This window comes from Camelus bactrianus, chromosome 6 (assembly GCF_048773025.1).
Source record: "Camelus bactrianus isolate YW-2024 breed Bactrian camel chromosome 6, ASM4877302v1, whole genome shotgun sequence".
Classification (NCBI taxonomy): Eukaryota; Metazoa; Chordata; class Mammalia; order Artiodactyla; family Camelidae; genus Camelus; species Camelus bactrianus.
Window position 1 is genome coordinate 83,208,969 of NC_133544.1, and position 558,432 is coordinate 83,767,400.

The 558,432-nt window shown below is 38.7% G+C and overlaps 9 protein-coding genes, 1 long non-coding RNA gene and 1 other non-coding gene across 24 annotated transcripts; 4 read left to right on the forward strand and 7 right to left on the reverse strand.

Annotated features, from left to right (window-relative positions):
• Positions 1-127,753: 127,753 nt before the first annotated feature.
• LOC141577973 (uncharacterized) lies at positions 127,754-144,654 on the forward strand. Its single transcript, XR_012507677.1, has 3 exons — positions 127,754-128,017; positions 143,960-144,086; positions 144,522-144,654. It is a non-coding gene; the product is annotated as an uncharacterized LOC141577973 (long non-coding RNA).
• A 419-nt stretch (positions 144,655-145,073) lies between these two features.
• Positions 145,074-158,275, reverse strand: RSL24D1 (ribosomal L24 domain containing 1). The gene is made up of 6 exons (XM_010969485.3): positions 158,121-158,275; positions 154,182-154,295; positions 152,388-152,460; positions 151,206-151,269; positions 149,503-149,588; positions 145,074-148,273 (listed from the first exon to the last, which is right to left on the reverse strand). The coding sequence occupies exons 1-6, from the start codon at positions 158,199-158,201 to the stop codon at positions 148,200-148,202; spliced, it is 492 nt and encodes a 163-aa protein (XP_010967787.2). The 5' UTR covers positions 158,202-158,275; the 3' UTR covers positions 145,074-148,199.
• Positions 158,276-161,259: 2,984 nt separating this feature from the next.
• Positions 161,260-225,280, reverse strand: RAB27A (RAB27A, member RAS oncogene family). Of its 3 annotated transcripts, none has more exons than XM_045506315.2 (6): positions 225,150-225,280; positions 180,029-180,203; positions 176,361-176,446; positions 174,532-174,635; positions 169,551-169,674; positions 161,260-163,614 (listed from the first exon to the last, which is right to left on the reverse strand). In XM_045506315.2, the coding sequence occupies exons 2-6, from the start codon at positions 180,179-180,181 to the stop codon at positions 163,416-163,418; spliced, it is 666 nt and encodes a 221-aa protein (XP_045362271.1). In that variant the 5' UTR covers positions 180,182-180,203; positions 225,150-225,280; the 3' UTR covers positions 161,260-163,415. The 3 variants fall into 3 exon arrangements, with proteins under 3 accessions (XP_045362271.1, XP_010967786.1, XP_045362272.1); XM_010969484.3 differs by lacking the exon at positions 225,150-225,280 and adding an exon at positions 221,606-225,041; XM_045506316.2 differs by lacking the exon at positions 225,150-225,280 and adding an exon at positions 182,539-182,659.
• Positions 176,647-176,706, forward strand: LOC123612653 (U7 small nuclear RNA). Its single transcript, XR_006719945.1, has one exon. It is a non-coding gene; the product is annotated as a U7 small nuclear RNA (small nuclear RNA).
• A 739-nt stretch (positions 225,281-226,019) lies between the features above and the next one.
• Positions 226,020-230,616, reverse strand: PIGBOS1 (PIGB opposite strand 1). 3 transcript variants are annotated; one of them, XM_074366164.1, is made up of 3 exons: positions 230,481-230,616; positions 229,007-229,263; positions 227,387-227,520 (listed from the first exon to the last, which is right to left on the reverse strand). In XM_074366164.1, exon 2 carries the CDS (start codon positions 229,188-229,190, stop codon positions 229,026-229,028), a length of 165 nt encoding a protein of 54 aa, XP_074222265.1. In that variant the 5' UTR covers positions 229,191-229,263; positions 230,481-230,616; the 3' UTR covers positions 227,387-227,520; positions 229,007-229,025. The 3 variants fall into 3 exon arrangements, with proteins under 3 accessions (XP_074222263.1, XP_074222265.1, XP_074222264.1); XM_074366162.1 differs by lacking the exons at positions 227,387-227,520; positions 230,481-230,616 and adding an exon at positions 226,020-226,154 and having other exon boundaries at positions 229,007-229,217; XM_074366163.1 differs by lacking the exon at positions 230,481-230,616 and having other exon boundaries at positions 229,007-230,458.
• Positions 230,617-230,736: 120 nt separating this feature from the next.
• On the forward strand, positions 230,737-253,854 carry PIGB (phosphatidylinositol glycan anchor biosynthesis class B). 3 transcript variants are annotated; one of them, XM_045506306.2, is made up of 12 exons: positions 230,755-231,032; positions 232,219-232,354; positions 232,747-232,864; positions 236,378-236,482; positions 237,958-238,088; positions 240,668-240,808; positions 242,102-242,153; positions 243,257-243,468; positions 244,079-244,143; positions 250,843-251,056; positions 252,969-253,170; positions 253,479-253,854. In XM_045506306.2, the coding sequence occupies exons 1-12, from the start codon at positions 230,897-230,899 to the stop codon at positions 253,608-253,610; spliced, it is 1,644 nt and encodes a 547-aa protein (XP_045362262.2). In that variant the 5' UTR covers positions 230,755-230,896; the 3' UTR covers positions 253,611-253,854. The 3 variants fall into 3 exon arrangements, with proteins under 3 accessions (XP_074222261.1, XP_045362262.2, XP_010967777.2); XM_010969475.3 differs by having other exon boundaries at positions 230,756-231,032; positions 252,969-253,149; XM_074366160.1 differs by lacking the exons at positions 232,219-232,354; positions 232,747-232,864; positions 236,378-236,482; positions 237,958-238,088 and having other exon boundaries at positions 230,737-231,032.
• Positions 253,841-293,361, reverse strand: CCPG1 (cell cycle progression 1). 5 transcript variants are annotated; one of them, XM_074366157.1, is made up of 12 exons: positions 293,228-293,361; positions 276,167-276,235; positions 271,969-272,089; positions 270,653-270,729; positions 269,613-269,817; positions 267,481-267,576; positions 265,414-265,665; positions 264,169-264,195; positions 261,102-261,223; positions 256,975-258,383; positions 254,521-254,615; positions 253,841-253,966 (listed from the first exon to the last, which is right to left on the reverse strand). In XM_074366157.1, exons 2-12 carry the CDS (start codon positions 276,224-276,226, stop codon positions 253,950-253,952), a joined length of 2,481 nt encoding a protein of 826 aa, XP_074222258.1. In that variant the 5' UTR covers positions 276,227-276,235; positions 293,228-293,361; the 3' UTR covers positions 253,841-253,949. The 5 variants fall into 5 exon arrangements, with proteins under 5 accessions (XP_074222258.1, XP_074222256.1, XP_074222259.1 ...); XM_074366155.1 differs by having other exon boundaries at positions 253,841-254,615; XM_074366158.1 differs by lacking the exon at positions 267,481-267,576 and having other exon boundaries at positions 253,841-254,615.
• Positions 293,362-293,694: 333 nt separating this feature from the next.
• Positions 293,695-305,780, forward strand: PIERCE2 (piercer of microtubule wall 2). Of its 2 annotated transcripts, none has more exons than XM_010969478.3 (2): positions 293,695-293,832; positions 300,529-305,780. In XM_010969478.3, the coding sequence occupies exons 1-2, from the start codon at positions 293,815-293,817 to the stop codon at positions 300,874-300,876; spliced, it is 366 nt and encodes a 121-aa protein (XP_010967780.1). In that variant the 5' UTR covers positions 293,695-293,814; the 3' UTR covers positions 300,877-305,780. The 2 variants fall into 2 exon arrangements, with proteins under 2 accessions (XP_010967780.1, XP_010967779.2); XM_010969477.3 differs by having other exon boundaries at positions 293,815-294,000.
• A 387-nt stretch (positions 305,781-306,167) lies between these two features.
• DNAAF4 (dynein axonemal assembly factor 4) lies at positions 306,168-345,928 on the reverse strand. Of its 2 annotated transcripts, XM_010969479.3 has the most exons (9): positions 343,818-345,912; positions 343,293-343,440; positions 338,957-339,090; positions 325,015-325,246; positions 323,007-323,152; positions 321,462-321,571; positions 310,510-310,663; positions 309,420-309,525; positions 306,168-307,406 (listed from the first exon to the last, which is right to left on the reverse strand). In XM_010969479.3, exons 1-9 carry the CDS (start codon positions 343,938-343,940, stop codon positions 307,297-307,299), a joined length of 1,263 nt encoding a protein of 420 aa, XP_010967781.1. In that variant the 5' UTR covers positions 343,941-345,912; the 3' UTR covers positions 306,168-307,296. The 2 variants fall into 2 exon arrangements, with proteins under 2 accessions (XP_010967781.1, XP_010967782.1); XM_010969480.3 differs by lacking the exon at positions 309,420-309,525 and having other exon boundaries at positions 343,818-345,928.
• A 3,762-nt stretch (positions 345,929-349,690) lies between these two features.
• PYGO1 (pygopus family PHD finger 1) lies at positions 349,691-373,469 on the reverse strand. The gene is made up of 3 exons (XM_074366161.1): positions 373,199-373,469; positions 358,381-358,466; positions 349,691-357,329 (listed from the first exon to the last, which is right to left on the reverse strand). The coding sequence occupies exons 1-3, from the start codon at positions 373,245-373,247 to the stop codon at positions 356,205-356,207; spliced, it is 1,260 nt and encodes a 419-aa protein (XP_074222262.1). The 5' UTR covers positions 373,248-373,469; the 3' UTR covers positions 349,691-356,204.
• A 10,658-nt stretch (positions 373,470-384,127) lies between these two features.
• PRTG (protogenin) lies at positions 384,128-507,824 on the reverse strand. Of its 2 annotated transcripts, XM_074366166.1 has the most exons (21): positions 506,070-507,824; positions 503,558-503,860; positions 451,856-452,000; positions 450,735-450,868; positions 449,100-449,237; positions 448,553-448,711; positions 447,773-447,932; positions 446,727-446,974; positions 444,456-444,620; positions 440,756-441,061; positions 439,830-440,018; positions 409,757-409,852; positions 408,901-409,087; positions 407,930-408,057; positions 406,490-406,660; positions 400,273-400,455; positions 398,786-398,906; positions 397,204-397,369; positions 395,295-395,399; positions 394,427-394,845; positions 384,128-387,727 (listed from the first exon to the last, which is right to left on the reverse strand). In XM_074366166.1, the coding sequence occupies exons 1-20, from the start codon at positions 506,161-506,163 to the stop codon at positions 394,441-394,443; spliced, it is 3,603 nt and encodes a 1,200-aa protein (XP_074222267.1). In that variant the 5' UTR covers positions 506,164-507,824; the 3' UTR covers positions 384,128-387,727; positions 394,427-394,440. The 2 variants fall into 2 exon arrangements, with proteins under 2 accessions (XP_074222267.1, XP_074222266.1); XM_074366165.1 differs by having other exon boundaries at positions 384,131-394,845.
• Between the last annotated feature and the right edge of the window lie 50,608 nt (positions 507,825-558,432).

The following is a 558,432-nucleotide window of genomic DNA, read 5'->3' on the forward strand; positions in this document are numbered from 1 at the left end:
AGTTTTTTAAAATATGTCCATGTTGGCAGCCTTAAGTGAGTAGGCCCTGAGGCCCAGGCCAAAGTTCACAATAGCTTGCACCTGAAAAGAGGTAAATGTACGCATGCGCTAGTAGCGTGAGTCAGCATTATAAACACTACGCATGCGCCACTAGCATTAATAAAAGGACAAGTGTGCACACCTGAGCGCCACCGCCAGACCGAGTGCACCACCCGCTTGTACTGCTATAAAGTGCTGTTTTGCTCCAAGTCGGCTCCTAGCACCTTCTTCCAGTTGGTCAGCTCACCTCCTCAAATCCCTCTTCACCTCCCATGGCTGACAGTCCACAAGTTCTCTGATACTCCTTTTGAGGCGGGAAGCCCCATAAAAAGACCGGCAGGAATCCCAGGCAGGGCCACCACTCTCCTGCCAGCACCGTCTGGTTCCCTGGCCCAGACGCTCTCACTTTTTGCCTCTGAAACGGCTAACTTACACCTAAAATTCTATTGGTTCCCTGAGCTCACTTCTGATTGGTTATTTCCTTCACTTCTGATTGGTTATTACTCTCATTTCTGATTGGTCCACTTCCCTAACTTCTGATTGGTCCATTTGTAGTACTTTATTTGCATGGAGCTCACTCCTGATTGGTTATTTCTCTCACTCCTGATTGGTCTATTTCTACAAAGCTTGTTCCTGGTTGGTCAACTTCTGTTGTACTTTATTTGCATATGATGTTGCAAAGTGTAAACTGGCAGCCTATAAAGGCCTGTATAAACCTACAGACAGGGTCCAGAGCTTGAAGTGTTAACTCCTCTGGGCCCGCTGGCATAATAAATCTGAGTTCTCCAACTCTCCGAGTGATGCTTGGTCTCTCGCCTGGATCCAGGTTGCTGCCACAACTGAGCTGTAACACGGAGCTGTAACACATTTTTTTGCAACACTTTCCCTTCCTTTGACTGTGGGCTGGACTTAGTGGCTCACTTCTAACAAATAGGATCCAGTAGAAGTGATGGTATGACTTAAATAGTAGGTCATAAAACACATCACAGATTCCATCTTGGCCAGTCTCTCTGTTGAATCATTCTCTCCAAAGGAAACAAACAGCCATGTCATGAGGACACTCTGGAGACACATGGTAAAGAACCGAGGTCTCTGGCCAATAGCGAATTAGTCCTCTTGGAAGCAGATCCCCCAGCTCCCGTCAAGTCACAGATGACTGTAGCCCTTGGCTATTATCCTGACCGCAAACTCAAAAGACATCCTAAGCTAGAACTCCCCAGATAGGCGGCTTCCCAACTCCTGAGCCACAGGTGTAAATATCTGTTGTTTTAAGCCACTAAGTTTCGAGGGTAATCCGTTATGCCATAATAGATAACTCCTAAAATAAATTAACAAAACTGGAAAGAGGAGAAAAAGAGATACCATCTTGAGAAATCCACAGTGTCCACAGTGTCTGGTTGCTTCAGTTAATGAAAGTTCAATATAAAGACATACATGCTGAGAAACTCGGGAAATCCAAACTAGGTTTTAAGGAACAACAGGAACTTAAAGGTCCCTCTATATTCAAGCAGCTTCTAGGATTCTCAGCATCAGGGACTCAGGGATCTTAAGTTGCAGGCTGCTCCAAGGTTAACTCAAGAAATATTTGTTCCATTTTCCTCTTCCTAGAGACCAGCCATCTCACATCCCATTCTATATCTTTTGTTGTTCTTAATCTCATAATCTCCATTCCCTCCTTCCAGTTTGTGCCTCCCCTGAAGGTTTCTGAGACTCACTGCTCTGCAAAGTGTAATCTGTGGACCAGCATTCATCAGTTTCACCAGGGAGCATGTTAAAATGCAAAACTTGGGGCCCCACCTCAGACCTACTGAATCAGAATAAGCATTTAAGTTTGAGAGAAGCTGCTCTACATCACGATTAGGTGGAACTTCCCACCACTTACTGCAGTGATTCTCAAATTTTGATGCATCTTCTAATTAAAATCTGCCAGCCCCCCTCACTGAGACATTCTGATTTTGTTGTGTATGAGTAAGACTGACCAATGGAAGTTTTAGAAGCTTCCAGGGGACTCTAATGTCCAATAAAGCTTGGTAACTATTAGCACGCAACCTTCTTTTCTTAGTATTTCCCAATTAAATTTCACAAAAGAGAGCATTTGATTAACTGTCTTATCTTTTAATACAAAGGCATAGGCATTTAACCATTCAGTTGTGGAGGAAAGACTGAGTATTGCAGGATTACATGACCCAAAACATAACCACTGCTGCTTAGCAAGGCTGCAGGGGAATGTAGTTTTCAGTAGTGCAGTGTTTCTTAATCTTGGCTACACATTAGAATAATCTAGGGAGTTTTAAAAGCTCACGTCCTAAACTCCACAGAACAACTCACTCAGAATCTCTGGGTTGGATCCAGGCAACAATGGTGTTAATCCTCCCAGATGATACCAATTTGCAGCCAATATTGAAAAACACTTAATAGGCATAGCAATGGACATGTCTATATAAACAGTATTCCAAACTAAATACAAATCTAAATTCTGTTGGCTTTAAAATCATGGTTATTTATTTTTGACCCAATCTAAAATTAGTTGAGTGAACAAAAGCATCATGTAAGGAAAAGAACATAGGTTTTTGAATCAGAGAGACCTGGGGTTTAACCCAGTAATGGAGTGGATTTGGGCAAGTTTTTAATCTTGATAAACTTATTTTCTCATCCATAAAATAGGGGTAAAACTGACTAACTCAAAGGATTATAAGAAGAACAAATGTTATAATGTATGTGAAATACTTTAGACATTATAGGTAGTAAAATGTTATTTACTTTCTCTTCCATGTATGGGGGAATATTTTCTTTAAAAAAGTGTAGTTCTGTGGATTATTGGGTGTAAACCTCACACCAACCCCCTGGGGCTGTTGTTTTTCCAGTTTCACAGATAAGAAAACTGAAACTTAAAAAAAAAAAAAAAAGGTTAAATAATGAGTAATAAGCTGAGATTCAAACACAGTTACCTAACCCCAAAGCCCAGATTCTTAACCATTCCATTGTACCACCTCTCTAAAACAGCTATCACCTTCCTGGTTCATGAAAAACAAACGTTGGTATGCATACGGGGCGGGGGGCAGGAGGAGTGGGAAATGAGGCTCAAGGAAGGGAGAGAGGAATGTCTGTGGTGATGTGCCCTGGCACACAGGCTACCAGCATCCTGGTGATTGTTCTGCTCGTTTTCTTCCCTCAGGGCAAGCTGTCAATTGCAGACCTTCCAATCCCATCCTAGAAGGTCACAATGCAATTCTTCAAAGGTGGTACTGTCAGTATACTTTTGAAAAATCACCAGAATGTGCTTATTTTTTTCATACACAATTCCTGCCTACACAAGCATAACATAGTCTCTACTTTCATCAGCTAAGGAATGGAAGAGACACAAACCTATAAATAACTATTTCCAATTAACCTGCTTCCTGTGCTCTTCCTGTCTTTCAATTTGATTCAAGTTCTCTTTCCTTCAGAAGCCAATTACAATTGTCACTTGGTTTTCTTCAGATATATTTCTTTTCTTGTTTATACTGCTTCTTCTATCTTGTAGTTAATTCCTGCAATCGCCCTTGGCGAATTCATTAGCCAGAATGGTTTTCAATTTGACTAAATTTAACTTATAAATCTTTGCATCTTTTCAACACACATCCCTGAAAAACCCTTTAGTTTAAGACAGATGCAGAAAAGATGTCTCTCAACACCTGGAACCAACACATTGTTGTAGATCAACTAGACTTCAACTTTAAAAAGTGAGTTTGGACAGCCATGGATGTCTGTATTTAACATTGATTCAATTAGCATTTTTTCAATTAGCATTAGTAATTTAAAAAAAAGACTCAAATATAGATTTAAGATTCAGAATTGGAGCAAGCCCAAGTCCTAAGTTTAATTTAAGTTAAAGTTTGTCCTTGGCATACTTCACTTACTCTCTTTAGTTTCCAGGATCTCTCATTATTCAGATGTTTCCATATTTCTCTTTCCCTATCAAAGTGTAACCATCCCATATTAAAGTCCCTTGGTTTGCTGCTAAATAACAATTGTCTTCTCTCTTTTCTACATTATTCTCTCAATTGGATCATTCTCACTGGCATATATATTCAAATATTTCACATCTTTTAAAAAAATCTTCCTTGAGACCACATCACCTTAAAGCTACTATCCCATTTTTGGCACCCTCCACAACAAAATCAGTTTAGAGTTGCCCATACTCATTCTCGACTTCCTCACTATCTAGTCTCCTCTGTACTATGTTCAGTTTTTCAATAAATTTAAAACTTTTCTAAAAAAAAATTCATTTTAAAGTTTTTGTTTGTTTGTTTGTTTTTTAAGAAAAAAGAAAGACAAACCTGGGGAAGTCATAAACTTTCTGAGAAGGCAGTGGATTGCTCCAGGGCTTGAAATAGGAGTGTGAGTCAATTTTATTCAAATCCCAGACGACTTCTGAATTACACACAAATTCACTAAGACAGCACAACTTTAATGCTCCAGGTGTAAATAAAAATCTACTTTCCTCTCTCCTTACCCACAAAGGAATAGTAAAACTGGCCTAAAGTTTCCCAGACTGTGTTTACCTGAAGACGCCAGCTTCTCTTTGGATTTCTCAAACTCAGAAATGGCACGATTGTCAATAGGTCTCGCAAGTGTTATACCTTGCTCTACTTTGAATATATACATATATACACAAAGTGTACACACACACACACACACACACACACACACACACACATATAACTTAAAAGCCAAGCAAAACAAAAAAACTTGAGTGTACATCAGAATCACCCAGAAGGCTCGTGAAAACATTAATGACTGGATGCCACTTTAAGAGTTTCTTGATTCCTTAAGCTTTGTATTTCTAACAAGTTCCCAGGTAATACTGATGTTGCTGTTCTAAGGATTATATCTGGAGAACTACTGACCAAAGCCAAGCATGGTAACTCCATTCTTACCACTGTTTTTCCTTTTTTTTTGGAATAGACATGAGACCAAACAAATGAGAGCTGACTTGCTTCAGGGAAAGCATTCCGCATCCTGAAAAGAAGGTACAGACCCTTTTCTTCTCATGCATGTATTGTACTTAAATATTGAAAACCAGCTTGAGATCAAGAGGGACACTGACAAACAATGGCATGTCAAAAGATGGGGAAATTTGCATCTTTAATGTCACTGAGCTTCAACTAACTGGAGCCCACCCTACCTCCAAATATCCCATGTAAAAGAAATTATTTCCTAATCGTCTATACCTATTTGAATCATGATGATTGGTTTCTCATAGTTAGGTCATCTTGAAACACTACCTCTCAAATCCTGTCCCTTTCCACTCTGTTCATCATTTACTAGTTTCAACCATAGTGGCCTTCAGTTTCTCGAACCTGCAAAGCTCATTCTACATCAGGATCTGCCATTGCTCGTCCCTCTGCCTGGACACTCTGCCCCTGGACCTCTCCATGGCTGGCTCTTTCTTGTCGTTGGAGTCTTAAATCTGATGTCACTTTTTCAAAGCTGTCTTTCCAAATCATGCAATTTGAAGTGGTGTTCTTCACTTGCCTCCAAAACTCTTTCCCTATTACCCCATTTTATTTTCTTCAGAGCATTTATACCATTCTAAGTTATATTCTAGCATTTGAACCTTTACATTTTTGTTCAACCTCCACCCCTCCTTCTTTCTACAATGTAAGGTCCTTGAGAATTGTGACCATCTCTATCTTGTCTATCTCCCTATATCCAGTGCCTGGAAGGGTGCCTAGGAATGGAGTGAGTAATTAACAAATATTTGTTTATGAACAAGAATATGAAAATGAATATATGTATATTATGCATGACTGGAACATTATGCTGTACACCAGAAACTGACACATCATAACTGACGATACTTCAATTAAAAAAAAAAACAAGTATTTGTTAAATGAGTTAATTTAAAAGGCTGACTTATGCTCTTTTTAAAATAAATTTGGACTTTTTCCAAATGCGAGAATTTTGGAAAGACAGTTGAGAGAGGATATTTAAAGGTAAATCTAAAGATTCCATTCAGAAAGAATCAAGCACAGCTGTCACCAAAACTCCTGGTGTATAAAGACAGTTGACAACATACCCATACACCAGACTACAGCAATGCCAGCAAAAGAAAAGGCAGCAATATTCAAATCAAAAGTCACTAAGGACAAAGAACATACTCTGTCTCTGACCCACCGAGCTTCCTGTAATTAACAAGGTGAGGGGTTATGTCATACGTCTGTGTTTTTCAGCAGTGCTGTACATTTCAATGTAAGTTAGGGAGTGGAATCACTAGCACTCATCTAACCTGGCCCAACACTTCAAGGCAGTTTCCTACAAGAGGGGATCATAGATAGTCTTAGAGAGGAGCATGGCCCAAGGGAGTTGAAAAGCTTCCTTCTCACTTGTTCTTCAGAGAGAAGTTCCACCCAAAGGACACCATCACGAGCATCTGGGGCACAGTGGCAGGATAATTTGTTTCTTCCTCCAACCCCTGCAAGTTTCCTGTTCTCCAGACTGACTGTCTATCCTGAACTCACTTACAGTAAGCACCCTCCCTGCCTCCTTCTGGGACATCATCATACGGGTCAGACGAACTGATTCTCCACATATTCTGTTTTCATCCTACTTTTGCAATTGGAAAAGGCTCTCAAGGCCAAGCCGTCCTGATGGATGAGCAGAACAGGCAGCTACTGATGAGGTAAGATTTATAGTTGAGAGATGAAGCCTTTGACTCTCAAAATACTACCCCTGCCACCCATGACTGAACTTCACCTAAAAGGGAACAGAATCTTTTAAAAGTGAGTAATTTTTTTATATATAGTGTTCATGTGCTATAACTTTAAGTGTCTTGATGAATTTAAGCTGTTTTAATAATTGTGTTTTTTTATTGAAGTACAATTACAATGTGTCCATTTCTAATGTATAGCACAATGTCCCAGTCATGCATATACATATATTCATTTTCATAGTTAGTAATTATTTTAATAAAGCAGCAAGTGTAAGTTCCTGGAGGAACATATCCACCTCTGGAAGATACATTACCAGGTCATCCCTATTCAAGTGATCACACCCACAACAAGTTTAAGTCAAACAGGGTTTACTACGTAAGGCCTTAAACTGAGTGAATGTTCAGAGGAAGAATTTTGTTTGCTTTTGCTTTTTCTAAAAATTACTTTTTAAGTCCAAGGGATATATTCCTATCCTCCTTCTCTAGAGATAAAAAAAAAAAAAAAAAGAACACATTCTTTCTTTCCCATTTACCATTCAAATAAGCCGGAATATGCACCTGAGAGCTGAGAAGCTAGAGTTGAAAAGCATAGGGCTATCACATGTTATTCTACTTGGAAGTATGACTGTGAAGGATGAGAACTCTACTCACTATTGCTGTATATATTACTCATTCATGGATTCATGGACAAAATAACCAGTTACGAAAGGCTTCCTAAACTAGTTTTGCTTTACAAATCATTCGGCCCTGAAATGACTTCCATTTTTATTTGTTCCTGATTCCTATAAACATATCTACATTAGTCCTCTTTGGTCTTTGTCTCTGATTTGTCAATTGATTCTGGGCTGCTTGCCCTGCTTTAGCTACTAAATTAATTTATTCTTTTTCTTTATCTGCCTAATTATTCTATTAAGGCTTAACAAGAGAAAGAAATTATTTTCAAATATTAGTCTTATGTGTATTTATTGGGACCAAAAGGCTGTGCTTTCACTCACTTATTTATAGTGATCAGCCACCTATGTATCAAACTTTATGCTAGGCACCATAGAGAAAAATTTAAATGAAGAGAGTTTCTACCCATTATGTTAGTTACAACATGGTAAGAAATGTATAAAAACAAGCATTATATGAGGTAGAAAGTGGTAAATATGCCCCCAAAGATTTTACTAAGATTTGGTGAGAGGTCACAGCGAGAATATAGCAGAAGAAAGAGAGACCAGATGCAAGAGAAACAGCTCATTAGGAGAAACGATGCAGTAAATTTCATTATCAAGAAAATATATACCTACAAGATAAATTTATATATTGGAGAAATAGAAGGAACATGCCAAGCACTGCATTTTAGGAAAAATGAGGCCAGGGGTGAGGGAAGTGAAAAACTGCAATTATACAACAGACCACATACCAGGTTCAGAAAATATGTGACTTCTTAAACCTTCATGCAGATTATAAACCTTATAGGCATAAGTTATTCAAGTGATGGAGGAGATCAACAATCAAGACATCTCATTTGCTCAAATCCTATCGGAGAAATTCTGGACTTTGCTTTCAAATGTGTTTCTCTTTGAAAGTGTAGAGAGTAATCTGTGGAAACTGCTTCTCTAACAGGGAATAAAGAGTTAGTTAAATGAAATTCTCAAAACCTCAAGGAAATACATGACAAACCTACAGCCAGCATAGTACTCAACAGTGAAAAACTCAAAAGCTTCCCACTAAAATCTGGGACAAGACAAGGATGCCCACTATCACCACTCCTATTCAACATAGTCTTAGAAGTCCTAGCCACAGCAATCAGGCAAGAGAGAGAAATAAAACGGATCCAAATTGGAAAAGAAGAGATAAAACTGTCACTATATGCCGACGACATGTTACTATACATAGAAAACCTAAAAGGTCCACATAAAAACTATTAGAGCTGATTGAAGAATTCAGCAAGGTAGCAGGTTACAAGATTAATGTTCAAAAATCAGTTGCATTTCTTTACACTAATGATGAATCAACAGAGAAGGAAAGTAAAGAAACAATCCCCTTTAAAATAGCACCCAAAGTAATAAAATACCTAGGAATAAATCTAACCAAGGAAGTGAAAGAATTATACACAGAAAACTATAAACCATTGATGAAGGAAATTAAAGAAGAATTTAAAAAATGGAAAGATATCCCATGCTCTTGGATTGGAAGAATCAATATTGTTAAAATGGTCACACTGCCCAAGGCAATCTACAGATTTAATGCAATCCCTATCCAATTACCCAGGACATATTTCACAGAACTAGAACAAATCATAATAAAATTTATATGGAACCAAAAAAGATCTAGAATTGCCAAAGCATTACTGAAGAAAAAGAAAGAGGCTGGAAGAATAATTCTCCAAGATTTCAGACAATACTACAGAGCTACAGTAATCAGAACAGCATGGTATTGGTACAAAAACAGACATATAGACCAATAGAACAGAACAGAGAGCCCAGAAATGAACCCACAAACTTTTGGTCAACTAATCTTCAACAAAGGAGGCAAGAATATACAATGGAATAAAGACAGTCTCTTCAGCAAATGGTGTTGGGAAAACTGGACAGCAGCATGTAAAGCAATGAAGCTAGAACACTCCCTTACACCATACACAAAAGTCAACTCAAAATGGATCAAAGACTTAAACATAAGACAAGATACAATAAACCTCCTAGAAGAAAATATAGGCAAAACATTATCTGACATACATCTCAAAAATGTTCTCCTAGAGCAGTCTACCCAAGCAATAGAAATAAAAGCAAGAATAAACAAATGGGACCTAATTAAACTTACTAGCTTCTGCACAGCAAAGGAAACCAGAAGTAAAAAAAAAGACAACCTACAGAATGGGAAAAAATTTTTGCAAATGAAACCGACAAAGGCTTTATCTCCAGAATATATAAGCAGCTCATACGACTTAATAAGAAAAAAACAAACAACCCAATCCAAAAATGGGCAGAAGACCTAAACAAGCAATTCTCCAAGGAAGACATACAAATGATCAATAGGCACATGAAAAAGTGCTCAATATCACTAATTATCAGAGAAATGCAAATCAAAACTACAAGGAGGTATCATCTCACACCAGTCAGATTGGCCATCATTCAAAAGTCCACAAATGACAAATGCTGGGGGGGCTTTGGAGAAAAGGGAACCCTCCTACACTGCTGTTGGGAAGGCAGTTTGGTGCAGCCACTGTGGAAAACAGTATGGAGATTCCTCAAAAGAATAGGAATAGACTTACTGTATGACCCAGGAATCCCATTCCTGGGCATATATCCAAAAGGAACCCTACTTCAAAATGACACCTGCACCCCAATGCTCATAGCAGCACTATTTACAATAGTGAAGACGTGGAAACAGCCTAAATGTCCATCAACAGATGACTGGATAAAGAAGAAGTGGTATATTTATACAATGGAATACTATTCAGCCATAAAAACCGACAACATAACGCCATTTGCAGCAACATGGATGTTCCTGGAGAATGTCATTCTAAGTGAAGTAAGCCAGAAAGAGAAAGAAAAATACCATATGAGATCACTCTTATGTGGAGTCAAAAAAAAAAAAAAACATAAAGACAAAACAGAAACAGACTCATAGACATAGAATACAAACTTGTGGTTGCCAAGGGGGCGGGGGGTGGGAAGGGACAGAATGGGATTTCAAAATGTAGAATAGATAAACAAGATTATAGTGTATAGCACAGGGAAATACATATAAGATCCTGTGGTAGCTCACAGCGAAAAAAAGTGTACAATGAATATATGCATGTTCATATATAACTGAAAAATTGTGCTCTACACTGGAATTTGACATAACATTGTAAAATGACTATTACTCAATCAAAAAACAAAAGGGAAAAAAACCTAAGGAAAAGTAATCATATAATCTTGGATTTTGCAATAGCTGGAAAAAGAGAAAGTTGGCCAAATCAAGAATATATGCTATCTGAGAAGCCAGATCCCAAGCCATTCAAAAGAAAGGCAAAATTGAGTCCACACTTTGGTCTCCATAAAAGAAAGTTACTCACAAAGTTGGAAGGTTTTAAAAATAATTTTGATTATATAAGCATCAAGTCCTAATTAAAAGGATAAGAAATGTACTCAAATAAGTGTTATATGGACAGGACTTTTTCAAAACAGAAATAGGTGGGAGAGAAGGCTTTGCAATGAGAGAATGGATGCCCAGGAGGTTCTCTGGTGAACTCACATTCTCACAAATTAATTTCACATCAACTTGTAAATATGTACAAAAGTTGGAAATAAGATGCATAATCATGTTATGACTATAAAAGAAGTCTTAGAATTAGAAAAAAAAAAGATAGTGTGAGGTTGGCTAAAACTTGTAGTAAGCTGAGGCTTGAAGGACAATGGGGACAAAGGAGAGAAGAATAACATAGAAAGGATGGAAGGAAGTTACAAAGTGAAATATCTTTAAGAGCAAAGGGAAGAAATCAGCTAAATAACATTAGCTGCAGCTTACAGGCAAGAGGACAAAAATGGGAAGAGCTGCGGGTTGAGCTTCAGTGAAACTGGTTTCTCACCTGGAAAAGTATCACCTTAACTTCCACGAGTTTCCACGTCCTTCTTGATCCTACATAGTTCTTTATGCCAGGGAATCTACTTGGATCTGTACATAGACCACATCCTTGGTCCACCTCCTTCTTCCCAAGACGCCCATTTTTCTGAGTAGATTTTTTTCTTTGACTATTTGAGTTCCTACAGTTCTGTTCAACCTTCTTAGAGTCCTCCTACTGTAGAGTGTTTAGGTGAATGAGGACAGGTACAAATTAAAAATAAGACAATTCTGACTGATGAAAATAGGGGAAGAGATTTCCCTCTCCCTTCTCTTTGAGTATTTACTTTAGCAAATTTGCAATTGTAAGTGCTTTCTTATCTCTTTGAAATGTATATAAATCCTTTTGAAGACCAGATGGGCCTTCTGTTAGCTAGCCTTTTGTCTATTTAATGACCAATAATGTCTTCCTCAAGGACAAGGCAGCCATCTGTTCGAACTGCAGACATCAGAAGAGATAGAACCCCTTTCCCCTGGTTTCTATTGGAAGGTATGAGCCTAATTTCAGTGGGCACCTTGCTCCAAGTTGCAAAACACCTTATCCTAAAAATAAGAGAAGTTTGTTTTTCCCCTGAATAAAGCAATTTAGCTATTACAGATGGTCACCCCAATTACCAGATAAAGTTAGAATGAACAGTGTGTGACAAATGGTGTTGTCGAGTCCTCTCACTTGAAGACCAGTTACTGTTTATCTTGAAAACATGTATCAGCTTTGCTATATTAGAACATGTGATTTCTTTCTATCTTTGCAATCTCTTAAAGCTGATTGCCAGTAATATGCAGCCCATTCTGGTTTAATGTTTATTCAACAATAGAAGTGTTTCCTTTCTCTTACTACCTTTGTGAAGGGAATTTCTGGGTTGAGAGCATTTGTTTTTAATTATATTTCTCCAAAAGATACCAAACATTCTTTTCCTGATGGCTTATTGAAAATTAACATACAAACATACTTCAAAAGACACATTTATGCCTGTAGGGAAAGAGAGAAACTTAAAATATATACAGTTCAGGAATGTTACTTTATCCATCTCAGCAGCTGACATCTTCAATGTTGTATGTCTTATGGTTGGATAAAAATTTTTAAAATTCTTTTGCATAATTCCAAGTAAGTAAATGTCAGGAGTGACCTTGCATTTCTGTCCTTAAAAACAAAAAACAAAAAACAAAACCCTAATACACTGCTGGTGGGAATAGAGCTCGGTCCAGCCATTATGGATAACATTATGGCGATTCCTCAAAAAACTCAAAATAGACTTACCATATGATCCAGCATTCCTACTCCTGGGCATATATCCAGAGGGAACTCTAATTCCAAAAGATACATGCACCTCAATGTTCACGGCAGCACTATTTACAACAGCCAAGACATGGAAGCAACAGATGACTGGATAAAGAAGATGTGGTATATTTATACAACAGAATAATACTCAGCCATAAAAAAGAATAAAATAATGCTATTTGCAGCAACATGGATAGACCTGGAGATCATCATTCTAAGTGAAATAAGCCAGAAAGAGGAAGAAAAAAATACCATGATATCACTCATACGTGTAACCTAAAAAAAAGAAAAGAAAAGGAAAAAGAGGATACTAATGAATTCATCTACAAAACAGAAACAGACTCACAGACAGTAAACAACCTCCTTATGGTTACTGGGGGAAAGGGGAGGGAAGGGATTTGGGAGTTTGAGATTTGCAAATATTAACCACTATATATAAAAATAAATTTTTAAAGAATGCCTTCTGTATACCATAGTGAATTATATTCAGTATCTTGTAATAACCTTTAATGAAAAAGAATATGAAAATGAATACATGTATAAATATGCATGACTGGGACATTTTGCTGTACACTAGAAATTGATACATTGTAATTGACTATACTTCAATTAAAAATAAAGACTGTGATCTATTTAATAATGTTGAAATGACATCCAGAAATTTTTCAAAGGGAATATTTGCAGGCTACATAACAGAAGAGTCATTGTGTTCTACTGAAATCACTATCTTTCTATAACAAAACATTTCATTAGATCATTGAAACCATAGAAATCATTTGGCAGCATGTTCTCTCCCACCAGCTGCTATATGTCAGTATCAATTGGCCTTTGATAGATATTTGCTAATAGAAGTGATGTGTTTCCCCATGGGGTAGGGACTAACAGTCACTGTTGAGAGACAGGTATCATTCTCCTGCATAGAAAACAGGAAACCAAAGATGGCCATGTAGTGATGAATACAGAGAAAATCTTAATGAGGGATATATAGAGGGCTAACTTCCCTGAGGTCAGTAACCACTATGTTCTAGGAACATGGAGTTAAACACAATTGTCAGAGATACCAGTGCAATACGAAGATGAAGAATATGGATGACACATGGGCTTCATTCTAGATGCCAACTTGAATTGGGAGTGATTGACTGCAATGCTGCGCTGAGGAAATTTCTGAGTTGTGTTCATCATGACTGTAGAAGCAGGGAGTAGCAGTCCACAGGTTACATATTTACTTTTCCTAGTATAAAAGCTTCTTTTGTACTTTGTGCCTTGATTAGACCTTGTACTTACTGCCTGGTTTACAACGGAGAGCCAGGAAATGACTGCAGTTAGTTAGATGACAAATTCCAACACAGGCTGCAGCATGAGAAATAACTGATAAGTTCTGACCATAAGAACTCAACTCACCCAAAGCCATATGTGGGATGGCTGTGGGGAGACCTCTGTTCAATAATTCTCCCAATTTAAGAGCTAAAGGGCTTGGCTTACACAGGAAAATGTGTGTGTGTATATATACACACACACACACACACACACACACACACACATATATAATTCAGCTAGCTTCCAGAAAAGCAGAGGAGAACACTCATTAAGGACTGTGATAAGCAGTAATCCTGTGAAGCATTTTTGAAGGAGTCACACCTCTCCTTGCTTGTTGATTTTTAATTTTTTCTTCAAATCCTAACCTCCTATATTTATTGAATTTTAGACCTGGAAGGTATCTTGGAAGTTACGAATTTCAATGCCATCATTTTCCAGGAACAGAATGAAGGTGAAGCCCAGAAAGGTAAACTGTTTAAGGTCACGCAGCCACTACAGTGGCAGAACCAGGTCTAAAAGCCCTAAGATCAGGAAAAGTGCAGGGCTCTTTCATTTCACTATTCTGTGAGACTGTCCCTTACTTTTCTGTGAGACTGATCTTCCCGCCTTCATTCAGTCAGCCTGAAGTTCTTCTCTCAGGCAAACCCTCCCCTCATGGAAGGGCTCCACAGGGTCCTGCTCCTAGACGTGAAGGCATGTCTTCAGTGGACACATTTGAGCACAGGGGGACCTACACGGCTGACGCCCAGAGCCTTCTGTGCCTCATAAGAATTAGGTACCTGTCACCCCCAGCTGTTCTTTGTAGGTGCCCAGAGTCCCGTCAGAAAGTCGGATCAGGCTTCCATTCTGGGAGAATTCCCACCTCATACCTCTCATGCAGGGTCAAATCAATAAACAGTAGCCCCCCTACCCTACCTTTCATGGGACCTCTCTGTTCCTTGAGACTTTTAGTTCACCAGCTTCTCAAATGTAGTCCCCATGGGTCCTCATCTCCTATTCCTGACTTCTCCCAAGCACGTTAAAAAAGTATAGCACCTTATTACCTGTTAATATTCCTAGTTTCTTCTTCACTGTTAATGAGGCTGACTAAATGAAACACTCACGACACAGTGCTAAAATTTTTAAAGTCATGACTTATGAAATGGAGTTCAATGGTCAACACTGGAAACCTGAAATAGCCTTACCTCTTTTTGGGGGACTGCTTTTGGGCAGACATTTCCAACAAATTTTAGCTGCTTAGCTAAGATTCATGGGATTTTGTGTGCTAGTGCTCATTTCCAAACATTAGGATGAGAGAACAACTTCAGATCAGGCCAATTCTCTCCTCAGTCATGCTCTGGGATCAGTACCAAGGAGACCACTCCATAATCCTTCTGATGCTTTACATTTGTAAAATATTTATTCTCCTCCAAGTTTATCCAAAACACAATGTTACGGACATTTTATCACATTTTTCATATATAGAACAATCCAGAGCACAAGCATGACAAGGCTGGTTGGTTAATATTTCATTATTACTCCTCAGTGTATATTGGCAACCAAGAAGCCATAGCTTTCAATGCATACGAAGAGACCAATAACCACATAAATAATATCAGCGATGGTAACTCTCCTGGAATGTGAACATTTTAAAAATCTTACAACACATCATTACAGATAACAAAGTTTTCTCTACCTCTATTAGGACCTTCTCAGGGTGAGTGAGGTTCTTTTGGGGCCCTAACAGAGCCAAAATCAACAGCAGGATATAATCTACAATAAAAGAAACCAAGACCCTGGAGGCCCTCTACCAGGCTTCAGCATGACCGTATCGGAACATCTTATCTTCCTAGGTTCACCCCTGCAAGGGAGCATCAGAGAGGAGAAGCAGCTGTAGGGACAGCAGCAAAGAACAAGCAAACGACTCTTCTAGAGCTGCCAACAGTCAGGGGACTGACAAACCCCCTTTGATCTTCTCATCTTTCAAAGTTGCTTTGAAATGAAGAGACTCAGAAATATCCTAGCAAGCAAGGCAACATGGTCTTTCTTTTGCTTTTATAGGTCATTAATAGGAGCCCGTACATGTTACTCCAAAATTATGGGTTATACTGAGAGAAATAAATGGCCATTTCCTATGTGTGGAGTTTGTTAAGAGAGGCCCAGGACCACTATCTATATACCTGCATTGTCATGAGAAGCAAAAAAGAAAGACGACCTAAAGGGCACACCATGAGAAAGCAGCCACATAACAGAAATAGCACCAAGTCTGTGGATGATCAGAGCCATTTACAAGCTGTCAACTTAAAGTCACAATAGCTGGAGGAAGAGCAAAGGGAGCAGAAGACAGATCCTACCCTGAAGAGAGAGCAGGCAAGAAACTGACCAAAAGAAAAGAGCACATCAAGAAAAAGTTCAAAAGATGAGTTTTGCAAGATCAACACCACCATGGACACAAGGACATTACAGAGGGACGCTGTCAACCCCTTGCAAAACCCACAGGCAAATGACAAATGAGTAGATATCAAAACAGCTAAACTGAAGCTGGCTTGGCTTTCCCTGACCTGAGCCCCCTGGTAACTGTGTGAGGAGGTTATGTTGGTAACTACATTCACTTTTATATAACATGTCCAAAGTAAGGTATCTTAGTTAAGCTATTTAACAGTTTTACTAAATTTATTAGTCACATATCTCCCCAAAAAAGAGGTCTGACTGGTCTTCTGTGGCTAGTGGAAACCCTCAGCTGTAGTCTCAGCAGTCCACACCAGTATAGCTAGAGCCACTACGGGGAACCACAGAGCATAGCACCAGCAGCACTTGAATGCAAATTGGTGGAGTCCCAGGTGGCTGCCAATTTTACCTCAGTCCTTCCCTCCCTCTAAAATAGGGGTCAGCAAGGAATCCCTCTCCTGAGCTTATATCCAGAAGGAACCCTACTTCAGGATGACACCTGCACCCCAATGTTCACAGCAGCACTATTTACAATAGCCAAAACATGGAAACAGCCTAAATGTCATCAACAGGTGACTGGATAAAGAAGTGGTATATTTATACAATGGAATACTACTCAGCCATAAAAACCGACAACATAACGCCATTTGCAGCAACATGGATGCTCCTGGAGAATGTCATTCTAAGCAAAGTAAGCCAGAAAGAGAAAGAAAAATACCATATGAGATCGCTTATATGTGGAATCTAAAAAACAAACAAACAAACAAACAAAAACAAAGCATAAATACAGGACAGAAATAGACTCACAGAGAATACAGACTTGTGGTTGCCAGGGGGGCGGAGGGTGGGAAGGGATAGACTGGGATTTCAAAATTGTAGAATAGATAAACAAGATTATACTGTATAGCACAGGGAAACATACACAAAATGTTATGGTAGCTCACAGAGAAAAAAATGTGACAATGAGTGTGTATATGTCCATGTATGACTGAAAAATTGTGCTGAACACTGGAATTTGACACAACATTGTAAAATGATTATAAATCAATAAAAAATGTTAAAAAAATAAAAAAATAAAATAGTGGTCAGCAAACTATAGTAGCTTGTAGGTCAAATCCAGTTAGCTGCCTGATTTTGTAAATAAGGCTTTATTGGAACACAACCACATCCATTTGACTACATATTGCCTGTGGCTGTTCTGTCACGATAATGGCAGAATTGAGCAGTTGCAACCATCAGCACACTTTCTCCATCATTTGCATCTTTTCTCCTACTTGTCTTTCCTTCTTCGCTTTTAGGACTATTATTCAGCCATAGTCTCAACTCCGGAAAGTGTCTGGATTCCCATCTAATCAGGCCATCTAGAACCCAGCTGCCACTAGTGGTTCATTCTAGTTCTGTTTTGGAATTTGGAGAATTTTCACTGTTATGGTTTCCAATTCATTGAATTTCTTAAGTTAAAAATATTGCTTTTGGTAACAAGCCAAAAAAAAGTTAAATATCTCCCTCTTCCCTCCATTCTACCTCTTGAAGTAATCAGTATTAATATTTCAATTCCTCTATATTTTTCTCTAGGGGCATCTTTAAAAAAAATCTCTATTATTACAATAAGGTTGAGAGGATAAAATACTTAACATTTACTATGGAGAGCACATTTATTCACTAAAGAAATATTTTTGAATACTTGTATGTTTTAAGCGCTGTTCTAAGTGCTGAAAAATCAAGATTCTCTAGGACAGATATTTGAATATCAAATAATATCAGCTGTTTCTTTTCACAGAGTGGTTAAAGAACTCCATCATGCTTAGAAAAGTGGTGACAGTTTGATTGCACACACTAGCCAGTCAATCCAAGAATGAATAATATTAGGCAAAAGGAGGACTAATAACTAGTTGGAGGCATTCTCCAGATCTAGAAAGATAATCGACTCAAAATCTAGGGTATAAAAATAACGAACCAGTAGATCTCTTCTCATACAGCTGACCCCTGAACAACACAATTTTGAACTGCATGAGCCTACTATATACATTTTTTTAGTAAATATGTTGGAAACGTTTTAGGATATTTGCAACAATTTGAAAAACATTTTGAAAAAACTCACATATAGCCTAGAAATATCGAAAAAAATAAGAAAAAGTTAGGTATGTCATGATTGCATAAAATGTATATATGGAGATACTAGTCTATTTTATCATTTACTATAATAAAATGTACACGAATTTATTACATAATAAGTTAAAATTTATCAAAACTTAACAAACACTTAACAGATCACACATGGTACCATTTGCAGTCAAGAGAAATGTGAGCAAACATAAATATGCAGTATTAAATCATAATTAACTGTAAAATTAACTGCAGTACATACTGAACCACTGTAATAATTTCATAGCCAACTCCTGTGGCTATTGCAGTGAGCTCAAGTGTTGCAAGTATCCACTTAAGGTGACATGTGACACTAATCATCTCCGTGTGAATAGTTCATCTCCCCAGTAAATTGCATATTGCAGTAAAAAGTAATCTCACACTCTTACATATTTTTCATTGTGTTTAACACATTACTGCAAACCTTGAATAACACCATGGGATCCATGTGAAGTGCCACTAGTGATGCTGGAAGTGGTCCCAAGAAGCAGAGAAAAGTTTGACGTTACAAAAAAAAGTTGAATTGCTTGATATGTACCACAGATTCAGGTCTGCAGCTGCACTTGCCTACTATTTCAAGATAAATAAATCCAGTGTAAGGACCATTGTTTAAAAAAAAAATAAAAGGAAAGGAAATTCATGAAGCCATGACTGCAGCTACACCAGCAGGCACAAAAACTTTGCACGTTTTGCAAAATACCTTTTTACCTTGCATTGAAAATGCAGCTTTTATGTAGATGCAGAATCACTATAAGAAAGCCATACCTACAGACTCTAATATGATTTGAGAAAAAGTGAGGCCATTATATGACAACTTAAAGCAAAAGGAAGGTGAAGGATCTAAAGCTGGAGAATGTAATGCCAGCAAAGAATGGTTTGATATTTTTAGAAAGAGGTTTGGTTTTTTTTTTTTTTAATGTCAAGATAACAGGAGAAGCAGCTTCTGCAAGCCAAAAGGCAGCAGTTTCCAGATGCCATTAAGAAAATCATTGAGAAATCAACCATATGAAAAAGAAAGAAAAAGGAAGGAAGGAAGGAAGGAAGGAAGGAAGGAAGGAAGGAAGGAAGGAAGGAAGGAAGGAAGGAGTGGTGGGGGAGGTGGGGGAGGAAAGTCATTAATGATATTTAGCAACAAGTCTGGTTCTCTTCCATCGAGGAGTTAGGTAATACTGCAGGACTTTCACTGGAGATAGGAAATTGGAAAGAGGGAGACCAATTATGGTCCACACAGGGATTAAATAAAAAATATGCCTTAACTAATGCATATATAGGGGGTGCTATAGTACAGCAGTGTGTCTGCTAGAGATTTTAAGATGAGAATTCAGTGTTGATAGGATAAGACACTGAGTGAGAGCAAATGTCCAGTTTCTGGCCTGCATAATTGGGTGGAATTGGATGGTGCCATTCACTGACAGAATACAATCATAATTGGGCAGAAGGATTATGGTGAGTTGAATTTGAGGCAAAAAATGTTTGAGGTACCATGTAAAGATGTACAGAAGTTGGATATACAGGTCTGGAGTGCTGGAGAGAAATCTAAGTAATCTATAGGTTACTTAGAGAATACATAATTGAAGTCACGAATCTGAATTAGCTCTTTCAGAGACGCAAGAACAGCATTATCCAGTATAAATTTCTGTAATGACAGAAACATTCTGTATCTACCAAGTTCAGTACTGTAGTCATTAAATATATGTGGCTAATGAGCTCTTGAAATATGACTGGTGTGACTAAGGAACTGAATTTTAAATTTTGTCTAATTTTGATTTATTGCCACATATAGCCAGTGGCTCCCATTACGGACAACACAGCTCCTAAGAGAAAGCACAATGAGCCAAGACTGGGATCTCAAGAAACACTGAAAAGCATATTCTACATGTGTACCCATATATGTGCCCAGCTACGCACTCTGTGTAAGTCTGTGTGTTAAAATGGAATAGTTTCAACTTTTGCTTCCAGCCAAGATGGAGTAACAGAGACCAGATTCACCTCTCACTTGAAACAACTTTTAAAAAGGCCAAATACATAAAACAATATTTTTCAACACATTAGACCCCAGGCAGTGAAAGAATATTGATTGTTGAAAAATGAAACGAATGAGATGAGCTTTTTGACTGCCCAATTTACTGCTTAGAGAAAGTATCCAGGCTATGATACAAAAAGAAGGAACAAAGGCAGACCCTGGATAAGTCTTTTAGTTAACCAGAGTTCAGAGGCTGGAAAGCCATGATACCTAAAATTCACGAAGTAAAATACCAGAGAGTATGGAGCTGCTCAGAGAGCAGAGACAAAGACACAATCAGAGACGACAGCAAGAACACTCTGAAGGTCTGCAAAATGTCCCCTTTGAGTTTTAAGTAATCAGCATATGCATGTGAAGAAACCATTTGAGACCAGGATTAAAAACCTGGAATGTTTAGGGGGAACCATCCTTTGGGCTCACATGGAGCCAGAAATAATTCCTATTCCCACCAGCCAGAGCAAAAAACCTCCTAATTCCCAGAGCACTGCACAGAGTACTCAGAAAAGTTTGGCCTTAGTAGTGGGGGAAAAAAAGCCCTAGACCAACATTTCTTAATCAGAAATGATTTTGCCTCCCAGGGGACATTAAGAAATGTCTAAAGACATTTTTATTTCTCACACTAGGGAGATTATACTAGCATACAGTGAGTAGACACCAGTCATTCTGCCAAAGATTTTATAATATACAAAACAGTCCTCTACAACAAAGAATTACTCAATCCAAAATGCCAATAGTGACAAGGTTGAGAAACCCTGCCCTAGACTAAATGCTACTTGGGTCCTCTCTAACGAAGCTTAAAAGAAAGACCTGAAAGGATCACATTGTTTCAAAACAACTTAACCACATTCCATCGTAAAATTCAAGAATATTTATAGGAATACAAAAATACCCAGCACCTAACAATTTAAAATTCACAGTGTCTGGCATCCAAAGATTATCACAGAAATACAAAAAAAAAAAAAAAAAAAAGAGAGAATACTATGAACAACTATATGACAACAACTTGGACAACAGAAGAAATGGATAAGTTTCTAGAAACATTCATTCCATCAAAACTGAATCAAGAAGAAGTAGATAATTTGAACAAACTCATCACAAGAAGTGAAATAGAATCAGTAAGTTTGAAAAAACAAAAACAAAAAAACTCCCTGCAAACAAAAGTTCAGGACCAGATGGCTTCACTGAGGGAATTCTACCAAACATACAAAGAACTTACACCAATCCTTCCCAAACTCTTTCAAAAGACTGAAGATGAGGGAACACTCCCAAACTCATTCTATGAAGCCACCATCACACTGATACCAAAACCAGACAAAGACACTACCAAAAAAGAAAATTACAGGCCAGTACCTTTGATGAACATAGGTGCAAAAATTCTCAACAAAACAGAATCCAACAACACATAAAAAAGATTATACACTACAATCAAGTTGCATTCATCCCAAGGACACAAGGATGGTTCAACATATACAAATCAATCAATGTGATATACCATATCAACAAAAGAAAGGACAAAAATCATATGATCATCTCAATAGATGCATAAAAAGCATTTGATAAAATTCAGCATCCATTCATGATAAAATAAGTCTTACAAAAATGGGTATAGAGGGAATATATCTCAACATAATAAAAGCTACATATGACAAACCCACAGCCAACATAATGGTGAAAAGTTGAAAGCCTTCCCACTAAAATCAGTAACAAGACAAGGATGTCCACTCTCACTACTTCTATTCAACATAATATTGCATTTCCTAACCATAACAATCAGACAAGAAAAAGAAATAAAAGGGATCCAAATTGGAAGAGAAGAGGTAAAATTGTCACTATATGTGGATGACATGATACTATATATAGAAAACCCTAAAAACTCAACATGAAAACTACTAGAACTGATAAACAAATTCGGCAAGGTAGCAGCATACAAGATTAACATACAGAAATCCATTGCATTTCTTTACACTAACAATGAAATATCAGAAATGGACAGTAAAAAAAAATCCATTTAAATAGCATCAAAAAATTAAATACTTAGGAATAAACCTGACCAAGGAAGTGAAAGACTTATATGGGGAGAAATATAAAACACTGATTAAGGAAATTAAAGATGATTTAAAGAAATGGGAAGATACCCCATGCTCTTAGGTTGGAAGAATTAATATTGTTAAAATTGTCATACTATCCAAAGCAATCTACAGATTTAATGCAATCCCTATCAAATTGCCTGTGAAATTTTTCACAGAACTAGGATAAGTAACTCTAAAATTTATATGGAATTATAAAAGACCCAGAATTGCCAAGCATGAGGGAAAAGAACAAAGCTGGAGGAATAACCCTCCCAGGCTTCAGACAATATTACAGAGCTACAGTAATCAAAATAGTGTGGTATTGGCACAAAAATAGAAATATGGAACAATAGAGCAGAATAGAGGAACCCAGAAATAAACCCATACATATACAGTCAATTAATCTTTGATAAAAGAGGCAAGAATATACAATGGAGAAAAGACAGTCTCTTTGACAAGCAGTGCTGGGAAAGCTGGACAGCTCCATATAAATCAGTGAAATTAGAATACTCCCTCACATCATAAACAAAAATAAACTCAAAATGGCTTAAAGATGTAAACGTAAGACAGAACACTATAAACCTCCTAGAAGAGAACATAGGCAAAACATTCTCTGATATAAATTGTAGCAATATTCTCCTAGGGCAGTCTCCCAAGGCATGTTATGGTAGAGCCAGAGTTTGGAGTGACATCTACAAGCCAGGAAATCCAAGGATTGCTGGCAATACTAGAAACTAAGAAAAAATAGTGGAACAGAACCTTCCCTAGATCCTCCAGAGAGCATGGGTCTGCTAATACCTTGATTTTGGACTTGTTACCTCCATAACTGTGAGACAATAAGTTTTTCTTGTTTTAAGCCACTTGGTTTATAATAATTTGTTAGAGCAGCCCAACAAAGCCAATACACCATCTATGCAAGACCTGTACAGAACTAGCTAAAACTGTTCTTGTCACACTCAGCCCAACACTCTCCCACTGCCTCGAGGGTATTAAAATGTTGAAACTGAAACACGCAGGATTTTTCCAATGTGCTCTGAATCTCATTCCCACCTCGCCTCACTCGATGTCTGATGAATGAATTGATGCCCAATGAGACTGCCTTCATGCCCCAGGTGACATGAAATCTCTCACCTGCCACCTGCACACACAGCCCAAAAGCCACAGAGCTAGACTACTAGTGCAACTGGATCAAAATGATAGAGTTCAAATTTCAAGGAAGGAATCTACTTATTCAAGGCTCCTAAGAATATTGCCCTCAAGTACAGGAGGACTGGGCTGATGAAACTCCTAGGAGGAATGACCATCACTCAACAGCAACTAAATTGTTTGTCAGGCAGACCTGCCATCACCAGATGCAGTGGTCAGAGAATCACAGGAGAGTCAATTGGCCTCTGACTGCCCCCTTGAGCACATCGTAATTCACACCAGGCTGTGGTGGGTTGTTTTACAGCACAAAGACTCTTTAATTCCCAAAGGGAATTCAGTGGCGGACTCTGAGCACTGCTGCGACAAAGACCTTGAGAACAGGGCAGAAGTAGGAGGACACACAGAATGTGGAGGGAGAGAGGTGATGGAAAGAGGCAGAGGGAGGACGTCTACAGGGCCCTGACGGCAACTTGGCTGCTTAATTAGCTGCCCCTGCTGAAGGGCCAACTCTTTCACACACAGATCTCAGTGAGGCATCACATCTCTCAGTTCCTCTATACGTAGGGGTGTATATGAGTTTGGGGGGGGTGTCTTGTGTGGTATGTGTTGTGTGGTTTGTGTATGTTTATGTCAGTGGTGTTGTGTGTCGTGTATATGGTGGGGGGATGGTAAGTGCATGGTGTGTGAGGGGGAGGAGTGTTGAGGGGAAAGGGGTTTGTGACCGAATGCCCGGCTTCAGGATTCCCTAGGTTCGGGTGGAACAAAACAAGCCTGAGTATTTAGCTGCAACGTAAGCAGTGACTTGGACCTGATCCACACTCTGGACCATTTTTAGCAATGATACGCCATGACTTTGCACTCTTCCCTGATATAACTGACGGCAGCAGGATCCCACTGGAACAGTGGCTGCAGCTAAGGACTCTGCTTTCCAGATTACATCATCGCATAGTCCTTTTGAACAATTATGAAGCATTCCTAGACCTCTAAGACATTTCAGTTACTACATGATACTTTCCAAAATTTGAGGGGCAAAAGAAAAAAAGGGATTCAATATTTCAACACTAACTCTATATGAGAACTTTTAACCAGTCCCTCCAGTCACCTTAAAATCTGGAAACTAAGTAAACAAATGCCAACCTGGTGCAAAATCATGTGTTTTCCTCTCCTAAAGAAAGGAAAATGATGCCACAGTTAGCATAAATGTATTACCCTCTATGCCCACTGTAAAACAATAGGGCAGGTAGTCATTAAACAAAATAAAATAATTAGTATTAGTATCATTTTACAAAGAGGTGCCATATCACAGATATTATAAGAATTTATATCAAGATTACTAAGCAATAAAGTTGCCCCAGCAACTCTAGCTATTTCCTCTTCAGAAATATAGTAGAGGAAAAATTACAGACAAGTTCAGGAACTCTTACAATGCCAAATCTGATGAAAATGGAACTCTGCACTTCAAATGCATGAATAATTAGAAAATGTCTGTGAGAATCCAGGAAATAGAAATAAAAGCAAAAGTAAACAAATGGGACCTAATTAAACTTACAAGCTTTTGCACAGCAAAGGAAACCATAAGTAAAACAAAATGACAACCTACAGAATGGGAAAAAATATTTGCAAAAGATGAGACTGACAACAGCTTAATTTCTAGAATATACAAGCAGCTCATACAACTCAATAACAAAAAAACAAATAACCCAATCCAAAAATGGGTAGAAGACCTAAACAAGCAATTCTCCAGTGAAGACATACAAATGGCCAACTGGCACATGAAAAAAATGCTCAATATTGCTACTTATTAGAGAAATGCAAATCAAAACCACAATGAGGTATGACCTCACATCCCTTAAGATGCCTACTACTGGGGGAAAACAAAGAACAGAAAATAACAAATGTTGGTGAGGATGTGGAGAAATTGGAACCTTTGTGCCCTGTTGGTGGGAATGTTACAGTTGCTATGGAAAACAGTACAGAGGTTCATCAAGAAGAAAGTAAAACCAGAATTATCATTTGATCCAGCAATCTCACTTCTGAGTATTTACTCAAAAGAACTGAAAGCAGGATCTCAAAAAGATACTTGCACACCCATATTCATAGTCTTGTTATTTACAATAGTCAAGAGATGGGAGCAACCCAAGTGTTCATAGACAAATAAATGGATAAACAAAATGTGGTGTATACGTACAATGGAATTTTCTTCAGCTTTAAAAAGAGGGAAATGCTGTCATATGCTATAATATGGCTGAACCTTGAAGACATTATGTTAAGTGAAATCAATGAGTCACAAAAAGATGAATACTGAATATTATGATATGATATGTATAATATAATATGAGGTATCTAAGGCAGTCATACTCATAGAAACAGGCTTCCAGGGCTGAGAGGTAGGAAAAATGGGGAGTTGTTGTTTAATGGGTTTATAGTTTTAGTTTCACAAAATGAAAAAGATGAAGGTCTGTTGCACAACAGTGTGATATACTTAATACTGTTGAACTGTACACTTAAAAATGGTAAAAGAAGGTAAATTTCATGTTATATGTTTTCAATCATTATTTTTTCAAATAAGAGGCAGATTCAATATTTCAGGAGTAGTAAGCTCTCCTTATTTCTTCCCACTTCCTACCACCAAACAAATAAAGTTGACGCATAAATTGAGAGGCTTGGCCTCAAGAGGCAAGTTCCTAACCTGACCCCACAGGACTAGGACATGAGTATTGGGAAAGCACTGTAGTCCCTGATGGGGCTGGAAAATCTTCAGGGCTTCTCATGGTTTGATCAAGAAGGGCAGTGAGTGCCTCAGATGGGTGAGAGAGAATACTGTTGTTGAACAGAGACCAGTTGGAGCAGCAGAGGTCAGGCCAGGAGAGAGATGCATATCTGTGCCAGCAACAGCAAGTCTGTAGACTGCCCAAGAGGGAAATCTTTCCTCACCAATGTCCACAGACTGAAAGGAATATTGGATAATTGCTACCAGGGGACTATGAGATCCCATAATTTGTCTATTAGAAGACACGTAACTTTTACTGATTTCCTTTGCTTCTATAACACTTCCTTCTGAAGCACTGTGGTTTGCAAGTGGTAGAGTAACAGCTAGCTTTGGGCAACAGCCAGTGAAGGGGAAAGAACATTGTCTCTGGAGTCTGCATCCAGTTGTACCACCTGCCAGCCAAGTAATCCAAGCAAGCGACTCCAACTTTCTCATAGTCGGTATACAGATCAGAAAAATAGGAATAGTAATGCCAACTCAGAGGGCTACTACAAAAATAACAAGAGACAATACAGATGAAATCCCTAGCACAGTAGTTGTATACCTTGAAAAATGATGATCTGGATAAATTAAGCCCAGAAACTTTAAGGAATTCTATGACACGTGATCACATACCAGTAACACCTTTCCAGCACCTGTGGGAAAGCATGCTAGATAGATCAGTACCATTCTTCTCTCTCCCATTCAGTTTATGGACACTCTCTGTCCTTCCCACCACATTAGTCAGAGACTGATTCTCCTAAAAGTAAGGACAGAGGTAGTAAGAAGGGCACAGTCACCAGGATCAGCACCATCACATCCATATTTTCATAAAAGACATTTGCATAATATGCAGCTTAAGTCTTATTACACCACTGCTCAGAAACATTCCATGATTTCTGATATGCATGCTCAACTATTTAGGGGGAACAGTAAGATGGATTAATGCACAGAAGAATAGATGTGTTTAGAGATGTAATTATATAAGCCAGTTCCTGGTTATAAAAATATTTCAATTTTTCTCCATTGAAAATTTTCATAATAAAATGTTGAGAGGAAAAAAAATTATCCATGGCTCCCTAAACACAGCGATTTATGTACAGAAGATGCTCAATACACATTGATCAGATAAAACCACAAGCGGGTCATATTTTGACAGGTGACATTGTCCAGTGATGAAAACAACACAAATCCCAACAGGATTTAAACAATGAGTTAGAACACAAGACCTGAGGAAAATGAGAACCTCTGATTCTTTTTCCAAATCTTGTCAATGTCCACTGCGAGTGGCTTTGCCTCTTATCTGGTACATGTCCTGTGGAGCGCCACTATCTAGACAAGCAAGAATCCACATGGATATGTGTTTATGCCGATTATAATCTCATGTTCACTCCCTTATCACTAGCTGACTAACCACAATACAGGGATACACTCGGTATAAATTGTAGTCTCAACTCTGTTTTCAGTTTTCTATAAGACAGGCATCAAGTTATTCATCACTACTGTACTTTGGGTCCCACAACTGCCACACAGGAGTCATGTCAATAATATTAAACAGCGATGGAACCAAAGTCAACAGCCCTGCCTCAAAGACACTGCCCCCAAGGCCTCTTGCTGGATGTGGCCTTGGGCCCCCTGTAAGATATTACCCATATATTCACCCAGTAAGAGATGTGGGGACGATCATCATAACTCCTAACCATCGTATAGTAGTTCAGAGTTACACAGGATTTTTCACATATATTTTCTTTAATACATGTAACATTGCTCTTAGGTAATGCTGTCTCCCTTTTACAGATGAATAAACTGAGGGTTAACAACATTATAAAATTTCCTCAAGGTCCATATTGAAGTCAAGGACCAAGCCCAGGTCCTCTGGCTCTGAATCTCACTCTGTTCCCACTGCACTGTCAACTATTTCACTCCTTAAACCACCAGGCCCTCCCATTAGATGTGGCTGTCACTTTAAATCGAAGTGACCTCTCCAGGTCACAAATTTAGGAGCTTTTATGACCTCTGTACCCTTCCCCAGCTGCCATTTTTACTCCCACAGCAAATGAAGGATGACCACCACTGAATCAGGACACTCTGGAAACTTTTCTTTCCCTCACTGAGGATACCCTGTCATTCATGTCCAATAAGGCACAGAAGAGTTTTAAGAGCCAGTTTTAAGGCAAATATATTCAACTGTACTCCAAGACCTCCTTCTAGGCAGAAAGTGCATCTAGGCATCTCCAGCATGCAGGTAGGCACTTGGCGACAGCAAAGATGACTCTTAAACACACATCCTCATAAAATATTGAAGGACAGAACTTTCCAAAGTCTCCTGAACCTGAGAGTGCAAAGGGATGCCCACAGAGCTTCAATTAAGTAAACATCTAACACTTCTGAAGACATAACCAATATGTTAAACAGGAAAAATACACCACAGGAATTGCCAAATAGACAGAAACTATAGGGAACGAGAGATGAGGAGAGTGGAAGTGAGAAGTATGTTGCAAGGGTTTTGCTTGTTTCATCCCATTCAATCCTCACAGCCACCTTGCCAAGTAGGTATTATTATTCCATTTCAAAGTTGAAGAAACCGAGGCAGAATAACTAGGGTGTATGTTCACAGTCAACTAGTAGATAACAACCAGACAACCCAGGTCTGTCTGAATCCAGCGATCATTTTACCACTGAGGACAAGGAGAGGTTAGGGTTAGAGAGATGTCAGGAGTCTTACAGGTTCCTTCTTTTGGAAAAATTTCGTAATTCATTGTTCACCAGTCAAACCATGGGTGCCTCTAAAGACCGCCCTGTGTCAATTTCACAGTCCTTTTCCAGCTTCTGAAACACCACGATGCTCACTGACAGGACTTCTCAGTCTCCCCCCTGCAGAGGTCACCTGAGCCCATGCCAGCATTAGTAATGGAATCCAGCGGCAGATCTTCAGCATCATTTCCCAGTCACATGCCTGGTTTCCTGGCAAGGATTTAGGTCATCCTAGCTGTCTTTGTCAAAGTGTGTCAAGCAGAAACCAGAAAGCCACTTAAGTCAGACCACACAGATTGTTCTGAAACCAGTATCACGATGTTCACTTTACCTAGAAGTGGAAAAGAGGTTTGTGCTACCAAAATTCATACTAGTCAGATTGGCTCCAGTAAGAGAGAAGGTAGCCAAGCTGACCAGAATTGCTGGACTCTGGACCATCCAAGAGACTCATAGTATGCTAGGGCTGTTGGACAAAATAGTAGAGGTCTCTCTCTGGTGGTTTTCACAGAGAGGACACCCAGCTGATTTCATCCATTTACACTTTAGGTTTCCTGGTGGATTTCCTTTGAAATCTGCTTCAGGAAAAGAAAAATTCTTGAAAAGGGTCTATTTACTCTAAGTCTTTCATCTTACCCATGGGAAACTGGGGCTCCCACACATGAAGGGGCTTGCTCAAGGTCACCCTAATAGGCAAGATGGGTAGGGTTACACCACTGTAATAAGAACTTCAAAAATCCAAGTGGCTTAACACTGCAAAGGTATATTTCTCCCACTCCCCACCCAAGACATCTCTTCATCATTCCTCAGGGGCCCAGGCTAACAGAGGCTCCATCTTAGCATATGCTTGCATGATGACCACAGCAAGGAAAAGGTGTTGACACCAGGCAGTAACAAGTCGATGCGTCTACCTACAAGTGACATATGACTCTTCCACTCACATTTCAGTGCCAAAGGAAGTCACATGGCCACACCTGACTCCAAGAGGCTAGAGAAGTTCAATTCTGGTGCCGAGCCATAGGGAAGAGAGCAGCAATGCTCGTGACTAGCCCAGTGACAACCAGAGTCACGTAGCTAGTTAAGTACAGAACCAAAACCAGAACTCTAGTCTTCCAACAGCCTGTTCATATGTTGCTCTATTTCTCTGTCCTTCAAGACCTAGATAAGTTCTACCTACTTTGCAAAGCTCTCCCTGACCTCCCTGCCTCCACTTCACTTGTTCCCTTCTCCCCACTCCTTTGGTTCTTTAAACTCCATTTGGATGCACTGATAACTTTCCTCAAATGAAACCCAACATCTACCTTTCTTTTAATCTAAGGGGGTAAACATACATGTGCACTGAACACACTTACACAGGCATACTACACACAGACACACATACATACAGTTTTAGAGAAACTTCTTCCTTGATGCTGGATCCTACAGTCACAAAAATGGGTGCTGGAAAGAGAAAGAGCCTTCTCTCCTGGACTAAGTAGACTAGAAGACATGGAGAATTTAAGCTAAAAAGGGACAGTCACAGGCTTAAGAAGGGACAGTACAAACTAAGTCATGAAATGCATTTTGGCTCTATGAAACAATGTTTGCTAGGTTGGATATTATTTAGTCTGCTTTGTTCTACAATCAGCATTCATTCCCATTCCTCTTCTATGCTCGCCCCATATCGCAGGGGTGAGGGGACACCTAGAACTACAGTTTGCAGACTCCCTTGACTGCAGACAGATTGATGTGGCGTACGTTCTGCCAGTGAGATGCATTAATATGAGACGTGGGAGGAGGAAGAGGCAGAAGCCATTTTCCTTTCCCTCCAGCGGTAGCACCAGATATGTGGCCTCTGCACAAATGAGTTTTTCAACAGCCTGTGCGTTCCCCTGCCATTCACTTATCTCAGGATGTGAAGAAGCTGTGAAGTCAGCAGCAGTTCCCTGCAGGTTTCTGTCTCTCAGGTAACAGCACTCTGACTCTGGACCATGGGAGCATGGCAAAATTGAAAACTAATGTCTGATCCCCTGACTTTCACTCCTTCAGGTTTCATATGGATTTGTAAGCACCCAAATGCCTGAATAAAATGATATAAAATTCCTGTTTTCCTGACTGAACCCCAAATGAAACAATTTCTCTTTTTTAATCATTTACTTCTGATTATGAAAGTAATACATGAAGTATAAGAAATAAATTTAAAGCAAGTTTAACCCACCACCCAGATATTACCCTGTCCATATATTGATATATTTTATCCTACTTTCTTTTCTATACAACACTGTTCCAGACCTAATTCAAGGAGATTTCCATATGTATATAAATGATTCCAACACCCCTAGCCTTTCAGTTTCTAGAACCCCTCTCCTCAAATGACCTTGTCCTCCATCTTGCATCAGCCACTCACTCCCACGGCCATGTCCATAATGACCCTGATATTGCCAATAACTGCAACACCTCCCCCCTCCATGAACTCATTTTCATGCATCTCATTCCCTGACCACCACCTTCCTTTCCAGTTCACACCCTCTTGTACCCAGACCCCACCAATACTAAGACCCCAGAGAAGACCTCCAATTCATGGGTCCTACCAACTTCTCATTCTCCCCCATCTATTCATATCTACTCTTCCTTCTTTACCCAGCTTATTCTATGGAAGATAATTATAATAGATTCACTCCTCTGTATCCCTTCATCTCCTTTGCCCCTCTCTTATGTCATTACATTTGCTATAGCAAAACCACAATACTAATTAAATCCAGCTTGCCATCAACACCATGCCTGCCCCAGTGCAGCTGGATGTGACTAAAGAAACACATAAAACTTGTGATAACTGGTCTCAGTTTAAATCTACAAGCACGAACCTCAAATAGGCTCTTAATGCTGTCCAACAATCATACTTTTTTTCTTAGTCTATATACTGTTTTATCAGTCTGGATGATTATTTCATGTCTCCTCCTCTCTTCTATCTCTAAACACTATACCCCCGATCATCATTCTCAACCAAAGACCTCGACTCCTACTTTGTCAAGAAAATCCTCAGTACTTTATCTATCCATCTACAGGGTCTGTGCTCTTACGCTGTGCCTTTCTGCCTGTTCCAAACTTCAACTATTTATGATCCTATCTGAAAAGCCAGTGTCCCCCCCTTATCCTCTAGATCCTATTTCCTCAAGCCCAGTCACAGACATCATTCCAGCAATTCTCACCATTCACTCCCATGTTCATATCCTCACTCCAGTAAATCTTCCCCAGCAGAAATGTGTTTCATTTACCCATCCTTTAAAATCAAACCCTTTTAAACCCACTTCCCCTGACAACTTATATCCAATTATTTGCTCTTCTTTGTAGCAACACTTCCAAAAAGAGCTGTCTTTCCTTGCTTTGAAAAATTCCTCTTTCCATTTTTAGTTAAACCTACTGAAATAAGATGTTTGCCCACTACCTCAGTGAAGCTTTTCCGGTTGAGATTAAAGCTGACCTCCACGGTGCTAATTCCAGTGTCATCCTGGTCTTTATCTTTTTCACATTTCCAGAACACCACACTCTCCTAGATTTCCTCCTGCCTCACAGGTCCCTCCTCCTCAGTTTCCTTGTAGGTTCTTCCTCTTATCTTAACCCCCTTAGTTTTGCAGTGCCCCAGAACTCTGCCTTTGCTATTCATGCTCTTTGGGGATTTTATCTAGTCTGATGGCTTTTTTTTTTTATTGAAGTACCATCAGTTATAGTGTGTCAATTTCCTAGTCATGCATATACATATATATATTCATTTTCATATTCTTTTTCATTAAAGGTTTTTACAAGATATTGAACAGTTCCCTGTGCTATACTAAAGAAACTTTTTAAAATCTATTTTTATATATAGCAGCTAACATTTCTAAATATCAAACTCCCAAATTTATCCCTTCCCACTCCCTTTCCTGGAAACCATAAGATTGTTTACTATGTCTGAGAGCCTGTTTCTGTTTTGTAGATGAGTTCATGGTGTCCTTTTTTGTCCTTTTTTTTTTTTTAGATTCCACATATGAGTGATATCATACAGTATTTTTCTTTCTCTTTCTGGCTTATTTCACTTAGTTTGACAATCTCCAGGCCCATCTATGTTGATGCAAATGGCATTATTTTATTCTTTTTATGGCTGAGTAGTATTCCATTCTTCATCACTGAGTAGTTTTCCATTGGGATCACCTCTTGAATAAACAAGTTTCACTTATATCCTTATCACAGAGTATGCTTTTTTTTTTAAGGAACACAAGCCAGGAGAAGGCATTTGGATCAATGTTTGTCAAAATTGTGTGTTACATAATCCCTTAAGTTTCCCCAAGGGTGCTTATGAGTGCTCATAAAGTAGAATTCAGTAGGAATTCCAAAGCATCTCAAAAACTACCCAATGAAGTTTTATTTGTATCTGTTTTATATACACTGTGGCTCCCTCATAAGATTTCTACATATAAGATATAATAAAGCTTCCCCTGAAAAATATAAAACTTTGGATACTATGAAACCAGATGATCTCCAGCCATCTCTAAGGTCCTTCTTAGTGCTAATATTTGGTCCTTCTATCAACACACTTGTGAGTATTCATACCTGAGGAAGTTTTCCACATTCAGCTTTTGCTATAGGTTGTCACAAGCTTCTCATGGAGGTAGCAGAAACTGTTAAATTTGGAAGATATCCCAGCAAATTAAAAATGTATCCACCTGGGCTCATTGCAGTACCTCATACCTGGCTGGGTGTCACTGCCTGGAGATGATCCTCTTCCTCCTGGAAAGCAGAGTGTCACTCACACCCACAAGACTTGTTTCTCTCCTGCCACCTCTTGCCTAAACATCACAGGCAGTGATAACCTAGCTGAGGGATGAATGGATTGAAAAGGAATTTTGCTCTCCTACTTTTTTTCCCAGTTAGAATCAGGCCAAGTATTTGACATTTTATTAGGGAGCTGAGCCACTGATGACTTTCACTGGGGAGTTGGCATTTTTAACAGGCTCCTATTGTGCAAGCAAGGCTTGTTTGTTCATCATAAATTATATCATGTTTAGCTTGGCTGCAGGGTGTACCAATATGGACAAAAATATGCTAATAACTGCATTCCCTATTCCCCAATATTCACAGCTTTTCTGCTGTTATTTGCTTGACTCCACATGCACTAATCTAATTAAACCCTTGATTATATAAGTCATTATGAGAATTCCCAGATTCCATGATAGTCCCTTATTGTCCACATTCTAATCCTTAAGGCTCTCCACATCTCCTGTTTCTCCCCTTCCTTTTCACTCCTGCCAAACTCTTGAAACCAGTCTGCTGTGCTCTCTAGAATTCAGTCGGCCATCCTCAAAATGCCTTCTCTCTACTTTCTAACTCTACCTTTATTATTTCGTTCTAACTAAATCCTGTCTTCCATGATGATGCTCCTTCCATGAAGCTCTCACAGTGGAGCCTGTTTTTTCTTCCACAGCCATCAAACCACTGGACTTTAGGGGTGCAGGAGATATCATTCTTGCTCTTCATTGCCATTTTAATTCTCCCTCCCTTTTCCCTAAAAATGTCCAGCTTTGAATCTCAAGTCATCAGATTATATCACCTCTGATCCTTCATGCTTCTTACTGTTATCCAGCAACCCCCAAGATGATCTCACCTGTTTCTCACTGATTTTAGTTCTTGGTTCACTGTCATTCTACTCTTGTTTTAATTTTTGGCAATTTCAACACACTTATAAATGATCTTCCAAATACCCTTGCCTCTGTGTCTCTCAACTTCCTCTTCTCCATTATCTTGTCCTTCATCCTATCACTGACTCCCAAGGTCATATGCTGGTCCTTGTCATTACTTTACTGAAATACTCAGACTCCAACTAACATATCATTCCACCAGATGGCATCAACCTGCATGCTCTGCCTTCCACATAGATAACATATTCCTATTGAAAGCTTTCCCCTCCAGTTTCACACTAAACTCTACTCCATTCACCAATCAAAAGACTTCTCCTCATTAATTTTTTTCATTTCTACTGAATCTTTCCACACAGTACACAAACATATCCTTATTTTCCCATCTTCAAAAAAAGTAAAAGGTCCTCCTGGCTTAGAAAGAGGTTTTTTAAATTATTTTTTGTTCATTTATTTCCCATTTTTAAAAAATTGTTGTTTATTTATCCAGAAAACAAAAGTTCAGGACTGGATGACTTCACAGGGGAATTCTACTAAACATAAAGAAGAGCTAATACCTATCCTTTCAAACTATTCCAAAAAAAATGAAAAGCAAGTAACACTACTAAGTTCATTCTAGGCGGTCACCATTACCTTGATACCAAAACCAGACAAAGACACTACAAAAAAAGAAAATTACAGGCCAATATCTTTGATGAATGTAGATGCAAAAATCCTCAACAAAATATTAACAAACCAAATCCAACAATATTTACAAGGATCATACACCATGACCAAGTGGGACTCATTCCTGGGATGCAATATTCACAATTAAATCAATTAATGTGATACACTACATTAACCAAACGAAGATAAAAATTACAGGATCATCTCACTGGACACATAAAATGCATTTAACAAAATTCAACATCCATGCATCATAAAAACTCTCATCAAAGTTGGTAGGGAGGGAGCATAGCTTAACATAATAAAGGCTATACATGACAAACCCACAGCTAACATCATATTCAATGGTGAAAAGCTGAAAGCTCTTCCTCTAAAATCAGGAACAAGCCAAGAATGCCCACTGTCTCCACTTTTATTTAACACAATATTGGAAGTCCTAGCCACAGCAAGCAGATCAGAAAAAGAAAAAAGTCATCCACATTGAAAGGGAAGAAAACTGTCACTATTTGCAGATGACATAAAACTACACATAGAAAACTCTAAAGTCTCCATCAAAAAACTATTAGAACTAATAAATGGTTTCAGTAAAGTTGCAGGATACAAGGTTAATATACAGAAATTTTCTATAGACTAATAATGAACTATCAAAAAGAGAAAGCAAGAAAACAAATTCTGTTTAAAATTTGCAACAAAAAATAAAATACTGCAGGAATAAACTTAACCAAGGAGGTGAACAACCTATACTCTGATAACATAAAGCACTGATGAAGGAAACTGAAGATTACACAAAGAAATGGAAAGATATCCTGTGTTCACAGATTAGAAGAATATTGTTAAAATGTCCATACGAGCCAAAGCAGTGTACAGATTTAATGCAATCCCTATCAAAATACCCATGAAATTCTTTACACATCTAGAACAAATAATCCTAAAATTTATATGGAACTACAAAAGATGCCAAATAGCCAAAGCAATCTTGAGAAAAAAGCACAAAACTGAAAGCATCACACTCCCTGACTTCAGACCACAATACAAATCTACAGTAATCAAAACAGTATGATGGTACTGGCACAAAAACAGACACCTAGATCAGTAGAACAGAACAGAGAGTCCAGAAATAAACCCACACACCTACGGTTAATTCATCTACAACAAAGTGGGGAAGAACACACAATGGAGAAAAGAGAGTCTACAATAAATGGCGCTGGTAAAACTAGACAGCTCCGCGTAAAAGAATGAAATTAGGACATCCTCTAACACCATACACAAAAATAACTTCAAAATGGATTAAAGACCTAAATGTAAGACTGGATACTATAAAACTCCTCGAAGAAAACATAGGCAGAACACTCATTGACATAAATTGCAGCAATATTTTTTTGGATCTTGTCTCCTAAGGCAGAGGGGAAAAAAAGTGAAAATAAACAAATGGGACTTAATAAAACTTAAAAGCTTTTGCACAGCAAAGGAAATCATCGACACAATGAAAAGACAACCTACTGAATGGGAGAAAATATTTGCAAATAATATGATCAATAGGGAGTTAAAATCCAAACTGTATAAATAGCTCATAAAACTCAATGCCAAAAAAGCAAACAACCCAATTAAAAAATGAACTGAAGAACTGAAGAGACAATTTTCCAAAGAAGACATATGGATGGCCAATGTAAAGATGCTCAACATGGTTAATCATCAGAGAAATACAAATCAAAACCACAATGAGGTTTCACCTCACACCTGTCAGAATGGCTATCATCAAGAAGAACACAAATAACAAATGTCGGTGAGGATATGTAGAAAAGGAAACCCTAGTACACTGTTGGCAGGATTGTAAACTGGTGCAGCCATTGTGGAAAACACTATGGATGTTCCTCCAAAAAATTAAAAATAGAACTACCATATGACCCAGCAATTCCACTCCTAGGTATATATCCAAAGAAAATGAAAACACTAATTTGAAAAGATATATCCACCCCAATGTTCACAGAAGCATTATTTACAATAGGCAAGATATGGAAGCAACCTAAAGGTTCAACTATAAATGGATAAAGGAGATATGATGTGTGTGTGTGTATACATTTTATATATATATATACACACACACACACACACACACATATATATATATATATAAATACTAAACCATTATATATATATATGTATCTCCAGAGGTCTGCCATACAACCTTGTGCCTATATATATAATGGGATACTAAACCATAAAAAAGAATGAAATTTTGCCATTTGCAACAATATGATTGGACCTGGGGGGCATTCTGCTTAGTGAACTAAGCCAGATCAAAAAGACAATTACTGCATGTTATCATTTGTATGTGGAACCTAAAAAAATGAAACAAATGAATGAATATAACAAAATAGAAACAGACTTTCAGATATAAAGAACTAGGGGAGGGGCAAATTAGGGGCAGGGGATTAAGAGTTATAAACTACTTTACATAAAATTTAAAAGCTACAAGTATATACTTTATAGCACAGGGAATATAGCCAATATTTTATAAGAACTTTAAGTAGAGTATAATTTTTTTAATATTGGATCACTATGTTGTTCACCTGAAACTAATATAATGTTGTAAATCAACTATACTTCAATAATAAAAATTTTTTTTAAAGAAGCCAAATAGATTTGGGAAAACAAATAAAAATAATAAATAGAACAACTATATGACCCAGTAATCCTACTTCCAGAAATTTATCCAACAAAGGATTTCAATCAGGATCTCAACGAGATAGTACCACTCCCATGTTCATTGCAGCACTATTCACAACTGTCCAGATGTGTAAACAACCTAAATACCCACCAATAAATTAATGGATAAGGAAAACATGTTTTATACATATAACAAAATGTTATTCAGCCTTTAAAAAGATATGCCCTGCAATATGCAATGGGATAGATGAACCTGGAAGACATTATGGAAAATGAAATAAGCCAATCACAGGACAAAAACTGTATGATTCCAGTTATATGAACTACCTAAAACAGTCAAAGTCATAGAAGCAGAGAGCAGAATGGTGGTTGCCAGGGGGTGAAGGGAGGGGAAAATGGGGAGCTGCTAATTGATGGGCATAAAGCTTTAGTAACGCAAGAGAAGCAAATTCTAGAGGTCTGCCATACAACCTTGTGCCTATAGTTAACATTGTACACTTAAAATTTTGTTAAGTGGGTAGATCTCAGTGATAAATGTTTGTACTACAATAAAGTAAAAATTAATTTTTTTTTCAAAATAGATTGGGCTCATTCTTTGGTCAGAGTCTCTACCCCATCCTTACTCTCATGGCCATCAAAGTTGTATGATTTTTGAATACCATGATTATGGCGAAGACATTCAAATGGGTATCAGTCACCCAAATATTTCTATTAAACCCCAGTCTTATATATCCAACTGCTTACTTGACATCACATGTACATCTGCCTTAGTTTTCTATTGCTGTAGACCAAATAATTAAAAAGTCATTGAAATCCACAGCCATTTATTATCTCACAGTTTCTGTAGGTCAGAACTTTGTGTGGGCTGGATTGGGTTCTCTGGTTGGGATCTAGTAAGACCAAAGTCAAAGCGTCGGCTAGAATAAGCTCTAATATAGAGGTTCTGGGGAAGAATTAGCCTCCAGCGCATTCAGGTTGTTGACAGAACTCAGTTCCTTACAGCTGTTGGACAGCTGTCCCTGTTTCCTTGCTGGCTGTTTGGCAGGGATTGTTCTCAGCTTCTAGAGGGCACCCACATTCCTCACCACATTGGCCCCTCCATCTTCAGGCCAACATTGGCACGTAGAAATCTTCTCATGCTTCAACTCTTTCTGGCTCCCCCTTCAGCTTTTTCCTTCTGCCACTAGCCAGAGAAAATTCTGATTTTAAAGTACTCATGTGATTGCACTGGGAAGATAGTCCAAGATGATCTCCCTATTTTAAGGCTAACTGATTAGTAAACTTAAATTGCATTTGCAAAATCCCTTTCCCACGTAATCTGACATATTCACAGGCAAGATATCATATTCCTACTTCCAAGAATTAAAGCCGGAAATCTGGGGGAGGGGACATTTTTAGAATTCTGCCTTCTGCGGTATATAATTGACATCTCAAACTCAGTAAAAATGAACCCCTGCTATTCTGCCACGAAGTCTGCTTCTTCCTCAACTTTTCCCATCTCAGTTGCTCCGGTTAAAAACCATAAAGTCATTCTTGGCTCCTCACTTTCTATCACATGCCACATGATACATATATTTACACATGTTAGCTAAATTAAAGTCCATTTATTCATTCAAGAAATATTTGCTAAGTGTTTTGTCCATGCCAAGCACTATTCTAGGCACTGGTAACAGTTCCATGAGACAGGAAACCAAGTATTGTCATTCCTAGTTCACAAATGAGTTTCTAAGGCTCAGAAAAGGCACATGATTTGCTCAATACCACACCAACTCATTTGATGGCAAAGCCAGGACTAAACAAAGGCTCTTGACTCATAGTTAAATGTCTTTATTACCCAGTCTTTATATAAACAACCCTTTTTTTTTTCACTAAAATTACTCAAAATAAGTTGCTTTCTTTGAAAATAAAAGCTTACGGAGTTGATTCACTCTCTCCTACAGTTCTCTGACCTCTATATTGTATTTTTGTCAAAGAAATTTGGAAAAGGAAAAAAAATAAATGGCTCAGCTCCAGCTAGCTGAGATCGTGCTTAGAAATGGAGAAAGAAGTTTGAGCTCCCAATGAAAATTAAGAGAGCGGAAACCAGGGGAACTTGAGAAATGCGAGTACCTTTGGTACCTTCAGAAAACAAGCCTCACTCGCTCTCCCAGCACAAAGATGATGGCAGTGGCTGCCCGACCAGCCTCCCACTTTTCCTGTCAAAACATCCTTGTTGTTTTATTTCACAAACACTTGTGATATGCCAGATGCTGCTCTAACTGGTTTACATTTATTACCTTAACAAGTCACCAAATGGCTCAAGCATGATTTCAAACATACCACCCTTCTCAGAAACCTGCAACGCTTTCAATTGCCTCTCAGATTGGAAACTCCTTATCAAATGTACCTGACATAACAGTGTACCTGAAACTTTTTTGCAAAGTATGAAATTCAATGTAAGGAGAAGTTTCAACGTGTCCACCAGCTGAGTTGATATTTCACTCCACACCAGCTTTTCCTCTCTACTCTCAGCAAGTGAACACTTATGCCCTTTTTATTTTTTTAATCAGCTCTCCCTCCTCCCATCTCAATGCTTTCCCATATGCTAATATTTCCTCAAACTCTTTGGACTCAGTAAATATCAAAGATCCTTCTTCTAAGAGGCTCATAACATGCTTGAGAATCTGGGGAGTCTCTGAGGTCATCCACTCCAACTCTATTAAAGGTTAGGAAACTAGGATCTAAGAAATTTAAATAACTTCCCACTAATTAATGGCAGAACTGAAATTGTACACTGATTTCTAATCCTGGGCCATTTTAGCAAAGAGAAAAATGAGCACATCGTGATGAACAAGAAATCTAAGCACAGGTGCATCTATATGGCACTAATTTTTAATCTGGTTAAAATGGATTCATTTTTGAGTAAAAATCGTTTTTTCTTTAAGACAATTTGTCCTTTTCACTTTAAGAATTGCTACACTATACTGTATAATACTATTGATTTACGCTCTGTATTTCATATTGATCCAAAAGGACACTGCCAAGGTCTGCTTTAATCTATAATTAAAAGAGAGAGTCTGCAAAGCCATTCCCTGAGAAGTTAATTCACAGCACCTTAAACGCTGCTCTTTCACAATCAAATACCTTACCAACAGTTTAAGGATGTACTTGGTTCACCATTTCTGCTAAAAGAGAAAAGTCATGTTTAAAATAAATGTCTAGTCATTTGAAATAACATCTCACATTTATATGCCCTCGGGTTTTGTCTAAGATGGTGCTGGTTGACAGGAAAAAGGCAAGTTCATTGTAAATCTTTCCCCTGATTCTCTCTTGTTAGGTAAGTGCTTCCTGGATTTTTTTAAATAACAGCCAGGTTAAATTTAGTAATCATGTTCCTCCCAGACACAAAGAGCAGCAGTAATTACAAGTTTAGAAAAGACTAAGCAGAAACATACAATCTGACACTCGAGGAAACACCATCAAAAGAGCAACACTTCTCATGGAGGAAGCGACTCTTGGCCTGAATCTCAAAGGATGAATTATAGGGACTTTTGCAGACCAGGAAGGACATTCTAGACAGATACACGAGCAACAGCGCATAAAAGGAAAACCACAGAATGTGGCTGGAGAGCACAAAAGATCCATTTGGCTGGAGGGTCAGGCTGCACCCTGGACAGTGGGAAACAGGTCGAAAGGGAGGATAAGGTTTATTGTGCCTTTTGAGAAAAATCAGAATGTGACTCCCCACTCAGCCAAAGATGAATGGATATTCCTGTTCTAATCTAAGAAAGGCAGGGAACATCTGCTTCCTACTCTTCATATCTTTCTTTAGCGCAGCTCAGGTTGATAAATGGCAGGACAGCATACAGTTTAAGAGCACAGACTTGGGAGCCAAAGAGATTGGGTTCAAATCCGGTCCTCACCACCTACTAGCTATATGAGCCTGGGGAAGTCTCACGTCTTTCCTGGCATCACTAGTCTATAAAATGGGCACGACACAGTGTTATTTTGAGAACTCAAGGAAATTATACATATTAAAGCACATAGTACCTTGCTTGGCACATAGCACTCATCAAACATTAGATACTAATATTGTTTTTGTTGCTATTAATGTTGCATTTTCAGCTGGTTTCCCTCATTCACAAGTTTCAGGCATACCTATATATGCTTGGGCAATACTCAAAATTTTTAAGAACTAGTGTGGCTTGGGTATTGGCTGGTCAGATCAGACACTGATTATGATAAGATTATGTATACTGGCTAATATCAGCCCTGGCATCATGGAAATTTGTTAAAGTGACCATCGACCCTAAACGAGACGGTTTCACAGGCAAATTAAATTGAGAATTTAGATTGATGGTAAATAATATTAAGTGCTATTGTATTAAACAAATGCAAACTATACAGTGAGTGTAGGGGTGTGAAAACTAACACGGTTATTTTAAAGCTCATGTATCAGCATTCTCCAAATGAAAAGCAAATACATAGGCACCAAGGAAGCAACAAATATAACTTATTTAGTTATAAAGAAACTTCTGAAAGAGTTTCCTGACAAAGACTATTTAAAACAACAACAAAATATACTCTGGCTTCAGGCAGGATAGAAAGAGGAATGTTTTTAGGCAGATTAAAAAATACATTACAGCAAAATTTTTTTTAAATAAATAAATAGACTTCTCTGGGGAAAAATTTTAACAGTAGAGTTCTCCATACAACTTTATTATTTCGCATTTTTATAAGAGATCTGGAAAGGCAATGCACAATGGTACAGCCAAATTTGCAGAAGATACTAGGTTCTTCCAGGTAGTGAAATGCCAAGCCAATAGGAATAAATCATGTAAGTGGGATGAAAATTGGCAAGTGAAATTCAATGTGGACTGGTATTAAAGTATTTGTTTAAATAAAGTGAACTCATATACACCTATCAGATGATGAACTCCAAGTTGAGGTTAGACAGGAAACAAATCCAAGCATCATTAAAGGCTAAAAATATTACTAAGAGAATGACTCATTATACTTGTCTTGGCAAAGAGGCCAAGAAAATACTGAAAAATGGAGCAAAGAACTTGAAAACAATAGATAAAATATTATACTACCTTAAAATAAAATTCTGAATCAAGAATACTGTGTGTCAATGGAGGAAAGACAGTGTCTTCAATAAATAGTACTGCAAAAGCTGCATACTCACATGCAAAAAGAAAAAAGAAGCTAGACTTATATTACATCACACACAAAAATTGACTAAAAATGGATGAAAGACTTAAATGTAAGACCTAAAAATGTCAAAATTCCAGAAGAAAACAAGGGAAAAGCTTTTTGACACTGGCCCTGAAAATGTTTTTTTTAACATGACACCAAAATCACATGAAACAAAATAACAAACAAAAGCAAAAAACAGAAAAAACAAGTACTACTACATCAACTAAAAACCCTGTACAGCAAAGGAAATGATCAACAAGATGAAAAGCCACTTACGGAATGGGAGAAAGTATTTGCACATCATATATCTAATAAGGAGTTAATATCCAAAATGTATAAGGAACTCATATAAGTCAATAACAAATAATAATAATAGTAATAATAAACAAGAATAGCCCAATTAAAAATGACAAAGGATCTGAATAGATGTTTTTCCAAAGAAGGCAAACAAATGGTCAAAAGGTGTATGAAAAGGTGCTCAACATCACTAACCATCAGGCAAATGCAAATCAAAACCACACTGAGATTTTACTTCACACCTAGAAGAATGGCTATTATCAAAAAGTTAAACGATAACAAATGTTGGCAAGGACGTGGAGAAAAGGAAATCCTTATATCCTGTTGGGGGAAATGTAAATTGTTGCAGCCACTATGGAAAACAATATGGAGGGTCCTCAAGAAATTAAAAATAGAACTAACATACATATGATCCAGCAATTCCACATCTGGGTATTTGCCCAAAGGCAATAAAATCACTCTACTAAAGAGATAGCTGCACTCCCATGTTCACTGCAGCATTATTTATAGTAGGCAAAATATGGAAACAACCTAAATGTCTGCTGAAAGATGAATGGTTAAAGAAAAGGTATGTATATGTATGTGTATATACAATGAAGTATATTCAGTCTTTTTTAAAAAAGGAAATCCTGCCAGTTGCAACAACATGAATGAACCTGGAGAACATTATGCTAAGTGAAATAGCCAGAGAGAGAAAGACTAGTACTGTAGGGTCTCACTTTCATGTGTCACCTAAAAAAGTCCAGCTCATAGAACCAGAGGGTGGAATGGTAGTTCAGCCAGGGACTGGGGAGTGGTGGAAATGGGACAATGTTGGTTAAAGGGTACAAAATAGCAATTATGAGATTAATAAATCTGGGGATCTAATGTAAAACATGGTAACTACAGTACTGTATACTTGACATTTGCTAAGAGAGGAAATCTGAAATGTTCTCAGAACAAAAAAAAAAGCAACCACATGAGGTGATGAATATGTTGATTTATCTAATTGTGGCAATCCTTTTGTAATGTAAATGTGTATTAAAATCATGTTGTACACCCTACACATAGGTATATAGTTTTTATTTGTCAATCATACCTCCATAAAGATGGGCTGGGGGAGAATACTGTGTGCTTTTCTGCACCTTACAAAAGACATAATGGATTTCAAAAAAGTCCAAAGTAGGAAACTTTTAATAATATTGATTCTTCCAATCCAGGAGCATGGGATATCTTTCCATTTTTTTAAGCCTTCTTTAATTTCCTTAATCAGTGTTTTATAGTTCTCTGGAAACTAAAAGAACAAAGGTATTTGGTTAAAATGTTTGTATCCTTTTTAGGGGAGGGACAGGCAAGGGGGACTGTAAGTATGATTACTTGAGTTTATCATATTCTTTAATTCATGGTATTCTATCATAAATATTCTTATCAAAACCCTCTGTTTATTTTTCCCCTTCATCTTCTGTCCCTACTCCGACCCCCCTTAGTACCTGTAAGTGTATGCCTGGATTTCTCAACTGAAGCATTTTGGACATTTTGAATCAGACAATTCTTTGCTTGGGAGTTGTCCAGTAAATTGCAGCATACTTGGCAGCATTCCTATCTTCTATCTGCTAGATACCAGAAGCAATCTATCACAGGTTGAACTGTGTCCCCACTCCCCCCAAAAAGGTATATTCAAGTCTTAACCCCATGTACCCATGAATGTGAACATATTTGGAAATAAGATCTTTGTAGATGTAATTAAGATGTAAGTTGAGGTCATACTTGAGTGGGGTGGGCCCTTAATTCAACATGACTGGTGTCCTTATAAAAAGAAGAGGAGACACAGGAACAGATCACACACCAAGAGGAAGATGCCAGGTGAAGATACAGACACATGGAGGGAAAACAGCCATGTGACAATGGAGACCAAGATTGGAGTTATGCCACTGCGAACCAAGGAACTCTAAGGAATCCTAGCAACCTCAGAACCTAGGAGAGAGAGGACAGCCTCTGGCCTCCAGCACTTCCAGTCTTCAGAACTGGAAGAGAACAGATTTTGTTTTAAGCCATCCAGTGTGTGGTAGTTTGTTATAACCACCCTAGGAAACTGATACATGCCCCATCAGATGTGACAATCAAAAATGTCTACAGACACTGCCTAATGTCCCTTATGGTCCAAAATCAACCCCTATTGAGAACCACTGGTGTATACTCTAATGGATTTGATGTCCTCTGTACATATATGTGTGTTTTATATAATGCTGTCTTGGGAGTATGTGGATAAATTTAAATAAATAATCATGTGCTTAGAGATCTTACTCTATTCTTTACTATTTTCATTCAATACTATATTATATTTAAGTTCTGAACATATTAGCCTATGAATATATAATTTATTACTTTTGGTTGCTGCATTTGATTGCTGTGTTCCAAAGTGTGCACCTACCACATTTTACTTAACTAGTCCCCCAGTAATGAAGACCTCAGGTGCCCTCAACTCCCACCACCACAAATACTACTGCAATTAGTATTCCTGTACTCATCTTCTAAGGGCCCTATAAGTGAATTTCTTTTCCATTTTCAGCAATGAGTGCCCATTTGACTGGCATAGAACGATATCTCTAAATCTCAGTTTGTACGTATCTTCATATACTTGCTAGCATTTGGGCTTCCCATTCTATGAATTTCCAATTCATAATCTTTATCCACTTTTATATCAAATATTCTGCCTTTTTCCTGTTGATTTCCAAGAGTTCCCAAATACTCTTGCTATTCAATTCTCATCAGTTTTAAACACTGAAAATATTTCCTATTCCCTCCTCCAACTGTTGAGTCTGTCAATCTTTCAACTTAAAGTTTAGGATTGAAGGTACCAGATAAGAGGTCCTTTCCATCCCAAAGATGTTTGCCAACATTTAATTCCATTACATATAAAGTTTTATACTTAGGCTTTTAATTCATTTATAGTTCACCTTTGCATGTTGTAATTGTGAGCAATCCAACATCTTTTTCCTCCATATAAGGAGTAAATTTTCTAAGCACCATTGACCAAACAATCCATAATCTCACATTGGTTTGTGATGCTGTTTTTATCACATATTAAGGTTCCAGACATAACTCTCTGTGCTCTCAACTCTGTAGTCACTGGTTTAGTTGTCTATTTACGTGCCACACCTGTTTTTATTGCTACTAATTTGGTTTATATCTTCATATGCATTAGGATGTTTCTCCTCTTTGAACTTTTTTTTCAAAGTTGATTTAGCAATTCAAAACAGACTTACTATTTTGAAAATAATGCCATTGGCAGCAACATGGATGGACCTGGGGATTATCATTCCAAGTGAAGTAAGCCAGAAAGAGAAGGAAAAATACCATATGACATCACTCATATGTGGAATCTTATAAGAAGACAAACCAACTTATTTACAAAACAGAAACAGACTCACAGACATAGAAAACAAACTTATGGTTATCGGTGTGGAGGGGTTGGAAAGGGGTAAATTGGGAGTTCGAGATTTGCAGATACTAAATACTATATATAAAATAGATTTAAAAAAACAAGTTTATATACTGTATAGCACAGGGAACTATATTCAATATCTTATAGTAATCTATGGTGGAAAAGAATATGAAAACGAATACATGTATATTTACATATGACTGAAGCATTGTGCCGTACACCAGAAATTGACACAACATTGTAAACTGACTATACTTCAATAACATTTTTTAAAAAACAGACTTACCAGTCTGGCATGTAAACTGTTTTTCCAGCTTCACTGTGATATAACTGACATACAACATTGTGTAAGTAATAAGGTGTACAATGTGATGATTTGATACATATATATATATTGCAAAATATTTACCACAATAAGGTTAGTTCACACATTCTCTCACACGTAATTATTATTTGAGTTTTCTAAAGTTCTGCTGAAATTTTAAGTTAGAACTGAATTTAATTTATATGTTAATTTGTGGGAAAATGACAAATTTACAATGTTGAAACAGTCAACCATGACTATGGTGTTATCCCAATTAGATCATTTTGTTGCCCTCCACTAGAGTTGAAACATAGGATTTAAAAGGCATCAGCTAAGATACCAAAAAAAATGGATTTAAGAATATATTTCTGTAGAGTACTTTTTATGTATCTGGTAAACTAAAAAACTCATTATCTCCAAGAAACAGTAACGTCTGAAACTATAAATAAGTTAGGATAATCATCCCCTATTCAGTTAAGAGAAACTGAGAGTGTGGCAGAGTACATGTTCTTTGAGGCTAACACCACGGAGGAAAGTCCTGCCATATGACAGTATGCCCTTTGTTCCACTGTCAGGCAGAATTATGGGCTTCACATTCAGAATTCTGTGGTCTGATTCAAAGAGGCAAATATTATGCAAATAGGAGACTGTCCTAAGATCCTGGTTTTTCAGACTGTATTCACCTGAAGCAAGCAGGCATGCTTAACTCTGAAAATAGAGCTGCAAGAGAATCTGCTTCTTAGAAAGAATGACTAAATGTCACCCACTGAGTAGGGAAAGGAAAAAATGTGAATAAAAAAAAAATAGAAGCCCCTGTCTGCTGAAAATATGTGCATTCTGTGGCTAATGTAGGGAAAGAAGAACTAACTATCTGAAATGTCAAGAATCCCATAACTCATCTGCATTCACTGTATGCCTGGTTAGTGGTAAGAGATACATTTTCCCCTCCCTTATTCTTCCAACCCACTCCTAGTCTTAGTGTTGTAAATCATGCATACAACTTCCTGGTAAGTTTTCCTGACAATCATTGACAACACCAGAGGACATTTCCACTGTGTCTTGAACCCACCATGTAATATCATGGATTTGCTTAAGCTCTTCCTTCTTTCTAGAAAACCCTCCCCTTTCACTCTGCCTCCTATCAACCAGGTGAACTCCTATTCACTCATCAAGGTCCAGCTCAAATATTATCTCCTCTCTGTAGCTTTCCCTCAACTTTTCATTCTCATATAGAGAATTAACTGATCCTTCATTTGTCCTACCACAGTCCTTAATACACTTCCCTATTACGGTATCTTTCCCATCTATCTCACTGAATTTTAGCTTACTGTTTAAATTAGTTAACATGTATATAAAGTTCTTAAAATGGTGCTGGGCACATGGTAACCATCACATAAGCACTTAGCTAGCATTGTAGTTAGATTGCACACAGTTATCATTACTGTTTGTATATACATCTCCCCTATCGGCACTTGACATTTCTCAAGGGCAAGGACATCTCATTCATCTTCATTTCCCCAGTGCCTGGCACAAGATGTAGCATACAACAGAAACTCAAAAAAATATTTACTGAATAAAGTTCCCTCAGGACAGTGGGAACTGCCATATCCAAAGCCGGAGCGTGATGCTGACTCTGACCTTTCCAAGCTTATTCATCTTGAACTAAACCTTTGGCTGTTCTGCTCCTCAACTGACGTGGTCAGTTAGGTGATGCAGTCATTGCTAGTGAGATCATCCGTAAAAATTGAGGTACATACAATCTACTGTGTACAGGGAAAGCATGCCAAACACCCTCTCAGAACTCATACTCAGTAGGAAAAAAAGTAATTTATTTTATATTGTTCCCTGCCAGCATGTCTGAACAATCTTTACCAGTGAATTGCGATAAAGTTTGGTGACTTTATTGCCAGCAGGAAAATAGTTGGATATTCTTGATTACTTCCTCCTTTCCCCAAAATCAATTGTGCTTGAGGCAATGATAGGAAAACGAATCATACGTACCAAACCAATATCCGCAATGACTTTTTCTAATTTGGGAAGAATTAAATCTCTCTTCCCAATACCTGCCGTGTTTATGACCTAAGATGTCAATATATCATGCTTTCAACTGAGTCAGCTTTCTCCTTAAATAAATGTATTGCCCTTCTTTCTCAATTCAGTCCTGTGGAACTAGTTTTGATAAGTTATTCTGGAAGAAAAATTATATATTTTAGACATTTCTCATCAAAATCATATTTGGATGAGTTATAAACCTGAGCCAGCTTCCCAACCAAAAATGTAGTCTTAAAAGCTACACAAAGGGCAAAGAGTGAATATCTTGACACTTGTCAGTGAAGTTACACGTATTTGTGCATCTTAAAAATAATCTAGATTACTCACAAAGCGTGTGTGTGGTCAAAGAAGGGGAGCTGTAAAGTGGTACAAGTCAGCAAAGCCACCTCTACTGCATTAACTTTAGAAGCAGGCACTTGCTCGTGCTGCAGGCTCCCGATTGCCTACTCAGGGAGCATGTCTAGCCACTGGCATCCCTTGGTTCCAGTCTACATATTTCCCAGCAAGCCACCTACACACATACAGGCAGGTATATATGTGCAGGTTTACATACGTGTGTGTGTGTGTGTGTGTGTGTGTGTGTGTACAGAGTGTTTCTGAATAACTGAAACCCTTTTCCTAGATTTGAGTCCTATGATTACAGGGTGAAATCCTAAAATTGATGCAAGGCTTTATAAGACTCTGGCCAAGGGCTGAGGAACAGGAGAAAATGAGAGAGAAGGCATAAGCAGAACAGCCTAGGGGCTCAGGGGGCCGGGTTGGGGAGGTGACCATTCACTGACTCCTGCAAAGAACTTGGCAACATTCTGGTGCCCTGAGCACTGATATTTGGAGGGATATAAAGAGACAACACCATTGGAGTGGACAATGTCATGTCCACAATGGACACATGCAGCATAAAGAGTGGCAAGGATTCCTCAAGGAGCTTTGCATGTGTGGTCAGTTAAGGTGGCTGGAACAAATCCTGTTGGTCACAACAACCCCATTTACAATAACATCAAAAATAATAAAATACTTAGCAATAACCTAACAAAGGAGGTTAAAAACTTGTACACAGAATACAACAAAACATTGCTATAAGAAATTAAAGACAAAAATAAATAGAAAGATATCCTGTGCTCATGAACTGGAAGACTTAATATTGTTAAGATGTCCATACTACCCAAAGCAATCTGTAGATTCAATGTAATTCCTGTCAAAATTCCAACCACATTTACAGCAGAAATTTAAACAGTGAATTCATGTGAAATCTCAAGGGACTCCAAATAGCCAAAACAATTTTGAAAAAGAACAAAGTTGGAGTCTCACACTTCCTGATTTCAAATATATTACAAAACTAGAGTAATCAAAACAGTGTGATAGTGGCATAAAGACAGAAAAAATGGACCAATGGAATAGAACAGAGAGCCCCAAAATAAACCCTTGTGTACATGGTCAAATGATCTTTGACAAGGAAGCCAAAACCTTTCAATAGGGAAAGGGTGGGCTTTTCAACAAATGCTGTTGGGATAACTGGATATCCACATATGAAAAAGATGAAACTGGAACCATATTTTACACCACACATCACAATTAACTCAAACAGTTAAACAAACTAAAATGCAAGACCTGAAACCGTAAAACTTATAGAAGAAAACTTGGAAACAGTTTCATGACATTGGATGTTGCAACAATTTCTTGTATATGACATCTGAAGCACAGGCATCAAAAGCAAAAATAGACAAATGGGACCATACCAAACTGAAATAGCTTGTGCACCAAAGAACAGAATCAACAGAGTGAAAAAGAAACCTAGGAGATGGGAGAAAATATTTGCAAATCATATATCTGATAAGAGGTTAATATCCAGAACACATAAAAAAAACTCAAGTAACTCAACAACAATAAAAATCAAATAATCCTATGTAAATATAGGCAATGAACTTTAATAGATATTCCACCAAAAATGGTATACAAATAACCACCATCATATGAAAATATGTTCTTCAACATCGCAAATTATTAAGAAATGCAAATCATACTCCAGTGGGATATTTCCTCACCCCTGTCAGAATGGCTATTGTAAAAAAAAAAAAAACCTGGGGCTGGTTAAAGATGTGGAGAAATTGGATGCCTCATGGACTGTCAATGGAATTATAAAATGGTGCAACCAGTATGGAAAACAGTATATAACTTCACCAAAAAATTAAAAATAGAACTACTATATCATCTAGGAATCCCAAAGATGTACATCTAAAAGAATTGAAAGCAGGGTCCCAAATAGATATTTGTACATTCACATTTAAAGCAACACTATTCATAACAGTCAAGAGGTAGAAGCAACTCAAGTGTCCACTGACGGAAGAAAAGGTAAACAAAATGTGGCATGTGCATAAGTGGAATATTATTCAGCCTTATACAATGAAGAAAATCCTGTCACCTGTTACAACATGGATAAACCTTGAAGACACTATGCTAAGAAAAATAAGCCACTTACAAAAAGACAACTACTGTATGATTCCACTTACATGAGGTATCTAAAGTAGTCAAATTCATAGAAACAAAAAGCAGAATGATGGTTACCAGAACCTGGGGGAGGGAAAAAGGGAAGTTGTTTTTAATGGATATAGAGTTTCACATTTGCAAAATGAAAAAGTTTTGGAGATCTGTTTACAACAATGTGAATATACTTAACACTACTAAATCTTACACTTTAAAATGGTTATAATGCCAAAATTTGTGTTATGTGTTATTTACCACAATTTTAAACAACTAAAAATATATATATACTGGTAGTCACTGCATTTGATGAACTAGTTCATACGCACATGTGATACACAGCTTGGGGGTCCATAGAACTATCTATGGGAACACTTTAAGGGACTGAGTTAATGCCAGAAAATGTTTCAAAAAATCACTTTGATTTGTCAATTAATATAAATGTATATTTATGTTAATTATAAATAATTATAATTATGCTATATGTTATATATATTATGCATATATAGTACAAACATAAAGGTGAGCCCATACTGTCATTACCTGATAAGACCAGGAGACGTTAAGGTTACACAAAAATTTCCAGCATCCCAAGGTAGTTTTTACCCATAAGGATGACAAAGGACGTTTTTTTCCATACTTTGTGTATCTTCAGAGATTTGGCCAGCTCTAAACATCACAAATGTGTCCCCAAATATTTATGTTACCTTGTGCATTATAGCTTCATAGCACATCCTGTGATCATTTAATACACATGTCATAACTTCTCAACATTAAGGGGACAACTCATGGTTTGAGAATAGACACTCAAATTATTCCTGATTGTTATTAATAATGTGATGGACTCGGAGGAGACAATGATCCATGAACTAGAATCTGAAGTGGTGTCCTGGGGATTCTTTGGCACTAAAAGCAGATTTACCCTATCTTAATCCATCACAGCTGAGGAATAATATGTCACGGGATTGTTAGCAAGACCTAAATAATTCAAAAAGATGTCTCTTGAGGTATAATGGAAAAATTAAGTTGAACTTTATTTTAAAGCAAGCCATAAAAATCTGCTTTTGGATCTGTCAATGTGTATGACATCCATTTAAAACTTACCAATCAATCCAGTACTTTTTATAGTTAGCAAGCTGATAAAAACCCCCACTCCCACCTAAATTTTTAAAAAAATCCTAATTATTTACTACTAGGATGAAACATGTGTTGGAATGAGAGAATTAGAATCAGGGAGACAAGAGAAGAGGTTGCTTAAATCACATGGGATGGTAAGGGTGGATTAATCCACTGGCCAGAGGTCAGTTCACTGAATTCATATCAGAAGCATATCTTTTTAAAAACTAGTAACATTCTGCCTTTCCAGTTCTCTGGCTATTCCACTCTAGTGAGTTTTATTTGGTTGAAACCTTCTGATTTCACTTAGCTGATTTCACAAGATAAACTCCACCCTTCGTTGTGAACTCCTTAGTTCACTGAAACTCAGAAAAGAGGGATGGAAATTGATAAGAACCTATGGCCCCTTTATGAAAAATACTGAATATTCAAGCTCAAAATACCTGTTCCTAAGATACCAATAGGAACACTAGTAGTTCTAATGTTGGACAAAAGTAGTTGGAAACAAACTGGAAAGGAATGCAGCAGAGAAAGAAAAGATAGAGTTTGTTTTACTTTGTTTTATAAAAATTCTATTTGTTTGTCATGAGTAAGAGTTATGAAGACAGATATCTACTAGCAACTAGAGATACATAAATAGAGGTTGAGAAAGAGGTTAGAGCCAGAAGTCTTGATTTGGAAGTCCTTGGCATAGGGGTTGGTTAAAGCCCTCAGAATGGATATGATTTCCTTTTCAAAAGAGAGTGCATAGGAAAAATAAAATCAGAGGGCATAAACTGTGCCTTGGGGAATGCAGAGACACAGGTAGAGGAAGGGGACAGCACAGTGGTATTGGAGCTGATGAAGTAGACAATGTTTCTCATGAAGGGAGAAGGCTCTGCATCCACATGCCTAGTCTTTTAGGGCAAAAGAATCGTCACATATTAGCACCAGTGCCTGAGGAGGACCCCGGAGTGGGGTCGCAAGATCTCCATGGTCAGAGACTAATGAAATGTGAGGGGAAAAGTCTGTATCCAAGACAGGAACCAAGCTGGGTCAACAACAACAACAGAAAAAGTTTGATGAAGGAGAAGAACAAACCTAAATCTGAATCAAGTCACAGGGGAAGGTCAAATGAGAAGTAAAGCTGACCCTTTGAACAAAATCACAGACGCTGGACAGACTGGGGTCCTGACTTGACCAGAAACAAACAGCATTTGGAAGGATTCGGTGATGCTCTACACTTCAAGGCTGACTAGCCCTTTATGTGAACAGAGTTCTGAGGGCTTCACATGACCTGATACATAGAGGTTAAGAGCACCAGTTACAGCATCATATAGACTTCAGGTCACTTCCTGGATCTGTCACTTACACCCCTGTGACCTTGGAATAATAATCTCTTCTGAAACTCAGTTTGTCTATAGAAAATGATGTATAAAATGGAGATGATAAGAGTGTATATATCACAGAACTGTAGTAACAACTTAATGAGATGATGTGTGGAAGGCACTTAGCACAGCTCCTAAGATATCCACAAATGCTTTAGTAAAGTTATAAAATAGCCTAAGCCTTACCAATTGCATCTCCCCACACTGAGGATCCAAATTCTCTCAAGTCACTTTAGGAGAAGCGACGGTAAATAAAGCTCTGTAATGTGCTGAGGCATAACTTTCCTTTCCCAATACTCATGAAGTGGTGCACATAGCCACTGAATCCTAGGTTGAGGAAGACAACCTATTTTGCTTGATTGCCCTCCACTCTATATCAAACAAAGAGGAACTACCTATCTTTTGTTCTGGTAGCTAGTGCTCCACAGTGAAAAATGTAATGATAAACAGGGCACCTAATAAGTTACACATTTCCCTAACAATGTTACTACTACCTCTGGAAAGCTTGGGAGACAACATAAAAATCAGACTATGTCATGGCCAGTCATGAATTCCAAGAAGTAAGAAGGTACTTCTGGGACCCTGGACTTTTATTTGGACAATAAATCGTTTGCTTATATACCAGCTCTGTGAAAGGATGCAAGGAAGAATAACTTAACCTCAGTCTGCAGAAGGAGAAACTGAGGCTTAATGAGATTGCATGATCTGCCCAAAGACACACGGTATAGGTGGGTATTTATAATGCTTTCTGGGGACCCAGCATATTTTGAACACCTTGCTCTGTTTGGAAAATCTTCTGAGTCGTACCTTATATCAAAGTGGAACCCAAAGAAATCACTACCCCAGCCTCCCTAGAAGATAACACGTGGACGTGCGCTCTAGACTCCATGCGAGACTAAGATTCCAAAGTGCGACACTTAATAAAGGAGGAATTCATGTTTCATGTCTGTGGATGACAGAAAAGGTGTCCATATTTGGGGGCTGGGAACAATTGGAAGGCCAAGTTTCTGGTGTGTCAGTGTCACTGGGGAAAGTGCCAATGGTGTTGGTTTTATACATGGTTCCTGAGAACTCAACCTCAGCCCTGTTTCTCCAGTCAAGCCAATGATTCTATGAGCTTCCCAACAATTTTTTAACAAACTCTTTTTCTGCTTAATCAGCCATAGCAACGTCTAGTGCGTGCTTCTAAGAACCTTGGTGGGTTGGGTCAGTAGTTGAACCTACAAGTTACATTACTTTCAACATAGGATATTTCTTCTAAAAGAGCTTATCTGTGTATGGTCTCAATGATCATTCCTAGCTCATCAATGTATGCCATTCCCCAACAATTCTGAATAAAATAAGAATTTATTGTAATTCACTTTGGAAAGTCTATCCTATGGCTGTGAGTGAACTGTGCCAAAGTAGCCAGCCAGTTTTGTCCAAAAATCAGTCAAATCACAAGGAAAAAAAATCAGTTAAAATAGGTTCATTTGTTCCACAGTGTGTGACCAATATATTCTCCTGATTAATTGATTTTTTTCTCTTTTTCACCCAGCTGTGGCACTAAGAAAAGACACAGCCTTAAAAATTATTTCCTCACTATAAACATAATACCTCCATATGTTAGAATGTATAGAGTTATGGACAATAAATTTTACCCTGAGAAAGGGAAGTTGAACAGACCCCTTCCTTCTGTCAACACTGTATTGGATCGCTGGGCAAAATAAACAGCATCTCAGGGACATCATTTGAAAACACTGAGAAACTTAACTCTTGCCATTCCATTATGAGCTCCCTAAATTCCCCAACAATTTTCAATAAAGAGAAAAAAGAGAGAAAGAAAACTCTGCCTGATAATTTTTATGACCATTTGGAAATTTTGTGACATTACACCATCTTCACATCAAGGGAAGCCCAGGACAGTTTATCTGGAAGCTCCATCACTAGATAGTGTGAAGGGCCCATTTCCTCAGTTTAGCACCATCTAGGTGTCATCTTCCATCATTTCCCTGAGCCATACATGATAATGTTTGTTTTGCTTCTGAGACCAGGGCCTCCTGAGAAACTTACAAACACCCAACTTGTCCTGGAGCCCCACACACACCCCACTTTCTGCATACACCAAGACCACTCTAGAATCACCTTCTCCCCTACCAAAGTGGATCTGAAGCCTTCCCAGAAAAATTCAATGTCTTTTGAACATTTTTTATTCTTCTTTAAATATTATCTAAAATTCAAAGTACCAACATGGGACAAAGTACTGCTTGGTCTTCAAATCACACAGTTTCCACTCACATACACAGAGCCCTATTGAGAATTACTAAGTAACCAAAGAAGATTAGTACACTCGGGTCCCAGACACAATACTGCTCTAACCAGATGGATGGATGACTCACAGAAAGTCTCTACTTCTCTGGACTTTGTTTGCTCATTTGTGGGAAAATGATATTAAACTAAGGTCTAAAATTTTAGCTTTGTTTTTAAAGTACATATATTTACTATAAAACTATTCAGTTATTTATATTTACCTTTATCCCAATTTAAGATAAATGGTTATATTCATATCAGAAAAATTATAGATATTAATTCGGCATATTCACAGGTCTAGCAGTTTAGGGTGATCTAGATTTCTAGGAGTTTATCCCACAATCACATACAGTGAAGAAGCAAGAACTAAAGACCACCATTTCTGGATCCCAAAGCAGAACCGAAGGTCCCCAGACTTTCTGATCTTTGACAATGCCTTGGCCATAAACAGGCATAACCAGATTGCTGCCCTGATTTTTCCAAAGGTGAAACAGACTATTTACAACTATTCCAAGTAAAACTTCAGAGTCGGTACCATCAGCCTCTCTTGTGAATACATCTGGGACTGTAGACAGCAAAGGAAATAATAACATTCATTCCTCACATTGATCCAGCTGCTGGAGCAGGAAGAATCAATACACATTACTGCAATGATTTGCTGAATTTTCCATTTGAAGAAATCAGCTTCTATTTAGACTGAGGAACAAAATATCTACGACTCTACAAAAGAAGTGTGAAGGCTGGGGAGAATATTTAAGTCACAAAGAAAGTCAACGTTGGGGAAATTTGATGGAAGAAAGAACAGTCTTAAAACTAGGGCAACCAAGTTATTTGGGGGTTCAAGGGCCTATTCTTTCTGCCACGGCAGACCCCAAGTGGGACGCGATGACTTCTAGGTAGGGCAACATCACAGCATAATACGGGCTCTCAAATAGGAGCTCCTTGTTCTCCCAAACGGTCACCAAGTGAGAATATAAGCCTCACACTTATTTCCACTGTTAATTCCAGAACTTTTTTCTTCCGTCCTTACGCAGAAGTCTCTCAAATCATCCATTTCTTCTCCTAATGAACATCACTCTCCCAGTTTCCCACCACCCTCTTGATCATGGCCTCACTTAACACTGTGAATTTTGACATCTGTTTAGAGTTTTCCTCTCCACTCCTAATACTACTCCCATTCTGGTAGATCCCAAAATTGCTATGGAAAACCCATGCAGGTGTAGGTCACACCATTCCTTGATTTCCTCAGCACCAGTGACCTGCATCTCATCTCCACAATAAAACCCAATCCCATGGCCAACACCGGACCTTCATGATCAGCATGCAGAATTGTTCTACCTCAAATGAGACTCCATTACCCCATTTTTTGACCAAAAACTCTACTCAACTATAGATCACTTACCATCTTATTCTCCACCACACCTATTTTTCAACTTTACCACTATCTCTAGAATCTTAAGCCTTCTAATTCTTCCCAACTAATCACCAACTGCTAGATTCACAGCCTGCCCCACATATCCTGGATCCCTGTGGGCATGGTCATGCCAGAGAACCACACAAAGGCATGCTTGCTGCCCCAGCTTGCTGCCTCACCTCACCCTGGATTAATTCAATCATCCTCTTTTATTCTCAGGTATTTAGGAGCTTGATTCTTGATTGCAAAAAAAGCATTAAATAAGCCATTGAATTTTAAGGCACTGGATCTTAGAAATAATCTAGTTCAAGTCCCCCTCAATTTGCAAATAAGGGAACAGAAACTCAAAGAGGTGAAAAAACTCACAAAGGTTACAGAGCTCATTAAGCAGCAAGGCTGGAACGAGATCCCAGGGTTCCTGGCCTCCTGACTCCAAGCTTAATGCTCTTTCTTTTATGCCACATCATCTCCCTGGGCAGTCACTCACTAACAATTGTCAAACACGGGCTTCAATAAAGGATATTTTATTCTGAGTTTGAGAATTTTACACCATGTAATTCTTTAAGACACTATAATACATTCTCTGGGTTTTGTTTCATTTTGTTTTGTTTTTTTCAATCACTCCCTTGTCCATCTGGGGAAAATAATCTTTAAATACCAACAATACAGTGATTATAAGTAATCTATAATAATCAATAACCTACAAATGAGCACTGAATTCTAAGACGAATTCCCTATGTCAGTTCTGTTAGACATCAGCATTACCAGAGGTGATTTTTTTAACCAGTAGAGATTTAGGATTCTTGTACCCTCGTCCAGAATAAACAATGGGATACATTATATGTGCAAGTCCTGATCTTAAAAACAAATCTCTAGAAGCACAGGATTTCCATTATTTAATTTGTATATTATATATAGTAGTCCCTTGGTATCCACAGGAGATTGGTTCCAGGATCCCCTGCAGATACGAAAATCCAGATGCTTAATTGACTTATATAAAAAGGCATAACACTTGCATATAACCTACACACATCTTCCAGTACACTTTAAGTCACCTCTTGATTGCTTATAATACCTAATACAATGTAAATATTATGTAAATAGTTTTAAACACAATGTAAATGTATGTAAATCACTGCCAGCATAAGGCAAATTCAAGTATTGTTTTGAGGAACTTTCTGAACATTTTTTTTCAAATATTTTTGATCCTTGGAAGGTTGAATCCACAGATGTGAAACTTGCGGATATGAAGGGCCAACTGTATATATAAAATTATTATTTGGAAATTTTTAAGAAACAATGAGATAAAAATGCTGAGTTAGTCCCCTCTCCAGAGCTAAACATCAGAAGTTCTGGTAGTGAAGCCAAGTTACAAGGATTTTTTTTTTTTTTAATTTTCCCAGGGAATTCTGATGTCAGTCGTGGTCTGATGCCCAATCCTTATCTCATGTAGCAGCTTAAGGCATGCGATACGTAAGATATTTCGAGATCCTGTTTCTAAAATAAACAACACAATCCAGAAATTTCTTGGCAGCTGCTGCTCTTGAGCTAAAAGATTCCCAAACTGGGTGTGAATAGAAATCAGCCCAGGTCCAAAGCTCATACCCACCGTTACTCAGGTAGATAAGTCAGCCATACAGAAAGCTTCTCATAGGCCTTGTGACATCATTAAATGTAATGTTAGTGGCCTCATAGTACGTCCTCCTATGATTTTCTTTCTTATTGCATTTTTGGTTAACTTTACCTGTATGATCTCAGGGTGTGTCAAGACTATCCTGAGATATTATTTCTTCATATGTAAAAATGAAAAACTTGAATTACTCTTAGTCTGAATATCTGTGGTCACTCCCCAGCTGCTCTTTCCTCATATACCCTCTCAAGACCCCTTCCTAGCCCAAATTTCATTAATACAGACCAGTTAAAACTAAATTTTACATGTATAAGACCAAACTGAAATACAAATATTAGAATTAGCATTTAGCAGTTATAATAGGCCAAACACTGTGCTAAGTATTTTTAAATATTATATTGCATTTAATCCTTTCATGTCCCTACAGAGGCAAAGACCATTACTGACCACATTTAGAGACGAGGAATTAGATTTAAAGAGGTTAAATAATTTCTCCAAAATGGCACGACAAATGGCAGAACCAAGATTCAAACCCTATCTGGCCCATCCCAGAGCCCACTCTTCAATTTTATTCCTCTTCATGTTTAGAAGCTCAAATAATTAACATTCTACTGAGGGCTACGTCATATCCATATTATTGAGAATTTGAGTAACTGAGCTTTGAATCAATACATTGTGACTCTATTTTGTTTTTTACAGAACTTTAACCCTTTGAGCCTTACAGAGACAATTGTTTTCCATTACAGAAACACATATACACCACATAGCCAGTGAACACCTACTCCAATTCCTTTTTTACATGTAGATCATGACACTGGGGCTCAGAGTCTTGCCTAAGGTCACAAATCTAGTTAGAGGCAGAGCTGGGATCCCTCTCCACTGTCATGCTGCCTCTCACAGTTAGACATTACCAATTTCTTTACAGCCACAAATGATTTTTTAATACACTCATCAATTTTTCAGAGACACTGGTAAGATCCCATTACAGTATTTCCATGCAACAAAGCTGTTTCTATGTAGCAGAGAATAGTTCAAAATCATGCTACTTTGTCCCTCAAAATCACATACAACCTTAAGATTACAGGAAATTCTGAAGGTGAATTTTTTTCTGGTGTCTCCCCACATGCCAATTGTTCTCCACGTGGGAAAAGCCTAGTTGTGTATTACTGTGTGTGTTGTTTCTTTTGAAATTATCTAATCAGACCAAACTACATGCAGCTTTTGGTTCCTTTACATGAAAATCACTTGCTTTTTCCTAACCCTTCCTCTTCCCGAAATACCCGGATCACTTTTATCACAAGGCTGTAGAGCACCGAGTCTTGCTCCCACGTTTAAGGAGGTGTCTAATGCACAGAATCAATCGTCTTGGCTGTATTTGGAAATGTCTCATGCATATTTCCTATTCAAAAGAGAAGACTTCTACAATTCATTTATTGAGCATACATTCAGTGAGCACCTCCTGAATGCTTTGTATAAAATTATATAAAATTTGTATAAAATTAGGTGCCAGGAGCAAAGAGATGAGTAAAGCAGAGGTCCGACCTTCAAAGAACGTATAGTCTGCCAGAGAAAACCAGTGTACACAGACAATGCAATAGAATTTAATAAGGGCTGTGGCAAAGATAAATCCAAGATGTGTGGGATCTCACATAAGGGGCATTTAACTGTGCTTCCAAATGGATATGAGATGTGAGGTGGGTCCTGAAGGATGAGTAAGAATTCTCTCAAAGGATTAGACAAAGAAGGAAATTCCAGGAAAAAGGAATTGCACGTGCGAGGACATGAAGCAGAGGAGAATATGAAAATATCTAGGAAACTGGGATCAGTGGAACACGGAGCTAAAAGATGGGCAGTGTCTTTGTCATAAAGGGCCTTTCATCCTATGGCCGTGAGAAGCCTGCTGACCCTTCTACTCACTGATAACGTATACCCTCCCAATCATCTTCTCCATCTCAAAGTCCTGTTATCTTCTTGAACAATTTCTATAACCAACCCAACAGCCTTCATTTTACAGAATAACTCAACTCCAGTGACACCTATGTCCTTGCCTCATCTCTGCCTCAGAAGCAGTCTTCACTCTTCCTTACTAGTATCTCAAAAAACAAAAAAAAAAAAAAAAGGAAAGAAAGAAAAAAAAAGTTATCTCTCCCTTTGTACAACATCATTCTTTCAAACTGTGCTTCTGATGCCATCCTCTCCCTGCATCTTTGAGTCACTGTCTGTAAATTATCCTCTCTCCCTCTTCTTTTTCCTGATCAGTGTGTTAGTTTCAACACTCTGCTATGAATCCTCTCCATTTATTCATTCAGTATGTCATGTTTATTACCAAAACCCACACTACACATTAGGATCTCAAAAGGTGAATAAGAAAGAGATGCAGTCCTCAAGGAGCTCAGCCCAAAAAAGGAAAGAGACATAAAAACAGACATAACTAAATGTAATTAATTTAGTCTACACAACACAGTATGTGACATAGTTCAATAGAATCACCCTAAACGTCTGCAATACATTATTCAAGAAGTGTCAAGAGGAGCTGTTTTTATCCTTTTTTAACCCAAGAAGGAAGCAACTCTGCCCACTGAATAATATTTATAATGATCCATCTACAGACATTGAGATGACCATTTGTAGCACTCCAAATGTGCTTGTTCTTCTTTCTTCCCCAACTCAGTTAATGATACTGGCTCTTCAAAGCATGAATCTGGGGTCACCCTTGATACCTACATCATCACCTGTGTCTAATCCATCAATAACTCTTAAGTGGTTTCACCTTCAAAATATATCTCAAATCCATCTGCTTCTAGCCACCTCGATCATCAGCCATCATGATATCTTGTCTGGACCACTGCAGTTGTTTCCAAACTGGTCTTTGCATTTCCACTGATGCTGCCCTTTCAACCATTCTCAGCTCATCAATCAAAACAATATTTTTTAATTGCAAATATGTCAGAATTCCACTTTACAACTCTCATTGGCTCTTATTTCTTTCATAAACTTAAGTCTTGATACAGCCAAATCCCCTGACAGATCTTTCCTTTCCCTGCTTATCAAACGTGAGGTATACACTGTCTCCCTTGCTCACCATGGTCTGACCTGCTTGCCCTTCCTTAAAAGCACTGAACCAGTTCACACCTCAGAGACCTTACACAGGCAGATCCAACTGCTTAGAATGTTCTTCTACTCAATCTTCACCCAGCTAATTCCTACTTATCCTTCAGAATTCAATTTCAATGTCACTTGGTAGGAAGTCTTCAACAATTCACAATCTGAGTCACGTCTCCCCAACATCTCCCACAGCATCCTAGCCTTTTCCTTCAAATTTCAGAGCACAAGATGTCATCAGACATGTGTCTGTGAGAATATTCATTTAATATCTCTCTCCTCCAATAGACAATATGCTCCATGTGGGCAAAGCCTACATCTGTTTTCTTTACAACTATATATGCAACATTATTTAATATAATGCCTGATACAGAACGGGTGTTCAATAAATATTTGTGAATGAATGAATAAATGAAAAAGAAAGCCAGAAAGGAAGGACAAAAAGAGAACAACTGCACTGATAATCCTATTAGAGAGAGAAAGGTATCACACGGTCATTCCAGGGCCATTTGCAGTTCTCTGAGGGTTCTCCTCATCTTTAATTTTTTTAACAGCTTTACTGAGATTTAATTCACATCCCATACAATTCACCCAATTAAAATGCACAATTCAACAGTCTTTTGCATATTCACAGAGCTGTATGAATAACCCTAACTTTCACCATAATCAATTTTAGAACGCACATATCATCCCAAAAAAGAAAGCCCATACCCATTAACAGTCTCCCACAAAGCACCTCCCCCTTGGGCAACCACTAATCTACATTCTGTCTCTATAGATTTGCCTATTCTGGATATTTTGCATAAATGGAATCATAAAATATGTGGTCTCCCATGACTGGCTTCTTTCATTTAACATTAATATTTTCTATGTTTATTCATTCATGCTACATGTTGTAGCATGTATCAGTATCTCATTTCTTTGTACCTGCCAACTAATATTCCATTGTATGGATATACCACAGTTTATCCATTCATCAGTTGCTGTACATAAGAGTTGTTCTCACCTTGGGGCTATAATGAATAATTCTGCTATGAATATTCATATGCAAATTTTTATTTCTCTTGAGTATATACCTAGGAGTAAAACTGCTGGATCATATAGTAACTCTAAGTTTAGCCTTTTCAGGAACCGCCAAACTGTTTTCCAAAGCAAGTGTTCCAACTTACAATCCTACCAGCAATGCATAAGGATTTTGATTTCTCCACAACCTCACTAACACTTCTCAAAAACCGGGTTTGTTTTTTTTTTTAATTCTATCGTTTTAGTGGGCGTGAAGTAATACATCTTGTGGGGTTTTTTTGCACTTCACTGATGCTAATGATGGTGAGCATCTTTTCATGTGCTTATTGGTCATGTGTTCATTAGCCTCATCTTCATTTTCAAAAAGCCCATCCCTTGGTAAATAGACTATATTAAAGTGCACCTATACCCCTCGTGGAAGATAAAATATATATATATACACACATAAATTTATATATGTAACTTTATAATACTTGTGTTGTATTCCTATTGACTAGATGACAAAATGTTACATTTTGCAAAACTTTAATTAAATATGTATTGATTTCAATTTTGTTATTTTATTTTCCTGTTTTTAAATCAATAGAACATCTTTTCAGCTCTCCAACATTCCTGTGGGTCACACTTATGGTTCTTAATGGTCATTCTTATTCAGTGGTAAAACAGATTATTGGCATTTTGCATTAGCTAATAAGGAAACAAAAGTGGTACCTTATTGCCTGAAGAGGTTCTGAGAGCGTAGAGGAACAATCCAGACCAAAGCAGAATTATTGCCTTAACTTTATTCTTTATGGTTTTTCTCCAGTTCTGTAGGTAGAAGAAACTAAAAATTAATATGATAATTCACTATATAAGCCATTTCAATTCATTAAATATCTGAATTTATGTTGTTTTTATTTTATAATATTCATTTATTAATTTTCAGAAATTATTTTGTCTTCCTAACACCCCTACTTAAAAACTCCCTTCAAAAAAATTAGAATTTACTCAGTGCCTTTGAGCACTGTGCTACACATCTGATATTTATTATCTCATTAACATCAGAGATGCCTGTACTTGATGGATCCAAGCAATTCTGACTACATCTCTGCTTTTCAGAGTTAACAAAGGCAAATACATAATCAGATAAGTCAATTAAGACTTATTTCAGAAATCTGGTTCATCCATACTTGTTTGAGTACCTAACATGTTTCTCTATGATACATAGGTAGGTGATAGATAGAAGGATGTATAGAGGGATGGATGGATGGATGGATGGATGGACGGACAGATTGATGAATGGACAGATGGATGGTCGGATAGATAGAGATTTGGGAGCATAAATTATGCCCAGAGTATCAGGAAGGCTCCCTTCCCATTATATAGGTCCCTAAGCCCAGGAGACTAATCTTATAACTGTGTATAATGCTCCCCCAGCTCAAGAGAGCTATTGGTACCAGGAAGACTGACAAAGTATCTCGCCAGTTAACTAAAGGCAAAAGCAATCGGAGTCATAGGTGTCTTGATTTAATCAATCACGAAGATTTAGTGAATCCACAGGTATCTCAAAAAGACTCAGATGAACTGAGTTTCAGGGACCAAGCTGGTGACATAGGAGGCTCCTGAATTTCCCTCCTGTCATGAACATATTGAATATACAGCTACTAATGAAGCAATACCCCTAAGAGAAATTCAGAAACTAGCTAAGTGATTCCTACACCTCAGACGACTAAGAAAATACTCACAATGAAACAGCTAGGAAAGGCTGAGACATTCTCTCTCCATAAACTTCATCCCTAGCGCAGTGCCATGTAGTCAGGAAAGAACCTCCAACTCCCAGCTTCTCCATCTGGAGTGAAAGGTTTGGGCCACAAAACTAGTACCCCAACTTTTAAGGCTCCCACTTGAGGGATGGCCTCCAAATCACCCAGCTCTGAAAACCAAGGGGGTTTGCATTCCTGAATCCCACTGGAATGCAGCAAAGAAGCAGTTTTTAACAGGTGTCCAAGCACTCACCTTGCCTATCCCCCAAGAGCTCAGCATGCAAAAAGCAGGCAAAGAAGCCCATCTCCCAGTCTTTCCCTGGAAGGAGTTTGCCTAGTTTACAAACTGATGCCTGAGGGTCCAGCTTCTAATTAGCACAAATCCAGGTGCTAGCTGCGATACACCTCAGTTGGCTGGGGTACCTGGTGGGCACTTCTCCTGCCTTCCCTGCACTTGCTCCGACAGCAAAACCAAATTGCCAGCATGTCCCTGGAAGGAGCTTGTTCATACATCTAGCATCCCATCTTTTACAGCTGTCATTCAAGGTACAGGCCCTCCAGTCACATAACTCTGATATCCAATGCGGCTTGCATTCATGAGTCCCACAGAATATAGCAAACAAAGAAGCAATACTTGAAAACACAGAGGCTCACCCTCCACAGCTAGTCATATAGGCTCAGTACAGAGGAAGCAGGCAAAAAAATGCCCATCTCTCAGTTTCTCCCTGGGAAGGGTTTGACTGAATACTTTCCTGGTTGTTGCCTGAGGCTCCAGCTTCTAATCAGCTTGCATCATATGATCCTTCCCTTGGGACAATAAAAGGTCGTGGCAGAATCTCAGCTACTGGGAACCACTAAGAACAAAGACAATCACTCTCGGCAACCAGGAACTTGGGCCAGGCCAGTTGAAAGGTCATCTCCTACATAAGACAAGTCTGTCAAGTCTGGAAGAGGTGGCTGTTTTATCTAATGTTCATAAACCAACAGAGTCAAAGAGACACTGGTGAGCGCTACCTGGCTCACTGGAAGCTCCAGAAAACGACCTAGAAGTACTAATTAGAGCTCAAGATGATTAAAGTTGAGGAATTTGTCTCTATTCCAGGGCAACAAATACTCTTCTGACAATAGCACTCCATCACTGAGCATTTCTACCTACTATTTAAACTACTTTTCACTTTTGATTGAAAAAAGAAACACATACATAGGGAAATAAGTGAAACAGAATCCAATGTATACAATGAAAATTAAATCTCCTTCCTACTGCAAATCCACCCAACTCCACTCCCTGTAGAACCAATACTAGTAATTTCTTGGGTACTTGTTTTAATACCTATTTTATTTACAGACATCAAACACACTACTCTGCATCTTGCTTTGTAATGTTAGCACAAATGTACTGACATCTAACTCTTTAACAGCAGCATAATATTCCATAGTATGAATCAACCATAATTTACTTAACTGATCTCCAACTGACAGATGTATTTTGGTGTTGCTATTGGAAACACAGCTGGAGAAACATCTTTGTTCATAACTTCTTTGACCACTTAGGATAAATTTCTGGATGTGGAGTTACTAGTTACAGGGTAAGTGTGCATCTTCAATTTTGTTAGCATCCAATTGCTCTCCAAAATGGCTGCACCCGTATTTCTCTCATCCACAATGTCTGAGGTTGAGAGTTTCTTCACTCTTCAACACTGGATAGTACCAAGTGCCTAAATGTTGGCAAGCAGGTAGCTATCTCCTTGTTTTGATTAGCCTGTCTTTAACTGTAAGTAACGCTGAATATTTTTTATATTTGTATAATCCATTCATATTTCTTTCTCTGTGAACTGCCTATTCTTTTTCTTTGCCTGTATTTTTACTGAGTTATTAATTTTTTCCCTTATTAAATCATCTAGCACTGCTTTTGTTTAAAATGACTATTGTAGAAAATAATATCTTTTCTTTCTCAAGAAATATAGGAACCACTTGAGACTTTAAGCTATTCCCTGTAGATTTATAAAGCCTAAATTATTTTTTAAGTCACATATTCTGTTTTTACCATTGCAAGGAAGGCCATGAAAGAAATCTCATACTTTTATATTTGTTGAAATATCAATTCAAATTTGGTAAGTTTGACTAGAGTATGGAAAAACTTTCATTAATAATTAAGTAGACTCCCTTGAATTCTTACTATCTCTTTATTTCCCTGGTCTTTATTCTTTTAGCAAGAAGAATCTCCTCCTTCTTTGACTCTTCTGTAACTGTTCTGCTTTTTTGTCTGATATTTTAGTCAAATAAATCCTTGACCATCAAAGACTTCTTGGCTTAAGTTCGATAATCCATAGATATTTAGGGACAATGCCAGGCCTTCTTCAAAATGCATTTTCACTTATGTCTGTTGCTCTGAGTAAGAACTTACAAGCATCAAGAGATACTCTTCCATTTCCTGATAATAAAATCATGGATCCAGTCCCATTTTACCCTCATTGTATACTCTACAGATGCTTCAGAAGAATCCATGACATTTTATTGCACTAGTTTACGTATGTACCTGAAAACCAAGTTGTGTCTAATTCATATCTGTACTTACTGTCCAGTACCGACCCCAGCACATGGAAAGGCCTTAGTAAATGCATGGAATGAACAAAGAAACGAAGTTGTATTAACTATTCACTTATTACAAGTCAGCACAAGACCAGAGGCAACGCTTCCCTGTTCATACTTCATTGGAGGAACATTCCCCAATAGACCCCTTCTCCTAGAAGCAGGAAGATAATCAGGTCTTTCTGAAGATAATCAGGAAAAGCTCTTGGAGCCTAATCAACCATTGTAAGAGCTCCCTCGGTGATTATTACAAGCTAAATTACAGAAAATCCAAGCTTGAAATATTTTATAAAGCAATTTAAAATATTTAATAGGATACTGAACTCTTGAAAGGAAACTGCTCTCTTTCCCTGGTTATATGATGGACGTATTGTTTTTCTTCAGCCCAAAAGAGGTAACTGATTATATGAAGAATAAATACGTAACTAAAAAAGAAAGCTGTTAGTAACCAGGATCTCTAAGAAGCCAGGCTGCTTTGAGCACATCTGTGCTGGGGTTTCTATCTCCTTCCAACCTGAGATGGTGATTTTTTTCCTTTCTTAGAATAGGGAAGCCAGCAGGGCATCAGTATGCAGCCCAAATCAGGAAGGAAGCCTCCAGGGATGCAGAAGCAGGCTTCATTCCCAGCTTGAATTGTTCTTTTAATGGAATTCTACAATACCGAAAAAGTTTTTGCTGAATTCTGTCCTGAAGCTCGTCACAACAAACTGATTAGACTGACAGCTTGGCTTGAGTTCCTAGGAGAAATATAATTGAATAGGGACTAAGAGACTTGAAGGGAACAAGCCCACTCCTGAGACTGTATGACTGAGAAGAAGTAGCCTGGAGTCATGGAGTTCAAAGCTGGAGAGGAACATATCAATAATAAAGGACCTGACTTAGGGGAGGAAACTGAAGCCCAGACTGGTGCTGGCTTTTCCGGGGTAGAAGTGTGAATGGGAGCTAAAAAAAATGGAGGTGGTAAGTGTTGGTTTGGTGGTGAAAGGAAAGAAGGCAATAGGAGCCCTTTAAATGCTTCATGACATGGCAAGGATTGTTGTCATAAGGGTCTCACCAATGGAGAAGCTGGGAATGATTTTGGATTATTTTGAGAGTCACAGCTCATGATGAAAGAGTGATGATATAATGAGCTGCAGAAAGTCAACTATTTTAAATAGCCAGAAAGGTACCATTTGGGTTGCATACTCTTTAAATATACAAATTCATTCTGCCTCAGTCTTTTGGGATCTAAGATCATTAGTTCCTATAGAATCTGTAGAAGGCAGAATAGTGGAGCCCTAAAGATGTTTACAACATAATCCCCAAAACCTATGAATACCTTACATGGCAAAAGGAACTTTGCAGATGTACGAAACGAGATGGAGAGAGTATCCTGGAGTATCCAGATGTGCCCAATGTAATCACAAAGGTCTTTATAAGAGGGAGGCAGGAGGGTCTGAGTAAAAGAGACGTGAATGATAGAAGCAGAGATCAGAATGAGGTGAATAAGGAGTCAAGAGCCAAAGAATGCAGACAGCCTACAGAAGCTTGATAAGGCAAAGAAATGGATTCTTCCCTAGAACCTTTAGAAGGAACACACCCTGTTGACACCTTGGATTTTAAAACTTCTGACCTCCAAAACTCTAAGATAAATTTGTGCTGTTTTAAGCTGCCAAATTTGTAGCGATTTGTACAGCAGCAATAGGAACCTAACAGAGTCTTGAGTGCATTATGAAAAGAAGATTAATTTGCATATTTAATGGACTTCAGCCCTAGACCAATGGGAATAAGGGCACCATTACTATAGAGCTGTGTTCTGACCGTCACCATTCCCCAATCCAACCAGGCTCTTTCACAACTCTGTGCCATGTGCTCATTCTGTTCCCTCACCCTACTATTCCTTTTTGTCCATTTTCCACCTGTCATATTCTCACTTATCCTTTAAAAGCAATTAAATGTTACCTTGTCCATAATGGCTTCCTGGATGACTCCAGGAAGACTAAGGTTTCCTCCTTTGTTCCCATGGAAACTTTGTACCACTGCTTTGCCCCTTATTATAGTCTGACTGTCATTGAGTCTATCTCTATGCCACTCCTTCCTTACCCTCTACCCTTCTGTTAGTCTTCACAGGGGTAAATATTAATCCAATCCTTAATTGGTAGACTATCATACAGTTTTTTGGCAAAAGATCTTCCCCTTATTTTTTATAAATTGCCTGCCCCAGTCATTAGTACCACACTGTTCTGCTTACTGTAGCTTTGTAATAAGTTTTGAAATCAGGGGGCATGATCTCTCCAACTTTGTCCTTTTTTGTTGTGGTTTGGCTACTCAGAGTCCCTGGAGAGTCTAGAAGTAAAATTGATTTTTGTATGTTGACCTTTTATCTTGTGACCTCGATGAACTCACTTATTAGTTCTATGAGGTTTTCGTTAGGTTTTGGTTGTGTGCGTGCATGTGTGTGTGTGTGTTTGTAGACTTCTGAGAATTTTCTTTGTACAAAATCATGCCACCTGCAAATAGGCACAGTTAATTTTCTTTTCTTCTTCTGATACATATGCCTTTTATTTCCTTGCCTTGCTTTATTGCACTGATTAGATCTTCCAGCACTATATTCAGTAAGAGTGGCACAAGAGTTGACATCCTTGTCTTGTTCTCAATCTTAGGGAAAAAGCTGAAGTCTTTAAGTATTACATATAATACTAGCTGAAGCTGTTCTGTAGATGTTTTTTATCAAGTTATGACTCCCTCTACTCAGGATGTTGAGGGTAGCAGAGTACATATGCGTGGGTGGGGAGGGATATGTGTGAACTGTGTATTTTCTGCTCAATTCTGCTGTGAACCTGAAACCGCTCTAAAAAAAATAAGTCTATTAATAAAAAAAACTATACAAATATATTATTTCTTACCTATTATAGATTGGCAAAAATCCAAAAGTCTGACAATATACTATGTGGCTAAAACTAAATAAACAAGCACTTTCATACAGGGTTGGTGGGAATTCAAAATCAGACAACCCACATGGAAGGGAATATGGGAATATTTAGTGCATACATTTGTCCTTTACCACAATACTCAGGCAAAAATATGAAGAGACATATATATGTATAAGGCGATTTATTGTAGCCATTTGTGCAACAGCAAAAGACTGGAAATAACTACCCCCACCACCAAAAAAAGATTCCTTCTTCTCTTATTTTCTGAACTTTTAAAAATCATGAATGGAAGTTGGAATTTTGTTAAATGTTTTTGTTTTAGGGTTTTTTTTTTTTTGCATTGATTGATATGGTCATGTGGTTTTGTTCTTTCGTTTGCTAATATAGTGAATTATATTGATTGATTTTCAAATACTGAACAAGTTTTTGCATCCCTTGAAAAGCTTCATGGTGTATAATTCTTTCTATATATAGCTGAATTCTATTTGCTACTACTTTAATAATTTTTGCATCTATGTTCATCCATTCATTTTGAGATCTTCCTAATTCATAGTATTTAGTGATTTCTTATTGAAACCCGGACATTTTCAGATTATGTCATGAGAGTGGATGTTATTTAAGCCTTCTGTTTTAATTGGTTCCTTCTGACACCTCTCCAGCAGAAGGGGAGGGCATTGCCTTGTCAGTGTTGGGTGGAGGTAGAAGTCGGGGTTCCCCCGTTGGCCTATTTGATACCTAAAATAGGAAGAGTTCCTGTCACTGCTGTGCAGGAGAAGTTCCAGCTCTCCATGTGATCTGCACTCATACTGCGCTAAGGGTGGCCTCATTACTGCTGGGTAATGATGGAAGTCCTGACTCTCTGATTGCTCCGCAACAGGGAAGGAAGAAATGCCTTCTTCCTATCAAGTAGCTGTGAAAATTCAGCTCCCCACATGGTCTGTCACTCATACTACAGGGTGGACCTCATTACCAGTTGGCAGGAAAGATAGTCTCAGCTCCCTAGTTGGACTTTTGTGATACCACTGTGGCAGGGGTTGCTGGGGTACCTTGCTACAGTCTTGTTCCTTTGGCTACAGAGAGCCGACTTTTGGTTTTTCAGTTTGGGGTTTTTTTTAGCGGGGGGAGTAGTTGTCTGCATTCAATGCCATTTCTGGGTTTCTGGCTTCTTCAGCTCCAAGTCTAGGATATGTGAAGCCCAAAGAAAATCCAGGAATTCACCACTGTGTCTTCTTTGGCTCCTGAGATCCCTTGTTTGTCTGTTATCTTCTCTCCACTTTTTGGAGTCTTCACAAATTTCTTTTATATATAATGTCAGTGTTTTGTCCTTATGGGGGGAAACAGAAAAAAATTAATCCATCCCATCTTCCCAGAAGTGGCAGTGTTCTCCTTCAGTTTTTGATGGTGGTGAATTTTCCACTGTACACTCAGCTCCTAGCCTAGTGACTGGCATTACATTTGTGAAAGTACATGATGCTTTCTTTTAGGTTGTGCTGGGCAATAGGGAATGAGTAAGAGCAGAGTAACTAGGTGAAAGTAATAAAAAAAAAAGTTCCAGGAAGAGCATTCTGACTCTAAGGACTGAATGGCTGTGGCATCTGTAAATCCTGGATAATCTATCTATCCATTGACATAAGTGGGATATTGAATTCCCTTATTATTATTGTATTATTTCCCCTTTATTTCTGTTACTATTTGCTTTATATATTTATGCAATCTTATTTTGGATATATAAATGTTTACAAATGTTATAGCCTCCTGTTGGATTCACTCCTCTATCATTATGTAATAAGATCATTCTTTGTCTTTTGTTACAACCTTTGTTTTAAGGCTATTTTGTCTGATATAAGTACTACTACCCTGGTTTTCTTTTCTTTACCATATGCATGGGACATCTTTTTCCATTCCTTCACTTTCAGTGTATGTATGTCAATATTACGGAACAATATTAGGTCTCACCACAATTTTTTCTGTCTCTGTGGGATCATTTTTTTCTGAGATCCGATGTATTGAGAGTAGTTTTATTCATTTTGTCCTGCTTTTCAGTTGTCTAGGCAATAGGGTAAATCCAGTCCTTGTTACTCCAGGATGGAAGTAGAAGTTCTTCTGTGCCATTTTATTTTTAAAAGTTTTATAAACATTGCCTGGTAAAAGCTTATTTTATTTAGGAACTTTCTCTACACAGATTGCTGATAAGTATTTAATACTTTTGTTTATGCCTAAGACTCCACTCCCATTTGGTGTCTTACAGTTTTCCTGACAGCCTCGTGAGATGGGTTTGAGTGATTCTTTGATGGAAGGGGAAACCGACGCACAGAGAGGCTAAGTGACTTGTTCCGAATTTTACAATTAAGAATTGAGACTAGAACTTAAAAATCCAGAATCAGATTCTTGTAGTTTTTGTACTACATCAGGCTGCTATACTGATATTTTCAGAAGAGTCATGGTATAGGTCATTTGGGGAATTTTAAATTTTTTATTCTTCTTTAGAATATAAAACTAGGTGTGAGATTGAATCCTTAAGTGGAGTCAATTTGCCCCCATTCTATACAAAGAAGAAATCATTATACTCAGTCATTCATTTATTTATTCAATAAATATATGAAGTACTTACTATATGCAAAGTTTTGAGAAGCCGACAGGCCCGACATAAGCTTGGAAGGAGTTTATGTCTGTTTATATATCCATGTTTTTCTCTCCCTATTGCCACCTCATTACACTCTAGAAATAGTTCAAATTTGGATCTTAGCTAAGGCTTCTTTGAAGCAATTTTATGCTTTCTTATTTTTTTTAACGTACAGAAATGAACTTCTGTCTGTCAGAACTTTTGTCTGTAAGTTATGACAACTTAAAAATTCTCTTTTGAGAGTCTATGGAAAATATTTGAGGATGATTTAGGTTCTGCTTTTCCTTGAAGGGAGGTAAAACAGAAGGACCAGCAGGTCCTTTTCACACTTTAGATTCTATTTGTGTCCACCTTGTGGATTTTCATGGCAACAGTTCAGTTTTGTCTCTCTAGTTTAGGTTATATTTAATAGTATCTTGGCTTTGAGTCAGGCAGGTTCAAGAGGCTTGCTGTGGGGTGAGTTAACCTGCCACAGACTCCTATGCCACTTCAGAGGTTGTAAGAAAGGACTGTCTCACTTTGGCGTTGAATATGTTCGGTGCATGTGCACACACATACACACATGAGTAAATTCTAACTCCAACTGGAGCCCTGGGGCAGGTAAACAGCCATAAGAAAATCTCCTAGGCTTACAGGATGCAGAGAGCTACCCTTCTCCAATGTATTAGCAGAAGTGGCAGATGGCGGCTTGGCAGCTTTCTCGCCTAATAATCACCAGATGGCATGTAGCTATGCCCTGTGGTACAGGAAGGAGGAAACTGGGTTGATTGTGTATTTTCTACCCGTAAGCTCTTCCTACTTAATTGAAACTGGTTCATGCTATTCATCATATGTCTATGTTGGAAGAACTTAAAGAATGTGACCAGAACTTTACTGTGGCTGCAGAAACCATTTATTTTAATTTCCTGAAGTTTTAGCACATCATACCAGCTAATAACTTTCTAGTCTGCTAAGCAGCTCATAGATTTCTGTTCACTTGTATTCTGAGTCATGATATCTGTTTGTACCATGCTGTGACCCATTCTAAAACCTCTTACCCAGATGTTTTCAGGAATAATGAAAGGTCTGAGAACTGAAGTTTAATCTTTTGAGTAGCAGGATTTTTTTGTAAAATTTCAAAATAAATGTTTCTAAATATATATATACACATACACTTGTTTTTATGGAATGGTATTCTGAACATAAATTAACTTTTTCTGTTAGAGATATCTGTTATGGTACAGGTACAGTCGATGTGGAACTGATGTGGAAACAAATGGAACTAAAAGCAAAATGAATCTTAATCCTAGAGACAATCCTAGAATAAAAATTCACTACAATTTTTAAAAGAAGCTGTAATTGATATCCTTTTAATTAACAGATTATAATGACTCCATGGGAATGAAGAACCTAGTATTATAACCAAAACCAAATTATAACAACATTAATCTGACATATTTCAGTGGGTTCCAAAATTATTGGGGTCCTGAGTGATAATTAGAAATTAAGATGCATCTTTTCTTGTCTGTCTTTGGCTGTAAGGTTTATCCTTCTTGGATTAAATATACAGCATCTTTATAGAAATGATATATGGTGTATTGAGAAGCTGCTATGTCACCGGCAACAGTTTCTACACTGCTTTTATGTAAAGACTGACCTCTTATTTTGTGTTTCCATTCCCTGTTTAGTGCTTTTGCCTCACAGGCTGGCCATAGCCTTTTCTCTGCAGAACAAAATGATTTGTCTTACAGCTGCATCCACTATGATTCTTACTGGCCCATAGATTTTAATGCATATAGGTTTTTTTATATGTATTTTAATGTCATGTAGGTTACAATAGGCAAACAATGCCATTTAAGAAATAATGTGAAGTTCAACAAATGGTATTGGCAGAAGTGTGTATCCACATACAAAAGAATAGTTGGACCCTTACCTTATACCATATACAAAGATTAACTCAAAATGGGTGAAAAACCTAAACATAAGTGCTCAAATTGTAAAACTCTTACAAGAAATCATAGGGCAAAAACTTCACGACATTGAATTTGGTAATGATTTCTTGGATATGGCACTAAAAACACAGGCAACCAATGTAAAAATAAACTGTACTACATCAAAATTTAAAATTTTTATGTTTCAAGGACACAAACAGTAGAGTAAAAAAGCAACCTATAAAATGATAGGAAATATTGGCAAATCATATACCTGACAAGGGATTACTATTCAGAATATACAGAGAACTCCTACAATTCAACACCAAAAAATTGTACAGGTATTTCTCCAAAGATGATACACAAATAACCAACAAGCACCTGAAAAGATGTTCAACATCACTAATCAGGGAAATGAAGATCAAAACCACAAGGATGGCTACTATAGAAAGAAGGAAGGAAGGAAAGAAAGAGAGAGAGAAAAAGTAGTAAGTGTTGGTGAGGATGTGGCCAAATTGGAACCCTGTACACTGCTGGTGAGAATGTAAAAGGGTTGAGCTGCTATGGAAAACAGTATGACAGATCCTAAAAAAAAAAAAAAAAAAAAATTTGAAACTAGAATTACCATATGATCCATCAATTCCACCTCTGAGTCTTGAAGAGATATTTGTACACCCATGTTCAAAGCAGCATTATGTATAAAAGCCATGTGCATCAAAAGATGAACAGATAAACAAAACGTGATATATACATACAATGGAATATTATTTAGCCTTAAGAAAGGAAATTCTCACACACGGTATGACATGGATGAACCTTGAGGACATTGTACTAAGTGAAATAAGCTAGTCACAAAGAGAAAATACTGTAAAAGATGAGGTATCTTGAGTAGTCAAATTCCTAAAGGCAGAAAGTAGAGTGGCGGTTTCCAGGCGGTAGAGGGGAAAGGGAAGATGGATGTTACTATTTAATGGGTATAGACATTGTGTTTTACAAGATGAAAGGAGTTCTGGAGATGGGTTTCCCAACTATGTGAGTGTACTTATCACTGCTGAATTGCACACTTATAAATGGTCAAAGTGGTAACTTTTATGTTATGTGTATTTTACCACATTTTAAAATGCTAATGTTTCAATCATTTGGTGCTGTAAACATTTATGTATAGGTGTTTTTTGTGGACATAAGTTGAAAATTTCTTTGGAATTAAATGTCCAAGAGTACAAAGGCTGGGTCATATGGTAGTTGCATGTTTAGTTTTTAAATAAACTGCCAAATTGTTTTCCAGAGTAACTGGACCATTTTACATTCACACAGCAATGAATGATTTAGTTTCTCTGCATCTTCCCCGGCATTTTGGTATTATCACTTTTTTCTATTTTGGCCATCTGATAGGTATACAGTGATATCTCATAACGGTTATAATTTGCATTTCCCTAATGGCTAATGATGTTAAGCATCTTCTCACCTGCTTATGTACCATCTGTATATCCTCTCTGATGAAATGTCTCTTTCTGCCTTTCACCCATTTTCCAATTGGATTTGTTTTTTACTACTTACCTTACAAACTGTAAAATCTGGAAGGATCACAGAAACAAGAGTGTCTTCCTATGAAAAAGAAAAAAAATACATAAGCACAAATAAAAATTTAAGTAAACAGTATGTGGTTTAACAAATAAAAAAATAAAAATAACACCCTGCAGCAGTTTCTCAACAGTGACATATAACTAATACCTGTGGTGATAAACACATCTCTACCCCACTGAGTCACTTTGAAATGGATCCAGCAGGCTGGCTGTCATCCATGGTGTGACAGTTTTTAGTCCCCAAGCTCTGCAGGAATTGCTTCACTGTTAACCCCAGAGTCAATCTCCAGTGATCCTGGAATCTACCATGTGTTTCAGTCAGGCATGAGGCTCAGGTAAGCCAGCCAACTTCACGTAAAGAGAAGGTTTGTTTCTCCAGACTCCCTCCTCCCTTCCCCAAGTTCACCTGCAGAACAATAGTAACCACAGTCACAATAATAACTACCAGCATTAGCATTGTTTTTTAGTTTACAAAGGGTTTCAAAATCAACTTCACCCTCTGTCGTCTTATCTGAGTAAAATTAAAATGTAATTGCAGTAAAATAAAATTAATTGATATTCTGTGATTCTTAGGAATGCTGCACATCCAGAAATTATTGTTAAATCTACATTTATTCTGATGAATCAACAAAATTCTTTGAAACAACTTCAAACCCATCCCCGTCAAAGGTAGGCAAGCAGTGTTTAAAGAAACACAGAGTTTAGTTTCTCCAAAGAAGTACTAGAGAAACAAAATCACTTTTTCAGTTGATCTCCCCAACTAGGCTAAGAGCTAAAATCAGACTGAAGACTAAAAACATCTTCTTTCTCTGTGAGCAGTAGCCCTTATTTTTTTTTTTACCAAACCTTTATAAATTCTTTTTGAGTTACATCTTGAATGGACATCTCACATTTCAGCTGAAGAAATAAATTCAACTTGTCTTCACATATTGCTATACTGAGTCCAGAAACTATTGAACCAGATGTGCAAAATGAATTTCCATCACTGGGATTTTTTGTTTCCCCAAAAGTTTTTCCACTAAACAGCTAGTGTCTATGTCCTTCCTAGATTCAGACTGTATACTAGACTCTCTCTTCTTGCTTAAACAACAAGCTTCTTCACTTCAATCCCTCTTCCTTGGCTTTCTGAAGTTTTTCTTTCTCTGTGGTTTATTTGCTTTTCATAATCTGCATCTTAACTATCTTTGTAATATTTAAGAGGATCTTTTTGACTCCTTTACTTAATGCCAAACAACAAAGCAACAAGTAATAAAGATTGTCTTTTCAAACAATTAAAAGCATGGAGATTCTTCCAGGTTATCATGCCTAATAATTTTATAAAGAAACCTGGAACATTTCTTTAGTACCTTCATTCATCTATTGGGTTTAAAGAACTGGGGATACAATGATGAATCAGACAAGATCTCTGCCCTCAAGAAGCCCGTATTTGAGGGATAAATGTATAAACTAGCAATTGCAGGACAATGTGTTCATTGCCATAAAAGCCGTGGGCAAAGTACCTTGAAATTCTGAGTAGGAAACTAAATAATTTAGAACATGATAAGGATGTGAATTTAGAAAATAAGGAAGGTAAATATAAAGTAAGCAACAAGCTCTAGAGATTGATACACGCAGAAAACTTCTATTCAACTCCCACCAGCTGCAAGACTTTATCCCAGGCACATAGGCAGAGAAGGTCCATTCACCCACATATCTGGTGCTCTACGCGGGAGACAGATGATTGCCAACTACAATTTTTAAAACATCAGACAGCAATAAGTACTATAATAAAAATGAAACAAGGCAAGGAGTGAACTGGGGACTCTTTTAGGCTGGGTGGTCAGGAGGAGTCTACTTCATGTCAAAGGATGGGATCTGAGTGCCTAGATCTGGTCCTTTGGCAAGTTCATCATTTTGACACTGCTTCCTAGAGGCTGTCTCACAAAGACATTTTGGCAAAAGACTTGATTCACCTGTTTAAAACTCTTTGCTATGAAAAACCAGATAATAGTGCAAAGTCATGTAGAGGCAAGAGCTGAGTCACAGGGGTAAAAACAACAGAAAAACCATAATGGAGAATATGCCTAGTAATTCTCAGGAGAAAACAGGGAACAGTTTTGGAAGAATGAACACATTTCTCAGCCAGTAAAGAGGCAGTCACGGATGCAAGTTCCTTGTGCATGCTTCCAGAGGTGTCCTATGCATATATCAGGATGCCTGTGAATACCTTCTTTGGGGGAGAAGAGGGAGATGGAGGAGAGTAGATCTTAATTTGATACAGAAATCGTTCTGTGCTCATTGTTTCAGATTTAAAGTATCTTAGACAAAATTCTATACCCGTACATTAAAATTTCTTTCTTAAAGGCTACATGTTGTTCCATTGTTTATTTAATCATTAATGATATACTATAAATGGTGGACATTGAGGTCATATGAGGAATTGGCTACTTGTTCCCCAAACTCAAGTAGTTCTCCTATGCACACAGCTGTGCCTCATTTCCCCAGCTTCCCTCACACTCAAGTGTGACCATGTATCTGTGTTCTAGCCAATATAACAGGAATAGCAGTGATACGTCCCACTTCCAGGCCTGACCCATGAACACTTGGTCCGCCATGCTCTTGCCCCTTCAGATACTTGTTTCAGATGAGCAAGATTAGGAGGCTAATGCTGAAGGTGGTGGAACTACAAACTAGAAAGATCCAGAGTTTCTGAATCAACATTTGAAGGTTGCAAACCATCAATCAATCAGGGACATCCATTTTGGACTTCACATAAGTGAGAAATAAATTTCAAATGTGTTTGGACTAGTTGGGGATTTGTTAGTTACAGTAAGTGGTGTTACTTTTTCTGTATAAGGTGGTTCCCATTCCTACTGCAAATGACAGGGTAGAATTTTACCTGAGCCCTGTGCTCCTAGAATCCAGGATGATTTAAGAAATCTCCCCACTCTTTTGTGGTCTAGAAAAGGGTTTACTGCAAAGAAACACGCCTGAAGTAAGACTCAGGGATGCTCCGTTGTTTAATCTATAACAAGGTCAAACACAGACCCTTTAAATTTCCATCCTTTGCCTCACAAATGATTAGCTGAGCTGATTTGTCCTCACTGATCAATCTAAACAAAACGCTTGTTAACCAAACTGTGGTTAAGTTTCTCTCCTCCCCCTAGGCCCACTCTTGGCCAGAGCCAGCATAAACCCTTCCTGAACTGCCCCTCCCAACCACAAGCTGACCTCAGCGTAAAACAGTCTGATCCACCGTCTGATCACACTACCCTGGCTTCACTTGCTTCACCCTTAATTCCACTTCCCCACACCCAGTTCTCTCTAGCCTCGCCTACTCCTCCCTATGAAGGAAAACACAGCATGCCTGACCCTGGAGAAACTTGCAGATCTTACAGATACAGTATTCGCCTATTGCAATAGACCTCCCCCCTTCTTGCAGTAAGTTTCTCTGCCTAGGTCTGAATTTGTTTGGGGGCTTTTAAATAGAGTTTATAGGACCAGTTTTAGGTCTTTAGGTATGTGTGTATATACAGGTATACACGTGTCTGTAACTGTATCTATATCTGGATCTGAGAATTGCTGGATCACAGAGAATGCATTCTTTTTAGAAATTTGATAGATATTAACAATTTGCTTTCAAAAGGGTTGTATTATTCTCTATAATGCATTTCACTACGTCCTTGTCAGCCCTGTATATTTTCAACAGGTTTGATCTTTGCCAGTATGACAGCTAGATGAAAAGTAGTCTGATAGATTTGGGCTACTTCATTTCTCACAAGTTAGAAGAAGCAATTGGAGGAGTGTTACTATTGATTTGATTCTGATTGTAGTAGAGAATAACCTTTGTTTTGTTGGAGGCTTACAGGGACACCATGACCTAGCCCTCAGGGCTGCCTGCAAGAACAAAGAATGCCTGCAGCAAGATTACAACAATCAACCACACCCTGTCCCTTATTTTTCCTCCCCCTCCCTTATTTTTTGTATAAAAGGAGCCTGCATTCTGACAGAGCAGGATGGTTCTCCAAGACATTAGCCTGTCATCCTTTTAGTCTGCTGGCTTTCCGAATAAAGTCGCTATTCCTCGCCCCAGCACCTCCTCTCCTGATTTATTGGCCTGTTGTGTGGCAAGCAGAACGAGTTGGGACTAGGCAACATGATCAACAGGGAAAAACTGGTTAAAATTGACATAAACACTGTGAGAAAATAACCCTCTGATCTTGGGATTTATGATAATAAAGAAATGAAACATTAGGTACAGTAAAGGACATGCCCCAAGTTTAGGAAACATGTTGAAAGCATTCAGAGAAAAATCATGGATGTCCTACAACAAACTCTAAAATGAAGGGGTGGTGAATGGCTTCCATTTCATACTGTAAAGCCAATCGTTGGTATTGGCTGCCTTGGAGCCCAGTAATGAGACAGACTATGAGGGAGTATGCAGCTCAGTGATTCAAAAAAAAGACCAACTAGCGATGTCTGCAGTGACTACCATGTGTAAGCCTGGTAGTCCATATACCACGTCTCGTCCATCCTGGACTAAAAACAGCCACTGCCATTTTTAAATACAAAGCAATACTCGAGAAAGTAAAAATCTTACTATTTGGTTGTGAAGTAGAAACAAATAATTCAGTGCATCTGCACTTGCATTCAGGTTTTGGGCTTGTCTTTCTTCTTGTAACATCTATAACAGTGGTTTTCAACAGGGAGCAATTTCACCCCCCCAGGAGACATTTGACAATGTTCTGGAGACAAATTTGGTTGTCACAGGTGTTGCTACTGACACCTATTGAATAAAGGCCATAGATACTGATGAACATCCTGTAATGCATAGGACAGAGGCTACAACAAAGAATTATTCACCAAATGTCAACTGCATCAGTGTGGAGAAACCCTCATCTATAAAAGGAGGAAGAGGTACTTAATCAGGGAGTAAGTTAGAGCCACACACCTGGATAAACAGTGTCAGCAAAACTGGCAAGAATCAGATAAGGCTTGTGAACAGTGCTTTTTTAACAAAAGTTTGTTGGGTTTTGTTTTGCTTGGGGTTTCTTTTCCTTAGTGCTGATGAGAAACTAAGTAAGAATGGAGCAGAATTGCTAATTAGGGACGATGATTCAAAACGGAGAGAGCCGTACAAGTGAATTCTTGTCTTGCAAACCATGTCACCAGGGAGAATGATTTCCAAACCAGAAAGAACAAAACAAATACTGAGTGGGAAGAAGTGAAGTCCAACATTAAAGAGAAGTAACATTCTGCCCAACTATTTAAATGAATCCAACTGCTCAAATCTAGATCAGTTACCTTCAGGGCATTTAAAGTGCTTATATCATCAATGATTTGAGAAGTCATTAAGAATGAAAAAGTTTCCTGAAACTGAAACAGAGGAAATGTTGTAATAGTTTTCCACAACAGGGACAAGAGGACAGAAAGGTTTTAATTTCCAGGAATTACAGACCATCAAATTTGATGTCATTGTTCAGCAAATATTCATTTAGAAATTAAATTCTGCATTAAAGGGATAAATTGGGAGTTTGAGATTTGCAGATACTAACATACATAAAATAGATAAACACCAGTTTATACTGTATAGCACAGGGAACCATATTCAATATCTTGTAGTAACGTACAGTAAAAAAGAATATGAAAATGAATATATGCATGCTCCTATTAAAAAAAAAAACAATGAGCAGACCTTAAAAAAAAAGACTGCATTAGACACCATGAACTGCTCATTTGTTCATTCTTGCATTGATTCATTTACTTAGCAAATGTTTTTTTTTAATGCCTACAAAACACAACGCAGTATTCTAGGTGCCATATTACGGCAAATCACCATTATTTCTTCTGTTATACAGCCCACAGTTGATCAGCTGCCTTAAATCCTTTTGGAATATGCTCAGGAACAAATAAACAAACCAGTCAATACTGGCAGATAAACAGAACCATTGTCATCTAACTTCAACCTGATTTCAGCAAGGCATTTGACAATCTCTCAATCTCTTAAGAAGGAGAAACATGGGTAAATGAGTTAAGGGAGATTCACGGCTGGTTGATGCTACGGAGCAGTGCCAAACTAGAACAATGGTTTCCAGGATAGCTGCTCATCAAAATCACAAACCTAGGAAGTGCATTAAAGATGCAAGACTCATGATTTTTACCCCACATACATGAAAACAGAATGTCCAAACTGGGGCTCAGGAATTACTCATTTTTAAGTTTCCCAGATATCACTGATACTGCTTGTACAAAGATCTGCATTCAGGAAACAGTGATCTGAAGAGAGGGTTAAGTGGTACGCCCCAGGACTCAGTTAGTTTATTGGAAGCAGGATGATGACTCAGAAATCAAAACTTTTATATCTGCCAATGGCACCAAGTTGACAGTTAGTCTATATACTGGAAAGCAAAATCTGGGTTCAAAAGGATGGATCATGGAAAAATAGGGAATAACAAACAAGGTGGAATTTAAACAGCTGAATTTAGGATTCTACATCTTGGATCTAAAAAAAGTAAGTTGAAAAATAAAGGGAACATGTGACTTGAAGTAAGTAATGAGGGGAAAACTACCCCCACAGAGTTCAGGGAACCACTAGCTCCATTTAAGCCAACAGTGGGACGTGAATGAATGCTAAAAGCCAGTGGAGTATCTGGTTGCATTTATAGCCATCCTTGCTTCTTGCCAAAGAGAGATAATAGTCACATTGTTGATTTCTGCTCAGGCTTCACGGGGAGTGTATATCCAGGGAAAGCAAGGTTTCCCAGCTTCAGCACCACTTACGTTTTGGGAGGAATACTTCCGTGTTGTAGGGGGCTGACTCGAGCAGTCACTAGACGTCCCCAATATCTGCTCCCAGTCATGACAACCAGAAATGCCTGCAGACTTGCCAACTGTCCCCTGGGGGGCAGAACTGCCCCCAGTTGAGAACCACTGAGTTAGAGGTGCTCAGCATACAGCTGCCCTCACTTTGAAGGGGTACTTTGGTGTAGTGGCTTAGAGCATGGAGTAAAGAACTTAAATTCACTCCTGACTTCCCTCAGTTAGCTGCATGACCTCAGGCAAGTTGCTTAACCCCTCTGTTTGTTGATCTCCTCACCCATAAAATAGGGATAAAAAAAATACCAGAAGAACTTAGCTCATTTGGGTTGTTATAAGGAGTTAATGAATTAGCATGTGTGCTGGCACATGGTTGATGTTATACAGACATTAGCTACTATTATTAATGGACTTACTCAGTCCCCCAGCTCCCCTGTGGGAGCCTCAGAACACATCCGCCAGTCCTCCCTTTCCGTTTCCCATCCCTCATCCTCTCCAGACCAGCACACTGCAGTCCCTCCTAAGAATCCCGCCTGCCAGCCCGAAGAGCAAAGGAAGGAGAGAGGAGCAGACAGGGAAGGAAAAAAGGGAGAAGGCCGGAAGGAAAAAAGGGAGAAGGCCGGAAGGAAAATTAACAATGAACGCCAGTCCTCTGCCTCCCTCAGGCCTTGGAAGGAGAGGTTTCGGATTAGGAAAAGGAACATGTTTCAAAACAAAAATAAAACCATCACATTGAGCATTAGAACACCTTCATGTAAATTAATAGGTGCAGCACAACCTGGAAAGAGATGTCAAAATCAGAAGGAAGCAGCCAGAAGCACTGGCTGCGGTCTTGAGCCGACTTTGGCTGTGAACCAGTTTTTGCCATGGGATGGTTCCCCTGCTGCCTGAGCTCGGCATGGGGTCTAGCACACAACAGGCATTCAAAACACACTTGATGGATGGATGGATGAATGAATGAATGGTCTGTGAGAATGATCTCACAGCTACTCCCTTGAAAGAATGGGGTCGGAGATGACATGTTCATAGATCTGGCCATCAATATCAATTAAGGGGGCAGTTTAGGACTTCTTTCCCTTTGATCCCCAATCAAATCTCTACATAATTTTTGCAAGAGTTTCAAGAGGTAAAAAAATAGAGGACCTGTTCATGAAGCCAGTTTAGTTCTACAATTACTCATCAGCCTCTGGGGAGTGATGTAGGCTTTTCTGGATAATTCTTACAAATCACGGATATAACCCCAGACAACCTTTTCCTCTGAATTTTTACCTGCCTTCTCTTTCCCTCACATTGTTGCCAATCTAAGTGAGAAGAAAACTGTGAGGTGGTGAAGTCATCTGTGTTCCTTGGCAGTGAGTGGGAGGGGTAGTGGTTGGGTGGGGAAAGTGGGGGACAGGAAGGCATCATGCCACCTTCGATCTCTCCGTGCTGAGTTTCCGGGCGGAAATGTCATAAGTCGCTAAGTAGTGGGAGAGAGGGGAGTGGTTAGACCGGAAAGTCTCTAGGAGCGTCCAATGCTAACATTCAGTCAAGCTGAGCCTGGAGCATAACAACATCGTAATAAGACTGAGTATTTCCTTGGACTTGTAACTGGGTCTAGATGCTAGACATGCACATGTGTGCCCCCGCCTTGCATCCTCCTTCAAGGAAGGACTTGCTGCCGAGCTTGGGGACTGTGACCATCAGGGCAGCTTCCAGCTGTCAGCTCCTGCAGGGTCCGCTTCAGCTGCAGAGAGCCACCTGGCCCGAGGTCATGCCATTCTGGGGACAGCCTGCTTCCAGTGACTGGGCAAGGAGGAATACAAAGGCACAGTCATTTCAGTCTGAAGCAAAACACCCCAACAAACAAGGCTGGATCCATAGCTGCCTGCCCCAGGTTGGTGAAGTCTTTGTTGGGCCTGCGTCACAGATCGATTTCTCCCTCTGCCCAAACCTGCCTCCTCCCTTCCCTTCACATCTGTCACCTCAAACTCTGCTGCAAGCATCTGCTTCTGGGGAACCCAACCTACGACATTTTAGACTGTGATCCCAAAGGATGAGTTCCTAAGTTGTTTGGAATAAGTAAATGGTCTCCCAAAAGGGCTTTTTGAAGGAAAAAAAAAATGCTCACTGGGAGAGGTAAGTGCTTTTATGTCAGTATAGGGGGAAACAACTACTTCAATACTTTATGCCTTTTCATTTTTTAATGAAAGGAAGTGATCACGAGCCTCTGTGAGGACAAAGGACAGAATCTGTGGCAGAGAAGCAAAGGTTGTGATTCGGAGACTTCTCAACTTGCCCAGAGTTTGGTGTCTTTTTGATGCCGGGAAGCAATGGTACGTGGTGGGAATAAAGAATGAGAAGAAGTCAATGCAAATCAGTCAATGCATGCAAATCGAAGATGGATCTGCTTGTATTTTGTCAAGGAACAAGGTGAAGCTGCCACTGCTGATGAGGTGGCAGCTTGAGAAAATGGAGAGGCTGTTTCCAAGGCAATATAGCAGAGCCCGGAGTGATCTTTACTGCCCGTTTTCTTCAGGAAAATCAGCAATTAGAACAGGACAACCAAACAGAAATTTCTGAATCTGTTTCCCAAAACCCACCAAGTTGTCCTAAATCCCCCCAAAATGTTCTCCTCTGAGAGAACCCTTTATGAATATCATTACCTTAATGACTGTAAATTCTGATCTGTTGCAGTAGAAATAAGGCAGGAATTAAAAAGAACTTTGTATTGCACATCGGGATAAGCACCATCTGAAATATACATTTACGTGGTTACTCGGTCATTTGGTTTAAATACACGTTAGAAAATTTTATTAAATATGGAGCTATCATTTATAGTTGATTGATATCAATGTTTATGGCTGTTTTTCTAAAATGTTGGTGAGGAAAGAAATTTCATTCTAAACCAGAGTTATAGTTTGTAGCAAGCAATGTCAGACCCTCTCCTGCACCTCAGAGAACCAGCAGTGTCTCAGAATTTACTTTCCCTGGGAGCAGCCTTCGACAAATTACTGAAAAACAGAGTATAAAAGTCCAGCTCCCTGGCCTGGGAGTGCGAGTAAAGGCTGATGACCCGCCCACCCCCAGGGTTAACCTCCAGAGTCCCCCGCAGAATCAGGCAGAAACTGCCCCTGCAGCATTCCACCTGAAACTGGGCCCTTAATCATCTCCCACCCCTCCCCTGTCCTTCTTCCCCAACTCCATATATTTGAGAAAACATGGATAATACAAGAAACAACATTAAGAAAAATGCTGTAATATTAAATCTTAATTACAAACACTGATACGAACTCATGACTTTTTAAAACTATATTTCTATCTCTATCCACTGAAAAGGGTCACAAAGGAATCATAGTACAGTAGGAATGAAAATATGTAGCCCCTAGACCTTGGCTTCTAATTCTCCACTAGTACATACACTGGGGTTCTTTGGGAAAATCAGTTGATTTTAGGTCTTGGGCAGGAAATATACTGGGTAAGCCAAGAGCATCTTGCTATGTTAAAAAGCAAGGATGTACTCAAAGACTAAGAGTCATGTCAAAAAGACCCAGAGCCAGTTTGAAGGGGCTTCCACCAGCCTTTGAAACAAATGCCAGCATCAAAAAGAATGACTATAATGAAGACAACGCATTGAATAAACAAGCATCCATGAGCCCATAATGAAACTCAAGAAAGACAAAAAAAGAAGAGGAAAAAAAGTAAGTTCTTACTTTCTCATAAATGTAAAAATAATCATGGAAATTAGAAAATCACCACATTGCTACCCCTACTGTAACAATTGATTTAGGCAAGGATCCTCAACGGATTGAGAGAAAAAATGTTCTGGGTAAAAAGTCTAAATGAGTGAAAAAATGTCCCATGGTAAAAAGTCTCTCCCCATAGAATACTTATAAATTGCAAATCAAAAAAATAGACTTTTACAACAGAGCATAAGTAATTACCTTAACCAAACAGCCAACCTTGAGTTTCTAACAACAGGACAAACTAACCTTGAATGTGTCATCACATGATGCAATAAAAAATATACAATATATGTGAAATATTCTTTCTAAAACCATATAACCTGAATCTAATCAAGCCTCCAGATCTAAATTACAATTTACAGACAGTATAGGAAAGAGCAGTACAAGTCAATAACAGCTTAAAGAAGCAATTAGAAAAGACTAATATTTGGGACATTTCACGTGATAACTGGCCTGAACTCTTTAAAGTCAATGCCACCAAAAGCAAACAAACGAACAAACAATAATGGGAAGGAACATGTTTTAGATTAAGAGATCCTAAATATCCCTAACAACCAAATGCAATGTGTGAATCCTGATTACATCTCGATTCAAAATATAAAGCTAAATGACATTCTTTGGACAACTGAAGAAATTGGACTGCATATTAAACATTGGACAGGATATCAACTATTATAGAACAGAATGTTACAGAATGGGGACTGGATATAAACATTACAGAATTATTTTTAATTTCGATAACAGTATGATGCATGTGTAGGAGAATGTTCTTGTTTTTACAGTGGTGCCTGCTGATGTATACAGGAGCAATTTATGCTATCTGCATCTCACTTTCAAATGGTTCCACCAAAAATGAGACAGAGAAAGGGATAAAATGTGGTAAAATGTTAACAATTGTTGAGTAAGGGTGTAGGGTATAGAGATATTAACTGTACTCTTTTTTCAACTTTTCTGGTGATTAAAATTTTTCAAAATAATGGAAACGAAAAAATAGGCTACATGACAGTAATAAGTCCTTGTTAAACAGTAATATCAGAAAGCTCCATTTAGCCATTTTTCTCTCCCCTTTAGTTATTATAGGTCTGTGCTATACCACTGATAATTAAAAGAATTCACATTTAGAAGGATGCATGAGTTAGAGTTACCTGTGAAGATTTAAAAAGACCAATTTTCTCAAGTGGGCCCCAAAGTCATATTATTCAAGAAATGTATGGCTTCCTTTAAACTTGAGCCATTTTCAGCTATTCCTTTATACATTGAATTGACTTAGGCATGTGTTAAAAGTTTGAGGCATCATTTGCCTCTCAGTATCAGATGAGGTATGGATTGCATCTCTGAGCAATCTGCAGTTTCTATAAATACTTGATAAGATCTATTTTCTCTATTTAAAATGGAAAATCATTTGGACTCTGCTAGAAGAGAAAATATTCTATTCAACTGAGAAACAAGCATCTTCCCTGTTTATTCAGTTTTCTATATTCTACTGCTCTTAACATGAAATATAAATTAAATTTGTATAATGCAAAGGATCTTGAGTATTCCAACTTCATATCTTACCCATAAAGACACAGATACAGAGCTTAAATGATTTGTACAGGGTCATATGGCTCACGAGTTGTAAATTAGAACTGGACCTGAGGTTTCTGACTGCTAGTTAAAATATAAATATTCCTACACAGTACTGGTCTCCCACTTACTCACTGTGTGATCTTGGGCAAGTTGCTTAACGTCTTAGGGGTGGGATCAAGATGGTGGAGCAGAAAGATCCCGAGCTCACCTCCTCCCTTGAACACTCCAAAACTACAACTACATGTAGAACAACTCTCTCTGAGAACAACCTGAAGAAAAAAAAAAGTTCTTCTATAACCAAGGATATAAAGAAAAAAACACATTGAGGTGGGTTGGAAAGGCAGAGACCCAACTGAGTCAGGACCTACACCCCTAGCACAGTAACCCATAAGCAGGAGGGCATATCACAAACGCAGACGTCCTCCCTAAGGAGCAAGGGGTAAAGGCCACACATCAGGCCCTCCAGCCCTGGAGCCTAGCATCACAAAGATGAGCCTCCATGACACCTGGCTTTGAAAACCAGCAGGGCTATGTCCCATAGAGCAGGAGAGCTGCAGGAGATTGAGTCTCCAATTATAAAGGGCTCATGCAAAAACTCACTCACTCTGAGTCCCAGCACAGAGGTTGCAGTTTGAAAACCTACTGACACTGTAGCCAGCCTGCCTTGGCTGCTGCAACATGCCCCTGGCATGTACCCATTCCAGCTTCAGCCACTCCTCCATGATGACACAGCTCAGCCCAGCATGATCTGAGACACCACCCCCTAGGCCACACTCACTCCAGATTCATCCATCCCACCAAGTTGGACCTGGCCTGGCCCAGCACACCTCAGGATACTCCTAGCCTGCACCCACTCCAGCTCCAGCCATCCTGCCAAGGTGGCCCTAGCCGCATGCCTCAGGACACCCCTGGCTCATGACCACTCCAGTCCCTGCCCACCTGCCAAAGCCACCCAGCAATCACAGTGTACATGGGGGACATGCCTACACATGGCCATATCCTCAAGAATGGGAAAGATAACTGTTTTGCCTAATTCATAGAAACAAGCACAGAAAGTCAAACGGAGGAGAGAGGATTATGTTCTAAATGAAAGAACAAGATAAAAACTCACCCAAAAAAACCCTCATAAAATGGAGATAAGTATTTACTTGATAAAGAATTCAAAGAAATGGTCGTGTTTACCAAATTTGGGAGAAGATAGGAACACAGTGAGACTTCAACAAAGAGAGGGAAAATATAATAAAGAACTAATCAGGGCTGGATGAAGAATACCGTAAGTTAAATTGAAAGTACACTAGAAGGAATCAACAGCATATTAGATAACACAGAGAACACAAAAGCTACCTGGAAGACAGAATAGTGGAAATCACCTCATCAGAATAGCAAAAAGAAAAAAGAACTAAAGAAAATGAAGATAGTTTAAGAGATCTCTGGGACAAAGTCAAGCAGAATAACACTCTCATTATAGGGGTTCCAGAAGGAGAGAGAGAAAAAAAAGGGCCAAAAACTTATTTGAATAAATAACAAGTGGAAATTTCCCTAACCTGCATAAGGAAACAGATATCCAGGTATAAACACACAGGAAGTCCCAAACAAGATGAACCCAAAGAGATCCACACAAAGATGTATCATAATTAAACTGGCAAATGTTAAAGATAAAGATAGAATTTTAAAGCAGCAAGAGAAAAACAATTATTCATATATAAGGGAACTCCCATAAGGCTATTGCCTCCTTTTCAGCAGAAATTTTGCAGGCCAGAGAGAGAGTATGATATATTTTAAGTGCTGAAAGGAACAAAAAAGAAAAAAAAAACCAAAAAACTTCAAACCAAGATTGCTCTACCTGGCAAGGCTATCATGCAGAATTGAAGGAGATATTGTTTCCCAGATAGCAAAAACTACAAGCATTCATCCCCACTAAATTAGCCTTGTAAGAAATGTTAAAGGATCTTACATAAGCAGAAGAGGAAAGCCCATAACAAGAAATAAGAAAATACATGAAAGAAAAAATCTCACTGGTAAAGGTAAACATATAATAAAGGCAGTGGATTAGCCACTTAAAACGCCTGCATGAAGATTAAAAGGCAAAAGTCATAAAATCAACTACAAAACTACAGTAAGTAGTTAGGGTATACACAAAGGAAAAATATAAAATACGACATTAAAGACAAAGTGTAGCAGGGGGTGCAGAGTGAAAATGTGTTTCTAGAATGTATTAAAATATAAGCTATAAAAAAGTTAATAAATAAAATATAAGCAAATATCAGGTTAATATAAAGTAATAGATGATAGACAGATATAAATCTCATGGTAACCACAAAGCAAAAACTTATAACAGATATACAAGAAATAATAAAAAGAAACCCAAACATCACACATTTTTAAAAATTATTAAATCACAAGAGACTAAAAGGAAAAAGGAAGAGAGAACTAGAAAACAATTAATAAAATGGCAGTAAGTATCAGTCTATCAATAATCATATCAAATGTAAATGGACTAAATGCTCCAATTAAAACACACACCAAAAATACAAAAAAAAAGAACGGGCAGAGGACCTGAATGAACATGTTTTCCAAAGAAGACATACAGATAGCCAAGAGGCACATGGAAAGGTGTTCAACATCACTAATCATCAGAGAAACGCAAATCAAAACCACAATGAGGTATCACTTCACACCTGTCAAATGGCTATTATCCAAAAGTCAACAAATGACAAATGTTGGCAAGGGTGTGGAGTAAAGGGAACCCTTGTGCACTGCTGGTGAGAATGTAAATTGGTACAGCCATTATGGAAAACAGTTTGGAGTTTCCTCAGAAAATTAAAAATAGAACTACCACATGATCCAACAATTCTACTTCTGGACATTTTTCCAAAAGAAAAGACAAAAACAAAAACACTAATGAAAAGATATCTACCCTTATGTACATTAACATTATTCACAATAGCCAAGATATGGAAGCAACTTAAGTGCCCATCAATAGATGAATGGATAAAGATGTGGTGCATATACAATGGAATAATACTCAACCATAAAAAAGAATTTGCCATTTGAAACAATACGGATGGACCTAGAGGATATTCTAAACAAAGTAAGTCAGACAGAGAAAAGCAAGTACCATGAGTTCACTCATATGTGGAATCTAAAAAACAAAAGTGAACAAACATAACAAAACAGAAACAGGGGGGCTGGTATAGCTCAGCGGCAGAGCACATGCTTGGCATGCACAAGGTCCTGGGTTCAATCCCCAGTACTTCCATTAAAAAACAAATAAACCTAATCACCCTCAAAAAAAAAAAAAAAAAAAAAAAAAAAAAAACCAGAAACAGAGTCGTAGATACAGAGAACAAACAGGTAGTTGCCACAGGGGAGAGGAGTGGGAGGATGAGTGAAATAGGTGAAGGAAATTGAGGTACAAACTTCCAGGTACAAAATTAATGAGTCACAGGGATGAAATGTACAGCATGGGGAATAGTCAGTAACAACATAATATCTTCGTGTGGCGAGAGATGGTAACTAGACTTACCATGGTGATCATTTTGTAGTGATATAAATATCAAATCACTATTTTGTGTACCAGGAAACAACATAGTGTCATAGGTCAATTATATTTCAAAAAACAAACTCAGAGAAAAAGAGATCAGATTTGTGGTTACCAGAGGTGGGAGGTGGGGAGGGGAGAATTGGATGAAGGTGGTCAAAAGGTACAAACTCCCAGTTATAAGATTAATAAATACTAAGGATGTAAGTAAGGTACAGCATGATTAATATAATTAACACTGCTATATATTATACTGAATGTTGTTAAGAGAGTAAATCCTAAGAGTTCTCATCACAAGGAAAAAAATTTTTTTCTTTTATTTTGTATCTATATGAGATGATGAATGCTCACAAAACTTACTGTGGTAATTATTTCATGATGTATGTTAAGTCAAATGATTACACTGTACACCATAAACTTATACAATGCTGTATGTCAACTATAATCTCAATAAAACTGAAAGAAAAAATTATGTTAAGTACCAAAAACCATTAAATTGTACAATTTAAATGGTTCAATTGTATGATACATGAATTATATACCAACAAAGCCATTTAGAAAAGAAAAAAGAAAAACTATGTACCTTGACTGTCTCCTATTCTACTCTTCCCCTCTGGCTTCTTCCTCTAACTGTTAGAGGGGAAATACACCATTTTCACATATATCAGGAAAGAAAGTGATGAGCAGGAGACCAACATGTGTCCATAAATGAATCATACTTAGCCCTTCTCTATGATGCTTTTCTCCAAAATTCCCTCCTACCGTAACAACAAAAAAAAAAATTGTAACATTGTTGTCTTGTTATTTTCCCAGAAATTTGGGTTCTGAAATGCTATTTAAATTTGCACAATTCTAAGAGAGAAGTTATAGGTTTGTATGCCAGTACATTTCCAACACAAAAAAAAAATAGGTCTAGTGGCTGAGCTCTAAGGTAAAGGGGGAACAGAGAGAGGTTTTGGATATTGTATTTATTCAGACTCAGGAATATACAGTTGACAGGAGGATGAGAAAAAAGAGTTTCAGAAGTGACAAAAAATAAATGGGATGTTTAGGACCCTTAAATTGCTGACTTCTTATAGATTTAACCATTCCAGAGAGAGAACAATCCTGGCATAGGCAGTCCAGTACATCTCGGTTCCTACTCACGCTGTGGCACAGCAGGCCAGGTCGGGTGAAAGCATATTAGTTCCCTCACAAGTGCTCTTCGTAATCAAATGAGAGCTTGGAAACAATGGAAGGTGTGATACTGGGAATTCAGGCAGTGTTGTTTTTCAAAATCATACAAGGAGAGCCCTCTTGTCTGCCTTAACTGGGACCGATCAGTAAACGAATAAAATAAAACTCAGTAAAAAGAGGGAATTATGTAAGATGATGCACTCATTAAAATTTTTCTTTTAATGTATATAAATCCATCTTCATTCATCAATCTTTTGATGTAGGACCAAAGTCTTTGCTTTTAATGTGACAGGAACTACAATGATCTGATAGCAAAATTTATTAGCGGCTTGCCTTTAGCAAGTCTTTCTGAAACATTCAATTGAGCTTTCAGAGAAACAATTCTCTTTTCATACTTACAATTCTTTGGTTTATATAATATTTAACTAAATTACATAATTACAATATCAAGTACATCTGGTACAAAGAGCTTTGGGAACAAACACAACTGACTCGTGGGAAGCACATAGCTCAACTGACACAGCAAGAGCAGAGCATGCAGAGTCGTTGTTGAATCATTAATAAATGTTGAAATGGATCAAAAGCGTGTACTGCGTTTATCCAGATAACCATGAATGAGCTCTTGTTTAGTCAATTAATAGAGTGAATTGGGATTTCTGAAGCTAAACCATCCTTACTTGATCTGACATTTGTAATCTACCTGGTGGACTTAGTTATCTATGTTATTTAGGATTTTCACCTGCTGTTCTTAAGTGGCCCCAACATTATCTTTCCTTGTGCCATCTTTATCTGGCTTGAGGCCACACTAGCCTAAAATCAGACGAGTTGGGAAGTTTTCCTTTTTCTTTATTTGTAAAACTTACATTTAAACATTGATTTCCTTTCCTTGAAAGTTTGGTAGAACTCTCCCATCTTTGTCTAGGGCTTTTGGGGAGTGAGGTTAGGGGTGAGGGTCTTTGATTACTTCAAATTCAAATGTTCTCTTTCTCCTTACACCCATTTTATAATTTCATATTTTTCCAAAAAAAAAAAACTTGCTCATCTAATTTTTCAAAACACTTATTGTGTAAGAGTCTTTTAAAAATCACTTTGGTGAAAGAAGAGTCTAGGTTGTGACAATCCGGGGAACTTCAGAAGTCCTCTGATGTTATGGTCTGTACCCGTCTTGGCACTAACCTTCAAGACCCGCCTGCCTTCATTCTGGCCCATGGCTCTCAAAATGGGGCAGGGTGCTGAGGAGCACAGCCGGCTTGAAGACCAGGCTTGAAGACCAGGAAGTCTGCCTGCACCTCCTATAAACTCCCACTGCCCCAGACAGACTCACCTCCCTGCTGTCAAGCAGCTATCAGGATGGCTGCTGTTTTCCTGCTTCATGGAAGCAATGGGGCCAACCCTGAGCTACTCAGGTTAATCCCAGGGCAAGGAACCTTACTTAGACATTCACACCTAAAATCCTCTCCCACCCTACCTACTACGTGTAAGGCCCATTCATTCTATATTCAGACATTGTGATAGAGCATGTTTTCGTGGCTGGCTCTGTTCAAGGTACCAGGAAACCCAGCAGTGAACAACCCATAAAGGAGTCTGCTCTTTCAGAGTTACAGTCCACCACAGCCCTGCCCTCCAGTGCAAACCACGTGTGTAATTTTAATTTTTCTAGTAGCCACATTTTTTTAAAAAATTAAAAGATGAATTTAATTTTAATAATGTAATGGTCTGAATTAGCACCCCCCACCCCCAATTCATATGTTGAAACCCTAACCTCCAGGGTTTCAGAATGTGATTTTATTGGGAGATAAGTTAAAATGAGGTCACTGGGGTGGGCCATTTCACACGGTGACGGGTGTCATAAGGGATTAGGACACAGACACACACACGGGGAAGACCAAATGAAGACACAGGGAAAAGAGACCATCTAAAAGCTAAGGCCTAAGATGGAACCAACTCTGCTGACACTTTGATCCTGGACTTCTAGCCTCTAGATCTGTGAGAAAACAAATTTCTGTTGTTTAAATTATCCAATCTGTAGTAGTTTGTTTCAGCAGTCCTAGAAAATTAACACAAATAATATACATTTAGTTGAGTCTATCCAGAATTATTATCATCTCAACATGGAAGCAATATAGAAATCAATCAGTAACATATTTTACTTTCCTCTTTTTGTACTAAGTCCTGAAAATCTTGGGTGAGGGTAGGTATTTTACACTTGCAACCCATCTCAGTTCAGACTAGCCACTCTGTAAGGACTCCACAGCTACCAGGACATATTGGACAGTAGCCAATACGGTGTCCAGCCCTCTTCCAAACACACTGCCATTTCCCACACCCTGAAACCCAGACAAGACCTTTGCCTCAGTGTTCCTTAGAGTTTGTTTGTTTGTTTGTCTGTATTAGTCGGCCGACCCACTGACTTTCCTCTGCCTTCTACAGCATTTTAGTGTTGGTTGTGGAGAGGGAGCCAGCAACTCAGACTGAATGAAATCTTTCTGCCAGAAATCAGAAGTCCCCAAACAGGACTGGGGGGTGGTTTGAACACACACTTTTCCTGGCTAATCAGTATTCAAATCAAAGAGCATTGTAATGACTCAGTCATCTCCCTACTTGGCCTTACACAAGTTTGCCCGCTGTAGGTAGCTGGGGTTTTCCACAGCTTCAAAAGCAAAGAAAACGAGTAGGAGATTCAGTTTTCAGATGGGCCCTCGGGGCTATGAGAAGAAATAGTGTAGATCCCCTCCCCTTCCAGAGTCCCCATAGCAAAGACCCACTTCTGTGAAAGACCCTCCTGAGACACAAACAGTCAAGGTACTTCTTGACCACAGACAGCTTTATTCCCACCCACTGAAAGGACGAGCCACTTAGTGCTACACTTCAAACAGCCCCTTCCCCTTCACGCTGAACACTGGGGTTTCAGCTTTCATCTTCACTTCTAAAGTTCTGATTCACTCACTGCCTCATAAAAATGTATAATAGTTTTTTAAGTATATGTAACCCAGACATCAACTGGTGTTCACCTATTTCCTAGTATCTCGATAAAGACAGACTAAATTCTCCATGTTATCAACTGTAGAAAAATGCAGTGGCATCCTTGGGATTTCTGCTCATTTCTGCAGTGGGGACAAGGGGTGGAGGGTCCCTCTGATGATTGCCTCTCCCTCTGCTGAGTGAATGTTCAGTTCAGTGCTTCTCTCACCATTCACTCCCATCTGGCTCAAACTTGCTCTGCCTTGTGTTGTTCTTGTCCTTAGTTTTGATCCAATGCACCCTCCAATCAAGGCGTTTTGAGTGAAAAGAAAATATTACTGAAGATTTTAGAAAGAAAAATCTACATTGCAGCAACAGAAATAATTTAAAATTCAATAATAGATATTTGTATTGCTATTTCCTTGACTCAGGCACCTGCCACCTTCCATGTTGTTGCTTCTCTCTCTCCTCCTTCCCCCTTCTGTCTCTCCCTCTACCTTCAGGACCCTCTAAATCCCAGTTCATTTTTAGGCACACCGCGTCAGCCATCACGAGTTTGCCTTGGCTCCTGCAAATGCCCATGCCCTGTGCTATGGTCTCACCTTTGCTTCAAGTAGCTTATCGAGGTATTTTTGCTCTTCTAAATATATCCGTAAGTATCTCTCAAAAGGTCTCAACCGGATCATTTTCAAGATTTGGATATATCAGTTCTGGGAAATTAAATAATAGCCTTTTTCCTCTTTCCTTCATCCTTCCCACCCCCTCATAAAATTCTCATCCATGACCTCTCCATTTGGGGTCCTCTGTTCCTCTCTTGCCAGCATCCCATGTTAAAAATAAAAATATTATATAATCTCCTGTGTTTCATGTCTATAATTCTTGTTTGCACTCTCTGGCTAATAACCAAATGGGAGCTGATGCTGTGTTAAGGTGTTTCCCTTTTCATCCCATTAGAAGAGCTAGGGCCTTGCTAAGTTGACCAAACCAAGTAAAAACAGAGATGTCCTAATCTTGAGCACAAGGCACAGGTATCTAAAAACAAAAGCACTCTCTTTGCCTTCTTGACTTTGGGGGCCAACATTGGGCATGAGCAGAAGGTTAGTCTTTTTATAAACAAGAAATATGATTTAGAGGGGTCTAAAACCAGGGAAATTGGACAGATGATGTAACTTGTTTTCACCTCTAGTGGAATCTCAGCATCTTAACCAGAGGGCACCTTGATTAGGTGCAAAGTCCATTATCACAACCGAGGAGACTGATCACTCTTCAGGAAAATGTCTTAGGGGGAAGGCTTTGCTATGAGGTGTCAGAGAACGTGAGTTACCTTCTAGGAAGAAGGCCTTGCTCTTTATAGCACTTCCTCCCAAGCAGGTGGTTATCCCCGCTTCCTCTGAACAAACCCAGCATCTCTTCGCTTATCCCTCACAGCACTTACTCTTTCTACCTTCTGTTTCAGGTGTTTACCTTTTCCACCTTTTTGCCTTGTTAGAAATAAATTCCCTGAGGGCCTTGGGACATGTTCTTCCCTCAAATAAATGCATCTCTGATCAAATGTCATTTATCAGAGAGACTTCCCCAAACCACCCTATGTAAAAGTCATACACTTTCTATCCACCATCACCTCTGTCTCCATTGCTGCTTCACTTTTTTTTTTAATTTTTTCATTTTTTCTTAAGGAAGGGAGGTTTATTTATTTGCTTATTTTTTTAAATGGAGGTACTGGAAATTGAACCCAGGACCTCGTGCATGCTAGGCATGCAATCCACCACTGAGCTATACCCTCCCTCCCCCTTTTTCACTTTTATGTATAGCTCTTACCACTATTTGACACCTTTTTTTTCTGTCTGTCTCCCAAATACACACCCAAGAATACAACTTACTGAGGAAAGAGACTTTACTGTGTACGTAGCTTCATCTCTAGCTTGCAAAATAGACCCTGGCACACAGAAGGCACTCAAAAATATCCATTACATGGATGAACAAATCAAGCATAATATTTATTCCTCTACCTATATATCTATCTGTCCTCCACTGTGCTCAGTACAAGGCCTGGCATTTCTTGAGAACCTAGTAATTATTTGTTGGAAGAAAAAAAGAAAAAGGTGGAAGGGAATCAAAGAAGCAAGCAAGCAAGATGGGTGGGAGGAAGGGCAAGGGAAGCAGAGACGAAGGAGGGATAAGGAAGGACTAAATGCCTTAATGAATGACCCAATGAACAGGTTCTACATGAGCCACCTGTCACCTTAGGAAATAATGGGAAAGATTGCAAGTGTCATTAAAACCGACTAGTGTCCATGAAGTCCATTTTCATGTGCATTTGACTTGCTTCCAGTTTGGGGCCATTTTGGATAGTGTTACTATTAACATTCTTGTATATGACTTTAGGTGAACATATTATATATTTGTTCTGGGTGTACTCCTACACATGAATGTTCAACTTTTGAAAGTACTACCAAAAAGCTTCACAAAGTGCTTTAACAATTTACCGCTCCACCAGTAGTATTTCAGTTGCTTTTTATACTAAAATGCCACTTTTGTATCATTTATCTTTTTCATTTCAGACATTTCCAAAATGTGCAGTAATAGCTCATTGTTTAAATTTGCATTTCGCGTGACTAGTGATGTTGGGCATTTTTTTTTTTTAAATTAGCTCTTCGTATAGTCTCTTTTTACATATAGTGTTATGTAAGTCTTTCGCCCATTTTTCCATCAGGTCATCCATTTTTTTTCATATTTATTTATAGGGGTTCTTTATTTATCATAGACGTAGGTAATTAAAAGGGAGTGATATTGGCACAAATATAGGAAATCGAGCAGTTGGCCATTATGGACTCCAGAAACAGACCCCACATATACTGTGTCTTTATGAAAGATGAATTAAAGAGGGGAAGTGATGATCTTTTCAATAAACAGTACTGATTTAAAAAAAAAACAAACAGTACCCCTGAAGAAGGCCCAGAGAGTGGCCCGTTTCCTTCACGGAGCCATCCAAGGCAGAGTCACAATGCAAGGAAAACGACTGTAGAACTCCATCCTACAGTCTGGCCCAGTGAAACGTTACATGAATTTAGGCATTAGCACTGCTTGGCCAAGAGCCACAGGGCTAATTGTTACTTGTTATTTGAGTCTCTGAAGATTGCACCATTAAAACTTGCATTTGAATATAATGAATAAATGTCTGTGAGCCCCCTAATTAGAGGATGGTCTAGCAAATTAAAGAAATTACTTTTTTTTTAAAGAGGAAATTAAGACTTGGAATCAGTCCAAAAGGTTATTCCACCACCTCCACATAGGGCCAGTTGGTATTTTCTCTCTGCCTCTTTAAATGTCTGTTGGCCATAAAACCACTCCTCTTCAGCCTTACCTGGCTCTTAACAGCCAAACCACACTGACCAGCCTTCATGTTCTAGCTGCTCAACCATGAGGCGCAGATGAAGATGGGTTTATTTCCAAGTGAACAACAGATGAGCCCTGAGGGTGTCCATGAGCTGGTAAGGCACAGTGACTAAGAGTCTGGGATCCGAAGTCAGAGTCCTAGGTCTGTCTTTTAATTGTTGTGTGACTTTAGGCAAGCTTTTTTACCTCTCAAGCCCGCTTTTCACCTGTGTAATATGCGATAATAATAATACCTAGTTCGTAATGTCTTAACAAATATGGTACATGCAAAAAATACAGTATATTATAAATATAAACATAGATGTATTTAATATAGTTCCTAGCAAACAGTATACATAATGAATGTTGGTTCTTTTCCAACTTATTTGTATTTGTCTTTTTTTTTCCTTTGACAGGATAAATTCCTTCAAGGAAGAAATCTTGTTTCTCTTTCCTTGATAATAATTCATTTTAACTAATAAAAATTTCACCCAAAAAATCTGGTACTCACTTTCAGTGATTCCATCCATCCCCAATTAACAATCTCCTAATAATTTTCCTAAAGACGGCATCCAGTTGTGAAGCCATTAGAAAGACCTTACGGGTTTGCAGGTGGTTAATATGCACCTGCATTGTTATATTCAGGTAATATTCTGAGCCCTATGGCTTATTTTTCCATTTTTCCCTTTCTCTCAACCTTGCTGTTACCTTTGTCTTCATTCCCCTACTCCAAAAATTTCATTGGATATTTGCCACCAAATTCTTCCCACTAGTTTATTGTATAGTCATATGAAATTCAAATCGCATTATCTCATAAAACACAAATGCCTAACTGGTGAAGGATGATTTAATTTCCCAAGATTGGGGCTCTGGCCTCTATACCCCTCCTCCTTCCGCAAGAGTTAATATGCATCTCCCCTTATCAGCAGGAATGGAAGCAATCACGGCAGACACCATGCTCTAGAACATGGAAGCCAGAAATTGAGACAACAGTGCTGACATCTTGACCATGGTCTGCAGTCCTACTGAATGACCTTCCCAAGTCAAAGGTTCTTTCTCACCCTGTTGAAGCTATAAGGAACCATTCTCTTAGCTCCACCAACTTCAGCCCATTAATTTGTCCTGCCTCCATGCCCCAGACCCATCATTAGAGGGATCACACGGCTGTAGCAAAAAAGGATCTCCACCCACCACGGTGCCCATTCGCACTGTGACAATTCAGGGACATCCTATAGAAGAATCAAGAAACTTGAAAATATGAGGAGAAAGGCTAATGGAAGCCTGCACATCTCCAGAAAAAAAAGACTCTTACCTCATAGTTTGACAAACACAATGCGCTGAGAAAATGATAAACTTGAGGATTCAGAAAAATAAGGGCACAGTTACTTTCTAAAGAACAAAGTCACATTTGGAGATCACTGGGATAATTCCAGCTTCCATTTATTTCCTGTGGAGGGAAAATCTGGGTTCTTCAAATAGAAATGCTCCCTACATCTTCAGGATTTAAAAACTTGGATTTACTTAAACTTTTAAGTTCACCATCTGCCAAAAGTGTAAGTCTGTTTTCTTACATAATGAAAACCTGGGTTACAGCTGGTATTAATAATACATCTGTATTACCAATAATTGCTTCAAGCTTCATTTTGGCACGATTAAGGATAAATATAATCCTTTGAAAAGTCCATAGTTTATTCTGTTTAAAGCTACTGTTAGAGTGAACGCATTTTCATTTTCCTGCCTTCCATTCAATTAATCTGAAATCAAATATGCATCTCTTTGGATTATAACTTTTATCTTTATTTCACATACCAAAGTAATAAGTATGAATGTCTAGCCGTTAGGAATTTATTCATGCATTTTGGTTACCAAATCCTATAAAAGTCCTTTAAATACGCACAACAGTATCATGTTTATGCAAAGGTCATCTGTACAATGGCTTCAGCCACCTGGGTTGATGCTAAGAACCCGCAAGTAATTGAAGGTCAAGGTCTGGCACAAAAGGTAGAGGTCACTGTGGATTCCCAGTGGTCCTCTACTGCCTCCTTACTGCCAAATAGTCACAGCTGCAACGAACCAAAGTCAGACACACTCTGCCAGAGGGCAGGGGTCACCACTGCCAGTACCCCAAAAGACATTCGACTTTCAGATACCTTCTCACTACTAGTTTCACTTATTTCACAATCATTCTGCTACATATGACTTCCTGGCAAAGGGTGAGAACTCCTCAACGAGACTTCTTTCCCATCATTGCCAGAAGAACTCTTGGTGCTACTCATTTCTTATTATACTTTCAAGTCATCCCTCCCAAGCCTTCAGAAGGAAGAGGTCAAAGAATGAAATTATTAGCAGTATTGCCTACATGCGCCTACAAAAATGCCAATTCATGACCCCAATCCCCTCCCCTGCCCCCAGTGCCCAGCTTTCTTCACAGAAAGGCTGTAGTCAACTCCATCTGGATTGAAGGTCTCACTTCCAAAACCAAAGCATCTGTCATATCCTCCAAATCTTCCAAGCTTCCACCAAGAGGGAAATCCTTTCTTTCTGGTTCCTGAAATCAGCATCCCTCTGCTTCAGTCCTACAACCACTCCCCCTCAGTGTCACAGCCTCCCAAAAAAAAAAAAAATATGCAGATTACTTGAGGCCACTGAGCCTGACAGCCTCAGCTTTTGACGCAGTCAACTCTCCTCCTAGGTCTCTAAACACAGCGCTTGGCTAAATGGCTCTAGCACACTGGGTTACCCTGCTTATCACTGAACCACATACATCCTGGGACAAAGGTCTTGTTGTGGGCTCACTGTGTGCAGGGCAACACCCCTCCCTTGCCATCTATAAGATTCTAACATCTTCAGCAGCCCTGCCTGAGACAGGTGTAGGGACCCTGCTGATAAGGCAGCAGGGGCTGCCTCAGGCTCCCCTGTTTCACGACCAAAGACGCAGGTCACAACAGGCTTTCTATGACCAACCTTCTACCATGTAAGCCAGACTACACATCACACTCTGACACAGCTGGCACCAGTGGTTATTAATGAAAAAGTGTATCCAAAATAGGATTCTACCAAAGATGAGAATTCAGATTTTAAGAGCTTACAGCAGATCATATGTAATCCGCAGCACGAGGTCCCCTTTGTGTATCAGTCTGACCAGCAATGATTTGATTGCCTATAGAATACAGCTCTCTGTGAAATGTAATTAAGGATGCCTTTGAAAATTCATTATACAAAAATCTGTATCAAGGCCTTTAGTGCTGGAGAGTTGAAGCACGTTAGATTTTCAGAGCAAAATGCAGAAGTGCTTTAGGGATGAAGGAAATTTACAAAGATTCCAAAGCTTAACACGGCTTTATGCCCTTTACCCATTTCTTACCATCTCGGGAGAAGGGAACAAATCCTCTTTCCCTGACTCTGTTCATTCACATGTTCCATAAATTACCTTTCTTAAATTTATTTCACAGGTACACTCCAAGATATATTCTTAAAAATGAACAAATCTTACTCTACATCTCTTATTTTCAATTCTCCCTTCTCCTTTCTTCCTGCTGGTTCCTCTGGGGGTCAGATTTAGCTTTCCTCAACCTTCTCTTTTATGGATGTCCTCGACCTCTGTTTCAGCTGGCTCTCCCAACCAACACAACTGCCACTAGCTTCACACGAATAAATAACCGTCCTGTTTTAAGTTGTATGATTCTTCTCAAGATAAATAGTCACGATAAATGATTATCCCTAAAAACCTTGAGTCCAAGAATCCACTGAAGTAATTTGAGTGAGGACTTATAAAATTTTATTATTTTTTTTCCAAACAGGTGAGGTTGGTTTAATTTTTTTTGAAGTGCAGATGGAATTCACAGGGAAGAGTCTGAGCATTCCCTGCTTAAGAGAGTTTTTATGTCGCTATGACAAAATTGAAAGTCCTAAGATAATTACCAGTTTTTGCTTTCCTTGGATAATATATCTGTAAGTTATTTTTATGAGATGCTTTAGACCTGTGGCAGTGAACATCGCCTACTTGCCAGTGGTAACAATAATATGTTATCTGAAGAGAGGAATCTGCAACAACTTCAGAAAACTGCAAATACTAGAGGCCTGAAAATCTAGTGGGGATAGGTGCGTGGAATGAAAAGAGAGCTCCCAGGGCTGGGGTAAGGAGGTGTGGGCACTGTCCGGAGCAGGTGCCCTGGGGTAAGGAGCTGAGTGGAACCCAAGGAAACGGAGGGCCACTGAAGATGCTTTCCAAACTCAGTCAACCTCTACTGCTCTGGCTTCCTCCCCCTGGCACCTTCCTCCTAGCTTTTTCCAGCTGATGTCACCAGAGAAAGGAGAGGAGAAAAGGCAAGGGACAGGAGTCATTCATGGTATCTGAGAACACAAAGGAAGGAACGGTAGAACATAAGCTTACTAACCAGTTCCCCCAAAGAAGATTATAGAAACAAACCACCCACTCCAACTTCTGAAGGAAGATAGGAAGGAAGGAACTGGGGGGAAGAGGGGGAGATCAGAATTCCGGAGGGAGAAAACAAGATGTTCCTTAGAAACCAGACATTGCATAATCACATTTCTTTCAGCTCAACTGTCTTCTACAAAGTTATTACTTCTAAACCTGATCTTTGGGTAATTTAACTGTACCATCACCCCCAGGCAAAGTGAAATCTATCAGGAAAAGAAAGTGTGAGCACATCAGGTCATGTAAGGGCTTTGCAACAGATAAAAAGCCAATGTTGAAAACTTTCATTGCATAGAATTCAGACCTAAAGATGTAGCTGGTGAATTTTTCCACTTTCATATTTTAAAATTCCATTGTGCTTCTAACAGAGTTAGTGAGATAAATAATGCTGTGTTCATTTATTTGTTTTTGTTTTTTTTTCCTCCCATCTAAAAGCTGGAAAACAGACTTCTCCAGCCCCTCCAAAGTCATGGCAAATAATCCAGTGCCCTCTATTGGCCTTCCCACCACACTGCTTCTCTAAGGCCTCTGCAGCTAGCTGGGTTGTTTTTAAACATTCTGCAGCCACAGCTTTGCAGATAAATTAGTGGCTTAAGAAAAGTGCGGTTTGTACTGAACACAAATCACTTCACAAGCAATAGAAGAAATAGGTATAAGTGGACTCTAAAAATCAAGCAGTAAAATTATTTATGCCAAGGGCAACAATTATGTCACTTTCCTCTTTTAAAAAAAATTTTGATTTTTCTTAAAAACAGCTTTGTTATATGGCTGAATTACCATTCATCGTGGTGTGACATGATTTGTTTCAGAAGCAGACAATAAACTGAATTAAATTTAATCAAAGTGACCCAGCAAGCCGGGGATAGGTGAGAGACCATATTTGCCCATAAGGCCTGGGAGGAGCTGATTTTCTCCAGACTTACATCATCTTAGACCAAGCTGGGCATGGGCTCAGGGTGTCAGACGCTGTAAGGAGTAGAATCTTGTTGAGGAGGACAAGTGGGGAACTTTGGGACAGCAACCCTTTCATACTCCTAGAGAATTTCCTTTTTTTTTTTTAAACAACTAAAATTTATTATTTTATAACTTTGGAGGTCAGAAGTCTAAAATCTTTTTCACTGGGCTAAAATCAAGGCGTCAGCATGGCTATGATCCTCTCTCTGGGGAAGACTCTGTCATCTTATCGTTTCCAGCCTTTAGAGGCTACCTGCATAATTTCCTTTTTTTTCCACTTGGTTTTCTTTTTTTAATTTTTTTTTAATTGAAGTGTAGCTGATTTACAAGCCTAGTTTCAGGTGTACAGCAAAGAGATTCAGTTATACATAAGATACACATATATTCTTTTCAGAGTCTTTTCCATTATATGTTCTTACAAGAAACTGAATACAGTTCCCTGTGCTATACGGTAGGTCCTTGTTGTTTTATCTGTTTTGTATATAGTACTGAGTGTCTGTTAATCCCAAACTCCTAATTTACCCCTCGACAGGAACCTTTAGTCCTACAGCCCTTCATTCAATTGTTTTTTTAAAAGATATTCTAGGCTGACTTTTGTTGGTGAGTTTTTTTTTTCCATTAGAAGACTATGTCCTCCATACAAAAGTTCATTTTACCCTCCTACATGAAAAGTAAGAACTCCCAAATTTTCTGCAAAAAAAAAAAAAAAAAAAAAAAAAACCACTAGCAAATAAGCCAAGAGTAATTTCTATCTGGGACCTCTGAGGTCTCCATGTGAAACAGAGAAGGGACATCATGACAGCCCCTGGCCCTGTTCTAACTGATCTGTTCCTGGGGCTAGAGACCTCATAAGTGACATCACCTTGCCACACAAGATAGATAACAGGAAACAGCTACTCTTGCCACTAAAATAGTGAATTATGGTCCTGTCTCAGCAGCGTTAAATCATTTGTGTGCCAGGCCTTGGACAGGGGTTGGAAAAACAGAAATAAATAAAACACGGTCTCTACCCACAGGAATTTCAGGCAAGTAGGACAAAAGACAAGCAAACACAATTAGAACATAACACAGTGAACTCAATGATAAAAATATACAGAGTGGGAGCAAAAAAGAGAAGGCTCTAGCAAGAAAGATCCATGATTCCTAAGTCATAATTTGTATCGTACCCCCAAATTCATCACTTTTATTCAGTGAGGATCTGGGAACTGCCTAGATTCTTTGAATGCAGTTCTGATACATGGTGGCAAAAAAAGCTGGTGATAAATATATTAATTGAACTATGATTTACTCATATCAAAGAAGAATTAACCATAAATAGCAAGCTACTCAAAAACACAGAAGAGGGAGTTTTTCAAGGAGAGGATGGGAGACTATGTCAGATAAAGACAAGGTGGGGAAAATTCACACTGAAAGGATTGTCAGATTTAGCAGGAAAAAGTCACTGTTGAATTCAAGACAAGCCACTTCAACGGAATGATGAATACAGGAAGCCAGGCTCAAAGAAGATGTGTTTAAAAAGGAAACTGACACAGGAGCCATTACCTTACGTGAATGCCATGGGAGATGCACAGGGGAGCACCTTCCTCCAGGACAAGAGCCCTTCCTACCACACAGATGAGAGCGTGGGCTCTCCAATCACAGAGACCTGGGTTCAAATTCCAGCTGTGCCATTAAAGGTAACTTGCCACTCCAAGCCTCTGCAAAAATGGGATGATGACAGCACCTATCTTGTAGGAAAAGTACCTAGCACTGAGTGAACACTCATTGTGGAAACAGAGTAGGAGTCAGAGAAACCACCATATTTCTCAAGATCCCAGGATTCATACTTTAATAGTTCTGAAATCAGGATACATCATAGTTTAACTGTCAGCATTTCCCTTCTTAGCAGTACAGAAAATAATGACTCACCCAACAATCAATGGCATTTTGGATTTAATGAGAGAGCTAGTCCCTAATCCTGGAGCAGCTGAGAACCTGACCTAGCTTTATGCAAACTGGCTTCTGAAGAAATGTTATAGGGAATATTTTGCTTAAATTCACAGGGATTTTTTTTTTTAAGTGTTCTGGGTCCTTGCTACTTATGGCCCACAAACCAGCAGCAGCAGCAGCACCTGGGATTTTGTTAGAAATGCAGAATCTCAGGTCCCACCCCAGACCTATCAAATCAGAACCCTCATTTTAACAAGGCCCTGAGGTAATTTGTATGTCAAAGTTCTAAAAGCAGTTCTAGCTTTTGGTTTAATTTTTTTAAGTTGGAGCTACTAGTGTCATTGGACATCTGGGTTCATTTCCTTAACTACTCAGCAAATTTTTATCCTTTCTTTAAAATACAATGGCAAATTGGGATTAAGTTGGTACTTCAAAATCCTTCAATATTTATGGTGTATCTGGGGATTAATATAGCTGTACATGGAAATAAAAATTTCTGGAAATCACAAATAATACTAATACCAAAGTTGAAGAGGTGGAGAATAAAGTTTTAATTTAAAAAGTAAACTATTTCTCCAGCAGCATTGCTGAATTCGGTTGTTAATGAGGTTCCAAATTGATACATGTGTACCCTTGGCCAAGTGAGACACCAACCAGATTGAATACTTTTAATACACAAGGGTTGAACACTCTGGGGGTCCAATTAACCTGGTCTGACCAACCTAGGAAAACAATAGCTGCCAAACATTTGATTGAACTTCACATAAGTAGAATTACTGGCTTGTTATGAAATTCTGTGCTTGGTGATATCTACTAGAGAAAATATAAATCATTAATCTGGACTCCTGTGATGCCCTGATTGAGGATAATACTAGGACAATCACGACCAGAGGCAGCACAACTTTGATTATCCTATTATTCTCTATGATGGGTTCAATAAAAGGGAATGTAAAATTAGGAAGCATAGCCCTGAAATGGGGGTAGTTAATCCTCCACACAGAGTCTGGATTGGCTGCGAGAAAGCAAATAGCTGGAGTGATGAATGTGCACAGGTTAAAAATCCAGATAAACCCCTGGACACTGTTACTTTATGGTGCAAATAAATTAGGTTTTCTATAATTAATGTAGGCAGAAGAAATTGGATCTGGCATTTTAAAAAATCTTCTCAGTTTTATTACACTAAGTAAGCATATCTGTCTCCTTCCATAGTCCCCAGGAATCTGGTGTCCAAGGCCAGCTTCGTCAGCTGGGCAGGATCTCGCTAAACCCACACAGGCGCTCTCTCACCCAAGGCCCATCTCTCTGGTCCATGGAAGACACACTCACTCTCCTTTGCCCCAACAAACACAGGGGAACAGGTTAACCCCCAGGCGGTAACCTCTTTGCTGCCCCCATCAGCAAAGCAGTCTGTCTCTTCTCTGATTCCCTGGGCAGGTGCCACATCCCTGTCTCCTATGCCTGGCAGCTGCCATGGACATACAGCAAGCTCTCCAAGGAGTGCTGTGAAAGCCACGTCCCAGCTTGAGTTCTCCCAGAAGCAGGCACTGGGACAAGGACTCAAGGGCAAGTCGTTTATTTAGGAGATTATCTCAGAAAACACTGGCGAGAAGTGGGAAACCCAGGTGTGGTGGGCCCTGTGACACACTGCCCAGAGCCCTCAGGTAGGGAGGCTGTGTTACAGCAGTCTCAGGCATCAGCCCTCTTGGAGATTGTGCTGGCTGAAGACAGCAGCCTCTCCCAAGGTCAGTCCTCTCCTAGGCACAGCCCACAACCAGTGACTAATCCTTGCGGGGTTATAAACGTCCGACCTACTCACCCCAACTTGGGACAGCTGTGAAGGTCCATTCCATCTCGGGGTTCTCTAAGGTGTCAGCCAAGGCTTCTCTTTGGACTGTGCTGTGATCCAACTTCTTCCTCTGCTGTTCAGCTTTCATCTCCTCCTTCCCACAGGTGTCGGTCTGAAAAGAACTCCCTAATAAACATCCTGCATGCTCATCAACCCAACCTGCAACACCAGGGAAGGGAAGGGAGCCAACATAGGGTATGCTGTCAAGCAGTTTACCCCTATGGGTAACTGGCGCTCAATCCTAATGGAAAACTCTGAGAAAGAGTGTAGAACATGTGCCTTAGAATTATCCCACCCACAGGGTTAAAGGGGCTGAGGTATTCATTGAAAGAGGACCTAATTCCTTCCACAGCTGGCCAGCCCCGTGCAGAGCTGGCTGCAGCCGCCAAAGAAAGCCTTCAGGCGGAGACTCGGGGTTGGTGCTTGTGGGTTAGGCTACAGCGCACTGAAATGAGATACTGGTGGGTAATGGGAGGGCTCTCTCAGGATGTGCTTCTAGCCACCTGCTCCAAATTAGGCCTCAATTGAATCATCTTCCCAGATTAAAGATGTTATGGACCCAGAAGGAAAGGAGATCCAGACATGGAAGAGCACTAGAAATACCCGCCACCATCCAGGAAGGGATCTGGGATTGGAACCCAAAGAGTGGACATATAGCAAACATTTACTGAGTGAACAGTATCTGCCAGACATTCTGCTGGGCCCTTCTCACTCATGAACTCACAGAATTCACAACAATTCTATGAGGGATTTCTATTTAACACATGAGGAACTGAAGTTTAGAGGAGGGAAGCTTCCCAAAGATAGAAGCATAACCCCAAATCTAATGTAGAACTCCATATTCTTAACCAGACTACCCTATTTCACCTCTCTAGGAGCAAGAAATTGATTTCTCCAGAAGGAACACGTTTAGTGAGTCTTGAAAGCAAAAAGGACACTATCGACCGAGCTAAACATCACTCACTTTTGGGAAAAGTGAAGAACTGTGTGCCCTTTTCCCTCTGCAAACAGCTAGCATGGAGCAGACAGGAGAAAATGTAACATCATAGTAAGAATTTAATGGTGAAAATGCTTCATGTTTTAAACTGTTGGAGTTTATTTACCCCTAGCATTAGGCATTCCAGTTGCTGAACTGAGATTATGTTTACAACTTAAAGTGACCGACAGTGTTATTCCAGAAGAGTCACAGGTTGGCCAGAGTTTTCATCTAATGGCAGGTGCAGATTACTCCCGCTCAATAAAATTTCAGAAGATGGGAGGTGACAATAAAGTTGTGTCTCAACCCCATGCATCATGCTAGTTCAACTGACCAGTTACATCCCGACTAACCTACAGATTTCACATTGAGAGCCTTCCCAACTTCTAATAACTACAGAATTAACTGCTACTAAAATAACTATGTAGGGGACCTGGGTTTCATTTCCAAATCTTACTTTATTTTTGACTTTAAAAAGAGATTTGAGCTGCCACTTGTCCAAATTGATGGTGCTCTCAACTACTTACTTCAAGATGGAGAGAATGATGCAAGAAGGGACAGAAAACCAAATCAACTTATAGATTGAAAACAGCAAACCAAGTCAAAGGACGATTCTCTCTCCCTTGGCCATAGTCTCTAGAATTTAGGATGCATGTGAGGCACTACAAAGTCTCCAAGAATAATCTCTCCCTTTCTTTCTCCTCAGGCACCAGACTGAGAAAATTCACAGATGTTCTCTTATGGTAAATGGCCCACTGTTAGGGCACTTTCCCAGGACTGAGGTTTCAGAGTCAAAAAAAAAAAAAAAAAAATGAGGGAAAAATTTTTCCACCTGGGACCACAAAACCAGAGGGAAAATAGGCACTTCAGGGTAGAAGGGCCAAGATGGCGGAAGCTCGTAGCTCACCCTCTACCACAATACATCAAGACTGACATCCACGGCCCACCCAGCCAATCAGAGCACCTGCTGAACTTCGACAGACCATTGCCTTCTTCAAAAGACAAAATATGCCACAAATCCGGCAGGAGAAAAGGAAAAAGAAAAAAAAGAAACATGAAAATAGTGCAAGACCAGTCCCACGGAGAGGGAGTGGCAAAGGAGAATAGCGTTTGTACGCTGGGTCTCTCCCTCTCCAGTGGAGAGGTCAGCGGGGCTGAGGGGGAACCTCTGTGGCTCGGATCTGTACGAAATAGCCCTGCACCAACAGAACTAAGATAAACAAGCACAAACGGTCCCGGCGAACCCCAGCCCTAGACACTAACCGGCAGGGGTGGGACGGGACAGGCTGCCTAAGCAGGGCGGAGGACTCAGGCCTGCTGTACAGAGGAAACTGCAGTGTGCTGTGTGCCATGGCTGGGAGGATGTGCAGATCAGAACGGCCTGGGTCCCCCATTAAGTACAAAAAAAAAAAAAAAAAAAAAAGCAAAGCAACACTGCTGGTGCGCCCTGGGTGGTGGGGCGGCCCACCAAAGCCTTTGTCTTCAAAGACCCTCGGCACCATTACTGAAGAGCTCTCAGAAGAAGAGCGGCGGGGCTCAGGCACTGCCACCCTATCCTCAGGTGCCCAGCTCCCAGGCGGAAGAGGGGTCGAAACCCGAACCCCTACCTAGAGGCTCCCCAACCTCATAAGCAGGCTGAGGCTTATTCACAGCTCCAGGCAAAGGGAAACGTGCCTCTGGTGCCTCTGTAAACTCGCGCCTCTAAGACCAACATACAAGGAGCGGAGTTCAGGCACACAGTGAGGGCAAGGGCTGGTGACGCCATTTTCTCTAAGCCTGCCTACCGAGTACAGACCCTACTGCGGCTTGGGGAGCAGCACTGAACTGGGGAGCGACGCGCCCACCTACCGTGCACAAGCAGGGTGCCAGGACGCAGCGCTGTGAGGGGGAGCGACCTGCCTGCCTCCCATGCTTGCGGCCGCCTGGGTGGCGTCAGGAGGGGGTGTGACCTGCGGCCTACGTGCGCGAGCGCAGCGCCTAGACGCTGCGTCGGGAGGGGGCGTGACCCGCCCACCTACCAGCACTGGAGGCGGCACAGACCAGGGGCGCGACTGGAGACCCTCTGGAACCAGCGAGCAGAGTTAGTGCAGCAGGGCGAGGGCAGGAGTGGTGACAACCACGGAACAAAATGAGGCCCCAAGGCAGGCTCTGGGCTCCACAACACTGGCCACACCCCCAACCAAAGGGATAACAGGCAAAAGGCATGGAAGGAGGACTGGCAGCCACCCATACTTAAGAAGGACCTCTCAACAAAATTAAGAGCACACAGTCTTCACTGGAACACATCCACTTTTTTTTTTAAACATTTTTTTATTGAGTAATAGTCATTTTACAATGTTATGTCAAATTCCAGTGTACAGCACAATTTTTTCAGTTATACATGAACATACATATATTCATTGTCACATTTTTTTCACTATGAGCTACCACAAGATCTCGTATATAGTTCCCTGTGCTATAGAGGATAATCTTGTTTATCTACTCTACATTTCAAAATCCCAGTCTATCCCTTCCCACCCCACGCCCCCTTGGCAACCACAAGTTTGTATTCTACATCTATGAGTCTGTTCCTGTTTTGTTTTTATGTTTTGTGTTATTTTTTAGATTCCACATATGAGTGATTTCATATGGTATTTTTCTATCTCCTTCTGGCTTACTTCACTTAGGATGACATTCTCCAGGAACATCCATGTTGCTGCAAATGGCGTTATGTTGTCGGGTTTTGTGGCTGAATAGTATTCCATTGTATAAATATATCACATCTTCTTTATCCAGTCATCTGTTGATGAACATTTAGGCTGTTTCCATGTCTTGACTATTGTGAATAGTGCTGCTATGAACATCGGGGTGCAGGTGTCATTTTGAAGTAGGGATCCTTCTGGATATATGACCCAGGAGCAAGATTCCTGGGTCATATGGTAAGTCTATTCCTAGTCTTATGAGGAATCTTCATACTGTATTCCACAGTGGCTTTCTGTGCTTCCCTCTCCCACTCTTAATGATTTAGATGTCTTCTTTTACAATTTTGTGTGTATTCTTTTTGTAATTCATTGTAGTTACCACCTTTCCAGTTATGAGTTTCTCATTTTTGTAGCATCTTGCTTCTTTTCTATTTAGAGTAGACCTGTCAATATTTCTTTTAGCATCAGTTTAGTGTTCCTAAGTTTTCACTTCTTTCTCTCTCTTTCTATTCTAAAGGATAGCCTTGCTGGATAAAGTATCCTAGGCTGAATCTTTTTTCATGCAGGACTTTGAATATATCTTGCCACTCCCTTCTGGCCTGCAGTGTTTGTATAGAGATATCAGCTGAGAGCCTTATGGGGGTTCCCTTGTAACTCTTTGTTTTTCTCTTGCTGCCTTTAGGATCATTTCTTTATCCTTAACCCTGGCCATCCTGATTATAATATGTCTTGGTGTGGGTCTGTTTTGGTTATTCTTGTTTGACATCCTCTGTGCTTCCCGTACTTAGATATCTGATTCCTTCTTTATGTTTGGAAAGTTTTCAGTCATGATTTCTTCAAATACCTTTTCAATCCCCTTTGTTCTTTCTTCCCCTTCTGGAACCCCTATTATGCGTAGATTGGCATGCTTTATATTATCCCATAGGTCCCTTATATTGTTTTCATTGTTTTTTATTTGTTTTTCTCTCAGCTGTTCTGATTGGGTGCTTTCTGTTGTCCTGTCTTCTAAGTCACTTATTCGTTCCTCTGCATCATCTAGTCCAGTTTGCATAGCCTTTAGGTCGGCTCTCATCTCAGCAAATGAGTTTACTAATCCTACTTGGTTCTTCTTTATAGCTTCTATTTCGTTTTTGACATTTTATATCTCTAAACACTATTTCTTTTATTTCCTTCAGTACTTTGATCACTCCTTTTTTGAAATCTTGATCTAGTAGGCCATCAATGTCTATGTCCTTGATTGTGCTTTCAGGGGATTTCTCTTGATCTTTTAATTGGAAGTGGTTCCTCTGCTTCTTCATATTGCTTATATCTCCCTGGCACTGTGACCAGTGGGCGGGCAGGTCACTCCCCCTCCTGATGCTGCAGTCAGATGCTGTGCTCGGGCAAGGCAGCTGGCTGGATCGCGCCCCCTCCCACCACCATGGTCATGTGCTGCATTCCTTCCAGAAAGGCGAGTGGCCGCCCGCCCTCTCCCGGCGCCAGTCGCTCCACTGCTCTGTGCAGTTGCCCGCTCCGCCTCAGGTTGGCACTCCGTAGGCAGCCTCGGGGAAGACCGTAGAACAGTCCCGCCCCTGCTCTGTGCCAAATCTCAGCTCCTTGTTTGTCTTGGGGGCGCAAGTTCTCTGAGGTGCCAGGGCAGAAAGATCCTATCTGCCTCTGGCTATAAACAAGTCTCATTCCTGCTAGCAGGTTGCGGAGACCCTGGGTGCGGATTCAGGTCTCAGCCCCACCCCCGCCTGGGCGCTGTGCACAGGAGGAGATGGCAGCTGTGGCTGTGCCATGCCTCTCTTCTGTCAAGAAGCACCAGTAATGGCGGCGTGGGTCTGAGGAGACAAAGGCTACGGCACCCCTCCCCCCAGGGCACACCAGCCTTGTTACTTTGCCTTTTTCGCAATTTATGGGGGACCAAGGTTGTTCTGCTCCATAGCCCCTCCCAGCCATGGCACACAGCACCCTGCAGTCCCCTGGGGCTACCTCAGTGCAGCCGCCCCAGTCCTCCACCCGGCTCGGGCAGCCTGTCCCGGCCCCAGCTGCTGGCTTGCATCTTGGACTGGGTGTCACGGGGACCCTTTGTGCCCATTTAACTTAGTTCTGTTGGTCAAGGGGTGCTCGGGGCATATTTGAGCTTCGGAGGCCCCCCCCTCTGTCCCATCGGCCTCTTCATGGGAGAGGGGAGACCCATGTCTCCGAACGAGCACTAGTCCTCCTTTGCCTCTCCCTCCCTGTGGGACTGGTCCTGCACTGTTTTGTTTTTTCTTCTTTCTTTTTTCCTTTTCTCCTACTAGATTTTTGGTGTCTTTCTCTTTCAGAGAGGGCGATGTTCAGTCAGAGTTCAGCAGGTGCTCTGGTTGGCTGAGTGGGTCCATAGATGTGAGTTTTGGTGTATTTGTGGGAAAGGGTGAGCTACAAGCGTCCTTCTACTCCATCATCTTGTTTCTTTCTCCACATCCACTTTTTTCTTTTTTAATTTTTAATTGTTTTTTAATTTTTTTATTTTTTAATCCTTTTAAATTTTTCTTTGAAATTTTTAAATTAATTTTTAAATTTGTCTCAATTTGATTTTTCTTTCTTTTTGTTTTGTTCTTGTTATTGATTATGCTCTGTTCTCAAAACTTTTTTCTTCTTTAAAAATTTTTTTCTAGTTTTATTTCCACATCTGCTTTAGATAAATAAATAAACAAACCCCTTAAGGGCCACAGTAGATAGCTGATACTTCATAATCAACAGTGTGAGAGAGATATAAGCAAGATGAAGAAGCAGAGGAACAATTCCCAATTAAAAGAACAAGAGAAATGCCCTGAAAGAACGATCAATGAAATAGACCTTGATAGTCTATAGATCATGATTTCAAAAAAAAAGTGATCAAAGTACTGAAGGAACTAAAAGAGACTGTGAGCAGAGACGGAGACTACATCAAAAGGGAAACTGAAACTGGAATTTGACACAACCTTGTAAAATGATTATAAATCAATAAAAAATGTTTTTAAAAAAGGGAAACAAACTATAAAGCGGAGCCAATCAAAATTGGAAAACTCATTTGCTGAGATGAGAGCTGATCTAAAGGCTGTACAAAGCAGACTAGATAATGCAGAGGAATGAATAAATGACTTAGAAGACAAGAAAACAGAAGTCACCCAATCAGAACAGCTGAGAGATAAACAAATAAAAAACAATGAAAACAATATAAGGGACCTATGGGATAATATAAAGCATGCCAACCTACACATAATAGGGGTCACAGAAGGAGAAGAAAGAGCAAAGGGGATTGAAAAGGTATTTGAAGAAATCATGACTGAAAACTTTCCAAACATAAAGAAGGAATCAGATATCTAAGTACGGGAAGCACAGAGGATGTCAAACAAGAATAACCAAAACAGACCCACACCAAGACATATTATAATCAGGATGGCCAGGGTTAAGGATAAAGAAATGATCCTAAAGGCAGCAAGAGAAAAACAAAGAGTTACAAGGGAACCCCCATAAGGCTCTCAGCTGATATCTCTATACAAACACTGCAAACCAGAAGGGAGTGGCAAGATATATTCTAAGTCCTGATGAGAAAAAGATGCAACCTAGGATACTTTATCCAGCAAGGCTATCCTTTAGAATAGAAGGAGAGATAAAGAACTTCACAGACAAGTAAAAACTAAAAGAATTTAGCAATACTAAACCCATGCCAAAAGAAATATTGAAAGGTCTACTCTAAATAGAAAAGAAGCAGGATGATACAGAAAGGAGAAAACCATCATTGGAAAGGTGATAACTACAATGAATTACAACAGAATAAACATGAAATTGTAAAAGAAGACATCTAAATCATTAAGGGTGGAAGAAGGGAGGAACAAAATATAGAGAGTTTTTTCTTTCTTTTTTTTTTTTTCTTTTTTTGTTCTCAATAGGATGGGTTTGAGCTTATATTACTATCAGTTTAAAACAAACAGATATAGTAATGGGTTAATATACATACAAAATAGGGTAACTACAAGCCAAAAGCTTACTACAGAGTCATAAAAACTAAAAAGAAACCACAATAATACAAAGGAAAATTATCAAACCACAAAAAGAAAAAGGAACAAAGAGGAAATACCAAATCAACTGCAAAAATAATTTCAAAATGATAATAAATACACATCTATCAATAATTACTGGAAATGTCAATGGACTAAATTCTCCAATTAAAAGACACAGAGTGGTAGACTGGACAATAAAACAAGAACCAACAATATGCTGCATACAAGAGACCCACTTTAGGGAGAAGGACACACATAGATTGAGAGTGAGGATGGAAAAAGATACTCCACACAAATGGAAATGACAAGAAAGCAAGAGAAGCAATACTCATTTCAGACAAAATAGACTAAAACAAAGGCCATAAAGAAAGATAAAGAAGGACATTATATAACGATTAAAGGAGCAATACAAGATGAGGATATTACACTCATTAGCATATATGCACCCAACATAGGAGCACCTAAATATATAAAGCAAATACTAACAGAGATAAAGGGAGAAACTGATGGGAACACAATCATAGTGGCAGACTTTAACATCCCATTAACATCACTGGACAGATCTTCCAGACAGAAAATTAATAAGGCAACAGAGAAACTAAATGATACAATAGAATAATTAGACTTCGTTGATTTTTCAGAACATTACATCCCACAAAAAGAGGATATACATTCTTTTCAAGTGCACATGGAACATTTTCTAGGATAGATCATGTACTGGGGCACAAAAGGATAGATCATGTACTGGGGCACAAAAGGAACCTCAACAACTTTAAGAAGATAGAAATTATTTCAAGCATCTTTTCTGACCACAATGCCATGAAACTAGAAATCAACTAAAGAAAAACAAAGAAGGAAAAAAACAACAGCATGGAGATTAAACAACATGCTACTAAAAAAACCAATGAGTCAATGATGAAATCAAAGAAGAAATTAAAAACTACTTTGAGACAAGCAACAATGAAAACACAACCACACAAGAAAAAAGAACCCTCCTACAATGTTGGTGGGAATGCAGTTTGGTGCAGCCATTGTAGAAAACAGTATGGAGATTCCTCAAAAGACTAAAAATAGTCTTACCATATGACCCAGCAATCCCACTCCTGGGCATATATCCAGAGGGAACCTTAATTCAAAAAGACCTGCACCCCAATGTTCATAGAAGCATTATTTACAATAGCCAAGACATGGAAGCAAACTAAATGTCCATTGACAGATAACTGGATAAAGCTGTGGTATATTTATACAATGGAATGCTACTCAGCCATAAAAAAATGATAAAATAATGCCATTTGGAGCAACATGGAAGGCCCTGGAGAATGTCATTCTAAGTGAAGTAAGCCAGAAAGAGAAAGAAAAATACCATATGATATTACCCATATGTTGAATATTAAAAAAAAAAAAAAAGACAAATGAACTTATATATAAAACAGAAATGCACAGACATAGAATACAGACTTGTGGTTGCCGGGGGGAGGGTGGTGGGAAGGGATAAACTGGGAGTTCAAGATTTGCAGATACTGATTGGTATATATAAAATAGACAAACAAGTTTATACTGTATAGCACAGGGAACTATATTCAATATCTTGTAGTAACTTATGGTGAAAAAGAATATGAAAATGAATATGTGTATGTTCATGTATGACTGAATCTTTGTGCTGTACACCAGAAATTGACACAACATTGTAAACTGACTATACCTCAATAAAAAAAAAATAGGCCTGTCAGATGACAGTGAGTTGGTAAGAACAGAAAGAAGACACATGAAGAGTCGAAAACACAGAAGTAAAAGTTTTAAGTGGAAGGAGAGAGAAAAAGGTAGAAATAAAGGCAGAGTTTGTTTATTTTTTACAGAAATAGACTGTAATTCTAGACTATACCATGAGGCTCTGAGAAGATTCTGAATGTTTCTCATGTCCTTTTGGAACGCTAATTAACTAAGAGATCACAGTTCACAGCTTATCAGCTGCTCTTTATCCATTTAAAATAATCCATGAGGAAATGTTAGTTCGAGGCCGTTAACACTGTCCAAACAAGTAACATCTCAGAGGCTGATCACCTTGAGAAGGGTGGAATCCTCCCAGCTCTACTACAGAAAAATAGCTAATCTTACAACCCCAGTCATTACTTGACAAATCACAGGGTTGTTCTTTGTTTTGAGGGTGGGTAGAACGTCACCATTTATCTACATCTGAATCTGGGACATCTGGCTACCCTAACCTTGTAGTGGAGACGGAGCATAAATCACAGGCCAGGGAGCTACGGACAGTGAAAGGCACAAAGTTATGAAAATTTATGGCTTTACCAACAAAACCAAGTATGATTTCTATTTACGTACACTGTTTTATTTTTAGATCATCTTCCAGCCACCTCGCCATCACGGTTTGAATTTAGGAAGAGGCAAGTTTGACATGTCTGATTACTTATAACTAAAACTCATGTTTAAAGTAGCACTCAAAAGAAGTTACAAAACCCTCAATTGCTCCTAATAGAAAACATCATTTACCAAAGAATTGCTTTATTACTAAAACTTTAGGAAGTTGGTCCTTGGTCCAGATAATTTGTGTTTCTAAATCCTGTGAATATTGGCCTATGCATAAAAAGATCTGAAGGGAAAACTAGAGGGAATAGTAATAGTAAAATTATTTTCCAGGTTAAATTGGCAAAACAGAAAAAGAAATGTTATGACTATTGAATGAGAAAGCAAAGTGGATATATAGTGTGATTACTCTTTTTAATAAGCTATGAAAACTAGAGAGAGAGAGTGATAATGGTGGCCTGGAAGACCCCTAACATGTATACTTCTGTATGCTTGGTTCTTTGTTGTTGTTTTCATATATATAAGTATTTATTTTTTTTACTTTTTAAACCAATGAAAAAAAATTTTTTAATCTCCTAAGCCTTACCAGCATGTGATCTTTTAACACTTTTCTCCCAGTGGTGAAAACAGGACACATACTCAGTTTATGAGGCAAATTAGACCATATATTTAAAGCCCTAACACCACACTTAGTACAGCAGATGCTATAGGATCAAAGTCGACTAGTTTCATTTTCAAAAACCAAGAATCTAAAATTAAAATTTATGTTAAAATAATATTTTGGATTGTCATTTATTTCATGTATGTATGAAAAGCATTACAAATTAAATGAAAATTAGGATCTTCAGGGAAAAAAGAGTTTTAGTAAAAGCAATCTTACATTATATAATGAGCCCCATTAATAATAATTGAACATTAACAACACTCTACTCCTTCAACATTTATTGAATTTTTGCCAACAGATCATTACACAAAATAAAATTTTGGAAAGTCTGCTTTCCCATATCATAATCCAACTCAAATACAATAAAAACCAATAGTATGAAAAACAAAGCTCCAACCATTATAACTCACATAATAGCAGACGACACAAAGAAAATGATGCTATGGACCCAGAAGGAAAGGAGTATTGGACCCAGATTGAAACATGAGACACGAACTCCAGCATCCTCTTGTCCTCATACTTGGGTATCAGTATCTGAACTCAGTTCATGGTGCTTCCCTCCACTGACAATGGAAGAGCTTTCTTTCTTCCTGTAACTTCCTTCATCTAAGACTGCAACCTAAGTTTGTTACCCTTTACTTTCCATTTTCCTTCTCCTCCTTAACAACCTCAAGAGCTTTTTAAAACTCTCCTTCAGCCATGTAACCCTCTCACACTACCTTCCTCTAGCCCTCCTCGACCACTGCCAACTTTCTCAAAAGAATTAAATTATCTCTGCTTCCTTACGTCTAAGATAGACTCTGGAAATCTCGCCTCCCACTGTTCACTCCCTCTTAGTGATCATATTCATAGTCACAGTTTCATCTCCTACCTCCATGGTGGTGACCTCTAAACAGTCCGATTAAGCCTTATCCTCTCCCTTGAGCTTAGACCTGTGTAAACTGTCTGCTAGGAAATCTCAACCCTGATACCCGGATAACCAAATCCAAAATGTGTATAAAACTGAATTCATGATCTAGCACCAGTGTCCTCTTTTTGTGTTCTCTCCTTAAGACAGAACAACACAAACATTCCTCCTCCAGCAGCAGCCAGGAACCTGGGACCCATCATCCTCAGCTCTCTCCTTCCCTTTCCTGCTACATCTAGGACCAAATCCTGTCAATTCTATGAATAGCTGTCATATCAATCCCCTCATCTCTGTCCCAACTGCTGTTGCCTTAATCCAGTCCCCATTTGCTGCTTACTAGACTCCTGCAGTGGAGAGAGCATAGCGTACGGCCATGTACTAACCACAGTGCAGGATGGCTCGGGCTCTTGATACACACTGTGGGGTGCAGACCCTGACTCCTTCATGCACTACTTGTGAAATGGTAGGCAAATTACTTATCCTCTGTGCACCTCAGTTTCCTCATCTGTAAAAAAGAGAATTCCATAATTATCCCTGTAAGGATGTTGTTTGGTCTAAATGTACATTCATAAAGGTAAAACACTAAGAAGAGTGCCTGGAACTTCCTGTTAAAAAATATACACATATTAATGTTGTTATTATTCTTGTTTTCACTGGGTTCCAACTAGTGTATTGTAGCAACAGTAGTTCATGGCAGCAACTGGTAATTGGAGATGAGACACTCAGTGTGTTCCACACCAAATCAGGAGAGGCCAAAAAGCGGGACCTCGGTGACTTCAACACAGAGAGCATTCAGAGCACCTCCTAACCCTTCAGAATCACCGTAAGACTTTTAGGAACTACATGGAATTGCCATTTTGGTAAGTTAAAAACAGCTGAATGACTGCAATTCCACATAGTTCAATCTTATACTTTAATAGACAGAAATGAAATATATTTACATAGGAAAAATACTATCTTTAAACCTATTTTGTTAAGGACCTTTAAAAAGTAGCCCCTCTTCCATTATGCTAAGTGAAGTAAGTCATACAGAGAAAGCCAAATACTGTATGGTATCACTTATATGTGGAATCTAAAAAATACAACAAACCAGTGACTATAACAAAAAGGAAGCAGACTCCCAGACATAGAGAACAAACCAGTGGCCATCAGTGAGGAGGGAGGGGCAATACAGGGGTGGTGGGGTGGGAGGCACAACCTACTGGGTATAAGATAGGCTCAAGGAGGTATTTTGTACATCACAGGGAATAAAGCCAATATTTTGTAATAACTGTAAATGGAAAATAACCTTTAAAATTATATTTAAAATTTTTAAGTATACCCTCTTCTTTAAAGAATTTTAAGAACTTTTTCAAAGCCATATTCCTGGAGCTATATGTCTTATCTCATCTTCCTCAAGATCAAGACACTCATCATCAGTATCATTAGGCAAACTCAGGTCTGAACTTCTGCTTCTCCAGTCTTCACTGAGCAGGTTCCTTGGGTCTCTGCCAAGATACCTGTGAACTACCAGCTGCTTAATTGTAAAACCTGGATCACAAGAGTTTTTAGCTTCTAAGCTTGACTTGAACTTTAAAGTCATTAATGGAGATGCCTCTTCCTACAGATGTTCTAAAAGCTGGTGGCAGCATCTAAAAGCCGCACAGCCATGTCAGCAAGTTCTCTGGTCCATTTTGATGGTGTATGGCAATGACACTGGCAACAGTGGCTGTAGAAACATCTCTATCTCACAAAAAAAAAAAAAAAGAAGGGTGATCAGAAGCACGTCTAGCCGAGTATGGAGGATGCAAGGTGTTCAAACCACCAGATGTTCTGATTTTGCAAAGGCAGCTTGGTTCTCATCACATGTCCTGGGGGCTCTCATCCCAAGTCCAGGTGGTTCAGACTCAGTTCATTGCTTCTTAACTGTCAGGGAGGAGGAACATTTTAAAAGCACTTCCCTGATGGCATCACTCATACTCTTCTAATCCAGGTCCCAGGGCACTTGTGGAAGATTTTATAGAAGAGACGACATTTTAAGAAACTGGAAGAGTAAGTCGACATGAGTACAAGGGGTAGGGATATTCTGACACACTAAGAGGTAAAGCAAGGCTCTCAGTTTGAGAGATGTTAAATAAAGAGTTGGAGTATGGGGGACTCCCTCCTCCATCTCAAGGCACTGTTGAGTTGGGCTGAAAAGACAATCAGGATAGAAGGGATAACATTTAGTACTAGTGGCCTAATTCTAATGGCCAGGCTAACAATAAGGAGCCTGGGTGACAGCCACCAATGAGCTCAAAATAAGAGACCAAATGCTGCCCAGAAAAGGGAAAGACGAAACAAACCCACAGAGACAAAGCAACCTAGAAAGGGCTTTGGCAGAGAACAAATAGGTCCAAAGGGAATTTTTTTTAAGTTGTTGTGATGAGGTATGTGACACAAATCTCCTCCTCCACCTTTCCTACAAAGTTATTTTTTTTACCTGAATTGCTGATTATTTTATACAATCAGAAAGATTTCTTTTTTTTTTTTTCCTATTAACCCTAAAGAGATTCTGAGTTTGGCTTCTAGGTTGGTCCAGAGATTCATCACAGAAATGCTGAAACCAGACTATGGTGAACATCTGGGTGGAGTTCATGCCCTTCAGCATTGGCAAAGGCCTCACTAAATCCTGAAACAGTGCCCTCACCTCAGAAGAGACTTGATGGCCCAGGATTTAACTTCACTCTCAGAGACTTTTTACAAAGCAAACACTTGCTCCTCCATTACATTTCCACAACTGCTGCAAACACAAACCCAGTTAAGAAGCATTTTCTGAATTGTAATAAATAATGTATGTTTTCTTTTCACTTATAAGTAACATAAAAGGTAAAGGCAATCCAGGGTGACGCACTGAATGAAGTAATAGTTTTGCAGTGACACCATAGCAGAGCTGCACAAAAGCTGCATGCCAGATGGCTACCTCGCTCAAGGGAAGACATAAACACCCTCCAACCTCTAGGACAGCAGAGCTCTGGGAAGAGGCAATAAGATCTCAATGCAAGGAGGCTTGAGCTCCATGTGAAGCCACTGGCTTCCACAGAATTTATCACACTGCTCATCACACCACCATCCCAGAAGTGGTACCTGACAGCTGCCTTCTTATCTTAAAAAGCAAACTTAAATTTGCTGTAGTTATGTCTTAAAGTTGTCATCTCTATTTTTCTTGACTGAATGTCTGATCATCAGTTAAAATTGACAAGTGGGTAAGTAGAGATCTATGCTTATTTTCTGTTCTAAAAAAGAATCTGTGTCACCCGAGGTTCTTAATTTTTATAGAACCAAATTCTGGCAGAATCAAAGGGATTCTTGAAGAACACTTTCTTGCATACCATGTAGATTTTTTTTTAATTGAAATATAGTAGGTTTACAATGTGTCAATTTCTGATGTACAGCATAATGTTTCAATCATACATATACATACATATATTCCTTTTCATATCTTTTTCATTAAACTACAAGATATTGAATATATTTCCCTGTGCTATACAGTAGAAACTTGTTTATTTATTTTATATACAGTAGTTAGTATCTGCAAATCTCATACTCCTAATCTATCCCTTCCCACCCCTTTTCCTTCCTGGTAACCACAAGTTTGTTTTCTGTCTGAGTTGTTTCTGTTTTGTAAATAAGTTCATCTGTGTCTTTTTTTAGATTCCACATGTAAGTGATATCATATCAAATTCTACTTTCTCTTTCTGGCTTACTTAGAATGTCAATCTCCAGGTCCATCCATGTTGCTGCAAATGGCATTATTTTATTCTTTTTTATGGATGAGAAGTATTTCATTAATTTTATGTCAACTTGACTGGGCCACAAGATGCCCAAACATTTGGTCAAACATTATTCTTCCTATGACTTTGATGGTGTTTCTGGATAAGATTACCATTTGAATTGATAGGCTAAGCAAAGCAAACTACCCTCCCTAATGTGGAAGGAGCTTCATCCAATCAGATGAAGACCTGAATAGAACAAAAAGGCTGAGCAAGAGGGAACTTCTCCCTCATGAATTAATGAGCTGGGGACATTGGTCTTTTCCAGCCTTCAGACTCAGACTGCAACACCAGCTCTCCTGGGGTCTCGAGCCTTTAGGACTACACGCCAGCTTTGGGACTGGAACTACACAGCAGCTTTTCTGTGTCTCCAGCTTGCTAACTGAAGATCTAGGGGCTTCTCAGCCTCTGTAATTGCATGAGCCAATTCCTTATAATAAATCTCTTTATAGATATACATCTAGATAAATGTATAAATATCTATATCTATCCTATGGGTTCTGTATCTCTGGAGGACTTTGACTAATACACATAATCACCACCTCACTTTTTGTAGAATTTTGCTGCTGCAGGTAATTTTCAGATTTAGATCTCTCCAAAAGATCAAAAGGTTTAGTTTCAGGACAAATTCCAGGGAGTCACTTGTGATTTCTTCTACTTTTCTTAATCGTAAATGTTGATTAAGAAGGCAAATTGCAAAAGCAAAGCTATTTCTCCTCCTTTCCTGCTGCATTTGACTCAGAACTACCGTGAGACCAAAATATTCTGAGAATGCATATAAATCACACATCACAAGGCCAAAATAAAATAGCATTAACCAACCTGAGAGAAATATTCAAGTGAATTGAGGGCAATCAGACTGAGAATGGTGGTAAAACTACATGGCACTTGCCACTGACTTCTCTACCGTGCAGCAGAGAACACCCCTCCCGACCACACTAAACACACTTGGACTCTTTGCAAAGGGCTTCCAAAATGAGTTTAGACTACTTACAAATTTAGATAAAAAGTGGTAGAAGAAATGATATCTAGTGACAAACCTGCAATTGTGACAAGGTTACTACTCATACCTCACAACTACAGTCCATCCCAGCTCTGTGAACAATAGTCTGAGCTGGTCTGCACCACTGGCAAAATAATTTGATTAAAAAAATAACTGAAATAACTCATTAAAAAAAAACAGTAAACACATTTTAAAGCAGCTCTGTTTAATTCAACTTACATGATGCTTTGTCTACTTCATTAAACATATTTGAAAAAAAAAAGGGCATTAGGTGTTCCACTGGCTTATCTGATCATTGCAAATCACCACAACTAGCACTACTACGTCTAAAAGGATTACACGGCTGCATCATTACACAGTAATCTTGCCGGCTGCCTCTAGGGCAATTAGCTCTACCAGTTTCTGCTGCACTAGTCAACTTGAATCTGCTTTTAAACCAATCAAAGACATAATGAAAACCAGCCAGCACAACAGAACCCTACAATCCCTGGCAGAACTGATCTGGAAGACAGCCCTTCCCTTGCCAACAGTAAAAGCTGGTCCTAACTTAAACCTGCAATTGCCAAGCACCATTTCTATCCTTTCTAAGGCACTAAGTGGGACCCTTGGCTTCTTTGTAGGACCCTGTGTGACCCTGGCTAATGACCATGCATGTCAGTCCTCCTAAATAGCTATTCCGGGGAAAAGGGGATGTAGAGGGTGGGCATTCATCATTCGTTCCTTCAAATCTTGGTGCGCCCTCACTCCCTCACTCTGTAACAGACACTAAGCCAGATCCTGGGATGCAACAGTAAATCAGATACAAGGTTGTCCTCAAGGTGCACCCAGTCCGAGTCTCAAACCAAATAATTATAACCCCATGTTATAAGAGCTACGAGTGAGACAAATACATGGAGCATTGGGAACTTGGAAAATGTTCAAATATTTGGCTGAGGAGAAGGAAGAAGACATCTTCGCAGAGAAGAAATATTGAGCCAAGTTCAAATTTTTAAGATCTCTTTATTCCTGTTCCTCTCTCCTCCCATATCAGTTGCCTTCAGTAACCAGCCAGGTGAGAACACCTCAGAATCAACGGGTGCCCAGCCCTGGAGGCCATAATGTGTTCTTACTTCACTTCTATATCAGGTTAAGGGATAGGTTTTTTTGGTTTGTTTTTTAACACCTCTATTGTGGTATGATTCCTGCACAGTGAACTGCACATATTTCAGATGGACACTTTGATGAATTCTGATAAACGTATACACCAATGAAACCACCACTTCATTCAAGATAGCTAACATTTCCATCACTCCCCAAGAAGTGCAAATTTCACATTCCCAATTTATCCCTTCCCACCCTCTTTATCCCCTGATAACCATAAGTTTGTTCTCTATGTCTGTAAGTCTGTTTCTGTTTTGTGGGTAAGTTCATTTGTCCCTTTTTTTTTTTTAGATTCCACATATAAGTGATAGTTTTTCACTGTTTTTGTCCCTAGGGGCTAAAACACCAGCACTCAGGTTCCTGACAACATTATCACACTCAGCTTCCCAAACCTGCTCTGCTGAACAAATGGCAGTAGAAATTCTATTTGACTCCCAGTCAATGTTTCCCCATATTAACCGACTCCATCCATTTCCTCTATAAAACATTCAGATGACAATGCGTACTGAACAGTCACAGTACGCGGGCTAGTCAGCTACTCCCCAGTACTCCCACACACTTCTGCTTCCTCTAATTACTCAGCTGTATGTTTACCAATAGTCAGTGGTGTCTGTCCACATACCTGTTTATGCCAGTTGTAATCTGAATGAGGATCGTGACAGGCAGAAGGATGCCCCTCAAAGATGTCTACATTGTAGTCCTCAGAATTGTGAATACGCTACCGTATATGGCAACAGGAACTTTGCAGATGTGATCACAGTTGAGGACTTTGAGATGGGAAGAGGAGACTGAATTACCCAGGCGGAACCAATCTAATCACGTGAATCCTTACAAGGAGAGAGCCTTTCCTGCCTGAGTCAGTCCGAGAGAAACATTCTCGCTGGAAAACAGTCAAGGAGTTGCCAGCTTTGAAGATGGAGAAAAAGGTTCATGAGCAAAGGAATGAGGACTGTCTCTAGAAGCTGGAAAAGGTAAGAAAAGACTCTCCTTAGAGCCCCTAGAAAGGAATGCAGGCCCGCTGACACCTGGATATTAGTCCAGTGAGACCCCTGTCGGACTTCTGACCTACACAACCGTAAGAAAATACGTCTGTATTGATTTAAGCTGCTAAATTTGTGGTGACTTGTTACAGCAAAAGTAAAACAAAAACACGGGCATGAAATGCACCCTCCCTCTCTCCTCCAGCCTTAGCCTCGCTGAAGCTACTGTGGGTTTTGGTGTATGAAGGGAACTCTGCACAGGTGGCCTTCCAAGCTGCCCCCAGGGCAATGATGAGGACACCTGAATCCTGCATGGTTAGAACTCACAGGATCAGCAACATGGGGAGGCCAGTCTCCAGACTGGTTTTTGTAACAGATTTGCTAGGTCAAAACCTGCATGCGTTTCTAAGGAGGGGAATCACAGGGTTGAGTACTAAGTTGGGAAGAATGGAAAGCTTAAAAATAAGAGTCATACTTGAGACTCCCCACACTGACAGACTGAATGTATGAAGAACTGGGGGCCGGTGGGGGTGGGAGGTGGTGTGTGAGGTCGTAAGAACACCATCTCTAGAAAAAGGGTTAAATTCAGTTCCTTGAACAAAGCACTTAACTTCATTGGTAAAATGGGGATAAAAACACCGAATTCTGAGTTGTAAAGATTATCGATAATTCATGTAAATCTCCAGGCCCATGTTCAACACCTCAGTCACCATCCCTGTGACACCTGGATTAAGTGCTGTTTTTTGGCTTTCTTGGCCTCACATGAAAAGCTAACACCTGACATGTTGAGGGCTTCAAATTTTTCACTTATATACGTTGCCTCCTTTGATCTTAACAGCATCCTCAGAAGTAGGCAGAGTAAGCTTTATTGTTTTATAGAGGCAGCAACTGAGGTGTGGAAAGATGCAATGATTTTCAGACTGCTATTAAGCAGCAAAGAAGGCAAGCAGTCCGGTGCTGTTTGCACTCTCTCCCCTCCCGATGTCTCCGGATCCTGTCTCTGGTTTCCATACGCAACGTGGTTCCATTTGTGTGCCTCCCAGCAGGCCTTTCAGTGCTGTTTTATTAGAGGCAGTGTTGCGGTGTTCCTCTTCCCACACTCCTCATCCTGACGGCCTCACACCTCCCTGTGCCGTATCTAACAGGCTGTCTCTCCCTCAGCCATCCACAGCCCAGATTCTCCCACCTCCTCTGTGCAGCAAAAGTACTATGTCCAGGCTGGCAGGCAGGGTCCAGACTGAGAGCTGTGTGCTTGCTGTAGGTTGGCAGCAGTGGTCAGAGCTGATTAAGTTTTCAAGCTTGTAGGATGAGCCCCACAAAGAAGTGTGCCGATCACCTCAATCACTCCACACATCTGTAGAATGGTCTGAGGATTTCTTTATTGTTGCCTCAGTTTCCCCAAAGGGGATCACTTTTCAGGATGCACATTTTCAGTTGAAATATGGTCCAAAGGCACACAGCAAATGACTTCAGCAGTGTGTCATACATTATGTATAAATACATGTATCTTCTTAGAGGTCTCTAGGTGCTCCTTATGGACAAATCTGGAATGTTCATCGTCTTAGTCTGGGGAGCTCACAAGAGCCCTGGCACTAGGTAAGGGGTTAGAATATGAACCAGAAAGCCCACCTGCTCGGTCCCTTGGTCCCCCTGCTCTCACAGCCCATGTTGGGGGAAGGAGGAAGAACGGAGACTAACATCTAGTGAGCCCTGACTGTGGCTGGCAGGATGCTGTGGGTGTTTGTCACATGACCCAGGGACGTAGACGGGCACTGTTACTCCCACAGATGAGGAGCTGGAGATTACATTACCCAAGGTCACAGGGCATGAATGCCCAAAAGCCTGCTCCTGTGGCCTAAAGGGGTATGCGCTCATCACCCTGGGCTGTGGGAAGTTGCGCTGAGGAGGCAGTCAGTGGAGAGACAGCTGTCTGCCCCACTGAAAATCGAAACCACTCGATCGAACATGTATTGCAGAGCAACTCCAATCTGGCGAATTTTTGTCTAGAAGTCTCAAACCTAATTAGGGAATGAAATCCCTGCTTGGTTTTTCAGATCTCACTCACAGGACCTGAAAAACAAACACATAGGCTCACTTCTTTCAGTGTTTACCTGGACCTTGGCTTTGCCATCAAGTTGACTCTCTTGTATTTAATCTTAAGCAGCGTCTCCCATCAGCTACTTGCTGATGCCCACTGCTGAGCCCATGCAGGAAGTGTTTCTCAACCTTCTCCTTAGAAAAAAAGATTTTCATTGCAATTAGCCTTTTCTTTGAACAGAACAGGTACCCTCTTCTTTAAGATGTCTCTACAGGCTTCCCGAGTTTCTCCTTATCCGTGACCTCTATCCTGAGCGACATACACATCCCAATCCACCTCCTACTCCACTACCAAATTATTTCCAGTCTCCCAGCTTCTGACTCTGTTTCTTGGTTATAGTGTCATTTCATCCCTTGGTCCTTAGACTAATTCTGCAGCTCCAAGACCTGGCTTCACGCCCGGACCGTGATTTGGCACGCAACTCTCAGTTAAGATGCTTTCTGCCACTGAGTGAATATTCCGCATAATTCAGTTGACCCAGAGGTATACTTGAGGTTCCTGTGAACAATGTCCCCGCCAGATCAACCCACAAGCAGAATCCAGATCTCTGAGAATCAGCCTAGTAAGAGAAGTTTTCCAAGTTACTCCATAAAGTCATGAACCGGGAGAGAAAGTCTGAAGCCTAGTTCAGATCAAATGACTCAGCTAGTGAGGGTCCAGTTCCCGCCTGTGCTGTTGGCAGAATACCCAATGAGAACCAGCTCTTGGTATTGAGGAAATGGAGAGAGTCATGAATACTGTTTTATCTTAAACACTTCCCCAAGGCCCATGGCAGTGCTTACTGCAACAAGTGCCCCTTCTTAGATGAAAAACATTGATTGCCCTAATGGCAAATAGGCCCTAAATGGAGAAAGGAATTCTCAATTCAAAGGTAGCCTTACAAATGGAAAACAAAGTAAGAGCCCTCTAAAAATAAGGAATACCTGTCCTACTCATAAGTATCATTCATAGGAAATAGTGCCTAGTGAGTATCTTTTGATGCAGGAAATATTAATAAAGGAAACATAAAACATTAATTCTAATATCACTGTCTTTGCCCATTCTCCTATATGCCTATGTTCTGAGTAAACGTATTTTTTTCTGACTAAAAAAAATCATTGCAATATTAGATACATAAAATTAATTGGAATTTGATTTGTTCACTTTCCACTTACTGGTACTTTGAGAAATTATGGTCATTTAAAACTCCCCAAGCATAATTTTGGGGCAATAAACTATCCACCAAAAGCACAACTGATTCAAGCCATAATTAGCCCTGCACAAGGCTGCAGCCAAATGGGCTCTCTTTTTACAAAACAAAGATTGTCAAGGGGAAATAGTTACCTTCATTACAGCTGAAACTGTCTGCTCTTCCTGTTGGAAAGAAGCAGAGTCACTCTCCTCCTACTCTTAGCCTCTAGCTGCTCCTCTAAACACTGTAACATGCTGGAACTGCCCATCAAGGAAAATCCAGCACATTTTCTGAAAGTCTGGGTCATGGACAAACTGGTCCAGGCCAAAGCAGAAGGTGTCATTTGCTGGTTGTACCAAAAAAGATGTAGAGAAGACAAAACAAACAGTATTGAGCACTCTGCCTTTAGCTGGATATGTGATCTTGAGGAAGTCTGTTGGACTCTTGTGAACCTCAGTTTAGTTATGTGTCACAGAGGTGTAAGGTGTGGGTAGGGGCATATTGGAGCATATTGTGACCCCAGGTCCAGTGTGCAAGGTGCCAAGTGTTGAGGTGGGGGTGGTAATACTGCATCCAAGGGACTGTGATAAATCTACTGAGGCTCCTCAGGTCCACAACATCAACAACTACAGTTTGGTGAGCCCTGTGGGTGTTCACAGTGGCTGCAAGGGCTACTGGGGTCCTTAGCAGTGTCTCCAAGTCCAGCAGCTAGAGACCAGGGCAGGCAGCAGTGGTGGCCAGAGCTGGTGGTATGCACACACTCAGCCGCAGGGTCCAGCTGCAGGTGCCTGTGTAGTGAGTGGGGCCCAGAGCAGGCAGAAAGTCTGGGGCCAACTACAGGCATGCTGGCAGCTGCAGGTGCCCTGGCAATAGTTATGCACTCCCTTGGCTGTTGCATCTCACAACTGGTGCACAGCCACGGTGGCCAGTTACAGGGATCAGGACAGGGCTGTACAGGTGCACAGCTGGAAGGGCTAGCTGCATAGAGTACAGTGCAAGCAAGCGACAGAAGACAGCCCAAGTGTGCGTGTGTGTGTGCAGGCAGGGGCGGGATTGGCCGTTGGTGTGCTCTCCCCTGGCTGCACCGCGCCCCTCGGGCATGTGCAGTGTGGCAGCAGCCAGCGCACAACTGAAGGGACTCACTCTGAGTGTCCACACAGCTGCAAGAATCTAGGCTGATGTCCTGCACTTGGGTACCACACAAGCCTGGCGACCAGTAGAGCCTGGGCTCCGGCAGGAGCTGGGGAGGAGTTTGAATTGTAGGATTCAGGCAGCTGGCATCAGCAAGTGTGAATACCTTTGCAGCACACACTGGTGAAATCTGCAGTGGGTCCACGGCAGCTATGCTGGCCATTGGTTTCTTAGTGGGGAAAGCTGCCAGGTTGATCTGGAAACCACTGGAAACCACGATCTCCTGCTGTGTGGCTGCTCCTGGCAGCCTCTGCTTTTCCTGGATCCTAGCCATCTCTGTGTGCCTCAGCTTTGCTGATTGGAGTGGTGTGAAACTGAAGGAGGACCTTCACACAGTGCCTGGAAGGCTGAGGAATCTGGTTGTGCACCCTCTTCCGAGGGAGGAGAATGCTTCCTACCTGGGAAGTCGCTCTTGGTGCTGAGCAGTGCTGGCTTGGGGATGGGATGATGCACACACAGGATGAAGCTGTCTTCCTTCCTTTCTTGTGCAGTTATTCTCAGATTTTTTGGTTCCACTGTGCTGCTAAAGTTTAAGAGGATTCCAGAGCTCTCAGACCTGTTCCTTTTCATGGCAAGCTGTCTTAACTGCTGATCTTTGTTGGGGGACAGAGGCTGGAGTCTGCTACATCACCCTCTGGTGACAGCACTCCTGAATTGTACATTTGAATACTGTACCTCAGCTTCACAGTTTCAATTCAGTTTTCCATTCTGCTCGGTGCCTGGACTGAGGGGTGATTTTTAAGAACTAGATCAAGGAGCTTCCTTGTCCCAAGTGGAATCTTTCTGATCTTGAAAAAAAAGTCCAAAGTGCCTTTGGCTGAAGTCAGTCATTAGCCCTGAAATCCCCAACTTCATTTGTCTGTTTTACTCTCAAAACCAAGGTGACAGTAGTGTTCTCCGGGAAGTTAGCCAGCCCTTCCGCTATCCTTGCTCTGTCTCCAGTATGTATGCAGTTGGGGGTTTGAGATGAGAGCCTGAGTAACTCCATAATAATTTTCTGAGGCTGCAAGTTCCAATAGCATTTGGGGAAGGTTATCCATTTTTTTTCCCCTGTGGGCAAAAGCTCCAACATACCAGAGTCTTGGGCAAATAAAAGCTGTCAAAAATGAGTCCTGCAGCAGCACGTGGGTAAACGTATACCACTTTCTCTAGATCACCGCTTCCCAAAAGAGCAGCTTGTCTTTTTAAAGAACTGTTTTCCAAGGCAACTTCCTCCACACTGAGAGCCACAGTCGTCAAAAGTTGACCCAAGGAAACCCATAACCCTTATTCCCAAGTTACTGTTTCAAGCAGTCCAGACAATCCAGGCCATGCCAGCCTTTCTATCCCTTCCAGAGTGGGGGAGGGTCTTGGGGAGGTCAACGAGGATAGCTCATTCAGGTCTTGTGTGGTCCGTGTGGGAAGTCAGATCACAATATTTCACAAAGTAGTAGAAGAAGCCATGGAAAGTTCTGTTTCATCACAAAACCAATGCTGAAATCCCAGTGCACTGAAAACTTTCCCTGCAGTAACCTCAGTCCACAATTCAGAAGGCTAGAGGGAAAACGCTAAGAAGTAATGTTCTCGGTCAAAGAATAATCTGTCCTTTAGTAGAGCTGAAGGTCTGAGCAGCATTTCCTAACAGAGCCCCTGGGGAATGACTTGAAGCAGAATAGGCTGCAGTCATTCCCTCAATCACCATTCAGTGAGTACTTACTGATCAGTTTAATGATATATTTTACTTAAACCAATATATCTAAGATACTACCATTGCAATACCAGAAATGTGTTAATGAGATTTTACATTGTTTTTCATCAAAATTGGGTATATATTTTACACCTGGACTACATCCTACTTTGCACGAGCCACACTTCATCTGTTCAGCAACCACATGTGCCTAGGGCTTATGGCATTCTACATCTTGGGCTTAGACATTGAATCCACTCTTCATGTCTGATGAAATTAGTAAAGTGGTTCCCATCTGGAAATAAAATGGCATTACCAAGTTTTAATGCTTAACTAATGGGTTCTACCAAATCTAAGTGGATTATAATAGAAGGATATCACTTGACAGCCAATTTGATATGGTTAGGGAGAGCACAGGCTTTACAGTCAGACGTTCTCATGCTAAAATCTCAGCAAAATGGTAGATAAAAGGATCTTCACTAACTGATTGTTTGCAATAGTGAAAAATTAAACACTGGTTTAAATTTCCCTCACTACGATAATGGATAACAAATTGTGCTGTAATCCCCTGATGGAACATTGTACATAATTTAAATGAATAAACTGGATTACATGTGTGCATAACAGAGATATAACTAAAAAAAAAGTTTAATGAAAAAATGTATTTTATAATAGGATACCTTCAGTATGACACCATTTTTTAAGAATTTAATCACATGTAAAATACTGTACTATATCAGTGGTGGATATGCACTAATGACGTGCAATTATAAAGACATGCCAGGAAAGGGAGACATCCACTTTGGAATAGTGGTTCTCTGGAGGAGGGAGGAGGGAAATGGGGTGACAGTGTGCAAAGTGAGACCTCAACAGTATTTGCAACGATTTATTGAGGAGGAAGAAAAAAATCTTTAAGACAAAAACATAGGCAGTTAACAAATGACTACAGCTCAGAAAATCCCTTGCCTGAAGAACACTTTGTTCAGCCTCTTAATAGTTTTGAGGAAGTAAAAGCAGCAAATGCAATTCTTAGTCTAGGGAGCTTCCAGACAAGCTTGAATCTAAAATCTGTTTCCCCAGGTAGCCCATCTTCCCACAAGACAAATGCACAGGACAACACCACCGGCTTAGAGAAGGGAGGTTAGAGACGCACAGAAGGGCAGCTATAAATACTGAACTTAGCACCCAGACAAGTCCAGGAAGAAATGGCTTTCTGAACAATCTAATGATTCAAGTTAATGGAGAATGACAAGACGTGCCTCCACAGTTTGCTCAATCTGTAGGATTTCTACTCCAGGCTGTACACAGGGGAAGAAAATTTAAAGTAATTAATGAAAAGTTAATTATCATGCAGGCATTGGGAATTTAATATAGAGCTTACAGAGGATTTATTCCTGGACATACTTTTTTTTATCAGCATCTCCTAACCCACCTGTGCATCAGCAGTAAGGTTTCCATTTGTTCTCCCATAATTATGCAGAACTATGTACTTTGTTCTGCGTGTTCCCAGTTCGATTTGAACACTGATTAAGTGGGAAATAAATGAATTTGGTGCAAGTGTTGATAGAATCATCATAAACTGGCCCTTACACATGGAAACAAACCATTCGCTAATGGAATAACTGGTCTTTATTTGGGGGAAAACACATAATGTGATCAGATGGCATGCACACACAGTCACGGGCCCCCACGGATGGGTATGTTACAAGAATGATGGTAAATTAATTTGAACAAGCTATTCTAGCACAGGGCATGCAGGCTCTAGTTAGAAAAATAAATCCAGTGAAAGAGAAAAAATATGATCTGCCCTGCCCACTTTACAGAGTTTGTCCTACGAAGGTGATGGGACTTTGAATCAAGGAATGGAGACAGTTAATTCTCTCATGAATAAAACGTGCACATTTAAAGTAATAAACTCCCAGGTGGTAACCTGAGAAAGTTTCTGCGGAGACCACAGCAGACTTCCACAAGCCAGCATAATGCCACTGTTCCTGGCTCCCTGCAGGTAAAATCTGGAGGCTCGTTTAGGGTGCTCTGTGGGCTTAAAAAGAGGTAACTACAATATTTCAACCAAAACAGAAAATTAACTCCACCCTAGCTTGTTTGGAGATGAGCCTGGATTGTACCTGCCAGAGTTCTCAGCAGCTGAAGCATTTACTGTGCACTGTCTTTCTGGGATGTGTTGAGAGATGAAACAGATCTCTGACTATTAGAATATAACTCGTGGTTGTCTAAGAACATGATCTCCAAAGCACAGAACAGATGACTTCCTTGGATGGATATAGCTCATTACTAGGCAGGTAACTAGCCCATACTATAGGAGTGAACCAGGTCCATCAGAATAACAGAGGCATCGCAAATACAGGCAATCAGGTGCGCACAGGCCAAGAAAGCAGTAGGAAAAGACAGAAATGCCTGAACTCTTTAAGAAAAAACATTCTCCGGCTGAGATAATGAGTCCAAAATTTAGCATCACATTTTTAACAGTTTCTCTTTGCATCTAATTACAAAGTCAATACTTCCTCATTTAAAATAAAATCCAAATAAACACACAAAGAAAAAGAACGTTAAAAAAAAAATCTATGACCCTATTTATCCAAAAGGTTTATGTCCTTTCAATGCTGTATGTAATTATTTAAGAGCAGGGTTTCACATCTTCAGCAATATTGACTTGTTGGACCAAATAATTCTTCGGTGTGGGGGACTGTCCTCTGCATTGTAGGGTTTTCCACAGGATCCCTGACCTCTATTCACCACATGTACCACCTCAATGTAGGAGCCAAAAATGTCTGCCAACATTGACAGATGTCCCCGAAAGGCCAAACAGCATCCAGTCGAGAACCGCTGTTCACATGGAATCATATTATACCACTTCAAAACCCCAACTTTCCTTTCAGCTGAAGTATAGTCGATTTAACATCTTACATTGGTTTCAGGTATACAACATAGTGATTCAATATATTTATAGTTCATACTCCATTTGAAGTTATTACAAATAATGGCTATATTTCCCTATGCTGTACAATATATCCTTGTTGCTTATTAATTTTAGTAACATAGTAGTTTGTATTTCTTACACCCTTACCCCTATCTTGTAGCGCCCCCCTTCCCTCTCCCCACTGGTGACCACTAGTGTGTTCTTCATATCTGTGAGTCTGTTTCTGAAACCCCCAACTTTCACTTAACAATATAAGTACCTTTCTATGTAGTTAGAAACATTTCCGCAGCATCTTTTTAATGTCTTCAGAATAGTCTACTACATACTGTGCCATAATTTATTTAACCAGTCCTTGTTTTCAATGTTGTGCTAAAATACAAAGATCTTTGTGCATATATATTCTGGCACAAAATTATTTCTTACACTAAATTTCTTAAGATATCTGGATCAAGGTGGGGATTTTTGATTTTTAATGTCTTCTTCTTTTAAAGCTTTGACACACTCTTGCATTATTTTCTGTTTGAGATTGGTGTCAGTCTTTACCTGGGACATTCTCTCTCACACTACTCCGTAAGTTCAGGGATTTATTTCTCTATACTACAGTATCTGCACATTGTTTAGAGCTGTGCCTGGTGCTCAGCTCAATATTCAGCGAATAGATGGATGAATAAGTGAAAGAATGGCAGTTAAAATTTCAAACACCTTGCAAAATGCTAATCTGAAACTTACTTTATCCAAAAAGAGCACATTTAAGGTTGGTTTAGAAGTAATAAATAGGTTTTCAACGTGTTTTCACTTCAGAGAGAAGAGTATTAAGAGCAGATTGAAAGTCCTAGACCTGAACACTTCAGTTTCAAGTTCGCAGTTGGAGTGAAGAGATTTTGGTGGAGGTGGGAAAGTGATGAATTATTTATTGAGCCCCCCAGCTCTGCTGCTTCTTCAGAAGATAATACCTGTTTCACTGCTTTATGACCGTACAGCTTCCTTACTGGGAAGACAAGAATAAAGACAGAAAGTAGTTGTCTTTGAATATTTTTGTAAACTCAAGACTAAGAAATTTAGAAGATGCTGCTTTAACTAGTCATTTGTGTTTTGTGATGGAAACATTCCAAAATGAGTTTGAACAGTTGATCTGCTTAACACACTGTACTTGTTCATATCTAATTAGTGGACCTTGAACCCCAAAGTGATGATCAGGGAAATCCAAATACAATTATAACAAGGATATGAAAAACTGCTTCAAGTAATACTCCATCTTTCAGCTCTGTCCTCCTGCACATGGTACAGTACACCTCTCTTAGACACAACACCCAACCTGTTCCACTTATAACGTCCTCTTAACCTCTCTTTAAAGGTGGGTAAGTGTCAGTTTTTGTGGTAAACTACGCCATGGCAGGAGCACAAATGAAAGGTGAAGAATACGGTGAGAGCCTCATTTAGGAGTCAAGGAGTCTTAGTCAGGCCCCTCATAATTGAGGGAATTAAAGAAGATAAAATACGTAGATCCTAGCAAATGGCCCATACCATCCTCACTGCTTAATTCCAAGGTTACATTGGTCCAGACGGAATATTAATCAAACTCCAAAAAAAAAAAAATTATCTTAGAACCCCAATTTGTTTTAAAATTCAAGAAATATCCAGTTAACTATCATAGCGGAGTCATTAGGTACTTGGAAATTTTACATAACTGCTGCAGAAGTTATCCACGCATTGTGCTAAAAATATTTCCATTATTTTGTTTTTTTGTTTTTGTTTTGGAGGAGAGGTAATTAGTCCATTATTTTGGGAGAGTCACTTGATAACATAAAGAAATATATTAAGAGTGCTTGGTAAAATTCCTCACGAAAAGGCACTATTTGAAAACAACATTGTATTAGCTGCCTAAACTAAGAAATTCTAGATATTATAGATGTTAGTCCTCAACCTTGGAAACACATTAGAATAACCTGGTAGTATTTTCCAGCTTTCTTTAGTTAAAACTGACAAAATTGTAAGATATTTAAAATGTTCAACCTAATAATTTTGTGTGTGTGTGTGTATACACACACACATTGTGAAGGGATTCCCCCATCAAATTAACACATTTACCTTTTGTGTGTGTGACACACAAGTTTTACTCTTAGCAAGTTTCAATTAGACAATAATGTGACCATTACCATAGTTGCTATGTTTTACATTAGACCCTCCTGCCCCATTCCCCTGCCCCCAGCAGGCACTTTCCTATCATTTGAGTTTCACCTCATTTTTTAATTCCACATATAAATGATACCTTGCAGTGCTTATCTATTTGGCTTATTTCATTTAACATGATGCCTTGCAGGTCCATGCATGTTATCACAAGAGGACAGGCTTTCTTTTTCTATGACTGAATAACAATGTGTATGAGTATTCACATTTTCTTGATCCATTCACGGTCAACTGACGCTTAGGTTGCTTCCACATCTTGGCTATTGAAAATAATTCACAATGAACATGGGACATGGGAGTACAGACACCTCTTTGCCACCATACTTCTGCTTCTTTTTGACACTAAGAAGTAGGATGGCTGGGTCATATGGTAAGTTCTAAATTTTTAATTCCCACTAACAGGGCACAAAGTTGCATTTTCTCCACATCCTCACTATAATGTTAACTCTTGGTTTTTGGGTTTTTTTGGGGCTGTTTTTATTGAAGTATAGTTGATTAACAATGTTATATTAGTTTCAAGTATATAACACAGTGATTTGATATATTACAGGTTATATTCCATTTAAAGTTATTGTAAAATATTGGTTATACTCCTTGTGCTGTACATTATTTTATCTTATTTTATATGTATTAGCTTGTACCTCTTCATCCCCTTGCCCTATTTTGGCCCTCTCCCCACAATCTCCCCTCTGATAACTAGTTTGTTCTCTGTATCTTGAGTCTGTTTTGTTAACATTTATTTTTTAGATTCCACATATAAGTGAAAATATACGGTATTCATCTTTCTCTGTCTGACATATTTCACTAGGATACTATCCTCCAGGGCCTTCCATGTTTTTGCAAATGGCAAATTTTCATTATTTTTGTGGCTGAATAATATTCCATTGTGTGTGTATACACACATACATACATACACATACACCCCCCCACACATCATCTTTATCCATTCATCTGTTGATAGACATTTAGGTTGCTTCTATATCTTGACTATTGTAAACAGTGCTGCTTTGAACATTAGGGTGCACATATCTTTTTGAATTGTGTTCTTCAGATATATACCCAGGAGTGGAATTGTGAAATCATACGGTAGTCCTATTTTTAATATTCAGAGGAACCTCCATACTGTTTTCCATAGTAGCTGTACCAATTTACATTCCCACCAACAGTGAACAAGGGTTCCCTTTTCTCTACATCCTTGCCAACATTTATTTCTCGTCTTTTTGACATTAGTCATTCTGACAGGTGTGAGGTGATAGCTCATTGTGGTTCTGATTTGCATTTCCCTGATGTTTGGTGATGCTGAGCATATTTTCATATGCCTACTGGCCATCTGTACATCTTCTTTGGAAAGATATCTATTCAAGCCTTCACGCCATTTCTTAATCAGGTTTTTTTGATAGTTAATTGTGTGAGTTTTTGATACATTTTGGATATAGGCCCCTTGTCAGTTATATCATTTGCAAACATCTTCTCCCATTTGGTAGGTTATCTTTTCATTTGTTCATGGTCTCCTTTGCAAACGCTTTTAAGTCTAATTAGGTCAAACTTGTTTATTTTTGCTACTGTTTTCCTTGCCTGAGGAAACACACCATTTTTTTTTTTTTTTTTGCCAAGAATTATGTCAAACAGTTCACTGCCTATTTTTTCTCCTAGGAGTTTTATGATTTCTGGTCTTTTATTTAGGTTTTTACAATTTCAAGTTTATTTTTGTACATGGTATGAGAGAATATTCTAACTTCATTTTTTTTCCACATGTAGTAGTCCAATGTTCTCAGCACTGCTTATTTAAGAGAGACTGTATTTTCCCCGTTGCATATTTTTACCCCTTTTGTTGTAGACTGGTTGACCATAGGTGTGTGGGTTTACTTCTGGGCTCTCTATATTGTTCCATTGATCCATACATCTGTTTTGTGCCAGTGCTTTACTCTTTTGATCACCATAGCTTTGAAGTATAGTCTGAAATCAGGGAGTGTGATACTTCCAGCTTTGTACTTTTTTCTCCAGGTTGCTTTGGCTATTTGTGGTATTTTGTAGTTCCATGTGACTTTTGGGATTGTTTTAGTTCTGCAAAGAATGTCACAGGTATTTTGATAGGGACTGCATTAAATCTGTAGATTTGGGTGACATGAACACTTTAACAACATTAATTCTTCCAGTCCATGAATATGGAATATCTTTCCATTTCTTTCTATCATCTTCAATTTCCCTCATCAATGTTTTTATAAAAAGTTTTCAGAGTAGAGGTCTTTCTCTCCCATTGTTGACCCTCTCATTTTCCATCTGCATTGCTCCCTAACCTCAGCAGCTTTTTGACCATTATTTTGAAGTCTATCAGGTACGTCACTTTTCTCCATTTTATTAAGATCCTTTTCTAGAGATTATCTTGTTCTTTTGCTGGAAACATATTCCTGTTTCTTCATTTTCCTTGACTCTGTCGATTTCTGAGCATTAGATAAAACAGCCACCTCTCCCAGTCTTGACAGAATGGTCTTGTGTAGGAGATAAGCCTCATCTATCAGCCTGGCTCTGGCTCCTGGTTCTCTCAAACCTCTGGGATTATCCAAGGTGTCTCCTTTGTTCTCAGTGGCTCGCAGTAGTTGAGGGCATGCCAACACCAATCAGTGTCCTAAAATGGAGAATCTCAGCCAGCATCTAGATACAGACTGACTGTAAGGCAGACCGTTAGGCAGCAGCTGGGGAAGTATGTTGCTAAGCGGAGAAGCTGGGAGATAAGCATTTTTGCCTGCATGCTCTGCTCTGGGCCCACATATGTAGCTGCAGAGATTAGGGGGTGCTTCTGTGCCCATTAAGAACTGCTTCTATTTGCTACTGTCCTGTGGGACTCATGAAGGCAAGCCCTGTTAGCAATCAGAGCCAGGCCCATCCCTTAGAAGCAGCAGCAAAGCTGGGCATAGATATGTGTACAAGCTCCTTCCTTGGTGACGCTGGCAAGTTTGAGTGGCTATAAGGAGACAGCAGGGGAGGTGTCCACCAGCTTCCCAGCTCCAGGGATCACAGCTAGCACCTAGATATGTGGTATAAGGTATAAGCCTGACCCTGAAGCAGCAGGTTTCAAAGTACGCAGATACGCTCTTTCAGAAAAAGTGCAAAATTGCTGATTTTTGCCTGCTTCTTTGACTCTAGGCCCACAGGGCAGCTAGCCACAGCAAGTGCTCTCACACCCTTTAACAACTGCTCCTTTGTTTGCTAGTCGTGTGGGTGCAAGCCTCTCTGGCCTTCAGAGCTAGGTGTTTCGGAGCGCCCACCCGGAGGGAGGGAGTTCAAGTGCCTCTTTGTCATCATCTTCTCCGACTCTCGCACCTGGTAACTTTTTAAAAATACCAATGCCTGGGCCTCCATCTCAGATTCTCATTTCACTGGTCTGGGGCAGGGACCTGGCACTGATAACTGTAAACTGCCCCAGAGATTTTCATGTGCCATCAGGCTGGAGGGCCCTGTCTGGGTGCTACTGTAGCTCATCCTCAACAGTTCTGACCAAAGCCTCCTGGATCCCTAATCTCCAGTGGGGACTTCCCATCAAGAGAAAGGAATGCTGTTGCTCAGTAGGGCCCAGAGTATTTCTGAGGGTCCACTAAGTAACAGTGGGAATGAAATACTGCCACGTGTGCTCATGCATTGTGAGAACATGATTTTAGATCCCTTTCCACATCACTTATTAGAAAGACAAATCAAATAACACACTGGACATCTTCAAAACTCACCTCTCACCTAAGATGAAGCCTGAAGCTTGTCAGCATCAGAGCTTCCAGCCCCTGGGACAAAGACATAACTCTTACTGGCAGTAACCCTGACAGCGTTAGAGAATTTAAGAACTGGCCTGAGAGCAATAGCTATTAGATTTAAACAGTCCTATAAAACGTGAACTGTAACTAGAGGAATATACCTCAAAATGATACAAATTTCTCAAATATAACAAATTATTGTGTTGCTAAATGAGGCAAACAATGCCTTACACACAGCAGACACAAAACAAAAATTTTAAATACTGAAATTGCTCATCAATTTTGGATAACAAGATTAGCATGCATTTCAGGGGTAAATGAACCCTTTCTCCAACAATTATACTATAATTATAGGTATTGCAGTACTTTTTAAAGGAAAGTAAATTTCAAAAAAACATTCACTTCATTAAATGCTGTCTGAATTGTACTTAACCTAAAGGAGATGATCACCTGTCAGTCCTGGAAGAACTGGTAAGAAAAAGTGCCCAGTCCAGAGTCACAAGTCAAAGTGCTCTATGAAATCTATCCTTTTCTCCAGGACATTTTTACCACTAGATTTTTCTCCTTGAATGAATGAACATACGTATCCTGAGCACCAATATGCTAGATGCCGTTTAGGGTATCAGCTAGTGACTGAGCCAGAGTCTGAATCTAAGCTCTGCTGCTTGTTCGTGACATATGGAGCAGGCTATACAGTTTCACAGTCTCACGTTCCTCATCTGCAAAATGAGGACACCAACTTATAAGGTTATTATAACATATGCAACATACCTGGCTCTAACAATTAACATAGCACTGGATTCTCACAACTCTGGGACAAGGTGGTAGTGCCTGTTTGAAAACATGTGATCAAAGGAACTGAGAGGTTAAGACCTGGATATTGGTTCCTTTGAGGTATTTTCCTTTACATTAACTCGCGTGCATTGTATATTCTTCTAGAAATGGGGAAACTGTCTCTAGGAGTCAAAAAGCTACCGGCTCTGGTGTTTGGCAGCATGAAGAATGTCAAGAGTACTGAAGAGGAACTCAGTGGGCAACACAATGCAGGCGCCTGCAGTTTAACACGGTACGAGTATGTTGTATCATCATTTGCTTCTGAATCCTTTTCATCAGGTGGACTGCCTGTAATGCGTGCTCACTGCCTACACTGCATTCCCTGATATCACAAGAGTTAATGTGTAACAGTATCATTAAATGTTCACTGGAAAACTGTGTGGGGCAACTCACTGACTAGAATGGCAGACTTTTACTTGGTGTTCCTCTTAAGAGTTCATGGCTTGGTGTCAAACCAAACATATATGCACTTTACTGGAATGTTCTAAACAAATGAAATATACTAACCATGTATTTAAAAGCTGACAGTCTGAAAACAAAGAGTTCCTCAAAATGCTAAGGAACCAGATTCCTGTATTTTTTGGTTAGTTAACATTCCTTAAAAAAAAGCAGTACTCATTATTTTAACAGATTCTCCCCAATTAGTTGTCCTTACTTCTATTTTTAGATTCTGTGGCTCCTGAAGTAAACTACTACTTTCATCAGCAAAGCAAGTTCCAGGCAAAACTTCTTTAAGAAACCTGCCCAAATAGCTCATGCAGAGCCTTCCTGGGATGCCTTGACATGTGAATGCTACAGCCAGACCCATAAATGCAGGTGTATCACCACTAGACAATTCGACCTAAGCAGCAAAATCAGTTTTGCAACCCAAGGTAAGCGCTGCTCTTCACAGCAAGTCTTCCCAATAGTGTAGATTTAATTAATGTCAGAGTCACAGGCTGCTTCCTTTCCTAACGTCTCTCTCTGCTGCTAATTTATTCTTTGTATCTTTCACTTTGCTGGTTATTTTAAAAATAAACTGCAGTACACTTAGCAAATGGCTACACACACACTTTCCATTTAGTCACATTTATCGAGCACCTTCCATGCACCAGGTACCTAATATATGCCTGGGATAAGAAACAGTCCCTCACTCTTAAGAGACCGTGATAGAAAAGGACTGCCTGGATTTGCTGCAGAGGATGGGGATGTCTAACAGTCAAGATTCTTTGCTACAAACTTTGGTAAAAGGAATTTATTGGCAGGATCACAGGGAGGCCACAGAATCAATGGGAGCCTATAGAATCAGTTCACATAGCTGGTATATCCCAGGGGTGGTCATGTGGTAGAAACATCACCTCCAACCCCTACATGATAGCTTCAATTAACATAGGAAACCGAGGGAGAGTATTCAAGCAGGATAGCTTAACTTAGAGGCTCATCCCATGGCACCAGAAGCTAGAGATTGTTACATTCACAACATAAAAGTCATTTCTCCTTTAAAAAGAAATTCATCAACAGACACAAAAATGATTCAAATCGACATGCGGCTGATTGGTACACTCAGTATAAAGACATGCGGGGTACAACTTGTGGGTTACCTTTTTAATTCTGCTATGTATCAGTAAATACAGACTTTAGGAAAATTCTTCCTATAGCCTTTGAAATTGATTTTTTATATATTTTTCCCCTTATTTCTTCAACACTCTTAAATCAGCAGGCTGCCATGTTAATTTTTACAAGGTGTAGTCTTCGTTCAATGTTAGAATTTAATCACTCAGTATAAAGTCTGATGCCTTTTTCCAAATCTCCATTTAAAATGTAAGCTAAAGGACAAAAGGAAAAAATAACTTCCCATATGTCATATAAATTAGCCCTTAAAATTGTGGGCAATGACTCATTTTTTAAAATAATGCTGATGAACCAGAAATGTATTTCTTCCTCCCAATCTTCACAAGAGAATAGGGATAAGATGCTCTTAATAACTGAACTTTCCAGCTGATACAAAGGCTAAAATTAACAATTTAAATTATATATATATTCCTTCGTAGACTAAGTATAGCGCACTGAATTTAGCACAGCTAGCGCCAAACCCTAAGACCCTCCACCTTTCTCCCAAGTCAAAGCCCTTTGCTGTTAGTACGTTTTGTGTGGGCACAAAGCCAATCCTAATAGCTAACATTTTAACACTAGCTTACCTCTTAAAAAGGCTGAGATTTGTCCTATTACCGTCTCCACTCTTTTTTTCAGATGAAGAAACCAAAGCATAGTCAAGTGAGCACTGTAGCAATCACCTGGTCTTGTGAAGACTGCATCTGAGAGACTCTACATACATCCCCTCTACATATCTGCAGGGCAAGGTTGGAGACAGACAGGTAAGAACACAGATTCCTGCCTCCTCCATCTTCTGTTCCATGCGATAAAGGGGCAAGTTATCTACACCTAGTATTTTTCCATTTATAAAATTGGAATAATGCTTCTACTTCGTAAGATAATAGGCTAGTCCTTCTCAAACTCCCATCTACAGGACGAACATCTTCCTAGGGTTTTTATTTTTAAGGAATGAGATTTTTTTTTTTAATGTAAGAATTTTTTGCTGCACTCTAACAAGGTTTAAGACATATGTGTTAAAAAAAATTCTGAGAGAATACATTCTGTACAGAGTGTCTGGACAATTTTATGCTTTTATGTTATGCTAAATGGCCAGCAGAGGTCTGAACCAGACAAGGCGAAACAACAGTAGCCTAAAAGCACTGTGCCACACTACCTCTCAGGCAACACTTTCAAGGGGCAACTCATCCTCAGTGATCTGACCAGCTTAGAAAGCTGTGGGTGGATAAAAGCATGGCATTTGCATCCAAATACTTTATAGTAAGCGCTGGTATCTCAAAGTACTATGAAATCCTGACAGCTAAGAGAACTGTCTGAGATGCAATGTCAGCTCTTTGTTCCAGATCAGTTTCCCAAAATTAATGATTTCAAAGCAACAGCCAAGCTGCTCCCTAACTAGCACAGGAGGAACTATTGTTTCCTAATAGTATGTAATTTTTAAAATATTTATATTAAAACATGAATATCGTATAAAATGAAAACTTTAAGTAATTTTACAAATGTCTTTGCACACATATTTCCCCTAATTGTTACATCAATAATGTCATTTACAAATGAATCATCTTTTAAAAATAAGACAAAGTTGGAATTCAAGTCTTCTAAAATTCAGGTCTTGGTCTAATGATCAATCTATTTTTTTAATCTAATACTGAAATAAAAATATTGCCATTACTATGTAATTATAATTTTATAATGTATAATTTTTCTAAATTTTCTTCCTAAAAACATTAAAACTGAGTTACTTAATATTCTTAACATACTTAATCATAAATTACGTAAAAATATAGAAACATGAACCATAAAGTACACAGTTTTAACTATATCTCCTACTTCAGTAGTACGTGTGGGCAAAGTAATTTTCTTTCAAGTAATCAATAAGTCATACCTTTTATTTAGTACTTTTAAATAATAAATAAGTAGGCACTTACTTTAGAAACTACTGTATGTGCCAATAATGTACAATATGCTACCCATATGTTTAATTTTTCCAGAAACAATTAGGAGGTTTTTTTTTTTTTTTAAGAAAACAAGAAATTTTAATAGGTACTGGATTCCTCTGATTCTAACTCATTGCTAGGCTCAAAAAAATAGGCTTTTTCTACCAAGAATCTGAAATTAGAATTGAGTATTCTCCAAAGCAGAAATTATAGAGTACAGTGCTATTTCAGGAACAGACTATTCAGCTCTCACCCCCAATATCCACAAATGCCTATCATAATAGTTAAACCAGGTCAAAATAGTCCATAATTAGGCTTCAATATAATATACTAGGCCATTATGTTCTAAGATGCTAATAAACCAAAACCAGAAATGTTGAAATCAAAAGATACTACTTGAGGCTACTTATCATATAGATTGTTACTTCCTTGTTGTACTCCTTCTAGAACATTAATAAAGGGAATACTTTACTGCAAAAAAATTTTTATTTTATATATCACTAGCCATGAATTTGTCATTAGTTATTATGTAAATGCTGCCTAGTGCCAGTAAACAAATGGCATGACCATTTTATGTCCACAATTCACCTCTGTATTTACAAACAGAATGTTCATGATTTATAAAAGGGTATCTATCAGTGGTTTAACGTTGAGATGCAATCTAGCATCCATTATATCTGGTGTTCTGCAGATAGCAACGTAGGAGAGAAGTATTTTAATCTCCTTTCCTTTGAGTGACCTTATGTAAAAAAAGAAATCAATAATTTAGAAGTTCTAGCTCTCCAAAGGAGATTATAGAAATGGTTACAGACAGGGTATTAAGAAACCTCTTCCATGTCCACATCCTCTTGTAATTTCTGTACCATTTTGTCTTCCAGCTGCTTTCCTTTGCCTTAAAAAAAATTTAAAAATAAACTTCATCAATTCAGTGCGACCTTACAGAACTCATATCAACACTTAAAAAAGGAATATTTAATGTTATTTTAAAACATCCAAGATTCTAAGTAGTTTAGGAATAGCAACTAAGCGTACATGAATCTTATGATATATCACAATTTACATATATTTGCTCATTTCACCCTCGTGACAACATACATTTTAAAGATGAGAAAACTGAGGCACAGAGATAGATGACTGACCTAGGTCACTCAGACCTAGTAAGTCCAGTAAGACAAAGAGCTGAGATGTAAAGCCCTGGCCATCTGGAACCAAGGTCTCTGCTCTTAACACTGTACTATGCACCTCAAAAAGGGTTACCTAAAAACTTAGATACCTAAAAACTTGGATAACAATGGTTCATTCTTACGTTTTTATCGCCTATATGGGAGCCAAATGTGCCAGGATTTTGTCTATTTTAATAAAATCTGGTACAAAAACAACCTACCTAGGACTTTTGCAAAAATCTATTCAATATGTGGTTACAGAATTTGACTTTGCTAAGGTTTAGGCAAAGCTAAATCTCACCAAAATTCCTCTCCCTTTAAGTAACCTGTATAAATAAGTAAACTGTAAGTAAGTAGACTGTACTCAGTGCCAGCTGCGTAAGACTGGTTTTCTAGTACCTCACAAAAGGAATTGTGCATACGAGCAACTGCCCAAATGAGTGTCTAGCTGTAAGGTATATAAGTACAAAGAGGGGTTTTAATATAAAACTTTAGTTTTGAAACTGAAGTATCAAAATCACCTAAAAAACTACAAAAGAACAGAGGCTCAGGCTCAAAGGGCCTGGACTTCAGTGTTTACATATAAAGTTTCCCACGTAACTGCCATACAACCGAAGTATGCGAACTACTAATGTAAAACACTGTCCATTAATCAAAACAGTTATGAGGAGAAGTCATCTATTACTACTCAATTCCTTCTGATTAACTTGGAGAGAGATCTTATGGAACCTAGGATTTTATGAAGGTAAAAGGAAACACTATATGCAGTAAATTGACCAGAACTGCAAAACACACTGAATAAATTTTTATAAATAACTCATAAATGAGAGAGAACATTTCCTGAAAAAAAGATTCACCCTTAAAAAGTTGTTTGGTATCCAATTACACAGACCACAAAAATCTAGACTTTTCGTTTCTCTACTTAAGGCAGAGAACATCTGTGTAGTGCAATACTCACCCGCAAGAGGGGCACGGATAAGATGGATGTTTTGCTTGACTTCTTTGATGTCCTGAACTTTCTGTAGCTCTTTATTTTTCTTCAACCTAGGATAAAACACATCAAGGCCAAAATTTCAGTTACTAAAACCTCTTTAAAAGACATCAATCCGTAATTTGTAAAAATTGAGACTGCAGCTAAGAATTAACAAGACTCAGATTATACACATACAGTAAAACAAATCTCTGTTAAAGTACCTATATCTTCTCCTCAAATGGAGAACACAGTCTAATTTCTTAAATCATTCAGTAATTACAAGAGCACAAAACACGTAAGACATTAAAAAAAAAAAACAAAAAAGCTGACAGACTAGTTCTCAAGCATTTGGGCCCCTTTTGGTAATCCTTTAACACTTTTTTTTTTAAGCCAGAAAGCTGTTGGCATGTGCTTCTTTTCTATGACAGACTTTTGTGGTGATTAGATCAAAATTGATTCTCCTTCTAAAGAAATAGCTAATTCCAAGCTGGGGCAAGGAAAGTGCAAGATGACACTAGAACATCTTGTTAGCCATAAAGTAAGAAAGCATTCAAAGAATGATGAGGAACCATCAAAATGACACAGAGTCCGCCTGGAGGAATTCCCACTGACCAACCAGGGGTACTCAGAACATCAAAATAAATAATGACAAAGAAATTACAACCCAATGAATACAATAAGAATCAATGAATACACACAGATATAATGTCAATAAAAGAAGAAATTTTACAGCTGAGAGAAAAGGAAAATGCTCCCTCACATAAAAAAGCCAATTAATAAATGGAGAAGAAATGATAAAATTTAAAAAAAATTTGGCAACCATCACAACAGTAACAGATTCAAGAAGAACTCTAATGGATGCTAAACCAGTAGGTACCAGTTTGAGGAGTAACAGGCTCCTTGCAGAGTCTCAATGTGTCTCCCACAAGATGTGAACTGATTAAAAAGGGGGGAGGGGGGGGAGTAACTTTCCAGTGGAGAAAACTAGCAGACACCACCTTAACCAAGTGATTGAAGTTAACATCACCAGTAAGGGACAACATGCACCTCCTGGTACAATGCATAAGAAGCACACATGCCTGTGATACTCTGGCCAAAGGTGCCTGACCTGAACCTCATCATGGGGAAAACAGCAAACAAATTCAAAGTAAGGAACATTCTATAAAATAACTGACTTGTACTCTTCAAAAAGTCAACGTCATTCACAACAAAGGTGAGAAACTCTGGATTACAGGAACCTGAGGAGATATGACCACTAAATCAAATGCATGACCCAGGATTTTCTGCTGCTATGAAGGACATTATTGGAACAAATGGTGAAATCTAATAAGGTCTATAGATTAAATAATAGAATTTTATCAGTTTTAACCTTCTGATTTGGTAACTATACTGTGGTTACGTAAAAGCACGTTCTTATATTGTACACCTAAAACTAACAATGTTATGTGTATTCATCAATTTAAAATCCCACACACAAAAAACCCACATTCTTATTTTTAGGATACATACACTAAAGTACACTTAGGAGGAAAAGGCATCATGTCTTCAACTTACTACACAAAGAGTTAAGGATAAAGTACATGTGGCTAAATGCTAACGGAATATACAAGAGTTCTTTATACCATCTTATCAGTTTTTTAAGGTCTGAAGTTACATGAAAATAAAGATTTTTTTTTAAATGTTCATACCTGTTCATTATAAATTTAGCTTGGCGTTTCTGTTTGATCTCTTCAACTCTCTTCATTGCATCAACTACAAAAAAATTCATAAAAGTTAAATTTATGTATATTCAGGCAGGATGATTGTCATCAACAAAAGCATTAACAATAACTTCATTCTTTATTCTAATTTAGAAATGTGGAATAGGAATTTAAGCAATTCCAAATCGGCAGCCTAATTTTTTCCATGCAGTTCAGGAAGAGAAACAAGGCTTTAGAGGGTGTCAAATGCAACTACACACGCCCACGACATGCCATTTCCTCCCCTGAAGTCTCGTGACTAACTGGCAAAAAGGTGGTGAAAAGGAAGCCCTACCTATGATCCAATACAGACAGATAAAGCTGGTAGAATTCTAAGCCTCAGACACTTCTAGTTAACAAACCTCCACACCCAAGACTAGAAATGGCTAAAGGCTGCATAAGCAGACATGTGGGAAGGAGAAAGGCAGGGCGAAGGGCTTCAAACAAAGAGACATACTGGAGTCTACAAGCTAGCTTAAGGAACCAAGTTTTATTACATATGGGAATTTTTTTAAATTAAAGCCTCTCCCTACTTAAATAAATAAATAAAACAAATATTTAAGCAGGTAAGAACTAAATATTGCTTTTAATTTCAGTTCATTGTTCAGCTTCATTGTTGCTTAAGTCAAGCACCTAAAAGTTCTCTTAGAAAATCTGTAATTATCACCTTACGTGCTGCATTTTTTAACTTAACAAAATCACTAAATTTTACAAGGTATGGATAATACAGTATTTCTATCCCTAAACCAAATTATCTAAACTTGTAAGGTGTGTTACATTTTCTCTACATCTTAACTACGCCACACTCACCCAGAAAAGTACTCTACATCTCTATTTACTTTTCAGATATTTGAATGTTTTTATATTTCTGTGTAGGCACTTCAAATACCAAATTTAATCATTATGTTATTTTTATAATGGATACATTCGCCAATTCTGAAAAGAATTTGAAGTAGCTTATAGTAAAAAACACAAATACAATAGAACCATTACAATGAGGATAAAAGAATAAAAGCTAACCTATGAAAAAGAGAAGAATTTTAACATTTAAACAACCAACTGATATTAAAGTTATGATAATATCCCAAACCAGTGTCTCTTGAAAATTCCTGGTATTCCCTTGTGACTTACTAGTTTTATTCCATAGCTCTCGCTGGTATTTGACGGGTTCATTTCTACGTTTTTCAAATTCAAATGAATTATCCTGTAAGAGCGGGAAAAACATGGTTTTAAGAGAGGTAGAAAGGAAGCATTTAAGACTTTTTCTCCATTTCACAAAAGTTCCGAGTGTTTCAAGGCATGGACACATATTAAGATTTCCCCCAGGGTGACCCCAGCCAATAGAAGTTTTCATACTTTTTCTCCTTTAAACACCATGACATGCAAAATAGCCCCACTGAAAACATCTCTCTAGACATGATTCTTAAAGGAAGGGGAGAGGAGAGGACTGCCCCAATCCCTCAGAGGGGCATGTAACAGTCACGAGGATTATAAACAAACTAAAAAGCTTCCCTAAGTTTCCATTCCTAGATGAGACTCACAGCCAGAAAACTATGTATGAGACTGAACCATATGAAACTGCTGTTCTCCACAGACCAAAGAAAGTCAAACAAGGAGAATTGCACATGGTTCAACCAAAAAACCCAGCATGTTTATGTATTTCATTACCCATAAACCTTTGGGTTACAGCATAAAGGTATGAAACTACACATCTTCAAACAAATGTGGTGCTACTCTGCAGGACATGAGCTCCACCCTGAAATTCTTTAGGTCCCCTCCAAATGTAGTTGATATTTTGACAATCTTAATATCTTAAAACATGCAAAATAATTTTGGAAAAACTACAGATATTTCTTGGTTTTCAAATCTATCAGACTCAGACATATGGAACAGCATGCACCCTGCCCTTAGTTACTACATTTATATACACATGCTTCTGCTGAGATCAGAGTAACCTCAGCTACAACAAGGTACCTGGTCACCAGCAAATGACTACGACCTGGCATCCTTTCTTCACTCGTACAGCTGCCACCTGTATATGAGATGCTACATATCTACTCGTCCGAAATGAAAAGTATTTTTCTGACAAAAGTTTTATGATTTGGCCTTACATCTTGTCAAAAAAATATTCTTTATGTTTACTGAAAAACCTCTGGTGTTAAAGAAGCTGGGAAAGGGCTTCATGGCGACTGCACAGAAACTGCCTTTAAGGAGTAGAGATGGGAAAGAGTCATGAGCTTGGGGGAAGAGGAACTCATGGAGGAAGGAGATAGTTTTAAGATCTCCCTCCCTCAAAAGCAGCCTGTGTAGCAGTTTCCACCTCCTCCCTCCACACAGGTCAAGTGTGGACAAGCTTCACCAGGTCCTCATACCAACCCAGTAACAGCTACGTGGTGATGGGGGCCCACCTCATGAAAGCCCCTCACCCCTGACTTCCCACTGTTCCTCCTTACACCAGCATTATTAACTAAGTTCTCCGCTCTCAGACCCAAAGTCCTCCTAAGGAAATCGAGAAACTGATAGTAAGTGAGTCTGTTACAAACCTCATCTGAGCCCTCACTGTTATTCAAAAATCTTTTAATCTCTTAACCTCCTTTCAAAATCCCTAAGTAGCAATTTCAACTTCACCTCAACCCATTTAAATGACTCTCCCCCTTGTTGCAAGAGCCAAAACTACTTTTTTATGAATAAGGAAAATCACTTCTACAAACTAGATTGAGAATTTTTTCCCTTTTCAGAATTCTACAGATTTATGGCTTGGGGATCACATGAGAATGAGATTATTACTACAGCCAAATATAAATAAATCACTCACCAATCACTCTCTACGAAGCCTGGTTATAGTTAACTAAATCACATGTCCTCTCCCCCAAAATTAAAATTTTGAAAACTGTAAACAAGACTTTGATAACTAACTGCACTCACCACTGTGAGCTCTTTACCAGCTGCTTTCCGGAATGCTTTAGTCCATCTGACCTTGCGAGGATTGCGTTTCTTTTTGAAGTTTTTGTGACACTTAGACTTACAGAATCTGAACACCTACAAGAAAAGTAAGGTAAAATAGTGAAAAATAACTATTAAAAATGTTCATATCATAGGATGTTAGCCTTCCAGACAAAATACACTATAAAGTCTGAGAAATAACAGTGGTTCTCACTCACAACTGCTTCTACTTACTCACGGGACCATTCAGAAACGTGTGAGGCACATCACATAAAGCACAAATTGAACTATTTTTTGACTATCAAACATCATCACAACCAAAGGCTGAGAGTCCCAAAAATATGGTTAAAAACTACCATTTTAATAGAATAACAGTACAATCTTACTATGATCTTGGATGAAGGAAGTGATTTTAAGGAAAGTCATTTATTTAAATCCCTCCCCAATTTAGAATAGGTCTCGAAATTCACTTTCTATATACCTCGCTGAGGGGGTAAAAGTTTCAAACAACCATTCCAAAATCTCCTTTGGTTCTTTTCATCACTGCACAAAACAATTTCAAAAAAAAAAAAAAAAAAGGAAAGGTCAAAATAATGTATAAACATTTCAAGCTAAGTAAGCTTGTATTTTATATATATAACACAAAGCGAAACACTCCATTTTATGTATCTGTTCTATAGGGACCTTCACCAAACACACAGGACACTATTTTCTTAGAAATGGTCAATGACAGATCAGTGTGATCTAGGCCCATACCTCCTGGAGAGCCCTCTCCTGGGAGAGTTGAGTAAAAGCATGTCTACATTCTTGAATTAACTTCAAAGCAACTAGAAAATATGAGAACTACTGTAGTCTCCTGGAGTAACTCACTATAAAATCATTACTGGTAAAAATTTGAGTATTTTCAGCCCAAAGTACTATTACCTTTGCCTCCTATGTTTAATAGCTACTAGATAACTCCTAAACAAATCCCCATTTCTGAGATATATCTAATGAGAAGTTTGAATTTGTCCTGGGTCTCCTCAGTTCCAAAGAGAGCCAACGGGATGCTACTGGGAAGTCTGCTTGAACTCCATGTCTAATAGACGTCATCTGAAAAGCACAATGAAGTATCTGAAGAGACTGGAGTCACTGAGATGGGAAAATGATTCAATCAACAAGTAAGGAGCAGCTACTACGTGCTTGATGCTGTATTTGGTGCTACAAATACAATAACTAAAACATGATACCCTACCTTGAGTAGCTTAGTCTAGCAACGTGATTAAGTCTCATTTTGCAAACAAGAGAGATCAAGATCAGATAAGGACATAAACAACAGGATAAAAGCTATATACAATAATGAGGTATAAAGCAAGATGGAAACACACAATAAGGAAGTAGTTAAACCTATGGTGGGGTAGGTGGTGGATACAGATTGTATGTGAGACAAAGCCTCATAGGCTCTATTTTTCCTTTTAATGTAGTCCTCTGGCATCATCCTCAGTCTTCCACATGCAAACAAATGATCCATCTGAGGTTAAAGTTCTTCAGCGCTGTCTTATGCCGCTAATTCAACAAACATTTATTAAGCACATATTCAGACTTTGTATATTTTTTCTGTTTGCAAACTATAGAACTATGGAGCATTAACACACAAATTCTACTTTTAAGAGTTAGGAGGCTATAAAAGTAACAAGTGCCAAATCTGGAACTAGGGCAGGACGGCAGAAAGAAAGCTAAGACACCACTATCCTTTGCAAAGACGGAATGGATAGAGCTTATAACTAGACACAAGAGGTGAAAAAGTCAAGAATGACCCTCATGTTTCTAGCAAAACTGTCTAGATGGATGACAGTCTTAATTCAGAGGAAAAAGATCTGAGGCAATAAGGAACTCTCAGTAGGCTCACTGTTAAGTATAAACAGGATTTCCTCATCAAGTGGAAAAATTGAACTGGGAACTAGGGAGATAAAGATTTGGGAATCATCAACAAAGAAAAAATGAGGTACTTGTTCTTCATTAGTGCTTCACGGCCTCTACTTCTTATTTCCCCAATCGGCTCTGTTCTGGATCCACTGGTCTTCCCTAGAGCAAGTTAGCTCCCAGCTAATTCAACACTGTCCTTGCTGGCAATATAGACTTCCTCATCAACCTGAACTTCCTCTGTGTCTGCCAGATCAACATCCAACTCTAGACAGCTCCCACTGTCCTTCCTAATTCTGATACTCAGCTCTGACAAACACTGATAGACAAAAAAAATCATAAAATCACGACGACCAGATCATCTACAAAGCCATCATGCCCACCATGGATGAGATTCCAATGTGGCAATCGTTTGATTTATTTCTTTAAATTCTTGGTCATGTTCCTAAGAGCAGGAATTCAAAATCTTCTACATGCTCTTTCAAGTTCCCAAACATAGGTTTGGTCCCTTACCCTCAGCAAGAACCCTTACTCCTATTTTGAGTTAGGTCAGTATCTTCCATCTTGAATACACATATAAGGAGATGAAGTAGGAACTGTAATTCTTTAGCACGTCAAAAATCAGTTCATTAGAGATTCTAAGAGCCTCTTCCTCTCCCGTCTCAAAGATTCCAACTCAACAGGTCTGGTGGAAACAAGCAATTAGTACTTTCTACAAGTGTCCGTGCTTCAGAAGCAAATATAAGAGAGGTCAAATCCTGAGAAATCCAAGGTGTTAAACAGAAGAATGAGATATGTTCTGGTATAAAAAGGCAAATCCATGTATCAATGTCAAGTCTTTCATAACGAAGCCTTATACAGTGGGTCCCCAACTTAAGATAGTTCGAATTTACGATGGCGCAAAAGTGATACACGTTCAGCAGAAACCGTAATTGAAATTTTGATCTTTCGCTGGCTAGCAAAGCTTGGTACCACTCTCATGTGATGCTGGGCAGCAGCAGCAGACCAAAGCCCCGTCAGTCAGCCACAAGATCATCATCAGTACACTTAAAATCATTCTGTTTTTCAATTTCAGTACAGTATTTAATAAGTTACATGAGCTAGTCAACACTTTATTATAAAATACGCTTTGTTTTAGATTATTTTGCCCAACTGTTGGTTAATGTAAGTGTTCTGAACATGTTTAAGGAAGGTTAGGCTAAACCATGATATTCAGTAGGTCAGGTTTTTGCATTTCGATTTACCATGGGTTTATCAAATTAACCCCATGTAAGTCAAAGAAGTTGTATTTCTATGTTTATCCTAAGTCTGTATCTGTATGTTTATAACTTAAGTTTATAGAGGTATCTTTTTAATACAGATTTATATTTGTATTTACAGCTCTACCCCAAGCTATCTACATTCCTGTCACATCCTTAAATAGAGGTGTAACTGCTCCACTCTGTTTGAGCCTTTGCTCAAACTGTTCGTTTCCCTTCCACCTAGAATGCCTCTTTCTCAAGTTCTTAAGGAAAATGTCGTCTCCTTTCTGTGCCTTTTCACGTACGACCCTTCCCTATTCGCCTCCAAGAACTCCTTAATACGGAACTCTACTATTAGGTCATATGCAACATTTCTACCGATCTCACTGACCCCAAGACTTAGTCACCTGTATACACACGGACCTCAGCAATGATGCTTGACTGCATTCAATAAGTTTACCGAATTGAAGAACTTGGCCCTTGTACAAAGTGGCCACACAGACCCCCAGCCTCCCCGCTGGCGCTGGCTGGGATCGCTCCTAAACCTCATTGCTGCCAGCCTCGCCCCAGGGCTGCCTAGTGACCAGCTCCGGTCGGGACGCCAGCAAGGAGAAACTCTGCAAGCGGGAAGACGAGGAAGGAACCCCAAGTAAAACCACCCTCGAGCGCAGAAATCCCGGGCCAAACGCCCCAAGCGCAGAGGAACCCCGCACCAAGCGGGCGCGGCCTCAGGCCCGAGGAAGCGCAAGGCTGCCCGCGCTGCTCTCGGCCGCCTCACCTTGCAGTCGTTGCGGACGAACATCATGCCGTGGCCTGGATAGATGGGCCCCGAACAGAAATAACACTTCTCAATCCGCATGTTGAACGCGCGTGACTCCCCGCCGACCGAACGCCGAGCTTCGGGGGAAGTGACGTAGCCCCGTCACAGGAAGTGGTTCTCGTCCCAGTGCTCCACCCGTCCTCGGCTCTCGCGAGCCTCTGGCAGGCGATCCGAACGTGATAGCGCCTTCTCGCGGCCGCGCAGGCCAAAGCACCGTCGTTTGGCGCAGGCGCAGTGCAGAGTCGGCCCGGTCGCCCTCTCTGAACTCGGTTTATAGCGCCTAGTGTTCCTCTCCAGCATGTCATAAAACATCAGCATTTACTCATGTCTTATGTATCTTGTTTCTGGTTTGTGGATTTCCCCAGCGGCTCTCCACACTCGGGCTGTCTCTAGGAGCTCCTTTCCCCGCCGTCGGCCCCAGCCCCGCCCCTGATTCCGGTCCAGGCTGTCTCGCCTGGAGTCCGCGGCGGGAGCCGGGTCCGCCCTGCAACCTGAGCGGTTGTCTCGCGCTCCGAGGACTTACCCGGCAGTATTTTAGAGACTTGTATAGTGTTCACCTTTACCCCCCGCCTCCGCCTTCTAATTAATATACGTATGTGGTAAAAGCTGACATTCTCAAAGGAAACTAAGATTCCTTCCCCCCAACCCCAGGCCTCCTGTCCTCTCCAGTGGTAGTCACTCCTTTTTATTACCGACCAGAGGTTTTCTGTGCACAAACATGTTTACCTGTGTATGTGCGCGTCTCCAGTCCCTCTTCTTTATAGAACTAATGAGCATCCTGTTCACGCTTTTCTGCATCTTGCTGTCATCTGCCGCCCCTCCATGGAATGTGAGCTCCATGAGAGCAGGGGTATTTGTCGTTTTATTTACAGTTCTATTCCCAGTACCTGGAACAGTTCCTGGCTCATAATTAAGCATTCAATACGCATTTTATTATCAACGAATACTTAACATTCTTTCCCAGTTACATATGCTGTTGCAGGAAGGTATTTTAATTGGTCTGGACATACCTTTCTTTTCTTTTGACATAATAAACATCCTGATTTTTTTTTTTCAAGAGAGTTTATATGTATAGAACTGCTGGGTCCATATACACTTAAAATTTGGTAGATAGTACTAAACGCCTTCCAAAAGGTATTACCAATTAACATTCAATAACAACGAATAAGATGCCTATTTCACCATATCTTTGTCAAAGGTGATCTTTGCCAACCTGAAGTTAAATTTCTTTCATTATTATTTTAACTTGCATTTATTTAATTAGGAAGGGATTGGGAATCTTGACAAATGTTTGAAATCTATTCTTTCCTCTGAATTGCCTGTTTTTGTCTTTTACACAGTTTTCTACAGGGTTGTTGATTTTTAACAGCAGTATTTGTAATTTATGTTCAAAAGTTGTCTTTTTTAACTTTAGAATTAGTTTCTATACCTATAATCTGCAAATACATGTTTTCCTTTTATCTGATACTTATATTTATTTTTCTTTGCTAATCATTTGACATGCAATTCCTGAACAATGTTAATAACGAATACACAGACCAGAAATTGTAGTAATAAACATTTGCCCAACACCTCCTTGTCAACCAAGAGACTGAAAACTATTTTACTTGTTTGATCTTCTCCCTCTTAACCCCCCAGCAATCACAGAAGCGCCTCATCAGTCTTCCCCAGCTCTTAACACAGTTCCTTCCCCACTCTGTGTTATCCTGCTACTTGACCAAGAAATGTCCTGCCCGTCTCACCAACATGATAACCCAGCTTCACCCTCTTACCTTCAGTGTCAGAGGCCACATCCCTTACCTGTGTTCTTAGTCCCATACCTTAAGGCTTCATCTGAGACTCTTCCCTCAGCCTCTGAGCTCACTCAGTGCTTTGCTTTAGGCTCAACAGGTGAGTAGCCAGTTTCCTTCTTACTGGCTTTCCTTTACTTTCTCAAGAGATCAGCAGTTCATTTTAAAAAAATGTTCATTATATTTTATCCAGCATTATCTAAGTGCTTTACATTGGGAGAGGTTTCCAGTTACATAGTCACCGGTACTGCCAAAAGTAGAAAAACAATATAGAGATTTCCAAGTTCTAAAAGGCAAACAAAATATGCCTTACTGAACATTGCTTCAGTAGACTGTTAGCTATGCTGACATCAACTTCAAAAGATCAGAATGTACCTCTCAGATTTTCTAATTTCTCTTTTTACAAGGGATATAATACAGACTTACTACATGGGAGCCTTTTTTGAAGTTATTTTCAAATTCCATTCCTGTCTTTGAACATTAGTAGTGAATCCTATTTTGAAAGCTCTTTCTGATGCATCTTAAGTCCTTTATTCAGTCCACCAATAACTATTTCAGTATCTATCGTGTACCAGGACTTTTCTGGGTAGTGGCAACACAATTTTGAAGAAAACTTCCTTAGTCCCTGTCCTCATGGAGCTTATATCTTAGTGGATGGAGACAAACATACAAACAGAAATGCGTGGTGATAAGTGACATGTACAAAAATCAAAGCAGGGTAACAAAGCAGTAGGGGACAGTCTGGTTGGGGCCATGAGGGAGAAGTGACTGCTACTTTACCTAAGGTAATCAGTAAAGTGCTTCTGGACAAAGTGATACCTGAACTGTCTTAAAGGATGAGAGAGGGAGCCACGCAGATATACAAAAGACTAGCATTCCAGACAGTGGGAACAGCAAGTATTCCTGAAGCAGGAACACACCTGACTGCTCCAGGGAGGCCAGTATCCCTGCCGAGGAGTGAATGAGGTAGACAGTACGGAAATAAGGTTAGAAAGTCCATCTCCCCACATATCCCCTCATCATCCAATCAAGCAGTACACCCTTCCCAAGGTCTCTTGTATTCATCTGTTAGTCCCAGTCTTAGTTCATGCCCTTACCATCCTTGTTTTGAGAACAGCACTGTAGGCGCTCCATCAATGTTTGACGATAACATATTTGAATTACTTGTCCAGGATATGCTGTCTTGGCTGGTCCTTCATCAAGCACGTAATGGAATTTGTGTCCCTGAATTCGGTTTCCTTTAGTATTATGACCTCTGGTTTGAAACTTTATCGTGATAGGAAATGAAGTTATGTTCATATGCAAACTTGACAGATTAAACCACTTTTTTTTTATTGTACGTGTAATTGGCACAAAGTTCACTGAAGATACACTTCACTTTTACACAAGCTTGTAAATAGAAAAATACATTGACTCACAAAAAGGTGGGACTTCAATATCAACTAAAACCAATGATTTCCAAAGAGAATACAAGTAATTTATTTCAATAATTAAAGACGGCTCTTGTGTGTGTACTGTATCATGTATACAGTTAATTGTGTATTATGTTTAAGGCCAGTGGAATCTGTAACTAACTGCTCATTTGGTTCCCGATAGGCTGAAACATACAGATATTGTCTTCTTTTTAACAATACAAATAAACCATATAAAATGTTCCCTGATATGTAGCTATAAAATTACAATTTACTTCACTTAAGCCTTATGGTAACTTTAGGAGGCACTGCTGGTGATTATGGCCCTGCGCCTGAAATGTCTGGATCATTTCCTCACTGGGATACACAATTCAAATGCACGGGACTCAAAGACTTCTTAGTATTCACAAAAGCCCTCATTTCAAAGATAGAAATGTGTAAGATCTTAGTAAGCCCAGCTAAGTTTTTTTTAGGTAATCCTGGGAAGGCAGTGGCAAAAAAACAAAAAACAAAAAAAAGCAGGACAGGTGCTCAATAAACAGCCATTGGAAAATTATCAAATAAAAGTCAATACTTTCCATCACAGTTGTATTTTTCTAATTATCATTATGCCAAACATTTGCCACCACAAAATACATTCATTTCTATTCCTTATTTAAATCGTAATGAGTGGTATTTCTCCCTATATAGCCATTAAGCTCCTTGGAAATTGTAATCTACTTTACTTAAACTACTTTAATAAATAAGAATTTTCCCCCTTTGATTTTATAAACAACTGCCATGAAGCATATTTTGAAACCACCTTTAATTTGGTAAAAAGACACTTTGGCAATGCAGAAGAGAACACGACCTTGGCAAGATCCAGCAAATGCAGTAAATGCCCATGACCTCAATGGAAAATATGGGCTACAGAACACTTCATTTGTCTTACACTGAGCTAGAGTATGAGTCACTGCTTAAACACAAACATCCATCTTCCACCAGAGAGTAAACAGATATTTTATGGAATTAGAAACTAATTCCTTCAATTCTACCGATGTGAAAATAAAACAAGTGGCAAATGTCAACACTCTGGAGCCTGATGGTGAAGACAGAGGATTAGTGGTTCACAAGCTAATTGAACCTGCTGTCGGAGGATGCCGGCCCAACGTTATAAATGTGAAGAAAAAGGAGCTAAATGTTTGCTTATCACAAATAACTTCAGCATAAGCACCAGCTGTGCTCAGATGTAGCCAGCACACAGGCCAGGTATAAATGCACAACTCACGGTGAACTAAAGCCACAGACGTCTAGTTCCCTGACCCGACAATCAACCCTTGAGAGCAATGGAATCTAGCAGGGAGCCAGAAGTCTCGCTTCGGTTGTTCACACAACATGAAGCCACCTTGTCCCTCACCCCCAACCACCTTCCCACCAACAATAGTCACAGCGAGTATGTAATTGGTTAATCCAGTTTACCCAGGGTCCGTCGATATGGCCAATAATTGGTCCTATATTCATTTTACAGAGAATGCGTGCATAAATTAATGCTCAAGGACCACTGAACCATGGTTTGTGGATATTCTTATTCAACATTCAAATGGTCTAGATGGCATTTTTGAAAGTCACCTGGGGTACAAGCAGGGTTTTTTAATTTGGATTCAAGTCTGCTAGTTTTATAACTGCATCTAAGATCTTGAATGTGAGACTGGGCCTGTCTATGTTAAGGCAGGTGACAGGATCTTCAGTTAAAATGAACAGAATCACTGCACTGTTCCGGGACTATGAAATCCTGAATCCTTGAATGATCTACTGCTGTGTGTGAAGGTTTTATAAGGCACTTTTGGGTATGAGAAATAGTTCTCCTAACTCCCAGGCTGAATCTTAAAGAAATATATACAAAGCTGCAGCAAATGAATTTTTGAACTGGTTGCTTCTCTGATAGGTCTGATTGGGATGGTGAGAAGCCATCTGCACAAAATGCTCGTTCATCTCTCTCTGTGCCCTGTATCCCCCATAGAGAAGGTCACAGACATGGGCCGCCTGCATTACTGTGGAGCTCACTTGACTCTTCAACAGCCACACGACCCCTTCTCCTTTTCTTCACTCAGCGGGTCTGCAGAGGTGTGACCGTTGGAGCGCACCACACCTTCGGGAATCCAGGACTTGTCCACACACCTTTCCATCCGCTTCATGATCAGGTCCAGGAGCGTCTCGATCGCTTGGCTTATGTTTGTCCCCGTGGCAGCGCTAGTTTCAAAGTAGGGGATTCTGGAAGAAAGCAACAACTCGGGTGACAATGTGTGCAGGGAAAGGACAGTGACCTGGGCCCTTACCATTCAACTTGGAAAATCAGAAGAATACACATACACAAGACCACAAAAACATTTCCCCACCCAGGGCAGAATGAAAAGGAAAAAGATAACAAAACAGCTGACACTGCATTCCTAACAGAGATCTAAAACTTCTGGAAATTTTTATTCCCATTTCACAGACAACTAAACTGCTGCTCGGAGAGATGAAGTAACTTGCCAGATTTCATAATGCTAGAAGTAGCGGAGTTAGGATGGGAATCCACAGCTATTGGATGCCAGGGTCACCAACTGAACCATAGGCTCTACTGGTTCCAAACTTATGTCATATGAGGATTTCCAAAACAGAGAAATCTCTTTCACTTGCTGCACATGAAAACAAAAACGCTGATGTGAGAGAGATATCAGAGGTCCCTGGCTGTTCTTGTCAAAGGCTTTGCCTCTTGTCAGCTCCAGGCTGTATGCCTGGACCACCCACTGGAAGACACTCCAAATGCCACAGCATTTCAGAGTTCCTCAAGTGTATCAACGTTAAGTATGTTTGTTTTGTTATCTCAGTACCTGTGGTACAGGTGTCATTTTTTAGTAACTCACAAAGCATCATTTCAAAACAATAAGGCTACTTTTCACAACATCTTGAGACATCAGTCCTCTTGTGGTGGTCACCCTTCATACACTAGAGGTGGTCTTCGTGAGGGGATTAATCAATCACCTGCCAAATTTTTCCTTCTGCTTAATAAAGTCATGGAAATGCTGAGAAAATTGCATTTTCTTCAAAATATCGATTTCATCTCCACCACTTAGTAAGGAATCTGACCAAAAATGCTCTTAGAGGTAAAAACTACAACAGGAAGTTGTTTTAGCACCTCAGAGAGTCCTGCAGCTGAATTCAGTAACATATTCCCTACATTTATAGAGACTTGAAAACCCATCTCTGTTACTCTGATACGTGTAAAGGGCTTAGCACAAGCCTAGCATCCAGCAAGTGATACATAAATGTTCAAATGCTCTTTTTAGTCTCTAAAAATAATACTTTGCTTTTCCTAAAACTTTCTAGGCAAAAATTTAGTAATCTTAGCTTAAATCCAAGAGGATCAATTGTCCCCCTTTTACCCTCAGAGGCAGTGATATTGCTCCTTCTCTCCACGTGGTGGCGCTAGTGCAGCAGTACTAGGGAGCCGTATGGCCAAACCTTTGGGAAAAAAATCCTGGGCAGCTAATTTTGATATCAATCTGTAAACGACAACTTTATGGCCTTTTGGAACACATGCAGAACATCAGTTTTGGTGTGCCTTTAAAAAATAAATCACAAACTTTAAAATTAAAAAATGAGCAAAGGGACAGCTTGAAATCAATGAAGGAGGCATTTATTAACATTTGCAGTTTTTCACTGAGGTATCTATATCTGGTTCATGCCATAGGTCAGGATCCACATTCAGATGGTATCTTTTGTTTTACTTATTTTCAGAAAACTGGAAGGTCCTAGATCCCAAGTAGAGGTTGCCAAGAGTAAAAGCAGTTCAGGTGATTCTGTCAAATGATTGTAGATATTTGGTTCACATGTGGATACAGAAATTATGGAGAAATTTTTCACCAAAGTGAAAACGGAGACTCACTGCTTTTCATAGACTTCTGGATGCTAAGTGAACAATCATTTACAGGAAATGGTTGGTGTATAAACTGTTCCAACCTGGGAGATTGTGCCCAGTGAAATTCAGAGCCTCTACTGAGTTGTGTGGAGCTTTGGACATTAGTCTTGCATGCTCAGTTGTACCTCATGTGTGTGGTTTTAAAAACATGCCCAATGACACACCATTAATTTGATTCTTGTATAAAGGAAGGATGTCATCAAGTCTGCAGAGAATCAAACTATCAGAGATCAAGCTATCCATACCACATTTCATCTAGTTTAGGAATATAAGACACTGAGGAATCTACTGAGCTAAACTACGTGAAATCCCAGAAATGGCCTGTACTCACTCATTTCACTGATGTTGCACTTGTTCTAGAGAAACTTGATTGGTTTACCAGATGCATTACTTTATTGTGTTAGGAAGGGACCTAAGAGCTTCATGTTACAATCTAACTAAATTTTATTTAGAAAGAAAAAAAAAAGGAAAGAGAGGTGAATGGACTCTCAGTCTACTTAAGATAAATTTTCTGATATTCACTATCATGCATCCAATTCACCCTATTTCTGGCTGCTGCATGAAGTCCTCATTCTTAGATTTACTTGCCCCAGCAGACACATATGTTTCATATTTGCACTGTACCATGTTTTTATTAGGTTTGCCAAGTTTTTCTGAGACATGGTCTTTCTTTCCCAAATGCACATATATTTCAGAAAACCACTTATGAACCAATGATCCATTTTTATGAATTGACAAGAGAAGGAAGCACAATAGCAACCAAAAAAATGGAAGTTTATCAAACATGCAAATGATACGAAGATATAAATTGTACTGTTTTCTGGCTATTTGCACATAGATGAACTGACCGATCTAGTCCTGTAGTGAATGTGCAACCAATGAAAAAGTCACAATTATTAAAAATGAAGAAAGATCTCTGGGAAAATAGTTACTACACATATATGTCAAACTGGTGAAATGCATGTGAACCGAACTTTTCCATCACACCTTCCCCTCAAACTGCCAAACAGCCTAAAGAACTATATTTTCTGCTTCCTAAGTCCTAAGAGAAGTCTGTTTCCATCCTTTCCCATTCTTTTCCACTTGTTTCAATTAACTCATCTGCTAATTTCTTCTCCTCACTTTCACTCAATTCCAAAACTTTACACTGAGCCCTTCTTATGAAATACTCCCCCGATCGTACGAGCTGGGCACAGAGGAAAGACAATCCCTGTTATTCCCAGACTTCCCATACAGACAGAAGGCAGGGTCGGCTCTTTGATACCAGGGAGGATGTGGAATCGTGAGAACCAGCACAGAGGAAACAGCCAAGGGCTGGAGAAGCCCAGAGGGGGGTTGGAATTCAGTCCAGACTGCCCCGCAATGCTATGCTGCAGAATAGACTTGTCTGATGTTACTAACACACTTCCCAAAAGCATGGTGTGGGTCCAAGCCTCCATTGCTCCATCACTCACTTCCTCCTCACCCCCTTGCAACACAGCCAGCCCCAGTTTCAACCCTTCAGAAACCTCCCTGGTATTTGCTCCCTGCCTCCCTCCCTCCCTCCTTCCACCTGCCACACAAGTGCCTCTCAAGGCAGAAGCAGGGCTTATCAGGTGACCAGAATCACCTCCACTTCAGAGTCACCTCCCTCAGAGGTTCTCAGTCCCTGCTCACAAGAATCACATGGAGAGCTTTTAAAAGACACCAGTGCCCAGCCCCCACCGGTGGTGGCTGTGTCATCTGTCAGTCCGCAAGATTGAACAACATTTCCCAGAATTCCCGTTCCAGCTAGGGTGGACCACAGAGAGATGCAGGGGAGATGTGGAGGGCGGAAGTGAAGCAGCAGCTGCTTATCTGCTGGCTCATCTCATTGACACAAACCAGCAACCAGACCTGCTGTCTTTCCACCTTCCCCCAGATCCTCTGGCAGCCTCCCTAACTCCTGGGCCAGGTGTGTGCGTTTAGCTCTGTGACAAAGGGCCCTGGCTCCTGGGGGATGGACACCCACACCACCCAGGTCAGAAGCCACGAGAACTGACACCATCAGTCCATCATTATGGGTCCCAGCTGGTTCTTGCTCTCCTCCACTTTAAATTCATCTTCCCCTCTGACTGCCTGCCCTGTGGACTTCAAGCTTCAGCATCAAACACAAAACAACACTTTACAGAGACTGCCTAATGAGCTCCCAGAAATGCATACAATCAAATCCCTGTAACAAATCCAGTTATACTGTTAGAGCAGACAGACAGCTAGATACGAGCAGAGAAAGGGGGACACACAGGCCAAATGGCAGGAATTGGGCAAAAAAGGAGAGGGGCCAAATGCAGGAAACCCTACATCATGTAAACAACGGGGGCCCCTCAGCAGACAAAAGCAGGAACCTCTGGGCTGATAAGTGATCCCACATTTTGGAGTGACAAGTGGCCTACAGGCTGACAAAGAAAGGTGGGAAAAGGCAGGAACCTCCAGTGTCTGAATATAACCTTTTGCTCATTATGCCCTCATTACAATAAAATTAGCCTTGCAGATTAGAAGGACCCATCATGCACCAACACCATGATACTTCAGATCCAGACTAAATAAGGACAAAAGCTCCTCCTCCCCTCAGAAAGGTGGAGACGGGATAAAAATCAGGGACTATGACCCCAAACCCTTCCCTCCCCAGGGAATAGTCTGTCCATTCATTTTTACACTCTGTGTAACCAACTTGCCAAAGAAACTCTAGGCAGCTGCTCACCTGAGCCCGCCCACTCACCCCTGAGTGCACTGTCTCATCCCTTAATAAATCCTCACTTTGCTCTCTTAACCTCCGAGTCTCATCTCTGAATTCTTCCTGTGATGAGACAAGAACCTGGTCACCAGCAACAGTATGTGGGTATATTTCTTCAATGATCTTACCTGTTAAGCCGCTCCAGATCAGTGACATCAGAGACTCACAGGGGAGGCCCAGACGGGAGTATTTGTCAAAAGCTCCCCTGCTTCTAACAGGGTTAAACACCACCTGCCCCAGGATGAAACCCTCCCATCCTACTGCAGATCTGTGCCAGCATTAAGCCAGGGTAGCTGATGGAGTGCATACTTTCCCCCTCCTCCTGCCCCACCCACCAGCTGGAATTGAGAAAGATTTAAAATACTGTTCTGCCCTACCCTACATATTTTCTCTGATTTACTCCTTTTCTTCCCTCCCACAATGACAGCTCCTCCCCACCTAACGGATCACAGCAACCTCCCTGTCTCCAGGCTTTCCTCTCTCCATTTCACCCCACCTACCGCAGCCAGACAGAGACCTGGGAAAATGTTCTTAACATTCCTCCGAGTTCCAAGGCTTCCCGCCACTTCCTGTCCCGGGGAGGTCAGGTCTACTCTGACCAGGTATTTAAAGCTCCCAGACCCTGGCTCCTTCCCACCTGGCCAGCCTACCCTTCCACTCCCTCCCCAGTGTGAACGCTATCCTCTAGTGCCGCCTGCCCTCCATCAGCCCAAGGAAGAACAAAGCGGTGGTCACGTAACGATAAGGGAGAGGGTCTCTTCCAACCTCCCTGGATCTGCTAACAATGAAGGGCACCAGCCCGTAGCATCCCCGACAGCCAGCTCACCACAGCACCTCTAGCTCCCCTTCCTTCCACCCCACTAGCTGCCTCCCAGTTACATCAGGGGTAATCGATTCACATACATTTGCATTCTCATTATATTACAGGTGGAAAGAAAGCAAAGCACAAGTTGCTTTGCAGAGGCGCCTTTGACACTTTAGTGGCAGCTGAACCCTTCTTTCCTGTCCAGTTAACGCTGCTGCTGCGATCCTATCCCCAGAGCTCAAGGACGAAAAGTATTCAGCTGCTTCTCAACCACAAAAACACAGCTTGAACCAAAGGGGATCTTCACACTCCGCTCCCAGCATAGATATTTCAAAGCCAATAAGACCTTGGATGCCAGACCCGGCTCTGGAGTTTCCTCCCTGAATCTAGAGGATTTCCTTATCCAGGGCATCTCCTACTTGCATCTTGGGCATTTGCCTTCAAAGCTGTCTTTCTTCAAAAACCAAGAGACTGAGAAAACGGCACTGAACTGAGTGAAGGCCCTCACCCAATGCTTTCTCTATCGTTCCCATATCATATAATATTAATACACAAAGTAGGTACGTGACACCTGCCAAGGCCTGCAGCTGAGTGTTTTAATTTTTCAATTTCACCTTTTTTGTTACCTATTCACATGCTGGTGTTTGTACTGGAAACACGTTCTGCAGACCCGCCGCAAAAATGCTCACCCGTATTTCTCTGCAAGTGCTCTGGCTTCTTCCTCTTTGACCACTCTCTGGTCTTCCAGATCATTCTTATTTCCACATAGCACTATATCTGGGTTTTCACAATACGCATGCATTTGCAGCTGGCCTATTAATGTCAGAAGATAAGAAAATGTATTATAGGTAAGTAATTAGATCTATATGATCAGTGGACAATATATGCAAAAGTGCACTGAAACTGTAAATGGACATACAGATAAGGAACCGATATAATACTTTCAAACCACCAATAACCTAATCTATAAAACTAAATGGATGGGGCAGAGATGTAACACTACTCCTGTCCTTACACACATATCCCAGCTTATTTGTATCCAAGGGGAATGGGAGAATTCGCTATCCCTCCAAAAGTGCATACACACACACACACACACCCACAACGAAGCTGTCTTCTTTATGAAGGCCATTTGAAAAAAACACTTGGAGGATTTCCTAGAGCTTACAGCTAATCTTACAGTTCTGTTTTTCATATAGTTGCTCTCTACTACAATGACATTTTTAAACGAAGTGTCTTTCTATAAACTAGCCTATTTCTTTTTTTTTCTTTTTTTTGTAAAACACCTTTATTGTGGTATGATTCCTGTACAGCAAACTACACAATATTTCAGGTGTACACTCTGACGAATTCTGATAGATGTAAACCATCTCCACAATCAAGACAGCTAACATTTCCATCACTCCCCAAAGGTGCGAATTCCGAATTCCCAGTTTGTCCCTTCCCACCCCTTTTACCCCCTGGTAACCATAAGTATCTTCTCTACATCCGTGAGTCTGTTTCTGATTTGTAGTAAGTTTGTTTGTGTTCTTTTTTTTAGATTTCACATATAAGCGACATCTTATGGTATTTTTCTTTTTCTTTCTGTAAACTAGCCTATTTCTATCTGAAATGTTTTTCACATTTTCCTATCACCCTACGGCAGAATCAGCATACCTAACACAAGCAAAGTATACGATTAAATGAAGAGAGAAAACCCAGAATAAACAACAATTCTGTCACCAAAACCAAGAAGCAAGAGACTACAATGCTTACTCCATAGCTTTGTTTTTTTATCTGAAAACCTGTAAATAGGCACAATTTTTTAAAAAAATAATTAAATCAAAAGAACTTCAGTGAAGCTAAAGAGTTTCATCTCCCAAAGAAGGAAAATAAAGTCTTATTTCTTACTCATCACTCCCCAGAATGAAAGTAAAGCAACCCAAACTTTCACAATAAGACACACTCCAAAATTTATGGCCTAATTTTTGTTTGTTTGTTGGGGGAGGGGAATGTAATTAAGTTTATTTGTTTGTTTGTTTGTTTGTCTGTCTAATGGAGGTGCTGGAGATTGAACCCAGGACCTTGCGCATGCTAAGCATGCACTCTACCCCTGAGGTATACCCCACCCAATTTATTTATCATGGTTAACTAGAAAAGTCTTGACATTTTAGTTCCTCATTACAAAGTCATGTTCATTATATCTTATCACGAGCAAGTCAAGTTGGCAAGCATTCACTGAGCAATAACATAGGCCTGAAAACTTGCTGTAGAATTTCAGGGCACTGACCTTTGCCCTCAAGGGAACAGTCAGGGGGTGGGGGTGGGGAGGCCTATATAGAGAAGACCAAACTGCCTGTCATTTTCAACAACAGCCACATCCTTTCTTTCCTCCAGGCTGCTGCACAAGCTGCTCCCACACCCCTGAAAACCCAAACACAACCTTCCTCAGGGACTCCCCAAGCTTCCTTTAAGACCTCCCTCTCAGTTACCTCTACTGTGAAACCTTTCTGGTCTCCAGAGAGGCTCTGTGCTCTGTCAACATTATGTATGTCCAGTGTCATGGTTATGAGCACCAGCTCAGGACCCAGGGTTTAGTCTAAGACTGAATCCGGGCTTTGCCACTTACTACCTGTGTGGCCTTGAGGAAGTTACTTGGCCACTCTGTGCCTCAGTTTCCCCATCTGGAAATGCTGATAATCATGGTACTTCCCAGAGATGAGGTCAGAATTACATGAGTTAATTCACTGATTCTTCAGATCAGATCCATGGGCCAGCCTCCTAATCAACACCTGGGAACTTGTTAGAAATGCAGGTTCTCAGGTACCACCCCAGATCTACTGAATCAGAAATGCTGGGTTTGGGGCCTGGAATCTGTATTTTAACAAGCCCCTGGGTGATCGAGATGCATGCTCACACTTGAGAACCATTAAGTTAATGTAACAAAGCATTTAGAAGTGCTTTGTAAAGCCCGGGTAATATCACCTATTATTACCAGTAATAATAGTTAATAGTGCTTATTTTGAGTCATCTGGGAAGTACGATAATTGATTTTTCCACTTTTTCCTAATTTTTCTATAAAGACTGTGAATTACTTATATAAAAAGTAAATTAATAAATTCTTTTCAAAAATCTAAGGAAAAAAGCACATACATAAATAACTACAACTCGAGATGGTTATGTGATAAGGACCTGAGAAATAGCACAAAATGTGATAGGAGTTAAGAGGATAAAAAAAATTTAATCCAACAAAGATCACAGAAAATTCCATGGGGGTCATGTTTTGCCAGATATTAAAGAGTAAGCAGAACTCTAATTTTTTAAGAAAATGGGAGTGGGTGTGTGTGGGGGGGCTTTTTAGACAGAGGGAATAGGATAGGAATAAAAATAGAAAGGCAAAAATATGTAAAAAGATAGCTGTTGGGCTCATCTACCATGTATGTGAGGCTACAGAAGGAAAGCTTGGAAATTCAGGCTCCTTTAGAGTTTCCATACAAAATGTGCAGCCACTGAGGAAGGACCGCAGGTGTGACTTGCTTATCAAGTTCCAGGAAGACAGGTGAGTGATACGACACCACTTGCTTCCTTTCAGGTTTCAAATTCAGGCCCAGAGGACACAGCTCTCTGTTCAGTCTCCTAAATTAAGCAGGGATCACCTTTGGACTCTGAGCCCCTTCCTAAGAAGGGACGGAGAGATCTGGAGTCAAGGCAGAAAGGACTGTGATGCAGCTCTTGAGTAGCACAGAGAGGGTGCGGACCTGCTCTCCGCTCCCCAGGCCTTCAGCACCCAGGAGTCAGCTACCTGCTTAATGCAACACTGCCTCTGTTCTGCTATGTGCCACTGGGATGTACATTATTTGACTCAAAAACAGACGAAAAGAATGATCCCTGTAATACTCAAAACACTAACAGGCAGAGGAAAAATAAAGTGTATAGATAATTAACAAATTTTTAGTCCTAATTAAGATTTGATATTACCACCTTTGACATTGAACATCATACTTGTTTTTTAGGTTTGTTTGTTTATTTATCTATTTAACGGAGATATTGGGGATTGAACCCAGGACCTCATGCATGCTAAGCACATGCTCTACCACTGAGCTATACCCTCCCCTGAACATCATACCTTTAAAAAAAACAAGACAAAACAAAACAAAACAGTATGGAGGGAGGAGAATACTTTCCACTGAAGACATAAAATCTTCTATATGTATAAGTTTTCTTCACCTAACTGGACAATAAGGATTCTTTCACACTATAAGGAAAACACAATAAAATACATACATACCCATAATTTCACATGATTTTGTTCTTCATCTAACTAGCTATAAAGCCCTGATGGACAAGATTTATCTAATGACTCAGAGTTTCGGTTCCTGCCACTGAAAAATAGGCGGGTTGATGATCTTTCAATGCTAATATTCTATGAACACATCTCCAGCAACAATCTCTATGAAGTGCTGGACTTAACAAAGCCCCAGAATTTGTTCCGATGATACAAAGGAAAGGATGATAAGCAAGGAAGGAGGAGAAGACACTAGAAATAGCCACCGTGGGGGAACGAGTGAGGTGTGTGACTCAGCCAGGCACTTAAAGCGAAGCCCAGTAAGCGTAACTAAATCGGGGAACCTATATTGAAAGTATTAAATAGCTCATCAACTCTGAGTGATCCACTTAGTTGAGAAAGAGCATAAAGGGCCAGTGAACTGAGAGCCAAAATCTCCATGTCCTTGGACAAGTCTATTACTCTGTAAGGGCCGGCGTCTTCCTCCTAAAATAAGGACATATCACCCACCTGCATCTCCTCACCAGGCGGTCGTGGGGATCAGACACCAAGTATGTGAAAATGCCTTGGAAACCACAATGCACTACATATATTACTAAAAAGCTCACCTTTTTAAAAATAAGGTTTTCTACTTTCAAACCCACAGCTCATTACCCTTTCATAATACCAAAACACCGAGATATTTTTAAGTAGTAGGTGTTTTGAAATAGTGTTTTCATTTTAAAGATTTGGATGTTAAGAATTGAACATCACAGCCCTCCCCCATAGATTCTCCAAGGTTACACTAATACAACCAAGAGAGGGAAATGTTTCGTTTGGTCAAGAAGCAGGATTTTAAATGGCTCCTAACCAATCATTAAGAGATCAGGATGTCTCCAAAGAGCCAAAATGGAGGTTCATATATAACGTGCTGGGGCCACTTTGGGCAATGCAGTTCTAGGGGTTTCTGTGACAAGATCCTCCAGGCAAATGCTCTGGCCCTAAAAATAGACAGTGGGCCTCGAAACACAGAAGAGACATGGAGCCAAGGGTAAGATCCATTAAGCTTTCAAAAGGATCAATGTAATATCTGCTTTAAACCCTGGGATGGTACAGTACTTGCTAGCGCTTGTCCAGGCTTCTATTTCCCCATCTATAAAATGGGGACAAGAGGCCCGTCTGTGGAAAAGACTGATTAAGAGATTACACAGGAAGCACTCCTTGCATCTCGAGTGCAAGGTGTACAACAAATGAAAGTTAGCATTACTGGGGAAAGCAGAGTATTTCAGTTATCTTTGCCCCAAAACCAAAGGCGTTGTTCCTTCAAACGGTATTAGGAGGCCCTCCAAAACAACTTACAGCAGAAATAGAATATCAGAGGGAGTTTATTGCCGGGAGTGGAAGAAGCAGGGAAAAATAAAACTTACTTATCCAGTTTCTGACGTTGAGGAAACTTTGCTCATTTGTCAGGTCAAAAAGCAGAAGAAACCCCATAGCATCTCTGAAGAATGCAGTTGTCAAGCTACGAAACCTAGGAACATGAGAACAGATCGGTCACCTGAACCACGGCCCCACTCTTGAAATATAAAGCTGCCAGCAGTGCCCTCAGCCTCTTAAAATAGCTCATCAGTAACAAATCAGATGTTTAACAACATGCCACTGTTTGTCGTAAAGTCACATTATAGCACGTTATGCAGGTGTAATTCAGTTACACCACATTTACTGAATCACAATGTTATATCAATAGATGCTTTCAACAGTGTAAAATTATGTATATAATCAATTATATTGGGCCTCTTACGAAATATAGTAAATAGGCATCTAGAGCAAGAAAGAATATTTGAAAATACATCTAGACTTCATAAAATGCCAACAACCATCAAAAGATATACTTTGAAATCATTCTTTTAAGATAAAAATGATCTGTGGAATTTTTTTTAAAAATTTCTAACAAATTACATGATAATATTCCAAATGTGTAAAAGACAGTTAGTTATCACTTACATAAGTTTCTGTGTTAATAGACCACGTGATTTGAAAACTTAGCCTGCCAGGGATGACAAGAACTAGCTTATGACCCCTTTATCTCAGGCAAGAGTTTATTGTACAATTCAGAGTTATTTAGACCAAAAGCGGTGGTGCTTGCTGTGTGTGTGTTCCTTGTCCTGTGAAAGCTTGGCTTGACGTGACATCACTATGTGTTCTGTGACCTTTTAAATTCAGTCTCTATCATTTACCTATGACTTACGATTTCTCCTCTCTGATAACCACTGCTTTGGCTTTAAGGTGGAGGGTGTCTTGACTCAGTCTCTACCCTTTCTTGGGACTCTCTCTCTACCAAGGTTTTACCCTGCCGTCTCCCCTCTCTCCTTCTAGGAGTCGCTTTTCTCTTCTTTCGCCTTTATGCAAAGTCTGCAACTGACAGGCACAGGCTCCAAGGAAGAAAATACTGGTAAGAATTTGTCATCTAACCTGCTGTTGTAAGTTTTCTCAAATACTTCTAATCCATGTTTTTACAAAAAGAGTACTTATCTTTCAGAGATACATACCAAAATAGTTATGAGTGAAATAATCTGATATTTGGAATTTGCTTCAAACTATTTGGGGGGTGGGAGCCAGGGGGATTGTGAGAAGAGGCGAGGTGACTGCTGACATTGGGAAATGAGGACATGAGTTCTCTGTGCAGTCCTCTCTACTTCCGTCTATCTTGGAGTTTTCCATAATAGAAAGTTGAAAAAAAACAAATCAAATCCTTCAAGGAAACAAAGATAACAATGCTGTAGCTAAACTAAAGGTAACTTTAGATGAAGATTTCATGTGACTTTTTTTGGGGGGGGGTATCATATGACACTTTATCAAGCAACCTCTGACCATATAAATTCCAACCAGATTTTCTACTATGTTTCAAACATTAGGTAAGAATAACACATGCAACTCTACGGCTTTCTCTCTAGCTAAGAGCAAAAGTAAATGGAGAAAAATATACAGGTCTGAAAAAGAAAAAGGAAGAAAAGGAAAAAAGTCCATAGGTGAAAGGGTCCATTTTGAAAAGGATTCATTTTCCCTTTGACCTTGTATGAAAGAAAGCAACCGTTGTCGTCTCAGACTGATAAACTTCCTGCTAATTTGGCAGGATGTCTTATCCAGGTGCAAGTCAACTCATCAGCTGGCCTTTTCCTGCTCAGATCACTGTGTGAAGAGCTTGGCTGTTTTTCCCCCTCCCTCCAGTAACGAGCACAGATGGAAGATCTCATACCTCTCCTGCCCTGCTGTGTCCCACAGCTGCAGGTGGATTCTCTGGCCTCGGCCCACAGCTCCATCTGGCCCATTGGCTCTGTACACCTAAAACGGCAAAAAGAAAGAGAGAAAGAGAACATGTGAGACCAGTGAGCTCGTCTCACTTTCCTGTTCAGTACAGCTCCACAAAGCACCTAAACTTCTGAAGAAAATCCCAACTGGAATACGACCTTGTATGTATTTTATTTCAAATAATTGTCTTTGGGTAACATGATAATTTCATTAAAAGATGTATGCATAACAGCAAAAAAAATCTCTGTTAGAATTTGTCTAGCAGGTTTTCTGATCTGCACCAGAAAGCCCTACAGAAAAAAAAAGATATATGCACGTTATATATATTTTATAAATATATACAATAATTATAAATATATTACAATATTAAAATTTGTATTAAATATATTGATATATTTGATTTGTATTAAAAAATAATTAACTCACCTTTCCTCAAAGTTCCCTCAGGTCACTAGCTTCAGGAAATGCTACCTTTCTATGACTTCTCTCCATCCCATCTTTAAAAAGTACTCCTAGAACAGTTTTACAGGAAGGACCTCTGAAAGTCTCTCCTTCCAACAAAGCAATAAAAGCACTGGCAAAAATTGTCAAAATCAACTTTTTCCAAACTCTTAAAATTAACGAAGGCTTGTAACATTCCAAGGAGCACTCAAGAAAAACAGCTATCAGTAAAAAGAGTAAGCTTTGTGCCGTTTTAACTTGTCCTATTCCCATCCCCTCCACCTCCAGCTCCACAGAAGCCTTGAAAAGCAACAGATGCACAACTATGGTAGCAATGAAAACCATTAGTGTAGCAACGACTGTAGGCAGTAGAGGTAGAAGAGGTTCGACGCTCTCCAAACATCTCATCCCCAGAGATCTGATCTGTCTGAAATCTGCCTGCACCATTCCCAAATCTTGTCTTTATTTGATCTGACTCGGAGGTTGCTCTATGAGAATAACCCTGTTCTTTGGCCATTCATTGAAAACCATCAGTGGCAATTATTTAACATCACAGCTACTAAAAGCAGCAATATCAGTTAAAACTGATGAAAGTTTAATCAAAAAAAACTTTAAAAAGAAAAAATAGGAAATGAGATGTCCACAGGGAGATTTGAACAGTTTCAAAATATTCCTTGGAATCTACTAGGTCAGGTTCAAGTGCAGGGCTGTACAGGAAAGACTTTAGAGAATTAGCCCAAGAGTGTCCCTAAACAAATAAACAGCAACAACAAAGATAAACAGCAAAAACAAGAAACCCTTGGGAGAGGGGAGAAACCTGATTTCCAGAGTTATCACCATATATAATTTTAAATGTCCAATCTTCAACAAAATTTATAAAGCACACAAAGAAACAGGAAACTATGGCCCATACACAGGGGAAAAAAGCAACCAAAAGAAATTATTCCTAAGGAAGCCCAGATGTTGAACTTACCAGACAAAGACTTTAAACTGGTTGTTATACACATCTTTAAAGAACTGAAGGAGATTACGTCAAAGAACTAATGGAAAGTATGAGAATAATGCCTCACTGAATAGAGAATGTCAATAGAGAGACAGATATTATAAAAACTAGCAAATGGAAGTTCTGGAGTTGAAAATTACAATAACTGAAGTGTAATTCACTAGAGGGACTAAAGAGCAGACTTGAACTGGCAGAATAAATAATCACTGAAATTGAAGCTAGGTCAGTTGAGATCATCTAGCCTTAAGGCATAAAAAAAAAAGAATGAAAAAATATTTTTCTGCCTGTTATAATATTGAGTAGACATAGCACCATCAAATTGTCAAAATCAAAAGACAAAAAGATAATCTTAAAAGCAGAAAGCGAAAAGTGATTTCATCACATAGAAGGGATCACAACAAGACTAAGAGCTGGTTTCTCAACAAAAAAATGGAGGTCAAAGGCACCAGGATGACAAAATCAAAGTGCTGAAAGGAAAAGGACTACCAACCAAGAATCTTATATTTAGCAAAGCTATCCTTTAAAATTAAAAGATAAGTTAAGACATCCTCAGATAAACGTAAACAGAAAATTTATTGTTAGCAAAACTGCCCTACAAGAAATAATAAAGACAGTGCTTCAGGCTGAGATGAAAGGACACTAGGCAGTAATTCAAATCCACACAAAAAAATAAAGAGCACCAGTAAAAGTAACTACATGGGTCAATATAAAATACAATATAAATGGTTTTTTGTTAACTCTTTTATTCAATCTGATTAAAATACAATTGCATAAAATAATTATTATACATCTGTGTTGATGGGCACACAGCACATAAAGATGCAATTTGTATGACAATAACAGTGCAAAGGAGGGGGTATGAAATGAAGCCACATAAGAGTGGAGTAGAACATTGAAATTTAGTTGGTAATAATTAAACAAAGTTCTTAATTTTTAACAAACAAGAGTGCTAAAAATTAAGATGACAATTGTAATCCCCAGGGGAACAATTAAGAAAATAACTCAAAAATATATAGTAAAGAATGAAAGAGGGATTTAAATGGTATACGAAAAATACCTATATAACACAAAATAATGCAGCCATGAAGAGAGGAACAAAAAAGAGGTAAGTCACACAGAAAACAAGGAGCCAAATGACATATATAAATCCTACTTTATTAGTAATTATATTGACTGTAAATGGATTAAAGACTTCAAATGAAACACAGAGATATAGCCCATATATTATAATAACTATAAATGGAATATAACCTTTAAAAATTGTGAATCACTATATTGTACACCTGAAACTTATATAGTATTGTACATCAACTATACCTCACTAAAAACTAGTAAAAATAAAAGTGAAAAAGAAAAAAAAAGACTCTTTGGTAGTGGAAGAAGAGGCCTAGGGTGGATCGGACGGAGTCAATTCTTCGGTCCCTGGGACCCGGTATCTTTCCCAGGTAGAATATGATCCACCAAAGGGTCTCTGTCATTAATTTCCTGACTCCTTGTCGGCTTGCTTCATGGTAACAGTTGATCTTTCAGCAAGAAAGGTAGTTCCCAGACACCGTGACCTCCTACCTTCCCCTCTACCACCAGAATAACTTACCTTGCAGTCCTCTGAAAAGAGGCTCCTCCCTGATTCCGCAGAACCTTCCTGTTCCCTGTTCCCTTGGTTACCTCCCAGATCAACATGCACTACAGGCACCTGGCCCACTCCTACTCCAGCCTCACACTCCCGGCGAGCGGCAGCCATGAGTTCTGCCACTTAACATTCCATGTGGGATTGCCGAGGCCTTCATCATGAGAAAAGCCATTAAAAATGATACCAAAGATGGAAAAAAACAGCCCACAAAACTGGGACGTGAAGGGCAGGGTGGACTATAAGCTTCATAAAAAAGGCAGACAAATAACTCGGAGGAATCCAGCAGGAAGACACAAACCAAAAGGGTATTTTAAATTTTAAAAGAACCTTCACTTTTCTTTTATCTGCTGGGTTTTCTATGAAGTGTCCTTCCGCATAGCCTCTAATCACACCGCCCAGACTGAACGTAATACACTTTCATACGGGCCCTTTAATTTTTGATTCCAACCTTTGTCCTCCTAATTCCTACAAAGCAAACAAAGCAGACAGGCAGCAGTTGACTCAGAGATTACACTTTTATGTAGAAGGATACAGAACTTACCACTCTCTTTTCCCTGAAGTCAATGCCGACTGTCGTGATAAATTTGGAGTTAAATTTACCATCTGTGTACTGGTAAAGTACACTGGTCTTCCCTACTCCAGAGTCTCCCAAAGCTAAAAACTTGATGAGGTAATCATAGTCTCCATCAGACATAATGAAGAGCTCAGTGGTTCACCTGAAAAATATGAACAAATGCAAATTTACCAATAACCCATTAGAAAATATTAGAATCCTCCATGAATAAAGTGACCTCCTTTAATACTCAGTTCAACAAGTACTTCTGCGTAACACCTACATGCCTAAGGGTTCTGTGAAGACAGGATTAGACGTCATTCACTGCCCCAAGGACTTAATCATTTGCTAGATCAGATGCTACTGAAATGGTAAATAACTAACAGTTTAGTTTAAATTTAACGTGTATATTATAGTATTGTGAAGACATAAATTCCAAGTGAGAATGAAAATCAAGAGGAATGGTCACTAATTCTTTTTTTTTAATTGAAGTACAGTCAGTTACAATGTGTCAGTTTCTGGTGTACAGCACAATGTCCCAATCATGCACATATATATACATATATACATTTTCATATTCTTTTTCATTAAAGGCTATTAGTATAAGATATTGAACATAATACCCTGTGCTATGCAGAAGAAACTTTCTCTTTTTTTAAATCTATTTTTTATATATAGTGGCTAGCATTTGTAAATCTCAAACTCCCAAATTTATCCCTTTCCATTCCTTTCCTGGTAACCATAAGATTGTTTACTATGTCTACGAGTCTGATTCAGTTTTGTAGATGAGTTCATAGTGTCCTTTTTTTCCCTTCTTTTATTTTTTAGATTCCACGTGAGTGATAGCACGTGGTATTTTTCTTTCTCTTTCTGGCTTACTTCTCTTAGAATGATGATCTCTAGGTCCATCCATGTTGCTGCAAATGGCATTATTTTACTATTTTTATGGCTGAGTAGTATTCCATTGTATAAATATACCACAACTTTTATCCAATCATCTGTCAATGGACATTTAGGTTGTCTCCATGCCTTGGCTATTATATATAGTGCTGCTATGAACATTGGGGTACATGTATCTTTTTGAATTAGAGTTCCCTCTAGATATTTGCCCAGGAGTGGGATTGTTGGATTATATGGTAAGTCTATTTTTAGTTTTTTGAGGAATCTCCATACTGTTTTCCATAGTGGTTGCACCAAACTACATTCCCACCAGCAGTGTAGGAGGGTTCCCCTTTCTCCACACCCTCTCCAGCATTTATCATTCATCGACTTTTGAATGATGGCCATTCTGACTGGTGTGAGGTGATATCTCATTGTAGTTTTGGGTCACTAATTCTTATATGCAGATCATGTAGAATAAAAATTAACAGCAGAATAGATAAACAAGATTATACTGTATAGCACAGGGAAATATATACAAGATCTTGTGGTTCTCACAGCAAAAAAAAGAGTGACAATGAATATATGTATGTTCATGTATAACTGAAAAATTGTGCTCTACACTGGAATTTGACTCAACATTGTAAAATGACTATAACTCAATAAAAAAAAAGTTTTAAAAATTAACAAAAAAGAGAGAAAAGAGGAAGGAGAAAGTCCCAGGAATAATAATAATTCTTAAAATGCAAGTGGTTCCACTTTCCCCTTCTTTTTCAAAGTCTCCTACTTCTACATCCTTGGCTTTCCTCTTTTAACTTGGACTTCTAGGCAATTTCATTTATCCCACACGTTTTCATATGTCATTATGATCCCTTCAAAGATAGTGCTAAATTCACAAGTAAAACTGAGTTTTCAGCTTCCTTATATATTATTATTGCTACACACTACATGTTAAATCAGATTTTTCTGGAATATCACTTTTCACTTGGGAAGTGAGTTCCACAATGAAGGGCTCATGTATCTATATTTGCCTTGGTATTCCACAGGAAATGCTACCAATTCAACTCTTCAATATTGACCAAAGCAGAAGTTCACCATAGAGAAGAAATATTCTTTTTACAACAAGACCAAATCATGGTTACTTTTTAATCCACGGCAATCAGCACTTTTCATGATTTTTTTTTTTTTTTTTTTTTTTTTTTTTTTTGTCCTCTAAACAGATTCAAACTATTCAAAGTATCAGTCAGACTGGGAATGTAGTCTGTTTCCAGGGGAAGGCTTATTTCTTTTTATCCTCCCATTTCTGATACCAATAAACCCTCCCAAAATCAGAAGAATAATCAGCTGTTCCATTACCATTGCCAACTCTATGTACCCATTCAAACATACATACTCATCCATCCACAGACACGTCATCCCCCCTCACTAGATGCTGCTAATTTTCTTCTCATTGTCCTCTTCTCACCCAGCCAGCTCCTATCCAGAGACTTTACCACATTTCTTAGTGCTTCCCATAGGATTATTTCTATAGATCCATAAAATTAATAAAAGTTCAAGCAAGGAGGTTTATTGATTTTCAAGGTTGCCTCCCCCACCCCATCCTCAATTTGGTGACTCACTTTACATTCAAAAATCCTGAATTCTGATCCCCAAGAGCCGCTGCACTGTCCTTCCTCGGAGAGCCTTAGTGCAAGTCTGTGCCCTCACACTCTGATACGGCTGGTCGGTCGATAAGGGCAGAGCCTCTACAAACATTCAGAATTCTGTTTGCACACTATAAAGAGCAACGCTTGACTCATGATGGCTTTCCTATGCTAGCTTCTGTATCTGCAGGTGTAGGTTGCCAGTATTAATGGTATGTAACAGAATTCCTCTCCAGAGGATGACCACCTAGGTACAAATAAATATTCTAGTATATCGTATCACAGCATTTCACTTGGCTCCAAGTTATTCATAATTAAGAGCTAATACTTGAGAATTGAAAAGCAGGTCCAGATAACATTTCATCATCTGGTGTGCTGGGGGAGAGGGTTCCCCTCCAAATAAATGAGCAAGCAGAAAGCAACTCCAAATTCTGCAAGGAGAATGATGCAAGAAGACACTGTTGGCTACCTGATTTCCTCTTTTATTTTGAAAAACAGTTCTTCCTATAGCTATGTTTTTCATCATTTCAGGCACAGGGGAAATGTCACCAACGGCATCACTCTTCTAGAATTCTCTAAACCTACTTGGATGGAATTCAAATAGAGACGAACCTTTTCTGCTGCACCCAAAGAATCACACATGTATCTACAAATGATCTTCGTGGGTTTTGTTTTCTGTTCATGGTAACAGCAATATGGAACAGTTTGTTCCCAAACCAAGCTGTCATAAAGGAAACATTTGGTTAAAAAACCAAATGCCACAACTGAAGTTATAGATACCACTGTCAATATTAATCATAGTTTGCACTCTTTAGACTGTACCTTTAGACAGTTATCTGCCTTGTTGATCTGAAAACAAATGCTCAGACCCTCCTTTCATCTCTGATTTCAGTTTTCTAAAGAACGAAATAGAGCCCATAGAGTTTAACTCATTTGCACGGTCAAGAACATAGGTCTCCTAACTTCAAGTCCAATGTCTGTTCTACCCCAAGCTTCATGCCCATTACTCAAGTTTTTACAAATGCATGTTGGACTTAAAGGTGACCAGGTATGACATCATACAAGGTAGCCTAACAGAGAACATACGACCTCTGAGGACAAGCAGAGTCAGACTGAATTCCATGTCACCCTCATAGCAGCTACTCAGATGTCTCTGAGCCTTGGATTTTCAGGTTTCTATCCCATGAAAAAGAATATAATATACACAACTTCACACCATGTGCTAAGAATTGAATGAGACACTCTTTGCTGCGTGCCCAGCACAAGGCTTGGCATATACGGAGTATTCTGTAAATGTTAGCTCACTCTCTTCTTCCTATTCTGGACATATCAGACTGGCTCTGAAGACCTAGAACAATTTCTGAAATGGCCTCTGGGCAGCTCAAAACATGTGTTTCTGGCACAAAAGATTGCTTACTGGCTCAGAGTAGTTTACTGAGTCAACAAAGATCACTTTCAAACTAATTCTTATCTTTTTTTGGCTGATTCAAATCATTTTCAATTAATTTTAAATGGATACATCCATTTCAAAAGAGTTATGACCAACTTAAAAACAGATTTAAATTGTATAAAATACTCTAATCATTCTAACATGTTCATACTTGTTCAAAAGAATCTCAGTGGTTCATACTGGTTCAGAGTGAGTTAAGTCAAAAGATGTTCCACCTACAAAACCATTTCTGATTGATCTAAAGCCACTTTGGCTAAAACCACATGTATCTAACCAAAATCATTTGGTTTTAAGAGCTCACATTGCTTCAGACTGATTTTAGCTAGTTCAAGTAAGTTCTGACCTGGACAAGCAGGTTCTGACCGGCTCACACCAGGTTTGATTGGTTCAGGGTATATTTTATTGAATCAAGCACGTGCTGACCACTTAAATCTTTCTCCAACCAGGTCATATTTGCTCTAATTTTATCAAACTGCTTGTGATTAGATCAAGGTAAAAACTGGTTCCAAACAGTCCAAGTTGACCAATCAGATGTTCAAACAGTTGAAGACTAAAAAATATAAAATGATCATCAGAAACACCAAAAGCAATGGTTGGGTGCCTTAAACTTATGCAAATCAATAAACTTAAAATTTTACTTACAATTATCTCAATTGTAGACAGCCTGTACTCAAAATTTTTATCTCTATTACAGTATCATTTCTTTATACACTTCAACAGTTTGTCCATGTTGGAATGCAATAAACAGGCTGAGAGAAAGGATACTGGCCAAAGAGAATACAATAAACAATAGGAAAAGGAATGATGAGTGAAACAGGCTTCCTTGGTTGAGAACCCACCTCCTGTCTTATCTTGGGGACCTCACAGCAAAACAGCAATCCATGACCCAACAATAAAATAGAGATTTCAGTTGGGGAAAACCTTTAGCAAATTAGAAGGTTGTGTAGAGTTTCCCCTAAATTGGTCACAATGACCAGGCTGGTCTGGGTTAACAGAGACCAGAATTCTGAAGAGTAAGGAAGCTGCTAGGAAAGCAAAGGATTCAGGAAGCAGGCACATCTTCAAATCATTAACAGAGATTTTTCAGGGTTTGGGCAGAGTACTGATGGTGACAGTTCCTTATCTAAGCTTGCAGTCAGTAAGTCAAAGCCTAGAGTTAATGGAATCATTCCATCTCTCAGCAGGAAATCATTCCAATCCACAGCAAACTGCAATCCCAAACCCATCCTGCAGTCCCATATGTGGCTGTCTCACCACTGCTGACCACCACAAGGTGAAGACAACTTAATGATGTTTCAGCTGCTGGCAGGTCTTCATATAGAACCATCTTCATATTAAAAATGATTTTTCTTTCTTATTTTTGTTACTCAAGTCTTGAGTGGTATTTCTGGGGCCTGTTCTTCAGATTAGAAAAAAAATACTCCACTCTCCAATTACAGAAATAACAAATTATTTTTATGTTGGCACTTTAGAGAAGGAAGGGAATCAGTAAAAATACACAGTGCAGAATCTGGGGCACCAAATCACATTTTGTGCACACAATTTCCAGCAAGTACTCTAGCCTATTGATGGATGGGAAGCCAGTCCATCAAGGCTTCCCAACTGCATTGCCCTTGCTAAAAACAGCTCAGATGCCCACATCAAGCACTTTACATACATTAGTGCAACAATCCTTGTCACAGCCCTAAAGGCAGGTGGTAACACACATCACACCCACTTCCTCGCTTGCAAGCATCTTGGTGACATTCTCTCATAGATGCCATAATGAGAGGATGAGTATGTGGGTCTTGGGCTGTCTGTTCACATGTTAAGGGCTCAATTCCAACATATTGAGGGAGAGCAAAAAGTGGAGGTGAAGAACATGGACTCTAGAACCAAACCAAATCACCTGGATGTGAATCTAGTCATGCCACTTTAAAAATTTTAATGTCTTTTGCCTCAGGTTCCCCATCACAACACTGGGAATGACATCTGATTTTATGAATACTATCATGCATGTGCTTTCTTGTTTTAGCTTCTTTATAATTAGGGTGCCTCTTACACTTCATAGTCTTACAACCCCAGGACATCTTGCAATTGTTACTTTAAAAGGTGGCTCTGAAGATACAGTTGTGTGAAAACCTTTCATTAGCATCTTCTGGCAAGATCAAGAATGCACCATCCACATATTTTAGAATTGATGAAACACAAAAGCAAACCTATCTTAAAGGGCTGTTGTGAGGACTAAGTCAGTGTACACAGATCAAGTTTAGAGCAGTGTCCGGCACATGGTAAGTCCTGTATATGTATTGGCTGCTATTAGCATCACCATCTAGCAGTCTAGTTCCAAAGGGCCAATGTGCAGGTGACAGTCCTTTCTTTCCTAGAACTGTAAGAAAGAACTGAATCCCTAAACTAAAAATAAGATTTCAAAAACAAGGGTCTATGGAGAGCACTTGAACCTAAGTTCACTTCTTTAAACGCTGAAAGGAAGCAGCGTCTAAATCCTTCAAGGAAATGTTTTCCAAAAAAGTCAAGAATGCCAACAATTTGGGACAGGCAGAAGATTGTCTTATTCAGCTCACTTCTACCTCTCCTCCTTACACAAATATTTTTTCAAAGTGCTCTCCACCCTTACTCTCATCAGGTTAACAATAGAAAGCAAGGAACACCCACTTCCTCAACATGTACTATGTGGTGATAATTGCCTGGGTGAGAGAAAATCAATGATCTTCTTTCCTACTTAAAAAATAAAATATATTTTCATTGTTTTCCAGGGAATAAAGAAGAAAGTGGTTTTAGTTATGAGCAAAAGGCAAAGATATCTCTCTTTCCCTTTCTCTCTCAAGTAAACACACACACACACATACACACACACAAACCCCATAGCCCAAATTCTCCACAAATCTTCCTATTAAAGTCAGTCATACATTCTAACCTTAGGCTCTCCTATCCTTAAGCAGAACCATTCTAAAACTACTTTAGATAAGCCAGTCAGTTCTTGAAAGCCAAAATTTCCCTCCATCACCCATATTTAGGACAGAGAATAAAAATAGTGGGAGGGACAATCATACCCAAACAATTACCATGTGCCACAAATGGTAATAGACATGCATGATTTTATTTTATCATCCTTAAGGGGAACTTAATGTCTATATAAGACTTATATAAAGAGTGATGTTTTCTTAATGTGATAGCATGCAGGTTTGGGTTCAAATTCTGACTCTTCTTGATGTGACCTGATCCACGTTCTTCAAACTAAGTCTCCATTTTTTTCAACTGTAAAGTAGAGATGACATTACTAGCCTCACTGGGTTACTTTAAGGGTTAAGTAGCATAATCCACAGAATGTTTTAGCACATTGCTTGGTTTGTGTTAAGTTTAATAACTGAAACTTTTCTTTAGCAATACTATTACTGAAGTACAGCCTCATTAAGTTCTTATTAGGCAAGGCATGCAATTTTATAACCTATTCCTCATGAAACCAGTAGTGGAAGCTTTGGAAAAACTACAGAAAGAAATTCAACTTAGGTGCAATCACTGATGAGGTCTCTATCACAAAAGCCGCCTTGGCATCCCAGCCTAACAGTGAGCTTTAACAGCAAGACTTTTGGCAATTTCAGAGCTAGTGTTCATCATCAGAGCATTTATAATGTACCAAGATCTCAGTAGAGTCAAGCTGTATTTACTTAAAGAGCCCCGGCTACCACTGTCTTAGATCACTGCAATTGCCATACCCTGAAGTGGAACAAATTTACTCTCACTGCAAAAGCAAGATGTGGACAGCCCAGTAGTGGGGCTCCCCATCTCCACAAGAGGAGACAGCCTCTGCCCTCTGTGCATGTGAGCTTCCTCTTCTCAATTTCTGCTCCAGGTGTGAATAAATAGGTTTCTGCCCCCCACTGAATAAGCTGAGAGTGGAATAGATGAGATTGTAAACATAGAGCTTATCTTGTTTCTGCAAAGATCTTAGGCAGCAAGCAGTAGAAATGTAATGGCTTTGAAAAATAGAAGGAAATTGGAATCTGCTTCTTCCTTGTCTCCTGAGTGAAAGATGAGTTTGATTTTATCCAAACTCAGAATATTAGATTTTAACAGCATTAGATATTCACCTATAACCTATGATTCATAAATGCATTCCTATCAATACAGTGTTTCATAGTAATATCATAGATCCATACTTAATAGGGAGAAGAGAGGTACCTGGCTAAAAACTGACAGAACCTAAATCAACATATCATTTGGCTTTAAATTTATAAACATGCCTGTTATGTAGGAATATTCCATTTTCCCCACTGAAACAAAGTGAGAACACTAACTTCTAGCAGCAAGTTACTGACAGAAAAAATAAAATGATCTAAAAAAAAATGTTGAACCAGATATACATTTCCAAATGCTGCCAGGACATCCAAATATATCATTTGCAAAGCATCCTTCAGACATCTGCACTTCTTTATAAGCACTGAAGAGAAAGACCAGGAGATGACCTACTATTTCTGAAATGTTACCATCACTTCAGTAGGTGCCTAATGTAAGCCAGTAAACAAATAACACACGCAACTACACATTAAGAAATAAGGGGGCACTGAAATGATTCTTGAAAGTAGAAAATGTTCTGGAAGACCACTGTCAATGACTTAAATGAGATACTGGCACTTTTTTTCTTTTTTTTTTTTTAAGTTACAGAGATCATTGATTCATTTACTCAAAAGACATCATTTGTTGCCCATGCCTTTTTTTAGCATAAGAATATGAATGTTTATAGAAATTTATGGGGGGTGGGTATAGCTCAGTGGTAGAGCACATGCTTAGCATGCTTGAGGTTTTGTTTGGGTTCAATTCCCAGTACCTCCATTTAAAAAAATAAATAAATTTATGGAAAGTAAACTCTGGGTATTATATTACTTACAGTTTGTAACAAGTACATCTTATTTTATAGACCTAGGATTAAAGGCATGCTACAGAATACATCATGCGTAAAATGCCGGCAATACAGTGGCAACAGGAGTGGCTGTTTGGTTTGCTGAGTAATATCTCAAACAAGACGAAAGTAGTTCCATAATGGCCACAACCATATGTCGTTGCAATGGAATGTCCAACTCATGGCTAAACGTGCTTCTTAATGACACCATGAAGCAGAGAAGTCTCCAAGAAGTCAGCAGAAGTGCAAAATCCCTAAAATTTACTCCCGTGCAGCGGTTGTTTTTTGTAAGCACACAGAAGACAGCAAAACACAGGTGTTAGAGTCAGGGTCTCCTAAATTCAGACAGGACACTACTATCAACCTGTGTCAAGTGAGTAGCAAAATGCATGACAGAAGGGGACAGAGCATAGCTCAGTGGTAGAATGCCATGCTTAGCATGCACAAGGTCATGGGTTTGATTCCCAGGACCTCTGTTAAAATAAAAAAATAATAATAATAATTAAATAAGCCCAATTACCTACCCCCCAAAGATGCATGATTGAGATCAATATGTCATGGCTGTTCTTATGACTACAACAGACTGAGGCTGGAACTCAGATCTTATAGCTTTAAGGCACATGCTTTTCCCACTATACTTTAAGAGGGACACTGAATTAATAACGCTCTCAACAAACAGAGTAAAAATATTTTCCAAAAATGGGAAAGGAGGAGTGATTTAAGCTACCTGGAAGAGACCACTAATTAATAGGGGGGATTGTGCTATTAAGGAGTTCTGAAAAAATGGAAATAAAGAGCTGTTGGCTATGTCAGAGTGCCATCAAACTCCTGTGCCCAAGACTCAAACATGGAAATATTAGGAGGGACAGTATTGCTACTGCAGCCAGGACTGCAAGGATTACAAAATCAAGTAGCACTCGAAGAACTTGAAATTGAAAAGTGCATTTCCCAGGTTGCAAAACACAGAACAGCTTCCATTTATGACCTAGAAGTGGAGCCACAGATTCTGGCAAGCCTAGTCCTTCCAGAACATGGAAGGGTTGAAAGGCCTTTGCCCACCTCACCCTGGCTGTCCTCTTGCATCTCACCTGCCTCAAAGTATTACATAAGCTGCAACACAGGAAAGACGTTAATATCTCAGGGGAAATGATCAAATCAAGAAGAGAACAACTTCACTTTGTGAAGGAGGAACGATGCTTCTTTCCTTCCTAAAAAAAAAAATTTGGAAAGAAAAAAAATTATGAGTTAAAAGAATCAAGACCTGTTGAGGCTGACTGTCCAAATAATAAAAACAATTCGATGAAGATCCCTGTGTTGGCAGTAACTGGGGAAGAAAGAGAAGGGCTCCTTTATCACTGTCTTTTTTTTAATGGAGGTGCTGAGGGTTGAAGCCAGAACCTTGAGCATGCTAAGCACACACTCTGCCACTAAGCTATACCTGCCCCCTACATCATTGCCTTTTATAAAAAACTAGGATGAGTGCTCTATATCTATTCACCCCCAGAAACTGTGTCCAGAACAGAGCACCACCCTACCTACCTTTCCAGACCCAACTATTTGCATACCAGGAGAATATTTTCACTGTTGTTGTGTAAGGGTTATTTTTACGGCGTACAGTAAAAAAAGAAAAAGAAAATGTCATTTCCCTGACTTCTTAAACAAAGGGCACAGGTCGTACCTCAACTTTTCTGTGATGAGCTCTGCTGTAACTGCATACATGCAGGAACTACGAATGGTGAGGGCTCCCATCCCACGTGCCCCACTGGAAGAAGAAGACAAAGTACCAGTTTGGCACACGGACCCTTACAGAGGCTCATATTCACCAGACACAGCTTCCCTTCTCTATCGTCCTGCCTGCCCCGTGGCCTCACCCTCGCTGACCACAGCAGAGCACAGAGTTCTCCACCCCCAGGAATATGCTCCTCAGGAACAGGCTGGCTTACAAAAGCACACGGGATTCCATGTCTTCACAGCTGGTTTTCTTTTCCATAGTCTCACATCCACCCCACAAAACCCCCATGTTGGGTTCTAACAGCCCTACTTCTAACCATTAACCTGAGTCACAGCCTCTTTACTCTCTTTTTCCTTTCCTGGCTTTCTTGTCCCTCATCTCCAGCAACTCTCCCCAAACTCCAGTTTGTGGGTGAAAAAACCGACCTTACGCTACCACCACTAGTCAGTGAACACGTGCTTTCCTTTTCCAATGCACAGTGAGCTGCTATGTCAATTTCAAGGTATTGGTCCCTCCTCCATAAGCTCATGTGCTGCTCTGTCTTCAGGGCTTTTCCAATACAGAAAGGAGTTTCGCCCCAGCTCAGTGTGGGGATGGAACGATCTTAGAAACCCAAGTACTTCTCACCTGGGCCAGTTTTCGTTTTACCTTACATATTGATGAAAAGGCAGCCTACTGATAAAAGCTGCTCATGAGTTTAAGACACTAGTATCTGTAAATATTCCACCATATATCAACTTAGTTCTTTTAAAAACAATCAAATAGCCTCAGAAAATCAAACTAGTTCCCGACGTTTAGCAGCACTAAACAACAGAAGGAGGACTCTTAGCCCCTCTGGTGCCAATAAGCCCTCAACAGCCAGCTATCGATCCTTCTGGTCCTGGTCAGGTCTACCCTCTCCGTTAATATACTTACAACACACGTTTAACTGCTCCCTAAACATCATATTCTTTGATGACTGAATCAAAAAGAAAGAAAAGAAACTCACCTAATGGCCAAAGTCTAATCAGATACACTTCTTGTTGATTCCCAAGAAGTCTTTCCTTGTCCCACCTATTCCGTATGCCTTCTTAGCTGGGACTGTTTGCACTTCTATCAACAGCTGTTTAAAGAATAGGGTGTGCCTTGGGTTTACTTATGAAAAAGATACTAAGGTGTCTGCAGCCATCCAGCCTAGCTCTACATTAGCCTGTCAGACCACAGTTGGCTTTTTTGGTGACTGTCACTGACGTTGATGTTTTCTAATGTTACTACGTTGGAGTCAGTAAAAGTGGGCTGCCCATCATCAAACTGGGGGCGGTGGGGAGGTTGTTAAAGATGAGTGAGGTTTTATTAAAGTCCCGTCAGTGTGTGAAAAGGATCTGTATTCCCTGTTTGTTGGACGTAGAATTCCATCAATACTCATTCAAGCTAGTTAGTTGTATTTTTTGATCTGGTATGTTCTTCATTTGTTTTGCTCATTTATGTTTTCCTACTTCATCTGTTAGATTCTGAGAAAGGGATGTTAAAAAACTGGATCACATATATTTTTAGAAAATAAGCACAAGGCAGCGTCTTAAAGGAGATGACGATAACACATCACCAAGGAACAAGGCACCACGGTCCTTGCTAGAGAAGCGCCAAGTCTGTGGAGCCCCAGGTACTTTAAGAGTCTATCAACTTTATTCAAATGTTCTTTTCCTCTTTACTGTCATTTTTTCAACTGGAAGAAAAATTTTCAGTCAAATGGTTATATACTAGATTTAGAGACCTCCAAACTGTTCACTTAGGCTGCTTGGCTAAGTTATTTGCTTCTGTCTTTAGTGCATACATATTATTTGAAATTCTTATACATGTGTCATTAATCGAGAAGGCTGTAATTTGCACTAGCCTTTCCTCATTTCCTTTCTCTCTCTCTCTCTCTCTTTTTTTTTTTTTTTTTTAGTTTGGAATGGATCCATGCATCTGCTCTAGTGAAAATAGTTAAGGAAGCATATGCAAGCCACACTCCATAAATGACAGCAAGGCTCAGGCACATCTCTTCAGCACATGTTGCCCTTCCTCCTGTTAGGACAGTCAGCTGAGCAGTAACGAATGAGCACAGCATGTTGCATCGTAACATTTTACTACAGATCACTGGCGAGATGACTTTGTGTTTAGGGAGCTTCTTGTGTGACTGAGAGCTATTCTAAGTTTGGGTCACTTCTCCCATAGCAGACCAATGTCTTCACAGTCCGTTGGATATTCTTGCATAAGGTCTCAGAAAACCCACGTAATATCATTGCAGCAAATCTTTCAGTCCCTCAGAAAACTGTTCTGGTCCAGCTGGTGCCAAACTTTCTTTAGCAAGTTTCTTCAAATGAAATCTTACATGGCACTCTAACATATAAAACAGATGAAGGTAGAACCATTGTGACAAAAGAAATGAAGTAAGACTCCACCTCCAAGGCCTGTGGGCCCAACAAGGACCTAATAACAGGTCCATTGTACACACATGGAAAACAAACGCAGAAAGCTCGACCTAAAATGGCTCTGAATAATCTCATCTACCTTCAACTTCGTACACAATGCTTCCTGTCCACCTAAACACATCCAACTGACAACTTATCTATAAGACCTGCTGGGCTTTTTTATTCAGCATCTCCTAAAGAGGCCATCTCTCAAATCTCCCCCACTGAACCACAACCTTAGGACTCTTCTTATCTGGGAGTGAAAATCTGGAATGTACTGGGTGACCCTGGTGAGAACTTCAAGAAGGGCTACCTGGAGCTTCAGAGAGTAAGTCTCTAGGACAAGTCTGCAAGACAGCAATCACTGGGTTACTCAAAGGGAAATAAGAGCTATGCGTTCAAGGCTGAACAGTCCTGGGAAAATATAGACCAAATTGGCCAGAAGTGAACTAAGGGGCAGCATCCCCCTTGGGACAGAAAACCCATGTCCTTGAAAACGGGAACCATTGGGAGGATGTCTGTAACCAGCTACACTGGTGATCCTTTCCCAAAGGGCATCAGGAAATACACTCAGATTGGTCATGATGGCCTCCACAACCTATGCTTGGGGGAAACCCTCAAAAGTCAAGATATGCTTTGAAGAACACAGTGAAATGTTGATATAGCAAATTTAAAATAAGTGAGAATATATTATTTTGTGCTAGCGCAGAAGCCACCTTATACTAAATTATAGTATTATTATTAATTATTATTATTAAATTCTAAATATTTAATAGTTTTCATTCTGATCTTACCTTTTACCCATAGGTTATTTAGAATCAAAGTGCTTAATGTTCAAACATTTGGGGAATTTTTCTCGTTTTATTCTTATTATTGACTTAGCTAAGTTGTCGTGACTAGAGAACACTTTCTGCAAGATTTCAGTTCATTGAAACTTGTTGAAACTTATCTCATGACCAAACATATGGTCAGTTTTTCCAAATGTCTCACGTATTCTGCAGATGTTGGGTGCAGTGCTTTATGTATATTAATTAGGTCAGCTTTGCTGATACTGTTTTTTCATATGCGCTAAGCTCTTTCTATTTTTTTTTAATCTTCTTGTTCTAGCAATGCTGAGATAGGGTGTATTAAAATTTCCAACTATCCAAAAATAAATAAACAAATTATAGCACAGAATTACATAAAGAGGCATGGTTTTTAAAAATATATATATACTGATGGGAGAAAGACTTAAAAGTTTCCTCTCTAACTTGACTTTTTCCTGTCAACTCAGAAGAAATTTCAAGTGATGTATTTTCTCCACCCCTTGTTCCAGCTAATGGCTATGTCACAAGGAATGTTCTTCAGGATAGCACTGCTACTTAGAACCATTAGAAAGTTCCAGGGAAGGAGGAAAGGGTGTAGGGAAGGCAGGAACAGAGCAATCCCTAGTGTTCCTCACCAGAGCAGGCAGCCTCCCATGAAGGTGGCACAGAATCAACTTCAGGCCAGAAGGGGTAAATACAAATGGAGGTCCCAGACAGATGGTCAAAGTCACATCAAAGTCAAACACCAACAAAACTAAGGAGCAAATCAAAAAGAGGAGACGTGGCTTCTGGATTTGAGGAATTCAGGAGGACTACAATGGAGACCACTTAGGTCAAGGGAGCCAGTAGGACCACTACCTAGAAAAGACCCAGGTAGTTGTCACTTTATCAACAGCCAGAGATTCTTACCTTCCAAGTCAGGGCAATTTATTCCATCTACTTCCTCTCTCTCCTCTGCTGAGCCCATTCAATTCCAAAGGCTTTCTAATTGATCTGACCAGATTCCTTCACTAATCATCCTCCACCTGCCCTGGGCAGATGGAAAGTCAAGCATCCAGGTTAGAACTCGGTTCCCAAAGCCATACCTGTCTTTGTCATCAGCCTAGCCTGGGATAAGGACACCTAGGAGAACCAAGCTTATTTTTTTTAATGCATCACTGAGAAAGACATTTGAAGGCAGGAGGCTAAGAATATAGGGACTAAAGTCAGTAAGCAGGACAGAAAGCTCCTACAGGACCTTGCTAAAAAGCAGTGAATAAAGAAACCTCAACAAAGACTTACTAACACAAAACAGAGGAAACTATGCATCAGCAAGAGTGCAAGCCAAGAGGGAAAAGAAAATTATAGACAAGAGGAGCACAAAGCCCATGGAAGGAACACCATGAAGATGTAAATATTCATGTGTTTCTAAGAAATTGATATAAGTCACAACTTTAGAAATTTTGTTTGAGGGTTTGGAGGAAACTGAAGAAACATGTGATATTATACTTCATTTTAATGAGAATAAAATGAGATCTGTAGATGAAAGAGGTGACTGTAAAGTAGTAGAAAAGATTTTATAAGCCATATGTGAAAATCTTCCTCATAATTCCATAATCATGTTTTAGTAAGCCCAGTTTTTAAAGTACAAAGTTAACCTCCACGTACCAACAAATTTGACCGCAAAAGTTTGTTAAGCTCAATGTTTTGACCTCAGGAATTCTCTTTTCATTAAAAAAAAAAAAAAAAAAAAGATGTTATCCATGTTTAACTGATACGTAGATTTTTAATGTAGAATTTTCCTATATGTATTTGCACATCACATAAAAATACAACTGCTATTTAGCTATCAAATATTAAAAAATAAACCAAAACTTCTAACAGTATACCCCAATGATATTAATCAGTTTTCCCAGAAATGAGATATCACCTTAAAAACTCATATGAATGTCTAAGAAAAGCTTTTCCATATTTACATTTTATAGAACACTTTAGATAGAACATGATAAGGAAAATGAATTGTTCTGCATAGAAATTACAATGTTTAATTTGAAATAAGTTCCCTTAATTACTGGTACCTCTAAGCAGTAGAGATACATAAAGCTTTAGTTCTTACAAGGTAGTTTTAAACTAAACATTTCTGACACAGGAAGGGGCAGATTTAAGTTATACTGCTTCTAAGCTAAAAGCTCTTGATCTTACATTCTCTGTAGGAGACAGAAGCTCACAAAGAACACGTGCAGGCTTCTGTTAGGAACCTGGACATTTTTCACATGCATTCTAGTGTAAGAAGTTTTACATTTTGTTCAGAAGCAAAATGTTTATGAACTCAGGAGATGCAGTGTGATTTTCCAAACCAAAATCTGTTTTTTTATGACCCTTTGGAAAAAGGCAGAGTTGGAAATATGGCTTAGTTGCAAAAACCTCTGGAATTTTTGAAGCCTTTTCACTCATTTATAGGGCAAATGCACAAAAATACATGAAATGAGGCAGTACCAGAAAAGCCATGGAGCTGGCCAACACAACACACCTCCATGCACAGAGGACACATGCAATTATTTGAGTTCCTTTCACTTCTGACCATCATGGCTCAGGACTGAGACCCCACTGATCACCAAAGGAGAGAAAGGGGAAGGGAAGTTGTTTCAATGGAAACATCCTCACCTACTTGGGTTCCTTTTCTCACAGCCCCAGTAATTGACAGAACAATCATGAATTAAGCCAAAGGCATCTCTGCCCACTGCACTCTCACCCTGGAGACCAGCCCTCATAAGCCACATCAGGCTCTGGATAGTCTTTCAACCACCGTCTTCTCAGTGTGTATGAGTGCTTCACCTTGGTGAACTTGTACGGGTATTATGCTACTTCTGAGTACTCCTCTCCCATCCCTCATCTCCTGGGTAAATTGGCAGGTTTCCTGGACTGCCTTCTTGTGTGTTGCCTCCCCACCACCCCGCACCACTGGACGGACAACAGGCCAGCTGTCAGTCAACTGCTAATTGTGTCTACCATCTGGCTTTCTCTAGCAGCCTCTTCCTTCCTCTGTTTCCTTTTGTTCCCTGCTGATTTCATTCAGGAATAACTCAAAGTGTCTGGGAGCTCCACTGATAACTGCTCTTTTTTGGTTAAGTTGTATTTGTGTTCTACTCAACAGTATTTGATAAGCAATTTCTCCATGCCCAGTACTGTGTGGCAATTATAAACGGCACAAAAGAAATATGTGATCCAGCCACTCCCCTCAGGAAGCTGGTATTCGGGAAGAGGACACAAAATGAACTCATTTTCAACAAAGGACAAATGAGACAAGATAATCCGGAAGCAGAATGTCACCCAGCACAGGATATCAAAAGTGAAATGGGCTTGAAGTCAGAACACAAGAACTCTGCTACTTACTTCCTTGCTGTGTGATCTATGGCAAGTCATGCCACCGCTCCCTGCCTGTTGCTGCATTATGGAAGCATTTATCGAGCAATATCGTTAAGAGGATTAAAGACCCAGAGAGGTCAGAAACAGGACACAATCTGAACCAGCGCATGAGCCGAACACCTTCAAAGCCAGCAAGAATTTAGCTAAATGGTGAGGAGTCAGAAAGATAGCAGGTTTGGTGAGCATCCATTCAAGTATTGAGAAGCCTTGTTATTACTTCAAAGGCTACAAACGTGAATAAGATAATTCTTCCCCTCAAAATTTGCAGTCACAGAACATGACAAATACACAAATAACTATAAAATTGGCTATAAAGTCAAAGGAATGCTTAGGAGGTAATGCAGCAAGTTGAAGATGGCTGGGCAACCAGCCCATCAGTGTGCTGGGTACTAGTTTCAGCCCTGCTTCATCTGTGTGTGATCCAGCATGGGTCCCCACCCTCTCTGGCCTCGTTTTCCTAGACTTGAGACAAGAAAGAGGTCTGAACTCAATGGTCTTCACCCTCCACAAACACTTTATGCTCCATGATTCTAGGTTCAAAGTCCAGAGTTTAGTGATGAGAAATCTAAATGGGGTCATGGTGGCAGCCGTCCTCCGTGTCACCTCACTTCTTAGAGATGAGAGCCTAGACATGGGAATCAGATGGAAAGGATCCAAGAGACATGAGTTTTAAAAATAATAGTAGTGCCTCACTGACTAGAAGGGGAAGCAGCACAGAGAAAGTACTTCAAAGAATGAAGCTGGGTAACCAACACAGCAAAATGGTGATTCTGGAAACAGGACATTAGAAATGGGGGAATGGAGAAAGTTGGAGAGGGCATAAGGCTTTTGTGGGTGGGTACCAGATTTTTGGAGGGGATAGATGATGAGATTGGGCTGGGATGGGTTGAGTGGTAGGGGTCACAAAGCCACATCACAGAGAAATACTTAAAAACCACTCCCATTCCCTAGGGTCCCACGTTTATCTCTGTCCTTGGGACAGAGGCAGCGGCGCCAACATTGAAAGGTCCTGAAAGAAGGCTATGAATGTACAAACCGCAGAAGAGGGGACACCCAAAACCAAGGATCACTGGTGTTCTAACTCAAACTCAGTTACACGGGACATAACGGGCAGTCCCTGCTGTCCTGACGAAACTTCATTTGCAGACATCATTCCTCTGTTGTAAGATACTTTATCTGGCAGCAAGTAAAGGGAAATGTCAGTGAAGACAGCTGGGTATCTCTTTGCCTCCACACCATTCTCTTCTTTGGGGAGCCTTTACTAGGGCATCGATTCATTCAAAACTTAGACCTCACATTCAAAACATCACCATACACCACCCATGTGACTACATGTTAATAAAAATACATACTGGCCAGGAGTATATCATTTTCCTTCAGCCTTGTCCTCAGCCTCTCTTACTTGGCTCAAAATAATGATTACTTTTACTACTGATGTTAAGAAATGACAAGCCAAAACCCTTCTCTAATCACTTAATGCTTGTGGGTTTTCAGAAGAGAATCAGTTTAACTAAACCATGTCCCCTGTGTTTTTGTTCTCACTCAAAATAAAACAATACTTTTTATAAATATGCATGTGCCCCATCTCCTAATACATGCCAGCAAGAGCTTCTCCAGGAAATTGCTTCCTAACCCTTTTCATGCTATTTGTATGACAAACTTGGTCAAATGTTCATGATGGAAGACAACAGATTTGGGAACTCCAGCAACGCCAGGGCCTGCCCAGCCACCCTGAGAGAAGGAGGGTTCAGTATCTCAACACATCTGAATCAACTAAGGGCACACCAAAGGAGACTCTGATCCAGGGTAGAGGCCAAAGAGCAAAATTCCTGGGGCATATGTGCACACATGTTCAATTATAGAAGATAATGCTAAATTGTTGCTCAACATAGTTGTTTCACCGTCCCACCTTCACCAACATTTGGTGTTGTCAGACTTCTCAAAATGGTCTAAGTTAGTGTTTCTCTGATTTCTAATGTGGTTGAGCCATTCGATTTCTTTTTCTTTTTTTTTTTTTAATTTAATTTGTTGGCCATTCAATTTCTTCTTACAGAAAAGCACAGTCATGACTTTTCCCTATTTTTCTATTGGGTTGTTTTTTTCTTATGGACATGCAGGATTTCTTCATATATCCTGGATACTAGTCCTTTGTCAGTTACAGATGTTGCAAATATCTTCTTCCTGTTTGTGGTTTGTCTTCTCACCTTTTTAATGCTCGGTCTTCAAGCAGTCAACTCTATCCGTCTTTTCTTTCATAGCTAGTTCTCTTTATATCACATTGAAGAAATCCTGCTTTAAAGTGATAAAGATATTCTTCTACTTTATTTTCCAAAAGATTTTGCCTTTCACATTAAGTCTTCAATCCACTGGGAATTTTTTAAGGCGTATGTAGGAATCCAATTTCATTATTTTTCTCTGAAGGACACCTAATCATCATAGTGCAATTTATTGAGAAAAATTATCCTTTCCCTAGTGAGTCACCATGTTTTGGCAGAACTGTTTCAGGGCTCTCTCTTCTGTTCCTTGATCATTTGCATTATCCCTGGGCCAATGTCATAAGGCCTGAATTACTATGACTTTGCAGTACAGCTTATATTTATCATTTATATCTGGGAGGACAGTTGCTTCTACCTTACTGTCAACATTCTTGACCTTTCACACCTCCACCTAAGCTCCTCAAAAACCATATAGAAATTCTGAATGCGAGTACATGAAATCTACAGATCAAATTGAGAAGATTGACCTATTCATGCTACTGACTGATCTCTCCAACTTATTTGTATCTTCCTTAATGCCTTTAAAAATGTTGTCAAAGTAAATTCTCCTTATAAAGACCTTGTACACTTTGGGGGAGGGTATAGCTCAGTGGTAGAGTGCGTGCTTAGCCTCACAAGGTCCTGGGTTCAATCCCCAGTACTTTCTTTAAAAACAAATAAATAAACCTAATTAACCCCTCTCCTCAAAAACAAAACAATCACAACAAAAAAAGACCTTGTACATTTTTAGACTTATTGATACTTTATATTTGGTCACTATTGTAAGTGATATCTTTTAAATATATATATTACATATACCTTCCATTATTACTTAGCTCCACTAATTCTAATGATTTGTCATACATAGTTGAAAACTGATTACATCTTTTTTTTTCCTTTCTAATCTTTTGTTTAGATTCTTTGCCTTACTGTGTTTGTTAGGACCTGCAAGAGTATTGAGTAAATAATCTTGTCTCCATTCTATCGTTTCACTGTTAAGAATAACATTTGCTGTAGGTTTCCAGTAGATACTCTTATCAGGTTAAGGAAGTTCTCCATCTATTCCCAGTTTTCTAAGAATGAGTATTATGAATGCATATCAATTTTATCTAATTTTCTTTCTAAATCTATTGGGGAAATTATGTGATTTTTCTCTTTTAATCTGTTAATTTATAAGCTTTTACAATTAGTTACCTTTGATCTTTATGTTTTCTTTCTTCTAGTTTTTTCTCCAACCTTCCCAACTTCTGCTCTTTACTTATACACTCTACCTGAAATTTCTCCTTAAAAACCATTATGTTTCCTCTGTGTCCATCCTTGCAGGAGAGGAGGGTACAGTTCTCAGAGTCATTAATAAATATTCGAATGATTTTAAAAAATGAAATACCTAATAAGTGCCTTACTCCCTAGATAAACATCAGAAAATCATTAGCTATCTCCTGAATTTTCTTTCAATACTATGTTTGACTTTAAGTACTGGGGCTCAAGCTCCCCCATTTTAACACCTAGCAATTAGGGTAAAAGATTTCAAAAATGGTAAGCATCTTAAGAGAGATTAAAAAGTGACGCTTTTATATATTCTGTAATTCAACACTATCCATCAGACGGGCCACCCATGCTTCAAAATCTTGGTTCAGAACCTAAACCAGACCAGCAACAATGATCATCTAATTTGTTCAATCTGAGGATAGAGGGAAGAATGTAGGTACTTCCTTTTATTTAAAGCAAGGTGAACAAATCCAATTTGTGCCATGCTACAGCAAGAGGGGGTTATACCTCTAGAAAGTCTGGGTAGGTCTGTCTTAATGAGGGGTCATTATATATCTGTTTTGTTCATTCATTTAACAGTTAAGTGCCCACCATAGGCAAACACTGTGCAAGGTAACAGAAATGCAAGTAAGATAGAAGCAGCACCTGCCCTCACAAAACTTACCATCAAATGGAGAACAGTGACCAGTGAAGCAAGACGCCAAGTGTGGTTAGTACATATGGCCAGAGTAATGGAAAGAGCTCATGAGATTAACACCTCAGCTAGATAGGGGTGAGGTGGGTTCTAAGAGGAAGTTTATGAAGAGTCTAGTGTCTTAGGTTGTAGAATTTCTGTAAGTAATCTGTAGTTCTAAACAGTACATTAAAGCTGGGGTTCCCTAGGGAAAGAACTCTATAGTCCAATGGCATAGAACAGGAAAGCTAAAAAGACCCTCATCTGTACACTCCCCACCCAACCCCACCACCCACACACTCACACACAACTATGTGACTCACCCAGAAGGCTACAGTTAAAAAAAAAAAGTCAGTGTCTCCTCCAGATAACTGGAGAAATGATTGTGGAAGTGTGTATGAAATAGGTTCCTCCCCTCGTGCACTGTTGGGGGCACTGTTATTTGGTGCAGTCACTGTGGAAAACAGTATGGAGTTTCCTCAAAAAAACTAAAAGTAGAGCTACCATATGACCCAGCAATTCCACTTCAGAGTATGTATCCAAAAAAAAAAAAAAAACAACACTAATTCAAAAAGGTACACACACCCCAATTTTCCTAGCAGCGTTATTTACAATGGCCAATATATGGAAGCAACCTAAGTGTCCATCAACAGATGAATGGATAAAGACGATGTGATATATGTGTCACACACACACAAGCGAATACGACTCAGCTATAAAAAAGAATGAAATTTTGCCATTTTCAGCAGCATGGATGGACTTGGAGGGCATTATGCTAAGTGAAATAAGTCAGACAGAGAAAGACAAATACTGTATATTATCACTTGTATGTGGAATCTAAAAAATAAACTAGTGACTATAACAAAAAAGGAGCAGATTCACAGATATGGAAAACAAACTAGTGGTTATCAGTCAGGAGAGGGGGGCAACAGCACAAATTACTGGGTGTAAGATATGCTCAAGGATGTACTGTACAACATGGGGAATATAGTCAAAATCGTGTAATAATGGTAAATGGAAAGCTACCTCTAAAAACTGTATAAAAATGTAAAAATACAATTAAAAATAAAAATTAATAAAATTAAAAATGTAAAACAATTTTTTAAAAGGTTCCTCATCTTTCTCGTCTTGCCATAGACCCTACCTAATCTGCCATCTGCCTCTACTAGTCAAAAATGTGATCATATCACTTTTTAAAAGATATTATCTTGTTTTTAAAATTAAAGAAGTTGAATCTACATTTCTAAACTAATTATTTAAGATGAAGTTTTGAAAACCTTTGCCAAGTTTTTTTTTAATTGGCCTATACAATCATCTTAAAGTTGGTATTTAGCTTCATGAAATATATTTATTTGACCAAGGATGTTAGATAAGGCATGATCTGGATATGAAAAGGGGCAGTTAAAAAAAAATAGAAATCAGCAAACAGCTCTCAAACTTCTAGAGCCTTTAATCCTAAGAAAAGCAGATTAAACATTACAAGAATATATAAAACTGTAGTTCATACCTGACTCCTAAGAGCCCCAAGGCCACTGCCAGCAGTAAGTTTCTAAGGTCATTAAAGAAACAGTCTATGGGACATTATGCTGTACACCAGAAACTGACACATTATAACCAACTATATCTCAATAAAAACAGAAAAGAAACAGCCTATCTTATTTCTTTCTAATGACTTTAAGTTCTTAAACACTTTTCAGGACTATAAAAACTAGACTAGATGGAAATCTATTATTTTAACAGCACCTTTCAGTTGCTTTAGAGGAAAAACTTGGCTCAAGAGACAAATATAAAATTGCAAAAATTATACAGCATAGGATGATGTAGGGAATGTCTATGACAGATATGGAAGTACATCCCAAGAAATACAGATACACCAGATATCTTCCATTACAACCAAAACTGAATGCAAAGTGATACATAAATACCAATCCAAAAGGTGTTAATAATTTTAAATAAAATTTGATAAGTGGACTGTCCTACACCAATGATCCAAAGATATTCTACCAGCAGAGCCTGGTAGGAATGACTGAAATCAGGCGGTGGCTGCTGAACCCATCAGTTAAAACATCATGCATCTAACAAATTAGCACTGAGAACCAGCTGTGCCCACATCACCGCGTTAAGCACCGACAACTAGGCTGTGGGAGAGCAGCAGTCTAATAGCAGCACTCTACGTGGCTATGAACAGTGAAAATGCAGGGGGAGGAAAACTGTTACAGGAATGTGCACACAATACTGGGCACTGGGGAGGCCTGGGGTAGAGCGGGTGGGGCCACTACGCCACCGCACAGGGGGCACCTGAGCCAAGGACTTACAACAGTACACAGAGGGACAAATGACAAACGTGAATGAACAAAAATTACAGTTCATTGACAATGTGGTAAAGGACTTGACCTCCTATGTCAAATAAGTATTATCCTTTGAGGATAACGGACGCCATCAACAAGAGGGTCACCGACGCCAACCCAAAAGGTGTAACTGAGTTTTGATGGAATGAGGTGAAGGCTGTCTGTTGCCCAAAGTAAAAAACACAGACCAGGCTTAGAGTCATGAGAAGGCAGCAGGTGCTGCGGTGAGCAACTGGGAGGGTGGAAGTCAGGGAAGAGCATTTGCACCTGCAAACGTCTAAGAGGGAAAAGGTTATGATGCATTTAGGGAATCTCAGCAGATGGAAGCGGCTCAAGGGCTGCATGGGGGTGAGAGAGGAGGCGTCCAGACAGGCTGAAAAGATGGGAGAGACTTTGGGACCCAAGACTGAAAGGACTCTTACATGGCACTAGAAAGTCTCTGCGTTATCCTCTGGGCAATGGAAGGCACTGCAGGCTTTTATGAAGGAGAAGAACAGAAGGTCGGCACCTTAGAAAGATCTTTCTGGCAGCCACGGGAAGGCTGGGAATACAGAGACCAGGAATAGATGAGGAGAGGCAGTGAGTGACCTGTGTTGGTGACAGCAGGAATGAAGAGGAAGGGATTAATTCAAGATATATTTAGGAGGCAGAAAATCGGTATAATTTCTTAATAAACTGGTAGAGGAGTTAAAGAGAATCAAAACTTTTAGTTTGGTAACTGAATTAAAGGCATTATCATTAACCAAGAGAGGAAAAGCTGGTTTGAGATGATTATAACTAACACTGAATACTTTTCTAAGCCCTTGAAAATATTAACCCATTTAGGGCCTCATAACAACCCTATGAACTAATTTACAGATGAGAAAACTGATGCACAGGCAGGTTAAGTAAGTTCTCCAGGGTCACACAGCCAATAAAAGGCAAAGTCAAGATTTAAATCCAGACACGCTCTCAACTACCATGCAACACTATAAGGGACACGAGCAGTTAAATGCCCCTCATGTTTCAGAGACATCCAGAGAGCTGTGTGTATTCGGCATTTGGGAAACAGAACTCGGGCTCAAATAAGAGTTAACAATATGGATTTTAGAGTCATCAACACAAGTTGATTTCCTGAGGCCGTGGGAGAGACAGGACAGCCATTTAGAGTGAAGAGAGACCCGAAATGTAAGGTTCAGCACGAGATTTCCAAGAAGGACACCAGGAAGGAGATTTTTCAAGCGAGTCCACAGACTGGGGCAGGCACCACAGCACAGAGGTGTGAGCTCAAAGCAGCCTGGATGTTCCCCTTGTGACAACAAAGGATCCATTCAATATTTGCCAAGTGATAAATCCAGCACTTAGAGCTAAAGGATCCCTTTACAGATTACACGGGGGAGAAGAGAAGCACAAGAGAGCATGAAATGGAAAAAGAAGAAAACAAATTGACGCTCTCAGCTCTTGGATGCTTTGCATCTGTGTTTGAGTCAAGTGGCTTCTGCCTCCAGAGAAGAAGGAGCAATGCAAGCTCATCCCTCAAGCAGCATCTTCATCTCATTTCGTCACCTCCCTCCCTACCCTCCAACCCCCACTGAACCCAGCCTCTGCTTGGCTAAGAGGGCAGGGCCCCAGCCACGCTGCAGCCACCCCAGGAGCACTGAAGAAAGCAGGAAGGTGTCCTCTTGCAAAGACAGCACTCAAGAATTATGGCTTCGGCAAAAATCAGCTTTTGTTTTTCATGGGCCTGGTCCATGACTCATCAGCTTTCACAGCTGCTGCCACCCGGCTCCAGTGATAAATCAACCAAGTTCAGAGGCGGGAATAAGAGCAAAACATGGGCCAAAATCTCGGGAAGCTTGAATCCTCAAAGGGGAAGAGAGAAACAGGGAGGTGGTGAGCCTGTGCTGTGAGCTCTCAAGGGCTGAGGGTCTGGAGAGCGCAGAAGCTGCAGCAGCGGCAGAGAAGGACGCACCCTGGGCTCCCAGCCCTGCTAACGTGCGCAGGTCCTGGTTGCCATGGTGCCATCCTGCGGCCGGCAGCGTTGCATCAACATTCTCTGCCGCAGTTCCTGTCTTGTGGGTGGCAGCAGTAGCAAGAAAGAAGAAAAAATGTTGTTTGTATTCTAACGGCTTCTGGGTCACTGAACCCAGTCTGGAAAGATCTAAGGGAAAGTGGTAAGAGACGGAGAAAGCAGCCAAGGTGGGAGGAGACGCCTTTGGGATGCATTCAGTACAAGCTGGGCATTCTATGGATGAGGTGCCCTCAAGAATCAACACTCCTCTCCCAAGCTTTTTTTTTCTTTCTGGTAGTTAGAACCCAAGAATCTCAACAGAGAATGTCAGCTTTTTATCCAGGCTCTTTCCCAGCAATTTCTGACAATGGGACTCGGGGTTCACTCCTAGGTGAAAGCATGAACTTGCGGCAAAGAAAAGAAAATGATGTATTGGTTAGTGCACTGGAAGTCAGGCACTGCACTGGCTCTGACACTATAATCGGCCAAATGACCTTAGCACTTTGAAGCTTCAATTTCTTCCTCTGTGAAATGAGGAGGTCGGACTAGATGAATGCTAAGGGTCCTTCTACTCTCCGAGCCTATTCTGAGGGTGCTCAGGAGCAAAGGAGCCCTTCCAGGTGCCTCTCAAAGAATACGACGCTGCCTGTGTGCCAGGATGCTGACTGCATCTCCAGGGACACTCAGCTACGCAAGTGGCCACAGCTCAGTGGAAGAGATGAGTGAACACATACACTCATGATGTCACGTCCATACGTTTGAGTCGACCGACGTTAGGGGGCAGAGACCACGTCTTGTGCCTCTTCACGTACTCCACATCCAACACAGTCTCAGCACTTTGCTTAACAAGTATTCATCACCTGCACATGGAGGCAACTCTTTAAAATGTATTGTAATGAGATCTTTCAAAAGTATCTGTTACGAGCTGAACTGTGTTCTCCCAAAATTCAGATGTTGAAAGTCCTAACTCCCAGGACTTCGGAATGTGACCTGATTTGGAGACAGGGTCTTCAGAGAGGTAATCAAAGTAAAAAGAGGTCATGAGGGTGGGTGGGCCCTAATCCCATGACTTGTGTCCTTATAAGGACAAGAAATATGAACATAGCCACCCATAGAAGAAACATGAGAGAAAAGACACAGGGAGACGACAGCTCTCTCCAAGCCACGGAGAGAGGCCTAGAACAGAGCCTCCTCCTTCAACTCTCAGAAGGAGCCAACCCTACCAACACCACGATCTGAGACTTCTGGCCTCGAGAACTGTCAGACGAGAATTCTGTTACTTAAGCTGCAGTCTGTGATACTGTGCTATGGCGGTCCTAGTAAACTAGCACGTATCTCAAAGTAGAGGGAACTGTACAATAAAACACCCCATCACACTCACCACCTCGATCTTGCATTCCTGCATCCCGTCACTGAGCATCTCTGAACTATTTGGACCTTTCCTTACAGGATCACCATGCCATTTCCAAACACACCAAAATTAATTGAAGGCAAATGTAATTGTCAGAACACACCTTATACTAAAACACATACTTATACAGGCCTCCATTAATATTAACAGTATTAAAAACAAAATCCCAATAAGCTTGAATTTTTGTGGATAAAATGCTCAGAGGACAAGCAAGGCTCTTTGAGCAGTTCAATTCCTTAACAAGCTCTCTTATTCAATATATTATCTGAGAATAAGAGCCTTTGTTACTTTGATAAAGTACAGAAAAGAAAGGAAGGAAGAATGCAGTCAGTACTCAGACCCACTCTCTGGTCATTGAAAATGCACTTTTCAAACTAAACCCAAGAAACTTACATTGAAAATGCACTTTTCAAACTAGACCCACAAAAGATAGTAGACATCTTGAGGAAGTCTTTGGTTTAAAAAAAAAAAAACAAAACTTAATACTTGCAATATTTTATGTTAAACTGCAAATATTTTAAGTACCTAAAAATTGGCAAAGCCAAACTCAAAACCTCTACGCCCCTACCCACCCCCCAAAACCAAAACCATACCTTGACAAAATATAAATCGTTGCTTGATTTTCCTAAGGCTTTAGAGGCTGGAATTCCCAACACTTCAACAGTTAGACAACTTGCAGTCACATGTCCTCTTCTAAAAAGGCACTTTTCGTCTAATACAAACAGAAATGTTAAAGTTAAAATCGCCTACTTGTAAAAGGTTTTCAAAAGAGTCTTTCGAAAAGCAGTTCACTCTATCAACTTTCAAAATCAGGCATCTTTGTAAAAACCCACAATCCAGCTAATTAGTCTCAGCTGGTTGTCATATGGCCTGCAAACCAGTCAAGTGATTTTGCCCCTTTCAAGCTTTTCCTAAAACCCAATTCTCCTGGCCTCTCAGAAAGAAGGCAGCTATGTTAACCTCTTCCAGTGTTAGAAATAGGACTTCAACTGTTTTTTCCCCTAATCAAAAGAGTAGAACATTTGATTTCCCAAGAAAACATCTTTCAAAGCACTGCATTCTCAGGGCCCTTAAAGGTTATACTAATATTGTTTCTTTGCAAATACAGTGCCTGATCCAAACAAACACTACAGGAGATCAATAGAAGTGGCAGAAGCCATGCGGCTAGTTGACTTCCCAGACCTCTTGCTCTGGCCTCCGGACCCATAAGTAAAACTGTCACCTTGAGGGGGTCCACCCACATGTCTTGCTGATCTTAAATTCAGCATGTCCTTCCCTCAACTTACCTCCTGCGCTCTTCTCTCCAGACCCTGCTTCAGACCCACTTCTCTTCCTAGGTCTTGGGTAACACAATCTCCACACACACCGGCCAGACATATGACGGTCCTCAGTGACTCCTCCCCCCCACCCCTCCCACTTCCATGAGCTGCCAAGTTCCAGGAATCTTTTCTCCTCTCACCTTTATTCCAAGTTTTTCTTTCTCATCAAAATGGCTGTGATCAACCACATATTTGGTTTTCTGGCCCAGCCACTGACCCATCTGCCACACGGCACCCAAAGTGATTTTTCCAAAGGCAAGTAGGTGTCCATCACTGTCCTCTGCAGAACCTGTCAATGGCTCCCACGACCTCGCCAGTAAACTCCCCAGTCCTTAGACCTTTGCCTTCTCTATCACTGACTGTTCCCTGCCTTCTGACTCCAGCCACCAGAACTATTTGTAATTCTCTCAATCAGTTTTTTTCCCTAAAATGGTTTTCAAAATGTGACAGCAATGCCATCAGCATCACCTGGGAAACTTAGAGATGCACACTTGTGGGTCCACCCCAGATGTACGGAATCAGAAATTCTAAGGACAGGGGACAGCGGTCTGTGTTTTAAGCAGCCCGCCAGGTGATTCGGATACATTCCCCTGAGCGCCCCTGCTCTAACCCACCAAATCTGTTCTCCAAGAGACTTAATCCTTCGGCTCCTCCTGCTGCGGGTAATGCTGCGTTAGATGCCCTTTCTCTGCGCTTACTCTTTCCAAGAACAGGTCAACCCAGTATGATAATTATCCAGTTTATTTCTTGCTGGTTGGTGAATATCTTGAAGGCAGGAACTGTGTCTTATTTGACACATTCATTCTACAATCCCTAGTTGAACACGTGCCTGTCACTGGGTTAGATGCTGGCTGTGAGACCAATTGCTCCTCCCTTGTCCTCCAGGGGAAGCCACCCTCACACCTGGACCACTCAGAGTGTGACTGCAGACTCCTCCTACACCATCTGCAAAATCCCATCACCAACTGGAAGAACTGTGAGCAACGGGAGATGCCTGAACATAACCAGCCTGACATCCCTTGTGCTAAATGGCATGGAATTTTTGGTTCACGTGGTTTACGAAGGGGAAAGGGTGCATATTCATGAAAACATATGTATTCCTTTTTATTCTCTCATAGCCACCTCCGGAATTTGGAGAATAATTAATTTAGTAAGGGAATTTACCAAGTTTTAAATCCCTTATTAAAATTCATCCCAGTTAGCTTATTCTAAATTACAGTAATTGAGTAAAGTTTCATATTAGCACTTCTCAACCTTCAGCAAGCCTGAGAGTCTCCCGGGAATTTTGTTAAACTGCTGATGCTGTTTCAGTAGGTCTGGGTGGGGCTCGCGATTCTGCGTTTCTAATGAGCACCCAGGTGATACCCAGGTAACAAAGATGCTCCTCGTCCTAGAACTACACTTGGAGTAGCAAGCAAAACTTAGACAACCCCATTCTTCATAGAGCTCTCAGTCTTCCTTCCCCGTAGAGCAACACCACGTTTTTTTAAGCTCCTTGTATTGAAAGCTTTCAAAAATGTCTTTCAGGCTTCAGCATAAAGATGGCATACTAAATACATTTAATGCTACCGCCTCCCCAAATCTCACTAATAAAACAATGAGGAGAATTTTATTTCTTAGAGACATCAGCTTACCAAATCAAAGTGAGTAGAAACAACAGCAACACAGTGTGGGAAGCTAGAAAGTGGATAAACAAGAGGTCATTGATTAGCAGACCCGGGAAAGCTGACTCCTTATCAGCCAGTAGGAAAGGCGAGAAGCAGCTCATCACAGAATCTCCAGAAAGGCTCAGGTGGTTGGAGCCCCAAACACCTCTGGAGGAGGGGGGAGGGTAAAGTGGGGCTAAAAATGGTGGAAGTCTGTTTCCACCCCAATCCTCACACTTGCCAGCCTTGGGACCTCCTCTAGCTCTGGCGGAAGTTGAAGGTTTATTCTCTGGAGAAAGTAAAATTCTGAGGGTCAAATTCTCAGAGGGTCTCTGAGTCACCCCAACCTCAGTGGCGGCAGGGGAGGCACTGAGAAACTACAGAGTAAATGTTAAGACACCTCCACCCCCACCCCCCACCTTCAGGCTGGACTTGCAGAAAGCAGGCTTACTTCACAGGCAGGTGGTTCAAATGGCCTTCTCCGGATAGTCTGCCCAACCCAGGAGGGAAGCCTAAACATTGAAAGGAGACAAGATATGCTGCTGGAACTAAGACTATGATGTCACTGCTGGGAGAAGGAGGAGACGGAAATGGTGCACATGAGTGGTAGGGGTAGGTGGCAAAACTAGCAAAAATTCTCTTCTTCTAGCCCAAAGCATCCATAGATAATGTCTAAAACTGAAAACGCAACCATGGAAACAGAAGTACGTCATTTAGAGACGAGGGTTATAACGACGAGGAAGGGTCAATTGACTGCAAGAATTGTAAGCAGTTGACTGTGGGGAGCAGGAAATGGGCTGGGGGCGGGGACTCTCACGACTCTCCTAACAGTCCTGGTAGAACTCTGCCCACATAGAACCCTGATAAAATTGTAAAAGTGAATTACTACATAATGAAATGTAATGCCCAGGCTTTAAGGTTTTTTTCTTGGCTGCTCCAGGCCATCACAATAAACACCACTGACATGTGCTACATCCTCAGGGTCTGGGACCCACACTGAGATGGGATGCTGAGGATCTGGGCTCTGGAGACAGGCTGCCTGGCTCTGCATCCCAGCTTTCCCACTCACTGGCTGTGTGACCTTCTGCAAGTTGCTTCCCTCTCTGTGCCTCAGTTTCCTCATCTGTGGAGCAGGGATAATAGTAAGGTTGTTTGGTAAAAATTGAATTATGTGAACCCTGTAAAGTGCTTAAAACAGTGTTTGGTGCATAGCAAATGTTCAATAATAGCTCTGCCTATCAAGGAATGTTTGCCCTGTAATAAATACCCTTTGATGCTGTATTGACTTTGTGTTTTATTAGTTTCTATTTCATTCTCCTGGCCCTCACCTTCACTGTCAGTTAGCCATCTGTCCCTTGCTAGAGGAATCAGTGTGCCTTCCTAGAGTCACCCCTTCCCCTGCCAACCTGCAGCTTCTAATTGACAAGACACTTGGAAACCAAATAAGCAAGATCAGAATTACATGTGAAATGGAGAAAAATGGACATCAGACATGTTCTGGAAATCTCTCTGTGGGACAAGTCAGGGAGCTTCCATACACGAACCTTCTCTCTGACTACTCAGAGCCCGTTGGGCTTACTTCCTAACTCTCAACTGGAGGGCAGTGAGCTGGGTGGCACTTGAGTTAACCAGCCGTCCCAGCTTACCTGTGACTGAGTTTTAGCACTGACAGTCCTACATACCTGGAAATCCCAGTCTCAGCACTGTTCAAATTACTTAATCCTTTTGAGCCTGTTTTATCATCTGTAAAATGAAGGATAATATTTACTTTGAAAGTCTATTGAGGATTAAATGAGAGAAATGCTCATATAATTCCTGACACACAGGAAGCTCTCAATAAATGGGAGCTCTAGCTACTGTACTCAGTTACCTACTGTTATTACCGACTCTAATATCAGGGGCAAAACAAATTATTCTTAGCAACTTAATCTGTACCTTGGTTGTTTTCTTATTGGCAAAAATAATTTGCCTTCTATATGGTGCACCCCAGGAATGTTTGCTTTTGTGACTCTCCCTCCACCTCTGTCCTACACAATTTGTTTCAGGGACTAAGACTTATTAAATACATTTAATATTTCAATACTGCTGAGTTCTCCACCGGGCAGAGGCCTGAGAGATTTCCGCCATCTTTGGATACATGCGTCTTTCTTACTATGGGAGCCCTAGGGTTCTTATGTCAGTAGCTGCTTCTAAACTTCCAGACAGAAACCAGCATTCCAACTCCCAAAGAAGGGCATCAGGCATCACACCTGAGATTCTTTTTTAATTTACATCTTACTTTTTTCCTTCACAATGGCATCAAATCATAGTCTCCTAACAGATTAACAATTCATTCACTAAATATGTCTGTTCAATTCTATGCCTGAAAAGTAAGGGAACTTATCAACCAACAGATGAAATGCCATTTCAGACCTCAAAGGCAGCTCAGTACTTGAAAGATATTAATTATAGCCCAGAGGAAATTGCTCACACCAGTGCAGCCCACCAACACAAGGATGAAGTTGCTGTAAGAAAAGTTGCACAATTTGCGGGAGATAACTGAAAAGATCATAAGTTACAAAACAAAAACATGGCCTGGGAACCCTCTAAGAGGCAGCTGAAAGTATCAACGGCCAGGCGTCTAAGAGGCTTCTCTGTATGGGTTCCCAAGCTCCCTCGTCCCATGTTCATATTTCTTCTGCCAACGTCCCCACCCAGTGCCCAAGGCCTGTGAGCACAAAACCGTGGAGAACCGCAGAAACTCAGAGAAGCCTTGAGAGGCATCTGATCTAACCACTGAGGCAAAAGTGATTGGACCCAGGAGAGAACTCCTCCAAACATGGCCCAATGCCCACTGACTGCAGAATCACATGGAGTAGTTGATGGAAATCCTGGGTTCCACCCAGATCCCTGAATAAGGATCTCTGGGAGGAAGTCTGGGGAATCTGCATTCATAACAAACGTCCCAGAGGATTCCTGGTTATACAAAATAAGGTTTGAGAGCAGCTCCTCTACGGAGACAACACACAGCAAAATGCACAACCAAAGCTAGGCGAATGACCTGTAAGAAAGGCCACTTTTAACCTCCACCAGCCTCAGATTCCACATCTGTAAAATAAGGATAATAATGCCTACCTAGCAAGGTGGTGGTGAGAATTAAATGAGATAACAAGTAATGGCTTCAAACACAGGGCCTCACACCCAGCAGGTGTTCAATAAATATTAATCTATTCTCCACCCCCTTTCTTATGTGGCATTCTAATGAAGATTTGTAACAGAAGTTCCTATTTTGAACAAATGTCTCCAAGAAAAGCAGATAGCTGGCTTAAGTTAGAGCCTCCATGTTAATGAGTCACCAACTAAAATGCCGAGGCCAGCAGCTTTAACTGATGGTTTGGTGGGAAAAAGGACCTGCGGATGGTGGTTCTCAAGCTTCAGTGGGCATCAGAGTCACCTGGATGGCTTGAAAAAACAGACTGCTGGCCAGAGGAGGAAATGAGGGATGAGAGATAAATTGGGAGTTCGAGATTTGTAGATACTAACTGCTATATATAAAACAGATAAACAACAAGATCCTGCTGAACAGCACAGGGAACTGTATTCAATAACTTGTAATAGCCTATAATCAAAAAGAATATATATATATGTATAATTGAATCACTATGTTGTACACTGGAAATTAACACAACATTATAAACTGACTATACTTTGATTAAAAAATAAATAAGAATTTAAAAAAAGAATAAAAGACAGACTGCTAGGCCATCTCCAGAGTTCCAGACTCAGCAGTTCTGGGTGGAGCAGGAATCTGCATTCCTAACAAGTTCCGGGGTGCTGCTGGTGGTGCTGGTCCCAGAACCGCACTCTGATCAGCACTCTACAGCCCAGTACTAAAACAGAGTTGAGCTGACAGTTTATAATAGAAAAGGAAAACTCCGCTCTAAGCATTTCCTGTTTGACACCGGACTGGTTACTTACATGTCAATAAAGAAAAAAGTAATAAACCCACAATTTCCGAGGCTGCACCGCCTCTGTCCCTAAGAATCTTTCTTACTACGTTTTTAATGAACAGAGCAGAGAGAAGGCTGGGAAATTTGAGTGCCACCTCCCAGCCTCCCATATGGGTGACCCGGAGTGAGGCACAGTGTATTCAGTATATTCAGCTGGGAACAAAGGTGGGCTCGGTCACTGGTTCCCCAGCCTGGCTGAGCACCATCAATCACTACAGCAGCATTTAGATAAAACATGGATTCTCCAGGCCTAACACCAAACCTAACAAACTAGAATCTCCCAAGGAGAGACTGAAAACCGTGTGGCTTTGTGTGCATAGGTTTTAAATTAAAGCTCCCTGTGTGATTTTCAGGGACAGCCAGTTTTGAGGAACCATTCTCATGGTGATCCTTCAGGCCTCTTCCAGCACTAAAGCTTTGGATCTTTTTAATTTCTAAGTCCCTGTGCCTGATCTGTGCTTAACAAGTAGCCTCGTCCTTTTATACTTACTTCCCATGGAGTTTTTAACCAGAGCAAATGAGTACATTCATCTTCAAAGAAAAGAATATAGTCTACTTAATAGTTCCATTTCTCTTGTATTGAAATGGCATTCTGGTTTTAGTTTAAAAAATAAAATAAAGTTTAATAGAGTCCAATGTGTGTGAAAATAGGAATTACATAGAACTCAATCTCTCAGGCAGTCTTCTCTAACACCAACATCTGAGTTACTCTGTCATTCACTCACTATTAAGTTAGCATCCACCACATGCCAGGCATTATTCTAGGTGCTAAGCACATAGAAGTTCATAAAACAAAGTCCCCATTCTTATAGAGAGAACATTTTAGCAGGAAAAGACAGACAATAAGTAAGTGAACGTAAAAATAAAATAATTTCAAATAGTAACAAGGGCTGTGAAGACAATAAAGTAGTAATAGGACAGAGACTGACGGGAGGCTGCTTTCCACAGAGTGATCAGAAGGATTCTTTGAGAGGTGATATTTGAAGTTGAATCTGAATGATGTCAAGGGACCAGCTAGGTGAGGATCTAAAGAAAAGAGTTACGGGCAAGTGCAAAGGCTCTGAGGAAGGAAAGAGCTTGGCATTTTTAAGGAACAGAAGGAAGCAGATGAGGCTAAAAGACGGAGGCACAGGGACGAGCAGAGGTCAAGAAGGCCAAGTGGGCTCAGATCACGGAGAATCTTACAGACCATGGTTAGAACAAGTGGATCGTATACCAACTGCAGTGCGAAGTGACTGAGGAATTTCAAACTGAAGAAGGATATGATCTGATCTACATTTTTCAAAGATCGCTGGCTTTGTGTGAGGAATGGGCTTCGGGGGACCAAGAATGGGACCAGAAAAACAGCAGAACAGGCAAGAAATCATGGTGGCCTTTAACTGGCAGTGGGCACATAGAGCAGATACTTCTGGACCACTTTAACATAGGTGAAAATCATAATATACTTGTTCGACTTCCTGTAATATTTCAGAAGTAAAAGACACTGCTGGTTACAATTAATAAACATGACTGGGAGAGGATACAGCTCAGGGGTAGAGTGCATGCTCAGCATGCATGAGGGCCTGGGTTCAATCCCCAGTACCTCCATTAAATAAATAAATAAACCTAATTACCTCCCTCCACAAATAAATAAATAAACAAAAAAAGAATCCCACCACAAAAAGCATGTAATTAAATAAAAAGTTAAAAAAAATAAACAGGAGCATGGGGCATAGAAAGAACACAGCCAGGAACCAGCAGCCTTGTCTCCTAGAATCCTCTCTGCTATCAGTTCACCTCTCGACCTTGGGCACAGCTCGGAACCTCTAAGGTGGTGGAGGGGAGGTGCCTACCAGCCTTTAAATTACACGATGCTGTGAGTGTCACCCATGAGGTTTCCTTATCTGGGCAGCAAAACAGGCTGCTGACTCAGGGTTGTGGTTTTGTTGTTGACTTTCAGCTTCCAGAGAGGCTCTTGTCAAGCAGGAAACGAGGTGTTAATGAAGACACTGTCCAGTCTTGGTATTTCCTTGGGAAACTCTGGGGTCTGGGGCACCTCTGGCGCCGGGACCCAGGGGCCGGCTGGGGGGTCTGTGAAGCTGACGGGCTGAGGGCACAGTCTCCGAGGAACTGAGGGACCCCGCCTTCAGGCACAGGGCTCTCAGATCTTTCTGGCAGCCTTCCACCTGTGCTGAATCACGCGGCAGCCAGGCACAGCAACCCAGCTCTCACATCCTACTGGCAGGCTGTCCCCTCCCGGCCCACTCCTCTCAAATCACCAACCTGGCACCTGGGTGAGGCCCTCTCTCCACGCGATCCCGGAGGGGAGGGACTCTTGGTCTCGTCTCCCTGTCAGAGCCCTTTTATAAGACTTATATCCATACAGACGCCTGGGCTCTACTCCACATTTAATGACTTAGAACTGGGGTGAGGGAGGGGTTGGAAAGACAACAGTGGTGCAGTTAGGCTTAGTTAACTTACATGATGGAGAGAATGTGGAACTCGGACACTGCAGGCCAGAGAGGTTCAACGATTTGTCTAACGCTGGGTTTCTCGGCCTTGGCACCACTGACATTTTGGGCAGGATAATCCTTTGTCACCAGGGGGCTGTCTGGTGCCTTGTGGGATGTTTAGCAGGGTCCCCAGTCTCTACCCACTAAACGCCTGTAGTAACTCCCCAGTGGTGACAACTAGACAAGTTTCCAGACATTGCCCAATGTCCCCCAGGGGACAAGGGGTGGACGTCAGCCCAGCTGAGGCCCGCATGTGTAATATCCCTTAGTTAATTATTGGCAATGTTAGAAACCAGAAATGGATCCACTAACTCCTGGCAGTGTTGGTTCCTCCACAATGAAGCAGGACCTGTGGAACACAGGATGAGTCACTCCCTGAGGAAATACCACAACCCACTTCACAGCTCTCTGTGCCCAAGCAGCGGGGGCGATGGAGAGCTGACCTTGCCCCTGACAGAGGAAGCCCATGACCTTGTCCCTGACAAGGGAAGCCCAGCCTGGAACAGCCAGCAGCTTTGCTTGGCCACATTTGGTCTCTGCTGTCTGACTGAAAGACAAAACCTTATCTTTTCAAGGGCTGCTTGACCATTTTACTCATTCCTGGGGTTGCTCCCCTGTGGTGGTGAGACTCATTATGAAAATGAATCACAAACTGCAGAAAACAAGGAAATCCTGACTGCCACCACGGGTTATATTTTAAAATTCTCAGGTGTCTCAAAGGAACATTTAAGTCAAGACCTATTTCAATATGTCTCACTCCTCCCGATATTCGGGCTAGTACAGCAAGAATCAAAATACCTTACCATCAGCTTCAGTTAGCCGATTGAGACGCTGTCTTTGTTTCAAAGGATACAAACACACAGGAGATAAGTAACCAGACATACCCAGATAAGACTGGACCAGCTGCCCACGTGGTATGATCAGGCCAGGACAGATGCATAGCAGTTAATTAGTACGAACAGATTTTTCAGTCTCTTGGCAACTGATTTTATTATTATGCTTTGACCTGGGCAGCTGGTAAGGCTTTATATGAATTCATCAACAAAACTATGAGAAAACAGGATTAGTGCCTCTGAAATACGGTATTCTAGTGGCAGTCAGAGGAAGCATGTTTGTTTTCAAGGCTGCTTTCTTAAATAGGTACGAATAATTTTAAAATAATAAGAAGACAACCCAATGTTTTGAAAGGACACATCCCTAAAGTTTAAGTCACATATACGTATCTACTACGTTGGTCCACACAAAGCAGGCAGGCTGTCAACGAGGCAACACCGGCAGGGCTGTGGAATTAATCTCAGCGAGTCCACCTTAACCAAAGCATCTGACAATAAAAACTCAAAAGGGACAAAAATATCAACAAGACCGTAAAAGCAATAAAAACACATCGAAAGACAGGCTTTCTGGCATCGTCACAGGGAATACAACCAAGTGGTGGCTTTCAACAGTCCTGCGGTTCTCAGAGAAAAGTCAGGGTGTCCATGAGGATGGCTTTGCCTGCCACATGTTAGATGTAGGGACTGGAAGGAGTAATCGTGGGAGGGTGGCAGTAGAAGTGATTAAAGGTCAGCACAAAAACATAAGCAACTTACACACGATCCCTTAATGGAAAACATTATGCAGCAGACCAACCACAAGACCTAGAGTTCAGGTTCTGGCTCGTGCCACTGACTGTGTGATCTGAGAAAATGTCTTAACATCTCTGGATTCGAATTTCCTTAACTACAAAACAACAGCTTCAACTACAGAAGCTGAATCTTCTCCCACCTCCTTCCAGTTCTAATACTCCTTGAGTTTACAGGTCCTTTTCTTCCCTAAAATGGACACACGTGCGGTCACCAAAATGAGCCACAGCTCAGTCATTCTTTGGACATTATCACGATCAATGCATTTCCTGGGCATAAACATGGGTTTACCAGGCCAGGGTCACCAGATTAAATATAAGCCACTGGCTAATTTTGCCTTCATAAAAACCAACAAATAATTTTTTTAGTGCAAATATGTCCCAAGAATCGCACAGAACATACTTATAGTAAAAAAAATTATTTGTTGTTTATCCAAAATGCAATTTTTAAAAAATTTGCTAAATATAGCCCCCAACCTCTGACCCCACATTCAAAGTCCAATTTCAATAATCAAAAGTCTGATTTCAGATATGTGAGTGGTTCCAAGAGTGGCCGAGGCACTAAATGGGAGGCCTCATGGGTAACATATATAGAGGCCAAATAAAAACAAAAACAAAAAGACTGAAAGGAAGAATAACTTTGAACTTCCCTTTTGAGTAAGTGAGGCCTCAAATTTTATTTAATGTTAAATAAAATACGAGTGTTAGTAGATCTTAATCACACAAGAAGAGTGTGGTGTCCTGCATGACTAGACACGAGGCCTACAAGCTGAATGCTCTTGGCTTCACACCCCTCACCTTGTGGATGTCAAGTTAACTACCAATCCTATAGCTCATCCTCCAACTCAGCGCTCATGTCTGTTCCCGAGGTAATCAGCTTAAGGGAAACCAGACCGTAAACTGGAACTTCCTGACTGAGAGGCAGAGGAATAAATACGGTCCAAGCACAACCGGCACACGGCATAAAAAGTAAATGCAGGGTAAAATTACCCTCTTCAGAAGGCAATATTGTTCTAACAATGACACAGGGGTGCAGGGGCTCATATTTTTTAAAAATTTCAGCTTCACTGAGATACAATTAATTATATACCTTACACATAAAATTGTAAGATATTTAAAGTGTACATCATGGTGATCTGATACATGTATACACTGCAAAAGGGATTCCCCCCATCACCCATCTAGTTAATTAGGGGCTAACCAGGAGTGAGTGACATGATTGACTTTGGCTGCTGTGTTGAGAACAGGCTGTAGAAGGTGAGGGTAGAACCAAAGTGGCCCCATAGGAGGCTTTTGAGTAACTCAGGTGATAGAAATAATAGGAACTTGGTGGAAACAGTGGAAATGGTGGGAAACAGTTATTATTCTAGATATAGTCTCAAAGTAGAACCAGGGAGATTGCTGAGGGACTACTGTGGGGTATGACAGAAAAAAGAGAATCGGGGTGACCCCAGGGTGTTTAATGTGAGCAGCTGGAAGAGTGAAGTTGCTATTAACTGAGATGGGGGAGACTAAGGGAAAAGTAGGTTTGGAAAAGGAAAACCAAGAGTCTGTTTCCTTGAGATTGTTGCCCACTTCAAGACTCTTACATCTTTTCTAAAACCAAGGCAACAGAAATTGAGAAGCTGATCCTAAATTTCTTAGGGAAATTCAAGGGACCCAGAATAGCTAGAACAATGCTGAAAAAAAAAAAAAAAAAAGTGGGAGGACTCACACTTCCCAATTTCAAACCTTACCACATACAGAATAAAGGGAATGTGATACTAGCATAAAGATAGACATACAGATCAATTGAGTGGAACTCAGAGTCTAGAAACAAACCCTTACATTGACAGTTTATATTCAACAGAGGCATTAACACTATTCAAAGGGGGAAAATAATCTTCTCAACAAATGGTGCTGGAAGAACTGAATATTCATATGCAAAAGGATTAAGTTAGACCCCTAACTCACACCATATACAAACATTAACTGGAAGTGAGTCAAAGATTGAAATGTAAAAGCTAAAGCTATAAAACTCTTAAAACATAGGCAATAATCTTCATGACTTTGGATTTAGCAAAGCTTTCTTAGATTTGACACCAAAAGCACAGCAACAGAAGAAAAAATAAACTATACCTCATCAAAATTAAAAATCAAGGCAGGCCATGGAAATGAAGGGAGGGAGGGAGGGAGGGAGGAAGAAAGAATAAAGGAAAGGAAGAAAGGAGGAATGAAAACATAAAACATAGAAGAGAATGCTCATCAGTCAAGCTTTTTCAGGATTACATTAACCTTTCTTCATTTCTAACTATCTGCAGAAATTCTGTTTTCCAAATTGCGTTTTCCTCCTAAAGCAAGTCTCTAAGAAGGCTAAAATAAATAAATACAGAAATAAACACAGAAATAAATAAAAGGAACAGGAACAGTGGAGCACCAACCAATTAAATCAGCAATAATCACAGAAAATGTATATGCCATAACACAACTCCCCCTTCCAACATCTGACTCAACCAAAAAGTGAGAATCCATCTTGTAGGAAAAAACAGCTGTTAGCCCATAGAGGTAAGAAAGAGGACCCCATGGCAGAAGATTCTGAAGCCATGTGGCCTCAGTAGCCAGCAGGAGCCAAAATGCTGGGGAGGCAAAATCAAGGACTCAAAAGATTTTCTTCATCTCAGGCCTGGCTTTGCTTATTCGGTGATCTACTGGGACAGAGACAAAGCTTTGTCAAGTTAGCGAAACCTGTCATCACATCGGCCCTACCACCAGTCAAGACCGGAGGGCCTGGCTGCTAGGTAGAGTTTTCCATCTGACTGCCAGGGAAAGGGAGAATCCTCTCTCACTCAGGCAGCCTGCCATCCAGACCCTTATCAACAAAGGTGTAAAGACGTTAAATCATTCAACTGACATCAGTGGGAGAGAGTAAGAAACTAGGCGGGCAGTGCAGAAGGTCTGGGACCTTCTCTCCTGCCAGAGAAGTTTCCTTCCTCCCACCGCGCGATGGGGACCCTCGCACCTGGAGGCTGCCAGGAGGTGACCTCAGCCCCGTCCCAACCTCGGACGCCACCTAATCAACACTTCGCCTAAGCTGACCCCCAGCATCCGCGATTGTCACCGCAGGGTCTTTGCTGAGGTCCTAGGCGAAGCAACGCAGCTTTTCTCGGAGGCTCACTCAGAGTGGGAGAGGAGCCTCAGCCTCTATCCGCAGCGCCAGGACCAGCCCCTCTGCCCGCCGCTACCTCGCTCTACCCTCCGGAGAGACTGGCACTTGCCAGGCGCCGGTGGCCTGAGCGCGCCTCCCGAGCCGCCCGCAGCCGCCGCCTCACCTGGTTCCGCCCGCGGTCCCACGCCGCTCTGTCCCCGCGCGCGCCGCGTCCACCCGCTGCCGGCCTTTTTTGGGTCCTTGGGGGGTATTTTCCGTCTGGTCTCACATCACTTCCCGTAAAGGAGAGCGAGGTGGGGGCGGGACCTCCTCTCCACCCTCCACCTCCCGCTTCCTCCTGTCACCTCGGGGAGCACACCCGCCCTCCTCGGGCGCCGTCCCCACTCCCGCCGCACCTGGCGAGTGGTCCACTAGGGACCCTCGCAAAGGCCCCGCTTGCCTCATTTGGCCCAAGCCTGTCTCCGCTGCCCTTTCCTAGAAGGCGCAAAACAGTAGGGCGTTGTTTTCGTTTAGAGACTGAAGGGTGGCATTTACAAACTGCTCAGGGATCCATGCACTGCAAGGTATGGTTTGATGTCTCTTGCCAAATCTCCTCCCCAAAAGCCATTTTCTAAAGGTGTTTTCCCGGGCATAAGGTCGGTGTCTCCACCTTGTAGCCAGAGATGCTGAGCAGCTTTAAATTTGATCCCACCTGGGATTCCTGAGGCTCTGGGGAAGGAGGTGGGTGGTTAGGGTTGGGAGGGTTCTGCTCGCGGTGCCCGCTTTGGTCCAGGGACCGCACCCGTGCAGGGCGTCCGGCTCTGCCACTGGCCGTCCGGACCCGCCAGCTCCTCACTCAGGAGGCTTGGGCCTAGCCTTCTCCGAATGAAGGAAAGCTCTGGGATTCTTGAAAATGATGGGGGTGGGGGGGGATGGCGGGCAGAGGCAGGGGTAGTAAAATTTCGGCAGGAAAAAATGAATACATTTCTGGAAGGAAATGACAAAGGGAGGAAGGGAAGGTCTCTGCTCGTAGGGTCTAGTTCAGATTATAAAGCCGCTCTAAATTAAATTTCCAAGAATTAGCGCAATTAGTTAAAAAAAAAAAAAAAGGCAAGCGGTAGTACCTTTAAGACTAGCCCCTGTAAGGAGAAATCTTCTAGCCTTTGCTGCCCTCCAGAGGCTTCTCTCAGCGCCAACGGTTTTGGGTGGGCCTGCTTGCTTGAACCTGTGGCCCTGAAGCAGAGGCAGCCAAATTCCTCCTCCAGTGGCCTAGGGGTCTGAACAGTGGCTTTTGGGCCTGCCCCCGTGGCTCTCAGGCAAAGCACTTCTTTCAACCAAATAATTCCACTTCTTAAGCAAAACAAAGTGACTGGAAGCCCTAGTCCAGCTTCTCTTACCATCTGTTCCTTCCCACTAATTCTACCTCGACTTGCATCACAAATTCCAGCTCTCAGGCCGACCTGCCCCATTCCATCATCCTTTCAGTCTGTAACTAATCAGAGTTTGCATTACAGTACAATTAGCTTCTCAGATTATTTACAAAATCACATATAGGATGAACTATATGAAATTGCCAAATTTTACTAGACATTCAATCTGGTAGTTCCAGGCAACTATAGCACAGTGATCTCAGAGTTAGGGATAACAGATTTCACCGTCGGGTAATGGTTTCCAGGGATGTTCCCCAGGTAAGAGAAGGGCCATCAAACTGTTGTTGATGGAGATTAAGACAGGAAAAGTAGTCCCACGTTTATGTGTAGAGGAAGTCTTGGGAGTCACCGATCAGCTAAGATTTGAGGGGGCCAACAATGCAGCAACTGCTAATGGCTCTCCCTTCAGTCTTCCCACTCCTGCAGCCAGGCAGGGCTGTCACCAGTTTTCCAGGGAGGAGATCAGAAAACAGACAGCAGTGCTGTGGTCTATTCATCACCCACTCATTCATTTCATTCAGTGAGTCAAGCACTGTGATAAGTACTGGAGATGCAACAGTGAACAAGGTAAACTGGTTCCTACGTTCAGGGATCCTGCCCTCAGAGACACCAAGTTAACTCCAATGCAGTGAGATGAGATCCTTGATATGGGAAGTTAGAGTGTAACTGGAAGACAGAGAAGTGACACCAAGTCAAGACTTCTAGAGAAAGAGATTTATAAATTAAGGATAGATAAGGGGAAGAAGGTGAGAGAGAAGAGAATTCTAGGAAAAGAGAGCAAAGGAATGGCCTGGAGGTAAAAGAGAGAATGAGATATTGGAGCAACTGAAAGAAGTTTAGAAAAGCTGAAAAACTGAGTGTAAGGAAACAATCAAAGAAACTGGAGAAATAAGCAGAGGCTGGATTATGATGAACCCTGGAATGATTATAATAATAATAGCTAACATTTATTGACCATGTACTATGATGACTCAGTTAATATGCTAGAACTTTACATTTATCACCTCATCTACTTTTCACAATTGCCCTATTGAAATAAGCACTATTCTGTCCCCATAATACAAATGAGGAAACTGAGTCTTAAGGTGACTAAGCAACCTGACCAAGATCATATAGCTAATAGGAGGCACAGCCAGGACTAGAACTTAGAACTCATTTTCTTAATGGCTATAAGGCTAAGGATGGGTTGGGGAGGCCACTTAGCATGTTGAAATCCAAGTGAGGGATAATAGTTAAGGCAGCGACCATGACCGTGAGGATGAAGATGAACGGACAGATGTGAGATATTTGGGGGAGTGTATCAGAAAGACTTGGTTGCAGTGGGTGAGGGAGAGGAAGGAATCCACGGAGATACCCGGGTTTCTGGTTTGAGCAACTAGGAACCTCTGAGCAAAAAGAAGAAAGCAACAGGGAGGGAGAGTGAAGTAGGCCATAATGAACAAGTTTAGGACATTTGATCGTAACTCACTGAATAAATAATAGGAATCTGTGAATCATACTGACATATCCTTTCTGCAGTATTCCTACCAAAAATGTACAACCTCAACCTATCTAATCATGAGGAAGCCTTAAATAAACCCAGATTAAGGGATATTTTACAAAACAACAGACCAATATTCTTAAAATATGTCAAGGTCATGAAAGACAATGACTGAAGAACCAGAATAAATGAAACCAAAGAAACATCCCAACTAAACTCAAATGTGATCCTGAATTAGTTTCCAGACCAGAAAAAAAATTGGTCTTGCTCTAAAGGACTTTAATGGGACTTGGTAGAATTTGGATGAAATCTGAGATTAGATAATAATATCCTATCAGTCTTCACTTCCTGATCTTGATTATTATATAGTAATTATAAATGAAAATATCCTTGTTTTTGAAATTGCACACTGAAATATTTATGGGTAAAAGGAAATCATGTGGACAACTTATTCTATTCCCAAAGGATTCAGAGAAACAACAGTGTGTGTATACACATACATATATATGAAAAGAGAAAGATTAAAGCAATTGTGGTTAAATGTTAACATTTATAGGATCTGTATAACAAGGATGTGGAAATTCTTTGTACTTTTTTACACTTGATCTTTAAGTCTGAAACTATTTCAAAATAATAGTTAAAAAAACTTTAAAAATTCTCTTCAGAAAATCCCATAGGATCAAATCTAGTGGGCCCCTCAAGAATCTATCATTGCCTTGGCTTTCCCCTTTAACTCCCTTACTCTCCCTACCCTGCCCTCCTGCCCTTGGGACTAACATGGATCTGTGATGTGGCCTCAGAACCACTGACTGTGTTACCTGGGAAGGAAGGCTCTGATGATACTCCTTTCACTGATGCACTGGTGAGGAGGCCACGGACATCTCTGAAAAGCTCAGCGGCGCTGTCCTGTATGAGCTGAGACTGACAGAAGACGCTGCTGCAACAGGGCTCTGGAGTAACAATGAGAAGTAAAAGAACCCCCAAACAGCAAGGAACAGATGGCAGCCCATGTAACTACTATCATGGGCAGCCAGGCTGGAGTGCAGCCAGGGTGTCTTGACCCACAGGGATGTGTGGTGACGCCTAACAGGTCATGGTGTTCTCAAGGAAAAGACAGACTGGGTGTTTTTGTTTTGGGGAGAGAAGGGGAGTTTCTTGACTCAAATATGTATTTTTAAAAGGAAATCAAGACCTAGTGAGTAGAAGGCTGTCTGTCTCCACAGGAGGAATCATGGCCTTTCACCAGTTTCCTGCTTTAAGTCATCACATAGACTCAGATCCAATGATTGAAGAAGCTCTATTTCCCTGAGGAAGGATTCCTCAGTGCCACAAGAATATACCATAAACTTTCCTCTGCTCCTACCAAAGACTCAAGGCCTTTAACTAGGATAAATGTGCACTGGGGAAAGAGGAATTCAGACTTTGATGACTGCTGGATGCATGATCTTAGCTAAGACTGGTATAAGGAGGCTGTCAATGCTACCACAGTCCCTCAGTTTAGAGTGGGGTTCGTGGGGTAAGATAAATGTAGGTGTAGCTAAGCTTTGTTTTACAGGACCCACTCTGTGTTCTTCCCCAAGCCCAGGCCCGCAGGTAGGATACACATATAGTCAGTGGCTAGCAGAGACCTCACATTGACCTCACAGGAAGAGTCCTGCCTGAGCCGGCTCAGACTGCTATAGAAAAACACCATTAAATGAGTGGTTTAAGTGACAGGTATTTCTCACAGTTCTGAAGGCTGAGGTGCCCACAATCAAGCTGCTGGCAGATTCACCGTGTGAGGAGAAAGCCTTCTTCCTGATTTGCAGACAGCCACCTTCTTGCTGTATCCTCACATGGGCGAGAAAGAGAGAGAGAGAGAGAGAGAGAGAGCATCTTTCTTGTACCTTTTCTTAAAAGGGCACTAATCCCACTGACAAGAGCTCCACCCTCATGACCTAATTATCTCCCAAATGTCCTACCTCCAAATACCCTCACACTGGGGAGTAGGGTTTCAGCATAGGAACGAGGGGAAGCATTCAGTCCATACCAAATCCTTATGGTAGAAAGTACCAACTGAAACCTCACTGGCTAAAACAGTAAATTAGAAGCGATTCATGCAAAGAATTGTGGACATTAATGCCACCTTCAAAGATTTGAAGGATACAGGAGTGAGGTATCTCTATATTGCCATTCAAGTCACCTTTCTGGGCTGTGAAAAAACTAAACAGAGAAAGTTCTAGAGGCAGATGGTGACGGAGGTTACACAACGTGACTACACTTAATGCCATTGAAATGTAAACTTAAAAATGGTTAAATAGTAAATTTTCTGTTACATATATTCTACACTGCTCCCCAACCGCTCCCCCTCACCCGCCACCAACACTCACATACTAGATGGATAATGGCAGAAAGCAACAGACTACCTCAACTGCAGTTGCTGTTCTAGATGCAGTACCTTTTTTTTTTCTGACAGTTTTATTGAGATATAATCTCACACAATCAAGTTCACCCTTTTAAAGTGTACAATCCAGTGTTTTTAAATATATTCACAAAGCTGTCACTGATCACCACTATCTAGTTTCAAAACATTTTCATCACCCAAAAAACTGCCCCTATATGCACTAGCAGTCTCTCCCTATCCCTTCTTCCCCTTAGTCCCTGGAAACCACTAATCTGCTTTGTCTCTCTGCATTTACCTATTCTGGGCACATCATGATTAGAATCACACAGTACATGGCCTCTTATATGCAGCTTCTTTCATGTTGTCAGCTTATTCGTGTTGTAGCATGCATCAGTATCTCATCCTTGTTATGGCTGAGTAATACTCCTTGTGTGGATATACTACCACCAGTTTATCCATTCACTGGCTGATACATTTGGGTTATTTCCACTTTTTGGCTATTACAATAATGTTGCTATGAACATTCATGTACAAAATTTTGTGTGGACATGTTTTCACTACTCTGGAATATATGCCTTAAAGCAGAATTGCTGGGTCATATGGTAACACTATGTTTATCTTTTTGAGGAACTTCCAAACTTTCACAGCAGCTGCACTATTGTACCTTCTCACCAGCAGTGTACGAGGGTTTCAACTTCACATCCTTGTCAACACTTATTATTTCCCCTCTTTTTGATTGGAGTCATCCTAGTGTATGTGAAGTAGTATCTCCTGAGGCTTTAATTTGAACAGCTGTAATACCTTTACTGGAAAAAAAAAATCAACTTATCCTCTGGCACTTGCTAAGTGACTACCAAACTGACAATTGCATCCTTCTCAAAAAGAAGATCAAGAGCAGTTCAAGTAGGATTATCATTCCTTGAATAACAAGATAATGTAGTCTTACCCATGGTCATGTGACCTGACCATGCATCCTGTAGGAAGAGTCTGTTCCTGCCCTCACCTTTGGGCAGGGACCATATGATATGCTCTAAATCAACAGCATGAGACATTTGCCACAAGTGAGCAGAAGCTTACAATTCCATGTTTCCTCTCAGCCTCAATCTCTCTCAATCCTAACCTGTGTCATATCCCAGAGGGGCTGCTCTTTGAGCCTGGGTCCCACAATGAGAAGACACACAGTACAGAACCCTAGTTTTCTGGTAGCCAGGCAAAGCCAAGCCTGTCCAGAGCAGATACTTCGTACGTGAATTAGATTTATATACATACATATTTTTAATGTGCATAGAAGAAAAATGGGCTCAAAATTTCATATTAAACTGTTAAAGGTGCTGATTAAATCAATGTGTGCCAAACAATGGTAATTTTCACTTTGTTCTTTTCTGAATTGTTTGGGTTTTTTAATAAGCATGTACTACTTTGTAATTTTTCCTTCAATTTTTTTTTTCTTTAAAGTTACCTATGTTGGTCTCCACTCAACACAGATAGATTAAGTTATAATGAAATTATTTTCAAAAAAATAACAAAATGAGTTGATTTAAAGGATTTTACACATATGTATTATATTTATACCTCTCATTGAAAATATAAATTAAAGTAGTATGTTTTCAGCAATTTTCCAGAAAACCTTTTACCTACGTGAACAGCTTCATAGTAAGTCAACTCCTCCCTGACCACCGTTATTAGTGGGTTAAGCCAATTAAGCTGTGTCGCTTTCACCACTCTATGTGACACCATCTACCTTCTCTGAAACGTCAGTTTGATATGAGCCACCCGAATTTTCAATTTACTCCCCCATTCTGCCTGGGAAGAGAAGGGCTAGAACTGAAAGACTGCTGAACTACATTAAACCAGGCTAACTGAAGGCTGAATGAGGGCTGTTCTGCCTGAGGTAGTTAACTTGGTTCACTTCATCTATACACACTATTGTGTATATAGTGTGGTATATAATATATATTGTGTGTATATAGTGTGGTATATATATAAATGCCACTCCCAGCTATTTTATAAATACAGTCTATACTGCCAATGTATAGGCTGCATTCCCAGAAAAATAAGCCTCCACTAGAAAATAAAATATCCCTTAAGACACTCCTTTTTGCTTAAAAGGAAATTACTAATCTGTCCTGGTGAGAAGACATAAAATGGCAAAAGCACAGTAAACACTGACAGTGCTAGTTTTAAAAAGCATTTAAAATCATTATGTATTATTTATTAATATTTAAAACTATTTGACAAGTTTTTACTAGCTTATAGTCAAAGCATAATTTCAATGGAACTTTAAGCAATTACAGATCAACTCCATGTAGTATTAATTTTTCTTCTCTTCTGAGTCTTGTGCCAATTTCAACTTTTCTTTTAATTCCTTCTGATCTCTGGAATACTGTTCAAACATGGGTTGATAAATATATAATCCTCCAGCAATTCCAAGGATGCTAGCAAAAAGCAGTTGTGGAAAAGTCAATCTCCCAAACATTTTTTCAACAAACACCGCACCGTGCAAGGGTGGTTTTGAAAAAACACTCCACGCTCAGGAAATCTCTTCAGATCTGTATAGGTACAAAATGGGAAGCAAAGCAATAACTCAGCACAATATCCTTTTTAAAGACTTCATGTCACTACTTTGCTCCTGCATGAACAGTACTTTTGTTGTAATATGTAAGTATTGCTTATTAACATAACTAAAACAGGAATATAAATTCACAGGGAATATGAGAAATGATGGTTAAAGAATGGTTTAAGACAAATCTAAATGATAGTGTTTTCAGTCGTGTTAAATGCATAGTTTTTTAAGTGGCAAAACTGTGAGAGAGGGAAGAAACATACTCTTTATGCCTTTAAAGGCATACCAAAGCTATAAACAGAAACAGCCCCTCAAAAAATTGAAAGTTGCCAATCCAATCTGGAAGTAGAACAAAGAGAATTGTTACTTTTCATTAATAGCCCTTCTTTACTATTTCATGTTTTATGGCAATATGTAGGATTAAAAACAACAATTTCTAAAAACAAGCTGAAAGATTTTTTAGTTCCCTTTGACGTTATAGGTACATATTGACCTCACCCCTAAGTCATGTGCCACCCATTTTGGACAAAAATATAACGGAGACTTGGCTGGTTTTACTTTTAAGAACTGAGTAGGTAAGACTCTAGCAGCACTTCTCGGAAAACTATACTTCTTGCTATAGTCTATAGTCTCTAAGAAGTCCTATAGTTTCAGGAGACACTAGGTAGATGTTTATGAATGAAGAAAGCAGAGCGAAGAAACTACATGGGTTTTTTTTAAAATTTTTATTATAACAGTATCTCAAAGCCTCCTAAACCAGCCTCCGAGGTCACAAAAAATCAATAGTGGCAGAACTGGTACTAAAAACTTGCTTGCCCTTAATATATTGTCAAAATTGTAATTTAAACTAATCTGGGAAAGAAAAAGCCTGTTTTCTCCTGGACTTTACATTAACAAGTGACAACTTGACCAAGAACGCTTTGCTTCAACAACTGCTAAGTGTAAAAAAAAGAGACATCAGTAAGTCAGCTCCTTGGAAAACAGATAATTAAGCCATGTAAATGGGACGGTTCCCCTTTGCCACTAGCTCGTTAAGTGACCCTGCCCGGTCTTTTAACCTTTGGGGGGGCCTCATTTTCCACATCTGTACCACAGGCTAAATTATCCCTACCCTGCCTACGTCGTTCGACTCAGTTATGTGAGATCACCCAAACGGTACGCTGTTACACCAACACTTACGTTTATAATTATCGTTACTATTACCATTACCACTCAGACACCTCCGACCGTTCTGTCCCGATCAGCGCCGCCTCCAGCCTCCCCCCCGCAGAGGTGAGCCCCGGCTCCTTCCAGCAGTTTCCAGACCCCTGGGAGCATAGACCATGAACCCAAAGGAGGGCAACAATCCTATGAGAAGGAAATGTGGAAGGGAAAGCGCGGGAGAGCCCGCGGCAAAGCGTAGAGGTGTGGCCCGAACCAGCAGCACCGGCCACGGACACCACCTTCAGCGGCGGGAGTGATGAAGTTGCCCTTTCCCGGCTACCCCCGCGCCTGCGAGCGACGGCTGCTCGCAGAGGCCATACTTAGTGGGCGGAAGAGCAACGCGCGCTTCCTCAGCTACTTTCTGCCAGGGACCGTGGCTGCTGGCGGTCCGCAGCGGCCCTCGAAGCAGATGCAGGATGGAGCGAGAAGGCGGCGGCGGCGGCAGCCTCTTTTTCCGCGGTCTCCAGAACCGTTCCCAGAAGAAGATGAAGCTGCGAAAGAGAAAATCGACCTTGTACCTCGGTCCCCAGAAGAGCACTGGGCGCCGCAGAGGTGAGGGAGGGGGTGTGGACGCCGAGTGGAGTGGCGGTGGCGGGAAGTCGCCAACTCCGAGCGAGGGCTCCGTCTGCTGGTTAGGGTTGCCAAAGAATCGCCTTGCCCTCGAGACGGGATTCTCGATCCTGCCTCTTGCACGGCACTGTAGTCTGCATTATTTTATGCCGTCCTCCCGGCAGCCGTGTGGGTGGAGTAGGCATGGTGTGTCCATCCCTATTTCGGGGAGGGGGGCACCCAGGCCTAGTGTTACTCAAGGTAACAGTGGATCAGAGTTAGGTTGTAAACTCAAGTCCTCAGGAGGCCAGACAGGCAACACTAAATGTAAATAAGTCAAAAACACCCTATATTTCAGTACCAGTCACTTCTACGCAGTTGAGCTTTGTGTTGCCAGATCTTAAAAAGGTTTGCTATGTTGCAATACAAATGTTAATATAAAATACGATTTTTGAACGTTGGCAACTAAATTCCTATTTTTAAGAAATGCTCTATTCAGCCTACAAGCTGTCCGTTTGTGATTAAGAGCAGGGCTTTGGAGGCAGCATACAGACCAGGTTTTGAATCCTGTTTAAAGTCATTTGTAACCTTTTTGACCTGGGACAAAGCAGTTTAACTTCTTTTAAGAAGTTAAAATAAGCCTCAGTTTCCTTATGTGTAAAATAGGGTTAATACCCCATAGTATTATTTTGAGGATTAAATAAGATAATGCATGTAAAAGAATGAACTTGGTGCCTAGCATATAGTAAGCTATTTAAAAATGTACAGAAGACCATTTTATATGGCAGTACGTGCACATATACAAAGTGTTGCTTCCTAAGTTAGTCATTTGTTAGCTTATTTCTTTCATTAGATACACATATAGGATAACCTAGTTAGCCTAAGGCCTTATTGGGAGTTAACTCAATCTCTTTTAAAATATTTATCTTAATATTCTCTTTATGTAATAACTCGCAAGAAAGACTGGTTAACTGAAGAGTGGTAATCACCCAGTGGTGAGGCTCTGCCATTGTCTAACTTTCCACCCAGGTCTGCTTTGAGAGTAGCATGGAGAGGCCAGAGTTCACCAGTGAGCCTGAACAGAGCCTGAGCAAGCCACCAACCAGAGCAGCAGATTTTAGTTCTCTAAGTGGAACTTACCTGACTTCTGTGCCACATGTACCTGTTTTTTTGCTTTTTGTTTTTTCAGATCTTCTTGGTGAAAACACTTCTCTGGTCTTGTTTACCATAGCATTAAGAATATGTAACTGCTTTTTAGTCCAGACAAGTTTTGTTCCAGATGAATACTGGCAGTCTCTTGAAGTTGCACATCACATGGTTTTCAAATATCCTTTGTAGTTTCTTTTCTAAACTAGAAATGTGTATTCATCTTAGGAATTGTATCAGCTTCTATGACGTATTTTCAATTTCCTGTATTTTCTCCAAATAATTTTAACTTATCAAAGTATGTCATGATTTCATGCTAATATTTCTTCTATATCTTTCTTGAACATTAATGTGCTTAACTCAACATTTAGTATCTATTCCCACAGTGCTCAGTAATATTGAGGAAGTAAAAACCACATTCCTGCTTTGAAGAAGTTGGCCAAATGCATTTTTATTTCAAATACCTCTTATGCTATATTTTAGTTTCTTTGCCAAAAAATAAGTTTTATATATGGAAATGAAAATAGGTTTTGTTTCCATGCTGTTTAACATTTGTCCTTAATATTACTACTTATGGTTATTTGACCTGGGAATGGACAGAAAGATTGAGGGGTTACATATACCCCTTAATCTTTGCAAGCATTTACAAGATTCTGCATCTTTTGGGGAAAGATAGTGTTCAGTTACTGGTAAGTTTAAGTAAAAGTAATTGAAATAGTTGTTAAAAGTAGATTTATTCCATCCTTTTTTTAAGGTTAATGTGTTAACTAAATGATACATAACACTGAGCATGAAAGTGTTCTGCTGTGAACAGTCCTATTAAGATATACAGATTTTTAGAATATCTACATTATATATTATTTGTACTTTCCAAGAATACTTCTGTCATAAAAGAATCACTTAAGAGCAGTGTTGTATCTTGTTTTTTTTAACTTGTGAGCAGACCATATTATATGAGCTTATGAAGACTAAATATATATATAAACCCACTCAGGATTTAGTGTGGAAATTAAAACTTAGAAAAATTAATTTGACAAAAATTTAATGATATATACAGTAATTAGACATTGATAGTGAGCAGAGTTGTAATCCCTGGATCATGAATTTCTGGGGTCAGTTGCCGAGAGAGGGTGTAAAAGAAGTAATGTGCAAAAGTTTCTCTAACCTCACTCTCAGGATTCTTTAAGCTATCATCAAGTTGCACTCAGAAGTTTGGGCTTTCCACATTCTCTGTTAGGGAAGTGGCCCAGATGTCCAAAGGCAGTCCAAATCCTGAGGGGTTTTTTGAAGCCTGTAAAGACACTCAGATTCAGACTTTTTTTTTTTTTTTTAAGTATTTTAAGGCTGGATTATACCCTCCACTTTGCAATGAAGTTTGATTCCCCATTATTGAGAAACAAGGGTCAGATCGGTGAAACAGGATGATTTGGGAATATCACAGGGAAGGAAAATTTAAAGTAGTAGCAGAGTTTCTCCCATTGACACACTGTAGAAGCTAGGAGCTGTGAATTCTCTTTTCTTCTCTCAGGACTACCGACTAGCTTCTAGATCATGCAGGATATTTGTAAAAACTGGAAGCACAGGCAAATCTATATAATACCCCAGAAAGTAGGTTATTTTACGAATGGAGCCTTCAAGATAGAAAAACGTCCTATTCCTCCAAGATCTATTCCCTGACCTCAACCTGTAGCTGACCCACCTGGCCATTTTGTGATCTAAAGGAAACCTCCTCTTGTCCCCAACCTACCCCACCCCTCTACCCACCCAAAGTCCTCTATCCTACCTAGAACGTGAGCAGGTAGAGAAACATTAGGATGCTATCAGTCAGTCATACTCTCACACTGATTATTTTAAATAGAAATTATATAGTTTTAAACCTAGAAGGGGTCAGAAAAGTGAAGCCAGTAGCCAAAGTCAAAGCATGTTAAAAGCTAAAACCAGATCTAGGTCTACTTATTCACAGCCTAGTGCTCTTTCCCAATAGCTTCTCTCTAACCTGCCTAAGGTGTGTGCATAGTATTAGAGATGCACAGCTTAGAGCTCCGCTGTCCAGCATGGTAGCCACTGGCCCCATGTGGCTACAGAAGACCTGAAATGCTGGTACCAACTGAGAAGTGCTATTAGTGTAACATATATAACAGATGTCAAAGAGCAATACAAAATAAAGAATGTAAAATATTTTAGTTTTTATATTGATTAAATGTTGAAGTGATCATATTTTAGATATAATGAGTTAAACAAAAGCACTAAGATTAATTATACCTGTGGGGGTTTTTTGTTTACTTTTTAATTACTATAAATTTAAAATTAAATATGTAGCTCACATTGTATTTCTACTGGACAGTGCTGGCTTAGGACATGTGAGAAGAAAGAGGGATAAGAAGGGAGACCTGTGGGGGTACCACAGTGGGGGCTTTGAACAGTCAGAAGACGGCACAAGGGCATTTGGCTCCTGGAGCTTAAGGGAGGAATCGGGATCTTAAAGAACAGGCGTATAGAATGGTAAGCTGCCAACACAGGCCTCATCTTCAAGGTTTACCCCGGCATGTTCCTTCTTCTCTTTACCCCACCACACTAGTCATTATTTTCCAGGAGCCACATGCAGCTGTTTAATTCTTGTCAGGTCCTTACTATAACTAGAAAATTATGGTATCTTAAAAGTCTGGAGAGACTGCTAATAACGGAATTTAGAACTCCACTTTTTTTGCATTGGGCTAAAAATCTACGTTCTTTTAAAATTCAAGATTTCTACATAACAACTCTTCAAAAAGTTTCATTTATCCAGGATAAACATCTCCAGTTCTAAACCTCATGATCAGATAATATCCTCTAAACATCTTGTAATTTATATGTCCATCTTAAAATATGGGTCTCAAAACTGAACACAATATTGAGAGCTAGGATAACTAGCCCAGGATATAGGGACCTTTAACTTCATAAATACTATACTTCTGTCCATGCACAAGGATTCTTTTAGTCTTTTAGTGGCTACCTCACACTCTTAGCTCTTATTAAGTTTATAGCTAAGTTAACTTTTCACATGAAGTACTTTCATGCCTGGGAGGTGAGGAGGAAGCTTATAGATTCTTATGCAGGGTAAACAGAACGTGTGTACCTCAGTGCCTTTTATTGTATTTTATAGGGCACAGTTTAAGTGGAATTATGAAGTACAATGTGCATTTAGCTCTAAGATTTAAACGTTTATTTACAGATTATTCATAAAGAAAAAGGACATAAAGCTAAAGTGTCAGAAGCCACTGACAACTGAAAGTAAAGCAGCTCTAATTATAATGTAAAATTAGCGAAGTTTGATTCAACAAAAATAGATTCACATATAAATTTTTAGAAATACATCTTTTGAACAAACTTTTAAAAATTAAATTGTGTTCTGCCAGCAAGTGCTACTTTGTTAATGATAACTTTGACACATTTTACAACTCAAAGATGCTAATGTCTAGCATTAGAATTACTAACTGTAATTAAGTTATAATACGTTTACTCTTTAATTCCTTTTAATTTGACTTTTAAATTTACTCTTTAATGTCATCTGAATACCATGTTTCTATCATTGTAGGTAACTTATGCTTAAAAAAGTAACTCACATTACTTTAGTATCTATATTGCAGGATAAGGAAGCAACGTACTTTAGTAGGTAAGAGCTTTGGAGTCAGGCAGACTTGGGTTTGAATCCTGGCCTCCACACTAACTAGCTTGGGGAAATTGCTTAATCTCTCTATGCCTCAGTTTCCTGATTTATAACACAGTACCTGTCTCATACGATTGTTAGAAGGACTGAATGAGCTGATATACATAAGTACTTAACTATGATATGTAGCACACAGTACTGTAAATGTTTCATAAAAAATTACCACTGTTATGCTAATGAAAGTAACTTAATATGCTTCTAAAATAGAACCTTCATACAATGAAATGGTTTGCTGACTATTTAAAATCAGTAGTGCTGTAATATATATATTAGAGAGAGAATGATAAAACTACCTTTTGATATTTCCATGAAAATTAATGTAATTTTGGGGGTAGAAAAAGTTATTTTCTGCAGAAGAAGAGAATAATACATCACTTTTTTTAAAATTAAGAATGACTTTCACTTGAAAGTTGGATCACCTTTTTCTTATGATTTTCAGTGTGAACCAACAGTTATTTTTAATGTATTCTTTTTTTTTTTTTTTAAACTAATGAAGATTTGGATTCCTAGACTCGCCCAAGCACTTCTGTCTGCTGTGGCAGACTTGAGGCTTTACTCATTAATGAAGCAACTAGAAAATCAGCAAGTGGCAAGATGGGTGGTAAGTCCTAAACACTTCAGAAACTGTATGTCAGTCACTTCATCCCAAAGAGCATGAAGCAAATGGAACATCAGTCAACACGACTGATTCCCAAGACAGTTTCAGAAGATAAGTCAGACAACTTTATAGAGGCACTTCTATAATTACTAACAGTATAATGCAAGTGGCACATGCCATCCCTCTCCTCTGAGCTCTAGGCAGCAGAAGCCACTGATGGCCTCCAGCCCTACGAGAGGCTGAACCCTAGGACACAGCCTTGGGAAGCACCTGGACTCAAAATTACCAGAGTCCTTGCCTCGCTTTCCATAAAATCCAGCAGGAATAGTTCTAAAGCACTGCCTACCTCACAAATCACCTCAGCTGTTTACAACCCTTGCTCACTCTTCCTCCAGCTGCCTGAGACTCAACCCTGAGAAGTAACTTTTCAGTGACACGCTCTTTGACTTTTGGCTAGAATGCTATAAATTGAATTAAGTAAGCTTATATGAGCCAGCTTAGAACTCACTCCCTTTTTTATATTTCTATTGGCAAATATGTTCCAAATTCCAAGTACCAACACATTTCTGAAATAGAATTTTTTGTTAATTTATTAATAAATATTAACGATTTATTAATTATTAACAGGGCATATTTCTGCAGGTAGTGTGTTGATTTGCATTAAAAAGATTAGATACGACTCAGCCTTAAAAAAGAATGAACTAATGCCATTTGCAACAACATGGATGGATCTACAGATTATCATACTAAGTGAAGTAAGTCAGTCAGAGAAAGACAAATATCATATAATATCACTTAAATGTGGAATCTAAAAAGTGATAGACATCAACTTACTTACAAAACAGAAATAGACTCACAGGCATTGAAAACAAACCTATGGTTACCAAAGGGGAAAGGGGGCCGGGAGGGATAAATTACTAGTTTGGGTGTAGCAGATACAAACTTCGATGTATAAACTAAACAACAAGGTCCTACTGTATAGCACAGGGAACTATATTCAATATCTTGTAATAACCTATAATGGAGAAGAATCTGAAAAAGTGTGCATGTGTGTATGTGTATATATATATATATGTCACTATAGTCACTATCATCACTGAAATCACTTGTCAGTAAATATAAGACAGTTGAAGGAGTACTGAATTTGAGACACTAGTTAAGAATTTTAATCTTCTCTAAATTCTACCATCAAAGAATCTGTTTTAAGTCTTCTTAGTGTGAAGTGAAATTTAAATCAAGTGCAATACCATAAAAATGCACCTGAAAGTATACGCTTCTTAACTTTAACAAATACAGATCTGATATAGACATGTATTTGATGTAACTTCTTAAAAGCAATGTTTGGGCATGCCTACTTTTAACATCATTTACCTTTTGATGTGATTTTTGCAACATTTAGATTTGTTGTTTTCCTTAGAAGATAATACAGAGAGTTTCCATTTCCCACTCTATACGTTTTTGCTTATAATTGTTCTTAGTTTTTTTGCCAGTTGTGCTCTTGGTTCACATGGTATTGCTGTACCAGAACTCTTACAAACACCATGGAAACTGTTCTCACTGTAATTGCTCTTTTCTACTATCCTTTGGAAGGTTCAAAGTCCATGAACAGGTGAGATGTATTACTACTAATAATTATATACAAAACTCTAAAGCATGCTTTTGAAAAATCTTAAATTAGCAATATATTATAATGTCCAATGGACCCCCTAATGTTCATGAAGGTTATTAGAAGCACAAATTCTCTGTTGATATATTTATTACAGAAGGAAACAGATATACTCAAATTGGATAATTAAGGAGCGTTTAATAAAAGGACTGATTACGAAGGTGTAAACAGTGTTTAGAAAAGCTAATAAGAGTATACTGTAGTACCCAAAGACTAGCCACGGCAGGAAGTTTCTATTACCCTCTGGCCCCAGGGAGCAAGGAGAAGGAAACTTACTGGAATCCATTGAGCTGTAACTCTGAGAGAGGGCCCCAACAGGAGGTGGCCATAGCAAGGAGAGAGCAGGGTAAAGAAAATACCCTGACTCTTCTGCCCTTCAATTAACCAAAGCTAATGGGAAGCTAGAAAGCAAGACAGCCCACTTATATATTCCATACAGGTCAGCCTCCCTGCACAATGGGCAGGTGAAGAGTGGAAAGAGCTGGACGGGCAAATAGAAAATATATGGACCTGGTTTGGGTTTATATAAATTGGGGGAGCAAATACCAAGCAAAGGGAACAACATGAGCAAAGGCACAGAGCTGCACTATGGCTTCACCGTTTCCAGGCAGGTTGTCCGGAGGCGCTAATGTGTGGTAGGATGTGTGGGAGAAGAGAAAAATGAGTGACGAGGCTGGAATGGAATGCTGCCCTTCTCCAGAATCTGGACTTATTCTATAGGTAGTACAGTACCACTGGAGGCTTTTGAGAAGCATGACATAATTAAATCTGATTTAGAAATAATTCTCTTAAAGTAGCAGTATTTAGGATACACTCAAAGGGAGAAAGCTAGAAAATTTGGGAATACAGTTCAGAAGCTAGCATCCATTCTTCCTTATATATGAAAGTTGCTGGGAGGATCCAATCAAATAAAATCATTTCTGCATTATACTCTTGACCACAAGAATAGACATTCACTTAAGCTACCTATATGACAGGACATCTAAGCATTGATTTCTATAAAATGAGAATAATAAAACAGCTCTCAAGAATTAAATAAGAATCTATGGACAGTATAGCACAGGGCCTATTACAAAGTAAGTGTTCAGTAAGTATTGATGATATAATGATGTTAAGTAAAGGAATGTTTCTTGGCAATTAAAAAAAAAAAAGACAATGACTATAAAAAGACTCCAAACAAGCGACACAACCACAAAGATTCTAGACAAGTGACAGGACTTGATGTAGAAGGATGGCCGTGGGAATGGGAAGGAAACAAGGTGGATGTGTGGGATGAGAAGTTGCTTATTTAAGGTGACAACAAAATTTTAAGACTGAGAAACTGAGTGATTCTATTAACTTAAATACTAGACACTAAACAGGTTTGAGAGAAAGCTGCGGGGCTTACTTCATACACTCTGATTTTGAATGCCAGTAAGAGACTTATGTAGAAACACACAGAAGGGAGTACGAAATCCAAGTCTGAATATTTGGAGTGAGGTTAGGACTAGAAACGTTTGGGCACTGTCTAGGTAGTTTCACTGTGGCAGAGTCTGCAATTATGCTGTCTGCAAGTCAAGTCAAGCCACACATATGTTTTATTTCACTGCACAGTGTTTTTTGTTTTTTGTGCTTTTTAAGTAAACTACTTGGCAAAGTGTTAAAACTGGAAGATCTTAACATAAAATCTGCATTTCTGGTTTCTCTTGAAAAAACAGAAGGCCTTGCAACATTTTGGGCCAGGATTCCTTCAGGACAGTATCAGCCCCCATGCAGCCTGTATCCCACATTTTTATTACTTATCTGGTCTCTGTAAGCATTTGAACTTGAAATCCCTGCTCTTACATTTTTTGTACTTATTAGTTAATAGGTAGGTAATGGTATCGTAAAGTTGTTTTATTTTATCTGTAGTCTTCATAATTAAATTATCAAGTACTCTTCTTCAGCCATTTATTGAGGGAACTCCTCTAACAGTTAAAATCCACATTTCTATCCATGATCATGTAGGTTTGTATAGTAAGTTTTTTAAATTAGTTGTATATATACATCTTTTAGTTGGACAAAATCACCAGCTTACCTTCAGAATAAAATCACATGTGCCCAGAAGGCCATCATTGCCTAAATGTTTCTTTTAAAGGAGGTTGTTTTTTTTTCCTTAGAGAATGGTTTCCTGTGACAGTTTTTTATCTCTTTAGGAGAGACGTATTCATTTTTCCACCAGAAAAGCAAATGGTAGAGTTGTATAGTTAAAAATTAGTACACTTTTCAGTAAACAAGACAAATATTAAGCACAGAAATAACTTCTTACTTGAAAATACTAGAATTAGAATATTAAACCTGGAAAAGACCTTAGATATTACCTCTCTTTATGGATAAGAAAAATTAAGAGCCAGAAAGTTAAAGTAACTTCAAGCTCACGTAGCTATTTATACCAAAAGGAAAGTGCTCTCATTTTTTTTAAAAAAATGTTATCCACAGTGTAAATAGATACCTTCTAAACTGATATCCTAGATGACTTGACAACACATTTTTCTTGCTTCTAGTGTCAAGTACTCATCCTTGGTGGCACTTGCCTTCATAATCCGTCCCACAGCTGTCATTCCATGGGTACCTTTGCTGCTCAGACATTTCTGGCAAGAACAGAGAAAGCTTGATCTTTTTCTACATCAGTTTTTACCTATAGGGTAAGTATGGCTACAATCCATCTATTAATTTTAATAATCTATAAATTACAGATTATGAACAAGATTTTACATCTTTTAGTCAATTATATCCTCCAATGGCAATGAGAATTGTCAGACCAAGGAAACAGTATTTCTGATTTTATATTTTTGTGATTCTGATTAACTGTAAGTATTTTAATTTGCTGAAATAAGGATCTTTACAATTTTTCTAAATTAGAACTTTCCTGTGCTTTATTTCCTAAATATTTTTCAAATACATTTTAGAGATACTTAATTCCTTTACATTTGTATAGGGCTTTATAATGTATGTGTATTCACGTACTACCTCATGATTTTCACAATTCTTGGATCTAGCAATGTAGGTATTTTTACTTTGTGATAGAGGAAACGGGGTTGTGAAATTAAAAATGAGTTAGCCAGTGTCATTGGGTTGACTGCTGTGATGGAAATGGGATTGAAACCCAGGTCCTCTCACTGTATTTTGAGCTCCTACGATCAGACTTATCCCACGTATCTAGTGCAGTATCCAAAATAGTTATTTATTGAAGGGACGAATGCATTTTGACTCTTAGAACAGTAATCTTTTCAAATATACTAGTGTTCACTCTTTACAGGTATTTTTGGGCAGCTTAGCTGTTAAAAAGGACAAAATCATCTGTGGCTAAGTTGCCACTGTTGTCATTTCTCAGATTTATTAACGTTGTTTTGAATGTAATACATTCATTCAGCAAATATTTATTTAATCCTAGAATATGCTAGGTGCTTTTCCAGATGATGGAGATATAGCACTTTAACAAAACAAAGTCCCTGCCGTCATAAAGTTTATATTCTAGTGGAGGGAGGCAGCTAAAAACATGATTGACATATATTTCTCAAGTGACAGTGAATGCTATAGGGAAAAATCGTGAGCGCCTTCATATGAAACTATAGCCCTAGCCAACATCTTGACAAGTTATGAGACCTTGAGCCAGAGACACCCAGATAAGCTGCGCCTGGATTTTTGGCACACAGAAAGTGTGAGATAATAAATGTTCATAGTTTTAGGATGCCAAGTTTTGGGGTAATTTGTTATGCAGCAACAAATAATACAGTGTTTATTACTTTTAAAAGTTTGCTTAAATACAGTTTCTCTCAATGAAAGATCTTTCAGACTTATAAATCTGTATGCAGTTGGTGAAACTTTTAAAGCATTTTTAAAGTGGCTTTTGATGCAAAGCACTTGCAAAGCCATATGCCACTATTGGATTTGCAGTAAGTTCAGAATGTTCATCACTTTTCTGTTTTGTTTTTCAGATTTGTCACTTTCAGTTTGTCTCTGATAATCGATCGTATATTTTTTGGTCAAGTAAGTAAAAAAATATGACGCTTTTTTGTTGTTTTAAGCTAAGTTAATCTAATCATTTATTAAGCTAAAAACTCGACCTGACTTTTTAATCTATGAATATTGGGGAACATAGGTAAATCATTGTTTTTAATGATATGGGATATATTGGAAAAAAACTACTTTGGGTCTTTGGTTCCATTTGCTGTGCTCTCTATATAACAGAATTGTGTATTCCTAACTGAAGTTCAAGACTCCATTTTAAGGCATTTTTGTCAGGTTTGTAACAATAAAGGTTAATTTTTTAAATGATTTTAATTGACCTCAATTATTCGAATTCAAATTAACCAGAACACTATTCTTCAAGCATCTGGTTTGGCATTTTTAATCTCATGACTGTTGGTAACGGCCTTTGGTTGTTTTTAAGTTCCCTATTTTTAAGTCACTTACGGCCTCTGGAATCAGATGCCACCATCTGAAGCCTAGTGCCCTAATTGCACAAGTGAGCACTTAATGTTAACTGCTGTTACCTGCTTTGTGCTATAATTCAAATTGCAATGTTTCACAGCTTTTCACCTTATAAGTAATGTCTGATACCATAATGTACTACAGTAAAATTTTTAACGTGGGTACCAAAAACATACACTCATAAAAATTATTTTTAAGGATTCTCTTTATGTCTAATTGTATGTAAAACTTACACTGTCAAAAGAGGCATTAACATTTATTCATACTTTTAAAAAATTTGGGGGGGGTAATTAGCTTTTATTTATTTAAGGTTTTTTTTGTTTTTTTTTTTTAATGGCAGTACTGGGGATTGAACCCAGTGCCTCACCATGCTAGGCACACTCTCTACCACTGAGCTATATCCTTCCCTTATTCATACTATCTGGAATCTCAAAAACCTAGTGTTTTACAAAATAACAAATAACACATTAATACTTAGAACATAAAAAATTAAAGCATGATTTCACATGGTAATTAATCAAAATTATTAATGTAAACTATGATCTGGTTTTTAGGCTTCATTCCTGATTTAATGTCAAGATCCTGCCAAATTCTCTAATGCCAAAGATTCATACTTGGCACTAACACATTTCTATTTCTCTTTCCTTCAACGATGCCAGTGGACTCTGGTTCAATATAACTTTTTGAAATTTAACGTGCTGCAGGATTTGGGAACATTTTATGGTTCTCATCCCTGGCACTGGTACTTCAGCCAAGGATTTCCAGCTGTCCTGGGTACTCACTTACCCTTCTTTATTCATGGCTGCTTTCTAGCCTCAAAGAGGTACAGGATATTTTTGGTGACTGTGCTGTGGACACTGCTAGTTTATAGGTAAGATTTAATCTTTTTGAACAGTTAATTTTTTAATGTTACCAAGAAATTTAACTAAATTCTTCAAAAGGCAAACTTTTTATCTTTTGGAGATGCATTAGTTTTTATGGTTTGTTAATGGGGATTGTTTAGCAAACAGAAAATGTAGAAATTATGCTGGTGCTCAGACTGAAAGCTTCTGATACACATAGTTTAATAAGGATTACATTCAGTTTTTAAGAGGTTGCACAAATAGTATTTGCTTTTAAAAAAACAGTAACTGCCAAAATTTTAGGTGTTGAAGGACCAGAGAAATATTTTTAAATGAAAATGTATGTACTGTTATTCTAAATTTGAGTAATAGAACTTACTTGGATAGGTAACAGAAAGAAATCCCTTTTTTAGCATGTAATTATACTTTAGAATTTAGCATTGACATTAAATGTTAGGATTACTTTTAACACATCATCACCACCTTATAACAAAAAAATGAGACTTGATTCTTGAAGCATGAAATTCAGTCTCAGTAGTTAGAAAAACATCATATTAATATTCATTTTAAATACATTAACTTCTCAAACTGTCACTTATTATGAGAAAATAACATTTTCTTTTAATATCTTTATTATAGCATGCTGAGCCACAAAGAATTCAGGTTTATCTATCCAGTTTTACCATTTTGTATGGTGTTCTGTGGTAAGTGTTTTTGCTTAATATAGAAAAAAATTAATTATAGAGTTAAAAGAAAATCAATGTTTAATAAACTCTAAAATATTATTTATTTTCTACTAGGGTAAATGAGAATGCTTCCTAATTAAAAATGATTATATTACTGCAGTATTGCCTTTTTGTACAGCCTAAATATCCTTTTTCCTGCCTAAATGTCCATTTAAAAAAATAAGGGTCTAATATCCATGGCACCTTTTAGTGGTGGTGTTTTTGGCAGTTAGAAATCTTTTGCTAAAAAGTCATACAATGTCTATGTTAGATATAGCTATTTGAAGTTTATGGTTAAACTACAAAATTCTTCATACCCCAAATGAAAAATATGTTAAATCTAGTTTTTAATGCTTGACACACATCTGTCCCTTCAAGACTCACTCTAATACATATGCAGGTTTTAAAGTGATTCACACTTCTGATTTTATTTTGGTCTTTTCTTCATTTTTCCACTAGTTTTTGCAATAATTTTTTCACATGTGACTTCTAAAAAGTCTTACATTACTCACCTCTGGAAAATATGAATTTTTTTATCAGTTGGTTTGGAAAATTTATGAATTGAAACTTTATTAACTTCAAGTTTAACTCATAATAAATGACTGTTGGCTTCCTTTAAATATTAATCACTAAAAATATTACTGGGCTAGGGAGGGAAGAAATGAGTAATCAACTGGGCCTGGAGGTTTGGAAAGTTAAAGGTATTAACCTTTTTATTAAAAAAAAAAAAAAGAAAAAAATCCATCCACTCATTAAGTTAAGCAGTCTTCTTTGACCAAGTATAAGCAACATCTCCTACAGATCTCAGATGTATGTACTCTCTTCAGTTTAGACACAACTATACATATTTATATATTTGAAACATCTCAGCACTGAAAGTTAGTCTCATACAGTATCTTTAGTCTTACTTCATATACAAATGCAGGCACAAGTGAAAATATAAGCATCTAACAGCTATTTGGAAAGTCTTAATAATATTTGGCAGAGCAAATCTGTTCACAAATCACTATCCAGATTTAATTTTTTTTTTTATTCTTTACAATCACTTTAGTTTGAGTTAGAGTGACAATTAAGTTTGCTTTCTGCCCAGGTGAACACTGCCAGACTACTGCAGGACAAATATTTGTGTATGTTTTGTTGGTTACTTTAGGAACTTGGTTTCACTCCGTTTAATAATCTGGGTTTTTCCAGCATCCCAATTCTCTGCCCTGTCATCACACAGTGTTTTAAAGACTGAGTTGTCTGAATCCTCATTCCCATTCCAAAAGATTGAATCTTTAAGTGGCAGGATCCAGGTAACCCCTTGTGCCCAGCCCCAAAGACTGAGAAAAAATGGGGAGGGTTGAAGAGATCCCTTTCTAATAATGGACAAGAAATCAGCCTTTCTTCCAATCCTGTGTCCACTCAGAAGGATCCCTAAGGGACTGAGACCTAGGAAGACCCGACGTCTTCTCACAAGATGTGAGCTTTTCCTCCAGAAACATAGACCCAAGGTTCCTGAGTGAGCCAAGATTCTGATTCCTTACACACTTGTATGTCAGAACTCTAATGCCATCAGGTTCCAACAACAGGACCAATTAAGTAGTGAGCTCACTCAAACAAGTCTTTGGATGTTCAGGAATGATTTCAGACAACAGTTCTCTTTGGAGTCCTAGATGTTTTAAATGGCCTAGTTTGAGTCTTTTCTAACTACCTGAAATCCTGAGTTATACTGCACCTCAAATCTGTTTTATTCTATTCTTCTGTTCTTTATACTGATTTTATATAAACATGGCAATTCTATTGGCAACTGCTGTATAATAAGTCACAGCAAAACCTAGGGGCTTAAAACTCCATTTATTATTACTTACAAATCTACATTTCAGCTGGGCAGTTCTCCACTGAGCTCAGTGATGCAAATGTGATCTGCTGCAGATGAGGTAGGCAGCTATCCCGAACTAGACTGGACTGTCACCATGTGGGATTCAGCTGGCTATAGGCCAAGGACCTCAGCTCTGCTACGTGCTCTCATTCTCCAGCAGGCTAGCTGGGGCTGAACAAGCTAGGGGTAGGCAGGTTTCCAAGAGAGGAAGCAGAAGCATACAAAGCCTTTTGAGGTCCAAGCATGAACTGGCACACTGTCACTTCTACCACATTCTTTTGGTCAAACTAAGTCACACAGCCAGGCCAGATTAAGAAATGGGAAATAAGCTTCAGGCTCATGTGGGGACTGCACACAGGAAGAGGAATGACTGCAGCCATTTTTTCAGTCTACAGTAACTTCTCTTGCCTAATGTGAATTTCCCAGGCCTATCCAAAATAAGGACTTAATTCTAGAAAACATACCTTCTGTGATTGCCTCTGATCCTTAGTTAACTGTATAACCTTGTGCCTCAGTTTCCTTATCTGTAAAAGAAATCAGTCATTGGTCTACTAACACTAAAATTCTTAGACTGAACCTGTCATTTGTGCTGTTTCTAGCACCTGCTGCCAGTTTCGGGTTGGGTGTTAATCTGTTTTTACAGTGGCCAGTGCAGACTTGCTTGTCTCTGATTAGGCCACTTTGTTTTTCCATTTGCTAATCTTACTAGCAAAACTGCTCATGCTCATTCAAAAGTCAGATAAGGAGTTTTAAAGAACACTACTTCCCTTGCCTCCCTCCCTGCCCTCCCCAGAGGCAGTCACTTACACGCCTTTAGGTGGTTATTTTGTTGTTTATCTCCTTCTCTAACTAAAATGCTAATAAAGTTCTTAAAGATTACTGTTTTTGATATTATCTACTGATTTCTTACTATGGAAGATGAGAATAGATTTCCTTAGCAAAGTAGCAACAGAAAATTGTTTCTGATACCTCCCTCAGTCTGTGCTCAGTTATCTTATTACTGTTCTTAATAGTTAAAAGTCTCTCTTTTCCCCAGACCCATCCTCCTGTACATTCTTCCATTCTAGAATTAAACCACACTTTTTCATGTGAACACTGAAATTGAGTTGAACTAACAGCTTTCCCAAGGAGTATTTAAAAATGAAAAGGTTAGCTCAGAAAATAGCTCTAACTGCTAAAACTTAACAGATTTTTTTTTCTTAACATTGAGTTTTCTAATAATTCTTGCCAAAACCAGGATACACCGGGGGTCAGTAATGAAGAACCCCCCCACCCCCGCCCCGATTTTCCCATACTCTCTATTGCTATGAACCTTACTTACCTTGGTGAGAAGGAACTCGTCAGTCACTGCTGAAGAATACAGATTGCCACACTAAATATCCAAGACTTTAAAACTGATTATGTATGTCAAGATAAATAATATATGATGATTAGGAGATATGGCTGAGTAAACAATGAGCCAATTCATAAAGGGCCTTCTAATATACTAATTTTTTTTAGATTTTTATCCTGGGGAGTAGTCAATTAGGACATAATGGATTTAAAAAAACACTTTTAAAACAGCAGTCTGATGAGAGTGATCTGATTAGGACCTAGTGTATTTTTTGCTATAAAAATAATGGTAAAAAAACCCATCACTGTCATCCTCTAATCATCCAGCCCAAGCCCTCAGAGGTGGTAATTATCTCTTTTTTATAAATTCTCCCAGAAATTTTCTATATACCCACTTTTAAGTATCTTTTTGTAGACTCAGATTAACAGGAGCAAATTAAATATTCTGGGATGTTACTTGCATTGAGTTAGCAAGGGCTACTATGTGAAATGAAGGAGCCTGTATTGTGACAAGGAGTCACCAGGGTTCATACTGAGTCCATGTTCTCAAGAAAATTACATGAGAGAATGAAAGATTTCTGTAAGTCATTTATATGACAGATAGAAAACTTGTGTTCCCAGAATCTTAAGTAATTTGGGAGGCAGGGTGTCTGGTATTTCAAGTTCCATAATGCTTAATTACATTACTTAACGTGGTGGTGACTATCACTTTCTGAAGCTAGCTCACTTTAGTGGGGGGATCCCCTCAGTGAGAACTGCATCTCCACATTATTTGTATGGAGAATTAAGTGGACTTACTGGATGGCAGCTACTAGGATCTTACTCACTGCCTCTTTTAAATATTAAAGAAACCATTCTGTTTCCTCATAAGAAAACTATGGATTCTAGGTGTCTGTTGTGGCTCAGTTCAGCATTGACCCTATAATGTATCTTTCCACCTCTCTTTAACAACTACAGTTTCTGAAATCCCTTTGGGAAACTTCACTGTCAGATGGTTTGAAAAACCTCAGTCTTCAAATTTAAGAGTATTCAAGTCTTCTTTCTCTTCCCAGTTTTCTTTATATTATTTCTCCAAATAATATGGAGATTTAATTTAATTCTCACTAGAAGGATAAGGCCTAAAATGAGCAACCAGCTTCAGAAAGTGAAAATCACCATGAAGTAAGGTAAGCATTACCTAACTTGAAAGACCCCTTCTGTATCAGTCTTCCATACACTTGGATCCCTATTGCTATAGTTCTGATAAAACATTCAATGAACATTTAGTGAAGAAATAAATTGTAAGTCATCTGCTTCATAGATGCCCACACTTAAGTCAATATTCCTGAGAACAAGTTGTCTTCCAGGGGTGTTACCCTTCAATGTAGCTTTTTGTAACTTGAGCCCACTGGTTTTAGCTTTTGCCAGTCAACCAAAGGAAGCATTTCACTTTTACATTGTACTTGCTGGTCTGTTATAGCTGTGTCTGGAATTACAGGGATGTTGGAACTTTTGGAATCCTAGTCCAGTTCTAATAAACCCAAGTTCCCCATTTTACTATTTCAAACATCTTACAAAGTTAGATTTAACTTTTAAATGTAGGCTTGGTTTTCCTGATCTGGCTACTTTTTTTTTTTTTTTTTTTTTTTTTTCCTTTTTTAGTGGGGAAGGTAATTAGGTTTTTATTTACTTATTTTTAATGGAGGTACTGGGGACGGAACCCAGGACCTTGTGCATGGTAGGCACGCAGTCTACCACTGAGCTATACCTTCCCTCCTGGCTACATTTTTTTTTTTTTTAATCACAGCACTTCTCAGAATATTCTTTGGTTAAGAGCTTTTTCAAGTAGTACTAGGTAAAATGAATATGTGATAGTCCAACTACTGAATGAATGAACTGTAGGTAATGTTATCTAAAATAGTCATAAAAGATATTTTGGGTAAAAACTAAATTAAAATGAAATAAATAAAATACTCATAAAGGAACAAAATTGAGCATCTAAGATTCTTTCCCAGATTTGATTTTAACTATCAAGTGGGAGGTATCAGATGTCTTAGAATAGATGAAGTTATTATTCAGTCCATTTATAATATTCAGAGCAATTAACAGTGATAAAAGAGAACTATAAAGGCACCACAGCTAATTAAGAATATTAAAGTATACAAGAAAAGGTATCTTCAGTTTTTCCAAAACTTAATGTTAATACTGTGTTTTTCAGTTTTGGGGTTTTTTTGTAGCAAGGGTTTTTGTAAGAAGGATAAACAGAGAGAATGAGTATCTTCAGTTAGTGACAAATACTAGATGTGATTCAAATGAATCACAGGTCTTGATTTATTCCTATTTTTCTTTTGAAACTTTATTAGTTATGTAGTTAAATGGGAACAGTTCAAAATTAATTTCATTCATGTTTAATTGCTTTTAGTGGTTAAGCCCAGCTAGGATAGCTGATAGCAGTTAGATAATGGTCATGAAAAACAGTGCCTTGGCCCCAGTGAGAATTGGTGCTAAAACTTTAGGCAGGCCAGACTGGATCCTGGATACCCAGATTCCAAAAGAACTATTATCTAGTTTCATGGAGACAGTGCATGTATAATGTGAACAAAATGTCAAAGAAGTTTACTGACAAGCTTATCTTTTCCAGTGGAAAGGCCTATTATTACACAGTATTTTTAAAAGACCCTAATGTGCTCATTATCAGCTGCTGTTGGAGAGCAGGACCATGGGATGGGGACAGGGACTTTTACTTTTTATTTACCTTTATGTTTGTTCTACTTGTTTTACTTTTGTTTGCCACATACAAGAATTTGCTTTTACAAATTAAAAAAGAAAAATTATTCAGCATCTCCAAATTGCCCAACACTACAGTGAAAGGGGGAAAAAAAAAGACATAAATCCTCTTCTTCCAGAAAGAATCTATGCCACCACTCATATACTGACCACGGAAAACCTCCCAGGAGCCCAGTGGTGTATACTTCTAAGAGGATATTCTGTTATGCTTCCTTCAGAATTACCAAGACTTATATGTACGCAATCCATTGCTAGTACTTGGGAGATTAAAGAGATAGGTAAATGGAAATAAAAGTCTATTTAGCAACTACTATGTACCAGGACAGGCACTGGACATACATTTTTTCTAATACTTGGGTACTCTTATCCAATTTACAGATGGGGAAACTAATGCTCAGCAAAGTAAATCAACTTATGCCAGAGCTAGAATTCAAATCTGGGTCTGCTGGACTCCCTAGCCATAAACTTTCCACTATACCCCAATTCCTTTTTCTAGAAAAAAGGTCAAGACTTGGAATGACAATGGACAATGATAGTAAATGGTCAGAGAAATTACAGAGATGACCTACTGCTTATTTCTTGTTTGTCCATTACAGAATGACAGCTTGTGCCACACTTCCATGAAAGATTACAGATATATCTGCAGTTAACATTTGCTTAACTATAAGCAAACAAAAGATTGCCAGTGTGAATGATTCAACGTGTCTATCTTTATACAGGGTACTCACTAAACCACCTGAAAACATGGAAAAAACCAGCTCTAAGTTTCCTGTTTTTATCCAACATGCTCCTCGCCCTCTATACTGGTTTAGTTCATCAACGAGGTACTCTTGATGTCATGACTAACATTCAAGAACTCTGTTACAACAATCCAAATGTATCTTCAGCTTCAGTATTTATAATGATGCCGTGCCACTCTACTCCTTATTACAGGTAATAAAATTTGTTCACTACATGCTATTATTAACAAAATGAAACTACTTTAAAATTCCATTCGGATTCCTGGATTGAAATTAACTGATCAGATGATATATAATCTATATAAGAAATTTGAAACTCCTATTCATACTGATTCACAATGAATTTTAAAAGCCGTTTGATCTGTGTCAGTGAAAATCATACATCACTTATTAATTTACTTAAATATTCTTTTTTCAAAATACAACTTAATCTGATTTAAATGTAGTCTAAAATATTATAGTTATTTGATGGCATTCTTAGTAAAGAAATTCAGTTATCATTGATCTTACTATAAATCTTTGTGATATATCTTATATTCCTGTACCTTTAAATTAATCTCAAAATACTGGATTCAAGTCCAGATTTACTGCTAGACTGCTGTCCTAGTCTTAAACCAGTCTTTTTAATCTCTTTGGATATCAGCTGTCTTGCCTGTAAAAATTAGGGAATTCAATTAGATGATATCCCAATGCTTGGATTAAGCATTTCTGGGAAGTAACACTAAAACTGCCTTAATTATGTAGAACACTTCAAAAGACATCATTGAACCTATGCTTGTATTTCAGGAAGCTGTATTACTTTACCAATTGCCCAATAATAGTAAAAGGTCACAGCAAACAGCTTTCCTTTAAAAAAAATTCTATACCTATTTAACTTGATCTGGCTTTAAACAATCTGAAGTCTGTTTTCCATATGCACATTCAGTCAACTTAGTATCAAAGCTGATATCATTTTAAGGTAATTTAACACTTTTAGAATACTCTACTTAACTGAATCAGTAATGTCAATTATTAGTACATAACTTGGAAAACTGGGATTGCCTGGCAGAAGCCACAGGTTAGGGGGTGTGTAAGACCCCAAGAATCCCTTTAAATTGAGGATCCCATGCTATATAAAAAATGACTAGAGCTAAAGAGAGACATCCACCTCCCTCCATGCTCACAGTAGTGGTAACACTCACACAACAGGAATTCAAGAGGTACCAAGAGTCTCTCCATAGAGCACCAAAAGAAAAGTCTGATCCCTACTTTGGAATGGCTGGCAGCTTTTTCTCGGTTGTTTCTGCTTTCGCCTTGAAGGAAGACCTTCATCTAAAATTGTGAAAGTCATGAAGTATTAGGTCTTGTGTAAATTTACTTTGTATGCATTTCATAGATAAAAATAAACTTTGATCACATATTTCTTCAATTTTCCTTAGGCAAAGTTATACCCATGGCTTTTTGCATGGCCCAGGTAACTGGCTTTAGATGTTATGATTCATCAATCCATGTTTTTTACACTTTAGTCTTTCTGTGCCACAATAAAACCATTGCTTATTTGGATGTTAGTAATCAGTGAACTTAGGTCACTCTCTATTATTAAATCTTACTTATATAAGTATATCAGAACAACAAAAAAAAATAGGAAAAACTTTTAATTTAAGGATGTGATCCATCCCCTTTCAGAACAGAAAGGGAAAAAGAATGAAGAATCCTTTCTGGTTCATGACCAGTTTTCTACCTTGCTGAATAGTACTCTCTTACTAACAAATAACCTACTGGGTCCCAAAGGACCATCCCATCCCTGGAAGAGCATACCAGTATTAGAGAATACTGAGTCCCACACGCTGCTGACGCACTTCCCTCCTGCAGTGGACTTTCACTCTTTAGTCTAGACTTGTAGCTTACGACTGCACAGGTACCTGGTGTGAGAACCATATTCACCATTTTTGAGAAAACTAATTGCATTAAAGACGTGCTTTCTCACCTTAACTGGAACTCAATTTAGATTCAGATTTCACATTTTGTTATGTGATCATGATATATATTAAGAGTAATTTGAAAACTTTCACGAAATTGTTTTTAATTTCTTGTAACTATAATGGTAACTACCTTTCTTTTCATAGCCATGTCCACTACCCACTTCCAATGAGGTTTCTCCAATGTCCCCCAGACCTGAGTGGAAAAAGTGATTATCTTACTGAAGCAGATATATTTTATCTAAATCCCTTAAAGTGGTTGTATAGAGAGTTTCACAATGATTCAACACTGCCTACTCACTTGATCATCTTCAGCGTTTTGGAAGAGGTAAAGGAACATGAAAAAAAGGTAAAACTCGGTATTTTTATTTCACCTCAGGTTTAGCAAACACTCAGGTAAACAGACATCATCACTTTGTTATGGTCCCTTTCAACCTGTATTTTATGACTGGTTTTTTCCCTAGTCAAAAGCAGCCAAGTTCTGTAACTATCAAGGAATATGTGTTGCTTACTATGACTTAATTCTTTTATTAAGAAATTGTACTGTTTTATTAAGAAAAAAGTCATAGATGAACAAACAGAACAGAATTCTGAAATTCTTGAAACAGTACTCAGTGAAATGTAGCCTTTATTTCTTAAACATTTATTTACTTCTAGGAAATAAGTCCTTTTCTAATTTCAAGTAACTATGAGAGAACTGCGGTTTGCTTCCACACTCACTTGCCGGAGGATCGAACTGGAAGTCACATATACGTCTATGAACGGAAGTTAAAAGGGAAACTCAACTAAAGATGAAATTCTGAACTGTTTAGATCTTTCTCAGACAAACAGGCAATGCTAAAGCAGGAATATTCAGATGCTGCTTAAATATGCTAGTAAATACTGGGTAAGATTCATGGAACCAGCAAAAAACCACTGTGAACTGCTTTACCAAATACCACTACTAAGGAAATGTATGAAAAAAATCACAAAATATAAAATCATGTTATTAATACAATGCCAGATTTTAAATAAAGACCTTTAGTTTTCCTCATGGTGTAGTTTTATTGTTTCTTCCACAATATTCAGATGTGCAAGAAATTTCACAAGAGAACAAGTCAGCAAGCTCATAAGAAGGCAGCAAATTCTTCACAAGTCAACGGGCTCTTGAACCCACAAAAAGACAAGAAGCAAGTGTAAGATTATAAAATGTTAAAGATGAAATTCCATCACAATGTACTTTTTTCAAGCTCTACTGCAAATTTAACACAAATATCAGTGTTAATTACACTTTGTCATGTATAATTTGAGCTTGCTTTAAGCTCATATACTGAAAGGAAGTCTCATTTCATGCACAAAATCTGTTGCATGCCTGGCTTCCTTAATAAAACTACAGTTGAACATTTTTCAGTGCCAAAAAAAATTCAGCAAAGCTAAACTACAGGAAAATGCAAGTTAGTAAGCTTTTGCTTGATGCTTCTGAGTAATAATACAAAGTCATCAAACTGATATTTAGCCATGATAAAAAGACATTGTTATCTTGATAATTTCATCTTAGTTTCAACACCAAATACTGTAGAAAGCATCCATGTTTGTTACAGTTTTCTAATTTAACTTAATTGTGATGGTCAATATTTAGGATCAAAAGGTAACTGCCCCAATTCTATTTCAAGGCTTGCCATGTGTCTTCCATTAGTGCGACCATATTTATGCCATTTACCTTCCCTTTTATAAGGTGGCTGAGGGTGCTTCTGCTCTTGTTTTCGATGCCTGGAGCTTTCAATATTTACCATACGTTGCTTTTTATCTGGTCGACTGAAAGCAGTAAACACATTTTTCATCTATGTTAGAGTTAAATTTATTTAAACAAGAAACAATTTTAATGTTTTTCTCCATTAATCTATTATTTGAACACTGAAAAAGGATGTTAATCTGAAGTATAATCCTAGTATAACCATACCAAAAAGATTCAGTGAGTATTATACTTTTTATCCTATAGAAAGAAGAAATAACTGCTGGCAAAGAGGAGAAACGCTCAACAGATAAAGAATAGAAATGTGACAATAAAATAATGAGATGTGTTTCCATTATTTTGTCCTCCTTTCCTATAAAAATTAATCCCCCTCAGTGGCTTCATCCCTCATCAGGAATATGTACATCTGTTACAAACAAAACAAAGTCTCTTTTGTTCTTTCTTACAGCTAAGGCTTATGAACAGTATCTACACTTACTCTTCTCCTCAATCTCTATAATCAGGCTTTTGTCACTACTTCATTAAAACAGTACAAAATGCCATCCATGGCCATCCAATTCCCCAGGCAAGAAGTCCAGTCTTTACCATTTTTTTTTAAAGCATTTAATTCTGAAATACTCCTTTTACTTGGGATGATCTTTGGTTTTCATGATGCCACTCTGGTTGTCATTCTTAGCCTTCTTTCTCCACAACCCCTTAGATGCTGGTGTTCCCTGGAGTCACATAAATACCTCCAGCCTAGACTATCTACACATACACACAGTCTGGGCTAGAGAGAGTCATATAACCAATAGCCAACTAATTCTCTCTACTTGTATGTCAACAGGTACCTCCAAAAACAATTCTCATTTCCAATTCCCCTTACCCCAAACCTCCCAGTATTTCCTTACCATAGTGATATCACTGTCCAACTAATGACCCAACTCAGAAATGTGAAAGTCACTGTTACTTCCTACCTCTCTTTCACCAGAAATACTGCCAATTTTACTTACTATACATTGTTCAAATTGGTCTCCTTTCCACTCCTGCTACTGTCTTAGTTCAGCTCCCCATCAGCTCATGTCTAATTGTTTCAAAGACCACCTTCTAGCATCTAGCTTCACGCTTTCCAACAAATACTTCAGGCTGCCGCCAGTGACCTTTATCTCCTTAAGGTACCAGGTCTTCACATCTCCAAATCTGTGCAAATCAAGTCCCCTCTGAGTGGAATGTCCTACCTCATCTGCTCGGTAAAATCTCTTTTCTTCTTTAAAGCTAGTTTAAAAAAGATGTTCAGTTCAAAGGCCATCTCACTTATGAAGCCTTCCCAAACATCTCCAGAATGAGTCCACCATACACATATGCCTTCACATCTTCATTGCATTTCTTATATTTGCCTAATTCTCCAAAAGCTTGTGAGCTCCCTGACAGCAAGAATTTTTCATTTGTTTCCTCAGAGCAGCCTCACAGTGCTTTGCATGTTATAGGCCATATATATATTTTAATGACTAAAGACACCAGAATCAGTCTCATTATTTTATAGACACATTACATTTATTTGAAAAGATATATATAAAACTATCTCAAAGGTAAAAAATAATGCTATCATTTGAAGGTTAGCAAGTTCATGTTACAGAATATAAAGCTGATAAGCAATGGATACAAAGTTATTTTTAGAAGTTATATATGAAGCACACACATTAGAACCTGTGGCTTGCTAAGTCTGTTCTTTGATCATGCCTCTACCTTCACCAACAATAATTTTATAATAACTGCATTAAATATCATAATTTAGTTGGTAAGTAGAACAAATAAGTGGGACATCTGAATTGCTGTATATGAGCTCTTCTGATTTCAGAGGGAAATTTGTATTTTTCACTCCTACCTTCCCAAAGTGAGTAAATAAATAAAAGATTAAAGGAAAATAATTTCACTTAAGGTAATTATCTTTTCATATAAACTATAATGAAAAGAAATGAAATAGGCTAAAATAGGATTTATATATCCTTAACTAATTTTTAAGGTAGAAATTAAACCATTTGCTCAAGTCAAATTGACTGTATGAAAATTGGAGTATGTAATAGATTTTAATTTAAAATGTTATCTTTCAATTTAATTTATCCTAAATTACCTTACAATAAAGTACTTTTACAAATACAGCTGACCCTTGAACAATATGGGTTTGAACTGCGTGGGTCTACTTATACATGGATATTTTTCAATAGTAAATATTTCAGTACAACAGGGTCTGTGGCTGGCTGAATTCAGAGATGCCAAACTGCAGATGCTGAGGGCCGACTATAGGTTATATGCAGATTAACCCTCATGTTGTTTAAGGGTCAACTGTAGTAACATTCTAAGAAACTTATCAAATGAGAAAAATGCTATCCAATCTATAAATGTTAAAAACTATTATAGTAACATGGTGCTATGTAAACCGACCTGGGTCCATATGGAGGGGAAAAGGTGTGACCAAAGAAGTGTCTATATATATATCCATCCAACTTCTCAAACACTCCAACATTATCTACTTGATATTCCTTCATGTCTTTAAGATAATCTTTAACATCATTAACAAAGTCAGTGAAGAGCTTCTGATCATGTATAAAGACACCATTTAGGAAAAACTTATTGATGAAGTGATCAAGTTCTTTCCAATGATGAAAACCATCCAGTCTTTCTAATAAATACCTTTCAATTAACGGTCTAAATTCATCTATCCTTACAGGAGTCAACACTTTAACATTAAAAAGGTTAATGGATTCTTGCTGCGCACATTCAAACACACCAGAACAAGCCTTTCTGAAAGAATTATGATTTTCACCACAGTCATGTTCAGTACTGCATTTCTGTGAATTTTTTTTTTTCCCAAATTCTTCAGAGTGAGGCTTTTCTTTCCTTCCCTCTCTTTGCATAGTAGGGCCTCCACTATTCTGGCTGTGTGTACGTGCCTTATACTGTGGATGTAAATACTCACTAAAAATGGTTTTTGGTTTTTTAGCTGCTGCTTCTTTTGTAGTACCAAATCTTTTATTGCCTTTTTCATCAAAGATATTCTTGGTGGTATCTTTGAAATGCCTGAAAGTGGATTTAACTGAATCTGAGAATTTTTTCAGATTTTCTTTCACAGCTTCTTTAGCCTGTTTAATTTTTTCTTTATGATGCCTCACAAACTCCTTGGTAGAATTCTTCATGGCATCAAACGTTTCCTTAACGGAACCCAAAAATGTTTCCTTTGACTTATTTTTAGCTCTGTGGTTTCCTCTGTTCCCTTTCTTTTTTCCATCAGTTTCTTGTTTTCCATTTTGATCTTTTGCTTCAACATACAGTCTTTCCCACAAGTCAGAACGCTGCTGTTCAAAGTTTAGCTTGTGCTCCAGCTCAGTGAGTCTTTCCCGTAACATTTCTATTTCCTTTTTTTCATTCGCTATACTGGGAGAGTCTGGGTTGTCATATGCCTGACTAGAGCTTAGCTGCTGGAGTTCCACCTTTAAAGCCATGGTTACCAGTCGTTCTCTTTCCAGTTCCCTCCTTAACGTCTTTGCTTCTGCCAAGAGAGTCTCCCTTTGATTAAGGAAGCTGTGTGTTTTCAGCTTTTCTTCTTTCAAATGCTGCTTAAGTTTCTGATTCTCTGTAACTAATTCAGCACTTGTCCCCTTATCTTCCAATATCCTAATCTGTTCTCTTAGTTTCCTTAACTCTTCCTGTAATGAAGATAAAGCTTTTTCTTCCTTCTCCAGAGATATTCTTAGATACTGATTTTCTGAATCAAGGTTCTTTTTCTGAGTCTCAAAGGACATCTTCTCTGTTTCAGTAAGCGTCCAACACCTTGCAAGGTTTTCCTTCAATGACTAAATTTTTTTTGAAAGATAAGAAAGAAAAATGTCAAGTGAATTTAAATCTTTAGGATATAACAAATATCCCATAAATTTTTAGTGCCTACTAATGCAGAGACTATCCTTTTTGTAGCATTTTCAATATATAAAAATTAGAAAATACAAGGTTCATATACAAGAAAATGTACAGCAAGGAGCTACATCAAAATAAAAGCACAGCATGCTGGAAGAACTTAAAAGACAGTCTTCTGTCTTTTGACTACAGACAGCCAACCTCTCCACAGAAGGCTCCTAGAGAGAATTTAGGAAAGACTAAAGGTTCTCTGATTCTTCAGTGAGGGAGATTATCTTTTATAAAAAGTAAAATTACAGCTAGAGATGGCTTCAGGCTTCAGAAAATTCTGTTTATATTCATTGCACTCTTTGAAGTGAAAAAAAATGCCAATAATCTTAGTCCTATTTGAAAGATTTTGGCTCCATGCAAATTAATATCTCTAAATTCAGGTAAGTCATACATGTTCTCCCATACTTTAGAGGGGATCAGATTGAATCTCAGTAACATTTACAACTAGTTTCTTCAATTCAAATAATTCTCTGAAGAGTCTGTGACCAGATTAGCAATGTAACTCAAGTCAGCACCTTGCTGAGAGATTATGACCAATGAGGTTTACAGAATTTTGCTGCAGTTCAAGGTAGCCTCAAAGGATCTGATTTTTCTTTCAACATATATATCAGTAACAAACTTTAACCAAAACAGCAAAAAATTAAACAATATACTTAAACAGATTAATTGTTATAGCAGTATCCAGGCAGTCAGTTAAAATATCTGATGTACAAATCAGCAAAATGGTACTTCAATTTTGCTTAATTTACTACAGATATAAAATTATGGCTATCCCCTTTGAATCAGACCAGGGAAGTATCTGATTTACAAAGACCAAAAAAAAAAAAAAAAAAAAGAAGTCCTTTAAGAGAGTAACATTATTTTCCACTTGAAAAATAACTATCTGAAATGGATGTTTCACTGTCTGGCTCATTAATCTTCAAAGAACAAATTAAAACTTAAAATGTCATTATTTTTATTTCATCTGCTCTCCCTGTGTGAGAGAAAACAAGTTTCATTTACCCAACAGAAGTGGGCTAAGGAAAATATTATGCTTACTGAAATAAGTCAGACGGAGAACGACAAATACTGTGTTATCACTTATACGTGGAATCTAAAAAATAATACAAACAAATGTACACAACAAAACAGAAAAAGATTCACGACTTAGAATACAAACTAGGTTAGCAGTGGCAACAGGGGAGGGGAGAAGCACATTACGGGTATGGGACTAATAGATTATATACAGATGAGCAATAAGAATCTATTATACAGCACAGGTAATTATAGCCATCATCCTGTAATAACTTGATGGAGTATAATCTGTAAAAATACTGAATCACTATGCTGTACACCTGACACTCATATAATATTGTAAATCAATTATACTTCAATAAAACTTTTTTAAAAAGTGAATTACGGAGTAGAACAGACTGATATATTATCTTTAAATGCACAAGCACAGGGAGACACAGGATGACTGGAGGATCATCAACATTCCACATTCCACATCTAGTAAACTCCAAAATCTTGAATTAAGTGACTGAGCAGATCCTGGACAGGTCTTCCATGGCAATCTTCAAAATCCAAACCACATTTAACAGCTGGAGACAAGAGATCTGCAAGAACTGACTGAGTAAAGGTCTATACAAGGCGAGTCTCCTAAGAGCCAATAACATTCTACGGAACCAGAAACCATGGTGGTAAAGAAAATGTGTATTCTTTTTATAACATCCTCTGATCAAGGTAGGGAAAACTAACTATTTACAATTACCTTCAGTAGTCCCTCCCTGAAAGATACAATTCAGATGTTAGGTAGGATTCTGTCTTTCAAAGAAATTCAATCATAACCCTACAAGGAATATACATATAATTTAAGCGTGATGGAAATTTGGGGAAATGGCAGGAAAAAGGAACAGTTTACTCTTCTACCCTGAGTTTATCTATGTAATCCCTGCATCCTTCCTAGGCAGAACTAGACAGACAGGAGACCAGCTATTTCGCTAGTCCTCATAAACCCAGAAAGATGTTAGGTCACTGGATAGAACAGACAGCACAGTCCTGTTGGAACTAGGTGTATTTCAGGTATGAACGTGTAATCTGCTTTCTCTTCCTTCACAACAAACAAGAAACCAGAGAAAACGAACTGGCTGATTATTTCCCATCAGTCAAGGCTGGCTGCCAGAGAGGCTACAAACTCTCCTCTTTCTCTCTCACTGAATGAAAATACTGTGTTCAGCTCTATAAATATAAATAATAATAATGTTTATATATGTATATAATCTATTAAAAATACATTAATTACAATATAATGATCAGGAATAACATCTTTGCGGTCAGATAAACAGAATTAAATCCAGCTCTGACAGTTGCTAGCTTTGGGAAAGTTACTTAACTTTCTTGAAACTCTTTCTCATCTATAAAATGAATTTAATACTTGCTTAATTCGCAGGGATGTGGCTATAAATAAGAGAAATACTGTCTGCGAGGTACTTACAACAGTAACTAGGACACAGTAAGTGTCAACAATTACCAATATTATTACTGGTTTACTAATTTGCACTGTACTTGTATCTGAACAGCACAATTACTGGCTAACGTAATTTATAAAATTTATTTGTGGTACATACCTTATGATCTGTGAAAGACTCTTGTTCCTGCTGACACTGGGAAAGAAAATCCTTCATGTCATTCAATTCCTCTTCATGTATCTTTCTGACTAACTGCTGACGCTTCTGAATCTGAATTGTGCCTAAAAATGAAAAATTTTATTAGGGATATATGACTGCCATGATTACCAACATTTTTAAACAGATAATAAGCCATTTAATTTGCATATAACTACTCAGTCCAGATAGGATCATTTTTTTCAAAGCATCAGCATTTCACAGTTCTATAAAAATTCTGATTATATAAACAAAGAATGAGTAAGTAAAATCTTATGATGTCATTCATCAAATGGTGGTGGGTGGATGTTAATCTATAAATCAGGCCAAGTGGGTTAATACATTTTAAATTTTTATTTAGCATACACCATGAATATTTAAGCAGTTCACTATCCTTTTGATTATAACAAGCCAGACCACATTACCCTACCAAACAGAACAATTTACATAATGTTTTTGTCTTACTATACTGAAGGTACTAGAGTTTGTTTTTAAGGCTCTGAGGTACATTAACTGTTTCACTTCCTACTTCAAAAGAGAGAGAAACCATGGAGTCTATTCACAGGTGACAGTCACTAAGGAAAAGTGAAAATGTCCATTTTTTCTCACTATATGATATAGCACAAGCCCAAAAAGAATAGCAAGGAAAATAATTGCCTAACTGTGATTACCCACCATGCTCAAAGCCAGATCTTTTAAGAACTCTGCCTTAGTTAGGTCTGTACTGGAGTATCACCATCCCTATCCCAGTGATAAAGGAATCATAAATTAACCAGGATGCTCTGTATTTTTACCCTAAAAATCAAAATGTTAATTTGCCAGGACATGCTGTTCACATGCTGCTACATGCTTCATGCATCAGGAAAAAACAGTGCTAAATCAAAAAGAAGGCAAAATGCATTTGGCAACCTTAATATTACATCTAATGAGTGGCATACCACTATACAAAGACATCACAGAATTTTGTCATGAAAGGATATAATTACAGTTTATGATTTCTGAAAAATTAACTTATTTCCTCAGTACATTTTGGAAACCACTAAAAAGAAGCTCTAACTTTCTTTTCATACCACTAACAGAATGAATTCCTTTGCTCACTAGAAAATAACTTAAAAACTATGTGTAGAGATCTGAGTTTGCAGGACTATTACACAGCGTCTCTGATGACTGTCAATGTGGCCTTCTTTTTCAATCAATCTCACTAACTACTGTTTGTTTTTTCCTACATCTTCAGTTGCCTAACTATACAGTCTTACAACCCAAGATGCAAGGCCTTCCAGTTATGTCCACAAATCTGCCTACCTTAATCACATTAAGCCACTGTCAGTATTTGCTATCACTGCTGTAAGACTTTCTCTACATATAGTCCCCATCTTATCAGAGCTTCCAGCCAATACATCCAGCTAGCTGTCTGCTTGGTACAATTTTAGGGGTGTCTCTCTCAAACAAACAAAAAAAACAAACAAAAACTCCTGAACTTCAACACCTGTCCTAATTTATTCTAGAATAAAGTTAGGTAAAATAAATCCAACTGTGATCACCATCTATTAACTTTATCATCTAGCAAAATTCACCCCTTCCTGCTCCCCCAACTCCAAAAATACAGCAGCTAACACCCTTCTTGGAATTTAAAAAGTAAATCACCAATACCTCAAGTATCCAGGCTCAAAGTTCTGTTTTCCACTATTACTTCGGTGTCTCTGATTTCACCAACCTTCTCTCCATCCCCACCATCACTGGAACTGTCAGGGCCCTGATCACCGAGAACCTGAATTACAAAACCTCTTCATTGACTGTTCTAATTTATCCCATACTATTTACCTTCGTGCAATTTCCCTCTAAAATTACTGCTGTCAGGTCACTCTATATAAATCAAATTCAACTACCCAGACTGAATGATGTTTTAAAGATAACAGCACCCCACATATTCCAATCTTATACTCCATTATTTTTAAGTATGTCTTCTGCTATAGGCCTGCCAGCCTTTTCACTGCTCCCAAACCCAGCAAATTTACTTTCAGGTTATCGGGTTCTCCACTGTCAGAATTTTCCACTTTCCTTACACATAGCATAAAAGCAGACCCAACTCAAATCTTACCACCTCCAGGGTGACTCAGTAAGGCTCCTAGTTTGAGCTCTGATTCTTGTCTCTGCTTCATAACTTAGCACCTAGTTATTCTATTATATTGTCCGAAGAGCAGGGCAGCTTATCAATACTTAAAGCAACTCTAAGAGGAAATCAGATCAATCGAGCTTCACTGCCAATTTAGAATATACTGTCTACAGGCTAAGAAAGAGTAAGACAGTTGCTTCATATCTCGGTTTTTTGTTGATTTTTTTTTTAACTTTTGTAAGCACTTTCAGGGCTTAAGCAGTACCAAATACCTATAGTGCATTCTTTTGACTATCCTGAGTCCTGCTAGTTCTCTCTTCCTTCCCAGACAGATCTGACACACCTCATTTACATGAAGCCAAGGTTGGTGAGTGTTCTGAGTGATTCACTTGGTAATGTGTTTTTCTTAAATGATTATAAAGCAATGACTGATTATGGAGTGAAATGACTGACTTCATGGTGCATGGGAAATTCAAGCTGGCTCTAAAATCAACTCAAAAGCTCTTAAAGTATTGAGATTAGTGCCACAATTAAAAAAAAAAATGTGATGTCCTTTAAAAGTGACCTTGAAAAGCTAACAATCATTCAGATTAAGTTTTGTATGTTCACTGAGCCAATCTCATCATTATATAGACCTACTATTTTGAAGGCTGCTCCTATTCTAAAAAGCTAATTTGAAATACTACAGGAAAATATTTTGTTAAATATAATTAATAAAGTAAATTTTACAAGTGACCAAAATTCTAAACAGGGCAATAATTTCTCAATTTTGAAAGCACTCCTAAACTGATCTTTCTACAAAATACTTAAAGGTCATGCAACTGGTAAGGTTTTAATGCAATTTGGATTAACATTAAAGCACTGTTCAATTTTCTTTCTTTCTTTTTTTTTAGTAAGAAAAAAAGAGTAAAATAAGACCTTCTCCTCTGTTACTTCCATGTTTACCTGCAGGGAAAGAAACCATGCTCAAAAAAACATATTCATGTATTTGTTCCAGCCAGACAATATACAAGTTAAATATATATTTCAAGTCAAATCTCATTAATCCATCTTCCAGGGAGGATACAAATTATAGCATCCCAGTATTAAATTCATATAGGCATCCATCAGGAGTCTTAAATACTTATTATTACTATAAAGTTAAATACAAGAAGAAACACAGTTTCCTGACTCTGACTTAAGTAGTCTTCATGAAGTTTATTCTAGCATTACATTATGTTGAATAGTACTTCACAAATCAACAAAGGGTACACGTAATTCCTTGATCTTAAGGAACACATTGTTGGAAGGAATTAGAAAAACCAGATTATCTGGAAAGCTAAACTGTGGATTAAGTAGGTAAAAATCCTAAAAGTGGTTAATTTATAAGGCAAGCTGAAATTTGTGACGTTGACAAGATCTAAGATATTTAAAATTTTTTTTCAAAATTCCATAAAGCAAAAAGTGTGAGTGTTCAGTTCTCAAATATTCTTAGTTTTGTACAGATATACAGCTTAAATTAAGATTCAATGGTTAGACACCCCCCCACTCCCAAAATAACACCAAATGGAATTCTTTCCACTTTTCACCAAGGAGACTTTTAAAGGCTTTGTATTAAGAATATAATTATAATCAATGTAAATAAACATTAACAAGGATAATAGTAAGCAAAGTATAAAACAAATGAATTCTCAATTCACATGAATCACAGAAGCAGCAATAACAGTCACAAAATGTAATGTGTGCATGAAACATGAAGGCAGAAATAAGGAGCACCAATTATTGTGACCTTTCAAATGTAACTATCTCAACTGGAATTTAAATAATCCTAATAAAAGTCACAGGTACAACTAGTTCAACCGTGATTCTAAATTAAAATGATTTGTCTCATAAGCATTTCGGATTTTTAATATTCTGATCTTTTCTTTAAAAAATTATATATGCTAACAATCCTTACATTTCTTAAATACTGTCAAGTTTAAATAAAAACAGCTTTGTAGGATAGGCAACACTATCCCCATTTTCCAAACGAGAAAACTCTCAAATAGCTCAAATAGCTACGAGCTTTCCAACATCATATACTTGAAGGATGACACTGAAAACAGATCCCAGGATTCCTCACTCTTCTAAGTGACTCCTACACTATGCCATCAGTTTAGGTCTAACAAATTTTCAAGTACTTACCATAGAAATGTCCAAATCCCATGCTGACTGCAATCACCAAAGCAAGTATAACACATTTATTGAGACCACTGCTGAACTGACGTTTACACAACTCCTTAGAGGGTTCAGTTTCTTGTTCAGCAAGTAGCCTTTCTTCAGATTCTGAACTAGAAACGGTCTTCTTCCTAGCACGGCGTCGTCTAAAGGCAGGACTGGGCTGATGACTGGTTTCATCACTACTTGATTCATCATCACTAGGCTGAGATGAAAAAACTATTTTAAAAAGAAAAATGTAGATAAATATTAAATATTTTATAAAAGATTTCCCAGTAAATAAGATTTAGAATAATCAATGCCATCCCTACATGCCTTTTCACATATGACAGCCAAGAACAAAAACAAAACATATACAAAAACTCAAGTTTTCAAGTTTATCAACATAAAGCCAAAGATTTCAACTGTGATGCATAAGAATCTGTTAGCTTTATTCTGTGTCTCTGAGGGTCTGGTTTTGTTTTGTTTTGTTTTGTTTTGTTTTGTTTTGTTTAACCTCTCTTATAATTTACACCATTAGAGCAATCATCCTCACAGCCTGTAAAATTTCACAGCTATTAGAGAGCCACAAACAAATATTATTTCTGGAAGGGAAAAAGAACCTCTACCTCTTCATTTAATTTCAAATAGAATTAATTTAAGCTCAACTGTTTAAGGAACACAGGGAAATATTTAAGCAGTTCCTGTGACTTAAAAGGACAATAGCTACCAAAAGCTTCCTCAACTGTATCTAGTCCCTAGTTTCATTTCCATCCTATGAGCCCACAATCAAGGTTCAAAGCACTACAGTTTTTCACAGGTTTCCAGAAGTCAGATGAGCCCTTCCCTTCGACTGCCACTCTTACTAGAAGGTTATTAATTTTACCCTCTAGTAAATATGTCAGCATGAGGAAGTGACACAATGGCTATCTCCGATATTAAGGACTAGACTGATGCTGCTCCTTTATGAAAAGAATGAAGAAAAACAAACTGAAAAAAAATTCCACAAGAAATCGCAAGTAGTGGAAGCATATCCATTGGAAAAAATCACCTTCAGCTGTTTCAAATGTTTAATTTCTTCTTAACATCATTCCATATATCAATAAACTGTGCTGACACAGAAGATTAGATGACTCAGTAATAATTTCCATAGGCCAGGTAAAAGAAGAGAAAAGCAGCACTAAAAGTAAGGCTAGAATGTGAACTTGAGTTTGATATAAAGAGCTCCAAAATAACAAACATTCATGCTTCTAAAAAGCAAAACAGTTCTTCAGAAGACAGGGTACTCATGCCACAGGAAAGCTGGTGACTTATGTTAGGCAATACTTTTAAAAGATGGATCTCAGAGGATTCAGTTAACTTTCACACTTAACAACAACAAACACAAAGACATAAGGCACTACTGAATGAATGAATATTCCTAATATTTAGTGAAATAGATGCCACTGAGGGATCTTTTGGTCATGACCCTTATGCCCATCATGTTTATCGGGTTACTCTTGATCACTAGTTTTCCCAAGATGTCGTCGCCTCAGCTGTGAGGTTACATTTCTTGGACAAAGAGAAAGAAAGGAAGACTTAAAAAAGCATTACATAATACAGAGGCATTCATGATCATGGCTGGAGTACTTAAGTCAGACTTTCTGACATTATTAAGATGGGTAAATATAAAAACAAACTATTCATCAAATTTTCTTACATTTTCAATGCTACATTAACTTATTGCCTTCATTATATATTCTAAGTAAACAAACCAGCCGAACCCATATTAAAATCACATCCTTAACTGATGCTTCCATCTTTTTTAACCCATACATATGATAGCTGAAATATTTTGATTTTTAAACTTCTTCTAAAGCTTAATTTGGCCTGTAGTCCAAGATGCAAGCAATGCAAAGGCATGCAATAAGCTTAGCCAGCTTTATTACAAGGTCAATTTTGAACACCTGTTCAGAGTATCACAGATTACAATAGCTATTTTAAAGCACTAAGTCAATAGTATATGTGACTAGGCACACTCAGCTCTAGAAAAGCTGATCAGATTAGTCACACCACCTTGGAAAGCGAGTTGGCTAGGAACATGGTGTTTCAGCTGATCATCCCATCCCCTTATGCATTCAGGAATCTTCCACAGCTTCTCCCACCACCTTTCTTTTGTGAATAAACAGGAAAAAAGATGTATAAAGCTTTATTACAAAGAATAAAAAGGAAAAAGAGAATTGAAAATACTTATTTTAATTACCACTTAACATTATTATTTGTGCTCCATCAAAATCTAACAATCCTGCCTTTTTAAAAACCATATACACAATACCAACTTTTCTACAACCACCATCTTTGCTTCCTTGGGAGAGGAGGGGGTCACATGGAGGAAGTGAGAAACATTCTTAGATCAACAAAAAGATTACTGCCACAAGAATCTAATTTATGAGAAGAAAACAAATGAAGTTGAAATCCTATAAAGATGGAGAAAAAAAGGGAAAGGAAAAAACAAAGTAAGTAAGCAATAGATAGCAGGAAATTAACCAAGAAAAATATGATCTAAGAGAAGGGAACAAAAAAATCTTGACAACTGATTTATATATATTATTCCAAACATAGTCCCAAAATGTCACTTTTGATTACATTTTTAAAACTTTTTCTTCATGAAATAATTCCCTTGGGAGGGATAGCAATGGATAAAAATAAACCTAATAAAATATTCTGCTTAACTGAATCTGTAAAATTGTCAAGAAGTCCAAGTTCAGAAAGGAGATAAAAACTATTATAATGTGTTTTGAAGTATCCAAGTTCCTGAAAAAAAAAAAAAATCAACAGTGTGTAGCATCATTTCTTAAATGGCTGCTTGGACTTTTCTCCAATACTCCTGCTCCAAGTTGACTACATATCCTGGCTCACAAATACTCTCATATTAAACCAACATCCAGCTTAACCACTACCTGACGGTTTATTAACTTAAACTGGAATAACAGAAATTCCATTGTCTGATTCTGGGAAATGTAACACAGAATGGTAAAATCTAAGAAAATTATCTGAAGTAAATACTACATTACATATTCCTTTATATGTAAGTTGCTCAGAGTGATCAGAAATTCTTATTTTCCCACTTCCCTCTAGCACGCTTGTGTTCACCTTGGGGTTCCTTCAACTTCACTCTTACATCCTTAGAAGTCTGACTATTTCTGGTCTATCAGTGAAACCACAAATATGGTCCAGAGCTTTCTTGATGGGCAAAAATGTACTCAGGTCAGTTTTGCTTAGTGTATCTTAAAAATTAAAAATCAATTAATTTTAAATAGCCAAAAAAAAGCTACATATTCCTGCTTTTACATCAAATTAGGAAATGCTTCTTATCACTAGCAGTGTTTCAAGGTGTCTCTCCCATAATTCATCCTATATTATAATTGGGGGTTAATAACTGTGGGTTAATTACAGATTTGTTTCTTTCATTTTATAGTAACTTTGTGTCTAAATATTTATATTACCTTGAAAGATGTTATATATGTCCCTAAAACTGAGGCAAAGGATTATAGAAGGGAATTAGTTAAATAACTTACTTTTTACCTTCAAAAGATTCCATCTGAACAATAGGCATTAACTGCATTAAGAATATGACTTACAACAGGCACATTTTCATAACTCAATCTAAAGTGAAAGAGCCAAAGGTCAGGGTATAAGATGCTGCTGTATTGCCAGTTCCTTAAATACTGTTTGGCACATGGCTGCACTCAATAAATGTTTGTTGAATGACTAATAATTAGATGGATATGAAAGACTTCAATAAGAAGTTTCACTGTTTCTATAATATAAAATTTGTACCACTGTAAGTAAAAATCTTAACATGCTCCTGCTTTTTTATGTATGGCTCAATCTCCCACTCCTAAAGATCTAAAAAATGTCATATGCATTTTGGAGTATTTGAGACATCAACAAATCTCCTTAAAGTTATTTTTTTTTGTCTTTTACTTAATGATGAAAGATGGTATTTATTTATTGGATTACTGTGCTCAAGGCCCTAGGTCTAAGAAAACACTAGACATAACAGCCGATCTTACAAAAAAGTTTCTTGAGTTATACACAAATATATTCAAAACTTGAGATTCAGGGTCTAAGAACAAGCCATTAGATAAAGTGTGGTCACAGGAATCCTAAGTCACCTATCAATGTATTCATCATACAGTTCTTACCAGTTTCTGGCTGACAGAATGTATACTGGCTGCTAGAGGAAGAGCCCATGTTAAACTCTTCTGGACTCTGTGCTTCTTTAACAACTATAGCTTCTTCTTGATTTCCAATTTCTTCTAACTTAGGTGGCTCAAGGGTAACAATATCAGAGTCATCACTGACAGTTCCAAAATAGAGATTGTCCTCAGGTAATTTTTCTTCCTCTCCCTGAAGAATCGATTTTAGAGACAAATTCAACAATTAGTTATGGGCCTTATATTTTCTAGGCAATTCCAAGGATATAACAGTACTTAAGTGACAAGGTAATTGGGTTTAAAATAAAAGATATGAGTCCTGCCCAATAGGAAAGAATTAATTCCTCAATAGCAGTGCTCATCCTTTAGTGCGAAAACACCACCAAACCCACTGACAACTCTGTCTCTCATAATTTGATCAAACTGCTATCTACCACTGGGGCTTCAGAAGCTAAAATACAAACCCACCTTTCCTACTCAATGTCCACAGAAAGGAGAGGATTCATTTCTCACCAGTTCTATGGGTTTATTTGGGTGTAACTATAATCAGGGAACCCATAAAATACTGATTAGATTTTCTGATAAACTTCAAGAGCTATGCCAAGTAAAGATCATCCAGCTATGTAGTGTTATCTAGAAGTCAAGTAAAATGCCAAAGGACAAGATTTAGTTTGTTCTCAAATCTTAAAACTAACCTTCATTTTAGACATAAACCCTTAATTTCTCAATATAATTCAAGAATGCAACACATTTCCAGAGAAAATATTATAGGTTAAGTAAATAGGTCTTTAACACATTACCAAAAAATTGTGTTTCTAAGTTAAAAGACAGCTCACTTAGGTAGGAGTTTAAAATAGAAGCCAACTTTAATCTTAAAAGTGACCAAACTGTGGAATTTCAAAGTTTTCAATGGAAGTTATTTATAATTCAGATAGACACAGAATGCACAACTAGAAATGGAAGCTTTAATTAGTATTCTCTAAGGAATATGGTTTCTCATGTATCCACAGAGTAAAACACAAGGTTACCTCAAGTGCTGACTTCATTTCCTCCAAAGCTGGATAAGCAGTTCCTTCTGTCACCATGGTGCCATTTTGGCTGCTCTCTGATGTGAAGCAAAGATCAACTTAATTATACTTCATCAGCTTTCAGTAGTCTGTGTGTGTTATAATATGGGCAGATAACTCTATTCCTAATTTTTTAAGTGGATTTAGAAACACTACATGTAATTATATGCTAATTATAACAGTCAACTCTATTGTTTCTGAAAGATCTCTGTATTTCAAATATAACTATTTGGAAAATGTCGGGATAATTTTAGATACTGAACTGAACTCATACAAAAATCTACTAAAAATTATAATCTAAATAAACATAATCTCTGTATAACATTATCTACTACAGATCTACATTATCTACTACTATTAATAAGGAAAATCAATTCTGAAATTACAAAAAAGATTTAACTCCAAAATAACAGGAAAAGAAAAAAAGAAACTCCATTTACATACGTTATATAGTCACTAACAGAACAGTAATTTGGAGGGAAAACTCATCAACAAAGGTGGACTTGGGTCCAAGGGCTCCTGAGAACTACGGAAACTATTTTTTAACGTGTGAATATATTCATTTCTTGGGAGAGACCATCCATAGCTTTTAGATTCTCAAAGAGATCTCAGACCCATGAAAGATGAGAATCACTGTTTAAATGATAATAACAACCAACACACAGGCTGAAAACAAGATTAACAGGTATAATCTTTTATATTTCAGGCCTTGACATAGCTGCTTTATTCTCCTAAGGGAGAAATGTTTTGTTTACATTTTAATGCAATTTTAAGAAGTAAGTTAAATATGAAGATGAATACACATTCTTTGGGTTCCTTAATTCTCTACATAATTAATGTGGGCATCAAATCCCACAGAAGTATATATAACATCAATGTAATATGGTAGTTAAATACCATTTACTACCCATAACCAAAAGTACTCTGAAAGTGGTAACTGGAGACAGTTTAGTGATGAATTAATAAGTAATGAATTAATAATTCTGTATATCCTAGTCTTAATCAAGACTAGTAATATTTAGCTACTGGTTACACTAGTAGTATCAAAGAGTTGTACAGATACCCAAGTATGTCCTATAGATGCTAGCTTTCGCCTGAGCAGTCTGGTGCCACTGGGGTCTGTAGGCCTGCCCACCTAATCCACACTAGAATTTTAGTCTTTTGGTGACCTGATCATTTAGACTAGCCAAAAAGGCTGCCCACCTAGAAAGAAGGCAAGATTCATATTGTCACTCACACATCCTATTAAAAAAAAAAAAGACTTCTTTACATCTTACCTCCCTGCTCTAACTGCAGTACCTGCAGCTCCTCTTGTGATAAAGATGAACATTCTGGGTTGAGCTCACAGCTGTCACCGGCTGTACCATGTTCAGAATTCACCACCTCTATATCAGACCCCTAGGGGAAAAGCGGTAATCAGTTATTTGTCTATCAGCTGCTCAGAGCTGGATCTGACCACATGCAGATGTTCCCATTATTAAAAGTCAGATGCTGCTATCTATTCCGACTATCTTTTGTTCAATTTATTCCATAAAACCTATGGGAGGGAAACAGAAGGAGCCAAAGGTTTGGATTCTAAAAGTCAGTCCAAAAGCTAAAGGCTCTAAGTAAATCTGAGTCCCAGAAGGTAAGTTTTTGCATCTGGATAATACTTGTTTCCTTCTTTAGTTCTGGGAAGTTTTCAACCACAATTTCTTCAAATATGTTTCCAATCCCCTTTTCTTTTTCTTCTCCTTCTGGGACCCCTGTTATGTGTAGATTGTCACATTTTATATTATCCCAGGGGTCTCTTATACTGCTTTTATTTTTTTTTTCATTTGTTATCTGTCTGCTGTTCTGATTGGGTGATTTCATTATTCTATCTTCCAGATAACTTATTCATTCTTCTGCATTGTTTAGTCTGCTATTGTCTTTAGTTTGGCTTTCATCTCAGGAATTGAGTTTTCTGATTTTAACTGGATCCTCTTTATAGTTTATAGTTTCTTTTTAGAGTAATCTGCATTTCTATTAGTAGCCTCTCTTAATCTCTTCAGTATTTTTATTATCTCCTTTCTGAACTCAAGTTCTGGTACACTGTTGGAAGTCTATTTCATTGTTTGTTCTTTCAGAAGATTTCTCTTGTTCTTTTAATTGGGAGTGGCTCCTCTGCTTCTTCATTTTACTTCTATTTCTCTGACTGTATGAATTTAGGAGTAACAGTTATCTACTGCGGTCTTGAAGGGTTGTTTTTATGTGGGAGTCTCCCTGTGTAGCCTGTGTGCCTCTAAATATTTTTGTTGCAAGGGCTGTTTTTAGTATGGATGGTGGCCATGTCTTTCCTCTGTGTGTGCTGGCTGTTATCCCCTTGATGGGGATGTGGTTGGTGGTCTGGTGAGCAGAGCCTGCAATGGATGTTGAGTGTGGCCTCCTCACTGCTCTGTGGTTGTCACAGCCCTGGTAGGGGCAGAGTCTGCTCCTCAGCTGTTAGAGCAGAAGCCCCCAGATCTGTTTCTGAGCTGCAGTGTGTGGTAGGTGGGACTGGAGCACTTCTGCTGGGAGAGGGACCACTGAGTATTCCTTTGCAGGAGCTGTCCACTAGGAAGTGCTCTCTGTGGTGTCACCTGTCACCGGCTGTGCAGGCTCACAAAGTAGACTGTTGTTGGCACTGCCCTCGGCCCCGCCTCAGCCATGGGAACACAGGCAGCCTCTCCTGGTGTCCCTCATGTACTGTGCTCATAGAGTGAGGACTACGTAATCAATGCGTAGTCACACACCTGGACCCCTCATGGGCTACAGAGTCAGCCCAGACCCCAGCCATGCTGGACCTGCCCCAGCCATGCACCAGTATTCTGCTCAGATGTCCTGCAGGAACTGAGTTTACAAAGGCACTGGGGATAAATCTGTCAAAGCTACCTGGGACTCAGCCCAAATTTCAACCCATCTCTGCCTGGGGGCAACCTGCCAGCGACTACCCCATTTCAGAGCAAGCCAAGAAGGAAACTGCTATGGTGGTGTCCCACCCCTCCCTTCGTGAGGGGGGTAACAAAGGGGCTTCAGTGGTGCACCTGGGCTTTCCTACACATACTCCCAGTTTAAGCCCATAGTCCACTCTAGTCCCTGCAGGCTGTCTTGGGGCAGCCAACCCCAGTCCTCTCCCCGGGTCTGTCCTCTGAAGCCCGAGCTTCAGCACCCAGTCCTGGCACGCACCAGCGGGCTCGTGTCTCAGGCTGGGGCATCATGACCCTCTATGCTGGTTTTTCTGTTCCATCTGCCGCCAAGAGGCTGCTGCACTCTCCTCCAAGCCTGGAGGCTCCCCTTCTGTCCCAGCTGATCTCCCCACTGGTGACAGGCTCCCCAGGGTGAGGGGACTCTTCCTCTTTCACTGCTCCCTCCTGGGCGGGGCACAGGTCCTGTTCCAATTCTGGTTCTTTTTTTTTTTTTACTACCCGTTTACATGGAGATTTTTCCTGTAGCTCCAGTTGTATAAGATCTGCCAGAGTTCAGCAGGTATTCTGTGAGAACTGTCCCACACGGAGAAGCATTTTTGATGTTCGTGGGAGAGGGTGAGCTCCGCGTCCTTGTAGCCTGTCATCTTGAAGCCCCCCTTCGAGAGGATTACAGAGGCTAAGTTTCTAGACTTAGCTATTTCTATTAATTTGCTTCTACTCAACATTTATGGAACTACTCTAGGTAAGGCACTTCACTAGGTGTCACTGGGTATAAAAATTTCAAATCTAAAATTCAATTTCACAGCCTATTCAGAGAACAGCCACAAGCAAATAACTACTTATGCCACTATAAAACTAAAAAAGGTTAAGGGCAAGAATTAAAATGAACCTATCAGATTAATGGAGTAAACTTTTCTTATCAAATTTTAGACTATTCTTTATTCTTCCAAGGTTGGCCTTCCCACTTTGATGTCAGACTGTCTTTTCTTTAATAAAATAGTGGATCTTAGGGAGTTTTCCCCTCATCATAACTAGCTTAGTCACTAATGTTTCTGACTCCAGGCTCCTCCTTCAATTTTTCCTATAATTTATTGGCCCATGAAATCAAAATGTCTGAGTTCTCCTGATACACATAACTCAAAACAGCAAAAATGAAGAGAAGTCATTAAAGGAGTGGGTTCTGAGTTGAGTCCTAAAGAGAATATAAGACTTTGACATTGCCTAAGGTGGCAAGAAAATGCTAGTAGGAGACACCAGGTTAGGTGTGAGTTGTGAACTATAAGGGAGACCAGTTCTGAATGGCAGCAATGGGAAAGGAAAAGCAAATCCATGCAAGAGATATTAGCAAGAAAGAGTAGAACCTGATAACTAGACAATGAGGTAAGAGGGATAAAAGTACAAACATGATCAACTCTGTGACAAGGCATCTCTAATACAGAACACCCAAATGACACACTCGGCTAAGTGCCAGAGAGGTTTGCCATCTCACTTCATACTGCAGACTCCACAGCTGCCCTGCTCCTGTACTGTTAATTACCCTTGAAGAAGTTGTTGCTATTAGAGCTGATCTAAGCTTTGGAGAAAAACAGGTTAAAAATAGAAGTTACTTACTACAAAAAAAAATGAAAAAAAAAAACCCCACATCAATCTCAACTGGTATAGCTGCTGTTAAATTTTGAAACTTTCTTGCAGGAAAAGCAATCCTGTTTGTTAATGGGATATTTTCTAGAAGACATGACTAACCAATGGTCTAAACCTTAAATTACCAAAGTAATTGTAAAAAATACCATTTAAAATTTTTACTGATGAAGGAAAACAAGTGAAGCTTAAGAGATCCTAAAAACAAACAAGAAAACTATAGATAAATTCATTAAAACTTTAAAAAGACATAGAGGGTTTTTACCTTATTGCTTCTATTCATCAGTTTTATTTTTCTATAATTAACATGTATTACTAGTGTGAGAAAATAAATTGTTTCTTACATATCAGTTATGTGACATCATAGTTCTATAATGAAATTCATTTTCTGACAGAGTTCTAGCCATAGTCCTTTTCCTGTCAGGTTCTGCAATAATAGAACGTAACATAACACAGGTGGAACACATGTTCTCCATGCTCCTTTCTAATCTGTTTAAATGTAGGCTCTGATATTTTTTCGTTATATGTCGGTCAAATTAAATTACTTAACCTAAGTTTTGGGTTTTCTCAACTATGAAATAAGTATGAATGAAAACAATCTATATCACAGAAGGTTGTTTAAAATCATATGAGAAAGTAAGTAAAGCACAAGGCCTGATCAACAATAAACCCTCAATATTTGCCTAATGTCTCAAAGCTGAGCAAAGCAATGAATAATAATGTGGAAGATGCTGGCTCATGAAGTATTTTCAGCAGTGAAGTGTAATGTGGGGGGGGAAATGTCCAAGCTACAGACAATGGAAACTCAAGCTTAAATGTAGAAAAATACTGGCCTCAGTGAATCCAGTTTACATCACTGTTAAAACTGTAATATTATAAACTGCCTTATAAAAAGCATTAAATAGCATACCTCATGATTGATGACAGTCCAACCACAAGATGAGTCACTGTCACTGGAATTTTCAGACATTTTGCAGGTCTACAAATACAAAAACATATTTACATGTGGGACACACTTTTTAAAAATTCTATAGGAAGCACTATATGTGACCCAAGTACAAGAAGTGGCTTACTGCCGTCCAGGTGAAATGGAGACAACCCACCCAGAGACTTACCATACAGGACATGCTTGCACACCTGTATGAACAAATACAACCAGACTCTTAAGATGAGATCTCCCTGAGCCAGAATAGTCTAGACAGTCATATTGTTGGAATGAAAAAGCAAGCTGGGTATGAAAGAAAATACAGGATTTGGCCAAGCAGAACCAGAAGGAAAAGAGAACAATTTGTGAGGAAGTCAACCGTTGAGAAAATGATGAATGGGAAACAGAGAGCAAGAGCCTATGTCTTCAATGTGGTGGGAAAATGATGGCTGAAGAAACCACGTGGGGAAAATGGAAGAGTTCCAAGACCAAGCAAAATTAAGTCTACTGTGTTGTCAACATGAAACATATTTTCAAGCAGGGGAGGAACACGATCAAACGGTTTTTAGGAAAATAAAGTCGGTAATACTTCACTTAGATTAAAACAGGGGAAGAAAAAGACCAGAAGCTGGTTAGAAACGTGTGGTCATTGGCTACTACCTAGACAGGCTCACGTCCTCAGCCAGCACACATTGGTCACTCTGCCTGGTTCATTCTACCCTATCTGAAACTCCTATTTAAACTTCAAAACCAAGCTCATTAAAGTAAATAGTATCTTACTGACTTCATTCTATGCAAGTAAGTCTTACAAGTGCTTCTATTACTGCGAATTTACTCAAAACCCCTTATATTCAAGTTGATGGTTAGTGTTCTAACAGAATTCCACTGCAGACAATTAGATATGGAACCAGTGCACAAATGAGAACTGGCAAAAAATATACATTTGAACTTTCCATTAGTCATTCTGGAAACTCTTGTAAATTAATATTTTAAAAAGAGAAGATACAAAGAGGTGGCTGGTCACAAACAGTATAAAACTTAGCATGTTTTCAGACAAATTACTCAAAATCTAACATAAAGATGACTGTGTGACTTTTAATGTCATGCTAGAACATTTTATAAGTTCACCTCAGGTCATTTGATTGTTTGATTTCCTATTTATAACTGATTATAGGAACCAGGCAGTTTCTAACTCCATAAATTTAAAGGTAAATTTGTACAAAACAAAACAAAAAAAATTACAGTGAAATAAAAAAATTTTTTTCTGTCCAGTAGAGAATACTATCCCAAAGGCTACAGTTTAAATACCCTCTAGGATATTAACCAATTTTATAGCTTAGCAATTTTATTTCAGTATTCCTTATTTAAACTGACTACATAAAGCCCAACTTCTCATCAAACCAGTTTTTTTGAGTGTAAAAAAAAAACTCTGATATGTCACTATCTGTATTTGAATTGTTTGATAACAGTCTGAAAGTTCTGGGTGGATATATGAGACTACACAAAGACTGAGCAATAAACTTCGCAGGAGGAAAGGAGAATGGTCTGAGAAGGCTTTATAGATGAGGCTGTCATGTTTTTAGACATGCTAGACAGCATGTTTTTTTAACTGAATTAGTTGCCGAATTTTTTAGATTGAGAGATACTACAAAAAAATAAATAAATAAAGTTCTAGTTCCTCATTACTGGGCTGGGGGGGGTGGATATGATGATACTGGAAGGATTTCCCAAGAGGTAATGGAAAAAAAAGCAGAAAAAAAATAAAGAATAAGAAAGCTGTAAGAAAGGTGATTAATCTAGTATGAGTAAAGCATTAAAAAATGAGATACCTGAAAATCAGAATCTTTAAAAGAGCACAAATTAAAATAAGGAAGCAACTAACGGGCTCTATACTTGTGGGATACAATGCAATATTCTGTGAAAAAGATGAGCACCTAAATTTAACTAGTATTGAGGGGGAGAGGGTAAAGAGGATGGGGAGGAGTTAGGAGAAATTTGAGAAGACAGGAAAGATTTTTAAAGGATTGAATAACCAAATATAGAAGGGAGAAAGCATAGGGTATTCTGGTTTAAGTGGCTGGGTAATTGGAGAAACCATTCTATATAGAACAAAAAGTAGGTAAGGCTTTGAGATTACGAAAATTGGCTGAAGTCTAAAAATGTATTCATTCTTTACCATGTGAAAGCTCTTCTCCCCCTTGCAAGACCTCGGCTCTCAGCCTTCTCCAGTAGCCCACATTCTCAGTGCTGCGGCTCCATCTCACACACACCTCCCTCCGGATTTACCAGTGTTTCATCTTAACAACCTTCCAAACTTCCTGGGCTGCAAGACCTAGTCAGGGATATTTAATGTGTATCTATCTCCTACCCTTATCTAGGTAATTTCCACTTAAAACAGTTCTTTTAAAGAGACAAATTCTAGCTTTTGTTTTCTAAAACTCTAATTGCTCAGGCAATGAAATAAACAAAGACAACATTTCAAAAGAAAGTTACATACATTGCTAAACTGGGACTTTAGCATATCTGAAATATTCCTCAAATATAGGAGCCCACTTTAATCAGATCTAAGTTTAATTCTTTGTTTACTTGTCCTAGACGAAGAACAAGCTTGACATCTAGCCCAAATGAGGGAAAAAAGATTGACCGTAACACCACTGTAACAGTTTGGATAAGCAAAATTCACAGCCCTACTACAGAACTCTCTTAAATCAGCTGTTTTCAAAAAGCTGGGTGCATGCACAGCAATTAAAGCAAGATTTTAAAAAGTAAATTTGAGCCCCAACCTAGACACACTGTCTCTGAAAGCTGCCACTGTGTTTGAACCTACTCACTACACCCAGTTATCTTCCTAAAATGATAGTATTATTTGTCACTCCTTAAAAATGTTAAGATTTTTTAGTACTGTCTTCAGGAGAATACCCACAAGCCATAAATATCGAGTGTTTTGTCTCTAGCATCTAATCCTCTCTTGCTCAGTTCCCTCCCTTTTCCCTCTACCTTTTCAATTCCCCTAAAAAGCTTGGCTTTCTCTTAACTTTAGTGCTTTGAATATTCTGATCTCAGTTCCCCACCTCGTTACCTCCACCCAAACTCCTGTGCCCACCCTTCCCATCTCAACTAAGGCATCACCTTCTTTGTGAACCACTCCCTGACCATTCTACTACTTAGAACACTGTGCTATAATTGCTTGTTTACTTGCCTGTTAACACATTCAATAAAGAAAAAAGGTAACATTTCTGGGTCATGATGCAGTTAGTGACACTTATACATTGTTCCTCAAGGAGCTGAAAATTCTAGAGGAACTCATGAGATTCCTCTCCCCATTATTTTGGCCACAGGTAAATGTCTAAACCTGTCCCACTTTGAGGGCTTTACTAATAATAACTTAGAACTAAGCAGACTTTATGGGAAAGTTACAAAGGCACAATCATACAAAGTTACAAAAGTAAGAGGACTTTATGAAGATGATCAACTTGAAGCTCTTTTCTAAACTCAGCTTTCTTTTATTCCTCAGGGTAGTTCCTTTACCCAAATCTCGAGTCACATTTCCCGACTGCCTTTTGGATGACCACTCATAGTGAAGGAGGATTAATAAAATGGCCACATTTAGGCTAACAGATTGCTTATTCTTATGCTTGCCCTAAAAACTGACTGACCAGTTGCTACTCACAGCTCCAGGCCCGTTGTTAAAGCTATTAATTTTACTGTTTCTGCTTTATTCCAGTAATCAAAAGTAATAATCATACTTGGTTTCTGAGTTGTTCTGCAGGGAGAAAGTCATGGAACTGTAACCTTACAAAACAGGCTCAATACCAAGAAGACCACACCTTGGACACTTAACGAGATAAAGAGATGGAAAAAGTGGCAACAAACTTATAAAGAATTGGTCGCCTGGAGGCATCATGACACCACTCTTAAGTCTTATGACAAGAAAATGATTCTGTTGATCATTACCGATGCTTTATTGTTTGAGCTATGGCTATATAATCACCCCACCCCACCCCACCCTGTAGGTGGTTCACAGTTTTGAAGGCACTAGCCTGTTTTGAGTCCCCTTTGCCCAGCAAAGTAATAAAGCTGCCTCTTTTCTTCTAAGCTCCAAGACCCTGTCTCTGAGTTTCAATTTGGTTTGTCAGGGACGGGGGCTGATCTTTTGGCAACAGTAGGTTTCTCAGGCATTTCAAATACAGTATCTACAAAACTAAGATCATCTTCCTGCTGCACTTTCTATTTTTGGTATCTCACAGACTAGCATTAGCCAAAAATAATATGGCTGCAAGCAAAAGTCACCAGACATGAGGTCAAAAATCCTAGATTTAGGATAACTACATTTGGGATAACTTAAACTTCGCCTTGACCCCAAGACCCAAGCCCAACTTCATCCTTTCCCACTTCAATTACTGTGACAGCTCTTTAACAGACCTCTGCTTGCAATTTCAAATTCCCCTCCAGTCACTTCTTCACCGGGCTGCCCATACTAAGTTTATCCTAAAACATAAATCTGACCACTTCATCACTTAATCACTTAAAACTGGTCTCCACTGCCTTCAAGATAAAATCCAAACTCCTGGCCTCTCTTACTCCCTCATATTCTGAGATGGCCCATACTCTATCTATGGAGTGCACATCATTCTAAACAAATCTACTTTCACTCAAAACAAAACAAAACAAAACAAAAATCTCCTATAAGAGCTTTCAGAATGGAGATAAATCATTTAAATTGACTCTCACTTCGTAAGAAACCCTATAGAACATTTCTTCACAACGTGTAAGATTTAATTTGTAGAATTCTATGGAAGAGAATTTGACACTAAGTATTATAAACATATGGTTTCAATACAGAATTTGGCACATGGTCATATTAGGATGTAATTTTAGTGCATGGATTCTCACATTTCATTAACAAAGCTACTTATGGTAGAAGGACTGTACCACACAAGTATGATCACACTCTTCAGCAGACAGGAGGCCTACAGTTAATACCATTTTTAAATTCATCCCTTTATCCATCTTTCATTCAATATTTACTGAGCTCTTAGCACATGCGAGGTACTGAAAATATACCAATGTACAAAACACATTAGAGTCTTGGGGCTGGGGCTTAAATTCTATCGGTAATTGATTATGTTGAACTTTATCTGAGCCCTGTGCTCCAGGAAAGCAAGGAAGATTGAGAAATTTCCCTATTCTGTTTTGTGTTGGGACAAATAGCTAACTGTGAAAGGACCAACCTGTTCTCACAAAATCCTAAGACTCACTTCCACCCATCCTGAGTCCCTTGTTTACCTGCCTCTATAAAACTCCTTGGTTTTCTTCCTCTTTGAGATATTCATGAATGAACTTTCCCTACTGCAATACTCTGAATTAAAAATCATCAACTGTCTTGTGCATTTCATCTTTCACACTGGAGTCATCCAATAAACAACATAAACAGGTAGAGTATATGGTGTATTTGATGGTATTATTTCCTACTATGGAGAAAGCCTGGGAAAAGAGAATAGAAATTGCTGGGTTGGAGGAGCTTAATTCTAAAAAGATGATCAGCAAAAGCTTCCTCAAGAAGGTACACGTAAGCAAAGATTTGAATGGGTGAGCGAATTACTGTGCAGTTAACTCAGGGGACAGTTTTTCAGACCAAAGGAAAGGTAGGTACAAAGTTGGAACCAAGCCCCTATCTCTGAGAAACAATAAGGAGGCTGTGTAGTCAGAGAGCAGTGGCCCAGCAGGAACGTGGGAAGAGGTGAGGACAGAGAGAGAATGGAGAGGGAGACAAATGAAGGCCTTATAGATCATAAGACTTTTTATACTTAAGTGAAACTAAAAGTCACAGAAGAATTTTGAGGAAAGGATTAAGAAAGACCACACTGACTGCCGTACTGAGACAGCACTGTGAGGGAACAAAGGCAGAAGACCATTTGCAAAGCTACTATAATAATCCAGGTGAGATGATGGTAATTTGGACCAGGATGGTGGCAAAGACAGTGAGAAGTGGACAAATTATCCATACATCTTCAAGGTATAGCCAACGGGACTTCCTGATGTACTAAATATCAGGTATGAGGCATAATCCCTGTCCTAAACAAATAGAAGAGTAGCATGGCCATTGAGACAGGAAGACTTCAAAAACAGCCGATTATGAAAGGAAAATTGATAATTGGGTTGAGGGCATATCGTATTTGAGACAGCTATTATCACTTCCAAGTAGAAATATCTAGTAGGTAGCTGAAGACTGAATTAAGAGAAAGTTTGGGGCTTAAAACATAATTTAAAACACTTTAGGTCACAGCTGTCAAAACTAATAACACAGCAACTATTTAATTTTACCTCACAAAGTACAACTGGAGTGACTGTTACCTGATATGGTGCCCCTCATCGTTCCTGAGTAGCTACATTTTTACTATGCAGAGGGTAAGGTTTCTGTTGTTGTATCTTCTAGAATTGGACATGATGGAGAAGAATGGGGGCATTGTTCTCCCACACGTCTACAATTCCAACGTAAGCCAACCAATGGGCTGTGAGCAAAAGTCCCCAAAATGCTGCTGCACTGTAAAGGTGATCAAAGATGAGTCAGTCAGGCTAGACAGCTTTCAAGAACCTATTTCTATAATGCTTTTCAAAGGCTCTGGAACTTTTATCTCCCCCAAAGGATATGAAAATGCCTGCATTTGAGTTAGTTGGAGAAAGGAAAGAGGATCCAAGATCCCAACTAATAAAAACATTCAAGATGTCCTTTATATTATATATTTGGTCCAAGAACAACCCTACAGATATAAACAAGCAGGATATGTAGTAATTCAGTTGCTGGTGAGTACTGTGGAGAAACATAAAGCAAGGGGGAAAACTGAATGCAGGGAGTAGGGGTGGTACTAGTATTTTAAGTAAGGTTGTTAAGGGAGGCCTCCCACCAACATGAGGTTACCTATTTCTCCACAATCTCATCAACAAAGTAACAACCATCTTTAACTTCTGATCATGCCATGAGCCAAAACAAAAAATCAAGAAAGAAAAACAAAAAAACTCCCTATTTTAGTATGTTCTTCCCAAGACTTAGGGGGGTTGTGCATCTTTTCCTGTTTACTGGCTATCCTTATTTTATTTTCTGTGAATTCTCTGATGTTCCTATGTTCACTTTCCGACTGGGCTACCTTTGCTGATTTTCAGAAATTCTTTTAAACTGGGTCATGAATGAATTCACTGCTTTATCTACTGCAAATATATTTTTCTAGCATGCTTCAACTTAAAAAAAATCTTCTATCATAGATATGTTTTTTTTCTGGGCTTTTTTTTTTATCATAGATATGTTTTTAAACTTTATCCAGTCAAATGTTGAGGATGGAGAATTGGGTGTCTTTTATACCATCTACATTTTACATTTTGCTTTAGAAGTCTTTCCTACTCCCAAAATTGTAAATTATTCTATTTTCTACTAATACTTTCTCAGAATTTTGGTTTTTACATTCAGCTATTTAATCTATGCATCTAGATTTGTTTCCCTCTTAGTGTGAGGCAGAAATTATGTCAATTATTAAATACTCCATACTTTTCCTATGATTTAAAATGCCACTTTTTGTCACATTAAGTCCCATACTTTTATGAATCAGTTTCTATAGTCTCTATTCAGTTCCAATGATCTATATTCCAGCACCAAAACAATGATGCTGTTTTAATTACTATGGGACGCCTCACTTTCTACAGTGCCATTTTTCAACTCTTTCCTTGGTCCCTCCCTAAACACACACAATGATGCTAACTAACACTTACATACAGGCAACAATGAAATTGATTGCAGGTTACATACAACACTTAGTCCAAGTGCTAGGATTTTTTTACTTCCCACTCAAAAGTCCCCTATGATGTTGAGAATAAGTATTCTGTACAATAAAGTCAAACTCCTCAGAGTGACATCCAAATGCTTCCACCATCTGGCTTTAACCTAGCTTGCAATCGATTAGTTCTCTCCTACAGAACTATCTCACCTGATCAAAGTAATCTACTTGCTACAAGTATAGGAGGACGGCCCTACCTCCATGTCTCCACTTACTCAAGCCACACTTTCTGGAATGCTTTCCTCCTTCCTTTCTTCAGATTTCTAGCCTTCCCCTGAATGTACACAGCATTTACTTCTTACTTCTTAGCATAACTAGCCTAATGGGAGCTTCCATTACTTTTTTCCATGAGCTACTTTACTAATTAGTATTAAGTTCAAAGCTTTGGTAAGGAGCTCCAATTTTACTTTTAATGTCTTTATAACAGCATAAAAAATTTAACTGTTCTCTACTAGTCAGAAGAAGTCATATAATACATACATAATAAACTCTCAACTTTAATCATTTAATATTCTATTTTATCTACAGAAAAGGACATACAAGCATTTACTCAGATTAGGAACTAAACATAAATAGTAATGAACTTCAGGTCTAATTTCAGGTCTAGCCCCACCCTTAAGCTTGCCTCAAACATACCACAATCACAGATGTTTTTATTCCTGCCTATTTTCAAAAGGGATCTAGGGACGCTAAAAATCAGCAACCACCACAACGAAGGGGTTGAAACAGAAAAGCTTAAGAAATCCACTATTGCCTAACAATTTCACCCATAGCTATGTGTGGCAAGTAGTTGCTCACTTCAGTTTCCTATTAAAAAGTCTCCAGTAGCAAGGAAGGAAAATCTGATGATGCCCAATGCCACACTACCCTAGTGGTGTGGCCCATTAGTGTACTTCTCACTCTTAAAAGACCTCTGACCAAAGCCTAACAATCCATCAAGCAAGAGGAAAGTCTCCAGCTGGCGCCTATGTACTACTTCGTCTTACTTTCAGCAGTCAGACAGTGATGCTCTTGTGTGTCTATCGGGAGACCAGCCTCCCTGATGTACTACTGAAGGTGATCTCAATATAGCATTAAAGGTACTGAAGTCTAGTTCACATCTACACAAAGGCACTTGACCCTTCAATTGTGTAGCACAGACAGTTCCCATAAAAGTACCATGCCTAACCTTACCCTCAACCTAAATTTTTCTTTGTTGTGATGTCTGATCTACCATGTTAACAAATCAGCAAATTAAAAAAAAAAACAAACAAAAAACCTATTGGAATCATCCTCTTATTGAAACGTTGTTAAGCACAAGGCAGACACATTTTCAAGCATCTTCTCTGTAAGAATCATCAGCAGAAATTTCTTTCTTTCTGATGGTACTGTTAGAATAACTGAGCTTATCCTGAGAAGTTGGCTAAGGTAATTGAAGAGTTTTTCTTCTTAATACCCAGCCTTACTAAGAGTTTAAGCTCTTATAGTGTATAATCTGAGAGAAATACCTTCATTTGTGGTCCATTTCATAACTCCTACCTGTGTTCCCTTTATCTCATTTTTCTACTTCTGTTACCTTGCTGCAATTTTATCTACCTCTATAAACTGCTTCAACCCTTCTGGCATTCATTTATTTACATTCATTCATCAAATATTTACTGAACACCAACTACATAACAATGCTCTAGATTCTTTTGGTTATTAACCTTTAGGGCTCAAAACAGGTTGAGGATTAGGCAACATGCAAGGTGAGTACACACAGAAGTAAAATGTGCAGATTAAGAGTGGGGAGGGCATTTTAGTCAAAATGAATGAGTATGTACACAACAACAAAAAGCATGGGCAGAGAAAGTCTTCCTCAATAGCAGGACTGCAGTCTACATTTGCTGCAAATTTGATTTAAACGCTTCTGGGATATATCCTTCCAATTTTATATACGTAGGCAGTGGGATCAACCAGTTCCTTAAGTCTTCCTACTGTGCTGTTTAACAATTTTTTTAAATTATTCAAAAATGACTTTGATGACTATATAATATACTGTTAGCTTTATTATAGTTCATTCCCCTAATAATGGATGCTTAGGTTATTTATGGGTTTTTATCACAATGAAAAATAATGATGTAGAAAAAAGTCATCTAAGACTTTCACTGTCTAAGTAATTAAGCATCTAAAACTGTTACTAACTAACTAATACTATTACACTATGCTTTATGGTAATTTGGCACAAATTCACATTTTAAACAGTACTGTGACATAAATACTTCTGGAGGTAAATGGAGAGAAATATGTCTCTTCGGGGAACTAAAGGGTCTTCAATCCTGTTCACTGTGGGAGGGAAGAACCTTCCACTGTGTTGCTTTCTTTTTTCCAAATAGTCTCATCTTAAGTGAAGGCTCAGTTTCTATATATATATATATTTTTTTTTTTTTTTAAACATCTATAATGTCAATCTTATTTCAGTCCCCAAACTCTGGCAATAAATAAGCCTAGCCTAGGCGTGCCTAGTACTCATCAGGCCTTTGTGCTGTGGGAAACAAAAGTAGGGCAGTCAATTCCAAGGCTTATTGACTAGAACGGTCAAGTAAACCCTTTATTTGAAGAACACTAAGTTTCTGTATGGCTTTTAACTGTTACAGCAGATAAATGCTACAAAATATTTTCACCAAGCACACGCCAAACTAAGCTGTTTTCCAAACAGCATCAAAAGACAGAAGATCTGACAGGCAATTCTGAATATGAAACAAAAGTGCTGGCTGCCATTCTGGCTGCTCAAAACAGCACAAAAGCTTCCTATGGTTGGTGTGAAAGGAAGAGGATGAAAGAGATGCAGAAAGATAAGAGTCACTTTCACATAAAATGCTTCTGAAATAAAAAAAGAAATTAAATGTCACTGTTTTCTCTCTCCTGCTTCCCAATGGGAAAAAAAAATCCATTTTTTGCCAAATTGCATCACTCAGTAATCAATCTCCATTAAACTTCATAAATATGGTGTTGCAAAAGACTTTCAGTTTGATGTCATCTCTCTTGTTGGCCATGTGAAAGATTTCCACTAATATAAGGCTTCATAAAACTTTAAGACCACCTAGTAAAAATATGGCTGAGATTTAAATATACAAAATAAGACCACAAAAAATACCCTCAAACAAAAGGAAAAGTTTACAATCCTGAGGCAAAGATAATCTTTTTCTAAGCTTTATACAAAACCTGAAAATCATAAAGGAAAAGTTTTTTTCATACAAAAATCATAAACCCGTTTGCAAGTCATATGAGAATGATATACTGAGAATACCTATGTAACATATATAAGAGTTTTCAAAACATTTAAAGTACACCAACAAATCAATAAGAAAAAGGTTAAAACATTGAATAGAAAATATAACAAGGAATATGAGTAAGCAATTTATAAAAGACATTAAAATGGTTTATAAGAAAAAAATGCTCAACCTTACTACCAAAGATTGACAAAGAGAAACAAGATTATTTTACTGTCTAAACGATCAACAAAGATTAAACAGGTTAATAGGTTAGATACAGAAAAATAGGCACTAGAAACAGTGGAAGTGTATATGGGTATTATCCTTTGAGTAATTTCATAATAACAAAATTTTATAGGCATGTACCCTGTGACCTATCAACTCTCTTTCATTTCCTTCCTAGGAATTTATCTGATAGAAATACTCACATGAGTAGGAAAATACGTATATATGTGTGTGAGAATGGTTGATGGAACAGTTTTTATAACATAAAAACTAGAAAGTGAAATGTCTACCAAGAGTGAATTTATTAAAATTAAAATTTGTAATATCTACAATTAATCCAATTTAAAAAATTAAAGTAGATCAACATGTCCTGACACAGAAAGGTATCAATAATATATTCTGTGAAAAAAGCAAGTCAGAAAGTAATGTGCATAATAAAACCCTATTTATATTAATCTATATGCAATATATCAAAATTTTAAAGAGTATCTGTCAAAAAAGACTAAAATTACATGTAACATGTCTGCTAAATTTCCAGTGAGCTATTTATGACCTTCATAAACAGCAGGAAAAAAATAAACATTTTTTAAAAATGAAAAGATAAACCCAATTTTAAATAAATGAATGACTGACACAAATCCAAGTATCTTCTGGATGATTGTCTCTTTAAGGGAATCATATTAGAATGTTTATATCTGAGGTACCAAAAGTTTACTGTGGAAAACTGATGCCACAGAAAAGAGAGCACAAGCCAGGGCTTCGAAGAGTCCACAGTGCAGTCATTACCGCATCAAAGTGTGGGTCCAATGGCTGTCCTGCCTCTTGGTTATACCCATCTTGCAAGTGGTAGCAAAGAACCTCTCCAGAGCGAGCAGGCTTTCCTAGTTCTAATGGAGTGGACTTTCATTTACACACTGAACTCTACTGCTAAAGATAGCTATCTGGGGGGAAAAAATCTCCAATTAGAGTAGCAATGCTCAGAAAGAGGCAGCAATCTTGTCATATACAGCAGATTTAACGTTTTGACCTTGAAAACAAATTCTGCAAGAAGTGAGTCAATACACAGTTTCTTCACAAGTAACTCTGTGATGTAACATCCTTCAAATTGGGAAACAGCAGCAACCACTGCTTTATTTGAAGATAAAAACATCCCTTTTTGCCGCCACCTAAAAGAAGCCACACCTCTGACAAAAAGTTTGAAATAAGGTGAATAAACAATATGAATTCAAAATGTTGGGGGCAAATTAAGATACACATTAGTATGTAAATATCCCTTTCACCAGGTATTCTCATTCTGAGAAAAATCCTGACTTTCCGGGACTGTTATATCTTAATTTTAGGAAAGCCTGGAGGAGCTAATATAAAAGCCTGACCGGGCCCCTTACCCTCACTTGGGCAATGTAAGCCCCTGGTCTGTTGGCTCCTTTTCCCTTTTCAGGGAATCAATAAGTAAAATTACTGGGTTCTTGCTTTATGCTTTCTTCTACTCTCAAATTTTTTTAAAAATTTGTTTTTACTTTTTAAAATATATGTATTCATCATATATCTGTATTTTTCATTTATTTTAAACATACCTTCCACAAAAGGATAATCTGCCCTAACTTTTTTTTACAACTCTTTTACTTGTCATTTGCGAAAAAAGCTAGAAAGATGGGAAACAAAGGGATTTCCATTTTTTTAAGTACACAATAGATAATTAAGTATACATTCACTGTTACTTTCTAGTAGTAATATCAGATAAAATGTCAGTAAAGATGTTATTTGAGTTATCAACTAATCAAATACATAAGCAGTCATTACCAACCCCATGATACGTTATATTTCTTTCCCTTTCACTTTCACTTATATTTGCTCTCATAAAGTCCTCAAACAAGTTTCTAAAAGACTTTTTTACTTGAATGTTCTATATGTCAACTCAACTTGAAGTTGATGTCAAGAGTCAGATGCTGTATGTAATATACGCAGGATTGACGTCCCCAAAAGGAGAAGTCTAAGCTTTAAACTGTTTCTTTCCCTGAAAGACAAATGCTTACACAGGCACTATATCTCTGGAAGGCTGGGATTTCACATTCTTTGTAGGCTGTTTATGAAATCAACTTAAAGTACCATTTCTGAACGTTAAAAACACCACCCCTTCCTACTGTTAAGTTAGATTTATACTTTAGATCACAACTAAAACAAATCAAAACCAAAATTAAAGGCCCAAACATAAGCACTCTGCTTTCAGGACCTTTAATGCAGCAGAGTGCAAAGTCACAGTCAGGAAAGGGGCCAGGTTTCCTTCAGCCTAGTAACAGGCAAGAAGCTCTATCAAAAAATCAAATGAAGATCTCATCTGACTTTTTTCCATCAAACTTCCCAGTCTAAAAGTATGTATGAGATTAAATCATCACTCTTCAAATGTAGAATATGTTTTATGTAAATGTTACTTATGCAGGCCAATAATATTTTGCATGGGTAGATCACTCTGCCACTTACAAAGTGGTATTTTTATATCATATTTGATCTTCACAAATACCCCATGAAGTATGGCAATGACTGTGATACACAATGTACAATAGAGACTCGTAAGTTAAATTACCTGTCAACATCATTAAATGTCCTGACTCCCAATCCAATTGCCTTTTTACATTTCATCATGCTGGCAACATGAACCAGAAGTAAGGTTTTAGGATAGTGCTTTATGGACAAACATTGAAGAAAAATGAGATTCCTAACTTCCTGCTAATACTAATACTTCCTTGCTAACACCTCCTTCAGAAAACCTTACCGGCCCGTAAGCACGTTTCCACAAATTAAATACCTTTTTTCAAGTTTATCTGGTGCAATACATCAAACATGACCTTTGAAACCAATTCATACTTTTTTACCGTTTTTAATTTAGTCAAAACTGCAGAACTGCCAGAGAAAACCAAATACTGTATGATATCACTTATATGTGGAATATAAAAAATACAACAAACTAGTGAATATAACAAAAAAGAATATACTCACAGATATAGAGAACAAACCAGTGGTTACCAACTGAGGGGCGGTGGGGTACAGGGGTCGGGGAGTGGGAGGTACAAACAGTTGGCTGTATAGGCTCAAGGATGTATTATTGTACAACACAGGGAACAGAGCCAATATTTTGTAGTAACTGTAAATGGAAAGTAACCTTTAAAAACTATATTTAAAATGCTTTAAAAACTTTAAACAAAAACTGCAGAACTGCCAGGAAGAAAATTCTTGAAAATGTAAAGTTGTCACTTACAATACAGCAACATCGTCACATTAAGCACACACAAACACAGAAACAGTTCAGCCTCTGGTAGTTCTGCATTGTTAGATGAGTCTGCATTTTCTGTTTTAAAATATCGTGGGCTTAACAGGCCTTGCACTGTGTCCATAGTCTTGACAAGCAGAAACTACTTCTTAATTCTTAGTTCAAAATCACCTAATTTTTTAAAATATTTAACTTGGATAAGAAAACAATTATAGAACCTAGCCAACAATACTGTGGAACCAGTTAGTAAAATCAGACATATTAATCAATTATGACTGTTTTCTTATGCCCTGTAAATGAACCCATATATTTAGTAAGATATTGGCTCAACACGGGACATAAAATATACAAAAGGAAACAACAGAAAGTACTGAAAAGAAAATGAAATTTGGGGAGAGAAGCAAAGCTCCAGAGAAAACAACCTAAGAAAATGAAGTGTGACTTCTACAGCTTAAAAAACAAAAAAGCTTCAGAATGGATATTTTAAGAGTTAATGAACACTTGGAGTTGAGGTGAGTTCAATTTTTCAAGACTGCTGAAATACAGACTATTCTCATCAAAGAACAACGTGGCCCTTTACGACAGAAAACAAAATGTGGGCTAAATGATACGCTACCTACCCACCCATATCCAATGTATCTATAACAGAAAATAATGCAAAGCATAATAAAAAAAAATCAGACATATAAAACATAGTATTCAAAATGATTCAATGAAAACAAGCTTAAAGTCTCCCATTTTATAGTAATTGTTCAACTTCTTTATTTCCACTGGCAAATGATTACAAATAAACAAAAAATCCTATCTCCAGACCTTTCCAGATTAATACACCCACGTTTTGTCACCTGGTGTTATAGGAATAATCACGACTGCACTGCCTTCACTGAAGAAAAGTAAGCAATTTTCTTTGATTTTACTATACAATGAGAAAGGAAAACAGATCAAAATAAGATGAGATGTACAAGTGCTAAGAATTTTTGTCCTCTTTTTCCCTTTCCAGCCCAACCAATGCATTTCGTCACTTCTTGACAAATAATTTACATTTAAGCTTGTTATTCATAGTCTGTGGATGCAGTAACAGGGGCTCTGCCTATGCTGTTTGCTGTTGCTGCTAATTTGCTTTTTAAGATTAACGTTTAGAGTCCACTTGACTGGAATTGCTGCAGCTGTGCCCTTTTTTAAAATTAAGGTTTTCTCCCTCAATAAAGTTTGGAAAATACCAGAAAATAGAAAGAAAAAATAACTTGTAGTTTCACCATCTAATCACTTTTTTAACTATGAGTATTCTTTGAGTCTTATTTCTTTAAGACACAATCACTTCTAGCTCTACAGTTAACAAAATTAGACTTTCTAACCAACTTTCATTTAAAAACTAGTCTTTCCCACACCCTTAAATATTATTTGAAAAAGACTTTTACTAGCTTCTTTAAGAATCTCATCTTTAGCTTTGGGTAAAGGATTAAAAATTATTCACTAAAATAATACCCTTTCTTCTCCTTTCCCTTCCCCTTTATGATCAAAGCTCAGGACAGAACAGTAAACCATCCGCCTGAGAAATGTGGGGCCTATTAAGATTCAAACCTTAAGCCAAAGATATGATGCTCTAATAGTGACATTTCAAGCACTATCCAGTACATGTGACTTTATCAGAGGGGGCAAATCTGCTAAAATTCTCAGTACTAAAATAATTATCTATTCCAGCTACACGACAGAGCCATTCTGTTTTTTTTTTTTTAATAAATCTAGAGTGAAGAAGTGCAAATTTCACCCATTCCACAAAATACCTAACTGAGTAGTTAAAACTGGCGCTCCCCACGGCAAAAAGTTGGATTCGTTAAACAAAAATAAACATGTAACGCGTACAAGGCACCACTGTGTGGACTGCTGTTCCGGAGAATTTATCGATCAGGAAAGTCGACACTAAAGGGAACCGGCGGAAGGGGACAAGGATAGGGAGGGGGATTTGATCATTATCACTCTGGCGCACGAGCAGAAATCCCAAATGCATTATTTAATATTTAATCTTTCTGTTATTGGCATCACGGAGCTCAAACGTCACCAGAAAAGATGGGCCGGCTGAAAACCCGGCAGCGTGACGCACATAACATCTTACCATATGGACTCGAATCAATCAGGACCGAGAAGCGCCTTAAGCCAGCCCCGCGACAGAAGGCGGGTGCGTCCCCCGGGCCATCAGCTTCCCCCGCACCCCCCGCGCACCGCTAGCGTCTGCACGCAGGAATCGGAGGCTGCAGGACCACCAGACCAGTCGCCTCGGGGCTCGGCTCTGGCCGAGGGGGCTGCGGACTCGCGCACGGAGGCCACCCAGGCGGCCGCAAACGCCAAGGGTCAAGCCCCTACCCGAGCAGGCCCCCCCCCCCGCCTCCGTGGACACCCCGCGACTGCTTCGGCAAGGACTGAACCGCGAGTGCCGGCCAGGACCACGACAGTCCGCCAGACTCCCCCTCCCGGGGTCCAGACCCTCCCGGGGCCGTACCTGAGGGAGCAGCGCCACCTCCGCCGGCCGGCGCTGGCTGTCGCGGTGGCGGCGGTCACAGCTCCCAGAGCAGTGACGCCTCTCATAAAAACAACAACCTGCTCTCAGGCGTCCGCGGCCGGGAGGCGGCAGCCGGCGGGAGGCGGCAGCCGGCGGGACGCCGCAGCGCATGCCGGGACTCGTAGTCCCGCCCGCGCTTCGTGTCGGGCGGCGGCGGAGAAAGAAACTACGACTCCCGAAGAGGAGCGCAGCCGCCGAGGGGAGGCTGCAGGAAGCTGTGGGAAATTGGGCCCCGCGGCCGTGAGCCTCACAATATCCGGGCCCCAGGGCCGGAGAGGCGCCGCGGCCAGTTACTATGGAGACGGGCTGCTACAACCACTCGGAAGGATTCCACCCAGGAGGACGGCTCCCAGGATTAAGCGGATTCGTTTCTTGGTATTGATCCAGCCGCCGACGGTCCACCGCCTCTTTGCTGCTTTAACTGAGTGTGGTAAAAGGGTTGCGATCCCTCGGCGCTCGCTGGCCTTCTTGCCATCCGCTGCAGGAAAAGACTGCGTTTGCCGAAAAAAATAAAGAAGATACCGAGAATGACCGAGTGCGACTGGGTGGGTTTGGGCAAAGGGCTGGACGTTTTTGACTGCTGGTACTCTTACTATAAATTTGGGGCACCCCGCACTCCCACTCACCCCACCCCCAAAAAACCACCTTTCTTGGCAACCACTGGGCCACACAGTTGCAACATGCATTGCAGTAAGCCAGAATTGCCTCTCAAGGTAGGAAGATGACTGGGGACAGTATGCAGCTCCTACCCCTTCGCTAACTGCGGTGATGGGTTTGAACAAGAAAAATGTATCTTGTTAATTTTACATTTATTTACATTGTGCCTTGATCAAAAAAGGAAATGGGGGGAGGATATGGTGCATTTATACTCACTTCTCATGGAAACTGAAGGTTAAGGTTTAATTCTCTGTCCCCTAATTGTGGCCAAAAAAGATAAATTAAGAAAAATATCTTCTTATCCTTAAGAGTTGCTGACCTAATGTGTAACCTAGTAGAGAATTTGAAATAATCTTACTATTCTTTGTATTGGGCTCTTTTGTTTTTAATTGTATGTTTTGAACTCCGCATTTTAATACCATATTTGAAGAAGGTGAAACTCAAATAAGAAAGCTGCAGTGAGAGCCTATGATATAAAAGCAGTGGGTGTTTTGTTTCTAAGTCTATAAAAATTTGTGAATTGTCCTGTGGGGCTAAAAGATTTAGGTAGACACTAACTTTTACAGATTGTGTGGTACAAATTATGCCAACAAAAATTTTCAGCTAATTTGTCTTCCATTTTGACTAGATTCTGTTTTCTGTTTTGAGTCAAAGTTGATTAGAATTTTAGAGCCAGTTTTAGAGGGTGATTTGAAAGTCACAACCTCTGTGACTGAGGTTGCCCTGGGCAACCTGATTGAGTGTCCATAAAGTATAGGGTTGGTACTTGTTCCCACAAGTCACAGGGCAGCACCTTCCACCTAAGAAGCCTTCCATGGGCTGGGTAATCTAGACATTTTAAGGAAACCTGACGTGTTGTAATACCATGGGATTCTGGTGACTTACTCTTCTCCAGTATCTGTGCTCTTGATATTTAAAACACATTAATAAGCAGTGTCAAAAAGAATAAATAGCAAGAGCTGATGAGTTCTACTTCCAGCTTTGCCAGCTTCCTCCAAGATTATGAGTATTACATGAGTATTACTGAACTGTAGCATATTACTGTAAGGTGTTATTAACCTGTAAATTTCAAAACTGAATTCTGGAAGATCATGCATATGCATTGAGGTAGACCTGCAAAAAAGAAAATGGTAAAAACTGGTTCCATTTAGATGGCAACTTATTTACACCCGATTTATTTTCATTTTTTCTACACAACCACAAGAACTGTGGCAGATTTTTTTTCACCAATTTTACAGACAATATACAAGTAAAGGTGCAATGATGACAAAGAACTAGAATCTAGGTCACACAGTTCTTGCCTTGTGCTACATCTCTAACACTCTATTGATACTCTTCAAATCTGTACAAAAGAAAAAAGAATGTAGTAAATACTTCACATTTGCAGATCTGAACTCAAGATTTCAAAACAAATAGGTCTTGACAGTGGGAAACTTAACTTTGCTTAGACATTAAGTAGAATAGCCCAGCAATTCAGAATCAGTGGGTTATTCTAAAGAGGAACCCACCTAATTTGACCCAAATTTGATCCTCACTTAAGCCTGACAACTTGGTCAATATTCTTTCGTCCATTTTAGAGTTGGAGAAACTGAGAATATATACTTGCTAGTTTTAAGGATTTAGAATTCTTCAAGGGTCTCAGCCTCATGAATCACAAGAATCTACTATAGAGTCTTCAAAGTAAAAGAACTTTAATGCATATAAACAATCTTCTATTAATTTAACCTTAAAAAGTCAGTTACAGTACCCTGCCAATTTCTATGAGATTAGATATATAATATAATTTCAGACGTGGAAGGACTTAGATCTTAAATATTCCAGAAGTTGCCAAATTTGGAGGGTTTATTTAACTACCAACAGTTTCTGCCTACAGGGACACCAAAGAATGCATTTTTAAGGGCTTTATAACAAGTAAATCCCTATACACTTTCCTTCTTTTGTTCGAATAACTGAAAATCACTTTCCTATTGCTACATTTGGAGAGCCCTCATATCCTCAGATTAGGAAAGAAAACTATGTAATCCATCTCCTTTGTTTTGTCTATGAAGTTCCTCTTCATAGACAAGGAACTTCAAGCCTTGCAAAATAATTTCATCAAAGTCACACAGCTGTTATCTGTGGCAACATCAGAACCTGGAACTGGTGACACCTAATACGTGCTTTAGATAATTCTTACAGCAGGACGTACACAAATACAAATTTCCCAATTAGTCTGTTTGACTTGTTCTTCACAGAAAAGTACTTTCAAAATGCTTATTAAGGGCATTGTTCAAGTAGAACATTAATAGTTAACTGAAGATGTGCAATATGGTTTTATAGTACTTTTAAATAAAAAACTAGAACAACCCAATTAAAAAATAGAAGACCTGAACAGACATATTTCCTAAGACACACAGATGGCACATAGGCACATGGAAAGATGCTCAACATCACTAATCATCAGAGAAACGCAAATCAAAACCACAATGAGATATCACTTCACAACTGTCAGAATGACTATCATCAAAAAGTCCACAAATAACAAATGTTGGCAAAGATGTGGAGAAAAGGGAACCCTTGTTCACTGTTGGTGGGAATGTAAATTGGTTTTGCCACTGTGGAAGACAGTATGCAGGTTTCTCAAAAAACTAAAAATTGAACTACTGTATGATACAGCAATTCCACTCATGGGTATATAAAGTGCCCCCCCCAAAAAAACCCTAAAAACACTAATTTGAGCAATTCCACTCCTGGGTATATATATCTGAAGAAAATGAAAACATTAAGTCGAAAAAATATGCACCCCCCCCATATTCACAGCAGCATTATTTACAATATCCAGTAAGTGGAAGCAACCTAAGTGTCCATCAACAGATGAAGGGATAAAGATGATGTGAGAATACCACATCAGCCATAAAAAAGAATGAAATTTTGCCATTTGCATGTCATGGATGGACTTGGAGGGTATTATGCTAAGTGAAATAAGTCAAACAGAGAAAGACAAATACTGTATGATATCACTTATATGTGGAATCTAAAAAATAACAACAAACAAGTGAATGTAACAAAAAAGAAGCAGACTCACAGATACAGAGAACAAACCAGTGGTCACCAGTGGGGAAAGGGAAGCAAGGAGGGGCAAGACAGGGGTAGGGAATTAAGACGTATAAACTACTATGTATAAAATAAGTAAGCCACAAGGATATGTTGTACAACACAGGCAATATAGCCAATATTTTATAACTACAAATGGGGTATAACCTTTAAAAATTCTGAATCACTATGTTGTACATCTGAAACATAATATTGTAAATCAACTGTATCTCAAAAATAAATAAATAAAGCTGGCCTTTAGGAATGTTTATAGGGAAAACATTTTAGCTCAGGTTCAACTCACAGTAACTTTCTATTTTTCAAGATTATAACCAACCACACTACATTTAAAACGTAAGTAGATATATGTATAAAGGAACTTAGATTTCTATTTGATTTTCCCAACTAGAAATACCAATGAAATTGTTTATAAAGGACTTCCAAATCTTTCAGAAAATATTAAGCAATATAATACAACCTCAAGGTGAAGTTTACTTTAAAAAATTCTATTTATAGTAACAGAACTTTAGGGACACCTCATCCTTCAGGTTGTAACTATTTTAAGATAATTAAATCAGGTCTGGGTTAATATTTATCTTCACCAATGGAAGGTAGAGGAAGAAACTTGTTTTAAAAAATAAACTATTTTCAGGCACTTCATTGGTAATTTTGGCATAAGAGATATAATTAATATTAACTTCCATCTAATTAGTATGCTTCAGTTCTTTTATAAGTAATACTGTACAGTAAGCATTTTTTCTGCAATTAAGTTTCTCAGGATAGACTTCAAAAAACTAAAATTTCAGGATTCAAAGTCATGAACATTTTTTTACTTCTTGGTGCACTTTGTTAGTCTTTTAAAATGGGGTTATTAATTTACCTGGCAATCATCAATGAAAGTGCTGTTTCACTGTCAAAACTGGCTATCATAATTTTCTTAAACACTCCCGTGGTTTTTACTTACTGTTTTTAAAAAACTGTTATGTTTCCTACCTTGATATGTCTTTATCATTGAGACTAATATATTAATTATCTTTGCTTCATCAGAGTTACAGTACTTTGCCTATTTTTTTATGTAGGTATAAAAAAGACTTTATGAGGAAAATATATTAATCCTTTGTCATTCTTTCTAGATAATGCTCCCAGTCTGTGGTCTGCCTTTTTAATTTTGGGTGACTATGTTTTCATGTACAGATTAGGCAGTTAAATATATCAGTCCTTTCCTTTATAATTTGTCACTTTTAAGTTTATAATATTCTTTCTCAAAGTTTAAAATAACTTCCTCCTAGTTTCTATTTTTTCTATCATGTGATTTTAAATCAGTATTTAATAATTCATCTGAATTTTATTTTATTTTTTAAAAATAACCAATTTCCTAATGTTATTGAGCTGGCTTCCTATGTCTTTTCTTTTATATAATAAAATGTAAGCTCTAGGACCTTTATATTGTTCATCATTGTATTTCTAGCATCTAACAATGCCTGGCACATAGTAGGTACTCAGTATTTGTTGAACAAGTGATTAATAAGGTCTGTATAGTCTGTTCCACTTGAATTCCTTCATCTTCATTATTGAAGCTTGATGTTTTTTACGTATTTGACTTTACTAAGGATAAAACATGTTAACCTGCATGTCCTAGAAAACAACATGTAGTTTGTATCCATTCTTTTTAATATTTTGCTCCCTCCCTCCCCAAACAGCTAAATTACTTACATTTTAAATATTAAATATACATAGGTTAATTAAATATTAAATTATAATAGACAGCACCACTGTCTACCCAAGTTTGTCCAGAAACATAGGGGTATTCTTGATGTGTCCCTCTTCCTCACCAACCACATCCAATAAGTCACCAGGTCCTATGAATTCTACTTCCAAAATGTCTCAAATTTATTTACTAGTCTTACTGTACCACCACCCTTCCATAAATCATCAACAATCACATGGACTATTGTAGCTCCTCTCCACATGCAATCAAGATTCTAACAGCAGCCAAAGTAATCTTACTAAAATATAGTACATTGCTCTGTACCAATCTATGCAATTCAGTGGGTGCTCTTCAATGTCCTCGAGAGAAAAGGACTCCCAAGAAGGAGAGTAGAAGGGGCTAAGTTTTTTTGTTTTCCTCTGTTCTGTTTTTCCAGCTTTACTGAGATACAATTGACATATAACATTGTGTAAGTTCAAGCTGTCCAACGTGATGCTTTGATAAGCATGTATATTGTGAAATGATTACCACGATAAGATTAGTTAATACATCTATCACCTCACATCATTACAAATTTGTGTGTGTGGGAGTGGTGAGAACATCTACTTTTAGCAACTTTCAAATATATAATACAGCATTGTTAACTACCATCATCATACTGTAATTAGATCTCCAGAACTTACTCTTCTTGTAAGTTTGTATCCTTTGACCAAAATTTCTCCATTTCCCCCACCCCTCAGCCCCTGGCAGTCACCATTCTACCCTGTTTCTGAGTCTGACCTTTTTTCCCCCAGATTCCACATATATGTGAGATTATACAGTATTTGTCTTTCTCTGTCTGACTTAACTTCACTTAGCATAATGCCCTCGAGGTCCATCCATGTTGTTGCAAATGGCAGGATCCCCTTTTATGGCTGAATAAATATTCCATTATATATACATGCATATATACCAAAATTTCTTCATCCATTCTGATGAACATTTAGGTTGTTTCCATGTCTTAGCTATTGTGAATAATGCTGCAATGAACATGAAAATGCAAACATTGCTTCAAGACAGTAATTTCATTTCCTTTGGATCTATATACCCAAAAATGGAATTGTTGGATCATATGGTGGTTCTATTTTTAGTTTTTTGAGGAACCTCCATACTGTTTTCCATAATGGCTGCACTAATTTATATTCCCACCAACAGTGCATGAGGATTCCCCTTTTTCCACAACTTCACCAACTCTTATTGTCTCTTGACTTTTTGATAATAGCCATTCTCACTGTGGTTTAGATTTGCATTTCCCTGATGGTTAGGGATGCTGAGCATCTTTTCATGCACCTGTTGGCCATCTGTAAGTCTTCCTGGGAAAAATGTCTACTCAGATCCTCTGCCCATTATTTAATTATATTGTTTGGTTTTTTGCTATTGAGTTGTATGAGTTCTTCAGATATTTTGGATATTAACCCCTTATCTGATATATGGTCTGCAAATATTTTCTCCCCTTCCATAGGTTGCCTCTTCATTCTGCTATTCCTGTGCTGTGCAGAAGCTTTTTAGTTTGATGAAATCACATTTACTGATTTTTGCTTTTATTGCTTGTAGTTTTGTTGTCATAGTCACAAAATCATTATGAAGACCAACTCCAAGGAGCTTTTTCCCTATGTTTTCTTCTAAGAGTTTTACATTTAAGTCTTTGATCCATTTTGAGTCACTTTTTCTGAGTGATATAAGATAGGATTGGACCTAAGTTTAAATAACTGGGGTTTTTTTAGAACTTCATAATTGAGAATTGTTTTATTCATTTATCTTTTAGGATAAGAAAAGTACTTCAGCTTCAAATTCAGACACAGAAATGAAACCTGAACAACTGCCTCCTTGTGTGAACCCAGGCAATCCTGTGTTTTCATGTATGTTGGACCCAAAGACACTCCATACGGCTACCTCACTATCGAAACCTAAGATGATTATGTATAAAACCAATTCAAGTAATTATGGTGAATTTTTACCTATGCCACAGTTTCTCCCCTGCTATTATGCTCCAAAGGATCAAGTGTTTTCAAGCCGTATCAGAGCTACTGGATTTTATCAAAATAACACTCTAAACACTGCGCCTGACAGAACAAGAACCCTTGATTTTCCTAATTTTCAACACACTCTATGAAAATATATTAGTCCTAAAGAGAAAATACACTCAGGAAAAAATGAGTTTTAAATCTAAGGCTAGGATACCTAATTTGAAATATAAAAAGATTTGTATTAATTTTTTTAAAATACCTAAAGCAGTACAAAAGATAACTGAATGACAGTGACTTCTTAAATAAAAATGTGTTCAAAATAGAATAAAATGTAAAAAGCATTTCATTATATCCTAGTTTTATTTAGTTCATGTAACTCTAAAAGCTTCAAAAGTATTTCAGGACCTCAGTTGTCTACTGAGTATATTTATCATGACAAAGGAACACAGGAACTCTAATATGAAAAGCTGAATTAAGGAAGATTCTGACCAGTAATTTCCTACTTTTCAGTTATTTCGACTAGTAGCTTAGAACATGGAGGAATGTTAGTTCCCACAGCCAAACTGGTGGAAGAGAGGACTTCATTCATTCATTTATTGAACATCTACTCATGGTAGGCACTATACGATGCAAATGGAACACAGTAATAAAATACCATGTCTTTTACTGTTCCAATAAACAACATTTTGGAAGAATGAGATCAGTAAATTAGTAACACATGATAATTTATGTACTGTAAAATACGTAAAAGGTCTTTCAGACACAGAGACAGAATTGCTTAAATTGAGACCAAAGCAATCTGGAGAAACATCCTGGAGAAGGTAAAGCCAAATCAAAGGAAAGGTCAGTCAGGCAGAAGAAACGTTATGCATAAAAGAACAGAAATGTGAGAGAATGTTGCATATTTTTACAAATGCAATTACTTTGATATATCTTAGAGAGCATGAGCAGTGGTGGATGATGGGCTGTTCAGTTATTTAAACTCTGTAATCCCATTGTATACAGAGATTTATTTAGCTGCCATCTGTAGAAACCTCCTGTTCAAATAGATCTGAGTACCTTTACTGGAAAAAAAATCACTGTTCTTATTTTTCCCTGTTGGTTCAGGATATTCACATCAATTAAAGAATAATCTTTTGAGTCACTAGGGGATCAGAAAAGTTGGGTTCGGAAAAGTTGACCCTTCTATTTACAAAAATAGCTTGATGTAAGAAAACAGCTCAAACTCTGCAGCTTCATAAAATGCTTCCAACTACCCCAAAATATGGTATTTGGTAATGGCACAAGAAAGAAAAAAATTAGTTTTGTTCACTTCCTCTAAAACATCAAAAATCAAGGCAGTGCACAAGATTTCCAGGTGAATGATGCAGCAGAATTTCAGTTTACCAGCCTTTTCTCTGCACAAACTATATACACTATTTCCCCCCTTCACTGTAGGTGCTTGATTTGTGGCAAGTGAAGTCAACTTTTTAATATGTAGAATCTAGAGATTAAGCTAAAGTTCCTTACTATGATAGGTGGTTAGGCCCTTTTTTGTTTTTGTTGTTGCTAAAATAAGAGAGGATGAATATCTCAGAATCAAGCATGTAGTCTGAAATGCCAATTTGTCATTCAGTGCCTATTAAAGTCCAAGGACTATTCTAGACAATAAGTACCTGCCTTCATGGAGGTGAGAGTCTAATAAATTCTAGTAGGGGAAACAAACCAAAAACACATGTATGAATATATGTATATATTCATATATAAATGTTATAGAATCTAAATATGTATATGTTTCTGTTACACATCTTTATGTTATACATGTTTATGCACACACAAATATTTATAAATATTTATATGTACATATAAATATGTAAGTGTAAAATAGGTGCACATATTTACATGTAAATATTTACATCCATATGCATATAACATTCATGTATTTATGTTATACAAATTTTATCTATGTAGATACTTTATTTACATGTTCTTTACATTTAAATGTTTATATATGTCTATATGTGTAAAATATGCCAGGCAATAAGAGTTACGAGGGAAAAATAAAATAGGGTTGGGGAGGCGTGCTTGGGCAAGGAGTTATTTTAGGTAGGGAAGGGTATAAACTGGTATTTGATCACACTCCTGAAGGAACTGGAGAGTCAAGCTGTTGAGGCAACTAAATATCAAGTCTGGAGTTCAAGGGAGAAGCCCACGTTAAATATAATCAATTTAAACAACATCTACACAGTGATATTATTTAAAATCATGAGACCAGATAAGACAACAAAGTGTAGGCAGAAGAGAGATCTGAGGACAAATCTCCAGGGAACTCTAACATTTAGAAGTCAGGGATGATCAGGCATAAACAGATGAGACCAAGAAGTGACGAGTGAAGTGGGAAGAAATGAGGAAGAGTGGGATGCCCCAAAGCCACATAAAGAACTTGTTTCAATATGAGGGAATGGCCCAGCTGTATGAAATGATTTGGGGAGCTAACACATGGACTGAGACCTGAAGGTTTGATTAGGCCTGGAGAGATCACTGGTGACCTCAACAAGAACTGTTCAGTGAGGTCCTAGAGAGAAAAACTGTACTGGAATAGATTTAAGAAAGACTGAAAGAAGTAAAAACTATGTTTTAGTCATTTTGCTGTACGTTGAACAGAGAAATGTGGTGACAGCTAGAAATAGATGTGGGGCGAAAGGTTCCTTTTTAAAGATAGGATTATAATATAGCATATTTGTATTTTGATGGAACCACATTTTAAGAACCACTGACCCAATGGTAATCAGTTCTATAAAGAAAAATCAAAGGTATGGATAGGATAAATACAGAATTATTCACCAACTTATAGTATATTTAGAACTAGGATACATAAGAACAACATATAAGAAGCATTAGCATATTGGCTGTAAAGTATTAATTTAACTACTCTGCAAGATATACTAAATAAAGCAGTACATTTGGAATATGCTATCCTAAAATGTAAAAAATAAGCATCCTCTGTTACCGCCCCCCTCAAAAGACTCCATTTCAGTTACCTGTTTAAACAATCAACTCTCCTGGAAAATATTTAAAGCACATTAATTAAAGAACTCACATACTTTAGGCAAACTTTCCTACCTTTACACAATTATCAGAATATTTGAAGTTTTACTTCCATTTCTTGACTCATCAATTCTGGAAATATGGCATGAGCTCTCAGCTTTAAATGAAACTGAAGGCTTCTCTTCCTAGAGGAATATTTTATCAGTTTGGTTAGGTCTTTTCCTCTTTTAGCTATAAACTAAAAGATTATCATAAATACAGTTTACCCCATGAAGAATCTAATTAATATATTTGACCAAATGATATTGGTTAGTTCTATTACTAACTATAATAGCTCAAAATTATTCTGAGTTTATTATGTTCTAGGTACTATACTGAGCAGTTTGTTTACTAAACAAAAACCATGTTTATTTAGGTCATAAAAAGACTAAAAGGAAGTATGTTGTAAGTATCGTCAACAGCAGTTCCTTAAAGAGAATATCTTGATAGATGATCTTAGGGTCATATGCCTTTAAAACATTTAAGAAGGGGAAATCACATGTCAAAGAGAAGATGCTAGTAACCTGGTAATGACTTTTAAAATTAACCTGGTTTTATTGTTAGTACAGGAGAGTTAGTTACAGTGAAGTAAGCCTTGTGGGAATTATCCTAAGCTTTGTAGGAATGAAGAAGCCTGTTATGGGGAGTTGGAATGCATGATGCTATGATACATTCCATTCATCAAACTAATTATTCTTGTTCTGCGTCCATGTTTGCCAAGCAACTCTGTGATTAGATTTACCTGATACATAGTTTGCTTATAAAGAGAAATGAATTGTCACATGACCTACCGTGACCATGAATGTCCTCAATTTCCGATTATGAATTAATAATAAGTAGGCAGTCTGTCTTGTTCATTCTCCAGAGCTTAGTTAATGTGCATGTGATCCTCGGAGACGGGTCAGCTCTTGAGGATGCTCTTGGATCTTTGTCTGAGACCGAGCCAGAACAATTACATAAGGTAATGAAACACACCCCTGTTGCCAGGCTTCTTGGGAAATCACCTCCTAACCTTTTCCCCTGATGGTGTGTGCAAAAATCCTTTGCCCTTTTTCTCCAAATAGATGAGGTTTGTTGGAAAGTACACGGCTTGCCACTGACAAGTGGTCTCTCCTTGACCAAATTCTAAAGATTCCTCTGAGCCACTTTTTCAACTACACCTCATCCTTGTGGAAGCAGATAGGTGAGAGGGTGCCTGGAGAAAAAGAACCAGATATAGCTTCTTGACATAAGAGAAGCCATTTCAGGCCTAGCCATTTTGTGATCTAAGCCTGGACACAATGCTTGCCCTTGAACAGGTCTCAGTCATAATGACCTTAAGGGAAAAAAGAACAAAAAAAAAAAACAAAGGACTCTTATCAGGAAAGAGAAGTAACAATAGCAAAGATAACAAATCAGATAATAAAGACTCCCAGTTCTGTTTCAATAGTAAAGATTAGCCTGAAGCACTTTCTTGAGCGTTCTGCAGAATTTAACCCCTAGAAGGCTCCAACATCAGATCTGGTGAAAACCAAGGGTTGTTGATGTTGACTCTGACCCTCAGGACTTCAATCATCTAAATCTTGGACTCTGTTCACCTTTGCCCCAATTCTCTGCTGAATTCTCTGCCCAGGCCCTTTCATGAGTATGCATGTACCCTGGGCTTACAACTTCCCTGATTTTGCTGTTTCAGGAGACATTGCTTTGGGAAAGATCCCTGGGGTTCTTCCTACTTGCTGCAAGTAATAAATCCTTCATTCTGCTCTTTGCCTTGGTTGTGTCTTGTGGCTCAACACCCACCAACAGGTGAACCCAGAGTTCGAGTAACATTTACGTGTAAATCATCACACAGTAGTAGGGGATTAAAGAACTCCAATTTACATTACAACAAATGTAATGGCTATATTTACCTTATTCTCCTCCTGGTATCTTAAGATTAATTTCAATCAAATGGTTGGCATTAGAAAAACAAAAGAACTACCATAACAGTTTTTTCTTTTAACAATCTTTTATTCATAGGTTTTAATGATAACACTATTATTTGGGAGGCATGTTTTTAGCATAAATGAAATGAGAAGTCTGTATCTATGTTTTAACTCTATCACTACTTCAGTCTAAGACAAAAGTCCCTTAATAGAAGATTGTTCAAAAGAAGTCAAGTATTTCACGAAAACAAGTGATCATCTATTGCTTTTAAACCAAGACTTTATTTAGAGGATAGAGTCAAAATAATAAGTAAGTACTTAAGAATCCCTTCTACCACCTCCAGAAACACATCTTTTGCCCTTAGGGCAGCTATTGGGCCCAGTTTTTTGTTTTCTGTTGAGATGGTAAGAGAAAGAGCCTGAGGAAAGACTAGGTTGGTTACTGTCTTTAAATGTCAAATCGGTACTTGAGACACAGAAGAATCACTTTTATTTTGGTTACATTTATTTTTCAAAATCAAAACAAACCAGGGTTGACTATGAGAAAAAGCAATCCTGCCTCAACAGAAGGTCAGGACTGCTACAGAAGTTATCAAAAGTCGCTTTGTAGATGTAAAAGTTTCACCATTGCTGAGCTACGATATCTTACATATTCAAAAAATATTGCATTAAAAAAAGAAAAGAGGTTGTATTATGATCCACTTGAATGACAGTAGATGACCAAATACCATAACAATTTATCCCTAAAAATTGTTTTCCTAAAAACCCTCTAAATATAATCAGAGAATTGTAACAACTATTAGATGCAAAAGGGAAGCTGCCCCAGTTTTGCTTCCTGCTTGCCTCGTCACAGTGCTACAACACAAATGGTGGTGCAGTCCACTGCCAGGAGCGGAATACTCTAAGTTAACATTTCCACCCTTTGCTGTCTTTTTGCCCCCTCGTATACTTGAAGGTACTAGAAAACAATCTCACCAGAAAACTTAACCACCACCAGATAGTGTTATGAAATATGATGAACGCTTTGGTGAACAGTGCCAAAGTTAAAGATAAGGTTTTCCAAACAGTTGTTTCACTAAGGTAAACTGGTCTAACCCCAAACAACAGGGGGTGGAGCAGTATTTTTTTTTTAAAGGGTCTGTGCATTTGAAAACTAAGTGAAAACATCAATATTTATGATTCAGACAATTAAATTGTGCATTTAATCCAAACAAAATACTTTATAAACACGATCTTTTAAACTTCTACCTTGCTAAAAATGAATCAGCAAATGTCCTAGTAGTCACACCAACAAATATTTTGTTAGTATTTATTAGGGCAAGCTGAATTCAGTAACAAACAATATATAATTAAATTATGTAGTAATATGAAGCAAAGAATTAAAATAGATTATTCTTATTTTGATTTACTTATTCAGATACCATTCAAATTAACATTTCATCTTCTACAGATTTATAGTATTCTGCCCTCTACAGAACTAAAGAGAAGGTGATTCTGCACAATCAGCCGTAATACGTAGATTCCTAACACCTCCAGGTATGTCTGTAAAACTTAGAACAACGCCCAGTTACCATACCTAGTTGTTTCCAGTAGTCATTAAGATTTTAGTTCTGTTCCTTGAATTATAGTCCGAATCTTCTCAGCATCATTTTGTACAATTTTGTTGGATGGATCAATCTTAAGGGCAGCTTCATAATCCTGTAGGCCTATGTTTACATAGCAATGATGATCAGTAAAATATTTTATAAATACTTGTGTTATCTAGTATCTAGACAGTATTTTTAAAAAAACAAAAAGAATCACTAAGTCCATGGTTCAGGGCAAGTACCAGGTTTTAAATCAGACTCCCATCTTCACATACATGGTAGTATCTCTAAGAGACAGCAGAAATTTTTCAGTAATTTCAGGAATAATTATAATGATTTCATTCAGGATTCAGGAAGAAGCAGTTGTTTTAAATAGAACAAATAAGCTAACAGTTTAAACTCATTAAAGCATGTATAAGACTCAAAACTCATATATCAAAAGGACATTTTTACAAGAATCTACTGTAAAACAGAGGCAACTATATTTAATTTCTTGTAATAAGCCGTAATGGAAAAGAAACTGAAAAAATGTATCTATGTGTGTACATATATGTAAAACTGAATTGCTTTGCTGTACACCTGAAACTAACATTGTAAATCAACTACACTTCAATAAAAAATAAGATTTAAAAATAAATAAAATAAACAACAAGGTCCTACTATATTGCACAGGGAACTATATTCAATACCTTGTAATGGTATATTAAAAAAAAGACATTTTTTATCATCTCAATGAAAAAGTAATAAATGTCATCTTATTTCAAAATTCTGGATTTTAAAAAACAATTTTAGTAGATTCAATCCATACTTTATATAATTCATACACTAATATTTGTGATTTTTTTGGGTACTTATCCAATCTACAGAGTTTCTTTGAAGAAAATTGGTTAGAAAGGAAAGCATTGTGGACTAGTTGTTAAAAATAAGTAACTGAATCTAAATCTTTACCAAAAAAATCAGTGGGAAGAATTTCTTTGGGAGTAGGTAAACCTGAGTTCTAAGTGCTGTTGATCTGCTGTGCCACTTCAGGCCAATCACTTAACTTCTCCAAGCCTCCATTCCTTCATCTTTAAAAATGAAGGGTCCTTTTAGCTCAAAAAGGTCTATGATGCTATAATTTCTAAAGAATGCTTACAGTGTTTCATTCCTGTCTTAACAATTTTTCTCCTCATGAAGCTGGATAAGACTCTAAAAAACGAACAGGCATATAAACCTAATTTGGATACTCTGGGTAGAAAACTCTAAAAATGGCAGAAACAATCTTACAAACAAGCCAAAAATTATTAAGCTTTATAAGCTAGAGTCCATTCCCTGGCAAGACATCCAGGTCCTGAATGAGGGGGAACTGAACAGGCATCAAGGCAGGGAGGTACTGGAAGAGGAGCACTGAAGAGAGGACTCTGGGGCAACATGAGCAAGTGCAGACAGTCCTTAAACACAGTAAAAGTGAAAAGCTATGAAAATGAATTAAATGCTATGGCTTCTATATACATGGGACTGAATTACAAACTTTAGTACAGTTTCACAAAAATAAGCAACTGATCATACGTTGTCGCAGATCAGTTATTTCTGAGCTTATGTACGTATGTAGTGTCTGTGTGTGTGTAAGACCAAAGAAGCTCATTTTAAACTTTCCATTATATCAGCTCACGGTGAAAAAGAATGCGACAATGAATATACATAAATTTACATATAACTGAAAAAATGTGCTCTACACTAGACATTGACACAACATTGTAAACTGACTATAACTCAATAAAATAAAATTTCAAAAACTTTTCCATTATATCTTAAGTGACTCATTTATATCCTTTATCACACATCTTTCCATAAAAATGTTGTCTGACACTGCATTATTTCCCTAGACCTTAACTTGTTCACATCTTGTTTTTTTTTCTTTTTTCAAGTATAGTTGATTTCATACCTTGTTTTAATTCCTTTCTACAACAATGATTTTTTTAAATATTTCAAATCATTTTTTGTTTTGTCAGGTAAATTGCACAGAATAAATTCAATGCTAAAAATGTAAAATAATGGAGTCACCTAGAATAATCCCAATGACTTTTTCTTCACAGTATAACTTCTTCACAGTATAACACAGTGGAACTAAAAATATTTCTATCAATTTCTTACCTTCTATGTACAATTCTAGTTGACAGAATGCTGTTCCACGTCGTATGTGTGCCTTCATTCTTGCATTAGCATTGTCTGCAACAGGTGGCGTCAACAATTCTAGTGCCTTACAAAACAACAACAACAAGGGAAAGATGTAATTTCCTAATTTAAACTTGAGCAAAAACATGATAAAAACCTAAAAACAAGCCTCAAGCCCTCAGCCACCTAAATTTTTGGCTTAGTTGGGACAGGAATTTATCAAATACATTTATGTTGAACAATTTTAGGAATTGCTTAACTGTTCCTATATGAGATTCATATCCCTGCCCACAAACTTATGGTTTGGTTTATCATTTGAAGCCTTTACAGGGATGAATAAATAGCATCTGTGGTCTTCTGTACTCAAATTGGGTGACTCGGTTTATTCATTCATTCAATAAATTTTTGTTTGTGCGTGAAATTGTGCTAGTAGAAAGGAAAACTGGATCGTAAAAATACTGTCGTATCTTTAATAGCTTAATGAGATCAAAGCATTAGGACTTGAATGTTTCTTCCATATTCTCAATCTCGAGCCACATAAGAGGTTTCTCATGTGATTTCCCTTAAAACAAGTTACTGTGTTATATAATAAAAGGCAAAAAAACTAGACATTTAAGATAATGACATGACATTAATTATGGAAATTAGGATACTGAGTTACTCTAAAAATGGGAAAATGATTATGAGATATCCTTCTACTGTGCAAGTGGTAGTGACATGAAGTGTTCGCCTTTCCACCTTGCATTAAGTCTGCAAAACTTTAATAAAAAAGGTGAACACAAACTGACAACCATTTACTAATTTTCTTAACTTCAGCTGATACAACAAGGCAATACAGTAACAACTGATAGGAGATCTCTAATCTGACTTGAAATCTCTAGATACACTAGTTCCTTGTCTATTTAAAAAATATTTTTTAAGGAAAAAGATGTAATAAGCAAGATGATTCTTAAAATCCTGCCATCTCAAATTTAAATTTAATTGACAAAAGATAAGGGCATCATTTAAACCAATAAACAGCAGCATATCAATTTTAAAGTCCCACATGTAAATACATAGATACATGTACCTTAGAAGAATCTTCGATGGCCTTGTGTAAATTTTTTAGCTTTAGGTGGCAAGCAGCACGATTCAAATACAATAGTGGAATCTTATTATTTAGTCTTATGGCTAAGTTGTATGCATTAATAGCTGCCAAATAGTTTTCTGTTGCAAACAATTTACTAAGGAGACAAACACAGAAAAGAAAAACAATGTAATTAACACTGAAAAGAAACACAGAAATGATACCTAATGATATCTGGCAGAGGTGATGGATGGCTCACCTCCTTTTCTATTCCTTGTACAGTGGACACTGTGGGAGGCACTAACTCCACCTTTCCTCCACACATCAGTATGTCATCTGAATGGCTGACCTCACCTTCACCTCCAAGGGTAGCCGAGCAGTAGCTTAAACCAGTAGGCATGTTTCCATCCTCTCTGCTACAATGATTGACACAGGGATGGATTTATTTAGGAATGGATTTATTTATTTAGGAATGACCTAAATTGGTCTTTTCAGAATGAAGCCTGTGATTTTGTTTTCAAAGTTGGAGAACAAAAAAATTGGGAAAACTCCCCCTGCTGGATATAAGTGAAGAAAGCACACAAGCCCAAATTGTTGACCATTTTTAACATCCTCGTAGGAGCTAGCACTAGAATAAGCTGATACAATGGAATTATGAAAAGAATAAAAAAGCAGAAGGGAATCTGAGTCCTTGGTGATACAGTTAAGCTGCTGGATCAAGGTTTACTTGAAATGTAACACCCCTTTAGCTTTTTAGTTACACAAGCCAATAACTTCCATTTAACATTAAGCCAGTTTAAAGCGGGGTTTTCAGTTACTTGCAAACAAAAGAATCCTAATAAATACACTCTTTCAGTTCAGATCTTCCAAAATTCTCTTCAAATAAAGAAATATACATAATTAAAGTACTTATTTTAAATGCAAAGTTTCTTTTTTGTTTTTCGTGTACAATTCCTGGTATTTTGAAAAACGCATAAACATAAGGAAAATAGAAAACAGTTTGCCAAATATTAAAGTGCCATTTAAATAACACTTTGTATTCATTTTCAGCTGACTGTACGATATACTTTACAGTCTAGAATATTAAATGTGATGACATCAGAAGTAGACCCAGAGAATCATGAGTGCAAGGTAAAATGACACCACTGTGACATCTAGCCTAAGCCTGACTCCAGTTTAAAATTACTCGCACAGACTAGAAAAGCTAATTCTGCGGGAACAGTTTCTGAAATGCCTCCTATCAGCTAGGGTGTTTCTAACCGTACGTAACAGAACCTCAACTCAAACTGGTTTAAACATGGAAGGAAACAGATCACCTCACATTAAAAAAAAGTTCACAGGGAAAGGCTCCATGCCCAATGTGATCAGCAGCTCAAGGATGTCACCAAGGCCTCCCCGCTTCTCCATTCCACTGGAGCGAGCAGTGACTTCCCCCTGGGGCTGGCATTCCTCATGTGTAGTAGAAGGTGCCACATGCAGGCACATTCATTTGAAGAAAATGGGACAGTATCTTCTGGTATATGCTCCGTGAGAGCAAGAAAACCTTGCCCAGAAATCTCCCAGTTCACATTCTTTCCCATCTCATTGACCAAAAATGCCTATCCTTAAAACAAAATTTTGCCTTAAAAAAACCCTACCAGTTTCTCCGTCAATCTCTCTCTCCCCAACCTCTCTCTCCCCAGTTTCACTCCCCAATTTTTTTTCAAGAGGATATTAAATTGTTTATTGATTATGCAAGATAATGGATGAGACACAAGCTTCATTCCCATCTATAACTTTATCTGGTATTACAATTCAATTTAGATTTATCACATAGGATGTATCAACAATCAGACTAAGGACCAAAACTCCATGACTTTGCTTGAGTGACCCTTTACCCAGTACTATATATTTCAATTTGGGAACTTTTTAAAAAATTTCACCAATATGACCATCTTTCCATGTTAATAAATATAGATATATTATTTTTACAAAGATTTTTTACAGAGCATTCTCTCATTGTGCAAGGATTTCTAAAACCAGTCTCCTCCTACTGACGGACATTTAAGGCTTTTATTTCCCAATACTTTGGTTTTATAAACAAGCTTATAATAAATTCTGTACACATATATAACACACACACACACACACACACTCACACACAAACCCAGCAGTGTAATGAAAATAACCCTGATCTGTTGAAGTCAATCAGAAAATATCCCTGGACTTGGGGTAGGTCCCCATCCTGAACTACATGGGCAAGGTCTATATACTGAAACAAACAGGGACTCAGCCAACAAGGATAAAAGAAGACAATAAATGTTAGCTAGATAACCTATTGTGTCTACTACAAACCTTTTTAAAATTAACTTTAATTTTCAAATTTACCATTTTAACCATTTTAAAATGGTTACAGTAATCCTAGTGGCTGGATGGAAATGAACTCTTTATCAGATATGTGATTTGCAAATATTTTCTCTATTCTAAGGACTGTCTTTTCATTCCGTTGACAGTGTCCTTAATGTACAAAAGGTTTTAATTTTGATGCATTCCAACTTAACCATTTTTTCTTTTGTTGCCTGTGCTTTTGAAGTCACATCCAAGAATACTGTCAAATCCAATAAACCCTATGTTTTCCTCCAAGAATTTTCTAGTTTCAGCTCTTATGGTTAGCTGTTTGATGCACTTTGAGTTAATTTTTGTATATGGTATTAGGTAAGGGTTCAACTTTATTCTTTTGTATGTGGATATCCAGTTTTTCCAACACCATTTGTTGAAAAACTGTCCTTTCTCCATTGACTAGTCTTAGCACCCTTGATGAAAATCATTTGACCATGATTTTCACACATGAGGGTTATTTCTGGGCTGTCTATGCCATTGGTCTGTATCTACACAAACCTTATAGTAATACATACATTTGGAGTTCTATTTTTCATCTTTAATGTAAGTTTATAGTTTTATAATACAACAGTTTTATCAGAAAAGTTCTCCTAGGTTCTAAGGGAAAAGGAGCTTACAATGAGCAGTATTAAAAGAATACTGTAGGAGGCATAACAGTAAAAAATATAAAGTATTAAAAAATTTTTAATGTTTACATATATATATTAAAATATAAAACCAAGTGAACATTACATTCTTTACAGTTCAACACCAGTACAAACATGCAATAAAGCGTCATTTGCTTTATGACTTTCAAAATGGTTCTGAACTCAGAAACAGCTGAATTTCAAAAGGAAAGGAAAAAAAATTAAACCTCTGTCTGAAGGGCTGAAGGGCAATAGCCTTTGAACACCAAATTTAAACAGAGAAGCTAATAACCAGTGTCTCCTGTGATGGCTCCAAATAAAGCAATGCCCATGAAACAAATTATGCAAAAGTAGTCATTCAGCACATACTGAGTGCTTACTGTACTGACTGCACAGCGAGAGCAAAAGAGACATGGACAACTGCAAACACGCACTCCTGTCATTTCTATGATGATTGATTGGTTTGCCTTTGTAAACAAAGAAACATTCTGATTGGCAATGGCCAAAAGGGCCAAACATTTTGGGAAAGCCTTAGGCATGGGAGAAGCTACAAGAGGCAGGAGTGATAAGAAAGAAGCAATGTACTTGTTTGGTTTTTAAATGGAGGTACTGGGGATTGAATCCAGGACCTTGCACATGTTAAGCACATGCTCTACCACTCAGCTATATCCCCACCCCGAGAAAGAAGCAATGTGGAGGAAAGTAAAAAAAAAAAGGGGCAGAAGAGTTAAGAGAAATCCAAAGTCGTGGGGCTTCGAGACAGCCATGGGAGCAGGGAGAACCACACATTCCAACACAAGACAGAACAGCTCCACTTTGTGGGCAATAGGAACTTGAACAGCCACCTGCCCCTCAAAGGACTTTTAAGGTCTCTTGTTTCTTTCAGCATCTTATAGGGATGGAAAACATTCCTGGGTATCTCGAGAGCTTCTAGAATTAAGTATTAGTGCACCGCAGTGAAGGAACACCCCCGGTACAATTCAGCACTCGGGAGGAGGAGGCTGCCGCATACTAAATAAAATGACAGGTTAGGCCAGAAGAGGGACTGTCCTGCAGCAGAATATTATGGGCTGTAAAATGCATACAACCAGTCAACAAACAAAATTATAATTATGTCAAAGAGGTCATCTTAGAATATGGATTCTAAATTTCTTGAAGGCTGGCAAAAGGTAGCAGCATAAGAAATCTTGTCTCTAAAAACAAAGAGAGTTGTAAAACCTGCAGCAGAGCAAGGCAGATTTGGCAGATCTGTTCTGCCAGGAGGTGGGTACAGGAGGATACAGGGAGACAGTTCTCCAGGGGTCTTTAATGTTCCTTCATGGTTTACGTCAGATGCACTGACAGCTTTCGCTTGGGACTATCTTTTCACAGATGTCTGGATGGTGCACAGCCTTGAAGACAGGGACAGTGTCTCTCTCTGGGGCAAAGAGCAGATATGTCTGCTGCTCAGTGTAATAAAGTTAATATCTCCTTGTGAAGCTAAAGGTTGGACAGGTTTGTTTACAATCTTTTTATAAAAAATTGTGTTCCTTAAGCTTGGCTTTCTCAGTTATGGCATAAACCTACTGTGTGTACGGCATCCACCTGGGCCCACCTCTGCACTGGCCCCACAGGATTGGAGGGGCAAAGGGAACCAAGATGAAAGTCATGTTATAAAGTCCTTTGTCTTGACTAATGAGTCTCCTGGCTTCCACTAGCATCTATGAAATTATGGTAGGCTACCTCATCACAGTTCTTGCCAGGGCATGGGTTCAAACCAAAAAATTGGAGAAAATTCAATTTGGCAAGTAGAACTGTATTCTGTGTTGGGAGAAGATGGTAACAGGTGGTCAACGATCAGTATGAAAAAATCTAACATGAAGTAAAAGGACATCCAGACAGGCAGGCAGAATCCAGCCTCAGAAAATTCACAAACAGCAGGCAAACAGAAACCCAGACTGGCACAAGCTGGTACTAGGTCAGTCAGTCAGCAAACAGCGGGGACCTACCTACAGAGCAAGGGTTCAGAAGCAGAATTAACCTGGGTGGTAAGAGAAAAAGTAAAACCAAAGCAGAGCCTCAGTCTTGAAAGGACTGGAGAGTAGGCAGGCTACAAAATCTGGCACTTAGGCCACGAGAGAAAAAAAAAAGAAAATTCAGATTCTGGAACTAGTTAGGTGATTTTATGTAACAACAGTAACACGATGCTGGCTGCTAGACTGTAGAGGTGTATATCCTTAATCTCCTCCTACCTAACATTAGAATTTGCTGTGGAGAGTGAGGTATGCAGATGCAATTCAAGTGGTCCTACAGTGGGGGGAAGAAGGAACTTGCAGCTTGGGGTTAAGACAGGGAGGTCCAAGCACAGAGAAACATCGGTGAGACAGAACAACAATCACACCTTATATGATCACAAGTGTCTGGAAGGGTAGCTATTAGAGTCACTTACAGATTCTGAGTCATGTAAGGCTGTTAAACAACATCATACCATGCAAGTATCTAAATCAGAGCATCTAGACTCTGTTTTATGTGAGATGTTCTCAGTAAAAAGCTTTCTGGTACGCTGCTTATTGGAAAAGGTAAAATGCTTTAATGAGCAAATAAAATTAGCTAAGCTTATGTATTTTCCTGAAAGGTAGATTTGGCATTTACAACTAAGAACTGGCTGTAGAAGGCTAGGGAAAGAAAAATGAAAACATTCTGTGGCTTTTTCTAAGAGCCTTTTTGAGTAGATATAAGCCCTTACACAGCTTCTTGAAGCGACTGCGCCTTTGGAAGGCCTGCCCGCTTCTACCCTTTTGTAAAACAAGTGTCCCAAAGGTTTAAACACAGTAAGGACACTTGGACTGTTTTTGCCGGTGTAAATAGAGAAAGCTACTATGAAACAAAGTCTCAGGAGATGGAAGTATTTCATCCTTTGGCTTAAATTCAGAGCTGTTTCTGAATGGGTTCTATTATGTGCGCTTCTATCTTTTGTACTGCATTATATTGCAAGAGAGGATACATTTCTCTCTAATAATTCTTACCTTTCCTTTTATCTGTTTGTACTTGGCACTGTAATTAACTGTACTCTGCTCTGTTTCTCTGGGTGTCATTAGTTACTAAGTTCTCTTCCATCTCTCCTCATTTTAACTCTCTTCCTCTCCTCTTATTTTGCGTCTCTTTCTTTTTCTACCCAATTGGAGGCAATAAGGCAAAACGGTACCAAAAAAGAAAAAAGAAAAAAAAGGACACTAAAGTGATTACAATCTACAAGTCACACCTGACTGCAACAAAGTACACTTTGCACTAGGTTGTTGCCAATTCATTGCTTTTGCCAGCAACCACACATACATATACACCCACAAACACACACACCAGTCTTTTGCTGTCAGTCAAAAATTTCAACCCTAGTTCAATGATCTTATCTGCCCTTTTGACTCTTAAATCCAAATCATGTCATTATTATATCAGAAATAAGATCAGACCAAACACTGCCTAGGACATTTAGCCAGTCCCAGCACTGGAAGACCTTGTGCCAAACGACCTTCCAACCACGTCCAGCAACCCTGCTATTTTTGGGTTCTGATCAAAAAGCACGCTCTTCCTTGTCCTCATGTAAACATCCCAGTTTGCTGGCCTTTCCTACTCTCTTCTTCCTCTCTTCCTTTGCACTTTGTTACTCCTGATTCTGCCACAGTTGACTTTCCCTCCCAACCCAATCCTTTCTTAATCCTCAAATTTTCCACATGATGCTTTCTAAAATAAACCTGGCTCTTCTTGGAGGGCAGTGCTATCTCTACCACCCTCTATACTGAGGCCCCCGACTCCCCATGTCAGGGGAGGGAATTGGCATTCTCCAGACTCACTTCTGCTAGTTTCAAGCTGTAACTCTGCCTTGATGTAAACAGCATCATCCTTTGGGACTTCTGACATCTTTACCCTATAGCCTCCTAGTCACTGTCATCTAACTGGCTTTTTAAAATCATTTTTCTGTTTCACTGAGGGCTTTGAAACCTGCCTCCCAGCATCTGTCTCCATCCCAACTTATGCCACAATTTCAGAAGATTCTACGGTTTATATATATCACTTATTTATCAATTTAGCCTCGAAATACCTGGAACTCCTTAACTCAAATTACCATCCCTTCAGCTTCACTTTTGCTACGCATTCCCTGGGCCACATCTTGAACTTTGTTGTCATCTGAACTGCACCATGTCAGTGATATTAACCTCTGGAATCCCAACCACTGACCAGAAATTTCTATTCTGCCAAATTTCCCTTTATACTCAATCTTCAACCTTATAGGGTCCTCTAATTATTTTTTTTCTCCTTCTTCTTCTTTTTTTTTTTTTTTAAGTGGAGGCAGTGGTGATTGAACCCAAGATCTTGCACATGCTAAGCACATGCTCTACCACTGAGTTATACCCACCCCTTCCCTGTAATTTCTTAAGTGCTCTGTTTTCTTAGTCAACTGGGCCCCTCATGATATCTCTTCCTTTCTAACCAAGCCTAGATTTCATGGCTAAATATCTGAGCTATTTTTCCATGAGCAATCTGGTCCCTTGTGCTACTAGCCTTTTATTGTGAGTCAAAACTCCAACCTTGGCTCAATGATCTACTCTTAAATCCAAAAGACTAAACACTATAGAAGATAAATCACAGAGCTGTACTGATTAGTATCTCTATGAGTTCATGCTCTCTTATCTAGGAGAGCCCTCAACAGTACCCACTCAGCAATTTTTGTTAGAAATGTATCTAGTTTCACACTTATCTTCACTTTCTTCCCTTCCATCTCAGAAAACAAAGTATCTCCATTTATTCCAAGTCAACTTCTCAGTATTTTCTAGACCAAAGTAACCAATCCAACAGGACAGCACATTCAGCTATGCACACTTTAGCACTCCAGGCAGCCAGGAAGAGTGATTCACAGCCACACCACCGGGGCTGCCTTCACTAGGGCTGATCAGTTGGAACAAACGGACAGGAAGATTTTCTTCATCTGTCAGAGGTGGACAGCTGTATTTGGAACACAAGCTTCATAATCATATTGACCCAGGATTGAATCCTGGTTCTACTTATTAACTACCACCTTAGCCAAGTTTCTTAACCTCTCTAGTCCTGTTTCTACATTTGTAAAATGGGGATAAAGATAATAATATCCAACGAGTCAGATTGTTAAAGAAATTAAAAGAGCTATTGTGTAAAGATGCTGGCTTCTCAATAAACATTTGTTAAATGGGTGCAAAAGCAGTGGTTCCTAGCCAACTACATTTGTGAGGATTTAATGAGATGGTGTATGCGAAGCTCATGTACCTATCACAAGATACATATTAACTGTGATTATGACAATGGCAACTTAAAGAAAATGCAATTAAAGTAACGATTTAGACTGGATACACCTAAAACTGGATACAGGGTAGGTAACAGGCCAGCAGACTGGGTGAAAACCAAAGGGGACTTTCACTTAATATGCAGTGTAAATTTTTTTCTGAAGATATATTTTGCTATAAAATGTAAAAATAAATGCAACTTTTAACAAGAGGAAAAATAGAAACAAAATCAAGATACTCCATCCACCCTTGGCCGTGACCCAATTTTATCCACTCTTCTTAAGGACATTTCAATCACCTCACCACCTGCACATCTATTCAAACTTTTTCTATTCTTACTGAAGAACAAAACAAAATAAAAACTCTTTCCTTAAAGTTTCAATTCCATTGGCTTCTGGGAGTATTTTGGGATATTCCTTTCTTTTCCCAGATCTTCAAATGTTGGTAGGTCACAGGGTTTTATCCTCAGGCCAATACTCCCCTGGGCTACACACTCTTTTTGGATATCTCACCTACTCTTATAAATTTAACTGCTATGTAAATGCTGATAACGTCCAACTCTACATCTACAGTGCTGGCCTCTCCCCTGAGTTTCACACTTGCTGGACACTGTCCCCCAGATTGACCAGGAGACATGTCAAACGCAACACAGTCAAAACTGAACTTACCTGCATTCCCTCCTTCCTAGCCCCTCTTCCGATGTCCTCTAATTCAGCTGGTGGCATCATATAATCCATCATTCATACTAAAACCCGCAAGTCGTGCACCACCATCCTCTGTCACTCCTCAACAATCACGCAAGAACTTCTCCCTGTTTTACCTCCTGAGTATTTCTCAAATCGTCCTCCTCTCCAGCCCTACAACAAAGTCATAGTTCAAACCTCTGCCCTGACTTCTGCAATACACTTCCCCCCACCTTTACAGGATAAAATATAAGAATCTCAACGGAGTACACAAGGCACCCGTCTGTTTTTCTAGGTCCATTCGGCATTACTCCTGGCATCAATTTTTATGCTTCAGCAAAAAATAAACTACCCATAGTTCCTGACTATAGTTTGACACTATTCTTGTCTGTGAGCTTTTGTTCATACTGGCTCCTCTGCCTAAAATGAATGCCTTTCTCTCCCTTCCTCCTCAAACTCCTGCTTATCATCAAGAGGAGCCCGGGCACTATGTTCTCCAGGAGGTTTTTCCTGCAACTGTCTTCCTTCCTTTAAGGTCAGGTGTCCCTCTTCTGTACTCTCATTTTCCCTTGTTCTTTCTATGTACTGTACTTCTCACACAGTGTTTCAAGTATCAGTATGTGTCTCTCTCCTCCACTGATCTCCGTGGTTCACCGCCTTGCCTACAGTTCGGCAAATAGCAAGCAATCAGTAGATGTTGATTCAATGGTTCAATAAATGGAGAGGAAGGGGGAGATGGAGGAAAGAAGAGAAGGGGAGAGGAAAAAGAGAAGGGAGGATCACGTAGTATTTTGCTGTTGGGAGTAGGAGGAACAAACCTGTCAGCCCCGGGCTTCTGAACGTCAGAAAAATGACCAACTCCACCTCAACTCCACAAATCAATCTCTGGTGTTGTATTAGATAGGAGAAAAGGCCAAGAAAGAAGAGAGAAAAGATGAGAAAAGAAAAATAGAGACTTTGTGGTTACACAGATAACTGCCCCTCCCAAAGATGTCTACATCCTAATCCCCCAAACCTATGCATATAGTAACTAAAATGGTTAGTTAGAAAGGGCCTTGCAGATATGATTAAGGATCCTGAAGTAGATTACCCTGGATTATGCAAGTGGGACTACTGTAATTACAAGGGTCCTCACAAAAGAGAGAGGGAGGCAGGAGAGCCAAAGGAGACATGACTATGGAAGCAGAGGGCAGACTGATGCTACTGCTGGCTGGGCCATAAGCCAAGGAATGTGGGCAGCCTCAACGCTGGAAAACCCAAGGAAACAGATTTCCCCTAGAGCCTCCAGAAGGATCTCAAAGGATACTTTGATTTTAGTCCAGTAAAACCCATTTTGGACTTCTGTCCTCCAGACCTGTAAGATAGTAAGTTCGTATTGTTTTAAGCCACTAAATTTGTAGTAGTTTGCTATGGCAGTACTAGGAAAATGATACAAAAGTATACATAATGAGATATAATAAATACTACCTACAGTTGCCTCAAAATATGAATTCAAATTGCCACAGAATGTACCAGCATTTATTGTTTTTGACAGCGGTATAAAATTCACACATATATAAATAAAAGGACTGCCTGGATATAAAATGATAATTTATAAGATATTTGATAATCTTTTAAATATGGATATGACTAATCAAAGTAGCTCTAGTCTTAAAGAACCATGATTTTAAGGGAAGTGTCAGGAAGGGTTGATGTTAAATGTTAAGTGATTTTAAAAGGGGTTTTAATAAATAATCCAAAAGACGTCATATTTTTCATTTCCATGGCATTTAAATACAAAAGCAAATAAAAATAAGAGCCTTATTTAATTCCTATTAGATCTGACTTTTTTAATATGGAGGCCATGACTACCTACTTAGCTTATTTGTATTATTTCTCCCAAACCACTACACGTCAAGACATCTAGAAAATGTGGCAAGCATTAATATCTATATAAATTTATTATAAATCTCACGGCCAGAGTTCAAACAACTTACTTTCCTTTGTCCTTCAACCATTCTGGGTTCTTTTCCTCTTCTTTTAAATCACTAAGCTCAGGAATATCAGCGTTCATTGCTCTTCGTGCCTCTGCTTGTTTGTGTAGCCACTGTAATGAGAGTGCAGACTACTGAAGGACACATAGATCTTATTTTATCAAGTTACTTGTACATTTTCCATCTTCCTACATGAGATGGAAATATTATTGTTATGGACTGAATGTTTGTGTCCTCCAGCTTCCACATGTTGAAGCCCTGATCACCAATGTGATGGTATTTGGAGGTGGGGCCTTTGGGAGGTAATTAAGTCTAGATGAGGTCATGAAGGTGAGACCCCTGCGATCGAGTTAGTGTCCTTATGAGAAGAAGAGACCAGAGCACATGCTCTTCCCTCCACCCCTGACTCCAGCATCCTGACCATGGACTTCCCGGCCTCCAGAACTATGGGAAATAAATGTCTGCTGTTTGCCCCACCTGGTCTGTGGTACTTCGTTACAGCGGTCTCAGTGGACTGATGCAATATTTGATGATGATTTTAAACTTCCAGTTTCTACACACATTTAAGCTTTTTTTTTAAACTTCTCTAGCTGAATAAGATCAAATGTATAAAAATTTCTAGTCCAAATTTCTCGGAGTTCATGTGAGTATTACCTTACTTTTCTTATTTATAATATATATTTTTTATATTCTAAAAATATGTAAATGACTTTTTAAAATAATTACAATTTTATAGTTATAGAAATACTTCTATAAATAACAAAATACAGAAATATATTCTTAATAAGAAAAAAGTTAATATTTATCAATTGTCATTATAGCTTAAGGAGCTTCAAATAGTTCCACAGATTTTCAGTTGAGAGAGATATCATTTCATACCTTACAGTAAAAAAAAAAAGTGCAATTCTCAGTGCTTATACAACTAAAGATACAATATTCAAAATTCCAGAGCTCAGGAATTTATAAACGAATGAAGGATATTAATGCCAAATGTCACATTATTAATACTTTATATTAATAGTAATTAATTGTAATAATATAGTTACAAGGATGGAGGGTATAGCTCAAGTGGTAAAGCACATGCTTATAGCATGCATGAGGTCCCGGGTTCAATCCCCAAGCTAATTACCTCCCCCCCAAAACAAAATAAATAAATACATAAAATATATATATATAAAATAATAATAATATAGTTACAATAAATTTCCAAATTTCTTCTCACCACAAAACATACTGATCCAAAATTTACAAATCTATTATGGAAAATGATGTATTTGATAAAATACATGGCACACGTAACAGCTTATCTCCCGGAATAAGCAACAATACTGTATATTGTATCAATGTTTTCTCATCAGCATTCTGGAGCCAAAAAAACCCTGTAGATTATTTTTCTCATATAAGAAAATATTACATTTTTTTCATGAAGTACTATCTTTAGTGTAACAAATACTTTAAAAATTCAGATTCAGTAAGAGTTTCAATAGACAAAATAAAAAAGATAGTATTTTCATTTGCAATCATTATAACTAAGAACAGTACACCTACCTCCTCTTCTTCTGCTACTTGTGATTCCCGGAGGGCAGTTGGGAATACTCGAGGGGTAAAGTTGATTTTAATACTGCCAACAGAGCGAGGGGCAGGAATACTGTCTTCCTTTAGCTTCTCAAAAAACATATTTTCTGAATTTCTCCCTTCAAAAATAATGTTAGCAAGTAAGTTCTTTCTCTCTCACTTCCTAGTTAACAATCAAACTGACTTTTAAGGTAATTATACATTAAAGCTACTTCTAAAGTCCAATACAAATAATCCAAACATATTTGCTTCAAGAAGGAATGTAAAATCCCTTATTGAAAGTATGGCAGCTAATTATCTGTTCTTTAATCAATAACCCCAGCTACTCTTCTGGGATTTTCTTTGTTAATCCACACAGTGGATTCCATTCACTCTAGAGGAAGGCACCTAGGCAGAGCCATCTCTGCCAATACCACCTCTGTTTCTTAAGCTCCTATAACAATTCCTTCTATAAGCTCCCTGGTGACGATATAAAAAAGATTTTCAGCTATTAGAGACAGCTAATGAGAACAGGCAAAGGGTAATAATGAAAAGCTATATGTCTGTATAAAGGTAGTGAGATGTAATAATTGTTAAGTCAATATAAGAGGAGAAATTAATCAAAATGTTAGACTATAAACTATGTGAATAAAGGGAAGGGAAGGTACTAAAAAAAAGTACTGTAAATATGATAGACAGATTTAAAAGGCAAATATCAAAATTGGTTTAAAAAAAGATTTATTCTTGATATAAAATGAACACATACAACTAAGATAAGAAAATTTCCAATTTAAAAATTTGAAGTTTAACACTAACATTTCAAAAGGAGGGAGGCAGGTGGCAAGGAGGAAAGAATAAAGACTCAAACAAACAAGAAAGTAACATCAAGAAAAGTTTGAGCAAAATTTTCTACAGATGCTTGTGGTTGGGAATGCTGTCTTCCAGCATCCTATCAATTCCCTCCTCTTTCTTTTAGTAAGAGAATCTGCTGTGCTATTCTACTGTGCAGTATCTACATAACCCTGCCTCCCTAAAGAATAGGTGTGGTTATGTGCCAAACCTGAGACCACAGACTGTGAGCAGAGGTGATGTATACAACTTACAGGTCATTATCTTACAGCTAAATCCACTTGCAGTGGCCTTCCTCTTTCCCACTTCCCACTGGCTAAAAAACAATGCCAACTACAGCAACCGCCTTTAACCTAGAGATGGAAGTCAAATGATGTGGTAACAGATGTGGCCCCACCAGCCTGGATGTCCTTGTGTAACAAAGCTATCTATCAGGCCTAGACTGATGACTGTTACATAATAAGCATTACATTACAGAGAACTAAATTTCTATCTTATTTGATCTGTAACTTTTGATCTCTTTATTACAACAGTTGGCTTGAGCCTACTTAATACAAATGTCCCAAGAATTTCAAAGCCAAGTAAATTGTTTTTCACTTGTGAAGCCAAGAGACATTTCTAGATATATAAGAACAAAGTAAATACACCACCTAGCCATCTTTTCTGAATAAATCACTCAAAGAAATGTTCTAGAATATGGAGAAATAAAATTAAGAACTCAGGAGTAGGAAACTTGAGGGCAAAAATGAAAAAGGATGGGTTTTCTAAAATAGTGGAGAACATACTAAAAATGTTGTGAACAGATTCTTAATGTTAGTACAACAGAAGGAAAACAGAATACAAAATTAAAATGACATATATAACTTCAAATTATTACACTAATGATTACTAGGATATAGAACATGCAGGGAATAAGCACCATTCCTCCATACTGAGAAATAAAAAATTACTTTACTATTAATTTTTCTAAAGAAAAGTAAACAAAATTTGAAAAGAGAAAAGTTTTTCACCTTAGGCTTTGTACTGTAGTACTTCATATACCAAAATAATGACCTAATACCATGAATAGATTCACACACACACACAAATCGTGACATACATACTTCACTATATGGAAAAGGCTCACTTTCTCAGAAAATATTAATCATTGCACCTTTTATGGTGAGATTTCTAGATGTTGAATTTCTAGTAAGACTTTTATGTTTTACTTTTTCCCTCTCTTCTTCCATTTGCTTTTCTTGCTGACGCAATTCTTCTTCTCTCTGAATCCTTTTTTGTTCTTCAGCTTTGCTTTGATGCTCTTTCCAGGCTTCCAATTCTTTAGTTGCTTTTCTCCGTTCATTTTCTTTCATATCTTCTATTTTTTTCCTCTTTTCTTCTTCAATCTGTAAAAATTACGATTACCAAATCCTTTAAAACACATTACAAACAACATGTTAAAAATAAGAAATTCATTATAATACTTAGTTATTTTTACCTCTAAACTCTTGTCATTAAATCTGCAGCAATAGCTAGCAGTGAATAAAGAACTAAAAATGGGAATGGTGAGTGATTTAGCAGAATGCTCAATGATCTGGGTGTCACTGAACACAGGTTTCAGTTCCAGATTTACCATTAACTATTGATACGTTCTTGTGGAATCACTTTCTCTAGCCTCAGCTTCCTCATATATCAAATGTGAGCAGGCATTCAATTAGATGATGTCTAAGGGCTTGGTTAAAAAAAAAAAACAGAATTTATTATTCTGAAAGTTAAGTCACTTGTCCCAAAACCCACATACACAAAAATACATATGTGCAAACATTCGCCTTCTACTTAGGCCAGTCTTACCTTGTCTTAGGACAAAGTTGAGCTGACCCTCACCCGAGGAGTGAGGGAATAAGAGGAAAGGAAATAGGAAGGAGGAACTAGGGAGTTTGTCTCTGGTGAGTAGAAATATTTGAACCGTGAATCCCGCTGCCAACCACATTTGCAACAGCAGTTATTTGAAACTTCCACATGAAAAGTTAAATATCAGGTGAATTTGAAGCAATGCATTGTTAATTGTGTGCCAATTTTTCTCCCTTTCACAAACTTCCCTCATATGGACAAGAAAAAACCACTGTGAAACAGAGTAACTGGTTAATACATATGATAGGCTCCATGTATCTGACTTACCTGTTGTAACAAAATTTTCTCACCTCTAACCTCTAGACAAGCAGTGTCTAACAGAACTTGTTTCAATGGTAGTAATATTCTGAATTATCCAATACCTTAGCCACTAGCCACATGTGGCTAACTAAGCACTTTAGTGTGACTGAGGAACTGAATTTTAAATTTTATTTACATTTCATTAATGTAAATTTAAACTAATTTTATATTTTAATAGGGCATGTGACACAGCTCTAGGATGACATACTGAGAAAAAGCTTCCTAGAGGCTGAATTATTTTAGGATACAGAATTAACATTATAGGTATGAAAACTGTACACTGAAAAGGTACTCTATAATATTTGCAAGACTTAATACCCTCTTCTGGAAGGCTGACTGTTTACTGAACCTCTGAAATTAAAATAAACTTCACAGATTACTGAACAGGAGTTTCCTGCAATCCCAGAATTGCACCTAAGGCTTAAACTAGGCACAAAAGATGCAAATCACCACATGTCCTAAGTTCAGAGAGCTGCAGTGAGCTGCCAACAGGTTGGGCCAAAAAGAATCTGCATATGGCAGTGAACCAACATTTAAAAGCCTGACAACAGTCCATGATGAACAGTCAGTGTTAGCCAGAGGCAGCCACAACCTAAAAAGAGAAGATGACAACTTCCCCTGGTTAATAATATGTTTGTCTTTTCCCCTCTCCTTCCTCTCTGTCCCCACACATGGAAGGAGGAAAAAGTATGTGAAGAGTCAGAACACCTTACACCATCATCTCTCTAAGTGGAGTGAATTTTGAAAAGTTTTTAAAAATGCATAAGACTAAGTCTTCTACTCCCACTTCTTTTTTTTTTTTAAGACTAAGTCTTAATTACCAAAAACAAGACTGTTCTTAGAATCAAAAGTAACAAGAAAGTTCTTCTACTAAGCCAAGATGTAGTTAAGGGAAAAATATATATGTGTGTGTTTATGTGTGTGTGTGTGTATGTATGTATGTATGCATGTAGAAATCAATCAATCAGTAAGTAAGTAAGTAAGTAAGTAAGTAAGTAAGTAAGTATATGTATATAATTTATAACAGGCTATATTAGAGACAGAAAAATACATCTTCAGGGATTTATAAGGAAGAGGAAGGATTAACAAAGGCTTCTCAGAGGGAGAGGGTATAGCTCAGCAGTAGAGTGTGCACTTAGTATACACAAGGTCCTGGGTTCAATCCCCAGTACCTCCATTAAATAAATAAATAAAAACCTAAATTCCTCCCCACAAAAAAATTAATTAAAAAATTTTTTAAAAAGAAAGGCTTCACAGAGCAGGTGACAGAAGGAACTAGAACGAAGGGGAAAATATGAAGAAGGTAACACCACAAAGCTTATGATAAAGAGAAAAGAGAGACTATATTATAGAGCAAACAGAAACAGACAAATGTTAAATAATCCTTGAAGTTTTAGATTTTAAAACAAAGTAATAAGGGGAACATACCACTTAAAGGAGGAATAAATATGTAATAACAAATAAACTCAGAAGGCTGGAAAAACAATCATTGCACATGAAGGAACTGGATTTTAAGTGCTTTGTGCTAAAAAAAAAAAGGATGCCCTATAGTATGGGATATTAGTTTATTTAACACAGACAGCAAATATAAGCAATGGGAGAATAATGAGCTGCTCCTAAACTAAGTTCCTGAAGAAAGGGAAATCTATAATTCTTTAAATCCAGAATGAATCTCTGGTTTATCAAGGCATTGTTCCTTATAAGCCAATCTCATTTATGAATTACATACAAAAACAATAAATATTAGAAAAGTGAATCAAGGAAAATATTAAAATTATAATACATTTTGATCAAACAGGGTGTTTCTTATTTATGACATTAGGAAAGCAAAAGAGAAAAACAACATAATCTGAGTACATGCCAAAACATATCAGTTGATACTAGGAAAAAAATTTAGATCAGTTAAAGGACCTATACAATATCATACTTCATGGCAAAGTATTAAAAATATTTCCAGCAAAGTCCCTAAGGCCAATATGCTTACAGTTTTACTGTTTTTCTGGAGGGCATAACCTATAAAATGAAATTTTTTAATTAAAAAAATTTTAAGTAAGAAATATAAATATAGATTATACAGAGATAGAATCATTACTATTTGCAAATAATATGTTAGACAACCTAAAAGAACAAAAATAATAAACTGACAAACTATTAGAAAGAAGAGGTAGGTTCAGCAAGGCAATTACATACAAGATCAACTTACACAAACTCATAAAAACTAACTTCCCTACAAACTGGCAATAAACAATTAGAAAATACAATGAAAAAATCATTTCATTAGTAATTGCCAGAAAAGCTTCTAACATGCTACAAATAAGCTTAACAAAATATGAGTCAGCACTATACATAAGCTAAATAATTTTGCTGAGGGACAGTTAAAAAAAAAAAAAGTCTGAATAAATAGAGACAAATGCCACACTCTTGAAAGAAAATCTCAGTATTTTAAATGTATTAAAATTCTGCAAATTAATTTATAAATCAATGTAAACCTAATCAAAATACCAAGAGAACTCTTAGGGAGCTTGATAAGTGAATGTAAAATTCATCCACAAAACAAAATGTGCAAGTTTTATGGTGGCATGAAGAGGTGGGCAAATCTCATCCACAAAGATCAAGCATAAAACTAGACAAATTTTTCAAAAAACAACCAATTCAGGGCAGTGGGAATTAACCAAGGGCAGCCTGCAAATTGATAAGTGTTTATTCCAGAAAAACTGCTAAAGTTACAGGTAAGAAGAGTGGGAGGCTCTGCCTTTCTGCCTGAGGTTACTCCAAACCACCCACCTGGGTGGGTGGCAGGATGACAAGACTGGTATTTTTACCAATGTGAAACTAGCAAAAAAGAACCCAAGACCTCTGTTGGCAAAAATGGTGGGGCAGTGAAAACCTGTGGCTTTGGTGGAGAGAAGTGGTAAACTTGGTTGGGAATGAAGTGGGAAAATTTGCAGTTGACTTTTGAGGTTGAGGTCCTAGTTAGGGTAAGTGCCTGGCGAGTCAGAAAATTACCAGAAAGATATGTAAATAAGAGAGCCACAGAAGGACTGTGATAAGCTCACCATACACCCCTAGCTAAACAGAAAGCCAATCATTTCTGGGGGAGACCCGAGGAAGCCTGGCATAAAATGAAGCCAAGGGAGACTTGAAAACTCACTCTAACTTTGAAAGTACTCCCAAAGCCACACATAGATAAAACAGCAAAGAGGTAGAAGCCTTTCAGGCTGAAGGTATTTACTATCTCTGCCCAAATCATTAGTTAATACACGTAAGTAAGTTATGCAGACACAGGGAAGACCCTTAAGGAAGCCCATCCTAAAAATAAGAATTAAAAAACTCAGCAGAGACATCAGCAGCTCTATACCACAAGGGAGACTAGAATGATTCCACAGGTAAAGTCCAGGCAAGTTACCAAAAAATAAATAACTCTCAATAAATAAATAAGCAATTAAATAAAACAGAACCCAGAATTAGTATAATCAATTAACTGTCTAGTTTTCAACCAAAAATACATCAAGAAATAATTAGTAAACGTTCAAAAATCAGTTGCATTTCTTTACACTAACGATAAATCAACAGAAGAAGAAAGTAAAGAAACAATCCCCTTTAAAATAGCACCCAAAGTAATAAAATATCTGGGAATAAATCTAACCAAGGAGGTGAAAGAATTATACACAGAAAACTATAAACCATTGATGAAGGAAATTAAAGAAGACTTTAAAAAATGGAAAGATATTTCATGCTCTTGGATTGGAAGAATCAATATTGTTAAAATGATCACACTGCCCAAGGCAATCTACAGATTTAATGCAATCCCTATCAAATTACCCAGGGCATATTTCACAGAACTAGAACAAATCATAATAAAATTTATATGGAACCATCAAAGACCTAGAATTGCCAAAGCATTACTGAAGAGAAAGAAAGAGGCTGGAGGAATAACTCTCCCAGACTTCAGACAATACTATAGAGCTACAGTCATCAAGACAGCATGATATTGGTACCAAAACAGACATATAGACCAATGGAACAGAATAGAGAGCCCAGAAATGAACCCACAAACTTTTGGTCAACTCATCTTCGACAAAGGAGGCAAGAATATACAATGGAATAAAGACAGTCTCTTCAGCAAATGGTGTTGGGAAAACTGGACAGCAGCATGTAAAACAATGAAGCTAGAACACTCCCTTACACCATATACAAAAATCAACTCAAAATGGATTAAAGACTTAAACATAAGACAAGATACAATAAACCTCCTAGAGGAAAACATAGGCAAAACATTATCTGACATACATTTCAAAAATTTTCTCCTAGAAGAAATAAAAACAAGAATAAACAAATGGGACCTAATGAAACTTACAAGCTTCTGCACAGCAAAGGAAACCAGAAGTAAAACAAGAAGAAAACCTACGGAATGGGAGAAAATTTTTGCAAGTGAAACCGACAAAGGCTTGATCTCCAGAATATATAAGCAGCTCATACGACTCAATAAGAAAAAAATAAACAACCCAATCCAAAAATGGGCAGAAGACCTAAACAAGCAATTCTCCAAGGAAGACATACAAATGATCAAAAAGCACATGAAAAAATGCTCAATATCACTAATTATCAGAGAAATGCAAATCAAAACTACAATGAGATATCACCTCACACCAGTCAGAATGGCCGTCATTTAAAAATCCACAAATGACAAATGCTGGAGAGGCTGTGGAGAAAGGGGAACCCTCCTACACTGCTGGTGGGAATGCAGTTTGGTGCAGCCACTATGGAAAACAGTGTGGAGATTCCTCAAAAGACTAGGAATAGACTTACCATATGACCCAGGAATCCCACTCCTGGGCTTGTATCCAGAAAGAACCCTACTTCAGGATGACACCTGCACCCCAATGTTCATAGCAGCACTATTTACAATAGCCAAAACATGGAAACAGCCTAAATGTCCATCAACAGGTGACTGGATAAAGAAGAAGTGGTATATTTATACAATGGAATACTACTCAGCCATAAAAACCGACAACATAATGCCATTTGCAGCAACATGGATGCTCCTGGAGAATGTCATTCTAAGTGAAGTAAGCCAGAAAGAGAAAGAAAAATACCATATGAGATCGCTCATATGTGGAATCTAAAAAACAAAAACAAAAACAAAGCGTAAATAAAGGACAGAAATAGACTCACAGACAGAGAATACAGACTTGTGGTTACCAGGGGGGTGGAGGGTGGGAAGGGATAGACTGGGATTTCAAAATTGTAGAATAGACTACACTGTATAGCACAGGGAAATATACACAAAATGTTATGATAACTCACAGAGAAAAAAATGTGACAATGAGTGTGTATATGTCCATGAATAACTGAAAAATTGTGCTGAACACTGGAATTTGACACAACATTGTAAAATGATTATAAATCAATAAAAAATGTTAAAAAAAAAAAGAAATAATTAGTAAAAATGTCTCAAATTTGATTAAAACATTACATAGTTCCGGGAATTTCAGCCCAAAGTAAAATAATACAAAGAGATACACCTAGATACAACTTAGTCAAACTGCTAAATTAATACAAAAGCCAAACAAAAACAAGAAAATCTTGAAAGCAGCAAGACAAAAAGGACTCATCATGTACAGGGAACAATAATACAATTAAAGGCTGATTCTTTATTAGAAACAATGGAGGACAGAAGGCAGTGAAATGACATATTCAAAGCACTGACACAAAAAACTATAAACCACAAATTCTATATCCAACAAAATCATAGTAAGGTCCTCAAATAAGATACAACTTTCAATTTTTAGGCTGTGTGTTATTTTTTCAGTCAACATCTTCCACACGAAGCTATATATCATTCTAACAATGAGCTCCCTTAAGAGAAGAAAATTAAAGTATTAATTCAGTCTTGTTTAATAAATATACTGTTAAAATTTCTCTCAGAAAGCTGTTAATTTCTGAAGTTTAATTATTTAGTTATTTGTTTATATTCTGTGGAAATGATAATCTGGTGTTTAGAATTGTATAGGTACGTGTTTTGCCAAAGCGAAAACGTAACAAAACAGATTTTCACTTCAATTCCCTTCTCTTCACCTTATGAACTGAATCAGGTCCCCCAAAATTCATATGTCAAAGCCCTAACCCTCAATGTGAGATTTCTGGAGGCTTAATTTGGAGATTAAGGCTTACAAGGAGGTAACTGATGGTAAATGAGGTCCTAAGGGTGGGGCCCTGATAAAACAGAATTACTGTCCTCACAAGAAGTTACACCAGAGGGCTTACTCTCTCTCTCTGTCCACCATGTGAGGGCACAGCGAGGACACACCAGCTGCAAGAGAGGCCACCAGAAACTGAACTGGCTTGTACCTAGACCTGGGGCTTCCCAGCTTCCAGAACTGTGGGAAAACATATTTCTGTTGCTTAAGCCCCACAATCTGCATTTTTTTGTTACTTGTTATGGCATCCCAAGCATACTACATTTTCTTTTCCCTTTGGCAGATTTTCAAATTGGTGAAAGGCGGCCCAAGGATAGCAATGAGAGCTAGAAGGAGAGCCAACGGCTGACTAATTCACAAGCTAAAAAATCAAACTCATGAATAACTGAGAGGAACTTGCTCAACTTTCCAGCAAATTTGGACATACGTTATTCTGCCTTTTGGTTTACTTAATTAAATAGAAATCTGGACTTTATATATAAAGCATAAGACTTTGTAAGTTCCTTGGAAACCACGGGTAGACAAGGATAAGAGCAAACTCTTAGTATAGTAGTTAGCTCCATCTGTCCCTGGACACAAGTTATTAAATAGTAGAAAATTCCTTGCTTTTATACTATATGATTTCTACAATCCTGCTATGATTTGTTTGGCATCTTTTAAAGATTCAGCTTTGGCTTACTAATGAAGAAGTCTTTAAGTCAGTAGCTGGGTTTACTACACACAGATATCGTACTGACATATTTAATGATATATATGTTAAAATACTTCTAATAAACTAGCCTTTAAATTCAAGGAACAAACCTGACAGAAATGAGAAGCAAGAAAAACTGTTAGCTTTTTAAACCAGATTTTGACTAACGGAAATGAGTTAATATCATACAAAGTACTCTACAGTTCACCTTACCCTTGTTGCTCAATAGTAACTTTATTCATCTCTGATAAGAGACTTTTGCAAACAATTTCCTTTTTGGAGGCATTCATCTCAAAAGACCTTGCTGTTGAGATGATAGGAACCATCAACAACTTAAATTCTCTCAACTTCTCTCTGAAACAAAAGTATTTCTTCTCCCACACTCTGTTCTTTCCAAGGCTAACAAACACCCTGATCAGTATTATGAATGTGTGGCCTTAAAACATCCACCTCTTTTCCATAATACTATTTCCATAATACATATACTACCCACTAACAACTCCACTGGTACTCAAGCTTAACTCCACAAAGGATGGGTCACCTACTTCCATATATAGAGCATTTAAAAAAACATTATTTCCCTAAAATTATCTATTTATAATCTTCAGTGATTTCCCAAGAAGCTCATTAGGGTCTAGCTTCAGGGACCTGGGGAAAGGATAGAGAGAAGATTGATTGTCCTGTAATCATGTTGTGAGAGCTCTGAATAATCTTTCAAAGATTTTCTCTGAGCCCTCTGAAGCAAGAGGACATAGGAAATTTAAAAAAAAAAAAAAAAAGATTTTAACTACACCTCTGGAAAAGATGAAAAACCCTGTAGTAAATGAAAAAGTGGCCACATATGATTGTTGAAAGTTTATTTCTGCACAGATGCTGTAAATGTGGGATATATTTACACAAAAACGAAGTAGGTCAGTAGACTTCACAAAGTGTAAATATAACAAAGACAATGTCAAAGATACTGCCTTTTCTCATGTTACCATGTTAATGGCTAAAGTTAATTTCTCATATGCTTGGAATTTGGTACATTTACATAGACTATTAGTAAATTCCTGTTAGAGCAAGAAGAAATTAAGTCTGAAAAACAATCACAGGAAGGTAAGTATTGTCCCTTTCTTTAAGAATAAATGTATTCTCCTCTGCATACCTGCATTTCTGCAAGATAAAAACATCTTAAAAATTTTTTAAAATAAACGTATTCTTATCAGGAAAAATGTATGTTTATTATTAGGAAAACATAAAAAAGAGAAAGAAAAAGAAAAAAATCACTAGTGTTCTTACCTACCATTCATTTTCTATATTTTTTAATTATAAAAATAAGATTTTATATAATGACCTTTTTTAAGTTGTCAGAAAACACATGGGTATGCTACAATATTAACTGAAATGGAAAAGTCAACCTTCAAATTCAAATGTGACTGCAAGGGACCAAATAGTCTTGAAAAAGAACAAAGTTAAATGGCTTACACTTTCTGATTTCAAAATATATTAAAAAACTACAGTAATCAAGAAAGTGAAGTGTGGTACTGACATAAGGACATATAGACCAATGGAATAAAATTGAGAGTCCAGAAGTAAATTCATACATCTATAGGCTGATTGATTTTTTGACAAGGTTATCAAGACCATTCAATGAGGGGAAAACAGTCCTTGTAACAAATGGTGCTGGACCACCTGAATATCAATATGCCAAAGAATGGAGCAGGACCTATACCTCACAGCATATATAAAAATTAACTAAAAGTAATCCACAAAGAGAAAGAAAAATACCATACAATATCACTTACATGTGTAATCTCAAAAAAAAAAAGGACACAAATGAACTTATTTACAAAACAGAGACAGACTCACAGACATAGAAAACAAACTTACGGTTACCGGGAGGAAACAGGGTAGAGAGGGATAAGTTGGAAGTTCAGGATCTGCAGATACTATATATAAAATAGATAAAAAGCAAGGGCCTACTGTACAGCACAGGAACTATATTCAGTATCTTATAATTGCCTATAATGGAAAAGAACATGAAAAGAAATATATATGTAATATATATGTATATATATGTATAAATGAATCACTATGTGTATAAATTAACATAACATTGTAAATAGACTATACTTCAATTAAAAAATCAACTAAAATGGATCAACAACCTAAATACAAGAAGTAAAGCCATAAAACTCTTAGAGGAACACAAGGGATAAATCTTCATGACCTTGGATTTGACAACTGATTTTTAGATATGACTGACACCAAAAACATGAGAAATAAAAGAAAAAAAATTTTTTTATTGGATTTCATGCAATTTTAAAACTTTTGTGTGTCTAAGGATACTATCAAAGTGAAAAAACAATCTACAAAGTAGGGGAAAATATTTGAAAGTCATTCATCTAATAAGGGTCTAGTATCTGGAATAAAGAACTCTTACAACTCAACAACAAAAAGACAAATAATCCAATTTTAAAATGGAAAAAGGACTTGAATGGACACCTCTCCAAATAAGATAAACAAATGACCAAGAAACAAATGAAAAGATGCTCAGCATCACTAGTGTGAGGGAAATGCAAATCAAAACCCACACTGAGATACCAATTCACATCCAATAGGATGGCTACAATCAACAAAATGGAAAATAACAAGTATTGGCAAGAATGTAAGAAATAGGAATCGTCATAAATTGCTGAAATGAACATAAAATGGTACACCCATTATGAAAAACTGTGTCATGGTTTCTCAAAAAATTAAACATAGAATTACAAATGACCCAGCAACTCTACTCCTAGGTTTATACACAAAAGAATTGAAAATAGGTGCTTATTTACTCAAACAAATATTTGTAATTTCAAGTCAATATTATTTGCAGCAGTCAAAAACGAATAAATTTCTACCATGAGGGGATAAACAAATTGTGGTATACCCATACATTGGAATATTGTTCAGCTGTAAAAAAGAATGAAGGTCTCAGACATATTACAACATGGACAAATCCTAAAAACACTATACTCTGTAAAAGACAGCAGATAGTAAAGGCCTTATTTTTATGTGAAATGTCCAAAATAAACGTTGGCAAGAATATGGAGAAATTGGAACTCTTGACTATTAGTGGGAATGGAAAAAGATGCAGCTGCTATAAAAAACAGTATGGTAGTTCCTCAAGAAGTTAAAAATGACTACTGGAGGTGTGCTGGCCCTTGTGCCTACTGGCTGTGAGGCCCTTCCTCATGGGGAGGCAGTCAGACAATGATGGGCAGAGCTGGGTCTTGGCATGGTTGGCTGCTTGGCTTAGGTTGTTCCAGGGCTGGCACCACCTGCTAATGAGCAGGTCCGTGTCCCAGCAAGGCTGCCTGTGGGCAGGGAATCCTGAGAGAGCTGTCTGCTCCCTATCAACCTAAGGATGAGGCAGACACAAAGAAAAGGCAGTGCTAAGGATGCTGCAGAGAGATGGAGTCAGAGCCTTGATTTAACCCCATCTTATCACTGCTCTATCTCTGAATTTTTCCTGTGAGATGAGTTAAATTCTCTTTATTGTTTAAACCCTAATCTTTTCAATTCAAACTAATTAAGTAAATTGTAAAATGGCCACACATTCCTCCCATAACTCTATGGATGCCCCTTTACAGTGCAACTAAATCTTTCTTTCCCAGAAAAGGTGCAGTCTATTTCTCCATCCTTTAATCTGGGCTTAGCTATATGGGACATTTGGCTAATGGGACATTAGCAAATATGACACAGCAGAGGCTTTAAAAATGCTTGTGCATTAGGGCTTTCCCTTTTGGCCACCAGGAACACTAAGTATAAAGTAAAGAAGTCTGTGCTAGCTTCCTGGAGAATGGAATACCACATGGAGAGGGGCTCCAGCTTTCCCAGGCAAGGCTCTAGACATGTGAGTGAGGCCATCCTGGAACATACAGCCACAACCAAGCCAGCCTCAGGTCACAAAAACTGCTTAACCAACATAGAGAATCTTAAGCAATAAATGTTTTAAGCCACTAAATTTTGGATAGGTTTTACACAGTATTATTGACTGGATGTTTGTGTCCCCCCAAAATTCACACATGGAAGCCTTAACCCCCATTTGGAAACGGACTTCTGAGGAAGTAATTAAGGTTAAATGAGGTCATAAGGGTGGGTTCCTAATAGAACAGGATTAGTGTCCTAATAAGAAGAGACACCCGAGGTTTCTCTCTCAGCGCTCTGGGAGCCAGGAATAGATTTACCAGAAATCAACCCCACTGGACCTCAGTCTGAAACTTCTAGTTTCTAGAACTATGGGAAAAGAAATGTCTGTTGCTTGCCACCCAGTCTGTGGCACTTTGACCTGGCAGCCCAAGCTGACGAACACCACATGGCACAGCAGGACATAGTGAGTCATAGCACTAGCCCTGCTGATTATTTTTAAAAGGTTACTACTAAAAAACTATTATTTTTCAGTAGATATAATTCAAGTCTTAAACGAATTTATGGTTTAAGCTAATAACAGGTTGCCTTCTGCTGTCCTACCTCTTCATTTGCTCTTCCTGGACCACTAAAGTTCTTTTCTGAGTGTTTAATATTGAACAGAGTAAAAACAGCTTCATCTATTGACCAAAACAGAATTTCAGTTTGGTTACAGGGTACTAGAACAATGTATCCACATTAATTCATTAAGACATTTGAGCACATACTATTTACTTGACTATGATAAGGATGCAAGAAAACACAGTTTCAACTCTCAACACTATTCAGGGAAAGAGATGGACAAAATGAATAGTTTGTAGTACAGGGTGATAGACTTTCATAGGTTCTATCATGTCAATGTAATCTATAGCTTCATATTTTATACATTAATGCTCCTAAACCAACTTTCCAAATACCAAAGTCAGGCTTTCATATATCAATAGATTAACAACCTCAAGGTATAGCATGGTCATACTGCCTGCAAACTAACTGTTCACTTTTGTTATATTTACCAATACAGCCATTATTCTATTTTATTAGTTCAGTAAACACTTGTCTGTTGCCACAAATTTTATATTATTTTGCTTTTATTATTTTAAATTCAGGAAAATGACAAAACCAAAATTCTGATACCAGTGATAATATGATCAAGAAAAGGTAGAACTCATAAAGTATACTGAAAGGAGGCAGCTTTGGACGGCCAACCACGTGTTCAATTATTAAGTAAAAACCAAAGTGCATAACCACTGGCTATATTTAAAAGTCAAGCCAAAGTGACAAAAGAAGCGGAGAAGTCTTTGGAATTATGAACTGCTGATTATAAAAACAATACTAGTGGTCCAAATGCACAAGAACAGTCATGGGTCCATAGAGTTCTTGATGAGATACTGCTTGCTATAGATTCCTTAATCATTTCAAAAGGTCAAAATGAGAATCTGAGATAAGAAATTAATTGTAAAAATTAGAAAAGGTAAATGTATAGAGACAGAAGGTAGATTAGTGGTTGTCTAGGCCTAGGGGTTGGGAGGAATGGGAAGTGACTGCTAATGAGTACAGGGTTTCTTCTTAGGGTGATGAAAATGTTCTAAAATTGATTGTTGTGATGGTTTTGCCATTCTAAACATACCAAAAACCACTCAACTGCAAGCTTTAAATGGGTAAACTGTATGGTATGTGAATTATATCTCAAAAAGTATATTGCTGATAAAAGTTTTAACCTGAAAGCCTCAACAATTAAAAAGATATTAATTTGTCAGTAGTTAATGTTCAATCTATGCTTTTCATGTCCATTAATTCCAAGATTAAAAAAGAAGTAAAACGCACCACAAAACATTATACCCTTGGAAAAAGAACATTCTCCCTGAAACAAATAAATCTACTGTTCAACCTTCATACTTTCAACTTTCATACAGATTTTCAGAAATACACATCAGTAGCAGATGGCCTATGTAACATAGTAAGTCCTATAACCAAAGTGTGAACAAAAAGGTGAGGAGGTACAGTGGTTGGAACACAGTATCAGTGCATGGTTTACTACTGTGTCTTTAATTAAAAGACTTTCCTATCAATCTGCAACTTACCTTCATCATGATATTTAGTGCATATTTTTGATCTTCCCTCCTTGCTACAGCTTTTGCTTCCATTGCTTCTTTTGCTCTTTCTTGTGCTTGTAGGATAGATTTCTCCCTTATTCTCTGCATCATCTCTTTGTCAACTAAAACATAAGGAATATCACTCAATTAGGATTATGATGAATTTGTTTCACTTAGGAGAAACTGCTTACATACTGATCCGGGATGAGATGTTTCTGGACCCAACTTTACATGGAGAAGTGAAAACATTTCTCAATATTAAACTGGTCAAGAAGCTAATATTAAAAGGTAAGCAAGCAACTGTAATCGTAAAGGATGAGTACAGAACGCACACCTTTGTGCACTGAGAGAGACAGACAGACCAAGACAAAGAAACAGAGAGGGAGGATAAGAATGGGAGACAAGAAGAACAATGCAGAGGAGAAATAAGACGGGAAATGAGGAAGGGGACAGGGGAGGGAGAAAAAGGGAGAGTGTCACAAGAGGGAGAGAGAAGATAGTGCAATGAGAGGGAGGGGGAGAGGGAAAAAGAGCAGGAAGGGTCGAGATGGGGGAAAGAGAGCACATTTATCCCCCCTCTCTGTTGAGAAACTAGGGCTACTGCTTATAAACCTGATCGCAGTAAATTATCACTATGGGGGTCTCCTACAAGAGAAGATGGGTTGAGACTATCTGATATGACCATCACCTACAAAAATGGTGAGTTATACATAAGAAGAATACAGGGCCAGCCCTAGGAAAAATCATATAGTATCATGACATGTATATACAGAACTTTAACATTCACAATTATCTTTTATTCATGTTATATATAGAACCTTACCATTCACAATTATTTTTTATTCAGTGATTCACTGGTTCAGAAACTGCAGGCTGTGATCCACTAGCGGGTAAAAGGGAAGAAGGATAAGGAAGGGATCTAGACTTTCAGGGGGGTAAAAACAGGAGGGGAGAGGAAACTTGGGAGGAGAGGGCGAAGCAGGGGAGGAAAAAGAGGGGCAGGAGTGGAGTGATGAATAGTAAAGTCCTATAAACCCCTTCGTATTGCTTTAAAATCTATGAAAGAATACACAAAGAAAACTAGTTATATTAAAATGCTTACAAAATATTCAAAAACAAATTTGTGATACACAAGTATGTGCTTTATTATTAAATAATATATAGCAAGATGTCTAACAAATACTAAAATTTCAAATTAACTACATATAAAAGATAGTAGCACCTGTGACATGAATATATTTGTGATTTTTATTGATACTACTGTTGTTTGTTGCTTACATTCATAATTGAAGAGAACACTAAATTTCAGTCAAAAATAAGTAAATGGTATGGAATTTTTACCCATCCAAGATCTTGGCTGGGAAGTAGTACTGGAACTAGGTCTGAAGCCTCTCCCCAACCCTCTTCCTGTTTAGTAACAGGGGGGCAGACAGTTGGACCAGCTTCAGGGACAGAAATAATTAAAAGAAAATCAAATTTCCAAATGAAATTCTTCACATCTAAAAGAAATGAAAAACTTTTGGTCAACTAATCTTCGACAAAGGAGGCAAGAATATACAATGGAATAAAGACAGTCTCTTCAGCAAATGGTGTTGGGAAAACTGAACAGCAGCATGTAAAACAATGAAGCTAGAACACTCCCTTACACCATACACAAAAATCAACTCAAAATGGATTAAAGACTTAAACATAAGACAAGATACAATAAACCTCCTAGAGGAAAATATAGGCAAAACATTATCTGACATACATTTCAAAAATTTTCTCCTAGAAGAAATAAAAGCAATAATAAACAAATAGGACCTAATGAAACTTACAAGCTTCTGCACAGCAAAGGAAACCATAAGTAAAACAAAAAGACAACCTATGGAATGGGAAAAAATTTTTGCAAGTGAAACCAACAAAGGCTTGATCTCCAGAATATATAAGCAGCTCATATGACTCAATAAGAAAAAAATAAACAACCCAGTCCAAAAATGGGCAGAAGACCTAAACAAGCAATTCTCCAAGGAAGACATACAGATGATCAATAAGCACATGAAAAAATGCTCAATATCACTAATTATCAGAGAAATGCAAATCAAAACTACAATGAGGTATCACCTCACACCAGTCAGAATGGCCGTCATTCGAAAATCCACAAATGACAAATGCTGAAGAGGCTGTGGAGAAAAGGGAACCTTCCTTCACTGCTGGTGGGAATGCAGTTTGGTGCAGCCACTATGGGAAACAGTATGGAGATTCCTCAAAAGACTAGGAACAGACTTACCATATGACCCAGGAATCCCGCTCCTGGGCATATATCCAGAAAGAACCCTGCTTCAGGATGACACCTGCACCCCAATGTTCATAGCAGCATTATTTACAATAGCCAAGACATGGAAACAGTCTAAATGTCCATCAACAGATGACTGGATAAAGAAGAGGTGGTATATTTATACAATGGAATACTACTCAGCCATAAAAACCGACAACATAATGCCATTTGCAGCAACATGGATCCTCCTGGAGAATGTTATTCTAAGTGAAGTAAGCCAGAAAGAGAAAGAAAAATATCATATGAGATCGCTTATATGTGGACTCTAAAAAAAAAAAAGGCATAAATACAAAACAGAAATAGACTCACAGACATAGAATACAAAGTTGTGGTTGCCAAGGGGGCAGGGGGTGGGAATAGATAGACTGGGATTTCAAAATTGTAGAATAGATAAACAAGATTATACTGTATAGTACAGGGAAATATATACAAGATCTTATGGTAGCTCACAGAGAAAAAATGTGACAATGAATATATGTATGTTCATGTATAACTGAAAAATTGTGCTCTACACTGGAATTTGACACCACATTGTAAAATGATTATACATCAATAAAAAATGTTAAAAAAAAAAAAACCCAAAAACCCAGGTGCACGTTCACGTGTTAGAGAGGACTCAGGAGCTGTTAGGCCCTTCCATCTCCTCCTGCTTCCCTGGGCTACACTTGCCCCTTCACCTTCTCACTCCACTTCCCTCTTCTGTCCCCTTCACACTTCTTTCCCTTTTGTCTTTGGTGAGGGCCTGGGCCTTGACAGACCAAGACTGGCCTGCCCTCTTTGGCTATATCACATTTTTCAGCCTGTAAAGCAAGTCCTGGTGTTGGTGTTTTTCCCCATGTGGTCTATAGGGCCAGCGTAATACCTGTTACGTCCTTGACAAAAATGAGTACCTGTGAGTTCCCAGAAAAACCAGACCAAGAAATTAGAATGACTAGTCATTCTCTGATTTCCTCTTTACCCAATAAAACACACAGAAAAAAAAAAAGAAATGAAAAATGAAAAACAACAAAGTCCTATCATATGACACAGAGAACTATATTCAATATTTTGTAATAACCCATAATGAAAAAGAATATGAAAAATAATATGTATGTGAAAGTATATAACTGAATCACTGCTGTACACCAGAAACTAACACAACACTTTAAGTCAACAATACTTCAATAAAAACACAGAAAAAAAAGAAAAAAACTGCTAAAGAAGGAACTTCAGGAATAAATGGAACAAGTATGTTTTGAATAATGAGGGAGGCAGCCTTAGAGTATAGACTAGAGTTCCACAATACTGTATGTGAAAAAAAGACTGTTCAACAATTTCACTGAATTGCATGTGAAACTGAGTTTGACTTCAATCTCAAACACGGTTTCTAAAGTAAAATCAGTGTTTATTACTTGTTATATAAGTTAGCTTTAACACTGTTTTGATTAGTCTAACTGGCAAACAATGGTCAAACCCAACCTGCTGTCCGTTTTCCTACAGCACACAAGCTAAGAATAATTTTTACAGTTTTAAATAGTTGAAAAAAATCAAAAGAATAGTAATATTTTATAACATACAAAAATTATAATAAATTTAAACTTCAGTCTCAATAAATATATATTGTCCATGGCTGCTTTTGTGCTACAGTGACAGAGCTGAGTAATTGTAACAGAGACCTTATGGCCCACAAAATCTAAAATATTATCTGGTTCTTTACACAAAAAGTTTGCCAAACCTTGGTTTAAATGGTCAAAATTTGTAAGAGTTGGAATAGTAAAGGCCGTATCGGGAGGCTTTATGCCCTGAATATATGAGCCCACATCCTTTAAGAGCTATTATTAATGTATTTTGAATAACTCGATCTTTAAGCTATTTAAGTGGCGGCTGAAGCACTAACTCATTTAAATCGTGCTCATGTGCCTATTTACTTTTACTAGATGAGCAACATAATCATTTCAAAAGAGGAATTTTTCAGTGGTATAAAATATAAAAAGCACAACCAGCCGAACATTTTAATAAAGAACTTACCACCTGACAGAGAAAGGGTCTCCCACATGGCCGCTTCTTTCTTGTACAAGGTGAAAACAACAGTGTCATTCCCAATCTTGGCTTTACTGTTCTCATCGTCAATGGGAGCATAGAGAAACACCTCAAATAAAAATGGAGGAGAGTTGACCTATTCAAGAAGGGAGAAACGGAAGTTAATTAAGTTACACAAATTAAAGACACTTATTAAGAAATAAGTGATAGAGGCCAAAATCATTTTCTTAAATTCCTGCTGTCAATTTTTCCAGGTTGCGAAAAACCTGCAAGGCATCTGAGGAAGCCCTGGATAAAATGATCTCTGCTCTGCTGACATATGTCTACGGATGAGGTGTTGCCTGTACGGGATTCGTGTTTTGTTTGTTTTTGTTTTGTTTTATTTTTTAATAGGACTAGAATTCTAGGATGCTTATCTGCAAGGACGCGCCCGTTAAGCGCCCACAGCCGCGCCCTCGCAGACGCTTCGGACTACACCCCCGCGGCCGCGGCAGGCGCGACTCGCTTGCCTACCTTCAGATAGCTTTCCGTGCAGAACACGTCCGCGTCTCTGATGCTGACGCCTCGGAGGGGAACCGAGATGAAGACCGCAGCCTCCGTCTGCTGCCAGCTGTAATCGCTAACCTGCAGGGGCATCCCGGGAGACGGCGGGAGAGGCTGGGAAGGACTCGCGCCCGCTGGGTTGCTAGGGAGGCCAGAGTTACCACGCGCCAGCCCTTCCGGGTCACGGCCGAGCCGCGGCGCCCGTGTTCCCAGCGTGCCCCGGGCGCGCCCCTGCGGCCGCCGCGCGGACTCCCCTCGCGCCTGCCGGGGGACCCCTGGCGGGGCATTCCAACTGCTTAGGGGGGAGTGTCTTATCCCTTCCCCGCAGTCTGAGCGAGTGTCCGAAAGAATCGGTCCACATCCGCTTATGCAAGAAACGTGCTTCACGCCAGAGAAAGCAGAAAAGAAGTACGGGAACGCGTGACCCGCGGGGAGCAGGTGCGACGCCCAGGCTCCGTGGCAGCCCCCGCCTTTTGTTAGTCCTGAAGGAGGCTGTAGAAGTTCGCACCATTTGGCGTCCCTGTTTTGGAAACTTCCTGCTCATATAGACTTTGTGGCCTGGGAGCTTGCCGGTGCTATTGTAGTCCTTCAAGTGTATAACCTATCAGCCCACTCACTACAGGCATGTAGGTGAGGTTCGCTCCCTGGTTTGAGAACTGGAGAGAAACGCCCGTAGGACTCACCTGACGAATGGCTGCAGCTTAACCATAGGATAAGTTGACTTTCCGTGGATGCGTTTTACAGTTGCTTAAAAAGACAAGTTAGCGCTGAAAGGAGCTTGAAGATGTAGTCGTCCCACATACAATAAGGAATCTGAGATCCATACACCCAACCCAGTAGCCACATAGATTAGTGTCAGAACTGTGATTGAGACTGATCTCGTAACTCCTGTTCCCGTGGTCTTGCTTTGGGTTGCTTTCTGGAAACAGTTTATAAATTACTGGAATTTGATTTTTTTTTTTTTTTGAGGACATGAAAATTAAGCACCTACGAACTATTTGCCCACCTAGGGATGGGTTTTTGTTTTGTTTTGTTTTTTAACATTTTACTTTTGGAAGTCATTAATGCAAATTTAAAAGCTCCTGAAAAAGCCCTTGAGGAAAGTTTAGGAGCAGCAGACTTGGGAGGGAGAAAAATCAGCTTTTACCTCCCAAACTGGCCACCCCTGAGTATCTTAACCAGTTTGTCACAGGTCCATCATCTCAAGGTTCCGTAACTGAATACTGGGGCCATATTAGATTTCTTTTCCGTTGTCTTCCTAAGCGAGGAACCTAAGGCTCAGTCAATCCTATGGATTCTTTTTCACGCTGCTATTTGCATTTTCTTCCCTTGTGTTCTATTCCTTTTACCATTTTGTTTCAAACTCTCTTTTATCTTCAAAACACAGGATTTATGCATTCCTTTTATATAACATTTTAAAATGTAAATTCTGCCACTATATAAAAACACAATTGATATAATTAATGTATGTATGGAAAGTAATCAAAATGATACTATGTGCTGTTCGGGAGTTTCAGGAAAATTCATTAGCAATCACTTTGTTAAGCACATACACACCTGTGCGGTGAAATTATTCTCAGGACTACCATAGTCTTATGAAACTTTCTACACTCTAAATGAATTATATCTTTAAAAAAAAAAAACTTGATCAGTTTTATTACTGAATCATTACATCAACTGATACCAGTTTAAAACACCATTAATTTTTATACATTATTTCAAGACTTAGGTACTTACCCAAAAAGTGTTTCACAAGCCTTGAAATTAATTGTCTTAAAAGTCTTAATCTGTGTTTCTTACTAGATTTAAAAAACAAAAACAAAAACAAAATCTATACTCTAATCCCAGTACTGATAGAAATTTGATCTATGACAAAGGTGGCTCTGCCCATAAATGGGGAAAAGCAAAGGAGTGACAACTGAATACATTATTGCTTGGCCAAATGGTTACCATATGGGAAAAAATGAGATTGGATCTCTACACGTGTATGGTATCACACAAAAAATGAATTTCAGATGAACTAAAGACATACAAGTTTAAGACTTAAAAAATATATATATTAAAATATATAGTTTAAAACAAAAAATATATATATATATATAAAACTTATATATATATATAAAATCTTGGAGTAAGAAAGGATTTCTTAAGTATGACATCAAAAGCACTGACCATAAAAGAAAAAGACTGAAAACTTGAACTATAATTAAGAACTGGTGTTCACTAAAAGGCCCAATAAGACTAGTGAGATATTCATGTATGTATATTTTTATGTATGATAATGGAGGAGACTGCATATGTGGGTTTTTTTAAAAGAAAAGCATCTTAATTTATCATTAAGGAGAATTTTAAAAATTCAATATTTGTAGTAACCTATAATGGAAAAGAATATGAAAATGAATATATGTATGTACATGTATGACTGAAACATTATGCTGTACACCAGAAATTGACACATTGTAAACTGACTACACTTCAATTTTTTTAAAAAAAGAATAGCTATTATTAAAGGAGGAAAGTACAGTTTTGCATGCTTAATAAAGTAGATTAATAAGAAAATATAAATAAATATAATTTTTTTAGTTTTGTCAACAAATTTCTAAGCATTTTATAACTGAGTATAGTTTAAAATTTTAGAATTTTATCTTTAAAGACAGATATTTATTATTGTAACACTAAACTGTTAAAAGTTCCAACATTTATTAAAGAGTATCAGGAGATTTGACCACATTAATACCAAAATTAACATAATTAACATTATTGGTGAAATATTAAACCATTATCTTATATTCAGTATGAATCAAGTATTGCCCAGCAGTTACAAATTAAGCTAACCAAATATTTAATAAAATATGCTCTATTTTCCTACTTTGACTACATGTACCTTCATAATGACATGGAAGGCCAGATTCAGATTTGGAATTCTCATTGTCCTTGGAGTTTCACGTAGGAACATAGCAGAGGGAACAGCCTATCCTTGGGCACAGAGATATACACACAAGAAGCACAGGGACCAACCAGGGGAAAGACTCATGGTGTTCAATGAAGCAGTCTGGGCAGAGAATTCTGGAGTTGAGGCAGCCAAACCATGGTCTAGAAGAGGGAGTGTGGGTGTCAGATGGTGCATCCTTTTGACCACAGCTTCCTTTCCTTTTGGAAAAAGTGCAGTTAGAAAAGAGTCAGAGAGGGGTTCTTGAAAGCAGGGAGTTCAGATCTAAGGTCAGGAATTTGGGGAATGCTAACATATCTTTTCAAACTAAAATCTTTTTTTTTTTTAAACTCTTCAGTGTTAACATTTGGTCTTCCAACCTAGTGTTTAAAGTCAGGCCAACTGGGTTAGAACACCAAATCTACATTTATTAACTGTGTGACCATGAACAAGTTTCTCACCCCTTAAGCTTCAGATTCCTCATCTGCAAAATAGAGGCAATAATATCTATTTGTAGGGTGTTGAGAGGATTAAATATGATTTTGTGTAAGGCTCTCATTGTTGTGCTGTTTTGTTTAGATGCAACACTTTTTCTCTTGGACCTCACCATAAGCATTTTTCTGATTGTGACAGGTATGAAATGACTTTCTAGTGAAGAATAAAAGTGAAACTTTTAATATTCATTAACTGATGCTTTTAACTTTGACAACTATACCTATGTTAGAGACCACAAATCCTATCAATCCCCAAGTCTTAAATATCTCTCCGATCCATCCACTTTTCACTGCCACTGTCTTCATATCTTGAGGTATCACTAGTTGGGAGTACCCAGTCGAGTCTTTTCTACAAGGCTCTAAGAGTCTCCTCCTTGGCTGAAGACCCAGTTTCTAACCTGCATCTTACAGCACAGGCTTCAGGCATGCATGATAGAAAGATAAAACCTGTTGATGATACAACTGAATGGCCAAGGCTAAATGAGAATGGAGGAGAGTCAGATTTTCTATTTAAATTCTCTAAATTTAACAAGGATTTGTTCAATGGTTTCCCTAAAGGAAAAAAACATACTATGGATTGTGAGGGCACTGACAAATTATGTTCAATACATAGTCTCTGAAACATGTTTATATTAGTATTATTTACCTAAAATTTGAGTTAATTTTTTTTAAATTAGGGTGAGGGTGAAGTTCTTCACAACTTTCTGTATCCTAAACCTATGCCCTTAGTTTCAATACATATTTAAGTTATCTTTAGGTTTAAATGTTACATAACTTTCATTAGTTACTTGAGTTTACTTTTATTTTCTAAATGTATGATTTTTTTCCATTATTTTTAGGTCAAACAACAGTCTGCATGATAAATGTTCTTTGAAATGTGTTGAGATTTCCTTTATAACTTGGGATGTGGTAAAATTTTGCAAATGTTTCTTGAGTGTTTGAAAAGAATGCACATTTCTTATTTATTTGGTACTAGGTTCTTTTTTTTATGAGTTTTTATTTTATTTTATTTTGAGTTATAGTCAGTTTACAATGTTTTGTCAGTTTCCAGTGTAGAGCACAACTTTTCAGTTATACATGAACATACATATATTCATTGTCGCATTCTTTTTTACCGTGAGCTACCACAAGATTTTGTATACATCTCCCTGTGCTATACGGTATAGGTACCACGTTCTTTGTTAGCTCAAGCTTGTTAATTTTTGACAGATGCAACTGGTTGCTTATCCAAAAAACATTCTCCCCTTGCTGTTAGAACTATTGGGTTTTTTTTTTTTTTTTTGCACATTAGATGGAAATATTTTCAGAAAAGATGAGTCTAGCCCCAAAGGATGAATCATGTTTGGTCTAAACTAATCAAAGGAAAATCAGCTGAGGGCTTCTGAAAGATCTTCCTCCTTAATAAAAAGAGAACAACCTGAGCCTCCTTTCCTGCTTGCTTTTGGATGTTGTTCTGTGAGAAAATGATATATGGAGCAGTAGTAGCCATTTTGCAACTATGAGAGGAATGCCAAGAGAATCACAGAGGTGTCTTTTGTAAATCTTACCATTCAAGTAAGTTTGTTCTTAACATTGCTACAGTGGTGCCTCTACTTCAGGGATCATGGAGCTGCTGAGTTTGTAGAACTCCTCTCCAATTAATTTTCTATTAACAAGGCTGAAGTCCTAGTTTGTAAAAATCAAAGTAGAGACATGTTCACATTTTCTTAAGGAAACTCAGGACTCACCATTATGCATAAACTTCACAGGAAAAAAAAAAAGTTGTATATAGCAAGACCTGCCCAAAAATACCAGTTTGCTCCTCAGTATAAAATTAAATTCCTGATAAACTGTAGGCTATAGCCCTGCTTAATGTTTCCTGGGACATCTACCCAAAGCCAAAATTATCACACTTACTTGTCTTGAAAGTCAAGCATTTAAAAAACAGTTATTTTTCTCTTTAAAAACTAGCTTTATTTAAAAGAATCTGAAGCATAACACTGATAGGAAACAAACTTACAATACATATTTTTCAAGAAAGCCTGCCATACATAATTTCTACTAGTAGTAGGTCTATAGACTGATGAATAACATTCTTTATACAATGCACAAATGACAGCATGATCCCTGAAAAGAATAGCCAACAATAACATGGACTGTTTTGACAGAACCTCTACTTGTCTCACTACTTATCTAGAGTAAAAAACTAAAATGTGGGAGATAACTTAAACTCCCCAATTTTAAAATCTAGTATGGTGTTTAAGAAAGAAGGAAAAAGGACATGAAGGAAGAAATTATAAGAGTTAAATATTTTAAAAAGAACAATGAGAACTGGCTTACTACTACTTATTATAATTATTGAAAAGTAATTCAGAATTGAGAATTTTTTGGTTTAACATTTGGAAGCTCTTAGACAGTCAAACTATAATATATCTACTATATTCAATCAGTCACCAAGCCAATTTTATTTCTCCAAAAACAGTAACCTGCACATTGACCACATAAAGAAAATGAACAATTTGGGGGAAACCTAGTTATTTCCTACTTTATTCAAATTTTTTCACAAAGCAGTACATGTATCATTTAAACCTTCATGATTCAAATAGAAACAGACCCAGTTCTAAAACACTGTATCTGAAAATACCAGAAAAAAAATCTCTAACATGTAAAACTAAATTTTTAATACAAACAAGAAGCCCATGAAAACATTGGGCATTCAAGTAAAATATAATGGGATTATGACACAGTATGGTATCTGGCATTTTTAAAAATATTGAGAACTGAATCAGATTTATTGCTATTTCAATTCTACCAATAGCTGACAATCAAATGTACAAAATACACCACAACAACCATGCCAAAAATGATGCTGTATGGAGACACATTAGCATAACAGCAGTAGACATTTATCTTGTAATATACATCACTGATATCATAAAACCTGGTTAATTCAGGATAGTCTAACTTGGTAAAAGTCTAAAAATTTGAGTATTTTAAAAAGATATGCAGTTTAAGCACTCACAATCATTCTTTTTTTTTTTTTCCTGTTAGCCATGTAATTTCAAATATACAACTTTGAAGTATTATCTATTACAATTCTTTTGGGTACTTGGTTTAATGACAAAAGAATGCTTTTAAACTAGCATTTTGAAATAAATGCCCCTAAAAAGCTGAAAATTTTTTCAAGGTTAAACATTTTTTCTTTAAAATCTTGATTATGACTTTTATTAACAAATGTTTTCATCAGATAGTACAAAGTAACCACCATTCAAGTCCATGTATCAATGGTTACAAATTCTAAGTAAATTAGAGGAGTTTTACGGTATTTTAGTAGTTTCTTAATAAATAAAGATTAACATTACTACTTATTTTGGTTCTGGTGGAGTGAGTATCTTTTTGGGTTGGAAGATATCAGAATAAGTTCGAACTCTAGCAGATAATTTTAATGGTATTGGCTAAAAAATCCTTATCTGCACTGTCAATTAAGAGAATAATTCCTTAGTAAATGATAACTGTAAGAGAAACATCACATTTTTAAGAAGTATTTATTGTATTATGAGTGATATGAATTGCTAACACCAAATTTTACCCCTCTCTCCCAATTCAAAGACATCAGGCCTTCTACTAATCCATAAATATTGATGTCTCACATACTTCATAGAGTAGCTTAAACATACCAGCATAAGAAATTATTAGTATTACATAGTAATTTCCTTTGCCATAGGAATAAATGTTGGACAAAGTCTGGAAACATTTTATGTTCCAATTTGAATTACAGTAATTTTGCCACAGACCACAGCACTAGTGCATGTGTTAACTTCAGACATGCTCTAAGAACAAAACAAAAATTTACTGCAAAAATACATGTCACCAATGTGGAACACACTCAGATTTGTATAAAAGTACTGAACTAATATCCCAAAAAGAGGTATATGTAAGCAGTACATAAGGAAGAAATAGTTTTAATATGAAACAGTCATTTAAGTCACATACATCATGATAAGAAGCAGGACTTTCTTTTATAAAAGATATTTTGACTAACAAGCAACATCATCTACAGGACAAGGAAAGTACAGGTATTTAGAAGATTTTAATATAATTACAAGTAATGCATTTTGACAAAATATGACAAAGATGAAGCTTATGCATTGGGTTTCATGGAAAGTTTTCTTCCCTTCATTTGCCCTACACATCTTGTCTTGGGAGATACTGCCATCCCTAGCCTCTTTACTCCAGGGGTGCTTCTAAACTTCCATCACTGAGCTGGAAAAACACACAGATGTGACTTCTATACTGCTTTATCAGCTACATGAAATAGAGGAAAAGGGGAAGTTACTAAAACTTGGAAACCTCTGAGTTCAGAAGTAGAGGAAAAGCAACTGTGAAAAGTCTCAACAATCTAAAGGAAACTGGAAAGTAGTCTCAAGAACGTATCAGTCAATTTGATCAGTAAATACTGCTTCCCATGGTGCCTGAAAAGTGGTCATACTGTCTGAAATCTTAGGTACTAAAGATTCATTCTAAATAAAGTCTTTTAAAAAAAAAGAAACTTAATCCCACTTTCTTCACTGTCTTTGTTCAAATCTTGCTGGAAAACACTTTTCCCTTGAAATCTAGCCAACCACAGCCAACAGAAATGGGAATTCTGATTAGAAGAACAGTATGAAATTTTGAAGTACAGAGCATCCAGGAAGCAAAAAGGCAAGTTGGTTTTATGTAGCATTCCATTGGAAAGTTTAGGATGGTAAGAGGGTAAGTGGGAAACACTCACACCAAAGAACTTAACCTTCCTGAATTAAATCAGAAAAAAGGGAAAGACCTCTGCTTCTTTCTCCTTCCTACACTAAGTGTTTCCTTAAAGAAAACTGAGCACTCAGCATGATACTATTGGCTAACTACATGATGGTTGAAATAAGGCTTTATGAGCTTCCTTAAGAATCCAATCATCTTGTACAGAGTTCTAAACCATTATTTACAAATGAACTTTGGAAATCTGGATGCTTTTAATTAAATTTTTAATTAAAAAAATCTTAAATAGCACAAATGTTCATGCCTATGAAACTTCTATACACTGCAAAAAAGAAATTCAAAAACTCTCAAGCTCCCTTTAAAAGTCGTTGCTTATATATATTATACAATTACTATAGTACGTTGGACAGTAAGTACTACCACTCAGTTTGTTCAAGACAAACAAATATGAAAGAATGTTAGAAGACTCCTGATACTTGTTTTACCTGGATTATATAGTCAGCAGATTTCATGGTGACCTGCTAATGTTTTTTTTTTTTCCTACCACTAGGCAGAGTTAGGAGTCTTAAAAACACACACACACATAAATCGGATTTCTTTATATTGTGTTCATCTATGAAGAGTAACCACTAGTACAAGAAAATCTTCAGTTTTATGTACATAACCTTCTAATTTGGGTAACAAGGATCATAATCGCAGTACTCTAAAATATTTCACACAAAAGGAAAACACGGATCACAAGTCTAATTCTAAGCACTCTATCTGAAGAACAATTTATTTTTCTTTTACAAGCTAATCTGTTTTAGTATTAGTGAGTCCAGTAGCATCTTGAAGCAAGTGGACCAGGAATTCTCTAGTGAAATGAACAAAGCAAGGTCTGAGAAAGGAACTGATGCTTAAAAATTGTCTATCAGTAACCCAGCCTTGATGGGAGAGCCTAGCTATTGATAGTTAGCCATGTTGAACTTTGGCAAAACTTAAGAATGCAGGAGAAACCCCAAGATTTCCTGCTCAGTTCTTTGTTGATATGTGTGCATGTGAGAGTAGGCCTTTCAGTGAAGGAAAAGGATTACACCCCCCAAAAAAGGTGTAATGCTGCTGGAAGATTATTCCACCTGTGTGTATTTCTTTCCCTCACTGAATATTTTTAAATGTTTAGGGCAGCTTGTCATTTGTCTTAAGAAAGCCATACCAATTTGTATAATAGCTTTCTCTGAGTCAAATTAGGCAAATATCTGGCCATTCTTATAGCTCATCATTTTCCCTACCAAAAAGCATCCAGATAACTTTTGACTAAGTGTCATGTAGAGACAAATACAGAACTAGTAAGAAAATTAATTCAAATACATGAAAACATTCATCAGCTATGACTGTAGTCTGCCTATTGTCAGAATCAACCATGGGTTTTTCTTTTGAATATTTACAGCTTCTTCCTTAAGTAAAGTGCTCTGAAGACCTAAATACATGAATAAAAAAATCACTTGTTTCTAGGTTTTTAAAAGCAACGACTTGGAAATGGAAAATGAACAAATCACATTATAAGCCAAGTATTTTTAGACTAACTTGGGACAGGTTATTTCATTTTCACAACTAACTATTAAAACTGTAAGCAGTAGAGGGCTTAAGAAACTGCACACTCATCTTTAGCAGTGAGCACAACTCAAGTCCTACCACGTGAAGTGTTAACTCCTGAGGACACTGGAAGGTTCTACTCAGTCTCTAACCAACTGTATTCGGTCATAAAACATCAAGATCTGATGCTAGGACTGGGCATATAGCAGTCAGTGCACCATTTCTTACAAATCAGCACTCACAAGATTTCAAAAACAACATAACTAGGTCCTTAAACATTTAGACAATTATGTTAATCAAAGCTACAATGTTAAGCAAAATGTGATCTTCGAGTATGCTGCTGAACACATCAAATGTCAAGAATCATCCAAAACTACTGCATTTTAACCTGTTTCAGCTGGTAAAGTTTTCACACAAAGGAGTACCTAGTATTAGAATTTGTATCATTTCATTTCCTAAAACTATAAAGACACATAGTTTATAACTGTATTTAAAATATTTTGTACTCATCTCTAACTAGTCACAGGCAAATGGAGAAAATCTTATATTATCTTGTACCATATGAAATTGCTGTTTTGTAGGTCAAAATTAAAACAATGCATTTTAAAAAGTAAGTTTTATTCAATCAAAATACACATAATGAGCATTAATACTTTTCTTCTAATAGGATATTAAATATTTCATTCTTAGAAAATTCATCATTTGTTAGGCTCTGTAAATTGTTCAAACTCTCTAATTCCTATTTCTCAGCTGGAGAATATGTTGTTTCTTAGAAAAATCTCCAAATGATGAAAAAGATGGCAATTCACTAGACAAAGTTCTGGTGACTACGATAGACACAAAATTTAATAGCTCAATTCAGTGAACTTTGCTTCAGTGGCTTGTGACATGTGAAGTCAAGTGCTGTCATGTCAAAGTGTTGGGTTCATGTTTATTAACCAAAGGACATTTAATCAAACTTTTCCTGCATAACTTAAATTTCTTGGCAATATTGCTGCCGCTGTCATTTCACCAAGGTTTAAATGGTAGTAATTATCCCTTTTGCAGATCACCATATGGTCTTCAGAACTTTTTCGGTTACAATGATAATGATGATTCAAGTTTGGGAGCTTCATCAATATCCAATCATTTATATAAATTATTATCAACTGTTATAGAGTATCTTTTTTTTGGTTACAGATTATGATCCACTCCAAAAATGGGTTTCTGCTATTTTGACTCTTAATTCGAGCACCTCCGACTGTCTCCATTCTTGATCATCTCTCAAGAGAATACTCGCAAGTCCATATTTTACACTTTCCCCAGTCACAGCAGAAACTCTTTGTCAATTGCAAGGCCTCGAATTGTTGTGAGTTAGTGCTCACCTTGGCTCTTCATTGATTTTTGCTTAAAATGGATTTTGAATTCCCCTGAGGCTCATTTTTGAATTCAGATCCCCAGAACAAGATTTTTTTCAAACCACCACTGAGTGGTTCTTTTGCCAGCAGAGCTCTCTAAGACCAAAGTGATGTTTCTACCTATCTTATTTGCATATGTCCCAGTTTGAAATGATATTAAGAAAAGTATTCACAATTCTTCTAAGGATACTGTATTATTTATTTCTCTGGAAAACAGTAACAAAACAACTCCATAATCAAAGAAAACTGAAAACTGAAGAGCAAAATACTTTTATATTTCTAAATAGCACAACTAAAAACATACTTTATGACAACTCTACTAATTATAGTCAATTTTCAACTGATCTAACATTAGCAATTTAATATGGTACAGTCCACAAGTTAATCAACAAATACCTATTGAATATCTATTATATGTTAACATCTGTCTCATATCTGTACAGATATCCTGGAAAGACTGACTTGAAAATATGAAAGTCACTAACTTCAAGGACCCTAGTATGGGAGGAATTTGGTGCCATATTCTATTATTTTTTAAAACATCCATTAAAATGTATGCTTTCTTCCATGTTTCAGCTACCTATATTCTTTCTGAAAATATGTTAAATGGATCCTTAAATTTTTTTTTGAAATAAATGTTTAACTTGATATTGCCAAAGTTCAGCACTGAAACACAGTTGACCGTTGAACAACACAGCTGTTAGGGGTGCCAACCCCCCAATGGTCAAAAATCTGCCCACAGTTTTACAGTCAGCCCACTGAATCCATGATTCCCCATCCTCAGGTTTAACTAACCATGGATCACATAGTACTATAGTACATGTTTACTGAAAATAATTCACAGATCAGTGGACCCATGTAGTTCAAACCTGTGTTGTTCAAGGGTCAACTGTTAAACTTTTCAAAGATTCTAACTTTTAGAAGTCAAAACTTGCCTACATTTGCTATATATTATTTTGAAGCTTCAAGAGGCTTTTTTGTTTATTATTAACAACAACTAACATTTATTTGTATAGTATTTTCTAATGCACCCTCATATACATTATTCTTATTTAAGATAGCAAACAAGGACAACACAAAGTTTGCACTAGCAATGAAGTGGGATATTAATAAAAACAAAAAGGTAAATAATCTTTTTGTGTGTGCATTGGAAAAAAATGTGAAACACTAAAATCCTGTGTCACTGAACCTCCGTAACACACAGGGGGAAAAAAACCACTGTAGTTAATGCCCGTGATTAAGCATCACTGCCCACTGCAGGTGGACCAAAAGTCTCTCTAGTGCGCATTAACTGAACATCTTTGTCAGCCATACAGGTATCACAGCCCCATACCGCTGATGCTTCTGCTGTTAGGAGGCCATAAGCTGTTTCAGTCATTCCAGTGCAGATCCGATGAAACCACTTCTGACAAGAGGCTTCACACAGGATAGCATCCTGATCATCATTCACTTCATTTGTACAAATTCCACAAGGATACACTGGGTCAGAGGAAGAATGGCCATGACGGCTTGGGTGGAGAGAGGATTTATTGCTTTTCTCAGTGGTGCATGTATCTGCAGCACCTCTAGGTTGTCGTGGCTTATTCTGTGTCCCATTTGCATGGCTGTTGTTTGTAGCTTCAGTGCTACTTGAGCGGCTGTTCTCTTGATTTACTACATTGTTTCGATTAACATTTTTTAATTCAATATTACTCTGATTCACTGTGTCATCCATATTTAAGTGAGGTGGATGAGCAGAGGAATTTTGATTAGTGTTTTTGGTTGCTCCTTGACTAAAGTCTTGTTTTGGGGGTGGTGCTTTTGCTTGACCAAAAGTGTTTGGGGGAGGAATAAAGGAATGATTAGATTCTAATGGAGAACTAAAATTTGAATTATTTCCAGGGACAAAGTTAGACACCAAGTCAGGGTTAGATACTTGGCTTGCATTCTGTGGAGGAATCTGATTGAAGTTTTCAGCAGGATTTTGTCTAAAATGTTGATTAGGCATGTTAACATTCTGACCTAGTGCATTATTATAAGATGGATTTCCAAAACTTGAATTATCGTGTGGCCCAAAGTTAAAAGCATGAGGTCGATTAAAACCCATGCCCAAAGGATTCTGAGGAAATGGGTGTGGCTGATTCCTGAGTGAGTAAGGACCACAGTATGGGGAAGACATTCTTGGAGGAACGTGTGGTGGCATTCTGAATGTGCTATAGCCTCCAAAGCCAGGGTACCCAGGGCCAAGATACGGATTTGAAGAAGGTAGTGGTTTATAGGAAATAGTATTATAATTGTCATCAAATGGATTAGCAGCTACTAGATGGTCAGAGTTTGGATTCGGTGGCGGAGCATACTCAGACAACGGAGGAAAAGAAGGCCCCTGAAATGAGAATGTAAAGTAAAATACATGTTTTTGATCAAATAAGCCATTAAAATGGTTCTGTTAACACTTAGGAGCCTAGCTTTAGTTAAATTTCTCTTGAAGTGTTACAAAAATTTAATTCACTTGACCTTTCAACTCCAAGTAGTATTTATATTTAATTATATTTAATGATAAATATAGATTTCTTTCACTTAGGAAAAGAAATAAGGTATGCTCTTTTGAGTTCAAATCGATCGTTACAAACTCTAAAAATATTCAACCCTCAAAAGAAGCTTCATTATAATAATTTTTCATTTAATAAGCTTACCTATAACTCTAGAATCATTCACTTAAAATTTTAACTAAAAATACCTTTTACACCTCCAAACAGCCATAAAATTAAATAACAATAAACAGAATCTAATTCTTTTTCCCTAGCTTAACGTTGGGAGTAGCTATTAGGGTATTCCCAAAATACTAAGCTCTAGGCCTAAGAATGGAAAAATAAACGGCCAGTTTTAGTCACACTGCAAGTTTAACACATGAAACTTAAATAAAGTAATCTGTACACACTTCATACCTATTTTCAGTCTTTATAATAAAAAGAGTGCTTCAAATTTATAGAGGATAAAACCAAGAAAGTCCGTATTTGTAACTGTTTATTACAACCACAGGTTACAGACAAAAGATGCCTTCACCACGACTATTTCATGATACGTACATCCTACTGATTTATTGCAATAGCTGAACATTACTCCAGGTTAAATTTGTATCCATATATTTTTAAATCTTTTAGTAAAACTACAGGCATCAATTCCTTTTAAATTAGATTTAAGAATAAGCATTTTAATTCATCTGCCTATACTTTCTTCTCACAATATTCACCCTAGGCCTACGTCAAATAATAGCCACTAGTTGCAGACTTAAAAACAAAAAACAATCACTGCAGAATTCACTACTAGGTTCTGAATGAGGACAGGAAACAAAACCCATGACCTAAGTTAAATTCACCTAACAGCCTAAACATATCAGTGAAGAAAAACTGTTATTAAAGAAAATACCAATTTACCTGTGTGTTTGTCTTGCGTTTTTTCTTATCTGGGCTTCCTAGTTGTACACCTGGTCCTCCTAACCCATCCAGTCCACTATCACCACCTAAAAATAAATAAATAAATCCAGATAATATTTCTACTTGTAAGGGAAATTTTGTAGCTCTCATAGCAATATCTATTATAGCTACCCATTCATATGTTTTCTATTTTTTTTAACTAGGTAAAAGCAATACTAAGCTTTTATTATCTTTGTTCTTCAAAAAAATCTTCCCCATAATCTCAGCCAGAAACAGTAATTCACCTCTACTCCCATAGCATTTTTTATTATTCTTCCAGTGATTAAGCCTCCATCCCACTCCCAAACCTTCAGTCATCCGGTTCCCCGTCCCTGAGGCAACCACTGTTGGTAGCTTCTGGTCTATCTGTCCAAAGATAATCTAGATAAATCCCAGTATAATATCTTTTCGGAGTACACAAACGATGGCACGCATACCCTGCACAATGGTCTGTACCTTGCTTTCCTACTTGGAAATCACTCCATGTCATTGTGTATAGTACGAATGAGTAGTTATCTCATAGTATGACTGTACCATGATTCATTAAGTAGTCCCTTCCCTACTGATGGATATTTCGGTGGTTTACAAACCTTTGCTATTCTGCAATGAAAATCTACATATAAATGTCCTTACATTCATGTACAAGTCATTCCTAGAACTGGAATTATGGCATCATAGCTATGTGCCTTTTACTTCTTCAAGGGATATTGTCAAAATACAACAATGTATGTGAGTATGATTTTCTCAATAGTGTATGATCAGGCAAAAGCAAAAAGCTTGACTGTGAATCTAAGAAGTTTTAAAAATTTTGTCAGTGTAATTTTTTCCATTTAAAAAACAAAATTTTTATTACAGAGAATTCTGAACAATGAAGAGAAATCAGCATGCTGGCCATAGTCCCATACACAACAAAATGCAAAGTAGATTTCTGTAAGAGCTATTTAGGAGAAGTTTAAATATTATGGAGGTGAAAAACTATGACAAACAATAACAAAATTTTAGTGAGGATTCTGGAAGTTAAATTAATATTTAAACATCAAAAGCTTTCATATATACCAACTACAACCAGTTAAAAGATAAAGTGTAACAAAAGCTTTCACTTACAGAAACAAAACTAAACTAAAATAGCTAGCAATAAATTTAAGAAATGCACAAGATCAGAATGAATAAAAACTTTTTAAAAGCCTTACTGAAGGATGAAGAGGAAGACTTCTAACAGGTGGAAAGGTATTCCCTGTTCTGGCTAGCCATCTAGAACAAAATAACATTGTTTTTATTTACCCTGCTTATTAACCAGACAGCCCTGTTGTGCCCTCCTCAGAGACATCAGCACTGGGTGTCTGAGTCTCAGGCCCACAGGGTCCATCCTCTAACCCCATAGACATTAAGATAACCTAAGCAGCACCCCCATCTTAGAGACCTGAGTGTAAACTCTAAAGGATCCCTCCTGTGTATTTATATATTTCAATAATTCCTCTTTCCAGTGTCCCACAGCCTCAAGAATGGTAGCTGTTTCCCCCAGTTTATACCTCTGTAAAAACTTTAGTTTATTATTTTGCTGGTTTAATATCTGTTAACAGTACTTTATATCGAATTCTGTTAAAAATAACTGTTATGGTTTCTGTGTCCTGACTAGACCCTGACTGATAGATATCTCAATCCCACCAGCCAGAAACTATCATTACTACTCCGTTAACATCATTCCAGACTTCCAGCTTACCTACCTACTTTTCCTTCTGCATATAAAGAGGGATACTAATACCTTTATAAAAATGGGATTCTATTTTTAAAATAAAAGCAATAAATTTTAACTTTATTAGAATTTAATGAAGGAAAATGGACTAAGTTAAACGGAAGACTATAGTAAATGTTTCTTTACCAAAAGAGAAATTTTTGAAAGAATTCTCTAAGACTAAGAAAAAACACCAAGAAAAATACGAAGTCGGAGAAGGTATGGTTTTTCTTTCTTCAATCCTATGTAGACTGACTTCCTGTTTTGAAAGTTGAGGATAATATGGTATCACATCTCATTCTACTTTTTTCCTCCCTAAATTTAGCAGGGTATTTTCTAATCTCTAGATTCAATTCTTTGCTTCAGGTAAACTTTCTTTTTTCATATCTTTGAATACTTTTTCTGTTCTATTTGTTGAGTGCTGTTTCAGGGGTATTATCATTATGCTAGGGAAATTTTTAGCTCCATATCCATTAGTTAATCCTCTGACTACTCTGTCTTTTTCATCTGCACTTCATCTGTTTATTTAAAGCTTTTCTATTATGTAACTTAATTGTTACCTTTATTCTGCTTCTTATTTCTAATTTATGCATTTGTTCTACATATATGTTTAGTCCTCAATTTGTTTCCTTAGGTCTGCAATTTACCCTTCATCTCATTGTGTGTTATTATCATCTTGCCTTTGAGTTCTTGTTTTATTTTATGAAGTACATGTGGATTATTTCCTTCCGTCTCGTAGGTTATGGGTTCTTCATCGTCTGTATGCTGTTTCTTTTCTTTGTGTTTGTTAGCGCACTAGTTTGCTATAGTGTGTCTGCATAGTTATCATGCTTTTATTTTTATCTTGTAACTTTGCCCAGACATTTTAAGCTCTGATTTAACATGGGCGACTTTGACTCCCTCTTATTCATATCTAAGACTGTTTGTTTGGCATAAGTGATATGCTCCATCTATTTAGATAACCATATGATGTTTTTCCTTTACATTGTTTTAATGTTGAACCCAGCCTGATTAGCTTGGAATAAATCCAATTTACTAATTTTTATATGAGTGTTATATTTATATGGACATGGATTTTTTACATGGATATACAAATATTCTCTTTATAATGCTTGCCTATGTCAGTAAGATTAGCCTGTTGCATTTCCTTGAAACATCCATGCTCTTAATTCTGAAGTTTTGTTAAATGCACATCTACCTAGCTGAGGGGTGCAGTAACCCACTCACATGGGAGGGATTCCCTCATATCCTCTGATTCAGTTGATATCCCTGAAGCCTTCTTTTCTGTCAGAGTCTTTAAAAGAAAAACAAAAATTTCCTCTGTGCACTCATTTTTTTCTTATTCAAAGGAGTGAGAAGATAAGACTACTCATTTAATTAATTGGCTTTTCTCCAGACTTGGGGTTATTAGTGAGAATTCTCCAAACTTCATACATCGTCAACAGCTTCCAAGGGGCAGAGAAGGTTTTAGAAGCCTAAGCCAGTGATTCGCATTTCACTCTCTTCTAGATTTATGTTATTGGGCTGTGCTACTTCTCATTTGGTGCTGCTGCTGAACATTTTTGCTACTTTTGAAAAACGTTTTGGTTAATTTGACTTGAAATTTAAAAAGAGACTCTGTAAAGTAGCTTTGTTCTACCATCTTATCTTGAAAGTTTATATCTAACTATATCTATGTTCTTTCACTTAATCTTCATAAACAAACCTGAGGTAGGAAAATCATCCCCATTTTAAAAAAAGAAAGAAAGAAATGGAATTATAAAGGGGTCATAACCCTGGTCAGACAAAAGCAGCTATGAGAGGGGAGGTTATAGCTCAGGGGTAAAGTGCCTGCTTAGCAGGCACAAAGTCCTGGATTCAATCCCCAGTACCTCCATTAAACAAACAAACAAACAAACAAACCTAATTATATCCCACTCTCCCCCCAAAAAACAGATTTGTTTTAATATAGCCACACTAGTGGGCATGAAATGGTATCTCCTTGTGCTTAATTTGCATTTCCAAAATTACTAATCATATTAACCATCTTTTCATGTATCTATTGACCATTTATATATCTTCTTTGAAGAAATGCCTATTCAAATGCCTATTTTTTCAGTTAAACTGTTTGTCTTTTTTGTTAAGTTTTAAGAATTCTTTATACTTAGTATATACTTTACCCTTAGTATATATTAGAATCTTATCAGATACATGATTTGCAAATATGTCCTTTAACACACATAAGTTTTTAATTCTGATGAAGTCCAACTTACCTATTTTTGCTCTGTTGCTTGATAAAACTAGGTTTATCTACTTCTAAGATACTATTTTGCCTCCCTAAAATCTTATGCATATACTGTCTTCCTCAGTGGCCCACAAAAGGCAAAAATGGAAACTTCTGGTTCAAACTAAAGGAACTCTTATCTTAGTATTATGTACAAAAAATAATCACTATGTTGTACACTTGAAACTAATATAATATTGTAAATCAACTATACTTCAATTAAAAAAACCACAAATAGAGAAAGATATACACATTTCATTAAATTAAAATATAGTTGTGATCATTAAATTTTTTTAAATAAAAAAATAATAAAGGAAATCCTATCTTTTAATTCTAATTTGATGTGGTAATCCCATCTGAGTAAACTGTAAGTAAAGAACTTATAGAAAGATCCAGTCAACCCCTTAAGGTCATTTGTTCAAAACTGGATGGTTCAGGAATGACTAAATCTATCATTAATTTATAACTATTCAGTAGCCTATATAAAATGAACTGATGAGTTCATATTAACAATTTGTATGCAGTTTTCTACAACAGTATATGCTAACATACTGAATACAGAGAAGTCTTGTTCTTGAATCTGAACACCTAGAAATTCTGATGAGTCTCATACGGAAAAGAATTAGCAATGGTCTCGAAGTCAAATAATAAAGTGGTCACATAAATAAACAAAGGGGCCAAATATCAAAGTCCTGTCTTTCCTAACATCTGTTATGGCTATTTCATTACAACAAAAACATAAATTAAAAAAGGTAATTCTTAAAAATAAAACTATTAACAAACAAGCTTCTAATCTAGAATATATAAATTACCATTCACAGCACTGTTAAAACTACTGGATAACTATAATTTTACAATTAAAATTCTGTAATTTTAATGTACAGATGGACAAAATGTACTCATAATGGTTAGTATTGACCATCTCTGTTTACCTTCTAAAACTTTTAATAATAATTGCTTATACTTACTGTAAGGCAAAACTCTGACATTTGAAATCATTTGTATTTGGAATACAAAATAAATTCATTATTTCCAAGTAATCTGTGAGAAAAACCATGTAAAATTCTTTTTTGAAAATTGAATTTTATGGTATTAATTTTTTACTTAAGAGTCTAATATTTCCCTCCATAAAACAAATCCTGAAGTTCTCACTGGTCTCTGTTGCCCCCCTATTGTTCATCTAAAGGGTTAACTACATAACACTTCCAGTGGCTTTGACTCCTGACCTTACCTAGGTCCTTCCTGCTTCTACCTGCAATACTGGTGGTTCTGTCATCTCCATGATGTAATAAGTAATGTTAGATCAGATTCATGGTCAGCAGGGCTAATTAGAATATACGCTACCAAGAATTTCTGTAACTCTTACTCTTTAAAAAAAAAGTACAAGGTCAGAATCCTGGGGAGGGGAAAGTAGTGGTTAAAGAGCTAGTTATTTAAGTTACCCTAATTAATTTCGGTACCAAAGTTTCTCTTTTTCTGCTCTTCATATCTGCTGCTGCCAACTCTACAAGTAGACCACGACAATTCATCCAGATATTGAGAGTGGTGGGGCACAGAACCAAGAAAAAGGGGACTTCTACAGCTTACTGTAAGAATGGCCACTCTAATCCTTTTGTTAATATTTCAATGTCTTCACCTCATCTCTTCACTCCTACCTGCCCAGTGCCCTCTGCATGCATAAGGGGAACAGAAGTGGGAAAGGGTGATGTCAACAATAGAAAAAGAAACCTCTCCCATCTTAAGAAAGCTATGGAATTTCATCTGTCTGTCTATATATTATCACCCCTCATTATGCAAATCAATCTCAATTCAGCAAAATAATACCTCTCCTTTCACCCTTTAACCTTTATCCAGAGCTGGAAGCTGAAGTTGTTTCTCTCCTTACAGGCTTACAAGAGAGTCCAACCTAGTAAATGAAGCAATTTTTTCCCATCTAAAGAGTCTACAAATTAATGATTTTTTGATATGAAATCCATTTATAAGTATAAAGTTATTTTTTCTATTTGTAGGTACTTTTTATGTTGTAAAGAGTGGATTATTTACTTGAGGCCTTTTATGTATTTTTTTGTTTTTAGATCTAGTTACAACTCCTTTATTCTTCCTATTAAAGACTCAATCTAAAAAAAAAAAAAGACTCAATCTATTTTGGCTCCAAGTCCTTAAAAGGGAGGAGAGCATTACTCAGTACACTAGATAGCAGTGTGCCTTTTATATATTTAAAATTTTCCTTTTTAAAACTCATTTTATTCACAATAATGGTTTGGTTTATGATAGTAACTGTTCTCGTAAGTAATGTCACTGTATTATTTTAATATAAAAATAGTTTATAATTAATATTTTCCTTTAAACAGACTTGCTTCATCATTATTCCAAGTAAGTGTGTATTCTCATATGTGTAAGTACTGGTATAAGTATGTATTCTAGGCTGATTAAATGACACAAACCAGGTTTTCCCCCAAAATTCCTATGTTGAAATCCTAACCCCTCAATGTGATAGTACTAGGAAGTCGGGCCTTCAATAGATGATTAGGTCATGAGGGAATTAGTGCCCTTATAAAACAGACCTGGGAGTGCTCCCTCTCCCCTTCCACATGTTAGGACAGAGTAAGGAGACTGCTATCTATGAACCACAAAACAGGTCTTCATCAGACACCAAATCTGCTAGCACCTTGATCTTGGACTTTCTAGCCTCCAGAATTCTAATAAATAAAATATCCATTGTTTAAAAGCCACCCAGTCTATGGTGTTCTGTTACAGCAGCCCAAGCAGACTAAGACAGTGCCTAACACACTGCCTGGCACACAGTGAGCACTCAAATATTAGTTCTCATTTTGCTTTCCTTTAGATTAGACTATACCATTAGCACACTTCATTTCAGTTTCTATAGTACTTAACATCCCATCAAAACATCTAATAGCCAGCAGTGTCAACACAATCAGTGGACCTTCAAATATTAGTTTTTCACAATAGCACAGAAGTCTGGGATATAATGTCAGTTTATTCCATTGTTTACTATAGATGTGAGTATCTTAGCTAACAGCTGTGTCTTCACCTGAAACACATACTTCTGAAATACTGGTCTCTACCTTGGGATGGAAATATTGTGAATTAATATGTGAATAGAGTATTGTATGAATTCCATCAAGCATCTGGCAAAATGGCCTTATGAGATTGAAAAGAAAGAACCATTATTTCCTTTGAGAATTGAGGCAGAAAGTGTCCACTATGTGATGCCCCAAATCTGGATCAATTTGGGCATGACATAAATATCAAATTCAGAAAGCCCTCAACGTCAGTGATTTAAGGTTTCAAATGTTTGTGGTTCCTGTGCCAGGTGTTCTCTCCAAACTAATGATCTTTGCATTACTGAGGTGCATGAGCTTTAAGGCTGTTCACAAAGTAAAGCTAGGAGGGCAGGTGGATAGTGTCCATGTGTGAAGCTGACTCTATACAATAATACTTCTAATAATAAACTTATTTTATTAGCAAAGTCAGTCAAATTTTTAAACAGACTACTTCAGAAATCATGGAGAACAAAGCTGCAGATATGCACAAAAATCATGTGGTAAACAGCTTACACTTGTCTTTTTCAGCTAAACTGTGAGATCTGAGCAGTTTCTGCTTTTACAGTTTTTTTTTGTTGCTGTTCATTATATTCTTCCTAGAGTGAAGGAACCTTCATTTTTGTTCACTTCATATTCACACTCAACTGAAACAAGAAAGAATATGTTGTAGGCCATTTGATTGATTAATTGATTAAATATACCTGAAAGTGAATGTTGATCAGATTACTTATTTTCTTTTAGAATGTATATTTTAGAGCTTCTATTTCTGAATTTAAAGGTAAAACATGCAGATAACTTACAATGTACCAGACACCATTTTAAGTGCAACCGTTCCAATCAACCATTCCAATCCTTCAAGCCATGCTATGAAATAAGTCCTGTTATTATTCTCATTTTGCAGCTGAGGAAACTGATGGAGGAGAGGTTAAGTAACTTGCTAAAAAACACACAGCTAGTAAACAGTAGAGCTGGGATAAGAACCCTGGCAGCCAAGCTGCAGAGTCAAAATGCTGCACTGTTTCTCAATATTGCTATTAGCATGTCTACAGAGACTGGGAATAGGAAAGGAGACTCCTGACCATCCCTTATGGCGAACCCTGAAAGTAAAGATGACTTAGACCTCTTCAGTTGCCTGGAATAAGAGTGTTGGAAGAGAGAATTGTATAATCTTCCCAAGAGGTAACTCCTCCACAACTCTGGGGAAAGTAAACTAAATTACCTGAAGTTACTGAAACCTTTCTGTTAACATTCATCAAATTAGATTTTAGAAACATCTGCTGAGCTTCCATAAGCACAGAAATAAAAGCAATGATTCCTCCCAGTAAGGATTCCATAAATTTAGAGGAAATAATTTTTTCTTTCTTTTTTTGGAAACCCTTAAATTTAATGTGATAAATACGATGACAGATGAGCACTGGATGTCGAGGGAATATGAGGAACTCCCATCTAATCTTGACTGAGGGAGGAGCATCAGCAAAGACAAGCTGAGAGGTTTCAACAGAGCTGATGCTTTGAGAATGAGTATCTTAACAAAGCTGGGGAAAAAAGAAGTTGTATCCAGCAGAAGGAACAGAATGTGCAAAGAAAAATTTAAAGGCAAGAGAGATCATGACAACATCTAGAGATGAAATGTGAGTATTTCAGAACTGGAGCACGAGAGACAAGGGCGAGCACTTCATGGAATATGAAGGATAGAAGACTAAGTGGTAGGCCTGTGCCAAGTGAAAATACAAGAAGGTTGGACTGGGTTAATAGAAAAAGGTTGCATTTTTATCCTAAATGCAATGGGGAACCACCAAAGAATTTTACAAGGAAGAGTAATATGACTAAGTTGTGTCTGGGGAGCACTATGGCAATAGAACATAGTAGCCAAGATTTAGAGCCCTAGAATTTAAGATCTAGCTTTGCCACTTACTAGCTGGGTAAACTTGAATATGTTACTTAACCACATATTAACCTCTCTGAGCATCAATTCCTCAACTGTAAACCTAGAATGATAATAACATCTAACTTAGAGGGTTATTGAGAGAATTAAGCAAGATGATCCATTTAAACTACTTAGCAAACTGCTTGGTATCTACTCAAAAGATGGTAGTTATTTATCACCAGCAGTAAGTAGCATTGTGGGAAATGGGTTAAGAAAGACAAAAAAGGGGGGTCATGGAAACCATGGCTGTGGAAAGGCTAAGGAGATGATGGGTTCAAAAACTAAAGCGGGAGGGTATAGATAGGTATGTGCTTAGCATACACAAGGTCTGGGTTCAATCCCCAGTATCTCCATTAAAAAACAAAACAAAACAAAAAAACAAGACCGAGAATCCAGGATAATCTTGGACTTCAGAACAATGTTGAGTAAATGGGGGATGGGTTTGGGTCACTAGATAAACGATGTTCATCAAGTTAGGGGATATGGGAGACTAAGCATGCTGAACGTCTCACAGATACACACCTTTCATCCAACTTGTTAAAAACAAAATCCATTTATCTCCCCCTCATAAATTTACTCTTCTTTTTACCTACCTGTGACACCACTGTCTTATGTTTTTCTCCTCCACCTCTCTGGCTACTCCTTCACATCAAGTTTTTCAGAGTCCTCATGTCTCTTTTTATTTCCTAAATGTGAGTGTTCCCAAAGTTGTTTTTCTCAATGCTTTTCTCTTCTCACGTTTCACTCTCTTGGGTGAGCTCATCTACTCCCAGGGCATCAATTAGTATTCACATGTTTACAGATAACTTCCAGATCTCTATTTCTGGCTCAGACCACCTGCCTCAGTTCCAAGCCATGTATATCCGCTGCATACCCTGGAACATCCCAGGGGGATATTTATTCAGTGTGTCGAAAACCAAATTCACTTTCCTGACAATCTGCCTAGCCTTACGTGTGCTAATTAAAAAACAACACAAAACAACAACAAAAAAAAAAACCCAATCCTTTCCTTTAGACTTATTCTCACTGGCTCTTCTCAATTCTGTGACTATGTAAATTATGCTTCCTCTTCAATCTTAATCCAGATCTTCCATACACTCCTCTGATCAAGACAGTCTGTATTTCTTAGTAAAGTCTACTTTTAGTACTTTTGCGACATTTGTTATTATTCCACTCTAAAATACATCCTTACCTCTCCAATGTCATTTCTAACTCTGGTTAAAAGCATTTCACCTGAGGGTGCACAGTCTTTTAAAAGCAGATAGGTCTTTAATCACTTTTGCCTCATGAATAGTGAAACCTCTGTTTCTACTCAAGAATTATCACTTGTTCATAGTCCAGATGGAATTATCTTAATACTATAGAGTGTTCAGCGTATTTCTGATACAACTCATAAAGTTTGCTGTCATAATTTCTTCAGGCAAAATTAGTAACAAATCAGACAATTGTGTGGCATTTATGCAAAAAAAAAAAGCATTTCATCTGAAATGAATGCTTCAACTTCCTTCATCTTTAAATTCCTGTTTTTCTGCCTTAATTTTCTCTTTTTTCTCTAAGAGTACTTCCTCTTTTGCATCCTTGGTGCTACTCCCCTTCTCTCATATGCAGAAACCTAACTTAGGAGAACAGGAGCCTCATCTGTCTCATGCCTGGCTTCCGGAACAGTGAATGCCTAGCACATAGTAGATATTTAAAAACATGTACTGAATGCTTTATTAATGAGTTAGCCTCTCTTTCTGTTGCCTTTTCAGTTTCTCCCCCTCTCCCACTATATCAGGTTCTTCTGTAAGTCTACAAATAAGTCTTTTTTTTCAAGGGAGAAAAAATAAAGAGAACCTATATAAACTTCCTCTTGATTCTGTCTTTCCAAGTTATTGACTATGTCTTTCTTTCTACCACCAAGCTTCATTTAAATCACATCTTCACCACTTAATATTCAGCTTTGAAATGTGGTTTTCTTCCAAAAGTGCCTTCTCAAAATCATCATTGACTTCCCAGACCTTTTTCTCATCCCTCACCCTCCTTGCTGCTCTTTCTGCATCATTTCAAACAAAGGAACTCTCACTGCTTCTAGGACTCTCCTCTAGGAGACCTTCCTTGATTCCCTTAAAGATAGGTTATATGCTCCTTTATTTCCTGTAGATGATCATAGTTCTTATCATGCTGTTTGTAACTGATTACTTATTTGTCAGTATCCTAGACTAGACTAAAAGTTCTTGAAGACAGGTGTTATGTCGTCTTAATCAATGTATTTCCACTGTCTGGCACTACGACTGCCCAACAAATGCTTATTGAATAAACGAATGGGTATGGTCATCAGATCAATACCTAAGAGTTCTAAGAAAACTGGATACTGGGAGTGTTGGTTAGAATAAGGATGACAGGTAACATTCTAAGGGAAAAGGGCAAATAAATCAAAAGTAGTGTGAGGGGCTATGACAATTCAAAAGCAGCATAAAGATACGAATGAGTTTCTTCGTGTAGTGCCTCATTTATTCATTTGGTATTTACTGTGGGCAAGGCAATTAGGGAAGAAATAAAAAGATAATCAAGATGCTGAACCTATCTATCCTCATGGATCTGGCTTATGTCCAAAGGTTGAGGGTCTGGGGTTGTAACTGATAAGAAACAGGAGCAAGATACTTTGCCACTAAATAGCAATTCTGAATCTAATATTAAAATATCAGGACAAGTTTGGAAAACCACAAATCAGCCTCCTGTGGTCCACTCACCTTTGCAATCTAGGTCTACCAGGAGAGGTTCTCAAACGTCAAGGGAGATAAGGAACCCCTGGGGATCTTGTCAAAGATGTAGAGAAATCTCTCAGAACTCCTGATTCTTTGGGTCCAGGAACCTACATTTCTAATACGCAACCCAGAGAAGTATGATGCTCTTGGTCTACAGAGTATACTACTGTAAAGCCCTTAGTCAATCATGTTGTCATAAGTTTGCTGTATCTGAGTTACACCTTTATTTTCTAATAATTCATTTAAATTGAAAAAAATATTGATCTCTCTCTACACAGATACACACATATAATGTATACCTATCTATCTATATATCTTAGTCTTATCCTAAGCAAGAGGTTGGATGACTTTCATTTTTTATAATATTCATGAAATAAATGCATAACAATTAAAGTCTGTCTATATACATCAGTGGATGAGAAAGTTTGAGATGTTCAAGAGTTTATGCTCTGCAAACATCACATCCTGCCTGCAGTCTGATGATACAAATTGCAACTAAAAGCTCCAGGGCGGTGAAGTTCAGCAGAACTGTGCTTCAGAAGAGCTTATGTAGATATTCTGGTACCTTTTATGGATTATAAAATAATTTTTAAATGTTTTAAAAATTAATGCTCTAATTAGTACAAAATGACTTATTATAAAAACCCCTCTTGGGGTGGGGTATAGTTCAAGTGGTAAGGCACATGCTTAGCATTCATGAGGTCCTGGGTTCAATCTCCAGTACATCTTCTAAGAATAAATACATACATAAACTAATTACCTCCCCCACCAAAAAAACCAAAAAAACAAAAAAAAACCCTCTTCCTATTCTAAAAAGTGCTTTGCCTTTTAAAAAAAGTTTTTTTTTACTTTTTATTTTGAAATAAATGTATTTACATTTTTATCGTAATACTTTTTATTTAGACAATTTGACTCTATACGCTCCTTTCATCTGGAAGTGCTTTGTCTTTTATTCTGGTACTTAACTCAGAATATTCTTGAGTTGACACCTGAGCCAACTCCCAACAGGTAAGGCAGCAAACTTAAAAGCAGCAGTTGCAACAAAATGAAGATGGGTCTGTGCTCTTGACACACAAAAAAATAGCTATCTATTCTATTTAAAATTACATATGATTAAGACTGATAATTGAGTTCAAAGGTATAATCTTGATAACACTTTCTTTTCCTTCAACTCCAAAGTAATTTATAATAATAGGCAAAATAGCACAGCAAACTCATCAAAGTCTATCTCAGAAACATCTATTCCTCAAAGCCTTTGGCAACTTAAAACCACACACAGAAAGCAAGCTGAAATAGAAAACTTTCACAAAATGAAAGACTGTGCTGGTATTAAGGCTGTAAAAACAATATTCTGTTCTAAATTATGTTTTTGCTTAAATGGCTAAGAAAATCAATCTCTACTGAAATACTCAAGTGATGTTATTTGGATACCACATTGTCACTGCATCACAAGCCAGTTCTGTAGGTTTAATTTCTACTCACAAGGTACGAAAACACAGACGAATGTCTGTGGTCCTTGATCTCTACATCACTTAAGTCAACTGGGAATTTACCTTACTACTTACTTATAAAGCACTTTATCCCGTTTAGATGAAAGGATTATTACAATGCCCTCCTAACTAGCCTCTTGACTTCAGCCCTTGTTCTCTACAGTCTACTCTGCACACAATAGTCAGTTACAAATGTAAGTCAGTTCAGTCACTCTTGTGCACAAAACCATCCAGACCCTATCTCCGAGTGAAAGCCACAATCTTTTAAATGGCTCACAAGGCCCCCAACACACAATCACCCTACCCTTCAGTTCAGCTCACACTACTCTCCCTTTGCTCACTCCACGTCAGTTACAGTAGCTTCTTTGCAGTTGCTTGAACACACTAAGCAAATTCCTGACTCAGGGCCTTTGCACTTGCTGTTCCGTTGACCAAGTCTGCTGTTCCCACACATACCCTCATGGCTTTGCTCCCGTTGGGTCTTTGCTCAAATATCATCATTCAGGTGAGCCCTCTTGCATATATATAATCACTACCTCCACACTTCCACACGTTTTCCCTGCTTTGATTTTCTCCAAAGCGTTTACCATTTGACATTCTATACCTTTCATTTGCTTGTTTACCATTTATTTACCCAACGAGAGTGTGCACTCCTGCAGAGCGAAGAAGGTCTTTTTGCTTTGTTCACTCTGGTATCCCAGTGCCAAGAACAGTGCCTAGCACACAGTAGTTGTTCAATAAATATTTGCTTAATGAACAAACAGTACGACTTCAACTTTGGGACTTTCAGCCTTAACCCTACTAAAAGCTGGAAACAAGAGCTGGAGGATATTCCCCAAATTTCCAGACGGCACTCGGTGTCTGTGAACTTAACGTGCATTCTTTTGTCTGGTACATCGTTCCCTCTGATTTTTCTTAGACAGTCTGGCAGCAGGAATATTCTTAACTAGTGTGCGAGGAAAAAGCAAACCGATCGTGTATAAAACAGATCTGGGGCGATTTGATTCTTATCCATAAACCAATAGAGAAAAGCCTTTTGAATGAATAGTTTCTCCTCCTAAGCCTAAGGAAAATAAGCTGTCTGTTGCCTTTTGAGGGTGGGAAGGGGGGCTGGGAGAGACGCGAAGGCCCCCTTGCACCTTCTTCGAGAGCGTCAACTCCGGCGCGGTCCAACTTACTTTCCGGGGGGGTGGGCATCGTCCGTGGTCTCTGCCAGGGGGTGTTTCTTTCTCACCCTCTGGGCTGCCTATTGTGCCTGTCTGGCGAATGGGGTGAGGTGGGCGAGGAGCGGGCTATGAAGGGATGCGGAGTGAGGCTTCAAGTGCCTCCTAACACAAAGTCGGGGCGGCGAGGGCTCGGCGCGGAGGTCTCCGGGGCGGGCGGGCGCCGGGGCCGCGCGCCTCCGACCGCAGCCCGGGCCCCGGGGCGCAGGCGGGACGCGGGCGGCGCGGAGTTAGGCCCGGACAGAGCCCAGTGGCCTCCCAGCGGCCGGGCACGCGGCCCCCGCGCGCCCTGCTCACCCCGCTCCCCGCCATCCGGCGCCCTTCTCGGTTACCTCGAACTCTCTTCAGCGAAATGGGATCCTTCTCCTGTTCTGCTGACATTACAGACCGCAAAGCATGACTCCCCCCCAGGCCGCGGGAATTCGGTCTCTTTGATGCGGCGGCGGCGGCTCCTCCTCCTCCTCGCGGGGCCGCTGCGGCTGCGAGGCGAGCCTCCGAGCCGAGGCGCGGCCGAGGGCGGCGGGGCCGCGGGCCGACTTTGCAAAGTTTGGGAGGAGGACGAGGCCCCGGGGCGGCCGGGCGGCGTGCGGGCACCGGCTGGGCTCAGCGGCCGCGGCGGGAGCGCGGCCTGGGAGCGGCCCCCCACCCGGGGCCGGCGTGTGCGGAGGACGAGTGCGCCGCCGCTGCCGCCGCCTCCCACTCCTTCTTCTTCGCCGCCGCCGCCGCCGCCTCAGGAGCCGCTGACAGGGGAGGCGGGAGGCGGGCGGCCGGCCCTGGCGGCGCACTCACAGCGCCCTCTGAGGAGGAGGTCTGCGCTCTCGCCGCTCCGGAGTCGCAGACACAAAAGCCCCCAGCCTGGAGCCGCCTGCAAAACCCGCTCTGGGGCGGGCGAGGGACGTGGCGCGGCCCCGCGGCTTCCCCGCCCCGAGCTCCCCAGCCCCGCGCGGGGACGGACTTCGGGGGGCGGGGGCCGCTGCCTCGTCCCGCCGCGCCTCCCGCCGCCGCCGCCGCCGCCGCCGCCTCGCGCTCCGCCTCGGCCCAGCCCCCACGGCCCGCGCGCGCCTCTCGCTCCGCACGGGGCTGAGCGGGTCCGCGGCCCAGGCTGCCGGGGCGGGCAGCGCGCGCCGAGGGGCTGCTCTGCCCGGCCCCGCGCTGCCCCGCGTCGAGTGTTCCCCGGCCGCCGCCAGGCCCGGGGACGACCGGCTCCGCGGCCGACGCGCTCCAGCCTGGCTTCTGCGAGGAAACGGCATCTCCGAACTTCGGCGGAGGCCGCAGCAGGCACCTTGGCTTCGTGGCCAGGGATCTGAAAGAGGAACGTACGATCCGAGCAAACTTTGTAAGCGGGAGCTGGGGAGTTCTCGGCGGGCTTGTGGAGACCCAGGTTCTCCTACTCCGTGTCCGTGGTCTGGACACCTGTTTGTGCAGTGCCCCAACGGCAAGTTTTAACGACTTGACTCTTAAAGAAAGAGCGATGCGGAATGAATACAAGAAAGGAGGGTGGGTGAAAGCGGTGAGACGCCTGGACTTGATGTAGACGTTAAATTTTAGGAAAAGCACCTCCCCACCCAGAAGGTGATTGTAGATTGGATTTGGTCACTGATTACACATCAGTCATTTAGGCTGTGTGACCTTGGGTAACCTCTCTGAGCCTCAGATTTGTGATCTTTCCATCTCTAAGGTCCCGTCTAGCTCTGATATTCTTTAGTTTACTTTTATGCCACTGTTCTCCCTTTTTGTTGTTAAGGGTTCCAGTTTTCCTACTAAAGAGAATCTGTAGATGCAAACCAGTCTTCAGTCAGGTGAGACATTATTTTAAAGCTAGAGTCACTGAGAAGCACTCTTTAATCATATGAGAACTCAGAACTAACCACAAATAGGAATCTCCTAACGGAGATAAGACCCATAGAACTCATTCACTTGCACACATAATGTCAGAGAGAACAGATGTAAACAGGAGGCCAATGTACAGTCTTAAAAGCTGCGTAACACACAAGCACCACGGCAGCAGCAGCAGCAGCTTTAAAACACAGAATATGGTGTGGCCAGGGGACAAATGTTATCCTTTCTCTTATAAGTTTGGGGGGAAATTCCTGATTAGAAGATTCAGACTAGGATAGGCTGGGGAAATTTTACAGGAGTTGCATCTTAGGAGAAGCCTCCCGCCACCACGTCATCCCCCAACTAGACTGTAACCTCCATGCAGGCAGGAATTTTACCCAGTCCACTACTGCATCCTTTGGTACCGAACAACGACTGGCAAGAATTCAAACAATTTTGTTGTTGAGTGAATGCTTGAATAACAGCAGACTGGGAGTGGCCCTGGATCAACTAAATTGACAGGGCTTTGGTAAGTCTGATAAACTCATGCTAAGTATTGGATCTTACCCTCCACCTCACAGGGTTATTGAGAGAAGATGTGAAAGCACTTTGAAAATATCAGTCAATATGAAAACAGAGTTTTTATTGTATGATCCTCAGTGCAAAGAAAGTGGTTGAGAAAAATCATTGCTAAGAGATTTTGGATGCTTTATTGTAATTCCCTAAAGTTAGAAACTCAAGTAATATTAAATCAAGAGAAATGAATTAGCTTTTTAATGATTCATCAAGAATAAAAAGACCATCTTACTTGGCCATGGGTTTTTAGATCAGTTTGACTTCCAAATCCTGACTACTTGCTACATATCAAAATTACATAGAAAGCTTTCTAAAATTTAAGATTCTCAAGACCCTCCCCAGACGTACTGAATCAGAATCTTCGGGAATGAGGTCTGGCAATCTGTCTTTGAATATTCTCCACTTGATTGACAGCAAAGAGCATTGTGTATTATACTCCTTATGCCCCCAGTGTGACAGAATTCCTAATAAAATATACTTGCACGTGCTGTTGTTGTCTTTATCCATGAGTCTTGGTTATGAGTTCCAGAGTTAACCTTTACTCTCATTCAGAGAGATGCAGGTAGAGCTATTGCTGGTGGGCTTACTCCTCTACTTAACAAGTCATGCCTAAAATACAGTAGAAGGCACAGCTTAGGCTAGAGCAGCGGTCAGGAAACTTTTTCTGTGGCAGCCCAGATAATACATAGGAGTGTTGCAGGCCATGCATTCTCTGTCACAACTACTCACTTTGCCCTTAGAGAAGCAAGCACAGACAATACGCAAATAAGTGGATGTGGCTGTGTTCTAATAAGGCTATTCAAAAAAACAGACAGTACACTGAGTATGTCCCACAGGCTGTAATCTCCTGACCCCTAGAGTAGAAATTGGGTCACATAAAGGACTTTGGAGCTCAGGGGACAGGTCAAGGCTGCAAATACAAATAAGGGAGACCTTACCTCAGAATAGATCAACTCACCCAGGACCAGTGAGACACCAAGAGCCAAGAACAGAATCCAGGGAAACACTGACATTTTAAAGGGTGGACTGAAATAGAGGAGCCTGTAAAGGAAAATGAGAAGGAAATGAAAATTTAAAAAAACAGGAGTGTCATGGCAATCAAGAAATGATCAACATTATCACATGCTGCAGAAAGAAATACTCATTTCTAGCATCAACCATCTTTGACTTGGAATCTGCTTAACCTCCTTGTTTTCCTATATTTTGAAGTATTTTACAGTCTTTGTTTTTGATATTTTATATCTCAAATTTTACCTTTTTTTATTGTGGAAGATAGCATAGTGCAGCATTTAAGCATAAAGACTAATATAAGTTGGTTTAGATTAAGATATAAACTTTTCTTCAGGGTAAAAAAAGAGATAATACTGCTATAAACTCTGTTTTCAAACATTTAAAATCATAGATTTGTTTTAAGTTGAATAGAAACAGAAACCAAACCCAATTCCAGATATTTGGAAATTTTACAACATAGGTTTGAAAGCTCTCGTGATATAAATGAAACTGTGGTCAGCTTCACAACCTCTATACATTGGTCAGCCACAGCCAGGAGCCCTTTGTTGACAAATACGGATGGGCTCTCACAAGCTCAATGTTGAGGGAATCATAACAGCAAACTTTTGGGGATGGTTTGTTTGGGTCAGGATTCAGTCAAGACACAGAAACCATGCAGTAATCTGAACAGGGTAAATTTACTCAAAGAATTCACTGCAGCAGGAGGTTGCAGTAGGGAGCGATTGGATAGTAAGAAGTAAGGAGATGCTAAAAAGACATGAGTAAAGCATATGTAAGGAGGAGTTCCTACCCTTAAAACTGAGACAGAGCACCCAAAGAAGGAGCCCCTCCCTCTGCAGGCTGAGATGCTGATGTTATGGCAGAGGGTGCAGTCTTGCAGTCTGAGGGGAGTCCCAGAGAAAGCTGCGGGCCTCCTGGCCCCTGGGTGCTACCTACATGGTAGGATTCTGGCACTGCGTAAGTTGCCAGCACTGCAGGAGTCGGATGCTGGAGAAGCCAAACATGTTGCAGGAGCCCACCAAGAGGAGCAACTGGAACTGGAAGAGAAGCCCCTTCCTCCTGTAATATCTCTCCAGCGTCCACTACTGACAAAGTATCACATCATGCTGGCTGCAAGGGAAAAATAGTTAAAGGGTCCAGCTTCATTTCTGGAAAGGAGGCAATAAATTGATGGTTGGCACAATAATAGTGTGTGATTTAGGCTAGCAAAGCTCTCCCAAGTGATCTTGTATCAACAGCACCTTTGGTTGTGGAATATGTTCTGTCATAAAATGATGGCGTCTGATTTTTTGCTGTCTTGTCTAAAATGTGTATTTATTTACTAGGCTATGAAATATGAGGCAAAGTTAAACTTCAAAATACCTGTGAACTAATCTTTAACCTATTATCCCATCAATCACCAAATTCCTTAAATTTCACCTCCTAAATATTTCTCAGATGTATCCATTCTTTTCTGTTCCTACTGCCACCACCCAAGTCCAGCCATGACCATTTATCTCTTTCCTAGACTAATATAATAATAACCCAATAGTTTCCTCCATATCAGCCTTAACTTTTATTCATTCTATTTCCTGCTCTGTAGTTGAGCAATCTTTTTCTTTATAATTTTTATTTTGAAATAATTATAAATTAAAAGGATGTTGTATAGGGAAGTCCTGTGTGTTCTTCCCTTAGCCTCCCCCAGTGTTAACACCATGTACAATTATAGTGCAATATAAAGACCAAAAATTTAAATTTTAAAGAAATTGACATCGGTACAATCCATAGAACTTATTCAGATTTTACCAGTTGTACATGCATGGGTGTTTCTGTATGTGTGTGTGTGTGTGTGTAGCTCTATATAATTTTATCACATGTATAGCCTTGTACAACCACCACCACAGTCAAGATACTCAACTATACTATCAGTACAAAACTCCCTGATAACAAGACTCCCTGGTGTTATCTCTTTACAGCCACAGCCAGCCATCCGCTCCCTAATCCATCCATGGCAGCCACTAATCTAGTCTGCATTTTTATAAGTGTTCATATTATTTCCATGAAGGTTACACAAATGAAATCATGCAGTATGTATCCCTTGGAGATTTTTTTCATGTAATATAATTTCATTGAATCTCATCCAAGTTACTATGTGTGTCAATATTTTGCTTCTTTTTACTACTTAGTAGTATTCCATGGTATGGATGTACCACAGTTTATTAAACCATTCACTCACTGAAGGACTACATGGGTAGTTTCTACTTTTTGGCTATTATGAATAAAGCCATTATGAACATTCATGTACAAGTTCCTGTGTGAAAATAAATCTGCATTTTTTTTCTGGGATAAATGCCCAAGAATACAATTGCTGGGTCATCTGGTAAGTCCATTTTTAGTTTGAAGGAACTGCCAAACTATTTTCCAGAATGTAGAGTGCTGTTTTAAAAACACAAATCTCATCCTGTCATCACTTTACATAAAACTTCTCAATGGCTTCTCACTGCCGTTATAATTAAGACTAGATTTAAAAACAAAACAAAACAAAACAAAACAAAACAAAACAAAACAAAACAACCATGGACTAAAAGGCTTATATAATGATTTCCACTGACTTCTCCAACTTCACCCTGTACCACTGCCCTTGCTCTTCATGCTTACTGGCTTTTTAAAAATTTCCTGCAACATTCTCCTGCCACAGGGCCTTTGCAAGTGCTATTTCGTCTTACAGGAATGCTCTTCTTCCTACTACTAGTCTAAATAACTAAAACTCTACCTTTTTTTCCCCCTCAACTCAAGAATTTATCTCCTCAGGGAAGCCTCCATCTAGTCTACCTCAGATTCTGTTTTTTCATGTTCCTTTCCTTCATCACTTCTCTCAGAAATTACACTATTAATTTCCATGAACATCTGATTCAATTTTGTCTTTACCTCCAGACTCAAATTCATGAGGGCAAGGGTTATGTTGATTTCTGCTTATTATTGTCTGGCACATTTATCAGGTGCTCAATAAACATTTTTTGAATGAATGAAGGAATTACATACTCACCAAGTATTCAGTGTCAAAGCCTTAACATTTAAAAATGCCTTAATATTTAAGATATAGTAACTACTCTAAAGCTAGGGGAAAAAAGATATCTTAACTATTTATGTTCAAGGTGGCCAAGTAAGTAACAGATTCTTTTAGCCTAATTTCAGACAGTTTAGACTAATACATTCTGAAATATATATTATTTCAGAGTAAGACTCAGAACTAAGTATTCCTACTGGATAACTATTATTGAAAAATAACAAAGAAAATGATTACTAGGGCATTTGTTGTTCTTTTAAAACATTAAGGAGGCTTGCAAGCTAAGAAAGGGACAGGCATCTATGCAGCTCTCCATCTTGATCATTGATTGTCATATGAACTTGACATACCCTTTTGCAATCAATAACCACAGACTCACATTTAACATAACCATCATAAGAAGGCTCATGGTATCTTTCCTGGGGCAGTATGGTTAAAACATTCATGGTTAAGTAAGGTGCCTCCAGTGGGGCACCTATGTTTGATCTTTGAGTCTAAAGACACAGTGAGTCACATAATTCTTAGGCGACAGCTGATAAACCAATATGGCAAAGTAACGTGGGAGTTTTGCCTTGTTTTGCTCTGTTTCTTACAGCAATGGGAAAAAGAGGCAGCTTTTTTCCAGGATATAAATACTGCCAACATAGGCAGACTGCAACACTGTGGGTGCTTGAGAAATTTTTTAAAAGCATGTGGGAATGAGCAAGATATGTGCATATTTGTGAATGAAACACAGCAAGGCAGGACTACCTAAGAAACATGACAAATCTGGGTGTTAAAACAACAAACTGTAAATATGGAACAATTGGCATTTTGTGAAATCTCTTTTAAGTGACAGAAAATGTGCCAATTTTAAGCCTTTTTAGTTTGTATATGTGTTGGGAGGGAAAGATCAGAAAAGGGGGAGGCAAGATAATGACCACTGTGCACAGTAACATTCCTTTGAGTCCCTCCATTTTTTTGTACATTCACATTTTGCATGGAGATATTATATATTATAAAATTCATCATTTAAATGTGTACAATTCAGTGTAGAGTATATTCACTTTTTAGTACATACTAGTATATTCACAGAGTTGTGCAAGCATCACCATTATTTAAAGCTGAACATTATTTTCTGGACCACTGTGCCCCTCTAACCCCAAAACTTCAGAAAGTATTTCCTAAGAATGGGATAGTTTCTTACATAATCATAAAACAATGATCAGATTAAGAAAATTTAACATGGATAAAATGCTATTATATAATATACTTTCCATATTTAAGTTTCATCATTATTCCCAATAATGTCATTTATATCTGTTTTTTACCTCTGATCGAAGATCCAGATTGCATTTAACTATCATGTCCTTTGGTTTCCTCAGTCTGGAACAGTGCCTCATTCTCCCCTTGTCTTCCAAGGTGCTGATGTTATCAGAGTGCAGGGCCAACTTTTTTGTGCAATGATGCTCAGTTTGGACTTGTCTGATTTTTTTTTCCAGAATTAGATTAAGATTATTGAATTCCTGGCAGGAATAATGGCTGTGTGAGGCTGTGTCCTGTTCAGAGCATCACATCAGGAGGCCCTTGATACCAGTTTGCTTTATTATTGGTGTTGTTAACTTTGATTACTTGCTTAACATGGGGCCCAATAAATTTCTCCACTATAAAGATATCATCACTGTAGAGTTAGTAAGTACTCTCTGGGATAATTGCTTGAGACTATATAAATATCCCTTTCTTCATCAAACTTTTCACCTGCTAGTTTTTGCATTCCTTGATGAATCCTATCTGAATCAGTTATTGTTATCATAGTTACAAAATGGTCACTTCTAACTCTGTCATTCCTCTACATTTCTAATTTGGCGTTCTAGTGTAAGAAAGAACTTGCCTTTCTCCTTTTTCACATCTCTCCCTCTCTTCTTTTTTTCTTTTCTGTTGGAATAAACTCATTTTATTCAAAAGGTTATAGTAGTATTCATTATTCATTTTAATACTCAATTTGCCCAGATTTAGCTAGTAAGAGCCCTTCTGGGTGACACCTGTCATCTTTTGAACACATCCCATAATTCTTTTAGAAATTCCTTACTTTCTGACACAACAAGATGTTCCAGGATCCAAAATTAACTGTCTCTGCTCCAGCCCTGGGATTAGCAATTTCCCACAAGGAGCCCTGTTTCCTTTTAATGGGAAATAACATTCAGAAAACAAACTCTGAGTGCTTGGTGTGTTCATCTCAACTGAAGTGTCACTGCTTATAGATTTGGTGGGGGGGATTCAATTTCATATAGTTCAACTTAGTATATTAAATCATGAATTTATACCAATATACATGAATACCTCTAATTTCAGACCAATTTCACATTTTTTTTCTGCCTTTACCCCTTCCCTCTTTCTTTCTTCTCCTAAAGTGAGAACTCTAGCTCCCAGAGTTCCCATTTTAATTATGACTTTTGTTACAAAAAAGCAAAAGGTGAAAGCAAGGTTTTCATTTCTAATTTCAAAATTGTATTAGTAATGCATACAGATTACAACCATACGCATTCATGTATACATATATGGACAGTTGGAGAGTATTTGGTCATTCATTGGAGTGAATTTTAGTCAGGCTCTCTTTTCCCAACATGTCGACCTCACCAATTGTTGCTCCACTATTATTTTGCTGTCTCTCTACTGTGCTTTTGGATTTTAAGACTGTGTTGGTTTTGAAGAGTTATCCATTACAAATATATTACCTAGCTCTAACAGCTTTATAATCAATTTATACCTTACACAAAAATTAGTAGATATTTCTCAAAAGGCTGAGCTGGAGGCAACTGGAGGTGACGGAAGGGTGAGAAGGAGAGGGGTCAGATTGGAGGAAGTCAGGGAAGGCCAAATAGAACAAAAGGTTAAATCTTCCTAATTACTGATTTCCTTTAGTTTATATTGATCTGAATATGAATATATGTGTAAATATATGTAGAAAAGAATCAGTATGTATACTGGTTAAGTATTCAGATACCTGGATCTAGGCTGCCTGACTTCAAGAACTGCTTCAAGGCTTATTAGTTGCGTAAGCCTGGGAAAATTCCTTGACCTTTCTGTGCCTCAGTGTCTTCATCTGCAAAATAGGGACAATAGCTTCAGTTCATAGGGCTATTGTGAAGATTAAATGAATTACTGGACATAAAGTGCTTAGGATAGTAGCTCAGTGCTATATAGATGCTTGATATTATATTTAGACTCTATTTTTTAAATAGAATCAAATTATACATACTTGTATAAACTTGATTATATTTCAGAGGTTTGTTTACCCAGCAAGGAATAAAGATCTGCCATATTCCTTTTCATGGCACCGTAATATACCATTATATGGATGTACTGTCATTTAGTTTTTCAATCTCTATTGACAGGACACTTAGAATGTTCCTATTTTTTATATTACAAACATTAGTCAACGTCCTTGTACACAAGTCTTATCTGTACACTTTTTTATTTTCTTGTGAAGTTGCCCTATAAAAAGTTGAATTGATTTATATCTCCTTCAGTAAGTTGTTCTTATTTTCCTCTTCCTCTAGGTCAGTGGTTCTCAACCATTTTTTTCTGCCTCAATCCCATCCACATCCACAGTATTTATCCTACTATCAACAGTCTCTCTCATTACATGATTTGCAGTGGTTTGAGGATGTGACAGAGACTGCAAGTTGTCTCCATGTAACCTCCCTTCCTCTCCATCCTTACCTGCCTTTCTCCCTTCCTTTCTCAGTAACAGAACTCTGTGTTTGAGGGGTGTGATGCAGGGAAATGGCTGCTCAGAATGAAGACTGCATTTTCCAGGCTTTCTTGCAGAAACGTATATGCATGACTAAGTTCTGTGCAATGGGATGTAAGTATCCTTAAAGTAGGAGCCATTCCCTTCTTTCCTTTACGTTGGTGGAATAGAATGTGAATATAACAACGTGGCTCCAGCAGACACTTTTGACTATCATGCATTCTGATCCTGTTGAGTCTCTGACCAGATTTGCACTGACCGCCTCCAGTTTTCTTGACGAGATGAACTTCTGTTTTGTTCAAGTCACTGCTATTTTCTTTTTGTTTGTTTCTTATAGAGAAACTGAATCCTAATAAAGAGTTCTATGAGAATCTCTGTGTTGAAGACCCCTGTGGGGAAGGTAGCTAGTAGTTGGATAAAAATTACAGATACTAGTCTTGCGTATCTTTTCCACTTTTTAAAAATTCTTTTAGTATTTGTATGCTGCTCCTGTTAACTGGAACATTAAAAAATTACATATTTGCTTGTTGCCTTGATCAAGTGATAATTTTTAATAAATAAAAAAGAAAGCTACTTAATATTCTTATATTTTAAATTTTATTGAATTTACTTGCACTTTTGGCATAAACTGGGTATCGATATACATGAATCTTCTTCTGTCCTCTCTTTTGTTCCATCTGTCCTTGCACCAATAACATACTGTCATATTGCAGTTTTATAGTAAATCTTGGTATATCAGAGTGTAAGTAGTTTTTTACCTGCTGTATAACACCATCATTTAATTAAACAAGTTTATTGAACTTGTCCTCCTGAAAGATAGGTTATTTCTACATTTTCACCATTATAAATAGTTCTGCCATGGACAAATTTGTATATTTCCTTGTGCATGTTTTTCCCTAGAATAGGTACCCAGAAATGCAATTTCTAGAAAGGGCCAAATTGATTTTCAAAGTAATTGCATCAGTTTATACTTCTACTAGAATTGATTGAGGGTCCTTAGGGTTTCCTATTTTTGACAATAGTTGTTACAACATCAGACTTTTTGCATGTGTCAGCATCATGGATTTGAAGGGTTATCTCTGTTTTAGATGCATTTCCTTGATTACCCAGTAGTTTGTAAGTCATTTGATTTCCTTTTCTGTGAATTGCCTGTTTACATCCATGCCCATTTTTCTATTGTGTGGCTTGAATTGTCCTTGATTTTTTTGAAATTCTTTATAATGTCTGGATACAAATCCTTTGGGGTTTATATTTGTACATAGCTTCTTCCAGCACGTGGTCTGCTTTTAGTTTTGTTTGGGTTGTCTTTGGTCATAGAGAGGCTGTACATTTTAATGCAGTTGAATCGTTCATCTTTTAGTTGCAGTTTTTGCTTTTAGTTATGTGTGCCTTGAGAAATCTTTGCCTATTTTGACATCATAAAAAAAAAGTTTTTCTTCTGAACAATTCTAGTGTGGTTTTCAAAATCAGGTCTTTAATGTTTTGTTCATTTATTTATGGCTTTGTTCATTTAGATTAGATACACATCCAAAATTATATTTTTCATATGGAAATTTCCATGAGAAACCCTTATTAGGATTTTCATTTGAATTACCTTAAACATATTGATTTATTTGGAGGTAGGGACATGTTTAAGATAGTGAATATTCCTATCCATAAACATGGGCTCTCTCCTTTTTAAAATAGTTCTTCAAACATGTCCTTCAATAGTTTTATAATTTTGTCCGTGAAAGTCTTACACATGTTTTTATGATATACTTTTAATTCTTAATTGTTGATTTGGTAAATTATACCTTTCTTTAAAATTACACACTGTAGGGGTTTGTTGCTGACAAATGGGAACTCTTAACTGTACTTTGTATTTTGATCTTAATACCCAGCAATCTTGCTTAAATCTTCTCTTTGGACCAATAGCTTTTCTATAGATTTTTCTTGAAATTTCCATTTAGGCAATCACATCACATGCATGTAATGACAGTTTTGTTTCTGTTATAGTCTATGTAGGTATAGAACTCCATATTGGAGATATTTTTCTTTGTAATGTTTTGAAGGTATCGTCCCACCATCTTCCTGCTTCTTTTGTCACTGAGAAATCTTCTTAGAAGATTTCTATCATTTTTTTTTCCCTCTAACTGCCTTTAAGTTATCTTTGTCTTGGATGTTCTGTGATTTCACTAAAACATCTTGGTGTGAATTTGTTTTTATATTTCTAGATTGAGGTTTATGCTCCCTGAGTCTGAGGATTTCATACATTATTTAGTCATATTCTCTTTGAAAATTGCTTATCCTTCACTCTTTTATTTTAGAATGACTGTCAAATGTATGTTAAATCTTCTGTTTATTTCTGTTTTATACTTTCTGTTTATCTACTGTGCTGCATTCCTGGATAATTTCTTCACATCTATCTTCCAGTTTTAGAACATTCTTTCAGTGTAGTTGATGTGCCATTTAACAGATTTTTCAAGAGTTCAATGACTATAAATATATTTTTAATTTCTGGAAATTCTATTTCTTTCTTTTTCTAATGCACTTCTTTTTTTAAAGTGGCCTCTCAGCCACACTTTTTTTTTTTTTTTTTTTGGTGGGGGAGGTAATTAGGTTTGTTTGTTTGTTTATTCTTAGAGGAGGAACTGGGGATTGAACCCAGCACCTCATGCGTGCCAAGCATGTGCTCTATCACTTGAGCTATACTCTCCCCCCTTTTTTAAATATAGAGTTTCTTGTTCTCTTATGTTTCAATTCTTTCTTTCATGTCTTCCAGAGTCAGCACAATGTCATTTCAAGAAGTTACTGTTCTATTTTTCAGTTCCCCTTTCATTACCCAAATTGGGAGGTTAAAAAAAAAAAAAAAACAGAATTCAGCTATCTTAAAAAGCTTGTTTAGGGCACATCTTACCTGTTATTCCTAGATTTTTTAGGAAGGGCATTTAATATCGCTTTATCATTTTTTATATATTAAAATACAAACATTTTAACCTGAATTAGAACTGTGTCTACCTGGATGAACCCATAGCTTTTAGGCTACCTACTATTTAGTTCCTGAGGTAAGCAATCATCTACTGGAATGGGGAAATTGTTGTTTCCTTGCTGCTATTCAGTAAATGCCAGAAGAAAACAATTCTTAGGTACCTTAAACAGGCTCTATTCCTACAGCATGGAGTAGACTCTGTAATCATCCCATTTCAGGATATGAAAGCCATCATTCTATAAACTGATAGTTTTCATTCCCTATCACCCAAAGGACAACTGAAGAGTAAAAAAAAACATTTATTTTCCTCTTTTTTTTAACTAAGGAAAACTTTTATTTAAACTGTGCAATCAATCAGTACTTAGACAGCAGTTTCATAAACATTTTGGCATTTAAACTTTTATTCATTTTTGGCATGACCTGTAGGACAGTATATAAACTATCCTGGGGAGGGGGGGAAATACTAGGCAATATTTACTATAATGCTAGAAAAAGAAAACAAACCCACATTATTAAGCAAAATATGTTTTAAGAAGACATTAAAAAGGTACATTCAAAATCAAGGCAAACATTTGCTTTCTTCATGCAATGGAGTTCACAGAGCTGATCCCCTGAGTCAAATATAAAATTAAAATAGCTCAGCTCTGGAGTCCATTAGCTAGTCTGCAAATGCTACCCTTACAAGAAAATGGTATACAGAGTGAAAGGATCCAGAACACCCATAATACGAAATAATATAACTGGCTCCCACACTTTCATTTAATTCACATCTTCAAAGAAAAAAAATCACGCATACACAGATAATTTTGTCCAACAACAGCAACAGACAGACAAACTTACTTAATATATGTCCTCTAGTCTACTGATAGGCTAAGGCAATGTGTGTGTATTCAGGCTTTGCAAATTTCTAAAACAGGCTCACACTGCTAATCACTGCTAATCATTTCCATTTGCAAAGGGAATAGATATAGAGAATGTGGTAATGGGGAGAAAAATGTTTTAGGTAAGCATTTTAAGTATTTTTGTTGTTTTTAAAGATAGTTCTATAGAAAAATAAACTACTGTGACATAAATTTTTAAAGAAGAAGTTTGTAAGTTAGGACTGTGTCTACATACCATCGACTACTTACAAGACAGGAAACTTGAGTAAATCAGGAAAGGTGTTCAGAATCTCATGCATGATGCTAAGAGTGATACTGGCTGGTTCAAGAAAAAGTGAAGGGAAACATTTACTTTCTCTAAAAAAAGACAATACTCATATAATTCTCCCAATAAGCCTTAAAAGTTGACTTGAGTTAACTAGAATTAGATGCCAGCATGTGTTACCCTATATAGAATTCATTCCAAGTGGTTTAAAGAAATGTCGAAATGCTCTATAATCTTGAAAAAGTAGATCTATTAGAGAAGAATTCTAAAAATGTACTTCTGTCCACCCCTCGGGGAATGTTAGACGCCCTCCTTAAATCTTTAAAAGCTAAGATATTAAAAGATGAAAGATTTAAATTAGGGTAAGATGATTTCATGTTTAGTACTTTCAAAAGCACTGCAAATCCCCCTCTTATAGATTTACCTACATTAAAGATGAATGTTTAAATCCCAGTCTACATCTTTTATCAACCACTTTCTTCTGTTAGTTTTTTTTGTGCATATACAGGAAATTCAAACATTTTTCATTTTAGCACAGGCAAAATGTAATTGGAAAGGCTGCCCTGTAAAGAAAAAAAAAAAATCTGTTAAGGTATATTTCACAGCCTCATAGAAAGGACTTTTGGATTTTAATTATTTATACTTTTAAGTTTTCAAAATACTACTGCTTCATTCTACACAACAAATTATCCTCATTTCATGGAAAGAAAAGGAACAGATATAGGTTAGTAATTTTCCTACCAAAAAATTCTCAAAATGGTCAAGGACTAGACTTTAGGTGCTTCAAAGACTCACCTTATTCTACCACATGATTCTCCCTCAACTTCACTCCCTCTTAAATTAATTAGGTTGAATTCAATAAAAACTATACTCTTCAGATCTAGCCAGAAGGGATGACTGGCTACACATCTGGCTTTTTCTAGTTAATAAATGCCTACTTGGATATGAGGACTAGAGAAAAATTACAAAAGATAAAATTCAACTCTGAACACCTAGTCTAATAAGGAAATGCTTGAATAGATAAGGAGTCCAGAACCATGCCCACCTTATTTAATGCAACTCTAGGCATAAGCACCAGCCTTCAGACACAGTTTTGGCTAAGAGAATGAAAGGTTTCAAAGAAGGAAAGAGGGATGTTAGGAGGTGACAGAGTGAGTTCTGGCCCAGCCTCCTGAATTCCTCCTGTGAATAAACAGACGTAATGAAGACAGACATCTCTCTACTGGTTGGCTATGCCTGTGTGGACAGGTTGCCTCAACACAGCAGAAGGCACTATGAGCCGAGGTAATAAAGATCATTTCTTTGCTGAGAAAATGCATCACAGTAGAAATTCTATAAATGCTGGAGTTGGACCAACTCCAGTTCATATCTTACTAGCCACTTACTAGCTGTGATCTTTGGCAAATTAGACACTGTAAACCTGTTTTCTGATCTCTAAAATGGGGATAATACTTGCTTTGCAGAATGAAGCAGTTTGCAGAGGTGAAGCATGTGCTGGGCACGTCACATATGCTCTGTAAATGGCATTATCCCTTCCCAAGAAGTAGAGACAGAAGTAGCTGAAAAGTGACCAGCACTCTTAACCTTAGAATATCATCATGGTCTGAAAATTAGGGTAGAATTATAAACTATCCTTCGAATCTGAAAAAAGGCTTGACTTAAAATGATCTAGAAATTAGAACAAACTACAGCTGTGGAATCTAAAGCTTTCTAGGAAAAGGGACAATTGAAATCAAAGAAGAATGGTAAGAAAGATAAAATTTCCTAGGAGTTGTACATGTTGACAAAGTAAGTGGAAGCTCTTGCTGAGGGCAATGGAAACTCAAGAGGTTATAAACTAAAAACCAAACAGTTGGTAGCTGGTGAAGCTGAAGAAATAAACTCGATTTAAAAGTCAAAAAGGGTACATGTTGCAAATATGCTTTTAAAAGAAAATAAACTTAAGCACAGTCCTGTTCATCTACTCTGAGTCCCTGTGTTTGAGGTCTTTCCCCCAACCCTACCCCAACAACACAATCACTTAAGAGAAAAGGAGAAAGCTCAACTCTCATAAGAACAGTTTTCAAAAATTTCTGACAAAATTCTATAAAGTTAGAGCCAAATATTTAGGAAACTTCCTGTTAAACAATAGAACTGAGATGTTAATTTACAAAGCACGTATTCAAAAAGTTTAAAGCTGAATTGCTTTTGCAAGTGATGTAGAGAGAGTTTAATGTATACATTTGACAGGCTATAAGCCAAGGTTTTCATAGTTTTTGAAATTCTGAAGATCCCCTAGAGGCACACAGTTTTACGCTTACACAATTTCTGTAATGCTACAGACATTTTATGGAGATCAGAATTCTACAGAAATTTGTAGGCAAAATAATGGCCACCCATGTAAGTCCATGCCCAAATCCCTAAACTCTGAATGTGTTACTGTACACAGCAAAAGGGACTTTTCAGATGCGGGAGTATCCTGGATCACCCAGATGGGCCCAATCTAATCACATAGTCCTTAACACTGGAGAACCCTTCCTTGTCGGGGTCAGAAAAACAGACATAGTAATGGAAGTGGTGCCAGAGAGATGCTATGTTACCAACTTTCAAGATAGAGGGAGGGGTCTACAGCTCTAAACGCCAGAAAAGATAAGGAAATGAACCTTGATTTTATCTCATTGAGACCTGTGTCAGACTTCTTACCTACAGAACTACAAGAAAATAAATTTGTGTTGTTTTAAGGCCAACTCTGTGGTAATTTATTATAGCAGCAGTAAGAAAATAGTACGGTATCTGTCTGGTAAAACTGCAAGACTGTCACGTTAAACACTTTTAAAGGTTTACGAAGGGAAAATGCCTGAGAAGATTAAAGCCTGCAAACATACACATTGCATTAGCCTGTGATCTTATGTCCTGAGCATAAATCAACTTCACAGAGAATTCTATGTATGTGTTCTTCTAAACATCAATAAAATTCACAATTAGACAACTGGTTGTGTGTGTTGATTCTCCAGAACCCTCTACTGTGTGTTCATAGCCCATAGAAAACATAAGTATTCAACCAAAGCAATTTTATCCATGTGTCAGGAACAAAGTCTACAAAATACATGTTTAGTCTCAGATCATGACCCTCTCAACATATTGAAACTTTTTTTTTTTACATTCAGCATTAAAAATTTACATTCAATGAAATATAAATATATGTGAATCACTACAGCCACTTCTGAGGTGGAACCACATTCTAGCATATAAAAAAAAAAAACTTTCAAATCCATCTTTTTGTGACACTCTAAATCATTTCCAAAGCTGTCTTCATGTGGACCTGAACAAGGATCCTGAGTCGTCAACATGAGCAAATTCCTGGCAGACATTCCTTAACGAAGCCAAGACAAACCAATGCAAACCACTGTCACTGTTCCCAATGGTGGCACTGCTCTTGTTTGAAGTGAAGGCAAATAAAAGGCATTTCATTGAGGATCTAATTTCCCTGGTGTGCCAAAGCTCATTTTTTTTTTTAAAGCCAATCAGTGGATAAAACTGTGTCCTTACTTTTAGGTTAATCAAAACATAAAACTCCAGATTTCATGAAAAAGATTTTTGTTTCACCTAAGGCTCCACTAAAGTTCGAAACACCTTGATGCAATTAAAATATTTCAGTTTATGGATAATTTTAAAGAGCACATCTACCAAAGTACAGCCCACTTAAACAGTGATATGGTTTGTTTCCCTGGTATATCCCATTGCTCCCCAGGGATGAGAACATCCCTCTCATTAAGGGGCTGCCTAAAGCACTCAGAGTTAACCAGGTAACGCTTAAGCAGGAGGAAGACTACGCAGGCTGATTCAGGGGTTGCCAGAATGCTCTGCGATGGAAAAGCCTGCTGATACTTCTGTTGACATCTCACACTCAAGGTGCTTAGGAAAGTATCACATAATTTGGCAAAAACATCCTGTGGCTGAATCAGCAGATTTAATGGAAAGTCCCTACGTATGCTACTCGTATACAGACTGGGTTCTGGAGAGACAAGTCTGGTTGACATAAAAACAAGAAACAACAGTTTAATGTATAACTAAATATGCCTCTCTGAGGAGGTAACCTTAAATATCTTTGGTTTTTTATAAATTTGCTGATAAAAAGTACTTGAATTAAAACACTGATAAATACCAATATAATTGTATTGCTTTTAATCATGTAAACTTAGCCCTTTGATATCTCTGCTACTAAAGCTAGTTTCCCTATCAGCCTCTAAATAAATTTATTTCAAATCTGCTCATCTTTACTTACTTACAGGCTAACCTATATATTTTAATGGTCTTTGGTATGAAAATACTGATGAGCAGTATCTTGTAATATTTGGCATAAAAATGACATGCACGTATCAGTACTTACAGAGAATAAATCTTTGGAAAAGAAAATAGTTACTATTTGCATATTAGCCCCTTTGGAGTGAAATACCATGACATAACACCACTAGGAGAGAGAAATGAGAATCTTCACATTTTAGTTACAATTTCATACTTAAGACTTCAAAGAAGCTAGCTTTGGCCAAGTAAAAAGAAGTCTTTGGTGTACATTAAATATCTTACTTCAATGAGACCAAAATATTTATCTTTGGTGAAAAGATTTTTTTTCTCTGCAGCAAGTAGTTTCAACAATTTCAAAATACTTTAATACTGTATAGCTGAAGATCTACTTGCTGAAGAAAAAAAAAAAATCTGAAATTCTATGGAACTATCTGCTGGTGAAGAACTTATTTTAAATGCTCTGGTAACAATAAGGTAGTTAAAATTACTAGTCTATTTAACTACAACAATCAATATAAACCCTATCATTCTGGGTTAGTAACTACTTGTATAAGCTTTATACCTATAGATGTTTCTAGTGAATTCAATTTGGGGGGAAATCATAGTCACATTTCCACTTTCTACTGAAAATTCTTTGGTAACAGGATTATGATGAAAAAATCTTGTATAAGAACAAAGTGAAAAGGTGAAAGAGTAAAAAATGTACTGGTAAATAATTAGCAAATAGTTACAGCCTAAAGATCTACAATTCCTATGGGCCTATTTATCAAAAACAAAACAAACAAAATACTCTCTTCAAGGACTTCAGATCATCAGTTTAGGCTTTTAAAACGATTCAAATTCATAGAGTCCTAGACATATCTCCCATAATCACGATGGACAAGGTTTCAAGTTTAGATTTTGTTTGCCTTTTAACAAAAGTTTAAAATAATAAAACCAACTCATTGTACTCCTTAAATTTAGACACTGATAAACATTGGCCCCTCATACTTCTACTTAAGAACCCAAAAAACGCCATACCCTGTCAATTTGCCCATGCTTCCATGAGGCAGCTCAAAAGTAACAAAACATTCCCTGAGTACAGGAAAAAAAATAACACTAGAATAACTTTACAAGGAGGTAGTATAAAACAGGAGCTATAAAGGCAGGAGCAGCATTTTCCCTTGCCTCAGATTGTTCACCTAAAGCTCTGCTTTTTTGTTTCGCCATGAAGCCCATTTTTAGATAACAAAATGGGGGACTTGGAATTCAGTTTGGAAGTGTTTGCTGGCACTTAATGTTGGTCTGCTTCTGAACACATCCAGTTTGGCACAAAACTACGGATTAAAAAACAACCAAAAAATGTTGTATCATCAGACATTGGGATAGAAAGTGACAGAGGTGGGACCGTTACCCAGTAATTTTTTTTTTTTTAAGAACATCATTTAACATGACCCCTCCTCTATAAACAAAAGGTTTCAAGGGGAAGATCCATTATGATTCCTTCCAAAACGAGGCTCAAGGCTCAAAAGTCATTTCTAGATAATTTGAAGAAATACTTTTAAAAAATATGAGGGCCCCCTCTCTATACACCATGTGTTTCTTTATCCTCTCCCACTGCTGGGCACCGAGTAGTTAACGGTCTCATGACTGAGAGAAAGCCTATCTATGTGGCTAAGTAAACAGTTTGCTGATTTCAAACCAGCAAGAGAGTTAACTCACTCCTGGAGTTAGCACTGCTTGTTCACAGCACTGATGCTGAAGGAAGATTAAACAGAGTACCAAATTCTCTTAAGAATTCAAGAAAACACAAGCAAGCTGGTGGAGCTCTGAATACTTATCCCTAAACAAAACCTGCACAAAAAATAAACCAAAATGCTTTGATAAAATTCTGTACATAAAAAGTTATTGATAAAAATCCAAGAAATTCTTAAGGCAACTTTTTGTACTCTTGTCCTGAAAAACTTCATGAATATTAAAAAAGTATAAGGCAAAGAACTTCATAATATATAATGAAAGGCACTGTTACCATGACAACCTCAAGTTTATTTTACTGTCTACTGTTGCATTTATCTTCATTCTTAATATTTTATGAAATTTCTTTACCCCTTTAAGCCAAGCTGAGATTTAAGGGGAAAAAAAAAGCCCTAACCTATTCTCTTTAAAAATCTGTTTCCTGCAAGGAGTTTTGCAGCTAATTCTGGAAAGGTTGAGGATGCTTTGCAAACTAGACAGTGCAGCCTTTGGCCAACTGTCAGGCAAAGGGGCAGGTAGAAAGGCACAGCTTCGAGACAGGCTGAGGTCTGGGTTACAGCAGAGAAAGCATTCAGGCTCTCATGCCCACTGTGTAAAGGCCCTTGAAGCAACAGCATTCCCTGTACGCTACTGAACAGTTCTGTTCTCAAAAGAGATAGACTTTTTGTTTTCGTCATTCAGTAAAATCAACAGTCCCAACTTTTCTCTTCTCAGTGGTTTCAGTCCGCACAGCCAGAGGTGCTAAATTATCTAAATCGTGTAGGTATCATAGTTTCTTGTTGTTGTTGTTGTTGTTGTTGTTGTTTTTAAATCAGAGCTTCAGATAAACATTCTTACTCATCCACCTATATGACTCCTTTGATCACACACATTACACGTACAGCAATGAAAACAAAATGCTACTAGGAAGTATCATTGGTTACATAGCTGAGATCAACTATCACAACAAACGAGGTAACAAAGTTATCTTCTGAGTTTGCCACTTGGCAAACTGAGGTAGATAGTCAGCAAAGGGGCTTTCAAAAGTCATCCCTTTGCTCCAGTGATATATTTTATAATCCAGTCAAGTATCTTGACTGTCTTTTCACATTGCTGACAATGAAACATTCAAAATATGTGAGCTTAAAGATAAAAAACAAAACACATTCAAAAAAGGTGAAATACCCAAAAAGACATCAAGATTTTCACAAAAGGCTTTGGCTCCCTGTTCATTGTCCTTCGAACAGACTTAAAGGCGAGAATACCTGGACATGGCTGTCTAGATTGGAAAATCCTTTTTATCAAAGCAGAGCATGGCAGGTGGTGGCTGCGGCACTGAAGAGGGAGTTTGCTCGGCATCTGACGGCACTGCAGGGTCTTCACACTTCCTCATCGAGGGCTCCCCACCTGAATCACTGCCAGTGAAGGAACTGGGGATCAAGGGCGTGGTACTTATAACTGAGGACAGGTGTATTTCATCATTGGATTCGTGGGAGAACCTTCCGGAATCCCCAGTTTCGTGGCTGCCTTCACTATTTGCTGACTGCTCAGTATCAGTCGCACCACCAAAGGGTCTTGGGAAGCTGGCTGTCTGACCTGGGGAGCTGGGGGAGTCTTCATCACTGATTAGTACCGTGGTGCCTGGCTGGTAAAAGCAGACTGCTTGAGTAAATCTTCTTTGAGGCTAGGCAAAAACACATAAAACACCATCAGCCATAACAGAGCACTCTTAAAAAATAATAAACCTGGTTTTACAGATTCAGTGTATTCTGAGATAGCAAACTGTTCAAGTTACCTGGGTGAAAGAAAGGTCAGCATGAAGGAACTGTCTGGGCCAGTGGTTCCGCAAGGAGTGGGAGCACATCAGAATTACTGGGGCAAGTGATGTGCCCCACCCCTTTCTCCATTGCCCCCCAGTCCCCACTGAGAACCACAGCTCTGATTCCTATTCCAGCTGTCATTTCAGTGATCATTCCCCATGGCTTTCCATAGAGTCATGTCCCAAATTCATAAAATTACATCCAGAAAGAACACAGAAGTTAAAAGCCTTCATTTTCATTTTCCTCTTTTTAAAATTATCATTTCATATACCATGGGTGGCCAAAGATTTTTCCATTCAGGTAGGTGAGTTACCTGCTCAGCTTTTATCTTCTTAGAATCTTGGAAAAAAAACCATTTTTTCTTAGGGTTGCTTTTAATAATAGGACCATAGCTATTAATTATCAGGTCAGTTCCTCCCTGGAGATATAAAAGGGAAAAATGTGCATATTATAGATTTCAGTTTATTACAAGTAGTACACAACATTTTTACATGTTGAAAGAAAAAAATGATTATAGACATTATTATTTCTTTTTTTACACAAGCAGCACACAGCAAATACAGGATATTTGTAAGTGATCAAACAGATAAAATTGGTTTATTTCTGAGAGATATATATGCTGAAGTATGTGGGGTGAAGTGTAATGATTCCAAAACTTCTCAAATGACAGGGCAAACAAAAATACAAAGAGAGAGAGAGAGAAATGACAAGATACTGATGATTATTTGTGCACTCATTATATTTTTTCAACCTTTCCACATGTTTGAAAAATTTGAAAAGGATTTGGGAAGAGAAAAATGGACCCTCATGTGCTCGACAAAACAGTAGTAGACGGGGGATCAATTCTTAAGCTGACCCACGGGAATTCAGAGACCTGTCCTCCAAGCTGGCTTCTCCACCTCACTTCAGGCCTCCACTCTGCTCTGCCTCCTTTCATGGGAATGCAGATGCTCCCTCTTTTTTCCCACGTCTTCCTCCCCACTGCGTGTCTCCTTAGTCCTTTCCCATGTCTAGTTCCAAGTGCTTAATAACAGAATAACAGTGTATTCTAGTGCCTTTTGTGCTTATTTAAAAGTTTTAGGTTCTAATGTTCTAGATTAATTTGAAATAAATTAAATGGCTTGCATTTGCATCAGAAAATAAAAGCTAAATAAAGCTGCAAACAAAAAATACAGAAGACAAGAGTAGCAAAAATCAATTCATTATTATTTATCCAGATATACACAGTATATAGCACTGTGCTACATACAAGTAAATTACATATGTTGAATATAATTGTGTAAAATTTAATATGAAAACTACCTGAAATTTTGTTATATTTTTGGTATTCTATATTTTGGGGAAGAAGAATTTATACCAGGATTTGGCAAGTTTTTTCTGTAAAGGGGCAGATAGTAAATATTATATGCTGCAGACTACATATGGCCTCTGTTGCATTTTTCTCTTCTTTCTCCTTTTTATTTTCCCCCAAAATACCCTTTAAAAAATATAAAAAACATACGTAGCTCAGGGATGGCCATATAAAAATAGGCTGCAGGGTTGTGGATACCTGATTTACAGCACATTGGTTATGAGAGCCATTATAATAATGCATGCTATCCAATGTTGCAAGGTGACTAAAAATAATTTTCAGTTGGTGTTCACAATGCTTATCACTGTACTATTATTACATATAGCGGGAAGGACATGAAGTAACCTCCTCCACTGGCATCTCTTTACTATGTCCAACTTCCTAAGGCCATAAAGGGAAGGATCTCGAGATGCCCATTTAGATACTCCTTATTTTAAAAATATGTCATTCATATCTGGAATGTTCTGATGCTCCCTTCAGTTCGAAAATCAACTAAAGTATATAATTGATTAATAAAAATTTATCCATCTAATATATAGAGGACAGCCCCAATTATAGTCAATATGGACTAATGACCTTTGTGTCCTTATTTAAGAGATCTCAGCTCCACATAATCCCATCTAAGTGAATTTATGCTACTTTTTCATTTTTTTCTTTATCTCTTTCATCTTTTATTCTTTTACCTATCCCTATCTTCTTCTCCCCATTTTATGCTAGGAAGGACCTCGGTGAAATGGTTTCCCATTTCGTTACATGGAGTATGGATGTAAGAAATTCAACATATCATTTTTTGGTAAGAAGATTTTACGCATACAGGGAAGATGAAGAGTGGGAAGGAGCACGCAGCACGGAGTTCGACAGCCGAAAGTACCTTGGCGTCTATGAAGCTGTTCGGCATGATCATTGGCATTAAGGACTCTTCATTTTCTACCACTCCTTCCAGGTTCTTTCCCATTTCATTTCCGCTGGTGAGGGAGGCACCGGTACGAGATAACTGTTGAGCTCCATTCTGTGCTGTCTTGGAGGCAGATGATTTCCTGAAATAATGCAAGAAAACAAAATCGTCTAAGTCCAGAGAAGATAGAAGCAAATGTACCAAATTTGGTGAAATTTGCAAAACTCACAACTTCGCAAACAATGGACTTCCTTAATGCTTGTTTCTCAAACACCTTTAGGAACTGAGTACTAGATTTTTTTAAAATTGAGGTACAGTTCATTTATAGTATTGTGTTAGTTTTAGGTGTACAGCAAAGTGATTCAGATATATATATATTCTTATTCAGATTCTTTTCCATTATAGGTTATTAAAAGATATTGAATATAGTTCCCTGCACTATACTGAGTACTAGATTTTAACTCCAACACAGTGCTGCAAACTTTTAAGACTTGAGAAAACTTCTTTATGTTTTTTTGCCCCAATCTCTGTTTATATAAAATTACTTTTTACAAACACTTAGTAAAAACCTTAATATTTATAAAGTACTATTATTGATTACTGTTGATTATAATTTATGCAGAAATGGTATCTTTTTAAATTTACATGTTCTCCTGCAGGTCTGAAGATTGTCACAGTAACGTAACAATTAATGATGACAAATTTACAATGGTACTTCTGCAAGATTTGGGCATCAGTAAAACTAAGCCAGTTTCATATATAAAAAATGTTAGAACTCTTTCATTAACAAAATATGTTTTCTGAGTATGTTTCTAGGTACAAGTACCAAACACATATAGAATAAACTCTGAAAAACCTATGCTAATGGAGAGAGTCTATTGATGAACATTACCTAAAAATGATGTGTATTTGACTTTGTTTTTTAAATTTAGTAAAAACCTTAAGAAAATAAGTGAAAGCAAAAGCCAAAATATAAAAGGTTAGAAACAGGCAAGTTCACTGAATGCTGAGAATTCAGCTGAAGTCAAACCGCAGGTGAAACTGCCTGACAAGAGTTTACAGAGAACTAATCCCTAGTTATTACTTTTGTTTTAACCCCTGTCTGGAGAATCCCAACCATGTGTCCTGCGGTGGTGAGGGTAGAGCTCTCAAGTGACTCAGGCATTTCAGGCTACTTAAATATGAAAACATTCCAGACAGTAAGGAATCCTCTCAAACAGCAGATACATCAGATTAAGTGTGCCATTTTTTTCAAAGAGAAAAAAAAAGTCAAAGGATATACTTTGTGATTCTCAAAATACCATGGAAATGAGGAAAACTAGGTCCTCATTTAAGAATATGTTGCTGGCGCAGTAATTTTTTTCAAATGGCAACAGAATAATCCCTTCCAAAGTGAGCACATCTCTACAGCTCTAAGAACTCAAGTAATAATACGTTCATTTTAAATTGAAATCAAGCACTCTAAAAGGCGCCTGATTTCAATTTGCTCCTGTAGTTTCTGTAATTTAAATTTCTTTTTCTTTTAACCATTGCAGCATCTCTAGCAGTGGAAACACACCTGGCTTTACTCCGGTATATGAGGATGAGAACACAGATGAGGATGCAGGTCAAGGCTATGCCGACACCCACAGCAATGCCGGTCATTGATTTTTGGTCCAGATGGTAATAGCCTGAATAAACTAGAAGGGGAAACATATATACTCAGAGTCAGTCAGAAAAATAAAGGATTCCATTTTATCATAATTCTCAGGTATTAGCTTTTCAATAATTTTTCTTCCTCTTATAGGAAACCTTTTGACAGTATCTGTGTCTAAGCAGAAAAGACAGATTACTCTTTGATCAGTAATCTTAAAATTGGTTTATCTTCTCATATCGAAGGCTCTAAATATGAGTTCTAGATATTATATTACTATGTCAAACATGAACATCAGTTCACAATGTATAAGGCTAAAAGGTGCAAAGCACAGATGTTCACTGATGGACCAAAGGATAGCTTTCCTGGCATATTACCCTAAAAGTAGATCTGTAACTGCAGATTAGTTTTCCGTTTATGTATTTTCATTTACATAGCAGTGCTTCTCAACCTTTAATGTGCATAAGAGTCACTAGAGGATTTGCTACATCTGGGCCCCTGATTCTGCACATCTAGTAAGCTCTCAGGTGATAATTCACACTGCTGGTCCCTTGACACTTTGACTAGCAACGTATTGCTCTCAGCTTCCCCTGATGACACTGTATCTACTGTGGCTACCTCCTTCCTGTGCTTAAATCCGACTGTCCTGCCGTTTTCTGTTTCTCTCCCTCCTTCCCAGTTCTACCCTCACTGCCCCCCTTCAAACACACGATACTGAATGACTATTCTCTGGGGAATTAAGAGCCCTTAATCCCATCCTGAGTTCAGCTGGCATCTCCTCCCTTTAAAGCTGTCCCCGTCACACCCTCATCCCCACACAGGCCACCTCCCCCAGAGGAGGAAAAGGAGGCATCTAGTCCTGTATCATAGGGGACCTCCAGTTTCTTGAGAACAGAAGGACGATACCCTGAGTGGAGTGAGAGTGGCTCGTTAAAGGTATTTTTTCCAATTGCTTTCTGAAGAGAAACAACTTTCTCTCTGGAAAAGCTTTCTTTTTTCTTTTCTTTTTTTCTTTTGTGGTGAACACTTAATGAAAACCATGTTCTCCTTAGCTTGAACACCACAACTACCACTGCTATTTATTTCCACGAAACCTCCCAGGACGCCTACTCCCACCAGTTCACGGGTGGTGTGGCTCCTCTGTCTTGGTGGCTGCACAGCTGGGAAGAGAAGACTGGGACACAGTGGTCTGAAAACTGCAGTTAATTCTGAGCTGAAGCCTGTCTCCTAGGAGTGCAGAGCGAGCCATGCAGCTCCACAGCACCAGAACCTCACCAGCAACAATTCAAGGAGCCGAGACCAGGTGTAGACATGGCCATGGTAGGAGTGGAAACAAAGCATGGGGAGCTGGAAAACAGCACGTGTACTTTCTTTTCCTGAGGAATATCAGTGACTAACGGCAGCATACCGACCTTTGGCATCAGCAGGATCTAAACGCTTGGGCCTCTGATTTGATTCTGGGGTTTCCTTTGGAAGCACTGCTAGCTCCACAGAGTTTGAAAAGGGTCCTTCTCCCACCTCATTGGATGCAGATATCTTGACAATGTATATATTTCCTGCCACCAGGTTTTCTAGCAAAGCCATGGTTATTGCCCCTATAAATATATCAATTACAAATTAAGCAAACTTTATCTTTTATTCATTCTTTCAATCACACAAACATGGTCTTATTTTTATGATTATAAAAGTAATACATTTATTGTAAAATGTTTGTAAAATAAAGATAAGTATGAATAAAATGACAATTTCCTATTGTTAACATTTTGGTGTATTTGTGTGTGTACAATACACGTATGAGTACATATTTACCACAACCATTCTTATATCCTAAAATTTTAATTTAACATTGCACCATGCACACTGCCCCTATAAATATATAATTCTTCCTTGTAATTTTGTATTAAGAGTAGCTTGTAAAAGCAGCATGTATTTTTGTTTGGATTTTTTTTTAACCAAAAAATTATAAACATATATATAATGTTTCACTCTTTATATAGGTATGGATACAAACAGCATTGAAAACATTTTATTTTGGAATATTTCAAACATAGGTAAAGAGAAAAGGACATAATGAACTCAGATTCAACAATTGTAATTAGATTTTAAAAATCCAATGTGAAAGTCTTTTTTTTTTCTTTTAGGAATGTTTAAACTACTTATGGTAATTGTGATAGACAAATTACAAACAACACAATTACTTCTGAAAGTATGAATGTATTTTTCAACCTCCTAATCATTATCTAAGAGTTCTTGGATGTAAACAGGCAAGAAAATGCCAGAGTTGTGTCGGAACCTCAGAATGCTAAAAATCTAGATCTCAGATTGACTATTAAAATTAGCACCAGCAATCTGGCTGGCGTCTACTTCTCTCTAAAAGTCACCGTCATTTCAATTGATAGATATTTGGTATTGAAAGGTATCTTCTCTGATGGCATGACTGCTAAGGAGTCACATTTGGGCACTGCTATTTCTCGAGGGGTCTTTCTGTACTCGTTCCACCATGGCACTGAAGTGTTTTTCTTACAAAAGGGACTCACACCTTAGTAGCTAGTCCTAATGTTAAGAAAGCACGTGTAACAGAAATTCAGCCAGGAAGTTGTCCCTGCACTGCATCTGTGGGTGGATGTTCACAGAGAAACTGAGCTTCCCTGCGGTGATTTCTTCTCATTTCTTCCTGACGCAGGGCATCCTTAACAGTCGTTTCAGAGCACTTAGAATAGCTTGTAGCTGTCACCTCCAGCCCAGAGCCGGCTGGCTCTTCTAGTGCACCTGCTACAGTATATTTCATTATGCAAGTGAAGTGTCGGGTGATCTGAGAGCTGAGGTCATGATTCAGAGGCCACCTCTGTGGGTCACATGGTGGGAGGCAGCCAAACCAAGCAGCAGTGCAAGGAGCTGAACACTGTTTTCATGTGCTCTGGTTTCAGCTTGGCCTGGAGAGAGTGTGAGCTACTTGAGTCACAAGTGTTAAGTAAACAAACTGACCCTTATTTAGAATCAGGAAGAATCTTTCCACTCCTATGTGTCCTTAGGCATGTGAAATAAAAAGCAACAATGTACTATGACATGTTACAATTAGCTAGAAGGAAGAACATTTTGATTTCTTCACAAATAGACAAATTGCCTTTCCATTTTATCATAGAATACTTTACATTTAATTTTAGAAAATGCTTGGCAAAGCCAATCACCACCTGAAATTAAAATTCTTTCACTTAATTTAAAATTAACAGCAGATGAGCTGTGTGTGTGTACGTACATGCATGCTCCCCTTCCTCCCACAGAGAGAAAAAAAGCAAACTATTACATTCTGATTCTGCACATTTAAAGCAGTTCCCAAACAGTAAAGCGATCAGTCACTATAGTCTCTCAGCAAACTGTCTCAATCCCGGTCAGTGTGATTATTTCAGTCCACAGCCTTTTACATGTGTCTGAATCTTTGGCTAGACAAGGAGTTTCACAAACCAGACAGTGTAACAGGCTCAGTGTTGGACCAGTGTTGACCAAATCCTGGTGTGTTACCAACTGAGTAATTTGCAACCTGGGGCACATCACTGAACTCCCCTTCCCTCACGGGGGCCATATCCTCACCTCACAGAATTGTAACAAGGATTAAATAAACTACCATGGGCAAGTGTCTGACACAAGAGAATAGACTCAATGAAAGTAAGCCTCTTTCCTCACTTCTGATCTCCCCACCTCCCTTTCTGGAGGACTGAAAATTTTCTTTTTCACATTTGAACAGCTTAAGGTGGCTAGCGTAACACTTTGTACAAGATGATCCTCAGTAAATACCAACTGAACATATATTAAAATATGAGCCATTTGTTACCAAAAGAGTGTTCATTTAATACAGAAAAGTAAAGGGTAAGATTTTGAGGTTGGAGGAACACCCCAGAAGGCAGTCTCACACCCTTCTCTCTTCTGTCCATTCTCTCTAACGTGATTTTCTTCCAGTTCCACCATCTTAAATGTCACCTCCACACTGATGACTTCTAAGTTACACCACTGGTCCCCTCTCCCAGGAATTTAACCCCCCCACTGCTTACTCAACCTCTCTACCTGGACATCTAAGCGGCACCTCAAATTCCACATGTTTGAAACCAAACTTTTGACTTCCTCCACTAATTTTGCTTCTCTTTTTCCATATATCCCACATCAATCTGTGACAAATCAATAGGGTGTTCTTTCAAATTACTAACAGTTTCTTCTTCCTTTCCTCATTATTATTCCTACCCAAACCCCCATTAACTCTCACATGGACACGTGCATATTAAATGGTCTCCCAACGTTTCTACTCTTACCTCCTTATAATCACTTTTTCAGGGAGGCTGTTAGGGGCTGCCAAAGCAATCCTTTACAAATGTAAACCTGATCAAAAGTCCACAAGGGCTTCCATCTCTCCTAGAACAAAATCTGTGGTCCACATGGCCTGGCACAAGATCTTCCCCTGGTTACCTTCCCACCTCATTTCCCACCCTTTTACTCTTCCCCTCACTCTAGCCTGCCTGGCCTTCTTGTTGCTCTTCTAAAACGCCAAGCACACTTCTGTCTCAGGGCCTGTGCACTTCCCCCAGATATCCATACAGCTCTGCTCAGATTTCGTTTCTTCCAAAAGAACTTTGCTCACTGACTGCACCACTTTGTTCTTTCCCCTACTGCAGCTTTCTTCATAGCACTAGGACACTGCCTGAACATTTACATACTTGTTTGTTACCTGAGATGTAAGCTCCAATGAGAAATCGACATGGTTTTGTTCCCTGTGGTATTGCCAATGCCCAGAAAAGAGTCTGGCACATAGTAATCACTCAATAAGGAGCCATTTAATAAATCAATATGTTCTTACTATCAGTAGTCCAAGGCATTTGGCAAATGTTAAGTTAAGTGAGTTCCTTTACTGAAAGACTTAATTTTCCAATATGAATCTCTAATAGGAGGAAATGGCATATGGTGTTTCTCAAATTTATTTTGTTACAGAACTTTTTTTTTTTTTTTTGAAGGAGGGCACATTTATGTTCTTGGGAAAGTAACACCAAGAGGGACAGAAATTGCTGTAGTAGAGTGATTTCTTACAGCACACCCTGTAGATTTAAAAATAACTGAGTACTTTGTGCTGATTTACATCATATCAGGAAGGTAAAGGCTGTAATTTCTGATCCACTTTCAATTATGATTTCATGTCACACTTCTGCTAAACTATTTACCCATGTCCCATTTTAGCCACAAATACACGGTTACCAAGAACATCTTAAAAATGTTTTAACTAATGCAAACAATTCTGTTCCATGTGGCAGTAAATATGTAAATTAATTATATACATAAGTGTATAAGCATACTATGTATAGAAGATTAACAGATATATATGAGATATTGATATTCCTCCTCTTTTGCCCTCTATATTTTTCTACACCATTACCTTTCCAAAAGTTGCCATAATAAAGAAAAGTTTTTTTCTTTAAATGTCATGCTGTATTCTCTGCTTTTTGTTTAGAAGTGGGTAACTCAAACTTTTTATATTTTTCTCTCTGAAGAAAGTAAACACAATTGCTTTTTACTTATGTTGTTTCTTTTGTTCTCTATGAATTACTACCATTAGCTATGAAAAAGGTTCACTACATTTAATAAAAGACAAAAGCTTTTCACTGATAATATTTCTTAAAATTATACAAGCGGCATAAAGGCAAAAATAGATTTTTTTCCCTCATGCACTCTTACATAAGTTAGAAAGGCTTATATAGAAGTAAAACCTGAGATTACAACCCATTTCACTACTGCACCATCAGTAAGGCAAAATTTTGTTTTCTGAGCCTTGTCTGAAATTGACAAATGAATGCGTTAAAAGGAACCAAACCAAAATACTGTTTTTTCTAGGCAGGTACAAATGAAGAGCTAAAGGAAGTATGTGCTCAAGTGATCAAAATTTGTTATTAGTACTTATAAGTAACACTCCTTAAATCAGGTTAGTCACTTGGTCAAACGTTGTGTCAATACATAATTTTGGAATTTATCAGTGAAAACTGAATTACATATTTTAAGAATATTGGGGTAGACCGTAAGATGAAAAGCCCTGCATAAACCGTGCCTCCATCTCTCCACACCTGTGGGCACTCCCTTCCCACACTGACGCTGGGCTTGTCTACATGATTTGCTTTGCGGGGTGGGGGGCGGGGGCGGTGTTAGCAAATGTGATACAGGCAGAGGCTTGCAAGCTCTGTACATGGGGTTTCCTCCCTGTCTTCCTTATGCTGGAACTCTCTCGTTGTTTGTAAGCTACCTACGCCCTGCTGAAACCCTGAGATGATTAGAGCCTCATGAGTGACCTGAGGAGAGACCAACAGAACTGCCTGGCTGATCCCAGTCCAAATTGTTGACTCACAGAATTGGGAGAAAACATAATAGCTGAATTTTAGAGTGGTTTGTTAGGGCAGTGATGGATAATGGATAAAATGTAAAACTGTATTAGTAGCAAGCATGTATTTACACGCTCTTCAGTGACTAGGAAATCATTACTTAGTGGGGCATTTGCTTAGTGAAAAATATGAATACATAACTATCAAAATGCCAGCTACAGTTACTGTTTATTTCACAGTCACAAAAAGCGTTATATATTCATTACATCCAGGTAAGTGGCCTTGAAGTACATTCTCTTAATTGGGTAAATATTCCGCATTAAAGGTAAAATGTAAGTGGAAGTGCCTGGTACTGTAAAGTAGTTAGAGTATGTAGACTGCCAACAAATTTCCTCCTCAAAATCATGCTTAAGTTTTTAATTGCTTGGAAAACTGTTCTTTTCCCAGCATGCGTGTCTGAATTTAGAAAGTGCCAAAATAATGAAATTATTCTATTTATGTGATGGCCCATCTAAAAACTGGCATCTGGGACTTGTCCAAATGAAAGACTCAAAAATGTTAAAAGGGCATACTGATAAAAGCATGAAATAAGAATGGTGAGTTCTACAATTCAGTTTCTCTTAGCCAAAACAAAATTGGTGTTAAAAAATTTAGATTTAGTGTTCTTAAGCCCTAATCAGCTTTCCCCAGTACTTAGGTGGACCGTGACAACCACATGGGTCAATTCATTTGCATGTGGACCATTTCTGTAGCCATACAAAGGTCTTCTCCTTTAAATCAGGTCTTCTTCCAGCGATGGCTACTCCAGCGCAAGACACACAACCCCTGGAAATCTACTACTTACCTGTAACAATTCTCCCTCCCTGACCCCTTCTCCTTCCCTCCTTTAGCTACCGAGTCCTGTTAATTTCACCTCCTTGATCTCTTTCAACCACCCTCTCCTTTCTACCTCAATGCTTGCCACCATCATCCAGGCTTCTCATCTCTTTCCTAGACCACAATTCCTTCCTGGTCTCCTTGTATCATGCTTGCCCCTAGTCCTCCTCTACCAAACCTCTTCTCTTCACAATACTCAGAGTGATCTTTCTGAAATGCAAATCATGCTCATGCTTGCAGTATGTGGGTGACTTCCCAATGGCCTTTGAACAAAACCCAAATCCTTAATTGGTTACTTCATAATTATACCTTCAAAACAAACTCTAGATCCCTCTCTTTCCCTTTGTTTCCTTATCACTGATCATCTTACTTCTTGTCCCCTCTGGTAATTTATGATCCTATTTACCTTCGCGGTGTAGGACCTGCCACTCTCCTGCAATCCAGGCCTTCCTGGATGCGTACAAGATAGTGTAGCGCGTCACAACCGTCTCCGGGCCGTCAGGAGGTTTCCAAGACACCAGAGCAGTGTCATCCTCTATCAGCGTCACTTTTACTCCAACCGGTGGGCCTGCTGGTGCTGTGCACACACGTGGAAAACACTGTGTTATTAGGAGATAATGGTCATAAAGACTCAAATACCTGGCTAACGGACTGATAGGCGGGCATAGAAAAGAGTTTAAAAAACTAGAAACCACTGTAAAAACATCTCAAAATCATAGCTTTCACAGCCCACCGGTGATAATAGCAGATTATGATTTTTTCCTTCTTTATCTGAAAGCCTGATGCTTAAAACACTAAAAAAACCCAAAGGAGATGGTAGATACCCCGATGAGGAATTACTAAGTCGCAGGTCATCAGCATTTTTAGGGCTCTTCATACTGTTTTGCCACACTGACGACTAGAAAGGTGTACAGTTCCACCAGGAGCACCTGCCTGTTAGGCATCCTGTGAGGTATAGAATCCACTCTGTGTTTCTTACTAAAGTGCACAGAATGTATGCTTAATCTGCTCTAGGAAACCAGTGAAGAAAATACTAATGAGACCAAAATATTTACTTCTTCTTCAAAAAGTTGTGAATCAGTGAGCTTGTAAGACAGACTTTAGACTAATAACTTGTATCTATGAAAAGGTAGTGAAGTCTAGGGATTTTAGTTGACCCCATGTTCAATATGCTAAAAGTGTGAGGAACTTGTTTTGGGTATCACATTGCATATGGAGTACTGCCTAAACCTTAGCAAAACAGACCAGTGCTCACTGAAATAAACGCCCTCTGCCTTCTCTCGGCATCATTAAAATAGAGCTGCAATGGTCCTTACAGATGGATCATGTAGACCTCATTCTAGAGAAAAGGAAAAGCAGGTTTGAGACATGGAATACTGTATCAAGTGCTGTAGGTAAGCCTCAAAACTGGTGCTCGTCTCCACTGCACTACGCACAGCACCAAGCTAGGAGCTCACATTAGGTTCTAATGCGGGCTCCTAACATCATTAAATACATTATTCACTTATTTCCATTTTAAATTATTTGGGTGCAGCCTTGCACGGCACACCTGATTTTAGAACATGCAGCATCCCCTAAAGAGACACTAAATTTAAGCCCACCTGCTTATGCAATACATTGAGAGGGAAAATGTTTTTACTACAATAAAGGAACAGAAATTTCAAAAGTTAAGAAACTAAAGAAAACAAATACATACACTTCAACAGGTAGGTAGCAACCACGGCAGTATCTTCTTCAAAGTGACACACACACACGCGCGCGCGTGCGCGCACACACACACATATATATTATATACGTATATACTCTAACATGCAGATAAAACCCATAGGGGAGCTGCTTTCTTTACCTTCTGGAAGCGTGGAGTGGTAGACAACCGGGCTCCAGGGACTGGAAAGCTGATCCACGTGTAGTCGAACAGCAAATTCATATTTGGTGTTTGGTTCTAGACCTTGAACCAACATGTGAGTTTCTGATCTATGGTAATGAGGAATGAAGTTGTTAATGCTGGTAGCACATGGTTTCTAAAAGATGGTCAGTATTTCCAATCAATACAGGTAGGGCACACTGTTATTATTCACTACCTCCTCATTTTCTTAAGAAAATGTTTTTAAATTAAAAGAGCAATCTAATTTGACTATTTAAATGCTACATTAGGTCTTGATTGTGGTAGTGGTTTCATTGGTGTATACACTTACCAAAAATCAATCAAATTGTACATTTTAAGTATGTGTGATTTACTTCACAGGAAATCATACCACAATAAAGTTGTTTAAATAAAAAAATTAAAAAAAAATAAATAAAATGTTATATTTGGTGTTATAGAAATAAGCCTAAAAATTGCTTCTTTGAGAGGAAACTGGGAAATTAACAGGACAGAAATGTCCCAATACAAAAGGATTTCCTGTGAAATACCGGAAGTCAAACCAGTCTTTTAAAGCATAATGATGGCTATCTTTCTATGATCTAGAAAACAGAACAACGAGCTTCATTTTTTGATGGCAGCATGAAAACGGTCTTGTTTCTTTCCTTAAACATGCTAAGTTTAGCTACTTGAAATGAGTAATAGCTTCTTGCCTAACCTTGCTCCATGAGGCTGGGGAAACAACAATAAAAAATCATTTATGGAAATTAAATTTCAAAAAATACAGGTTTCAGAACTGAATATGGTAAAGATGCACCATTCCCACCACTTTATAAGTAAGACAAGTCCTGAGACAGATGCTTCCCGCTGGAGCTCAAGCTGGCCCAAGATGGTAAAGAAGGAAGAGCGAGTGGGGAGGAGAGCGAAGAAAACAACCATTAATAGAAGCTACATACGTTTGAAGGTACAGAACCAAAGAAGCATTCTGCAGGCCAACAGGGTTACAGCGGACGGTGTAGTTAATTATTTGTGCCGTGGTGAACGCAGGCCTCCTCCAGTGCAGGAATATGGAAGATGAGGTGTTAGCCTTCGCATAGAGGTGGTGGGGTGGTGGTGGAGGAGGAACCATGCGATCACGGACAGCTATTGAAAAAGACAATGTTAATTTACTGCATGGTGTAACATTTAATGTAGAAGGTAGTAAAATGGTAAAATCATAATACGTCCCCTCCTCCCATAAGTTGACTTTAGGTATTTCTTCCACCACAGGTTCACAGTGGTTTAGCGATATATTATTTAAACCAAAACGACTCTTCCATGAGTTAGATAAGGAATTAAACATTATCAATATTTAGAATGTAAAACAGAAGCACAGAGAGGTCAAGCTACCAGCCAGAGACACTCAGAAAGCCAGCCATAGGCTTAAAACTAGACCCACATCCTCTTTAGTAGCAATAAAACCAAACAGCTCTTAGTAGCAATAAAACTGAACAGCAACTGGAAGGAAAGAATTAGCCTCAAGATTAAAGGAGATAAAAGAAAACTTAGTGTATGTAAGTATTCTGGGTTATTTTCCCAGTTAAATTTCTAATGGTCTTTTGCATGCAAAACAAAAATAGGTTCTTATAATTAAGTACATCTCACTGAGTACGTACTTGTTCAAAATAGTATGTTAGGCACCTTGGAGAATATAAAGTAATAAAAACCACCAAGGTGTGCAAGTAGTAATGAGACTTAAATGTAAAGAACGAAAAGGAGAAAAAGGAGCGTGTGTCTTACATGGTGAAACAAACTACTGTAACTGTTACTTACACACGCATCCTGGAGTACTGACTGTCTGGTCCGCCTGATAGCCATCTTCTATGTTGTTGTAAGCCAGCAGCCTCACATGGTATTTTCTTCTGGGGTCTATAAAGAAACCAAGAGGTAGTAATTAGGTCCAGCCCTCTAGTTAGGAACAAAGGTTCTAGAACAAAGGTTCTAGAATCTAGATTTGGGTTTTAAAAAACTTTCGAATGCATAAGGGCTCTAAGTAAAATGAAAACTTTCTTTCTCTTCCTGTTCTTCACAATGATTCAGCAATTCACCTTATTATGGCATGGCTACTGGGACCATCTACCAAATATTAAAATTTTACTTTATTTAGCCTCACTTCGAACAATGACATTACCACCACCACTCTTCCTCCTCTTCTTCAACTGACCAGACACAGATTCTAGATTTTAAAAGTCTTGGGCTGTCAATGGGCCCCTTACAAGGGGTTACACTACATACAAGCTCTTTGTTTAGTTATTTAAGGGTCGTTAACTTAAAAGCATGGAAATCCAACAGATTGTTTCCCCCCTAAAAGGTAAGAAGAATTACAGTCGTCACTCTTGAGTACCTTTGAAAATGTTTATAACCATGTGTTATTTAAGTTTATTTCTACCTGTGCCCTCTCCACAAACCGACATGATCAAGTTGAGCTAAATTTACCAAGAAAGATGCGCTGGAGCTCCCTCTACTGGTGTCCATTAACTATCACAATATGGAAACTGCAGTCCATCCCATGCATATTAAAACAAAAATTTTTTCATGCCTTGTAGGAAATAAGTCATCATAAATCCTAAATAATATACTTTAGAAGATATTCAATAAGTTTAATGATATGAATACATTTAAATATAAGTGTTCATGATAACATTTAACTATAAAGCAATACCTGATTAGTGCAAAAATAATTACTATTCAGAAACAATGTATTCCTTTATTTCCAGCTTTATTGACGTATAGCTGACAAATAAAAGTTGCAGACATTTAAGGTATATAACTTGATGTCTGATATAGGTATATACTGTGAAATGATCACTACAATCAAAGAAATTAACATACCCATCACCCCACAGTTACTATTTGCGTGTGGGTATGTGTGGTGAGAACATTTAAGATCTACACTCTTAGTGATTTTCAAGTATACAATACAGCATTGATAACTATACTCACCACACTGTACATCAGATACCCAGAACTTACTCATCTTGCATAACTGAAACTTTGTACCCTCTGACCAACATCTCCCCATTTCTCCCACCCCCAAACCCCTGGAAACCACCATTCTACTTTCTGCTTCTATGAGTTTAACTATTTTAAATTCCATATATGAGTGGGATCATGTAGCAATTGTCTTTCTGGCTTATTGAGATCATGTAGTAACTGTCTTCCTGGCTTATTTCACTTAGCATAATGTCCTCTAGGTTCTTTTATGTTGTGTAAATGGCAAGATTTCCTTCTTTTTAAAAGCTGAGTAATATTCCATCGTGTATATATATATATAATATCCATTGTGTGTATATATATATAATGTCCATTGTGTGTGTGTATATATATATATATACACACACACACACACACACACATATGCCACATTTTCTTTATCCATTCACCTGTCAAGAGGCAGTTAGGCTGTTATCATAACCTGTCTATGGTGAATAATGCTGCCATGAACATGAGAGTGCAGATAACTCTTTGAGATACTGATTTCATTTCCTTTTGGTATATACCCAGAAGTGGGACTGCTGGATCATATGGTGATTCTATTTCTAATTTTAATGTATTTCTACCTGATACTTTTCTAAATAATAATAAAACAAACACATAAATAAATCCAGTGTTTCATAAGGGAAAACAATCATCCTTAATAGATATATCAAATGTGAAAAAGGCCTTAGAATAAAATAGTAAAAAATAATTCTAGATTGAATTTGAACATTTAAAATCCAAAAATAAGCTGTGAATTTAGAATTTCTCCAAAGTAATTTAACAGTTTGCATAAATATTTTTCAAACTGATATATTCTAATATTTAATATTAAAATGCATTAAAAGGATATCCTAAAATACTCTATAAGATATATGTGATTCCCTCTGTATACACTGTGGTACAAATGTGTTAAGTAGCAAGTCCAGTATCACTCAAAGCTGAACCAAGAACTTGTGACTTCCTATGAAAAAGTACAGGTCCTTTAAATTTATACAAATACATGCCTTTGTCACAGCAAGTATGTCTCCTTATAATGAATGTTAAAACAAATACTTTCAAACTTTTATAAAATAATTATCAGAAAGCAGAAACACATGTGCATTTCATCCTTGAAACGATTTCTAACACCCAGCACTGAAATTCTAAGATTCAAAAGGTTTCTGTTCAGATCAATGGCTACTTAATTTGAATCTGTTTTCTTCTTTCTTTCCTCCTAGTGCTAAACCTATTAGTCAACTGAATCCTGAGTTCCATCTTACAAACTCTCCCTCTGAATGGGTACAAATGGAATTCAACTGGCTCTCCGCACAAGTTTTTCAAGCGTATTTCTTTATACTGTCTCTACTCAATTAGAACAGTACCTTTAGGAAAGCCTTCTGAGTGTGAGGTATTATGCCAGGAATCAGGAGATACAGAAAAGGAAGGATGAACGAGAACTTGCCCAAAGTAGCTCACATTCTCCGGCAGCCAGACACGGGAACAGCCAGGTCGTATAGAAAGCTGATGTTGACGAGGGTTATGAGTGGAGATGGAGAGATTAATCTTTTTTCCATCATGTAAACAATCAATCAACATTTCATGAATCCTTCTCTGCAATGGTTATTTACTTATTTTTTAGCCCTAAAATTGATTCTTCATTCTCCTCTTCTTACTCTTTTAAAAAAAATAAGCTGCTTACACTAAATTTTAAACCCAGAATTAACCTTTTTTTGGTTGCTGTTGATCATACAGAAGCAGCTTATATGTCCTAAGAAGATGAGAGCACAGAGGTGCCCCCTTTCCACTCCCAGCACCTGGCTATTACCCTCTCAGCAAAGACGCCAACAAGCCCGACACAAGGAGAGGCAGCTCTTCCGACATCCACCTGGAAATCATCCCTGTAGCCAGAGCAACCGCCTCCAGAGCTGGGCTCCTTCCCCTGCTAGTTTACCCGAGGTTAGGAAAAGGCAAACCACTGAGCAGGCAAATCAAGTATACTGGGTGCACGAGATTCCTTTCTATCCACACCAAAAAGTAAAGCAAGAACCAGGATAATTTTGGAAATTATTTTAGTAGAAGAAATAAAATTATAGGACATACTAGGTGGAAAAAATATGGTAAAGGAAAGAGAAAACCCATTCACGTTTGTTCACATGTGATCTACTCTTCATGCTCTGTGAAGAATCTTGTTTTTAAAACTAAAAAGTGCCACGTTGGGGGCCAAGCTGAGCAGTGAGCCACCTGCACTTGCCACGTACTCCTCTTAGACTTTAAAAATACAACTTCAATTTCAAAATCTAGTCACTGTATTATTTTGGTCTGTGAATCCAGAAAGCCCAGAGAAACCTGGCTCGTTCTTCATAAACAATTTGTTAGAAATTTGATTTCATATACTTTTGTAAATTTAAGACAGGACCTAAAGGATCAAAGCCCTCAAAATAATGTTAAGATGAGCATTATCAGGCAGTAAGAGTTATCAGCTAAGAAAAAACAGAGAACAGCTGCACAATTACAAAATTAAGGATACAGAGTAAAAAAATAAAGTTTAGGACAAATATATTAAGAACAGGTAAATGTACCAATGATGTATCTCAGCAGAAGCAGCACAAGTCCTAATGCTCTGCAGTTCTGCAAAGACCCTCTGATGCATGAGGGACAAACAAAACAGAGACAGGATTAACACTGTGAAATGCCACAGGGATCCAGTTCCCAAGGCCTGTTCCAGCCCTCCTTGAGACAAGCGCTGCCACGTATGTGGTGCTCAGTTACACGAGACTCAGCAGACTTAGGCTATGCGGTTTAGGGGGAAACTAGCAGAGTCAGGAAGAGCAGCCACAAAGAATAGCGCAGGCCTCCTCCAAACCCAGCAAGGGAAGGAGAGTGAGAGAGAGGCGGGTGGGGAAGAGAGGTGGTCGCAGTTCCTTCAAAGCTCAACGCAAGGGGCATAAAAATCACTCAACAGGGCTAATTGCTTAATGGTCCCAGGGGTGATAGGTAGCATTTGGATCTGTGGTTAAACTTGCCTAAAGACTTAGCAATATAGAAAGATGAAGGGTCAGGAAAGAAAGCCCACGTTAATTTAATACAAATCTGACTCTGAACGCTTTGATGCGTAACTCTTGAGTGTCAGCTTAAGTTAACGTGATCGTGGTCCCAGCCAAATTAACTTGCCTTTCTTTATCAAAGAAATTTGTCTTTCTTTATCTTTTCTTTATTTTTTGGCCAAAAAACAATCTCCTTCCTGAAACATCACTATGGCTATATCCATTATTTTTTCTCCACTGGTTCTAAGACTTGCGTCACCTTCTTTCTTTTCTATTTCATTCTCACTATCAGCTCTTCCACTTAAGGAGGAATCAGAACCAGAAGTCTGGCTGGCCAAGCAAAGAGTCCACAGGTGTCAAATAAACACTTACCAAAGCACCTGCTAAAAGTCAGGTACTGTCTGCAAGACTCAAAAAGCCAGAAAACCATAACTCTTGCTTTTAATTTCAATCTACCAAAGGGGAAAGACTGGTAAATGAATGCTCTCTCTATATGATTTACCAGTTGTATAGTCTTGGCTAAGTTTCTTAGTTCTCTAAGCCTTGCTTATTTTCCTTTGGAACATAGAGATATAATCCTTTTCAGGGATTTTTAAGAGTATTAGATGACATCATGCCTATTAAGGGCTTTGTACAGTTCCTATAATTAGTAAACACAACATTACTGTTGTTGTTATTCTTTGAGTAGAGCTGTCTGGGAGAACAGAAAAGGCGCTACCAAAACTACAGATGCACTTAAATTTGGAAGTCATCTTTAGGAAGGCAAATGAATATGAAGGTTGTTCGTTCATACAAGGAAGGTCTAGAATCCAGAGTATCAGCAAATCAGCAGACACCGAGGCTGAGCTGGAATACCCTCAGTTCTCATGAACATCCCCTGGGCTACAGAGCAGGCACCAGCTCTCAGGTGTGTGTGTGACTCGTATACATGACTGAAGGAGCTGTGTTTTGTGTTTATAGCCACTAAGAAAGCTTGCTGTTTTGGCAGCCACTCCACATGGTGTATAATCCTCTCAGTGTCAGATCTACCTTCACCCATGTCTTCCATTTTAATCTAATAAGCTCTCATCTGTTAATAAAGAAACAACTCGATGATGATAAATGCTTTGGAAAATAATTTAACAGACTTCCCCACTAATGGAAGAACAGTAGATTGTTTCAAAAAAATGAGATGGGAAGAGTTTGAGAACTTGTATTAGAAAACAGCAAGCAAGTGGACACAACAAATTCATTCATTCTTAATTATATCCAGTTTTAACCATTAGGTGTTACCAAGAACCTGTCTTAATTCCATTCTAAAAGCGTATGATTTAACAATAATGCATTCACTGAATCTTCATGCAACAATCTTAAGTAACCTACTAAAAGTTTTGGTATAATATACCCATTTTTTCATTGCAACCTGTTTTCAAAGACCACAAAACAACAACAACAAAATACGCCTTCTTTCAGTGTTTTACTTAAATAATGTGCATTTCCCTTCTCTATCACTAGATGGCACCTGTGTGCCTATAAGGAGAGTGATGACTCATCTAATAAGAAGGTGGGAGCTATTCAGATACCAGTTGAAACTGATAAATGAGCAATTCAAAATAGGTATGCATGAAATACAGCCATGGCTTTAGTTTTACCAAATGAAAGACTTCATGAAATGCAAAGCTATAAAGAGGGAGAAGGGCTGCCCTGGATCAGGGTCTGTCATACATACAAATATTTCACATGAACTTAAAAACCCCATGACTGAGGTACTGTTTTTGTCACCTATCCTCTACACAGGAGGATACTGAGACAAAGAGAAGAAGTAACTTTCCTAATGACTCAGTGCTACCAAGAAGTTAAGATTGACAGTTTAGCACAAGGGTTATGCTTTATCTGAGATGTCAGACCTAGACGGCCTGGATTCCAATTTCACCTTGGTAAGTTATTTTCTCTGTTTACCTCGGTTAAAATCACCTATAAAATGGGTACAATGATGACACAGCATCTGTCTCTTGAGGTTATGGGAGGAGGATATGAACTGATTCACATAAAGTGCCTGAAAGAGTGCCAGTAACAGTAACACACTGATAAAAATAATATACAGATAAAAATATCAGTAGTTATAATATAAATCTTAGCATCCGACAACTCCCTGCTCCCTGCTCCCTCTCACTTAGAAGACCATGATGGTATAGTGGTTAAAGGAACTCTGGAACCAGACCGCTTGGGTTTGAATTGAGTTTCCTCATCTATAAAATGGAGATTAAATGAATTTATATTTATAAAATGCTTAGGAAAATGTCTGACACTGAGTAGGTGTTTTAGTGCTAAATAGATAAATGTAGAGAGGGCTGGTTTGAGAATTAGGGGATCTGGCTTTCATTCTTGGATTTTATAGCTGTGTGGCTGTAAAGGTAGTCTCCTAGAACTCAGTTTCCTCATGTTTAAGATTAGGAAGTTGAAGCATGTAAGTTACTCCCAAATTTGTTTAGGTAACAGTGTGCTAGGGGAGCGAAAACAAAGGTCTACATAAGTACCATGCAAGGCAGTAACTGCTGCAAAGGGATTTGTTGAAACTCTAAGGGAATCCAGAGGAGGGAACGGTTACTAAGTAGTTTGGGAGTGAAGAGGGCTTCATCAAAGGAGTGCATTTGATTTGAGCAGAATCTGACCTTCCTGTAATAAGCATGGGGGAGAAGAGACTGAGGCCATGGGAAGAATATGAGCAAAGGCTCGGGGTCAGGAACTCACGGATCAGGGATGAGTGACAGGCAAGAGCTCAGTAAAGGGTGCATGAGTGAGGGTCAAGCAGAAAAGTTCGGCTGGGGGTCAATCTCGGAGGGCTTTGAGAGCCAGGCGAGGCATTGTGGATTTTATTACTTATATATGGAAAACAGCTGACTCAATGAAATCGCTGAGAGAAGGGATTAATGAGGAGGAGGAGTAGGGAAGATCCCCAGTTTCCAGCATGGGTTCACCAGACAGAAATGGAAGAGCATATGCCTGATGGAGCCAAGGACATGCTGAATCAGAGATGCGGGGGGAAGGGAGCTGACCAGAGAGAGGGTGGTAAGAAGTGTAGGCTGAAGAAAAAGAAAAAAAGGGCAGGGGGTGGAGGGTATAGCTCAGTGGTAGTTCTGCTCAGCATACACAAGGTCCTGGGTTTAATCCCCAGTCCCTCCACTAAAAAATACATAAGTAATAAATAAACCTAATTACCTCCTCCACAAAAAGAAAAAAAAAAGAAATGTGGGCTGGAGCCAGCAGTGAGGATGGAGAACCACATTCAGCAGTTATTTACACAAAAGGGTGCAGGCAGAGGAGAGAAAAGACAGCAAGGACTAGAAACCTTGGGGCCAAAAGAGAAATGGTCTTCAAGAGTCATGAGGAGAACCAGGAACGTAAAATACCATGGACACCAAGGGAAGGATGGCTGACAGTGTCCAAAGCTGGAGAGAAGTCACCAAGGGTCTGCCTATCTCTGTCCTTTAACAGAATAAATTCATCAGGAAGCCGTGAGGTTAGGGGTAGCAAAAAGTATGGAGTTAAAGAGCAAGGAAGTGGACACCAGAGGCAGAGCTATAAAGGGGAATGAAAATGCATTATCTTCTGATATGTACAGAAACATGAACATTTTATCTAGCTCTACATGGTAGAATTTTTAGTTACTTTGCTTCCTATATTTCTATCTGTTCTATAACAAACATGAATTGCTTTGGTAATAATAAAATGGTGAAGAACTGTTGAGAAAATGTACTGTTTTATATGCCAACAAGCTACAATGTACTTGATATGCATGATCTTAAATAATCCTTACAATAACCCTATAAAATAAGAATTGTTATTTTTATTTTACAGATTAAGACACTTCTATGTAAGCAAACTGGCTTTCTGTCAACAACCAATCATTTTTTCCCATGTAAAATATCGAAAATATTTCAAACCTCCTTGATTCTTTACTACACTAGAAATAACTGAAACTTCCTTTGGCGCTTCAAAATCATCCTTATGAGCATCAATTATTATATCTTCTACAACATAGAGTGGTTGGGGTTTTTTTTTTTAATTTATTTTTATTGTCCTTCAGCTCCAATTTTGTGCTTCTGGGCCTATGTGATAAAGCCAGGGTCCTATAATCACTAATATCTGAGAAGCCAAATAGGAAAATATGTGAGAAAATGTGTAAAATTAAGAGAAGACATTCTAAGCAATGTCATCCTCTCCTTAAGAGGCTTTATGACTTAAACCCTTTTTTTGGCCCCTTCCGGGTTTAGGTTATCCCTGGAGTAGGCCCCGAATAAGTGGGTGATATTAATGTACATTCAAAGTAATCAAATACACAGTAAAACAAAAGCAGAATAATCAGAGATTTAAACACTAAGGAATAAACTTACTCTGAGGAGAAAACTTTTAAGAGTTCCAGTCCTATTGGATTTTCATCATTGTTCTGTCCTTAGACTTTTTATTTACGATACAAAAGGTAAAAACGAATAGGCTCACTTGTAGGAAGTTCCTGCACCATTCCTTCCCCCAGACACCATGAAGATCAAAAGTTCTCTGACCAGAGATGAACTCAGATGGTAAAACTGATGGATATCCATTCAAACTTTGTGGATTCTCTGCTGTAAGACTGACATTTCTAGGAGATTGGCTTCTTGGAAAATGCATAATAGAAAACTATTAGTTACAAAGTATTTAGCTGTGGACCAAGAATGAGAGATAACACTAGGCTCATGAAAACCAAGCTTTTATTTCTTCCAGCTGCTAATTGGTAAGGTTCCAGAAGCCTTGAAAAGACCCAGGCCAGAGTGGACACGTAGGAGTAGATAAAATTCAGAGAAAACCTGAGGTCAGGACCATGAGAAAACTTTTACCCCACAGCAGTTGAGTCCACCTCTGACATAATTTCTAAAATTCAAATCTCATCAAGACTTAAAGCGTTTTATTTCCCGTCCTTCTATGCAAACTTCTCAGGTGGTGGGAAAAGTAATCCTACAACTAAAGGAAGGAAAAGGAATCAGATCCACGTTGGGACAGTCCCCGGCCACTTGTTCAGTTTACTGACATGAACATGCTGGAGCAGCTTAATAGAACATTTTAACAGAACAAAAAGCATTACTTTAAAAATCACTATGTACTACTTAAAATTATTTCCTTAGACCACTGCTAAAAAAAAAGCTTTGCTTATATGACCAACAAAGTGTCATAATTAAGACAGCTTCAAAGCATTAAAAATAAATAAATTGGAATAGATGTGCGAAAGTAAGTCTGAACACTTGCTGATAAAAAGTCAACTTCTATAAAGTCTGAAAATATTGGTTCAAGTAGGAAATGCTCAGAATAAGTGAGAAAAGGTGAAGTTCTGAGGGATGAAACCTAGTGCCTGGCCAAATGTCCATTTTTAACTTAATCTTTTGTGCTACAAGGTTTGGTGTGAGCCTTTTTAGGCTCATTGTTCCCCTGCAGTCCGACTGGAGGGCTCCTTGGTCTGGCTAGCCAGGGTGGCTGCACTGCCCCCAAGCCTGTCCCTCCAACACAATACCCCCATATAATTATTCAGAGAAGAGGCCAGCAGTACGGACCACTGTGACACCTGGGTCATGGCCTCTGACACAGAATCTGGGGCCAGCCCAAGTCTGGTCCTGGAGCAGAGGAGCAGGAAAAATGCTAAGGGGGATGGGTGGGAAAGGAAAGCTGAGTGAAATACTCTGCTTTAAAATGCTATGTTTAAGCACAGTAATGAAAATGCAAATCACATTTGAACAATTTGATTTGCCTTCAAGTTATCAAAATGCTGTGTCTCTCCTTTCTAAATTGTATTGAGATTAGTACAAGCCTTTGGCAGGGGGCATAATTAGGTTTGTTGGTTTGTTTGTTTAATGGAGGTACTGGGGACCGAACCCAGGACCTGGTGCACGCTAGGCACGCGCTCTACCACTGAGCTATGTCCTCCTGCCTAGTACAAGTCTTTTAAGAGAGATTTCTTTGTCTTGTATCATCAGACTTTTGTTAGAATGGAAAAGGTTAATTCATGACAGTTAAAATGCCTTACATAAATGTGTTAGTAGGCTGATTTAAAAGCAAAAGCTTTTTAAGCTAAAAAAATGTAAATTTTACTTTAATTCAGGATGAAAAATTCATTCCCCTTTTGTTTATAAACTGAATTTCTGTAATGGATTGTTAATCATAAACATATTTCACTGTTTGCATTATAAATTTAAAGTCAGTTTTTTTTTAATGATCACCATGCCAAAATGTTATAAATTTGTTCTGTGATAATACAGAATATTTATTTGAGTGTAAAATGGACAGAATGGCAGATAGAGTGGGCAACCCCCGCACTCGCACTCTCCCAACTTTCCCTACGTGTTCTGCAGAACAGCTTTCTATGGAAGCTGATGGTAGAGTATTTGTCTAAACCTGAAATGACTCAGTCCCTTTTGTTCTGCCCCCCCCACCCCAACCCCAAGGGCCTTAAGACAAATAACACCTCTCACTCCCAGTAAAAACATCCCCTTTCCTACTGAGTTTGGGATAATTTGGAAGAAAGCTCTTTATATGTGACATTTGAGAATCAGTTTCCTACCAAAGTAAGTATATCCTATTGTTAATCTCTATTTTTTAAAACCTCCCCCAAAAGACTGAGATTGTTTTGTAAAATCCAGAAGCCTAAGGCTTTCCCAGTTATATTGTCTTCACTAGTATTCTGATCATGTTATTTCTTTTTTGATGGCATGATTTCATTTTTATACCTCTGTTAGACTTTTAAGACTTCTTTTAAAATCCATTTTTCACCTTTGACAAATGCATTACTTGGGGCTGTCTGGGTAAGATATATTTGGGGTTGAAGATTTCTACTTGAACATTGCCATGAATGAATCTGATTTACAACCAAACACTGAAAAAACGAATTTGAAAGTGATATTGGAAGCTCTGACACAGGTTTTGATCTTTTATGTTCTTTTCTTATGGCATTCCTTTGCCCTTTGTGAATCCCTGTGGAAGAAAGGCACCTCAATGGTCCAGTTTTGTAAGATGAGCAAGCACTGCCACTGAGTCTCTCCAACTACACCATCAACTAATGAAATTGTGCCGACGGCTGATGGTGCCTGTGGGCTGGACGGAGAAAAAGAAAGAAGACTCCAAAAAAGCAGTGGCTTAACTGTTACAAAATTTGTAACAGCTTTATGTGAAGAGTTCTAATAAAGCTGGTCCACATCTATTATTCCTGAATAATTTAAAAGTGAATAATATGGAGGGATTGCGGATTACAAGAATTTGTAACATAAACAAGTGTGTTAGAATGCGGAAGTGGGGAGCGCATTTTACGAGACTATAAAATTTACAAAGGAAGTTTACTTAAAGTCGTTATCTAAGAAAATGAAATAAATCCCTTTGATTATGTTGATATTTCTATCCAGAGCAATCCTTATCCTAAAAGCATACAAAGTACTTGACTTATGTTACTATATTCGGCTTAGCATTTAAGTAGCTGCTCTGTCTGCCAACACACAGACACTGTCTGTCTGACATACATCATTGCCTTACAAACAATATTTTTATAGACTGACAGAGAGAGCCTATTCATGACAACCAAACTTCCCCTGAAGCCATGAAATAAATTTCCTTCCAGGACTAACATTTCTCCCTTTCACTATCGTGGGCTCGCCATGCCATTTTGACCTTTTTGTGAGGCAACATGAAAATACCATCTATCATCTCCTGAACCACGGTGACTTGGTCGGAGGTGCACAGTTTCATGGCAAAAACATCTGTGCTTTGATAACCATTCCTCCAAATCTCAGACCTCGGCAGTTAAAAGCATGCTTACAAGATGGGAAAGAAGCAGGTAGACAGCTTGAAACCAATCTTAAATTTCTTCTCAAGTAGGAAATGCAAGCTGGTGAAATATCAGCTTCATCAATCACAGTGATAAAACATGATTTCGTTATTTATTTATGCCTCCTTTAGAACTCACAAGAAGCACTGTGTTACAGCAATTTATTTAAACTTTGTTGAATGTATCACTCTGAAATCAATTTTAATGCTAGCAGATAAGAGAATTCTGGGAGTTCTTTGATATAAGCAGGTGCAAGTCATTACCGTGTTAATTGGCTATAAACTGTCTACTCAAGTTCTATATAAACCTGAAGTTTATATAGATACTTTCAGATACTGAAAGACACTAAAGATCTTTGGGGGTACTTGGAAGGTATTCAATATATCTTTAAATAGCTTTCAACAGGTATGATAGAGAATCTGAAACAATTTGAGCATACGGAGTTAAACCAAAAACCATTTTTCTGATAAGTAAAATATTCAAAAGAAAAACCTAAGATTTCTTATAATCAATCTGAAGTATATTATTATAAACACCAATTTGTAAACATTCCATGAATAGAAGAAATAATTTCAGTTTTTAGTTCCTCAAGTGAGGTTTAGTTGGAAGGGCTACTGGACAGTATGAGTAAGAAATTGATTTTCTGTATTTATTTCTCAGTGGGTAAAGTTATATTACAATGTATGGCAATTGATATAACTTTTAAATATCACACACATCGGAAGAAATTGTTTTATATAATCAGTTGTTATTTCAGAAGTGCTGTTGTTTTAACCATGTGCGTAATTATTGTAAAACCATTCCTAACTTGGAAGAGCTGATTAAACACACAGCACAGGGCATTTTTAACATTTTAAATTATTTTTTAAACATTTTGATGTATTTTCCTGATTTCTTATTCTCTTATTGGTATGTGCATGTGTTCAAGTGTACATTTCCTTTTGTTGAACTATCACTGAACTTCACACCTAAATACTTGGACATGTTTCCCCTGAGAACAGGAGAGTCTCTCCTACATAACCACAATACCATTATTACATCCAATAGATTTAACACTGATACAGTTTTATCAGACACACAGTCCATTTTTAAATTTCCCACCAATATGTCCTTTATTATCTGCCCCTCCCACCCCAATTCCTGAATCCAGCTGAAGGTCACACACTGCTTCTTCCTCTAGAACTGTTCCCTGTCTTTTTCTTATCTTTCATGACAAGAACATCTTTAAAGAATCAGTCCAGGTGTTTTGTAGACTGCCTCACATCTGGATTTATCTAATTGTTTCCTCCTGGTTAGATTCAGACTAAGTGTTTTTGCCAAGAATATTACGCAGGTTAGACTATGACTTTAATAAAGGTGGTGTTTTTTTTTTTTTTAAGGGAAATAAAGTCCATTTTTTTGTAAGTGCAAATTTGTCAGCTTTTTTGTTAAAGAGCAATATCATGGTTTCATAAGCTTTCCTAACCCCAGAATACTCTAATTTTCTTAGTGGCCAATTTTATCTCTGTATCTGTTTATCTCCTTATCCATATGAATGTTTGTATTGAACTCTTGTCTGACAAGACAATGAAAAGCACCAACATGTTTCTAGGCTTCTTATAAAATTTCTAGAAATATCTGGGACTTTGTATATAAACATAAACACACATTTCTTTCCTTAATTTTCAATGAGTCATGCGGGAATACCAATTTGTAATATGTACACAGCATGGGAACAGAGTGCCCCAAGAAATCAAGGCCATAAAGTGTGCAACTGAATCAGCATGGAATAGAGAATTAATATGATTAAAACAATAACTTTAATTTCTCAGAGTGGAAATGTGCCTAGGAAAATGGGCCTTTTAAAAAGAGTGTTTCAGATGTAGTTTCCATAGTTTTGAAAGGTCAGAGTTAAGGCCCATCTGCCATGATTTTTCTTCTGAGACAAAAAGCCATTTTATGAAAAGAATAGGAGTGTATTCAAGAAACGGAAACCATACTAAAAATCTTCATACTTGGTCATCCAGATGGAGAAAGGTGAAAGTTCAAAAAATTATTTTAATTGTTTCCTCCATTAATATCTCTAGGTCATTCAAAACCCTATAACTTGTTAAATGATCCTAGAAACCACAGGAATCCTCTTCCTGTGTTATCTTAAGTCATTGTCAAGCATAATACGGTTTTCAATACACAGATTCAGAGATAATCTCCCACAATTTGAACACAGTTTTTTGGAGGTACTGTATTTTGGGAATTTAATTAGTGTATTACAATCTTCTAATAATTAAAATATCTTGATCCTCACAGCTAACAGTATTTGTGGTTTGCTTTGGCTGCAAGGAAGCTCACAGCTAAACTTACAGGCATTTCTAACAACCATACAGTACCTTACGGCATGCAATAAGGAAGCTGCTACCCTGGTTTCACTGATTTTTCAATCTTGATTTATCTTTGCTCCAATTTCTTCATCTAGGTATAGTCAATTAAAATGCACTTTATTGTTTTTTTCTCATTATGATCAAATATGTATTTGTTACAGAAAGTTTATAAAACTCAGATAAGCCAAAAGAAAAAAGAAAAAGAAAATATCCTTAAAAATCAGCATCCAGAGATAAGCACTGTGAGCATTAGTCTGTATGTTTTTTCATTCCTTTTCCTAGCCACTTGCACACATACTCAGTATTTTTTGCATTTTATAACCTGCTCTTTTCATTTAATATACTACGGACAACTACTCATATTATTAAACATTCTCCTAAAACATTCCTTCTAATGTCCACATTTATTCAAGTTGTATGTATGTACCATAGTTTATTTTATTAAACTTCTGTAGTTGAACATTTAGGTTTTGTCCAGCTTTTCACAATCATAAATGACCCTGTATACTACAGTGAACATCCCTGTGATTAAATGTTTGTGAATGTTCATTATTACTTTCTTATGACAGGCGTCTATTAACGGAGTTGCTAGGTAAGAGTGTGTATTAAATGCACCCCCCCCTTTGGTGTTGCCTAATTATCCTTAGAAAAGCTGTATATCAATTTACACTCCCACTATCAATATGAGTGTTCTCTAACCCCAAACCCTTACCAACACTGGGCCTTATATCACCTATTTCTTTTTTTTATTTTGTTGAATTCTGTGTTTCTGTATTGCGTCCCTCCAAATCTTTCTTAGAAGGAAGCAGGAAGTATATACACTTGAAATAATGACTTGAGTTAGATATACTTACACAATCTACCAGGGAAGTCATATACTGTGATAATCAGGCAAAATGTGCTGCCCATTGCACAGGTTTCCTAAGTTATTACCAACATCCTGGCATGCTAAGAAAGCTCAGGTGCCATTTTCATCTTCAGCTGAAACAACCGCTCTAGTTTCTGTGATAAGGTCAGTGTTAGTGGCGTCCCCTATCTTGGCTAATTCAAGAAGCTTCCACTTACACAGGACAGCCTACATTCTGGGATGTTACGCAAAGTCTTTGAAGAGTTCAAGCATCACAGAGTGGAAGAAAAAAGTAAAATTTCAATAAACTCTGTTGGGATTACGTTATCACAGTAGCTTATCCAAATCAACTGAGAATCAAGTTGTTCAGACAGGAAAATATACCAGTATTCAGCCTGTTTTGATAATTAGTCTCTGACTATGGTTTATGCCATGCCTTCTTTAAATCTTTCATTATCCCTTCAGGGTCCTTCACCTAGTTAACTTCTAGTATCCTTCAGATCTCAATTCATTATCAGTTTCTCAGGGAAATCCACTCCAATGGCCACTCACAAACTACATAGTGTCCCTTGTAACTTATGACACCCTATGCCTTATAACTCTGTATGCTTTTCCACCACAGCACTTACCAAAGTGTGCGATTGTAATTTATGTGGTGATGTGACTAATGTCTATTTCCTCTTCTAGACTGTAAAGCTTCATAACTGGGGTAGTTACTTAGAAATAACCAATTCCCTATTTTAGAATAGTGGTCTCCAAATTTTTTATTTTCCCCTCCATTAGTATTTTTTCTAACATGCATATTCATAACAAATATACCTTTATTTATAACATACACACGTGTAACTGTCCTATGATGTGCTTTATGAAGCACACAAAATGTTTTTAAAGGCTAAGATAAAAATATTTGCCTCCAGCAGTGCCTGTCTTGTAGCTCCCTTCCGCCTCAGGGAGGGTTTACTTAGCACAAAGCTTAACATTTCATTTTTGCATTAAGTTTTTTTTAAAGAACAAGCGTAAAACAAAAACAAAACAAAACCCCCAAGTACAATTACTGCTATGCAGCAAATGTTTTTTTTCCTATCCACTCTGAAGTTTCTTTCATGTGCTAATGTGGCATTTAAAAAACCTCCTCTCCTTTAACTTACTTAGATCTTTAAAGACCTCACACATCTAAAGATTCTTTACATTCACCAGAAACGTCCAGAGTGCTTTGAGGGTTGACATGCAGTATGATTAATGGACAGTATTGATTTAATTTCCTAGAAGAGTTTTCCCTTCTGTAAGGAAAACTGTTGTTCGCAATTCATGTCAAGCATTTTACCATGCTTACAGATTCTGAAAATTAGTAAAAAAGGAAAAAGCTTACTGAATTTTTTCCTTCATTCATAAAAATATCATTGGGAAGTTCTGGCCTATAAAACAATCAAGCTGATAAAAAAAACTATGACCATCTTCCTAAAACCAAGGAAACGCTGATTTTGTTACCATTTAATGAGGTTACCATTTTAAAGCACATGTAGAAAGGAGACAGAAAGTAAAACAGTAAAATAAATTTAATAAATAAAATATAAATACAAAGTGCTATAGAGGATACTGGGATATTTTAGGAGAGAGATACATAAAGTTAAAGATTCAGTATAAAGCTATTAGTTAAACATTAAATAGACCTGAACATCACGAAATAGTAAACTTTCAAAGAGTCTTCGAAGATCTTAAAGTGTCATTTGAAATGAAATTAAAAATATGTTTTCTGGAGACAAATAGTGGGGTTAATTTTGTTCTCATGTACTTTTCGTATTTGGTATCTGAAGAAAAACTTGACTTCTTAACATACAAAGAGAGAAACAACTGGTGAGCCTCATCTCACCTTATTTCAATAGTGCTTTTTTTTTTTTTCTGTTTCTTTCGTTCCCTAAAGAAAACATATTTCAAGTGGAAATTTACTTTGAGGGAGCCGGCAGGAAGGGATATTTGCTGAGAGTAAGGGAAACAGAGGACACGGCCTCCAGGCATCCCCAACCCTAAGTCCTCTAGCATCAGACCCCAAACTTCAGTGACATCAGACTCAAAACTGGAGACACTTCACAACTGGTATTTCACTTTACAGAGCGGTAAAAACCCAAAAAACACCACCACACACACACACACACACACACACACACACACACACACACACACACAAACCCACAGCCACTTGAAATAATGGAACCTCCTTGTCCTGCTCATTTTCTCCATCTCCACAGGGGCCTTGCTTTATTTAGGGCTCTCCGCAGTCAGGCATGTGAAGTGCGGCTCCACAAGTACTGTAAATCTTTACCCAGCGCCAAGGGTCAAAGGGTTATCTGTGCTGTGTAGTTTTAGGGTAGATGATTTTCTTTACTCCTTTCTTTCTTTCTCCTTCTTTTTCTTCTTAAGAAAACAAAACGTATGCGTAGGAAACAGCAAGCCAATTTAGGTACTAAGAAAGTTCCCCTTCTACAGCCGAAATGCTTTCTCGAGAAAACTACTAAATATTAACTTTTCAGGCATTTTACAAAGAGAAACCAGATGCAGCTGAGTCCTCCTCTCCATCACCATTGTCTGCTAGAAAACTTGCCACACAGCTGCTAAAGCAGTAAAACAACTTCAAACCCACAGAAGTGAGGACCATTTAGGCAAATGCATCAATTTCGTTCTTGGGCAAAAAAAACAACTTTGCTTTATCTTGGAGGAAAAAAAAGGAGTAGGGTTTTGTGTGTGTGTGTTCACAAATTACACCTCATTTAATAACAAGACAGATGTTTTTCACAGAGCTTTTCATGTTTTACAGCATTTCTAAAGGTGATGACTATTCAAGACTAAGAATATAAAAGTCCAGGAAAAACTATCAAAATTCTTTTCCCAATTATTTTTTTGGGTTTGATATGGAAAATAGAACCTTAATATTTTTTTTAAAGATGGAGGAAAGATGTTTAAGAAAATATAGGCATTTATGCCTGCCTTGTCTCTTGTCAGAATGATCTTTTTAAAGGGGGAAATAAAATTGTTGGGTATAACATCCCAAAGGGTGCCACTGATACAATTCCGACCCAATACAATATACAGCACAAGAGTAAAAAGCATTTATTCTTTCAGGACACACTGTCATTTTAATGCTTTTTGCAATGCTCCAATTTAATAAGCAGAAATGCAAATGATACTACTACTGCTCTTGCATTCAACTGATTTACAAAAAAAGTTACAAAAAGGCTTTCAAATATTGAAGAGTACCAGATGTCTTCTGTGATCTGCTACAAGGAACAGTTTGGAATTTGCCAACTGTTTTTTTCCCATAACATAGCAGCAATGATTTACCTGATCCTTTTTGCTTCTTTCTTATTTAAAATTCCTCTATCTTTTATGGCAAGTAAAAGAAAAGTGATAAATGTTAGAATTGCACCAAATAAAGAATATAAATAGGACCTTATCTATATGGAAAGCAAATGGAAGGAATTTCAGTTTCCTGAGGTCTATAGAGATGATTTTTAAAAAAAGAGAGGGAGGTGCCAAGATGGCAGAGTAAAGAGACTCACAGCTCTCCCTCTCCCACAAGTACACCAAAAAGTACATCTATAAACCCAATGAATCACACAGAATGCCTACTGAACTATGGCAGTGTCTCTCGCTTCAAAATACAGGAGGATTCTCACAAAATCAGATCAACAATGAGTTCGCATCTTCACCAGAACACTAACCTTTCCAACCCAACATGATCAAAACTGAACTTACTATCTCCCACTTTTCCAAACCTCATCTTACTCCTGAAAATTCTACTCCAATTAAAGTACTGTCCACCCAGAGCTCTTGAGAATCAGTCCAACTTCTTACACACCAAATGATGTTTACAGACAGCTAATAGTTATTGAGCACTTACGTACCAGGGCACTGTGTTGAGGGTTCCACATGTAGTAGAATATTTAATCCTCAGCATCCTGGACACTGTGCAAATCGAGGTTCATGGAAGTGCAGTAACTTGACCAAGATCACAACCCAAGTGTGTGGAGAGCTAGAATTTAAATGCTGGCCAGTCTATTTCAAAACTTTTAGTCTTCCATCTCAATTTTTCAAATTGGCCTTTTGGGGGTATATGGTTCTATTTCACACATGCACAGATTTGTGTAACCACCACCACAAACAGGAAACAGAACAATCCCATCATCTCAAGAAACTGCTGGTGCTGTCCATTTGTAGTTAAATCCTGCCCCCACCCCTAATCCATAGAAATCACTGTCCTCCATCCCTATAGTTTTGACTTCTCAAGAATTTTACACAAATGGAATCATACAGAATGCACCCTATTGAGACTGGCCTCTTTTACTCAGCACAATGCCATTGATACTCATCAATAAACTACTGCAAGTAACAATACAGTTCATTGCTTGCTTGCTTGCTTGCTTGCTTTTCTTTCTTTATTTCTCTTTTTCTCTCTCTCTTTCTCTCGCTCTTTTTCTTTCTTTTTCTTTCTTTCTCTCTCTCTTTCTCTCCTTCTCTCCTTCTCTCTTTCTCTCTCTCTTTCTTTCCTGCTGAGGAGTAATTCAATTGTATGGATAGACTACAGTTTGTTTTTCCACTCACCCACTGAAGGAAAACTGCTGTTTCTAGTTTGGGGGGACTGTGACCTGAGCTATATATTTGCATATAGGTTTCTGTGTGAACAACCATTTTCATTTTTCTAGGTTAAACTGCTGGGTCACATGGCACAGGCATGTTTAACTTTATAAGACAGCACTAAACTGTTTTCCAGGGCAGCTGTACCATTTTGCATTCCTACAATAATGTGTAAGAGTTCTAGGTGTTCTGCATCCATGTCAGCACTTGTTACTGGCAGCTTTAGTATTTATACATTTTTTGGTCATTCTAATAGGTATGCAGTGGAACCTTACTGTAGTTAACATTTTTTAAATTTGTATTTCCCTAATGACTAATGATGCTGAACATCTTTTCATAGACCCCTTAGGCATAATCCCTATATATGAAGGTCTTCCATCAGGCCCACATGTAATCAGAAAAGTTCTAAGCCCGAAAATCTTCTCATCTGCCATCTCTCCATCTCTCCAATGAACTACTGTCTTAGCTTATACTTACTTTACTATTTTAGATTATTTCAAAACCCATTTTATTGATTTCTTGTCTTTAGTAGCCCCCTCCTTGACCCATGCTCACTGCACTCTCTAAACCTATCCTCAAAAATATAATTACCAGTTATCTGTCTAAACAAGCCATGTTATTTTCTCACTTAAAACCTTTTGATAGTTCTTCACTGTTTATCAGGACAAAGACCAAATATTAAGGGTTCTTAAAACACACGCACGTGGTTAACTCTACGGTTTTAGTCTCAATAACCCCTACCCACATAACCCATGTTTTAGCCATAGCAAATCAATGAGGCTACCTCTTTTAATCTTTCTGTTTTTGTACATTTTAAGCTCTTATGATTGGAGTGGTTTTCCTCCTCTTTTAATCTTTCTGTTTTTGTACATTTTAAGCTCTTATGATTGGAGTGGTTTTCCTCCACTTCTCTACTGGGCAAACTATTTTTCATCATGCAGTAAAATTAGTCATTTATCCTTTATGTTTCCAGAATACTCTGACTATACCTCAGTTTTGCCTATGAGCACTTTTCCTATGAATACTGATAAGTCCTCCAGGCTGAACTTAAAACACTCTGGAGACAGGCATGCCAGCTTATGTTCAGGATCCCTGTGCCTGTGCCCAACACAAGGCCCGGCAGAATATGTGCATTCAATTAATGTACACTAATTTTTAAATTTTAAAAATAATAGAGAATAATGGGGAACACACACATAAACTTCTGAGAAAAATATGTATTGCAACCCTAAAATTAGAAATTTTGCATTTAATTTTGCAATTAATTTGCTGGTAATTAATTTACACTAATTTAACAGTAACTGCAGCCCATTATTAGTAATTTCCAAATGGAGTTCATCTGATTTGCAAGGCCAAAGAGCTTCTGTGTTATAAACCTTCTAGTAGGGTCCAAGAGAACAGCCCCAAGAAAGCAGAGGACCCTCTTTACCTGAGATTCACGGAGTTCCATAAAACACTGTATTCACTGTATTCACACAGTGCTAATAAGAGCTTTACAAACAGTGCTGCAGCTTTGGGTCCACTCAATGATAGCAGCTGAGTGGGTTAAAAAATATTCTCCTTTTGATTGACTACTAAATGCTCATGGCTTCATGCTGTGGATTCAAAGAACAGTTTGTGTTATGGGTTTATGGAATCCATGGCTATGTTTCCTTTACTTCTTTGATCATTTAAAAACACAAAATTTAATTAACTAGGCAGTATCAGAGTTGCTTAAAATGAGAGGAACAAATCAAGAGTAATTAGGCTTTCTCAGGGGACAGAATACGTCATTAGATTTGTGACTGGATGCCTTCTGAGAGTTAACTCCAACAAAATGAAGAATAAATTAAAACACTTTAACACAGTTACAGAATTGGCTAAAGGCAGGCATAAGCCAAAGGTCCAAATACCTTCCCCTTCTATGTTAAAAGAGATTTTTTTTCCTGATAGGGGATCAACACTAGTTAATAGTTCGTAAATGATTTTTTGAAGAGAATCTGCACAGTGAAATTTCCAAATTTGCTAATTTGGTGGACACAATATCATATAGTGATTGTAATCCCCAAAAGTTGAGTATAAACTGATTTAAAACAATAAAATAAGCTGTTCTGTGAGGGAATTTTTATTTATTATTTGATGGAAACTACCATGTACAGTAGGGACTGTAGCAAATTTGGAGCACAGAGTTTTATAACATCCCTGAACCAGAAAGTGAAAAGAAAGTTCACAAAATCTCCTCTTTCCGGGAAGAATCAATTCTGAGCTGCTTCCTGTCTCACTTCTCGACATCACATTCTACACCTGCCCTGCAACAGAAAGATACTTACAAATCTCATCAGGCCACTCGTGTGCTTAGAATCATCTAACAGCTTCACACTGCCTGTAGGACAAACCCCAGTGCCCTCACACGCCTTACCAGGGGCTAGCCTCTTACGGGCCTCTCCAGCTTTGCTCTGGTCACAGTAACACTTCGGTTCCTCCAGAACACGGTTCCCTCACCTCCTGGCCATCCCACATAAATTTCACCATTCCCCGAGCAGTTCCTGGCTTCTGCCGTTCCCTCTTTCTAGAGGCAGATTTTCTCCGAAGCTATGAAGCTTAACTTTCAGAGCCCTTTACTTGAATGGGGTCTATTAGAGACCCTGTACCTACAGTGTATTTCTCTATTAGCTTAATTTATTATCTATTATTTTATTAGGCTCCAAACAACCCGTATATGCTCCTGCCCCTTTGCCTGGCTAATCCTCTTCTTCCTTTAGATCGCAGCATAAATGTTCTTTCCTCTTGGAAGCCATCTCCATTCTAGCCCTAAAATAGGTCAGAGGCTCCTGCCAAGTGCCGACGTCCACTACCAGAGTTCACCATGCCTTATTTTCATTGATTGTTTAATTATCAGTCTTCCTCCCACGCTTCCCAAATGCTGTGACCATGTCTACTTTGAATATGGCTGTGACCTGATGCAGGGCCTACCACAAAGAGAACTGTCTGAGAACGAAACAGTACTCAGTGGCAAACAAAACACAGGAATGGAATGATTAAACCCACAAAGGGCCACGTAAGCTGAGAAGGATGGGGAAATGTGACTAGACACAGGATAAGCAGTAAAAAGCGCAATAAACATGGACTAAAGAGAGGTTTAGTAGGAACAATAATTAAAAACTGTAATCAGTCTGACAATTAAGAGGGTCAGCAAAATATAGGAACATAGAAGGCACAAAAGCAAATTTCTGAAAGATTTCTAACAAGAATAACACACTAGAGCTAAGAGTTGTTAAGTTACAAAGAATTAACACTGGCTATTTAGGAAAAATATTACTAGATCATCTCTACCAGTGTTTCCACTTTAATGTACATATTAACCACTTGGTAACTGTATTAAAATGGAGACTCTGATTCAGTAGGTCTGGGGAAGGGACAGGAGACCCTGAAATTCAACATTTCAAATAAAATTCCAGATTACGTTGCTGATTCTGGATCCACAGTTTGAAGAGCAAGGACTATCAAGTCTATACCTGGAACCGACAAAACATAATAATATGGTTTAACGCCTTTGGGTCACCTGCCAGCTAAAAATGGTTTTTCTGTTTTTGAGTAGTCAGAAAAAAATGTAAACAATATTTTGTGACACATCAAAATTATATGAAACTCAAACTTCAGTGTCCATAAATAAAGTTTTACTGGAACATAACCAACACCCATACGTGTACATATTTCCTGTGCTGCTCTGTGCTACCGTGGCAGAGACCATACAGCCCAATGTATTAGTCTGCTTAGGCTGCTGTGGCAAAACACCATAGATTGGATGGCTTAAAACAAAAGAAATTAATTTCTCACAGTCTGGAGACTGGGGAGTCCGAGATCAAGGTCTGGCAGGGTTCCATTTCTGGTGAGAGCTCTATTCCTGGCTTGTAGACAGTTCTCTTCTCACTGCCTCACGTGGTGAAGAGGGAGCTCTGGTGCCTTTTCCTCTTCTCATAAGGACATCGGTCCTATTGGATTAGGGCTCCACCCTTATGACCTCATGTAACATTTATCACTTCCTCAAAGGCTCTATCTTCAAAGACAGTCACATTACGGGGTTAGGGCTTCAACATATGAATTTGGTAAGAACATAAACATTCAGTTCCTAACACCCACAAAGCCTAAAATATTTACCATCTGGCCCATTACAGAAAAAAATTTGCTTACCCTAGTCTAGACCTTTGCTTCTCAAAGTGGGCAGACATGCAAAAATTTCAGGCCACAAACAGACCTACTGAATTTTAATCAGGTCCCTGGGTAAATTCATACACATATTAAAGCTCAAGAAGTAGTGGTTTCCAAATCTAATGATCATGGTAAATCACATGGGAAAATTTTTTTTAAAATAGATTCTCAGGCTCTATCCTGGTAGAAGAACTATTTTAAAAACAACTGCAACAGCTTACATTTGCTGAGAACTTAACAATGCAATTTACTAGGCATTGTGCTAAACTTTATGTGCATTGTCATTAATCTTCCTAACATTCAAAAATAGCTGCTATTATTATTATTATTATTATTATTATTATTATTATTATTATTATTATTATTCCTATCTAAAAGATTAGGCAAACAACCAGGATTTAATTTGTTAATAAACTGTGGAGCTTATAAGTTAAACCTAGGCAGCAGACATGAAACTTAGTCAACTGATGTTATTCTTGTAAGTGTCAGTGCCATGTGCCTCCTATAAAAGACCTTTGTAAACGAAGTACCATAGGAATGACTGACACCAATTGGGGTCACAAGAGGATTCCCAGAAGAGTTAAGACTTAAAAGCCAGGCAAGATTTTTCCAAACATAAAGAAGAGATAAATCTCTAATTTTGTCCAGAGAGTATCAAAAATATTTTAGAATGGAAGATAATCTTTCATTCAAGAAAAATAATTTAAGGAAAGATAAACAGATGATTAACTGTAACTTCTGTAGCATTTTTACAGCTTCATCAATCTGCATTTGTCTTTAAATAGAGGCAGTTGCAAACTGGCAAATGGAAATGTTTTCTTTTTTATTGTCTTAATGGAACACTATTTTTTTTAGTCATGGGAGTTTTTAGAAGTGGATGCTCCATTTCTTTTGAGGGGATTTTTTTTTTTAAGTATTATGGTTCTAATTGATTTGAGTATTGATCATATTTGTCATTTCTGGATAGAGAATGAAATATTTTAAAAATTTTGCTCCCTTGGTAAATTAAGAAAAAATAGTTCAGTACTCCTAAGTCTCTGCCGAAGACCCAGTAACAGATTAAACACAACATAAGAAACGGTGACTTAAAAGATGCTTGACAGCGAAAGAAGTGAGAGACAGTACTTTTTAAGCGTTCCCTTTGCTTTGTTATAATTTACTCACAGTCAGTTTTATGGCCCACATAGTAGGTGGTTTCCAAAATCATTCCTTTAAGAAGTCTACTGCCTTCGGTTAAATGAACCTATTTTGTAATTATTTGAAAAGAAAGAATGAAAGACTGTAATCAGATACTGTTCAGAGCAACTATTTCTACTAAAAGTGAAAATTAACTGTGGGAAAGTACAGGAAGAACAGAAGAGAAGCAAAAAAATGTGAGTTTATATCCCAAAGACCTTGTCTGTGATAAATGACAGCAATAATGTTAATGGAACTTTTAAACCGACCCTAAAAATGGTCTGTTAACAAATAAACGCAAAAAAGCTAATCTGGACAGAACGCTTAATGCCATTTATGTTGCCGGTACATTACTTTAGCATAGAAGAATCCTGGCATCTATTAAGGTATCTGAGCTGATAGTTGCTATCAAGGAACCAGATTATCTGAAATGAATTTATAGAATAAGAGTCAGTATGGAACAATACACCTGAAATTATTCACAATTAGGACGATTTTATCATAAAATATAGTGTATTTTCCACTCCATCTTAAGGGGGTACAGTCAGAAAGTTGCAAAACAACCACATTATAAGGGTTTTCACCTGTAGCAGGCTTCCAAAGACTCTGGATGTTGTCTAAGGCTTCCTTGTGTGAGGGGGAAGAGGGAACACAGTCTCTGAAAAGACTCTGGCTTCTTTAAAACGTGACTTCCATATTTTGTAAATTCAGTGATCCTCATTCTCTTCAAAACAAAATCGCTATTATAGTAAGGTTCACAATGAACCCTCTCTGATCAAAGTGGTCTTCTTTGTGCAACAAAATCTTGTTCTGCCTTGACTAAAGGAAAGATTACAACCTCCTCCAGCTATATCAATTTGGCTTATGAGTGGTAGTTTTCTGTTTTCTTTCATGAGATATGTAACCACACGACCAAATCCTATACTGCTATGATGAAAGATAACACCCAGAAATCTGACTTAGTTTTACCATGCTTCCATACAAACTGGCTAAGGGACTCTGAAATTAATCCTTAACCAGGGACTGTTTCTTTCAACTCCTACTCCCAGCAATAACTGGGAATTTTAACTTAAGATTTCTCAAAAAAAAGATTGAGTTTCGAAGATGTGCAAGTGATCCAAAAACGTTGCTAATGATTTTAAATATTCTGGATCTTTACAACTGGTGCTAAATAGCATGCCAACACATCACACTTACTGTGAAATCTAACAGCACAAATTCTTGGGCAAAATAGAAGCTGAAGATTATCTAATATCAGTGTCCTAAATGCTAAACCAGCAAAGACACTATCTAAATAATCCCCCACTTTCTCATCCTACAAAGATGAAACAATTGAGATCAGTTTCCGACAATCAGCTTATGGAAACGGTTCCTTTACCATTAGAAACCCTAACTCCAGAATTTGAAGTCAATTTCTGAAATAAACAGGCAAAAAAAGAGGAACAAATTATTTCCATCAGTCTGTTATCAGGGAACACAAGTGTGCAGCTATTAATTTTGCTTCAGTTTATTGTGTGATGACTATAACAAACATTTAAAATTGTACTTAAAACTGAGCTAAACACTGAAAGTACCAAGTAAAAAAAAAAAAACTAAGTGAAAATAATCACTACAAAGATGTAAAATCCTGAAGAAAACCGCAAACCACAATTTAGAACAAATCACATAAACATTAAATCAGAAGCCTAATGCTAAAAAAAAAAAAAAAAAAAAAAAGCCTAATGCTTTATATCCAACTCCCCCAAAGTAAACCACTTCCAATAAAATCAAACTGTATATTTTAAAATCATTAAACGAGAACAAACTAGCAACATCAAAATACTTCCATTGCTCTGCCAGTATTTATAATATACTAATAAAGACAAAAGAACCTTCTCAGCTGCTTTAAAAAAAACAAAACATTCTACATCTCAGGGAATGGAACTTTGAAGGTTTAGAGTAAAATGTTCTAAAATAACTTTCATTATTACATACAATTAAATTTAGTTAATCAGAAATTTGGGAGAAAACTGGACAAGTGAGTCAATTTAATCTTTTGGTTTAATCCTTATTTTAAGCAGCGGTCACATCTGTTACATCTTTTCATCTAGTCCTACAATGCCTCACTTTAAAAAATTTTAATGTTAATTAAAGGAAACATATGAACTCATTCACCTATTTCTTTCTTTCAGAAACAAAGAACTGTATTTATTACTAAGGAGAATGTGTCCCAATAACATACTTTTTAAATGAAAACTTAATTACCAGAAGTGGAAACAAAAGGATGCGTATTAGGGCATCAAAAAGGGGATTCGTATGAAAATGAAATTTTGAGGCATCACTTTGCTGCTCAAATTGACATTGAATCAGCAAACAGCAGCAGCTAAATTTCATTTCCAAGCCCACTTAGGAAATCTAGTTCCAGTTAGAGTATCTTTAATGTACAAAAGCGCAGTAAAAGCAAGTATTCACCATGTAAGACACAGACAGGGTTCCCTTAACCTACTGCCCTCTAGACACATCACTCTCTGTTAAACAGGCAGCTTTCGCCAGATGCTCTTGCTAAAATGGTCACAGATGGTCAGCTGTCCAGTTAACAGAACACACTGCCCTCCCAGTAGCCAAGAGTAAGAAGGAAAGGACTGAGAACAGTTAATGCTTGTCTGCTTAGTGGGTTAAACCCATTCGCTTGTTCTAAGGGTGGCTAGGCCCCAAGCGTGGCTTTCCAGAGAAGGAAGACTAGACCCTAGGGCTCTCAAGATTAAAAGGCATCTTAAAGGTGATCTAGTCAACAGTTGTACAACGCTTGAATCCACACAACCACATCCCTGCCGGTCAGCCAATCCCGCCATGGGGTGTGGAGCTGGGCGTCTAACAAGAAAGCCCCACAGCTGTGAGAGTCCTCTGTCACCCTGCACTGCAATTACTACAACCACTCAGTTTAATTCCAGTCAGGAAACACGGGGCTATTTTAATAGATGGGGCATATTGACTATAACAAAATCATTCCCTACTTTCATGCATTATAAAATGATTTTAAACTGAATTACCCCAAATAGTATATGCAAAGGATTTTACAACATAAAAACACAGGCAGTAAATACGTGTGATCTATTTTTAAAACAGAGGAGGAAATAAATGTTTATAGTATTGAAAGCTACTATTCAGAGATATTAAAAATTTCAACAAAGATCAATGGGACTTCTTCATATACATGCAGTCTGTGGAAATTTTTTAAATTTTAAAGAATTGCTCTTAATTGACAAAGTTATAATAAAATGTTTCTCTAAACTTTTCACAAGCAGAGCATTATTCTGACTTTTTTCTAATAAATTATTCATCTGTTCATTATTCATCTACCTGTAAGTTGGGGAAGAGTGCTCTAGGAATCCACTGTTTTGTATCTTCAATGTATTTATACTTCCTTATCAGTGAAGAAATTGGAAGTACTGAACTTGATGTATGACTTTTCATCAACAATTGTCCCAAATCCTATTTCTTACTTGATACCGACTAATTTTTCTTGATTAAATGACATGCGTCTGGAAAGGGAGGGCACACCGACAAGGCATGGCTGGAAATAAATGTTGCTGAATGGTCACAGTCAGTTAGGCTAATGTCATCTGAGTATCAGTGGCTTAAGGAAGGTCACCCTGGAACATATGTAACTTCTCCTCGTCCTTTATAAAGCTGCGTTACAGGGATCAATGGTGAAACTTCTTTAACCTCATGCAGATTAAATAAAATCCGACAAAACAAGATTACCAACAAAATGCCATCTGGAAGACTATGGCAAAGAACTGAAGGATAGGGTTCTGTGTTCCTGGGTCTGAAAGAAGACTCCCACCACTGCTTCTCAGGGTGCTGCACAGGGTCTTGAGTCTAACGTTGCTCTCACAGCCTGTGCTGCGCGGCCAGGGAAATAGATGAAGCAGCCCCTGATGGGACCACTGTGCCTCTTCCCTTCCCGCACTCCACAGGGCAGTCCGTGACAGGGAAACCCAGAGTGTTGTAAATTTCCAGTGTGTGCAGAAGGTGCTATTAACAATTCAGTAGGAATTTAGTTGGTGATCATAAAATTGCTGCTTTGTACTCATGGGCAAAAATCTATTCATAAGCAACAAATAGCTCAATGTGCATTCCGCACCTTGAGCATCCGTCTGTTTATACTCATGCATTTACTGTAGTTTTAAGTGTCTTTACTTTCTACTAAACATGTTCACATTGTGAAATTCTTTCACTCTGCAAAGACAGGATGGATAGGGAATGAAACAGTGCCTTTCAGAACTCTGATGAACCCAAACACAAAATTAAGTGCTTTTTCTTTAGTGTTTCTGGGTTAGAGCAATATAAAGTAAATATTAACAGTTACATGTCTCATATAGAAGAGCATTATTTTGTACACAACTTACATGTATTTTACACATGCAAAATAACACACCTACATAGCACTCTCAATTTCTAAGTTAAACTTAAATTACTGTGTATTACCTGATCATTTTGTGGTATTTCTAATTTTACACTCCTATTCTACAGCCACCATACAGCCAAAAGAATTGATCAGCATGTCACTCTACCAAAAGTGAACTTGAGAAAGAAAAGGAGATGTGCAAAGGTGGGGGGCAGACAGAAGGACATCCTGGTTATCTGACCTTCTGTTGATTTACTCACAATGGAGAGTCAAGGACCACACACTGACTTGAGCAGTAGGATACACGCAGTGGGGTAGAAAAGTCAATTCTTTTCTTTTAACCATGAAGTCAGTTCTTCTACCTTATATCCAATAACTTTTTCCCCAACTGGTCAGAAAGGAAGGGAAAAAGGAGAAGCGCAGGACAGGTTCACTCACCTAAACCGCTGAGAGTATAGAGAAGGTCGCTGGTATCTAAGAAAATGGGTCCGTTCTCCTGCTGCCCTTCCTCTTTGTAGAACAGCTTGTAGCCCCGAATGGTTGCTGTGTCCTCAGCATCCTGCTGCCACTTCACAGAAATGGTGGTACAGTTGAGAGGCTCCAAATGCAACTCTGGAGACTTTGGGGCTAGAAAAATTCACCAGGAAAGTATGCGTAAGAGACCCATAATTTGCACGAAAACACAGGACCATCGAGTTCTCTCAGTCTTAAACCAACAGCTGCAAAAAAGTTCAATTCCAACAGTTATACTTAACCTTAATTTTTGAAATTCCACAATGTGACGAAACTTTGAGACAGAATTAAAAATATAAAATACTAACTAAAAAACTAAGGTATATAAATAAGAACAAAATTATATTTGTATATTTTAAGTTTTTTCAAAGAAGCAATAAGTATTTCCCTAATTTTGACCATCCACTATTCCTCAATGATAGAATAGGTATTATGATTAATCAATTAACAACAAGAAGCCCAGGTGTGTTACAGTCTACATTAGTAAAAGAGGAAGGTCTACAACTTCCTAGTATTATAGTCTTTCTAATAAATTGGTTTTTTTAAAAATAAATGGCAATGATATTAATTAGGTCTCTATTAATAAATAATTTTTGGTAATTCAATTAGATTTGGACCCATCTGTCTATGAAAGATCTGCTAAGCAAACATAGAGTAACCAAAAGTTTTACACGCTAATGAGTTCTACGCAAAAAGCAACTACTTAGTAAAAAGTTTAAATTTTTTTTCAATTAAGCTCATGATCTGTGGAATATTTTAATTCCTAAGACAAAATTTTAAAATATAAACATAACTTAGGTAAGAAAAAAAGGAAAAACAATGCGCTACTCTTCCTTAAAAGTCAAATTTACCTTTCACACTGGTAGCTTTGGGGGTCCTATGTGAGGTCCACACTGAAGACTCTCCCAGCCCCACCCTGGTGGCAGCAGTGATCCGCACCAGGTAGACACTGTCAGGTTTCAGACCCTCCAAAAGGTACTCGTGTGTGGTCCCCGGGAGCTCCAGAACTTGGATGGCATTCTCGGTACTCAGGCGGAAGGACAGGCGGTAGAGCACCACTTGGCCCCGCCGATACTTGGCTGGGATTGGCAGCCAGGAGATGAGAATATCCGTGGGACTTCGACTGGTCAAACTAATTTCAGGAGGTCTCAAGGGAACTAGTCACACAAGAAGACAAGTTACTTATAAATTTCAATGTCAATTAGCACACCAGTAGGTACTGAATTATCTTAACAGCAACATGCCACATAATAAAGGAGAAATACTTTCAGCCCTAGCTGAGGTTTTCAGTTAGGCAGAATACAAACCACAGAAAAGGAAAAATAATGAGGCAGGGTCCAGTATAGAGAAGCAAAGAAAGCAAGGTGTTCGTCCTTGCTACTGTGACTGCTCTGATGTCATCTGGGGTGAATATGAGCTTACTTAATATCGACACAAAATAGGAGAATGGTTCTCAAATAACCCCACCAAAACACCTTAAAACAACAAAGAGAGAATTATACAAGAGTAGAGGAGCTTAGGACACCAAGGTTATAATCTGACAAATAACATTTTGAAGTGTAAGAGTTGTATCTTAAAAACCGGTGCGACTCTTGCAGGGTGATGGACATGTTAGCTATCATGATTCTGGTGGTGATGTCATTGGTTTCACCTCATATACATCTATGAAAAATTCATCAAATTGTACATCTGAAAGATGTGTAGTTTATTGTGCAGGAGTCATACCACAATAAAGGTGTTAAAAACAAAAATTTAGCACTGGTTTCCAAATTATAAAAAATTGGTGCGAATTTTGTATCCCCAATTATAATATATTGTGCTCAATATAAAAACAGTGATTTTCCTCTGAATAATCTGAATGCAACTGGCACTCCAGGAAAACGAGTCAAGAATACTGGCAGGCAGTCTAATGTTAAGGGTTAAGGTGAGTTCAGGAGCTAGCCTGTGTGTGTGTGAATCCTTGTTATATCAATTACTAGTCTGTGCGACCTTGGCCAGAGGAACTTCTCTGTGTCTAGGTGTCTTCATGTACAAAATGGGGATGATGATAATAGCTTCTTCTCCAGTCTTTCCTATCTCAAGTAATGGCAATTATTTGTCCAACTGCTCAAGACAAAAACCTGCGTGTTACCCTGGACTCCTCCATACACTCAATCCTGGGGCTCTGGCTCACACTGCCACCGTCTTGGCTCCTGTCACCGTCACCCTCAGTCTGCAGTGTCGCACAAGCCTCCTCACAGATTTCCCTGCCTCTGCCCTCATCTCCGCATCAAATCTCAATACCTGCAGTTAAATTGTGAGTCACATCTTGTCACTTTCCTGCTCAAAACAGCTCCCAACTCACTCCAAGGAAAAGTGAGTCCTCACTGTGGCTCCATCCAAAGCCCTAACCTGCACGCACAGTAGGCTCCTCATTCATCTCTGCCTACTGCTTTCTGCTTGTTCCCTCCACTCCAGCCATGCTTGTGCTTCAGGCCCTCGGCAATTCCCACGTCCTCTGCCTGGGACGCACATCCCCCAGCCCTCTGCCTAGCCAGCCCCTTCATTTTCGTTTCCTTCACATCTTCAAATGTCACCTACAACCTGAGGTGTGTCTGTCTAAAGTCTTTCTCCCTTTCCCTGCTTTTTCCCCCTTCTCCCCCACACTGATTACCATCTCACATAGTATTTAACTGACTATCATATTTGTTGTTCCTCTGCTTTTTTTCTCACTATAGAAAGTAACAAGGTCAGGAACAACTTTTTGTCTCTTTTGTTCACTACTAATTATTGAATAACACATAGCAGGTACTAAAATAATTGCCGAATTAATGAAATAGTATGTGGAAGAGGGAAGATGGGTTAATCAAGCACTTATGAGTCCTTTATGTGTATCAACTCATGAATTCTCAAAAAAACCCAATGAAGAAAGTACCATTATCATTTCTACTTTGTGGCTGAGGAAAATTGAGGTACAAGGAGGTCAAGTCACCTGCCCAAGGCCGCAGAGCTTGGAGGTGAAGAAGCAGACCTGGAGCCTGCATTCTCACCCCCTGTCCTCTACTACCTCTTATGGAATAGATAGTTCTTCTATCATAGGGTGATGTAGGGACTAAATGAGCTAGTTCAGGGAAGGTTTTTAGAGCTGGCAGTGGTAAACACTCCACAAGCGTCAGCTGTATCTGCTGTGCACACTAGGAGACCCACATATCTCAGCTTGAGAAGTACAGGCTTAGGAAATGCAGGCAGACTGGTGCAGAGAACTGAAAAGCAGTATCGGAAGTATGTATGTATGAACTAAAACTTCATTCAATAAAAAAGTTGCAGAATAAGGGAAGGTTTAAAGGACACAAACTTTGAGATCATAACTTAACTGGCACTGGCAAGCTTTAACAAGTAGCTTTCTATGCTTAGACACATTTTCTTCAAGAATAAAGAGGGGAATACACCCCATACACTAAATAAACCCAAAACAACAACAATAAACACCAACCTGTGTTTCACCTTAGATATGCATGTCAGAGGTTGTTAAATACAGTAAGATAACCAGAAAGGTCATGGTTCCCTCTAAAATAGGACAGACTCTTCAATGTAAACTGAATGTGGAATTCAGTATCCAGACCAGTGGTCATTCTTTCATTTGGTAAAACCCTGACTTTATAAACATTTATGCAAGTGGTATTAGAGAGACACAAGAGATCTGGGACCAAATGAACCGAAGAAAGAGATTTGGGAGTCATTTATATTAAAAAGTTTTGAAAGCTAAGGGTGGACCATTTCTTGAGGATGAGAAAGTGTTTGTAAACGGAGAATACTGTAATTAAGTATACGTTAAATCATTCCCTTTCCACACTGCGGAGTACAGACATGGGCCACAGAGAGCCCCTGAGCACAAAGTGAATGAAGAGTCAGAGGAGGAGACTCAGCTCTCCAGGACGACTTTAATGGATGGAATTTCCCACCATTATAAGAGTATATGGAGCCCTGTCTGCAAAAGAACTGCAACTCAATTCCCAACCTCTGGTCAGTTAACTCACTGAACAAGTAATACTTTCCTCCTTAAGCAGAGTAAGCATAATGTATTTAAAAATAAACTACCCACTTTTGGATTTTACGATTTTTTTTAACTGACAGGTACTAAATTTTATAAACTTCTAATTTCAGAAGTCCAAAGCCTCCGACATCCAATTATAATATACACTCAATATGTAACTCATTATATTTATTCATGCCTAGAGAATCTCACATTTTGTTCTGCTCAGTTAAAAAAAAAAAAAACCCTGCAATATATTCACAGTTCAAACTAGGAACCCTGAGGAAAATCAGTGACAATACAAGAATTTTGTTATTAAAATCTGTATTATGAATTACAAACCAAAGTGTTCTTTATCCTTATCATGCTATGGCCAAAAACTGAAAGATTTGAAATGGCAAATTAGCCTCTGGTTACCACATCTGTTATTTTTTTAACCAAAACCAGGGTACTTTCTCTAATTTAAAACATTTATTCTTTGAAACTGATAAAATATATTAATGTTCATACTTAAATGACCTAGACTCATGCTTTCTTACCATCCTCTAAAGTGTTCTGTGTCACATGGTCAGACATCTGGCTGGCTCCCATTGGCATATATGCCACTATGTAGAAAGTATAATTGCTGGCAGGTTCTAAGTCATCAATAATATAATGAGTTGTGTCATTTCCGATGACTACTTGGTACTCTTCATTATTTAAACCTAGATTAAAGAATCAGTGTTTTTAAATTATGAACATTCAAAAGAAAATTAACAAGACCATCACCATTTTCTCTCACTATAAAACACTGGTCCTTTGCTATCTTTAGTAACCCTTTAAAAAATGTGAATAAGAAGGTCTTTATTTTTCAAAAGTAACCACGTCTTGTTACAAACTACTAGTTTGAGTTTTTCCTGAATACATCAAACTGAAAACAATTATTCTTCTCTAAATTTCATTTAACATCTAGTCTAAACCCATAGCAGTGACAATGTACAGCACTGACACAACAGAGTTTAACACTACAGAATACTGTAGTTCATAACCGTGTAAATTTTACTTGCTGAAACTCATGGTTTCTTTTTTCTTTTAAACACAAATGGAGAGACAGTAGGGAATGTAATGGCTCTACTCTTTATAAAACCAAACCAAACCAAAAGTTGTCCTGCAAAAGATCTCATTTTGCCCTTATTCTATTAAATTTGACTGACACAAGTTGTTCTTTTATTTATATTGAAAGCAAAAGAACTAGGAGGCATAGAATGTGCTTCAAAATGTTTTGTTCCACAACGAGTTTTCTATTCCCCCCCAAAGAGGAAAAAAAACATTCTCAGCAATTCTTAATAAAATATGCATGGCAAGGTATAGAAGGGGATTTGTCTTTGTGGGGTTTAATTCCTACCGAGTAAACCTGTGAAGTGGAACAAGAGCCCTGGCAGCTAACTGTGCTTTGTGAACAATTCACGGTAAATGCACGTCAACTTAATCAGAACTCTCTAAGGAAGGAGCCCCTTCTCTCCACACTGGATTTATAAACAAAACAGAAGGCAAATTCCACTATTAAGTTTTCCCACATTTCTGAATTAACTTGATAGCATTTTAATTAGACAAGATTACAGGCATTTCACAACAGACTGGCTAATGGCTCGTTAATTAGGAACTGCACAGTACGATTTCTGACCTACTAAACAAGGTCCTTGAGTTCGAATTAAAAAGCCTTGTTCCGTCTTTGAATAGACCACTGGGCTGCATGTGGAGGCTCTAATGAAACAACCATAATAGCAAACAAGAGTGGTCTCCACCAAAACCAGCATTCCTTTTACCTTCCTAAATCACTCAAAAGGGAATTAACATACTCTAACATGCTCAGTTATCAGACTTTCATTCTTCTTGCTACCATGACCCCTGATTTAAATTCAAAATATTCCTTTTCAAAATACTGCTCCAAAGTACAAAAAACAAACAACAACAAACCACCTGTTTCTACAGACAGTTTTATTACATCACCATTCTTTGGGTGTTTGAGTTTGCTTTTAATATCTGCTGTATAAAAGGTAGAATGTTTGTGTATACAACTAACATCTGTAAACCTCTGCTAAGGTTTCTGTGAGAAATCAATAGCAAAATCTCTAAGACTTATAACTAGTTTTTCCTTTTCCTCTAAACTTTTTTTTCCCAAAAGAAAATATGAGGATAAAAAAGATTCCAGAAATGGAACTGAATAAAAATTTTAATACAGATTTGATTTTGACTTTTATATTATAAATGAGATACCAATTAAGAATGTCCTGGTCATGTAATAAATGAGGTATCAATTAAGAATGTCCTGCTCAATTTTTAGAGTTCTACAACATTTCAGAAAATATTCAAAATATGTAAAATCATACTGTGGAGAATCTGAAAGTGTTTACCCCCCCCCCCAATAGCATGCTATCGCAATTTTGGCTCACATTATTATTTTATCAAGCAGTTACACCATGGTTTCTATGTAACTGCATACTTTAACTGGCATATTAAGCCTTAAGTAAGGAATTTATACCTTGGCTGAAATGAAATTCCTAAGTACACCACTCTGTAACGTTCAGCAGGCAGAGATGGTACTTATTTCTAAACAGAAAAATCTTAATCTATACTTATGTACACAAAGTTAACAATACAAAATTAGCAAAAAATTGATACGGAAGTGATATGTTAATTCTTTTATTAAAAGAGGTAACTGCCATAGAACTTCAAAAATATTTTGTGGATTATGTAAGACATCCTTCATCCTGAAAACTACCCTTGGCAGTAAGCAGCACTTGCAAACAAACACTCCACAAATTGCTTACCTTCTGCTTTCATGTAGTGCACGGAATAAGCAATGACTTTGTCTGAATTATACAGTGGCCTCTCCCAAGCTAAAAGGATGGCTGAACTTGACATGGTTTCAGCATGCACATTATAGGGAGCGCTGGGTCTGTCTTCTGACATTACTACAGTCAGCCTGGCTCTAGATAAAACAGATCCCTGGCTGTTCTCAGCCATGCACTGATAAATAGCGTCATCTTCAGGAATAATCTGGTTAATTACCAATTTACTGAGGAAAGAAAAAAAAATTTCAGTGAAAATTCTAAGTATGACATAAAAATAAATCTGAACTATTGCTAAGTGCACTCCTAATTTTGAACGACAAAAGCTACTAAGAACAAAAAACTGTGTAATCAGCCCTACTAAAAAGCTATATGAATTGAAATTATTCTTATTTTCTGAGTCTATATAAGTAAATACTTGTGATATCCAAATTCTGTTCACTTTAGATGACAGCTTAATCTCTTTTTTTAAAATTCAGCTTTTATTAAGAAGGAATTTTAATCTGTAATAGCAACTAATTTCTATAATATTGCAATGTTACATAAGATTCAGGTGTTTAAAGTTTTGTTCAACATATGAGAATGGTAGAAGAAGATTCATACTTATACTAATAAAAACAAGTTCTTAAAATCATTAAGTTTGAACTGTCGAGGAATTCTCGGAGACTTAATTATTTCCTTCTAAGTTCCTCATTTTATAGAAGACAGAACTGAGACTCCAAAGGGTTAATATGCTTACTAATAATTTAGCTGGTGGCTTATCAGGACTAGAACCCAGGTCTGGGGGGACTGTCCTAACAGTCATTTCATTATAATCTACCACTTTCACAATCCATATATAAATACAAAAGGACTTTTGGCATGCTGCTGTTAATAGTCTCAAGTTAATTTCTTATTTATTTTACTTCAGTTTAAAAATACTCAGATAAGTTAGATATTTGATATTATAATTATAATCGTTTCACGTAAGAACTACTAAAGCCACTATATCTTATCTACAACATTAGCAAAATGACTTAGCCCACCTGTTGTACATCTTAATTCTACCATTTGAATGTATCCTCCTTCCGTTTTTCAACCATGACATTTTGGGTGAAGGGATTCCTTCTGCCTGACATACAAATCGAGCAGTGCCAGCTCGAGGCCTCGTTAAACTTTCTGGCCATTCAACAAATGAAGGAGGAGCTATTTTTAAAGAAAAAAGAAAAAAGAAAGTATTTTTGTGGTCCAAACAGGAATGATATAGAGTCGAGGAAGAATATAGCAAATGACACAAGTCCCATCCCTGAAAACATGTGATGTTCTGAGCCTCCTGTCCACACCCCCACATAGATCTCTCCAGACGCCTTTTCTCTGCATTGCTCAGTTAGATGCCCACTCCCTCCAGGCTTTCTCGATTGAGGCCATCTACACAGACACACTAAAAACATGTGTGCCATAATCCTACTTAACTAGGCCCAATATGCAGCCACTTGTGAATACATACAGATGATTGATCAAAATTTTAGATTTGTCCATGGGTATATGAATTTGTGGGTGGGTAAGAAGAAGATAAAAGGGAAACTTAAATAAAAAGGAACATCGTGTTATAAAAGCAAACAGAATGGTGACTTCAGAATGACTCTAGCTACAGTTTAACATAGGTATTTAATTTCCTCCTAAAACTCATCACTGGATTACAATATTTTGTATCAACCTTCGTATCAGTGCTACTAAATTCAAGAAAAGTGGGAGTTAGCTATGAGATAAAACAGCGAATGTGGAAGTATAAGATTTTCCTGATTGCAGAAAGAAAGAAAACATACCTAACACAGTTAAAGTTGCCATGGCAACTGTAAAGTTGCGTGTGCCTGGGGTGGTGGCCCGACAAACGTACACTCCAGCGTGTTGTAGCCTGACATCAGATATCATGAGGTTACCATTACCAAGCACCCGAGTGTTAAAGACATCAATGGACTTGTGATCTATTTCAAAGAGAAGGCTTCAGTTAAATCAGTGCAACATACAATCTAAATTTTTTTTCCTTTTTCAGTTTCATTATGTAGAATTGTTACAGTTTGCACATACACACCATATTGCATGTAAATACATACATACAGTACACTGCACATTTTCTTTAGTTTTCATATATGTACTAATTATTGTTTCTAAGAACAGATTAGATCTCATATGATCTAAAATTTTGTCAAAAGATCACTATCCAAACAATCACTATCATAAAAAGCATAAAATTCTCTACGCTAAAATCTTTCCTCTACACACTGAAATACCGAAAAGTTTGTATGTAAAATAAACATGTTATCAGTTTCACTGGTGTGAACAAAGTTGAAGGAAAATACTTCTAAGACTTACCAAGACGGCTCCAAGAAATGATCGGTTTGGGATTTCCCGTGGCCACACATTCTAAAACAACAGTCTGATGAAGAGATGCCGTTATGTTCTGTGGACCTGCTATAATGGCTGGTGTGTGGAAGGGCTTAGGCTCCTTCCCTTTGAGAGGGAAAAGGTAGAATATAAAAATAAATTATAAGATACAAATAAAACAAGTTAAAATACTTATGCTGAAGTTACTCACTTTTTAAAAACAACCTTATTGAGAGGTAACTCACCCATCTGAAGTGTACAATTCAGTGGATTTTAGTATTTTCAGAGTTGTAGAACTATTACCATAATTAATTTTAAAACATTTTCATTGCCCCAACAAGAAACTCCATTCCATCAGCAATCACTCCACAATCTTCTCTCCCCACAGCCTGACCACCACTCATCTACTTTCTGTCTCTGGATTTGCCTATTCCAAACATTTCAATAAAAAGGAACCAAGTATTATATGGTCTTTCGTGACTGGATTCTTTTCACTCAGCATAATGTTTCAAGGCTCATTTAAGTTGTAGCATGTACCAGTACTTCATTTTTTATTGAATAATAATAATAGAACAATATTTAATTAAATGAATAAGACACATTTATCCATTTATTGGTTGATGGACACTTAGGCCATTTCCACATCATCCACTTTTAACTGAAGTTCAGACAATGACTTAATGCTTTCACTAATCTTGTTAGGAATTTATGTGATACTGGGGAGAAGGGAAGAAGTCTTGACAATGTTTTTGTCTTTATCCTTCACACCAAGAAGCTAATAGATACCACCTAAAATTAAAACACGGCATTTAAAATTTAATTTCAGACTCAGTGCTTAAAATTTTTTTTTTCAATCTTAAAGGACCTTTTAGGAAGTAATATCTCTTGTGAAGAGCAAACATTCATGTGAAGTTCAACAATGTCTTTAGGCCAGGTTTTCTTCTACTACATTCAAGTAAATTGAATTATTTAAAGACAAAAACTATCATCTGTCTTAATTCCGTTTTAATAAAATGCATATTTCTTTCCTCATACTCATCTCTCTAGCTAATTTCCCTTCTAACTATACTCAAGTATGGCAAACTATATGAAATTATGTTCATTTAATGTTAACAATGATAATTCCTGGGTATGGAACTGGGGACATTTTAAAACATATCTTTGTATATTTTACATTGTTTAGTGTAAAAAATAATTTAGTTTTACTTCTATAGACATCACTGTTTATAAGAAGTAGGCATCATCTCCACAAATGGACATTGTAATTTTTCTTAGAACAACAAACAAAAAAATTCAAACTGTAAACAAGTATATCTTTATTGGCAAGAAGTGGCCACCTTCAGTGGAAACAGATGATTGTTATTTTTTTGTGTGTGTTTTTTTGCATTTTATATTTAAAAAACAAAAGTAAAGTATTTACAAAATAAAAATTCTTTCTTAAAGATGCTGACATTAACATATAAAACAAGTTAGTTTGAGAAAGTTGCTTAAACAGATAAAAATAGATTATAATAATTTAAATAAAATTGAAGTACTACTTTATGGCATACTTCCATAGCCAGAGAAGGAAAATTAACAGCTGGGCATCCATACTTTGATGTAAACCCCACTTCTGTGCAGTACCTGGAATCACTGTGAGAGAGGCCTCCATGCTTTTACGTCTGTGGGCTACAGTAGCAGCAACACAACGGTAATTTCCAGCATCCTGCTGGTCAACATCATAGATCTGCAATACTCCTGTTGGTAGGGCAGTTATCCTGTTATGAGAAGGAAGATGATTAAACTTTGCAGAAGATTTTATATTTTATCTTAACATATATTCTATGATACGAATTAACATACTCAACTTTCTAAAAAGTGCCAGATGCAATACTTTAAAGATCTTCTAAAATATTAGTTTGACTGAATAGTTTTATTTGGGTTTTATTTACAACTCTCTAAAACACGATTATGCTGTATGTGGTTTGTGAAATCTATCAGTGTAATTTTCTACAGAGTCTCATTGACATTATAGCTTACATTTAACTAACTGGTGGTCTAGAGCTTAGTACGATTTTTTTCAAATTCCTGATTTCTTGCCTAGGTATTCTCCAAGATACATCTGAATACAAGTTTTGTTTTTAAAGCTTTTCCTTAAATAACTTTGTCTATCTTAGCGCTCTCTACCATTTCAGCAAATGATTTCTGTCAGCTTAGGAATATTGCTGCTCATTAGGACAGGAGTCAAACTTTTGAAGTTGCTGCCAAGTTCTTGACCTCTAAATTCTTATCACCTTCAGGGCACTAGGTGCATGCATGCACGTGAGCACGTGTGTGCGTGTGCATGTGTGTGTACTGTAGAGGGGGGCTGGAAAGCAGAAGGCCGAGATGGAAGTGGGCAACTACCACTGCATACATGGGAGACCCTTATACCAGCACTACTATTCCCAGCAGTAGAAGTGTAATTCAGTTTCCTAAATCCTTGGATAGCAATCCAGGTACTCCGGTGGTCCCAAGGTTGGAAAAGATGTTTGAGGAAAGGAACAGAGTATTTGAATTCTGATCTGAACCAAAAAAACAGGAACTATGTCCCATGTACCCGAGACCCATAATCTAATTCTTTGCCTAACTTTGAAATGTCTTTAAGAAACTGGTTACTGCTACCAACAGTGAAAATGAGCTCTCCAACGGTCTTTCCCTCCTGTATAGCTTTATGAAGTCCTTGCTACTCCTGTGTCATCTTTAAAGACATAAGCTGCATTTACCTGTCCATAGTTACAGGTAGAATTGTCCGATTTAATTCCCATGTTATGACTGCAGCAGGGTTTGATGAAATCTTGCATGCAAATCTAGCAACTCCACCTTCTTGGACCTCAATAGAAATTGGCTGAACTTCAAATGCAGAAATAGCTATAAGATAAAGTTTGTTAAATTCAGAATATGTACAAGTACTATTATACTATACTTAGAAATAACATTATTCTAGATATTATTTGTCAAATTTGAACTCCTGCCCAGACATAAGGCCAACTTAACAAGCACAGAGAAATTAAGGAATAATTTTATAAAAACCACTGGGCAGTTGCCCAGCTAAATGAGTTTGGTCTTTTCCAAAATGAAATTATAAAAAGCTTCTCAAGCAACAGGATTGTGTTCACAGGACTGTGAGGAAACAACCAGGATTAACTACTGCAGAGTAAGTCAGATTAAGGGTTCATGGAAAAGTGGAAGGAGAGTAGAGATAAAACAGATTTGTACCATGGTACAAACTAAGGCATCACTGAAAAGTTTCGAGCAAGGGAGTATCATGATAGTAACAGTGCCTGGGAAAAATTACTCAGGTGCTGTCACACAGGATGGATCGAAAAAAGTAGTGTCTCAAGTCAAAAGGTCAACAGACTATTTAAATAGAAATGACACAACTGAGTGGTGGCAGTGAGAATGGAGAGGTTCTACAGATATCTTAATGAAAACAGAGACTTGATTCTTACTGGACACAGATATCTCACTCCATGTTTGGAATCAAATGAAGTTGGTATTGATGAAGCAGAAAGAGAAATAAAGAGGAAAGACACCTGTCTGATGAATAAAAGGTACACAGATTTGAGACTATTTTTAGACCTCCGTATTTCTAAAGTAGAGATAAATCTTGAAGTGTTGATATTTTCAAGAGAGAACTCTTCTTTACCATTCTAGGCAAGCCTCCAGCAACTGGTCATCAGCATCCTTGGTTTCACACTTTGACGGAGTCCAAACTCCAGGTAATATTATGGCTTGCCTCCCCTCCGCTAAGTCTTTCAGGGTATAAAGAAAGGGCCCCAGTGATTGTTCAAAAAATATATTTGGCTTTACAATTTATCGATAAAGTGAGAAGTTGTAAGAAAAATAGAAGGAGTAAGGGCTAGATGACTTATGCCTCATTAGACTGGGAAGGGAAAAAGGTCACAGACTAAAAAATTCTGCCTTGGGCTTGACTTCATTACTTTGTAAATGGATCATGGGCCTTCTGAGGTATAGAATAAAGCCAGTGAAAAATGGTGAAAATATTCTTAGGGGTATCCGCTTCCAAAAAGGGTGGAGTGAGGGTAAACGATACTCTGTGTATGTAACAAAAAATTCCTGCTTCTTCAAGAACAGTGGTTTTCAAACTGCTGCTGTCAGTGAATCCACAAGGGTGAAAGCATTTATGGTATGATATCCAGTCTCTGCCTTTTTCACTCTCGTTTCTCTTGAGTACATAGTGGGTAACAAAGCAATAGACACTGCAGACGCAGATACTTGTGAGAAACCAGCTGCCTTCTGTCAGGCTAACTAGAGATTCACACAAATGGAAAACAATGTCACTCCTCTCACTAAAGTTTTTTGGAAAATAGTTATTTTTCATCAAATGTGTTATGTTAATATGCAACTGATTAATGTTCTCATTCAAAATTAATTAATGACTACTTTAAAAAACTTCTCAGTTCTAATTTCTAAGAATAAGTATTAACAGATACAACCTGCATAAAGTGACGCTCTTTGGGGTCCTCAGTATGTTTCAGAGTGTGAAGAGTAAGAATAAAATGTTTTAAGAATCATTGAATTCTAAAAATCAACATAATTTTTCTCTTTAATTGCTTCCGTAATCACTTTCTAGGATGTTAATCTACTTACACACATTTGCATTCTTTATCAGACCTCAGGCCCACTCACTGAAGCATCAGGAAACAGATGGTTAGGTTCATCTTCAAAATAACAAGTTCACACTCAGAACAGCCCGGTTTCTCAATGACAACGAAAGCTTATCTTTCACTAATTAACAAAACTTTTCTCAAATACATTCATATTCTGGGTGAATTAAGACCTAAGTTTCAAAAAGTTTAATGCCTGCTTTATTAAGTATTAACTGCTTTTATTGATCCCACATTTACCATGTGTGAGGGGGTGACTTTTAGCCCCAGTTGTCATTGATAATCCTGTCTATATTCAATTTACAGACTTTAAAGTGATCATTTTTATCTTATTCTTTCCCAGCATTTACCTCTCCAGACTGAAATATCTAATAGTTTAACTTCTCTTCATAAAGCAGTAGTTCCCCCAACCCTACCTATTTGAACATTTTCTTCTTACCCCACAATGAGTCAAGCACCTAATTCAGTACGTTTTATCTCACACACATATACAAGATAAATCTCTCACTATGTATATCTATGTACATCAATATATAGCTCATCTCTGACTTCTCTCCATCCCTAATAGTACTCTTTGAGTCAGGCCCTTATCACCTACTGCCTGGAAGTCTTGCAGGAGTATCTTAGGTGATATTTTTCCTGCCAACGGCTTAACCTTCGAGAGTGATGGTCATAAAATACAAATCTGATTTGTGTTGCTGATGAATTATTTAGTCCCTGCAAAGCTCTGTCACCTTGTAGTCAACCACCTAAAATTATGTTCCATGAACCCTGAACTGCTTATAATTCTTTGAATACACTATACTTTATACCTCTGAGCATTATGTGAGCATTTCCTTCTCTTTCAAATATCCTAGGTCTCTTTGTCCACCCATGAAATCCTGTTGTCACTGAAAGCCTCGTTCTCCCATCTCATCCCTTGGGAGGTTGTTCCTGACCTTTGTCTCTACAACTTCTGTACACTGAAGACTTTTATTGCCACTTTTATCCCACAGTATTATTTATAATCGCTTATTCACAAGTCTTCCTCCCATTCTACACACTGAGCTCAACGAGGGTGAGTAGTGGGTCATACTCTCTGCAGGATCCCTTAAGTCAGTGAATGGCACAGACTCGGCACTAAAGCAATATTTGCTAAATTAAACTGAAATTTAAAAAATGTTTTCTAATTCTATTAGGTCTTTAAACAGAGTAACTAGAAATGTGGGGAGTCTCCCTGGTACAAATGCCAAGGCTTGGGATGAGAAGAAAATAATGCTTTTTATTATTTCGTTTGCTGATTCTAAACAATCCCTGATATTTTGGTGGTGTTATTTTTAGAGACAAAAATCTGTCCCTCCTTTCTTAACGGATTTTTATAAAGATTAAGTAAGCCAATATAGTGAGGGCTCTTTATATATTTATTGTAAAACTTTTTATCAGTGTTGTGATTATGAAGAAAAATAATCACTCTGTTGCCTTGAGTAATTTCCCTCCAACCACTTAGGCCCTTGAGAGTCATTTTTTACTCTGAATCTCATCTAACCAATCAAACAATAATGATGCCTCTGAACGACTCCCTTTTCCTTCAGCAGTTCCCTCCTTCTTTCCCAGATGCGTTAAGTCTATGAAACCCCTTAGCTTTTTTATTATAAAAACTAAACTAACTTTGCACTTTAGGTCAAATGGGCTAGAACTGGCGTCACGAAAGTCTGAGAACTAAAAGATAAACAGATGTATCCTGTAACACAGCAAGGGCATTTGTTTATTTTTTATACTGTGTGTGGGGGAAGCAGCTTTACTGAAGTATAATTCACAGTGCATGTAATTTACATTCCACAGAATTCACCCATTCAGAGTATATAATGCAATGGGTGTATTCACAGAGTTTGTGACCATCTCGATCATCAATTTTAGAATATTTTCATCACTTCAGAAAGAAATCCCATATCCTTCAGTTATTACTTCCTAATCTTCCCATCCCTTCCCTACTCCGGCTTTACTGAGATATAACCAACATATGACATTGTGTTAAGTTTAAGGTGCACAACAATGTGTACATCTGAGGTCTGATACACGCATATACTGGGGAACGACTACCCCAATAAGGCTGGTTAACACAGCCATGAAGCATGAGTATTTCTTGATCCCACTCTGTTATTCATTAAGTTATGAAGCAAGTACCATAAAAAGATTTTTTTTTTAATCCTTTATACTTAACATGTGTAACTTTTTGGTTCCTTTTGAAAATTCAGCTGGCTGGCAAAATGAAGATTCTCCCCAGAGAAGACCAGGCCAGACCCTCCCTGGGACCCTGGTCAGCACCTCTGAGACTGAAGAGCAAGAGGCATGCATGACTCAGTAATAAACGCAAGTTCCCTCCTCCGGTTTTAACTCCTCCATCTGGGTGCCAACCCCATCCTCCACCCCTGCCTCTGGGAACCTGATGTATCTATGTTTCTTACATCTCTCTCCTTTCTGCATATTTAAACTCTTCTTCTCCTGACTCCTTCCCTCAGCTTATACACGTGTCTAAGTCTTCCCCAACCTCAAAACACAAAAAGACAAACCTCCAGGCCTCTCTTTACAGCACGTACCCCTTGAGCAGCTATCCACTGTCTCTCTTCTCCGTGGCATCAAAACTTCTCTAAAGAGCGGTCTACTCTAGCCACCTCCCCTTCTCCCTCTCTGACTTCATGCCTCAAGCATCTAACCTGCCTTCTTCCCCTATGATTTTGTTGGAACAGTGTCTAGGACACTGCTCACTCCTCCCAGTTCTCTGACTCCATCCTGTTCCCTACCAGGGGCTCTCCCTCTTCCTTCTGCTCCCCCTTCCAGAGACTCTCTGTTCTTTTCTCTCTCCACATTCTCCTTGGGTGACTTCATCCACTTTCAGTTTCCTACTACATCCATCTGCTGCTGCCGAGTCCCAAACTACATCTCCAGCTTAGATCACCAAGCCCAGAGCTTCACACCCATGGCTCTATGCCTACCAGACACCATCACCTGGAATCCACAAAACGTACCTCAAACTCATCGTGCCCAAAATGAAATCATCTTCCTTCCTCCCAGCCTGTCACACCGCTGTGCAGCTACTCACCTGAGCTAGACACTACTGACTCCTTCCGCACGCTCTTCAATCAATCCCCTGGTCCCACTGATTTTAACTCCTAGACGTGTATTAAATCCATTCCCGTATTCCTGTCCCGACACCTCTCACTCGAATCACCGTAACAGTCTTTGTATGGTCTTCCTGCTGTCACCTTCCCTCTCCCCACTCAAAAAACATCCTCCCAACATACAACAGTGTTAGATGCGGGCTGCACGTGACTCACAAGTGGCTTCCAACTATTATTTCAAAGGCTTCTATAACTCAACCCATTACTGCAAAAACCACCATGGACAATATTTTACAAAAAAATGTGATTCAATTTTAAATGCTGCCCAAAAGCACTGTGTCTTATCAACCTTCCTTCTAAATCTTTAAACTGTTTAGCCTAATTATTAGAAATACATGTATGTATCTTTGCTACATTAAAGGAACTGATATCTTTATACCAATTATATATTTTTTATTCTTTTTGACTGTGTACATTCTCAATAAATGCGATTTGGTGGCTAGCTTTTACACCCCCCCCCCAATAAAAAGAGTAGTTTAGCATCAATTACTACCAAACTATTTATATGGTAAGCGTGCAATTGTATAGTCAATGTACAGCAGTTATATAAAAACCTGAATATTTCTGCTAATAAAGATATACATTATAACTATGACACAAAGGAGTTAATCACCATGAATCACACATTAATATCAACCTCATTATCTTTTATAATCATACCGTTAATTTAATTTGTAGTTAACCCATGCTGACAGCCTTTGAATCATGCAATTACTCATAAAATAATGGGCCAGATTAACTGTCACCTCAGTCCAGAAAAAGGTTTTAATCAGACTTATGGAACACTTTTAGACTAAAGTAATCTCTTCTAAATTCATTCATTTATTCAACAATTGTTTATTCAGTGCTTAGTATGTTCAAGGTGCCAAGAATCCAGTGATGAACAAAACTAACAGAGGCTTTGTCCCCAGGGGTCTTTGTCCAGCAATGCAGAAAGGCATTCACCTAAATTACTATGCAAGTATACAGTAATTTTAAATCGTGAGAAACGCTATAAGGAAAATTATGGAGTATTATTAAAGCATGTAACAGTTATAATATTGACAGAAATAACAATAGCTTACCATGTATTTTATTGCAAGGAGGCACATTAAGTACATCACATATTCTAGTTTATTTAATCCTCACAACCATTATCACCCTAATTCTCAGTTCAAGAAACTGAGACACAGGGAGATTAGCAACTTGCTCAAGTTCTGCAGCCAGCAAGTGGTGAGGGTGGGATCTGAATCCAGGCAATCTCCAGAGATCCTACATGAATTCTCTCATGAGTGAAAGCATGAGATACCCAGACTTTCTGTGGAAGGTAAAAATTACTGGTTCTACTTCCACACAGTTCTGCTGCTCAGGCAGAAGTTAATATGCATTGGTTTTCTAGCTGGGTAAGAGTATGTGTTAAATTCCTAAATTTCCAAGACAGAAGAGCATCTTTAAACTCTGGTATACTAGGATTTTGAAGCTATGGCTCAACTCAAGTGGGAGTATTTCCATTTCTAGGAACCTGTTAAAGATAGGTATGCAAGTAAACTGAATCATACTACCCCAGTCTACAATTTATTTACAAAGCAAGTAGCTTTTAAAATCTATTTAAAAAACTAGTTTACCTCATGGGAATATTAGCTATTCCTTTATTATTATTCTCCTAGTTCTAAGCCCACATACATTTGATCATCAAAAAGCCAAACACCTAGAGAGAGAGAGCGTGTAGAGGTAGGGAGACCGGTTAAGAGGCTTTCAGAAAGTGGAGGAGAGACCAGCTGTGGGCTTGAATGATGGCAGAGACTACAGGAGTGGAAGGGAGGGCATATACAAGAAATGCTGTACATTGAACAACATGATTTGGCCATGAGGTGTTCAAGGGAAACAGAAGGAAAGACCCAAACTTTTCTGAAGGTTCCGGCCCATATGCCTGGAAGGTTGGGGGACACCTTCCGGTGCCTGAACGGAGAACACAGGAAGAGAGAGCAGATGGATTGATGAAGCACCGTTACAGGTTCTCATTTAACAAGAATGAGGAGAAACTGGACATGTTAAGGAGACTAGGAAATTATAAAATAAGGCCAGGGATTACTAGTATCAACAATATCAACAATTATCTATTCATCCTGATTTTTAAACAAATGGTTCAGATGTTAGGCTATTTTTTTTAAGCTTTAAAGAAAAATATCCATGAGTTTTTATAATAGCAGTCTATAAAAATAGCAATGTACAACATGTAAAATCAGCAGAGAAAAGGACTTCCTACTTCTGAGGCTCTGTTGGAATGAGATAAGAAGAAATAGTGTTTACTGTTTTTCCAATCTTAATTTATTTTCATTTCTTAATGACAGAGTTAAGGCATTAGAAAACTGAGGTAAAGGATATTAAGACTAAGATAAAATTTTCATCTTAAAGAAAGATGGTTTAAAGAAAATCAGGAATAAAACCCAGTACAATGCAGGGCACAATTCAGGTGCATACAGAGAGGTGGTACAGTGCAGAGCCCTGAGGGTAAGAGTGCAGACACTAAAATCTACGGATCTGGGTCAGAATCACAGCTCTGCATGCCTAAGCGGTGTGCCCTTGAGAAGTTACCCAATCTCAAGCCTCAGTATTCCCCAGTAAAATGGGGATAATAATACCTTATAAAAATAACATTAAATTATACATACATATACATATGTGCACACGCACACACATACACACACAGTACTATGAGCGTGTACTCAGGCACTGCTTGGCACCCAGCCAACTCCTAGCAGTGGCCCTAGAAGCAGTAACAGTTACAGGATGTCTTGCTAGGAATACACTGGTTTTGCTTTCAGAACAGTAACTTAAAGAAAGTCAAACAAGGGATGTTAGTGACCAGCACACAATAAACTTTAAAACCCTAACAAAGGCAGAGGTATTTTTTCCTAAGATTTAAAATTTTATTTTTTTCCTACTAAGCCAGACTATGTAGCTTTTACATAAAGGAATATAAAGTATAGAGGAACAAAAGTAATCTTCCCATTTTTAACGTGTATAGATAAATTATCTGAAGAGGATAAAACCCTCTGCCTCAATGATCAAATAATAGGGCCCAGATTACAAGATCTCTGGCTATAGAATTATGCATTTTGAACTTGTATTTTTTCCTACAAAAACACATAATCAAGGAAAAGCTAATGATATTTAAAAGTAAATTTTATATGCCTTTATGGTAAATGGACTGAAGAAAGAGTTTGCACAAATTTTCTACTATTGCTCCACTACCTGATAAAATCCCTCATCCTTAATTTTTATCTGCATTTTTAATACTTTGAGCTTCTCATTTTGGGGGTAACTATCATCTGTGTTCTATGGATGCTCGATTTTCTTCCCAATCGGTGCCTTCAATCTGAAAATTATGAGAAAAATAACATCTGGATAAAAAGCACTTTTAAATTTTAAAAAATTACATTAAAATTTTGTATCAAACTTAGAAACTTGAGAAGAGCATGCACAAATATGAAATACCTATGTCATGACAGTCTTAAACTTTGTTTTCCTATTTTAATTTTTTTAAGTGGGGCTTTAAGCTGAGCCAATGAATACATCCTTTACAATGAATGTTAGATTCTCCCCTAAAATTTTAGTTCACAGACCATTTTCGGCATTATCAAAACATTTTGCACTTATTTAAATGGCATAACACCTTGTGTTCTTATGCAAATCTCGCTTTCTCCTTGATGTGGACTTTGTTTCTGCCAGTTAGGTATGATTTTACAAGTCTACAGCCTCCTTGTGAAACCTGACCTCTTTCTTCCCTCCATAGTCAGTGCTAACATAAACCAAGAGCCCCACAAGAAGTCATTAAAGCAGTGCTGTTAAGAGGCCAGAGCTCTATAAAACAGGCAAGAAATAAGGTCTCAAGAAATATGCGCCGTCCTCAAAAACAACCCTGCAAACACAATAAATGTAAGTGCCTATTTTATTTGTGACTTCCTCCTCTTCAGCTGTCTACTTAATCATTTGCTTCTATGATTTACAGTCAGAAAAAAAAAGGATCAAAAATGCTAAGAGGAAAATGTTCTCCAAACTTTAATTTTATCAGAAAGCAACACATTGATGTTTCTGCTTTGGAAATGTATGACTACAACATTAAGCTAGTGTGCCATTCACACTTCTTAGAAGTTGCAAAGAGTGAAATATTTCCTACATGTTGATTTTAAAACCAACTAAAAATTATGGATACACAGTTTGAAATGACAAGTCATCCAATAATTTAAAATAAGTTGGTAGACTATTTCCTAACATAAGAAAATAAAATTTTCTTTTGTAAATTGCTTTAAAATATTCTCCCCCTAAACAGGAAATACTTCAGTTGGTGAGAACCTGAATGCAGGGTTTACACCGGTGGTCCTAATGCTGTGGATCAGCCAGGGGGTCTGGAGGCCTCAGCTGGTCGAGGACTGCACCAGTTGCTACTGCCCATCCCTCCTTGGGGAGTCCTAAATGGCAGGGGTTCATGGCCAGTAGTCACGTTCCAACACCTCTGTGCTGTTTCCATGGCTCTAAGTCACTCATCAGTAGCTCTGGGGAAATCTGTAAGTAGCTCACCAAGAAAGCAGGGAGATTCCTATCTCAGGCTCTCAAAGGTCCACACTTTCAGAGTCTGTTACGGAGTTTTATGCATAGTAGTTTAAAGTTTATTTCTGTTAACACTGGTCTTTCAAATCATGCATTTGTGCACTCCAGGATTTACTAATCAAAACATAGTTATAACTTCTTACTTCATCAAGTCCGATTCACTCTGGGTCTTCAGACTTGCGAAGACTGACCTGCAACTGAACAGGAAGCAAACCAAGAGACCTGATCCAGCATTTAATCAAAGCATCACAATAAATGATGCTTTACCTACCGAGGTAAAAACCAATGAATGTACAAGTTCCAAACAGAAGCTGAAAATGTATTATAGCCTTAAGATGAGGCAAGAAGCTATCTGAAATTTTTAAAAGTTATTTTACAGAAAAAATTCACCTGTTTAATAAAAGTAATATAACGCAATCACTACATTTTAGGGGTCAGCCTCTTTTTAAAAAATCTGTACTGAGTCTGCAACAGCTACTGTTATCAGTGGTTTATAAACTGACTTCTAGTGAATTTAGGATCCTGCTTGCATCTGTGGCAATTCTGACAACCAGGTGCTAAGAGGTATTATACACTTGCTTTTCAAAGGAAATACTTGGATCAAAGTATGTGTCCAAATAAACAGAAAGGCTAGAAAGTCTGTAACAAAGCTGAGAACCAGAGACTTTCAGAAACAGATCCTACATGCAAATTTCCCACAGACTATTTTATTTTCCAGTCTATTCCTACTGTAACTATATTAAAAGACACCTTTAATTACACCTGAGAATTCGTTGCCTCTTTGACAGTTTATCAACCCTGTCCCGCCAAACACCAGGCCTGGCCCTCCCAACATTCAACTTCTCAGTCTGGAGGAAGTGACACCAAGCTCTTCAAGTCCCCTCCTGTCAGCTGGACCACTCACTGATGTTCAACAATTCTTCTCTTAATCTCTTTTTAATAGCTGGTTTCAGGAATTCTCTAACTTTCCAATTTATTCAAGTTCCCAGCCACTTTTACCCTAAATTGCAAATTACCCGACTTTAGAGACAATGTCTTACTTGTCAGTATGTTGCTAGAACAGTGACCTGTATTCAACTCAATAAAGTTTTCTTGAGTAAACTCAGCAGACCATATCTCTATCTACGTCCTATCTGCAACAGAAATCCCTGCCTCTTACCTCCCTGAAAAGATTAACAGAATTTTAGCTGTTACCATCCCTACTGTATAACTCTGAGCAACTACTTACTCTTCCTGAACGTACTTTGTTACATAAAATAGGATTCTTAGAAGGGTTTTTATGGATTCATAAGGTAATGAGTGTGAAGTGTTTAATATAGTGCCTGTAACATTTAAAGCACTAAAGGATCTTTGCTATTTCTATTATTTTATTAAACATAAATTTGCTTCCTTACCACCTAAACATGTCTCCCTTTTCACTGAGCTTCTCTTCCCTCACTCCTGGTTCTGAGGAGTAAGCAACCATCCAACTTGTGCCAACGCCAGCCCTCTGCTGCACACTTAATTCCTCCCTGATTACCTTCTCTGAGCCCCATTCCACTTATTCTTCCCGTTCTCCTGTGTCACTCCCTCATGACCGCTTTCTTCCTCTCTGCCTAGAAACATATGCATAGCTTCTCTTTCCTGAAAAGCAGTGTAGATCTCAGGCTAAGGTAACATTCAGCCCACTTCTTTCCTGTTACTGTCGGTCTCCTGGAATGACTCCATCCACATAATTCTTCACTTCTGCTGGGGCAGGGTGGCAGGAAGGCTATGGACAGGAGGGAGAGAGAAGAGCCACAGGTATGTTTATATACACGACTCAAGAGCCTTAGGGAACAAATTCTCTTAAGAGAAGAAGCAGTGCTTATGAGTTTGGTTCAAAAACAACTGACCAGTTTAGGCGGGGGATTGTGTCAGAATTCATGGCTGCCTGACTCTCATACTAGGCAAGCCATCAGAACTCATGAATCACCCTTCTACAAAGGAGGAGGGCTGCTGGGCTGCTGATTGAAACTTTTGCAAGTTTTATCAAGACTACTTCCAGTAGGAGAAACGGGGCAGGGAACGTAGGTAACCCCCCTCTTGGGGCTACTGTAGGACAAGCTGGAATGGGGCACAGATAGTACAGTTCAGCCACTGGAACTGACCAGAAAACACCTGGAGAAAGAACCACAGCCCTCACCTGAGGGGATGCTCAATTAACGAAGAAAAAAAAGAGGCTGCTGACTCCCCCAGGACCCTGAGTACGGGAACTGGACTAAACTGCAACTGACTGAAAGTCCACCTCTGCCCCAGACCCTTTTTCACTGTCACCACCCCAGATCTTGCTCTCCCCGGCGTTTACTCGTGCTGGGATGCCTGGTGGGCGCCTGCAGAGATCCGGGTGTATCTGTACGTATTTGATACTTGACAACCAATTTTTAACTTAGAGAAAAAGTTATAATCATTGACTATGTTGTCCAGAGACTAACAGGCCCCTCACTCTCAAGACTTCTTCCCTCTCTTCATTCTCCATCCTCCTCTCTCTCGCTCTCTTCCTACACTTCCTTATTCCTTTGTCTCTGGCAGACTTTTTGGGAAAACAATGGTGGCTTGAACTGGAGGATTCACTGGGGATGGAGATACCCCAGTAGAATCAAGAGACATGGGGAGGCGGAATCAGTATGACCAGAACTTAGTGGCAAGAGTACCAAGAGTGCAGGACAACAAACAGTCTTATATATTGCTGTTGGCGGTATAATATCAAAACAGATTAATGTATAACAGCCAAAAAAATGCCGAAGGAAGCTATTAAACCTTCAATTAATGGAATTTACACAGCCCTTAAAATGGCTACATCATTACACAGAAAAAGCTTGTGATATGCTAAGTGAAAAAAAAATTAGATGCAAAATTGTATTGACAACTTTCTTCTCATGATAGCTCACTAACCTAGTAAGTCCCACTCTTACAACTTCTTTTATTCTTAATAAAACATGAACAGGCCAATCAAAACTCTTTTCTGCAGGCATCTAAGAACTAGCACCTGACACCAAAGCAAGGTTTTAAAAATTGGTCCTGGCCAATGTTGATGTGGAAAGGACTAAAGTATTAAGATGTGAGTCTATATGACTACGAAAAAAGCAAAAATTTAAGCAAAGACATTTTCATTCTTTGGAAAACTTAAGATAAGTTCAATTAGAATTTTAAAAAAGTTTTCAGTTACACAAACAATAATTGTTTTAGGAGAGATGCAAGAAGGTAGGGAATTTTGTTGGTTGATTGAATAAATAAACAAATACGTAGATAGCTACCGTAAGTGGGGACAAACATTTGTTAGTAATAAAAATCAATGTTAAAAACTGCTGCTTGCTGTTCACCTTAAAGAATATGGTAAAAGGTTTCCAAAATCAGGTGGAAGCCTGAATGACCCTCATGGTCTCAAAGGTCCCTTCATGGTACTGTTATTCTAGTGGCACATGTTATATTCTTGGTTGCTACATCACTGACACAGAGGTAGCTGTGGTTCAAAGAGAGATTCCAGAGTCAGGAGACCTAAGTTCTTCTTGGCTCCCTCACTCACAGCCTTTCACATGTAAGCTTGGATAGGTCATAATCTCCCCTGAAGTAGTGCCATCTGCCTCACATGCTCTTTTCAGGAGGGAAGAAGATAACAGGGGTGAGAGTTTTATAAGCCCCACACTGGGGTTCCTAAGCTGGGGCACAAATGGCCCTTAGCTTCAGTACAGGAAGCAGAGCAAAATGGGAAACAAGACTGAACTATCGTCAGAGACCTGTATTCTTTCCAAGCTCTGTCACAAATGAACTGTATGATCTGTCAAAAGTCAGCTCTCTCTGGCCCTCAGTGTCCTCATACACAAAATGACAGAGCTCTTCTCAGCAAGTACTGCCATTTCTCCTAGTTTTGAAGAATCTTGCCAGAATCACAGTCCAGTGTACCCTGATCCTTCTTCTTACTTGACATCATAAAATTCAGGAGGCCAACAAAGATTACCAGTCTAGCTACAACCACTATAGCCATAAAAAAATGACACAACATGGATGATCTCAACTCTCAATGACATGCTCCAAACTATAAGTAATTTTTAATGGCAAACTTACTCAGGCTGAGAGTTCATTTTTAAATCGAGGGCTCTTTTTGGTAAATTTCTCCTACTTTTCCCCTCTTCTGCTACCCCTTCCAATGCATACACTCAGCAAAAGCACAAGTGTCATTAACTTGCCATCTGTCTCCTCAAATATTCAAGGAGCTCCAGGGCCAGGAATTAGCAGCAATTTAAATGGACCTGAGAGTCATAGTGCTTTATACACAATGGTCCATCAATGAATGTCCACCAAAATGAAATTAACTTACACTTAGTGTTTTTTTTTAACTCACAATTAGTTATGATGTGAATGTGCTTAGTGCAAAACTAGGAAGAGACTACAAGTAACTTAAAATCAGTCCGAATCTTCCTATGTACTAAATATTTTCTGCATGATTATTATTTTGTAAGAGCTCTAGCATACAAGGAGGCAATGACATTTATGTCTGTGCATAAAACGTGTATCACAAAGCACAAGAAGGCACTGAAATCTAGAGATCAGTTGAGCCATTAGAAGCCATGCCTGTGGAAAAGCATGAGGGCAGTTATATTCTCCTTGGTCTAAAGGGCCTCGAACAGTCTTGAGCAAGGAATCCTCAACCCAGAAAGGAGCCAGAATATACTAAGTAGTTAACAGATGTAAAGAACACTGGGCACAAGATATATGGGGAAAAGTGGTAGAAGACTAAAGACAGGCAATTTGGCCCAGGCCAAGCCTGTCCTTATATGCAGAGTAAAAAGCTACATCCATTATAAAATGTTAATGGAAAGGCAAAGGAACTAGCCAAAACAATTCTGAAAAAGAACAAAATTGGAAGACTGACACTGCCTGATAAAGACATATGATAATTTCAAGAATTATGATAAAACTCCAGTATTCAAGGAAGTATTACTGGCAAAAGGACACAAAGATTAGTGAACAGAAGAGTACAGAAATAAATCAATATAAGTATGTCAATTGATTTTTACAAAGTTGAATAAGTAATTCAAAAGAGATAGTCTTTTCAACCAACAGTGCTTGAATAACCAAACATCCATACACAAAAAATTAATCTTGACCTATACCTTACATAAAAGTAACTCAAATTGGTCATAGAACTAAATGTGAAACACAAAACTATAAAACCTTTAGAAGAAAATATAGAAAAATCTTTGTGACCCTGGTTAGGTGAAGAGTTCTTAGGTATGACATCAAAAACAATCCATAAAGGAAAAAAAACTGATCAATGGGACTTCCATCAAAACAAAAAAAAACTTCTGTTATTGGAAAAAAACTGTTAAGAGAATGAAAAATAAGCCATAAACTGGGAGAAAATTTGCAAATCACCTTATCTGATGAAGGATTTGTATCCATAATATATAAAGAACTTTCAAAATCAATAATTAGGAAACAATCAACAAAAAAATCGCCAAAAGATCTGAATAGATACTTTACCAAACAAGATATATGGATGGCAATGAAACATATATAAAGATGATCAACTTCATTAGTCATAGTTATAGAGGAATACAAATTAAAACCACAATGAGATACCAACTGCACACCTATTAAAATAGCTCAAAGGAAAAACACTAACAATATCAAGTGCTGATAAGGATGCAGACTACCCGAAACTCTCTCCTATGTTACTGACAGGAATGCAAATTGGTATGGTCACTCTGGAAAATAACTTGGCAGTTTCTTATAAAATTAAAAACACACTTACTGCACTCTCACTTTAAATATTTACTCAATAGAAATGAAAATTTATGTTCACACAAAAACCTGTACAGGAAAAATTTTCAAAGTTTTATTCATAATTGCCCCAAATTGTCAACAATTTAAATGTCCTTCAACTTCAACTGGCGAATGGATAAACTGAAGTAAATCTATACTATGGAATACTACCGAGCAACAAAAAGGAAAGAACTATTGATACACTCAACAGCACAGATAAATCTCAAATGCATTATTCTAAGTGGAAGAAGCAATACCCAAAAGGCTACCTAATGTATAATTCCATCTATATGACATACTGGGAAATAGTGGTTTCTAAGAATTAGGGGAGGAAAAGGGTATGACTACATGGGCAGGTAGCAGGAGAGAACGTTTTGTGATGATGAAAGTAATCTGTATCCTGATTGTGGTGAAGGCTACACAACTGTGCATATGTTAAAACTTAACAGAACTGTACAGCCAAGTAAGTTTCACTGTATGTAAATTAAAAAATAAATTTCAAAAAAGGCTATGTTCTCTGTAATATAGAAAGACTTTAGTTCAATTTTCTAATTACTCTTAATGAGGAACTATAAATTAAGCAAGTTGACAGCACACGTAAATTTTAAATGCCCATGCCTTCAGGCCACCTTCACTTTTTCTGTGAGGGTGCACCTGACTTTCCCAAGTAAAACTATAGAACCCTTACATACTCCCAGGATCTTGGAGTATCCTGTTGGCTTCATCGTTTTGCCAGGTCTATTTTTTGCACCTACTCACAGGACAGGACCTGTCTTTTCATCTTTGTATTCCTGACATAATACCTTAGATACAAAAGGTCCTCAAGAGGTACTCAATAAACCCATGAATGAAAACATGTCCTAGGGAACATATCCATCAGTCCAGTCACCACCTCCTCCATCTGGAGTGCATACAGTATAATGTGTGCACAACGATAATCTGAGGAGGGACCACAAGATGCCGAACCTAAGTTTACACTACCTTTAGAATACTGTAGATGAAAAGTACATAGAAAAATGTGCCCTAACAACTAGAAATTGATCTGTGTTCTTGAAGAGCAGCCAGAGAAAGGAACCTACAGCCCTCCTATTCCTCCACCTACTGAAATGGTGGGGGACCAGTCACACCTCTGCTGAGAGGCTAGAAGAGTGGGGAATCAACAAGGCAACGCACACACACACACACACACAGGCATACACTTGAACACCCAGCCTTTCCTGAGTAGCCCAGCAGAGCTCTCTGCCTCATGATGCCAGCAGCACACTGCAAGACTGCAATTCCTGCAAAGACCTTTTTTGCAGGCTGCTGACCCAGCATATTCTGCAGACACTTGTGAGCTCTGGGCTGCCTGGAATTCTGAGCCCATCTTGGGGAGTCTCATAATATTCAACCTGATACAGATTCCATCAGGGCAAGCTTGAAATTATGCAGAATTTGGTCCTGGAACCAACTGGTTTGACCCAAGGAATCTCACATGAGAAACAGATTTTCTAGAGTGGCTATAAGGTTTTGGAATTCATATTTGACCAAGACGTGAGACCTCTCTTCAGGACTAAACTGTCCCACTGAATGCTAAAATAAAGGAGCATTGTTTGCATATGCATTTGTGCCACATTTGTACTTTCACTCTCCTAAAGAGAGGTGAAAACAGTTACACTGAATGAAGATTTGCAATGCTGAAGTCACAGGCACCTGTGGCACCCTCACCTGCAGTGAGCGTACACTCTGCTTTAGCTGCACCTTGGTTTATGTTCTGCTGGATTGATGGTGCTCCTCCCGAAAGAGATCAGTAGTAAGTAGAGAGTAGCAAGCATTTAGGGTGGCTTCTCAGGACTGGATCATAAAGAACACCAGAAGTAGATGTGGAAATGTGATGCTATAAAAGGAAAGGTCTGACTTGGTAGGAACTTAAGGAAGAGATTAGGAATATAAGGAAAAATCACACACCTAAGCAAAATAAATAGAATCAGGCTGTCAACAGGAAAAACCCAAGGAAATAAAAACAGTTTTCTGTAATTGTTAAACCATCATAAAATTACTACCAACATTCCTTGTCTTCCATTCTAAAGCTGATAAAACGAAAATAAACCATTATTCACTTTGCCTTTCATCTTTCCCAACTGTTACTTAAACTTGAGTTTAAAAAAATTTTCTTTTAAAATAAGCAGTCTCCATCCATATGGTACTCCCATAATCTAGACAGAATACTGTTAGTTTGGGAGCAAAATCTGATCTCACTTTGAAAGACGTCCCCAACTGGGATTTTCCTCTTCTCAAATTATCTGTCTTCCCAGCAACAGTGTGTGGTCACAGAAGTGTATGAGACATGCTAATGCGTTTATCAAGTGATTATTCTCGGCCCCTCTGCTGGCAAAAACAGGCAGGAAACAGTACAGAAAAAACATGCACAGTAAGCCACATTAACCAGCTTCAAAGCTGTTCAACTTGTGTGGCTCCTATGAATTCAAGGGGAAGAGAAAAAGTGCCATTGCTTTGTCTTCACCAAGACCACTTCCCCTTCAGCGTCTGCCAAGTGATTGCCTTATAGCGCCTAATCCGAGAGATGCCTTTCTTACGCCTTGTTGTCATTCCATAAAGAATTAGTTCTGCTTAATAGCTCAACTGTGCAGGAAGAACATTCCATGCAATTTTACACTTTGCATCAGTCAGAGAAACAGAAGGATCAAGAAAGCATTAAGAAAAGTGAGGTTTTGTAACAAAATTCATGTCACTTAGCAACTTCACCCGTGTACAAATTTATAATGAGAAAAATTACAAAACCCACCAAAATTAAAGCAGAAATATTTCTGCTAGGGTTATTTTTACTTTTCCAAATGATTCTCTAAAGGACATTTAAAATTATTCAACAGCTTCAGTACATTAAATTATGTGTTGATGAACTTTGCAATATTCTTTTCCACTGTTGTTTATATATTGCTTTCTCAGATTATAAAAGGCCTGGTTTTCCTTTCTCTTCCACATAATAACCTGACACTCAGTGGGTATTTAGTACATGCCTGTTAACACAATACAATTTATTAAACTTTACATAATTATAATTTATTGTATTAATTAAATGGTTTACATAAGACAGTCAATTCATAAACTGGGAATCAATCACTATAAAATGTCTGGGTATCTCTTTCATTTTTTAATAGCTGTTAAAGACCAAGCCTATCTAATTGATAACAGAAAAAAATGTATACACACACATCAGATGACCTTGTTAAAGTGAATTCATAAAGTGGACCTTGAATTCTAAGCTTCCTGCCTACAACACAAAGTAGTCTTCTAATGATACCGTAGCTCATTTTTTAACTAGGTTTGACCACACAGTCCTAAAAGGGAGAGAAGAGAGAATTAACCTACTACATACTTTATATACATTAAATCATTTAATATTCATGAAAACCTTAACAGGTAAGCAATATTATTTCTACTTAACAGGTAGAGAAATAGGTTCTGAGAGGTTAAGCCAGTTGCTCAGGGTCACAGAATTAGGAAATAATGGTCAAAATGATTTTTTTTTTTAAATTACACCCACGCTGCAGCCCTAGAAGTTAAGGAGGCCCCACACGGAGTCCACCAGAGCACCCCAAAGCAGTAACGCTCACCTGGCCTTGTGCGTCTGCTCTCCGTAGGAAACACACATTCGTGCACAGAAAACAGACAGTTTTCCATTCTCCTGTTTTCTCTCCTTTAAACCTTCCTAGAAGCAGCAGCAAAAACATATTTCTCCAACCTTCCACCTGACTGAATATTACATCACTCCCTAATCATCAATGACAGCTTTTAGGGTCTTCTGTCAACAATTCTTTCTCCCGATTTTTTACCAGTATCAATTTAATTGTACAATTATTTACCCTACATTCCACATTATTCTCCAATACAGACTTACCTTGCCTAGTCCAAGTAAATCCACTTGCCATTCTTTAAAGAACACTCAGAATCTAAGAACATTACACTGTTAAAGCCCTCCATAAAAGTACAGCAAACAGGATGGTCTAACAGCTTGCAACCATCAACCAAAACTAAGAATCAGGGAAGGCTTCACACAGGAGGTGATATATGTGCCTGAGAACTATGTGCCTAAGCAGCAGGGGATTATCAAGAGTAGTCCAGGCAAAGGGTGGAGAGTGGGCAAAGGCACAGAGCACCAAGAGCGCACAATGCATTCAGAGAACTGAAACTCCATGCAGCAGGAATTTAAGGTGTATGGAACAGTCAGAGGTAAGAGGGTGGAGACATGGGGAGACAGGGTAGTAAAGGATGCAGCTGCTGGGCAGGCAGGGACCAGATAATAAAGAGCCTTGCCTACTGATGTGCCAGTACTTTGCTGGTCTAAGTGTAGTCCTTGGAAAACTCATAGAATTTGTTTGAAATACAGACTATCAGGCCCTACTCAAACCTACCAAATGCCAATCAGCACTTGTTAAAAGATGCTCAGGTGACTTACATGCACTTTAAAACTTAAGAAGCACAGCTTTAAGCATTTGGTTTGCATTCTGAAGGCAGTGAGAAGCCACTGAAATATTCTGAGCAAAAGACAGACATGATCAGTTTTGAAAGGAATATGGGAGATTAACTCTGAGTAGCGAAAAATGCACATACGGTTTTTTTATGGTTTACTTCCTATTGGATTCCGATGTTGGAGAACAATTCATAAAAATGCTTCCCATTTTTCTGCTCTGTTTCTATGTCTGCCAGGAGCTGGGGAGCTGGGGAGACAGGGAGAGGTTGGTGAAAGAGTACAAACTTTCATTTCACACAATGAATAAGGTCTGAAGATCTAACTCAGGAAGTGGCTACAGTTAGCAACACTGAACTGTATGGCTGAAATTCACTAAGAGGGTAGAGCTTAATGTTCTCACACATACACAAAAAAGATAAATATGTGAGGTGATGCATGTGCTGATTACCTAGATGAGGGAAGTTCTTTCAAAACGTATGTGTGTATCAAATCACCACGATGCACACTTTAAATACCTTACAATTTATATGTCAGTTATACCTCAATAAAGCTGAAGTTTTCTAAAAAGGGCTTCCTTACCTATACAGAGGCTCCCAGTGATAGGAGAAACATTAAGTTTTCTCAAACACCAAGAATGCACTTTCTATAGGACAAAAACATGTCTAACCATATCCAACTAGTGGTTTAAATCAAATTTACACAATCATGTTCCCTAAACAGTTTTGTCAACTCAAAGCTGTTGCATAAACAGCTTACTCTTATTTGGCCTGTTAGTGGCCTTTGAATTGTTGTGGTCGGGGAGTTACAGGCTGTATTTGCTGCTCACAAACCATTTTTTAATGAAAGAAAACATTCCTTTAAAATATTTTGTTAAATTATATGCAAACTTACTTAGGCTCAGAGGAATAAAAGAGCAGAATTCTGGATCACAGTCATATAGAAATCCCCTACAATGTGTTCAGTAAGCCAAATCAAAACAACGCATAGTTTATAGGAATGGGGTTGAAGAAATCTGCAGCTCATATCTCATCTGTTGTCAAGCATCACATTCATTCAAGCAAAGGAAAGTTAACTGATAAAAATCTGCTTTTAAATGTCTGTTATTGGCAGTGAAGAGAGTCAAATAGCCTGGTTTTTTTTCTTTGATGGGTTACAATGAATGTCACAGAAAAGACTTTGTACTTAAAGAAGCACAACCCTGCTGAAAAAGACGATAAAACTGATCTTCTTCATAACAACAGCAAAAATGTAGTTATGTGTGTTTGCATATTTAATGCATCTTTTATAGAGACACAAAAATTATGACACTGCTACCCACATTCAGTCCTCACAGCCATCTGATCCAAGACTGAGATCCTTATAGGACCATAACTCTGATATAAATATAACTACATTCAGAGCCAATTATAAAGGTGGATTCCCCAGTTTTGTAGGGAGTGTTATTCATAGCCTAATGCAAATTTTCCACGTGGCTTAACAGAAACTCTAAGTTTCTTTTAAAGAAACGACCACCAGTGGCATCAGGTAATTTGAAAGATTTTTGGAAATATACCCATGCTCCGAGGCCACTAAGGCAGTGTTTTTCAACCCCTTCTCTTCCATGATGGGCAGCCCTTTAGAAGTCTCCTTTCCCACTAATGTGAATTTGCTGATAGAAGGAGTCTGTATGTATATCCATGGAAAAAAGGAGTGAGATGCCAAAGAAAACTGAGGCAACAGAATTAGTGAGAGAGGGGGGGAAAGAGAAAGAACAAAATGGAAAAAATACAGGGGAAGATATTCCGTGACAAGAAATAAGACAAGTAAAGAGACAGCTAGAAGGGACAGATCAAGAATGAATGGTGCAAACAAAGGCAAACAAAATTAAAAGACAAAGGGACAAATCACCACATTGCTGACCACTGCTACACAATTATGACGACAGCTTTGAGTACACTGTAATTTGGTGACAGAGCACTAAAGCTGACTGTACGAGTACATGTGCCTGGCCAGGATTATTTCAAAGTGATCCTTGCAGGGGCTATGAAATAAATTTTTAAAAATTTCTTGGTTATCTGGGAAAATGAGTAGTTAACAGAATTACAGATTTTTTTTTAAGCTCTAAGAGACCTTAAAGATAGTTAAATTACATTTCTTTATGGCTGTAGTTATGGATGTAAAGATACAATAATGATTTAACAGTATCAAGCAGGCCAATAACAAAAAGAAGGTGTTTGTATATTACGTGGGGGGAAAAAGTTAAAGGACGATTAGAGCGCATTTAATGGGATTACAACCACTTTGGAAAATTGCTTGGCAGTTTCTTAAAAAGTTAGATATACCTACAATACAACCCAGCCATCTCACTCCTAGACATCTAACAGGAGAAATGCACTCGTCCACAGAAGGATCTGTCTGTGAACGTTCACAGCACCCTTATCTGTAACAGCCTCAAACTGTCGGGAGAGCGCCCAAGTGTCCACTAACAAGTGACTGGATAAACGACTCAGCAGCAGAAAATGAACCCCTGATATACACACAACATGGATGGATCTCAAAATATTTATCCTGAAGGAAGGAATCCAGACAAACAGAAGAGTTCAGACTACACGGTTCTACTTACGTAACACCCTAGAAGAGGCAAACTGACTGACAGTACCAGGAAGCAGATCATTGCTTGCCTCCGGACGGGGAGGAGAGATGGACAAAAAATGCAAAGAAACTCCTGGGAGTGATGAGTCTGTTCGTTATCTTCACTGTGGTGATGGTGTCACAGCACACACACATCAAATCCACCAAACTGTGCATTTTAAATACGTATAGTTTACCGTGTATCAATCACACCTCAAAAAAATTTTTTTTAAAAACGGAAGGCCAAAAACCCTGCATGTGTGGACAAACATACATGTTTGTAAATGTATAGAAAAGCAATCCTAGAAGAACCTACATAACTATGAACAATGACTACCTCTAGAGCAACTAAGAACTTAAATTTTTCTCTAATGTCTCGGTATTTATGGTAAGCATGTATTACCTCTGGAACTTCAAAAATAAAAACAGAAAGCAGTCAGTATCTGCAAAAGCCTTTTAAAGTTCCAGAAAGCCCTATTCAGAATCATAAACATTTCCACCAGTTTCTTTCCTCAACAGTCTGACACTATTTCTTACTAGTTTTAATGTTAATAATCTACTCAATTACATTTATCATAGCAATGTTATTCTGTATTTTTCATCATGCATGTACAATTTATTAGCTACTACGTCAGTTAAACAGGTCTACTTGCAAACTAATTGTTATTTGTAGCACCCCCCCCCCATGGAAAAGTGTTCACTAACTCCAAACCACTAAATCACTCATTCAGTTTGTGTCTTTCTTACCCTCATACCCGAAGGATGTGGATCCAGAGTTCTGTCTTTAAAAGTCTCACTTTCTGAAATTTAAGGTTGTGATTACAGTATAATATCCTAGTATTTAAAGTTTTCTTGGTCTAGAATATTTACTATAGGTATGTTTAAACACTTTTAATTTGTCCTTAAATTGTTCTTCTATTTTTAACAGATATAAAAGTCTTCTCTATTTATAAGCTAAAATGTTACAACTCATTCAGTGTATTCACTTGGATCCTTGATCAATTTAAACATCTAATCTAATCAAAATTGTCAGCAAAAATGACAATAAACCCTCCAATTTTATCTAAGACACAGTGGGAGATAGAAGTGAAACCTTATACCTGCCCTCAGATGACTTGCCTCTTACCCTCTAAAAAGCTTTACAGCAGACAGGCTTCTCAAAAACACACACAAATATACAAAAAACAAAACTTAGTGCAAGCTCAGAATGAAATAGTGAATTCAGATCCACCGATTAACAGCTATGTGACTTTGTAAATTACCTAATGTCTCTATGTCTTACTTTCTTAATCTATAAAAGGGTGAGAAATTTATTTCATAGAGTCATTTGGAGGATTAAATGAAATCTTCTATGCAAAGGATTTCATTCTGCCCATCTCTACCCATTCCTTCTAATACTGATTTGTTTATAACCTCTGTCTTCCAGCTCTTTCTCATCCCTAGGTGCCACCAGCTTACAAACATACTCACGTTTTCCATCTTCTACACAGACAGTCTCTTGGGCTTGCTTCTGTCTCAAGCCCTTTGCCTTTTTCTCACTTCACTCCTCTACCACCACTCACTTCTCAATTGCATCACGACCATCAGTGATGCACTAAATGGCTTCTCCTCAATCCTCAGCTGATTTGGACTTCAGAGCATCAATAACAGTGCAATTCCCTCACCTGGAGACTTCCTCCTTTTCTCTTCCTTACCCAGTCTGATGACTCCTCTTCTTTCACCCACTCCTTAAACATAAGGCTGATTACGTCTTCAGCCCTCCTATCTTTATCTTTGCGCACTACTCTTTCCTTGCAACCCCATCATCTTCCAGCACCCAATGTTAGTAACTACTGAACGTATATACTTCTAGACTTCAACTTTTCTCTTAGATCTTCAATTCTACTAACAATATGGCCAAATGTCTCCATCGAGAGGTCCCAAAGACATCTAAAGCTCACTCTCCTCACTCATTCATATTCTTTCCCCTCCCGATCGTTCCCCACCTCCTAACACGTTCTTTCTGCCTATCAATCCTTTTTCTTTCCAATCTGATTTAATGGCATCACCATCTAAAAACAAAGCCATAAATCTTCAAGTTATCTTCAAGAGTACAGATCACCACCAAATCTTCATTTCCACACTTTATCTCATACCCCTTCCATCTGTAGTATACTGATTGCAAAAGAAGCTGAAATTCTTCACTCTTCCATATACAAGCTCTTTCTAGTGTAAACAAAGAGCTCCTTTCCCACCTCTAGAACCTGGGCTGCCCTTGAGACCTGCTTTGGCCAGCAGATCGGAACGGAAGTAACAGCACATTGATTCCATGCCAGCGCCTTGAGAAGTCTTGCGTGATTCTCCTCACTCTCCTGGAACTTGCCACAGACACGTAAACAAACTCAGGATAACCTGATGAGTGATGAAAGACATGTGATCCAATCTCTCCCATCATTTCAACCAACAGGCGGCCAGGTGGTCTCAGATCATCCTAGATCCACCCGCACCCCTCCTCCCAGCAGACCTGCCAGCTGACTGTAAACACCTAAGTGAGCCCAGCTGAGGTCTGAGATCAGCCAATCCTGGCTCGTGCCACCAGACCCACCCACCTAATCCAAAGACTTGTAGGCAGTAATATTTATCTACAGTGTTAAGCCACAATGTTTAGGAGTAGTTTGTTACGTAGTGATATCCAACTGATGTACCTTCTTTTCTGCTCTCATGGTTACTGCCCAAACTCATGCATCGGTCTCTGAGCTGGCTATTGGAAAGGCCCCGTAATTGGTTTCCTCGTTTTGTCTCTCATCCTGTAATCATTTATATATATACACGTGTATACATATTATTAAATAATTTTAATAATTGTGTTTATCTATGTATGTGTATACGTGTATGTGTGTATACACAAAAAACATTTGCTCAATGAATGCAGATATTAGTGATAAGTAAAAAGTAGATGATGGCTCTGTGATGGATATTACATAGAGGGAGGTTCAGAGAAGGGAGACGTCACAGGGAGACGAAATGGTTAAGAAAAAGGTAAGTGATTCTGAGTATAGTACTTGAATTGGGTCAAATAAATATGGAGCAATGAAGGCATTCCCAGGCCTCAGAGCAACCTCTTCAATCACATAGCTCATCTAGCCTTTTAAGTCAAATGAATAACCTCATATAGAACCTTTTTTCCTATTCTGATAAGTCTTTGACATAAAAATGTGAACACTGGAGGGTTAATGAATCAATCACTGGCAACCCACACTATGGTCAAGATAATGAAATGAAATGCTTGGTCAGAGTTCACTGACCACTGGTCAAAGACAGACAAAGACCCTGTCTCAAACAATAGCTTTAGTCTTCAGAGACAGAGGATTGTTTTCTGCACCAGCAAAGATTTTCCAGAATGCAGCTTTGCTATATATTTCAACCAAATCCACAAATCTCAGGTGGATTTGCTTTCTTTGGGTATATAATAGCTAACTGAAAAGCAGCTGATTCAGCCCCTAATTGTTGATCCAATTTGACCATTAAGACAACCAAAATAATGGTTCATGGTCTGGTCATTATAATTGTGCTACCTCCCAAACTGAATTAAACATGTGGCAATCTGATAACTCAAAGGCCACGGTGAATCAACTTAAGACAATTTGGTACCAAGCACAGTTATGGCTTTAATTTTTCAACATATGCCAGGGTAGATGTTATTTCAGATTATTAGTATCCTTTTATAGCATAAATTTTTATGCAAATGCAAATTACTTTCAAGACTTGGAAGTAAGACAAATAGTAAAAAGACAGCAAAGATAAAATTTTAAACTAAGCTGTCAAATAACTCAAGCAAACAAAAAACATTTACAGCAATATAAGATAATTTAATTTCAGAAGGCCACTAACAGGACACTTTAGCTCTGACAAAATAGGGAAATGTATTTAAAACTACTCATCTAAAGACTTTATTCAAACTATTTCATTCATACAGAAGAGTGAGTAATGTAGGTGCTTGTAAAACAACAAGCACTTACGTACATTCCACCAAGCTTTATCAAATATTAACACTTTACCATATTTATTTCAGAGTTTTCTTAAAGAATATACAACATTACAGATTTGGCTGAAGCCTCCTGCACACCTCTCGCTGATCTGACCTTCTTCCGTCCTTCCCCAGAAGTAACCACTTACCTGAATTTAGTGTTTATTAGTTCCCTGGGTATTTCTAAATATCTGTGTATTCATAAACAAAGTATGCATTGTTTTGCATACTTTTAATCCATATACAAAGGCACCATACCCTATGTATTCTGTAACTCATTTCTATACTCAACTTTTTTGGTCATTTATCCATATTGAGATGTACATACAACTAATCATTTTACCTAATTCATTTCACTGTATACAGTACTCCATGATTCATTAGCCATTTTCTTATTGATGGACATATAAGTTTTTTACAACTTTTCATTATTACAAAGGATGCTTCAAGGAGCATTCTTATATAAGTCTTCTTGTGTAACAAGCAAGAATTTTCCTGAGACGTACACCTAGAAATGAAATTGGTGATTCAAAGGGCATACACATTTTCAAATTTTCCAGATATTGCCAAGTTACTCTCTAAAATAGTTCCACCAATTTAGATGACCATCAGCTTACTTTGCCATCATTTGTAAATATCATGTTTCTGGTTTTTGTTAATCTAGTAGATGTAAAACAGTATCATTTGAAAAATTTGGGCAGGGAGGGTACAGCTCAGTTGTAGAGTGTGTGCTTAGCATGCATGAGGTCCTGGGCTCAATCTCCAGTACCTCTGTTAAATGAATGAATGAATGAATAAATGAATAAATAATAAACAAATACCTAATTACCTCCCCCTCAAAAAAATTAGAAAAAAACAAAAACAACTTTATCAGCTATTTAGGCTTTCTCTTCTGTGAACTGCCTCCTGTTTAAATTCTTTTCTACTAGGATATGTGCCTTTTATTGATTTGTAGGAGATATTTATATATTTTGGTTACAATCCTTTGCCATTTAGATTCACTGCACATATTTTGGTTGTGCGTTGTCATTTCACTCCTGGTTTAGATTGTCTTTTTAAAATTCAGAAACTTTAAACTTTTAAAAGTTTAGTAAAATTTACTAATGTTTTCCTTCATTGTTTAAGCTTTTTGTAAATTATTTTTAAATCCTTCTGTACCCAGAACTAGGGCTAAAACTTCAGGCCACTTAAGCGTCTATACTTCTCTTCCGTTTTGGTCTTCATAGATGTTTCTCTTGCTTCTGAGCCAGGATATGTCTCCCAGTTTTCTATTCTTATATTTAATCTATCATCGCTGTGTATCTGGAGCAGAGAGAAAATTTAATCTATCATCGCTGTGTATCTGGAGCAGAGAGAAAATGTCAAAGCATGAGCGCACTGCCCCATCTTGACAAAAAAAAAATCACTTTTTTTTTTAGTGGAGAAAAAGCTTTAGGTAAGATTAAGTTTCTAAATAAAGACTATTTCCCATGCTTATGCATCATATAAGCTTTGAAATATTATTTGTTTCAGGTGTCATGATCTAGTCCACATTGTGACTATTCAAATGTCTTAACCATTTACATTTAAAACACTTAAAAAATAAACATAAACAAATAGCTTTAAGAGATGATACACATTTTTTCCTACCCAAAACATGCTATTTATGCATCAAAATTGAGCAGCAGCTTCTTAAAGAAATATATAAACATATTTTGATTTTGCTGAACTTGAAATTTGGAAACAATCTCTAAAAATCTGTTTAATGAATTCAAGTGGCAACCTCACAAGGGGTACTTTTAAGGAAAGCCCATTTAGAGAGACTTCTTAGGAGCAGAGCTCTATAGTACACAGGTAAGAAACTATAATAATAATACTGAATATAACTGTGATTTTGAAACTAATAATTTATTTTTTATTTATTCAAAGAGTAAAATGTTTTTCATATTATCTAACACCAAAAACATTTAATAACATCGGCTGTCTATATACTAAAGAAAATATTACCATCCAAAGACCTCAGTGCCAAAGCTTTCACATTTGTTTACAGGCTAATGAATTAGTTTCCATCACATCTGTGTCAAAATTGTAAGAAAGTAAGTCTGAATTTTCAGGCCAACCAGGATATTTTCCACTTGCCTTCAGGGATAAGAACGCTTTCTTTAGATAATCTCAACTATGTTTTTAATCTGATTCAATGACTCTATACACAAATCTATTAGACTATTAGGAATTCTATCCCTTATCCCTAAAAGCAAGAGCATGAAGTCGGGAGCTGACCTGGGGCCTTGAGAGCATTTGAAGCATTTGTAAAAGTGACCTTAGGGCAACTCCAAGCCCTAAAGGATGCTTTTAGTGTTTGCAAAAGCAGCAGGAAGTTCCTAATCCCTTTTTCCTTAAAAAGGGGGATAAACGTCTTTGATTTGGGATCACAACACTCAGGGTCCCCTGAAATTAAAGTATCCAAAAAACTCTTGAGTACAGGGGATCCAAACTGAAGGTTTATAGGGAAAATACCCATTTTTTTTTCCAGATCAAAAAGAGCTAATCTTTAAGCCAAAAAGGCACTGAAAGAAACTCAAAAAGCCATTTAACTACTGTTAACACTAACTCCAAGTGAGAGAAAAACAGGGAATCTTTGTGATAAAACACTTAGAGGAACAATTTATTTCTATCTCAACTGGTACAAGTTGGAGAAGAAGGCACAGGTAAATTATTCAACAAGTACATGGCTATTAAAATGTTCAACACTTGTTCAAAATAATTTGTTTTTTTGGATACAGCCCAAAACTATCATATAGACAATCAGAATATAGCACTCTCCTTGAAAATAAAAATTATCTGCCACCAATTTATAAATGAATTTGGAATGATAATTAGCTGATTCTACAAATAAAATTTTATATCAATCACAATAGCCTTGTTTGTTGTTAACCAAGACCAAGCTTTTATTCAGAATAAACCACGCAGGGGTTGAAGAATGACAGTTTCTCTGCCAACTACAAAAGCTTTTCCTGTATCACTAATCCATGTAACTAAACTAGTAGCTAGCCCTTAGTTGCTTGGAAGGCAAGTATTCACTGGAGAGGTTTTGGAATTTCAAGAGTATTTCAATAGGGTGTTGCAACATCTTCATAATATGGAAATCATCTTCAAGTCAAGGGCTGAGAGGATCTGTTGTTCAAGAAAACAGTGTAATCTAATTTTTTATTTTCTTCTAAATGACTCAACCACTAGGAGAAAAAAATCACTTCTTTGTCTTTTTTTCTTTTTGTATCTATTTAGTTAAAACATTACAGAGACATGAAGAACTCTTAAGATTACAATTGCTGAGTTTATCACAGCACAGAACAATTTTACAGAAATATATATAACAAAAATATAGATTACATATAACGTGTTATATATAATATATAAAATGTACGTACACACACACACAGAGGCACACCTTGTTTTATTGTGCTTTACTTTATTGTACTTTGCAGATACTGTTACTTACAAATTGAAGGTTTGTGGCAACCCAGTGTCAAGCAAATCTATTGGTGCCATTTGTCCAAAAGCATCTGCTCATTTTGTATCTTTGTGTCACATTTTGGTAATTCTCACATTTCAAACTTCGATGTTACTATTGCAAAAACATTACACCTTGCTGAAGACTCAGATGTTGGTTAGCATTTTTGTTAGTAATAAAGTATTTAAGTAAGATACATACATTGTTTTTTTTAGACATAATGTTACTGCACACATAACAGACTACCGTAAAGTGTAAGCAGAACTTTGCACTGGGAAACCAAAAAATTCATGTGACTCACATTATTGCTATATTTACTTCATTGTAGTGATCTAGAAATGAACCTGCAATATCTCCTAAGTATGCCTGTATATCTTTATAAAACTTGCTAACTCCTTAAACTCAAGCTGCCATTAGAATATTGAAAGGGTTATTTATTCTCAAATAGGATTCATGTCTAGTAACGTCCTCATGTATACAGTGGTGTGCCAGCTATGGTAAAAGCTGTGGTTGTAGCTACAGGATACCAAAACATCTTGATGAAAAGTGGAAAATCCAGCCACTGATCAAGGGCTTTAGTTACATAACAGTTAAATAATGGAAACACCCAAATCTCTGTTTACTGGTTTATCCTGATGTCATGGAGACCTCACTTTTATAGGAAAGTAAAAAAATGTACATATTTAACACAGGCGAAATATTCTAACTTATTTAAAAATAATAAATGTTATTTCCCGTAAGATAGTGGACACAGGAGGCATGTTACAACGAACCATCTCCTACTGAAAACTATTAAAATCAGGGTAAAGCACAATATTATTCTGTAGTGGAATTCAACTGGTTGTCAATGATTTTAAGAAGCTTTACAGGGTAAAGGCTCTCTCCTGCTGATTTATGAGACATTTCTTTCAAGCATGCCTCTCCAGTAATTCTATGCAAGAGAGAAAAAGCAAAGGGCCACAGTGAAAGTTTCTGGGATTTGCCATCTAAAAGCTTTTATTCTTCCGAAGAAAGAAAGTTATGACCTTTGACATTGTGCTATGGTGCCAAAGAAACTGCTCATAAATGTGTCAGTAATGAAGCAGAAATCAATAATTTCATTTAATCTAGTCAACTATTATACAGTGGAACACAATACACTTGAAGAGCCAAATGTCCTTCTTTTATTAACACCAATGTCACCGTTTTGTTAAGATAAAAGTTTTGTTCCCTTGTTTTGTATTTTTAAAAATCATCGTAATTTTCACTATCATATGTGAAAAGTGTCCAGCATTTTAGAGTTAACGTGAAATCCTTTTTTTTTTCCTTAAAAGAAAAACTCCTTGTAAAAATTCCTACAAGTTTTTAATGCAGTATTTTTATTTGGCCTTCTCAAATATTATGGATATACCATGTTTATAATGATATGCCTCTTAAGACTCAGATTATTTTCCATAAATAACTTCACACACACATATATAACTGGTTTTATAAACATACACACTTTCAAACCAGTATCTCAGTTGGGTTGCTTATTAAAATCGAGTAACTGAATTGCTTAGAAAGCCAAAGTACAGTGTACATAGTACAAGTGTTGTGGAAGTGATTGCCTTCCTTGTCTAAACTGATTTTCTAAAATATTTCAAATATTTACAGGTTATTGAGAAATGGCTACATTTGTTATACCACATCAACATTATCTTCAACTGATCATTAGAAGATAAAGAACAGGGAAGTTTGTTTAAAAATCAAGCTTTCCTTCTCAAGTTGGTATGCTAAAACTTTAAAAGTGTGAATTTCGAGGGAACATCAATTTAATGGACGGCACAGAGAACTTTAATAAGCAAATGACGAATGCCTATTAATGGTTTCATATACTCACTGATTGTTACTTTTAAAGATCATGTTCCCCAAGGCAGAACTGTATATGTGCAATAATTATTTCATGTAAAATACAATAACAACTTAACCTTTTATATTAGTTAAATAACTTAATTTGCTTATAATAACTGTGACATTGATAAAAGTTTCAGGAACATGTAAAATGGCACTATTTTGCTAAAACACCATAACAGTATTATTTATAATTCTAAAATAACATTGGACAACATTAGAACAATGAGAAATTATCCCACTGTGAAGCTTTAGGTAAAATTCTGTATCCCTAAAACCTGTGCTTGATTTCACTCTCCAGAAACTGCTTTAAGACTTTAATGACCTACTAGTAGCCTGGTACAAAGAGTATTTTTAAAGTCTTCTCTTACTGAAACTCTGCTGCATCTGATGTTGTTTCATAAATTCTTTGAAAGTTCTCCCTTGGCGTCTGTGATTCTGTACTCTCCTGGTTTTCTACCTCCCTTCCTGATTACTGTCTTTGCCTCTGCTGGTTGCTCATGCCTCTTGCACAGCACCCCCATCCCACTCCAAATTACCCGTGACTGAAACTTCACCTAGGTCCTGGTGATGCTCAACTCAGTATCTTTAGGCCATGCACCTCTTAACTCTCAACTGCTCTCTTGGACCACCTGCTGGACAGCTCACAGACACCTAAAATGAACATATTTCAAGTCAAACTCATGACCTTTTCCCTATACTAGCTCCTCCTCCTGTGTTCCCTATTTCAGCTGGTGGCACCACCATTCACCAAGTCACTCAAACTGGACATATCAACATCATCCCGAGCTTCTCCCTCTCCTTTATTCCCCACATCTAAAAAGTACTGCCGAATTTTAACTCTAATTAGAACCTAAACCCTGTCTTCCCTTCACCCCCTTACCAGTGCCCCAGTCCAGGCGCTAATGAGCTCTCACCGTGCTGCTGTCACAGCCTCCATCCCTGTTCACCTGACTTCTGCTCACACAGACTCCGGGGAGACCAATCTAAAACACAAACTGGCCAGTCCAGTCCCTTGCAGTTCCTCATCACCCACAGGATAAATTCCAGGTTCCTTAAAACGGCACGTGGTCTATATGGAGTCTTTCTCTGAGTGGATCCTGCCCACATCTCCATCTCCATTTTCTGACCATCATTTCCTTGAAATTTATTCTCTCACAACACCACACAGCTTATTATCCCACACGTACCATGCTGTTTCTCACTACTATACCTTATTAGACTAATTATTTCCCTTATCTAACTAAAATCTACTTTTCCCTTAAAATTTAGCTTAGATATCACTTCCACAAGTATCTCTCTCTAAGTGCCTCCCACCCCCATCCCAGATTCAGAGATGCATGGGGAAGTATTTAGAAGCAAAATGTTATGATGTCTTCAACTTGCTTTTTAGAGAGTGAGAAGGATGAAATAAATGCAGCAAAATTTTAATTAACAGCCGGGAATCTAGGTGAAAGGTATTCAGGCGTTCATTATACCTGAACTTTCCTATAGATTTGAAAAATTTCAATATAAAATTGGAAAAAATAATATTACATATGCAACTCTACCAGGAACTCTACCAGAAACACACTCTACTACTGCACAATCATACTGTTCTAAAAATTACTTATTTATTAATTCCCTTCCCTCACTAATTATTGAGGACAGGGGCTATTTTTTTTATTAACTGTGGCATTCTAAGGACTTAGCAGAGTAGGCTCTGAAGAAATATTTGTTGCAGAAATGAATGACAGTGCCAAGTCAGAAATAAGCCTAAACAAAGAATTCTAAACCAGCCAGTAAGCGCTTTAGTGCCTATAATGTGCCAAGCATTTTCTTGGGTGCTGACAGTACAAGGGAGTATCAGACAAGGTTACCAAAAATCCCACTAACTAGGACTGGGCTGAGACAATGAGGAAAGACAGAAATGTAGCTGGGAGGGATGCTGAAAACTAAAACAAAGACAGCCAGGATTATACAGAGAACTGAAGTTAGAAATTTAGGAACTAAGTCCTCAAAGATCAGGCATGTGGTTTCTGAGGTAGGAAGAGATTCTTTAAGACTTCATCCTTTTCATTTCCTGCAAAATGGTAGACTGAGTAAACATGGATGCTCTCTCTCACTGAAAACACAAAGAAATGCTATAAAGAACATATTCAAAACATCACCACCACTAACAAAATTTTAAGAACAAGGGCAAAACAGTAAACTCTGGCCTGATGCCATGATGGTCCAGAGGTAGCTAACAGCACTGGAGGCTTCTAGGAAGAGGATGTGGCTTTGTTCTATCACAACATAACTAACTGAGCCCTGAAGCTGGGATCAAGGCAGCACTTGGAGAAGAGTCAGTGGAAAAACTCACCAACCAGCTAGATTAGCAACGAGACTTTATTCTGGATGAGAAGAACTGTTTCCTATGACAAACATAAACCCCTGGACTTTACCACACACTTGTGTAGATTATAAACTTGTACAAATAATGTAGAGCAGCCAAGAATTAATCCCTAAATTGGTCCATGACCAGTGAAACCATGGGGCACCAAACAGAAAGCAAACACTTTCATAATATAGGATATATTAAGCCTTAGTGAAGATTAGCTCATAATAAATGATTACAAATCACAAAAGGGAACAATCTGCCATAAGAAAATCACCAGACACAGAAAAGGAGGAGTCTGACACCTCAAGAACTAGAGATAATAGTATAGCTGAAGAAAACTGCAAGATACGGATTTAAAATGGTTAAACACATAAAAGATAAAAGCCATAAGGAAAGAACATAATGATTTTCAAAAACAAAGATGGATGAACAGAACCTAAAGGACACATGAGACACCAGTGAACAGACCAACATATGCATTGTGGTAGTCCCAGAAGGAGAAGAAAGAGAGAATGGGGCACAAAGAGTATTTGAGGAAATAATGGCTGGAAACTTTCCAAATCTGACAAAAACCCAAGAAGTTCTACGAACATCAAGAGGATAAATTAAGAGAGATGTGCACATAAATATATTTACAATCAAACTGCTGCAAGATGAAGGCAAAGAGAGAAACTTGAAAACAGTAAGAGAGACTTGTCATATACTTATTATTTGTCAATAACAGTTAATTTATCATCAGAGACCATGGAAGCCACAAAACAGCAGGATGACAGAGTTAAAATGACATAAAAAACTGTAAGTCAAGAATTGTATATCCAATAAAACTGTCTTTCAGAAATGAGGCAGAACTTAAAATATTCCTAGATAAACAAAAAGCTAAGGAAGCTTATTATCACAAGACCTGCCCTACATGAAATGCTAATGGAAATCCTTCAGGTTGAAATGAAAGGCTACTAGACAGTAACTCAAAGCTATAAGAAGAAATAAAGATCTCCAGTAAATGTAACTAAACAGGAAAACAGTAAAGTCGATAGTATCGTATTTTTGGTTTGTACCTCCATTTATTTTCTACATAATTTAAAAAACAAAAGCATAAACATAATTATAAATCTGTATTACTTGGCACATAATGTAGAAAGAGATAATGTATCACAATAAAATAAAAGGAGAGACTGAGCTGCATAGGAGCAGAGTTTCTCATGCTACTGAAGTTATGTTGGTAGACTGCTATAAATTTAGAATGTTAAATGTAATCCCCATGGTAACCACAAAGAAATATCTAAAAAATATATACAAAAGGCAATGAGAAGGGAGTAAAAACAGTTCATGACAAAAAAATCACCATGAAAGAATGCAGTAATAGTGAAAATGAGAGAGAAAAAAGGTATAAGACATATAAAAAAGAATAGTAAAATGGTTGAAATCCTTTTAATCAGTAATTACATTAAATGTAAATGGATTAAATCTCTGTCAAAAGGCGGAGGTTGGTAGAATGGGTTTTTAAAAAAACATGTTTTAAGTATATACTGACTATAAGGGAGTCACTTTATATCCAAAGGAACAAATAGGTTGAATGTGAAAGATGGGAAAAGGCATTCCATGCAAATGGTAACTAAAAGAGAGTTGAATGGCTATACTAGACTTTAACCAGGCAAAATAGACTTTAAGTCAAAAACTGTTACAAGAGACAAAGGAGGACATTATATACAACGAAACAGGTCAATTTACCAAGGAGATAAAACAAATATAAGCATATGTGTACCATGAAACAGAACCCCAAAATATATGAAGCAAACACTGACAGGATTGAAGGGAGAAATAGACAGTTCTACAATAATAGTTGAAGACTTCAATACAACACATTCAATAATGGACAGAACATCTAGACAGAAGATGAACATGGAAATAGAGAATTTGAAGAACACTGTAAGCCAACCAGACATAATAAAACATATAAAGACACACCACCCAACAAGAGCAGAACACACATTTTCCTCAAGTACACAGAAACATTCTCCAGGACAGAATATATGCTGGACCATGATACTAGTCCCAAAAGGTTTTTAAGTATTAAGGTCATATAAAATATTCTATCCAATCACAATGGAATGAAGCTATAAATAAAAGCACAGAAGGAAAACTAGAAAACTCACACATACGTGGAAAATGAACAACACACTCTTAACCAATGGATCAAGGAAGAAATAACTACCACCAAAAAAACAAACAAACAAAAAAACTAGAAAGTACTTTGAGATGAATGAAAATGAAAATGAAACATATCAAAAATTATGGAGTTTTGGCAAAAGCAGTGCTCAGAGGGAGATCTGTAGCTGGTAAATGCCTACATTAAAAGAGAAGAAAATACTCAAAATAATAACCTAAACTATACCTTGAGGAAATAGAAAAAGAGGTTAAAACTAAGTCCAAGCTAGCAGAAAGAAGAGAATAAAGATTAGAGTAGAGATAAATGAAATAGAGGATAGCAAAAAATCCCAGAATCAACAAAGTAAAAAATTGATTCTTCGACAAGATGAACAAAATTGACAAATCTTTAGTTAGACTGACTAAGAAAAAAGAGAGGAGATATAAATAGCTAAAACAAGAAATGAAAGTAGGGGCATTACCGCCAGAAAGAGAAAGAAAAATATCATATGTTGTCACTTATATGTGGAATCTCAAAAAAAAAAAAAAAAAAAAGACAACAAACTTACTTACAAAACAGAAACAGATTCACAGACAGAAAACAAACATAGTTACTGGGTGGGGAAAGGGGTGGGAAAGGATAAATTGGGAGTTCGAGATTCACAGATACTAATATATATAAAATAGATAAACAACAAGTTTATACTGTATAGCACAGGGAACTATATTCAATATCTTGTAGTAACTTATGTGAAAAAGAATATGAAAATGAATATATATATCTTCATGTATGACTGTAGCATTATGCTATACATCAGAAATTGACACAACATTGTAAACTGACTATACTTCAATAAAAACTTATCTATATATATACACACACACAAACACACACAAAAAAGCAGGGACATTACTGACCTTATAGAAACTTTTTAGAAAGATTTTAAGGGAATATTAGGAACAACTGTACATCAATAAACAGATAGATTACCTAGATGAAATGGACAAATACCAAAAGCATACAAATTATCTAAATGATTCAAAAAGAAACTAAAAAATCACAACAGATTTATACTACGCAAAGAGACTGAATCAGTAATCAAAACCTCTCAACAAGGAAAAGTCCAGGACACAATACAATGGCTTCACTGGTGAATTTTACCAAACATTTAAATGAACACCAATCCTTCCCAAACTCTTTCAAAACATAGAAGAGTAGGGAATACTTCCTAACTCATTCTATGAGGCCAACTCTAATACCAAAGCCAGACAGGCATCACAAGAAAAGAAAATTACAGACCAGTATCTTTATGAATATAGATGCAGAATCTCAGTGAATTACTGGCAAACTGAATTCAGTATCATCTTAAAAAGACTGTACTGACCAAGTAGGATGTACCCCAGGAATGCAAAAGTGGTCCAAGAGAAGAAAATGAGCCAATGTAGTACACAACATTAACAGAACAAAGGGAAAAAACTGTATGATCATGACAACTAATACAGAAAAGACACGTGAAAAAATCCAACATTTTTTCATGAATAAACATTAAGAAAACTAGCAGTCGAAGGGAACTTCCTCAACATGATAAAGGGCATTTATGAAAAATCTACAGCTAACATCACATTCAATAGTAAAAGACAGAAAGCTTTTCATTCATTATATATATGTGTGTATATGTATATATACATACTGTATGTATATGTGTATATATATACACATATAAATAGTAGAAAAGTCTTCCATTTTCCAGTTTGTTTCTTTTTTTTACATTAAACTCTGAATACAGGTAAGGCAAATACTGCATGTAAGGAAAACAGTCTCAAATGAGGTCAACATGACCAAGATTTGCAAGGGCAGAAAGAAACATTCACTGACGTCCCATTTCCCAGTTGACTTATTATTTCTACAACTCTTACTAAAAAGCAATCAAAATCTAGGCCATTGGGAACCGAGGCTCTTTTAGAAAATACATTCAAGAAACTACACTAAAACTCTCTATCACCACCCAATTCAGACACAAAAGGCAAACATCTGATTTATTTGATAAGTGATCATTCTCCACTCAGCAAGCATTATAAGACTTCTGACAAGTTCTGCAAAACTGCTTGAACTAAACCTTGTTAGTGCTCTTTATGTACCACACATAGGCATATTCCCATCAGCTGCTGCAGTTCTTGCAGTAATAACAGCCATATTTCTGCTTTAAGAACTGGAAGTATAGGTAATTCAACACAGAAATTCTAACCAGAACAATTAGGTAAGAAAAAATATAAAAGGCATCCAAAGGAGAAAAAGAAGTAAAACTGTATTATTCACAGATTTTATATCCATATACACACACACACACACATACATACATACAGAAGATTCCAACCAATCTTTAAGAAAGCTACTAAAGCTAATAAATGAATTCAGAAGCATTTCAGGGTACAAGATGGACACAAAGCCACTGTGTTTATATATACCTGTAATTAACTATTCCATTTACAACAGCATCTAAAAGAATAAAATACCTAGAAATATATTTCACCAAAAAGGTGAAATATTTGTACACTGAAAACTAGAAAATACTGCTGAAAGAAAATAAATATCTAAGTAAGTAGAAAGATACACTGTTCATGAATTAGAAGACTTAATATTGTTAAGATAGCAATACTAACCAAAGCAATCTACAGATTGCTATATTCAATGCAATCCATTCCAAAACTCCAACATTCTTTATGTAGAAATGGAAAAGCCAATCCTAAAGTTCCTATCGAATTGCAAAGAGCCATGAATAGCCAAAACAGTCTTAAGAAATAACAGAGTTGGATGACTGACATTTCGAATTTTAAAACTTACTACAAAGTTACAATAATCAAAATAGCATGGTACTGGCATGAAGGAAGACATATAGGCCAACGGAATAGAATTAAGAGTTTAGAAATAAACCCTATATGTCTATGACAAATTGATTTCAACAAGGATGCCAAGTCCATTCAACAAGGAACCAACAGTCTCTTCAACAAGTGGTTCTTGGACAACTGGATTTCCACATGCAAGAGTGTGAAGTTGGACTCCTATCACTGATTTGGTAATGGATTGTTAGATATAACACCAAAAGCACAAGCAACAAAAGAAAAAAACACTGAATTTCATCAAAATTTAAAATTTCTGTGCATCAAAAGATACTATCAAGAAAGTGAAATGACAAATATATAGAATTGGAGAATATATTTGTAAATCATATAATTGACAACAGTTTAATGTCCAGAATATATAAAGAACTTTTACAACTCAACAACAAAAAGATCAAGAATCCCATTTTTTTTTAATGGGCAAAGGACTTAAGTAGATATTTCTCCAAAGAAAATATACAAATGGCCAGTGAGTACATGAAAAGATGGCACCATGAGTCATTAGGGAAATGCAAATCAAACCCACTAGAAGAGAGCACTTCACATCTACTAGATTGGTACAATTTTTTTTTAAAAAGGAAAATAACACATGTTGGTGGGGATGTGAAAAAACTGAATCCCTTCAGCATTTCTAGTGGGAATGGAAAATGGTACAGTTACTGTGAAAAACAGTTGTTTCCTCAAAAGTTTAAATGTAGAATTACCAGACAACACAGCAATTCGACTGATAGGTGTATGCCCCAAAGAATTGAAAAAAGAGACTCAAATACTTCTATGTCAATATTCATTGCAGAATTCTTCAGAATAGCCTAAAAGATGGAAACAATCCAAGTATCCATCAACAGATGACTAGACAAATAAAATGGGGTATATCTTATTCAGCCATGAAAAGGAATGAAGCACTTATACATGGTACAACATGGATGAACCTTGAAAATTACACTAAGTAAAAGAAGCCAGACACAAAAGTCCACATATTGTATGATTCCCTTTTTATAATATGTCCAGAATAGGCAAATCTATAGAGACATAAACTGGATTAGTGGTTCCAGGGAATAGAGGAGGGGAGAAATGGGAGGTGTGGGGTTTCTTTCTGGAGTGATGGATATATTCTAGAATTAGACAGTTGTGACAGATGCACTAAACCTAATGAATTATACAGTTTGAAAGGATGAACTTTGTGGTATGTGAATTCTATCCCAATAAAACTGTTTGTTTTAAAATTTTTTTTTCCATGCTAGATATTGGCTACCACCATGCCCCTCTACCTTGAAGATAATAATGACATATACTCAACCATTTATTTAAAACTCAAGCTTTTGGTTACAAGAGTCTCACTCCATTGGAGGTTTTTCAAAGACAGGTTGAAAATCGTTGCTTTAGCTCAAACTTCCCTTTGGACAGATGTCTCAACAAATGCTGAGCCTCTAAAAGGTCTAGAGCTCAACCTCCCTCCACCGAGATTATCCATGAGAAAAGAAACTCCATGAAGTGTTACAGGACAGATAAAAATAGAAACACATTAGCGATTTTATTTCAAAATCACTTATTCACTACATCAACAACAAAAAAACCTTATACAAGTACAGTAAAGGGTGAATTGAAAAATGTTAAAATATTTTTAATAAATATTAAGAAATTAAAGAAGTATTTTTAATATCTCAGGGTCAGTTCCATCACCATTCTCTTTTCTACGTTCTGGACTAGATGAGACATATTTGAAAACAGAAAGACACGCTTCCACACAATACACAGGAGAAAATCTGTATTTAATTACTGCAAATTCATGACTAGAATCAGCAAACCTGAGCTCTGGTCCCAGATCCAGCAGCTGTGTGCTTAGGCAAGGCAGTTATCTCCTTCCAACTTCATATTTCTTACTGGCAAAATAGAAATTTCTAAGACCACAAATTGTTATCTTTACTTATGTTAGAGAAAGGTAAAATGATACTGCAAGTCAAGTTAGGAAGCAAGGACTCTCTACTGACTATCTGGTAAGTTTTACAGAATCTTAAGGTTCTCTCTCCTAAAATGTTCATAGTCAGTATCTTAACAAGTCTGTAAGAGTTTGGAGATCAGCAGAAAATAGTGATGTATTTTCTTTTGTCTTTTATTTCATTGTCTAAAATTGTCATCCCCTTCTGAAAGCTGTCTTAACAGGGAAAAACTTTCCGATTAATCACTTTCTTTCTGTTCTGACAAAGAATGGTAGAGTGGAAACCATAAAACTCCTAGAAGAGAACATACATAGAATACTCTTTCACATAAATCGTAGCAATATTTCTTTGGATCTGTATCCTGAGCAAAGGAAATAAAAGCAAAAGTAAACAAGTAAGACCTAATCGATCTTAAAAGCTTTTGCACAACAAAGGAAACCACTGACAAAATGAAAAGACAACCTACTGAATGGGAAGAAATATTTGCAAATGATATGACCGATAAGGGGTTAATAGCCAACATATATAAACAGCTTATACAACTCAACATCAAAAAACAAACAACCCAAGTAAAAAATGGGCAGCAGACCTGAATAGACATTTTTCCAAAGAAGATACACAGCTGGCCAATAGGCACATGAAATGATGCTCAATACTGTCAATCATTACAGAAATGCAAATTAAAAACACAAGGAGATATTGCATCACACTTGTCAGAATGGTTATCATCAAAAGGAACACAAATAACAAATGTTGGTGAGGACGTGTTGAAAAGGGAACCTCAAAACACTGTTGGTGGGAATTTAAATTGGTACAGCCACTATGGAAAATAGTATGGAAGTTTCTCAAAAAACTAAAAACAGAACTATCAGCAATTCCATTCCTGGGTACATAACCAAAAAAACCAAAAACACTAATTTGAAAAGATACATGTATCCTAATGCTCATAGCAGCATTATTTACAATAGCCAAGATACAGAAGTAGCCTAAGTGTCCAACAACAGATGAATGCATATATTAGATGTGGCGCACACACGTGCACACATGCACACACACACACATGCATGCACGCACGCACACAATGGAATTCTACTCAGCCATAAAGTAGAATGAAATTTTGCCATTTGCAACAGCATGGATGAATTTTGAGGGTATTATGCTAAGTAAGTCAGACAGAGAAAGACAGATACTGTACGTTATCACTTATTTGCAGAATCTAAAAAAATACAACAAAATAGTGAATATAACAAAAAGAAATACATTCACAGATACAGAGAACAAACTAGTGGTTACCAGTGGGCAGAGGGAGGGTTAAGACAGGGGTAGGGGATTAATTAGTACAAACTATTAAGTTTTATGAAATAAAACAGCTTCAAGGATATGCAACATTTGGAATACAGTCAATATTTTATAACTATAAACAGAATATAACCTTTAAAATTTGTGACTCTCTCTATTGTACACCTGTAACTTATAATACGTTGTACATCAACTATGCCTCAATTTAAAAAAAAGGAATGGTAGAGTTGATTCTAATATGATGAGAAACTAGTCACACCTCTCTGTTAATCAATCGTGAATCCACTTACAATTTCTCATTGTACCATTTGCTAAGCAGTAAAATTCTCCCTGTATCAGAAGTTCCAAGCTGACATCTGGTGAACTGAAAACTAAACTTAAATATCACAAAGTTTCTTCCATCTGTGTATTTTCTTTCAAGCTTTACTTACCAGATTTCTAAAAATGCACTAAATCATCCAGGTAAAGCTACTTACGGGCTCTGAAGAAATCATATTCCATTACTGGGATAACTTTAATAATCCTTCTGGTGAAACTTTTGGTAAGTTATTATCTCATTGCTTTACTGAAGTTGGTCCCTCAATTAAAATTACGTTAAAAGTAGTAAGTCAGAGCATGAAAATGTGGCTTTCTTAAACATATTAAAAATGAATTCTTTTTATTAAGAAAACAGTGAACACATTTAGTTGGTAAAAATTATTTAAGAAAATTTGTCATCTCCCTTTTTAAAAGAAATGCCAAAATGGCAATACCCACATCAAAGCATTTTTTTCTTATTATGTGTCCAGTTTGAAGTCAATACTTTAACCAAAATTACTTTAAATCCAATCAGAGGGACTCAAGCTAATTCAGTTTGAAAGCGGGGGCAAAATTAAACCTTATCATTCTTAATAGGAATTGGTGGTGGCAGAAGGGAGTCAGTATAAACTATTTCCATTAAAATACTAGTAACACTAGCAAAACTCTCTTAAGATGAAATTAGCACTATTTTCCTTAAACACCAAGTCTTACTGACTTGAATAAACATCAGAATACATTATTAATTACTAGCAGAACCAGACATATGTTTGGGTTTTTGTGGGGGTGGGGTGGGGGTAATTAAGTTTATTTACTTAGTTATTAGTCAGTGGAGGTGCTGGGGATTGAACCCAGGACCTCATGCATGCTAGGCATGCACTCTACCACTGAGCTGTACCCTCCCCACTCAGACACATATTTGTAAAGTTATACCTCTCATACACTAGGTCAACCTCCAAAGCAGCACAGCTATTCTGAACTGTCCAGTCCTAGACAAAGTAACTTATTTTTCTAGACTCTTAAGAACAGTACTAGTTTGAATTATCAGTATTGGTTTAAGACCTTCCCCTCTCCAACAGTAGATCTTCCTAAGGTCCATGGGAAGAGTATGAATTCTTCAAAGTACCATATTAAATTTTATCGCCAAGCTATTTTAATTTTTTTCTCAGTGACTTAAATGGTTCTCTTGCAATGTGATTGGACTCAGCCTTACAAAAAAAATCATTTATTGGCCATTTACTTAGAATTACAGTAACAGAATTATGAAACTACGGGCACTGTGTTGCTCAACATCCATCTCTTCTCCCTTTTTTCTCCCCAGCTACTCATCTTTACAGATAAGACAAGGATCTGACAAGGACCAGAATGATTAAGTGATCTGTCTAAAGCCATATAAGTCACCAGTGAGAAGGCATCAGTGCTCAGCTCTTCTGCCTTTTTGTCATTCTTCCTGCTTTCCCACTGCACCAACCAGCAACTCAAATAAAAAATACAGCATTATTAAGAGTGTTTACCAGATATTGGAAATTATCAACTTCATAATTTCTTTATGAAATGACTACAAGAATAAGGAAACAAGAGCTCAAGAACTTTAAAGTTTTGTGTGACACAAATACTATTTTCCTTAAATATAATGAAAATGTGCACTCTTCTCTTCTATTTTGAACTGATCATTTCTTCTACTTCATGTACCTCTTTGGCGTGAACATATGGTGTCAAAAGTGTTCAGCCAGCCTTGCTCAGCACTGAAGTCACTCACTAAACTATTTTGCTTCCTCCTTCATCTATCTCAACTTGCCACTTGAGCCACCAGCGGCTCCCGGCCTCTAGAGGTGATCAACTCTATGTAGCAGCAACCATAACTTTTACTAGCATAAACAGCTTAACCAAAACTGAAGCACATGCAAAGAGTGACATCTTGGGAAAGATAAAAACTATGAAGTTGCTGCCCATTACTACTAAGAAGCGACAAATATTTCTATTTCAATATTACTAAGTAAACAAATCCAATAATAACCACTCAGAAATTTGCCTGTGACTTTCTGAATACCAGTTAACATACTGTAGTGCCTAATTCTTTTCCCTTTAGTCACCCCTTGATGACCTCTCAAGGTGTTACCATCTTCACATCACTATCTGCAGGAAGTTAAATTGCTTCTGCCCAAAATAAGTCTATGGTACCGCTGAATTAGCTGAAAAGATTTCTGTTAACCATTCACCCAATGAACCACCTACCACACAGCACATGTTATCCTCTGGGCTGTTAACCTCATACACTTTTATTTCTCACCATGCAGAGCATCACAAAAGATGTTCTTTAACATGTACTACACATGGAGATTTCTCATAACTTTTCAACCTCCCATTACATCAAGAAAATAAAAGGTGCCCATTACATCAAGAAAATAAAAGGTGCTGCATAAACATGGTTAAATGAAATCTGCATTTGCTCTTTTACTAGATATCCCCCCCCAAAAGATCTAAAATACTGAAATCAAAATGAATGGATCTACAGAAGGGTAAACCCTTAATAGCAGTTTTCAATGGACTGTGTGCATGAAAAGGGATGGAAAGGCATAACTCCAAATTAGACAGATATGACCCAAGCTCATTTCTTTACTAAGCTTTCTAGACAATACTTTAAAATAGTAAATAGTCTCCAATCAATAAATTCAACACTGCTAACACCAAAAAAAGTTGAATATAAAGTTAAGACACAGAAGGTTAAAATGGCCCTGTATCACTTAGAAAGAAGTTTTCCATTCCTTTCAGAAACATCAGTGGTTCTCAACCAGGGGTGATTTTTGCTTCCCAGAACACATTTTTTTGGTTGCCACAACTAGGAAGGGGTGCTACTGGCATCTGGTGTGTAGAGGCCAGAGAGGTTTGCACAAGTCAGCCTCTGAAATGAAGACTTATCTAGCCCAAAATGTCAATTGCACCAAGAAACACTGAGAAATGTAATCCACAGCTCAAAAACCTTTGTAAAATTTTATTTATTTATGTATTTGGTAAATGTTGGTGGAGTGGAAGATTCATTTTGAATAGTACTAAATCATATTCTCGGTAGCACTAAAAAGTCTACAAAACAATAAAAAAGCTACTTTGGAGGATTCTTCCAAAGGAATATGGTTTATTTAGAAAAAGTAGTCCATACAAAGCAGTATCATTAAAAACAAAAAACAAAAACTGTCACACTGTTCTAAACAGAGATTTACTATAGTTTCATAAAGCAAAAAATTTTTTAAATTTTTTCTTCCATTAGTCCTAAGAACTAAGACCAATGAGGATTGCATTCTCCAATAGCAATAGTTACTTGATTGATCTAGCCACTATAAATGCTAAAGCTATAATATAAATACACACACACACGGAAAAAGCAAACCCTCCAGAAACTGAAAAAACAAACACTTTTAATTCATGCCTTCTGCTCAGTCTACAAGAATTTGGCTTTTAAAGCTCATCAAAAGCAGTTTCTGAGAAGCAGAGGTTAAAAAAAAGAAAAAACAAGGAATGTAAGAGTCAGGAAAGTATTTGTCAGATTAGTGTCAGAGACTTTTGTGAGGATGATGCCTTTATCCACCGCAATACATATCCCTAAAGCTGTTCACTTGGCTTCAGAATTATAGCCATTGAAGGTAGTTTGGTACATTTTTACCTTTTTTGTACATCACCATTGTCAACTGTTGACTGAGCTTGCTCTGTGCAGATTACCATGTTAGGGCAACTACCAATACTGCTTCAATGATTACAACTGTGTCTTCTTCCTCTCTTATTTACCAAGACCTGTACCAAATAATGAGCTTTAAAAATGTTTTAATAAAGAGTCTGAACAATATAAACTTTCAGAAGTAATGAAATAGCCCTCATTGACAATGAAAACTTAATTTGGGCTACACTTTTTAGAATTTCTTCTAAAACAAATCAATAACCAGTGCTGTTTTTAAAATTCAAGTATAATCCTCAGCAAAATGCCTGACTCAACACTATTGATTATTTTTCATATTAATAGTAATTGCCAGTTAAAAAGCTGAAAGTAATCAACCCTAATTAAGCATCTCTGCCTGTTAGAGATAAAAATCACCTCTCAAAATTGCAGCCAGGAACAGCAGGGTTTTCAAAAAGGTAACCTCAAATGCATTTATTTATTAATTGAAATACTCCTTCAACCTAACACCCTGCTTGAGAGATATGTTTTCTGTTATTCTTTTAAACTGCTCTGGACCTCTCATCAATAGGCCCAGCTGTTAAATTCAGGAGCAGTGACAACAAATGCCTGGGCAAACAAGAGCTGAGAGTGAGGCCTTTCTTTAGAATAATCAGAGCTAGTTGACACAGAGGGCCATACCAAACTCCTTTTCAAAATTCCATTAAGAAGCTGGGCAGAAATAAAATAAACACACTTATATACATCTTAAGGAAAATTATAATTCTACCCCTCAGTGGACCTTGCTTCGTTAAAAATTTTTTAAAAATCTGACAACCTTGAGAAACAGTGAGACAGTGTTACAAGTTTCTGAAGATGAGAAATGATCCTCACTAAGTGCAAAGTGGGAAAAACTGGTTCCATTACCCAGAGATTATCAAGTACCTGATAAATCTTTTAGGCAGGCTGACTTTAAGAACCAAGTGTCACTATAAATAAGCCTGTAGAACTAGATGTGCTTTTACTTCCCTGACTTAATGTATGGAATTTTATAAGATGGTCAACTTTTAAGTTAAATGTGTACTTTTGAACCATACCCCTTTCTCTTTTTTTTCCTGGACCCCAGAAAGCATCATCTGAACCTTATCTACAATGCTGAAGGACTGGCCTCTCTAAATACCTCAGTTCTATCTTATTTTTCCAAAATCAAACAACTTTTACTTTCATGTGAGCATTCTTGAATTAGGGCAAGTAACTGTTAATAGGTTGATTTGAAGTAAACATGCACACAAGTAAGAGGCGCTGTCCTTAGAGCATCTGCAAATCTCAAGAAAAAGTTGACAATGAAGCAGAATCTTGCCCATCTTGGGTCCAGGATCATTAATAAAATTCAAGATCTAGCCTAATAGTCTCATAGTTTTTTATCTTTCTCTTTTCAATACACCACCCACCCTCTTTTCTGTCTAACATGACTTTAAGGGTTTTCAATATGTTTTAACTTCACATTTCAAGATCAGCTTTGAGCTGTAATTTATGTATTACTCTTAAAGATAGGAACCACAATCACAGAACAGTTTTTCATTAATCTCAGCAAAAAACCTCAAGTTTCATCTCAAACTGAAGTGATAAACATTTTATTCATGGAAAACCACCTACATCCTTTTAAGGGAAATGATTGGCTAATAAAAGGGAAATAGTGGCTAAATAAAGTTATAGAGATGGAGCCCCTTAAAAAATTTTATGGATGCTTGAACTAACCTCAAAATTTGGGGGGAAATATCTATCATAGAGTTATAATAATTCCTATGGTCTTTCAGCTACAGATGTTCATTTTAAAAACTATTTTGTACCCAAGTGAAAAGTCCTGAAAAATCTAACAAATATAAACCAGCTTTATGTTCTCTTTCCCTCTATCCTAAGACTTCTATTTCCACCTTTTATGGAAAGGAAATAAACAACCAGCTTCCTGTTCAATCACTAGCTTACGGCCAGTCCTTTACACATCACAGAACACTACCCATCTCCTCCTTTACTTCTCTCCAATGTCCCTTATCTTAATTTAAACTTGTTGAAATATGAGAATGTTCAACCACACTAATGCTTTCCTATGAAATTTATCTTTCTTACTTCAACATTTGAATGCAAGAAATGTCAAGATGTCATGGATTATTTCTTACTCCTAAGATATTTATATTAAATTATTTATATAGTGAAGACTTAGCACCTATGAAAGTGAAATTTTGATTTGCCAAAAGTTGAAAGTACTGCAATTTATAGGAAATGGTTTTATCTTCTGTGCTCACTATTGTATGCAACCAGAAAAAGGGCCTCCCAGATCACTTCCTTTTCTATTCTAATTACATGAAAATGTAAAACAGCTAAAATGGCTATCAATAAGGGGGATTAACTTTTTGTGAAAAACTAAGTATTACTTTAACCCTATACTTTCCTTTAAAAATGGGATGCTTTAGAAAAACTAAGTTAGACAAATTCTTTTGTGCTTGGATGAACAACAGGAAAGCAAAGCCTCCAGGCCTTTGGGGAGGAACCTTGTCCCCACAGCCGGCTCTGATGTGCTTGGGAGATAAGGCTCCACAGTGACACTTAAGGAAAGGCCTGTTCACATTTGAATTTCTGCATTCCTCAAGAACAATTCATGGCAATAACTAACTTTGCAGAAGAGCTACATGAAAGCTTTGGCCAATGAATGAGGGTCATCTGCTCTTTATCACAAGGGTAAACCTCATCCTGGCCAGTTTCTAACCTTTTAACCCTGTGAATTCCTAATTTACACATGAATAATGGAATTCTTGCCTAGAGTGCAACTTTCAGCTTCTAGTTCCTAAGTTTAGAAACCAAGACTTGATTGCCTGTGTTAAAAATCTAAAACTTGCACAGATTAAAGTTTTAGATTTCCAGGTGTTGTACTACTTATTATACTTCAGAACTAAAAGATATGTTTGCTGACAAAATCCTTGACTAGAAAATAAAAAGAACATACTTGCCCCCTACTGTTATCAATAACTAGGAGAGAACGAGCCTTAAAAAAAAAAAAAACACAAAAACCAGAATGTCCACTTAATGCCTATTCTCTTCCTGTTTATTATGTATCACATCTTTACCAGGATAAAGTCATTTGAGCCTACAGTGTCACTGGACATTGCTTCTCAGTATCAGAACTAACTCTGTGAATTTTAAATCTTTAAGAAATCTACTTCTAAAGAAAAATCTAAACACACTATGAATTTTTCATTTTAAATCTATAATACTGGATGCAATTTCCTAGCAAAGTTCCTCCTCCAAGTTAAATAAAATACATGCATATGAAAAATGTGGTTCCTACAACTAATCACCTACAGCTGATATTTAATAGCAATGTTCTATATAATTTAACTGAGTTCCTGATCCTTAAAATATGAAAACTACTTCACCATAATAGCCTTCAAAATATTTGTTATCAATTTTTATAAAGATACCAAATCTAAAGCTACTCAAAAAGCCAATACCAATATCTGTTTCACTGTTACTAACATCTGTTATACTGTTTAGAATTTATTTATGAAATCAGAAAGCTCTGTGTGTTTTCAAAATATTTCTGAGTGCTCGAGAATTTTGTCAGGCTTCTAAGGAGGTCCTGGAAATACCCTGTGGTCATGACAAATGCTTCACCTTTCAAGGCCCCCCTCCATCTTTCCATCCTGCCCTTCTCCTCTCCAGGAAGGTAATACAAGTTACAGGTCCTGGATATGAAAACACAGGATTCCACAAACCCGAAAAGGGGGGAAAATTACAACCCTATAGGACAATTTTACATTAGACAAAAAATTAAGTGAATAGAATGTAAGTGTGAAAAAGCACACTATCCTGAAAACAATACTGTACTGAAAAACCATTACTCAACAGCAACAAAAAATAATTACTGGCCAATGATTACAGCAAAAAAAAAAAAAAAAAAAAGCAAGCAAGCTAGCTTATCAGATATTCTCTCAGATTTATGCTATTCTTGGGGGGGTGTTAGATTTAGCAACTTCTCTACTTTTCTGACATATTTCAATGTAAAATATCTTTCTTGCAATTTATTTTCTACTATTATTACTGTCCAAATAAATTATTAAAATGAGGGTGGCACAAATATGGCCATGGACTATTACAATAAAGTCACCCAAGAAACCCCCACCAACAGCTTCCTAAATTTCAATTGTGAAGACCTTGAAGAGACTATTTCCTAAAGATTATGCCTTTATCTCAAAAGCTCTCTCCCCCTATTGTTCAACTTGCAAATGATCAATTTCCAGGTATAGTGTAAAAAAGTGCTATCTTTCGTGGATTAACAAAAGCTTGTATCTAGGATGCCTGTAAAACTATTTTTAAGATACAGTTATGTTGTGTTTTGTTTTAAGATGGAAATTGTTTATTGTAATCTTGAGTGCTGGGTATCTGATCACCTGAAGAGGTGAGAAGCCTCAGGGAAAACAAGACGTTCCCTAACTCTCCTGGGCCCATGTGTACACTCGACAGCTATCAGGTCAACCACCAAGCAGTGGATCACTCGGACAAATGGTTGATCTGAGGGCGTTGTTAATACAAAGGAAACCATTAGACAGCAAACTTTATGACAAATGGGAAAAAGTGAGCAGATCTGGTTTAAGTCCATGAGGCATAACATGGAAATGGTCTTAATCTCTTTCTCTCCCAGCAGGAAAAGCCTAGAAATACTTCAAAGGCTTGAGAGTTACTGACCAATGCCCTCTCTTACAATTAAAAAGCAACATGGGTGATCTTAAAGCAGTCAGAGAAATGGAAGGTTAGGCTATACGAATGATTTAACTTTTAAGGGCCATCTACAAAGCAGAAAGAGTTGCTTGTGATTTTCAAAATTTAGTTATGAATTTACAAAAGACGAGATTTTTAGAACAACTTTTGTCCTGCTGGCCAAACTTTTCACTCAACTCTTTTCATAGTTTGAAACACTTAAATTTATACATAGTCACCTTTATATAGGTTTTGGTGTTCTAAGCCTAATATGACTTTTGTTCTCAATCACTCATTCGAATTTATATCTATATACGTTTTCTTCAAATTTTTCTGTGTGTCTTAGTTAGCACCAACTACTACCTCCAGAAAATTCTTAATGTTTGTATGATTATGCGGGGTTAGCATATTAATGAATCAAGAAATTATCAAAATGTTAGCAGTGAAAAATGTCAAACAATCAAAAACATAAACACTTACTTGATAAGGTAAGATGAGCTTTTTGACTAAGAATGGCTCCAAATTTGTTCATTGCCAAGCACTGATAAAATCCTTCATCAGACTGCTCTCCTCGCTTGCCTTCCACCTCACTGATGTATAAAGAGCCGTTGGACAGAACCTGGATCCGCTTATTTTCAGACACTTTTGCTCCATTTTTCAACCAAGTGACCTTAATAGGAACTTCTCCATGAGCCTGGCAATCTAAAATGACTGGGTCCTTTCTTGTGACAGTTATATCCTGCGGTTCTTTTATAAAAAACAGTTCGCTAAAGCACCATACTCCTACAAGGAAAAAGGGGGAAAGGCATACCCACAATTATCCGTATAAAATCATTTCTTAACACACAACTGTAAAACACATATTCAGGATGTAATGAGACAAAGTTGAACCACCGTATTAGTTAACTTACAAATACCTTACTTAACAAACCAATCTAAGTTTCAGCAAACCTTCTCAACAAATCAGAGAAATCTTTTTACAACATGCTTTACACTAAAAGCATAGGAAAGATTTCAATAACTTCTATGTCCTTTAAGAATTCTGTTCTCAAGTGCCTTACCAGAGTTTCAAAATCATCAGGAAAACTCTTGAGCACAAGCTGTTGGCCACTTTTACAAGCTTGTCAAAAAGATCTTGAACAGAGTAAGTTGTAAAAGTCTAATTTTACAAGAAATCATTAGCAAAACTCTGACTCTGTGAACAAGCAAGTTTATTTCCTTGTCCCTTGAAGAGTTTTTGGAACCCTTGGCATCTACTCCTTTGGGAAGTACGTTTATCTTTTGTGACAAGTTACAAGTTTGCACTTTTATATCTGCCTTTTTACAGCAAGGGCTCTGTCTCCTCTCCTTGAATGAGAGCCATTTACTTAATTTCTGCAGAGTATGGTAGGTATTTAAAGGACAAACAGTTGACTTTGAAAAGTTGGTAACTCTTGCTGCTTGTACTCAGTGGGTGATCGGATTAGGAAACTTTTATTTCATTTTTTTAGAACTACCAACTGCTGGAAAAAATGCGTGACTAATTGGTCCTTACTGTCTAATAGAGATAGGAGATTGCTTAATCAACCAATACACATTTTTATCAGAGCAGAGGAAAAGCTTTATTCTGAGCATACACATCGTCCAGTCCCCTCCAGGATAAAGCATCCGATGACCAGCTAATAACCCCGTCACCTCCTGCATTTAGCGGAAAGGTCAGCTAAAGTCTTGCATATTGATTGGGGCCGAGGAGAGTATTAGGGGATGGGGGGGGGGTAGGGAAGGGAGACATTTAATCTTCCTTCTGATTGTCTTTAATTCATGATTACAAATCCTTGGAACTGATCTGTTTCTCATCAAGGCAGGTCCTCCAAGCCTCACACACTAGTCACGCTCCCACGCCCGGGCTGCCGACTTCTAAATGGATGCCCAGGGCGACGCGAGCGACTCTAGCAGCCCCGCGCTACGAGGACCACTCCGGAAGGCGCCCATTGTGTTTCCGAGTCACATCTGACTTTGATCCTTTTCTCACGCTAACAGAAAACTAACTCCTCCAGAAAACAAACAAGCCAACCCAAAAAACCCCACGAAAAGTCTGGGGTTTCTAACCTGTAAATAAGTAAAATAACCCACTCTTCTGAACACCTCCCCTCCATCCACTTTACACTTTTTAACTTTCTAAGGATAAAGCAACACAGATGCAAAAGAGAAAAATTAGTTCATTCAAGTTTGCGCAAAGCCAACCTGGAGTTTGGAGGGGATCTTCAGATTCGCACACATCTCAGGCCCTGCCTCAAAATACCTGGCTGTGAGAAATAAATCCTGCTTAGATACCTTCCTTCTCAGTTTTGGGACGTTTCTCGCGCCCCTCCGGGCACAAATGGGCCACAAAACGTCCAACCCTCTTTTTCCAATTCCACCCCTCCTCGCTGGATCCGGAAAAGTGAGGGCACTTAGGGGTCTGACCTGGGCGCTGAGTTCGCCCATTCTCCCCCTGCCCTAAAACGTGGGTGAACCCCCACTGCAAAGAGGGGAAGCCGCGCGGAAACGCGGCGCCCCCTGCGCGGCGAGGCTGCCACTAAGGAAACAATATAAATAAAGCCACGTGCGGCCGCGGCAGCCCCGGCGGGCGCGGGGCCCGGGCTGGCCACGGAGGCGAGGACTCGGCCGGAGTGCGGACAATGGCGCGAAGAGAAAGGGGCGACAGTGGACAGCGGACGCCGGCCCTGCAGCCTGCGGCCGGGGGAGCGCAGCGGCGAGGGGCGGGCACTGGAACAGGCGCCCACCGCCGCCCGCGCCCCCGCAAACCCCGCGGGCACCTCGCGCTTCCAGCAGCGGCTCCTGACTGGCCGCAGGGAGGGGGCAGCGACGGGGGGGCTGGCCAGCGCTGCGGCAGAGGACCCCGCCGTCCCCCGCCAAACACCCTCCCGCCCCGGTTGCCCCCCTCCCCAGCCCACTCGCGCCTGCTCACGCCCCACGCGCGCAGGAGAAACGCAGAAGCAAGCGCGCCCACCTGGAAGGGAGCCGAGGAGCAGCAGGGGCAGGAGCGCGCCGAGCAGCATCCCCGGCGGCTGCGGCCGGGCGAGGGGTCGCGGAGAAGGCGCCATTCAGCGGGGCTGCGCGGGCATGCTCCCCGGCCGCCCCGCGGCCGCTGTCCGCCTGCCGGCCCCCGCCTCCGGGCGCTCCCCGCGCGGCGGCTGGACGCGCGGAGCCTGGGCTTCTCTGCTCGGGCACCGGCGTGGCGTGGCGCGGCCGGAGGCTCGTCTCTGCGGTCGCGACGAGGCCGGCGCACGGACACCCGCTCGCGGGAGGCGGGGGGCCCGAGAGTCCGGCCCGGGGGCGGAGTGAGGCGGCGGCTGGAGGGGGCGGGGGCGGCGGAGTGGACAGCGCCGCCGCTGCCGGCCTGGGGACTACTTTCTACATCTGGCCCCTGGTCTGGGGACCGCGAGGTCGGCGCGGCCCGCGGAGGGAGACGCTGGGAGGGGGGCCCCGTGGCGGCCGGGTCGCGGACCCGGGGGGAGGGGGAGGGACCCGCCGGACAATGCACCTGGGGGTCAAGCCCCGGCTGAGGGTCTCCGGCCCGCGTCCCCGCCCCCTCCGCCTCCCCGCCACCGTCGAGGACGGAGCCACAAAGGCCGAGCCTCCCGGCCCGGCCTGCCCCGGGGGCCCCTCTGCGCCCCCCACCCTGGGCTTGTTTGGGATTCGGGGAAGGAGGAGGCGGGGTGGGGGAGGGATGGTGTTGAGAGACGTCGAAAGGCCGGAGACTTCTACCCTAATGGCCCCTGCCCATCCCCCCTCCTCCCCTCACACGCCGAGGCCCTGTGGAGGGAAAACTATTTCCCACTTCAGAGATTTGTCAGCTCCGCTGGAGGCATCTCCGGGTGATAAGCCCCCACATTTGGGGACGGTTCCTATCCTCCCTGCCCCCATCAGATGCAGCCCTGGCTTAAAAACATCTCTGAAGTGTGCCCTGAAATGAACAATTACCGTTTGGGGATACGTTTTATTATCTCTTTCTTAACTTAGTCAGGCTCTTCAGTTCCTGAGAGTTGTGCACACAAAAGGCCCTGTCCTGAGAGTTGAGGCGAGATCAGGAGATTTCCAGATTGTCCGAGCTGGGTCTGGGGGCTAGGCGTTGATGGACTACCTGGTTAGAAGTTGAACTGACTAGGAAGGACACAAATGTGAGTTTGTTCTCATCTCTTTAAAGTTAGTTAAGGATAACAAGAGAAGTTAACAGGGACATTAAAAATGTAATCGGTTTGCTAAACATGTGCGGATCAGGGAGAATATTTACATGTGGATTAGCATTCCTAATCCAAAACTAAATCTATGGCCATGATGATGACACAGGCCAAAACACTAACCTTAATGAAAGCTACTGACAGAAATCTAGCTTTTGTCACTAAGACATCAACTCACTCACTGCCTTTAGCGTGTTCCAGAAATCCTCCCTCTGGAAAAAAAAAAGCGAGGGAATCAACAGTTTCAGAACATCTGTTGGGAGTAACCTTCCCCGGAAGCTTACTATAATAGGGATCAGTCTACTTAACAATTTCAACTTAACTGCGTGTAAAACGGTAATACCCTCGGCTCTGTTTCCTCCAAAACCTTACTTACCGTTTATATGAATTTCAAGTACTTCTAAGCATCAGAATAAAGAGTCATGGAAAGGAAAAATGTTTAGAGGTAATAAAATGAAACATTAGCGAAGATGTTTTAAATATCTGACAAATTTACACAAACGTATTCTTAACTGTGTGCCTATTAAACGATTTTTTTATTGGATGACTTTTTTTCTCTGTCTTGACTCCCCCTTCTCCCAGTTCCCTTTCAATCGATCCTAAGTGCTCATATTTCCTGGATAAGAATTGCTAATAAGATGCTTTTATGCTCTCCTTTATGAATAAATCAGAAGAATAAAGGCTAGGGGAGAGAAGAGATAAGCTAAAAAGCAAGGGAAGAACTTTTTTTTAACTGCCACTTCGTTGGTTCTTTAACATTTCAATTAATCATAGGAGCCTTTGATTCTCCTTAAATGGCTTTGAGTTGTACTGAAGAGGAACATAGCGTTGCATTGAATATAAAATAATATTATATATATGATATATATGTGCAATGAGATTAAAAAACCCTAATTAAACTCTTCTAATATATTTATTTTCCCATGTTGGGCAGCAATAAGTTTACTCTGATGATGTAATTATACCATGTTATATAAAATTTACAGTATACCTACCCGAGGTCACTTATCAGAAAGTGGTAACTGGAAACCAGAATCCATATCTTATTTGTTTGTTGCTGTTTCTACTGTATAATCCTTTATGTCCTTAAACTTCTTTTTTTTTCTTTCCTTTTTTTCTTTCTTTCCCCTTCCTTCCTTCTTTCCTTCCTCCCTCCCTCCCTTTCTTCCTTCCTTTATTTTTCTGTAACACCTATTCCTCTGGGATTCAGAATTTATAGCATGCTTCTTTAAATAACACGGTATATGTCTTCTTGGACAGTTACATTTTCTTTCATGTATAATATTTGTCTTACATATGTAGTAGGCTGTGTAAGCTACCTAGGGTCTTGTTACCCAGTTCTCGAACGCCCCACAGATTCCAACACAGTGCCTTGAATATAGTAGGTGGCACTGTAGTGACTAAGAGCACAGTTTTGGGTTTCTGACAGACTAGGGTTCAAACTTCAGCCTCATGTAGATAAATTATTTATGCTCTCAATCCTCATCCATTTAATGGGCATAAGTACGATACCAATGGGGTGCTGTGACAGAATGCGTGGAAAGTACCTGATGTGTAGCTCTATGAATAAATTCTATTATTATTTTGTAAGTAAATATTCTCAATAGTGACATCTGTGTCCTTTTAGAGTGGGTTTAATTTTGCAGTACTCAAGTTTTTAATAGTCAAATCTGATTAACTGGTTGGGTGATTACCCTGATGGTTACTCTAAGGATTTATTGAAACAGTTCCTAAGCTGGTCCTAAAAGAGGTAAGAAAGACCTAGGTATTTAACCTCCCAAAGTTACCCCCTTGATAAACAACTCCCTAAGCCCTCTTTGCTTGTATATTCTAAAACAAGGACAATTATTTTCAGGCCCAAAAGGATAGAGCCTATATGGTTAAAAGAGAACTGAAATATGATGGTAGGTTTCAAAAAAAGGAATCAGGTTTTGCTAAATAAATTCAAGACTCCTGGCCTTTCAGGGGGGAAATAATGACATAGTTTCACTTACCAAATTATGGAGCTGTACAAAGTGACCTTCAGACCCTCTGACCGCTAAACATTATCTGGTTCTATGGACTCATAGGACCATTTGTATATGCTTATGAATCAGAGACAGTAAGAAAATGCAGCAAAAGCCCGGAGTCGTTCAGTTTTTTTTCCTGGAGTTGAGCTCCTGCTATGCTGCTTAGATGGCCAGGCCCTGGGTGAGGATCACATGCTACGGGTTTTATGTGATTTAGGAAATCACACCCTGATGAGCTTAATATTTGCCATCAGAAACATCCTGAAATGGATTATCTAAAAAGTGGTGGTAAGTCTTCATGGAACTGAAGAACAGTGCGGCTGCTATGGAAAACAGTATGGCAGATCCTCAAAAAATTATAATAGAACTATAACATGGCATAGCAATTCCACATCTGGGTATACATAATTGAAAATAGGGTCTTGAAGAGATATTTGCAAATCCATGTTCATCACAACATTATTGATAATAGCCAAGATGTGGAAGCAATCTAAATAACCATCAACAGACAAATGGATAAATGAAGAAATATACATATATATAGCTCACAAATATATGGTGAAATATTATTCAGCCCTAAAAAGGGGGAAGTCTTTTCATATTCCAGAACATGGATAAACCTGTAAGGAGTTATGCTAAGTGAAATAAGTCAATTGCAAGAAGATAAATAATGCATGATTACACTAATAGGAGGTATCTAAGGTAATCTAACTCATAGAAACAGAAAGTAGAATGGTGGTTGCCAGGGGCTGGAGGGAGAAGGAAATGGGGAGTTGTGCCTGAATGGGTATGGAGTTTCAGTTGTGCACTGTGAAAAAGACCTAGAGATCCGTTGTAAAATAATATGCATATTGTTAATACTGTACTGCACACTTAAAATTGTTGAGTAAATTTACATTGTATGCTTTTTTTTTTTAACCACAATTCTTAGAAAGTGGGTTATAAATGCATGCCAAGGGCAGTGCTGATATTGACAAGGCAAAAGCTCATATTTACTAAGAATACATAGATCAGAGTAGGTCAAGAAAATGGAAGAGCAAAACACATCTTGATTCCAACAAGACATTTGACCATCTACATCTCATGATATTCTTATAAAGAAATGTTGATTCGATGTTAAAGGGGTTATGCAAAATAACATTTGATCGAAGCATCTACTCACTCCTGTTCAAGGGCTCCACGTTGCCAAGTTTCTCTCTGAAATCTTTTTTTTTTAATTGAAGTATAGTCAATTACAGTGTTTCAATTTCTGGTGTACAGCATAATGTCCCAGTCATACACAAACATACATATATTCATTTTCATATTCTCTCTCTGAAATCTTTTAAAATCTGTTCTACACTCACTATCTTCTGCCACTGCCCATGTTCCAGCTCTCACCTGGGCCATCGCATTTGAAAGGGCTCTCAACAGACTTCCCCCCAAAGATTCCAGTCTTTCCATGCTCCAGTCCATTTTCATAGTGACTACAAGGATCATTTGCCTGTGATCAAGTTTTTCTTCTGATCAAAAAACTTTCACTTCTCCCTCATGGCCTGTAAAATGCCAAAAGTGTTTATTAAACAACAAACTCCTTAATCCTAATGTCTCCCCAGTCTGGCCTTGATTTACCATTACAACTTTACTGTCAATATGTTCCTGAATGTATTTGACACTCAGGCCAAAGTGAACCACCTGCTAATTGCCCAATAGCGTTTGAGTTGTCCTGACTCTGAGCCTTTGCAGATGTCTTCCTGGGTTACTTTCTTTACCCTTCAGTTGCATGCTGCAAAGTTGAGACTTCCAAATATTATCTGTATTTTTAGGGGCAGCACAGATGTTATTTCATCTAAAACATTTTAGTATTCTTTATAACACATAACTTACACATATTTTACTGTTAGCATTTCGTGGGCACAAATCATGTCTGATTCATCTTGTATTCTCCATAATGAGAAGGACACTGCCTTGTAGTTAAGAGGAACTGAATAGGTATTTGTTGACTGAAGAAATGATGAATTACCATCCTGAAATACTGATTAAGTTGATGGAAAGCAATTGACAGAAGATTCTCTGGGAGAGCAGTGCAAAGTCTTGTACTTGGAGTTGATCTTGTCTAGTCTACATTTATTACCACTGGTCTCGATTAAAATACAGTGGGCATACTTATCTTAATTTGCATGTAACACAATGCATAACTAACATGTTGCATGACAGAATGAGAATTTTTTTCCCACTCCTAGTAGTCTTCTTGAAAGGTAGAAACTCAGAAGAGAGGCCCTGGGGGACTATCAAAGTGAGGATTTGTTACTGGTACACAATTTCCAGGGGAACTGAAAAAACTTAGCAAACAGGAGCCAGAAGTAACTCATCAGCTACCAGAACTGAAGGGGTTGTTCTGGGGCAGGAGAGGGAAGGTGATCAAGGGTTTGTAGCAGAAGAGAGCACAGGGTGTTTTAGAACTGAGGCCAAGAGCACTGGACATCCCCTTGGATATACACCAGCACTGGAAAGAGTCGTGAGGCACTGGTGAGGGCTGGCCCCATTCACTCGTTCAACAAACAACTGAGCATCCAATGTGTTAAGGGCACTGATAGATGCTGCAGATACAGATCTCAGAAAAATACGCTGATACTGAATGTTGCGATAAAGTCTGCAATGTTCATGATAATTTGAGGACACAATATTAGGAGCAATTTACACTCCTATAGTGGGATGAAGTGGGAAGGGAGGGAAGAAAGAAGTGACAGCTGGAGATGGTCAGTGAGAACTCCTGATAGATCTAACGAGATAATTTTTACTAGCTGAGAGTTTTTTCTCTATTTCTTAAGCTCTGAAATAACACAACTCAATGGTTCTTGCCGAAACAATCTCCCTTCTCCTATCCCAGTCCACCCGAGACCACCACTTTTTTTCTGCTTTGCCTGGACCAGTAAACCACAGACAATTGGTGCAGCTGGGCTGTGTGATAAGTGAGAAACATCTCCCTTATTTTTCAAATAGCTTGGAATTTAACTGAGATAAACATAAACTCATACTTTTTGGTTAATTTAATTGCATTTGATGGACAGGAATCAGGGTTGGTCATGGGGAAACCTGGCTTATCTGCAGTTTGTGAGAAAGTGACCTGCAGATATTGATCATAAATGAGACAACAATGCGTGTGGTGGCCATCGTGCTAATGCATCTGTGTTGTGTTCATAGATGCGTGTTGTCCAGGACAAAGATAGTTCAGTCTCATAAGTCATTTTGGTCATACTAGGTCTAGTGTATTATAGTCATCTCTGAATTCCACATTTTAAGAGGCAAGGTCTAGAATGCTGGCAGAGAATAACCAAGAGGGTAAATGTTTGGAAGCCAAAATAATATATCAGCAACAGCAATAGCTAATCCTTTCTACAGAGGAGGAAACAGGCTTGGAGAGGTTAAAAAACTTACTCAGGTTATACAGCCTGTAAGTGATAATGCAGATTTCAAACTTGGGCTTGTCTGGTCCATGCTTTATTGCTTTGTGTGTGTTTGTTTCCTTAAACCACACCAAGAGTGGCTTTATCACTGGATTCATATTTGTCTTTGATCATGTTTGAAAGTCTATAGTAGATAAGATTTAACATCAACTAAACTCCTTCTTTTTCTCATTTTATGCTGATTTTACTACATTAGTATATTAAGTGACACTCAAACTAACTTTTGTTTCAGGGGTTTTGCTACAACGTGTCTAAGAAATAGCAAGCAAAATGTGCATGTGCGTGAACACATGGCAGTGGGATAACTTCTAACACCTGCGAGTTAATCATCCCCTCCTCCTCAGCAATGAGCTTATCTTCATGCAAGAGCTTTCTGTCCAGCTCTGCTCAATACATCTCAAGGGGAAGAAAGAAAAACAATCAGGAAATGGCAAGTTTGAGGATGCTGAAGAGAATGGAAGATCTGTAAAGTGAGATCAATGGGAAGAGGTGGGGAAAAAAATGTTTAGATCAAAGAAGTTAACGTTGGGGAATAAATTGACAATAAAACTAGGGGATTTAGAAACCCCCCATCTTCCAGCGCATCCTGCTGCAGGTCTCTGGACCACTAAAGCGATACATGTTCTTACTCAGGCTCTGTTTGGTGGATCAGAAGAGAAAAGTGGAGGTGGTGGTGGGAGGGGACGCTGTGTACTAAGATATTGGCCCCAACACCTTCATGCTTCATTAGAGGCACTCCAGGGGTCTAAAGGGACTTCGGCACTCCATTTCTAGACACACCCACACTAAGCTTTCATTTAGTACATTCATAAATCTTTTATGACTGTCCTCAAATAGTGCACCGTGCCTCAACACCTTTACATAGCACCTAGCAAAGTGCTTTGCACACAGTGGACCAGGGGGTCCCCAAATTTTCCAAGAGAGGAATAAACTGCCATTCACTTTGTCTCCTGATGAATGAAGTGGTGCTGATAGTCTGAGGTCAGTAGTTAGTATGTGTGTTGTGGAGCTGATGTGGAAGTCGGGATAGGAACAGAGTGTACAATTAAAAGCCTCTGAATTGCATCCACCCCACCCCCAGTTCATCTGGCCAGTGTTTTGAGCCTCAAGCTAGGAGAGCACCAAGCTCTCTCCACTCCCTGCCATGGGAAATGCTGATGACACACACAAAGAGAGAGAGAGATAGTGGCAATTTCTAGCCCATAGTTTACTGAGTTACGTTTTATGAACCAATAATTTTCTTGATCAGCCCCTCAAAGACCTCTATAAATGGGCGAGTATTTAATGCCTCATTGAAAATGCATTTTATATCAATGGGAACTTTCAAGCCTGTCACTTTATATTGGCTGGCTCTTACTCCTTCTCCTATCCGCCGTACATAATAGCACTAGTGGGATTTAGTAACTGCTGTTTACTGTCTGCTGGCTGGCTGTATCCACATGGTTCACCATCTCTATCTAGGAGCCCATAAACCTGTAGATCCTTGACACTAAGCACACATTCTTTCAGCTGACAAACATGCAGATAGATTTCTCTAGTTTGCAGATTGTACGGCTATCACTGGCGAGGGATGGATGCTATGTGAAGGTGATTAGGGGAGAATAGTCTCACTGATTACAGACACAGAATCTTTAAAGTTAGTGTAAGATGGTAAAATATTTTTGGATCACTGCAAGACTATAAGAGTCAGAGAAGGAAAGGTAAATAAATGTAGGGACATATATAACCATACAAATAGAATACAGTTGCTTTGGCTGGCATTTTTCAGAGAATTTATACTCTGCAAGTTTAAATTTCTTATTAAAATAACTAAGACTGATGACTTAACAGGTTAGTAGTTGCTTTATATTTATATTTGCTTTTAAAAAACAGTGTCTACCAGTAAAGTCTCATTTTACAATGTCGAGCAACATTCTCCTGTAGCATTTTTAATGATAACTGTGAGTTGAGTAGTCTGATATGTTTTCATTTTCCAAAATGAAAATGTATGACTATATATTTTAGGAGTGGTAGGGATGACTTATTACACGTGCTGACAAAAACTGATCCTCCACAATTAAGAATGTTTTAGGAATTAGAAGAGATTTTAATTTTACAGCTTGATTCTGAAAACTTCCCTTAGGTGTGCAATCATATTCTGCTCAGCAATCATATTCCCATTTCTACCAGTCAAATCCCGTTTATCACTGAAAGGCAGCAGCTCATGTGAAATGGTACCCTGGGTACTTGCTTTCAGTTCAAAGCTCTTGCACCAGTGAAGACACATTAATTCCTTCAAAAATGTCCGAGTGGCCCTTTCACAGCTGCAAGATTCCAAGAAGCCGTTTTCTGAGTCCCACAGAGGTTGTTCTGCTTTATCACCTTGAATGGAGGGAGTGGGGGAGGAGCTGCCCTCTCTTCCTCCATCTCTACTTGAGGAATCTGACTTAGCTTGGAGGAGTCCTGACTGAAATCTCACTATGTGTTTTCTAAGGCTGCTTCATTATCTAATAGGGTGGAAGGAGGCAGAGAAAGAACAGGGATAAGGGAAGGCCCTCCCTGGCCATCCCACCTAGGAGAGTCCCCCACTGTCCCCCACTGTCACCCTCTGTCCCCTTAGCCAGCACAGCATCATCACATATATTTATTGTGCTCTATTTACTTCCTCTCTCTCCCACTAGAGGACTTCATCTGGCTTACAGCAAGCCGAAGATTTTTCTGGCAGAAAGTGGATACATCTAGTCAATGAGTACATTAGTGCATTTTGTAGACATAATCATTTCATCTGCTCATAGTTTAATATTAATGTCAGGAGAATGCTAATTGTGTGAAATAGACTTTTTCTCTGATTTGAAATTCTATCAGGTCAACATAAAATGCCCTTTTGGAAGAATTTCCTTCAAGCAGCTAACAAACAGTATTTGGTTTAATGGGGCAAACACATACTCAGGCACTCTGCTGGATGCTGAGAAAACCAAGATGAAATCATGCAGCCCTAACCCTCATAAAACTCACATCATAACTGTGGAGACAGACATATAAACAGATGCTGATAAGACTCTGTGGTGCCTGCTGTAACAGCGGTATGTACACAGTGCTGGGGGACTGGGCTGGGTAGGGATGTGTTTAAGTGGTGGAGAGGATAACTCAAGACAGGATAGAATTCAAAATATTAATTTAAATATCATTAAAGTAACACATGTACACAAAGACTCATGATAACAACGAGCAGGTCTGTGCACCCCTCCCCCCGACCAGAGCCTCCATCTCCCTCGTGCAGTCTGGGCTGGTGACCCTATCAGCTGCTGCAAAGCTCTTGTTCTGGGACTTCCCTATCTTGTTCTCCAGAGTTGGACTCATGCTTCCTGGATCCTGTGTCTTCTTTCTAGCTAATTCCTTGATTTTGCTAAAGCATACCCTGAAGTAGATCTCCAAGAAAGGGTGTTTGGGAGGTATTATTTGAGTCCTTGAATATCCAAAAATGCCTTTTTTCCCACTCTTATTCTTGATTGGCAGTGTGGCTGGGATACCGTATTTTTAATTGAAAATGAACATTCTTCGAAATTTTAAAGGCATTCACTCTCTTCTGGCATTATTTTGTGTTGAAGAGTCCTTTAAATCGTTCTGATTCTCAGTGCTTTGAACATGGCTTGATTTTTCTCTCTGAATGTCTTTAGGATTATCTCTTTATCCAAGGTGCTCTGAAATTTCACCATCACATGCCACGGTGTAGGTTATTCACTTTTATTGAAGTATAGTTGATTTACAATATTGTGTTAATTTCAGGAGTACAGCAAAGTGATTCAGATATATATGTATTCAGAATATATATATATTCTTTTTCAGATTTTCTTCCATTATAGATTGTTATAAAATATTGACTATAGTTCCCTGTGCTATATGGTAAATACTTGTTGTTTATCTATTTTATATACATTACTGTGTATCTGTTAATGCCATACTCCTAATTTACCCCTCCCCTTCCTTTCCTCTTTGGTAACCATACATTTGTTTTCTTTGTCTGTGAGTCTGTTTCTGTTTGCAAATAAATTCACTTTTATTATTTTTTTAGATTCCACATGTAAGTGATATCATATAATATTGTCTTTCTCTGTCTGACTTATTTTACTCAGTATGATAATCTCTAGGTCCTTTCATGTTACTACCAATGACAATACGTCATTCTTTTTATGGCTGAGTGATATTCCATTGTGTGTGTGTGTGTATCACTTCTTCTTTATTCATTCATCTGTCAATGGACACTTAGGTTGCTTTCATGTTTTGGCTATTGTAAATAGTGCTGCTATTAACACTGGGGTCCATGTATCTTTTCGAACTAGAATTTTCTCTGGATATATGCCCAGGAGTGGGATTGCTGGATCATATGGTAACTCTAGTTTTAGTTTTTTAAGGAATTTCCATACTGTTTTCCATAGTGGCTGCACCAGTTTATATTTGGCATGGTTATTTCTCATTTATCATTCCAACAACCAGTGGGCTCTTTCTCAGTTGTAAATTTCTTGAGAGAAAAAATAATTTTATTGACTTTTATTGGCTTGCAATGTTGCCTGATCATGATTTCAGAAAAATTAGAGAGAAAATTGTATTTTAATAGTTATTTTTAGTTGTTTGCCTAACTTAACCCAACTTAAAAAATTTATAATATGAAAGAAATTTCAAAAGCAGTGTTCTTTTCTAAAAAGTAAACTAGTACCATATAGTATTTGCCTCCCATTTATGTAACTTTTATAGTTTAAGAGTTTTTACAAACTTGACCTCATACAATATTTTACCAGCTATTTTATAATATTTTTTAAATGTTCATCACAAAAACAGTGACTAAAAACTCACTTGATATATTTTTTTCTTTTTTCTGTTTCTTAAAGAAATGACATGTAGAAGGGTGATTTTCTTTGATCAAGGATCAGTTTAGCATTTTCATTACTCTAGATAAATTAAAAGAACAGGTTAATGAAAAAAGGCTGTCTGTTCAAGAATGTAAAAAGTGAGGCAGATGAATTAGATGTGGAAATGGAAAATCCAAAGAGAGAAAAAAGACAAAGAATGAGTAATCTGTGAGAGGAACTGGGCTGATATTTTAGAAATTAAAACAAAATGTCATACTTTATGTACTAAGGTGAAAAATAGGTCTAACTTCATGGGTCTGGAAGGGTCCAACTTGCTGAGAGAGGATTAAGCAATGAATCCTCCACTTTCAATGCCAGTCTCTGATTTCACCACCAAATAAATACCTTTTGGTCTCCCATCCACTCTAAGAATAGAAATATATTTCTTGCCTTAGTCTTAAGTTTAAGATTAGCTCCCATGGCTTTCTAAATTATTCTGTGAATGCTCGTAAAAGCAAAACAAAAATTCAAAATTTTTTAAACCCATGTCTCTCACTAAATTATTTTTGCCTAATAGTTTTTTCTCCCTTCCTTCCTTCCTTCCTTCCTTCCTTCCTTCCTTCCTTCCTTCCTTTCTTTACTTCAAGAGAAATCCAAATCTTAGACTACACTGGCAAAAAAAAAAAAAAAAAAAAAAGCTCATTTTAACTACTAAACATTACTTGATTTGGAACTAGCTGTATACATGAAGTTTTCCTTCCAAATTTTCCATTTTTATTTTTATAGTCATTGTAGTTATCAAGGGTGAATTCTTTATTCTTGATTCTGACTAATTGATTTCAATTTTTTTCCCCCTTCATTCATCTAGTTTCATGATATTGGGCAAGTCGTTTAATCCCCTGAACTACAGTTTCCCTACCTGTGATATGTGGATAATAATTAGTACCTATATCAGTATTGATATAAAGACTAAATGAGATAATACATATAAACAGTTTGGCAGAGTGTCTGGCACATCAAATAAATGCTCAACAAATGTAAACTGTATTGTATTTGCATATAAAATGTGCTACCGAGCTCCATGTCCTGTCAAGCATTTAACATTCCAAAAGAGCTCTGATTTTGTGCTCAGCGAACAAAATGAGGATTCTAGTCTTACAAAAGGTCAGAAAAGTATCTGATGCAAGCTTTCCTCCATGTGAACTATCGGAATCAATGCACAGGTATCCAATTCCATGTCTGTAATGACCAAGAAACTTCAAATCCGCCTGCCCTACCAAACAGGGTTACACACCAATTTGTAGCGTGTACTTATATGCATCTCCTCTAGATATTGGTGGTGCATATGACAGTCACCTTGGCTTATAAGAATTTGACTAACTTGAGTCTAAAATAATTGTTAGATGTTTGCAGCCACTGTGACCTGATAGGAAGGTTCTTCATATAAGGAAGGTGCTGAGCAACATGAATTGATTAAGTTTGGTTTCTGCATGCTGTTCTGGTAGGCCCCTGTTTCACATTTTCAGTGGCACCTGAAACACTTAGCCTGGAAATCTCTTCAGTGAGATACTTAGTTCATTAGATACGTTTATTACTTTTCTGTTACTACAACATAACCAGGATCGACTTTCCTCCAGTTTCTAATAAAATTTTCCAAACATTCCTCTGAGATCTCAGTGTCAGCTTTCTCAAAGTCCACCAGGCTTCAATGGGCTGTTTCTTCGAAGCCCTTTAGGCTTTTACTAGTGCTCTCTTTAAAGTCCTTCCAGTTTCTTCTCATTGTCTGGCCCCAAATTTCCCTTGTATTCTAAGTTGTTTGTTTGTTTGTTGTTTTATTTATTTGTTTGTTTGTTTTGGCAGCAGCCCACTCTTAGGTAACAAAATCTGTACTGGTTATCTATTGGTGCATAGCAAATTACCCCCCAATTTAGCATCCAAAAATAACAGTAACCATTTTTTATCCTTATAGTTTCTGTCAATGTGTTATTTTTCTATGACTGTTGTAACAAATTCCCACAAGCACAGTGACCTAAAACAACAGACCGATCATCTTCCAGCTCTGTAGGTCAGAAGTCTGATACAGGTCTCCCCTGGGCTAACACCCGGGTGTCAGCAGGGCTGCCTTCCTTTCTGGAGGCTCCAGCAAGAGTCTTTTTTTCTTGCACTTTCCAGATTCTGGAGACCTCCACATTCCTTTTCTCATGCCATTTTCTCCATCTTCAAAGCCAGCAATGGTGGCCAAGTTCTCGCAGGGCTTCACTCTGACCTCTTGTCCTTTCCTCTTCCACATTTAAGGAGATTTGTGATTGCATTGGGCCTACTTGGATAGCCCAGGATATTGTTTCAAGGTCAGATGATGAACAAACTTAATTCCATCTGCTACCTTGATTCCCCTTTACTATGTAATATCCCATAGTCACAGGTTATGGGGATTATGACATGGACATCTTGGAGAGGGAGTCATTATTCTGCCTATTCCAGTGGATCAGAAATTCAGGAGCATCTTAACTCAGGGTCTCTCATCAGGTTGCTGTCAAGTTGTCAGCTGGGCTTGGAGGATGTACTTCCCAGGGGACTCACCAAGTTGATGCTGGTTCTTGGTGAAAGGCCTTAGTTTCTTCCCATTTAATACTCTTCTGCTGCTCGCAAGTCCTCAAGACATGACTAATGACTTCCCTTAGAGTGAGTGATTCAAGAGAGCCAAGCAGAAGCAGCAAGTTCTTCTATGACCTAGCCTCAGAAGTCACACACTGACACTTCTACTGTATTCTATAGATCACAGAGATTAATTGGTACAATGTCAGAGAGACCACACAGGATGGGAGTTACCGGTATAGTAGGTGAATGCCCCGTGTAGAGGGTGAGGCTAATGGGGGGTCCTATTGGAGGCAGGCTACCACACTGCCCACCTCCCTACCCCCATCACACTCCTGTGTGCGTTCTCTGCTCCCTGCTGACTCACACTACTCTTCCTTTCACTCATTTGCTTGTCAGTCAGTTCCCTTTTCCCTTGTTTTGACTTTGTTGAGGTCAGGAATTATGCTTATTTAGTTCTGAATCCCTAACATCCAGCACACTGTGATTGGATGAAAGTTAGTTAAGGAAAAAAGGCCTGAGGACCAGAACTTGGGAGCCAAGTCCACTCTTATAAGGAAGACTTGGTGAATTTGGAAGGCACCTTACTTGAACTGGAAAACTAGCCAGAGAGAATCTTGTGATGGCAAATCCCTTGAGTAAGAAAATATCTTTATACTAAAGTAAGGAACTTGAAGGCTGGGGACTAGGTGTAGCTTTTGATTGCTCTCCTGCCTTGAATAAAATTGAAACAATTAAAATTGAAACCATGCTGAATACCTGCAGTCTTTTTAATTGTCTATTTGCACATGGAGACCCCTCATTCTAAACAGGTCATTCTTGACCTTTCAACATTTGACTGCCTGGTGAGAATAACTGAAGATTGCTTACTGAGGCCCCCATTCTTTTTCTCTAAGCGTCTCTATGCACCAGAGACACTGTTGACAATTCCTCCAAAGACAAGACTGGTTTGGACCCCTAAAATTTTAGATTCTAGCCATCCTGTGTTCTCTCTGTCTTGCATAGAAGCATGAAAGTTTACAGGGACATACACTATGTTTGTTCTCTGAGTGTCCCTATGAAACATACTGAGTTTTCCAAACTGTGTATTAATGTAGACTCTGTAGAGATTTTTATGTCAGTGACAATTATTGCAGTATCCTGTGTTAGTGAAAAGGTTTCAAATTAGACTACTTGAATTTCTAAATAGAAACCAAAGAGACTTTTGCATAATATGTGAATTGAAAGGAAAGAATCTGCCAGTTTCTGGCCAAAAGGTGACCCCTATAAAGACATATTTGTTAGTTGTGAGTGACAAAGGTTACAGAGCCAGCCAGGACCATTTCTAAAGTGTTAAGCTGACCCTAGGTAACCAGGTCACGAGGTCGGTTGGGGTCAGGATTGGTTGAGGAGAACTCTTTGCCTTTTGTGGAGAGCTTTTAAAAGGCTTCAGGGTGCTGTCCCTCCCTCTCTGCTTTCTGGTCTCATCCTGTTTTCTAAAAGCCAGTATGATTTGGAAACTGACTCACTGGCTGACCTCCCCAGCCTGGGGCACATGGACAACCAGATGTGGGGTTCAAACCTCTTCCCGCTTGGCAGGGTGGCCAAAGCCATGGAGACTGGGCAAGGGGAATCTCCCATCCCTCGTGTTTTTGATAGGTAAGAATCATTTAATTTATCTTGACATTATTTCCGTTTGGCTTCTCTGAGTTTATGAGTTTAAATTGACGTCTTTGATGATCTTGAGCAAGTCATTCAACCATCTAGGGACTCATTTTTTTTCTTATCAACAAAATGAGAAAGTTGGACTGCACGATATATTCTTGCTGTTTGTTTTTCTTGCTTTTATTTTGTTAGTAGTTAAAACGCCTATGCTTTTTTTGTTCCTGATAAATAAAGAATTAAAGACAGGCCACACATTTCCTATAATCTCTCTCTGGGAATGAAGACATTGGATTCCTCTCGTTCTTGCAAACTAATCTTTATGTTTAATTGTCTGTATTATAGAAGGTGGAGTAAGACATTGTGAGCACCCTTCCCAAGTGCTAACCCTTTGCCTTCAGCCCCAGACTGCTTACGAACTTCTTAAATACAAGCTTTGAAGATTTTGCACACGAGATATACTCAGCTTATGGCTGCATTTGGTTTCTCTGGCATCTAATTTGTCCATTGCTGAGGTCAGACTTGGGACAATGATCTCTTATTAAAAGAACTTTGTCTTCCCCTCTTGTGGACATTTTAAAGCACATTTGGACAGACCTCTTTTAAAGAGAAATTCAGTGATTTGCTCACATATGGCTTAACTGATACAGGGACGTTTCCTCTTTGTTAACCTCTCTCCATCCATTTGAAAAGGAAATCAGCAAATTTTTGAAAAGCAAATTTTTGAAAATTTGAAAATCAGCAAATTTTTGAAAATTTGAAAAAGAAATCATGAGTCCTCTCTACCTCTGCACTTTCTCTTTTCCTTTCTTTCGAAAATGTGTGGGAATCTGGGTCTGACTTTGGAGTATTTTCCAGGCTTCCAGCCGCAGTGATCTCAGCTCTCTGAAACCACAGTTGCTCCCAGCATCGGGGTTCCCCCAGAGGAGGCTACTCCAATGGTTGGAAGTCTAGAGCACCCCATGCGCCTGGACCTCCACACACACCCAGTGAGGACCCGGGCAGGCCCAGGGCAGTTCTGGCTGCCAGATGCTCATCTGGTCCCTTCCACCTCCATTTTAGGAGAAAATGACCAGAAGAAGAGGAAATGATTGTGTTAATGATCATGGCCTCACAAAATCTAGCGTGTATGATGGAGGAACAGAATATGGGAAGGGCAGGCCCTGAATACTTGATGGAGAAACCTGCATTGGTTTCTATCTGAATCAATTCAAGAAATACTCATATGAGTAAAATTCTGAAATGTGAACAATGCAGATGCATCAGACACACAAGAAGTATAAGATGTGGGCCCACAATTCAGTGGAAGAGGAAGAAAAATATGTACACATAGGACGTAAATACAACCACATAAAGACACGGAAGCAATGCTTGCAGGGATGGAGAGGAAAATGAGTTATTCTGATGGGGAGACTTCCAGAAGGCTCTCTGTAGGAGGCAGCATATTAGCCTGGTCTTGAAGAATGTGTATGATTTAATGAATAGGTTTTGCAAGGGGGACAGAGGTCCTGGAGAATATTCCAGCGAGAGGGAAGAGAAAACAGCTTGAGTGGAAATCCTAGAGGAGGAAGCAAATGGTAAGAGGCACACAGGACGGGGTTAGGAGGTTCTTGAACAATTTGTGAAATCATATTGAGGAAGAGAAATATGAAATTATAATAGCTGGATGGAAAGCAGGAAGAAATTTTAAAGATCACTTTAGAGGCTTAGTTTAACATTATTTTGGTTAAGAAAACAATATGTAAATGACACACACACACACACACACACACAAACGGTTTGGATGACACAGAACATCTCGGAAAATGTCTAGCAGTTATTGAGACACCATTAGGATGTAGGTTGGAAAAGAGAAGGTAATTCTCCCTTATGAGCTAAAGCTCCCATATGGGATAATCATTCCTATTGTAAGGATAAATCAGACAATTGAGGTTAAGAGCTTAATATTATGCCAAATCCCTAAATGGTAGTTGATATTATTTTAAAATATTTTATGTTTATTGCTATTATTCTAGTTCTATGAAACTTAAGTACAAAAAGACTCAGAAGTACGGGCCCTGAGAAGGGAGGGGAGGAAAGCATCAAAACATGACCCTAAGGATTTAGAGAACAGAGGTGTCAGTGCAGCAAGAGTGAGGCTAGGCTCTGGGACAGCTAGTCCCCTGTGTACCTTTCCTCCAGCCTTGCGCTCTAGGCTCCACCAACTTCTTCAACAGTCAGAAACCACTGCTGTCTCCCTCTCAATTTCCTACCCGTGCCCCTAGTTCTGGGCCAGTGCCAGCCCCTTCCGCGAGCGTTTGCCCTCCTGCCAGTCAGAGTGCAGGAGTGTCTCTTCTTGTTGCTCATACTTTCTGTCTGGACATGTTTGAGTGTAAGTCACTCTTCCTACTCTGGACTTCTTTGGGTGCCTTGCAATTAGGGGGTGCCCAAGAAACATTCATTGAAATAAAAAGTAATGTATAGTGAGTTTAAAATTTACTACAGTTAAACTAAAAAAATTCTTTTTTTCTAAATGGAGGTGCTAAGGATTGAACCCAGGACCTCATGCACGCTAAGCATGTGCGCCACCACTGAACTATACCACCTCTCTACCCTGTAGTTAAATTTTTTAGGTAGGTGTTGGGGTGAGCCTCAAACCCCAGATGTGTTTAAAAAAAAAAGTTTACTTTTCTATAAGTCCTAATTCCTCAGGGTGACACAAATTTAGGGGGAACTCTGACTTTCCCTTAGGACTGAATTAAGTCCTGGAAGGCTCACAGAGTGCCATCTTGTACTCAGCCTTCCATCTGCACAGCTCACGGCCGAGTTGTCTCTCATCCCTTGATTCTTCTCTGTGCTTCTCAGGCTCAAGGGTGCTCCTTCTAACACCCAGGCCAAGTTAGAAATTTGATCTTTTTAAAATTTTGTTGGTGGGGAGATAATTAGGTTTATTTATGTATTTTTTTTAATGGAAGTACTGGGGAATTGAACCCAGGACCTTGTCTATGGTAGGCATGCACTCTACCACTAAGCTACACCCTCCCCACCCAGGCCAAGTTAGAAGAGGCAGGCAGAGTGCACGCCTCCCTTCTCAGGGAGTGGAGGGACATACTAGTGATTTGTGTCACTGACTTCCAACCCAGCATGGACCCTCCTCCTCCTTCCAAAGCAGAAAATCTTCATCTCGGCTCACAAGTGGGAAAATGCCCTGGTGCACACCTCACGATTTTTTTGTTGTTGTTTTCTGTGTACTCTGGGTCCCTCCAAGGCCTGAACTTTTAAGTGTCAGAAGCTTTTCCTCCACTTATTAAGGCATGGAATATCCTCTGGACCCCTGCCCGATTAAGGGAAGAGTGGAGGGGTAATGGGAAATAGTGGGGTGTAGGAATCGTAAGTATTTCAACTACAAAGGCATCTGGCCGCGTGGGGCTCATGGTAGAGAAAAGAGAAGTGGAAAGGCAGATCTGGGAATCAGAAACAGAGTTGTGATAATCAAAACTGAGTGACAGTCTATTTTCTGCATGTGTGTCTAAGGGGAAAAAGAAATCAATCAAGTCATTCTGTGAATTAAACACTGTGCTAATTACCCGCAGGGCTAGACAGGAAGCTTGCAATTTACGTATAAGAACTTTTCACATCGTGGCCCCAGGCTCCCTCAGGAACCTCTTTTCTCACCACTGCCTCCTCCCTTGACCACAGCGCCTTTGCCAGGCTGTTCCCTGAGGCTGGAATGGCTGTGAGGCTCTCTCCCTTCTCTTCCCCAGCCGGCAGACTGATCCTTTAAGGAGATCAAATATTTTCTCTTGAAAGCTTTTCTGCTGCCTGCAGCACTGCACTCCTGTAGCTCTGTCTCCTGGCCCGCAATGTACCAGCAACCACTGACCTGTGAAATCGCTGAGGGCAGGGGCTGACTCTCTCCTCAGCACCTGGCAAAGGACTTGGCACAGCGTAGGGACTCAGTAAACATGTATTGGCTGAATGGGGGAATTACTGATACAGTCAAAGCTGTAAGTGACAAAACAATAATGATGTCTGAGCAGTCAACAATAACCACAGTAATAGCAAACGTTTGCTGGATGTTCCAGATATTGTTCCCAGCATGTGACTTTCACAGTCTTATTTAATCCGAGCCACAACCCTGTGACATAAGCATGATCTTTATTTCCATTTACAGGTGAAGATGCCGAGAACCAGAGAGATCAAGTTCCCTGCTTGGGATTACTTGGCCGACCCTAAGAAAAGTTGCTAGCCTCAGGCAGGCTTCTTAATTCCTCTGGACACCAGTCACCTCAGACTTGAAGTGAGGGCAGTGGACGCTGTGATCTACAAGATCACCTACAGGTTGGAAAATCTGTGACTAAAATGCAATGCCTGTAAATGGGGGAACAGCAAGTACACCTTTTTTTTTAAAGGCTGTATGACTTGGTGTTGATTTGTACAAGGGAGGTGCTGCTAAGGATGCACCCCCTCCGATGGTCTCGGCCCCCCATCTTCCTGGACACAGGCCAGCCACGGTGGCTCAGAGAAGAGGTGGGGCCCCTCTGAGGCGGCAAAGCGCAGCAGATCGCTAGGGCTAGGCAGGCTGTTGGGTGAAGAAACAGATCAGGGAGGTACCGACTCCATCTCTGTCTCCTTTTGTCCTCTTACTGTGCACACATCCAGAGACAGTGAGTCCCAGTCATCCGACCTGCCACTCAGCTTGTGTCTCTCTTTCCTCCTTCCACTACCTCCATCTAGTTTGGGTCTTAAGAACTTCTTTGGTTTGCTGCCGTGACCTCCCCAACCTCTTTCTAGTTCACCTTACATCAGACTGTCAAATTTATTATATTCATCACAGTCTGGTCCCGCAAATCCAAACACCGCCCACTCCCCCATCTCTTTCATCCCCTTCTCATTCTTTATCCTTCATGTTCTGGTCCCAAACTCTCCTCATTCTCATTTCCTACTGTGTTTGAAAACCATCCCGCCCCGCCCCCATCTGTGTCCATGGAAAACCTCTTAGACTCAGTGCAAACGTCATGGCTTTTCTAAGGCTTTCCCAAATATTCACAAACTTAATTTCCCTTTGTTCCTCCTGGTGCCTCTGCTTTAGCAGATCACAACCAAACTTGTATTTAACATTATTTTTGTAAATGTGCTTCCGACTGGCCGTGAGCCCCAGGAAAGGAGGGGTCCCACATTTCCACAATTCTCGCAGAGGCCAGTACCAGCCTTTCACCGTGGGCTCTGGGTCGCTATTGAACATGTGAAAGAGGGTAGAAATGTCCAGGCTGTGTTGATCGAGGTTGAACAACGTGAGCCAACACTGTCCATGTTAGACTAAGAACAGGAATGTATAGGGTCTATTTTGCTGAAAGCCAGGTGTCAGTGCCGGGCAAAGAAACTGGTAGCAGCTCCTGTGGGGTTTTCTGCTCCTGGGCTTCCACGCCGGTGGTGGTTCTCTGTATCCTCCTGTCTGTCTCTAATTTGCGTGGGCAGGCGTTTGCCCTGTGACCTCAGTTCTCTGATGGATTTAAGAAACGTTATTGATTTTTGGTTTGTTCAGCATTTTTCATTTTGTGTGGATGGGAGTGATGACTTCTAAGCTTCGCACACAGGGGAGAGGAAACCGGAAGTCTCTTTAGGGTCTATTTCGGAATTCAAAAGGATAAGATGAAAGAGAGGCGAGTTCAAGACTTGCACATACGAACTATTATCTATAAAGCAGATAAGCAGCAAGTTTCTACTGTATAGCACAGGGAACTCTATTCAATATCTTGTAGTAACCTATAATGAAAAGGAGTATGAAAAGGAGTATATGTATGTATCTGTGTGACTGAAACATGATGCTATACACCAGAAATTGACACAGCATTGCAAAGTGACTATACTTCATTAAAATAAGTACATAAAATACAACAGTATATTCAAACAGAGAGAGAGAAAAGAAAGCAAGGAGAGGTCCCGGGACACCGCTGGGTGCTTGTACAGTGGAAGTTCACGGCTTAGGAGTCCTGCTGTTGACACAACTCTGCATCGACACGGCCCCGGCTCCGCAGTGTCTCCCTCCCATAACTCACATTCTAGGGAGGGGCCGCGGCGGGGTTAGCTCCTGTCGACTGAAATAAATGCACAGCCTAAAAGTTAAAAGAGTTATGTTTTATTTGGCGGGAGGACTCGAGCCGGGATGACAGCCTCTCAGATGCTCTGAGGGACTGCTCCGAAGAGGTAGGGGAGGAGCTAGGATATATAGGAGCTTTACAACAAAGACCAGGTAGTTGGAACAACAAAAGATTACTTGTTATCTAAAGAAAACCAGGCATCTCAAGTTCAAGGATTTAGTGCTTTTCTATGTATGGGAGGAAGCAAACATTTGGGCTCACTGACTTCATTCCTTTGACAAGCACCTGGCTATCTAGGGCCAGTATCCTGTCCTTTCTTATTCTGAGTCTGCTCAGAGGGCACCATTGTGAGTGGCTGCAGAGGCCGGGCTGCAGGCCTGTCCCCACTGGGGGGTGGCGGCAGCCACTGAGGACTTGGTTTCAGCATTCTTTGTTTACTGATGTAGTTGCAGTATTTTCACTCACATTGCAGTATTTTCGTTCACACTCCCCTGGATTAATCATCTACAGCCAAGGCCCCTGTGTGGGGTCACATAGGGTGGATGTGGCCTCTGGGGCCCAGCCCTGTTGTCTGCTCCTCAGAGAAGGAGGAGTCTTTCTGAGCTGAGCAGAATCACAAGCATCACCTACCTCACAGTCAGAGGTCCCTGCTGGAAATGTTTGGCAGAAAGGGGAAAGAATAAGTTAACCTCTACAGGAGGCAGATGCTGAGAAAGAGAAGAGCTGTTACTGACCAATCCCCAAAAGAAGGAGGATGAGAAGAAGTCTGTGCTTTAAAAAAACTAAAAACGTTACTGTTACTCTTAGTAACTTCGTCTACAGTATTTTGCAGGCTGGAGAGGTGGAGGCTGGAGGAGGCGAAAGTATATACAGCAAAGAAGTTGATCTTAAACCCACTGCTGATGTGGATCATGTATTTGCTGTCAATTCCAGGGAATGTTCTCTTCTCATGTTGGTGGAAATGCGAGGGTGTGATTAAAGTTAAGTCAGTAGGATGGGAAGGTGGGAGGAAAGGGGGTCAAGTAAGAAGGGTTAGGGTGGAGAGGAACATCTTTGGGGGCTGGGACAGGGCTCCGGCTGTCACGGCAGCTTCTGAAAGCAGATCCACTGCTAGCAGGATTTCGTGGAGCAAAGAAGGGATCAGGGCTACTGCTTGGGTGATGGTGGTGATGTGTTCAAGGCAGAAGGAGGGCTTCTCTCTCCCTCCGAGACCACAGGGAAGACAGAGCTTAGCTGCACAGACAGGCAATATGGAGCCCAGAAGGGTGGGGCGGGACTGATCCCACACCACAAGCCTGACACTCAATTACTTATTTCAGGTTGAGTATTATTCCTGTATTAGCTTCCCAGGGCTGCTGTAGCAAAGTATCACAAACTAGGTGGCTTAAACCACAGGAATTCATCACCTCACACTTCTGGAGGCTGGAAATCTGAGATCAAGGTGTGGTGTCAGCAGGGTTGATGCCATCTAACGGCTCTGAGGGGGAGTCTGCTGCATGACTCTCCCCCAGCTTCTGGTGGCTTGCTGACAGTCTCTGGTGTTCCCGGCTTGTAGATTTATCACTCCAGTCTCTGCCTTCATCTTCACGTGGTGTTTACCCTGTGCCTTTACATGGCCATTGCCTTATAAGGAGACTAATATTGGATTAGAGGTCCATCTCACTCTATTGTGACAGCTTCTTAATTAATTATACCTGCAACTACCCTATTTCCACATAAGGTCATATCCTGAGTTATTTATTGGGTTACATTCTGAGTCACATATTTGTTTTGGGCGGGGTGGACACCATTCAGCCAATAAGCTTCCTTCTTATAAAACAGCAGGCTGGGGCTCAGAGAAGCTAAATGCATTGCCATGGTCATCCAACTTATGAGAGTCAGAGTTAGAATTTAAACCCATGTCTCACTCCAAAACTGAGACGCTCTCGTCTTCTCTGTAGATGGAGGGCTGCTGAAGAGAAAATGGAAAGTTCAAGAGAGAGAAGCTTAGCAGTCGTCGGTGTGGGCACTGAGCTGGCAAAGCAGCGGCAGGGCTACTGGCAAGGGGCCAGGGCTCAGTCAAGCTGGAGGACATAAAATTTTCATGGCAGGTCTGCACAATTAAATGTCAATTGATCTATTTTAACAACTCACAATCTTTATGCACCTTAGGATGGGAATGGCAGTTTTGAGAGTTGAGAAGTCCTGCTCCAGCCTTTGGGGGAAAGCTGATGAGTGCTATTTTTAGAGCAGAAGATCAAAAAAGGAAGATGATGGCAAGAGCAATGACTAATATCTCCACAGTGCTTCACAGTTTACACGGGACGTTCACCCTGTGCGGTTCACCTGTGGCTGTCCTTAATTTACTGACGAGGAAGGTAAGGCACAGAGAAGGAATCGCGTGGCTTACCCAGGACCTCCCCGCTGGTGTGGGAGGGGTGGCCAGGGTTTTGTCCTGTTCTCTGTCCACAGAACCCCCTTAGAGGCCTTCTTTAGAGATGATAGCTGAAGCAGTGAGAAGTAGGGGACATCACTAAGAGAGAGCACAGTGTGGAGAAAAAAGGGAAGCGGGAGAAAGCCTGGTCCGACAAGACCATGTTTTGACATCACGGAAGAGACAAAGGCATCAGTGGATTGACACCGGACAGAATCACAGAATCAAGGGAGAAAGAGATGGTGATAAACAGCGTCCAGTGCTGGGGGGAAGATCAAGAGAATGAAGGCAGAGAAAATGTCATCGGATTTGGAAGTGATTTGCTCACTGGTGACCTCTCCAAGGAGAGCAGTGGGAGGAAGCTGGAGTGTGGGGGGTGGGGTCGAGGAAACGGGATGATGAGTGGCTCCATTTTTCATTCAGAAAGTTTGGCAGGGCAAGGGAATAGAGCACAGGCTCTTAGCTGGAGGGCACAGCAGGACCCAGCGAAGGTTTTTCCAAGGGGGAGGAAAGGGGAACTGGGCATGTCTGGAATACATCTGATTTCAAGACTGGCCTCTGTTTCCAGATGTGCCACAGTCCACGATGAATACAATGACATCTCCATCTGTCAGCCGAGCTGTAGGCCTTCTGCTCCCACAAAGGCGTCCATGTTTGCTCACAGATGTTATTAATTTCATTGCATTGTAGTGGACAGTATATTGCCTCGCACTTGTCTGAGGAGTCCCTCCGCAGGATCTATATCTACCTTACCAGGCAGCAACAGTTATTGCAGAGTGACCAAGAGCTCGGTGATTAAATGAGGCAGATCTGGGTGTGAACGCTGGCTCAACCAGCCAGGCAGCCTAGGGCCAGTGAAATGTCCCTTAACCTCAGTTTCTCATCTGGAAATCAGGTGTTCTATCTCTCACAGAGCGTTTCCAATAGCATTAAATGAGCTCATTTGTGCCCAGTGCTGAACACAATGACTGAAACATAAATGCTCAGTCCACGGCAACTGTTAGGAGTCTCGGGTGGAGCGATGCAAGCATTCAGTGCTACTCACTCTCTGGTTCTTTAAATCCAGGATGGGGTGGGGCGGGGGTGTGGGGTAGGATTCGTTTTTTACTTTTTGAACCTCCACACGGTCAGTGTGGATCGTTTTCCCAGGGTCTTTAGATCAGAGGCTGAGGGTGCTGGGCTGGCTCCCCCTCCCCCACTCAGTCCTCCTCCACTATTGGGTTGACCTCTGTGCCTGTGTGTGTGTGTGTGTGTGTGTGTGTGCGTGTGCGTGTGTGTGTGTGTGTGAAAGAGAGCTTGAGTTCTTTTCAAACTGATCTGGGATGACAGGGGGAGGGGGTGCAAAGAGGAGAGAAGGAAGGACACCAAATGAATCTCTTTGATCTAAAAAACTGCCCCCGAACACACACACACACACACACACACACACACGCATTTAGTTTCTCTCTGTCCAGTCTGTGTCCACAGGCCTTCCTTTCTGAGGCCTTGGAAACAAAGATAAGAACATTCCTGAGAATTTCTACTTTTATACGCATTAAAGATGATCAAATTCGACTGAAGCCTCACAGCTCCTCCTTAGCCTATAAAATCCTGAATGGATTAGGTACTAGGAAAAATAACGGAATTGTAAGAAATTTTTTCAAGTTTCAGAACAGCTCTCAGTTTGGGGGGAATAGACGGGTGGAGGGAGGAAACCAGGGCAGAGGTGCTGAGTAGCTGCAGGCCAGACCTCCCCAGAAACCCAGACGGACAGAAACAAATACCCATGCCCACTGCGATTTTCTTTCAAGTTTTCTCGGCTCTTCACAAATACCACTTCTCCTTTGATCAGAGTTTCTTCTGAAGACCCAGGGGGAAGATAGAACAGGCGTCCTGCTGCTCTCACCCCATTTTATCTCATCGAGACCCACTGCTGATTAGGAGAAGGCCACTTGGCCAGGGAGCCCGCACAGCTCCTGCCCTGGAATGCGCTTGCTCCAGTCCTCTCCGCTGTCACGGGAAGAGTGATTGCCTCTCGGGAGTGTGAAGATAAACAGATTTCTCTGTCTGCAAAGCTTGTTCCCAGCACCACCTACCCACCCCTGCTCTGGAAGGATCCTTCTGGCCATTCCCCTGCTTTAAAAACAACTCCCAACATGACAGCCCGGCACCCAGACTCTTTCTGCAGTTACATGCTTCTTGTCATCTCGGGATCCCTGGGGGGGCGGCGGGGGGGGAGGTTAGTGCAACTCGGACTTTTAGGAGGAGGCAGTGCCAAGACAAACTGAAAATCAGTGAGGCAACAGGAAAACGGGGGAGAGAGGGGTATTAACACAAAATGGTTCTCTGATGTTACAGCTGCCCCCTGAGGACAGTTGCTGGACTTTCTTCCTGGGGACTGGTGTGTATCTTGTCAATAGCTCTCCAGGAACTCCAGTTCTTGCCATCTTGCCGCAGGCTGTGGACCCAGGTCTCCACAGCGGCCTCCTCCACCAGAGAGGAACCTCTCTGAAGCCCCAGTGCATATAGTTTATTTGCGGTTCTGTGATCAGTAGCGGTGGGTGGGAGTGGTGAGCAATTACTTCTGGAAAGGACGCAAGCCATTCTGCAACTATATACTTATAATCACCATGCAGTGAAAAACCTGACCTGTGCCTATTTCCATCAATGAGTCATTGTGGGAGGCTGGAGTGGGTAGGGAACAGTTTAGCTTGGTCACCAGAAACCCTGGATGGGCTGGCTCTCAAAATTCTTCTTCCTTTTCAGGGCAAAAGCAAGAGGCTTTGTTGTCAAGACAATGACAGTTACCCCTTGGCATGATTTGCAAGCCTGGATTTAGCTTTTCGAAGTGCAGGCCCCACATAAATCGAAGAAATAAACACTGTCCCCTAATGGATTCACACATGCAGATCTCACGTCTGGTGGTAGGAATGAAGCACAGAAAAGCACAGCCCCCGGCCAGGTAGGAATGTTAAAGTGATAACCTCTCAGAAGAGCCAGTTGGGTCAATAATCCCCCCAGCAGCAGGTAACAAAAGGCTGCTTGATGAGCTGCAGACAGAGCTCCCCGCCAGAGGCCCCTAATGGTCACGAGTACATTCCCTGGTGTCTTCGTGCTTTTGTCCTAGAAAAACCTTTCCAGGGTCTGTGGGTTCCCTTCTGGCGCCAGCTCTCCAGGCAGGTGAGGGAGGGAGGGAGAGAAGGGCTCCCCTCCCCATGGCAGCCGGAAAGCATCTGCAGGGAGGAAGCGGGAGGAGCAGAGCTGAGTCCCAGCAGTGGGTGAATGGCTGTCCCGGAGTCCCCGGGCCAGCAGGACAGTGGGCTTGTGGGGGTTGGGGGGAGGCCTGGGACCCATTGTCCCTGGGCTTCCAAGAAAAGAGCAGCAGGAGAGGAGAGAGTTGGAGGTGTGAAAGCTCAGCGCTGGCACCTGCACCTGTGTCTCCTCTCCCTCCCACCAGCTCCTCCACAGCCAGCACCGACTTGTAGGCATCCTTGAATTCTCAGCTTGATTTCTCCTCCTTTCTGAGGCACCTACATGAAGTAGCTCCTTCCCACTTCTCCTTTTCTTCTTTAATCTCCGCTCCTTTCTATGCTTAGTTCCACTTGTGATCTGTTTGTATATTTGTCTCCGCTAGACCTGAGGGCCCCTGGGGTCGAGATGATGTCTATCTGGCTGGCCAGGTTGTGTGTATTCAGCGTGAGTGAAGGGAGAAACTAACGGATCACACCCAGGACATCTCTCCCAAGTGTCCCTTCCATTGCTCCCAAATATTTTCCTGCTCTTCAACTAATACTCAAGGAAGGTCTTCTAGGTGTCTGGTGACCTAGCCGGGGACAAAGGGAATAAATGCTAACAAGTAGAAAGCTCACCATGTGCTAGTCTCTCAAGGCACTTTTTATGTACTCGCCTAGATCTCATGATTCTGTGAAACATGCATAATTACTATAATCCCCATTTTACAGATAAGGAAACTGAGTTTATGTGGCTTCCCTGAGATCACACAGCTAGAAAGTGGCAGAGGTAGGGTTAGGACTCGAGGAGTCCATCTACAGAGACCACACCCCGTTACACTGTCAATCATTCTGTAGCAGCCAATGGGACTCCTCCGTAAAGGTGTGTCCAGAGGCTGAGGGGCTCCAGTGGATGCAATACCAGACAGGCAAGAAAACTCTAGGTAAGAATAAATGCATCCATCTGCTTGGAAAGGCTGGTTCCCACGTCTGCTCAGTAGGCTGTCATAGTCAGAATGGCAAGCAACCTGAGCAGCCTCCTTCCGAAATCCCCTCCCCTCAGACGTTAATATCGAGAGAAAGGCAAAGTTGACGATAATTCACATTAAGATGTACAAGGCAAATGGCTTAATTTACCCTTCTAACTTCTAGAAAGGAACTTATTGACACACACACACACACACACACACAGAAAGCCTCTGAAGAACTTGAGCAGGCTGTGGGCTGAGAGACAGCTGCCCCAGGCTACAGAGACAGGCATCTGCAGACTCTGGCTGCAGCCACAGGAGAGCCGGGGGGGCGGGGCAGGGGGCTGTTCTCCCAGGGCCCTCAGACCGCCTTGCAATTTGTCACAAAGGTGACCCAGTCCACAGAGCCCCCCTCCCAATGGGGCTCCCTAACAGGGTATGACCATTTATGCTCTCTGCAAAGTATTCACATTTATTATTCTGGGGGACCCCCAAAAACAACCCTGTGATTGGGCAAATATATATATAAAGACAGGAGCATCTTTCCCTTTCAGAAAACTGTGCTAACAAACAGATGGCAGCAGAAGTGATGAGGTGTCAGCCTTGGGGTGAGGATGGGAGTGGACCCTGCAGGCTGGGCAGCAGTGAGGTGGAAGCCTGTATGGGTAGGTGGGCAATTTTATGGAGGGTCCTAACAGTCAGGGAAGTTTAAATGCTCTGTTGAGTCTTTGAAAAACTTTGGAAGTTTTTGAACTAAGGGATGCCCATTTATTCATTCAATTGAACAAAGCTGTAATCACAGGTACTGCCACGGTGAAGAAGCCAGTCCCTGCCCGGGGTGAGCTCTTAGACTGGTAGTGGAGACCGGTTATAAGCAAGTAACTGCAACCGGCCCCGGACAAGTATGCTAGCAGGGGTAGGCCTGTTAGTGGCACAAGCACAGGATGGAGTGCCCCCTCTGGGGGAGGGGCTGGGCTGGACCCTGCAGGAAAGCTTCCTGGCGAAAGAGATATCTGAACCAGGTCTTAAGAGATAAATCCCTAGACAGAGATTGAACTCTAAGCACAGAAGTAGCTGAAGGTGGAGGGCAGGGAAAGGGCATTCAGGGCAGAAGGAAAAGCATGAGCCAAGGTTGGAGATGTGGGAAATAGCCAAGTGCCATTAAGGGATGCCAGTCTGTTGAAGTTATGGCACAGGGTATTTTGGGGAGAGTAGAGAAGGAGGGACGATGGTGAGAAAGGAAAAGTTTAGAAAGGCTACTGGGTAAAGGGCCTTGCTATCCGCATCACGGTTTGAAGCTTGTCCCAGACTTTCTCCCACAGCTTTCAGTGGACATGATGCCCCTCAGGCTGGCAGTGTGCCTAATGGGCTGAAGAGGTCCTGTGCGCTCATATGCTTAAGGAATCCTTGGGTTAGACATAGTTAGGGTTTTTTTCCATTTTCTGAATTTTCAGAGCCTAATATATTCTGAGAGGGTTTTTTTTCCCCCTGCATGAAACACAGTGTTTTACCATATAGGATAAAAGCCTTTGTAAGATTTGATAAATCTTCACCGATTAGTTTATTAGTCATGGCTCTCCTGAGAAACTGAACCAATAGGATTCATGTATATTTTATATATAGAGAGATATAGATATCAATATCTGTTTATCTATCTGTCTAGAGACTGACTGAGATTGAAGGAACTGGTTTACACCATTGGGGCTGCCAAGTCCGAAATTTGCAGAGCTGGCCAACAGGCTAGAAGTCCTGGCAGGAGTTGATGGTGAAGTCTTGAGTCTGGAGGCAGAATTCCTTCCTCTTCGAGGGACCTCATTTTTTTTTTTTTCTTAAGGCCTTCAACTGATTGGATGAGGCCCACCCATATCATGGAGGGTGATTTGCTTTACTCAGAGTCTGCTGATTTAAATCTTCATCTCATCTAAAAAAAATTCACAGCCAAATCTATACTAGTGTTTGAGCAAGCAACTGGATACTATAGCCTAGCCAAGTTGATAAATGAAATTAACTAGCATAAGAACCCCTGAGGTACTAAACACTGGGGACACAGCAATGAACTAAAGAGACAAGGCCCCTGACCCCCATGGAGCTTACATTCTTTTTTTTTAAATCTTTTTTTAAAAACAATTTTTTTGTTTGTTTTCTTTTTTGGGGGGAGGTAATTAGGTCTGTCTGTTTGCTTGTTTATTTATTTATTGGAGGTACTGGGGATTGAACCCAGGACCTTGTGCATGCTAAGTATGCACTCTACCACTGAGCTATACCCTCCCCCAAGCTTATGTTCTTATCCAAGTCTGAATGTCAATTTCCAGGATGAGTTAGGGACAGGAGAGGCAGCCAGGTGGGGGAGAAGAGGCGGTGGGGGTCTGGGAAGCCAGAGAAGAGACTCGTGATAGCGTGAAGGTATGAGGTAACGATGTTAAGATTGAGGTGGGAGCAGTGTACCTGGAGTGGAAGGGGTTAACTGGAGGGGGAAGGAATAGTAATATTTTGGGAAGGACACCAACCCTTCTTTTTATGGAGAAGAAAACTCAGGTCTTGAGAGGTGATATGACAAGTTAAAGATCTGGTGACATGGTGACATTCTTAATATGAAGCACTTCTTAACAGATTTGCATGGACGTCCTGGGGTACCCTGAATCACAGGTATGGACCAAATTTTAATCAGCATGAATTTCTTTATATATATATATATATATATATAAATATATAAAACTCTCTCTATATATAACTTTATACATATATAACTATATATATAAAACTATCTATCTATCTATATAACTATATATGTGTGTGTGTGTGTTTGTGTTTGTGTGTGTGTGTGTGTGTGTATATATAAAACTGAGGATGCCCTATTTGGCTACAGCTGAACACAGCCTATTGTGAAAACTCAGACCAAGACTTGAGCTGGATGAGTCAGATGATGGCATGTAGAATAAAGTACCTCTAACTTGAAAATGGCAGGATTGAAGGTCAGGTTACCTAGTTACTGGAGTATGTGAGAACTTTGCCTCAGACAAGCCTGGAGTGGACCCAAACCAAATCAGATTATAAACAAGAAGAGCAATCCCGGTCTGTTCTCCTGATGACCTGGCTCCGCTGCAGGAGCAGGGGGAGCAGAGACCCTGGGGAAGAGTGGACAGAGCAGCAGTCAAGCCCCCTCCCCCATCTCAGTGGGCAGTGAAGATTTCACATCAGCCAAGAGCAGCCGGGAAAGGTCTCCCTTGCTTCCTCCTGAGCCCAGCAGTATCTCAACTTAATTACAGTTAGCATTTATTCTGATTACATTTTGGAAATATTTTCTGTGGGAAAGCTGCACCGTGACATTTAGACATTGAAAAAATACTAGACACTGGACTGAACTCATCTTCCTCCAGGACGGCAGCTGCCAGATCAGAGAGACCACATGTCCCTGGACGGTCGGCCAGCCAGCCAGACGCTGCCGAGGTCCTTCCTCCTCCCAGAGCCTGATGTTGGTCAGACTGCTGCTGTGTCCGTGGGGTGTGGGCCCAGCCCAGTCAGGCCTGAGGGCTGGGTTTACGTAGAAAGGAGCCCCGCATCATCGCATTCAGCCTGAGGCCAGCTTGGGTCTGTCCGCCTTCCCTTTCCTTGGTGATGCTAAGCTCTCCTCCTGCATAAAGGCTCTTCTTCTCCAGGCTCTCCACGGGCCAAGTCAAACAGCGAGGGAATAAAAGCACAAGCCAGCTTGTGATTAGGCACCAGTTGCAGATACAGAGAAAAGTCCCCTGACCATAGGGAAGGATGCCGCAACCGCGCAGTGAGGGCAGGAAAGAAAGGCTTCAGAAAGTGGGTGGAAATCAAACTGGGTCTAGTTAGTGAGCACTCAGCGCCATCAGATGCTTGGAATAACCATGGTGACTATTCAAGGAGTGACTGCTGTGTGCCCAGCACTGTGCTTAGCAGTTTGTATGTATCTCATTCTTCACATTGCACGAGTGCAGGTAACACAGCTCTTTTGTTCACTGCTGTATCGCTGACATCTAGAGCAGTTTCTGGCATACAGTGGGCTCTTAGTATTTGCCTCATACCTGAGAGGCAGGCATTATTATATCTCTTCCACAGTGGAGGGATTTTGGTTGAGAGAGAGAAAGTGACCTGCCATACCCACGGTGACAGAGTCCGGACTCAAACCCAAGCCTTGCTGGTCCACAGCTCTCTCTTAACCATTCCACTGCATCCGAACCACCGGGGCTTTAAAGAGGACAGGGCTCAACACCCACAGTTTGTAGACTGGGATGAACACTATGACGTACCTCTCTCACACTGTGGAAAACTGAATGGAGTCATCCAAAGAGTTCAGCACAGTTCTGATCCCTTCCAGAAAACAGCCCGCCTCTCTGCAACTTCAGGGAATCTCCTCCCAGCCCCTTTAGTCCTATAACACGCAGCTGGAACATAATTGCTACTAAATAAATATTACTTAACTATGTTTATTCCTCCATGCTGTTCACTGTATTTTTTCTTACATCTTTGAATTGCTACTTAACATTTTCGCACGGATAGCTGGTTGCCCAATTAGAGTGTACGCTAGGTCTGTGCTCTCAGTGTTACTCTCTCTCGGATCTTCCCCACAGAACCCCGGCCAGGGCTAGTACATAACAGGGCTTGACTAAGTCTCACGTGAGTGGAAAAGCTTGTTCTAAACCCTCCGTGGGCAGGGTTCCTGTAATCACTCAAGATCTCCTTCTCTTCTTTCCATTTGCATGACCCATACTTGAGGCTGAGCAGGATGGGAACGTGAGGAAAAGCCTAGTTCCTGCCCTTAGAGGGTGTACTCGCAACAGGTCACACAGATATGGTTCCAATTAACCAGAACTCAAAATAGAAAGAGCTCCATCAGAGAAGCACAGATAAAGCTGGTCCAGCACGCGAGAGGAAGATGGGGGATTGTTTCCAGCTGCCGCTAGCAGGGAAGGTGGCTTCCGGGATGTTCACCGTCTGATGCCACTCACCCCCATCAAAGAGTGGCGACCTCGGAAGACTTCAAAGGACACTGCCACTAAGTAGATAACTAAGCACCTGGGGAGCCTCGGCTTGTCTGTGATCTGTGGAGCACTGTTGCATTTTATGCTGCAAGGTGGAATCCTGTTTGAAAGACATGCATTGACCAGGGAGAGGTTAGAGAGAAGAGGGTGAAGAGACAGCCCCCAATTTTGGTAATCAAGTCAGAGGTAATTTTGAAAAGAGAAGTTTTAGAAGAGTAGTGAGAGAAGCAGCGAGGTGGCAAGGATTCAAGCCGGGGATGTAGAATGAGGAAATGGAGACATTCACTCATTCATTCAGCAAATATTTGAGTGCCAGCTACATGCCAGGCAGTACGCTGGACACTGGGGATTCAGAAATATGCAAAACAGGGAGGAAGGGTATAGCTCAGTGGTAGAGTGCATGCCTAGCATGCTCGAGGTCCTGGATTCAACCCCCAGTGACTCCATTAAAATAAATAAATAAATAAATAAATAAACCTAATTACCTCCCCCACAAAAATAAAATAAAAAACCAAGACTACTCAGAAACTTGCAGAACAGAAGTAGCACCCTATGAGTCCTTTTTCAAGAAGATTGGAGAAAGGTTCTATATCAATTATACCTTTATAATTAAAAAGAAAAAGGAAGATTGGTACTACCATGAGGACAACTAGGAAGAGTTATTAAGATGAAGGAGATCAGCATAAGGTCTTAGGGGAGGGGTGATAGTTGGAGATGGAGAGTTTGGAGATGCCAGGAGGAAAGCAATACCTAAGAAAGCAAAATCCCAGAGGAGGTATGTACAGAATGCTTAAGTCATGCCGGCGCTGTGCTAAGCACGTCTTGTAAATGATCTGAGTGGATCCTTACAATAACCCTATAAAGCAGCTGTCATTGGCAATGAGGACACAATGAGGTGCCAAGGTCACGTATCAAGTGGGTAGAAACAGGGTTGTCAAGCCAGGTTCAACTGCAAAAGCCAGGCTCTCGAGAATTTCACTGCTTCGAGGGAATGTGGCCAAGATGACATTCAATTGAATTTAAAACTCACTTCAGCTGGTCTACACTGCAATGCCTTACAGTCCTCTGGACCAGTGTTTACTTGACCCTTTTGCAGCATGGGACAGGGGGACCATCTGCCTCCATCTTCAGGCTGCCCTGGGTCCTGCAACTGTGCTCTGGTGCAGGTTCAACCCTGCTACCCAGGCTGACTGCAACCTCCTTGCCTCAGGCCCCACACTGCATTATCCTTGGGTGTTGCTGATGCTCCCCTTGGCGAAATCCTCAGCACACATTTCCCCAGCCTGGTCCTCCGTATTTGGATGGTCACTCTCATCCCACCCACCCCAGTTCAGGCTCTAACTCAAAACAGTGCTTAGCACATAATAAGTACTCTAGAAATGAGTTTGCCAACATTCTGCATTTCTAAAGCAATCAACTTACACAGAGTATCAAAACAGCACAGGGTTAGTCAAACCAACCCAGATTTCAGCTGCCCTTTTGGTACCTAGAGGCAGGAACAAGTCACCCATTCTGTCTGAACCTGTTTCCTCATCTAAGAAGTGAGATGGCAAAACCTTCCTCATAACCATAGTGAGGACTGAATGAGAGAATTCGTACCATGTTTTAAATGTCTCCTTCACACTGTGTTTCCAATAAATGTTGGTTTCTTCTCCCCTCAAATGCATTTTAACAGAGCACCACCCCTCACAAGAGCCTGTAGAATTGGTCCTTTAATCCTTATTTGACACCGTGGGAAAGTTTCAAAGAAGGAAATAGGACCTAAATCATCTTCTATGTCATCAGAAATCAGACTGGGTTTTGCCTCCCCAAAACAGAAAAATCTCTGCCTTTTGTATGCTGTCACAAAAGACATTTGTACACCAGAAGTATGACATTAAAGCAAGCAAGAGAAAGGAACCGCCTTTCACAAGGACCCAGCATGGTACTGATGACATTTTTAAAAGCCACTGCAGAATCCTCTGGTAGAGTTCATTTGTTGGCGGCGTCATGAGATGCTGATCTTAGAGGAGGACTTTTGTGAGACTAGGAGAAAGCCAAAACCTCAACAAGGACGTCCTTTCTCCATAAGCAACAACAGATGAAACCATGATAATGCTCCCACCCACACGCCACCTGCTCCACTCTGCAGATGGTGCGGGGGCAAGAGCAGGAGGGAATGTTCTGGGATGGAGCAACCCCTGCCTTCCCAACCCAGTGGAAAAACCAACCCCTGCTGAAGTCTGCACGACAGTGGACACTGCAGAGCCATCATTCTGACATCCCCCTGCTCCCACCCCACCTCTCAAACCTTTAACGTAAATTCCAAAGATACACACAAAGCACTTGCCTGGTTATTAATGAAGAAAAATTATTGACTTCACAAGATCGACACCCCATCCACGAGACTTGACAGTGTGATGTGATTTCTCTAGCAATCTAAAATAATCCGTTTAGCTCTAAAAGAATAGGAGAGAGAGAAACCTGTTCTGGCTGTACCACTTCCTTTGCCATAAATGAAGAATCATCATGTCTTTTCTGAATGAAAAAAGAAAAAATCTCGCATAGGGTCTGAAAGTAATTATTTCCCCTTCGAAATGGATGCATCCTCAATGTTTGGCTGAGGCTGGTACCAGAGAAGAAAGTTTTGACGACATAACATTAGAAAGGTCAAAACCAGTCCCCACAATAATTTGATTTGGCCCATTAATTTTCCAATGCGCCAACCAAATACATTTAGTGCTTATACGTGTGAAGAAGATGGGGTGAGCTTGAAGCAAAGACCAGATAATATGTTTCTATCTTTTATTTCCTAAAGCTTAAAATTATGTACTTCTTTTTTTAATTAAAGTTTTTAATTAGAAATAGTCATGAATAGCTGTGTACAATTTCCATCTATCATCCCTTAATCATTAGAGCATTTTAAAAAATGTACTTCTTAAGAGGGAAGGGGTCAGGATAATCCATTTGAACATTAACTATTTCAGACAAGTAATCTACCTTTCTCTTTGTCTTTCCCCCTCCGTCCTTCTTTTTCCTTCCTTCCTCCCTCCCTCTTCTGTTTAACTTTTTCTTTAAACAGTTCATTTTTAGTTTTTTGGGGGGTTAGGTGATTGGGTATTTATTTATTCATTTATTTTTTTAATGGCGGTACTGGGGATTGAACCCATGACCTCCTGCATGGTAAGCGCCCTCTCTACCTCTGAGCTATACCCTCCCCCCTTCTTCTGTTTAACTCTTGAGAAAAGTAAAAGAGTAGAATAGAGTTAGGGAATTTTCATCTTCATTTCACTTTCCATATCCAGGATGGGCCTTGGGTAAAATTGAGACCTTGGCCCTATTGGCCTTAAGTTCTTTTCTGGTCCTGCTCAGCCTCTACCATGCTGATCCTACTCCCAGTAACCCAAGAAAAGAACATTTTTGTGGCCTCTCCAGCTCAGTCCCCGCCAGAGATCTGAGGCTGCACAATTGTATCTGTGATCTCCTACGTGGCCAGCGTCGGTGGCCATTTGTGTCCCCTGAACAGCACGCAGATGGCAGGGAGAGGGGGCGGGGGTGCAATTCGACAGCACATGCTCCCCGGGATCTGCAGCTTTGCTTCTGAGCAAACTGAAAGCCCGCGGTGGGGAAGCCGGCCCTGACAGAGTTCTCCCTTCACCCCTTTCATAAATCCTGAGGGCTGTGCAAAGGAAGATGATTTTGGTACCTTTTTGGAAGCAAAGCAAAAGGGTGGAAAACCTATTCACTGAGGAAACATCAGCACCATGATTTAAAAAGGCAGTTTGGAGGCAGCGGCTCCTGAGCCGAGCTGAGGGGAGATGGACAAATGGTGAGCCAGGTCTCTGCGAGAAACACGAATGAGTGCTGCCCCCTCCTGGTCAAGGCGGGGAAGACGCGGCAGCCATTTTGTTGGGGGCGCCGGGAGGTCCGGAGCTGGAAGAAATCACTGGGCTTGTTCGAGTCCAACCTGCTCTCGTTTTAGGCGAGAGGAAACCGAGGTCTGGAAGAGTGACATAAAATCAGTGGCAGAGCTGAGGCTGCGACACTCAGCGAACCACATCTGTTGACTCCTTAACCGAAGGCACAGCCCTGTGCAAAGCTCAGCACAGCCTGCCAACAACGCTGAGCGAAGTACTGTTTGCTCCCATTTTCCAGGTGAGGAAAGTGAGGGCAAGGGAGGCTCAGGACACGGCAGAGTCAGTGACCCAGCTCCCCTTTCTGACTCTCCCCAGCTGCCTGTCAGACACGTGGGCATCGTATGGGACAGAGATGAAGTCTGGGTTCCGGTGTGTCTGGAAAAAATGCTGCTACCGAACTACCCGCACGGTGCTGCTCACGGACCCTGAGCCCGGATGGAAACAGGGCGGGGTGTGTGTGTGGGTGGGAGGCAACGCTGCGAGCCTGGGACTGGAATCTCCAGGAAGCCAGTGGTTCCCCAGACTCAGTAACACTCCTCAGACACTCTGTTCTCTCGGTGAGCTTTTTCATAAGTGTCAGGCCAGTTTTATTTGGAAAATATGGTTCCTGTGTGGAACACAGTAGAAACTCACCAGACACTTGCTCAATGAATTTTTCCAAAAGGGAATTTGGAGCTCATCTGCCTCCTCAGCGCTGTAAGCCTCCTTTCCTCTCAGCACTCCCCGTCCAGCAGGACCACCCCCACCCGCAAACACGCACAAACTCCTCTCCAGTTTCTTACTCAGCTTGAGTGTCTCCAGGAAAACTCTTTTCCGTAAGTGCTTATCATTAAAATTATTCCTGTGGTTTAGTTTGTCACCAAACAGTTGCACTTGTGGTCCTGCTGACCTCTTTCCTGGGCACCACACTACCTGTTCCGTCACATTTCCCCTGCCCCCCACTTGAGGTTAAACACCCCGGGTTCCCTTCATGGTTTCCTCACTAGGCCTTCCTCCTCTGGCACATCGCGGCCCTAGAACTACGCCCACCTCTGGGCAGACTGGCTGCTAAGAAGCAAGACTTATTCTTACTTAGGCCCAGGAAGAGCCAGGCCCAGCACTGCCGACCTCGGACCGACGTGAAGCCAGCTCTCTGTCGCTTGCAACTGAACACTTTCCTAACGGATAAAGATACTTGCTTTGTACCTGACTCCGTGCTGGCTACGTTACCAATGCACCTCTCATCACTGGGAAAGTTCCATAACTGTCTCCACCTCAGTGTTCTCATCTGTAAAGTGAGGGATCTGGACCCGATTATCTCTGTGGTCCTTTCCTATCTGATGTCAGCTCTGTGGGCCTCGTCATCACTCATCCTAAGCGCCTACGCTGGACTCAGAAACACACGGGTTTCTTCAATGGTTTACAGTCACCACCGTATTCAATTTGCATTTTAGTATTTTCCTTCCTGGACGTAGTTTCCCTACTGGCTCTTCTGGTGGGAGGAGTCGGGGGTGGGAGAGAGAGAGAGAAGGGTTTTGCTGAATCTTTCCTGCCGAGTTGGAGAGTCCGTCATGTTCCAAATCCTTTCTCTCCTCTCCTTTGTCATTCAATCCTCGGGGCCAGTGCAGGAGCAAGCACCCCCAGGCACAGGCTCCACCCCTGGGTGCTGAGAGCTTTGGGAGGTGTGTGGTGTGCGCTGCCTATCCACTGGCCGCCAGCCCCAGGGGGAGGGAGCACACTGAGCGTTTCAGGAGCCCAGTACAGCGTTGGCTACTAACTAATGCCAAACTCCTCTAGGCCTCTGTGTGTCCATCTGTGCGGGGTGAGGAGGGGTAGGTGGTAATGATACCTGCCCCGCCCTGGGGGATGCTCTGAGGAGTTAATGAGAATTTTTGAACACTGAAGAGGCTGCATATGTCAGGATCAATTTTAAGATTATGACAGCTACTCTTTCCATATGATGGTAATTTTTATGACCAGGCTGATTGCCATTATTTGTCATCATTCAGAACTATTAGATGTGGCACATTGTCTTTACCTAAATATCTCCATGTGGGTAGAACATCCACTTATCCATACAATGACTACATTTATCAGACTGAGGAGCGCAGAATTCAGAGCATCTGTTTACTCTGGCACAAGAAGCCTGTGCTCTCTTCCTTCAGGACCCAGTCGTGTTCTTAAAGGCGAAAAGCACTTTAAAGTAAGTGGCAGTTGCCTGGCTATGGCAATTAAAGGCACCACTATTTCTGACTTTTACTTCTCACTCTCTGAAAACCAAGGGAAACTCTAATTCTAGGCCAGCTTCAGGACCTGTGGCTGCCACTGGGTTTTTGAGATCCCCTGTGGGTGACGGAGGCAGGAACTACTCTAGTGGCTGCCACCGCATGGGAATAATCATCAAAAGAGAGCAGAGACAAAAATATTTTAATTGCCTTGTAACCTCTCCTTAGCTGTGAAACAAGGTGGCCTTTACAGCTGCCCCCCAGAGAGACTAAACACTGGGCCAGGACTGTTTTGAATGGAAAGCTATAAAGTCCAAGCATTTAAAAGGAGGGTTACTCTGTAATCACCACTGCTATTTATAGAGCTTGCCCCACTCCACAGGCTTCTGGCCACACAGAAGACACGTCTCAGTGACTGCCATCACCAGCTGATCTGGCTGAGGTTGGGGGTGATGTCCTAGAGGGACCTGCAGTTGGAGGAAGCCTGAGCCCTGTGATGTTAGTCACTCACACAATGGTCCCCAGGAAGGGGACCGGGGCTGGAACCCAGGCCGGAGACTTGTGCTGCACCAAGCTGAGCAGGGAGGAAGGTGAGCAGACCAGGAGATCCCCACCACCTTTTCCCTCTCTCATACACGGTTCTTGGAAGCTAGGATCTATTCCCTTGGAAAAAACTTTTTAAAAAAATTTAAAAATTTTTAAAAATTATAAGTTCTCTCCTAATGAAGTTGAACAGCCCCAGAGTTGCCTGGATTTTGCATTTAGGGAGTGCCCAGTGGACAGCTGGTTCCCTGCTCACTCACCTGCTGGTTGACAGGACTCTCCCGTTCACACAATTTCTTAATCCCTCATTCTTAAACAGGAACAGAAATCCAAGGATCTCCAGACAGTTGGTTCAAACTACAACATGAAGGAAAGAGCCAAACAAATAGGAGAACTGTTTTCAGAGGAAACAAAGGTAATTCAGGGAACAGAAGAGAACGTTAAAAAAGAAAAATCTATAAATAATATCCTTGGAAAAATGTGAGAAGATCTCATGCACTTACAGCAAGAACAGGATACTCTTTTAAAAAGAAAAAAAACCAAACAAACCAGAAAGAGGTCTTGGAAATTAAAATATGATCACTGAAATAGATATTCAATAGAGATTTTAGAAGTGAAGACAAAGAACTCTCCCAGAAAGTAAATAAAACCAACACACACAAGACATAAAAATAAGACAAAAAGATACTAAGATGCAAAAAAAAAAAAAAAAAAAAAACCAAAAAAAACCCAAAATGAAAAATCCCACAACACGAAAAATGAGAGAAAAAGATAACCAATCAAAGTGGTCCAAATTCTGCCTTCTGAGTTTCTGAAAGAACAAACCAAGAACACGGAGGGGAAGAAATTATGCAAGGAAGAATATAAGAAAAATATCTAAACCTGAATGACATTACAATGTAAATGAGTGACATTGTATTTAAAATGGTCCACTGAGTGCCTGGTACAGTCAACTGAAAAAATACACTCACACCTACATATACAGCATGAAAGTTCACAATCTAAAACTGAAGAAAATTCTAAATGCTTCCAGGGAGAATAAAATAGATTGACAACAAAAAGAGTAAGAATCAGAATGACAATAGACAGTGGGACAAAGATCTTAAAATTCTGAGGGAAAAGATGGTCAGCTTTTACATACCCAACAAAACTAGCATTTGAATATGAGGGCAAAGCCCAGGCACTTTCAGACAAGTAAGTCTCCATTTATTTCATGCATTCACTTTCTTAGGAATTTAAATTATGCTCTCAAAAAAGGAGCATAATTTAAATTCCTAAATTTAAAAGGAGGAAATCGAAGTAAAAATAAGATCTAGGAAATACTGGCGCCAGTCTGGGAGAGGGATCAAGGCATCCCAGAGATTTCTTGAATAGGTGTTCCCAGTGTGAGTGCGAAGCCAGGAATTCCAGAGAAGGGGACTCCAGGGAAAATGAGGACTTACTAGAATATTTAAGTTATAAAGAGCTTGGAAAAAATTAGGAATATGATAATGACACTTGCATGACAAAAAAAAAGGAAGCTACTGAGAAATTCCAGGAAAAATAGAAGGCTGCACACAAAGAACTTCAATTTTAATGCATACACTATGTGAATCAGCAATGAACAGTATTTATCTGGTCATAATAATATAATTTTTGCTTACTTGTTTTCAGTTGTTGGACTTAGCCAACTGGGCAGTTCAAGGAAGACTAAATTATGATTTCAGAACAAAATGTAACCATTAGGAATCTCCAAAATACGAATCTCAAAGGTAGATGAACTGTGTTAGGAGAAAGGAAAGAGGAAGCCAGCTGGAGGGAAAAGCAGGGGTGTGGATAGGAAGCCAAGAAGTGTTGTCTGTAGTAGACGGAAGAGAGTAAGGTATTGTTTTTATCTAAAGTTGTAACTATTGGTTCCTGAATCCGGCTGGCTGCTGTAACAAACCACCACAGATTGAGAGGCTTATACACGGCAGAATTTGCTGCTCACAGCTCTGGAGGCTGGAAGCCTGAGATGAGGGTGCCAGCCTGGTCTGGTGAGAGCCCTCTTCCAGGTCAGATTTCTCCCTGGTGGTGGGAAGGGCTTTTCATAAGAGCAGATCCCATTCATGGGGTCTCCACTCTTGTGAACTGATCGCCTCCCAAAGGCCCCACTTTCAAATCCATCATCTTTGGTTAGGATTTCAGTGTGTGAATTTGGGGGAGGGGGAACAGAGCATTCAGACCACAGCAGTGGGTCAACAGAGAAATTGAAAATTGAAATATCACAATATTGGGAGTTCATGATGGCAGGAGGAAGAGTAAATGAGCTGTATCACCTGCTACAGCAGGGAATAAATTGTAGAATGGATAAATCAAGAAATAGAGGCAGAAACATTGTTTATACATATCATGATGGGAAAAAGTAAAACTGGGGGGTAGAACTGAAGATAAACATTTCCAACTACATTATTTTCTCTATATTTTAAAATAATTTTAAACCTAAAGTTATTTAAAAAAAAAAAACACAAGTATTTCCCATATCCTTTTAACCCAGCCTCTCTTACATAACCATGATACATTAATTCATTGGAATTCTTTTGTAAGGAAGAGCTGTCCCCCTACCCCATTGCACTTACTCAATTATTTTTATCAGTATAGACTCATGGATATTTGATTTGATGAATTATGATTCAATACTATAATTTTTTTGGCTCAATTTGTTCCACTCTCACTGTTGGGAGCTCCTTCAGGTTGGCTCCTGGGTTCCCCTGACGTCCTTTTATCAGGTTTTGAGAACTTATTTTCTGTAACTGCAGGATGTCCCAGGCTCAGCTTGTATTTCCCCTGGATTCAGCTATTTCTCTAAGGAGTCCTGGTTCCTTTGCTTGGAGAAGGATGGATCCACCTATCTTTATATACATCACAAACCAAGATGCATTAGAATTCCTCCAAATGTAAGCTGACACTACAGAGACTCTTCTAGCCTTCTCCTTTTGGTAACTTCCTCCTCATCTTGAGAAATGTGGCTTTCAATATCTATGATATATTTACTTGCTTGTGTTCATTCCTGGTATATACCTACTGTAGTTTCAGAATTGCTAACCTGTACCACTGCGAGACAAGTTTAGGAACAGGAGTACAACATTTGGATGTAGTCGGTCTTTAACCTACAGTATCTAACAACAATAGTATTTGCAAAATAATTTAATTATTTCTTTTCTTCCTCAATCGCCTCAATGGTGTTACGTTTTTTTCACTTCGGCCAGGTTTGTTTTTCACTGTTTGTGTGCCACACCGGTTGGTGGTAAGTGTTGATTCTGAGGCGGTATGGGAGACATCACTATGGTCTGAGTCAGAGTTCTCACAAAAAGATCTGTTCAGAGAAGTGTGCTGCCTCCTATCCCCACGACCCCAATCTAGTTTTTCCCTTCTTTTAATCCCTTTCCCACCTCCACCCAGCAGAGGACTGGATTTCCTAGGGCTGCCATGCAAAGTGTCACGAACTGAGTGGTTTAAAATGACAGTAAGTTCTCTTTTCAGTTCTGGAGGCTGCAAATCCAAAACTGAAACGTTGGTAGGACCGAGCTCCCTCTGAATACTTGGTGCTGCCTCCCAGCTTCCGGTGGTTTGCTGTTCCTTAGCTCACACATGCATCACCCTTATCATTGCCTTCACCTTCAGGAGGTGTTTTCTCTGTGTCTCTCTCTTCACAGGGTCATCATCTTATAAGTGCACCAGTCATACCAGATTAGGGGCGCACCCTGCTCCAGCATGACCTCATCTTAACTAATTACATCTGCGGTGACCCTGTTTCCAAATAAGGTCATGTTCTGAGGTACGGGGGGCTTAGGACTCCAACATATCTCTTCAGGAGTCAGGGGTGATGGGGGGACCCACAATTCAAATCCTAACAGTAACCTGTCTCTTCAGTTTCTAGTTTCTCCTTCTTACATTTTGTATGAAGGAACAAAAATACATGTCTAGTTTTCTTATATCCCTTCTTTCTCATGTGTCGGAGAGCATACTAAAGATGCTTTTTTTCTTTTTAATTGAAGGAGTCAATGTGTTGATTTCTGGTGCACAGCACAATGTCCCAGTCATGCACATACATACATGAAGATGCTCTTTTTCATATTTTTTTCTCACTTAACAGTATATCCTGGAAATCATATCTATTTTATAGAGATCTTCCTCATTCTTTTATAGAGCTCCTTAGATTCCATTATTCTAGATGAACCGTAGCTTACTCAGTCTTGGAATGAACATTTAGATTTGTAGTTACCAGCAATGCTGCCATGCGTAACCTTGTGCATATATATTCTCACATTGTTGGAAGTCACTCTGCAGGATGTATTCCTAAAAATGGCATCGCTGGGCCAAACTGCATGTGTAGTTTTGCTAGGTTATTGCCTGGCTGTCATTGCAGTTTGCATTCCCACCAGCAATGTGTGAGAATGCCTGTTTCCCCACAGCCTACAGAGGGAGTTCTCATACTTTGTAATTTTTGCCAATATGATGGATGAGAAATGCATCTCAGTGTTGTTTAATTTACATTTCTCGGAGTGAATGTGAACATTTTCTCATATATTTGAAAAATATCTTCTCCACTTTCCTATGGGGATTGGTCCTTTGTCCCTTTTTTAAAAAACATCCTTATTGAGCTATAATTTACACATCATAGAATTTACCCCTTTCAAGTATACAATTCAATGATTTTAGAATATTCAGATTTCTGTAACCATCAACACAATGTAAGTTTAGAACATTTTTAATCACCCCAAAAAGAAACCTTGTATCCATTCCTACTCTTCCCCACGTCCCAGCCCTAGGTGTCCACTGGTCAAATTTGTCCCTGTGGATTTGCCTCCTGAAAACGAGTAAGTGGAATCATATAATAGTGGCCTTTTGTGAATGGCTTCTTTCACTCAGCATAATGTTTTCAAGACTAATCCATATGGTAGAATTGTGTCAATATTTCATTTGTTCTATTGAATTATATTCCATTGTACAAATATACCGCATTTTGTTTATCCGTTCATTCGGTGATGGACCCTCAGCGCTTTTCCTCCTTTTTGGCTTTTGTGAATAGTGTCGTTTATTAAAATATCCATCTTTTCCCATTGAGTTGATATGCTGCCTTTAATGCCTGAATTTCTATGTTTTGGGGTCTATTTCTGGGCATTCTATTTTAGTGGTCAATGTGTCTCTTCACGTGGCACTACCACACTTTTAATTACAGAGGATTAATGGTATATTTTAATACCTGGTAAAGCTAATCGTCTCTTGTAGTTGTACTTTTTCAAGTGTCTTCCTGGCTGTTTATGCATTTCTCTTTTTTCATGTGAACTCTAGTATCAACTTGTCTTTAAAAAAAAAGCTTGTGAGTATTGTGTTAGCTTTCTAAATTAACTTAGGGAAAATGACATCTTTATAATGCCGTGTCATCCTATGCAAAATCAGGAGGTGTCTTTCCATTTGTTCAAGAATATTTGTGTGTCAAGAATGTCAAATTATATTTTAAAAACACTTTTCAATTACTTTAGGGGCTGTATTGAGTCTTTAGGAATGTGATAACATGCAAAATGGAGATAACTTATGTCACATGCTATGCAGAAAAAAGACCAGTATCTTAAATGCTAATGTGACTTGCATAGTGAGTGGTGTTATAAAAGCCTGTAGCCTAATCAACTAATGTCCCTGATGAAATTTTATCAACGTCAGCTGCAGAGGGAAGCTCTGGGCAGCCAGGAAATGCCAGAAACACAGGGTTATTTTCTTTCTTGGATCTTCCTCTCAGGGCCCTGCAGGGAGCCAGATCTTTCCCACCTAAACCATAACATTTCTTGAGAAAGATAAACAGCTTCTCCCTCTTGGAGAGGGGGAGAGCGAGCCTGATATAACCAATGGAGCCAATGATCTGAGACAAAAACTTTCTGAACAAGAAAGTGCGTAGGGATTTGCAGGCGAGACAGCAAAGCCCTTGCAATAGAATCATCAGGCACCGGACATACTGCAGAGAACGTGCACACACCCTCACAGAGGACAGAGAATGATAGAAAATAATTCATCAAGACAGGGAGAACTAAGGTCTCAGAGGGACAGGACAGAGACCCTGGCTGAGCGAATTGTCAGCAAGCCCCTTATGAGTCAAGTGTGCTGTTCTAAGCCCAAAGCACCTGGATACATTAGATTTCTAATTAGGATCATGTTGAACTCTTTAGAAGATTTTCTCCATCACTGACGCGTTATTTTGACAGCACTGTTCACGACAGGTTTCACTTTAAGAATATAATAAGGCTACCTGAAAAAATGCCAATCTGGTTGGCTCCCACTGCCCCCTAATCCCTGGCTAAGGGACCAACAGCCTGCGTTTGGCTCATCCACCCCCATTCTACCTGCGGGGGCGGGTGGGGGGGCCTAGCTGTATGATGGTCACTCCCAGTAGACTGAGTGCCGCCAAAGCTCACCTGACGCTCAGGCGTAGTGAGATTGCGGTGAGCTCTTCAGTTCTGCATACAAGGGCCTGAAGTTGTGTAAAGCTCGGGTCAGGAGACCACCCAACGCGGCCGACCTCACTTCTAGGCCCAGGTCTGCTCCTAATTTACTCTGTGACCAAAGCAAACCCTTGCTGCGCCTTGGTTTAGCTTTCTGTTGTGTCACGTGAGCATGACACGTGCCCTACCTACTTTACTGGCATTAAATGAGACAACGTGAAACACATTAAAGAGAATATGAAGTGCTTTCTCAATGTCAGGGACTCCCTCGGGTGCTTCAGGGAACTCTGGGTTCCAGTCTTTTCAGTGTACTAATTAAAGAGGAGACAACGAGACCACTTTCAAACGTGTTTGTTATGGATGAAAAAATGTCCACTCCCTCAGTGGTGGAGTCACTATTCTAACCACAGTTGTATGTACGTTAGGTCGTTTTCAAGGGCCGAGAAGTCTGTGTTCCACAGCTGAGACGACTTCAAGGCCCCATAACCTGGCCAGCAGCCTGGGGTGTGAGGCTGTCCCCACATTGCTGCTGGGAGAGGCTGAGAAGATGGGGAAGAGGTTGAGTCAAAAGGAAAAAGTTATTGTCCTTCTGGAAAAGATCCTGTAGACGCTCAGAGAAGCAGTGTCTGTTATATTTAACCAGGGAAGCAATATAATTAAAGAAAACCTCACATTTTATGTCTATCCCTTTTGGTGTACTCGGAGCTCATGCCCATGAATAGTAAGCATCTTTTGAGTAACTCAATACTTGGAAGTATTTCGCGGCATAGAGATTTGTGAAATACTCTGCCTTCACAAAGTCCCGAGGGAACTCTCACCCAGATGAAGTAATGCAAGCAGTGGCCCACGCTGCAGCTGACCCCGCCGCCCGCACCGGAGTTGCTGCCCCACCCCCCACCCCCATTTCAGATTGTTTCAGGTAAACAGCCCAGGAGAACACGGAGAGACCGGGGATATAGGCCTTTTAGGATCCCAGCCGCCCATTTCAGGGCTTTTCCGCCCTAAGGGAGGTGTCCCTGCTCCTAACCTCTCTCAGTACCGAACAGGTCTTACCTTAGCCACTTACAGTTTACTAGGAACACATCTGGGGTCAGGAAGCTTTTGTCCTTTGTATCAGAATGTCAATCTTTTAAGTAAGGAAGTGAAAGGCCTTGTTTGCTATTAAAGGAACTTCAGTCATCAGCAAATAGGTGTGTGTGTGCGGGGGGTGGGGGGGGAGGCATATCCCCCTGCCCTTGACTCTCCTCCTGCAAGGGAGGTCAGTTCCGAGAGAGAACTAAGTTTAGTTATTTGGGGTGCTCTGGGGTCACTTGACTCACTTGGGTACAAGGGTGGAGAGGAGGGGCTTTCTTCATCCCTCGTGGGGGGCGGGGGCTGCCGTCTCACCTGCGCTCGGTCTAGGAAGCGGCTTGTGACCGCACAGCTTGTGGTCCTGTCCCTGCTGGCCAGCCTGCTCACCGGGTCCCTAACTCAGCTCCCGTCCCTCCTGCCGCTTCCCCCAGGCTTCCCCCAGGTGTCGGACGGAGCCCGTTCTCATCTTGCTTCTTCCCGCTGAGGCTCACCAGGCCTGTTTCAGTTTCTCCGCCCACCCCGTGGAGGTCACAGCACGGTTCCATCCGTGACTTTACCCCCGGACGCGGGGGCCAGAGCGCCCTCACCTGGAGCTCAAGGGCAGAGGCCGGGAAGACGGGGTTCGCAGTGGGAGGCACAGGCAGGGACCCATATGGAAGCAGCCCAGCACGGGGACAGGAGCGCGGGTCCTCAGCCCGCATCAGGCGCAGATGTGTGCGCGCATGCGCGGCATGTGGGGCAGCAACACCAAGCGGAGAAAGCTGACGGCAATAATTGCAGATCCCAGAACCCCTAACAGAGAGCAAACCTAAAAGCTGGGTTTTGACTAGAAAACCACTACTATATTGTTTATAATCTTCCGCTATCACAACGTCTCCATTAAATACAAAGTATAATAAAATTAACTTATGAACAGTGATGTTTGGTCATTTCGATCAGCTTTTGCAGTTTGTCACACATGTAATATGATCACCTCAGGGGCTCACAGCTATCTGCTGATAGCCTCCAAATCTCTACCCACCTTCAGATCCACCGCTGCCTGTCCGAAGCCTCCCCTGTAATATCACCACGTGAAAAGTCCATCGTCCTTCCTGTTGCAGCAGCGGCACCAGCACCCATCCAGGTGCCCCAGTCTGGGTGTCAGATAGGGGTCAGCCTAGACTCCTGTCTGTGCCCTACTTGCCCCTCGTTGGCAGCACAGCCCTACCTCTCTCCATACGACGTCTCAACCCTGGGTTCAGTGGCTACCATCTCTCACTTGCGTCGTTGGAATGCTCTCCACGCTAGCACCTGTGCCCAGTCTTGCCCCCACTCCCCCACAAATAGGCAGAAGGAGCTTTCTAAAGTTCATACCAAAGCACACACCTGTTGGCTTGTAACTTTTGAAGAGCTTCCCCATTGCTGATCAGATTTCTTAGCATCGAACCTAAGTCCTTTCACCATCAAACCCCTATTTCTCCAGCCCAATATAATCTCTGTTATTTCACTGCTTGGGAGTAACTCATAATTATCTCTGGTGAGTCTCTTGTTTGACTCTACTCTTTCTTTTTCACGGGCCACACGCACTGCTGCAAATTAGAGGGCTGGTTCCAGTTCAAAGCCTTTGGCTGGACTGAGAGCTCAGCCAGGAGTTCTCCATCTGTAGTCTATTAGCCTTCCCGATGGCATCGTGTTATTCTCCTTGCACCAGAAAAAACAAACAGCTGTCTCTCCCACAGCCTCTGCCTTCGCCCCAGTGTCAGAGGTTCTCCCCCAGGTGACCCCCTGTGACCCCGTGGAGTTCCTTCCTCTGCGGTGGCCTTACCCTCCCAGTTGTCCAGTCTCCTGGCTGCCCTCTTGTTTCTGGCAGTTTGTGATAAATCACCCCATTCCCCTTCCCCCTTGCCCTGTTCTGGTGCTGATCCCCAAGGTCTAGATTCAGTGCTTCACACTGGATGCTGGTTGCCAGCGATTCCCACATGCCTGCTTCTGCCCACAGCATCTGTGACCTTCAGTATGGGGCACCTACGGCATCACTGTGGGGGGAGACCACAGCTCTAGGAAGGCGGTTGCAGGCGTAACTTGGGGATTTGGCTTCCCTCCCCACAATCTGCAGTAGATCACTTCCAGACATCCCTAGTAAACATAATCTATGTGGAGACAGTGTATTCACGGTGCAAACACAGCTCGCCTTTCAACCAGACTGCCATCCTTAAGCTCCTGAACGTAAAATTTGGGATTGCCAGAGACCGGCTATCTAGAATACTGCTTAGTTTCCCACACTTGGCTCTCTTACTTGGGGGAACTTCTTCCAAGACCATGGCGTTGCCTGGAGGAGGCAAGCTGACTTAGCATCTCACCAGGTGAGACACTTTCAGCTGTTTCTCCATTCCCTTTTGTGGTGTCAGAGCACGACCCAGGCGCCTTGATTCCGGTGCTGTCCGATGGGTGGGCGCCGCCCCCGTGGCTATTTGAAAGGTGGCGGTTCTGAATTGTGATGTCCTGGAACCAGAAAACACATGCTACATTTTGAAGACTTAGTACCAAATAATTGAAAATATCATTAACAATTTTCTATTGATTACATGTTGAAACGGTAATATTTTAGATATATTTCAGGAAACAAAATATATTATTACTATTAAATTCACTTGTTTTTTTTCCTTTTTAAAGTGTGCTACTGGAAAATTTAGAATTACACGTCACCTGCATTATATTTCTATCAGACAATGCTAGACTAGACTTTGGCTCAGTCTTAAATATGTCTTCATGTATTTTCCAAAGGCTTGAAGTATGAGCTGTGTGTTCCCTCTTTCCCACCCCTGGCAATGCTTAAATGAGTAATCAGATGTCTTAACGATAAACCCCAAATTCCTATCCACATTGTCCCCAGATGGCAATGGGGAAAGTATGCAAATTGAGTCACAGGGGCAACCACAGAAACTCAGAGTTCTAGTAGTGACTGAGTGAATAGAGCTTTCTTTTCTCCCTTCTCACACTTCTTTAGAAGTAGACAAGGATAAAACATTCCTGAATTCCTCATAGCTTAAAACCACACACCATCAACATTATTTATTCACCAGCATTACACCATTACAGTACATAGCAGTACTGAAAAAGCAAAACTTGGTTGGTTCCTCCCTACTAATCATTGAGAATTTGGTCATCCCACTGGAGTGATTTCATTGTCATCATGTCTGGAAGTTTATGCTACACTTGGGCTAATGACCAGTGACTGAGTACGAACCATGTCCTTGATCTGGACCGTGTTTTTAAGTCGAGCACCCATGAAAATCCTGTCTGTTTAAACCAAGATTATCCTTAGCTCACGGTGCTCATTCTCTCTTACTAATTGGAGAGCACATGCATGAGGTTTTCACTTGTAAGATACATGTGTTAGAAGAAAACAACTCCCAGGAAGGCATGGGGTTTGCCTGGATAATAACTGATTATTTTTCATAAAAGAACTTAAAAAATTGGAATCTGAATGATGAATTGAGCATCCCCAAGGGCGTGTAGTTTTGGCTTTAATCTCTGGTTAGCTTCCCAAGGAGAACACTGTGCCCCAGAGTTGTGTGATTGCCCAGGGCCTTTCTGTCACAGGGCATCTGGAGGCCCCCCTCCTTCCCCTTCTATCTGCAGACTGAGAGCAATTGACATGCAATTCTGGGCTGTGAACGGCTTTCTTAGCTTTCGGCTCTGCTCTGATTTGCACCCACGTCATTATCCTGAACGTAATTTCATTGGAAGGAATACCAATCCTTTGAACAAAGAAAAAGAGCAGTGATGACCTCTTTATTTCTCTTTATATAATAAAGAATCTTCTAAGGATGAGCTGAATCTAATCTCAGGCCAATTCAACCTTGGTGCCACTGAGTAAAACACACACTGGAGTGGCGATTTGTGAGTTTACAGCGGTTGAAGTTGAATCCTACCGGCTGATAGTAGCATTAGTTTATCTGGCCTTTCATTGGCAGAGAATCAAAAACTGAACTCAAACTACACGGTTAGATATATTTAGGTGTTTTTCAAGCCGAATCTCCATAATCCTTTGGTGTCCTTTACTTTTACATTGTGTGGGAGGCAGAATTTCTAGGAATGGCTCCCAAGAGCTCAAGCTCCCAATCCCTGTAGCCCCTGAATGTGGGAAGATCTCACTCCCGTGACTGTGTTATACCTGTGGCACCGGCAACCTTCAGAAAGGGACATAGTCCAGGTTGGCCTAATCTAGTCCAGTGAGCCTTGCAAAGTACAGAACTTTTCCCCACCTCGTGGCAGAATAGGATGGTAAATGGTGACATCAGGGAGATTCTAATCATGAAGAGGACTCCACACCATTGCTGGCTTGAAGACGGAGGGGCCAAGTGATGAGAAATGTGTATGGCATCTCGAAGTTTAGACTGGTCCCCAGATGACAGCCAGCAAGAAAATGGGGACTTCAGACCTACAGCCAGAAGGAACTGGTTTCTGTCAACAACCTGAAGGATCATGGAAGCAGGTAGGAGTTCGGCTGGTTGACACCTTGACTTTGACTTTGTGAGACTCTAAGCAGAGAAGCCAGTTGAGCCCATGTGGACTTCTGACCAGCTGAACTGTAAGATAAGAAATGGGTGTTGATCTGAACTGCTATTGGGAGTTTGGGACTTGCAGATACACACTACTATATATAAAATAGATAAACAGCAAGGTCCTACTGTATAGCACAGGGAACTATATTCAATACCTTGTAATAGCCTAAAATGAAAAACAATGTGAATCACTATGCTGTGCACCATAAATTAACACAATATT

Bases quoted from the DNA above. Each gene is read 5' to 3' on its own strand.
- RSL24D1 (XM_010969485.3), bottom strand. From the start codon at position 158,201: ATGCGGATTGAGAAGTGTTATTTCTGTTCGGGGCCCATCTATCCAGGC. The intron at 154,296-158,120 runs GTGAGGCGGCCG...CTTTTCTTGTAG, and splicing joins TCGTCCGCAACGACTGCAAG to GTGTTCAGATTCTGTAAGTC. The intron at 148,274-149,502 runs GTGAGTATTGCA...ATTTTTTTTAAG, and splicing joins TATCCGTGCCCCTCTTGCGG to GCAAAGGAAAGCAGCTGGAA.
- RAB27A (XM_045506315.2), bottom strand. From the start codon at position 180,181: ATGTCTGATGGAGACTATGATTACCTCATCAAGTTTTTAGCTTTGGGA. The intron at 174,636-176,360 runs GTATGAGATCTT...TCATGTTCCTAG, and splicing joins GACACAGCAGGGCAGGAGAG to GTTTCGTAGCTTGACAACTG. The intron at 169,675-174,531 runs GTAAGTTTTATT...TGACATTAATAG, and splicing joins CAACGTCAGAAACTGGATAA to GCCAGCTGCAAATGCATGCG.
- PIGBOS1 (XM_074366162.1), bottom strand. From the start codon at position 229,190: ATGTTTGGGAGATTGACTTTTCCACAACTGCTTTTTGCTAGCATCCTT.
- PIGB (XM_045506306.2), top strand. From the start codon at position 230,897: ATGGAGCGAGAAGGCGGCGGCGGCGGCAGCCTCTTTTTCCGCGGTCTC. The intron at 238,089-240,667 runs GTGAGATGTATT...TCTTGCTTCTAG, and splicing joins GGTTCAAAGTCCATGAACAG to TGTCAAGTACTCATCCTTGG. The intron at 243,469-244,078 runs GTAAGATTTAAT...TCTTTATTATAG, and splicing joins TGGACACTGCTAGTTTATAG to CATGCTGAGCCACAAAGAAT.
- CCPG1 (XM_074366155.1), bottom strand. From the start codon at position 276,226: ATGTCTGAAAATTCCAGTGACAGTGACTCATCTTGTGGTTGGACTGTC. The intron at 269,818-270,652 runs GTAACCTTGTGT...TCGATTCTTCAG, and splicing joins AAATGAAGTCAGCACTTGAG to GGAGAGGAAGAAAAATTACC. The intron at 267,577-269,612 runs GTAAGAACTGTA...TATTCACAAAAG, and splicing joins ATTCTGTCAGCCAGAAACTG to AAAGGTGGTGGGAGAAGCTG.
- PIERCE2 (XM_010969477.3), top strand. From the start codon at position 293,815: ATGACCGAGTGCGACTGGGTGGGTTTGGGCAAAGGGCTGGACGTTTTT. The intron at 294,001-300,528 runs GTAGGAAGATGA...TTTATCTTTTAG, and splicing joins AGCCAGAATTGCCTCTCAAG to GATAAGAAAAGTACTTCAGC.
- DNAAF4 (XM_010969479.3), bottom strand. From the start codon at position 343,940: ATGCCCCTGCAGGTTAGCGATTACAGCTGGCAGCAGACGGAGGCTGCG. The intron at 323,153-325,014 runs GTGCAATGATTA...TTATTTTTGAAG, and splicing joins TAGAAATCTCACCATAAAAG to GGAGAAATTCAGAAAATATG. The intron at 321,572-323,006 runs GTAGGTGTACTG...CTCTCATTACAG, and splicing joins AAGTAGCAGAAGAAGAGGAG to TGGCTACACAAACAAGCAGA.
- PYGO1 (XM_074366161.1), bottom strand. From the start codon at position 373,247: ATGTCAGCAGAACAGGAGAAGGATCCCATTTCGCTGAAGAGAGTTCGA. The intron at 358,467-373,198 runs GTAACCGAGAAG...ATTTATTTTTAG, and splicing joins TTCGCTGAAGAGAGTTCGAG to GTGGTGATAGTGGACTGGAT. The intron at 357,330-358,380 runs GTAAATTGGTAT...TTCTCATTTCAG, and splicing joins AACGCAAGACAAACACACAG to GGGCCTTCTTTTCCTCCGTT.
- PRTG (XM_074366166.1), bottom strand. From the start codon at position 506,163: ATGGCGCCTTCTCCGCGACCCCTCGCCCGGCCGCAGCCGCCGGGGATG. The intron at 447,933-448,552 runs GTATGTTTTCTT...CTTTAAAAATAG, and splicing joins GGCAACTTTAACTGTGTTAG to CTCCTCCTTCATTTGTTGAA. The intron at 409,088-409,756 runs GTAAGTAACAGT...CTTTTTCAATAG, and splicing joins CAGTACTCCAGGATGCGTGT to CTGTCCGTGATCGCATGGTT.